The sequence below is a fragment of the Chelmon rostratus genome, chromosome 3 (assembly GCF_017976325.1).
Source record: "Chelmon rostratus isolate fCheRos1 chromosome 3, fCheRos1.pri, whole genome shotgun sequence".
NCBI lineage: Eukaryota > Metazoa > Chordata > Actinopteri > Chaetodontiformes > Chaetodontidae > Chelmon > Chelmon rostratus.
In genome coordinates, this window is record NC_055660.1 from 4,050,846 (window position 1) to 4,609,900 (window position 559,055).

Below are 559,055 nucleotides of genomic sequence, written 5' to 3' on the forward strand. Positions count from 1 at the left end.
GGCTCGATGTGTTATTTGGGGCTGAAAAGTGAGTGGGAATTTTGAGAAAAGTGAATTTCAAACATAAAGGAGAGAGTGTGGAGGGGGGGAAAAAAAAAAGCCCTCAGCTCAGAGAGTGGGCCACAGAAGCCGCCATGTGCGCGGGCGCAGCCGTGAAATCAGCCTGATCCAATAGATTCTGTTTATCTGGCACGACTACAAGTGAAAGCAATTGGAAATCTGGGGGAGATTTGGAGAGGGCTGTGGATTCGGAGAGAGAGAGGGAAAAAAAATGAGCAAAAAAAAGTAATACTGTCTGCTCGACAGTCTGGCAAAGCAGGCGTGTTTTCAGATCAGCTTTTAACAAGGTTAATGGTGATTTTTCTCCACAGGCGCCGTTTTTACTGTAAAAGTCTCATCCTTGCACGCTCCATCTCCGTCGCTTTTCCTCTCCCCTCTTTCCGTTTGTCTTTGTTCTCTTCGTCTCCTCTCCCTGTCAGGGCTGTACCTGCTGCTGCTCCACATCACTCCTGCTCTTCCATGCTAACGCTGTGTGTTTTTTTGGCTCATTATCCTCCCCAGCCACCAAATGCAGCTGTTTCGAATTCATCCAGATCAAACAGCACTTTTTCTTTCTTTTTTTTTTTTTAAGGGCACGTTTCCTGGCTTCTGTCTCATGGTACAGTTTTCAGCACACATACAGGGCACACACACACTCACACATGCGCAAACAGATCACTTAAATCAAATGATCAGTTTAACAGTTTTATTAGAATCTTGCAATAGTTTGCAAACACAAGTATGGCAATATCTGCATCAAGATATACAGTAGTAACTGGTTTCAAAGATGTTTTATTGGTTTATGTTGAAGGATGTCTACTGTGTTTTTGCTGGATAGTTGCTGAGAAATATTGTACAAAGCATTTTGAGTAAAAAGTCATTTTTGGAATTGGAAAAAAAAGCATTTGTATATATTTATATATTAATAAGAAATGCACTGCCATGGCTGTGGAGATATGGCTTAGTCTCTCTACACCCGATTCATCACCGTGAACAGAAAATGGCAACGATGTGACTCCACATACAGTGACGCGATAGTGTACTGTGAAGCAGCAGTTGAACACATTCTGAGTCATTCATGCCTAAAAGGAGTTTGTTTAGGAGGAGGCAGCTTTTCGGATCTCCTCCTCCTGACGGGGGAAAGGTTGATTTTCTTGTTTGCAGTGAGTTTGGTGAGCAGTGACCAAAAAAAATCATCTCGTTTCTGTAAGGGAATACTTTGATATATATTGGGAACGCTTCCTCGCCGAGGGTTGGATTAGGAGATTGGTATCACTTTAATGTCTATATGGGAAATCTGATGCTCCAGCCAGCGGGTGGTTAGCTTTTAGCTTGGCATAAGGAGTGGAAACAGGGCAATAGCTAGCCTGGTTGTGTCCAAAGGGAGCAAAAGCTGCTCACTAGCACCTCTAATGCTCACCAGCTGCTAACTGGCACATTTTATCTCATTTCATTTCTGCAAAAACAGAAGCAAAATTGACAAGTCGGGGTTTGATGGGAGGTTATGTGCTCGACGACTTCCTGTCCAAGCTCAGCGACCTCCTAACAGTCTGGCGCATAACCCCACATACAACTACAGCTTGTCATTTTTACACTTTTCTTACAGATTAAATAAACGAGATGCGTGTCGGATTTTATTTTACCATCGGATCTTCCGGTCTTTATGCTAAAGCTAACAGTCTCCTGGCAGTAGCTTCATATTTACTGTACAAACATGAGCGTCGTATCAATCATCTAACTCTCTGCAAGGAAGCAAAATTAATTAATTACATCCAATAAAACCTGTAATTCTGCAGGGCAGGAGGGTCGTGCAGAGGCTTGATTGCATCACTGATAACACTTGTCAATAGCAGGAATCTACTGTGTATATATTTGAATGTTTTTACATTCTTTGGGACAAATTTATTTCTTTTACGATATTTTGTCAGTTAGTGCAACAAGTCCATTTAATATCTAGTCAAAAACAGTGAAATTTGCCTAAACGTCAGTCTCTACATCCATCATCTAATCCAAGGTTGTGTGTGCACAAAGTTTCTATTTTAAAAGTTAAAAACTTTCTTTCACGAATCTCACTTTCAATAGTTTGTGATTTCTTGATTTTATTGTGGTGCTCATCAACAATACCGCCATGGGTTAGGAAATCATTTCAACAGCAACAACTCAAGGGTCCATCACTTGATACATCTTGTTACAAAATAAGAAATACTTTTTGATTATTATTATTTTTTTGTTTGAGCCACTTGAACAATGATGCAAAAAGTAAAAAAAAAAAAAAGATGAAAAATCAAATAACTTTACTTAATAAGAAGATAATAAATGTACTCTCTCTAACATTCAGGTAGTAAGTTCCATAAGTCTCTCACAATGTATGATACATTCATTTCTCTAAGTGGCCCTTTCTGGCGCCAACCTTTACTGTAAATTCTTCTCTGTGATCCAACACACAGAACATGGCGAGTGGGAAACACATTTTTCCAATATTCCAACAAGATGGTTAAAGTAGAAATGTTTTATACTATACTCAACATAAGGACTTGCTGTATTATTTACAATATATACTGTAAAATTGTAAATCAGGTGAGATAAAAAGGCACAAGTTTCCCTTTTTTAAATACAATGTAAACATCTCATCAAAAAGCATGCATTAACATTTCATTTTACAAAAAGGATATCATTTTTAGACAAAGTACTTAAATATCGTTTTCCAGCAAAATATAATTCTCTCAAAAATACTTTCCCATTCATCCTATGAACCTTTAGACAGTTTTTTTTTTAATTCCTTAAAAAGGAGGGAAAAAAAGGGGGGCAAAATAAAGAAACAGTGAGAGATTAGCTTCAGGCCCTTCACGACTTCAACACAACGATGAGCAACAAAGGCGGGAAATAAAACGAGGCCTTTCTGACGAGGGACTGTGTGAAAATTAGTAGAGCAAGAGCAACACCCTACACAGCATTAATAATATTCTCTTTGGACCCTCCCCCCAATATCTCAAAATCATATTTTTATGGTAAACATGACAAAATAGTGAAAATACAGCCAGTCTCTATTTTTGAATAAAGAGCTGCTCAACGGTTTGGTCTGTAAAAGCCACTGACTGACTGTGGTCCAGGCGCCATCTCTGTTGGTGCTGATAGACTTGAGCGCCGCAATATTTTCACCCGAGTTTTAAAAAATATATAATTCTGGGATGAGAAAAAGCTGAAACACGCTCCCCTGCTCTGCCGACAAATTTAGACTGCGCTCCCTCAAGCCAAAATTAAAAATACATAACCCCCTTTTCTAAAACCCTCCAATAATTTTCCTACAGTCCCTAATGACAGTTGTGATCGTGCCACCTCCATCTCTTTGTACGCCGATCTTTACACAGTTACCGCCACAGAAGAGACCTCATAATGCAGCACAGCGCCGTGGTTGCAAGAGCTGCGGCCGCAACTACAGAGCACCGCCGCCCTGCTGAGCCAGTGATGTCACGTCGTCTAACTTTAGGCTGGGTGACCATGCAGAAAGTCTTTTCCCGCATCATCGCAGTTGCTTATCAAAACAGACAATTCCTGCTAGCTGCACTAATGCCTCATTTCACATTGTATCTCCTCTGTGCAAATCTAAATGTGGAAATAGGATACGGCTAATCCTATAACATAAATGCATAATACCCACGCTGAAAGAGCAGATCAACTATGCACATGCTTGCCAGGAAAAAAAAAAAAAGAAACCAAAAAAACAAAAAACCCACACACAAACTTAAGCCACGCTCGCTCCATTCACACATGTAAATACACACTCACAGGGCACAAAAAAAAAAATAATAATCACACGCCCCCACTGTTTTTCTTCCCCAGCGGCTCTATCGCTTTTCAGTAGCATCATAGTAGTGTTCCACAACCACCCAGAAACCAGTGGGGTGTGAGACAAGTTAATGGTCCAGATGACTGGGCCTGCCATACCTAAAATAGTAGTACTTGGCCCAAAGATAAGAGAAAGGAAATAAACTGGATTCAGAAAGATGACCATACCAACAGTTCTTCATCAAGCATTCATCTACGTGTACCTCAAAACATCATCTGTACAACAGCTGAATAGAATGTGTTTAAGAAGTTGTTAATACCTGTACACATCTGCCCGGTTTGATACATTAGCCGTTTGCTGTAAGCACTGCAGAGTAATGCTCCATTTTGGATTATATCAACTTTACAGAGTATGCGTGTTTAAACTGTGTGCCCATACCGTGTACGGTGTACGGACTGCCTACGAGTTACTGTACATGTTATGTTTTGCCTGGCTTTGTAGAAATGAAGCACCTTAATGTAAAATGACTGGCTTGTCAAAAACTAAACCTTTGCAACACACTTTTATAAAATGCTTTTTATTATTTCTGGGAAGAGTAGATAAGTGTTGGTTCACAAAGGGCTGGTTTTGCTTCATTGTGAGTAAAAACAGACATTTGGACAGCTGCTCTGGAGATAACACAAAACACAATTACTATGGATGCACCTCAGTCAAATCCATTACCAGCGGACTCTGCTGAAATTGTTTCCGTAAATGCATGTTTTCCATCCCGCAGCACTCCTGTCCACTTCTGCACAAAGGTAAAATCGCTCATCAATATTGTCTTAATTCTACACCACAATGCCTAAAATAGTGACTTTATGACATGGGAGCTTCACGTGCAAGCTTTCTTTACAGAGAGAGAGAGACATTTTTATTTCAAAACAGCTTTAGCTTTGGACTTTTGCATATTAGTTTTGATTGTTTTACTACACATTTTAATTAAAAAACTCAGTATGTGAATGTTAATGATGGCTGTTATGACACCGATTCAAATTCACACTTGGACTTGTTAGATTTAATGTAATTATCCAGCTTATGATGATGCTTGTATAGCCCTTGAATATATTCAAATAGACCTTTCGCCTTACAGTCTAGAATTTCTGTGCCTCCTCATAAAGTCCTTTGCCCTGTAGTCTTGCAGTATGTTGCTACACTGCAAAGCAAAATCTAAGTATTGGCATATTTTTTGTTTTTTTTATTTTTAGTAGTGCTATTATTTTGAAAGACTGCATAAGCCACAGTTAATATTTGCAAAACTTTCTCTAGATTTGTAATCTGATTTTAGTGCATGTGGAGTGCATCTGTGCGTTTCTGTGAAGGCATGTGGACAGCATGTGTATCAATTTCCTTCTATGTGTGTGTGTGTGTGTGCGCAGTGAGTGTATCTAGCGCATCCTAAGAAATGTATGGCTTTATCTCCATAGAAAATACTGTTATCGTCTTTGGGGGCAGGGAGGGGGGCACGGGGGGAACTTCAGGATGCTTTGTCACATTTGTCACACGTCCTTCTCGGCAAATCGCGCTCGGCTCGGCCAACTATTCACAGCTCTGACCCGCTCGTGGCGACGCCGGGGTCAAATCGTTCTCCCCTTACTTTTACTTCCGTCACCACGCCGCTCAACTTTCCCATCCCAGAGGAGGACGCTGGCATACTGGGCGACAGGGTGCAGGCCAACCGCTCAGGCCTTCCTCGCACGCTTCCTCTCGTGTTCTTGAACGTCTTCCTCCTCTCGTCCAGTTCTTAACGCAGCTTCTGTCCCAACTTGCTGAGCGAGTCACTTCTTGTGGAAGTAGATTGTGTGAGTGAGGCCGGACTCCACCTTTGGTATCTGGTCACTGATGATCTCCACCAACATTTCGGGGAACTCCACCTTCAGGGCCTGGGACTCACGAAAGGTGTAGAAGCAGAAGTCCAACAGGTTCCCCACCAGCTGGACAACACAGACACATAGTTTAATGAGAAACTTGTTGCGGTTGAAGGACATTATTTCTACAGACTTATTACACTTTTCTGCTCACCACTTGGGGGCGCAACTGATTTTTTTCTGGACACCCTCCTTTAAAAGAGGGGTCATCCATTCAGCACTAACCCCAGTCACTCAGTTCAGTTAAAGACATTGAATTTATCTGTGTGACCCCCCGCTCACTCACTCACTCTTTGTCGTTATGCCACACGCCAGTTGACCCATGCGTTAAAAAGAAGAAGAAGAAGAGTGATTTAGCACTTTTGCTACAGTGACCATTGTGTGCTCAGAGCCAGCTGCCATTGATCCCCTTCTGTTCCATTCACCAATACAGCCTGGTCAATGCCTCTTCCAAAATAACCTCCCCCCTCAGGGAGAGATTGGGATGCAATAATCCTTATTCCGAGCCACAGCACCATCGAACCGCTAAGTAAATGCATTATCCAAATCCACTATGCTGCCATTTTACGCAAAACACGTCCAGTGATATTAGAGGCGCAAAGTGCCACTGGACACCTCGCACCGAGTGTGCAGGCATGGCCCACCGAGAGGCTGCCAAGGGAAGCCTGTGCTGTACTGTAGGCAACTGGCATGGCGGGCAGAGGGTACTTACATCATGCATGGCATCCAGTAGCTTGGTGAGCTGGAAGAAGCGCTGCCAGGTCTGGCCGGAGTTGTTGGTTGCTTTTCCCACAGAACGCCGGAGCTCTTTAATGTAATTAACCCTCATCTCCTCGAACGCCGCCTGGTTTTTCAGACCCTCTTTGGGAACTGGGAAAGAGACAAATCCTTCTGTCACCAAGTGGATTTAATGAGTGGACAGCAGTGCAGGTTTAAATGTGACTGACCCAAAAATGGACTTCAGCTGATACAGAGAGAGGCACACGTGTTAGAAACGGCTCAGACTTGTTGGTTGTTTGACATGATCGGTGGGAAAAATCAGCACCGCTGTCAGTTCTGAGCATCGTGTCTGTCTGTGCCGCATTAAAAGATGATACCTGTAGCTGCTTTGCATGTTTTGCACATCTCACATTACTGTTAAACATTTTCCAAACTTTGTAGATTCGCTAAACATTTGCAGACTGTAATCCACCACAGTGAGCATTTAGTTGGCTCTATATTGATTTATATTAAATTGTCATGTGTTTTATTCACTGTATCAGCCTAAAAAGACTTTCCCATCTAGTTACAGTTTCCATAAACAGCTTTTAATTGATTTTGCTTATATATCTTAATATGCAGCAATACCACAGTTTATCTCTGCTGTTTTGTTTTGTTTTGATGATGAAGTGTTAATATTGCTGTGTGTTAATGCAGATAAAAGCAGGGTCTTATCTGAAATCTCTGGCTTGGTGTTGAATTCAGCAAATTTTATTTATCAGCTTTGTTGTCAAGCTCTCAAACCTGGTGGACGAATAATAAGAGATGCACTCAAAGGGGGGCAATCATTGTATTCAGATGACCTGATTTGGATCAAATTTTTAACACAATAGTTACTGTTCTGCAGCCAACATGTGAAAAAAGTCATTGAAACATTGCTGAGAAATGCATTTAGACGTCGACAACATAGACTTATAGAACAGAATAAAACGAGCTGCTGGATGCTCACTGTGATGGTTTATCTATCTGCAGCACGTTCCAATCTCTGAGTGCATTTTCCTACCATACTAATATTCGTGAAAACTCCTGGAATGCATTAATATATTTATGCTGCACCTCAGAAAATGGTTGTCAAATGCACATTAAACACCATTTGCAATTAATGGGCTAAGCCATGCACAACCACCGCAATGTTCCTTTAATGTGGAAATGTGTAAGTGTGTAAAGGCTAATTAGAGGTGCTCAGTGAATTACACTCCGACTCCCACGCAGGAGCCTTTTTTTGGACATTTTTCCTGTGTTGACGACCTAAGCCTATTTAGCAACTCATTACAACCACTTTCACCATTTCAAGAGGTAATTAGTTTTCATGTGTAGCTACTGATTCATGAAAGACGACTGATATGCTGGAAGGCATTGATTAAAAGTTATCTCAGCAACAGTGGCAGCAAAAAAAAAGGGGGAACAACAGTGCTTATGTGTATTCAAGAGCTTAATTATTGTGTCAACCAAACCCCATTCATCTAGCAGCTTGTTCAATGGCCAGAGCTGTTAAACGCTCACATAATAATGACTTGGATGGTAGCGTCAAAGCACTTAAAATAAAAAGGAAGTGTAATGGGAGATTCAGACAGATGTGAGGAATGAGATACAGTAACTGCGCCGTGAGGATGCATCAAAATGTCTACGGTTCCTTTTCCTCCCTCCCTGTGCAGGAGAACAAAGTCACAGATATGGAAGTGTGCCAAAGCTCTTCAGTGACATTCAGCTGCTGGCTACCAGATTAAGAAACACCTCGCCTCTCAAAGCGCCCACCCCAGATCAGTCTGAGGGAACGCCTTCAGTCGTCCTTCAGCCAGGATCTGACCACGCACGCCATGTTCGTCAGCCGTCAGAGGTCTCACACTCGCTATGCCTTTAACACCTGTGGGTGTGTCGGGCCATTTTAGGTAATGCTGCAAATCAATGAGCGAAGCTGCTTTATGGCAACAGGATAATAAAGTACAACACCTCCGTTTGTCAGCTATTTAATTTACTGGATTAGCCTAAAACGGCTATCATTTAAACAGTTTCTCAATTAATTTTCCAGAAAATTTACTGTATGATAATATAACAAAACATAATAGAAGATTGTACCCACATCGCCCACTCCCCCTCCAGGGGATAAATGCACAGAGATTCAATAATTACTGAAAGTTTTTACTGCAACTTATTATTTTCACTATTAATTGATCTGTTGATTATTTTCCAGATTCAACATTTAGTCTCTAAAAAGTCTGAAAATAGTGAAACCCAATAAATTTCATACGTATGAAGAAACTGAGAAAAGTTCACAGTGGAGAAGCTGGAGGAGGCTGACTTAAACGACTGAAGTAATTAATTATCAAAATGGTTGCCATCAGCTGACATATTGATTAATCACTGAGTCTCTACCGTGGAACAAAGACTGATCTCCACAGATGTGTGTCCAGAACACGATGCTGCATCCCGCTCAGCAGCGAGAGCTCACAGTCACGTGAGCTAACGTTCGTCACCGAAGCCGTTCGCAGCATGGCTAAACATGTCGAGAAGAGATGACGGCGGTAATGTCTCGTAAATGTTTATAGTCTTTTTGGAACCTCGCAGAAATATCTTTCGCAGCAGAGTCGGAAATTCTGAGCCCTAATGGTTCAAATGACCCCCCTTTTAAAACTAAAACCGTACTCTGTTCAGCACTGTTGAGGAGCCAGAAACGCCTCATGCTGCTACACTGAACCACAAAAACAGCAACTGACGGGAGCTGTTTGAGTTCTGTATAATAAATAGCCACAAGCGAGGGCCTACTTTTTGTCATTTAGCATTGCATCTTTTTGAGAAGAGTTCACTGTAGGTCAATAAGTCTGGGAATGTGTGTCATCCTCTCTTTCTCTGTACTTAGAGCATGTCATGCATGAGGCGGGAGGAAAGCACATATGAAAACAGCCTGGACCCTGGTGCAGAGGCTGCACTTTCTGTGCTTCACTCTGTGGCTGACATGATGAGAATGTGCTAAAACCCAGGGCTGCATTTGGACCTTTTGTTTTTCTCCCACTGACCCACATACGCCCCGATTAGAAACCGACCTGGCATTTAGGGGCGTTACCATGACCGGCCCTAAAATAGGGCATTTATACCACCGTAATTGGTGTCAAACGGATTTTCGCTGCAGGTATAGAGCCTTTTCAACTAGGCCAAACTTCTTACTGGGAGTCCAGCTGCATTGTTACGTGTACCAAAAGCCAGAGAAAGCACTTTTTTCCAACGCGTGAACAAACCTGATTCAAGATAACACTTTTTTATCATCGAGACAACTGAAAACAGCACATAGACAATATGTTTAATATTTGACCTCATGAGCTTCATTGATTTTTGTAAAATATCTGCTTATTCTGAATTTGATGCAGAAACACGTTTCAAGCAAGTAGGGACAGGAGCAGCTAAAGACTGGGAAAGATGTGGAACGCTCCAAAAACACCTGTTTGGAACATTCCACAGGTAAACAGGTTGATTGGTAACAGGTGATAGCATCATGATTGGGTATGAAAGTTGCATCCTGGAAAGGCTCAGTGGTTCACAGCGAGGGTGGAGCGAGGTTCACCACTTTGTGAACACATGATGGATAAAGGAGATTAAAACACGGACTCTGGAACACTTTGTTAGCACAGTTAGTTTAGAAATGATTGTGTCCTGTTTTATTTACATTTGAGAGCGCCACAACTTTTTTTTTGGAGTCGAGGTTGCAAAATAAAAAAATAAAATAAAGAGACAAACACAGCTCATGCAGCCAGGAGATGCCATCAGCCTGTGTGCTGTTGAAGAACATGCTGCTTCCTGCTCTGGGTTGCTGGTGCATACCTGACTGACAGGGAGGCTCTCGGTTTTGATTTAATACCCGATACAGTTTATAAGTGATAGAAATTCCACAACTAGCTCTGAGCGTGACTACGCTTACAACGCAGTGGAGCTTTAGGGCGTTGCATAACAGTTTAACACCACCCAAAAACACTGAAGAATGGTTCGAGTGAAGATGACGACAGCGTTTTCAGGGATGCATGCGTGGGTGCTGCAGCGGTAAAACGTGTCACAGGAAAGGCAGCCATCACCCCGGTAAACGTACTGTACGCCTGCCCCGTCTGGAATGAGGGAGAGAACAAACGCGATAATGGCACGATCCGGCGCGGAGGTGACGAGTGTAACTGGTTTGAGCAGGCCGCCGCTCCTGTGCAAAATCCAAACAGGGTCATGAGACACCGCAGGCTCAATGAAACCTTAGCCAAGGTCAGAGAGGAATAACAGCCCTCCTCTCCTCTCTCTCTGCATCCCTCCTTCCCTCTCTCCCTTTTACCCTCCCTCTGCAACACACACATTTCTCAAACCAGCCCAGAGGCGCGCACACACTCAGTGACTCCGTAGTACTTGCTCAGCTGACAAGTTCTGACAACTCCTCTGTAAACATTTCTGCCGCTGCTCCTTCCACGAGGCCAGAGCATTACCTCTGAATAAGTGTAAGTGAGAGCTTCCTCCAGCGCCTCTGAAAGTCCAGAGACGGTCTGCTTCCTTTTTTTAATCATTCACAAGTGCTTCTGCTGAAGTATTTGCCGAACGTGGAGTGGACAGGTGGGGGAATTTCTCTGCTGCACGGTGGAGACGAAGCGCCGGGTGATTATTTTCTTCCCCTTCCCTCATATTTTAACACTACATTTTGGCTAAATCCAATAACCTGAGCAGATGGAAGCACCCTGAATTCCCTGTCTCGACTCTGCATCCCGGCTACTTTTAATCTGCACCCGCTCCTTCAAAAATTCCAGCCCGGGTTTGAAGGAAGTGAAGAAAAATAGCAGGTCTTGGAGTATTGCCTGGTGCTTGACTGGCCTTTATTAAGTACAGCAGGGCTCTCTGGAAAACCTCCAGAGGAGCAGCGAGGAGAGGAGAGGGAGGCCACAGTAACAGAAGGACCAGCTCTGCCAACCCCCCCACCCCCTTTGTCTTCTCTTTCTTTCTCCCTATAGCTATGCACCTGTCTCTTTCTCACCAACACAAGCTCTCACTGTCAACATTTGTCTGATTTCGCTCTTTAAATCCCCCTTTTCCCTCTTGGTTTCTCATCCTCGCTTTATTCTCCGTCTTCCTCATCTCTCCCAGCATCCACTAGCTGAGGTGCAGCCGGAGCTCCCCTGCTTCCAGATGACACAACAACACCGAGTTTATATCAGGGGAAAGCGTTCGCACCGCCTCTTCCATATGTCACTGTGCTATGAGCCAAGCCAGCCTCCTACCATTGGTCAGATATATATTGTATGTTTACTGACAGAAGTCTTATGTATGTGTGTTTGTGCTACTTTACATGCTGCACAACAAGCAAATAGTTTAGAGTTTTAGCAGTTTTTGAAGATCACAACTCACAAATCATTTAAAGACTTTTTTTATTTGTGATTAGAGTTTAGACACCACATTCCAGCACAGTCGGACTGCGGTTTTTGGCCCTTTTTTATATTTTGGCTCAGAAACAGCAAGTTTTATACTATACTGCAAAAAAATGGAGCAAAAATTTAAAGGGCTTCAAAGGTGATTTGATAACGACGTTAGGTAACAAAATGTAGGTTTTCTGTCAAAAATGTCGAAGATTTTCTCTAAAACTGTATCATCCATGATGAGTTCAAAGCCACAGAAATATCTGTTCAGTTGTCCGAGCAGTTTTGACCTTTTAATTAATTTTAATGACACAGAACTGTAAGCGTCCTCTCTTGTTGCACTCGCTGTGACTCATTTTGGATAACGGTGACAGTTAATTAGACAAAAAGTCAAATGTAAAATGGAAGAACTCGGGATGCTAAAGTTTACCAAGGCTGTGTTTCCCCCATCTGAGACCAGCATTCACGCGCCGCTTTCAGAGGCCTCTGTAACTGAAAAATAAATACTCTGCCAATGAATATTTCCACTGATTGGCACCGGTGCTGAAGTTCAAAGAGTTTGAAGTCCGGCCAGCATGCAGGCTCTTCAAATAGCTCGCCACAACTCTCCCCCATCCCCCTCGCTCTCTCTCTAACTATTGAACATCTATTGACACAAAAAAACCACACAGATGAGGCCCCCGCGAGGACGGACGCATAAATACAAGACTGCAGCAGGTCTCGGTGTGTCCCAGTGTGAGTGGGCGTGGACGCTGAAGTTAGGACACAGCTGCCATCGTGGAAGCTTTAACTGTTACTACTGAACTGACAGCAGCAGCTCGCAGGGCGTTGAGGTGGTGGAAAGACTGCTTTCAGTTTCCAAGTGACCAACTTGGTCCAACACATCCTTCCCTGTGAGGCTGCAGTGCCTGTGGGTGCAGCTTGGCACCGAGCGGCAACGCGGCGAGACCTGCTTCAGCGAGTGATAGACGTAATAAAAAAATAAAATAAAATAACATAAAACAGAGCAGCTTGCACTCAGAACGGCAAACACTGCATTTGCATATACTGCATGTGGCCCCACAAACAGGTGCAAGCAACATCGAGTCTATTTCCACACTCGTTATGCTCATCAGCGGATTACCAGGAAAGATAATCTAACAGACCTTAAAAAGGCTTGATCGTGGGTGCCAGGAAGGCAGGTAGGAGCGGCGCCAAGGCTGTCTCAAAGGTGTGTGTGGTGGATTTAACAGAACGCAAGACACCTTATCAATACATTTCCTGTGTGAGAGACAGCCTTTTGGTTGAGGAATGTGGGAGATGTTAGGTGGCTCAGGCCATGACACTCCACAGTGCAGCGGATAACGCAGAACAATTGCGAGGAGCGAGCCCTAATTTGGGAACATGCATAAGGCGAGAGCAGACAAGCACACAGAAAGTGTCAGGGTGCAGCACAATGCACAGGTTTGTCCCCTTAAAATGGTAGAAACAGTGACCATGAAAAGATGGCTGGATCCCAGAGCAAGACTCGTCCAGAAATGAAGATTTCCCTTAAATGACCGTGAAACGCTGAATCATCCCACCGTTGGGATGCCTTTGAATGCAGCATCTGAAGAAAGGAAGCGACCGCCTCTCAGCGTTGGGAGGAGAGATATGTCTGCACGGTCACTTCAATCATCGCCATGAAATGTGGTGGCTGTTATCAGGCACAGAGGGGGTCTAAACTGCTGTGACCTCTATTAGCAGCGTCTGGTCTATATCCCTTCTAGCCAGGAAGTTCAACTTCGTTACATTTCCAGCATTAACGTCACTGTTTGTGATCGAGTCAGCGGGAAAATTAATTAATTCTCGGCTGGAGTTGACGTTGACTACATTATTGTTTTTTTTAATAAATCATTTCCAGGTGACATTTCATTGTACAGGTCGCGACTTGTGCTCGAGGGGGAGGTTCGGGACGACGCTCGGGTGATGCTACCAGCACCGCGTGCAGGTGGGTATATAATGAATGAACGAGTGCTCTTACAGGCCTGCAGCTCACCGCCTACCTGTGCTGAGAAGCAGAAGGACCTTCATGGAGAGGAACTCGTCGTAGGTCAGCTGCAGTCGCACAAACTCCTGGCTCACCTGCCTCATGCCCAGGCACAGGTCGTACATGGCCGACTGCTGCATGCGGTCCCTGAAGAAAGAACAGAGGGAGGGGGGAGGGAGGGGAACACGACAACAAAAGCTTTTGAGAGTCTCTTTCAGAACTCCTGTATCAGCTCCTATTAGCTACAATCCGTCCTCAGCACTCACTCATCTACTCATTTGTTTACCCACTCATTCTGGTTTTATGTCACGGTTGACTCACTCATTCACTACTCGACTCCGCTCTGACTAGTTCAGCCCAGCGAAACAATATTTCCACACAGTGCAGAGGAGGATCCTGCTAGTCTGGGCTAAGAGCAGAATACCAAATCCCCCCAGATTGCAGAGCGCTGCGTACTGTATCACAGCACAGATGCACCACTTTCCTGAGGCTGTGGCAGACTACGACAGACCCAGAGCTAACCCCAGTCACCATAGAAACATTCTTAAGAGGGATGTGTCATTTCAGACATGATGCACACATGAACACACGCTGGCGACACAGAGATGTTCACTACAACGGGTTTATGAGCGTTGCCGTGACGAAAACACGCCATCAAGCGCCCGCACCACTTTGCCAACGCTCTCGTCGTGCACTGCACTTTCTCGCTCTGCAAAATAATCTCGGTTGCGTCACGGGGTTCGCAAAAACAGGAAAGAAACATTAGAGGGGATAAAGCGTGAGCCAATCAGAAATGTGCTCCGCAGATGCCACAGATTCAGGGGAATCTCTGGCTTCAGATGCCACTTCTCCTTCGCTATAAATCAGCATCACATCGAGACTCCAGTAATTAAATGCAAGTGATGTGGCTCGACTTGAAAGAGGCCGGAGTTTTACCCACAGCACAGCGAAACCGCATCATTGCATAGCCGGCGAGGGTGGAGACTTCGCTCTGATTACGACGACACGGGACCAGGAGCGACTGGAAACAAGTGCATAACGTTCCCATTAAAAGAACATAACGTAACAATATTTACTGTACGGCTCGTCCGTCGGCCCAAATAACTGCAAAGCTGTGACAGCGTCTGGGAGAGGAGCAGACCTGTTTCCCCCGCTGAGCAGCACTGTGGATGTGAGCAGCTTCACAAAGTGCAGCATAACATCATTTGATACAACTTTGGGCTGGAGTTTCTAAAGTCTCCACACGTTTCTCTCTCTCTCTCTCTCCACTCTCGCACTCTCTTCCTGAAATCAATTTTGCTGAATCACTGCCCAAAATGAGCTGCTGGTTTTGGGGAGGAAAGAAGAAAAAGAAAAAAAAAATTGGCAGCAACGTCTCCCCTTCCCTCCTTCTTTCTCTCGCTCACTCGTCTCTCTCTTCATCGCTCTGTCGTGGTCTCACTCGGTTTCTCTTTCTGTCTTGAGCTCGCTCTCCTTTTACGTTCGTGTGGGAGAGGATTCAGGATGGAGCACGGGGGTGAGGAGGAAGCTGAGTTCAGGTCCACCTTCGGCTGACAAAACCTGCTCGTCCAAACAAATCGAATCAGTCGTTGTCTGTCACAATCGAATGCTGTGTCAAAATCTGAATATTTATAGTTTATGTTCTTTTAATAGTGAAAGGTCACTCAGTGGGTGGGCCAGGGTGTGTGACAGCTGAGCTGGCAGAGGAGCACTGACACTATGTAAACCATCCTGCACTGGGGGGGGCGGTTTACTCAGATTGCTTTGTTAGCTGTGATACTGACAAATAAGGACCAGTCCATACAGCATCCATCATGCAGGTAAAATTTAAGCTGTGTGTGCGCCACAGCTGACTCGCTCATCAGCTATCTAAACTGCAAACTGACATTAGAAGTGCACCTTTCACCTGAACCATGATAGAGTGGTCGCCTGCTGCCACCTGTGACTGCAGCTGAAGTCTATAATATAGGTTAAAATGAGATGATTTGACTCGATTTGGCTGCACGTAAGAAGAAGCAACAGCGTCCTGAGTGGCGCAGGCACAGACGGGCTGCCTCGAAACCGCACGTCTGTCATTGAGGAAAGCTTATATGCACGATATCGCATTTCATTTCTGCCATTACACATGAGCGAACGTCCAGAGCGTTTAGGGTAATAGCTTTGTTTATCTGGTGCAAGCGTTCACCACACATCAAAGACCAAACGGCGCACGTTACGCGGGCTTACGTTGTCTCGAATGCAAAATGCATGTCCAACTTTGCAGTATTTACTCTCACTCAGTGACAGATTCCACTATAAGAGCTGAGTGAGCGGACAGTCTATTCAATAAATGCCTTAATGCTCTGGGTCAATAAGCACTAAGTAGCTATGGAAACAAGTGTACACGGTCCAACCCCCTAAAGACTGAGTGGACTCTGCAAAGTTATGGAACAAGTTTGTCCTCATTTTTGACAGAATTATCAATGAAGCAAACAAGAGATAGATTACTGCATGTGAACATCAAGCAAGCGACGCGCCGCGACCTGATAACAGGCCTGAAAAGACGCAGAGGCAGCGACATCCAGGCTGCCCTGACAGAGCAGCGAGCATGTGACCAAAATCCAGGCCACCGCCATCTCCAGCCGGTCTACATCTCATCTGCTCTGTCAAGCTGAATCCCAGGCCCATCAGTCAGTGGGACAGGCCGGCTGTAAATGCATCACATGCATAAACAGCAGCATACTGTACAGCAAAAAAACACCCTAATTTCTCTGCACAGACTACATATTCACTTATTACATAAATACACGTGTCATCCCAACATTTTGCTCTGATAGAGCTCATTCTGAACCGAACTTGCCAAATGACACAAACCATTAAGTCTCTACCGCAGAATTAGATTTCCTCCAAAAGCTGTTGTCATGTCGCAGAAGGAAACACATAATTCTTAATAAACTGTGATCCACTTGGCACAAAATTGATTAAAGGATCAGAGGATCTCTGGTGTGGCGAACTAATGCTTTACCGACTGTACTAAGCTCGCAGTGATACAACACAGGCTCACAGAGGCCGAGGCTCTGTTGCACAATGGCATTTGCGCCGCTGTTTGTTTATTTATTTATTTCCGTATTTATTTGGGACAAACTGACCCACTGACGCTGACTTACACAAGCTATTAGTCGGAGCTTTTAAACGTGCCCCAGACTGAACCTGCTTCTCCACATTAGGCTGCCTACAGAGGCTGCTACTCTCATTTTTCATTAGGTCTGTAACATTGAAGCCTCGCATGAAAGGACAAGGAAAGGCCCCACATATACTGTACACTTCCTCTCCACTTGCTCAAACATCAGCACAGATCACCGGCCTTGGTCTTGGCTTTGATCGTATGGGCTTGACGCAATTAAAGGACCATTAAAAAGCATAAACGCGTTTCCTCATGAAGTGCCTCAAATCAGGTGCAAGATTATGACCTTGTTGTCAGCACGCCGTGACATCCAGAAAGCGACGGCAGTACCACAAAAACCCATTTTGTCCCTCTGAACAGTCTTCAGGTATGTTAATGGGACACTCAGAATAGTACAGCAGGAAAACACACTCCTTACTCTCCAAATTCCACGAGCAAATTTAAATGTTAATGCATAAATTTGCATCTGATGAGCCGCTGAAAATAGCTGAAGCTGATAGTCAAAGCCTGGCTGGTCGACCAATTACTGTATCTACTAATGATATACTCTGAAAAACAAATGATTCTTTCTCACATCCGACACGTTTGTGTGTTGGGGATCCCACAGGACATCAGACAACATCAAATGTATTTTGTATGTGCTGACGAAACTTCGCCTCCACTGAGATGCTGAAACGTTGGTGCTTTGAACTCCTCTCTTTGTTATTTTGAAAGTAAGATCATATAAAATATTGAAAAAAAAACATATATTTAACATCCGGGCCGGCGCTAAATGTCGGCAGCGGCCTACACTTCCCTAACATCAGCACGGTGTGTGCGGCGCGCTGCAGATAAGAAAGACCTACTCGTTAAAGATGAGGTCAGGGGCAAAGTAGAGCATCTGTCCGTTGGTGTGTTTGTAGGAGCGCCAGCTGAGGCAAAAGGAGGACAGACACATCCACGAGTACTGGATCAGGGTGATTTGGTCCTCGATGGGCAGGCCCCGGAAGCCTAACACAGGAAAAACACACACATGGCAAACACAGACGAGGCTGATGAGAAGAAAGCAACACTCAGGCAGCGACTGAACACATCTGGACTTCAGCTCCACCTTAAGAGGCGTTCATTTAGCTGCGCGCATGCACGTCTGTGCACGCGTGTTCGCTCGCGTGAACGACGTACCGTGCATCTTCTTTTGTTTGTTTTTTTTGTGCCAATATTTGTTTAGACACGATACCCACTGAGCTGTATTCACCCATTCTTGTTTTATACAAATCCCACAAGGCCTCCAGTTATTGGCGTGTTGTCTATGCAGCTCTAAAAATAGAACCGAATAGGAAACTTGCCAAACTCTCAATCAAACTCTGGCAAGAAACTCCTCCTCATGCAGAACATGGGCTAACTGAGGACACGCAAGTGACTTATCAAGGCACGGGATACTATTTTAATCAATATGCATGTCAATTTGAAAATACAATAACTGTAAAAACATATATTTTCTAAAAAGGTGTGTCAGGCGCCTGGCTTGCACCTGTGTGTTCAGGTCATGGAATAAAGAGCACAGGACTGGCGGATAATTAAAATATGAACTGAGTAGAGTTTCATGTCTGTAATTCAGAAAAGTGAGTGCTAACATTGTAGCTGCGAACACATTGCTCCATGTTGCCCGGTGTGTCAGCCCTGCCACATCCCAATGGGAGCTGAATGCAGGCGGTGGCATATCTGAAAGTCGAAGGTACTCATTCTGACCCTTCTGTCTGGCTCCCCTTCTATTTATACGTCCGGATATGGCAAGGAGACACCGTGGAGGTATCAAATATTTGCAATACAGCAAATTAAACAGCCTCAAAGAGCTACCTGTGAGGCATCTTTCAATATGTCTCCCACTGACTGGCATTTTAGGGGAATTTGTTTATCCCTTTTCAAACATTTTCTTCTTCCTGTGCGGCGGTTTATAGGCAAGAATTAACGAGACAGACATTAGATCTACTGTTCAACATCACATCTGACAGCGGTGGTGGAAATGAGTCCCGTTTGGAAATCTTAATCTTGATTCTATTAAATGGTGAAATAGGATTCTCTTCCTAATTTTCTTTAAGCTTTACAGGATCATTTCCTGACCTAAAATTTCAAATTCGAAACCGCGTGCCCCGATGACAAGAGCGGCGGCGGATCCTCCAAATGTGGAGATCAAAAGTGAGGGAGAAGACACGTTATCTTCATCAAAACTCCTGCCCATACGGTGTAGACGCCGCCCGATTCATCCAAATATAAACCTGACTCAATTTCAGCTTTGTTCATGGTAAATTCAGGATAAATATAACATTATATGTGTAAAAATGGCTGAAATTTACATGGTCAAACACATTCGATTGCACAGAAAAAATACACAATTTATTGGATTTACAAGCTACTTTAATCAAATAAACTTACTGCAGCTTTTTATTGACTTTTCAAAGGGGGGGGGCTACAACCTAAATACTCCAACCAGCTCTATTAAATATACCCTTTAAAAATATGATTTACACATCTCATTTTCATCTGTGAGGTGACTGTTAAAGGTCCAGTGTGTATGATTTCGAGGGCTATATGGGCATGGAGTATATGGACAGTATGGTAGAAATGTAATATAACATCCAGAATGATCTTTTTATAAGTGTATAATCTGCCATGTTTCTACGGTAGCAGAACAGACAAACCAAACACTGGCTTTTGCGTTTTTTGCAGCCGCCTTAGAGGAGAGTAAGGCGAGCAGGTGCTCATTTGGGTACAATCTGCAACCTCACCACTAGGTGCCACTAAATCCTACACACTGGACCTCTAAGCAGCATTCAGACCTCAGCCCACCGCTCTATTGGTCACTAACCTGGAAGTACTTTGGCCCACTTCACCATGCGTACCATCTGCTTTCCGGCCAGGCGGTTGAGACTGGACAGCAGGTGGTCAGTGGTGTCAGGCTGCGTGTTGTCATAACCAGAGTACACCTCTTCAGGCTCAATCAGCTCCAACACGCTGCAGATGGAGGGCGGCAGAAAAGGCGTGACCACCCCCGGCCCGTGGGGCACCAGGGCATTGGCAGCGCTGGCGTTCAGCTCCTTCTCTGAGGACAGGTAACCGCCTGCAACACCGCCTGTGGCAGTTTGGCCGTCCTTCGAGCCCTGCAGGTCCTCGCTGACTCCCTTCAGCTTCCCTAACTTCTTGGACTTTCGTGCTGTGGGGAACACAACAGCCCTCATTAACACGTTGTTGAGGGTGGCGTTTCTTACATTCATAATCTGAGGTTATAATTGCATGTGACAGATAGAGTACAGGTTTAATAAAAGGAAGTAAATACAGATAAAGCACAGATATCCGGCTGCAAAACTCTACTCTGTCTACTGTTATTAAACGTTAAAACTTTAAACCGTGCATGTTTTGATTTTTCACTTCAAGGTTAAAGACGTGCTTTTCAAATTTCCACACTGCAATTTCCGAGTAAATGTCTGGATATGAAGGAAGTTAGAGCTTCTGCTCTCTAAATGTCAGAGAGTGAATCAGAAATTGGAAAGTGTCCATCTGGAATGAAGTCCGGTAAAACCAGGAGCACATAATAGTAGAATAACCATGTTTCATTCCCAGCGTATTGTTTAGTCATTCACAGCTGGCCGTCTTTGAGGGATGATGAACAAGCAAACAGCAAAAATAGAAACACATACTGCGCAAGCTCACATACATTCATGCAACACAGCTCAGGCTGTCGATCCAGATGTGCTGATGACGCCCACTGTGGCGTCTTGTTAACCTCAATGATCCGTCCAGCGTGGCTGCAAGGCTTCATTGATAACTCTGCTGCAGTCTTGGTCGCATTTCATTGACAAGGACTGCGCCGACATGTGCGCTCGTGTCACTTTGCAGCACCAGAACTCTCCTCAGAGGTGGAAGCCAGACTGTCCCTGTCCTGCTCTGGGTTTTGGGACTCGTCTGCAGGAAGCTACGCGGCTGACGTCACTGTCGGCGGCTGTTGTCTCAGCTTCGCTGCGGCCCTCATTCGCGGTCGAGGCTTCATACAGTTAAGTAAACTTTGGTTCATCCAGCTGCTGACTGAACGAGCTCGTTTCTCTCACGGTTTGCCTCGATGCTAATCCGGTTTCCACGGCGGGCTCCACTGGTTTGACTCACTTCACTCAGGTCTGTAGTGGACGATACAGCTGTGCGTCGGCAGCTGGAATATAAACATGACTGTTGTTCTTCCCGCAGCTAATTCATTTTCCCTCAACGCTGGCAAACATCCAGGTAGTTGTCACTCACTTTTCTCCACAAACTTGACATTCAGCTAACGCGAGAGATGTTCTTAATATTTAGCTTCGACAGCTTCCTTTAATCGCCTTCATATCAAAATTAGATCTAAACAGCTGAGCTCCCATTCAGCGAGCTACAGCGCTGCTACTCAAACGCAGCCACACTCTTTGGCAACCTTGAGCTTTAATTCATGACTCATGGTCATCGGCTGCTTTTCAACATGACGTAACATTTCACTAGAAAGAGATGTGTTTACTCCAAGTCACGCTTTTGTGCTTCTAAAATGCTTCAGTTAATCATTATCTGCTGCTAAGCTGCTGTGTCTGACTGAGCCTTTCCAGGATGCTCCTTTCAGACCCACTCATGACACTGTCAACCTGTTTACCTGTGGAATGATCCAAACAGGTGTTTCTGGAGCGTTCCACGACGTTCCCAGTCTTTTGTTTCAAATTCAGAATAAGCAGATATTTACAAAAATCAGTTAAGCTGATGAGGTCAAACATTAAATATATCGTCTTTGTGCTGTTTTCAGGTGAGTTTATGTCAAAAAGGATTATTTATCAGTGTTTTACTAAGCGTCCCAACTTTTTTGGAACATCTCTGCGTGAACGCTGCATGCTCGTGGAGAGCAATGTCGAAGCACAGAAACGCGGACTCTGTAAATATTCTGTATTCGGTCAGTTTGCATCATTTCCACATTAGTTTTGTACATACAAGCAAGTCGAACTGGCCGTAAAAAAACAAGTGTTCACACATTCACAGTGCAGGAAATGTATTTCCCATGCAGAGCTCATTAATTCACCGAAAGCATAAAAATCCTCACCACAGGAATTCCGGTAGTTCGTCATTTTTTGCCCTTGTTGTGAGCACTTCATTTGAAGTGGCTGCATCCTCTGCCTAATTTATATTGTTTATACTGATAGCTGACGTAGCCGAGCAGTCCGGCTGCTGTTTTGGAAATCCCTCCAAACAGAACACATTCGGTACAGCGCAGATCATGTGAGTCCTTGTTTGTTTGGGACTGTGATGCATCGCGTCGTTTACTGAATGTGTTACAGAAACATCTGGATTTTTCCTACACATTTAACTCTGCACAACAACAAGCGTTTAAATTGTTCTCCTGTCTCATAAAGCTCATCAGACGTCATCACTTCATCACAAAAAAAGTCTTCTGAGGGAAAATAAACAAATAGAAGCGTACTCCGGAAGCCATTTACTAAACCATGGCTAAGTTCCTGAAGGACTGCAGCCGCTGTGATGGGCCTGTAAAGCCCATTTAGAGCTTTTATGTAATATTGAGCCACAAATAAGCTTGATTTGACATGACAGCAGACGGTTGTTGTGCGACAGAGTTTTCATAAACTATAGACTTCACAATACTTATACCAAGGATTAAAATATTCAACATTCGCTGCATTATCACTTCATCTCACGGCTTATCTGAGTAGATGAAAGGAGAGAACTGGTGGCAGAAGTCTCATCTGCCACGGGGTAAGATAAAAATAACAGGTATGAAAATTAGGTGATGATCATCAAGAAAAACAACTTTGCAGTCACTTCAGCGAACGCTTCATTTCGACAGCGAGTCCAGGAGTCTTGCTAGAAACGCGGCTAGTCTGATAATCTATGACGCCGCCCATTAACTCATACGCATCATTCCAGTTTGAAAAGATTTCACTCTGGATTCGTTAAGAAGACAAATAATTCTCTCCATCAAGCCTCCATCAAATCTTTCGATACATTTACACTCATGTTTAAATTTAGCTTCCTTGAGAGCATATGATTGACAATCGTTTGGAATTTCAATAACTCTAATGGCAGGCTTTTAGCCTTGTTCATGCCACTGCGACCCTGAGTTGGAATAAGCCAGTGGCATTACATGAATACATCAACTGCATCCCTCACAACTACAGTGTCTTTCCTCAGAATACAATACTGTAAGATGCCTGCAGGCTTTGTCGGCTGGTGTTGTATAGAGTGTTACAGATCTACACCTTCTGGAGATGCATTATGCATATTTGCTTAGATATACTATACGCACGCACATGCACGCAAACATCCTATGACTCAGCGTCCTCGGGCCTCCTGTGACTACAGCCAGACCCACTTTTCAATATCTATAATTTCTCCTAAGCAGAGCGAGGCTGACTCAAATGCCACGTCTGAGACACGTGACAGGGCACATCTGTAACGAGGGCGTGACTCCTCACCTCCCAGGTTCATCCCGGCCTGGAGACACTTCCGTACGCGACACGCAGGACAGTTTTTCCTCCGGATCTTGTCGATGATGCAGTCGTTTCTCCCGGCGCACAGGTAGTTGTGCTGACCTACAGGAAGACAAGACGCAGGGTCAGTCCGCATGTGCAGCTTGACGCAGGACAACAATGGTACTTTCAAAGCGGCGCGCATCAAAGAGCTGGAAAAGAGAGGAAGATAAAGGAGGTTAAATTATGCAGCACTGAATATGTGTATACATTTGATTACATGAAGGGAAGTAAATGTTTGATTCAGCTGTAGAGTCTCTGCCTGCGACTGTTTGTAATGTAGGTCAACACAGAAACCCGTGAAATGTCTGGCAGTATCGGAGATCTACGTTTCGTGATTATCACTTTGGATATGATTGAAATTGTGATTATTCCGCTCTCACATTCTACAACGCATGACTAATGGTGCATTTTACAGTATATGGCATGAGGGTATTAATATTTGCTGGAACCAGGACACTGGCTGCAGCTAGACTATTCCTGACAGTGATGCTAACATGGCGAGAATCCCTCCTGCCTCCTGCCTAGCCCTTAGCTAAACCCAATGATCTCCCATTTCAGAGGCGCTTCCTTCCGCTCCACTAGTTCTTCACTGTACAGCTCCTCTCCTCCTCCTCCACTCTTCTCCTTCTCTACGCCTGCGTCTCCATCCCTCGTTTTTCCCTTTTTCCACACGTCCGCCAGCCTCAGAGCGCCATACGCCCACACACAGGCAGGCTCATGCTCGTGCACACATACAGTCATTCACTCTCTCACTCCCGAATGTGCACACACACACACACACAGACAAAGCTGCTCCACTTGGCAATTAAAAAAAAAAAACAAAAAAAACTGCAAATGTTGTATCTGCTTTCACAAACAAATACACACACATGGAAATCACGACACAACCCAGATGGAGTGGTATAGTGTGGTGTAGTGACCCCAGTGACCCCAGTGCATGGCTTAGCTCTGTCAGGGTGGATGTTAAAATTATCTGTGCATCTCAGACCGTGTGTATGGTCGTGTGCATGCACAGCTTTGCACGTCGGCGCGCGTCTTCCTGCGTGTTTGTCTCGTATCGCTCACTTCTTCAGAAGTATCTGAGGTTTCTGGCATGGGCTTCAGTGTTTTAGCATGAAAGCTTGTGCGCTGTTTACATGCAGTTCGCTCAAACATGCACATTCTTTGCATTGCCCTTGTTGCATCTACAGTACAGTATTTGTATCCATGTGTAGGACTGAGCAGAAGTTGTTTTCTGCGCTAGCAGGAGTAGTGCGCAGTGTGTCTGTCTGGCTGCTGCCAAAAGCCAAGGAACCGAGCTGCAGGAGGAGAGGCAGCAGCTGTAGCCCCACCACTATTTCTGGCTAAATCACATGACCGTTACATAAGCCCATTTTTCTTGCTCTAAAAAACAGTAAACTGCGACACAGGAAACACAACACAGCCATCCCCTTCCCCACCCCCCTCGTACACGCACACACACATGCACACGCGAACACACACACACACACACACACACAGGCGCTCTCTCGCTTGGATAGGCCGGACCAAATGGCAATTCTGAAAACTCTGGAGCCTGCCTGTCAACTGTTTTGCTCATTCCCGTGAATCTTGTTAATAATTGTTGGAGTGAAATACACTTCATGAGACAGGCGAAGCGGTCGTTCGATGGTGTGTGTGTGTGTGTGTGTGTGTGTGTGTGCGCGCGTCACTGAGTGTGTATCTGAAAGGGAGAGGAGTTGTTTATTCATGCACGGTGTGTGCATGCACTCACATGCCCTCGCACAGCATGTTTACCTCTGAATATGTGCATTCGCTTATCAACCTGGCACGTGGCGGGCTTACTGCTGAATGATACTTTTTCAGTCTTACCTTGGAAAAAAAAAAAATCTCCTTTCATCTCTTTCGATTTATTAACTCGTTTTGACTCATATTTCCGTGTGCATCTTACCCAAAAATCCATAACTTCTGTTTTTACAGTAAGAGCATTCAGTCACGCCAAATCCTATCCAGATATTTTCATAAAAGATTAAGATTCCTCAGATACTGTATTACATTTGACATCATTGTAAAAACTCCTGTCTGCTGCTACAATGCACACTCTGTCAGCATTCTCCATTTAATGGAGTCCACTCACGTCTACTTTTAGCTAATGATCTCACAATCTGGCAACTACCCGCTGAGTAGTCTCTGCTGTCTGTCAGCTCCAGCATACATCACTTACGAGGACATTCTTCTGAAAGGGAAACACTCTCTCCTGTGGGGACCCCACTTTAACCACCAGCGCAACTACAGCACATCTGATTTCCAAACAAAAGATGGACAGACTTCGGGCCGTTTGCTAAAACACGTCCTCTAAACTGACATTTTTAAATAGCAGCTGGACGTAAGCGGTCAGACCCCTGATTGTTAAAACAGCCTCTCAGACGCAGAAGCTGGCTCACATCAACAGAACTGCTGGGACTCTCTCGGTGCCATTTAGCAGCGGCTGCAGGTTTCTTACTTGCAAGCTGGTCCCACAGATGCAAGGTGGCATAAAACTACAACTCCGGTTCCAAGAAAGTTGGGACACAGTGTGAAACCAACATAAAACAGAATGTGATAACTTGCTAATCCTTTCTGACACATACTTAAATGAAAATAGTACAAAGACAATATATTTGATATTTCACTTCATCAGCTTCATTGATTTTTGTAAATATCTGAATTTGATACAGCAACATGTTTCAAACAAGTTGGGACAGGAGGAACAAAAGAGCCAAAAACACCTGTATGGAACGTTACACAGGTAAACAGGTTGATTGGTAACAGGTGATAGTATCATGATTGGGTATGAAAGGGGGCGCCCTGGAAAGGCTCAGTCACTCACAAGCGAGGATGTAGCGGGGGTGTTACTGCATGAGCTCAGGGACGCTTTGTAAAGCCGTCGTCAATAAACGCCATTGCTTTGTAATAGATTACATTCTGTTTTTCATTTACGTTTTGCACAACGTCCCAACATTTTTGGAATCGGGGATTTAAAGGACATGCTGAAATCTGTGTCAGCCTCATAGATTAACGCCGTTCAATTGTCCGCTCGCAAAGCATTTGGTCAATTCTGTGAGCGTCATTCATCAGTATTTATGCAACCTAAATTACATAGCCAAAAACATACCAAAAAACAGGCCTCTCAGAGATGTAATTGTTGTTACCGCCGGGCCAGCGGTATGCAAATCACTGCCTTGCAATAGCTCTGCTACTCCACTTCTTTGGACAACACACAAACAGCTGTGTTGGACGGGGCTCTACACAATTAAGCTTCCCTGTCTGGATCATTATAAAAAGAGGGTAGAAGTTAAAATAGGATGTAAATAGAAGCTGTTATTTTGTTTACTAATGTCTCCACTTCTATACTAATGTGCTATATCTCAGTTGTCCTGTGCATTTCCTCCTCACAAAGATTTCCCCATCTGCTGCCTTTGTGCATAATGCGTTTAGTCATTATAGGCCTCAATATGGTATCTGGAAGTGTCAAATGTACAAAGGCAGCCAGTTATGGCAGCGCTTGTGGAAAAAAAGAATGCAAAATCTATTTTACAGCATTCTCATCTGCAACGTTTACTCCCAGCAGCAGCACTACACCAACTGTTTGTCAAGACATTCAGATGTTAATTGGTAAAATAAAAAAACATTTGCACGGTCGCACAACTAGAGGTTAAAAACATGTTTGACTTGCTTCCAAATTAAATAAATCAAAGAGGACTCGCTGCTCACTCTTTCACAGCATAGGGTTACAACAGAAATATGGCCGCTCCTCCAAACCTCATCAGAGCTCTTCTCAAAACACTGTTTTCTGTCTATTGAAACATGACTTATCTTTGAAGGATTAAAGTCATATTTTGAAGGAAAACAACGTGAAGTAATTCCGTTTAATTCTGCTGGTACAGCATGGACTGTGTAATAAAAAATAAAAAGTAAAATCTCCTACTACTTTATTTATATGTGATTTTTCTGTATGCATTTGACAGATGCATTCACAGCACAGTTTGGTACACTCAGACTATGAAAAAAGCCAATACTGGCATCTAAAATAATGGCAGTACTGTGTCTTTAACAAACCAATCATCGGTGAAGACGCGGATAAAGCCCATCAGATTGGCACTGCTTATTTGGTTGAGCACAAAAGGTGTAACCCACTGACTGCACGGTGTCCTTTTTGCATTGATGTCAAAGAACAAAGGTATCACCAGGGAGCAGGAAGAGATGGAGGTCAGATTATATCCACTGGAGAGCCATCGGGCCTGCAGGTCAGCCCGGGCCAGGGGAACTGAGGGCACGGAGGAAGTAGTCTGTGCATGTGTGTTACATCATCACACGTGCAACCAAACACCGGCATACCTGTTACTGTAAGAAGAGGCTCCATAGGTTGGAAAAAAGCTGTGAATACTGTATGTTGCAGTGCTGAAAAGATTAGTCAGCTGATTGAAATAATCAGCAGCTAAATAATTAAGATTGTAAGTAATTTTTCAAGCAAAAATGTCAAACATTTGCTGGCTGCAGCCTCTCACACATGAGGTTTCTCTGTTTTACATCGCAGTAAATTGAATACATTAATGTTATTGGTCAGATAAAACAAGCAAAAAACCAAAACAACTGGTAGATGCATTATAAAAATGATGATGATCAGCTGCAGCACAGGTCTATTTTTAAAGCTGTAAAGTCTTAAAATGCACGCCCATGCTGTATCAGTATGCACTGGGTTGCTTTAGAGAGACCCTTCCTCAGGCTGCATTCTCCAACTCAAATACCTATTAGCAATGTGGGTCACACACATACTTACAGTAAGCTTTACAGATTAAATTTCTACCTAACGCTGCACACCTGAATTCCTCCACTGCTTGAGAAGAAGTGTGTGGCCGTGTGTGTGTGTGTGTGTGTGTGCATGTCTGCGCTCACATGCATGTCGCACGCCATTTCTGACCAAAGCGGCTCTGACGTGAGATGTGTGCTGGTGGAGCACAACTCCGCTGAATGGCTTCGCTCCAGCTGCTGTTACATGAGCCTCTCACACACAACCTGAAGCGTTCACCCCGGCACCGGAGCTAAAAGAGACGCGATTGGACGGCAGAGCTGCCAGTCAAGGCGTAAGCAGCGCAAGACGTGTCCTCAGATGACCTCTCCCACAGAGGCGGGACCGAATAATAGGTTTTTGGATTGACACCAGCGCCATGGAAACCACGGCCCAGTCACATTGCAGGACGCAGGGAGAGCATAACAGGGTTGACTAATGGCTCTGTGAACCTCTCAGTTCAATAAGAGAACAGTAAAAACAGCTAGTGAGCTAAAAGCAGGGCCTAGTATTTTTACAAAGAGCAGACATGCCAAGCCACTGATGACATGTGAATAATAAGCTAGCGTTCGACTCCTCAAATGCGCTCCACATGGAGTCGTTTATTGGGCGCAGCTGTCTTGTATCAACAAACTAGTCTTTAGTGGAGTGGGTGCAGGAGAGAAGCACATACGAACGCATTCAGCTATTTCCACATTTCATTACTGACGATTACACATATTTACAAACTATTGTTTTGTGTCAGAAGGCTTATTTTTTTCCCACAGCGCAGGGTAAACGCCGCCAAATTGGCTGCGAGTTCGCTCATGACAGTCGAGTCGACGGCAGGAGTACAGCTGCGAAACTTGTACGCCTCATAAAAGTTACTGCCCCCCTTGTGTTTGTCGACGGCGCAACATCTGAAATGCGACCGTGAGCACGACGTGTGAGTGTGAGAGCTGCCACGCTGCACGCTCAGATAAACTGTGGTGCACGGGAGAGCAGGTGGATGAATGCTTCTTTGATGAAATAAGTGTGTGTGTGTGTGTGTGTGTGCAGGCGAATGCTTAAAGAAGGAAGTGGGGGCATATGGAAAAAAATCACCGCTGACTATAATTTAGTATTTCTATATGTTTCCCCGGACCGCGGTTGTAAACTTTATCGTGTACAGTTGGCTGTGCCTTCTGGTAGATATGACAAAAATTAAGCTGAATGAATAGTGGTGCTCTTGAGGGGGGCTATAAGTGCACAGATTTGGACAGTAAAAGGCCCATGTGGCCTATAGATTCTTCAAACAGATGGTCCAAATGTAACCCTAAAATGTGGACTTCACAGAATAACTGTGCCAGGCTCCGGTGATGTAAAATAAAGCTACCAATCAACGGCTCGCCTGACTCGGATGAAGGGGAAACCAGACCCTCCACAGTCAGACGGTTTCGTCTGATTTGTTGACGACTCCAGAATGCTAACTAGCTCTGTAGTAAAGGGCTGTGAGCCAGTTAGTCGTCTAATGAGCTACAGCCGACCGAAAAAGTTGTGTCCCCGGAGGCAGGCGGTGCCAAAAGAAATTAAGCATGGGCTGGATTACTCCCCTCGCACAGATGCCCACTCTCTGCAGTCTTCTTTCATATCTCACGCGCCGAGTCGAAGTTTTTAACTTTGAGAGAAAAGAGGAGGAGAAGGGGGAGGAAATGCTGCGAGAGGGGAGGAGTGAAACGTCTCCTCACGTCCTGACTTACACCTCTCTGGCGCTCAGTGCTGACACATCGCTTTCCATCCCTCTCCCCGTTTCTTACTCCCTCTCTCGGCTCCTCCTCTCTTTATCTCTCTGTCTGCGCCTGACTTTTTCTTTGTCCTTCCTCCCCCCCTCCTCCCTCGCTGTATCTGTTTCACTGTCCTCTATCTCTCTTCACTTTGCAAAATCCTTCTCTCAGTATTTCCATCCTTCGCCTCCGTCCACCACACCTTCCTCTTTCCACCTCAGCAGCAGCTGTGGAGGGGGGGTCAAGTGAGGTAGCGGCTTGCTTTGCACATCAGAAGGGCGTCCTCGTCCACCTTGATGACATCACACCACCACACGGGCCGCCCTTATTGCGCAAGCTGAGAAATGAGACGCTCGTGAAGAGATCAACGAATCAATTTCAGCGTAATTACAGATCGTATGAGAGACAAACAGGGTCTTAGAGGTGGAACCACAGAGCCTGTAGAGATCTGAGCTCTTCAGAGCTTCACCTGTCAAAGTCAGATCTTTAGCACCCGCCACTGGCTCTCCGCCGGCCACGCTCGGAGCAAGAGCGCCTCTGATTCGATAACCCCAGACGCATAATGTGGTTTCAGCTCTCCGTAATGACGGTGTGTTAATATCATCAAATTAAGGTATGATTCGATTGGGAATGGGGGCAATTCCTCCAATGGTCAGGAAAACACCTAGAGGGCCCGATTGGCTGGCTGGCAGGCTTGCTTGCTCTCACCCCCCCTGCCTGCACTCGGTGTGTTTTGCATTCAAACACTCATCTTAACGAGTAAGGCCAACGCCTCAGGCAACAGGCACAAAATGAAAAGCACATTATGGCTGCTGTTGATTTTCCCCGAGCTAAATATAACATAAAAGGCTGCTGCGGGAGAATCACCTCCTGGATGTTTATTTTTTCATGACGTGCCACTCAACTTGGTCACAGTCTATAAACGAGATGTTTCAAATGTTCTCTGTCATTTTAATGATCTTTGAGAAAAAAATAAATATGGAGAAGGTCTACTGGGATTAAACAGTAGCTTGTTGCATGAAACAGCGCAGTGCAAATAAAGCTATTGGTTAATAATTCTTGCAAAACGCATTCGGCCCACAGGAAAGAACAAGCTGCTTCGTTGCTTTCCACTGAGTGAGCCTTTCAGACTCAGAAAAGGAAAAAGTGATTGTCTGAGAGACGTGAAAATCACTGACAGCAGTTATTGTATTTGCACACAGCTTCTCATGAACGTCTCCCAGCTGGAAAAGCTGTGAGCATGTACCGCAAATTTCAACTTGCTTGGCATCAGGTAGCCATACAGCTGTCAATAAATGAGCAGAACGCCTGCCAATAATTCTGAGGGCCAAAGTTGTCAGTAAAGGGGAAATCATTTCATAGTGAGTAAAACAATTGTGATAACCACTTTTGGCGGAATGCAATATGAATGAAACTTGCTGAACAACAGCATTATGTTAGCACAGTGCTACACTAGCACTGCACGGACCTGTACCAAAGGCTCAAACAACAGATGAGGTTTCTCTTTTTTAAATGCTGTGTAAGAAAAGAAGCACGGCCAAGCAGAGCTCAACTCACTGCAATAACAGAAAACATGTGGATACATGACAATAAACATCTTCACCTCTTTGACAAAACACAGTTCTGTATCTTTAAAAACGCTGCAAACGCAGCCGACGGAGGAAACACGTCGAACGCAGCATAAAGAAACAAGGAAATACAGAGAGCCTGCAGGTTCAACACGACACATGACACAAAAACTCGTGAATGGCCAATCAGTTTATTTTAAACACTCAGACTGCATGAATGTGATATTCGAGGAGATATCGGTTATGTTGATATTTGCAGTGTTTCTTTGTTGCTGAACTGGAAAACGTGTTTCTTAAGTTCCTCTCCTGGCATTGATTAAACGCCTAGAAACTCATCTCTGTTCATTAAAATTGCATATTTAGAAGTATTTTTTTTTACCATAACATAAATCACTTCATGCCTTAAAATGGCTTACATGTAACTCTACACATTTGCCTTTCTTTAGTATGCACAGATCTGAGTATTCCCGCCTCCGTCTCCGCCCACACTCGCCTGCAGCTCAGCGTACCTGCTCACCTTCGACTCTGCTCATCACACACACGAAACTCCGCTTGTTTTCCGCTTGGCTAGCTACAGCACGCTACACAACGGCGAGCGGTAATACAGGAGTAATTCAGCCGTACACGTTCGAAACGGAAAACGGAAGAAGAAGAGCGAATTGTCCACGATCACCTGCAAGCTGATGCAACAGAATCCGTGCTGTCAAAACTGGCCAAAAATGACATTCGTGTTTTAGTGTCTAATCATTTTTGAAGTTTTTCCAGTATTGAAGGAGAGCGCAACAGCCGGGCTGCAGTGTAATTAATGTACGCCAATTAAAAATGTCTGTTTTCCTGCCACATTATGGAAAAGATACATAAATTAACCACAAACAGCTGTTGCATCGCTCTCAAGAAAGCCGCCAGACTCCATTCACAGAATCACTCATTTTATCATCGTAAAACAAAGCAAAACTCAGCAAAACCTTCCCGGTTCTTCTTTTCACTGTTTCACCACCAGCTCTGGTTTGGTTTGGTTGAAATAAAACTCTAAATTCAGCAACTTGGGAGGAGAGCGAGAGAGAGGGCGGGCATCAGAGTAGTGGCGAAAATGGCGTGCAGAGCCGGAATAATTCACAATCAAATGTATGGATATTTTTTTCCAATTTGAATATAAATTCAAATGTGGAATATTTGTTGACATTCCTTATCAGAGTGTGTCATTGTGTACGAAGCTAGAAGGGTAACAGATAACATGAGCTGTGGCATCATGACACAGAAGCCCCAGCCTTGTCATTGGTCCACAGCAGTTCCAAAGCGGAAACGCTCAGCCGTGGCGCTGACTGCTCATTTCGCTCCTGACACATCTTGTAGCCTATAAAAAACATCCCAGTGACATGTTAACAAGGTTAAAAACTTCCAAACTTGAAGCTGCGTCGTGTTAAACTCTCTCAGCCAGCCTTGAAAAGACCTCGCCGCTGATATCTTCGAGTGTGAGCTCGCGCCATACCTTCCACAGCTCTTTTGAAGAAGACTTTGCAGCTCCCGCACGTCACGACACCGTAGTGGCATCCCGACGCCTCGTCTCCGCAAACCAGGCACACTTTGGCCGTTGAGGACGGTTGTCTCAGCGGTGAGCTGAAAGGACACACAAACAGACACACACTTGAGTTTTCAGGCCAGACATAAATCAACGACGGATTTTCAAAAGTCAACAACAAAAGCCAGGGCAGCCTGTCTCGTTCCTACCAGCGCTGCAGCCTGAATCACATCGTGAAACATTCTTGGGTTTTACGACCCGCAGTACAGTGGCAGCGCAATGTGGCTGGCCATAAAGATGTCTGCCAACCAAGAGAGGAGGGCTTTGGACCGGACTGATTTATAGCTGCTCCAGGCGTACAAAGATGACAGTGACAGAATTATAGAGGGAGATTATTTAAATTCAATAAGCAGAGAGACACAGAGCAGGATGTCAAATTTAAGTAGGATCCAAAACACTTGTCCCCTTCTCTGGCATGAAAACGTGTGAAGCACTACAGGAAGTATGAATGTGGGCAGAAATGATCCAAACTCTGGCGTGCAAACATTGAACTGTGCGAAAGTGTGTAACCAGCTGAGGGTCAAAGATCACAGGTGAGCGTGCTGCACGTTGTCATTATTTACTCTGAGCCACAACCAGCACGCAGCAGCACTGATGACAGGCTGCTGCAGCTCCGCCTGATGCATGGCATTGTTTACTTTGGCATCATTTGCTGCTTTCGCTTCTGACGGATTTCTACAATTACATGACCATTAAAGCTCAGAAAGTACAGTGCGTTCTTACTGTTGCAGTGCTGAATGGGATAATTAGTGAAGAGATGCAGGAGGCGTCAAAGTTAATGGATGATGTCTGTGTGTAGTCAACCCAGGTGGAAACGAGGCAAAGCAGTTTGCTACCATGTTTAAAGGCATGAAGAGGACTCGAAGTCACACCAAGTGGGGCTGGACAACATATATCAAGCTCAATGATCAGATTTACCTAATAATGACTTTTTGAAATACTGCATGTATTTCCTGCATCTTACAGGCTTGCTTCCTGTTATGTTTGCTCTGTTTGATTACAGAATGACCAGTGAAAGATGCTGCTGAGCTGATGAGCTGGTTAGATTTCTGCTTGGATGTCACTGGTTGCAGCGGCTTTGTTTATTTAGAGGCATTTATTCAAAACTGCAATATGAGCACATTTAGACATTTCTAAAGTCACTGATTTAATAAATTCTGTTTACTGTCACTAAAGATTGACAGAGCAACAGTCAGTGTTACAGCCCGACTGATGAATCGACAGACCGATATTATCGGATATCACGTCCCACAGATGCTGCACATCAGTATTGACATATATGTAAAGCAGCATAAAGATGTAGTACAGAAATGATGAGAGATGTGTTTGACATCCCTCAGAATCACATATTTTGCTTCTGAGCTATAAGACGTCCCACCCAGGTTTCTTCTTGGTCACAATGTTTTGACAAATTTAAGGGTTCTTTATCAAAAACCCTCAAATATCAACAAGTGCATAGGCTTCAAAATTCAAGCAGCGACTGAGCTTCAGTCAGTGCACTCTATGCAGACTAGATGCTAAGCTATATATTGCTATATGTATATTCACATAGGGCTAAATCCATGTCTCAAACCGAGCTCTGCTGAATGGAGTCGTAAGGCAAAAGACTGGAACAGGCCACCCCAAACAGAGTGGCATGAAGCATGACGTGGTCATCAGTTTGCAGAACGAGCATTCCCTATGGATGAGGCGCCGTGCATGCACATGACATACAGCTGAACGGTGTGAGTAAAATCTGAATGCGCCCATTATATTAGGGTATGCTACTTATTTATGCTACTTATTACTGGAATGACACTGAGTCAGTTGGCGCTCACATATAATAAAGAAAATGAACAGACATCTGCCTTCTGAGTGGATTAAAAGCTTCATATAGTTCAGGTTAGGTTCACACTTGTGGAAAAATTAGTATAATTTTTGATTTTTTTCCCCCTCATGTACACACACACACACACACACACACACACACACACATACACACACACACACAGAACACAGCACGTAGATGGGTACAAAGAGAGAACACCTTGTATCAAAACATTAAAAGTGGCCTCAGCTTCCCCTTCTTTTCTGTGCTAATTACCTCTCTCCCATCTCAATCAATAACATGCAAGGTGATTGTCTGGTTAACATTCTCCTTACATCCTTCATCAAACCAGCTGCCAAGCCCTCTCTCTCTCCTCCGCGGCCTGTCTCTCTACCTCGCTCTCCCTCTCTCACGCACACACATTTCCTCCAGGGGACTAGCTGGAAAGGGGTACAGCAACAGCACACTCAGATACAATCAGGACCACTGATCTAATTCCCTCTTGTCCATCTACACACACATTCAATTTGTTAGGACGCTTAGAGGAGTCTCTGGTGAGGTGTTTGTCTGACTAGATCTTTCTGGCACTGAGCCCCTTGGTTTCAGCTAATGTGTGTGTGCGTGTGTGTGTGTGTGAGTGCATGCACAAATCCAATCCATGTCAAGATGTGTTTTTCAACATGTTAATCTACTGAACCCCCATACGTTGGCCTTTTTCACACCATTACACTGCAGCAAGACGGAGAGGACACAGCCCCAGAACGCGAGCGGCGTGTGAGAGTTTGCTTCTAACATCCAGTCGGTGGTCAAACCTTTAATAGTGCCGCACATTAAAACCTTGTCGCTGCGTGCCAGCCTGCCTGCCTGCTGGTCCACCAACAAGGTGACTTCCCCTCCCTCAGAGAAGTATATAGGTCATTCGCTCTCTCTGCTTATGAAACCAGAGCAGACGGGCCAGGCTGCAGTGACTGTGCACCAACGGCTGCCAGTAGCCCAAAACTAAACACGAGCTACCAGACATACCCAAAGCAGGCTGTTTCAGCAGAGATGTTATCCTGCAGTTTGTCAGCAAACGGGGTGTGGAGAAGAATAGTCGAAATATGTTTTAATGAGCCGGAGAGGATAAGAAAATGACACACAACAAAGGTCCCCAGTCAGAATCAAAATTGGGACGTTGTGGCTAGATGGTGTGCGAGACCACGAGGAGACTGGAGTGAATTTCCTTTTTGTTCGGCTTGTCACTTCCATGGCTTAAAATATTCTGAGGTTGCGGTGTCTGTCTGTTCCGATGGCGGCTTAAATGAAGATGTAACACTGGAAGTAACATCGAGATAAGGCCGGCAGTTCAAACTGGACCTTGTGTCGTCCCTCATCTCGTACTGGAAAGACGAAGCCGGAGCGCAGAAGAAGCAAATTTGTAGAGATAATGTTGACGCAATACAGATGTTCATTTCAGGAAGCTGCAACACGCACAAAAAAAAAAGCACACCAACCCTGAATATCAAAACAAAGAAAAAGTTCTGCAGTCTTGTGCAGGCTACTTCTGTGAACTGGGACTGGGACTTTCTTCTTGACCCCTGTCTTCTCTATTTCTGGGTACAGTCTCAGACTAACTCAATGGGACTGACTGCACAGATCAAAGGTCTCATTCTTCGCTCCAGTTGTTGCTTTTTTCCCTTCCTACAGAAACCCCAGGGCAGCGGTTTCATTGTTTTCAGTGTCCTTTCATCTTTAAAGATAACACACAAAGCTAACAACTGATTTAGTTGCTGTTTATTTCCCATGAGGATACAGATGAGTGCGAGTACACACTGCCTGTTTCTTCCCACCAAAATGTACAAGCAGAAATTTGTATCTCTTTCTGAGGCTCGCTGCTCTCTTTGCTGCTTCCCAGACTGACGCGAAGCTTGGAGAAGACATTAATGAAACGCCGAAGGAAGAGAAATGTGAGCGCTCGAAGCCAGACGAAGCCCACTGTGCCCGCTAAAATGTGTGAGGACCAGACCGCGAGGCAGATGTTTGGGCTCGAATTGGCCTCGCGCTTTTCTACAAGTAATTCGGATGTCACACTGGGAGCATTCTCCGAATGGTTCAAATATCTCCACCCTCTCTCAGCTGTGGAAGGAATGCTAAATCAGCTAAGACCAGAAAGGATGGCCAAAGATTTATCAGAATCCGGAAATGTTGACTTGATAATCACGGCTGGGACTTGAGGGCCCGAGTTCATAACCTACATTAACCGTAAACGGATCAATAATGCAGAAAAGGTCAGAAATCATCAGAGCTTGGCATAAAATGGAACTATTAGCTGCCATAATTCTAACAGGGGGGATGACTCGAACCCGAACCCTAACCCTTCAGTAAGACCTCAGTCTGTAGTCATGCCTCTCCTCTTGGTCTGGTCTGAGGTGTATCTTCAGCAGCACAGTCGCTCCTCAATGATCACAGGAATATTATAGGATTATTAAAGGAATACTACAGGCAGCTGTGTGCCTCTATGATCCTCTCCCTCCTTCACAACCACATGTTGATACCTGTCACGTTGATCCTGAAGGTGACGCCACTCGATTGAGATCCGAGACGAAACTGACAGAAGGGTGGGACTGAGAGAAAGAGGTGCAATTACAATGGATTTCTCAACACAGCACAGTTCAGCTGCTGGTATCGCAGAGCCATGAAGGACTATAGATCCTAACTTCCACAAACTTCAGTCAGATAAAGGATCAATGAGTCAGACTAGACTAAAACTAAACAACCCCTCAGCCCCTGCACTCTCTCCAGTGGGTGGAGAGAGGGGATAACAGGTTAACAAGGGGGATGCATTTTGGTTATTTTGCTAACAACCTCCTCTCCCCTTCAAATCACCTACTGGCCATAGAAATGGGGCATGAAATCAAAGAAAACTGCCAAATTAGAGATACAAAGGAAGTCAACAGGGGCTGTAGTTATTCTGAGGTTATGAAGATAACATCATTATGGGTGAATAATGGGCCGCGAGACAGCTGTATGATTGACGACAGCAGGGCCCACGTGGCAAGAATGAACCCTGTGACCCACATACTATAAGTACATTAGCATGAGGGAGCCAGTAAACAAGCAGCTGAACCACAGGGAGAGTTGTGTTGTATAGGAAAACAATGTCCTCATGATGCATGTAGCACTGTCTGCCTCAAACACATGCACACTTGTGTACTTTACTGTATTTACACTGCTGTGAAGCCTTCCGCCCACTGTACAGATAAATGTGTGTGTGTGTGTGTGTGTGTGTGTGTTTGAGCAGACACACCGACTGGTTCATTCTAGAGGCTGTTATCACAGGGATAGTTCAGACAAGTACCACAGCCTCCCTGAACCTGCCCCTCATGAAAGAGAAGCATCCTTGACTCTGCAAAAGAAAAAAAAAAAAAAACACAGCTTCCACAGTACAGTACCTCTCTACAGTCTGGCCTACAATATTTATGTAATACATACCTTGGCATGCTGAAAAACCTTAAGCTAGACCAGTTCAAAGAATATTTATGTAACACACAACTTGGCATGTTGGAAAAGGTAAAGGTAGATTCGTTTAAACAAGCCGAGGGAGATGTAGAGGAAGAGAAAGAGGACAAAATGGCTTACATAACCATGAGCAGACAGTATAAACATTAGGTTGACACCCACTCACCGCCTCTCAAAGGGAGAGAGGTCTTATGGGTAGTGTTAGAGAGCCACCAGGGATTTATTCTTCCTGGGGAAGGTGACCCTGGCATTGGGCAGAGTACCTGAGCATACAGAAATATGAGATTTCCTCTTTGTCAGGCTTGTGTTACACTTGTGTTAAGGTTACAGTATAATCTACTCTGACCGGCTGCCACTTAGGGTTAAGGAGAAGAAGAAGAAAAAAAAAAATCCTAACCGTAAAATGTCCTGCATGAGAGTTTCACACATTCCAGCCGGGAGAAATAGTCACTTTCCCTCGCGAAGTATAGAATTTTGCTTGTATTTTCTGGTAAAATACACTGGACAAAGACTTAAAATGCAGGCAAATGAGGCGATTTAGCCATCAAATAGAACGCAGTTCACTGCAGAAATGGCAAATTTGCTGTCTGATGGAATCTGGTATCCCGGCTGTGATTGCATTCCTTGTTTTAAATTCCAAGCTGTTGTGTTGTCTCCCATCCAAGGCTTATGCCTACAAACTTTAAGTGACCTTCCCCATAGCAGCAAATCACGATCATCTTTCTCATATAAATCCACTGTTTTGAGTGTAAACAAAGAAATGAGACAAGTCACAGAAAATGCACACACACACACACACACACACACACACAGGAAGCCCTGTTCAGGGAGCTGATAGAGGTCTACGGGTGGAAACAGACTACAGTATCATTCTGATCTACACACAGTATTCAGCTTGTGCTCGACATGTCTGAGGCCGTACCTGTGTTTGCCTTTAAATGACACAAACCGACTTTGCGGCCACTCCGCTGAACTTTCACCTTTCCTTCAGCGTGCAGCTGCAGCTTGAATGAGGCGGGGGTTGTACCCAGACACCGGATCCCTTTGAGGCAGCGGGAGTTTCACTCGGGCAAACAAACCAGACGTGTTTGACGATTTAACTTGTAAATCACTCAATGTCACACTTGGTGACTGAAATTAATCACCTGAGATATTTTGGCTAAGTGGTAGAGCATGCGTCTTGGGGAGATGGGGTAGGGTGTTATTATCTTGTGTGTAGGATTACTGTGGCTGGAAACTCCCATAATTCATGATTGTCAAGCACAGTGAGGAACTGATCACATGCATGAAGTATAAAATTAGCTGTGAGATGCCACTGGGTTCGATCGTAGTTTCTGTGTAGGACGACATACACAAACTCTGCACCAACGCCACTGACGTGCTGCTAATCTTTGCACGTTTTCTTACTTTTTCCAAACTGTGCACAAAAACTTAAGTGCAGCCGTTTTGAAATTCTGCTTTTTGCATAACGCCAAAAGAAAAATAAAGGGTTCCTATGTAGTTTATGGGGTCAACACACCCACTCGTTCATTTCTGACCATATGCCATCCACACAGTTCATTTACACACAAAGCATGAACGAGGCCAAAGATCTCCAACGCTGCAAGGAACTCAATTCAGACGAATCTTGCATCTGAGCTCTGGAAATGATCCGTACTAGGCTGAGAAGAAGGTTTATGGGTGTAAATCCCACATATTAGCTTGGTCACCTCTCCATTTAGAGACAATTGTCAGTGTTGGAAGTGGACAAAGCATCAAACACCTATAAAAAGTAATTTCATTCAAAACAACAACCTGCAAAAACAAAAGATGCGCATGTAGCACAAACACATTACAATATAAAACAGCACAACTACAGCCTTTACTATTCTTAATTTGCCCCTGCTATTCATTTCTGCAGCTCTATAGCAGCCTCAACAAATCTCCTCTGCACCATTGTTCTGATCGACTGCGACAAAAGAGTCTTTACTGCCTTCAAGAAGCTACGTTCTCATGTGGTCCTCACACTGATGTGCTGCTGATGCCCAAAGTTTCTGTTTTTAGCACCAAGTTTCCAAAATCCTTTGCTGAAAACAGAAAGAGAGCCACGGAGCAGCTGGGAACACAATTCAGCTGACATGTTGAGAAATACAGTATATTGTTGGGCATCAGGTTGATTTCCAGGCATGGGAAATCGAGAAACAATGCAAACAAGAGGCCGGTGATGAACACAGTGTTCAACACATGAAGGAACATGAAATACCAGCTCAGCGACTTAAATCACATTTCCCTGCTGAACATAAACCTACATGATAACAACAAAAACAAGCACGCTAGATGGCTTAAATCTAACTAAATACACATAAAGGAGGCTGTTTTCACCACCTTTGTGAAACATGGCTCCAAATGTACCCTAATCTAGCTAACTGCCACGAACATAAACACAAGTGGACCACTTCAAAGCCTTGCTGCTAAAACTGGTTTTGTTATAGACCCAAATCCTTTGATTTCAGTGGCATGGGTGAACTCTGGACCTGGCCTCCCCTGGTGTTCATATTTCAGCTCTATTCGCTGCTTACTTTGCTTTCTCCCACCAACTCCCCGCAGTACCTGGCTCCTTGCAAATGTGTCTATAGCCAGGTTTGGGCCCTGTTGCTTGTACAGCAGGTGACCTCCAAACTCAGCTTAGAGGCCCTGGGACAAATGAGAAAAACAAATCCCTAGAGAGGGAGATTATCTTTAAGGGATCAGCCCTGACCTGAGCCACCTCCACGCCACATACTCCTTACCTCTGTTCTCCACTGTTTAGCAACGGTTAGCGCGCAGCCGACTCCTGTTTACCTCACCTGGATGAGCACGAGTAGGGTCTAATCAATAAGCTTATACAATAAGCTAAACGCTGGCATTTAAATTCTAAAACCTTTAAAACCAAATTAAATGAACTCGTCGCTCCGGAGAAATTAATCGTGCCAAAAAATATCTTATTCAAACGGCGACCTTTTCCTCTCCCGTGTGATTCAAAAAGGCCTCACTCTGAATGTAGGTTAATGTACACTGGCGCTGACACATGTTGCCAGCAACGCAACGCATTAGCTGTCACATGCGATCATCCTCAACACCCACCAGTCATTTACAATTCTGCCGGGACAAACATGGAGGACGAGCAGGCAGGGACTCCGGCGTGTGCAAAGAGGAAACGCCGCACACACAAACCATCACACATTCGCATACATGCCGAGGGGGGTAAAGTTGGCTGTGGGCCTACCAAACGGATCTGCGTCGGGTGTTTATTGTATGTATAGTTTTATAGTGTAGTGGCCCACTCAAGTCACAGGGTAAGAAACCACAACCTCAAGAAGTGGGCTGTGCACGGTAGCCAAAGCCAAGTCTCTGGTTGGCTCGAATCCAGGTGGTTAGCACCACGGCAGCACATTCTGCATGTTAGCTCAAGGACTGCTGAGAACTGCTCTCCAGTCAGCCTCTCTATAGTATTTGACAGGTTCGACAGTAGAGAAGTAGACGTATACCCAGCTAGCGCTCAGCCACTTAGTCCAAACTTCTGCTGACAGCTATCAGGAGCCAATCAGGTGATCAACAAAAACGTGCAGATGAAACATCAACTCTGCGACAACAAAAATATGGATTTTTAGATGTTTGCTGCACAGTGTTTTTGCATATTTTAGCCCTTGTAGCAGGCGCAAAAGGTTAGAGGTCTATTTCCATATTTGATTGTTTTACAGCTAAATTTTCAGAGATCGTTTCAATTAAACACCACAAATTATTCTGCTCTCGCTGTGATCCAGTGCTGCTGAAGACAGCAGGAGGTCAGCGCCCAGAGCTAATACAATGAATGGTCCAGCAGGATTATGAGTATAGCTTGACCAGCAGCATCAGACCTGCTCATTGTAAAGCTCGACATTATTTTCCTGAAAGGTCAACTTTAAGATTCTGACCTCGAAAGTACAAAAGGTCCCACGCATGTGGAACAAAATGCAAAAGAAAAAGAGGGTTAGAGGGCAAAGACACACACACACACACTAATGTCGGTACAAACTAAATGTGTCTGTGCAATGACCTTTTTCAAATTCAGTGTGTTCACCTCCAAAGGATTACAGGCCCAGATGGCCACTGGATGAACAATGCAACACCTGCTGAGGGACACGGCGCAATTAGGTTCTCGCAAAAAACTACTGCAAAAATAAAAACCTCAGTGTTCACGATGAAGCATCCGAGGAGCACACCTTTTAATCTACCCTACATCTCCAGTCAAACCTTGAAGTGAGGGTTCAACAGTTCATCGAGCAACGGTTTGCTGAAATCGCTTCCTGTGAGCTGGAAATTATTGTATGCTCCCATTTGCAAGAGACGCTAGCAGTAAAGTCCAAACAGGGTGATTGAGTTGTATTTAAAAAAGAAAGCTAAATCCATAACGGGCTGCACATTCAACCTAATGTCAAGCTTGTGAAGCTGCCTCTCTTTGTAAAATGTTAAATCTAACACTGTAGATCATTTACTGAAGGATGGAGTCAGCCTGCACCTGATGGACATTTCTTCATTTTCTCATTTCGGACGAAGCCACGCGCCGCTTTGCAATCTGACTTGACCGGTCTTAACAGAGAGGAAGCACTAAACCTCTTTCCTGAAAGACGAGATGGAGGGCTGAATGCTCTCAGGTGCTACATCCTGAATGGCGTGTCCGCATCGTGTCCACCTCCTGCATCTCGATCATAAGGCCTTGGTCGTCGCCACACAAGCCCAGACTTGCCTCAACACCAAAGTCTGTGTTTTTGTGTGTGTGTGTGTGTGTCGCACAGAGAGAGACACATGTTGGCTACGTGCAGAGGGAACGTAGGAGAAGGGCGAGTCGGGCAGAGAAGACAGGAACACAAAAATCAAGAGAGAGAGGCTTGTTTCTACGCACCGCTGTCACCTCCCGTCCATCCCTCTCATCATCTTCCTACTTACATGTAACACACGTTTGTCGCCCGAAACACAATTTCCTGCTCCAAACAAGAGGTTAAAAATAACATCAGTCATCGCAACCTTGGCTCAGGTGAGCGCTGCCTCACAGGTATGGCTGACTATTGATGCATATTTAATAAGGTGAAAGATTTGCAGTGGTGCATGTGGCTGCCCTTTCAGAGCGGGCGCCCATGTCACCTTTTTCTTTTTTTTTTTTTTGGGCCGGCCAATTCCTGGGATGTCAGCAGTGGCGAGGCAGGCCGGGCGGGTGCAGAGGATGCTGGGATAGAGGACGGGGGGGGAGACAGGAGCAGGAATGAAGCGGCAGGTAATATTTAAATTGCATTCTTGCGTCCACAGACACTGACTTGTTTCCTGGCTGATTCTGACAGGCTTCAAAAGAAACAGTGATCTCGCCCATACACGACGAGCAAACTATTCTGAGAGTGAGTCAGATAGACGCACTGTGATTGACACTCATCTCTCGCGTGTGGGGCCGAGCAATATGGTTGAAATGCAACAACTTTTGTCTGATATGAGTAAGAACAACAATGTGAGAAATGCATTTGAAATAAAATGATCAAAGTGATGTTCAGCTGAATGCGATGCCAAATACTTGAAAGCTTCAGCTCCTCCAGTGCAACGATTTGCAGCTTCTCTCTGTATTATGTCACTCTGATCTGAACTCCTTTTTTAATTGCTGTTCAGACAAAATAAGCAGTTGGACGATGACACCTTGGGGTCTGTCCTTTTTGGTAATTTATAGATTAAACCATCAACTAATCTTTAGAAAAATTGAATAATCTCATTTACAGCCGTGATAATATTGTCAGAATATTAAGACTATTCATCTCGAGGAAGCTTTGAAATCAGCAAGAACCTTCTTTGTGTTTTTTTTATCAGGGAATCTTAGCCAGTGTCCTCTTTTACGCTGTGCTCTGATGGTGGGGTGATAAAACCAGGAGCCAGAAAGGCTGGCTCAGTGATTGGCTTCACCCCAGACTCACTTCAGGTCACTGCAGAATAAGAGAACAAAGGCCAAACTAAAAACGCTTCTTTATTTTGAAGGCCATCCATTACAAAGTGCTTTTAACTGGCTCAGGAGCTCATTCGGTGAGCGACTAGTGATGCCTCAGTGTTCTACTGAGCTACTCAGAGGGTCTTCTGCTGCAGCAGTAGTCAGATTTTGTAGCTCGCTCTGATGGTCGGTCGGTCTACGGGAGGTCTCTGGGGTCTATAGGAGGCGTGAAGAAGTGTTTGCATGTGTGAACACACGAATGTGGTTGCGGCTACGTTGAATTTGCGCATGTTTAAACACTTGTGGTCTAAATCCACAGCACCTTTCAGCTGTTATGTGTCACGTGGCTTTTTTTATTGATTTGTTGTGTACTGTGATTGTCTAGGCTGTGATTGGCTGATTGTTCCTCGTCTTTATGATCTGATTTGGTGGCAAATGAGTTTAAAAAAAAGCTCTCTAATATAATTTTACTCTACTGAGAGTCGATAAATGCTAATATTGAATAGAGCTGAAACTAATTATCTGATTTATGGATTAGCTAATAGATTGCCAAATAGTTTGATGATCAATTAATCATTTAAAGGCGCAGTGCGTGATTTCTGCCACAAGGGTCAGTCAAAACAATGAATACAAAAGAGGTAGTCGCTTGATGTTTGATGCCACGAGGAAGCGTGGGATCATGAGACTATCTGACGTAACTCGAGCAGAAATGTTCACGTACGAGGTAGCGTATTAAAGTTTTACCTCACTGGCACACCTCCTCACTGAGGAGGATTTACAGTATGTCAAAGGGGAGCAGGAGTATGCGGAATGGAAATGGAATGGCATGCACTACCATCATCTGACTGTATTGTCCTCGCCCTTTTCCTTCAGGCTAGCAGTCACATGCGCACAAATATATTCATCAACACGCAGCTGCAGGCACATATACACACACATATGTACCATCTCTCACCACGTTATGGCCTAATTCCCTTCACGTTGCACTTTTAATAAATCATAACATCAGGCTTTGCCACTGAGACGGCCTTTTCAAATAAAACATTCACCCACCGAATTCTCCCGGGGGCTCAAAATATCTCCCACATTTTCCATCTGAGGGAAATACTGTCGATTCAGAGGTTTCTCTCCTTCCTCTCTCCCCGCCGCCCTTCCCCTCGCTGTCTTGTGTATATTCCACATCTCATTGTTTGAGGTGTATGAAACTCTGAAGATTAGGGTAAATACATGGCATCTTGAGCTTATCGCATAAATATTTAAGAATGGGAGACAGGTCTCGGGTGGAGAGGGGGAGGAGAGATATCGCGTGGATGTAGACTTGAGGGTGATGGGTTTTGCTGTGAAGGGGAAAGATAAAGAAAAAGTGCTTTAGTTTTATGGAGATGTATCTCTGTCTTAAAGGAGACTACTCGTGGTCTAACCTGAGAGTATTTTAAAAAATATTTTAATTACTTCTCCTGTGAGCAGGAGTTTGGTCTCAAGTGACATACCGAGCAAGGGGATTTACACAGCGAACAAAGGATTCCCTATTGAAACACAGGCTTTGTGCAGCAGAAAAGCAGCTTGTAGCTCCACATCTTCCATCTATTCACTGTTCTGCTTCATGTTGCGAACCCCGTCAGCGCTAATGAGTGGCTTTATACGAGGAAATAGAGCGTAATTGGTTTTTCCGAGCGATACAAAAGCATGGGTGGAGCTGGGAGAGATGTCTGTCAGTCTCGCATCGAGCGTATACCGCACCTTCTGCCGTGACCTGACTGGCACACTACATCCAGATTTTTGACACCGTGTACTGTGTAGCACGTTGACGGGCCTCTTGATGTGCGCCACTGACTCCTCTTTATGTACTCTGCCCCCAGGGTCTGTCTGTCCACAGAGGCTTTATATGAGAGAGCCTGTCATAACAGCCATGTTAGAGTGTGAGGCATGCCCATTTCACTGGGATCCCTCGCCAAAGCACACAACCTCTGGTTACTGTAAATTTAGGAGAGGTGCCAGGCTGCTCTGAACAGATCTGTCACCGCCAAATCCCGTTGGGGAACAGAGGTCATAATTTCCATTTAACACCTACTGCTCCTACACACACATGTTATGGTTTATAGCCTTGCCGGTGTAAAGCATATCTAAAAGAGACATATTTTTCTGTGTTTTACAGCCTAAAATAATGAAGCCTTATAAATAAAAAGGCCCAAACCTAAAGCCCGGTGCTGCTGCTGTGCTAAATAAATCAGCACCTGGTTAGCCTTGTCCGACGTACAAAGAAACAGGCATCTGAATGCTGTGTTTAGATTATTTTTTCACGCATGAATTTTATTTGTGCTTCCACAGTATCTAACTCTGGATCCTCCTCGGCAAAAGCCAAATGCATCCCTGTTCAGAAAATCCACAAAATCGCGTCCTTTACAAGAATATTTCAGCATTTCCTGGCGGGTTTTAAGTTGTTTAAGCTCTGCAGTGCCTATGTTGCGTAGCTCCTTCTTCTACCTTCTCCCTTGATTTGATTCAGCCTTCCTCTCGTGCCGCCTTTTATTTACGTGGCGGGCTGCCGAAAGGTCCTTACTCCAGCTGCTGCTCTTTAACTGTGCCTCTGTAAACAGGCGTCTCGTCGGAGCTTCTCCACTCCTTCGCGTCTCCTCTCTTTTCCGAAACACACACACACACACACACTCACACTGCATTGCATTATCCCTGTAATCTTTGCCTCCTGCTGAGCAACTTCGTCTAATTTATGTGGATTAAAGCCATTTGTTGCATGAGGCAAAGAGTGCCGTCGTGGAGCCAAACATCAACATTAGCCTCATGCTGCAGGCATACATCTCCTCCTGTATAACGGAGGCCTTTAAAAAAATCCATACATGTTTAGCTGAACTGTCTCTTTAAACTCATTGCACCCCACAGCCCTTTTGTGCCTGGGCTGAACGCACAAAGGACTATTAGAAAACTTGTTTTTGTTGTGATAGCATCAGTTGTTATTAACGAGGAGCAAATGCTGCGCAAATGAATCTGTCTGAGCTGCTCGCCCTCAGCCATCAATCAGAAGTAATACACTCACTGCTGATTTAATTGGCTGGGAACGGCCGCCACAGTGCAACACAATGCTATGATGCTACAAAACTGTTTTGCTCACAGCCTTTTGTCCTCATTCCTTACCTGCATTTGAAACCTGACGCACGGAGACGAGGATGCAAGGAGGCGGCGACGGGGTTCAGCCAGCCCTCGCAGCCACAGCTTATGAAGCCGTTCCAACAGTCTGGCACCCACGGGAGCCATGCTAGTTCAGGTCTGTCTGTGCAGCATTAGCATGTATTCCCTTGGTCTTTGGCCAGGGTAACAAGAGATTCAATTTCCCCGTTTCTGGTCCACTGAAATCAATTGGCGCAGTTAGGAACAGCAGAGTGTGAACGATACAGGCTAATTCTCTTGGAGAGGGAGGTTAATGTGAAGTGCACAAGGTCAGTGCATTTATAAAGGTAACTTTGGCTTCGTCTGTGACTTTCTCTTCTGCCCCCCCCCCTGTCTTTTTCTTTCTCTCACATGAACACACACACAGCCGCAGAGTCCCTCAGCGGCTTCTTTCTCCTTCACTCGCTCCCTCTCTCCTCCTCCCTCGCCGCCTCCCTCGCTCTCCCACACAGGTTATCTCGCACAGTCTCAGCTTTCTCTCCGTCCCTCTTTCCTTCCCGTTCCCCTCCTCTCTCACTCCTCTCTTTCTGCACGCTAAAGGAAGCGTCTCTTCGCACGTCGCGGGGGCTCAGAGAAAGCCGTGCTGCAATAATTGGATTATTGAGCAATCGGCAAACAAGCGTACGACACAAAGCGCGGGATCAATATGGAACGCTTGCATCATTTGAGGTGGTCAGAAGCAATCAAAGTACTAGCGGCGAATAAAGCCGTCAAACAACTTGCTCTTCAGGATTAGTGAGTTTAAGAAGAAAAATTGCTGGTGAGACGTCAATAATTGCTTATTAGACATCAAAGGAATCTTTCCTCCACGCAGACACTCCCCGTCCCGCTCAGTCTGCTGAATTTGGATGAATGTATGTCGCAAAGCTGAGCCCAGCAGCGAACAACACAGTCTGTCTGTGGCCAGTGAAATAGCTTTGGGTTTCTATGGTGTATTAATGACCAGATGGACAGTTGTGTAGTAATCTGCTGCACTTCCTGTTTACAGCCAGGTAGCACTATAAACTGGCTAAATATAACTACAGCTCCATCAATGAAGTCAGTCGTGATGATACTTGGAAATAAGCGGCTTCTTCAAAAGTCTTGTTTTGTCCAACTGACAGTCCAATTGGGTTTATTGGATTAATGCAACTAGCCATAGCATCACCAAGCTTCTTGGACAACATATTTTGCAAAGACGCACAGATGAATTTCACTCTGTGGTGTGACTGAGCCTTAACAAAAGCAGCGAATATTCACATCTGAAAGGCTGGAAACGGATCATTTTTGGCATTTTTGCTGGAGGAATGGCTCGTTTTGTCCGGCCAACAGGCCCAGATCCTAAGATATTCCACTTATAATGATATATAACAGAGAAAAGCTGCAAATCCTCACAACAGAGAAGCTGGAAGCAGAAAATGCTTCTGCTTGAAAATTAATTCAAACCATTAATCTATTATTAGAATTGTTGCTGGTTAATTTTCTATCAATCGACTATCCACTCAACTGCTCGCATTCTTGCATGCACCAGGTAGAAGACGGTAATAATGGGGGGTTAAAGCGAGCATGTTTGTTTATTCACAGAATAAAACCATCACCATTGCCTGCAAGCCCAAAAAACAAACCATTTTCCCTCTGAGATCCTCTAAAACAACAGCAAACCATGCAGTAAATAGCTTATACAGTACATTGTGCATCCACACACTGTATACAATTCCACTATAAAATCAAAAACGACTTGTGAATTCAGAATATGTGCGCCGTTATACCAAGAGATTTTTCTAGGTCAAGTGAATAAACATTGCCAGTCTTGCATACTTCCTTAAGGAGCAGACGACGGCAGGGGGGGAGTAAAAAAGAGAGACTTCCTCCAAAGTTTGCCGAGGGAACCTGTTTCGCTAACCCTGAACTTCTGGTGTGGAACGTAAAAGTTGAGCTCCTGCCCGCCTGTCAGGTTGCGGCGAGGAGGGTGTCGATAAAAACGTTACATCGGAATTGACATGCTGGCAGCCTTTCGAACAAAAGCCCTGCACTGTCATTCTGCTTTACTGTCTCTCTGAGCACACAGTCACTGAGACCCCCTCGCTGGCTTCTTTCTTCTGCTTCCTCACCCTCTTTCCCTCTCTGCACACCACCCCCCCTTCTCACTGTCTCCCTCCCCCTCACTCCCTTTCTCCTCTCCCTCTAAAACCCTTATAACATCCTCAGGATTTAAGAGCTTAAATGTCAGTCCCATGATATCACTGCCATTCAGATTAAGCGCCTTAAATACGATGTAAATGTATAAATGTAGGCCAATGAGTGGGCACCATTCAATCCAATTAGCCGTAATGAAGGCAGTCTCAAGGAATCTCAAAAGCAATAATTTCTAATCATTTTCTGTGGCTTATTGACTATTACACTCCACAGACAGACAACTGAATATATTCTTCCTTCATATGCAATTTTGGAGGTTTTTTTTATAGTATGTGACTAGAATAAGTTCAAGAAGAAGCCTGAGAGAGCTTAAACCAGCCAACACTGACAAGCAACGTAGTTTTAGTTTTCTATGTGTGGCATTCAGACTGGAAGGTGCTGCCTTGATAGAACTCTGGCACTTTGTTGGTGGGTGTGTTTTCTTTCAGGTACTGAAAGAAAAGTCGCCATAGAAACATTAATCTTACCCTTCGTCTTGACAATAGCAAGGTTGACAGTGGAATTACCCCGTACACACGTACAATCTTCACCAGGGACGTGCACTTGCATGGATTTGATCGGCCAGTTCAGTGCATTCCTGGATGATGTTGCATTACACTGCAGCAGAAGTTGAGCCAGGTGATGAAAAATATAACAGCAAAGTGAATTACAGTGCTCTTACAAAGAGGATGTGTGTGTCTTGAGGTTTTTTTTCCCACCAGGATACTAATATTTCTGGCTTGGTACTGTCACTTACGCTGACGACTCCACTGTATGTGTGCATGGTTGCTGGCTGTCAGGTATCAGCTTCAGATCTTTCCTGCTTCCATCCCAAACATTGGGAATGGGGAAGAAAGAGGTTCCTGCTCTAAACAGATTCAGTTCAGCTGGACGGCCACAGGACTTCAAGCCAGCGGGAGACATCTGAGGCCGTGTCTCTTTTCCCAAATGTCCTCCCCAAGAAGACAACGGCATCGGCCATTCCAGAAAAGGGCCCTTTAATGACATTTGTTAGGAGCAAAGGAGGAAGTCAGGTGACGTTGCTATGCAGCGCCAACATCTGCAGAGCAAGGACGCCCGTGTGGATGAATGGGTCAAAACCCATGATGTACATCATCAAATTTTAGGGTAAGGACTTACTTTAAGGTGAACGTCTTAGGTTAACGTAAGGGTGAGGCTTACCCAGAGATTCCATCAGGCGTGGCAGTGTTGTGTCCCAGCAGCAATGCGGTTTTGTTCCATCCGCCACACGACTTCCTGATTTTGTTTTGCCTGCCTGATTTTGCTAAATCGTTCACATTTAGCTGATCTGGTCATTTTTCCTCCATGATTGTGCTTCTATCATGGGTAAGTAGGCTGCGTAGTGAAACGGTTTCTGTTTTTCTGGTTGTTTCTGTTGTGTTCATTGTTTGCTCGGGAGTCTGCGCGGGGTGTTTTATTTTGAAAATTCTCTACGCTGCTCCTGCGTCTGACTTCCTGCCTGGCTCAATCTGCTCTGTGCACAGTAGACGAGGTGTGTTCTGCTTCTGGGACGTGCTGCAGTGCGTGGCAGTATGGGCGCAATCAGCTCCGAAGGGCCGCATCGTGTTGCCCAGTGGAATTTCGGGGTTAGGGTTAGGCAAGCATTGGATTTGGTGAGTCTCCAGGGACTGAATGTCAGTCTACATATTGCCCCCCAAAGTGATTGAAACACCACTGTCTGTGTGTGTGTGTGTGTGTGTGTGCCCTGTCTGCCAATGGAAGCCTTGATTTTTGAGAGAATCAAATATTAGTAGGCTGCATTGATTTTGGAACGAACCTCTACGTTTCTGTGTGAGCTCAGTCCTCCTGCCAAGTTTGTCTGGTCTGTCTACTCACTCTTCCTTTCCAGGCAGAAGAGCGGCTTCTCTGAGCTGTGAGCTGTGTGCGCAGCAGCAATCGCTCTGCGTATCCGCTTCCTTCGCTGTCTCTCCCTGATGATATTAGGGGAGCTCAGACTTGGTGATAAAACAAACATCAAACTATCTAGCATTTTAACAATTGCTAACACTCTCCATGCAATCCTGGGCTTGTACTTGGTTGTTTTGTCATGCTCTTGACACAGAATGTCAAAGTAAAACTAAATCCTGGCCTGCAATGCTTCAGCTAAAGTGGCAGAAAGACAGGGGTTTGGCTAAAACATGTTTAAGATCCCAGCCTGATGCATACAGTTAGTGGCAATGTCTCCCAAGTCACTGGCTACCAGCCAATAGGAAAACATGACAGGAAGGACAAGAGACACTGCATTCACTCCCTTCAGGCATGCACAGTAAAGGGTATTTCCCCTCGCTGTTTACAATAAACAGCACGCTGTAAATGGCTTAATGCTTTTTGATTGGTGCTACAGTACACATGCACTCCGGAAACAAAGCAACAATTCATTCATCTCATTAAAGCGACTGCAGTCGTTTGTGCCCACAGACGGCGCACAGAAACATCCATGTTCCGCCATTTCAAACATAATGCTTTGATTATTATAGAGCGCGATTCATTCGCTTGATAAACCCATTTTTTTTCATAATTAAAAAGAAGAGGATAAGTTCAATGAGGTGTGGGCTGATGTGTGGGGATTAATCATGGCCATGTGGTGCTTTATTGAGACTCTCTACTCTGAAATATGAACAATATAGCATAAATTGAAAGAGGACTTAGACGTGCCCTTTTCCTCTGCCCTTTTCTTCCTCTCTGCTTATCTCAGATCATCGTCTTTCCCTCTCCGTCCATCTCTCTGTGCAGCTCTGCTTCTGCCTCTCGCCTCTCCATTTTCTTTTTACTGTAAATCTCAGATTCTCAGAGGGATACCGACATAAACCCAACGAGACACTTGCCTCGCAGTTATTTCTGTGCTTCGGTTTTATGTGGCTTCAGTAATAAATGACAAAAGAGGGCTTGTTTAACATTTTAGCGAGTTTAATTTTAAGCCGCGTCAGTACAGGGTGTATATATAACCTACTGTACACACAATGAGTAATATAACGAGGAACATATTTTTCACAAGGTTTCATTATTGCTCTGTCAACACAGAAGACCATCGCTAATGAAAGAGGTGGCCTGAATCTGTTCATTACGCTAAATTCAACTTTAATATTGATTATCTCTCTAAGTATATCAGCTATATGGAATAAGCTCACTTAAAATATGTCTTTGGATCATTTAGGCTTCTTTATAGCTCTGATATGTGTTGAAAGTCAAGTCACATGGTGTCCTCTGACGGAATTAACACTTGCCTGAAAAATGTGAATTGATCATGTAAATGACAGATATTGGAAAATGAGTACCGGACAACAACAATTCCCAAAAAATTCTTCCATCACGCCCGCCTGTTTGGCACACAGGACAGGAGTTGCAGCTGCTGGAGGCAGAGTGAGCTCAACTCTATGAGGACAGATCAGATCAATTACCCGATCCATCGATAGGCAGCGAGCAGAAACTACCCCGCGCTGCCTGTCGATTAGCTGAATATATTCTCTTCTAATCAGAGTCACCGCGACCTTTCATCAATGCCATCTTCCCCCTGACCAATGAGGTGTGAAGAAAGAGGAGTTGACAGGTTTGAATGTCCTTCAGTGTCTGTCCTGTATCATTACCCATCTCTCAAAATAGATCGAAGCTTTCTAAAAAAAGAAATCCGTTGTCATGCATTCACTGTTGAGCTCTGAGCCTTCCGTCCGGCAGCCGTGTAACTTTGGAACTTGTGGGTTTAGCTCTCGCTAAATGAGGGTCCAGCTGCAAATGAATGTCCATGTTTTGTCCCGATGTAATCATGAGACATTTGCAGTTGTTTTACGTGCAAATACTCATGAGATTAGATTTGATTGCTAATCAGCAATATTCACTCTTTACCCATGCATCAAACACGGCAAATATAACACTTAACGAAGCTTACACCAATCCTTCACTTCTAAGATTCATGTGTCCATCACATTATGGTGGATTAAAGCATAAACATTCTCTCACAATCCTCCAAAACAGAGCCAAAAATAAGAAGCCACACTGAAATATCAACATGTCCACTAAACAGCTGTGGTTGTTTACAAGCGTGCACGTATGTGTGTCTGTTTATGTATGTGTGTGTGTGTGTACACCCCAAAGGGAGCCACAAGGGGACCAAAACCAAAGGGAGCCCACTGAGGGGGAATAACTAAATCATGCAGCCCACAGATGTTTGTTAAATACCACAATGAGATGGAAAAGATGGGCCCAAAACTGTCAGATTGTTGTGTGGATGTGGTTTCCTGCCTGACCCAGTGGTGAGCATGCATCAGACAAATGTGGATCCAAATCTCCGAATCCATGTCAGGCTGCCTGTAGCGCTGTCACATGTGAACTAGACAACAGGAGGGCTTTAAGCCTTGCACAAACACCACCATGAAACACTTGGCATGTGCCGCGCTCACGAAAGTCCTGGAGAAAAGTTTATTGAGATGCAGCTTAATCAGAGATAAGGGGTTACAAGCTGAAACTAATTAATTCAAATTAGTTTTTTGTAAAGTTTTATTCAGTTCAAGAAGCTTTTGTGTGAAGAACTGAGCCCTAAAGTGACGAGCTCTACAGAGGTAACGCCAATTGTTCAGTTGCACAAATGCTTGTGCAGTTGATAAAGTCAACTAATGGCTGTCAGTCCGCGTAAAAGCCCTTTCTACCAGAAATTAATAATTATTCAGGGCTTTTGTCTGCAGGAAAGTGCATCACGAGGCGCATGTCCACGCAGCAGCTTGTACAGTAGCGGAGGCTTCGGGCTACTTCTGCTGAGGCCTCTCCCGTCGCATCAACACATGTGACATGCCCTCATTTTCAACACCATTAATCTCGGGGGAGGGGTTGGAGAAAGGGGGTGAAATGTGATGCAGCAGACTGAGCATTTGACTCAGCATTTTGTCTTGCCGTTCATCTGGGGACCGCGTAAATGGTACGTGTCATTGTCTCACTGGGTGCCCAGGTGAAGAAAAGTGGACATCGTCGCTCGCCCCCTCCCTTAAACCGCAGATGCAGCCGGCGAACACAGACAGTTTTATTTCTCTGAGACAAAGGAGATTGAGGAGGTAACAGAAAATAATTAGAACATAATAAATGTGCCTCTATTAGCCTAAAGCCACCAGTGAAATACAGGATAATGGAACTGAGTGGAAACTCCCCACAGCCGTCCTAATGAATCATCGTTAGGTGACCCTATTGAGATCAAACTGACCAGAACAACAATAATTAAGAGACTAAGACCACGATCCTGTAGCAAAAAATGAAGGGCACATTTCCAAGGATCACTGGAACACCCACTTCCAAATGTTATATATGATAAAATATGCTGTTCTCTGAAAAATTTACACATTTTAGTCCCACTGTCTCTATCAAAAATGTGTTGGTCTTCTACAACTTCAAGTCCAAAAAAGTTGGGATCCTGTTTAAAATGTAAATAAAGCAGAATGCAGTCATTTACAATCTGTTTTTACCACAGTTTCCTGAATTAGTCCATATATTAATCTCCTCTATCCAATCATGTGTTCACCTCGCTCCATCCTCGCTTGTGAACCACTGAGCCTTTCCAGGATGCTCCTTTCATACCCAATCATGATACTATCACCTGTTACCAATCAGCCTGTTTACCTGTGGAATGATCCAAACAGGTGTTTTTGGAGCGTTCCACAACTTTCCCAGTCTTTAATTGCTCCTGTCCAAACTTGTTTGAAACATGTTGCTGCATCCAATTCAGAATAAGCAGATGTTTACAAAAATCAATGAAGCTGATGAGCTCAAACATTAAATATATTGTCTTTGTGCTGTTTTCAACTGAGTCTCAACTTATCACATTATGTATTATTGATGTTTGACACAACATCCCAGTTCTTTTGGACTCGGGGATGTATAGACTTATCTCACTCTAGTTTATTTCTAGTAAACAGCAAAAATCCAGACATTTATATTTATCAATCCTGCCAGAAGCAAAACATTCTGTTAACTGATTCACAGCGTGCCTCATTTTTATAGATCACCGATAGAAGTGCTGCTCAGTACTGCTGCCATTTAAGCACTGGTATAGATACCAGTATCTGTAAAATCCCATCAACACCCATTCCGACTCACAAGTGTTTTGAAGGGTGTGACATTTCTTCTCTCTATTGTTGCAGACTGCGTTAGTTTAATATGCAACTATCTACTGTACATTTGCTTTCTGTCTGTCTGTCTGTCTGTCTGTCTGTCTCTCTCTCTGTCTGCAGCAAACACACATGCATACTTCACATGTGAACACACACACACACACACAGGCAGAGCCATACTTTTTAACAGGTTTTCGCTCTCTCTCTACAGGATGGTAATTTTCTCCTGTTCAGTTTCTGGCACCTCTCCAGTGTAATCACTAAGGGGAAATCAACCCTTGAAACACTTGTGAGTGTTTGGCCCTTAATTCATATTGCATGAAATGAGCATGCAGCTTTGTTCACATAGAAAAGAAAAAATGCCATGCCTTCAGTAGAGCTCGTCTAATACAACCCACAGATGGGAGCTCTAATGACTAATGCTGCGACCGCCAAGGGAATAAAACAACAATAAAACAGGACCTGTACCTTATCTGAGAGTTCGGTACTTTCAGAAACCCAGTGATGTACTGACATGTAATATTTCATACGTGGGGCAGTGACAGCACCGCCGTCCTGCTGCACCTGCCGATAGACCTCAAATTACACATTTTATTCTCAACGCCGTAGCATGAATTTGCACTTGTGTTTTTTGGCCGCGTGACGAACCCGACATTTTCGCTCCTGTTTTAGTTTTGTTTTCACTTCCTGTGGCTCTCAGGAGAAAAATGGGCAGGACTAAACCGGAACAAAACGATAGCTGAAAGGCACTAAAAATGCTCTGCAGAGCTGAGGGGAACTTCAGAGTCTGGTGAAAGTTCATCCCTGCAAGTGACCCCTTTCACATTACACGGTGCAGCTTCAGAGTTGTATTGCTTAAGTAGCATTGCTTCAAAGTAAAAGCTGCCAGCTACCTATGACACACCAGATGAAAATGACTGGATGTTACAGTAAAATCTGACAGATAGGCCAACTGGCTGACTGTCAGTCACCTGACGAGCTCCGTAACAAGAAGCAAATGTGAACACTGTTATCACAACGCCAAATTAAAATGACTTGACGATAAATTCACAACATTTATAGAAACCAAGCAACATTTTTATGCTAATTGTGATTTCAAGGCTGTGAAAGCTGTTTTCCATACTGTATTGAATCTATGGCGGCAAACTCAGTGTGCAAACACTGGAAATCTGCAGTAATGTTAAATGTTTAAAGGTGTCCTCATTTGTCTCATGTTATAGAAACATACTGGGCACGAACCAGTGCATCCGGGTGGATAAAACATTTCCTACCTCTCCCCATTGACCGAGGTAGACTGATATACTGTAGGTAATATGCATAAGTTCACTTTCCTCAACTTCATTGTCTTTTTTCTTCTGTTGTTTTATATCTGTGGCGCTATCAGACTTTTTTCACACTGTGACAATCAACCCATGAACTCAACCTGTCAAACAGGCAATGCCAAAAGCCACTGGAACACTGTCCACATCGCACCTGAATCAGAAGCTTGATCCTGGTGAGCCTGAAATACCACAAGGTGCACACGTCACTGGCACTCGAGCGAGTAGGTGTAATCATTCGGGAATGAAGGAAGAACGTGAAGCAGGTCAACTACATTCAAAACAAGCGGGACGACGTCCTCCTCCTCCTCCACCAGCAAACCGAAAGAAAGGAGGTGCAGGAGGTCGCTTCTGCTCTCAGGCTGCAAAGAACTTTCACAGCCACACGTTTTACAACAGGAACAAAAGGAAACAAAAGATGTGGCGTGAAATTGTACAAAGATGAGGTGTTATGCTCATGCATGGATCCACATGCAGAACATCTACAGGCACAACAAAAAGTGTCCAAGGTCCCAAAATCAATAGCCCACTGATGAGAAAATGGGACTGTGGAATGCCGCTGTTTTCTCCAACTGCTGGCATCAGCAACCGAGAGGCGCGACAACACCAACCAGATGTTTGCCCTAGAAAGTCTATGTACAGTATATACAGTACCTTTCCACCAGTGCTGGCATTCATCCATAAAGGTGGAAAGCTTGTGTGTAGCAGGAATCCAGTTCATCGAGAGCAGCTGCTCCCACGGTCGAAATACACCGGCCTTGAGAAGGCAGGTTTAATGTTTAATGTGCTGCTTGAATGCAACAATGCAGTGTGGTGATTCCAAATGTGTGTGGATTGCGAGCGTGTGGATAAAAAGCTCATTTGCATTAGTCAGATTTATTCAAACGCAGCTATCACTTGCAACATGAGGAGGAAAAAAAAAAGGACTGGTATGTGATGTGGGTGTCTAGAAAAGATGCCTCCTCTCCGCACTGGTTGTGAAAAGATGGAGGACAAAATCCACATTTCATTCAGTTCATTCAAAAGAGAAGCTTTAGCAGTCTGAGTTAGCCAAAGCGAGAGGGGATCTTAGATATCGTTCTGTTGCTGAGACAAATCAATAATAAACCTATAAATGACTGACAGGCTGAAGCTTAGAACTTAAGAATTGTTTTACACAGCTGACAAAGATGCTGGATTTTGTCCCTCATTTTTTACAGTGTAGTAGCATTGAGAGAGCTGCTTTAGGGCCAGAGTGAACAGGAGCAATGATTACACCTACATGTAACTCTTTCAATGCACATCTGACATGAGAGCATTGTATGAACACACACATTAAAAAAACCTAACCTATACTTTAGGTAACTTGTCTATTTTAAAAACATTTACCAAGTTAAAAATTAAAAACTTATGCTATTGAATGGGTTAAGTTTTGAAACATGTACTGTACAACATGACTGTTTCACCCAATAACCTGTAATGTTGGTTAGAAACAAAAAAGAACTATGATAATTGAAGCCTTGACAGCAACAGAAGCACCAGACTTGCAGAATGCACCGGATAAACCTGAATCACGACAAACACTATGTGCCCCTCCTTCATTATTTAATGCCACAAAAATTACACTTCAAAGCAGACATGCGTCTGTGGCTGTGTGTGGTTTGACAACTAACAAATTACTCAAGGTGTGAATGTGCACCGGCTCTTCTGCTGCTTTGCGGAAAGTCCAACATTACAACAGCACAATGGTGCGTCAGCGCCTTTCATTTTCTTCAAGGTCCAGCAGCTGAGGAAGATTGTGAATAAAAGAGAAAGCTGCTGCTTAACAGTCAAAACCCAAAAAAGCTCCAGACTGTCTCCCTTTCAGAGCAGAGTGAAACAGGCAGCTGTAGCCAAGTCAGGGGAAGGCAGGCGAAACAAAAAGCAGACACTGAACAGGGGAATGTTTGCTTGTGCCAGGTACAGTGCAGTAAACTCTGCAGGGATAATGGCCAGAGCTGGGTATTTCCCAGAGCTGTGGACAGCACTGAGACGATGCCTTCATAGCGTCCTATCAACAGTCCCACTCTGTCTTCCTGCTCAAACTGGCCATTTTCTTTACAGACAGGCCAAGACCCCTAGGACTCTGCTGCATGCAAAGTCATTTCTAGTCACTATGATCGTAAACAGACGCCGCCCACCATTCACCAGAATTAATCAACGGCTGCAGAGTCACCGTTTCTATAGATCTGCTGCGACCCTGAAATCATGATTCTGTGACATTTTTCTATAAAAGATGGTCAATTCAAATTCAGCAAAGAGAAAAAAAAACCCTTTTCTGACTTACCTCCAGTAACACAGATGCAGATAACTACAGGTTAAATTGCCCCAGTTTTGAGCTCCCTCCTGCTGGCTGCCGTTTGAAATGTATTCACACTGGTGCTGCTACAATACTTCACTCTTAGCATGTTTTACATTTAACAAAATAAGCCAAACTTCTGAAATGGTTATGCTGTTTAAACACAAGCAGCCATTCGAGAACTCTGCCTGAATGAAATACTCTAAAATTGGTCAAATTTTGATGTAAAAAACTGAGTTTAAACAGTCTGACATTCAGCACTAGAACTCTGTGCTACAGAGACATTTAGGTTGGCGCTAAAATGTATTGAGGTTTGATGCAATGCAATGCAATTTTCAATGATTAATCAGAGTAATGGGGACATTTGTTCTATTTTTAAAGTTGTAATCTTGAAGATTTTCATTTAAATAAATGTCTGTTAATCACTATCTGTTGCGGAATGAGTTTAAATAGTGGTGACTGAGCCTATGGCCCACTGATGAAAGTGTATTTATATATCAGCTATGTTACGAGCTGGGTGTCGATTTGCACATTCGCAGGAAAAATGCTGCATCAAATTACTGCTAATGCAAACCAAACATATCCCACTGCTGCAGCTTCACATTAAAAGCATCTAACTGGCGAACCGCGAGCTGACTTTTATTATGAAGCAGTCACAGGAAATGCAATGTGTGTGTCAGGGAGCTACCATTCATCATCAAACGTGTGTGTTTGCACAATAAGCATCTTTTTGACGGCGGATGAGTTTGAAATATTACAGGAAGTGACGGAGCAGGAGGGAGCGACCTCAATGAGCTGCAGGCTGCACACCTCCAACTTCTCAGTGATGTAACATCTCCTTTCAGTTTGACTGACCTGCTGTCTGCAGACCCAAGTCACCTGCAGCTTAAAATCAGATGACGGTTGCTCACAGAATGGTGGAAACTATTGCCTCATTTCTTCTTTCTCACACTGACGACAGTTTCAGTCTCAAACCTCCAGAATTATGCCACTTGTTGTGTTAAACACATTTGCTGTTACTACAAGTAAATACAGGTGTCGCCAAATCAAGCAGGACCTCCATTGTGTTGGCGGAAGACTACACACAACCTGAGGTAAGACAGAAAGTGTGTAATTTGGGAAAGCTGACCCTTTAATAGCTCTTCAATTATGACTTCTCTTCTCTCGTCAACTGAAAACAGAAATCATATTACACTTCCTGCCAAACGAGCTTACCCTTGTGCAGCGTCAGGCAAGGAAGTGATCCCGTTAAATAGGTTCAGTAGGATAAAGCATCTTTTTCTTTGAGCTGTCACTTGATCCTCCTTTCACCTGCTGGGTCAGTGTGTCACGGGCCGCCGGCGCCGCTACATACATGATTTGCGACACGTGGACGAGCTGGATGCAGAATAATAGCGATTATGCGGAACGGTCTTCTATGGATTCAAATAAATTCTTGACGCAGGACACAAAATCATTACGTTTTTTTTTTTTAACCCCACAGCAGAGCAGGAGGAGACAGCCCGTAAATTCTACTTTTTTAAAGGCTAACGTGTGTGAAGATTATTGGCTGTTTCTGCGATTTGTACATATGTGGGAAGACATACAGTTTATCTTTATACATCTTAATGATATGCAGCACAGTACACGTGCTAGCTCTGTTATATCCAGTGTGCTAGCTGTAGTATCTGTGTGACATATTTAAAAGAAAAAACAGTTTAAGTGCAATATATTCCCCTAAATGAAGCTTTAAAAGCACATCCAATTCAGAATAAGATATCAAATCATTTATTTCAGTTAATAGTTAAAAATGTTATCTCAGAAATAAAATCTCGGCAGCAGAGCAAATCAACACATTTACTAAAAAAAAATGAAAATGGTACAAAAATATCTCTGAAGGTCACTGCATTAAAAGCCTCCAAACGATTTAAATCCTAAAGAGAGGTTCTCCATTCACTTAACGGATCATTTCTCACTGCTTATTCTGGTTTTTGGCCGTTCGTGTTATGAATGAAATTATCAATAAAGTTAGCGATGTTTAAAGTCACAGTCGGCGGCGGCAGTTTTCTGACTCATCGGCTCTGCTGATGCGAGAGAGTGTGTGGATTTGTATTTGTTTGTGTGTGTGTGCGTGTGTGTTTGCAAGTTGTGTTAAGTAACAGGGCCCGGAGTGCCCCCCTCGCTGCCCACCCCCACCAACACACAAACACACCCTTCACTTGATTTGAGCCAACTATGCATGACCTACTTTGGGAACCTTTCAAGCTGAACAATTAACTTTTTTTTTTTTTTTTTTTGAAGCTTCTTCCTTTATGGCATCCTTTCCATGGAGGAACTGACAAGACAAACACCGGGTTTCGACGTAAGCACTTTGGCTTGAATACTCGGGCAAACTCTAATTAAACATGAATGATAAAGGCATGCCTTGTTTGCTCAGTCAACTTCATCCGCATGCACGAGGAAGACAATAATACGCTGAGAGAGTGGAGATGGGCTCTCTCTGCATCCTCTCCACCAAAAATGAAAAATAGATCTCATTGCTTTTTATAGCTCTGAATGAATAACGTCCAACCGATGAATTAAACTTCTGCCTGCATTTAGATCAACAAACACTTCTTTTGAATTTACGGCAGCAGTGATCGGCTCTCATGAGCAGTTAATCTTTGCAATTTGTGATTTAATATGTACATATTTCCTCGCAGTCGCTCTCTTTTACTGATACCAGCGTGTTGCTGTTTCGCTCCAGATGACGATGCTTTTCATTCAGCTTCTCCTCCTCACACGGCCGACCTACGGAGCTCATGACTCAGGCGATCTGCAAGACGACTTGCGAGAGATCTTCAAAACTACTCGCACGCTAGGTAAACAAAGCGCCGCCATTCAGCTGCAGTATTTCACACAGCACAACGCCGTAAAAATCGGGGCATTCATCGCCAAACAGAAGCACACACTATGCTTTGTTGCAGCTCTGGTATTTAGTTTCCGCCTCCTTTATGCAGTTTGTTAATGACCTCAACAACAGAAGGGAATGTCAGCGGTAGGTAATAGAGGAGATCTCCAACTACAGGACCGGCCTAGCGGAAATCTGGCCCTCTGTCACCAGACTGTGCTTCAGGAAGAAGTTCAAATGAGGACAAGACAAGCATTCAAATCCCAGGAGCCCTGGCCAGCAGCAACCACACTTTTATTGGGGTGTCAAGTCCGGCCTAGAATGTGTGCTGTTGTTGTTGTTGTTGGCGGCCGTGTTATGTGTGTGTGTGTGTGTGTGTGTGTGTGTGTGAGTGCGCGACTCTGCGTGGGAGAGGAAGAGTGGAGACTTTTAACATGGCTTCTTCTTCCCGTGCAACAAAAGCATCCGATCATTGTGCCGCACAGTATCGTCTTCTTTGAAAGAGATCGCATCCACCGAAGGCGTTCGGCACGACATGCCGCAGCAACACGAGGTAAGAAACGTTCATCCACGCCACCAGGAAACGGCGCCGCGCCCTCATGGCCGTTGTTGGATATTTAGATCAGACCTGCAGCTTTTTTTCTTTTCTTTTGTTTTTTCTGTTGTTGGTAAAAAGTAAAATCTGACAACCTTGACATCAACATCAGTCAAAGCTTTCAGCCACAGAAGGAGGAGAAGCATGAATTCAGTGGGACTGTATTTGCTGAGCAGTTCTGTGGAATTTAACAGAGCTGCTCAGCAAAACCAAATCTGCTCTAAAAAGGCAAAATGGTGATAGTGGTGAGAGAAGCATTTCAGCGCTAACCTTTACTTTCCTCTTTAAAACTGCACACATAGATTTTTTTTAGTCAAGCGGAACAAGCTGCAAACACAACACTGACGTATTATCACCTCATAAAGTTGTTGTGGCGGACTTGGTGGCATAAATTGCCTATTTGCACCCTTTCTTTTATCTCTGCTTTGGTCTCCACCAACACCTGAGGGAAATACCTGGCTCTTTAGTTGCTAAATGCTTCACTGTGTTAACCGTCTAATCATGTGTGTCTGCCATTTGTTGGTACTGTACAGAGGTTTCAGGGCTGCTGTTTGTTGCTGGAACAGCTGCTGCGGGGATGATGGGAGTTTGTGCACAATATACATATATATAATTTTATGATTTCATATTTATAGGTCTATTCTCAGGTTATTTGGCTGATAAAGAAATAAAATCTCCAAAATCACCCAATGTTTCCATCCCAACACGCCTGTTTTTCCCAGTTTTTCCCACATATTTCAAGGTCATCTCCCTGTTTTGTTGTTTCTTCCAGGAAACTCCCGTAATGTGTAATGTCTCTCAGAATTTATTACTAATAATCGTCGTACACAGAGCTGCAGACGGGCCAGCTAACGTTACATTAATGTCAGGGCAGGACGGCGCCTCACCAAAAAAATCTGAATGTAATAGATAACTTACTCACTAAGGAGTAAGATGTGTTGTTTTCTGTAAAATACTAAACAACTACATGGAGAATCTCTGTTTGAGCTCTAGTTTAATAACACTAGTGTTGTAAAAGACCTTTGTGGTCTATTGTTAAAGCTTAATAGTTCATTTGGCTGTGTGGTTTGTATAAACCAAAATAAAGCGCTCAAAAAAGAAATGTCTTTGAAAAATGTTAAATTAAAACAAACACTTTAAACTGTCCAGTGTTGTAACACACAGCATGTGCAGTCTAAGACAGGACATGACACCTGTGTGATAGTTCTATCATGACTTATCGAATTCAGTTTCACCTCAGCATGAGAGCAATTCGAGGCTAATCTGCATGATTCTCTGACAAAATTGGCAAGTCTTCATTAGCAGAGTTGTTGATCGAGTCCGCCAGTCTCATCAATGATTCTGACCAATCTGAAGAAGTCCACAGCCAATCAATTAAAGTTCATTTGCTGGGCAGCAAAGCCCAGAAAATTAAATAAGCTGCATCCCAATATGAGTGGCATGATAGCATTAAGCTATTTCTCTGCAGGAGCAGTGAAAACATCCCCAATGTGAAATCCAAATCAACTACAAATATCTCTGCACAATCTATATAACATAATAAATCCCTGCTCCATGCAGCCCTTTAACTAATAAAACCTCCTCAAAGTCCTTTTCTCTGATAGTAACAAGCTTTCACCTTACAGTCAAGGTCCAAACGCCTCACCGAGAAGCTTTTATCTCGACCAGGCGTTCATTTTTAAGGATAAATTCTTAAATATTAAGCACAGCAGACAGCAGAATTTCACCAACTTACTACTAATACTGCCTCACACTCTCTTCTGCACAGCCTCCAGTCCACCCACACCAGTGAGAGCTTGGCTACACAGCAGAAGGAAAAAAAAGCTGCATCCTTGTGAGCTCTATGAATTCTTTCTTTTTCATTCAGGTGTTTTATTAAGCTAGATTTATTCAAGTTGAACTTAATCCTCTTCTTTTTTTTTCTTTTTTTTGCCATGCATACAGTAGATATTTATGCCAGTTCACAAAAGACAGGAAATGTTGAAAATAAATTCTAATAATTTTGTTTTGTCTATTTTTAAGGGAGATGGTTTAAGGCGGTACGTGCTCTGAGGCTGTCCTTGGGCATGGCAAATCCTATTATGCTAGAAATGCATTTTCAATGCTAAGTTAGTGCACAAGTAGTTGTCTCGCCTCCGTGAGCCGCACAGTGTCACACTCAAAGACGGAATTCACAAGCAGAAATTCTACATCTACCGCACCGACTGTCTGACACGGCTAATTTCTGCTGGGGGGGGAACAGGCTAATTTTTAGCGCTCACTGCTGGACTGGACGGCTGCGCTGAAAGGCAAGTCTGAACAGCCAAAGAGCCCCGTGCTCGGACAGTGATTTATTCATGTGCTTGTCCCAGAGTGCTATGACAACAGCTCAGAGGACATTTTCAGCATATTTCAGTCCATGTGAGACACATATAACATGAAAAATGTTGCACTTTGACGATTTTAACCTTGTTGGAGCATGTACAGCCTTTGCTTGTCTCTTTATTGACTCACAAAGCAGTTTCTGCTCTATGTTGTGTCAAATTCTGTAACGAATTAAGTGTTGGACATGGATTTTGATCAGTCATCCCAGTTAGATCTGCTTAATGTCACACAGTTGTACTGCAGGGTCCTTGCACACTGTTAACATTATGTGCTGTACTGTACATGTATATTTTAAATGACTGTTGGCTGAGATGAGTTATTCCCAGAATCCTTCAGTGGACAATCAATTATTTTACAGGGTTTTTCAATCACACCGAACCACCACACAGTCTGGATTAATCATAAAATACCTTTTGAGGCACATACTGATAAACGAACATTTTAAATAAACGTCTTTTCTTTTGAAGTGAAGTTACTCTTCTGCAGTAAGAATCAGAGGAATGTTTTGTATACTCTACTGAGCACATGACGACTTTAACCCTCAACCCGTTGAACCCAATTTATTCATTACATATGGATAATTCTTGCCCTCCACACTGCATTATTTTTATCAATGTACGTGCTGGTAGTCACATACAGTACATTCAGTAACTCCACATATTGAATTATTATGTTTGTCACACACACGCTTTTGCAGAACCACCACACTAACTCTTATATATCTTGTTTTAAGAGCGCATTTCAACCCGCTCAAAAGAGGAAACCAAACAAGGTCCTTGTATTATTCTAAAGCTACCTGACATTCATTGAATTGCATTGAGACAAATTACAGAAAGAAAAAAGAGTGACATGACTGCATAAAAAACATGAGCCAGTTACTTTAAATTTGTCAGCATATGTGCTTCTGATACAATTCAGCACAATTACATGGTCGTATTCTTCATTTAATTGCAACTGCAGAATTAATTTTTGACGAATGACATGTGAGAATGCACGTAATTGATAGACTTGCACGCAATGTCAGCCAGCATCTTTCCCAGATTGTTATGTCTGCCGTGTCGACAGACAAGACCTGCAGCCATTCCCCGACACCTTCACCTGCAACATCCTTTCCATAACCCAAACAAGCAGCTGCCCACATTATAGTCAGGAACCCATAATGCACTGGGAGGCCCTGTGCATGCCTGGTGTTGGGATTTAATTGGATATTAGTATCCAGCAGTGTCTGAATTAATCAAATCATTTCCATCCATTAATTTAGTGGAGGAACATACAATTAAAGCCTTATTACTGTGCTCTCAGGAGTATGCCTTTTCATCCCTCTGCAGAACATTGAGAGTTGGCCAGAGTCCAGTGCAAAGCATTCTCCCCGCTCGAATCTGGTACTTCCTCGTGATGGGCTCTCTGTTGATCTACAGCAATTGGTAATAAGGGTGTCAGCCTATAGAGGTGCTACTTCTCCCATGGCTGCAGGAAAGGCTAAAATGTTTAATGAGAGCTTATCTACATGAAAAAAAATACATAGTTGGCTTCTATTTTGAGTCTTTTACCATTTGTCAGATTATGAAATTACGAGGTCATAGGGCTGACAAGTTTTGGAGTAATTCTATTTGGTGAAACATTACTATGAAAGCAGCAGAAAAATGCTCTAAATAGGGTGAAAAGAGATTTGGAGATTTAGGCAGGGAGCGAACATAATCCAGCACGCTAATGTAGGTCATTTTATGATAATTTCCATATTTATATATTTCATTCAAAGCACATTTCTCTCATAGTGGACTTCAAACTATAGTGCAGAGCTTTTTAAATGTTCTGCAAGAGAATTTAACTTTTTTTGTCATGAGGACATTCAGGAAAAAAATCTCAGCATCTAAACCTCCAATCAGGTACAACGCTCCACTCTGGTCACCTCGTTTGTCGAAGGATTAAGTTGAAATCAAACATCACATGAATACAACAGTTCTGGTGAGGGCGGCTCTTTTTTTTTTTTTCCTCCCTCCTTCTCTCTTGTGAATCTGAGTTAAAATGTTTTTGCACAAAGTAATCCAGACTGCTCAGATGAGCAGCCATTTTTAATTAAAACCATTTACAGAGGAAACCAAAGTGAGAAAAAAAAAGAGCCAAGGGATTTTACACTCTGTCATCCAAGGCTTCAGCGGATCAAAGAGTTTTAGTTGTGCTTTTTAATGATTACGTAACATTTTTGCCTATGAAATATTGGGCCCGGGTGCCATGTAGTCAGTCCAAAGCCCGGCAGTGCTGCAGATTTCCTGCAGAGCGCTTCCAGATTTCAGGCAGGATACAATCAGCCTATGTTTATGTCTATGTATAGCTGTCAATCAATACAACACTACTGGTGTAAAAGGAAACTGAAAGTAGACAGCAACTCCTGAAAAACATTCTCGCAATATTGCATTCTACCGAAGACATTTCTGTACGTGCATGTGTGGGTGTGTTTGTTAATCGTTTGTATATATGTATATGTGTGTTTGTGTCTGTCTGCTCCCCTGCCCGCCTGGCTGGCTGCCATGTGGCCCACCTCTTACTGTCAGCCTGTCTGACATTAGGGCTAAGCTGGATCTCATTAGGACCAAGGTGGCAGTGATCCCGTCAACATCGCTTTGCCTCCTGCCATATGGGTCGCCTCCAAGGTAACAGGGCTGTATCAGTCTCCTCAGAGCTGCAAGCCTTGTTATGGCACAGGTGCGCGCACACAGACGGAGTATCTACTCTCCAGACGATCGTGGACTGTACATATAAAGCTGAATAAACACGTCAAACAGAGAAGACGTAAAAATACTGATATGATAATCATACACAGACACAGTGTGCTTACTATACATGTTTGCCAAAGGAAATATAAAAATGTAATAAAAATTTTGAGGTATGAATTAGGAAAATAATATATTTAAGACCTGGTCATCACCAAAGCTTGTTATTAGAAAACATACTCCAGTGTGACGAAATCACATTTACAGTAAAGGATGACAGTAAAGGGCTTTTTATTACATCTTGTTGTATGCTAAAGGTATGATAGATGCATGAAGGCCACCATCAGCGGCGATGTTTCACATTGCTTTTGCAAGCTACAGTAAATCAGCTCGCAGTTGATGACCCATGTGAATATACACTGACTTCTCCCCAGTCCCTTCCTCCAAACTTGTCCCCGCAATCTAAATGAAAACAGCAAATGAAGACAGACAACCGAAAATGGAAGAGCAATCAGCGAGATCTGCAAAGTTGGTTTCCACAAATTCAATCAGGAAAACTTTTGATCTAATAAATCTCCATTTTGAGATTCTGCGCAACATCACTGCCCAAAGTCTGTCTGGAACTGTCACGGTCGAGTCACAGTCAAACGCAGCGCAGCAGCGCTCGTCAACAAATACTGTACTTCTCCCGCAGCAAGCGTCCGACCCTCTAACCGTGCCAAGTAAACAGGAAGTCATTTACGACTTTATTCTGTGCTTCCTTGCACCAGCTCATAAAAACCTAATTTCTAACAAGCATAAATAGATGATAGCAATATATTTCATAAGAACACCAAAAGACAGTAAATGCTATTAAAACACATAAAAAGAAAAAATCATATCACACCAAAACTCCCCAGAGGACCACAAACCTTTTGTCTGGTTTAGTGTAAATAAACAGCAGCACCTCTCACTGTTAGGCGCAGTCCATACTTCTCTATTTTCACCGTGTGTTTCATGGTCTAGATTGTGCCTTTGATAATCGCTGTTATTAATCTTGTTGATGATCATTCACTTCCTGCAGCTCCACATGCAATTAGGACACTGGAATACATTGGAAGCAAAACAACTGTGTCAAAGTTGCACTTTGCCAGATTGGCGGCTACTATAGATTTTTTTTCTCCCCCCCTTTTGGCCTGTTTGATTTGTCTCAGCCCCCACCGTCACAAAGGCAACTGTTTATTTCATCAGTTGGGCAACAAAAGCATGTGATCAATCATTCATAATTTGTGATGCTGCCAATGGACTTGGGCCCATAAAAACAGATATTTGCATTACACAAGGTCTTAGCTGGACCTCCTGATAACAGACCAATAAATTTTGTTGTTGTGCATACACGCGGGCCCCTGATAAGAGGTAAACTTTGGCTCTGTGTTACAGTAGACCACAGAGGAGTGCTAGCAGAGATGATGTTGTGATCACATGCTACTATAACAATGACCTGGACCCCGTCCTCTAATTCCTGTTCCCTCAGCCAGCATCCCGCTGCCTTTCCCAAGCCCTGCTGTTGTTATTATTTTTGCGCTATTCAAAGCAAACGCCCTAAATCCCATGTGCAATATGGCTCTGGCTGTAACTGGCTCACCATCTATCTGATCCTCTAAAGAGACGTGCCACAGGTAAACTTAAAAAATATACCCAACAGCATTATTTAGAAAAAAACAAAAACTTTTTTAGCTTTTCTCTGTTAAGCTAAACCGGAATATTTATCACAACTCGGGAAATGATTTTAAACGGGAGATCTGACGGAGCTACGAACACGCTCGGACGACACAGAGGCGTCTTCATTCTCCTTACCTGTCCGTGATGCAGTTCTGACCCGGGTATCCCTCACCTCTGGCCGACAGCGGCGCCTGTGCCATGCCTGGTCGAGATTTCCACGACTCCATTAACGGGGAAATAAGATTCAACAAAGGGTTGGACTGGTCCCTCACATCGTGCCGCGTGAAAGACATTGTTCCTTGTGCTCCAATCTGGTAATGGAATGAATGTCCACCAGAATTAACTCCAACAATGGCCGATGTGGGCATGCTGTTATTCTCTTGGTAATAGCTGCCATCAGTGGACTCCTGCTTAACCCCTTTAGACAAGACATTGTTGGAGAACACATCGGACTCATAGTTCCCATTCATGGAGGAGACAGGGGGTCCTAAGATACCAGAAAGACTGTATTCATCAATGTTATTCCTCAGTGACAAATAGGTGGTCTCAGATGCATGAAAGAGACCAAGAGATGGTGACTGCTCGCCATAGGACTGTTGGTTCATACATCCCTCATTTTTGTTTGGCTCACTCTTAATCTGTGTGATAAACGGCGTGCTACTCGCACTACATTTAGAGCTGCCTAAACACATGCTCCTGAAGTCAGTCCCAGGCTCGTTCTTAATGTACTTAACCATGCCCATCTGGTCTAAGCCGACATTGAACACCTCCCCGTCTACTATCTCTACTTTGGGGAATTCAAAGTTCTTGAAGTCTGTGTCTCTGGTCAGACCCGCTGCTTCTGGGCTGTTGGTGTCATTCTGGACCAAACCCAGTCCGCCTGCAGGACTGGACACAGGAAACCCACCTGAGGAGGGGTTCTGTGGGCTGCTGACCGCCATGGGTCCCCCTGTGGCTGGACTGGAGATGGAGGGCCTTATTGTGTTGCAGTTGTTGGCAGTGCTGATGCAGCTGCCACCTGTAGGGCTCGAGACCGATGACCTCATGTTACAGGTAGTGCTGCAGGACGGAGGCGATCTCACACTACTCATACTCTGGGGGCTGGACATGGGGGACCTCATGACATTGAGCGGGCTGGTGAGAGGTGGCGAGCCCACTGTGCTGGACTCTACAGGGCTACATGTGGCTGAATTCCTGCGCTTGATGTTGGCCAGAGTTGCGGCACAAGACGTCTGGCTGACAGGACTGCTGACGGACGAGCACATTGGTCCAAAGCACGTAGGAGGGCTGGTGGTTGACGACACCATATTGTTGCTGCCCCCGGGGCTCGAGATGGAGCTGGAGGTCTGAGGACTGCAGGACAGGGATGACGCCAGCATTGAAGCTGAGCTAACTGGAGTCCCGGCGGTGCATTCTCGGGGAGTGGTGCTGGGCTGCTGGAAACCAAATGGCTTTAATTTGGGGCTCTTTGTGGAACCACACTGGGTCTCCTCTAGAGACCGCCCACACACTGGATACAGCTTCCCAGGGCTAGTACTGCCCCCATGCTGGATAGGGGCAAAGTCTGCCTCCCTGGCAGCATTCATATACAGGCCCATAGACTCGGCCACAGTCTTGGAAAGCTCCTTGGAGTCCATTTCCTGCTTATGACCATGCAGAGAGTTGTTGAAGTGTGGGAGAACAAATGGCTGGTTCTGGCTGAGCCGAATCATTGGCTGCTCCTGCTTCTTGGTATTGTCGTCTTTGCAGTCGGTGGCCGGGCTTCCAGCAGGGCAGCTCACATTGACTATGTCCATCAGGATATCACTGTTGCTCAGACCTGAATCCTCTGTGCTGCAGGAGTGCTCCATGGTGCTGGGGACCTGCGACCATCTGTTCTCTGTGTCACTTCCTTCAAAGAAACTTTGGTATCTTTTGGTCTCCATTGCTGGCTCATTGATTCACCTTGTAAAAGAGGAAAGGGAAAAAATGAAAAGAATGAGTCAAGTTCACATTGTTTGTTATAGTCCAGCTGCACACAAGGCTTTGGTTTAATGATAAGGGCTGAGTGGCACGTGTATTTAGGGTATTTACCTTGAGGCAGAGATTAAAGGTTTCCTGTGAGATTAGATTACATATTTAGGAATATCAAATCTATAGTATAAATACAGTCTGTTTAATTTTAAATAGATGGCAAAGCAGTAATTTCTGCTTCAGTGGATAAAAAACTAATGAGGCAAAGAAAAGGCAGAGCGAGGGGGAAAGGGCTGCGTGGAGATGCAGAAATATTTTATCTGCAGATAACAAACACGTTTCACTTATCCTGATGTCAGAGTGACTCACTTTTAAAGAACACCAAGACAAAAACATTAACCACGTCCTGTTAACAACATGTTAAATCTGAGAAAGTCCAAAGCGAGGCGGTACAGTATCACTCCTCTCCCACAGCTAAAGCTTCTTATCGCTGCACTACAGGAGATGTACAGTGTGATAACTTGAAGAAAACTGCATCACAAGGGTTAATGCATCTGCGTGACGTCGCCTGGGCTTTTCGTTTAAATCCCCACCTCTGCCGCGCTCCCATTGGCCAGCCCGGCCAGAAATCCACCAGCCTTATGAGGCCATTCGCGGATTGGCCGGAAAGCTGTCACTCAATAGTTATAGCTCTTGCAGCCACAACATAGCTGCGACATAACTTGAAATGTTGCTTCTGCGGCCAGAGCAGCTCCGTCATGTGCAAAAGCGACAACCGTGCTGGCAATAATTAGACACTTGACGAAACAGACTGCAATGAGAAGGCATCGCTTTAGGTGATGTGTGAATATTCCTTTTGCGATGCTGCGGTGCACTCTTTGATCGGCTCGCAGCTCTGGAGTGGCCAGGATCCGAGTTAAAGTTATTTATGTCGCCTGCAGAATAAAACGTGCACATTATGTGCACATCCTGACATCAAACCAAGAAAAAGCCAAGAGATGTCAGCCTGATAATTCCTCCCTCTCGCTCCTGTCGTGATTGCGCTGCCTCTGTGGGGCAACTCTCTGCACATCTCTCCATTTTGCGTTTGCGCAGAATAAATACTTTAAAAAAAGAGGCGATTTTGGCTACATTGTTGCTGCTGAAGTTCTTTTTCTGCTGTGTGAAAGTCGTCTCGTTGGCGGCTTTTTGGGTGACAAGGCGGACTGAGTGCAGAAGCAAGACAATCTGAATTATTTAAGTCATATTTTTAGACAGAATTTAAGATTTCTGAGCGCCTCTTCAGCAGCCCTGCGCAGAAATACTCTAAAAACTACAATTAATTAAAATCTAATTACTGCGGCTGTTTTTGTTTGCACATGAAGTCCGTAAACTTCTTGAAGACTTTTAATAAGGAGCAGACACACGGCCGGTTCAAACTTCTTGATTTCTCTCCCTCAGCGAAAGGACCGAGGATGCAGCTGAGCTCGCTCCCATTCTCATCTCCGACCAGCGCCAAATTAAAACGCACAGTCAGACGCGGAGCTCCGTCCTTCCTTACCTTAATTACGACATTCAGAGTTGTCAGGTGGCCGTGTTGCTGGGCAGCGGTAATCCACAGGACGAAAAAAAAAAAAGACACGCCGAGCAAAGTCAATAAATATCAACAAATGTGTTCAGCCTACTCTCCCCAATACATAGTTTGCAGTTTGACAGCTAGACGCGCTGGAGAAGTCTACTGCGTATTATCAGTGGTAATCCCGAGCAGCGGGCGGCTGCTCCTGACAGGACGAACGGCGGCGACGGCTCGGACCACGGCGGCGGATCGGCTCACATTATGGCCGCAGTTTCGCAGGTCGGCGATTCGGGGCCCCGGATAAAAAGAGTGTTAAAAAACAAACGAAGGAGTCGGTCGGACTTGGAGTCAGAGCGACGTCATTCTGTGCACATGGACCCTCCTACTGCAACGAGTGCAACACAAACTCCGACGAGGGGGAGGAGGAGGAGGAGGAGGAGGGAGGCAGAGGGGGAGAGAGAGGGGAGGGGCTCAGCGCAGGTAGACAGAGCCGCCTGGAAATAGGGCACCGTGCTCGGTGCGGTGTTGTTTCAAATAAACTCTCAGGATTATTTATTTAATTGCAAATTCCCCTGCAAGTTTCTCCCATGTTTTTTTCCTGCTGCTGCTTCTGTCCTCTCTGCTCATCTATTTATTTATTATTTATTTATTTATTCATCTTTTTTCTCGTGCCGCCTCTGAAAAAAGGTTTGCCATTGTGGCGCTCGTGCGCGCAGCTGGTGCACGCGCAGCTCTGGATATGTGGAGACAGGAGGCAGGAGGCGTCCCAGCGAGCCGTGCACATGAGTGAGGAGTCATTGTGCTGCGAGAGCGGGATGAAGTCAGGCTGTTGCCCCGCAGCGCTATAACCGCCGCCTCCACTAGGTGGCGCGATATTTCTACTGCTGCTCCGAAAGCGAGTCTGTTGAGCGGTCAAGATGTCACTTAATTCACCCTATGTCAAACTGTGATTAGAAAAAAAATAAAATTCACCTCAAAACTGATTTAAATTTAATTGTACTGGACTTTTGGTCAGCGTCACCATCTCAAACTGCCATGTAGAGAAATATGGTTTAAAAGAATACATGTATACCCACACTCCATTTAAATCATATGTAAAGTGCATGTCTTAACTTACATTACAAGACATCGGTATCACCCTTTGGTCCGCTCATGAGGAAGCACAGGGTGTTTATCTGTGACACCACCAACACAAACGGTTATGACTCCATCGTTCGGATTCAGCTGTTGTTTACATTTTCCTGGCGACGTGTCATGGCATCGATGTGTGTGTAGACTTTGGTTTTACCCGAGCAACAGCCAATAATCACTTTGATCTCTGGCGTTGTCAATCAGCCGAGTCGCATCCTGCAGCGTTTCACGTGGCTGCAGAAAAGTGTGCGTGGAGGATTTAGGCTTTGAGCTCTGTACAGTAGTTTGAATGTTTCTCCTCATTGCTTGTCTGGGTTTTCCAAGCCAGCCTGTAGCCATTACCCGAGCGAGGCAGCAGCAGCAGTTAGATTAGTCAAAGCCATCCAAGCAACACTGCCCACCTCCCTGATCTGCCTGTTAATCACCCATGAATGGGGACCTGCTTCAGAAAAAAAGCAGGAGAATTGAGATATAAACCAGTGTTTCCCACCCCCATTCATGCAGCTCCCACTTGTCCATTGCACATAATGGGTGCCAGTCAAACACATCATGAGCAAATCTAATTTAGCTTTGCATCACAGATTTTTCCACAGTGACAGAGTCATAAGAATTTACAGGCTGACAGCAGAGCACGGCTGATATGAAATCAGTAATAATTGCTAGAAACTCAAGGCAGCTCCATTGAATCCCACTGAGCTTTCGAGGCAAATCAGTGATAATCATACTGCTTTAGATGTATGTATATACATATACACAGACACACACACACACGAGTGCTAAAAATAAGCATCTTTGAGAGGGGATATCCTGTCAGATGAGTGACTGCTGTGATTAGGAGCAGGCCTTCGCTCCAGTTTAGACACAAAGCAGTCAACTCCAGTAGCTGAGAGGGCCAAAGGCATAACAGAGAGGTGTGTGGTGCGCCTCATGGGGACAGGTGAATTGGAGCATGTTAACTCTGAAACAAAACACTCGTCAACTCAGCAGAAGCCCCTGTCCCCATCGTGTGTGGTAATTACAGAGGTAGCTTTAATCAGGGAAGACGTCCAGCGGTTATTCTCGAGGACCATTCGTGTCCAAGATGATAATGTAGCCGTCTCAGCCGCTTGACTCCCTCCTCTTTCCCACAACTTTCGTTAAAATGTTTAGTCGTTTTTATTGTTCGATGTTGTTCAGTCTTGAATTTCCCTTCTTTTGGAAAAAAAAAAGCTGCTAAAGCATCAAACCTGCAATATCAGATATTTTTTTTGCCACTAGAGGGCAGTAAAAACAAGCCATAAACACCACATTTATCACATTTTAAGTTGACATTGTGAACTTGTAAGCAAGCTTTATTCATCCGGCTGATGCAGCACAACATTAGCATTCGTGGTGCGTCATGATTAACCTGATGAATGCAAGTCCAATATTTGCTTTGCTTTTACTCTCCACCAGCTCCTGAGGGAAATATCTTTGTGCTTCGCTGCTAACATGTTCACCAGCTAGTCGTTGGTGCTCTTCAGGCAGTGTACGGTGGGGGTTTGACAGACCTTCGTCATTTGTGTTGAAACAACACTGATGAGAGCAGTGAGAGCGAACCGAAACAGTAATGCTGAAGGCTGTAAAACCAAAACGACGGTGCTAAAATGCTAACAGAAGATGCTAAAACATTCTCCCGAGATGAGGGGAAGTGCAGAGTTCGTGATAATTCTCCGTGGGCTCATCCCTGCGAAGCAAACTCTTCACATACACATATTTATCTCAGCAATCATTAATATAAAAATATTGATTGTAGCGGCATTGACAGAAATCCTAAATCACTGCTTGTTTCATGAATGTTTTACTGGACGTGCTTTTGCCCTGAAACTGTGCTGGCCAACTGTCCAGTAACAAGGAAGACTGCTGGAGAGGGATCAAAACGCACACATCATCACCAGCCCCCCCACCACTGTGGCTGATACTTTTTGTTGTCCAACGCTCGTGCTGCATGTGGTACATTTCATGCCTATTTGTGGCAACTTTGAGCCCATCTGTGCAAGCATCACTGGCCTGTTTTCATTAAATCTGTCCATTTGCCATAGCTTACCATTTCCTAGTTAACAAGCATGATTTGATGAGGAACCTGGTCTCGTTCTGTTTGTCTGAGGCAGTTTTTAGTGTCGCTCGTATATGCTGATGTATCTGGCACGCACACTGAATAACCCCACAGTTGAATGACAAGACTCTTGCCTATGAAGGTCAGAGATGGGAATGTATGCTATTGAATTTTACCAAGGGTTGCTATGGGAACTAGCATGTTTTTACTACCTGAACTCTGGTCAGTGTAGGCAGATTGCGAGAGAGAGAGAGAGAGCCTTGGGCTATAGTGTCCATAAAAACGTATATGTGATTATTTTGAATGAACTTCCTCACAATTATTACTCATTGACAGCGATTGTGTGGAGGAAATGTAAAAGAAACAAAACCTCCTTTGCTGCAGTAATTTATTTTTCGAATATGAGCATTATTCCATCCTCTGATTTCCGTGCTTCATTAGATATTTACCCAGAGTGCAGATTCGGTCACGCTTACACCTGTTCGTCCAAGTAAGACAGTTGATGAATTATCTAATACGGTAGCAATAGCATTTCTGGTACAAAAGCTGTCAAATCAATGCAAAGTTGAAGAGTTACACAACCAACTTGCAAGATTTTAATTAATTCACCCAGAGGTATAATTGCAGACAGAATCGTTCAAGTGTGAATGTTTCGGTGTGAAAATTTACACTTTACAACATTTCAAATAAAGGCCTGTTTTACTGACTCCTGCTCAGGAAAGACACATATTATCATCACAGGCACATAGATGGATAGATTACTTACTTATGTTTATTCATGCTTTATTGAAATGTATGCGTTGTTGTCATGTGTCTCTCGTGAGACTCTGACCACATAAATAAGGCCACCTCCCAGTCCCACTTTTGACACAGATTGCCGTTCACCTTAAGCTGCCCTACTACACAGATGGCACGTATCATTTAAATGCTGAATGATATGCATTCAGCCTGCCTCCCTGCAGAAAGTCTCTCGTACTATGTGTACACCACCTGGGGTTTGTTCATCCTACTTAAGCGATGACGATTGAAAACATGTTGATGATTAAATAACATGTTTATCCTCCGTGCGGTCAGAAATGCATATTCAGTGGGAACACTGCGTATAGGCTACAGCCTGGCTTCAGATCAGATTATTAACATGCAGAGAATTATCACTAAATGATGTGTTGTTCAACAAAACTGTGTCAAGTACATTATGAATTGATATTCCTGGTGTCTGCTTGCAAACATCCTCCTCGTCCCGCAGCATCGAGATGCAAAGGTAGCGCGAGCCTAACGGCACACGATCAAGGTTGCATTTTGTATGTCTGAATGTGTTTTGATTGATGTTGAAATGTGACTGCATGTGATATTGTTGCAGAAGAAATATGGAACGGCTCAGTAGAATGAATGTGTTGCAGGCTATTCACCGAAACTTCAGTGTATCCACCCTGCTCTCAGACAGTGTCACCACTTGCAGCCTGTTTTAAATCAAAGGCAGTATGAAAAGTAGCTACAAAGGTGTGTTAGACTTCCGACAGCCCACCTGCGTCATAGGATCAGTTCTTTGCTGCATTCACGCCGTTTATACTCATATTATCCACCGTTAGAAAGCTACGATTCTTGTGAATCGATTGATGCAAATCACTTCTGTGCTTTCCGCTGCAACCTCCTCAAATGTGTACATGAGGGCGCCATCTTGGCTCCAGGTGCTTTGCGGCATCTCAGCTTTCAAATGACACCTCGCTCGACCAATCACGATCTGCCATATGAAGCCTAGCAACCAGAGAAGCCGATAACAGTCTGAGTTGAACAGAAGACCGTCTTCTCTTCTTCCATGTGAAGTTTCAGCCAATCGTAACTGATTTTGCAGACGACTGACACTTCGAATAGCCAATGAAATTCTAAAAATGCAGATATGCCACTTCAGTGGGTTATTTACTGCTCAGTCACATCAAATCAAGGATTTCAGTGCTATTACACAAAGATTGCAATGATAAACATAGTAAATGGCCTCAATATAAAGATATATTGCCAAAATATAGGTATAGATACCTTAAATATGAATAAAGATGGCCAAAATTTAAATTTCATGAATGTAAATATAGATATTTATGTAGATAAATATATAGTAAATTGCCTTGGATGTCTAGATATCCCATTAGAGAAAACATGAAAATATTGTTAAGAGTTTTAATTGAACTTGGACGAGGGTGAGGTCTCATTATGTTTTCAAGCTATCCAAACCAAACCAAAACCATGAACACCGAATGGTTCCAGAACAGCTATCAGTTTACTTTGGGCACACCTTGGATTTTTACTGGACTGGTATGAAATAAATATGAAAGTTTTCTCTGCTTTTTTGTAGGACACGGTGTGTTTGAAAAAGGCTCAGTTTGCAAAATATTTTCAATAATATGTTTCTTCGCTCAGAGTTGTACAACCACGGGCAAACATGGAATGACTGGTGAAATGTCACCTTACTGAGTACGGAAATCTGCATGGATGTTGAACATGTGCTCAGCCCTTCTGGAAAATGTGGCCCCTTTATGGCCCGTGATTTAGAAAAATCCTGGATCATCCCCTGCTCCACATTAATGCAGTAGACTATAAAACATGGACACATTCTCCGTGATGTCACCCATAGGTTCCTGAAGAGCCGTTGTGCAGCTCAGTCACAGTGATTCCAGCTGCCGCCATGTTGGCAGTGCCTGACTCCGCCAAAGGAGCATGGCCGCTGCAACCTAGCAGCTAGCTCACATTCAAAGTGGCTATACCCATAATTATGCATAACTTTAAGCCAACAAGACTGTTCTTTGTTCCATGTATACTCCTGCTCTAGAGTTGGCCATTTTAATATGGTGGTCTATGGGGATTCTCTCACTTTTAGAGCCAGCCTCAAGTTGCCATTTGAGGAACTGCAGTTTTTGCCTCTTCTTCATTGGCTTCATTTTCCAGCCCGAGGTTGCTGCTTGGTTAATGCATCAGAAAAAAAAAAAATCAGTGTGATAATATACAGGCTCTGAAAGGGGCCATACTGAAGCCTTGGTAGAGAAAGTTTAGGTCTTTTACTAAATACTAGGACCAATATTAGCAGCAAAACGGCTCCTTTCAGTGTTACATTATATCACTGGATCGTTATTATTATTATTGCTGACACGTTACTGTGTAGCCCATGCAGCATTCTTTGTTGAAGCAAAGACAAAGTGAAGCTAATTTTAACTACTGCTGCATGTAGCTTAACGTATAACAGTGCAACATACTTTAAAAGCTGATCATATGTTTCCTATTTAAAACCAAATGCAGTAAATATAAATGTAGTGGAGTAAAAGTATTAATTACCATAAATCAGAAATATTTAAGTAAAATACCTCAAAAGTGTACTGAAATACAGTATTTGGGTGAATGCACTTTCCACCACCATACTTAAGTCCATTTTACTGATATTTATGCACCTAAGCTTCAGTAAAATTTTGAATTCATCGTCTTTACTTGCAGTTAAATAAGTTAAGTGTTCTTTGTTTATGTCCAATAACCACTCCTTTTAGCTCCGCTTTGGTCTCCACCAGCTCTAAAATGACAGTAATAGCGCACAACATGTGGCTTTTTAGCTGCTAAATGCTCCACTGTGTTCACGAGCTAGTTGCTAACATTGCGTGCGTGCAGTTTGGTGCTGCAGCAGGTCGTCGCTGCTCAGCTGTTTTGCTCTCATAAACAACGTTTATGAGAGCGGAAGACATGAACGCCAGTAAAACACTTTGTAGAACTGAGGGGAGGAGCAGCACTGAGTGATTATTCTCTGTGGGTTTGTCACTACAAGGGACCACTGTGACATTACACAGTCATTTGATCCATTGTTTATACAAAAATATTCATTAAAGCAGCTTTAAGGAAGGGATCAAAACAACTCTGCCACGACCGATACACAGACAATTCCTTCTTCTCGAAGTATTGCCGCGATTCTGCCGACTCGAGCTGAAGGAGGGAGGCAGGTGAAGCCCGGAGACGAACAGAACGTCAGAACAGCAGCCAAAGAAACAGCCAAGCAATGTGTCACTCCGCCTGGGATGAAATGTAGTGATACAGTAGAAAAGGGAGACCAGACGACAGGAGGGGAGAGGATTAGAAAAGCCACCTTTAGCCACTGTCTAGCTGTTTGTGTGTCATTTATAAAGGTTACCTTCTGCTCCTCTGTCTGTCACATACGGCGTGCAATTTCACCAGGAGATACTTTTTCTTTTTTTTTTAAACAACTATACTGTAGACAGTGAAGCAATATGAATCCCATCTGAAGCTTTGAGCTCGTTTTTAGCGTCTGGGTTCTGCATATGGAAACAACTGTGGTGTATAAAAGTGGGTCTCTGGTGACTTTCAGGGCTGTGTGTGTGTGTGTGTGTGTGTTTACAGGGTTTGCTCATATCTGTCTGTGCTGATAATATGGGAAAACATATTCAGGCCTATTTTCCAACGACTTTTGCTTTTTCCACGTGACCTTTGGTCAGACTGATAACCGTGTTTACATGATTATCTGGACCTTTCAAAAGTTTTGTCTTATGTCACTGCTTCCTGTACTTTTATGGGGATGCAGGTACAGTCTATTTGGTGTAGTTACAGTACATAACTCAGAGCCAGTACAAAGGTCTGCAGAAACAGTACAATGATATGATATAAAGAGAGGAAATAGACAGAAATCTATCAAAAAGAGGAAAGGCGGCATCCTGGTGGGCTCGTGGTTTAAGACACTGACCATGAGTCTTCCCCGGATGGAGTCTGACTGGGAAACTTCACTCTATGTCCTCTCTACCTTCATTTCCTGTTATCTTGCTACTGTTTGCTATCAAAATAAAGGCAAAACGCCTGAAAAAATACATTGGCTAAGTAAAGGAGGAAATGTTTAAATAGAAAAAGAAAATAGCCTCTCTTCATTATTCTCTTTCTCAGTGGTCTTTGTCTGTTCTGCAGTTTCCCTCTCCAGGTGCACTCAGTGACCCACCTCAGCTGTATAGCTGAGGCCAACGTGTAAATGTTGAAGTGGCCTGAAAGGATATGCAGAGATCATGCGGTCCTAAAATAGCGTAATAGTACACTTTGCAAGGAAAGCATAAGACTCTTCTGTAGCAATTAAAAAACACAGAAACCCTGACACTATTCATGGCTCTGTTCTTTCTGAAGAAACACATGTCTCAAAAGGGGAAACAAGTTTTCTTTGTGTTTTCCAAATGAACAAGTGTGATACATTACACTTTGAAGCCTTTGGAAGATCAAAGCTAATCACAGCTGCGTGATGGAAGAAAAATACGGCTTTATGAGAGGTAAACAATATCTGAATCTGATTCCGACAAAAAGCGAGGTGTCGAATCAATTTGCCCGCATCTCGTCCCAAACTGTTTGGCTTGTGATCGGTTTGCCGCTGAGGCATTCAAAAAAAAAAAAAACTTCTAGAAATGAGCAACCAGCTCTCGAAGAGGTTTGTGCGCTGATGAGCTGCATGTCACATTAATTATGCCAGATACGGGTGGGCTGTGTTTCTGGAGTCTCAGTTCATCCATTTGTAATAATAAAGTAACAGGGAGGTTTTCTGCAAGCTGAAAAGCAACTGTTTATGTTATGCATGACTGGATATACTGTAAGCGCTTTCCAGTACAATGCTATGATTTATAAATAGCACTGCAGCCGACTGCGAGCTACTGTGGACCCACAGCTGTTGGGAATTTGTATATACAGTAGAAACATTTATGCACTCTTGTTTCACATAAACTCTTTTATTATTTTCCATCCATGCAAACCCACAGCTCCTCGAAGCCAAAACCTGAAACAACCTCATGCTGATATTTAGAATTAGTTCCAATTCCTCTGTTTTTCTGCTGCTCGCACTTTCCGCCTCTTATCTCTTCTGCGAGGCACCTGGCATTTGTTTTAAGGTGGCTGGTTATTATTAAGACGTTAGTGTCAGCGTCTAATCAGCATTTGTGTGCATTTGGTTTATTAATTACATCGGCTGGTACGAACTCAAGAGCACTTGGCGAAAAATATCAAAAGCTGACGCCTGTGTCATGATTAATTTCACAGTGAACAGTCTCCGCGATGTCAGTGGTAATTAGGCATCACCCATTGCATAACACACCATGTGTCAGGGTGGGTGGCGTGTGTGCGTGCATGCGTGTGTGTGTGTGTGTGAGTGAGAGAGGAGGAGAGAGGGAGAGGAAGGGAGGGTGGGGGGTAAAGGGACAAAGAAAAAGATATGGCTTCGACTAGTTTGGAAGTAATTTAGCTCTATAACAGAGCTGAACTCTGTTGTTATATATTACAATATAAGCAAACGTAGTATCTATCTATGCAAGGACTGTAAGCAGCTATCTGACTGGATATTTACATTTCTTATAGCTATTAAGAGCTTCATTTCTAAGCTGAGTGTCTCCAGAGTGCCTTCTAAAAACCTGTGGAAGAGTAGCTGTGAAGGAGGCAGGTAATGGGGATTTAAATAAAAAACCAAGAACACCGACGGAAGCCTTTGGCGGTCCAAATGTTTTCACCAGGTGGTAGAAACAAACGTAGCACAATTGCTTTTATCTGCACAGCATGACTACTGGCCCATATAGTATTCTATTTTATTTATAAAAATGTTCCATTTATGCATCTACTTCAATTTTTATTTTTTTATTTTTCTGCAGAATCCATGAAGCGCCATTGTCTCGTAGCCATATTAAATCTTTATTTTGCCAGGTTAGACACATGTAATTTTCAGCAGTGACCTGCAGTGCGCCTGGCATGCAGCACGTCTGCAAAAACTTTGCTACAAACTTTGCTCAGAATTAACTACAAAGGGGTTTATTAATCCTGTGAGTGAGGCTCTTTCCCCCCCTCTTCCTCTTTTTTTTTCTTTTTTTTTTTCAAAAATAAACAATGGCCCTTAACACTCAAATTAACACAGATTGGGATTTGATGTGCTGTGCAGCCAGATGGCTTGCTCACTCACTCTCTGGCGGGCTGGCAGTGCAGCTGAGGACGAAGGCACTTCCAGAGCGGATTTGAAAGAATCTAGGCCAGAGAGAGTGGGGCTGCTCTCGGAGACTAGCCGCCAGAGCTGTCATGTTTTAGTGCACATTTTCTATTTGAGGAAGAAGCCGCTACATAGAGAGATGTGCAGTGTGTGTGTGTGTGTGTGTGTGTGTGTGTGTGTGTGTGAGCAGTGACTGGAAGAAGAGGAATGCCTTGATAAAAATGAAGGGAAGGAGGACTCATCTTAGAGCCGTGTAAACAAGCTTGTGGAGAAAATAAATTCCATCATGCATTTTTATCCTGTCCACCTACGGTCCGTATCTACGGACATCATTGTAGATTTGACACAGCGATGCTTTGAGAAGTCAAAAATATTCAATTAGCTGAGGGTGACAGATGATAGAAATAGTCCCAGTAATTGTCACACCGTAATGATGTGAGAAAAGCTGACAGGATCCTGACATATAGACTAAAATCCACACACGGTGACATGTAAATGTGCTCGAGATTGATGTGTGAGGCGGTGCTGTATGTACAGTATGCATCAACACACAGTGACTCCAGTGCCGGTGTAGAGATCAGCGCTTTTGTAAACACTGTAGCGCAGACATTCAAATGCAACTTTTAGAGCTAGTCATTATTCAAAAGCCTAGCCTCCATCTGGAAAGTGGCAAACTTGGCTGTTTTCCTGGTGTTGCTGTGGAGGAAAACTGGGTCTGTGTGAAATTGCAGGACTCATGATACTTTGCTAAGGTGTAAATTTGTCTGGCTTTGATGATCATTTTCCTCACAGCCTCGCTTTTGCCAATGGGGAAGGGTTAAAGTTGTTACAAGACTTTGAAACTTTTCAGGTTGTGAACACGAGTCTCCGGCAAGTGATTGTGAAAGAGTGAACACGGAGAAAAGGGTAAGAAGTAATACCGGCCCTCCAAACTGCAGACTGCACTGAACACATGTAATAATTTAGACTGACTGTCACACATTTCCTGCTATCAGATAAAATGATTTCACTTAAAGCGGCCATGAGTGGATTGAAATTGACAGCGGAGAGTAAAACTAGAGGAGAAAAATGGCCACCTCGGTGTGTTACGAACTAGGCTGCGACTACTGTTCTTATTGTGAATAATACCGATGATTATTTTACTCATTAATCAGTCATTTTCAATGTAAAATGTAAAAAGAGGAAAATCCAGATCCGGGTTTCCCAAAGGCCGTTATGTCTTCAGGTTGCTCGCTTTGTCCGACCAGCAGTCCCAAACACAAAGGTCTCTAGTTTACCTGATAAAAAAGCAAAGAAAAGCTGCAAATCCTCACATCTGAGGGGATGGAGCCAGCAGATATTCGGTATTTTCTTTGAAAAGTGACTCAAGCGATTTGTCAATAATCTGTTAATTTGTTTTTGGCGACTGACCGATCAAATAATGGATTAATCGCTTCATTATCACCCTCCGCTATGGAGAGACTCTTCTTCCTAACGCAGACACTGGTAAACACGCAGGTGGCTTAAGGATTAAATTAGAAAATCCTGCCATAAAGTAAACATACGAAGAAGACACACAAAGCAAGTGATGAGCACAAAGCATTACAGTTACAGCGTCTGGAAACCGACTGCTCTGCGCAACATCTAGGACAAGACTTCATTTAAGGCCGTTTAAAAGGTGCATTCGTGAGATTCATGTCCTTTTGTCTGCCGCAGAGAATATTTCTACAACATGTCAACATGGCTCCGTAATCAAAAAACAGGGCACATTAAGCTCAACAGCAGATTCACATTAATTACAAACTGGCAAAGTTGTTAATATAACTCTGCACCCAAAGCCAGGAGTCTGTGTGAATGGCCCGAAGTGCCAGACAACACCTTCTGTTTCGATCGATGGCCATCAGCATGCACACCCCCTTACACAATCGAGGCTGCTCTGCTATATATACACACCAGCCTCGACTGCCTGAGAGGAATCTCCTCTAACAAACTAACTTTTCTCTCTTTTTTATTTTTCTCTTCTTTAGCAACCTCATTATCTGTGTGTGCGTGTGTGTGTGTGTGTGCGTGTGTGTGTGTGTGTGTGTGGAGGGCTGCAGATGCGCTCGCAGCATCTCGGAGGAATTTCGTTTATTTTTAAGATTAGAATTAAGACAAAGTAAAAGGAAAATCCTCCAGTACAAAGTAACAAAAGCCGCCTCGTGTGCGTCTGTTTGCTTTTGAAGCAAACGAAATAAAACTGTGATGTGGAGGATAAATTAGGAACATATGTGTGTTCTGACAGTATTAATATCAAACACGATTGAATTGGGTTATCTGTAATGAGTAAACACATTTCCCCCTAACACAGAACAATGCTATGCTTGGCGAGGCTGTAGCTGCTTGTTTTGGTGTTTCATGTGAAATAAAGAGCAGCGGTTCGGCTATAAGACTGTTCATTAGCTGACCACATGACACGAGTGTCTCTGTTTCCACTCTGTCTTTAAAAACAACTTTGTGTTGTTTCCTGCACACTGAAAGTCTCTAAATGTTATAAATACTGTCAGAGGTTGACCAGATAATCCCAACTCAAGGTCCACTCACTGTTTTTGCCAGTGTTTTAATCACATGGCCACAAGGTCTTCATCAGTGGAGCTGGTTCAGTTACCATAGCAATGGATCTGTTGACATGCAAGGAGCATGTCTGCTGGTGAAGACTGTGTGATATGACAGAAAACACTGAACAAAGCTAGTAAGTGGACCTTGAGTTAAAATTGTTTTGTCAAACTCTAGTTTATAGTATGTTCAGTTTAAAATCGTATTAATCAGATCAATACCACTCCCATTGTTATAACCATATCAATGAAAATGAAGCAATAGCCAGCAGCTGGTTAGCTTAGCTTAGCATAAAGACTGTAAGCAGGGGGAAACAGCTAGCCTGGTAACAACTTCCACCTACCTCTAAAAGTCACAGATAAACATCTAATAGGCTAGCTGTTTTTCCCTGTTTTCAGTGTTTATGCTAAGCTAAGCTAATCAGTTAACCTTCATTTTTACCCTAAACATGTGGTATCGATCTTCTCTAAGTCTCAACAAGAAAGCAAATGAGCACATTTCCCACTAATTAATTTCCCATCATCATCATCATCATCATCATCATCATATTATTATTATTATTATTATTATTATTATTAAGTATTGTTTAAAGGCCTGGAACTGTCTGCTGGGCTTGTTTGATCAGACGCTGGTTAAAATGTGTTCAGTAAAGAGCAAAGCAAGAAGGTCCCTTTGAAAAACATTTAGCCTTTCATTCTCTTAACTGTACTAACTGTGAAGTGGCAGACTTGGCAGACGGGAGAGGATGAAAGTCTTACTTTGGCGATTGCCGGGTAGGTGAAATCCACAGAGGGCTCGGTATGGGTGTCGACGCTGATATCAAACGTCTATTGTGAGGGAGCCTTTCGTGCATTAAGGACTACTTATGTGAAAAAGTTTTGCAAGTAGACTGGACTTCCTCCTTTGGTAGAAGCTGTCCATCTACTCCAGGTATCCTGCAGGCAGGCAGGCATTGTGGATTAGAGGCGGAGGAAACTCTGAGGGGGGTTAGGGTCCCAGCAGGGAACACTTGTGATTTGTGGACTCGTATTGTATTGTAATGGGCCTGTCAGAGGGTCAGTTTACCCAAAATTACAGGAAAATAACATTTGCATGCCATGAAAATAATAACATTTTGAATTCTACAATTATAGCAATCTTGTATCTTATATGTTTATTGATTTTGTTGGAATTTTGTAGTTTTTCATTTTGACAAATAAAGACTTTTATTCAAAAATCATATAAATAAGGACTTTTATTTGGCATGAATTAGACTTTAAAGACCTACAGTACATGAGGTTTCTGGATATGTGCAGAAGAGGAGAACCATGAACCATACATGTGTGAATGAACCTGTAGTGATAGTTTGCAGTGACAGTGTTATATCCTTGCAGCTGCAGATCCATGCAGCTCCATGATCTACATCAGCTATCACACTGTCAGTCACATTTTCTGCCTTTCCTCGGATTTCAACATTTTTAACATGCAAATACAGCACAGATATATCGAAACTGATTAGATTTGATTAATTTACTAGTCCAGAAATTGGATTTTTGAAATCTTGAGTGGATCTAAGGGATTTGAGACCCCTAAGACCTCATATATTTTGCACACTGCCTCTAGTTGCAGGTAGTTTTTTTGATATATCTTCTCTGAGGTTTCTGTTTGTATTCAATGGAGATGAAAGTTTGAAATAAAATCACATTTAGAAAAGTTTTCAGCAAACTGTGTCTCAGTTATTCTGGATAATCCACAGACCTGAACATCAAGTGTTTTCTTTGAAACATTTTTCCACCAAAGAAATAGTTTGTATCCTTGAAACGGATGTTTCTGGCGACTTTTTAAATTTTAGTTTTTCAATGCTGCAAGTGCCACAATCAAATATCCATTCAGCTGCTCTGCATTGTGGGGCAGGCAGGAACCTCAGAGACGGATACTTCAAAGATCGAACAAATAAAACCAAAACTATGTTACCTTTACCTACTTACCTTTTAGCATCATATACCGTCTTCATTAAATCCTCCTCTTCTTCCATGTTTCCTGCGTCCTCAGTCCCATTCTGACCTACAGGAGCATATTGCTACATGAATTATCCCTTTGATAGTCTGTGTAGGAGGAACATTTACAGTAACGAGGAACCTGGGAACAGGATTTACCGTTCCATATGCCCTCCAATGACATTACTTGAAGTGATGATGATGACAGTCATAAATTGGTCCTGATGGCCCACAACAGATAAAACCTGCATGGGATTTGTTTTGCACACTGCTGGCCCACCAAGGCTTGCTTAATACACTGTTTCATCACTTTCAATTAGACCATTGCTATGTGACGTCTGTGACAGAAACATTACAGCAAATTGCATCAAATGCTTTCAGCGCTGATTTAGCCTGCACCCGCTGTCAGCGGGTCCATGTTGAATGTTCTCTAAATATCTGGGAGGAATGTTCAAGATTTCAATACCTCATTGCCTTTTTAACATAGCTGATAACAATTTGGTTTGGTGAGCTCACACAAAACAGGAACAGCAAGAACGCCACTCACGTGCGTCCCCCGTTCACATTTCAACAACAGTAATAATGATTAGAAACGCTCCAGTGGGGAAGCGATCAGTACCACAACCAGGGATGGAGTAAACTGTTGTGTACATACCCTGTGACAGACAAGAATAATAGCAGCACATTAATGATTTAAAGAGTTTAGGGCACGAACAGCCTCTGGGAAGGTGCTGCTGCAGATAAAGAAGGGAGGAAGTCAAAGAGATGGTTAGCAGGGTGGGAGACATCTTGAAAAATGCTGTGACCCCTGTTCTGTAGTGTGATGGTGTCGATCTCAGCAGGGGATGGGCGCTCCTGGCCTATGATCACTGATGCCGTGCATGCTCTTTTGTTTCCTGTCTTGTCCTGAGGTGTTTCCACGCAGTTATTCCAAAGGTGAGGATGCTCTCGATCGCAGCACAGTATAATTGCGAAGACTTTTGCAGCTGTCTTTAACTGAACGGTCTTTGCTGAGCCACCACATTGTACTGACTTCCCACCTTAAAGAATAGCAGGTTGTTATGGCCCTAGAATTTATAACGCTCTACCTGTTGAATTTCAGTTGCAATTACAACCAGAAGTATATAGCCACTATGACTCTCGGATGTCCACCACTACTTCTTTGCTTCCTCCAGGGATGGAGCCTTGTTTCTGCAAGAGATTAGCCCTGCCAGTGTGGTATCATCGCAAACTTAAACATCTTAATAGACGGGGAGTGGGGAATATGGTCATATGTGTAACAGAGGAGGCAAAACACATCCCTGTGGGACACCTGTGTCAATAATCTAAGAGACGTCCAGGGGCATTTGGACTCCCAGTTGAAGTTCACATACGGCCTGGATGGTAGAATTGTATTAAATATGGTGCTTTTATCAATAAACCAAATCCTTGTATAAGTAGCAGGCAAACATAATGGCACTGCATCATTGACAGGCCTGTATGCAAACTGCTAAGGCTAAAGGGCAACACTGGACAGGGGGCTGCAGACCAGGTGCTCCAACAGCATAACAGTTAAGGCAACAGGTCTGTAATCATTCAGGCAGTTTGTGTTAGACTTTTTGGGCTCAGGAGCAGCGACAGCAGACTTTAAACGTGCTGGGACCCTTTGCTCTGAAAGAGATTGGTTTTCCCCCACTCTATGTTGTGTTCGGCCTGTCACTCCCCATCTCCTGTGGAGGCATCATTCCACATTTACCCTGTCATCCCGGCACATGTTCCATTTACCACGCATTAATCTCACTCAGCGTCACGTTAGTCTCCCTTGTCTCGTCCCTTGGGACACGACGACAGAAAAACATGCTCTGCTTGCCAGAATGCGCTGTAGCTGCGGCGCTAAATGGGAACTTATAGCAGCAATCAAAATTCTGTATCTCCAACAAATGTCTCAGTGTTCCAGAATCCAGCGTTACACTACACCGCCAAGTCCAGTGCAGCAGTGTCCCAGCAAGGCCTTTATAAACTTGTCTCAATGCTCCTCAGCTAACCTTTTGATAAGCCCTCGAGACAGTGTAAATTAAAGGCATTAAATCATGATTTGGTGGTGTGTGAGGGTGCTCATGGAGACATCCCCTTCACAGTCTAGTGGTCAGGGCGGAGGTGTGTGGTGGTCAGTGGAGACAGGTCATCCCACAGCAGTGACGGATGGCTTTCATCAAGGGGCCCATGGGCTCGCTGGGGAAATGTTCATAGAGGCCGCTGCCAAAGGAGCTGATATTTATCTACCAGCAGCCTCGGCGAGCCGGGATGCAGGAAAAAGTGAAGCAAAGATGGAGAGTTTAGAGAGGAAAGGCTCAGAAGAGCGGTCACTTCTGTTTTAAAAGCCATTATGGAACACCTCCTGCATGAATTGTGCAAATTTGTGGTTACGGGCAAATGCGGTGAGGGAAGGAGATCTAATCTAAGTGTGGTTTCAGCTCAGAAACATGTATTCCTACAACATGCCTCACAGCAGCCCCTCACTGCTCTAATTCAATAGCAAATGGAGACGTCCTCAGATTGAAATGAAGCCAATTAGCAGAGGCACAGCTAATATAAAAGCACCGATTAAGGGAGATGTGCCGTGCTGGTTCTAGGATCTATTCCCTCACTGCAGACCTGCCTCAGCTAGGGCTGCCATTAATATCCCATGAGGCACTGGGGCACGCTCCTGGCCAGCAGCCAGATTTCCAGTTATCTGTTTAAACAATTTTTGCAGGCTATTTCAGGAAGAGGGAACTCACTGGCCATGGCTCTCAGCGCTGTTATGGCAACACCCCGGTTCATCTTAAACATAGCACAGGGAGGTGACCCAGTATCCAAAGCCCTGCTCAGTCAACATTTTGTAAGAGAAGTTAGATATTTTCTGTTTAATGCCACTGCATGATATTTATGATATTGTATTTGCATCATGGCCTTGACAAGGAACCCCAAAATATACATTACCTATAGCTACTATATGACAGACAGTAAACAGATACAGTATTTTATATTTCATCCAGTAGCAGCCATCAACATGATCAAGCTGTCTCCCCCAAAGTACGCTAATGCAAGTATTTTGCAGCCAGTCTGATAAAATAGAATTATATGGTCATTAGGAGAGAAGCTTGCATGAGTGACTCTAATTTGAATTTGTTCAATCCTGAAAATAATTGCTTATCTCTGTTACCGCTCCTAAATATAGAACCCCTTAATCCGTGATAACAGCATAATTGTTGCAGGATTGGAAATGCAGGGAGTCCAATATAGAAATGCATATGAATAATGTGATGTTAATGAATGGCACCTAGGTTAATAAGAGTTTTCAGGCTGCACAGCCCACAGTAGTGTGAAACTTAAAGGAGACAGAGACTTGCTGTTATCATTTATTTTATTCATCAAACTGACTTTTGTAATTATGGGAAGTTTGTTTTGTTGTGTCATAAAATAGTGATTCATGGATGTTATTTTTTATGGATTGAGAATAATACCGGCTTTGATGTAAGTCCAAATGCTCACATCTCAATTGTCGTTCATTTCATTCATTCACAGTAGTGTCGTAGCTTTAGGGATCACAGTGATGCCTTTAAAATATGCACATTCATGGTCCTCAGAGGATGAATCCTACTGACTTTAGTGTCTGCTGACCTTTCCTCTAGCAGCACCGTGAGGTTGACATTTCTGGTTTTTAGCGATATGTCTCCATAACAACAGATGTCCAAGGTGCCTACAGGATGAATCCTACAGGCTTTTCATCCAGAGTTACCACCAAGTTTCCACTTATCCAGTAAAATAACTCCACTTACTGCATTGATTAGTACAGACATTTCTGGCTGCAAGAGGATGACTCCGTTAATGAACTTTTGACTTTTCTTCCATTACGTTTCTGGTTTTGAGTGAAATACTGTAATACAACTGTTGGATGGATTGCCATGACATTTTTGTACAGATATTCTCCCCACAGGGTGAACTATAATCTCTGTTTCAACTTTCATCATGCACCATCATCGGATCAAAATCTAAACTTCCAGTGTCCAATACTTTGGTTCATGACCAAATACTTGCACTAGTTACATTCCCATCAACCTCAACCGTCTACTATACTTTGTGTTTAACATGCTAATTGGCATGCTAGCATGCTAAAACAACAAACTAAAAAGATCACATGGCAAACACCCGCTAAACATTAGCATGTTAGTATTCGGAAAAATAACCCAACGACAAATGTGGCTCTGCACAGATGAAATGATGATTGAACTCAATAATGCTGTCATGCTGTGGCGGCCATCTCTCCCAGGATGTGAACCTTCATATGTAATGACAGTTATTCTATGCCACTGCAGGTCATCATTTCATAACTGAGACCCAAGCTGCTTGAAAAACTTTTGCAGTTCTTGTAATTGATGTGCCCGCAATTTAGGCACCAACTCTGCGAGCACTTTAGAACTCCATTAGTTGCTTCATGTTGCTTCAAAAAGTCACATAAAAGTGCCAATTGTCAGACCTCTTTAAAAGCTGACCCGTAATGCTCATTGACTTTTCATCTTAAAATGACATACCTGCGTAGCTGACTTTGTGACTGGGATTTAATTACTTCAAAGTCCATTTACATTTGCTGTTTTCAACATTTTTGTCCGCTCACTTCATCTCATATGATCTATCACGAGTGTTTCATGATCAGCTCAGACATTAAGATGCACAGGAAATAAATAAGTTGATGCCAAACAGCTTTTTCGTATTCACTTAAGGAGGACTGGCAGCCTGATCGTGTCATGATGTTATTTAGACTGACTGAAGAGGGAGTCAGGTCTCAGATCGTTTCAGTCTGATATCCTGCACAGATTCCTGAGGCACCGCTTACAGCTGCATATGTTCTGCGCTTTTTCTGCAACCAGTGTGAAAAGTTACACCTTGCAAAAGCTATCAAAAAGAAAATGTCACTAATTAGCTCCCAGCAATTCACAACCTGTGAGCAAACAAAGTTGGGAACTCATGAATAATCAGCAGATGAACATTTCATCTTTTAATACAAAAAAGAATGTTTTGAGCATTAATATAAAATGCCTCATGATGAGCATATTTATTAAGACATGCTTTATATTCAAAATCATGCTAGCCATCTTATTACTTGTAGTATTTTCAACACCTGCGCTTTAGTTCACAGTGGCAAATAAAACTTGTTTCATTCATGGTTAAACAAATATTGATATAAGAATATAATAACATAAGAATATAAATCATAATTATTAATAGTATGTGCCATTGTAATGGGAGGAGCAGTCACACAGCTGTTGTTCTACTAACATTTTCTCTTCAATGTACACACATTGTGATGCTGCTATGCCCTTAAGAGAATTAGCATTAATGCAAATGTAATGTGATGACAAATATTGTGTCGATGTCTTTTTGAACCGAATGAAAATGCAAAGATGTTTGCAGTGCCAGAAATCTGAGCGCAGCTACCCAGACAGTGCATGCAACGGAGTTTGATTTCACTCTCTATCACTAAAACCAGGTTCCAGCAGCCCACACATGCACAGAAATACAGTAGTAGACACACACACACACACCCACGCACGTACACACACACACACAGACAGAGAGAGAGAGAGAGAGAACAAGTAGCTAGATAGATAGAGGGACACGCAGAAAGACAGATATGAGCATTTTGTGAAAGAAAGCAGACATGCTGCATATCTCATTTTGAAACAGATTTAGAGGAAGTTTTTTTTTTTCTTTTCAAGACATTTTTTTTCCACTGTGCCGCCAAGAATCTCATCCCCTTAGGTTTAAACATTAGTTATGGTTAAGACTTAGTTTAAAGGGTAAGGTTAGAGTTCTCGACTAGGGCCAAATAAGATCATCCTCCAGCGGATGGATGGAGGGTTAGTCAATAAAATATCCTGCACAAGTATAATAGTACAGGTTTGTGTGTGCATGTGTGTGTGCATGTGCATACTGTGCTTTAAGCGCTGGCTACTGTGTGTACTGTATGCTGGTGGGCGGCAAATTCCGCATTTGAAGCCAGAGAGTCTGCGTGCCCACTAACATGATCACTTGACAGGACATGCAAATTTCATCTTCAAAGGGACGCTAAGATCCTCTGAATCGCTATCAAGTCGTGTTTTTCTCCACTAATTATGTCATCAGTGCCAAACTGCTGAGGTGTTTTTATACACTAGCAACTTTTCAACTAAACAGTAGACTATGTGGATTTATAATTATATTCCAAATATGGTAATATATTTAATTACGCTTTAGGCCTACTTTATGTTGACTTCACTGCATGTTAACTCATAGGACAATATAAGAAACAGCCCGATTCAGTGTGTATGAAAAGAGAAATGAGTTATAAAGGTCTCAGCTGCTCTTCTTTCAACATGCAGTTGCTTTAATGTCCCCACAATCTGCCATTCCCTTCAGCAAAGTTTGATTTTTCCTACTAAAAAGCAATTATTCTCTTCTTTCCGTCTCAGCTTCCTGTTCCCTCCTCCCTATATTTCAAGGAATAAAGTGTAAGTGGAATGTCTTATGTTTTTCATTTTGTGTGTGTTAATTCATCAGTAACTGGCCCAAAATTATACCTTTTCCATTTAACCGACCACTCCCTAAACCCCTCCCCTGGACTGCAATCGTCCAATCATAGCTTAGTAACAACAACAGCAGGGTTGATGATGTGGATGTGTCAGAGGCGTTACCCACCAAGCAGTGAAGTATATGAAGGCCGCCATATTAAAAAGGCAGTGCATTTGGGTAACACAGAAGGATGTTCAACACAAACGGTGTCCGTTTCTGTAAACGTTTTGCGAGGTTTTGCCTGGTCTGTCACGTTTTGGATTCCTCAAACAGGCCTAAGCGGTGAGCATCGCTCTGGTAAGATTTATATTAACATCTGATTTTACATTTTCGGTCGTGCCTGCAGCCGTCAAGTTGCAGGTGAAGTTTTCAAGGACATGGTGCTAATGTTAGCTTAATTAGCTCGCCACTTATACCTGATAAAATTTAGTAGCGTCAGTCATCGCTTTAGGCGGCTTTGAGAAAGAAACCTGCTTTATCTAAATCTGTCTGAAATCAAAGACACATTATTTCACAAATTAGTGCTAAAACGCTAATTGCACCGTTAAATCACTGTACGCTGCACAGGTAACAGTTGCCAGAGCGCTTCAGCTTGACAGCCAACAGTAACTAAGGGGGGGTGGGGCTTAGTGAACGGACAGTTCTACAGGTTTAATTCTGTTGACACAAGGCATACAAGTGCAAACATTTTTCTAAGTGCATGCAAAACTCTAACAGGCATTATTAGCATCGTCCTCCATTGATTAACTTCACTGGTTGTTTACTGTAAAATTATCTGTGTTGACTTATTGTATTGTATGAATAGTGTCTATAAAGCATGTTGCATCTATATGAATACTGTGGTTCACGTCACCTGCCAGCAGTCAGAGGTAAGCTCCTCCTTTCAGGCTGTGTGCCAACCTTAATTCAAGGAAAGTACACACAGAGACACAAGTAAGTGGAAAAACATTTGAAATCACGGAGAAACCCAACTGTCTATTAAAAAGAACAGGGATCTAATCTAACAATGAGAAATCGTATTAAAAGAAATCCTCTCACTTATGTCAAATGCTTACAACCTACCACGGTAAAGAGCAGTGTGTAGATCCAAAGTGTGTGATGTACGTAACACACACATCTCTGATCATCCCTCGTTTCATTATTGACTCTTGCGTGTTACCTCTCGCTGTCTGAGTGAGACCTTGAACCGACTCGCCCAATAACAGGAGGCCATCTCCATAATTACAGTACAGAGAGAGGAGACCTGCTATGCATCAAACTCGCAGCCCTTAGATTGTTAAAGCACATATGTCAGCTGTTGAATTTGACTCACATCCAAGGCTTGCCGGTAATGAAACAGGGAGATGAGGGGTGAGTCAGCCACTGGCCTTTGTTAATTGCATGTCTCACATCGTCCTGGCTGGGACAGTTAATTGGAAAAGATCAAGGGGATTTGCAGCGTTAATGAGCTTCCCGTGAACCCAAGTCATACTTTGGATACCAGAGGAGCCTTTACTATCTCCCACATTCACCGACCCTTCTGTTAGAGCAAAACTTTCCATTTCTGGAGCGACGTGGCCGTGGCTGACTACTTCCTCCTCTGCTCTGTTTGGTGGCGCTGGCTCAGAAGGGAATAGATGGTCTATTATAAGCTCAGCACCGTTTAAGCAGAAGTAATCAGACGTGCGTCTCTATCTTGATGTCTCTGTGTGTTCAACATGCATTATGTAGTACTCTCAAGGTGCTATATGCCCTCTAATACAGGATATTCTTGTATACTTTGAGGGTGAAAAAGAAATATAAATGTGCTTCAGCAAGCTTGGAATAACAATATTTGTCCTGTTTATTCTTATTCTTCATGTTTGAAATACCATTAAACCCACGCTATTACCATTTGTGTGTTTTGGTCATGCTGCTGTATGCATCTGCCTACTCTGATATAGAGACCACATCATCGATAATGAACCACATTGTGTCAGAGACCGATGAAGCGGAAGAGACAAAACGCTTACCTTCACCTTCCCACCAAATAATTGTTCTCATTTCTTGAATTGTTGTTTTGCAGGACGCCGTGTCGCAGCCATTTTTCCTTGACATTACATGACACTTCTCGAAATGAGCCTTGTACGAAAAGAAATCACAATTATTGTTCACATTTAGACACCTTAAAAATTCAAAGTCTTAATTATCATGTTCCACAAAATTACCAGAGGAGAAAATTGGCACATGCAGCCTAAAAATGCATCCTATACTCGAGTGCATCCACAGTGAAACAGCTTGATGATTGCAGCTATATTAATTGTTCTTAATATCAGAGCAAATAACTCAAATGTGACACTCACAAATAGTGCAGCTACGGTTTCTTGGAGTCTAATATCCAGTTTGTGTGGCTCTGAATCGACAGTATATTCAGGTATAAGAGCACCATGGCTCTATGCTCCCCCCAGGGAGTTGCAGTAGCAATATGCAGTTGGCCCTATAAATCATACAGCACTCTGACTGCACAATCAGTCCACAGTTCAGTGTTGACTCAAGCTATCACCTCCATGCTGAGGTCCACCTCATGTCAAGACATTCCAACAACGCGAGAGTGAAAGCTCTGCATCAATTAAAATATTTACATCGATATTCAAATTAGAGATCAAACCAATTCTGAATATTCCTCAGAAGATTAATATAGCAATTTGAGTTTGAGCATCTTTACAATGAGCTACCTGTACGTCTGAGGAAAACAACTAACACAGTACCAGGATGGATATTTTCTGCATTTGTAGACTGTTGTTAGTGCAATTAGCACTAGATTCAGGTTAAATCAGTGAACTCCTCTCCATCCAGCTGTAACATGACAGATAACCACATGTCTGTCATGCAAAGACTGACAAACGTGCCGAACGATGAACAGGAATCTTTGAGGTGAAGATCCACAAATCTAGCCTCACTGAAGCCAGCCTAAATCTTGTGAGCTCAGCTTTCGTGATGAGATGTAGGCTGGCTTTGCAAGGCCGCTGCAAATTAGTCCTTGGTGTAAATAGCAATGCTCCAAGCAAAGATGTGGAAATCTTTCCCTCGCACTCCAAAATAAGAGCCATAAAACTCTGGCAGCACCTTTACAAAGCTGACCATAAGTCTGTCAGACATAAAGCTTTATTCAGCAACACCACATGTCCTAATAAAAACTCTCTAACTCAATTTGCTTTGCATGTAAAAAACAATGCTGACATCAGACAGCAAGACGATAACTCACAGGCACCACTACAACAAGAACCTTATTGTTGAATTGTGGACTTTAACACTGAATTTACAAGACAAGCAGAAATGTATAAAGAGCGACATCAAAATATCTATACAGCCAATTCTTTGAACACTTAAAATCGAAAGAATCTTAAACAGGTCTTGACAAGAAGTGGTAGTTTTAACTGGCAAGCTGTAACTTCTGTTGTACCTGCACACACATAAAGATGCGTATACTTGCTAGAGTACGGGTATTTTGGGCAGTGGGCAGTGATTTAAATCACTTGTGAGAGGTGCTAATATGCTGTAAAAAGTGACACTACCAATCAAGTACAAAAAGATGAAGACAGTTTGATGAAAACAGTTCAGGTTTAAAACATTTGCTTGCTTTGCAAATGTTTAATGCTGTCAGAAATGCAGTCAGTATCCATGTCAGGCATAATAAATGTACGGATTATGAGAAAATCCATGTTTGCTAAGATGTAAAGTCCAGAACATCACTAAATAGAATCTGAATCCAGACACGTCCTCATACTGTACAACAACATGGGTTGTTTGTCATTTAATTCCATAATTAGCCTAATGGACATTTTGCTGAGGTGGTATGTAGGAGGAAGGCACACCTTACTAACCTTAAAGCTGCACTAATCAATGCCGTAGGAGAACAATTATCACAAAGTTCAAATGACTACTAGTAATGTGAAAGGGGTCACTCCCAATGATGAATCCACAGAGAATGATCATCCAGCTGTGCAGCTCTCCTCAGCTCTGCAGAGCCTTTAGCTGTCTTTCAGCTCATTGTTGTAGCTTCATGGAACCAACTTCACTGTTTCTGGCTGTCATTTTCACCCACAGCAGGCAGCTGTTTTCAGAGGAAGAGCTCTGCTGAACCCTTTGTATTTTAACTTCCCAGAAACAAAATGCAGACCAGCAAAGTTGGTGATCAGCAAGCAAAGGGGCGCAGCTAAAGACCAAGTCAAGCATAAGGAGAGGACGAAAACCATAACAGGGCCGACATGAGAATTAATGCTGACGGGTGTGCAAATGCACGATTGCTAAAATTTTGCCGCGCCAACTCCATAACCCCATAATATTTCAAACATACTGTATGTGTGATGATCAGCTAGCTGTGGAGCTGCAACCATAAATCGGATTAATGCAGCTTTAAGAAATGTAGAAATGCAGAATGAAACTTTTGTCTCCCCCTTCTGGCAGTGACAGTAATTACACAAACATTGTGGAAAAGCTTATAGGCTCCGCCGTACTCTGAGTTGCTGTAGCCTGTCTATGGTTACGCCCTACTTCAGCTCTGTTATGATACAAATATGTTTTTAATATTTTTTAAGGAGAGGAGAGGATTTGTTTTTATGTTTTCATTGTGAGTGAGATAAGAGGGAGACTTTAGCAGGAGAGCTAATGTGAGCTGTTGTTCAAAGTGTTTGGCTCTTGTGCAGCCGCTGTCTGGCTGAGTGTGATCGTCTGCTCTGCCTATGATAGAACTGACGTTTCTGCTTTATGCTACATTTGATCGGCTGCATCTAAAGGCGAGGCGAGGCGAGGCAAGGCTTTATTTATGTGGCGCATTTCAAACACAGAGGCAATTCAAAGTTTTTCACACACACAAGGTCTCCATCTACGCAGAGCGATAGCTAACGGTCTGCGCTCAAATAAAAGCAAAACTACAGGGCACCATTATAAAACAAAAAATATCAGATATGAATTTCCACTTTGAGGTTATTTATTTTTCTCAAAGTAGGCAAGGATTGGTAAAAAGCTGTTACAGGTAAAATCCGTCACCTGAATCTCATCTGTGACCCCATTTTACATGGATGTAGCACTGCTTTAACTAAATGACTCTTTTCTGCTAATGCTGTCTTCAGTATCAGCCCCAGAGGAATGTTTCACACTTTCCAAAACTACAGTGACTCTGATCTCAAAGCCAACTTTTCCTGGAGAACTCACACCAGCCTATTTCCATTGGTCCAACAACCACCTTTCCCAACATTCCTTAGCAGACAACGTGTGTCTGTTTGCCTGCCTACGACAGAGTGGAGAGGTGAACATCAGACAGAGAATGACATAGAAACTATTGATACAAAGCCTCTCAAAATGTGGTTCAACTCTACCCACAGTAACATAACCCTTGGAAAGTCAGCTGCCTGTGAGGAAACGCTGTCGGCTGAGATTGCCAAGACTGTACTGTACTCTGCTTGGTGCCGCTGCCCAGGGGATGGTTGTAGTGGAGAACACAGCACTAATGGATCGCGGCACACAGGCTTGGACAGTCATACTGTACAGCCTCCCTGATTTGAAATATTCAAGCCAGGGTTCTTGCCTGTCTATTAATATTTACTTCAACAAGCGCTACACACAGTCTGCTCACGGTGCTCTGGGGATGCATGTGACTTTTACTGCTGTCGGCTCATTTAGATTCAAAATGGCGACAAAAACAAAAGGCACAGCATACAGTGTGTAATTCATATGGCATGGTGAGATACAGTAGGCACAAAATAGTTTTCGCCACAGTCTTTATCTAGCTTCATTGTGTTATGTTCTGTCACATGATGGAGATTAAAGGGGTATTCCACCTTACAATGGACTTGATGAACAATATGTTATTGCATCAAAATTCCCATATTATGCAAATTTCTCTTTGGAGATGAATAAAGCATCTATCTATCTGTCTATCTATCTATATTGCGCTCATTTTCGGGTTCAGACTTTTATTTTGGGTACCTACTAGAAAATGTCTCCATGCTTTAATGTTGAAAAAATGCATCATTTTTCTCATACTGTCTGTTGCTGCAGCACCTGTATTCACCCTCTGTCCAAAGCACTTTTAGTTTAGTTACCATCTCTTTAAAAAAAACAACCCAAAATGCCCATTCTGCTCTGATTGGTCAGCTCTGCCTGTGTTTTTGTAACCATCAGCAGCCGTGCTGGGGGCGTGGCTGAGGGCGGTGACATCACAACCTTTCAGAAGTCCTGATGGCTCGTTTAAAGGCACAGTTTACGACAACAGGCTGTGAGTATTTCTCAGTGTATAGCAGCTGGACCTGCTTCATAATCAGAAAAGACAGGAAAATCTCACTTTCTGCAGTACGGGACCTTTAAGCTGAGACATTTTGGAAGATGGTGACTTGCTTAGAGATCATAAGAATTCAGTTTTGAGCTGTTGCAACTCAACTGCTGTGAAAAATGGAGGCTGTGGGTTACTTGGCAGCATTTTTGTACTGCCTTTCTCACTCCCATTATGCTGACATGGGTGACAGGTGCCAGCTCTCCTGCCAAAGGCCACATCACTCCTTGCAACCCCCCCCCCCCCCCAACACACACACACACACACACACACACACACCTGCCAACCAACCATTACTGCCGCTGAAAACGCAGCATACATGAATCACGCCGCAGCTGTCACTGCTCCCTGGCCCCAACCTAATTAAACAATTAGGGCATTTGGTTAACAATCAGTCATCGTGGAAGGACAAATGTGGGCTAAACAGAGTCAGTCATATGGCAACTCAGAGAGCAAGAGGAAGTGGGTTCATACAGTATGAGTGCAGGAAAAAAGAAGTCAAATGTACTCAAAAAAAGAAACCTGGTAATGTGAAACTGATGTTTCTACAGAAAACAAAGCTGATGGCTGAGATATCGAACAGGATGCAAGCATTGTCACGCTCAACCACTGGCAAACAGGCAAAGTGAATTAGGTAATGTGGGACAGCTCATATTTGTACATCTGTCTGTCGGGCTGCTATACTGCCACTCTTCAAACCACATTTTCAGGATGTTTGAAATAAACACCTTATAACAAGAAAGGCGTCAGAATGCAGGTCTCTACTAATACCTGTCTAACGAGTTAGCCAACACTAGTCTATGTTGTACTGTATAAATGAAATAAATAGACCAAAATCAACAAAATATGGCCTGATGGCGGTGATAGAGGAAAGGTCATGAGGCCACCAAAATAATCAGGTATCCTCCTGTTGGGAACACTTTAAGATTCAAGATTCAAGATTCTTTATTGTCATTGAGCATGACATGTCAATGAAATTTGCATTGCAACCCCCATGTTAGAAACAGGATAATAAGAAAGATAAGAAAGATTAGAAAGAATAAAATTAAAATAACTACAATAAAATAAACCAACGTGCAATAAGAATATTCGTAAATGCAATTAAAAATATACCAGAATGAAAATATACTACGCCAATAAAATATACTAAACAATAAACAATAAAATATGCCAGTGAAGTGTGCCAACACTGTATGTGTACAGCAAAAAGTGTGTGTTTATGACTGAGGTGTCAGGAGATACACTACACTGTTTGCCTGGGGGGAAGGTCACCAAAATCAGTCAGTCTCTTGTTGAGATCTTGAATGTGCATGGCAAATTTTGGGCCAGTCGTGTCGTTGTAGTCGTAGAAATATCTTTGTCACAGTCAAATAAACCAGACAGACGGAGGCGATCGCACACAGCCTCCACTCTCTGGCAGAAGTGATGAATAAATCCAATAATGCAGACATGCCATTCGACATGAAAAAAAAAACTGTTTACAATTATTTGGTGTGACTTCAGTTTAAGACAGTTACGAGGGTTTTAACCAGACCGTTGTCCTGACTACACAGACTCGAACTCAGTGACCCATGCTTCCCTGTGTGTAGGTCATTAGAGGTAGAGAGTGGGAGAGAACGAGAATGACGATGGAGGCAGAGAGGCGAACAGTGATGGTGTGGGAGGGGGAGAGAGAGAGAGAGACAGACAGAAAGACACAGAGAGAGAGAGAGAGAGAGAGAGATTTTTTACTGCAAACAGGCCTGGGGGATTTAATCACAGTAAAACACTGAACTCTTATTGGGGGTATCAAAACATTTTATGAGAGCAGCTGTGCCAAACTGTAGCTCCACAACAGTGTCCCAGTCCAAGATAAATCAGCAGTAGTCCTCCAGATCACCTTATGTGCCTCATTTAAACTCCAACTACTGTGCAACGGGCGAGAAATATTTACAAGACATCACATGTTAAGAATCAGTTACAGCATCGGACCTCATGGGTAAATACTTAAAGGGTCACTTCACCCAAATTACAAAATAACATATTTCCTCACTTACTCAAGTCAGTTTTATTTATACAGCCCAAATCTCAACTTTGCTTCAAAGGCCTTTAGAATCTGTACAACATACAGCACCCTCTGTCCTTAGACTTTGGGATTGGGATGGGAACAAACTCCCAAAAAAAGAGGATAAGGAGGGAGGGATCAGGACAGACAGGCGTGCGGAGTACAGACGGGTGACGAATTAAAGGAAAAACCTGAATGAGTGGAGAAACATTACGAACGCAGATGTTTCCTCACATCTGTCACCCATGTCAGCATAATGGTGGTGAGGAAGGCAGTCCAGAAATGCTGTCAGGTGACCTGCATTTTTCACAGCAGTTGAGTTGCAACAGCTCTAAACTGTATTGTTATGATTTTTAAGCAAGTTCCAGTGTGTCATAAAGCAACAGACGTAGAGCAAACAGGGTTTGTCAGACACAGACAAGCACATGATAATATTAGGCAAACACTGCATGTGGCTGACTATATGACTAATATTAACACGACGCTAATCAGTCTACATGCAGAGAAGGCGTTTTATTCAGTAGGGTGGCTTATCTTTACCAAGAACCAGAGCAATTTGGTTTCAATGAGACAGATCAGTACAATACATTGGATCAATACACTCATTCCAAACAGCTAGAACCTATCCCGACTCATCAAGCTAAAGAGAGGGTGTCACCAAGGTTGTCCACTTAGTCCTGCCCTGTTTGCATTCTTTATAAAACCCTCGCTCAGGCAATAAAAGACAGTCCAGAGATTAATGGGATCTTAATTGGGGATAATGAATATAAAATAAGATTATTTGCAGATGACGCTTTGCTTACTCTGAGAAACCCAGAGAGAAGTGCAGCCAAATAAACGTCCCGCCTAAGTTCTAAATTCTAAATAAACTTCACCTCAGATGCTGATTTGTGGAGCAGATTTGACTTCAAATGGAGCTCCGCTACCATACTCTACTAATCCTCTACTATTACATAAATATCTGAAAGTTTGGGTCCCAAAAATATCTCCGGAGTACATGAAAGGAACTGTAATCCTGTTACTAAGACAAGTAAAGCAGACCTTCACAGCACTGAAATCTTAAAAATTAATGTACATCTCTGGTTTCTGGAGCTATTCCAGTCACTTTCTGCTGTGGTTCCCGCTAAAAGATTTCAGTCAGTGGAAGAGGATGATCTCAAGATTTGTGTGGAACAGTAAGAGCCCCGGATTAAATGCAGGACCCTACAATCCTCTAAAGATAAGGGTGGACTCTGCCTTCCATGCACTGATGGCTAAGATCACTGGTATGATGGTGCAATCTGCACTATTCCACCAACTGAAAGATTGGGAATGAATCCTATTCTAATTAGCAGCACTGTCTATGTACATATGTTAGGTAACTACCAACACCCGGATCCTTGTCTGGATAAAATTGGTAAATGGACCAAGGTAGCCCTTTGGGTATAGAGACCTGCAAAAGGTTTCATCTTTAGGAGCTTGGACAATCTGGTCTGGATATGTAATTTAGGCAGTGGGCACATAATGTTGGAACACATACCACATACAGCTGGTGTCTTGGAGTCTTTTAACCGCCTGTCCAATGCATACAACCTATTTTGATAAAGAAATCAAACCAACGGATCATTGTGAACCTAATTTGATCAATGCTTTCACAGGTGCCTAAAGACTGAAGACAACAAACATCTATTATAAAATAGATTACAAAAGTGCAAAAATGATGCTACTGTCCAGGTGAATGGGAGAGGCAATCAGCCTGGAGATATCTGAGGATGATTGGAATGATATTTGGGAAGGTCAGAGTAGGACTACGAACTCAAGATCCTGGCGAGAATTCTGCTGAAGGAACATAATACGATATTTTGTGACTCCGAAATTGAAATTCATACTGCGGGGTTCTCAGGAACAGGACAAATGCTGAAGGCAGTGTGGTAAATCAATGGCAGACCATCTTCATATATTTTGGGGCCGCCCTCTGATCCATTCATATTGGCAAGAGACTGTTAAAGGAACAAGGAACATTTTTGGAATAGAAGTTGATCGCTATATTGTCACATTATACTGCAGCTGGGCCAAATCCCAGGATGGCCCAGGATGAGCATCGTTACGTATAAAGTACTCATGGCTGCGAGTATGAAGGCCATCACACAAAAGTGGCTGCAGGCAACCCCCTCATCAAGGCCAAGCGGATCGCAACTATCAAGGAAATGCAGTGTGTGGAGAAATTTACCTTTTCCAAAAGACTACAATCTGAACAGTATCTAAAATGCTGGAAAAAATGGACCACATACTCTGTGGGATGTAACGTCCTGCCTGCGTAATTGAAAAACCCTGTTCTGTACTAATGCCTGGCCCATACCAACCCCTGTTCTTTTCTTTTTTTAACCTGAATACACCAATAAAAAAAACAGAAAGTTCCAAAAAAGATGGAAATTGCGGTCGACAGCACACATCTGATGACCGTGATGCTCATGCATTAGTGCGATATGTGAGGAAAAAGCTTGTCCTCAATGTCAATGCAGGACGTGATCAGTCTGTGTCAGCAACAACGGTCCGTTGACATTTACATAGGGAGGGGTGCAGTGCATGAACCGCTCATTGTAAAGCTGAACGCACATTTGAGAGTTGAGTGGTGCAAAAAAATCATCAGCACTGGTCTACAGAGATGTGGAAAAAAGTGATATGGTCGGATGAGGCCTGAATGCTTCACCCCTGCACTGAGGGGATCCAGTGGCTCTGCTATGCTGTGGGGGGCATTTTGATGGCATGCTTTGGTTGGTGGTCCAACACCTTACCAAGACACTTTATGTTGGTTTCTCCTTTAATTTGTCTGTGCAGAATAGACTGAACTAACAATAGAAAAATTACAATATAGAAATTCAGGATGACAATATTACAGACAGACATATGAAAAATATGGCTGCAGGAGGATTTCGACCAATTTCCAGGTGCTGCCAAAGAAGAGGAGAAAATGAACCCATGCATGCAAAGAAAGAGAGGGAGATGAGGGGTGTGGAAGATCCACATTCAAAACGTCTGGAATGAGGCACCGACAGCCACGAGAGAGTGAGGTCCTAGCGGCATCTTACTTTGAAAATTTGCAATCTAAAGCTTCAACAGCAGTATGTCTCTTCAGAAACATGTTGTGGTTACTGTGAATAATCCGCAGATCTCACTGTGAACAATTTTCACTGGACTTTCTACCAAAGAAATAGCCCTTATGAAAACTGTTCACAATGCGTTCTGGAGATCATCCATCGTGACACTTAGTGGAGGGTGATGTTGCAGTCGAATTCATTGCTGCATGTAATTTTTTTTATGCTGTGAGCACCGCAAATGTGATTCTATTCTCCACGGTATCGAGGTGGCAGCAGAAGCTTCAAAGACAGATATCTCCAAAACATGTGCGAGTAAAACCAAAAATATGCCTGCATAGAGAGTGAAAAAATATGTTTTCCTGTAGTTTGGGTGAAGTAACCCTTTAAATTTGCAGTGTTACAAATGCTTTTGCCATTTGTGCAATATTAAATTCTGTGGCATCGCTTTCTAAAGTGGCAGCATTGCTGAAATATGATCACAGCAAAGTACATTTGAAATGGATAAATGAATATTTCTAACACTAATCCGAAGCTTCCAAATATGCAAGGTTCCAGGGCCAAACTCAGATGGACAGATATGAAATGAGCAACAGATGGCTAGAATTGATGAGGAGAGAAAAACGACACTATTGAGGAGAGCTGGAGAGGCCATCATAATAAACCATTCATTTCACTAGTCAGAGGAGAGCACTCCTCAAAAACAAGAGCCAATATCCGCTCATTACGGCGAGATTTACCACAGGTTATACATCCTTTCACAAACACACTCACATACATTTCCTGGTCTTCATTGTATCTAACTACATTTTAAAGCTGCACCAATCAATAATTTGAAATGAACAGTGGGTCAGATGTGAAGGATCACCCATCTCTGCAGCTCCCCTCAGCTCTGTGAAGCAGCTCAGCATCTTTCAGTACATTGTTTTGGTTTTTTAGCCTGTAAATGTAATGTTCAGCTTCAGTCTCGCCGCTCTGTTTAAGCAAAAAATGACCCACAGACAAGACAAACAGGCAAATTTAGTCAACAAAGCTGACTTTTTATCTGGAGGAGTTGTTGGAGATCAAAATAGTGATAACAGGACTCGGCTTTCGGACTTGAATTCATCAGGTCACCAGAGATGCAATTGATTGAAATGATGTTGCTCCGTTGCGCCTGCTGGATGTTTAAAGAGGCAGCTGTACACCAACACATTTCCCATATCAAGTTTAGAAGGTTATAGAAGTGAGAACTGGTAAAATGTCCATTTCCTGCAGTGGGTCTTTTTCACAGCATATAATTTGACTTGTCTAGACTCGACTTGTAATAGTGCGTCAACAGCGACTCTGTTTGATGAAAGTGTCCCAGTGAGCCAGCATGCACAGTACCAGGAACCTGAAATGAAAGCGGCTGAAATAAACTTTTCCTACTGTGACATATCTGTCCTGAAAAAAGAGCTGCATCCTGTGAGTACTGAAACACAACATTGCACGTAGTAAAACACAAGATCACACACTGTGTTTCTACTGTATACGATCCACTCATTGTCATACTCGCCCTTGTATAAAGTGTAGGGAGTGATTCACTGAACAAAGCTTGGTTATCTGGATGCTTGCAGCAGAGACCACGAGGACACCCGTTGCCTAGCAACCACTACGATTGTCTCACGCTCCAGGTGTAGCTTCCACGAAGAAGGTAGCCCCATGTGAACCAAGTGGGTGCTACGCTATTTGAAACCCTGTTATTCTTGTATTTCAAGAAAACAGCGATGAACAAAAGGGACGCTGAACACACATTGTGTTTGTGCACTTCAGGCAAAAAAAAAAAAAAGGAAAAGGAAAAGTAAAAAGAAAGAAACAGCTGGTGAAGCTTCAAGGTTTAAGAGCGAATATCATGAGCCCAAGTGGTTTTCCCTGGTATCACACTGACTCATCAATCAAGCTTCTCTTTGTCTCCATCTACACACTTTCACATTCTGGGATCACCGTTCTAATTAATCAAACAGCACCGCGCTGCACTTTAATTAATCTTATTCTAACAGTGAGTTTCCAGGCAGGTGGATCAACTTTGTAGAAAGGTCAGGAGCAACAGCCCTGCCAGCTGAGGTGGTTAATGTTCGATCTCAGGACACAGCTTAAGTTGAGCTGCAGGCAGCCACACACAAAAAACACAAACACCACGAGGATGTAAATTTAGACGGGAAAAAATAGTCCCCAATTTAATCTGCTTTCCTTCCCTGCCTCTGTGCTCTTGTTACATTCAAAACTGTGTTTTTTAGTAAAAATATCTCTGTTAGTTTATGAATGGTCAGCCGCTAAACCTGTTTGCTCTGGGGATCGGTGGCAAGTGCCACATATTGCAATCTCTGGGCCTCTGAAGTAGTTGAACCTTTAATATTGTTTCATCCTGTGCCCCAGTTCTAACTTTTTAAAACCTACTTTTGAATCTAATTGCGAAGAAGAAAATACATCCCAAAGTGGCAGCGACAGCCGACCTGCAATGTTTGGGGTTGACTGCCTTGAATGTGGTGGTGTTGGCGCTGAAAGTGACAGCTCTCTCCTCAAGTGAAAAAGTCATTTTAGTGAGGATTGTGGCGATATACTCAATGCACCTGGGCATACACGGTATGCTGTTAATGCTGCAGATCACTGACTGCATATAAAGTGCCTGTGAGTATATACAGACTATGCAGGAGATAGAATATGCTGTGTATGTTTTACGTGTTTAGAAACGTGTCTACTCTGGTATAGAACGTCTGTTTTATCCCCATAATGCAAAATCAAACATTTTACTGCCTGTCGCCTTGTATACATTTCTTATATTGTGACTCCCACCATCTGTCTCATCCCAGCAGTTATCCCATCCTCTGTCATATATTGGTACAATAAGTGCAATGATTCTTGATTCCCTGGAGGATTCTGCTTGAAGAGGCTCCAGGTCTTCGTCAGCCAAGAGTCTGCTCAACATTTTAGTGAGGTGGGTTCCAGACAGAACAACTATAGGAGAAAGAGGGGCGATGGAGGGGAGGGAGGGGGGGGGGGGGGGGGGGGGGGTTGAAGTGGGTATAACTGAGGTTGAGGGCCAAGGCCTGGGAAACAGTGCCATCTATTGTCAACTCCTCCAGCCAGCCATAATGCTGCAGCGACGCTGTGTTTGCGGGGTCACATATAACAATCGCCAGCAAAGGTTTAACATGTCTTTCCCCAGTCATGTATGTAAATCCCCCTGCGTGTTATTCCTCTCTGACAAAAGACTCAACACTCAGGAACTTCCTTTAAATACTGAATAAAAGTTTGTTTAACATAGATTTGTGAATATTGAGAAGTACCTCATGGAATATGCATTAAATGTGGGTCTATATGTATTCTGCAACACTGTGTTTAAACAATATTTAAGTCTTCCAGAGGAGAGAGAACCTATATTTTGTATTACAGCTGTCAAATAAGTGTAGTGTTTGTTGATGTCTTGACAAAGTACAGTCAGTTTTGAAGTTGTATTCTCTTCTATGCCGGCAATGTGGCTGTACCGCATGTATTCCATAATAATATGTGACAGCACTGAAACCACATCTGAATCTCTTCACTGTCGGGGTGTGGAACTGTTTTGCAGGTATTTTTTTCTGTTATCATGTTCATGTCATAGTGTGGTTTATCACAGGGTTTCGAACACACTATAATGTAATTGTGTGCAGGTATAAGGACATAACATTTTTGTGATGTTACGGCTGAATTTTTCTATATTGTCATCCATCATCTGTTTATGCATCAGCCTCCACTTATGGGTGCCCAACGCATGAGTTACAGTTTTTACATTAATCAACACAATTAACACAAATATATTAATAAACACTTATACCTGCTTACAACTGCATTAAAATGTGTTGTAAATCATCTATGATGTGTTTTATACTGCTTCTAAATGTATATGTAGATGCTAAATAGGATTAAAGTTAAGTAATAACAATAATGATAGTAAAGTTTTTTTGTATAGCACATTTCATACAGGAATTGCAGCTCAAAGTGCTAGGAAAAAAAAATTATAAGCTGCATTTGAGCGTTTTACATGGAAGAGACTGAAACCAGATAAAATAAGATGAAGAATAAAACCCACGTTATTATTATCAATTATAGATAAAATAGATGACATAGAATCAAGAAAAATCAAGTAAAATAGTAAATAAATAGTATTTATTTGATTGTTACTGTTGTGTGTTTTAAATGTGTTGTGTCAGTTGTATAGTGAGCCTGGTGAGGTAAAGGTGGACAATAAAGTTTTTTTCTTTTTCTTTTCAATCAGGCAGTTGAGATAGAGGTACCCTGTCAAGTCCTCAACAGAACTGGGTTTTAAGCCTCTAATCTGTTATGACCTTAAAAACACAAGACCTCAAACTCACCAATTCAGTCACACAGTTTTGTATTAGTATTTGCTCACATGTTCATGTTGTAATTGAAGAATTTTTAAGAAATGAGAGTTGAAAAGGGTTAAATGATGCAGAGAGGACTGTTTTAGCAGGTCAGCTACTCCCTTTAAAAACTGAGAGCCACAGAAAATGTGTCATCAAAGCTCACTCCACCAAACGCTGACTGTACGACGTAGATTATTACTGCGACTGTTCAGTCATCGACAGCTACTACTACACCTCATCACAAGGTTCCAGCAGCTGCACCGTACACTCGGCTGCAGACACGCTCATATGGGAGCATGAACTTCCACGCTGGCTCTGACATCACGGTGGTCCGTAGGAGTTTGTGACAAGATTGGATGAGAAAGGACTTATTCACCAGCGCTGTGGTTGATATTCACAGTGAAAGACATCCGTCAATGCCCAACTGCTCACAATGCTAATTTCTGACACATCTCTGTGAATTATGTGCCAGAGCTCTGGTGACATGCGGTGACCAGTGCATCATAGTTCACATCAGATAATTGTTATATAGAAGGTGAGAGTCATCAGCACAGTCCTGTCCATGCACAACACACGTGAGTATACAATTTATATCTCATATTACAGGTTTGTGACTTCACTTAACTTTTCGTAAAGCAATCTTTTAATGAGCCACGATGCAGCCCTGTTTTCTGCTTTACGACAGAATAAATGTCTATTTAGCTCAAGAAGCAGCACCCAGCGGCTCAGCACTTATCTCTAAGTCCATGCAAGGCTGATATGTCAAACTGGTAATTTCTTCCTGAATGACAGGTTGTGTTCATTGTGTCAAAATCATGAACTCTTAACAGATTATTTAGTACTTTTAAATGTAGAAGTGTCAAAGTTTTTCAGTGTAGAATCAAGTCAGGTTTATTTTCTATTAGGATAAGGGGCATATTATGTTTGCAGTCACATGTTAACAAGGACATAGTCAGACATTTATAATCAAAACAATATCAACATTTCACGTTTACGCTGTTTGACCCACCGTGTGTTTCTTTCATCCAGACTGACGGGGCTGAAAGCAGCGATGCTCAACATCTGTTCAAAGTCAGATTGAACCAAAGTCTTTCCACTTTGCTGCAGAACGGCTCTTTGTAATGACAGAACACGCTTTAGTTGTTGATCACAGAGAAAACGAGCGTCTGTCTGTTATCTTTTATCAGAAAACTGCTACTCTTGTCCCTTTTTTGTCAGGCTGTTACAGAACAATTAATCCTTCGATTTATCTGGAAAAATCCCAAATGACCAAAAAGGTTTCCGCTGGACGGCGATGATGTAAATATTTTGATACCATTTTCTAATAATGCATTCTTTATGAAGGGTTATTTATGGGTTAATAAAGCATTCACTGATGCTTCATGAGCCACATGCTATGAAAATGACTGACTTTGGGGCTGCAAAGTTGTGAAAAATCCTTTTGGATGGTGTTTAACCTCCACCGTGACACCTGCTTTGTCTTTTTAGCTATTCAATTCATGATGGAGATGGATTGTAGAAACCTTTTATTTATGACCTATTACAATTTATAATTGCAGTCCTGTTGGCTTATTATAAAATGTGAGAAGTGTTTCTTAATGGATAACCAACATTTATAACCACATTTTTCCAAAATTTTATTAATTATTTGATTTTTACCATCCTAGCAACTTAAACCTTGATCTTATCAGTGGCTCATAACTGATGTGTAAAGCAATAGCAATTAATTACTGAATAAAGGACAAAATATCACGTGTTTAGCCTCAAATATTGTACACAATGACGCGACGCAATAAGTGAATATCTTCTAATAACACCAGATCAGTGCCAGTGTGTACAGCACTTATGCCTTTGACATGTCGGTACATGCTGGTTCTCACCAGGATAAGGCCACAGGGCCAGTGATTTCTCTGAGGAGGGGCAGGATGTCTTGGATGAGATCAGGCCCAAGCACTGCCTCGCTCTGACATGTGTCAGCCTCCATTAGCTTTGACTGTTCAATGCGATGACCTCTCCAACTGTAATCTACCAGTGCCGGCTCTGACAGATTAACAGCGCTATTAATGTCTGGATGTTTTCTGCGTCTGCAGGGGACTCGCGCAGTGTGTTATTGATCAGATATGTGTCTCTTTCTGTCGTCGGAACTCCTCAGTGAGAGTGTTTCATGTCAGGTCGAGGCCATAAGGTGCAGTGTCACACAGGAGCGGTGTGATCATTGATTTTGATGAATTTTGTATGGGTGAATACACACAGAAACGTGTGTGAGACATGCCTTATTCCTTATCGAAAGACTTAAAATTTAATATTTCTTCTCCTTTTTTGAGCAGTCTCTTCTCTGCAGCCTGTTCATTGCTGCATGCACACTCTCCATCCTGGTCTTTTCCCTGATGGTAGAGAGATTTTTTTCCTCTCCAGTTATTCCCCGCTTTCTTTTGGAGTCTGAAAACTCATCTCTTCAAGAAATACCTCATGTCATCCTCGCCTCACTGAATCATATCCCCTTTCTCCACACTCTACCTTCTTCCTCCTGTACACTCTAATTTGCTCTTCAAAAAGAGAAAAAAAAATCCCTTCCTCTTCTCCTTTGCTGTTATTTCTGTTTCTATTCACATTGCTTCCCTCCCTCTTGTATATTATTGTGAAGCCGCCATAAGGAAAGTATGGCTCCTTGTTGATGGTAATGAAGGTGATGTAGGATTTGGTGCTCATTATACTGATGGATCCCAGTTAAGTCAGTCTTAGTAAATCAGCCAAAGAGCCGTAAGGTGAGTACATGTTTCTTTACCTGAAATATGACAACAAACATTTCAGTGGTTTGGATATTTATGCTGAAAAATAAGCCATCCAATTTGAAGTGAGCAGTGCAGCTGCAGTAACAGTAGGTTTCAGAGCCCCATCTAGTGGTCAGATGTGCAAAGTGGTGATTAAAAGCAACACTATGAAAATACTAATACTGGAATATTACATATTATATACGTCTTAACTTTTAAGAACTATTTTATTTTGACATTTCTAATCAATTGAATTAATTTTTAATTGAATTGTATCTGTTGCTTATACCTCTTTTTTTCTATACAGCATTTATTCATTCACTCCTTCTACAAGTACAACAAGCATGTTGAACATTAAAGTAAAAACTTTTTGCCAATGTTTTCTTGACAACTAATATTTCTGAAAATCTTTACTTTTTAAGAGTGATTTTTGCCTGGAGTGCTGACACCTGACGCCTCCAAACAGAAACCCACCACCACACCCATCCCTCAATGTCTGGGTGCATTGGCTTACAAAGAAACTTACCTTGTAAAATCTTAAGATCTTTGTTCTTTTTTTCTTTTTTCATCATTTTTCTAAGCATTTTAACATACAAATATGTAGAACAACAATAAGTTACAACTGCAATCACAAAAAGAAAAAAATTACCTGGTAAAATGCAATAATTTTTTTTTGCAAAGTTTAAATATGAAAATATCACAAAAACAAACTGAACTGAACTCAGATATTTCAATTCTGACCAAAAGCAGGGAGACTACATGGTTCTGCTCAGTGTTCAGGTCCTCTGGGGTCAGTCAGGCCGTAAGCAGGTGCTCGGTTATCTTCTGCTCTGGACTCAGAGCATGTGTGTCAGCTGGGCCACCCGAGGACTTTCTCACTCATATCCTGAAGCCATTTCACTGCAGATCTGACTCCATGGCTGTTGTAGCAGCCTGAATCTGCTGCTACTGTACTCGTCACGGTTATCAAAACAATAAATCAGTCTGATCCCAAAGGTACGTGGGATCAATACTCCCTAATCAACCTCGCTCTTCTTCACGTCACATGGTAATGCAGCCTCTGCTCACTGACGGCGTCATGCTAGCTGACCTGGCAGCAAAACCGGCGACTCTACCTTTAACAGACTGTGAGAGAATTGGGTCACTGTGCGAAAACATGGCCCCTCAGAGTCACTGCTGCCAAATGGTGTAAAACCTGAAGTGACCTGCTATAATTCAATTTGTCTTGGTAGTGGAGGGAGTTCTAGGTACGTTTCAGGAGGTTTTTAACCAAGCTGCGGCTGGCCCACATCGTCTGCCACCTCTAACACCTTTGTATTTGATCATGCCCCGGCTTCTGAATCCCTGCTGTGTGCGTATATTCTTGCTGTGGGCAAGCTACCTGGTAAATGACAAAGGAAGGAAATGTTTCCTTGCTGGTCATTTCTTTTCCAGAGAACACTTTACTTTCGCATGGCGAGAGGTTTGCATGGTGAAATGACAATGGCAGCGTGCGACTCTCATTTTTATTACCCTCATAAAAGTTGCCGTGGGTCACGCCTGAGAATGATTGTTTTTTGTCTGCTTTATGGTTGTTGCACATTTTGTGCCTCTTTCCAAAGAGCAATGCACAAAATTGCGCTTCATGCGTCATTAGGAGTGACTTCGGAATATACATATATATAATATATTTCATGCACACATTCACTCATGACAATTTCACATATCTGATACACAGCAGGTTTTTTTTATGCCATGTGGATATTGTGCATACAACCCTGACTCCAAAAAAGTTGGGGCACTGTGTAAAACATAAATTAAACAGACTCCCTAAAATGTATTCTGGTACTTGTAAATGCTGCTAATTGACGTTTGTCCTGTGGGTTTCTCTGCACCCCTCTGAGACCTTATTATATTGAAGAGGTTTCATGCCCCTGGTATGATCCTGGGAGCTGTGTTGTCAGAGGCAACAGCTTGTCACAGAGTCTCGCAAGGCAAACTGGTCCCAGGTGAGGGGCCAGACTAACAGGACAGTGTCTTCAGAAAATAGCAACGTTGCCAGGATTGGGCATACGGGGGGCCGCTTCCAGAGCCAGGCCCAGGCACGCAAAGATGGGAACGTACTGCTTGGGGACTCCACAGTCTTGCTGAGGGACTTCAGCACTCATGTGGGCAACAAGTTGACAAAGAAACTTAGGAGGAGGACGACTGGGAGGAATGAGGAAGGAGTGTTTTATTCTAGGACCTCTGTGCTAGTCGTGAACTTGTGTTGGAAGTTAAGGCCCTTGATGACACTTCCTAACACCAGAACACCAAAAATCAATGATCAGCTTTGCAGTTGTATGATCAGATCTGCAGCCACACGTCTTGGACAAGCCACTGCAGGGGTGGCTGCTCTGAGTCGTGGTATGAGCCATTCAGTCTTGTAAGACTGAACTCAGGGTTGCGTGTCTGCTTTTAGCCAATGCTGCAGTTTTGTTGTCAGTTTACAGCCAATTGTGAAGCAGCTAAGAATCGAGCCAACACCCCACCCAACTAAGGCCATACATACTTGCATACTCTGCCGTGGTCTTTGGGTTTGGCACGAGTTCCTGTCCCACGTGATGGAGTATTTCAGGGTCTCAATCACAAGTGAGTGTAAGATGGCGGGAGCTCAACAAGCAGTACTCAAGGATTACTTAAGTACACGTAAGTATACTTGAAGGCTAAAACAGCAAAAAGTATCATTAAAGTACAATATTTTTTCTTCTCTGTGCTGTGTGACGAACACCAGCAGGTAAACGTTTTGTCACCTTTGAACACTAGAGGGCGTTGGAGTATTTTTTTTTTTCTGTTTCATCTCCACTGGACCAGACAGAAATTTATTTTACTTTGACCTCATGAAACAAAACAGCCATCTCTGGATTTCAATGCTAATTAATGTACTTATACTTATTAATTAGCTAAATCACTACAGCAAATGTATGCTGGGGGTCTTGTATTGACTATAACTATCTTCTGTCAGATTTTATCTTTAAACATTGAGGGACACACTGGGGTTTAAAATGTCCGCTGCAGCTGTGGCTGTGATGCCTGTGATATGGTTTAGGACTGTGAAACACTGACCCTTCTTCAACCACTGCGTTTCCTCTCTCTTGACCTTTGACCCCAAATCCACATCCTCAGTTTTACTGACACATTAATCTGAAATTGAGCAAGGGTTGTAGCACCTGGTGCCTGCCATGAAAATAACACACTCACCCACACACGCTGGAGCTAAGGCCTGTAATGTATAGCACATTTGGAATTTTGTTTGCATATATGACTCATTAAATGCAGTAATATGTTAACACGTGAGGTAAAATTAATGTCTCATTCACAAGCAGTGCCTGAGTGAAAACATTGTACCTTCAGTCCTGAATATGAGTAGCTTATAGGATATTCATATTCAAATTCATGTGATTTCCTGAAACTAGCAGAGCTTTGCAACTGATCACATGCTTTGCATTGTTTCCTTAAGAGTGGATTGTTTTGCTAAGTGATTTTCATACAAATGCCTGAGGAGAATTATTCCCCAAATCCTTCATAAACTGCATTATATTAGTAGCTTAGCAATAGTCCCAGAAGAAACAGTCAGAGGAGGCTTAAGCCTTATCGGCCACCTGATTGTTATTTTTATTTTAGAGAGAGGGATTCTTGTTACTGAGGGATTTTCTGCTTTGTCATTCTGTACAGGATTTCCCTCTGCCGGGGGAAGAGTACTCCTATTTGCTTCCTGCTAAGTGACTTCCTTCCTCAAAGGCTGCTCAAACACTACATCCTGCACGGCTGCCTTTTAATTTGAAGAATTCCTGCGACGCTGGTGGAAACTCAGCGGCCGTATTTATATAGATTTGAATTCAAAAGAAAAAGAATGAATAGATTTATAAAGCCTTGGCCAGTGGACAGATGAGGTCACTTACATTATTTAGTTTCTATTCACTCAGAATCTAATTTCCTTCCTCAAACACACAATGTGTGATAACACACCTCACCACCAAAATACCACAACGCAACCTGGTATCTCTCTTACACTGACACACCTTTTAATGTTCAGAAACAAATTTCTTTTATTTTCTGACACAAGTGATATTCTTCTTTATGCTGACTTTTTGTTCTTTTAGGGTGATTGTACACTGAAATTAATTCTATTATTATTAGTTTGTGTGGACCTCAGAAACACCAGCAAACACTTATTGGAAGCAAATTTGGATCCAAGTGAAGAAGAAAAAATGAACTAACACAAGACATCTCCGAAAGAGTTAGCATTGTTTGTTTCTGAGGTTGTTAAAGGATAATTTGCATTAGTCATGATGTGAAAAAAAAGTGGCTTGTGTGTCATCTAATATACTTTTTTTAATTTTATGGTGGAACAGTTACTGATTGGCCTATAAAAAGTATCTTGTCCCTTAGTGCTTATAAAGTGTGACAAGACTTATTAGTTTCTGTTGCACTGGCTTCAGGAATTAGGCTACTGTAGTTGAAAAGTGGGTTAACTCATCCCCAGTCTGCCCATACTACTGTTTGCCCTGCTTTTTGATGAGCTGCAGTGACAGTGTGGCCCAGGTCCGTGCTGTGCTGTGCCAGGTGGTGACGCAGGAAGGTAAGAGCCTGGCAGGGAATGGTGGTGAGGAACCCACCAGGTGGTGAGTAAAACTGGCATTGCTCTGTATAATCCAGGCTCACTATTTGGCAGACATCAAGTCCATCTCTGTATTTGCTGCACCCTGCACCACAGACTTACTGCATTCACGTCCTAAGAGACAAACATAACAGTCTATCGATGTATGCATCTGTATATAAGATAAGACGTTGTTGATCCAACGCTGGAGACCAATAAAGTCTATATGCTATATAAAGGGAATATAGCAAATAGATTATACACAGTAATCTATAGGCTATATTCATATAAATTACTGTGTGTGTGTCTATTGCCTGTCGTCTATGTATAGATCTGTAGCCTATGTATGGATCAATAAATCCCTCACTGTAGCAACCCATCAGTCCCTCATCTGTCTTATCAGCTGACAGTTCAAAAGCCAGTTTAAGTGTAGGGTGCAAAATCTTCTTTAGCTGGTGAGGATATCAAACAGGCTCATAGCATACAAAAGAATAAATCAATGATTTATAAAAATTAATCATTAAAGAATTTATCCATTTTGGCCATTTCTAAATTATATATAAAAAAAGAACTTTGTGGTTATGTAGGCTTACTGTGACAAATGTTTCTTTAAATATGGACATTTTCTGTAGTTTACTTGGTTCATTGTAGTTGAAATATTCCATCACTGGCAGCTGGTTTCAGTTGAACCTTCTGTTGCTAATAGTAACCACCACTGAAACGCTTGTGTAGCACTTGCAGTTAAGCTAACTGACAGTCTTACTGCCACCATTGTGTCCGCTTTGTCTCCAATCAAATGTACAAACATCTTTTATCTACAGCTTTATCTGTGAGTAGTTTCTTTCTTTACATCTGTTTCTGATTATTGATTTGTTCATGTCGTTTTCTGTGATCAGTTAACTGCTGACCAAGCTAGGCATGTCAACTTTCAACTAGCAACTAGAGTTGCTAATGCATTATGTAGCGGTTAGCTTAACAGTTAAGCTAAATAGCTGTTAAGCTAACTGTTAGCATTTATCTATTTAACGTTTCTTGTTCGTTTGTTTGTTTTTTACGGTACTCATGCTCGTGTGTATGTTTACTATACTAAATACTGTGTTGCACTTCATTTCAGGGACCAGTGTTAATCTTTCACTGATAATAACTTAGTTCTTTCTTGGCATGAGGGACAATGAAACTAGCTAAACAATCTAGCTTCCTTCTGGCTGTACTTCTCGTTTTTACAACACCTTTGGTCAAACTATATTTTTTCCCTAAGTAATCAATCAATTTGTTGACTAGTTACCTACTCTTTTAAAAGGCCAACTTCGTGACTTCAACCTTTATTGGATGTGTATTTAGCTAGCTGCACAGAGGTGCACCTACACACAGGACAAATAAACATGACTATTAGCAACAGGCCGATTTGGTATTGTTATTATATAGCGATCATATAGGCTATAATGGATATAAATAAAATCTATAAATATCTATAAAGAAAATATTGCCATATTTCATTTGTCACTTGTAGTATGACTATAGCTAATTTCTCTTGTTATTTCTGGCCTTTGCTTTGTCGACCCAGAATTTACAAACTACAAGTGTGCATCGTATCCTTTCAAAAGGTTTCTGAGGTATTTTTACAGTTGAGCATGTTTTAGTTTATTGAAGATGAGCGTAAACTTCATAGTGTACAGGTGCGGAATATATTATCAGAACAATAGAGCATTAGGACCCTGAGGTGGGGAGGTCTTCCCCCTCTCTCATTATCCACTGATTTGACAGCTTGAGCGACCGACCAGTCCCGGAGAGTGAAGGAGGGGGCGGCTTGCGGTGTTTGGTGCCTTGCGCCGAAGTTTGGTGAAATTTCTTCGCTGTTTGAAAGCCAGCGGCAGGTCCTCTGCGATGTCTGTCAAACACAGCTGCTCATTATCCGACACGTTTTCAACCGGATAAACCCGAGTCGGCGTTTGAATCACTCCCCCCGCTGTGTTTGTGGAGGTAGACAAATCAGTTGATCGGATCAGTCGGGACGGGGTTCGGTTTCTGTGGACTTCAAGATTATTTCTCGACTTGCTCCTTGTTTTGGGAGCTGTGTGAGCGTTTAGACGTGTAGCGAGCAGCCGGTGCAGCAAGCCGCCACACTGGACCGGGAGCAGAGGCTGGAGACGCACACGTGTTGTCCTCCGTCCTCCGGCTGCGGACGCATCGATCCTGCAGCGCTCTCTGGATAAAAGTTGCTCTTTTCTGTTTGGGATTTCTTTTAAAACGGGAAGAGAAGGAGGCAGACAGCATGTCGCTGAGCAGAAGTATTGAATTTGAACACTTTGAGGAGCGGGAGAAGCCGCACAGGACACCGAGGACCAACTCGGTCTCCGGATCCCAGTCAGGCTCCAGAGGCAACGGTCTGGTCCCCAGCCCGGCGCACAGTGCGCACTGTAGTTTTTACCGCACACGCACTCTCCAGTCTCTCACGTCCGAGAAAAAAGCCCGGAAAGTGCGTTTTTACCGCAATGGAGACAAATACTTTAAAGGCTTGGTGTATGCTGTGTCGAACGACCGCTTCAGGTCTCTGGATGCTCTGCTCATGGAGCTCACGCGGTCCCTGTCCGACAACGTCAACCTTCCGCAAGGAGTCCGGACGTTATACGCGTTGGATGGAGGCAGGAAGATCACCAGCCTGGATGACTTAGTGGAGGGTAAGGGTGATAATGGATGTAACAAGCACCTCATGTGACCACAGTCCATGAAAGAGGCTCAATACTTGATGATATTGCTGTTGGATAATGTACATTGATTCAGACATGTAATAGATTTTTATGAAAGCGAGGTTTTGCCTTGAGCATTGGCTAAATGGTCCATGTAAATATACAATACTACAGCCTCAGGCAAATTATACCAGAAGTTTAAAAGGTCACTCAGAACATATTCGCATTTTAAAGGCTTGCCCCTAAAGGCCCTTGATGCTCTTTGTGTATTTAACATCTATGCTGTTGATCAGGAAAGTTCTGTCAGCCAGACTTCAGGTTGATGTGGGACCAGTGCACCTTTTATGCAGAGATCTACTTCAATCTATCCGTTTATCTCTAGAGAGTAATGCAGAGCTTCCCTTGCATCACTCACATCATTTGCATCATTGACATAACCGTTCTGACATGTTTGACCCAGTGCCGTGCAGGCAGCCAAGCAGACCCCCCCTCAGTGCAGCTTTACTTCCACACAGGCTTCTGCTAATGTGCATCAGTATCCCATGATGGACTCAGTTTTTCACTCTCTCCCCTCTTTAGTGTTTGTGAGCTGAGTTTGTGTGGGCCTGAAGGTGCTTTGTGTACCTCTGAGTGCAAACCTGCGTGAGGATGAACGTGTGATGAATGTGGTCCATTGGCTGTGAAAGTCTTTTAAAATGATCTCACCCTTGGGGCTTGACAGTTTCCCTCCCCCATCCAGTATCTGTTCATTGCTTGCACTATAGGGGTGGATTTCAATAAATGATGGGTTTAAATAAATGTAGTAAAAGTTTGGAAACAAATATGAGGAGCTACAAGGAGAAAAAATAGCTACTATTGAATATCTCCTGCAGTCCCAGCTATAGGGTGAGTTCAGTCATTTCACAGTCCCTGAACAAATTTAGCTGGGTTTACTCTGCTGTTTTTGAAAAAAAGTTTGAGAACACTGTGTCAAAGGCAGTCGTACCCTGCAGACACAAATGGGGCACAGTCTTCTCCTACCCTTTCACTTCCCTGCAGCGTTATTCACCCTGCAGGGACAGTGACCTCTCAGTAATAAGTTAATCTTCATGTTCAGCCCTGGTGTGTGTCGGTCTGCACTGTGACCTGTCTGCAATCCTCTTTCAACATGAGAGGTTACGGCTCTGCCACACACTCAGGATCCACTGACCTCACACTGCAGTCATTATTCTCATATAGCTACTGGTCTATTTTCATCTCACATCCTCCTAAAACTTTAGACTCTGTGCTATGCTCATTTTCCATGCCCCATCCCCTGAGTGACCGGGGAAGATTTAGGCCAGCGCCTGATCTGAATTCTGTAGCATCACTAGTTTGGCAGTTTGAGCAAAAGCTGTTTTGGTGCATTGGATATCGTACTATCGCACTCTGCCGCTGCACATCTGCACTTACACGTTCAGGACATTGTTGCTGAATGAGGATCCTTGGCATATATTTAAAAATCATTAGTTGTGTCCAGAGTGTGAGTGATGCTTCAATGACTCATTTAGTTAGCCATTTTTTCATTTTTTAAAAGGCCAATTCATTCAAATGACAAAAAAAATCACAAAATCAGTCCTTTTTGTTATCTAAATTTGAGATCTCTGCAGCTGATGCTGCGTTAATATCATATTCAAGTTATTGGAATTACCATTTTTTTATTGATTGAGTTTTGATTGTTTAATGCTGACAATTAGATTTTTTATGATAGTGTGAGCACCTCTATCGCAATTGCATTCATCCCAATTGTATCATGGTAAAGGCAGATATCTCAGGCTGATTTCTAAAAACCTCAGATGTGAGATGTACTGCGGGTGGGCCGAGAACCAGTGTCTCCTCCTCGTTTACTCACCCATCTAATGGACAGAGAGAGGGAACATTACTGCACAGCTCAGCAGTCTGCTTCCATTGATTGAAGCCTGCTGGGGCTCTTTTGTCTGGAAACCCAATGAGCACCATTCACATATGTGCCCCTTACGGCAGGATGGGATTACTGATCCAACCATTCAACTTGTAAGGTTTTTCCATAGTGGGGGAGGTAGTTGTGCCAAGCCATGCCATTCACGGGCCCCAGTTGCGACTGTTATTGCAATGCACAGCAAGGTAAAGATGTTAACCTTGATGAGCGTGTCGCCTGCAGCCCTTCTCTGTGTGGACTATTCCTCCTTGCAATATTTCATACTGTTCAGTTAACCAAAAAGTGCAGACTGTGTCCCTTTCTGGTTGATTGGACTTGTTTTAATTGAAGAATAGCAGCACTAATGAAGCTCTGCTAACTCTGTGACAAACACATTTACTTTCCCATAGTTTCTTCACAATAAAAGCATCCCGCCGGTTCATCAGTGGAAAGCTTTTAATGTGAGGCTTGCAACTGCAGCAACTTAACACAGATTCAAAATGGCTGAAAGCATCAGTAAACAGTGAATTAGCCTGATAACTGAAAGTGCAAACAGGAACAGAGCAGTGAAACTAAACTCCACACCAGACAGATTCAGGTAGAGGTGATAAAAGTGCAGAGACTTTTAAAAACTAAAGTGGTTCGACTCGTGTTTGGGGAAAAAACTGCACAGAGAGGAAGCAGATCCTGAACGGCTCAGAAAGAGCTTTGTAGTTTACTATGTGGATGTGTTGGGGTACATAACATGGTGACACAGGAATTCTAGTGTTCGTCAATAGCAAGTGTGCCAGCCAAGGGGTTTATTAGCAGCAACTGGTGAAATTAAGCCTGAGAGTGGACAAATATATGAAGGCATAACAACATCAGATATGTTGTGTTTTTTTAAAGCTTTGTTGTTCATGATGTACTCAGCATCAATGTGAATGACAACTGGTTGGCTGAAGGGCCCTGACCCAGCAAAGTCAAATCCTCTGTTTCTGGATTTCATTGCTTATGAAGTTTTTTCAGGGAAGAATGCCATTAGAGATGAGCTCCAGTGCTTTACAGTAGTGTTGCACTTTCATTAATTGGGGGACTCACAGGAGACAGTATGAGTGGAGGTTCAAAAACACTGGATCCGGAATTTCCCATAATGCACCCATTTGCGTATCATTTCATTTGACCCACTCTGCCCAGTAAATGGCCACACCTTTCAAACTCCACGCCCCCAGTTTATTACCCAGGCTGTTCAAACATTGTTCTCAGTGCTGCCACTAATGGCCAGAATCAATATTGCTGATGTCCTTGCTTTTATATGAGTATCGCAGTAATATAGCCTCCAGGGCTAGCTGACGATTGAACTCTTGAGGCTGAATTAATACCAAATTTTACAAAGAAAATACTCACCCAAAATAAAAGTCAGGTTTTCATTGTTTTTATAACCGCACTGTTTTTATGTATTTGTTCCAATCTAGTGAATTACCCAAATGTATTATTCCCTTCAGAATTTCAGCATTAAACCATTTTGATTTCAGTTATCTGATCAATGATTCAGTTTTACAAGCCTTTCATTCATGAATATTTTTAAATGTCTAATTTGTTGTGGCTAATTTGGATATGGCTCCAGGCTAACACTCAGCTGCATCGTGAGTGTATGCTTGATGGATAGATGAACTTGTATCTTGATGATAGAAGGCCTCTATATTCTGTAGCATTAGAAGAGGCTTCTTGGATGGAGAACAAACAGGATATTGACAAATTTGACAATTTTTGTAAAAATTTTACTTACAGGCAGTTTAAGACCATTAAACATTTCACATTCCTATAGGATAACTTATGTCTAAAACTAATAGTGTGCTGGTCATACTGGTCCAATTCATTTTACTACAGTGTTCAACGTTATGTCAGCAAAAAACTAGACTGTACATGCACAAAAAGTCATTGGACCATGGGCTCACTTCATTGTTTTGGTGATGATAGGTTTTATATTGCCTCAAAATTAACACTGTTTTATGATTCACATTTACTGCCGTCGCTCAGGTTTTGGATTGGTGACAGCTGTGTGACCACTGCAGTAAAAGCTGCCGGACTGGTTAGACAGCTCTGTTAAGGTTGACCTCATCTGTCGTCCACATGAGGACAGCAGCCAGTGACGGGTGGCTGGGACTCCCCTCACGTCACCGAGGGATGTTGCACCTGAGATCCCTGCACCTCAGGGAATAGACTTGTCGCCAGTCACCATCTGAGTGCATTTCAGGGTTCTGCCATTGTCTTCCAGATAAATGACAGCTCCGGTTATGTTTTGTTTTAGTTTTCCAGCCATAGCTCTGTCCCCCCAGCTGTGCCCTAGCCTTTTAATTAGCCTTTGGTTAATTGCAAGCTTAATAAAACCGGGCATCGTGGGACACACCGTCTCATATGGCCTTCTTACACTGCAGCTCGATTCTTTTATCCTGACACACATCAGATGACAAAATTTCATGGATTGGATTTGATTCTCAGTCAGTAAAATTAACTGTTTACCAACAGATTCGTGAAGATGTTTTTCCTCTAGCCCCGTAGATATCATCACCGACAGACAGTGGGTGTTTGCTAGAACAGAACTGACAGCCCGTAAACTTTATAACATGATTCTCAACGTGTTTCTGGACGCATGCTTCTGTGATGAATGAGCATGAAAAGAATGTATGTCGCTTTCTCTCTTGAGTTTCTCATCCAACGCTCAGCCTTCACAACATTCACCAGACATTCTTGCTGTGGTTTTCATTTACCGGCCAAGCCCCTGTACTTATCACATGACTTTGGGGGAAACATTTGCGTGTTAACTGTTGGAATGGAATGCTGTCAGATAAAACAAAATGCTTTGCTTTGGAGGAAGGCCAATGCAGCAGCTCAACAGCTGAAAAGGAGAGAGGGCAGTGTTATGGCCTGGCCTCTCAACGCGCCTTTTTGTTTCAACTGAGGAATGTTAACTCTTTGTTTGCCTTATGTGGAAGTAATATTCTATGGTGCAGGGTGTGCTTCATTCTAAATATCTGTTAGAATTTCTCACATGTGGATACAGTTTGCAAGAGATTTTTGTTTTGACTGTCACCTCTACCAACTTATTTCTCTCCAGGCGAGAGTTATGTTTGTGCTTCAAATGAGCCCTTCCGGCGGGTGGACTACACCAAAAACGTCAACCCCAACTGGTCAGTGGGCAGCAAGACCAGCACATCGCGCTCTCTGTCCTCTCTCATCCCGCTGAGGAGTGAGCTGCACCGTGAGTCCAAGGACTTCATCAAGCCCAAGCTAGTCACAGTCATCCGCAGCGGAGTCAAACCCCGCAAGGCAGTACGGATACTGCTCAATAAGAAGACGGCGCACTCCTTCGAGCAGGTGCTCACTGACATCACGGATGCGATCAAGCTGGACTCTGGAGCTGTGAGGAGACTGTACACTTTGGAGGGCAAGCAGGTGAGTCTGTCACGATACATGCAGGTTTTAGTTCTAAGGACCAAGCAGACTCCTACAAAACCAGTGAAAGACGGTTTTCATGTTCCTGCCAATATGCACAGGCTCGTTGACCAAAATGACATACATGCAACATATCTGACAGTTGGAAGGAGTTAACTGTATTGTTCTCAGCAAGATGAGATTGGATGATGTGCACATGAAAACCAGATGGAACTGCTAGGCTGAGCTTTTTAGCCAAAGGCTTTATCTCCAAAAACTGCTGTGATTTATAGGCTTCAGCTGTGTCAGCAGTCTAGGTAATTACACCCCATTTAATCATCCATACATAATTACACGCCACAATTATTTCAACAAGGCACTAATGAATACACTTTAGAGTACAGGCCTTTTGCCATATCCATCAGAATAGTCTCCTCCGTAACTCATACACCCTTATTAAGCCACGTGAGACTGTTTTTGCTATAATCCTATCCATCTGGGACACATATATAGTAATGTTTCCATCTGAAAATCTCATTGAAGGTCCCTGGTGTTATGAGACGAAGTGAGCTTGAGCACATGGTGCTCCTAATCAAAAAGATTTATATGACAGCGTCTCATCTGGGAGAAGTCTTAGAAGATTATTATTATTAATTATATTGTTTTAACTCTCGCCTCACAGAATTATTTAACTTCAATGGTTAAAGTGGTTTAGAGAAATGGGATTTTGAAGAATGTGAGGAAAAAAATATCACAAAAAAGCAAGTCTACAAAAATAAGCTTGGTCACGTTACAGCATGTGTGAGGCTGAAATGCAGTTAAGATGTCTGCATAATGCCTTTGGGTCAAACACAATCATATTTAAAAAACTTGCAGAGTGCAGCGATAAAGTGCAGAGATAGATTAATATGATTTCAGCAGTTTAATTCAAGACATAAAACAGACCCCAGGGTGATGACAGACTAAATGTTTGGGGTTGTGTAAATATGTTGCAAGAACGAGGAATACCAACATGAATGAGTTTGTCTAGATTACTAAATAATAAAGTTGAAGTTTGGGTCAATTGTTCAAAGGAAAGAAGAAAGACTGTACTACTCAAAGGTTCAGTCAAAATTAAAGATGCTCTCATATCTCAGACAGCTGGCCTCCAATGGCCTGATTGAGTTGTGATTTGTTTTACTTCAGTTGCAGCTACAGTAACTGTGACACACTGTGAGACATTTCAGGGAACTGTTCACGCTGTTTTAGTCAGTGGATTTCAGGGCTAGTTTGTCTGTTTACTGTCAGTGTAACAGTGAAAGCACTTGGTTTGGATGTCAACAACATGTGAAAAAGGCAGAAATGGCAACTTTTGTGGAACTCTATATAGATGCATTTTATTTACAGTTCTACAGATAGATGATGATAATTGATGAAATACACTAATTTCATCATTAGTAGAATTTCCTGATTATTGGGCACTGTTGACATGAGGCTATAACCTTGGCATCTCGTCGAATGTTTGGGTTGAGAATTTCAGGTCTGACAGCAAAGCCAGCTGATGTTTACTTCCTGTGAGCAGACAGGAGTCGTTCTAGGCCTGACAGTCTAGACAAATGACTCATGAGAATAGTGATCACCTCTGACAGGGTCAGCCCAGCATCCTTTCTGTCAAGCCAGCACTGTCCAGGAGCACAGTTTCTAATGACTTGTTAGAATTATACAACAGCACACAGTGCATCATGTTGTTTACTTGCATGATCTCAGTCTGTAATTTCATGTCTGATCAGGAATGTGATTGTGAAGTGGAGATCATATGAATAAGCCTTTTGCTAAATGCCAGTAGCCCTCAACAGTTAGCTGTCCTGCTGATCTGTTTCCTCTATTCAGTGTGTTCCTATCAAGAACAAGAAGTTTTCTTCTTTGTTTACAGTAAATATGGTCGGATGAGGAGACATGGCTTTGCACAGATGGTAAATAATGTCAATCTCCTCATAAATATATCGTCCACAGCTGCACGCATGAATACTTCTTGTAAGAATCTTGATGGATTCTCTGCTGTGATTAACTCAGTCCCATATCTGTGACATAAAGCCTTGATGTGTCTCTATTTCCATCTCTTAGTAGATTCCAAGTAGATCAGCCATGCAGACCAGCTGTTCTTTCCAGGCATTTCACCCTCTGGATTGCCATGAGGAATGTTGCATTAGACTTAATGGGGTGCATTTAAATACAGTAACTCTGGTGCTTGTGGTACATTTACGATGCCCACCCTGTCTTCCTAGCTATCCAGTTTTTGTTTGAAGTGAGAACAGGGTGGCATATTATAGCCAGATTAAGAGGGAGTTCCCTTCCTTTGACCTCCTTCTGGGTTTTTCAGCCATGCAGCTAAAGTCTGCCAGACCGGTAATTTTGTTATAGGTTGTAAAGTCTCTTGGAAGTTAGCGTTTTGATAGTGATGAAACCAAAACCTGAGTGATATGAAAGATCTGCTCTGATGGAATGCCTTTCAGTGGAGTTTACTTTGAACCTGTCCATCCGCAACCTAATTTAACCACTGCAAAGAAATACAATTATACTGATACCTGAGTAATGAATGACCTGCAGGAAAATGTTGAGAAACAACATTTGCGCTCTTATATTTTGATGTATTTTTGGCTCAACTGCAGCAGAGATGGGCCATCCCTATGAATTTAAGTCTGTCCCTGACTTGTTGAGTGATAAAGTTACACCATTGATTGACTGTTGGATTTTCCCCATCGATACTTGCTCTTTCATAATGATTAGGCGTGAATAGTCCGCCTTAATGTCATTTACCAATATTAAAAGTGCAGTGAATTCAGTGAGTTATTTCTTTGTAGCTATTTCGGTTTTTAATAATTTATAGTTGTGATTTAGGACATGTACTACACAGTCTTTTGGGATCATGCATTACAGATGTCATGCTGACAAGTGTGTCATGTAGCTTCCTTAGATACTCAGTTTTTATTGATGAACACATGAGCCATTAGTTACAGCAGTCTTTTTTTTTTTTTTAGCTTCCTTTGATAGATGATTTGTTCTCTCTGCTAGAGCAGAAATCCATCCATCCATCTATCCATCCATGTAAAGTTCTCCACCATTAAATGAACAGTGCACTCCAGTTGTTTCTGTATATTTAGGAAGTCATAGTCAGACAAAGGAAGCATTGTTTTAAAGTCATCAAACTGGAAGCATTGAGCTTCACTCGTATTTCTTCCAACATCCTGTATTTAAATGGTGTCTTTATGGACAATACCAGTGTAGTTTGGTTAGGCTGTCTTTGAGAAATCAAATTACGTTTGTAGATTTTCAGCTTTGTCATGTAACCTGAAACTCTAAATCTAAACCTGCAATGATTTTATTGAGTTCTCTGTTGTACAACCTCCAATTGGTAGTTAGTCACTCTTAAAAATGCTATGGTAGTTTGGAGCAAATGACTTCATCACAGGTGAGAATATTCTTTTCAGCAGCTGTTAGTAATCACCTAACAGCATTTGGTGTTTTAGTCCCATCTGCCAGTGCAGCAACCCCAAAGAAGCAGCAGCAGCAACCAGACATTGGAAAGACAGAAAGTGTGTTTTTGCCATAATGACTGATTCACTGTTTAAAAAAGGGCTGCTCGCTTTAGATTAGATTCGTCTTACTTTCTTGGCTTCAACAGGACTGTCTCCGAATTAAATTAAGAGTCTAATTCAGAAGTTTAACCCATTAAGCCTGTAACCTGATCCTGAGACCAGAGCTGGACACCTGACAATATCCTCTCCATGATGATAAAAGTCAGTTCAGTTTAAATGTCAAAGTCAGTAAGTGCTTTCTTTAAAGTGCAAATAAATTCTTTAGTCTAACAACATAATCTTTTTCTGAATACTGATGACTCGGAGAATTGAATGGAAAAGCATTAACTTTAATCTTTTCACTTTCTGTTGTCCTCTGCCCCCCTCTGCTTGAAGAGGAGCTAACACTCTCCCAGACCAAACATGTCTCAGTAATCTGACAAGCTTGATGTGTTTGGAGCCCTCTGTCATGGAGCCTCTCTACTCTGATAAGCCTCTTTTCACATCCAGAGTGGTGCCACACTGGTAACCACACAAATTAAAGGCTGTTTCACATATTGTATCTATTCTGTGAAAATCTCCAAAACTTCAAATTTAAACAAGCTACTGACATGGTGCCTTTCTGCTTATCCAAATGGTTTATGTAGCTTCACAATTAGGATGATGCATGGGTTCACTCGACAGCAACAACATGCACCCTAACCCATGAATGTGTGTCCTTGTGTAAAGGACTGGGGCAGTGTTTGTGTGAAAAAACGACATGCATATCTTGGCTGTTGTGAAGGAAGGCATTTCACAGCTCCTATTAAAAGAACACTGCCTTTTGGGTAGCTTGTTTGCCGTCAAACCACCAATTTGATATCAATTTCATGTTCCAGAGTATAATTAGCATACAGCACCCGGACTGGCGGCGAGGGGGTCTCCATCTAAAGTATAAAAAATTGCTGCCTCCTGGTTGTCATTGCATTATAAAATTACCTTACATCAGTATAGAACAAGGAATGGCAGCAGATGCTCCACATTTTCCTGTGCTGATTGGCTAAACTGTGAAGAGGTCATACTGTGGACAGTGTGCGCTGTGAACTGAAATCGTTGCCCTCTTAGTTCCGCAATTTTGAGAGATGTCACGTGTCTGTTATTGGTTGGGACTGGCTTTGATGTCTGATCCCTCTGCAGCTGTCATCATTTAAAATGTTTGTACATTTAGTTGCCAGTTTATTGGGTGCACCTAGCTAAAACTAATGCAATTCAATACACTAGCTCTGCAATAAATCTGACCTTCATGAAGTTTATAATGTGCAGTTTTTGTTGAAAGTATTCTAGAGCTGTTGATTTAATTGCATCATAAGGCTATAGTAGGAGGCTATGTCAGTGCATTATATTGAAAGCCAGATTTATGAATCTCTGTTTTCCCCGAATACAGAAATACACAATGTAGCTAGCCTATAATCTCCACCCCGCCTGTAAATGAGTATTGACCCCCGACGCCAAGGAATGGTATAGGAATACAAAATGTAAAGTAATGTAATTTCATATGTATTCACAAATGTTCACAACTCTACTCTTTGACATTCTGTAATGTTTTTATTGTCAAAAGTAGTGTTTATCTTTGGTTTAGGTATCAGTGCTTTGTTTGTCTATTGTCAAATATTTTAGCAGTTATGAGCATCAAATGTTGACACCATTTTAAACAAAGCCCCATAGATTCTATAAAAAGCTTTACTTTTCACTCCTCAAAAGTGGGGCTCTTCACTCACCATACACCCATAAACACACACACACACACACACACACGCTCCAAATGCCTTCCAGCAGCATCCTGCCATCTGCTCCTCCAAAATCAAATCACAGGTCTCAGCCACCCAGTCTGCAGGCGCTGCAGCCCCCTCCCACTGATACAAACACACACACACACGCACTCAGAGGCCCCCCACTAGGGCCCTGGCCACCACCGGATAATTAGACCTACAAGCTGGAAGGGAGGGTTAAAGTGCAGCTGTCAGGTGTGTGTGTTTGTGTGTGTGTGTGTGTGTTCAGGGATATACACTCGTGAGCGAACGTGCTTACAAACTACATCTCTGTCCACTCTCTCCCTCCTCGATTCAAAGCTGCTCTTCAGACTGAATGCTAATTGTAGATCTTGGTTATCAGGGCCAGCAGAATCAGCTGCTGCTATTGAAAGAAAACCCTGTTTTACATCTCAAAGCTGACTGGGCAGGCAGAAAATAAGATTTCTCCATTTTTTATTGTTTAATCGGTGCATTCATTAGTTTCAGGGAACAGTTAGCGGCCCAGTACTTGCTCAGTCGTCTTTTTTATGTAGAAATCATTTAGAAAAGACTCAAGGGAACCATAGAAATGGTCGCAAAGACGAGAGGGTCTGTGTGATGAAACAGAAGGAGAGTGAAGAGAGAGAAGTTCAAACCTTTTTACCTTTGCACAGGCCAGTCATGGCGTGAGGTGGCTGAGAATGTCAGATTGTTGGTTTGGCACAGTTACAATAATGGTCAGACACAGACCCGCGTTCAGAATATGTTTCTGAAGATATAGATATAGATATAGATATAGATATAGATCGACCATCTAACAAGCAGTCCTTGACTCCTCTGCTACAGTAGATTACCCTATGTCAGTACTGTACACCACCAATAGGCTGCAACTGAGTGGTCAACTCAGAAATGTGTTGATAAAAGACAGAAGGTGTGAAGGGCAGGAGAAAAGGGCGGCTACAGAGAGATACTGTAGGCTGAATCATCAGCTCCCTCTCCCCCCATCTCACCGCCCCGACTATTTATCCCACTGTGCAGAGCAGCTGACAACCACTTCTGTTTGCCATAATTACACACAAAATCAATTTTACATTCACCCTTCAGTTACATAATCCTTGCAAGTTTAGGAAATGTGTTTTTAGCCACATTCATAGTTTTATATAGACAGAGTTGCAACGTCAACTGCTGTATTAGACCTGGTCTGTTTGTGAGTGGCAGCACTACGTTCACATAGACATGCCTCAGTCATATCTAAATCCAGTGTTTGCTCCATCAAGAGAGTCAGTAAACAGATAATTGAGGACAAATCATTGACCATTTAGTGACCTTTCTTATTACACCAGTACAAAAACTGGATGCACTCCAGGGTTTCTGTCTGCTTTTTACCCATTGAGGCTGTCAGCCCCCTGTGACCCTGACACATAAGTGAGAAAAGATTCAGTGGGTGGTACTGCTATTAAAACATTAGTGATCGATGTGGTACATAGCGATAAGCGGAAATCCTGTTTTTCCGTGGATAAATACTCAGTGGGTGGTGTGAATGAATGATCGATTTTTATATTTAATCTGACATTCACAAAGGTCGAGGGCAAAAAATGACTTGAATGCAAAAGCGACACATGCATTGATCCGAGAATGTGTTAATCCTTACTACGCTGTTTTTATTGTCTTGTAGGCGACTATCCTACATGTAGCCTCCTGAACAGACATTTTGTGGATTCAGTTCACGTGTCTCAGCTGTCAGGTCTAAAAGTCTGCATAAATATAAAGGATAAGATTGTGTTTATCTCTGCTTGTCCTGTCTGTAGCAAACAATATACAAGCAAATCAGCAAACATGCAAATCAGTGCCATTAGGAATGTCTATCTTTCATTAAGAGTTTTGAAGAAGAGCTTCTTTCTTACTGAATTTATTTGCATTCTTGCATTTGTTACAGAGATAGTCAGGGTGTACTGTATGTGCATTGGTTCAATTGATTTTTTTCATAAACAGCTTAGGTCTCTCCTCTGCGCTGGCTTTAAGTTTAGAGAAGTTGAACATTGTTTTTCTCCCTTCGCCAGAAAATCCTGTAGTACGTTTGCCTTTCACAATCCTTTTCACTCAGTGATGTTATCAGGATGACAGTCAGTCTGCCCATTAACCAGGGGCTGGAAACAGACCTGGACCATTTAGACTGCTGAGCTGCAAAGGCTGAAATGCTCGTCTCTGAAAACTGTTACAGTAAGGAAATGGAACAGCGCACTGATAATTGGACAGTCTGCTCAGATGTTATTTTTGTTTACATTTTTGCAGTAGTTAAGTGGATGTATTGTTTCCTTCATAATGAATTCAAGATGCAGCCACTGCATGTCTTAAAAAAAACCTACATAAGGAATGTTGCTTTATGAAAGAAATTCATGCTGTTTCAATTAGATAAAACAAACCGATGGTTTGATTTGATGTTTCAGCCACTTTTCTTTCTTTACCTCTCAGTCTTGACAGTGTTTTTTTTTTTTTTTTGGTGAAGGAAAGTGCTTCAGTGCTTCTGCATTCATACAGGGTGCATAACAAAAGTTGAAGGTCACTCGCAGGTCTCAGCACTGCAGCAGTTTATCAGGGCAGAAAGAATTTGACGCCATGTTGTAGGGAGAGGCAGCAGACAGGCAGACTGGGACTACACCCACCAAACTCCACAGAAAAATGCACAATGCACAATTTTTCTTTCTCACTGTACAGTATGTTGCTTTTTGCAGATGACAGTGTAGTAAATGGCAAAGTGCAGACCAACATCCACGTGTGATGTTTGTAATGACATGCCACTGTCTGTGAGCATGCACTATAGTAGTTGAGGAAATGTTTCTGTAACTTTCACTTTTTTCAGGTAACTGGAAAATACAATTAAATGTACTTTTGTGTCGAGAAAACACTGAGGTAAATAAATAGGTAAATAAAGCCCAAGTTTATATCTGTGCTTTCCAAGTAATCAATTAAAGGGCAGTTACTGATTACTTATCAGACGTTTGCTACCCAGGAGAACACAAATACAACCCCGATTCCAAAAAAGTTGGGACGCTGAGTAAGATATAAATAAGAAACTAATGCAATCATTTCCAAACAAACTGTGTTTACAGAGAATGATTTTACTAAGTGTTCCTGAGTCCATGTAGTAATCTCCTTTATACAATCGTGTTCACAAAGTGGTGAACCTCGCTCCATCCTCGCTTGTGAATCACCTGTTACCAATCAACCTGTTTACCTGTGGAATGGTCCAAACAGGTGTTTTTGGATCATTCCACATTTTTCATGGTCTTTTGTGGTTCCTGTCCAAGCTTGTGAAGCCATAAGAAGGCTTATATCTGAAAGCTATCAGGAACTGAGCAGATGGATAACAGAATTTTTTTGACATCCTGAACATGAAACTAAAAAATTTGCTCAGTAATATCTGCTCAGTTTGGGTCATTGTGCTTGTCCATATCCTTATTTTTTGTTGGTTTCCAAAGAGTTGTTACTTCCAGTTTTCTTTCCCTCTTTAAACAACATAAATGTTAGTCACAGAAACATGTTAAATTATTGGTGAATATGGCAACAGTATTTGCTCTTCCCAGAATTGTGGGGACCAGGACTGTGTGTACTTCCTATTAACCAACCTGTAGGCATGATAGGAAAGCTTGTTCATTTAATATAATGTACTTTATAATGACAAGCTCAGTCCTGCCCCTTCTCTTAGGTTAACAGTTCTCTTCATGCCTAAGTGAAAGTTGCGCTCAGCAGCTTTGTGAATGGGTCTTAGCTTGGAACATGATGCACCATGTACAGTATAGGTACTGAGGCTAGAGATGAGACAAAATGCTCACTGTTGTGAAAGAGTAGCATCAACACTTTGACCACCAACATGCCATTAAGATAACAGCAAGCTGCTCTAGGTCATAGTGCATGTTTGCTGGGTTTTTGAGGGCATAGATATGCGTATGAGAGGTGGATGTTGTTTAGTGTGATGCCTGATGCACTGTGGCATTGTTTCACATGACACGCTCCAATACTCTAAACCAGCTCAGTCCCACAGTACTTGTATTATCAGGGACATGCTGCTCTGCTATCTTGTGCCAACAGTGTTTACATTCATTAAGGTGTCTGATTTCTGCCCGCCCTGTGATCATATTGATGGGGATGATGTCTTGTCATTTGCACGCCCTCTTGGCTGGACAGTGAAACCTGCTGACAGTTACAGACAGATTAATGAAACTGTCTCTCTCTTTGACTAGCTCAGGTCAAGGCTGCACAAGGGCTCCCTCTGATTGTCAGACATGAGCTGTTTTCAGGGCCAAGTCTGGATTAAACACCGCCATTTAGGTCAACAGCCATGAAATTTGCATGCCCACCTATTGTTCTGCACTGTCATTAGCATACAGCAGCATCTGACACCAGCGCAATGACATCACCCAACCAGGAATATTGTCGGCTCGGTTTAGTGAAATGCTTTTGTTTATTCTGGGCTCATTGACAAATCAAGCTTCAATGTCTGAATTCCTAGTAGTATTTGGTGATGTTCTAAATATATAGTACTTGTAGTAGTATTACTCCACTTATGCCATAGCCACCTGCCAACAATGCCATATGTTATCAATATGAAAGTAAAACTTGCTCATTTAAATCATTTTGATTTTGGTATATTATCAACTTACTAAAAATTGATTCATCCAGTTCCTATTAACTTAATACACTTGATTTACAGTATATTCCGTATATTATACTTCTATTTAATCAAACACTACTGCTACTTCTGTCTGTTTTGTACATACAGCACCTATCGCACGTCCGTCCATCCTTCCCTTACTGATGTTTTTTCCCTTTATTAGGAGGCTTTTTTCCTATGTTTGTCCTGTTTCTTCTAAGGAAGAACATTATTGTACTGTAAAGCCCTTTAAGGTGATATTGTGATATACAATTGTATAAATAAACTTCACAAATTAAAACTTAACAGTGGCTAAATCATTGCAAATCAAAAAGAAGAAGGTGGTCGCTGTCCAGCCTTTGGCAAAACCTACAAATCCAGAACCCCTCTTTCTTGTCCTAGCAGATGGCTTACACACACGCACACACACACACACACGCACGCACACGCACACACACACACACACACACCATCAGTGCATTTTCCCCAGTCTTGATGGGCACTTCATTGCATTTCTAAAGCAAAAGTGCCTCTTCCACATTTCGAGTGCTGCCATGATACCCTACGTTGACAAGCGGGAAAACAAAAAGCCGGCAGACGACCGAGAGCGGGGGTGTCATGAGGGACACTGGGCTGTCGGCTGTGCAGAGCGTGTGGAGGCCACAGACGGGGAAGGCATCCATTGTGTGCTGTGTGATCTCAACTACTTGTTTTGTTTTCTTTGTCCAAGCCTGGCCCTCATCCATTCTTTACAGCAGGCCTTTCACTCTCCCAACAGGAGAGTTGACATCATGCTATGGTTAGCCAGCGTTCAAACCGCAGCCCACACACTATTGTTTGTCTGCTTGAGTCTAATCATGCTAGAAAAGCCCTGATTACCTCAGCAAGTTTTGGCAGATTGGTGTGATGAATATTTTGCGCAGGGCAGATCATGAGCTGCACGTCGAAGTGTTCCTGACAACTGTAGCACATATCTGATACTGATGGTGGAGTTTCATTTGCATGTCAAACAGCGTCTATTCTTTTAGTTGTCTGGAGGTGTATCCTGGCTAAACATTGTTGATGTTTATCTTAGTGGACAGTTTTATTCTTTTTTTTTTAAATTATTATTTATTTATTTGAGTAGTGCAACTATGAAATGCTAGTTACATTCTAAGAGATGTTAATGTGGGACTTTGGGGAGTTCTGGTGGAAATGCAATATTACATTTTGAGCATTTATTGCCTAGCAGCTACATTAAAGTGCAGTGATATTGTTGTTTTTTAATTGGATACTGAGTATTATTTTAATTGAAAACAAAACACCATTTTATGCATCTCTTGTGGATCTCTTCGCACCTCAGCAATTCTGCAAATCCCCCTCTCTAAATGAGTGGGGTAATCTACTGAGGCTCATTTGGGCTAAAAGTTGTGTGTGCATGTTTAGGCTGTTACTCCCACTCTCTTCATTCCTTCTTGCACAGCTCCATTTGAGTATAAAGGGCTCAGCGCTCACATTCAGACAGCCTGAGGTTATGTACTGTAATGTCTCTCTTTCACTGTGTGAATATGACTTGGAGGAGCAAGACCGAGACAGTCAGACAGCTGTGTAATGTGTTAGCGGCCAACCTGCCACTGGCTGGTGTAAGACAGAGTTCACCGCACTGCCTTGGAGTTTCCCTGAATTGGTCTACAAATGTGGGGAAACTGTCAATTTGAAGTCATGCTTTTTTTGTTCTGAAGTTCCTTTTGCCTTAAGAGTTTCCAATTAAAATGTGCCTCATAAATTAACGGAATCCTGTTTATGAAAACCCCATGGACATTTGCAGTGGTTTGGTGGTTCTTTTACATCTGTGTGGTTGCTGTTGAAGGTTTTAGAGATTGAAAGCAACTGGAATTTGTTAAGAAGAAAAGTATTTGATAGCTAATGGTTAATGCAGCTCAGGTAGTGAATCCTCAGTAGTGAGTTAATGATGGGCTCAGATTTCTCATTGCTCGTTTGCGTGCCAGAGCCGCCGCCTTGTCTTGGCTGTCACACGTGCCTGAGATTTACCGCGCTAATCCAGAGGAAAGCAGCCTCTGTCTGTGAGTAAGAGTTCAAATAGAGTTAATAACCTGGCTGGCTTCAGCTTATGCATGACTCTGACAAACTTAATTGGCATCTAGCTGTCCCCATGTTTTCAAGTAAGTAAGAGTTTAAGTGAGAGCTTAAGCTTATGTAAAGAATGCACATGTAGTTTCCTGTGAAAGATTGTCATCCTTTGTAACAGCAGGAGTTTTGTGCTGGCTGACCTTCCCCAAGACAAGAGGCAGAGATCTAAATCTTTATATCTCTTTTTTTTTTTTTTTTTTTTTTTTTTGGTGATGAGCAGCAGTGAGGGATTGGGAGGTAAATAGGGCTGATTGTACCCAATGATTACTGTGATCATTGTCCTGTCAGCCGTCATGAGGAGAGTGTTTCCTTTCTTGTGTGTCCCGTGGCCAGCCATTTGTGGGCTTTTCCTCTGTCCTGAATTCTGAGCACCTGCTGTTGTGTGACATTGTTTTTTTGGAACAAAGCCCTTATTTAAGACCAAGAAAAGGCCATTTCCTCCTCTAAAAACCTAGTGCAGTGTATTGATACTGTGCAGTGTATTGATACTGTGCAGCTCACTTATTCTATTTGATATAAGCTTAGGTTATTAAAAAATCTGCAACCATGACTGTATTACCCACGGTTTGTTTTTATTTATTTACTTATTTCTTGAAAAAATAAGTAACTGAGTTCAACTGAGATCTTTGTTTGTGGACTATGTTCATTTTGACTTCAAATTTTAAAAAGGTAAGGGCATTGTAATGAGTCTAATAAACAGATTCCCCTTGATACTTTCATATATACAGACTTGATGTCCTTGGCATGTATTTCCCCTGTTGCCAGGCTTTGCAGGGCAGAAAGTACAGCAGGCAAGACAGAGGACACAGACGGATGGTGAGAGCAAGAGAAGGTCAGACATACGAGAGGAGGGGGTTGTCGCATCTTGGAGGGCAAACTTCAGTTTACCCTCAAGACACGTCACCCAGCCAATACAGAACCCTGCGAAGAGTTCACTTCACTGATTGGCTGAGACAAGCCCTAGCAGGACAGTGCTGGCGATGGAGTGCCATTGGCTGTTTATCCTGGCAGTGGTTGACAAGAGCACAGAGAAACATAGACAATGCGGTCTGACATTCATACACTCCTTTTACATCATTGCTCCAAAGACTTCTTGTGCAGAGATTTTGTTGTTTTTAAGGGATACACCGTTTTATGGTCACGTTTTTATGGCTCATAAACATACTTATATAAAGATAGATTTTAAAGACATGCATTGAAGACAAGATGCTGTAGTTGGATATGGCAAAAAAAAAAAAAATAGAACAGCAGGAGGCTTGAGTGATGTAGGGAGAAATCCATCTTCACAGCAAGTATTGCAGCGAGTAGCTGGAGGCATCAAATCATAACCGACAGTGGTGACATTATGAGTGAGTGAGAGCTTGGGAGATTATCAGGATCAGCTTATCATCATGGTGAATGTGACTGATAACAATCAGTTGCCAGCAATTAAGTGCTCTTAAAGCCACTATGTGCCAAGTTTTCATGTAATTATAACAATGAGGTGTGGTCAGAAGTGCCTTGTTGCACCTGTAACCACACCTGACAGTGATGTTACGGTGTACTGACACACTGGAGAAGGGCAGCAAGGTGAGAAGTTAAACCTTTGGAGGTGAGCTGCTGTTTGCTCACAGCATTTGTTCTTTATTCAGATGTCCACCTTATTAAATAGATCATTTATTTGTGTAATTTCAACCAGGGAATTGCAAATAGTGCAGTTTTAAATGGTGCATCTATGTTAAAAAAAACGTCATTTAACATAATTTCTCAACCATCTGACCTCCTTTTATTCTTGCCTTTTAAAACCTGTCTTCATACTTGCGCCATTTGTCTCCATTTCCCTGCATTCCCCTGGGCGTCACAGGCCAGCTGAAAAGTACTTTATCACGAGCCACAGCAGTGCGAGCTTTGCAGAGAAAGAGGTGTGCGTAGGGGTGAAAGTAAATGAGAATACATCCAGGGGCTTTCTGGACAACGATATATAATATTCCAGCCCTGAGTTCCCCTTTCTTCACAATGAGCCTGTTGCCTCAGGCGGTGTGGGGACAAGCACACCCTGCGGCAACAGCAACATAAGCTGGATGAAGGAACATGGATACAAACTGGGAATTTACATTAATTTGATTGACCCTTCGCTAAGCCCCGCCTTCCTTAGTTACTGTTGCTCCGCAACCCAAGCTTTCCTTTCTCGTGCTGCACATAGCTATTCAAGAGTCTACCACAGGCCTGATGGCGCCTAGTTACAGTTACTGTGCTATGACTGGACAGTTGCTGTCCGGATGAGGGTTTTAGCAAAGGGTCACTGTGTGTGCAATGGTTTGTTAACAGTGTCACATGACTTAAAGCCAAGGTTGAACATTTTGGGGAAGACTGATAGCACTCTCATATCTGTCCATTAAATTTGAAGCTACGGCCCGCAGATGGTTAGCTTAGCTTAGCACACAGACCAGAAAGGGAGAAACAGATACTCTGGCTCTGTCAGTTATCCTCCTGTAGCACTTCCAAAGCTCACGAAGTAACACATTACAACTTGTTTGTTTGATCCATGAAAAAACAACAATTCAGTGTATTACAGAAGTTATGAGCTGGACTGTTTTTGACCCTGAGCATTTGACGGGCAACCACAGGAAACTCTAGGAAGTTGCTGTGCCTGGACAAGAAAGACTCTGGGACATAAACCCCCATTTGTAACAGTTGAACAGAGCAAGGCTAGCTGTTTGCCACAGTTTCCACAGTCCCTGTGTTGCTGTCTGAGAGCACAGTTCAGTTATAATGTCTACAATCCAGAGGAAGCATTGCGTGGATTAAGGTCAGAGGTCGATGAGAAATATTATCTAATATCTACAGTCTTTCACTTTCATAGCTTGCACTACACCAGAGTCCATTTTTGACACATACATTGGACTATCCGTGTGGGTTGTTACTATGGTGATTCTAACACCTGTACCCTGACAGTATGGTGTGGCGATTAGCTGCCAAGTTCCATAGTGAGAGCTCATCTAAAGAACAGCATCCACTCCAGCTATGTCAAACCTTTGATGATTACCCACAGCTCAGTATGGATACATATCACATAGACGTGTCTCTCTGACTCAGTTTATTTGCTGCCATGTAAAGAGGACATAAGTGTGTTTTAAAGACTGGACAAAGGGGGTCATGAAATACTGTTTTTGATTATTTATGAGAATGCTATGGATACTGCATCCTGTTTCATGTTTAATTCATGCTGTCTGAATGTAGGACATGCAGAAGTGTCATGTGAAGAGTCTTATTTATTATTAATGAATGTACAACTCTGGCCCACTGTATATTTATTTGTGTTAAATACTCCACTTTTGCTATTTTGGTTGTCAGATGTCTCACTCCCACTCTACTTCTGTTTCCTTTCCTCTCAGCCTCCAACTCTTCTTTTTACTGTGCAGATTGTTTGTGCTCTTCAGGAGCCATTTAGCTTTTCTGGACCACCAGTTCCTCAGATACCCATCTTACACACACACACACACACACACACACACACACACACACACACACACTTTCCCCCGCTGTGTCAGCCCCCCCATCTCCCCCAGCGGATCCATCTGCCCACAATCCTCAGCCATCCAGTACTCCTCCTCCTCTTCTTGTTTCAAGTGTGTGTGTGCGTGCATGTACATTGCATACGTCTGGCAGTGTGTGGATACACTTGTGTGGTGGGGGGTGGTATAATGAACAGATCTCTTCCTCCTTTGTCTTCCTACTTGTCCACCTACAGCAACAGCAGGATAATCTCTGTGTGTGTGTGTGTGTGTGTGTGTGTGTGTGTGTGTGTGTGTGTGTGTGTGGGCACAGCTCAGTATAGTTTAAAAGTAACTCCTGTTTCCGTCTCCAGGGGTGGGTCGTGGGTGTGAAAGGAAAAGCGGTCGGATCTGCAGAGAAAATGACGATCACAGTGTGAGACAGAATAGAAAAAGCAAGACAAATGACCCTGCGGCACAAATGCTAACAGTACTGCTTTCCTCCCATGACTCTGCATTGACTCTGCAGTATTCTGGATGTCACAGTGTTTTGACCTTCGTCCGGTTGTTATGCTCTGTACCCTCAAACACATGCAGAGTCACATAGTACAACCTCACTGTACAACGAGCATCACACAGACTGATTTTAATTGGCCTATTTCAATGAGCACAGAGTGAAGCAATTATTTCATATCCAAAAATACCACAGTCACATGTGCAGCTAAAAACCTGTGCAGTCAAACGGCTGAAAGCCAGTAGAAACATGTAAGCAAATGCAGAATCATGTGAAATCCCTGGAAACTAACTAACTTGAGGTATTTTTACTGTACTTGAATATGTTCAGTTTATAAGTTTATAAGATGATAATATTGTAATTTCTTCTGCACTGCATTCTTCACATGACTGAAGTTCCAAGTTGCTTTGCCGATTCAAGGCTTTACAATCAAAAAGTATGTTCATGAAGGATGATGCTGTAGGTTGAACTACCAGACAGTCTATATTAACCAGTTAGAATTACTTCCAGCTGGACCAGGTATAACAAAGTTAACTTTACTTTTGTTGTTTACTTTTGGCGCCTGTCAGACGCATTGAATCCATTTTGTTACTCATACAACATAAACAAAGCAGATTGTTATAAATATTTTCAGTTCTGCATTGTTTATATTCATGTGTGCTAGCTTACAGTCTCCGTCCTCCTTACTTTTGCTAGTTCGTTGCTACGTGTCTCGCTGGTCACCAACACGCTGTCAATCAGTAGTGTAGTGCAAAACCTTCGGCAAGAGTGTGTATTGCGTTGCAGTGCGTTTGTGCACGTGTATGTTAGTCTCCTTCTTCTGAATATCAAAACAATTAAATCAGTTTTATGTTCTCTCTCTTTCTCCTTACCTTTCCTCCTCCAGATCACCTGCCTGCAGGACTTCTTCGGGGACGATGACGTGTTCATAGCGTGTGGACCAGAGAAATACCGCTATGCCCAGGACGACTTTGTGTTGGATCACAGCGGTAAGGCTTCCACAGCCTTTATGACTGGTAGGCCTGACTAAGACTAACTAAACATCCGTCTGTCTGTGTGTGTGTGTGTGTGAGTGTGTGTGTTTGTTTTCCTCAGTGTCCTTCCTTACCATTCTTCCCTCACTAGTGCTTGCAGTGCTCTTTTCCTGTAGGAAGTTGACAGCAGGATATGAAGTGTTTGTAAAATACTCTTTTCTCGTAGAATTCTCTTTCCAATCTAATTCATTGTTATTGTCATAATTTGGATAGTGGAAAATTAGCTTTTATATTTACATGCAGTATATTTAGTAGTGTACTGAAACAAGTTGGTGCCACACATTTTCACACACTCACATCCTTGCTGTCAGGTAAAGAAAAGAGGCTGTGCTCTCGTTGTCTGAGTGAAATTGTCTGTGTGCTTCTGTGAATGCCTTTGTGTTCATGTTCTGTGCTGTAGGGGTTGTAAGCACAGTGTATAATGCACAGCCACTAAGTATCTTGTAGAAAAAGGTTGGAGAGAGCGCACAGGCAGGATATGGCAGGATAAACCAGCAGATCCACTCACTGTCAAAGCTATGTGGAACTTCACTCAACATATGACAACCATATGGGAAGGAAAAAGAGTTGGGGTTTTTTTTGTTGTTTTTTTTTTTATAGAGACAATCCAGTATTGACATCCTACTGATTTTTTTAGGTTACCTAACAACAGGGAGGCGCATCCTAACAAACACTGTGTTAGCTGTTACTGAGGATGAGTGATGGTGGATTGGTCGTGTTCAGAGGTAGTTTGGAGCTTTCGTCCCACTTACACTCCTGTGCTCCACTTTTAAGAATTAGGTCTTTGAAAGAACAAAAAAGACACACTGTACTCTCTGCTGAAGGTACAGAGGCTGCTCTTCCTTTTGTAAAATAGGTCCAGTACACACTCCACTGTTGAAACATGGAAGAATAAAGATGGCCTGCAAAACGGATCATACAAAAAGGCATAAAAATTAGTGTTGTAATGGCGTAATCAGAGGAATTGCATAGAGAAACAGCCCATTGCTACCTGCACTCCTCAATAATATGCTACAGTTAAAATATGTAAATATATCTGAAGAGTTTCAGATGTGAGTACATAGCCCTGCATCTCTCCAGAAGTTCTTAGTATAAAAGAATTAGCAATTGTGGAAATGCAGGTTAACAAAAAATAAAAATAAAGCAAAAGAAAACTGAAATAAAACTTAAACTAAAACAGATATTTTCACTTCAGGTGTTGTCAGACAAAAAGCTTTTGTTAGCTGGGATTTCATGTGCACACCAGTGAGGGAATTGTGCTTTATTGAGAGCCCCTTCTAATCAGTCGATGAAATATGTACTGCATCAGGTCATAAATAGCATGGCAACACACTAGAATTGCACTGTGGGTGTGCTACTGTGGGCGAGTTTTGTCATTACGTTATACCTCTTACTGCCCACACCCTCATGCTGCTGCACAGCAACACCACTAAATCAGCTGTGGCATAAAAACCAAAGCTTGTGATTTTTTCCCATGTTTTCGTAGCACTAGGCAGCAGTCATTTTAGCCTTGATGCTACATTCCAGGGAAAACCCAAATTGTTGTAATTGCTTTGCTCTGACAGTAAAAGACGTCACTAATGTGTACCAAAACTTGATGTGAGTCTCTATCCAGTATTTTTACCAAATCAATAATGATGGCTGTAAGTGATTTCTGAAAACGAACCATGAGGTTATTTATTTGCTCTGTGCTCTTTAATCTGTTTTGACTGATCACTATTTGCTTCGGTTCTTTGCTGCCTCTCTGTCCCCATAATCAAATGTGATCAGCATTCATGAAATCATGCCACATAAATAACATTCCTATGACCATATTCCTGCTACAGCAGCTTGTTCAGCATAATTGTGCCACATTAACTGTGACTGAGAAGAAAGAACAGGTTTGTTGATAGAGGAAGGTTAATGCATACGATGGTGACCCTGAACGTGTTGTCTCCCCAGAATGCAGAGTGCTGAAGTCGTCCCACAGCCGCTCTGCTACTCCAAACCGGACAGCTAAGAGTCCCGGACCTTCACGGCGCAGCAAGTCTCCGGGTGCAGGTAACACACACGACACATGACACACACTGTACATAATCTAGGAACAGCGTGCATTTGTTAAATTAAGAGATATTTATGCATAGATAACATACTAACTCATAAGTAGATGATCTGAAGGTCAAATCATCTAAATTATTACATTATATGTGTGAAAATATCTAAGTACACTTTAAGTACTTTTCAGGTTGACAGGCTGAGTAATAGCCTTTTTTATTTGGCAGCCTCATCCTGAATCCTCAACAGCTGTGACAGGTGACTAAGCACCTTGCGTGCTGCATTGAGTGATGGTGAAATTATGCTGAGTAATTGACAAGCTGCTCTGTCTAGTTTAAAGAAGAGCTCTTTGAGAGGTCGCCAGCTTCCTGCAGTCTTAGTTTAGCATTGGAAATTTAACCAAGGCGTCAAAGTGTGATGTGATTACATCTAATCATACAGCCTGACTATTCTTTTTTTTTTCCGGCTCTTCACACTGCAGCAAGGCAAACTGTCCACTACTCGACCAGTCAGTCTCCAATCAAATCCCCAGGTGAGGCTGGTGATGGGGTCGCATAGGTTACCCTATCAAACACCCATCCTGTCAGTGTACCCTGCTAATCAGGGTGAAGTCATTTCTTCTTCTCACAGCTTTAGGGCTCAGCTCCTCTCTTGAATAAAGGCACTGTGGTGGTTTAAGAGTTGTTACTAAAACACTGTCAGTCAGTCCAACCAGAGTGAAACATTAACGCTAAATGGCACATTTATATGCTAGATGTTAGCATGTCACCTTGCTAACACTGTAAAGTTGCATGCTAACATGAAACATTCCATATTAAACAATAGCACTTTAACATGCTAAAGGTTACATGCTAACATGAAAAATGCTAACTCCAACGTCAGATGACCTGTACAAAGTTGATCATGTGGTATTATTCAGACTGTAATAATGGAAAACCTTTCACCTGGGCCTCGTTTAAGGCTGAGATATTAGAAGTTTTTGACAGCTACAATGTAAGATGTCCAACAGATTTCGGTACTGTAACAGCATGGCCTTTGCTCAGGGGCCACACTCAGGCTAGATTCATTGATTATGTTTCTGGTATTAAATGAGCACTATATCTAAAGAGTGTCAATTTTATTGTCTTGCGTGTCCTTCTAGTAAGAAATGAAATTGAACATAATGTAGTTCAGGCAGGCCTCAAAGTTGAGCTCAGCTCACAGTTCCTGCTGGTAACAGCTGATCTCAAAGCCAGCCCACATCAGTTGATGGCTCAGCTGATTCCTTTCTGTGCATCCCATTGGCAAAGCTCGTACAGGACGCCCTATTTAGGCTGCTCTAGCCTTTCATACCCTTGCTGCTTCCTCTTCAAGCCGCTTTGCAACCTGCCTCCACCCCAGCTTCTCCTTTTCATGCTGTGTCTGATTTATGCCTAGTCCACACTTACCTTTATAGCAGGATTTTTCCTCCTTATTCCTCAAAATCAAATTGACAAATGGAAGAGTACAGTAACTGTGCGTTTATGTGTGTACATGTAAAAAGTCCTGTTAGCAAGGTTTGAACCAGCGCCGTTTTGGCCGCTTCTGCCATTGTACAAAATCACCTCATGTAAACAAAGAAGGTAACGGCCCGCACTCTGTCATCACCAGCCAAAAACTCAGTTTCTCTGTCAACACTGCAAACAGAGTTTCTGAATATCTCCGTTCAATATTTCAAGATACGTTTTCAGTGACTAAAAACTATGTTTGTGTGTGGACGACAGGCTAAAATGCACAGAAAATGCTACATTCTGATAAATATGCATGTATGTGTGGACTCAGAAATCATCCATGTCATTGCTTTTGTCATTGATTCCTGCTCTGTTCTGTACCCTATGTGTGTGGGGGGGCTCTTTGTGCCACTCTCCCTGCCTTAGACTTTCCAGGCAGGGAGGTACCAAAACAGAACCATTCAGCCAAATATAGGAAAAAAAGTTTTCTTTGACTGAAGTGGTCCTGACTTCGTCGGTGACATGATGCTGAATCATAGAAGATTTTACCTTTCCTTTTGGCTTCAGTTCCTTCTTTCTTCCTCTCCCTGCCTCTGACCAAGACTAGACTATGGGATGTCATGTATTATACACATCTATCTAATTTGAAAGCCAGCTGCTGCAGAATCCACTCATTCAAAGCTGCAAACTAATTAGACTCACTCTTTAGCTGTGTTAATTAAATCCTTCTCTCACTGAGCAGTTTAACCACGTGCCTCTTCATCTGTAGCAGCTGAGCTGCTCCAACGTTAAACTATACTTTTAAAACATTAAAAGCTAATGGCATGTATTGAAGTACTGTATGTCGGGGTTCTCTCAGATATTCCTTCAAATGTTCCTTTACAAAAACAAGATAAATACCCAGAGGGAGGTTAAGTGAGAAAAAAAAAACTTCTAAGTGTAACAAAACTCTGAAACAGGAGAGCAAAGACGCAGCCTGTAGGCAGTGTGAAATGATTTTCCTCAGCTCAGCTGGGTTTATGCAGATGAAGAGACTTTGAGTTTAAGTTTGACGCATTATGTCTCTGTATTTGTGCCAGAAACCAAGAGAGCGGGAGGCAGAAATAGTCTGTTCTTGAGAGAATGAATCACTTAAACAATAGCTGCTCTCATCCCTGCTGCGTGCCTGACTGCGCACCTTGTGCTACACTAAAAAGTATATTATGGATAAGTCGCGGTGCGGCGGAAGGTCCCTAATATTGGGATAGTTGAACCAGCAACAAAACCTTTTCATGATGTAAACTGAACCAAATCTTTTGAGGCATGCATCCTATTATCATGTATCATTTAAAATCAAATTCATGCAGTTCAACAGTTGTCAAGAAGAGTAACTGAAGCGGGAGTGTAGACCTGTAGCTATAGCCTTCCTGCTGTATGTGTGCCATCTACAGGCAATGAAAGTAATACATCTTGCAGTCTTGAAAGTCTAATGATAGAGCTGTAGGTTTTGCTTGTTTGTAGCTGTTGTATGTTTTTGTGTGGAGGTTAGAGTTTGATGTTGCAGGTTATTATTGTAGTTTTGCAAACAGATGGTAAAAATGTTAAAAGTTAAACCTGAAGAACACACAAAGGAAACTAGCAGCTTTGAAAAAAATGCAGTTGTTATAACAATTGCCTGCAGGTGGCGAAGTTGCAGCAACTATTAACGTTCCTTGCCTGTAAGTGGCAACATGAACATCTCTACATCAGCCACCTAAGCTGCTGCTGCTGATGTGTAGAATATGTGTAGAATGACCACACAGCTCCCCCTTGTGGAGAATCTGCAGCCTGCTAAACCTGGCTGTGTAAGCTGCCATGAGGTGTTCGCATCTAATAAAAGCAGCTACCCAATGAAGGACATGTTCTTACTATTGTTTGTAGCCTGTCCTGCATACAGTGTTAAAGATTGCATAGAAATACCATAGATCACCTGGTAGTGGAAAGAAAGGCAACTTCGAGCAAGCTGAATCCCTGGCAAGTGTTTTTCCACCCACACATTTGTGTATTTACAAACACAAGCTATAAAAATAACTTTTCCTCTGTTCTTACGTATCTGCTTCCTGGTTTTTCAATATATAGTGAATGGTGTCTCAGGCAGCCAGATCTCAACTCCAAGGTCCACCAAGTCCTCCACTCCATCTCCCACCAGCCCCAGACCCGTCCCCAGTTTTAAGGTGAGATCTCATACAGTAAGTGCAGCTGCACTCCAACACATGATGTCTTCAGTACAGTATATGGTTTGTAAAACATGTGCTGTATGCATTCACACTGACAAGCCATCTCATACACATGAGGGACACATGATGGAGCCAAAGTTTTAAAAATATATTAAATTAAAAATATTTAACAGACAAGGACAGACACTGAAACTGAACTACTGATGTGGAGCAGTTTCCATTTAGCATCCTCAGGCCTAAAAAGCATAATGTCATTTCTCCACAGCAATGTCGTGTCATGTTGTGTCACCTGTGTGCGAGATACAAGCAGAATGGTGACCCACTTATAAAAACACTAGTTTATGGTGCTACCAGTGGTCAGAAACTCCAGAGGTTGCCTTTAAGGTTTTTATGGTTGGGCTTCAGTCAGCATCTGTCCTCTTAAATATGTCAAACTGTTACAAGACTCAGCTGTTATGACTTGCTTGGTGAAATGCAGGTCTATCACCTCAGAGACCCCAGAGACATAAATCAAGGCGGTACTTTAAGGTGGGGGATAAGGTCAATCGGATTGACCTATTTACCACAAAATGATAAAATAAGTCTATGTCACATCATGAAGTCACAGACTGACAGCCATGTATGACCTACAAGTCTGTGTACAGCCCGTGTTGCAGCTCTATGATCCATTTCTGGTAGACTTTGAGGTACTAATCTGATTTATTGATGGGTTCTTCTGTAAGCTGCATGTTAGTCCCCAACTACAGAGTTTCTAACTGCTCCAGCCAGCTGGCAAACCTCCTCCAGAGTGCCACCGTCCCTCTCTAAGCCCAGTCAAACACTTATCCAGCCACATTCATTTGGCAGGATATTAGATTTTTATGATTTACTGACAGCTTTAAAATTCACTGGCAAAAGAGGCTGGGTAGAGCAAGTAAATGAGGAAGCACAAGGATGTTAATAGCCTAGTTGCTCTATCTCTCTCTCACTGACCCTCACTAAAGCAGGCACATGGAAGTAGTCAGGTAACCTAAAGCCACATAAAGTGTTTTTTTTTTACAGGGAAAAGCTTTTTTATGTATCCAGTTCTGTATGAGACCTTGAAGGTGTCTCATGTCTACTTTGGTCCAGAGGGCTACCCTTTTAGACTAAATAATAGATCCTTACTGTACGGTACATTATGGTGCAGTAACGTACAGAACATTACTGTTCACTGTACGTAATGCAAAAGATCACTTCTCTGATTTTAATGCTGGTGTCATATATTTATGGCTGACATTTTATAAATATAGCCAAAATATAGCAGTGCTCTGCAGAAATGGCACTCTTAGCAAATTAATCTTTAATTTGGAGCTATAACGGTTTTATGTGCAGTGATAGGTGTAAGATCTGTTCCAGTAGCTCTGACACCTTGTACATTTTGAAGGGGAAGCTCAATTTCAACCTAGCTCGCTATTTCAAGAAAAAATAAAATGATCTTGGGTTAATGTGCACAAGTTCTGTTCACGAACTGTGCTACGTTTGCAAAAAAATCACTTTACTGTGTTTATATTTAAAGAGAGACAGTAATTGGACATAAAAATCACGTAACATCATGTACTTTCGTTTTCATGCTGCCCGAAAAATTTTTATGCAACAAAATCCACCAACAATAAACTATCTATGTTTCATGTACAGTGTGGTTTGTGGCTGCTTTTAAAGCCTAAGGTTGCCATGGTGATTCGTCTGTGGGTTTTGTTTGAGCCCCGGCGCTCATCTCTATTTTTGTTTGTATTTGCGTCCTGCAGGTCCCTCCATCGCAATACATCTCTTCGCAAAATGTAAATGGCTCGTTGAACAACCACCAGGAGCAAACCAATCGACTGAGTCCCGAGGGTGCGTCTCCTCCGTCCGAGTTATTCGTCTGATCTGCCAACTAAGACAACACCATTGCATGGACTCCCTCACCCTCTAGCATGTGGAAATGACTTTGACTATCACATTCAAATCATCTCCATCTTTTCCCATCAGGCCACATTTGAGAATTTGCTTACCCAACAAAGAGTAGGCATCATGTGGAGGATAAGAGTGAAATGTCCCAGTGCTGTGTGAGCAGATACTTAACTCAATGGTTTTAAAACTGTGTGTGTGTTCGCAGACATAATATTGCTGCTCACTTCGCTAATTGCCACAGGAGGACCAGTAGTGCATCTTGGTGCCTGTGTGTTATTTTGTTGCACAGCATGTGGTCCGAGAGCCGGTTCAGTTTCTGCCAGAGGTCCCTTCGTTTTATTAAACAGCAAGGCTTGTCTGTTGCCTGTTATAACCCCTGTCTCTCCTCAGCAGTAAATGGTAACCGCTACCCGCCTGCCTCCACCATCTTGGAAAAATACAAGGTTGGCAAGGTCATCGGAGACGGCAACTTCGCCGTGGTCAAAGAGTGTGTGGAGAGGTAGGTGAAACACATTCAGTCAGACTGGGTACGTCTAAAGCGCGTCTGGCAGCTGTCTGCAGTGATCGCACAGCACGGCGTCACGTCGTGCAGCGTAATGAGACGTGCATCACGTGCGGTAACTGGCCCGTCAGGGTTTTTAAGTCCTGATGACAGGCATTGTGGAGACAGAAATATCCCATGGATTAAACCCAGCGGTGAATTCACTTCATTAGCCTTTTAATCTCTGAGTCAACACGCTGCCCAGGCAGACGGGGGAGATAATGATGAGAGGAGGCCCATCAAATGTGTGTGTTCTCATAATCTGATGCATCTTCCTGGAAAGTACTTAAAGGTTCCCTGTGGAGTATCTTGTAAACAAATGGTTACGTTTACAGTGTTTCTTACTAAAAGGCATTGTGTGTATCTTTGAGGCCTCAGAGACATGTTGTCCATTTCCTTCCTCAGACGAGACAGCTACAGAGGGTTAGTCAAGAGTCAAGAGTGAAACCGGATGCTCAGATTTGGTGTTTTTAAACTGTTTACATGCAATGCGTCCGGCGAGGAGGCGTCTTCTTCCTCTGTCCTCTGCTGGTGCATTGCTGCATTTCTCTTTCAGTGGAATAGTGATCAGCTGTTGGCAGGAATGTGTATTTCATTGCTTGCATGCTGGTGTGTGTACAGGTGCAACCTCGTGTGTGTGTGATACTAAACAGGAGATACAAACAAAACAGGGACTCACTCATCCAACAACAATCGTGGCCAAACACTCCACAGGGTTCCTTTGAGCCGTAGCCCTTTCCATTATGTTTGTTTTGCAAGCAGAAACAATTTTAAACAACGCAGGAAACCTCTAGATTAGTTGGAGTAACTTAACCCACCTCTGAAAATCTTGTTTCCTGACCTTCAGTGGTTTAACGTCCAGAAGTGTGCTCCAGAGCGTGACAGCATGACATCACTGCTGGATGTTGTTACAGGTGCAGCAGAACTCACTTGAAACAAACTTTCAGGTGTTCTTCATCCTGGTGTTCAGTTACTCTGTATTGAGCCCACCTGTACCTGAACTGTATCTCTGCTGTATAAACTTGGCGTACGTTTCCAGTAACTGTGGCACTGCTGCTGTTCACTGTAACTGCAGCTCTCTTGTGAGCACTTGACTTGTGATACAGACACAGCTGCAGCGTTGGTGCCGTTTTTATTGTTGCCTCTAATTGCACTGTTTCTGTTCAGGTCCACAGGAAAAGAGTTTGCACTAAAGATCATCGACAAGGCCAAGTGCAGCGGAAAGGTCTGTTTTTTGTTTCCTCCCATTTCTCCTTCTCTTCTTCTTCTTGTGTATCTCCTTCAGACCCATGCACGCACTCACAAGGACGGGTCATATGTTAGTGTTCCATTATTAACACCCACGCACACCACAGGATCGTCAGCGTGTGTCTGATCCTCTTATCCCACACTGCTAGATTAGGCTGGTAATGTTTAATTCATCGCCTAACACAAATTATCTTCACACTCTCACACACAGACACTGACACACACTGACTCACACACTCTTGACACCAATTCAGATTCAATCAACAATGCAGCATCTTTCTATTAGCGGAATGGCTCGGTGTATAAATCCTGTGTGCTGGAGGATACAGTGACTAACGGGGATTATTTGTCTTGGCGTGTTTCCAGGAGCACCTCATCGAGAATGAGGTCGCAGTGCTGCGGAAGGTGAAACACCCCAACATCATCATGCTGATAGAGGAGGTGGACACTTCCTCTGAACTCTACCTGGTTATGGAGCTTGTCAAGGTACAGTCGAGGCTCATATCAGTGCACGGTCCTCATTTCTCTGCAGGGTTTGACGTCTAAGCTCTTTGCTGATGTTTGCACAGGGAGGGGATTTATTCGATGCCATCACCTCCTCGGCCAAATACACAGAGCGAGACGCCACTGTCATGGTGTACAACCTCGCCGGAGCCCTGAAGTACCTGCACAGCATCAACATCGTCCACAGAGACATTAAACCAGAGAACCTGCTGGCATGTATTTACACTCACACCACTTTCTTGTCTACAAATCCAGCTGCTCAGTGGGCTTTAACTTAGCATGTGTTTGATTTCAGGTGTTTGAGTATCCAGACGGCACCAAATCATTGAAACTCGGGGACTTTGGCCTGGCCACTGTGGTGGAAGGACCCTTGTACACCGTATGTGGAACTCCGACATATGTTGCTCCAGAAATCATCTCAGAGTCTGGGTACGCTGGATTTTTTATTTTTATTTTTTGGGCAGAATGCTGTATGGGGGCTTTCGGTACCTAGGTCTTTCACCAGGGAAGGTCCTCCTAGAGAAACATGTCTGTTTTTACTAATCTGTGAGTTGGTTTAAATGGAAACATCTGCTCTACATACAATAGCAGAGAAGAAATGTGGGTCTGCAATACAGCTGTGCTGTAATCAGCTCGATGGAGATTAAAAGGGAGACTTTGTGTATCAGCATACTGAATAAAGCAACACAAACCGTGTATATGTGGCAGCATAAATAATTGCAGTTGTATATTTACTTCTGTATCATTATACCAGATTGAGAAGCATGTCTTTCCAAATCGTCTGTACATGAAACTTCATTTTGTTTCATGTCCAGTCGTCTATTGTGTTTGTAACACTGGGATGATGGATGATGGAAATGGTTTGGCTGTAAACTATTTAGTTGCAGTTCATCCTTAACTGACCTTTTCTGCCTCCATGTCTCTCCTCTCTTTCCACAGGTATGGGCTGAAGGTGGATATCTGGGCTGCAGGTGTCATCACCTACATCCTCCTGTGTGGCTTCCCTCCCTTTAGAAGGTACTCCTCCTCAGTTCACATCTTCCAGTAAAGCTCATGTTCAGACTCGGACAACGTCATCATCATTTGCTTGTCGCGCCAAACCAGCATGATTATTTTCAGTTTTAAATAGTAAACACGATGCTCAGGAAAGGTTTCAGACATGGATGATGTCAAAAAGTTCAGTCACATTAAGTGGTCATTTGTTTTTCATACCTGTCAATTATCTTATGCTACACAGACAAAGAGTTGCTGTGATTAGACGTGTTAATGATCGTCATACTGTAATGGGGGGGATTTGATCCATGTTTGATGTATAGCACTTCACAGTTATTATAATAACCACATAATTAAAGGGTAGGTTACAGGTTACTTTTCCCACTGTAGAGGTCTGCGTGTGTGCTGAGTAATGCATAATTACTGTGTGTGTGTTTCTGTGTAGTGAGAGTAACATGCAAGAGGATCTGTTTGACCAGATCCTTCTGGGGCGGCTGGACTTTCCCAGTCCCTACTGGGACAACATCACTGATTCAGCCAAGGTTGGTACCACTGATACTGACACACACACACACACACACACACACACACAGAAACAATGACACATGTGCATTTATGTCACTGCCAATCACATTGATCCCACTCATTTTCCAGGATGTTTACACTAACAATGGTCAGAAACAATTTTACCTTTAACTAAATGCAGAGATGATATTATAGTTTAAACACACACACACACACACACACACACACACACGTACACTCCATGTGAACCCACATGGCTCACACTCCTTTAATGAACACTGTCTGCTGAAGGGCAGAGAAACCCCTCCAACCCTCTAAATGAATGTCCTGTATTAAGGTGACAGCCTGCGCTCAGCATGCAAGACCAAACTGCTAATTAAACCCACTGCTATTAGAGCAGCCCTGTCACTGTGGTCGAGTGCACAGTTATAGACACCACAGCCTGAAACTATGTGCCGTCATGTAGCTGCGCAGGTGTACATTTAAGAAAGGTTTTCGATTATATGGACATGAGCACATCATTATCTGCACAGTCTATGGCTTACAGCACCCCCAATTAAACGTGGAAGCTGTCAGTGAGTGTTAAGACAAGACACGAGACATATATGTGACTATACGTGGCACATTAAGCAGCTAAAGTTCTGGATATTTACCTCAGAGGTTGGTGGAGAGTGAATATTAGACTTAACCAGCTATAGTTCATGCTATATATTTTGTTTCATGTGCTCTTAATGCTTTTTGAATGTGAGTGTGTTGAAACATTGCAATGCTGCTGCAATCTTGGCCAGGCCTCTCTTCAGATTTTGAGATCAGGACTTATCTGGTTAAGTAAAGGTTTATTAATAATAATTAATATTTTGTATAAAATGTCCATATATATATATATATATATAGACAGACAACTTTTTATTTTGTATTTTTTGTATTTCTATTACTTGCTGCCTGTAGCACCCTAATTTCCCCAGCAGGGGATTAATAAAGTTTAACTTATCTTAATGTCTGGCATTATCAGCCTGTTGTGAATTGCTGTTTCCAGTTGTACAAAAAACCCTGATTATTGCAGCTTTAAACTTCACATGTTTTTTGCCATTAACTATTTTACATCAGACAAAACTCTTAACGTGTACAACAATACCTGTGATCATTTATTCAGAATATAATACCCCTACAAGTCAATGATATTAAATTAGGGCCCAAATGCGTGTGTGTATGTCTTGTCACAGTGACACGATGGTGGGACGCTGCTGTTGTAGAGCTAAAAGAGCTTTGATGTCGTATTAAACTGCGATGTACTTTGTGACAGGAGCTGATCGGAAAGATGCTGCAGGTCAACGTCGAGGCTCGATACACGGCACAGGACATCCTCTCCCACCCCTGGGTCACGGTATCTCAAAGCACCGTTTCTGTCTGTATTTGCATGCGTATGTGCACACGCGACCTCTCAGCGCGGCGTGACCTTTGTGCATCTGTGATTCGTACGTTCAGATCATTTCTTGTTTGGAAAAACGTTGTTCCGCTTCACCTCATTGCATGTTTGGCTGTATGTAGGACGACGCAGTCATTGAGAACAACATGAAGACGGAGGTCACAGGTAAACTGAAGACGCACTTTAACACTGCGCCTAAGCACAGCAACACCACGGCGGGGGTGTCAGTCATCATGGTAAGCACCCGAAAACCTTCACAAACCAGCACATGAACAGTCCACCACTCAGTAAAGGTCACGTTATATTTTAGCCACTTTTTCTGTTTTTCTGCAGCCCGTTTTAGAGAGTAATCTGAAGACCTTCATGAGATTGTTAACTTGCAGTGACCTCTTAAAGCTGTAATACGGAGGTGTTGACACGGGTTTAACAGTGATTGACAAAGTGTCTGAAGCAGCTTGAATGTGTCAGGCCCTTTTCCAAACCGAACGCTGCTGAATGTTTGACCCAAATACGGACGATTGAGCTCCTCCTAATTCACTTTATGTGAATCTTCCACCCACTTAATCACCAGGCTGAGAATATCTGACCTCAGTCACCATCCGAGAGGACGTTTAAGACAGCTTCTAAACAACTTATGTAGCATCAGTATGTAAACGTGTCCGACGGGATTTCAGAGATCAGACAGGGCAGACATTCCTGAAGCAGTCACATCCTTCCTCCCCGTCCGTTTCAAGCCTCACTCGCATCATTTCCTGTTGTACAGTTTGACTTCCTCCACCCCTCATCTCATCAGGTCACACTACCCATCAGCCCTCTCTCTTCAGTCTGTCTGTCTCCACTGAAAGCAGGAAAAAGGGGGAGGGGAGGGAAGGGAAGGGAGGGGAGGTGTCTCATGAGAAATTTGATTTGATCTTTGCTGCAAAGAGCCTCATTTTTTTTTTTTTTGTTGTAAATCTCATTTGACAGTTTGAGGTGTAAGCCTGGGCCCTGGCCTCGGCCCCTCCTCCTCCTCTCCATCCTCTTCCTCCTCCCTCCTCTTCACCCCTCCCTCACACCCGACCCAGGACCACAGGGGACGCCTGGAGCTGAGAGCCGGGTACACACTTCATACCCCGCCTCCCTCCCCCCCTGCTGCCTCCCTTCTTCCTTTCCAGCCATCGCCCTTCCCTTCGCCCTCTCCCCTCCATCTATAACAACTCTCACCCCCCTCGCTCTCCCTCCCTTTCCCTTCCTTCCTGTTTCTTTCTCAGGCCCTCTTCCCCTCGTCTCCGGCTGCCAGCTGCAGTAACTGCTCTCAACCAACTGATGTGGACCTTGCTAACACTCTCCCAACATGCTGTCCGTCCTGGATTCCCCCCTGTTTCATTTCATTGCATTTGTATCGACCACAAACGTCGAGGGGATGTGAAAATAATCGTCTGTGTTTTGAAGGGTGTTTGTTTAATCACATTGAGGTTATTTAGCATGTTTACAGTGCTAACGCAAGAGCAGTTTCATTTGCCTCCCTCTCTGCTATTACTTACTGCCACTCATTAAAATCAACTCTCTGAAATCTGGAATTGGCCGCGCGGCACTGTTCCTCTTTTACGGCGCTCTGGTGCCACCTTGTGGAGAAAATTAAGAATTGCGCTGGCACCGTTCTGAATTCTGAAGTCTCACTTTGCAGAGATGGATGCAAACCAATGTGGCTTTGTTGCCTTGGATACAAGACTCCCCTGCACATTTTAAAGGATAAGCCTGACATTATTCTAGATTTTTCTTACTGTCAACAAATCCCACAAAGACCAAAACCTACAATGTTAGTCCGTCTGTCAATACTTTGACTCCCCTCCCCTGTCTGTGACTCTCAGCCACAGTAACAAAAATGAGTCTAAATCAACAAAGAGCAAACAGTGTATTTGTCACTGGGGATTAATACATGCTTGGTGCACTAGTGAGTATTTACAGCAGCAGGATGGTGTAGTGAGATTGACTCAAAACAAGCTACAGGGCTCATGTTTATGGTAATAAATGAATATGTCATCCAGTGCAACAGTGCGGCTCATCGATGAGCTTTTAATAGTTTTTGGGAACCAGCGGCGTCCGGCGATCAGACAGAGGAATAAGCTGCATCAGCCGCAGTTCATTGCTGGTTTTGGTCGTTTCATGGATTTTGTTGACAATAAGAACAATATGGACTGATGCCAGCCTTGCCTTTTAAAACCAGTACATCTGAATCATACCTTAGCACTGCATTCTGTTGAGTGGTAGGTAAATATAGCTTAGCACTCACTGTGTTTCTGCCTGAATTAATCACTTACAGGAAGCTTGTTCCAACTCAGTCGACTCAATGCAAAGACTCATTTGGTTTGGAGCGTTTCAATGATCTGAAGGAGCAGATCTGAGCACTGAGCTGGAACAACAACTGTCCACTGGCCGTCATGCTTGTTGTGTTGACTTTATTTTGTGAAGCTGTGAGTAAGACTAGTCTCTGTCCCTTTTTGCTTCTCCCCTCTCCCTGCATTACGCCCCTCTGATTTAGCTCCAAGGCAATGGTATGTACTAACACTGAACGCTACGCCTCGTCTGTTCTGCTGCTGACACTCGGCACGAAGGGCAAATGAGGAACAGATGACATTAGCTAGTTTTCTGTCCCATGTAACAACACGTCATTGACGAGAGCACCGTGCATGTACACATCTGTTGAATGAAAAAGTAAAAGTTTACTTTCTCATTTGCCCTTTCTCTGCACGTAGACTAGTGGGGATGGTCTGATTTGCCTTCTCGTGGGGTCAGAGTGAAGCATACTGTCATCTTTCAGTTATTTGTGTCCATTTTCATCAGCTTGTTTCATCACGTGTGTTGTTCATTCATAGAGATCATTAAAAAACAAACTGGGTCAGCTTGATGAAGGTATAAAAAGAGAATATGGATATTTCTAGAATTATTAATTTAATGCTAAATTACTGAAGTTTCCTGAATTCAGTGTAGATCGACCCACAGAATCTGTCTTTCTCTTCTGATTGCTGTTATTAGACCTCACAGGTGTGTAAATATCTGACGGTCGGTCTGTCTGTTTTGCCAGAACACAGCTCTAGATAAGGAGACCCTCCAGCTCCCCGCCCGTCGTTGTCCTGAGCCCCGCACAGCGCCGTGTCCGCCATCGTCGGCTGCCAAGAAAGTCCCGTCTGCCCCTCCAGGCAAACCAGCTTCTCCAACCAAACCGGCGTCACGCAGCGAAGAACCAAAACCTGCCGCGCTGGCGTCACCCACCGAGGCCGCAAGGGCTGCTATGCCTGGCGCCACACCCACCTCTAATGCCCCCTGCTGTCAGTCCGCCACTGATGGCGTTGGTTTGCCCGCCTCCGCCCCCGCCAGTTCGCTCCAGGTCTCCTCTGCTGAAACGCTCCCCATCAGCCCTTCTGCCCCTCCCGAAGGAGGAGCATCACACTCCTTATCGCTAGAAACTCCCTCACCCCCCAGCCCTCCTGCTCGTTTCACCTGCACAACTCCCTCTACACCTGTCTCCTGTCCTCCCCCATCATCTCCCACCAAACCAGCTTCTCCTCCCTCATCTCCCATCAAGCCAGCTTCTCCTCCCTCATCTCCCACCAAACCAGCTTCTCCCTCTTCCTCCTCTCCTACGAAAGAGCAAACATCCCCATCGTCCTCTTCCACAAAAGAAGCTCCCCCCTCCCCGGTCTCCCCCATCCAGCCCGTTGTGTTCTTCCCCCTCTCTTCCCCATCCAAACAAGAACCTTCCTCCCCTCCTCCCATCCATCCAACCCTGTTTCCCTCTCCTCCTTCTACACCTCCTAGATCCACAACCCCGCCCTCTCCCAGCCCTCTCCCTGCCGAGGAGCTCATGCAGAGGATTTAAAAGGCAGGTCTCTTGTGTAGCTTCATCCTCTCCCTCCTCCTCCTCACACATACTGTACGTTTGAGCCAACACGGGACGAGGAGGCTAAAACTCCACCTCGAGCATGTCCAGTAGCTGTAAGCTGAGCCAGTGGCCACGTGTCCAGATCGTTCTCTCGCTCGTTCTCAGTGGACGCGAGGCATTTTCTAAGAGTTTGTCGATTGTATATATGTTGGTATTTATTGATGGAGGACGTGGAGCGAGAGAATGAACCGAATATATCACCGCTCTGAGTGGCTTGTCTTTGGAAGTCATGCGTTCGTACATCACGTCAATGTGAATTCTTTCTTTTATTTATTATCCCATTTTGACTGCCTGTGGCTCTTTTGTAAATACTTATTCATCACACACACTCACACCATCGTGAACTCCTATTGCTTTAGCAGAGAGACAGTATGTCCATATTACAAGTATTCCAGTATATCTCAACGTCTGAACTTGCTAGCCTAGCTGCCTGTAGTTTAAACCAACTACTGTGTAACCACTACCAGTATTCTGTCTGACCACAGCAACTGTACTGTTAAACTTAGGATCCCTATTAAGTGTGACTATACACCAGTACAGTGGGTTGACAAAATAAAGGCCGCGCCTACCGGGTGGCCAATAAGGGGCCAGGAAATGGAAACACAGTGAAAAGAGGAAACAGTCAGACGTGTTAAAGTTGACACAAATGGCTCTTCATGTTCAGTTTAAAGGGTAAGTTCATCTAAATGAGGAAAAAGTCTCCTTACACCTCAGATTCATCTTCCTGTCCAGACCTACAGGTTGCGAGCCGCTGCTGCAGTGTTACTGCGCTCATGCAGAAAGCCTTTGTGTTAGTTTGTCGAGGTTTTCAGATAGAATTAACATTTCTGTTGCCGTGGCGATAGAATGGAGGTGAATGGAATTCTGATTGTTGTGCTCGTATATTTTAATAATCGCGCAGTCACAGGGGCACTTTTTCTGGAAAGAAATGCAGCTGTTGAATGTTATTTTTTTTTAAAGCTATTACCACAAGCAAAATTCCATCCACCTTCATTGTGTCGGGCGAGATGCAACTAAAAGTGAGACCAAAGTTTTAAAAATTTGGCTGAACTGACCCTTTAACGCCTTGAAATTCCCAAACCAGATTATTTTGTGGGCCCACTGTTACTGACACACATGTCGATGCATTCACTCTCATGCTGTTCGTATTATTTGATGTGAACGTTGTAGTTGTTCATAGCGTGAAGAACCTTAGCTGTCCACCTGAAACTTGAAGGCTTGTTTTTGCCTCCGTGTGACTGTTTGTACATAAACGCAGAGAAAATAGATCCAACAGACGTGAAACCAGATGGCAGGTTTGTTTCTAAAGCGCCATTTTCAGATCTGAGCTGCTTTCTGCTCCCGCCGCACACACATCCACCAGTTGATATAATTCTCAGCGACAACGCTGCGCCGCGGTTCGCACGACACCAGTCGACTCCGTTCCTTCGAGATATTCACACAATGGGTTTTTTTGGTCTGTTGGATTTATATGAATGAATGTGTTGTCAAGGAGACGGGTTTGTGCCTGACCACTAGCGAACAGCTCATAGCTTAATGATGCCTTTATCAAAACCAGCTTGGCTGAAAAAAAGGGAGTTGTGCGTTCTTAAAATAAGTTAGAAGTGATTTGTTTTTGTTTTGAACTCCGCAGCATTTATTCCCAGCTGGTGTTAGCAGGGCTAAACCCCCGTCAGTGGTTCAACATGCCTCTTTACCTCTTCAGGACTCTCAGCTGCATGCATGCATCCCCACTTCCCGCCTCCCTGTAAGACAAAACCCTCACACACACACACTGAGTCGAGTTGGTACATGATGCCGTTTAGCTTCCCCTTATGTATATGTAGTAACGGTAGATTTTCATAAGCAGTTTGTAAAAGGGAAATTTGTATGAAAAGACAGTTTTAAAACAGGAATCTCATCTGTGTCAAACTGGAGTAACGGTTTTTATTAGGCATAGAGTGGCTGCTTTTAATGTCCAACTGTTTGAAACAGCAGAACAGAAAAAAATACAAATGCAATAAAGACTTCAAACGACTGACTGTGGTAAATGTTTGTGTGTGTGTGTGTGTTACCACATGTTGGCCACTAGAGGGTGCTGTGCCGTCCGGTGACTCCTGGTGAAAAACACACTTCAGGACATCTCAAGTTATAAAATTCAATTTTATTGTCAGAACTCGGCACACAAAACACTCCAAAATGATTGAAAGTATTGGTTGATAACAGCAGCTCTCATAACGCTCGAGATTCAAACCACATCAAAGCGCAAACGTTAAAGGAATGTTTCCTCGAAATCAAACATACAGGTGGACGTTTAGTTCATTGAGAAAGAAAACAGGAATACGTCTCATTGCCATTTTAGTGCTGAGTCTCGTCTGAACAGGATCACTCCGCCTGTGATTTAGAGAAACTGAAACAGGAAGTCCTTCCTTTCATTGCACATCTCACTTTGCTGTTAGCTGCTTCGGAGACGGGACTCAAAGAAGACTTTGAAGATGCTAAGCTGGCTCTAGGTATGATGACATGATTTTCATTCAGGGATGTGGAAGAAAAAAACTGACGTCATACCGTCCGTTTGTCCATCACACATTAATCAGGAGTCCAGTTTGCTTATTCAGTCATTTAGGAGAGAAGTGTGGATGTCCTGACGCTCTCCTCCACATGAAGCTCGTCTCTAACATCACCGGCTGGGAGGTGTGTCTGATGTTTGAAGTGTTTAATGGTAACGCGCTGATATGTTTTACATGAGTGATGAGCCATGCACAGAAACGCAACCTCAGCAAGCACAGAGGGACAGAGGGAGTGGACATTTTAAATATGGAGGACTACATTTAAACAGAATATATAGATATTTATATATGTATATATGCATATTCCCTCTTCATTTATCCTTCTGTCCAGTATTATTTCTTCAAACGTTTCGCATCTACCGGCTGTGGTGCCAAAATGGCAAAAAAGCTGTGAATGATATCTTAATAATTATTCCCCACATACACACCTACAGAAAAAAAAAAATCACTCACCCTAAAGTACACAAATATTTGGATTTGTAAGAGAAAAGGTTTCCGCTAACGCCCCATAAATCCCGCTTTTCTTTTTCTCCGGAGATGAAAATAGACTCTTACAGCTAAAAATAGATTTGTTTTGAACCATACAGTAACATAACCCCCACCCCGTGATTGATACGAAAATTTCCTATCGGATCTACAAAATATAGCAATGCCCTTTTTAAAAATAGTTTTTACTATAGCAGGACAGGTGTTTTTTTTCTTTCATTGAGATACATTCAGGATATCAGGATATCGACAGAACAGTGCTTCAGAGTAGAGTTCACACTTCAGACGGTCGGGCTCTTCGTCGGCGTCCGGCTCAGTACCTGGTCTGGTACTCGTGGTGCCACCTGTTGAAGTCGTTGTAGAAGAGCACGATGCTTCCGGACGCCATGCCAGTTATGATGCACCTGTGGAGGGAACAGTATGCATTCAGTTTTGAATGTTTTATGTTTAACTGATTCATTGTTCAGTCTGAAAAATGCAAGAAAGTAGGAAAAAATGTCCTAAACAATTAATCAATATTTGATGATTAATCTTCTGTTAATTGATCAATCAAGTAATCGCCTTCTCACGTCAGTCCTAAATCAATAGCACTGCAGTATTTCTAAACTTCAAGAATGCTGGGAACATGTATTTCTATCGATTTGACTGTAATGGAGAGTTTCAGCATTTAGGTTTTACTTCAGAACGCTGCCCTTCTGTCAGTGATTGAAGAGATCAATACTTTTTATTAGAGATCAATAATTCTTTTGTTGCTCCTGTCCCAACCTGTTTGAGACGTGTTGCTGCATCAAACTCAGAAGAAGCAGATATTTACAAAAATAAATGAACATTAAATCTATTGTCTTTGTGCTGTTTTCAGGTGAGTTCATGTCAGAGAGGATTAATGATTGGATGATCGATCACATTCTGGTTTTTTTTGAGTGTGTGTTTGTGTGTGTGTGTGTGTGTGTGTGTGTTACCTTTGGTCATGTGACATGGCCATGGAGCGGATTCCTGCGTCACAGCCCGGGTAGGTGAACAGCTGTTTGAGGTTGTGGACCTGCCAGACGGACACGACACCTCCATCGCCGCCCGTCAGCAGATACTGGCCGTCGCGGCTGAGAAGCATGGCCTGGCAGAGAGAGCGAGTCCAGCGTTATTACCCCTACCCCTGAGACAATGTTTGGTTTTGGGATGTTTGAATTGTTTGATCCATCAGGCCTCAAATGGGGGGAAAAAACCCAATACTCCGAATAGGACCGGTGACCTGGGGCCAGTTTATCTCATACCGCGAGGTCATGTGATCCAACAAAGGCTCCCACGTCATCGCCATCCTCAGGGGGCTTCCTGTACACAGACTCGCTACAAAGACGCTCCCCACAGCGGGACCCGCAGATTTACTCGTCTCATCTGCTTTTCCTGCAGACTGTAACAGTCGAACGCCCCCCGCCCCCCGGGAGGCCGACACACAAATCAGCCCGCGTGTTGGAGTCCGTTACGGGCGCGACGCACAGTGGAAGCTGAGACTGAAAGAGTCGGGGGCATCAATCAGCGGGTAACCGTAGCTGATGACACGACCAGGCACAATGTGAGCTCTGAAAGCAGCAAATGACGCTAATTTAGAGCTTTTCTCGTTTGCGGTTTTATGACACCGGGGCCGCGCGTCCTGCAGCCGCAGCCGCTGTGCAGCGATGCGGCAAGAGACGCTTCAATCATCGGCAGCATGTGTGTTGAATCAGGCTCACATTAAACGGAAAAACGAAACTTAAACTTCAGTTCGTTTGCAGGAAGTCGACTTGGTAAGGAAAACATAAATACGCCTTCAGGAGCGGAACGCAGCGGCCGGGCGGAGACGGCGCGCGGCCTAAATGAAGCAAATGTTTTGTATAAAGATCTTCAGTGGAATTTCCTACCACACTGTGGATTAAATGAGCTCTGTTTCTCATTCTCATCACACGCGCACTTAAGACGGGCACAAAAGTTGCACACACACACGCACAGACATGCGAACGCAGAGCGATGCGCATGCGCGCCGCCGCCTCGCCGCGTTAGATCGTCATCCAGGAGGGCCGAGGTTTGGTTTGTGCGGTGGGGGTCTGTGTTGTGTGCACAGTCATCGTCCTGTGCATCAACAGATAAAGAGCAGCACATCGGACTGTCGGCCACTTGGGGGCAGCAGAAGAAGCTGTTAGCACCTTTAAAGTTGTCATGGTGAACAAAGATGGAGACGTCAAAACAGCATTCGGTTGGAGTCTTATGTGTGTCTGATGAGTCCAGTATAGCTGCTAAATGCGTCACTGTGCTAGCTCGCGGCTAACTGTGCCTGTCTGCTGTTGGATGGTGGAGAAGCGGCGTGGTGCGGCTGGAGAAAAGGCCAAGACTGAACCGAAACAGCGGCGCCTTGGGCCGTAAAAAAAACGAAACAACGAGCTGAAAGACGCTAAAACGCTGAAAGCTGCACATCTGCGTGATAATTCTTTGTGGGTTCGTGTTGAAGGAAGTCCTTTAATCTGCTGTTGGTGTAAAAGTATTTGCTGCTGCAGCTTTAAATGTGATAAAGTGATTTAATAAGCAGTCAAAGCTGAGAGAGAACAGATAACCTACTGCACAATCACAGTAATAAAGAATATAAGAACTATTTACCAGATTTTGTATTAATGTACCTGTGTCTGCTAATGGAGTCCATGACCTCAGTGAAGCCCAGCAGGAGGCCGCAGAGCCGGCAGACATGTCAGCCAGGCCAGGTAGGAGGCCGCAGACCGACATTATAAATCAGGCCTTTGCCACTGGGCGGTCGAACAAGATGGCCGACGGCTCTGCGGGAGCGAAGATGGCTACCCGGGCTCGGGTGACTAAAAAATGAGTCCAGCAGAAACACGTGCACTTTTAATGCCCATATTTCCTACTTCTTTTGGGGGGAACGGCGGGCGGATTTCGAGGCTGGGGAAGGTAAAACGTTTAATTTATGGCGCCGTTAATCCCCCTGTTACACGGACGAAGGCGGTGAAAAAACTGCTGGAATGGTTACAGCGCCTGAGTTATACCAGCGCTTAAAAGACTGTAATCCATTCAGCATGGCTTCTGTCACTCGATTCTGCTATTAGACGAGGATGCCGACTGTTAGCCTGTCATCTGACCTCTGACTGCGGGCCCTTATAAATTCACAGTGCAAACATTCCCCCTCCTTCTCAGGCCCCCTCCCTCTTTCTAAGTGGATGCTGCAGGCCAGGACAAACACTTATTTATCCTGGAGTCATACCGTGCTGAGGCTCCAAGGGCTGGGAAGATTGATTCTGGTATGTACATGAGTGCACTAAATACAGTCGGAGTCTCAGGCCGGAGGGGGGGGTGGGTCGAGACTCTCGCAGCCCTGCTCCAAGATGTTAGGATTTTCCTAATGCCGTCTGACATGGCTGGAATTTACAGCGGCGGAGGAGAGCTGACGGGGCCGACCGGCGGCCCACGCTGCTCCCAAGTTCGAGCTTGAGAAGGAGCTAAAACTCCAAGAGCTTCTCTTAAAGACACGATTCAATAATCTGCAACCTGCAAACTGAACGCCAGCGACTTCCCCAGTGATGCTACTAGAATCAATCAACACGTCTTCCACACGTTCTGCCGGCGTGTTCGCGTAGGAGCGGGCCGGCTGGCAGGTTAGGAGCTCGGGCACGGGAGGGTTTTAATAGGAAACAGGCGTGCGGCTGTCTGTCAGGGCTAGCTTACATTTCCCAGGCCGAGCCGGAAACAGAGGGTCAGGAAACCAAAGGCAGTAGCTGCTATCTCGTGTCGCTCTAACCACGAGGGAGGAAATGTGGGAAATGGGGAATGTGTCGTCCTGCGCCGGAGGGTGGTTAATGGTGCCGGCGTCCAGAGCTGACCGCTCCTCTGGAATGTTCTCCGCCGCCGCCGCCATTGCAATCTGACCTGACAACAGGCCTGTGGATCAAAAGGAACGTTTCCTCTGCTGTGTGCGTGTGAAAGGGAATAAAAGAGATGTGAAGCCACAGTCGCACCCCCCCCCACTGCCCCCGAGGCACGCAGACCCCTTACCTTACTCACATCTCAACCACGAGGGCGCCTTTAATCAGCGAGGGGGCTTTGTGCGCTGATGTGGTGCAGGCACACATGTGGAAGTGCACCGCTCGTTGCCTCACCTTGATGCCGTCCTCCACCTCCATGTGTCCCAGCAGTTTGCCGTTGACGCTGAAGAGACAGAACCGTCCCTTGTCGTAGTAGATCATGCAGTTCCCCTCGGTGGAGGACTGGATGAGGCGGGGCCGCAGGCAGCCGTCTGGGCCCTCCAGGGTCCGCAGCAGGTCCCCATTCATGGAATGGATCAGACAAGGACCCTCTGGACAAACATGAGACGTGTGGTCAGAACTCGTGGCGGCTGCTATCGGGTGTGTCTTTTTGCCGGCAGATATAAACGTGTGTTTTGGACGCGTCGGTCGATCTCACCTTTGCAGCCGCTGATGACGAGACCCAGCTCGGCACACACGCTCGCACACGTCACTTCGCAGTCGTGGCCCGTTAAGATGGCCCGTGGCGTGGTGAACTCTGCTAGGAAGACACAAACAGAACTGTTGTGTGTACTCCAGAAAACGTGTTACCGCTTTTGGCCACTAGAGGGAGTGAAATGCATAAATATTCAAAGCACCAGTCAAAGCTGCCTGATAGAATAACTTTGGCAATTCAATCCAGTAAAAACAGAACAGCGAACCATATAAAAACAAACAATAATATATGGAATTAAAAACATGTCGAAAGGTTGTTAATTGTTTTATATTGTTTTTATGTGGATGCACATGTCCTGTAGTTTGTTGCACGAGCTTTGAGACCCTCATTCACTCTCCCTCTCTAGCACTTGTCACCCTCCGCCTCTCCCCATCTTTAAAACCTTCACCCCCCGACTGCCTTCACTGGATCCAGATGTTTCTGCACTGCGGACAGACAGAGAGAGAGCCAGAGGGAGTAAGTTATGGTCCTACTCATGAAGTTTGTGTGATTTTGTTTTGGTTTGAGCTGTCAGGCCGAGCGACCAAACAAAATCGCCTTTTACTTCTCTGTCTGCAAGCGCACAAGCCGGAGTTTGAACGTTATTACATATCATTTTGAACAAATGTTGACGCATTAATGGAGGACGGACGTGCCCAAACATTTGCTCATTGGGTGAAAGTGTTGAGCTGGATGGCGGCTTGTAAATAAGATTGTAAAACGGGGACGGTGCAGGTCTGCAGAGCCGGGTGTTTATGCATGCACATCCCTGAGCTGAAGGGTGGAGTTCATCGGGGTCACGGAGGGGGTCTCGTCTTCTTTGCTGTTACAGGTCAAGTTCAGCCCACTCACAATGGCTGCAGAGCAAAGTTAGCAAAACAGTTCTTACACTAAAAGCCAGTGAGATAAAGCACTTATTGTGACTCACTGCAGCAGTTTTAAGCACTTTTAAGTGTATTTTCCTGCTGACTTGGTCAAACCATTCGGAGTTCGTTAATGCAGTTTCTCTCTTTAATTCAATTATGTGGCATAAAACTCGACACAGGTTCACTAATAAGACAGATACTTTCCCCCAAAAGCTACAGCTACTGTTAAACTTTAATTAGATTTAGCAGAAAGACTCGACCGTATCGACCATACTGCTCACTGAGCCCTCCTGTAAAAAAGCCAAGCAGAGGACAAGCTGAACTCCGGTCACGTATGAAGTAAAGAAAAATCACTAAAACAATCAAATCCATATTTAAACTTATTAAAATATTGCAGATTACAAGGACATACTTAAAATCAGTGAATGGAAAAATATTCTGCATGCATTTATCATAATTATAAACTGCAAAAAAATTTCTAACAAACACAAAACAGCGTTTTTTTAACGCTCCTCTGTCCACTCTGAAAACACGTACCGGCTGCCTAAAACTCTGCTCACACACCAGGTCGGCAGCCTAAACATCGACGATTCATTTAGTCAACCGGTTAACATCCTCAACGCCGCTAAAAGCAAACATACGAGCTACAAGCCCGTGGATTAAAGCACGATGTTGGCTTTTGCTCGGAGAAGATCAATAAAGCTGATATATTGGTGTATCAGTTAACCTTTGGAGCCTCGACCTGCCATTTGGTTTGAATTAGCGCCACATCTGATTACAATCTTATACCTGTATTTGACTAAAGCTGGGACACTGTGGAGGGTATCAACTATCTAGGCAAGTGTGGACAAGGTCTGTGTGTGTGTGTGTGTGTGTGTGTGTGTGTGTGTGTAGACTGGATCTAAAAGCTTGTTCAAAGTTGGTAAAATAGCCACATTTCTTTCCTTCTTCCTCTTTTCTAAAGCCAAAGAGTAGCCTGCACAGCATTCAGGATCCATTCAGCTAAACAGCAAATGTTTATTATAACTGCAAATGTTTTTATTTTAAAGCTTTGGTCATTAAAAGCTCAAAAGCTGTTGCAAGTTGAGGCTCAGTAAATTCACTGAGATGATAATGAGGATTTAGGATGTGTAAAAGCAGATTTGATTACGAATTCTGAGTCAATTAAACATTGTTGAACCACAAATCTTTATGTGGCTGTGCATGCATGTCTGTGTTTATAATAAATATATAAATGTACACATGTTGGTGTGTGTATATTAAAATTTGGTGCAGCTGAGAACTATTTACAGCAATCGCAAGATAACTAATTTAAAGTTACTCTCAAAAATTGGTGCTAAAAATATGTTTGCTTCATTTAAGAGTAGACATCTCACTGAACTGGTTTCCCCTCTGTGACCAGCAGATGGCAGTGGTGTCTGTGGGATCTCTCTGCAGCTGTGCACAACAGCAGCATGTGCCTGCAGCAGGAACCAAGTGCGCATAGGTCAATGTGTACATGTGCATATCAGCCATTCAGAGGCATTTGTGTCAGGCTTATGAAGTGTGTGGGACGTTCACAGGGCATTATGCATGAAAGGGAATGCGTGTGTATGTGTGTGTGTGTGTGTGTGTGTGTCTGTGTGTGTGTGTGTGTGTGTATGCATGTGCTCTCATTCCAGTGTGTGTGGAGACTTTAGCTTGAAAGTGTTCCGTTTTTGGAAGAGGAATAAAGAAAAGTCTGCTGTCTATGTATTGTGTGTGTGTGTGTGTGTGTGTGTGTGTGTGTGTGTGTGTGCAGCAGAGCTTCATGTCTGGGAGAGCCTCCTGCGGTCTGGGGCAATGGAGCATCACATTGTGGTGGTGAGGGGTTGGGATGACGACTGCTTTGTCTGCTCCTCCAGCTACAGCGCGGTGACTGCACTGAGCCGACTGACGTTAGACTGACACACACACGCTGACAAAAGTATGTACAACACATGCATTGGCATGTACACACAGAACCCTCTCAGGCATATAATAATTCCACCAATCAATCAAAATACAGCCTATTTTTCTTAGAAAATATGCAGTGAAGTTGTCGAGGTACACTACAGCTGTCGCAGTATTTGTTTCAGTTAATCTGAACCCTCATGTAACCAAGCAACATGCATCCCATAAGGAAATGCATGTTTTAAGTTCTATGTTTCGAGGATGATTAAAATAAGGCTCCAAAGAAGTCACAGTGTTGCTGAAGCATCAGCTAACAAAAGAAAATCTGCGTGAATTATCTATCAGTGTGAAGTGCTTCTACTTTTTCTCATGTTGTTGTACTCGTTTTACTCTGCTGAGGAAAATAAAGCGATCAAAAAGAGGAAAACAGGATATAAAATGCGATTATTAAATACTACTTATTATTTTTCTTTATAAAAAGTTTGAAAATGCCTGTGAATTAACTTGCGGGAAGATGCTGTAAGGGACAAACAAACATCTACGTTCTGTCCTCAAGTGAAAAACCAACGTGGCTTATTAACCGAATCACAATTTGTCATAAATTTCAGCCCATTTGTAATGGATCACTTAACAACATGTACGCCAATCTAAGCTGACCAAATTAGCACCGAGCAGGCTAAGGGCTGAGCAATGTGTGTGTGATGCTTTGATCATGGCTAATGCCATATGTTATGGTAACGCGGGAGAGGCCCGTGACATTTTTCACTTTTATCGACCGGCGTGACCCCGCGGCCCTCGGATGGTGGTGAACTTTCATGTGCTGGCCGACGACCCCCAACGTCACATTTAACGTCTCTAAGTGGCGCTCACTTTCACTCACATTAAAGACAGATTCCCTCTCTCTCTCTCTCTCTCTCTCACTCACACTCACACACACACACACACACACACACACACACACACACACACACACACGATATCTGGTCTCACAGAAACTCACACTCAATCTCAAACACATTATCGAAAGCTGTTCCTGGTGCGACGGTGCCGCGAAATCCAATCTGTATGCAGGAGGCCTGGGCCTGGTCAGACGAAACTAGTTGTTACTTTTCAGAGGGAGGCCGTAAATCACACGGTCACAACTGTCTGGGAGAGCGAGCACTCGGAGAATACCCGCGTGTGTGTGTGTGTGTGTGTGTACTGTGTACTTACTGCCTGGGCTCTCTCCGATGCTGTTGTGCTTCCCGTTCCAGTACCACAGCAGCAGGGTGGCATCCCTGGAGCCCGACAGGACGTAGCAGTCTCCCCCGATGTACGACTCGGAGCGAGCCAGACACGTCACCACGTCGCGATGCCCGAAGACGATCTGAGTCAGCTTGCCTGCGAAAGCGACACAAACAAGAGCAGCTATGAAGAGATTCCACGGTTCGAATAGGAGACGTGGTCGTAACGCACAACCTCGTACTGCACTTTGACGTAAAAACTGAGTGAGAATTTATTGCCAGGTAGAGTTCTTTGGAAGTCCCCGCCAAGTGTTTGTTGATCATCTGTCAGCTTGACTAGTAATTCTACAACATCCACAGGATCAGACGTCTGTTAATTCCCAGACAAGAATAAATATTTGTTCCAACTCTGTGTGCAGTGTGTGTGTGTGTGTGTGTGTGCGCCCATGCACGTGCACATGCAGTCCGCTCCATGTGTATATATAAAGAGGCTAATTGCTGTCAGATTTCCAGACCACAGCTCCACTGTCTAGCTGTCTAATACTCATTACGCCCCTCATGGTGTGACCTCTGCAGTCAAACAGTGGATAGTTTGCAACACATGGCATTTCTGCCTGGGTGTCAAAATCACTGTCCGTCGGATAATTAAGTTGTATCTGGGTGAAAAGACGAGGGCCGCTCTGAAACCGGGGGGGGGGCTCGCTGACTAAACTCCCAAAGACGAACACAGACATCAAAGATGGAAAATGTTTGACATCTTTATAAACACAGAAAATAACTAATGATAGCTGCGGCAATAATGGCTACCATGCAGCTCACATTCAGCACACACTTGTGTGCTCGCGCGCACGCGCACAAATTAAATTGGGTGTGTGTGCACGCAGGCGTATGAGGATATGCGTTTTGTGCACGTGTACCAATCAGGTCTTGTAATTGATAAGATCCCTCAGTTCCTTTAACCTGGGGGCTTTAGGGACCTCGGCGGCAGCTGTTGAGCGCGCGCGATTAAACTGTGTTCACGTTCCAGTCGCGCACCCCGGTGGCAGTCGCACAATAGAGCTATCTCTGTCCTCCAATCCCTCCGTCCCTCCCTCCACTATTAAAGACAGGGGGGCCCTGGCCTGCAGAAATTGAATCGGACTCCGTTGTATAGATGTGTGTAGGATTCTGAATGGGGCTGGGGAGAAGAGATGAGGAGTGGGGTGCAGAGATGAAGCTTCAGACAGTTTCATTTAGGACCCCTGACCTGATGCTGCATGTGTGTGTGCTGTGTGTGTGTGCGTGTGTGTGTGCGTGTGTGTGTGTGCGCAAACGCCTGCATTGCATGTCGCTGGCATTCAAACCTGCAGAGATTTCTGCATCTTAAAGAAATAATTCAGTGTTACCACTTTAGGCTACAATGAACTGCTGACATGCCTTGAACTGGCAAAAAATAAGAGAGCAATAATCTGGTGCAGCTACAATACAGCAGAGAACACCATCTGTGGCATAGCAAACAGTAGAGACTGTGCACTGTGTTGTTTATAGCATTGAGAATATAAACGCTAAAGGCTACTAGCAGCTGCTAGAGGCCACGATGTTCACTGCAGTGTTGGACAAAATAAAAAACATACCAGTGATTTTTTTTTGTCTTTCTCAGAGCCTCACTAGTCGTGGGGCTGAAAATAAAATGAAAAGTCTGTCCTGAGGATGGTGCTAGAGGAAAGGCCATGAGGCTAATTGTCATTAAGAGGTTTATCTCTTTAATAGCGCGGTGTGAGACGTCTCATGTTGGTTTGAGTGTAAAAAGAGGAACGCTCACGTTAGAGCGTCCAAATGAGAAAGAGTTCATCATCTGCGTGGTGAGTGTGCTCAGTAAGTGTGCCCATTAGGTTCTGATATCAGGGCATGAATCCATGTGGATGTGGCTCACGGGGTTCGTGCCAGAGACGAAGCAGCGATTTTATAAAATGTAGAAAAACTGATTCCGTTCTAACCAGAAAGCGCGGAGCGTTTGGCCTTTACAGGCTGACCATATGAGCCAAAAGTAGAGGCTGTGCTTAAATCACAAGTCTTCAGCACTAACATTCAGGTTTTTGTCTGTTGAGAGTGAGACATAAAAACATCAAAGGGAAGATCTGACGCCAAGAGTTCAGTGGCAGAGAAAATGTGCATGCAACGACTCCAGATATGGTTTCTCAAAACACACGGTGGTGCACGCTTCACTCCATGGCGGCCTTGTTTTGACAAAGTTAAATATGAAGTAACAAATTTACAGCGTGTAAATCTAAGCTGACGCGTGTGAGACGATTCTGCCTGGATCCTGCTGATTTGAGGGCTGAGGGGGGGTAAGTGCTGTGATTATACAGTACCTGAGTCAGTGGAGTACACCCGGAAGCTCTTGTCCCAGAAGCCGCACAGAAGGATGAAGCGGTTGTCGGCCGTGATGATGAAGCACTGCGAGCTGATCTGAATGCTCTGATCCAGCAGGTCTGAGATCTGACGCCGATGGCTGCCCATGTTGCTGGCTGCAGAGGAGAGGGACCAAAATACGATGAGCAAATCAAAAGTCACAGGTTGGAAACGAACAGGTGTGCGCTGGAGCGATTAAAGCTATGATCCGACACACAGTTTACACATTTTCAAAGAGCTGACGCTGCAGTGCACCTCCACCGAAGCTTCAGCGCAAAGAAGATTTGTGAGAGAATACATAAAACATCCTGGAGGTTAAGTTTACGGGACTTCACATTTTCCGTGAGAGTCTGAGAGTCCAGTCTGAGTAATGACAGCGGGAGCTCAGATTCACCCCGGCTGTGAAGTTTAGCCGACGGTTGTTCAGGAAGCAAATTTATTGACACTCTCTCTTCCGTAAGTGGGATCTTTTTTCTTTCCTGAAGAGATTGTGAAGTTTTTCTTTTTTGGTGGGTGCTGAGAACAGGTGTGGGAGACGCACGGGCGCTGAGAAAGTCCAGTAAGCCTGCAGCGACTAATATTTCAACCCATTTTCAACATTTCCCAAAGCCACAGTTGGCTCAGCACTCATCCTCAATTTACTGTGTTTAGCTCAGACTCCTCCTGGAATGCAAACAATGTAAATATATTACTGACAAGCACAAAAATCCCCTCTACCTCCCCCGAAATACACACGCACACACATAATTTAGTACATTATTTATGCTTTAGTGTTCGGAATGAAGACGCAATGTGTGATGGGAAAAAAAAAACTCATGTGATGAAATAAAACAAAAATATTAAAGATTTAAAGGGGAAAATTAGCCTGAAAAGGGAGCTTTCAGTAACACAGACCCCCTATAAAGCTCTCACAAAAACACGCACTGAATGTATAAATACTGGGCTGGACTCTGCACAGGCAAGAAGAGCGTACGTGCAGATAAAGATAAATACGTGAGGCCAAACCCTGGTTATTTTCAGTAGTCAAGTGAAAAAATAAAACACGTGTGGAAACAGTCTGGTGAGACTAAGAGTGACCACGACGCGCAGGGAGACAGAGCAGATGTGCGTGAGACCGGGAGAGGCTGCAGGGAGGCAGCGGCGGAGGCGGAGGCGCAGATCGAAGTGGCTCCTCTCTCCCCGCTCCACCGGCGCATCCCCATACATCACCGCGGCTCGGCACTCTTCTCCTGCTCATCAACAAGTCGTGAAGGATGAGAGGCGCCCATATTGTCCTGACAGCCGTCCACGGTGCATTCTCAATCACACATTATTACCACATTCATATTCATTTCCACTGACACGCGTCCTTTCCCTCCGCTCAAATTAAACCAAAGAGGATGCAGAAAGGGAGGGAGGGAGGGGGACGGCGGAGAGGGAGGGAGAGGGGGAGTTGATGATGAAATGCCGGCCCAGGCCACAGCTCATTGCATTCCAATTTGCATGCAAATGGTTTAGTGTGAGAGCAGGGCCTATATCATGAGGAGTGAACTGGGGCAGAGGCTGAGAAACAACTCTAATCTACTGTCCAGGGACACGGCGCTGCAGACTGCCATGAGTCACCGCGATGCCGGCGGGATTCATACACAAATCCACACACACGCGCGCAAAAAAAAAAATCATTTCATGCACATGTGAGCTCACATTATGTCAAGAATGCGCATGTGTGTGTACTCTTCTACAGCCCCAAATGACAGCATACCTATCAGAGGGTCAATTTCCACAGGAAGTTGGTACTGCTGGTCCTGCACCGTCGAGCTCTGATGACCTGACAGAAAAGAAGACGGATTGGATTAATATTGTAATCATGTGGCCTTGTGAAGAAGATGCAGGCTCGCCATTCGTTGTGACACACAGCTTTGGGAAACTGATTCAAAATAGGGCAGCAAAAGACTGCATACATGTAAAATATTATTTCCGACGAAGCTGCCGATGGACGCACCTCACAGTCTGATGTAGGGCTGCAGCTCGTGATTATTTTGTTGATTAACAAATTCATTGTTCATACTATAAAATGTCTGTAAATGGGAAAAAATGTGGAGAAAAATGTGGAAAGCTGGAGTTTATAATAATGAAACACACAGAAAAGCTGCATTCATTTTAATCTATGTGAGATGGACGGCAACTATAAGCTTTAACTTCATTATGGATCCATCTGACGATTATTTTTGTGAGATGTCTGAAAACACAGAATGCTGCTCAGAGCTCCAGGCGACTTTTCTTCGCACTGCTCCTGCTGTCAGCTGACTCAAACCCTTCATTTCACAATGTGTTGATTATGTGCACTGTTTCACTGCAACGCGCTGCTCCTTCCAACACGCTCATTCCTAGCGTCAGCATGCATCCTGCCCCGATCTTTCCATGTTTATCTTACATCAGCTGTAACAGCCACATGAACCCTCCAGTAAACCTATGCAATTAATGAACTACTTGTTTATTATACCAGCTCACTAAACCAATTAGGTTAATCAGTGTGGTCTGTGGTGCGCATGGTTGAGGTTCCACCGAAAGCCAATCAGTCTTCATCCGCATAAATCCAGAGATATCAAATTTAATGTTTCTTCCAGGGGCTGGATGGCTGCTGAGTAAATAAGGTTTTGTGAAGTGAGAGGCTGATGTATGGAGGTGGACGTGAGACCTAACGCTGGCTGCTGCATGTGTCACATTTGATCCTGCTATCCAGCAGACGCAGTCAACTGTCTCCCAAATCAACGTCCATCCTATAGAGACGAGACGGGTCAATTCCCGGCTCGAATGAATTAGACACTGAACGTGGAGGAAAGAGATGAAGGAGCAGATATGAAAATGATTCTGTGCTCGCTCGTGGCTGAAAATACCCTCGAGGTTAATCTGACACAGAATCTCATAAAACCACACCACTCTTTCAGTTAAAAGCACCTTTTCGACATGAATTCGCACCAAAATCTGAGCACACGGACACAAATCTCCCACCTGTCAAGCCGTGCCACTTGTTGACAGCGAAGAGGCGGTTGGCGGTGACGGTGATGATGGCGGCCGACGTCAGACCTGGCTGAGTGTTGGCCGCCACGTGAGTCACAGGAGAGTTGGATGGGAACTTCAGCACCATGATGACATCCTGCTGCATCTGCTCGGTGAACATCAGCGGGGTCTGCAGGAGAAGATACTGTTCAGGCCCCCCGGGACGGACAATGCCACGCAGGGAAGAGAGGGAAAAGGGCGGCGGGCGAAGGGAGAAACGAAAAGACGAGCGAAGGAGCCGCAGGCGGTGTTAGCGAGGACAAAAACAGAGGGAGGGGGAGGAAAAAGGACAGAGAGAAAGTTAGGAAGCTGGAGCAGGATAGCAGAAATAAAGCAGCACAGGTAAGATAAAGAGTCCCGTAACATGGTACGTTTGTCTCGAAAAGCAAGAGAGCAAAGCAGGAAAGTTAGGAATGGAAGGAATCTCCAAGAGGAAGAACATTATCAACATCCTACAACTGGAAAATGAATAAATGAAGAGTGTTAGAAAAGACAAGGCGGTGTGAAAGTGTGTTGAAGCTTTGCTACAGAGGAAAGCTCCTCTGTGCTCATCTTAAAGTTTTAAGTCCGGATGAAACGGCGTCTCCAGCTTTCCTATCGCGGCTTTTTATTGCAAGAATATTTCTACACAAATCATTATTTTAATTTTAATCATGTCCAGAGTGTTTCTATAGGAAACATGTCTGAAAGGGATCTTTAAGAGTATAATATGTCACTATACATCCTGTGAAATGTCATTATTCTGCATAGGACTGCAACTAAACATGATGTTTATTATCTCACGATTGTTTTCACTATTAACAGATTATTCTATAATACGTCACCACAGAATTGTTTTTTCTAACTAACAGAAATATTTTATTTCTGATTACATAAAACAAAGAAAAGGCAACCGACTGATATAAAAAACAAAAAATCCCTTCAGCTCTGCTTTTTTTTTCTTACTGATGCTCACAACTACAAAGCACATGTGAATTTAAAGCGCTCCGTTTGTAGGATATAGTGGCATCTAGTGGTGAGGTTGCAGATTGCGACCAACTAAATACCCCTCGCCTCACACACCGAATGTGCTGGAGAAGCTATGGTGAACACGAAACTCTTCAAAAACGCTCTCTAGAGCCACTGTTTGGTTTGTCCGTTCTGAGCTACTGTAGAAACATGGCGGACTCGGTGGAGGAGGACCTGCCCTCTCTGTGGAGATAAAGATTCATTCTAAGGTAACGAAAACACAACAAGCCTTATTTTCAGGTGATTTTACTCTGATGACATCATCATCAAATATGACATCATCATATTTAATTTCCACCAATAGAAACCCCTAAATTCTACATACTGGCCCTTTAAGCTGCATTAGATTACATCTGTAACTTATAAATACAGTTACAGAAAGCAACTACAATGCAGTCATAACAGCAAAGTGATTCATTGACCGATCACACTGTTTCCTGGTTAGACAGGAGCTTACATAGAGTGTTTGTACTAAGCAGCTCGAACACAGAGCCATTTTCCTCCTTGCGTGTAAAGAAGAGGAGCGTCAGTGTTAACATCAGGAATAGACCTGAGTAAATCCGTTGTGTCTGACAGCTAACCAGAAGCACTGACAGTATCATTACCACCGGCATGGGCAGATGCCGACACTCTGACAATACACTCGCATGAGGGCGGATGGAGAGAAAAGAGGGAGCAAGAACACGCAAAAAGCAAAGCGAACGGGGCGTCGTGAAGGAGCACAGACGGGAGGGGAGGCTTAGAAACGCGTTTGAATAATGGCGTCTGAATATTATGTTTGAAAACTATATAAAATAAAAACATGTCATAGGAATTTGCCCATAAGCGAGGTGGATTCAAAGCCCTCGCCTGAGTTTGTGTCTGTGTGTGCATGTGTGCGCTGGGTGGTGGTCTACAGCCAGCTGTCAGCGCCACAGGGACACCACGCTAATAGGGACTCATGGGGCCTTGGTCCATCACAAGCAGTCACACCGACTGCACTCCTTGGCCCTTAGAAAGCCGTCATTTCAGGACCGCCTCTCGCCGCGCTCCTTCGCAGATCTCCCGTGCTTCCAGCTCAGGTAGAAAATCTGGCTCGGGTCCAGGTTTCCAGCACAGGCCGTGCCTTTCCCCGACATACCTCTCACCAAACGCACATGCACACGAACGCTTGTGATCTTTCCCTTTCACACACACCTCGCTAATGATGAGAGAGGAGATGCTTTCAAACCCGAGACTTTATTTTCCCACAGCCGTAGCTGGATAAAGGGAAGACAGCAGGTAAACGGGGGGCGAAAGGAGCGAGTCAGGAATTAAAAAGAAGAGTTACATGAAGCAAAGCAGAGCGCCAGGAGTCAGAGACGGCATTAAACAGGCGGAGGAATGGCTGATACTGCAGCTCAGTTGGCTACTGACCCATTTTATATCACAGCATTTCAGACTGATGGATTACAGGTATTGTGGTGTGTGAGTGTGTGTTTGCATGTATGTGCGTGCATCACTCACCACTTGCATGGCTGAGCTTCGGGGTGGGTGTGGCTCGATGAGCAACTGGCAGGGGGTCTGTCCAAAACTCCTTATTTGAGACTCCACAGCCTGCGGGGGGGAAGAGAGAGAGGAGTGAAGGGCCGAGATGAAGAGAGGAGGTGTTTTTCTTGCATTGTTGTGCCTCTAAATACAAGCTGGAGCAATAAGACACTGATCACCTTCATCACACCGATGCAAAGCTCCTGAAAACAGATGTTAAAGGGATGGATACTTTAGAGCAGGCACAATAAAAATCTGGCTGACTGATTTCTGATGTTTGAACAGTCACACGGCCTCACATCACGTCACATGTCACATGATATCATAATGTTCAGCAGGCTAACGTTACTGTGTCTCCATGCAAAGAAAACAAAGAGATGAACACAAAAGCTGATGCAGCGTGGGGGAAAAATGCATCCATCTGTGTTCATGCACACGTCATACATACTGTCCGACACACTCTCACTTACACACACACGCACGCACACACCAATTGATCCTCCTCAACTGCTCACAGAATCAGAGGAGGGCCGGGCCGGGCGGGCTCGTAGGCTGGTTTGGTGGTGTTAATGAAGAGGTATAGGACCATAAATGTCAGAGCAGACGCCGGCCGAGCAGCCTCTGGACATCATCACACCGCTCACTGTCACGAGGTGGAGCGAGGCCACAGCAGTGCACAGATGCACGGGCTTTCATCAACATATCTCAAAACGCTACACTATCTTTGTACTGCATTTTCACGCAACACAATGATCACAAATGCTCACATTTGGGAAGCTTGAACCCAAATGTTCACACGTAAAAACTGTTGCAGGCGCTTGCAATAACATCAACACAAACGTGTGGAAATGCCCCTGAAAACAAAAGAACGCCAAAGAAGCGTCAGCGGGCGTTTGTATCAGGACATTTAGCAGAATCGCAACGAGCAAGAAAATCTCTCACACGGTATGATCGATGGTTTGCAAAAGGGACAGACAGAGAGAAAATGGCCAACGAGAAAATGATGACAGCGCCGTCAGTATGTTGGTGTGCACTGTGACTGGCTGTGTGGGAGTGACAGCTTGTGTGTGCAGGCTGAGACGTTTGAGCCTGACTTGGCGAGGCCTGTGAGAATGAGCTCATGGCTGAGGCCTGCATAAGCTATTTCCATGAGAAAAAGGTTGGGAAGTTAGTCAGCTCACAGCCATTGCATGAAACTAACCAGAGGGGCGTAGAGTAGGAGCGATCTCAACTGTCTATTACGGGGCTTCATCAGCTTTTTGCTGCCAAGAATCGAGCGGCGATAAATCCGGCATGAGGCGTTTTTTTTTTTGCGCGAATGTAGAAGTAAGACGGCGAAAAGATCACATCCATCCCACTCGCTCGCTTTACAGCCGCTACTCTCATTCTTCTGCACGCTTTCTTCACTCTGCTAGCACTTTCCTGTCGCTTCCGCCCCTTCACCTTTAATAATAAAAGAGGCTTTTTAATAAGAGGCTCAAATCATCCTCTGTACAAACTGGCTTTCATGATACACGATGAGGACGCTCTATGAGAGGCTGGATAAAACCGGAAAGGTTAAGGTGTGCATCTCATGCATTTACTGTATATTGATATCATATGGGTTATAAATAAAAAAAATCCAAATTAACAAACTGGATTCAAAGTCCTTGTTTCACTGTGTGATAGGCTGCAAACACACAAGAGGAGCACCAGCTGTCAGCTGTGTGGTTTGCTGCTGGCTCAACAGATTGGAAACTTTAAGAAGAAAGTTTAAAACTGTCTACTTGTTAGCAGGAGCGTCTGTGGTTCTGTGTTCAGGCCAAACCTGCCTTCGCCGGACCTAAACGCATGCATGTGTGCGAGCATGCAAGTCCTGACAGGGACGCTTCCACGATCCAGTATTCTGCGTGTACTGAGGATTGTGTGTTGGACACATGTAAGTGTTTTTAAATAAAGGTCCTCTGTTCATTGGACGATATCAAAGGCCAAAACACTTCTGTACGTGACCTCGTTACTGATCACGACCGAGAATCTTAACATTTTCCATCTCATCCACGGCTACTCCTGTCAGTGAGAGGACATCAGTGCATCATTCAAGGTCAAAGTGCCTCCCCTCGCCTCTGCCTATAGAGCGGAGCATTTTGCTTAGGCTAATGTGAGGAAGACGCTCCTCAGAGCCACTCAACCTATCTTCATTAAGCTGAGCTCTGACATTTACGAGGCTGTGGAACGTTGGAAAGTGGCTGAGTCTAGGTCAGCATGTCCTGTGCCTATATGCCAATGCAATGCTCAGGTGATTATATGAGGGGCCATCCGAAAGGCCAATCTCTTTTGGGGGTACTGGCCCGTGTCTGATGAGGGTTTTCTATATTCTATACATTTAAATGGCTGAGACGTCCTCGGCTCAGATGTCCCGGCCCGCCCTTTGATTTACTCTGCCGCCTGACAAGATGGATCTCCATGTAAAACACGCTGCGTTTATGCAAATCAAGCCAACAACACTTTCTATGAATAGAATAAAAAGAATAACTACAACGGCCTTGTACTGTTGACAAGCAACATGACGGGATTCTCTGAGTCTACGGCTACAGACGTCCACGCTAATATTAAATACGGCGAAGGGCATATCGTCCAAACAAAATAAACCGGCCGGCTTTGTGTTCGGAGAGTGACTTTGGCTGAGTGTCAGCTCGGGTTCACCCGTGTGGGTACATTTCCCCGTCTTCTGCCGAATTACGCAAACGCTGTACAATTCAGACGGGCTCTGTGTTTTGTCGCTGGTGTGAGAGGCTGTGGGATTTTCCATAATCACATGTGAAAGAGGGGAAGCCCTGTACAATGATGAGAAGGCAACACGGAGCATGGTTCTCCTCATTCGCCGAGAGGCAACACAGATGTGCAGGCGTGCCACGCACACGGGCGCACACACATACATATTGGGGCATGTGCGCGCACACACACACACACCCGCAGCTCTCGTAGAGAGAGGAGGTGAGTTCTGACTCGCGGCGGGGGCAGGACAGGAAGTAATCATGGTTTAGAGAAACACGGCAGTGGCCTCCACAGCGTTCCCTAATCCTTGCTGAGGTATTCCAAACTCCCGCCCAGTACAGAAATGCACACGTAAACACACAACCGTGTGCATGTGTGCTGATGAGTACACATAAATATACAAAGCTATACACATGCCAATGCATGCATGCATACATACAAACATATGAAGGTATGATCCATCCAAACCTCTCGAGTGTGTGTGAGAGGTTGGGTTGGGGCAGCGTGGCGGGGATACAGGACTCTCTAAACCGACCTACGACCATTTCCGACCCAAATATAAACACGCAAACACACACGTCTGCGGCCCACCCCCCTGACGATGAACAGCCCCAGGGCCTGTCCTAATGCAGCCTAGCCTGACCCAGACCGCAGCTCAGGCTGAAACAGTTGTCACTCAGTAACGGCAGACTCCGGGGACATTTTCAGACCCAAAGCCCTCAGTCTCAAAGCTCCCGTAGCCCTCCGCCACCCCCAGCGCCCGGCCCTGACGAGGCCCAGGCCTGGAACTCTGTTTCCACCTTCTGCAAAGACAGGGCCCGCTTCCTTCCGCACAAACACAGTTGAAGGAGAGCCTTGGCTTAGCTCACAGGTACAACACTGCTTTGGTTTATTTAACTAATTAAAGCGCTCAGACTGAGGGTGTTTTCGCAAGGTGAGAGCCAGCAGATTGGCCTCGCTACATCGGAGGGGAAGTGGGAGGAGAAAACAACAAACCCTCTTTTTCTGCACTCTGGGGAGCGGAACAAACTTTACTGCTTTATTCAGACTTTACACACACACACACACACACACACGCTGAATACGCTATAAAATTAGCCTTTAATCATATTAGGGTCAGTATGACACCGCCAGCATGTGTAATCTTTGAAAAACATCATACATGATATTCAATTAAACTGTGATATGCTGGGAAAATTAATGTAAACAAACAAGCCTCTAGACCCTCTGTTTAGGGTAAGAAGCTGCAGTTTATTTTGAAAGGATAAAACAGTATTTTCTTTGATTTGTAGCAGATTTTCCATAAGATCTAACCTAGTGCACCCAGTATAAATGCTTTAAATGCCACTGCAGGTCACCAATCTTCTTTGCACTGGTCTAGTTTCATGTCCAAAACACATGTTTAATGATATATTGACAGTAAAATACTATACCTAGCACCACACAGTGAAATAAAGGCCATGTAAAGCAACGCACACACACCCCTTGTACCTGCCTACGATGGCGTCCTGTATGTGCGTGGATTCATCAGCCCCACTCTCACTGCAGCAGCCGGGCAGAAATAGCGGCCGACCGGTGATCTCATTTTGTGGTTGTGTGTTAACCAGAAGTGATGGGCTGAGAGTGGAAGTGGCCGATGCACCCCGGTAATGAATCTGCACGAGTGTGTGCGCTTGTGTTGTGTAGCTAAAGGCCAAAAGCACATCTGGATGGGAATTAGGGTGAATGGGGCGATAAATCAATGATCTGCCCCTCGTGCCTGCGATGCTTCAGTCACTGAGCATGAAGGGCAGCAGAACAGTGGAGGTAAAGGGCCGCTCGGCTGCTTGATGTACTCTGAACTCATCTCCATTTAGACCTCAATGCTACAAGGGCGTCTGCCTGAAGGATAAGTCTGATTTATGACAATTTGGGTCTTATTTGTTCCGTTTTGTCCACAATTCTTAGGCTTAATAACAACATTGTACCCCCACCATCATGTCGACTGCTGAGATCTGGCAGCGTTGCTATGACAAAGTCAGAACGGATTTAAAACAAACCACTTTCTGGCACACCTTTTAAGATAAAGTGGTTAAAATCAGATCATCTGACCATGTGCGTTTCTTGGCCTCTTGTCAGACGTTGTCGTAGCGATGGCACAGCGTTTCCTGATCTCAGCAGTTGCTTCAGTAAGTGAACTGCTTTCATAGCATTCATTGAAATGACGCCCAAAACTGGGAAAATAAGGAACGAGTCGTAATAAAGTGGAATTACTCTTGAGGAGAAACCCTGCACAAAGCCCTGTGACTACACCCAGACAAGAATAAAAACAGGATCGAGTACGCGTCACGTTTGGCAGCACAGCTCGGACGTGAAAAGGGCCGATGGGGGGGTCAGCCGGCCTGCTGCTGGCTGGCTACCTCTCGCAGCAGATTGGTGAAGTTGTCAGGCCGCTGTTTGGCTGTGGGCAAGCTCGCCCTGTTGTTCTTTTCAGCGCTGTGTTTTGTGTGGTTGCTTTCGGGCAGACCCGGCGTTGCTTGTGTGCGCAGCGGTTCAAAGTGAGGGGGGATGAATAATGAATGAAGGCCAAGGAGGAGGCTTTAAGGCGTTAAAGCGGAACACTTGGCCAAGTGCTTTCAGAGGTATCGCGCGGGAGGAAAGGCTTAGCTCAGCAATACCTGCCAGTCGATGGTTAGCTTAGCTGTCCCACGCCATTCTACAACCAATTTAACATGGCTAATGGCATCAAAAATATCCCTGAAATACAGATGCAGCGAACGGACAGATGCTTTTATAATATAGTCAGATTAAGCATCCATTTGAGAGTGCTAACGCTCAAGTGTACTTACTGTAAAGTGGTATTTTCCCCCTTACTCAGCATTATCAGCCAAGGGAGTTAAATCAGCCATGCAGTACATACAGTAAACACGTATTAAAGCGTGCATGCTTATGTGCATGTGTCAGCCTCACCTCTCTGAGCATGGGGTCGTTGATGGAGCTGAGGTTGACTGCGCCTTCGTAGGTCAGATAATAGAAAACATTGAGTGCTCTGGTGGCTTCGGGTCCCTGCTGCTTGTAGCCAAAGATCAGATCGATCCACTGGTGGAGCTGGCAGGACACAAACTCGCTCTCCAGAGCCTGAAAACACAGAGAGGGCAGAGGATTGTAAACGTCAACAGATGCGGGCCATTTACACAGCATACACTAACCAAATGCTGCTCCCCAAACATGTTCTCCATGCCATTACTGAGCAGCAGTTATCACTAATGCCCCTCACAGATGAATTCCTCAGAGAAAGCAGAATATATCCGGCTAATTGTTCCAGACAGAATCTGCCAATGATTTCTATAATGAGCAGAAAGCACAGTAAATCCATATCTGATCATATGGGAACAACAAAACATCAGAGAACTCTTGCAGATCATTAGGGAGCCATTTCAACCTGTGTCTTTGTTCTTTTCTCTGCCGGCTGTGGGCGGATAAGAGCAGCGTGTTGCTCCTCTGCATCGCCGTAACGCTGAGATACAAGCCGTTTTCTCTGCTCATTAGCCGGCAAAGGAGGGAAAAAACATTTATGGTTTCCTCATAAAAACGGGCGATTGTGTTAATTTGTGTAAAGCTGTCGGCTCACAAAAGCCCTCTAAACAGGACCAAATTAGAATGAGGCAGCCCTTGATTGTCATTGCTGCCTTGTGTCACATTAATTTGTGACAAAACATTAGCCTGCGCTGCACTTAAATGGCAATTTATATCATTTAAATTTCCACGGCGGAGACCAACGCATCCCTCACTTAAATGTGACTTTCTGACAGCTCATTCTGCATCTAATTCTTCCCCACTCTCTTAATTACAACTTTCAGGGCGGGAGGGAGGCACAGGCATCAAGAGGAGACTGGGTGCGGCTGAGGCGCGACGGCGATCTGAATCTGGACTGAATCTTTGATGCCGTCACAAATCCCATAATGTGAACTGATTAGAAGGTTTACAGTATAAAACACTGTGTGGATATTATGAGAAAAGGAATCACTGACATCAGTCCCTCGGTTAAAGAAACGCTCAGCAGACAAAGACGTCAAAGCTTTTCAGGTTCGGTGTGTTCACATCAAAATACATTATAGTTATCGGCTGAAATGTGTCTTTAGCTACATGTGGAAGAAGCATAATTATACACTCATCACATGTAAAGCTACTGAAAAACATTATTGATCCATGTAGATAGTCATCCATAGTCTAAACAACAATATAAACACATGTTCGTCTGGGTCAATAGAAAAATATGATGCAAATTTTTTGCTAAAACAAGTTTTTAACGTGTTTGTCATTCACAGTATTTTAAAGTTTCCTTTAATGTAACTACTTTTACTCATATGCAAGACATTTTTTATATATTGGATGTATCATTATCCTTGTATTGATGTAGTCATTATCTATTAATCCACCAGTTATTTTCACAATTAATGGATACATTAATTAGTCTGTAAAACTTCAAACTTTTCCAGTGACGTCCCGTTTTCGTCCAAAACGTCCAAAGATTTGTCATTCGTGTATGACAAGAAACAGCAAATCCTGACATTTAGGAAGCTGGAATCTGCAAATGTTTGATCATCAGAGGCAGAAAAATGATTATCGATTATCAAAAGGGACGCTTCTATCAGGTAATCAGTTAATCTTTGCAGCTCCAATGTGGTTTTGATGGAGTCTTGATGGTTTACTTCTTGGACTGATCATTAAAGGACTCTCAAATTGAGGTGTTGCAGAAGGTATACCGGACAGAGTCTGTGTTTTATTGGCACTTGTAGGGGAGTCTGGTTCATGGAGTTTTTTAATCACAGCTGTAGCACTAATCTGTGTGTACTGTGCGGTTGCGGTTATTAAGCACTTTGGCATTTTTGGACATCGCTCCGCTTAGATGCAATCACTGTTCTGAGAGCTGTAGACTTGACAAAATTAGCAGATGGAGAGAGATTTGTCGATCCTTTCCCTCCTTTGTGTGACTCACTTGACAACATTTTCTGCTAACGGCTGAACAATGGGGCAACGTTCAAACAAAGCTCAGCTAACATTTTAGTATTAAGATAAAACAGAACACCCCCAGAGTCCAAGAGCGTCTAGACTCGGTGTCTATCTGTCCCTCTGGCATCCGTAAATTCACAGAGTGTTAAGTGTGTTTAAAGGCTCGTGTCAGGAGGCAATCCTTTTTATTAATGCTACATTATAAGCCAGGGAAAAGCTCTTTATTCAAACTGTGGGGAGTGGGGTTCAGTCGTGCGTTTGTGTGTGCGAGACAGCGAGATCAGTTCATTAAGCGTGAGGACTGACCTTTGACGGGCCCTGCTCCCCTCTTTCTAAAACTAAAGCTGGGCCTGATGGGCATTTAATGTGCACTGCAATCTACTGTCAATCAGCATGGGGAAACAAAGAGCAGCCATGTTATTGCAGCTCCCTCTCCAGAGGCCCGCCTTTATGGAAATCACTTGCAAGCACCATTTGGAGAGCCAGAAGAGACAGAATGAGTGAGAGTGTGTGGATGCGTGTGTGTGTGTGCTGTGCGTTATTGTATTTGTTTGGTCTGTCACCGTCTGTCTGGCAAAAGGCTCGGCAGCGCTGCGTGACTGAAGTGCAGGTGTAGAAATTTAACCTCGGCGGAGCAGATCTCAGAGATTCAAAGAATGTGCGTCTCCGCCTGCGGGGGTACAGTAAACTGCCTTCATCGCGGTTCTTTGAAAAAGATCACAGCGCTACTCCGCCGCTCAGACAACAATCAGGCTACGATGTAAAGAAGAACAATAAAAAGCCATCAGTGAGCCACGCTGCCGGGTGACATGTTTGTTCATTACCCTGAACATGGGCACTGCAGCTTATTTTGAGTCCCCGTCCTCACTGGCTCGCCACACACAGCTGAAAATAGTCCCCAACAAATACACCAACACATCACTTACACAGTCTGTTTCAGCTGTTCCGGTAAACGAGACAGCTGTTAGCAGAGGCTGATTATGAACCGGATGGGAGAGACGGTATAAATGCAGTCATTGGTGGAACATGTGGCATATTTTACAAAAAGCAGGACTGTGACGGACGCTAGGGGAAGCTGAACTTTTAGACTTTTTTGGCAGGTACCCCATTCCCCTCACATTCACCCTCCTCTTCCACCTCCTTCTTCTTCTTCTTTTCGTTTTTTTGGCGGGCGTCATTTGAGTGAATGACTCCTCCTCAATAGATGTTACAGAAAATGTTCTACATACTGCCACCCGCTGCACCGGAGGGGAATGAAGGAAACACATCAAATAGGCAGTTTTGACTCCTGTCTTTTTTTTTTCTTTTTTTTTTTTTTAAATGTGGAAGGTTTATGGGAAAATATTTAATCAGGAGGAAATTGGGAAAGAAGGAAAAAGTACCAGAGAATCCGTGGACCGTCTGTTTTCAAAGATTTACATGTTGAGAAGGAGCGAATGAGCTTGGAGCTGAGTGCCACAGACATGAAGGATGGGGAAGTTCGGAAGTGTTTCAAGTCGGAGTGTATTGTTGGTTTTCATCTTTTCACAGTAGCAAAAATATAGAATATCAACAGCCTTATGGTTTTTATCAGCTCACAGAACCAAACCACACAACGTCTGCAAACACAGACAACAGTAGACAAACGCCATTACATTTATACACCTGTGACTGTTATGACATCAAGTATTCAACTTACGACTACACGCGAGGGATTTATGGGACCTGATGGACAAGCGATAAAAGTAAAGTGCAGAAATCAGGCATGTACCGATGAGCCATTAATAATGCAGCAGGCGAGCAGGTGTGGAAACGTCTCCTTCTGTCGTGCCACACTGTGGAAACAGCGAGGCAGAAGGTTGGGGCAGATAGCAGATTCCTGAGGTGGGATCTGGTGCCACTTCAGGAGAACCAGGCAGGATTATTGATGGGCCAATTAGCAGCCAGTGTGTGTGTCATCCCCATCCACAGGGGACTCTCTGATAATTAATGAATAATTTAGCATGCCTTTATGTAAATGCTGATAGGGGGTAGAAGTCACTGGAATCCCACATTTCTATTGTTACGGATTTGACGAAGTACACCTTTGAAGCATAAGGGGGTCCCCTTTGTTGTGTGCTGTGACCTGTTTCCAATGACAGCAATAATTTGGAATATTCTCACATGTAGGAAAACATAATTATTTACCTCAGTCACTTTTTGCCTTTCAAAGCATCCACGTATTGAAACATCTGTGAGTGAATGAGTGAGTGTGAACTTCAAGCCTAAAAAACAGATAAACTCTGAACTCTCTGACTACGTGTGTCAATATGTCACTCTTTAGAGGGAGATATACTCAAGACTCCAGACTTAAAGGCATGCAATCCTTACTGGAGACATCAGACCGGAGACACCAAGTGATTGCAATTAACCAGCTGGTGGACATTAAACCAGGATTACTCAGGAGTCCTGACACCGTCTGATCTGGACTCGGTGGCTAGCTGAGTGCTTTGTCTGATTGCAAGCAAGCGTGATTTATTTATTTCATTTTTTTTATCTCTTTTTACATCACTTTGGACTTCTCTTAGCGATTATCTTTCTTTGCTCACAAGTAAAAGCGTGTGTCCATGCCACAGGTCTGCAGGAGCTGCACTGGGCCTGGATCTGTGAAGTTTCTGGTCCTCGCTGCGGTTTGCGGCTCGCTTTAAGGTCTGGACTGAGCTGGATTTCGCTGCAGCTTTAACGAGGTGACGCTGAATGCTCTCCTCCTTCCCTCATTGGCCCTAAAAAACCCTTTTAAGGACTTATGGAGAGCTGTCTGTGAGGATGTTAAAATGTCACTTAACAAATCAATGCGCTCATTTGCATGCCGAGCGTGATGCGAGAGCGCGTGTGCGCGCGTCTCACTGCGTGTAATCGAATGCACATGTGGCATGCGGAGTGTTGTCAGCGGCCGACTGTTTTCTTTTGTATCGATTACGGATGAATAAAGCAAACACTTGTCAGGCCTGTATACACGAAAATGACTGTTTAAGAACAAGCTGATCAAAACATCCTGGAAACCACATCCAGGATGTGTGACAGCGAAACATCACGCCTTTTCACGTCACGCTGTTACACCACAGAATCAGTAGTTTTGTTTAGTCGTGAATTCTTACTGTGCATTTTATTAAATCAAACTTTTGAATCTGTGCATCTCCAAGCAAACTGAACATCGTCATCCTGAGCGGAGCCACTTTATTCTTCTTACCTGCACACAGATTTATCATCTCTCTTGCTTCTTTTCTCCCTCCAAGTTCAACAGCCCCCTTTCATTTTCCCTTTTACTCATTCTCTCGCTCTTAGCGCGACTCCCTTTTTCCCCTCCTGCTCTTTCTTCCAGTCATCTGATCCTTTGGATCAACTCCGCTGGAGTTGCCTTGCCCTGAGGTTGACAAGCACTCTGATTAAAGGGCTTATTAGCTCGCTGTAAATGAGAAGCCGATTGTCATTTTGAGGCAGGCAGAGGAAGCCTGTTGCCAGCCAGGGGAGAAGGGGCCCCCCAACATGGAAGAGGGAAGGAAAAAAAGCAATGGGTGACGTAAGGAATGAGAGCCTCGGAGCAGCCGCACAGCTAACAAACCATTTCCTTTATTCTCGTATTCACACACACCGAGAGAAGCCCAGATGGGTTGTGTGTGTTGCTTCGCTCCCCCCCTCCTTCCTGCTCTACTAATTAGACAGGTCACAACTGTGAGAGTTCTGGCTATGGGTCAACGGAGGCACTCGCTGGCAAGTGGAACCTGAAACTCTAACCCCGACTCTCCCTGGCTCAATCCTCCCATCGCTCTTATTACCCCCTCACCCGCTTGAAAAGCAAGAATATCATGTTATGGGCAGAAAGGGGGCCGAATGAGCAGTGATTGGCAAAGTATCTGCCCAAAACAAACATGTCATGGTGGATTTGGTGTCAGTCAGACAAACGGCCAAGGGTGGGTTGCAGGAGTGCACTAAGTGGTCCAATTTACAGCACAGACGATGGAGTAAACAACACTGATTGAGACGTAACTGGATGAAGCAAATGATGCTGGCTCACACTCAGAAGGCGATGATGCTGCTTGCTTAATGCGTGACAATGACAAACAATATGACGCAGAACAATGAACAATGATACTGTATCAAAGCCTGGTTACAGGGAGTCTACATATAAACAACAGAGAATAAAGAGAGAGCGTCTATTTCACAACTGTCTACTACTGAGCTCAACAACAGCTAACAAGCACCTGCAGAGAATCAAACCATCCGTCCGCCTCCATACGGAAAGGCTAACAAGCTAGCACATACGTCTCCAGTGCCATAAGACACGTCCACAATAGGATCAAGTGAGCAGAAGCTAAGTCAACAGTCAGAGCTGATTAAAGGCAGGGCCGAGGAGGAGGAGGGCTGAGGGAGCTGAAAGGGAGAATATTTGGATAGCTGCTGAGAGGAGCATTGTCCTCTCAGATGATTATAGAGTAGGCTGGAGGACTGGACGCTCTCTCCGCCTGTCTGAAGGTGTGGAGGCCTCCCCGCGCAGAGTGGAGATGATTAGGATGAACGACTCGACTGATCAGCTCGAGAGCAGTTAGCGTTCAAGGAGAGGCTGTTACGGAGTTGGGTTATGTGGAGCTGTAGCTTGTTAGTGTGTGTGTGCATGTATAGAACAAATGGAAAAAGGAAGCATGCTTGACCCTTAAAAAGTTAAATGCGTCCTAAATAAACAAGCTAATTTTATGGTTGCAGGTTCTTAAATGTGTGGATTTGTTTGTAAATATTTGGCGGTCTTGGATACTTCAATGGGCATTTTTCACTGACATTTTACATAACACAAACAATTCATTAATTAATCAATAGAGACAAAATGTAGATTAATAAATAGTGAAAATAATTGGCCTAGAAATATCACAAATGATAAGGTAAGATAAAGTAACAAAGACAAAATAAGTAGAACAAGTAGAACAAATAAAACGATAAAAAAAACAAAATAAAAGTCAACTATAGAAGGCTGTGTACATCATAAATACAAATACTGGCAAAAAATACAGTGTCCTTGGGTTAATACACAGTAAAATATATATAGGATAAGCTGCACAGCATCAGCATCAACACAGTGCTACATTAAATGATGCTGGAGCTGAATGCATTACAAATACAGACTCAAGTTAATGCAGGACAGATTTCTGTTTTAGTTCACATGATCTCTCGTACAGCTGAACGACTGTCTCAGTCATGTTGTGATGATAATAATCATCTTATTCTACTAATTTAGGTTGTCCAAATTAATATTTTAAACAAGGTGTGTTTCTTGAAAGCATATAATATGAAGAGTAACTCATTTTACTGCTTTCCCATCAGTTAATTTCTTAGATTTTGTCATGTTCTATATATATCAGAAAATGTCCTTATAATAAATACTGTGATAATGATAATTCTGCCACGTCGCCAAGCTCTGATCTTCTTGCAGTTAGACACCTTTTTTGATAGAGCACTCATCCACCATGTTTCGTTGTCTGCTTTCAAAAATATATATAAAAAATTCAAAAATTGTTGCTGTCAGTGTTTGATTGAACACATTAGCTTTGGGAGGTCAGAGGACAAAGACAAGTGTTTCTTTAAATAGAGCGAATATGGCAGCAGACGTGCAGGAGTTTGAGAGGCAAAGAGAGACAAAGTGCCGGAGAGAAGTCCGAAAACAGACTAACGCTGCAAAAGAGCATCTCCCAAGACTTTGGCAGAAGCGAATCGAGAGCGTGGAGGAGCACAGGAAAAGGGAGAAGGACAACATTAGTGAGTGAGTATGTCAGCAGCAGTAGATCATCCCATTTCTCAGGCTCTCATCGGCCTCCTCCATTACGTCATTGAAGAGGAGGACGAAGGAGAGGAGGGGGAGGACAGGGAAGAGCGGGAGGCAGAGGAGAAGGGGGGGACAGCTCGTAAAACACAGCGCACACAGTAAACATGTCTGCCCCTATGCATGACAATACCCCTACAGTGAGCGCTGCCTGACATTAGCCAGATAACCCCCCTCTGCCCCACGTGCTAGTTCCCATCCAACAACAAGGCTCTCAGTGGAGACACCAGGGGAATAGATTAGCACTGGGCTAACATGGTAAACCGTGCTCTGTTACACGAGGCCGTACCGGGCCAGACGACGTTAACATTTTCACTCACTCAGTCATTCACAAGTGCATAAGTATATCTTAGCGGTGAGCGGCCGGTCCTGGCGGTGGTTTACCTCAGCTCACACATGAAATCCCGCAGGGTCCCTGCGAGGATAAGACGTGGAGGCTGGTGGGAACTGCACGATGTGCATCCCAGCGGCTGTCTGATCAGAGAGCGCGGTGCGGATGAGAGGTGAGCGTAAACAGCCGTGAGCTTTGACTCTGTGTAGCTGGTGGTCTGGGCCGGGGAGCGATCATGTCTTGTGGGAAAAAAAAAAGGGGGGGGGGCCCAGCCCCCTCCCTCAGATTCCATATACACAGCCACTGGACTGTTCCGCATAACGACACGCATTATTTTTAAATGTTTTGAGCAACGGCAACAATATTCCAGTCGTGTAAATGTGCACACCCCCTTCCCTTTACTTGATCATAAAGTGGGAGGATAATGGACTTGTCTGCCGTGATGACATAGTTCCTGTAAGTGTGAGGAGCTGTCAGCATATGAAACTGACAAACTTCAGAAAAGGCCTTTCAAAGACGCTGACAGCGTGAGTGTACGGGGTTTGGGGGGTAAAGGTGATTTGGATCATATTAATATGACATTCGTCTGTTAGCGCCGAGCAGCCATGCAGATGTTTACCTCTGCGGGCAAGACGACTGTGGGGTGACCACATTAACAGCTGGAAGGTCGAGTGAGAGGCTCCGTGAAACAGGTCGCCGTCATAGTTAAAATTAGCCTCAACTCAGGGAGAACATACATTTTAAATGTGAGGTTGTATGAGGCTAATTCTGACATCCCTGATGAACTGAAGGCTAATGGCTAATAAACAACTCACATGTTCAAAAAACAGAGAACAACAAGTCAAACATTCACCTGCTATTTATCTCAGTTTGGCTTTTTACATGTTCAACCACCACTAACTTGTCTACTTCAGATTGCTGCCCACTATGGAGGTTTGACCACTGCAGGGACTCAAAAATATACTTACTGTAGCAAAACAATGAGCAGAAACTGCACTGAAAGCTGCTTTGACTGATGGACTGTGAACGCAAAGCCTGCACTGTTTGTTGTCTTTATGCATGAGTTGATTGGGTGCGAAATCGGTTCCCCACTAGGGATTAATAAACACGTCTAATCTAATCTAACTGTCTCCATTTTTAAAATGATGAAATGATAAACATGCAGCGACAATTAAAATGGTTAGATGAAGAAGCCCTGGTGATGCAAAGCTCAAACTGCATCATCATCATCGAGGTAAACATGTGTAACACCTCTGAGCCATATGGAAAATCCCACAGACGATGCCTGCATCACAGCTCTGACTGTTGTTCCTTAAAGCACAGCACTGATATCCAGTCCTGTAATGATGACACAGCTTTTTTTTTGATGCAGCATCCAAGGCTTTTTACACACTGGCTGGCTTCATTTCGCTTCACTACAGGTGGAAACATCAGCAATGTGAAACATCTTTCTGCACCATGTGGGCTTAAACTCCAGGAGTGGCATGGATTTGACACTACGTGCTTCCCAACCAAGCAGCATGTCCACTACTGCAGGTAAACATCCGGTGTTATAGTAACATTAGCCCCACACTGATTAGAAGAACTGACGATGACATTGCTATGAATAAAATCTTATAAATCCCCATCCTTAGATTCACCACATGTGGTGGTCAAACCTCTCAGTATCAGCTCCTGACCCATCACTCAGTCGGCTCTGCCCATTTAACAAGAAGGAAAGTCTCTCTGTGGTCGCGAGGGCAGTTTCTCTGACGTCTCTGTCACTGCTTTGACTGAACAGATGCTTTATAAGGGGGAAGAGGCCAAAAGTAATGTGCTGCCCGACTCTCCCATGTGTGTGGTTTGCAGGTCTGTCAGCGGCACTACAAGCACACAGATGACTGAAAGGAACCAAGCATGTGAACTACAGAGCAGCAAATGGGCCCTGCAGAGTTCAAATGGGTTAGAGGGCGAGAGCGCAGCACCTTTTATAGAAAAGAAACTGGCAGCGTGATTGGAAAGATCGGTGTTAGGAATAAAAAGATGTCTGTCATAAAAACGAACACAAAAAGATCCAGAACATGTTTGTTTGACAACGAATACTTAATTAATTCTCGGTGTTGGATTTCAAATAAAAGAAAATGTTTTATATGTTGAACATTCATGGTCTTGCATTTTTGTGCTGTCAGTCTACCATCGCTACGGTTACAGACGTTGGGTTTGGCTGTTTCCTATCAGTAGTTCCAGTGAAGCCTGGACACATGACAGCGCAGGTAAACACTGATGTGCACACAAATACACAAACTTCCACAGGCCATACGCACATGATCACCTGCTATCGCGCTAATGGCTAGCAGACCCGAGAAGTGAGATGTGGTCATATATAGTGGAATGTCAGAGAGGCTGACAGTGCCCAGAGACATGTAGTTATCTGGTGGAGGAGGGATCAAGTTCTTAACCTCTCCTTCGACCTTCTGGTAAAAACAACAAGCAGCCCCTGATCTCTGCCGCATGCCGCCTCAAAATCCCGCTGTCTTGCGCGTATGCGTGTGTGTGTGTGTGTGGGTGGGTGCGTGATGGACAAGGAAAAAGGGAGTGCGCCTTTACAAGCATGCATTTAAGTGTACTGTAGGCACTTCGGTTTAGCAAAGGTGCATGCTTGACTTAAGGCGCTGAGGCGCTTTGTCTCCAGTAAGTCTGTAAAATCCAACCATTCCTCAACACATCAAATCCAAGGTTTTCAGACGGAGCCTCGGAGACTTCAGTGTAGTGTAAACCAGAGGTTAAACAACAATCTGTGCAGGCGAACACTTGCAGTTTATCTGTTGCCATACAACACACTTTTTACTAAACATACGTGATGAACTATGACACTTCCAACATCACAGTAATATAAACCAGGCTGCAGTTTGATGTAATGTTTATATCTTCTGCTGGATTTTTTCTTCTTCTTCTTCTTCCTTTTTTTTTTATAACCAACCATGCGACTCTCACTCACAACAACAAAAACAAGCTGCCGTTTTGCACAGCAGCACAATCCTTTACTGTGAGAGGGTTTTAATGGCCTTTCCAGATTGGGCCCTAATTAGCTGTTAATCATCTAGGGCTCATAACCAGAGCGGAGACAGCAGGCGTGTGTGTACTCGCGAGCGTGTGCGCATTTGCGTGTGTTTGCGTGTTCTCTCCTGCTGTCTATCCTTGTGTTGCGAGGCCATTAGCAGCAGACAAGCTAAAGAGAGCCAAACAGCCCATTAACTCTTTCACTCTTCCTCTCTCCTCTCCACCGTGCTCATCTCTCTCCCCACAGTACCACAGTTGCCAGCTGACACCCTCTAATGCCAGCTATCTGTCATGACCAGAGACCTGTCCACCCACACATCCCTCCCTCTACCTCGTCCTCGGCCAAATCTTTCCTTTATTCTTCCTGTCCACCCTCCTGTACTCTGTCTGTATATGTTTTGCAGCTCTGTACGACTGGGTCTAACTCTAAGCCTTGAAACGGTAAAATTGCTCAAGGCAAACTGGAATCCTGTACTGACAAAGCAGAGCTAACTGAACATTTTTGCATGACAAATGAACAGTTTATATTAAGGTACACATATTCGCTATTAAATAGCTACTTATTAGCATGCATTTTAGCAGCATATTGGCTCTTTATTAGTCATTATAAAGCACTTATTAATTCCTTATTCTGCATGATTATATTCTACAACTACTATTTTATTGATAGTAAATAAGGAAGATTCATGTTGTGCTTGAAATATGATCTTAATAACTTCACCCTTAATAATACCCAGTATAAGACATTAATAAGAGATTTATAATGACTAATAAAGGGCCAGTGTGCTTCTAGTATACATGCTAATGAGCAACTATTTAATGGTGAATATGTGCACCTTAATATAACGTGTGACACATTTAGCAGCACATATAAAAAACATGTGAATATCTGATGAGCGTTCACATGTGAAATCAACATCTTGCAGGAATGGATCATTCTGACTGAACTATTTTACTGTAATACTGTGTCAGACTTACAGTATGAGTCTATGTGGTTGTGCACCTACGCCTGCCTGCTGGGCTCGGCTGCACGCTGGATCAATACCTCAATTTGCACACAGTAGAGAGAGAAACCGCAGACTGAAATTTTATCAGCCTGGAAGCTGTAACTAGGCAGGTAGCTGAGCGTGAGTGTAGGTTTGGATAAGCCCAAATTGCCTCTGCTGGACTAAATTGGGCACAAAGGAAAGGACCAGAGGAAATTGAGGCAGCAGAGGTGGATGAGACTGGTGCACTTAAACAGGCAATGAAAAGCCGCTTTGTGCTTACAGCAGCACAAAGCACATTAACACACAGATGCTAACAAGTCTTCACTGTTAGCGTGTTGACAGATTTTTAGTGTATACAATAATATTATCCAAATTATGAATATTTTAAAAGGTGAGTATGTTCTACTTCTGTGTGTAAAACAGGATTTACTCAGGGGAGCCGTATTAAAGAGGCAAAATTAGACCTACAGCAAAGTAAAAAGTGGTACAATAAAAACATGAAAAAGCTTCAACTAATGATTATTATCGATTAATGTTTTAACTATTTTTTATTAAATGTGTGAAAATTGTCCACCATAAATTCTGAGATCCAAGTGCAATATTGGATACTTTTTTTCCACACAATATGCAGAAAAAAAAAGTCCTATTGTGATTATTTTGACAGATTTTAGTGGGAATAGTAATTTAGTATTTCGCTTTTACTGAAACAAACATGAAAACATGATGATCATGTGATTTTTGCTGCGGTCTCTTCAGTATTTGCAATCATATAAAGCCCAGAACGACAGCAAATCCTCACATGTCAGAGTGTGAATACACAATATATGCTTAAATTAATTAGTCTCACTTTCTTTGCCAGATAACGATCATAAATTCATTGAGTATAGTTCTTCTTTTGAACCAATTAACACCAATTCCCTGACTGAGTGCACAACAGCACGCTGCCCCCGCCACCACAGCAAGCTTCCCCCCGATGCATCCACCTTGGCCTCGACCATGCTGACAGCCAAAGAGAGAGGAGTGTGTGATTAATGATAGGGGCCTGGTCATATCAGCAGGCTGGTTAACAGACCCCACCACAAGACTGCACAGGTCACAGAGCACACCCAACCTCATCAGCACCCATTACTACTGTGGGCACACATCACACAGGGAGCTACATCTGTTTTTAGCCCAAACACTTCACAGAAAGAGGATCGAACAGACTGAGGACTTTTAAAACAACACAAATCCAGACATAATTATTCACATTCTAACCTATGATTTGGTTCTGCGTGTTTCTTTTTTCTTCTTCTTTTTATTTCAACCTATTTATGCAGAAAATATTTTTTATTTACAAGCCTGGCCTTTGAGTATCAGTAAAACTCTGTCAACAAGTTTTTAAAGTTGAAGGACTAAATGACAAACTACCCCAGCAACAAACAGAAACAGTAAATCTATCTGGTGCTTTTTGACCTTCTACAGCCGAGCAAAGTAATCTGATCCAAAGAGTTACCTTAGTTTTCCAGCATAGTGTGTGCGAGTGTGTGTGGGTGTGTGTGTGTGTGTGTGTGTGCAGGACAGAGAATATGACAGCAAATCTGACAACATCCGACATGCATATACACAGAATATTTCTGCTTTGGGGCTGAGCGGGCAGGAAGGGGAGATCAGAAACAGGATACCGCATCATTTTCTGTGCACGCAAACACAGATGCGATCGCACACGCGAGCAACACGAGCATGCACCAGATGTGTGTGTGTGTGTGTGTGTGTCCGTGCGTGCACAGAGCGGGAGCAGAAAGAGAGATGGCGAGGTGGATACGGATGGGAGGTGATGTTGGATCACTTCGCCAACACAGCAATCTGAGAGCCGGGGCATGTCTGAGGAGCGGGAGGCTCAGGTAACAGGAAGAGCTGCGAGACGATCAGGAAATAACACTGTCTCTTTGAATTAGCATTTCCAGCTGAAATAGGGGGGGCGCAAACCTCTGGCAAGACTTCAGTTGGTCTGAGTTATGCAACATACGTATAAGGCAGAGACAGAAATGTGGATGTATGTCTACAATGTGTGTCAGCGACTTGTAGATATACAACAAATAATTTTAAAAAAGGGTCAATCTTTAGTCTTTATGTTGACGTCTTCAGTTTTATTCCAGAAATCGGTAAGAATGTGGTGACTCTCTTGCTAATTAACACTTTTCTGTGTGTATGGATGTGCATTTGCGAGTGCCTGTCCACGTTTCTTACCTGGCGATTGATGCGCACAAACTCCTCCGGGCTCTTGGCCCAAGGCGGCAGCTCCACGTCCGAGACCACAGTGCCGTCCTCCATCACTCCCAGGTTGTAACTGTTGGCGTTGACAAACATCTCGGGGAGGTAGTAGAACTCTGGGATCAGCTCCTGCAGGGGTACAGCACCGAGACGCGTTAAGATGTACACACGCCGGTCAATTATAACGCTACAAGTAAAGTAGGCAGTCAGGAGTCCACATAAATAGCTGACACAGGTTTAGTTTTGGGTAAATAATAGTGCTGATTGAAGGAGGTTAAGAATTGGAATGGTAGATCTGTAGAGTATTAAGGGGAGCAGAGGAAGTACAAGACCAATAAAGTGAGAGAGGGGCCATCCCTGCACAAATCCAGCTCAAAACGACTTAGAGATTGCTTTATGTGTGTCTGCTACAACAGTTAGACTGCGGTGTTCTCTAAATTGTACAATTATTCATGGAAATTACATTTCCGACTGCTTGTCTGCTGCCCGCATTTGTGCTTTGGCCTCTATGGAAGATGTCAAAAAGCTCTGCGCGTTCACCCGGCTGTGGTTTTTCACCCTGCAGATGTACTCGTTTGCTTTGTTTGTATCCAAGCAGCAGAAAAAGAGCTTTCTACCCCCCCCACCCCCCACCCCCTCCCGACTTCCACAACAAGAGAGAAAGACCCAGTCCGCCAAATTCTTTCCTAACTATGATGATTTCATTTGGCTGTCCCAAACAACACAAAGTATTCTCAAATTGGCGGATAGTGAAGAGGAATGAAGTTATGACAGGAGCTGTAACCCCATATGTTTAGCCGTTCGTCATTCTTAACAAAGCAGAACTCGCCACAAAGAGCGTAAACATTAAGATTGAGTTTGAGCTTTAAAAACATGTAGATAAATCCATACTGCCCTGCAGGCCCGAGCTGCTGTTGTTGTGTCTCACTGATTGTGAAACACGGTGACGGACCAGGATGTCTCTCTGTTCTTGGCTGCTTCGTGTAAACAATGAAAAGTGTAGAGTGTGAAATGTATATTGTGTTCTGACTTTTGACATTAAAACTGATAAAATACTGTGTTTTCCTACTGTCTTAATATGTACTTTATAACACAAAGCATGGCTTCATTCCTCGCTGCACTGGGGAACATTTGTGCGTTGACAAAGAACATAAACACACGCAAGGATTGTCTGTTAGAATAATAATTTTCAGTCTAATAAAACCCTAACACGTAGCTGTATCTCATGGTCCAATTAGTCAAACACTGTGTTCTAAAATATAAATAAATATAAATATCAAGTTTTGGTAGCCCTGCTGGCTGCAGACAAAGCCTGTGTGACTGCAAGTGCTGACTGGTCCTCTCGAGAAGGACAGAGAGATACAAGCCTGTTGACAGTCTGACATCAGAGATGAAGAGACCGTCGCCAACCCCAAGCTGACACGTCCCAGTCTGTCAGGTGATGATGGCAGCATGGCAGCATGCAAACACTCTTTTTTTTAATTGAATTTTAAGAGCCTGGTGATAAGCAACATGATCTCTAAAACATACAAACAAATACACTCAAATAATAACATGACCCTTTTTTTTTTTTAGATTAGCTCCACAATGCATCCACCTCTCGTCAACGGGGTGCAAACATCCAATCAAATGAGCAAGCAAACACACAGGTTTAAAACAACACAGCACTTCCTCACTTCTGAAATCTCTTCACTCCACAAAACCTGACCTAAAACTAAAAGGTCAGCCTCTTAACGAGTCCTCCAGCTCACCCGGGTTCACTGGCTGCGGCCCGCTGTAAATTTGAGCTGGAGGTGGCAGGATGCATGCACACACACACACACACACACACACACACACACACACACACACACACACACACACACACACACACACACACACACACACACACACACACACCTGGAGGGCTTTGCTCCCCAACACTCAAGCCTGCCTTGCATGGACCATTATGTGCAGTGGCCCCTTTGCTCCGGCCTGGTCAGAGGCCAGCCCCTCTGATCCCCAATCCTGTCCTGTTATGGGTCACTGGAAGGGGCTCTGGCCTCTGGGCTCCTCGGCTACCCTTCCACTGTTGCTACTTCTAACCCCCCTACTCTTCGCTCTCCCCCTCTGATGCCTCTAGGCTTAAGCCAGGGGTCAGGGGATTGGGGACTGGAGGTCATGCTAGCGTCACCCAGGCTACAGACACATTGAATCTGGGTGTTGTAACCTATTATCACCCCTTCTTTACCAGTGGGCTATGAAAACACAGGGGCTTTTTGCCCTCTGGCAGGGACAGAGGGTTGCTATCAATGGCTCCAATGCAAAAGCTAAATGGTGTACTTAGCATACTAAATTGATACATCTCGTCCCTAATTCCTCTTTTGCAAGAAGAATATGTGCGTCCAAGTGGATGAAGTCGACGGACTTTCATTCAAAATATGCTAAAAATTCAAACTGAACAAGGAAGCAAAGTGATGCGGTCCAGATTTCCCTTTATTTTGATCTGAGGTTGAGCTCTCACAGTTTGATCCGCATTGACAGGTCTAGACTGAGAGAGCAAACGAGGGCTCTTGTTGGGTTTTCGCAATCAAGCATTGGCCAGCTACGTAGTAACACAATCCATATGTTTTATCGGTGGGATGTGAGGGGGGTGGTTAAACGCAATCAAGCGTCAAAACCCCCAACACCACCGCTGTTCCCCCATCCAGTGACCCAGTGCCAGGAGACCAAGCAAAACCCAGCTTTGACACAGAATGTCTGACTGTAGTCGTAAATGTTTTAGGAGCGCAGTTAAAGTGTGCACTGGGGGTTCGAGGCCCTCAGTATGAGAATGACCTGTGCTGTTGCAGGGCAAATCCAACAGCTCAGCAGAGTTTGGGGGCCCAATGGGCAGGGATTCAAGTCCAGGTTATAGCTGGCTGAATCTGAGACAGACGGCTGGGACAGATGAGGATTAGTCCAACGCTTTGATCAGAAGCCCAGGAAGCTTTCATTGCATAGGCACAATGATTGGTAGTGACTGGACATTACTCTTTTGAAACCTTTTATTCTTTGTCTGTGAGGATGCTGGATGGGGATTTATTCTCCTGTAGTGTTCAGTCCTTTATCTCTTTTAACTTCTAACCTTCTTGCAAGTCAACCATCTTAAAAGGAAAGTATTTCCACATCATGTGTGAGCGTGCATCAGCGTGTGGAGGACCTTAACGTCAGACGTGTCTCTCTGGCAGTTCCTCCAGGCCCGGGACACTGAGGAGAAGGTGCGGTCAGCGTGGTCAAACTTCCCTCCTTGGAAGTTGAGAAAAAACGTGGTGAAGGGTTCCTGTTGGTTAGGAAAAAAACAAAAGGTTTAAAGCTAAATCTGCAGCTGTAATTAGCCCCAGCTATTGTAATGGCTAAAAAAGAATCACTTATGAAATAAAAACATGCAATAAAAGCCTGCCTGCAGGTCAATACAGCACTATGTCAACAGATCTGAATGAAAATCAACTCTTTTTACACACCCTCTAACAAACTGGCATCCAAAAATGAACCAGTGAAAGAACAATAATCCCAGTGAGCTACTAAAGCCAATACACTTGTGCTACTGATGCATTTCTAATCATGTATAATCTTGTTAGGACAGATCAATAGCCGTCTCCCCGGTGCAATAGCCCCCAAGTGACATGGACACAATATGCTGAGCCGCAGCGACAAACTACTACTGTAGACAGCTAATTAAATTCAGCCTGAAATTACGTAAATCACATTTATTTAAAAAAAAAATGAGTGGAACAGCACTGGAACAGCTGTAGCTCTTCATACAGTTAAAACACGAGAACCGGAGAGCACTGCAAGACCTCACAGGTTAACACAAAACACACAAAAAATCTTCACATTCATCACACATGTAACACTTTTCAGTCAGTCTCTGATGTTAAGTTTGATCTTTAAGTGAGGGTTTCTGGTAAAGTGGCTTTAGAGTAAGGCCGCTAATGATGTGCAGGGATCAATGAGGCAACTCCACTGGGAGTCACTGAGACAGTGAGCTACTGGGACAATAACAGGAGAAAACTGCACAACGGAGAAACTTAGTAACCTCCCTCTCCCTGGAGTGCAGTATGGAAAGATTGATAGCATCCATTCGACAAAAGGTGCCGAACGACTCCAGTGCACGATGCACACCGCATGTGCTCTTCAAAAGCAACATACCTGATATTCCTCAAAAATGGATTTGAGGATTTTGCACACATTTAATTGCACTGTCTCTGTTGGTCTTTTATTATTAAATAGAGTAAAATAAATCACATGCAACAATGCATGAGGAGAAATATGCATATGAATATTTAGCATACATTTACTCTCAATCTGATATAAATAATTTTGTTTCTAGGAAACAGAGGACTAATTAGCACTTAGAATGAATTAATGACAATATGCAACTCCAAAAAGAAACAATGAATATAAATTTTAAATATATAATAAAAAGAAGTTGGATATGCATATTGCTGTGCACAGCCACAGTTTTAAAACTCAGTCAATACATTTTGTATAAGCTGAATATCCTGCAGTGGATTAATATTATATCTGGATGCGTATAATTAGTTTTTATGATTTTAGTAACACTGTAATAAAAGCAACAATCAGACTGTTGTAAAAGATTTAAAATTACCAGCAATTTTCAGCTCATGCATCTTTTTATGCACACTGCACTTACGATACGCAGAAGCCACATCAGGGTGAAGCTGGAGGTGGAGTAGTGGGTGCCATAGTGGAACTTCGGCACCTGATCGTCCTCCCAGGACTCGTATCGGTCTGAAAAGAATGCCGCCCTCTTGGGGTTCAGAGCACCGATGGGCTACGGAGAAATGAACATTAAACATATTTTCAGACATGTTGAAAAGTGAAACTGCAACTTCCTGCAACCTCTGCTTGACATGAAAACAGCGACAAACACGCGAAATGACAAACACACGGGTGTGATTGTAATGCTGTGAATACATTCAGGGACCTGCATAACAGTCGCAAGGCAAATGAAGCTGGTAACCTTTGTGCAATCTCAAATGAATATTAGATGACGTTTCCCTTCAGACGGAGATCAATCCTTTCCCACAGAGTGCTTTTTAGAGGAACAGAGCCCCTGCAGCTGTAGTCTGTCAGAGAAAACTAATGTGCTCCAATGAAGGAGTGCCTACTAGGAATATCAATGGCGAGGCTGCGGGTTGCTTTAATTTCTACTTTTATTAATCTGTAACTAATACACTGGTCACCGGCCCTATTTGTAGTCTAGAAAAATGGCTAACTTGCATTAATTTTCCATCGCTCTACAAAACCAATAACCCTGTGCTGCTCGGCTATTATTTAAATACTCATTTATAGAAATCACTTTCAGGCTGGTTCAATTTTTATTAGTCTTCTGCTGGCTGTGCCTCATTCTCAAACCCCCCTCCATCTCTCTCTCTTTCACACACACACACACACACAGCAGATCAATGGTAATGGAATGATGGCCTTTTGAGGATGAGGGGCGAGTAGGGCGTGGATCAATTGGATCTCTTTCATATCATAGTGTGCTTGTCACAGCAAGCAAGACTCATCCAGGGCCAGGCACTGATATTGATCTGTGCTATGGCTACTGTTCTGTGTGGGTGTAATGGAGCATGGCTTGTGCACATGTATTTGTGTGTCCTGGGAGCGATGCACGCAGGATTTGTGCAGAATCGGTTGCTTTTTCGGTTTAGCGTGTGCATATATTTTGCCTTTTTTGTGTGCGTGTGTGCGCATTTACACGGCAAAACGCCTCGTGCCACCACGCTGTGCAGCTCCGCATTGACAGTGATACACTGTGGGCTTCCTCAGGGCCACTGGGGGGTGGGTGAGTACACAGAGTGAATTATACATCAAGCCCATTGGTCTGATTTATAGCCCTAATAACAGTCGGCTCATTAAAAAAAGAAAAGGGAGAGAAGGCATATAAAATAAAAAAAAAGACTGAAAGTGCCACAGTGACAGAGAGAGAGGGAGAATTGTGTGTGAGTGCATGTGGGGGCTGTTGGTTTGCGCGGGCCCGACATTGTTTACTGCTGTAAATTACTGTGGGGCTAGCGCTCTGCACTCACAGTAGCTACAACAGGGTGGTGGTGACGGTGCCGTACATCAGAGCCGAGCGCCCGACGGTGTGCTGATGGAGCGCCGGCTGCTGATTGGCCTAATATGTCGTGGCAAAGAATAGCGCTCTGATGAGGACTCAGACAAATGAACCAATCTCGTGGTTTTAATTAGAGAAGAGAGAAAGCTGCAGATCAAATACGTTCTGGCGCTTTAAGAGGTAAACATCAGAGAATCCATCGAGGATCCGAACTAATCAGGTCTGCTTCAGAGCCGTTTAAAGCTACTGTGAGAAAAACGTAGTGAGGGATAATTACAGTAACTAAAACTAAAGGGCAAGTGTCTCAAAACAAATCAACATGTTTTGTGCATCACTCATGATCAGATTCGTGTTTGACACTGTCAGCCTCCTCCATGCAGAGCTCAGCATCAGGACCCGAGTTAGAGTCAGATTATACGAAACGCTGCCTGGATGCAAACCTGCCTGAAACTCGGTAGAGTTATCCTCAGGTTGAGAACACAAATAGGATTTTCATGAGCTCTATTAGAAGAACATTATCCGGCGCTGCTTTACTTTTAAAACAATAACAGGTCACCGGTGATGAAGTATAATGGCTTACCGACAATTTGAGCATCACCTGGGCTTTGAGTCATAAATCAAAAAAGCCTTTTGAAAGGAGTGTTTATGTATAATGTCCTATTTAAACAGTGAAAATGGTGTGGAGGGCCTGGGGGATAAACATATGGGGCGCGTATGGTGAAATCAATACACCATTAGCTGATGTGGCTGTGAGTAGTCGGTTATAGCACAAAGGTACAGGGAACGCTCAATAAATCCTCACCATTTCTGTTGCTATGTAAATGTAGGCGACCTAATCTCTGGTTAGGGGGTTAACAATTCTTTTAATTGTTTGTTGTGCTTCATTAAAAGCTGCACGACAATGAGAGCGACCACGCTTTTGCCTTCAGGGGAACTGTATGACCCCCCCGCTGACCAATCCCAGTCATCACACAGCTATGTATATGTAGGACGAGTGAAATCTTGTGGCGAAATGTGGGATAGTGTGCAGAAGTGGGGTGTACGAAAGGCTAAGAGAACAGGAGAGTTACAACACTTGCAGTCAGTTCATGCGTGTGCTTATCGTGACTACAATGTTATCTCGGGGGTCGGCGTTTGATGTCAGGTTGAGGTTAGAGTTTATGATAAGAAAGTCCCTGGGGTCAAAATGGCTCTGGCGGGAGGGAACATAAATTCTGTGTGGCCTCTGTTGTGCTGGGGATGATGACAGTGTGTGACACACACACACACATACACGTTCATGGCAATTGGGCTTCTCAATGTCACTGGAGGCTTCTCAGATGACCTGTTTCTATAAGAGACAGCCACCAACGTGACATAAGGGGGGGGTAAGAGAGATGTGGATGGCGAGAAAGGGAGACAGAGTGAGAGAGAATAAAGCGGAAAACAAAGCAGGAGGTGGCGCGGAGCAAAAAAAAAAAAAAACTAACTGTGAAGGTCAGGAAGCATTAGGATGCAAAGACAAGAAACTCCGAGCACAAATGATTGCGCGTGCAGAACCGGAGGGTGGGGGTTGATTTGGGGGGCCGTGCGGTGCTGCTTGCCCTTTTCCCAGACACTGCAGTCTGCCACGGTCCAGCGGTCATACACTGATATCACACATGTGTCAACAACATGAATAAAACAGATGTAATAAAGATTGGCCCCACTCCCTCCCCTCCTTCCCCTCGCTGGAGAGAGAGAGAGAGAAAAAAAAAGCACAAGGACAGCAAATGATGTTGTTGTTCTCCTCTTCCACTCTCTCCTCCTCTTTCTTTGGCTCTCGGATTGTCTCTCTGTTTCTCCTCCTTTCACCCATCTCCCCTTCATTCGCTCAGTCCCTGGGGCTGCGAGGCTTGACTGAGCACAGAGGCTGAGCTGTCCAAACTCCGAGGCAGCGCAGGGGAGAGGAGCAGGAGGCAGAAACGAGCGAAGAAACTGAAGGAGGGCTGCATGTTTGTGTGGGTCTGTGTGTGTGTGTGTGTGTGCATGGGCGGGGGGGGGGGCAAGTACAACTGTCACATTTCAGCCTACTGGGCAACATGAAGCCAGATAAACAGAGAAATTATGCAGCTTCATACAGCAGGGAAAGCTACACTGGGAGGGATAAAAGCAGAGGATAGAGACACAGAGGAGCAGATCGGAAGTGAAAGCAGGACTGGGGAGAACCTCAGGGACAAGGTGTTGACTGTTGGGGTGTTTGAATCTGTATGACAGGGTGGTGTGAAAGAAAGGAAGTGTGAGCGGATGGCTCATGTGTTTGCAGGAAATGTGCAGGGTTACTGTACTGCATTGGATTATATCGAGCGGGCCCCTTATTTTAAGGGTTTAATGCAATTTAATGAATGAAAATCTTCCCGCTTTTGAGGGTACGAACAGAACCAGAGAGTCCAAAATCACAATAGGTATCTTGTTAGCCAGTGTTAGCCATCCAGTTTTATGTAAAGGTTTACAGAAATGAGAACAACACCATTTTAACTATTCTCTTTGTTTCCGTAAGTAGTTACTACCTAACAAAGCTTCCAGCATCACATATTCTGCAAGTCTGCACAAATGACAGGAGAAGAAAATGTCCTTCTCATTCATGCCAATGAAAGTACAACAGGGCTGCAGAAAAAAACGCTGGGTTTTGCCAAACAGCAGTGCAACAACATGATGCAATGGACTATGTTTGATTGTCTTACATTCGCCTTGACAAAGGATAAAATCATTTCTGCAGCGATAAATCTCCAGTTGTAAAAATCCTGTCTCACAGCATAAGGAATGACACAAACTAGACTTCCGAGATCAGATCTTATCGTCTCACCCAAAGCTACAGACACTCACCCACGCCATCACAGCCTCTTGCAGTTTTTTTTAACGCAGTGCTATCTTTAACTGCGAAATGTTCCATTCTGTCTCACTAGGTGAGGACTCCCACCTCTCCCTCACCCTGCATGAACATCGGATGCTCCCAGGACCTGAACAAATGCCCTCACGTGTAACTCTGAAATGCATTTCCTCCGACGTATCCCCTGTCCATTAACACATGCCTTTTTGTTTCCAAGGCTGATTTATTCGGTCATTTTGGTTCCAGCGGCTCGACAGTCGCTCAATCATTTCACTCCAAAACTAATCCTCTGTCCTCCCACCGCTGGACAACATTACACACAAGCCATGTTCAGTCCAACGAGGGGAGCTGGCAAGCTGAGGATTACGTCTTTTAGCTTTTTGTTCTGTGTGTGTACGTGTGGAAAAGACAGGGAGTTCATGCGAGTAAATAATTGCACGTCTACTTACAACATGAGGGAGAATCCTTTAAGCAGTTTCAGCTGTGTGAGTGTGTGTATTTATGTGCCAGGGAGCATCTTAGGGCAGGTTTCATTGTTTTAAGCCCAATCACTTGATGCCTGGAGCTACCAGGGAGTATTACTTCACTTCCTGGGGTGTTGCGGAAGGTCAAACTTGAAAGAATTCAATTATGAAGTTTGAATTGTGGACAGAAAACGACAGCTAAAGCAGAGAAAGGGGGTCACAAAGAGAGAACATGAGCAGTTTAAATCAGCACTGAGTGCCACGAAGTGGGGCTGCCTCAACTAACGGAAGTCAACGACAACGTCATGCAGATTATCTCTGATGTTTATCACCAGCAACTTTTACATCACAGCAAAAAGGTGGAGGAGGTGGTCTGAGTGTCTCACCTTGGACAGATCTCTGAAGTTGCTGGGAAGGGTGAGGTCAAGTTCCTCGGAGTCGTAGTTGGTGATAACCCAGGGGAAGACCGGGTACTGGTTTAGATCATTGAAGGTCCGACCTGGAGGAAGCAAACAGGGTCAGAGAAGATAAACATTTAAAGGATTCACGGTGTCGAGGACAAACACCACAAGCTCAAAATGATTTCTGAAGCTTCAGGGTGACGTCACACAGGTGTTGGGCGGCGTCCTCACCGGAGATGGTGTTGAGGAAGATGAGGTACTCAAAGTTGGATATCTCGCGGCGTTGCCAGCGCTGGGTCATGTTGGCTGCCTTGAACAGCTGCTTTGGTGTGGCCAGAGAGATTCGTCTACAGAGAGAAAGACATAAAAACAGACATTAAACATCTGCAGCCGTTCGAGTGTTTCCTGCTCTGATGCCAATGGACAAATACCATGAAGCGGCGCCGGGACAAAGTCGGTCAATACATCACAAGAACAGCACTTGCAGATTAAAAAAGAAGCCTCGAGCTTTATTAGACTTTTACAATACAAATGTCATTATATGAAAAATCTATTGAACGTCCAGTCTTGCTAATTAAGAAGACAGATATGCAATAAAGTGGGTTGAATACGTATATTTGCGTGCATGCGCGCACACACACGCAGGGCCCAGAGCATGATGTATGCAGTGGGACAAAAACAAATGACCCCCAATCCAATTAAAACAAAGGAAAATGATGGAATTAATCACTGTCAGGGTGTGAGATTATAGTCATTAGGCCTCTCAAAGGTGAAAATACGACTTTCCAAATATGAGTGTACTACAAGACACACTGTTCTTATATGTATATCTTATATCCTGTGTTGTGATGTATTAATTATGTATTAACATAATTTCTATGTAGGTTTATGCATTTTCTTTTAATCCCGCCATAGATCATGTTACAATCAATGTAAACAGCTAGAGAGGAAAAAAGACAGAATGTGCTCGAAACTGGCAAAGTGTTTTAAAAGCAGCAGGATTATATCCAATTATGAGCAACAGTATTAAATGAATAATGAAGAGCGGTTGTGCAATTATTGTTGTGGCATTGGACATTAAATAATTTGTGCTGTGCTGGCTGTATTCGCTGGTGCGGGTGTGCACTGAGTTGCCCTGTACAGCTGTCCTCAGGTCAAAGAGTCAAGGTGTCCCTGGCCTGCAAACTAGCTTGATTAATGGGTCTAACACAAACATACACACACACACACACACCTCTCACCCTGACTCTGTATGTGTGTGTGCCACATACACACACACACACTCTCTCCTTCATCCACAGTGACTCATTACTGGATGCACTTCCTTACTCGCACTGATTACATAGTCTTCAGTGTTCACGGTTGCTACGTGAAGCATTTCTTGTTTCCTAATAGTGAGGAAACATTTCCCACAGATCCTAAATCTTCCTGACTCACATGTTCACTCCCCAGAATATTCGCCCGACAACAGCCGTCACAGCGCAGATTGATGAAGACAAATATTTCCCAATAAGCAGTATGAAACACAAATCCCTGCTGTATATGGAAAGAGCTATATACTGCACCGTGCCTTTGGATTTGGCTTCTTGCTAATGTCGTTGTACTCTCAGAGAAGGCCTGTTTGTGTACTATGTGGTGCATAAAGTACTTTACTCTGCATGAGGTTTCTTCCTTTTTTTCTGTTAAAATAAATAAAATTGACTTAAAAATTTGATTTTACCACCTTATAATAATGGATTAAACTGTAGCTGGCTGCATCAAATAGTAAGCATGAAAAGGCGCCGTAGATTAACACTTCCTGGCTATTCCTTTCATTTCTCCACAGGATCTTACAGTGGGAGCACACATGTCAGCAGCTGGGTCGGGCTTGGCTTCAGCACTGCCCGGACGCACGGCAGACATGATGTGAGGGAGGGGCGGGGGTGTGCCCTGCAGGCTTACAAGCAACTATTTGCTTCACACTGATGGAAATATATAAATGAACTGGACTCTGTTTGTGTGAAGCCAATTATGTTCGGGAGGTGAGGAGAGAGTGGGAGGGGCGGACAAATCAGTGACCCACCCCCTGTGTGCATGTGACAGCAAGAAAGGGAGGGAGCACGCTCAGTTTGGAGGTTTGTGGCGTATAAGTAGCACCAGTGTTAATGTTCTCTCATCCCATTTCGTTCCCTCTAACCGACGCCGTCTTTCCATATGTTTGATATTACGATCGGTTCAGATGTGGTGCTGTATGTATGTGATGCACACGAGCCCGCGGGGGATGTTTACAACCGTCACGAATGCGAATGCCACAAAAAAGAAAAAAAAACGAGCTGTGGTGCATTTCTGTGTTTGGCCGGGTGTCTCACCTGGTCTGCGGAAGACCAAAGTTCGTGCCCACCCCAACACGAGGAAGACTGTGGACCACCTTCTTGACTGTAGCTGCATCTGGGAAGTTCAACATGACTGCCGCTGCAAAGAGGCACAGAGAAATAAGATCAAGGATTATCCTCGTATTCCTCATAGAGCATAAAATCACCACTTATCTCGATAAAAACACCAAAACCTGTGTTTTTATAGCCATAAGGTAAATAAATAAAAAGGTGAAAATGGTTGCACATTTAGGTAATTATCAGGTGCTGCCTTACTTCTGTTGGCCATGAAGATTTCCAGAGCCGTATTCTGCAGTAGGTAGCGTCTGGAAAAGACGGCCCGGATCTCTGTGAACAGCCATTTTCCATGAAGGCCTTCTGTATAAGCTAGAATCTGGAGGACGGGACGGGAAAAGAGACCCAGGAGGGAAGGTGGTTGAATAATGAAACGGAATAAGGAGGGAATTTTCAAAAAGAAAGAGAAAGGACAGAAGAAATGAGAGGAAAGGAAGGGAGGAAGAGCAGAGACAGACGGCTAGGTTAGTTCATTTTTCACACAGTGACGGCACGGCGGCCTGAACAGCACGATTAATGTCTTATATTGATCAGCCGCGATGAAAAAGTGATTCCTTCAGCGAGAGAATGGGTGCTATTCAGCTGGAAGGAGTGAAGCAAACGTTTAGTTCACTAAAAGATAATCTATATTACGGCATACAGGTGACTATCAGAAAATATATCATCATTATAACACATATAAAATACAAAAAAATGTAGTTTTGATGTGATAATAACTGATTAGACTCCATTCTGTATTTGCATTGAGGTACATGAGGTTTGCTAGCTCCAGATTTAAAAATGCTTCGATGAGCTGAGCTTAATCTGTCCCCGTGGAGATTGTGGTGGCTGTCGGGGTAACTTGTTCTGATGGCTGCCACTGTGCCTGACAGACCCATATGCTCGGCCCTGACCCTAAGATTCGCACTCCTACTAATCCAGCATTTAGATTTGCTACTAACCTACTTAGCACTGCTTTGTTAACGAGGCTTTTGTTTCAACCTCTGCGTTTAGCTTCAAAAGCGTCTGCTGACAGGGGGCGTGCAGGGATACTGCAGAAAGGTAAAAGGGACGCTTTAGGTTGTCACAGCGTGGTTCAGAGGCTGTGTTATTAATCAGAAATATTCAAATGCGAGCTAGCGAGCTAGGCCTAGCGGTAAGTTAAAGGAGCTCATTAAAGGCAGGGGACAGCAGAGGGGACCAGCTGAGGCCTCTGCCAACCAGCTGAGGACAACCTCTCCCTCGCCGTCTCGATGAGGAATAAGACCTGCCTGCATCGCGGACTCACTTCAAAGTCTCTGGAGTTCAATTAAATGTGGATTAGCGGTTTGTAGAAGCTCGCTGGGGCTGCATCCGCCAGCCTCCTATCTTCCTTAACAGGAGCTCAAGATGACTATACCAGTCAGCGCCAGCCTCTAGCAAACCCCTTCACAAAGATATCGCAGCTCTCATAAGTAAACAGTACAATATTTCATCTTCAAGCAAAAGTGGTTGCATGCAGAAAACTAACAGATCTGTGGGAAGTGAAAAATCTTACAGCTAGGGTGTTCATTTGAGATTCAATGGCACAATGCAGGGAAGTCGGGCTGTGCAGCAAATATCAAAATGCATTGTTTTGCACTTCTGTTTTAGTGCTATAGCCTGTTAATTAGTGAGATCCAGGTCTTAAGGTATATAAACAGACTGTCTCCTCTAACAGTGAGACACTGAGTTTTGAAGACAAACAGGTTAAAGTAAGGCTAAATAGGTTTTCTCTATTAACACACACGTTGGCTATCAGATTACCAGGTCAGGAACCCTGCAGAAATCCCAGTATATAAAATATATAAAACCAGCTTCTCTGCCTCTATCTGATCAACAATGAAATTCCAGTGTTTCAGGTGTACAATGAGTGAGCGCTTGGGGAGTAACCTTTCACCTCCAAAAGGGAGTGGTTGACTCATTTCATCCCCAAGAGCACGCTCAAAGACCTCCCAGCAGACGTCAAGGAGATGCTCAGGCCTGACGTGACAAAGTTGCAGCCTCTGATTCCACAGATAGATATGACAGCAGCGGAGGCAGCCAGATATCATTTTCCCCTGGACCGATGAATCTCCAGGAAGGCTGTAAATAGCACTCTATGTTCCCAAGATCATCGTCCATATCGGCAGCGCCCTTTTCCTTGCAGATGAAAAGGCTGAGCGAGTGACAAGGCGCGTGACAAACTATCCACGCTGTAGCGCTCTCGCCGCTCTGACCGCGTCGGGACAAATTGCGACGGTGTGGAGGTTATTGTCCGAGCTGGAATTATGGCTGCGCCGGCTTGCTCTGTGATAAATAGCAACGGTGGAGCTGAATCAGTCAAACTCAAAGAGATGATAATGCTACGGGGTCAGGGGAGGAATCTGTGTGCTCGCTCATCACATTAATGTTTTACTATCCGAACAGAAAAAGGTTTAAAAATGATACAAATAGAAAGAAAAAATGAGAAGATCCCATAAAGGGGAGCTTAAACATCAACGTGATTGGTTGAGTATGAGGCACAGTTTTATTGATGTGTCATTTCACGTGGAACATTATCCATGGATTCAGGCCTGGTGCATCCCGAGATCAATTTCAAAGAGTCACGCGGGAGGACGCAGCCAAACAGAAAACAAAGGAACCCGTCTCGGTCGCGACGCTCTCTCCCCGTCTCTCCCTCCTCCTCTTTCAACCTGTTTGTGCGCCGGGCTGCTGCTCATTTCTGAAGCGCTGTCGTTTGTCTCTGTCAGATGCCCAAAAGACTGCGGAATGAAGAGGGACACATGAAGAGTGGCCGGGCGACTGTGGCTACGGTGTGTAACCACACACACACACTCACACAGGAACTGTCACCGCTGAGTCTGCCAGACGCTCCTCGCCAGCCGACCCTCTCCATCAGCCTTTCCTCCGCGAACCCAGCTTCCTCTACCCGCGGCAGCCTCTTTAGAAACACGGGTGGAGCCGAGCAGAGGAACATGGTGCCGCGGATGAAATTTAATTGAAACTGCGCTGAATTGGGGGAGAGTTAGGGGAGCAACAGAGCAACTATCAGCAGCAGCGTGGCTGAAGATAGATGAGGCTCTCAACCGCCTTCGCTGCCGCCAGGCTGAGCGAGTGTGTGTGTTTTTGGGCTGATAAGACCCTCGAGTTGAAGAGGACAGAAGCCACTGCCAGTTCCTAATAAAGTAAATCCCTATTTGTCATAAAATAAGAAACAAAAGTCTAGTTTTAACACCAAGAGTGTTGTTTCTGCAGAAGAAACGCTTAAAACAGCACATAAACAGGGTTTGATAAGCGGCAGATGCATATTTGCTCGTTTAATGTGCATCCTTGAAGGAAAACGCGGTGATTGAAGTTCAATTTGTTGCCTGTTATTAAGCATTTCCGCATGGCTGCCTCAGTTAAAGGATAATGGATGAGGGATTTATTATTACCTTTTGGTCAAATGAAGTGGTGTGGGAGATAAGGTGATGAAATTAATGAGCGGGAGGAAGAGAGGTGATCCATCAACATCAAAACAGAGACGAGGGACAAGCAGTATTGGGAGAACTTGATAGGATTCATAAAAAAAAATAAAAACCTGTGGACTTATCAGCATGCAGAGTTGCTTATTGCTTTTCATTTCCCAAAAGCTGTCCACTACCCACACATCGCAGAATTACTTTTAAACGCAAACAATCGACTGAGATTAGAGATTCCAAAGACTTGTACTAATTAAAGGAGCCTTTGCAGATGCAAAGGAAAGCGCTGTGTATAGGTACACCAGAGACTGTGAGGTTTGTGCCTCTTCCTCACTCGACTGATCACAGAATCAAGCCATCTACAAAACCCCGAGTTTCAGTGTGCTGAGACGCTGACAGCGCTTTTACTGCAGCAGCAAATGAGAAAGAAAGCCCAGACAAACACGAGCTGACATTTAAGAGCTTTCTGACACTCTCATCTGGTGCATCCACATGAACGCTGCAACTCTCGTAATCCTGCTCCCACTATTCCTTCCTCATATGTTCCTCACCTCCTCCCTCATCGCCTCAACCCCCACCATCCTCTGTTCCAAACAAGGACTTGTCACCCCCCATCAGTAAATGAGTTCATCGGACTAACGAGCAGGCAAAGGGCCCCGACACACTAACAAGGGTCTGTTGGCTGCCTGCGCCTCTGGACCAATCAGGACCCTCATCGCCGTTGACACAAAGCCTCCCCAAGCCCTCTGGAGCCAATTAAGACAGATTTTGCTTTTGAGATTGAGTGATAGCCAGAAAAAAGATCGCAGGGAGTGGGAAGGACTGAGAGTACTGCGCTGGGAAGACAGACACAGAGACGTGTTGGCATATTTTCATTGTTTCAAGCAAAAGCCGGTACAGGTAGGAGGTGAACAGTTGGAGGGTAGTTGGTTGGATGTTGGTGGAAAACAGTGCTCCTTCACCATAAGACCCTGGAATCATGTGACCTTAAGACAGTGCAGCCACATGACTCGACTTTCACACTCCAACAGTTATCCTGTAGCCTTTGTACCTCAGCGAGAGCATGATTTAACCAACAGGCCATGACACCACCTCTGTCTCACCACGTGCTCCATGATTATTGGAGGAACTTCTTTGAGAAATAAGTTCAACATTTTGGGAAGTAATCTTATTCATGTTCTTGCCCAGAGTTAGATGAGGGTGATACCACTCATAGAGAAAACAAAACAGTAAAGCCACAACATGTCATTTTTACACCTCAGTTTTAGTGTGGATTAAACAAGATGTAACGTGTTAATTGGTGAGTAAAATAGAGTCGAGTAAACTTTATTGTCCCCGAGGGCAAATTTGTCTTGAGCGCAGCGCTACAGTGTGTTGATTCACGTAAAAACATGAGAAACGTTTGACACGACAGCCGCTTCACATACAAACATCTTAAAGCATATAAGACCAACAACAAAGAAATTAATTAAAGAGCTGAAGTGCTTTTGTATGTACTGCATATTGTTCTATAGCACTAGAATTTACTACTGGCATTCAGGAGGAGGCCAGAACAAACGACAGCTTCAAGCAGTTTGATTCGTCCTGATGGCAGAGGTTCGTATTCAGAGAAGCTGCTGAGAGTCCGGCATGATTTCTGTCGCTTGTTTCACGACCGCCTTCTCATAAAACCTCCATATGGCCAATAGTTCCCCCTTGTTTCCAATCATGCTAAGCTAAGCTACCCAGCTGCTAGCTGTATCTTCACATTGAATAGAAGAGGACTTCCCAAAATGTCAAACTATCTCTTAAAAACAGTGTTATAGACAAAATTAACAGGCACAAACCTATATATCGATCTACCTATCTATCAGCATCGTACCTTGAGTTCATGTGTTTGAGAGAACAGACAATGCCGACTGTCAACAAGCTTCAATATAAGTCGTGAGGACCACTTGTCTTCTCCAGTGATTGATGGGCACAATTGTTCTACCATCATGTAACTAATTCAAGATGTAATCACTGGTCACACATAAAGGTCTATTTGCCTCGAGGGAAGTAAAACAAACTACAAGGTTCAAAAAAATAAACACCGCTAAGGAGCTGCGCTGGAGTGTGAGAGAATTAAAGCAAAATAAACAAGCCCAGCTTGCAGCAAGTGTGAGGTTATGAAGCCTAAAGGCTCAAAGCATTCAGTCCTAAACGTCACCCAGTAAGAGCTCGGACTCCCCGAATAAAGTCCCCTTTGAAAGGATCTTTGGGGCCACTTAGTCTGAATTTAGCCTAATAAGGATTAAACCCCTTTTTGGCCCTTTTCACTGTTTGCCAACAGGTTAGCCTTTTCTCCTTCCCTTTCCTTGGCTGCTTAGCCTTTTTGAAGTGGGAACAAAAAGAAGGTCTTGTGTGGATTTAAGGAAATGCTGCAGTGGTCTCGGGGTTAATTGGTAGAGAAGTGAAAATTTCAGTGCGGTAACTCATTAAACATTCAGCCTTTGGGCATAAGCCATGAGGATGAAAGCCTCAGAAGGGCCCTGACACATAATAAGATGCTATAGTGGCAATGCTAATGGGGGCAGGTATACATAAACATATAATTCATAATTTAACATATGACAAGTTGTAACCATACCAAATAATGCAATATTTTTTAACCTTATTTTTGAAACTTCCACAGAGATAGCATGAAGGGATGTATATAAAATGGCCCCAAATAGTTTTTTTTTTTTAAATATTCAAGATCAACTCTTCCTTTTTTACCCCATCACAGCTTAGACCGGGGCAACAAAGGGCAGCGTTAGTCTCTCAAAGGTGATGGGGAACAAAGGCTGGATAAGAAGTGAAGGGACGAGGGCTGTGAAATGCAGCAGACACCCGCAGATCGCAGAAAGCGAGGCGCCGCCCTGCTGGCTGCATCGTGGTTCTCCTGTCCCTGTTGGGACGGTGTAACTGAACAGAATTTCGTTGCACTTGGAAACTTGTGTGATGACAATAAATGATTCCTGATTCCTGATTCCTGATTCCTGATTGAGAAGATCCTCTCTGCTGTCTTTGCATTATCATGATGCACCTGTAAAAACCTCTATCGTTGAAATTCTACATCGGACATGGACATTGCCATAAAGAAATGTCACGGTATAGATTTACACAGTGCACAGAGAACTACAGTAATCATAATACATGCTCTTAAATTAGACGATACCACAGCAACAGAAATCAGGAATTAAAAGCAGATCTACATGCCGGTACATATAAAAAGCACGGCTAAGACACCAGCAGCTACATATAAGACCTTAATAGTATTGCAGGGACCTGTTGAGATCACACTGAAAGGGTTTAAAAACATCCCTTGATTTGTCAAGCTCATCAGTAAACACTTGCACATCGGGAAAGGGAGAAAAAGAATGTATGTGCTTTTCACCAATACTCAGAAAATCAAGGAGACAACCCAGAACCAACACTGAGGCTCAGGAGCTGTCTTAAACTCAATGCTATTGCCCCCCCCTCCAGGTCCCCCTGTAAGCTGCCATAGCAAACATCAGACAGGTTAAGATCGCTGACCGGCTCCTATCGCATTCTCCCCGCTTTCCTTCAATCTCTCATTTTGCCATTTAGAGATGGATAGGCTTTTTTTTGGGGGTTGGTGCGAGGTTTCGCTGAAGTAAATTCTTTTCTAATCCGGCTATTGTCACCAGCTTAAGCGGGTGTGGGGTGAAAAGTACACCCCTCTTGGGGAATTTCGGGGCTGGTTGTCCGAGGGGAAAGAAGATGGAGAGAATGGGACTTGTATGAAGGGAAACGGCTCGGGATACTTTAAGAATGTGAAGGTGACTCAATTGGAGCTTCAGGTTTATCAGTGACAAGCATTTTGAGTTACAGATGTAATAGATTGAGCTGAATTAGCAAACATCTTCAACGCTCCGGAGGCAGATAAACTATGAAGCAACCAAACGCAAATGAAGTATAACAAGACTCACTGAGATGTGCTCGTAGTAGATGTCTGTCTATTATCTCTGTCTGGTTGAGTTGATATTCTTTATTCTTAATTCACTTTACGTGACTTAAGATTGAATCCGCCGATTGCTTTGAGAGGAACAAGCTGTAAAAAATATGTAAAAACATCATCAGCATAAAAAGTTTAAAATTTACACATCTGGTATCCTCTCCTTGTGGCTCATTTTTGGTCTACTGAAATCCTAAAGGGAACATCTAGCTCTCAAGCTGCTAAATGTTAGTCTATGTTCACCAATTTGTCCCGAACTCTACCAGCACGTTTGCTGAAAAGTACCTGCTGCGTTCGGAGAGGATGCAGATGAGAGTAAAGCTGTGAGCTGTAAAACCAAAACAATGAGCAGAAAGAAGCTAAAGCGCTCTGTAGCTCTGAGGGGCACTGCAATTATCTGTGGGTTGGTCAATATAAGCGACCCCTTTCACATTACATGTGCAATTTGATCCTTTGTTAAAATAAAAACTTTAATTACTGCAGCTTTATAGAGAGTCGAGCACTTATTGATTGGGGTTCAAACATTTTACAGTTTCATTTAACTTGGACTCAGCATTTCATTTTACGATGCAGATTGAATGTGGTTGGGATTACTGGTGCAAAACAAATTTGATGTGCTTCATCTTTTGCCACTGGGATGTTAAATTAACAAGATGGTGTGTTCCCTCTCTCGTGGTTTCTACAAGAAAAACTTAGTGTTATAGATCATCTGAGTATTAGAATTGCTTTTCCATTTATACCTTAATGCATCTTATTCTGGAGTCTTGCTCCTACAGAGGAAAAGTAAAGCTCTGTTGTGCTGATGTCTGCTAGAAAGGAGTCTTGGATGAGTAAGTAATCTGCAGAATGTCCCTGCGGATGTGCCGTTTCAACCAGACTGGATGGGTCATTAACCATAACGGCAATGGAGGCACCATTGAATTCAGCAATGTAACATTCTGCTCTGGGGCACATGAGATGTCTTTACACAGCGTACACATCAATGCTATCAGCATACCTTCTAAAAACAAACACATCTGGTTGGAATTACTCGTAATTTCTTTTAGAAATTAACAGCTGGATGAATATTGACATGCAGCTATATAAAATCAATATTATGTCCTAGTCCAGTCTTTTTACTTTTGTGTTTATGAGGCATTCTATGATTAGAAATAGAGCAAAAAGGACGCTCAACAACACATATTTACTCATATTCTGCGACATATGGATCCAGTGTTATCATCTGAAATGCAGCACAGACCTTCCTGACAAAACAAGAGCACATTTACAATTCCAATTTCCAATACGCCGGGCTGGACATCGATCTTTCAATTGGAGCCGGGTGTCTCTCTGACCTCAGCTGAATAACAGAGGCTTGTGTGAACAGCAGGTACACAGGTGCTGATTGTAATATCAGTAGCCTACCAGGCAGACTGGCATCCATAAACAGGCCTATCCATCAGGCTGGTGTGTTGCCTTTGACACGTGTGTCAGGGGCAGACGAAGGGAATAAATGATGGAGAGAGGGGATCAATCAAAGGAAGGGAGGGGAGGCACCTGCCCCCTGACTGGTCCAGTCAAGCCCAGAGATGGAACATGATGGAGGGGCTAGGCTCAGGTGCAAAGAGGGGGTGGCAGCTCTTTGTCTGGAGGTGCTTGGTTAAGAGTGAGCCAGGTCTCAGCCACAGTGGTCTGTGGTTGTGTTAAGGTCCAAAGTCAGGTCGCAAACAGAGGGCTAGAGACAGGCCGAGCATGTTTATTAGTGAAAAGAGATGGGGTAGCTGTTTGTGTGCTTGTGTGTGCGTGAGGGAACCGCAACTGAAAGCGAGACATTAGTCATCATTAGGTGGCGAGATGACACTGTGTCTAATGGTTCTTTATGTGATTGCCAATGTGGCAATTGTCTCTCCCCGACCTGTCCTTCCTGGTTACCAACTCGCTGCAGAGGCTCATCAGCCAGTTTTGCACAAGAGTCACAGTTTGAATTGAGTCAAGGGTGAGAAAGAAATTCAGACATCTCCTAACTGAACTGAAACTCTCTGATCAGAACTGCAAATTAAGGAAAAAAAACTGCAGGGCAAACAAACTTCAGACAAAACAAAAAAACGGGCCACAATGGCCACAAATGCCTGTGCAACATCACATGGTGATCAATGCAATAGTTGAGAAATTGCAGTCTGAACTAAAGCGCAGGATCTCCAAAAGACAGCACAGCAGCCATTCTATTGACTTCTGCACAGCTTTGAAGCCCATCATTAACAAGTCTTTCTCCATCACTCTTTGACACGCCACATCTGGCCAGAGGAGCGTTGACCTCATCCCGACAGAATGAGCTCACCGTCGCTGATTCGAACAACTGCAGTGAAACACGAGACACCGTATCACAACCATCGACGTGGTTTGAGACTCAAACGTCAGAAGACGCCGAGGTGGAGAGCATCTGCAGACAGACAGAGACAGCAAAGAAGGTAACGAGACTTCACTGCTCTACTGTGGAGCAGAAATTCACTTCAGGAAGCCTTAAACCTTTATTTAGCCTTATCTCCCCTGATTGGCCGATATTACTCATAATTGTTCGCACATGCCTTCATGTTGGACTGTGACTTGGCATAAGCGGTGAGGCAAAACGAGAGGAACAGTACGATGATAATTGGGTTTCTGGTGACTGGATGAGCCAAAGTGGGCCGCGAGGTGATGATGCTTCAGATTAAACTGACCCTGGATGTTGAGAATTCAAGGACGGGGGGAAATCGAGGAGAAACGAATGGCGGCTGTGATGCTAACAAGTCTGTCTGGGGTGAGGAAGCGCTTCATCTCTTCCAGGTGCTGTTATTACTGTACCTGGAAAGCAGGGAGGGGCAGACAGTGAAAGAGTGAAGGAAACAGGGGGAATAAAGAGAAAGAAGGTCATCCCAACCCATCACTCCACCAGTTGTCGTCGTGGTGTGGCTGAGCGATTTATTGACCATCTCAGGATGCGCTCTGTCAGAGAGGACGAGGAGGTGGAACGGCATGAAGGAGAGAAGGAGGGAGGGAACGAAGGAGGCCAATATGAATGAGTGGGACTGAGGGGATCCGTTTCCTTGGCCTCATTGATAATGACATACCTGCTTGGGCTGTCCGTTAGTCCTATAGCACACACTACTTAGGCTCTAACTGGAAAATCAATAGGCTCCTCTCTCAGAGACCTCTTGCTGCCATGGCTCTTCGTGATTGGCAGCTGCAGCCGAAGGTCGTCCCAGGCGACCATGAGAGTTTGGCGGAGCGAGCAGGAGGCGGGGGGAGGGGTTCAGTCCCAGCAGTTTGACACTTTAGGGAGAGCTTAACGACATGGGACTGGTCGCTACATAACACCAGGGTGGTTTTCCTTGACTGAGTGACCATCCATTCAGTCACTCCAGCTAAACCCGAGGAGCCGTCACCACCCCGCTAATTAGAGTTACCAATGTCTTCTCAATGGGGGTTTTATCATTGCATAGACCAAGGCTGGACACTGACCTTTAGGAAAAATTTACTGGCACTCTTTCCAAAACACTTTCCCACCTGGCTTTTGGCGAAAACTTGTTTGGAAACATGGGTGTTTCCACGGTGCTTCAGAAAAAGCAGCACAATTTAACTCTTCATGAAAACTAAACACAGCCAATACATGTTTTTGTACAGTGAGTGTTTGCATAGAAACAAGCTGAGGAGGTCAAAAATAACATCATTAGAGCTGCTCTGATTTCTGCTATGGCGTGTATTTTTTGGGGTTTGAGCAGGATGTGCATTTTTTGTAATTTATACCATGCATTACTGGGACATACCATTAGCTGCATGGCATGATTATATATCACTGACATTTAACTGACTTTGCTAGTCCAATAAAAATAACCTGTTGATGTCATTTCAGCAAATAAATAACTCTCATTCTGTGATTTGAGGCAGTTATATTTGATTCTAACATTGTTGTGTGGCCCTGTGGGTTATAATTTACTTCACTTTCCCATCACCCATTAGTTTCCAAATGCTCACTAAATGTATCCTGTGTTCCAGTAGTACAAAATACACTAAGAGAATAAATACTAATAAAGCTTAAAGTAGATGCAATGTATTAATGCTGACGGTGCAATACTTTTTCAGTTAGTCAAATTACAAGCAATAGCAATTACACATACAATCATAATGCATGTACAATGTTTATGTTGTGAAAAGGAGTATACGAGTCAGTCTGTGGCTTTAAAATTCAAATGAGAAGAATTTTAAAAATTCATTAGTAACAAGTAAAAAATGTTTTCAAAAATATTTCTAACTAACTTTCTGTTGCTGGAGCTTCTCCTCAATACATTGATTTTTTTCTCAACCTTCATCTGCTTCTTTTGTGTGTGATGGATTGTGGGACAACAGAGTCGATCAAAGCGACTCTAAAAAAATAATAATTTTAATTGTAGCATTTTTAAGTGTACATTTGCTATGAACCTACTAAATACTTAAACTACAGCTAGAATGAGTAAATATTTTGCAAACAGGACACAGGAGTAGTCTGTAATACACTCAGACTGCACTAAGGATCTAAGGCAAGGTTCCTCCAATCAGGTTTTTGCTGGTATTTCCTTTGACCAATCAGCTGGAAGTAGAGCGAATTTCACTTCCTCATTCATGCAATATTAGTAGTCTCCAGGAGTGGCTCTGCAACAATAACTCCACATGCAATATTGATGGCTTGTGTCTTAACATGGAGAGGGCGCTGCTAAACACACACAGACACACACACGCGCACACACACACACACACACACACAGACAGGCAAACACACATCTGCTCCGTGACTTCATCAGTCCTGCTCTCTGCCGAGCAGATGCAGGGCCCTGCCAGGCAATTAGTTGCCTGCGATGATTTTCTTTGAGCCCTCTGTGGAGGGAGCAGCTGGGTCCATCCGGGTTTCAGAGACAGCGACAAAATGTGTGAACAAGAGCATCGAAAATGTACTCGCTCGGCTCACGTGTGCACATGTGCATGTGTGCTGTTAGGCAGCGAGCCGCTTTCCCTGCACCTATCATGTTTCCAGACGAAAGGGGGGAGGAAAAAAAGAGGTCTAGCTTAAAATGCCAAGCCTTGACATCCCCTTCCCTTATCACTTGGAATCATAAAGCACACTAACTCAAGCAGACAGAGGGGGGAAACTGTTGCACATTTTGCTGCAAAACAATTTTTTTATATATATTGCCTTCATCAAATACCAGTGCTATGCGTTTGGAGATGTATTGCAAGGACCAAGGTCATTGTTAATATGACTGTGCCACTCTGCTGTGAATTACTTGTATGTACAGCATATAGTGACAATTCACACTGAAGATTCAACCAGTAGATGAAGCAGACAGACCAAATTATCACTGATATTAAATTTTATGACAAACATTTTACGACCTTTATGAAACAAGACCCTCACAGAAGGGACCAAATATGTTTCAGATATCTTCATGAGTCAAATTATGCCTTTGAGGAGGTTTTCCTAATTGTAAACTATGCTACGAAAACAGTGCACACACAGTAGTGAGCCACCTGCGGGTGCCCAGCGTAATCTGGTAGGAGGGGAGAGGGAAAGTAAGAATAAAGCCGAGACAGTAGGGAAGGAGAGCGAGCACAGAGGAGAGAAGAAAGGGGAAGCAGTGAGGTTAGTCATCAGCTGGCAGAGATTTGCACAGGCATGGACACCGTTTTGTGCTCGTGAGGGGATCACTGCCGAGTCGTCACACAGACTCAGATCAAAGAGCTCCCTGACAGGCCCCTGATCTTTTCTCCAGTCAATATAAAGCAGGGGGGAAAACTCTTCGGGAACCACAGATAATGCTGAATGTTTGCAGGAGATAAAGGGCACAAAGAAGTAGCGAGAATGGATGAATGAGTGAGCATCAGGTTGCCATGTATATTATTTATGTATAAGGAGAAGAAGGGGAAAAGTAAACGGAAAAACTATCCCAAAAGCTGCTACAGTTGCTCCCAGCTGTCCCAACACACACACACACACACACACGGTACATGTTCACACAGCTTTCAGAGATGTGTCTGACCTTAACACTTCATCTGGCAAAATAGACAGATTTAATAAAATCCAACCCACTGTGTCCACCCCGTTCTGCACTGCAATAAAGAATGAGCACAGTCGCTCGGACGCATGTTTAATAAGCTGCCCAAACGGACTCAGAACGGCTTTATAAAATCTTTGTTATCATTAAGCTACAGTTAGCACGTCCTTCATAATGTTTGGACACTTGCTCTCCAAGTAGTGTCCATTAATCTCTCTACGGTCGTCCTGAAATCAAACAGACAGATGTTTTTTTTCTCATTTATTTCTCTCCGTTTCTTTTTCTAAATTCCACTCCAACGTGGGGATAACTATCGCTTTACTCCAGCGCGATGCCGAGCGAAGGAATGTCAACGTTTCTTTCAAATTTCACAATAAATCAAGGCTGCCAAGTCAACTGTTGCTCGTCCTGCCACAGTTTCTCTGGATACTTCAGTGGCTGCTGAAAGAAAATCCAAACGGCTTTTGTGTTCATTTAGCCGCCTGTGCATCAAATTCAAATGTCGTGACACACCAGCGAAAGCTCCCCAGTAATGTTTCCTCATCAATGTTTTTACTTGGTGGGGATGTGTTAATTTGACACTAAACCTTTGCACTGAGACCCAAATATTAATTTAACTATTCGAGGTGAGAGGACATGCCCTGCCAAGTCAAAACTAATGAGAATTGTGCAGAATATTCATCCATGAAGTGCATAATTAAAATACAGTATACAGTTTGTGTGACAAGCTCCAAACAAATCTGATCCCACGTAAATCTAAATTAACACATGTTTAATTATGTAAACACACATATGTGCTCAAATATTCAGTAGGATGTGCACAAAGAACTAAATACTAAATTCTACAGATTTAATGGTAAGTTAGTTTATACTCCTTTAAGCCTCATCAGTACTTGCAAAAAGGCTCCATGATGGAGTCCAGAAGATGTGGCAACTATGAACGGGCTCATTAATCTTCGCCTTTTCTGAAATGTTTGTGGCTCATTTCAGAATCCCTTGCATAGTTGGCTCCTTCATATCAGTAAACGAGTTTCTGGAAATCATTGCTCCGTCATTATTCTGGACCATGTAAAATTATTTTTGTAACAAGTGACATGAAGTTCACGCATATTTTTAACATTTTGTCTGGACAAAAATAGACGCCGGTTTGCTTTTATATTGCCTGTGAAATAAAGTCGGGCAACAGGCGCATGAAGTTCAAGGCAGGATGCAGAGAAAATATCAAACCAACAGTTTCTATAATGTTGCTATGCAGGCAGCTCCAGTCGGCCTTACTGTCTCTGATCAGCATTTCAAGGAGATATCACAGCATATTATGGCCTCTGATTATTACTGAGAGGCCTTTTTATTTTCAGAAATTACTGGAATGATTGAGCTATATTGAAGAGTGGCTGTGACAGTGAAGTAAAGGTAATTAAAACATTTATTTAATTGAATTTCAAAAGCCTTGGAAGACAGGAGGCTGGAGAAAGTGTCCAATTAGCTCCGTGTAATTTCACCAGAGACTAAAACCGTGTTACAGGTCTGCAAAGGTGACAATAATTGACAATATTTCCTGTGGCTTTTACTGCGGGTTTTCTTTTTTTTTCCAGCATGCTTCCACGTGTAAATATGTCTCACAGCGGAGCTCCTCGACTGTGGGAGAAGCTCAGGCTTCTTCAGTCCTCCAGCATCAAGTCTGGGTGACATGGGGACCTCAAGTACAACCTCGGAGACCTCCGGTTAAATTATTCAGTTTGGACAAGGCGATAAACCCACTGGCAAATTAACGCGTGTGTGTGCGTGAGTGTGTGTGTGTAGCCGCGGACACACGTCTTGTTTTAGTTCTTTGACTCCGAAATATGTGGAAATAACATTACTTGTTCAATAAAATTTTAAATCAATTGATGAGTTAAAAAGCTCATCAGACGGTTCAGTTTCTGCTTCAGGTCACTCTGACTCAATGTTTTCTGCGCCTACTCTGCAGGTGCACTCGCACATTGAACGCAGCTTACATTAACAAAATGATACCGGCTGGAGAATATTCAACAGCATGAAATATTTACCGTTTATAAAAACATACAATTTCACATCGATGCGCAAAAAACACAGCCGCTAAAGGATTCATCCCGGAATAACAGGGAAATTACAAGTAAACCGAATGAGATAAATATGATTTATTTTTCTGTTTTAATTTAATTCACGAATAATGTGACCGACTAAACATGCCTCCTGCGGAGAAATCACACTTAAATCCATAAAACAGATGTAGAAGTTTCTGGATTAAGCCACCACAGCCCACTGGAGTTTGTCTGATAGAAGCAGGACATGCTGCGCGTACAGCGGTAAAGAACACTCGCTGCCAACGAGAGAAACAACAATGACTGAGCCTTTCAAATATAAGAAAAGCAGGCAAAAAAACACATTCAATTAAAAACGGAGAGAAACAGAGAGAGACTTATCTGCAGAATACAAGCAGCTCTAAAGTTAAAGGCTGTCACTCACACTGTGCCTACACACTCCGAATCCTCAGAGCGCACCGGGCGAAATTACGCGCAAAGAGCAGCGCGTTTCTTGGGGGAAAAAAGGAGAGTTTTACTGCAGGCTTAGAGAGTACACACTGCAATTGGCCCGTATAAAGCTGCAGGTTTGTGTTTTCCTGTGTCGAACTGGGAGCAGCGGACAGCTCCGTGCGTCCAAGAGCCGCCGAGGCGGACTGGAGCTCCTCTGCGCTGATTGGCCGCCCGCACTGACAGCTCCGCACATGATTGCAGGAGGAGAAGCCCGACCCCTTTCACTCTTCCTAAAGGAACCATTCATAAACTACACAAGTCCAGCTCACAGCTGAGTGTGGACGAAAAGTGAGCGGGGGCGCGGAGGAGAGAATAGCAGCGGGAGGAGATGAGTGGTCGCAGGCGGTGTTTTAGCCTTTAGCGTCTGCAGCCCAGGACACGGATGGTGACCCGCACCCTGAATATGACTCTGCCTAGCCGTGCTGGAAGTGCTCATGACTTGGACTGATATTTAGCAGGCTATTACGTTGCATCCCTATCCGTTTCCTCCTCCTCACACTGACGTCCATCCGCTGCAAAAGCAAAAGCAAAAAAAAAAAACTTTGAATACACACTTTTCCTGCACGGGGAAGCATTTGCCTCTGGCTTTACCGGTAAGCATTGGATCCGTCAACCTACTGCGACTCTCCGGTGTACAGCCCGGACCTCTGCCCCAACATGATTGCGACGCAGGCAAAGCTGGTTTACCAGCTAAACAAGTACTACAACGAGAGATGCCAAGCTCGCAAAGCGGCCATTGCGAAGACTATAAGGGAGGTTTGTAAAGTGGTGTCGGATGTCCTGAAGGAGGTGGAGGTGCAGGAACCCCGGTTTATCAGCTCCCTCAGTGAGATAGATGCGCGCTATGAGGGGATGGAGGTCATCTCCCCCAATGAGTTCGAGGTGGTGCTTTACCTCAACCAAATGGGGGTGTTCAACTTTGTGGATGACGGCTCCTTGCCCGGCTGCGCGGTGCTGAAGCTGAGTGATGGCCGCAAAAGGAGCATGTCGCTGTGGGTCGAGTTCATCACCGCCTCGGGCTACCTGTCAGCCAGAAAGATCCGCTCCAGGTTTCAGACTCTGGTGGCGCAGGCCGTGGATAAATGCAGCTACCGCGACGTGGTTAAGATGGTGGCGGACACCAGCGAGGTCAAACTGCGGATCAGGGAGAGGTATGTGGTGCAGATCACCCCCGCGTTCAAGTGCACTGGGATTTGGCCTAGAAGTGCAGCTCAGTGGCCCATGCCCCACATCCCCTGGCCCGGTCCTAACCGGGTAGCAGAAGTCAAAGCCGAGGGGTTTAACCTCCTCTCCAAAGAGTGCTACTCGTTAACGGGGAAGCAGAGCTCTGCAGAGAGCGACGCCTGGGTCCTGCAGTTCAGCGAGGCCGAGAACCGGCTGCTCATGGCCGGCTGCAGGAAGAAGTGTCTGTCCGTGCTGAAGACTCTGAGGGACCGACACCTGGAGCTGCCGGGACAGCCGCTCAACAACTACCACATGAAGACCCTGCTGCTGTACGAGTGCGAGAAACACCCGAGAGAGACCGACTGGGACGAGTCTTGCCTCGGGGACCGACTGAACGGCATCCTGCTGCAGCTCATATCCTGTCTGCAGTGCCGCAGATGTCCCCACTACTTCTTGCCAAACTTGGACTTGTTTCAGGGAAAGCCTCACTCGGCCCTGGAGGCTGCTGCTAAGCAGACGTGGAGACTAGCGAGGGAAATCCTCACCAATGCTAAAAGTTTGGACAAACTATAAGGTGATGGCCGAGACACGAGCCGAGAGACATTTTGGGATAAAACTTCAGAGGACAAAGATGATTCTGCAACTGATTCTCCAAGCAATGTGAAAAATTATTAGCAGTAACAAAAATATTGCAGCGAGCAAACCACAAAAAAACCTTTTTAAATGGAGCAATTGGGCCACTGCCAGAGAGAGAGTGAAGGTACATTTTCAGATAAATGTCAGAACTTTTAGTTGTCTTCTTTAAATGTTTTCACAAAGTGAAGAACCTTTTATTTAAATATATGCACAAAATCGTTAAGTGGAAGAATAAAAATGTAGCGTGCCAAGTTCGATTTTTTTCAGTTTGTGACTTAAAATAAAAAGAAATGTTAATAAAATGTTGCAAATTAAATTACGGCTTGGCCTCGTGTCTTGACGTGTTGTGACAGCTGATGTGACAGGCAAATCTGGTGCATTTCATTTTTGCTATTGTCTGATGAGGAGAATCGTGAAATTATTCATTTCCACCGGAGAGAGCCAAGCTGCGGTCAGCACTGGAAAAGCTGAGAGGAAAGCCCGCTTGTGCGAAATTTAAAGGTGGAATGTGCACAGCTGACTTCAGGCCATCACTTACTTTTACAGTGCGTCACAGGCTCAGAAGGATTTCCAAATGAATGTAAATCAGCGGACTCAGAGAGGCCTGAGAGCACCTCTGCAGCCGAGGGCCTGCAGCTAAACTCCGGCTTTAATCTGACTAACGCGGCGTTGCAGCTTCTACCAGACCTTTACCGTCATCTTCATTTTATAGAAAATCCACACTCAAATAAATGTGGATATTATTCAGATGAACACCTTTTTAATACACGGCTACACAAATTGAAAAACAAATCCGGCATTTTTCATGGGGTGTTAAAGTGAACAAACCCAACAACCACCTGTGGGTCAGCAGCCTTCTGGAGCTAATGTGAAGTTAGCACTGAAATAACTAGTAGAATTAACCCAAATTTCACTGTTTATTTATTTAGTTTTTTAAATCAGGGCAATTTTTTATTTGTATTTTTTTGCTATTTTAATTTTTGGGATGTGCTGTAAAATGCTCATGTGAAGGCCTGCTCCTTACGTTTCACCCATAAAGACAATGTGATTAGTATTTTTTTAAATTAACACTAAATCTCTTCCCACCACTAAACAATATTAAACGCTGTCGTGGTGTTAAATTTTAGATACTTTGCAAAATGTTCATTAAGGAAAAAAAAAGACGTTAAAAATTCATTCCGAAAAATTATTCTAAAGAGAAAAAAATTCTCCTTTTCAGTTCAGCCACATTTTAACTTCAGCGACAGACTGACAGACACATTATCAGATGAAAACGTGCAAATACAAACGTTCATTTAAAACATTGCTCATTTAAAATAGTAGAGTTGTGCATACTGAGATATGACAGATATTCGTCAGTGATCCACTAGAAGCCTGCACTGAGCAGCACTGCGGGAGAGGCTTCAATCAGGGACAGTTTGAGACCTGATCAATGGAGCTGCAGTCTCTTACCTTCGGATCGATGGCCTTGAAGGCCGGATCGTCTTCGTCCACCTCGAAGTAGAGCTCGGAGGCGGTGATGGACAGGGTGCCTTTCGCCACCACGGCCGGAGCCACCAGCTGAGCGCTGGTGCTGAAGTTCACCGGGGCTGGAGGAAGAGGCACACGCCGGTGAGAAACACGAGCAGGGGGTATCTCCTCTCTAACAAGTGGGGCAAAAACGATGGCTTTTTTTTTTTTTTTTTTTTTTTAATTTTTAAAAAGAAAAGCCACCAACGTGTAAAGATAAACGTATAAAACTGAACACGGGCTTCACTGAGCTACTAAGGAGGGTTAGAAACACGCTGCAGGCCTTCAGTCCTGGACGTGGTGGTGAACATAAACACGCCAAACATAACGATAATTTGTGCTTCTTTTTTAAAGCCGAGGCAAATAATTTTACTAATTTCCAACTATTTTGCATTAGAGTTGCAGAATATTAAGATTGTGAGGCTAAACGCTTTGCGGCTACTTCTAACACTTTGCGCAATTTTCCTCCTTTAATTGAAATTCAGCAATTAATCGATGACTTGAGATGAACTAAGAGCCATGCAGCACTATATGCTGCCCACTGTGTGATGCACAGCTATCAAAAATAAAACACTACAGGCCAAACTGTCCTGAAGCTCGCAGTAAAATAACACAAAGTGCAAAACTTTGAGACATAATTGACAAAAATCGACTGTCAGTCAGGATCCATTGATTGCGGCAGGTTGGCTGAAGCTCTGTTTAATCTCTCATCAATCTTAATTTATGCCAGTATGACAATGAGAGCCCGGCTCAGGGGAGCTGTGGGTGGAGGCTCTGCCCGGCGCGCCACATATGAGCCATTGTATTTGCAGATGTGCGCTGCGGAGAGAGGAGGCTCGCAGCCCGGCCTGATTTCCCACAGCGCCCTCACACTCGCGCAAACGGATGGAATAAACAGATATATCCATTCCTCTGCCTCTCCTGAACCCCGCGAGTACTGACATGTTATCCGTGGCTTGAAATAACATTTTTTTTTTGTTCCATTCAGTCAAAGACATTCAATTACACCTGAAGCAGACAGCTGCTTAAGAGGGGAGGGGAGGCCGAGGCTCTCTGCTCGGTCCTCGCACTGCACACATCACTTTATTAGACAGGATTCAACCTTTAATCCTATTGTCATCCAGTTGCGTTATTTTAATAGCACTCTGAGCCCCATTAATGCAGCTTTAGTCTGCAGAGCTTTCTGTCGCTGCACGGAAAAACGCGGATTACAGTGCAATCCGATTAGCGGACTATATGATATTTAATTAAGAGTATTTAAATAACAGATGTATCAAAAGCAACAAAGGGCTGACAGCATCGTGGGCTGAATTGAATATAAGGCTGTGCATGGGCTCATGCAGGGGAGGTTTTATTTAGGCAAGGCTGCTTTCTTCAATCAGATGATGCTCCATTTCTGGGTGAGCATCCTGGGATAAACTGGGCTACTGCTGGATTTAAAAAAAAAAAAAAAAAAGGTGTTTAGAGAGCTGCTGCTCAGGCCTGTGTGTATGTTTGTGCAGCGAGACCTCCAGTGGCAGACAGAAAGCTGCAGATAACTGTTTTCATGCAGTGCTCACCTATGATAGTGGTGCCATAATGAAAGAGCTGTGCAGGGGTTTGATTCTGGGAAAGGCTTTGTTTAAAAGCCGGCTTTCCTTGCACATAAGCAACCTGCATTTTCAAACAATTAACGCTTCAAGATGTGCATTTATAAAAAATGCCTGATATCGAAGAAAAACAGCATCATCAAGTAGGAAAATCCTGTGATGGGAGATATGAGTGCCAGTGCACGAGACAAAGTGCTATATAAAAACAGTAGAAGTGCACAGGATAGATATTAAATTCCAATGACCTTATTTCTTTATTTTGTCTGGGCTGCAGGACAAACAGCAGGACTGGGAGGGGGGAGAGTGACAGGGAGGTATGAGAGGTGAGGAGGATGAGCCATTTCTTTACCTGTTAAGTTCTCCAGGTCCTTCTCCTCTAAGGATGACAGAGTGTCATCGTCTCCGTCAAGCAATGTCTCGCTCTCCGAGTTCTGATTTCCCACGGCCTGACTCCTGAGAGACTGCTTGCCTTTGAGAATATCCTCCTCGGACGCTGGAGGGAGGAAAACGGGCTTTTTATTCTACCTTTAACACATTACAGTTAGAAAGGTCATACAGAGTGTTGTGCATGGGGCTACATTTCATTATCGCATTGCCGGTTAACACAATAAACCTGTTTAACTTTATTTCAGAGGAGAGTTTGACAGCTTTCGTGTTTGAGCAGATTTTATTTTTAACGGAAACCCGACGTCTTTTCTCGGTAGGCAAAAAACAGCAATGATAAACAATCATTCCAAAGAAAAAAAAAGTGACAGTGGAAAAGTTATTTTTGCTCCTCATCACAGATTGACGAGTAAACGTCGTCGTGCTCTAATGTGAGCGATGAGTTTTTTCCCACCGCCTTAGTTTCAGCTGCTAGTGATGAAACTGCAAATAAATAAAACTGCTGATTCAAATCAGTGATTGTCACAACAACCTCACTTTAAATCTTCATTTGAGTATATTCCACAATTTTATTTTCAAAGCTGCATTCATTTACCACTGTTCAGAAAACGCACATCGATTTGAGACTATTTAGTGAAGTAACACAGTTTTAATTTAAAGAAAAATTACCTTTATGATGTCTTATTTCCGTCAGCTTCCAGAGGTGGGTGTGAACTTTTGCCAACAGAAAAGAAGGCTAGCTTTTGTAAAGCACAGTGGGTGTACCCTCCAATTAAACTATTGTCTAAGGTGATCAGCACTGGTGCTCAGCCTCGATTCATCAGCGAGGAGCAACGCTGACTCGTGTTGCATTCACAGACTTGCAGAGTTACATGAGGGCAGACAAACCGAAAAACGAGCGGAATGAAAGACAAAAGACTGACATAATCCTAACCCCTAAATGCATTTCGCCATTAAACATACATCAAAACAAAACACCATTTCACACAAATATTATTCAAACACATTTAAACAAAATGAGGGTCGTACACTGCCCATTTTGAGTTCAACTGAACATGACATGAGGTTCCAAATGGATTATTTAAGAAAAATGGTAATCTGCAAACATTTACAGAGCCGTGCATTCCCCAGTGGTGCATGGTAAGGATCCACAGACACAAGTCTGCATTACAAAGGCTGGCTGGTGAGTCTTCCTGCTTTGTAAACATAGCTGGCAATATAGTGAGAGCTTTCGCTGCGTCTGTGCATGTTTTCTAGTGCGGCATTCTGGTAAAAGCAACACAGTTTTAATCCAATGAGACAATGAACACATGCCTAATGGATTTTTTTTCACCATCACCTGAGGGGAGATCAGTTGGACTTCCTAAAAATGCAGTGGCGTCATGTGGCTGTATACTTTGAAACTGCTAAAAGAGCTGGGATAAAAAATCTCTTGTCATGGAAAATATGCAGCTCACTGATATTTAGAATGGTCTTCCTGTAATTAAGCCTCCCTGGAGGATTCTTTAGTTAGCAGCACTGAAATTACTACCAGCTCCTCTAATACGTACCACATGCCATTGTGTTCACACCAAAGCAAGTGGACAGGGGACTGATCATGAGCTTGAAAAACAGAGGTGTATTTGAACTTCTCTGCGTTTCACTGCGATCCTCACCCCAACACACGAGAGCTGCTAACACACAGCACGAAGCCTTTCAAACACACAGTCTGATGCAACTAAACCTCGTGACTCGTGCTCCTTCCATTACCCTCACACACGTTATTAATAGTTCCTCAGCATAACATACGCCGAAGTCAACAGAAATAATGGGCCGCGAGTCTCGCCGAACGTCAAGAAAAGCTAGTTTGACCAGAGTTCTGTCACTTATCAGCCGGCACACATAAAAGACACACAAGTGACAGGCTATGTGCTAATTTCTCACTCCTGAAGTAGATACTGTTTAGTTTTTCCTTCTTTCAGTTTGACATCTGAGGTTTTGGTGGTGTGTGTGTGTGTGTGTGTGTGTGTGTGTGTGTGTGTGTGTGTGTAATCATATGGACGACTTCAGAGCACAAACTCGCATCAGTTGGGCTTAAAACATAAAAGTGAGTGAGTGTAAAATATGGAATTAACTCAAATTAACTAAAATTGTTAGAAATAAAATTCATAGCAATGACAATAAGAAAAAAAATTTAAGTATAATTCAAAAAGGTTATAATGATAAAGAACCCATGCAAAGAGCGAGCGTGCCACATTAACATATAAATCTGCACTTCAACCTCATCACTCATCACACAGGGAGCAGAAACGTGCGTAAATCCCAACAGGTTCTGCTTTTTCCAAGAGCCCATTTCCCGACTGCGAGGTTCAACTACCTGCTTACACAAGTCAAGGCATGCATGGTCCACAGCAATTAAATTGTCAAAATTAACAAATTTGTTTTTAACGGGAGCGTAGCCAGGAGTGTGGTCATGAGGCGAGTATTGATTACCAGAACAGAGACATTAGTCTTCAGGTATTTACTCTGCCACCTCTGGTACACGGGCCCGGGACCAGACCGAATCAATCCCCAGAAAAGATGGTTCTTTCCAGCCGTAAATACATAACAGCCTACTGAAGGCTACTGGCAGCCACAGGCTCTCCTGTGGAAATCATCTTGGCACAGTATGAATGATAACAGTTGTCCATATCCTTAACACACAAATGCACATTTTCCTCCATGTTTAAAAAAGGAAACAACATGCATTTCCCTCTTCTTAAAAAGGGGGGGTGCGAAAGCTGTTACTATAGATCACTCAGTGAAAAATGCTAAATATTTTCCATTGCTTCTAATTTTACGATCATGCGTGAGATTTGAAAAGCGCAGCCACAAGTAGCTCGAAAATTAGGGTAAATTCAGGCTTTATCTTATACTAAATATTTTCTTAGGGAGTGAGGCTGCATTTTCTCCCCTGCATCTGATGAATATAATTACAGCCAGATATGACCTTTGTGCTCCGTTTGAAAACTCAGCCCTGCATTCTCATCTTGAGCTGCACTTCCGTAACAAATGTCGGGTCGACTAAAACAAGACGAAAGGTTACATCAGAAAATGGATGCCGTCAGGCTTCAATGTCAGAGAGTTATTTTAATGATATATTCCCATACTTCAGCCAGGCGGTATACTCTCTTGAGGTAGCATACCCGTGCCACAACTGGCTGCTGGCTATTTTTACACAGACTTGACTTTGAAACCAAATGTTGTTTGCAGGAATTTGCCTCTTTTTTTTCTCCTCCCCCCACAGTGATGAATATATGCAGCACACGCAGCTGTAACGGTTTTGAATAAAATTGAACACCAGACAAAATACCCCAATAAGCAGCACACCGAGCGGCTTCGGCACGTTTTCGCTAGCTTTAAGAAGTCGGCGACAGAACACAAGTGATGTGTCTGCTCTCCATCATGATCTAGCTGAAGGGAAAACAAGGAGGAATTAAGATGGAAACAAAGTAAAGTTCAGACGCTCGCTGCAGAGACCAGCTGGACTCAGGCCTCGGTCTCCAGCTGCCCCCACGCTGCAGCCATTACTGCAGACCGGAGGTCTCCCAGGATCCTGGGATCCCCAACACTTATTGCTTTTAGATCACATTCTTATTGACTCCTGTCACACCTGCCATTTGTCTTTGGGAATGATGTCACATTTAAGGGGACTTTCGCAGGTGAGGCATTGAGGACATTTTCCGTCCATTTATTGGTGAGAGTAATTGATCGGGCTGGTAAACGCAGGCGATGATTGCAAACCCTGGTGTGTGCTGGATCTTTGCAGAAATGAGGGATTACATGCACTCGAGGAGAGAAATGCGACTCCTGGTGTTAATGCCGGGACATGTGTCATTTAGATACTGTGGTTTTAACTGCTGGGAATGTTATGCTGTTCTCAGATGAGGTTTATTGAAAACCGGTACCTGTCTCTATAGAGGAGTGCACAGAAACAATGAGAAATTGATCCGACCGGTTCCAATACTTAAGAAAAAGCAATCAATGCTGTTAGTTTTAGCGACAACTCTGTACTCTGGGAGTATTGATGACTTTTTTTTAAAACCACATGAAATTTTCCCACATCTTAAGTATAATGTGGACTCTTTCTTCAATGGAAATGTTTGGTAGACTGCAATTTGTGTTTCACCCATAAAACTTGTTTGGATTTAACAACAGAGGACATTCAATCAATGAATTACGCACCGCAATTACACACCCCAAAATGCATTTCATTTTGACTACAAAAGGTACATATTTCATTATGTTTTCCTCTGATCTTGCAAATTGTCCCATGAAGGAATGCATCAAAGGCATAAATCTCAAAATGACCCCTCATTCAAACACAAAAATCACAACATGGGAAAAAAAATAGACGCGGGAGCATGAGGGTTACTTACCACTGATATCAGCCACTGTTACGCAGCCAAGAGAAAAGAATGAACAAAATTTCACATTTAATCTCATTCATAGATACTGACTTCAGAGCATGCTAACACTCAGTTTGATTATTAGCAGCTTTGCATAATGGGTGGCAGGGTATGAAATTACCTTTGTGAAATTCAAATGAGGGTGCTATTTTACTGTGTCTTGTGGTACAATAAATTTTTTATTGCAGCGGGAAGACTAATTTTTATTACCTTGTACCCGGTGCTACCACCAAGAAGTAAAAAAAGGGAGTGCAAACAACAGGCAGGGACTCGGTGGATGGGACTGACCGTGTTCGGCCGCCGCTTTGAGCGTAGCCTCTGAGTGAGTGGATCCGGTGGGGTTCCTGATGAAGCGACGTCGCCGCCTTAAATCGTCCTCCCAGTAGTCCAGGCGCCAGAACTCCCTCGGCCGGCTGCAACGAGACAGAGGTAGCACATGTGTTAGCAATTACCAGCCAGCATGGTATAGCCGCCCAGCATTAGCACTCGGTCCGAGCGAGCATGCATAAAGCCGGCATTGTGTTTGGTGCTTTTTTTAACCCTCAGAATCACTCTTTAAATACATTCAGTCAGACACAAGCTCAGACCCCAAATCATTGTAACCTGTCCTTGACAATGGCAGTATCATGTGAGAGGATAAGGTGCTCCCCCCTTTCTTTGCTTTATTTTCCTGCTTCTCTCCCTTTGAGAAGGTGAACCGAGCGCTATACATCGCAGTGGAATGGGCAAATGACAGCTTGATCATTTTCCACACACTTTCGTGGCACGTGCTTCCATTCTAGACTCATTTTAAGCCCAGCAGGATACCTCTTGTCAGGACTCGGGCTGGCGGGATAAGGAGAAGGCCATTACAAACACAGAGGAGGGGGGTGGATAGCATTACCAATATTAATCAATGTCTGCAGCACCCATTTTTCTTTGCACTTTACATCTCCCTTTACCGGGCCCGGCCAGTAAATCATCCCGCTCTCAAGGAAAAGAAAGTGTTAACTTTTAATGAGGAGTCACTGCCACAAAGCATTGTGCATGTGCACTGTGTACCTGCCTATAATGAAATACCACTTCTATTTTTGGAAGTGACTTAATTAGAATATCATCTAAAATATTCATTACCTACAACTTGGAGGCTCAACAAAGTGGAAGAAAATATTTTTTCTCATTACAAGTCATTTTCTTCTTTTCCAGTTTAAAGTGTTTTTTCCTAACTTTTTTGTGCATAACAAAGCTGTTTGTGTGTCAATTGAGCACCACAGAAATCCACTTCTTTAAATGTAAAAACAGCTCATGTGTTAATGATTAACAACTCAGGTGGGGAGGGACCAGCAACACACACAGTGAGACTAAATCCTGACTGTCTGACTCGAGTCAAATAGTCATTTCACTTGAACTAAATGTTCTCATGACAAAAACACTTTTAGGAAATAAGAAAATCCTGGTCTGGGCTTGTCCTGGAGTTAGTTTGTGCTCCTAAAACCCACTGCAACAATTTAGCAGTGGCTATTAGGCTCATGAAATGCTGTAATATATACTTTAATTCTGCTGTGCTGCGTGAAAAGTGAAAATGACCAGCAGGAACGATGCTCTCACGCAATTCAGTTACAGTATGCCTTATCTACAAAGCATGTGGGTTCACACAACAGCTTTCCATTCCACAGACAGACCTATTTCAGATGATTAAAACCATGAAAAAGCACAAAAAGCATCATAAGAAAGACATACCAAGCTTTAAACAATGCAAAATATTTCTAGAATAATAAAAACAAAACCACGAGCAGGTTATATATTAGTGGCCGCGGTGTATTCTGTGAAGGTGTAGGAAGACACAGTTTATGGTTTCAGTGGCATAAGCTGTGACGGGAGAACCCCAGCGTACTTTATGGGATCTACTCTTGAACGCTGCTCTGGCCGGGGGCTCCTCACAAATCTTCAGTCCAACACCAATGATCACACAGGGGCCTCTAAAAGGGAAAGGAGCTTTACGCAAGAAAATAAATACAATTTCCAAGCGGGTCCTTTAAAACACTGTATGCCCTGGGTAATGAAAACCATTGATTATTTGATTTATCTGCACAAGGAAAAAAAAAGAATCAGTCTCAAAAGGCTGGATGATGAGTGGAGAGTGGCTGCTGCTCATATCTAAAGTCTGGATGTAAAACGCTCTGCAGAGTGCATTTAGTTCAGAGAGCACAGCTGCGATATGAGAAGATGTTTGTGAAATTCAGGAAATGGCATGAATGGGAATATAGGGTTGGTATATTTAGAGTGAACAGAGTGAGTGTGTGTGTGTGTGTGTGTGTGTGTGTGTGTGTGTGTGCAGAATGCAAGTTGGAAAGACACAAGGGACGCAGGTCTGTGCAGGGCCAGATTTCTCACCGGTGACAAAGACCCTGCTCCATGTTTGCATGTGATAGTCTCTGAACGCAAATGGCCACTTCATCATCCTGCCTGCAACGGTATTCATCTATGAAAATAATTATCGAGGTTGTGCACAGCGCAGAGCTCCGAATCAGGACGCACTCGTCTCTCATCTCACGGCGGAGGGGGGTCTGTCCGACTCACACAATGCACATTAATCCATCAGGAGGGGAGCCATTGGCTGGAGTAATTAGTCACTGCATGTGGGGGGGGGGGGCACCTCTGCCAGTCATATTCATCCAGTGCGCCATGAACAGGCGACAATGGAAGTGCTAATGATGGGGTGCTAGAAGAGGTGGACGCACGATGAAAGATACCTCGTCATCAATCCACAATGAGAGTGCCGCCGTAACAAGAATGGAGATGTACAGCGCTATGCGACCCCCATACCACACACCGAGTGTGTTTCCACAAAGATGATAAATTATTCAGAGCTCATCCATCCTCCTCGGGCATCCTTGGCAGAATTTACCGAAGCGCCATTCTTCAAAATAACAACAATTAAAATAACAAAGGGCCAGCGTTGTGCTGTGGCGCACGCCAACCACTTGTGTAATTAGTAATTAGTTCGGTCGTAAAAGGTGTCTGGAAGGCCGCCTCGTTAAGGCTGCAGCGACTGTTGTCTGATGATGATAGTGGGGGAGAGAGACGGTCTGACAGAGGGAGTGTGTGTTCTTTTAAAATCTGAGCGTAACTTAAACATATATCACTGCAGGCCAACATGCTCGAGCTCTGAGTTTGTGCGTATTAATAGAGACCACATTGGCTACTGATGAAACAGAGTCCGGAGGAGTTTTATGTGAGGTAGTAAATAGTCATTAGCTTTTTCTTCCTTTTCAAACATCTTTTGGATGCACTTCAGGACTCTGGAGCTGTAAATTTAAGGAAGTTTACCAACACGGAGGAGGAATGGGGGAGCTCGGGTTTCTCCTTTTATGTGGCCCTGATGCTCCGTCTCCCTAATCAGTTAACAAAACTGTTATGCCTTCGATTTAATCAACTCAACACAAACCATCAACACGCTGCACGGACATATTTTACTGGTGGGCTCCCTAAAATTTCAATTGCGCTATTAAATTGTCCATTTACATCAAAACAGAGCAGGCACCCAAGCAGATCTGGCATCATGAGGCGACACGCAAAATAAATGGTTGAATTGTGAGGCGAGCTCAGTCTGAGAGCTGGTTCAGGATTAATGAAATGCTTATTTGGAAAGAACAGCATTTAGAAAAGTGGAGGGCCAAGTGAGCTACATTAACTATGTCCTCCGCAGTAAACTACTCCCTGACACATAGCTGCTTGTTTTACCCAAACAAAAAGCAAGGAGGACATTTATTTACATCCGTGTGGAAATGCTGGGACGAATCCACAGCCGAGGACCCATAATTTGAACGTGTTTTTAATGTACTAGTCAAAATAAAGTCTATTATAGCGCTAGTTAGCGAAAATGCTATTGTCACAATTTTAGCCAAATAAAATTAAAAAAAGAAATATTTTTTTCTTTTTGCTTCTTGAATTTTATACCAGTCTTGATATTATTTTCTTTCCTTTGTTGTAGGAAAACCAATTTCCCAGGGGGGTATTAAAGGTAATGTTACCCTGAATATAACACTAATCTAACATTAAGAAACCTGAAAATTAACAATCCCAATCCACTTCCAAGGCACCTCCATTAATCATCATATATTATTTGGATTCGTTGTGCACAAGGGCCACGACTGCTCATCATTATCAAACGGCCTGTTCAAAACATGTTAATAGATTTTCTCTGCAGGTCCTGAAAGTTTGATAGAGCTGCGATTTCTCAGCAAAATCGTGTGTTTGCCGACAAGGACAAATGATCCATCTATCCATCAAGATTCAATCACACAGGATCATCCAGAGACTGTTTTTCCACCACTTTCAGTCTCAAAAAGTTACTTTTGTTTTTAAACTAACATTAAAAACTGCTAAGACCAAGAAAAAAATCCTGCTTCCTTCCTTATTATTTTATTTCAATTGAATTGAGCTGTTTGGGAAAGGCAGAATTCACCCTGGGTGAACACGCAGAGAAAATATGACTGTTTGCACGGGTTTATCTTCAAAGCATTTTATACTATGCAAATAATAACATCACCTTTATCATAGCAAGCAGGACATGCAGAGTGAATATGCTTTCATATATCACTACAAGTGACTGCACTTCGGCACAAACAGCCGTTCATAACCTTTCAGCTAAATTAATTTGGGGACAGTCAATGAGAGCTGCATATGCAGAAGAGATTTCTCTCCTTGCTTATTTTATATTAATGCCAGTCCCTATTGGCAGCCCTCAAATTGCTCAAACATTGCTGCTATCCCCCAGATCATTTTGCTTTGATTTGCATAAACCATGTGTTTAGAAGAAACGGCAGAGCAGGGGTAGATTGAGGATTTGTCATGTTAAGGACTGGTTGCTCGAGCAGTGGCTCTTTGTCAAACGGTGGCAGCCATGGCTTCGATGGTATCTCCAGACTCAAATTAAAATGAAACAGGACCAAATACCTTCCCACTGAAATTGTTTGGCATGATTAAGTCTTGCCGGAGTGATTTTCTACATGTGCATTAATGCTTATCCTTCCCACTCCGATGAGGTTTGCAGGAGGCCGTCTACATGTGTGTATGTTAATTCACCTTGGCTAATGTTGTTTACAAGATTTACCAGAGGTAATGTTCGGGTCACAGACCCGCCGACACTTCCATCTCATCCCCTTAAATGACAGTCCACATGTAATTTTGCCCGTCCTTATTATCAATCACAGGATCAAGTCATTTAATTTTTCTATTTTCAGTATCAATTTAAATATGGTGCAGTAAGTGATCCTACACTGCAACAGATCTGTGATGGAGAATTTGTACAACATATGTAATAAAAGAGGATAAACTATAATTAAAAAATTCACTCAGACTGAAACAAAGTCCATCCTCTTGTTAACTCCCTTTTCGGTGAATTTGCTGCAAACACACCAGAGTGCACACATACTCCTTACCAAGACAGCATAAGCACCTACCACTCCTCCCAATTAACTCCAATTTATCCAAGAGCTCTCAAAAAGAGATCTGGGGAGAGAGAGAGGAAAAAAAAAGAGGGCGTGATACTCATCACCGGCTTGTGCTGATCAAAGTACTCCCATGGGTGGGAGGCAAAAGGCTTCACACTCCCCACAATGCAGTGCAGCCAAATGAAATAATGCAAATCGAGCCCTAATTACCACCAGCTTAGTGTGCAGCTCCCAATTAGCAGCAATTACACTCAGTGTAAATTCACCAACAAAAAGCCAGACAATTACACACTAATTATATCAGATTTCATGGGAGGTAAAAGGAAAAGTGTCGTGTTTAGTAAGACAGTAAATATTGACCAAAGACAGGAACGCTTTCCAATCAAAAAAAAAAAACGCTGCTTTTATTTAATGTAAAAACAGCTTCATGGTTTTCTTTATTTAAATGATCTAAGCATCTCCCATGTAATAAATAGTACACACAGACATCCCCTGCTACGCCGCTGAAGTGGTACCATCTGTATTTTTGATGAAGAGTCACATTTTTCCTCTGATTTTGACAACATGCATTTAAGGCCATTTATCACCACTACTGCGAGGTAATGAGGACATCCACTGGACCGGAGTTGCATAATTCTGCCATTACTGGCCCATTGTAATAATCTTCTGACCTCTACCTTTCAGAGCTGATCTTGAATGCTGTGACAAATCTGAAGGCATACCCACGTTTCCAACACACCCCAAAAGAAAAACACCGTGCAGAACGAGCTCAAGGTCAGCTCGGACTGGGGAGTGTGTGGAGGGTTTTGTTTCCCCTCTCTCTCTTTTAAAGTTCACATTTTTAACGCAAACATGACACCTGAGATGTTTAACCTTACACCTCAAACGCCAAAACCAGTAAAGGGTTTCTTCTCACAAAGAAAAAATTGAAAAGTAGGATTTTAAAGTTTTAAAAAAGCAAAAACCAGAAATTTCAGCGTAGTTTCTGATTTTGAAACCACACAGAATCAGCAAAAAATACACAAATGCTGCCCTTGAGTTTGCTCATATTTTACTAAACAATAAATGAATGAGCGTTATCTCGTCTCTTGAACTCTGTGTACTCGTCTGTTGTTGGTTCGGCTTCAGTGTGATGCAGGACCAAGAGGCTCGGCAATCTCATCTAGCGAGGCTGTCTGCTATTCATGAGCGCCTCCTCCCCTCTCTCCATCATACGGCCGTGCCATTATACAACACTTACAGCGTGTGTGTGTGTGTGTGTGTGTGTGTGTGTGTCCACTGTGATGTGATTGAGACGATCATATAAACAGAAGTCTGACTAACTATAATGGCCGTGTAGCCATCATTGGAGAAAATAACCTGGGCGAGAAAACAGCATCACCTCTGATAAAAGTCTGTCTTGGATTTTAAATACTATATTTTTTAAATGATTTATTATAATATTCATACTGGAAGTTTTGTGTAGTTTAATAATGCATCACATCTCATGAACATCTGATGTTATGTTGGACCTCAGAAGCAGAAAAAGCAGTTTTATACTGTTTATAGTATAATTAGGCTTTCTGTAGCCCATATACTATCTCACACACTGTGAAGTCTGTTTTATTTTTAACCTAATTCTGTTTTCTGTCACTAAAATTGTTCCTCTACCGAGTGTTTATCTATAAATGAGTATGTGTTGCAACTGCTGCAACACAAAATCACAGCAAATGAACAAACTGCTCCGTCTGTCCCTCCATCTACCATCAATATCAGTTCTTAACGTCACAGAGCCTCCTATTGAACTCTGCCGGTCTTCTTCTCTCAGGGCGGTGCTGAACTTGAACTCAGACACAAGGATGGGGGCGTTAAGTAAATCTACAGAAAGAATACGAGCAGAGTAACGGATGATCTTCAGTCTTTCTCTCTCTGTACCGGGGGGGCTTTGGTGCTTTATGTGGCCTTTTTCCAGCTTTGGTTGCACAAGAAAGCGCTGGATTCTAAAGATAAAGGCGATTTTTTGGCAAATGGTGAAAGTAGCAAAATAAATGACCTGCTGGTCCCATGGTGTAATTACAGTGGCTGGGAGCATACCAATCTATCACGAGGAAGAGGGGGGGCTGACACGCTGCAAAGGGGTTAGTCAAAGGAGATAGCCTTTGACTAACTACTGGCCCCGGACAATCGATACTGTGCAGATATTGCATCCAGGCAGAAAGGAGAAAAAAGAGGCCCTAAAAACTTCCCAAATGGTTTTTCATTCAGATATTGATCAGCACCCTTTTATCATGACCTTGCTCCACCAAGGCCATATACTTTCTTAAGGGTATATGAAACTCATAAATCTGAGAGTTGCTACAGAGTCACACTGGGCTGTGAGCAGCGAGGCAGCGAGGCAGGGAGGTAGGATGGTGTAATTGGTCTTTCTGGGATGGCGGGCTTCTTTCATTCTTCATAACAAGGATTCCATTACATCCCCCAGCTGCCAGGAAGAGGACGGACAAAACCGATGGTGTAAAAACGAAGAAGAGGATCCAGAGGATGTAAATGTGTGACGGTAAATTGGTTAAATTCAGAACATCTTGTCAATTTTCACCTCCGGTTTCACTGACGCACTACAGTGACCTGTCACTGTGCATAATACTGCGCATATAGAGCGTTTCAGGTACTTCTGCAGCTGCTGCGACTACGTGGAAAGTCTTTAGAGCAGCTCAGCTAATTTAAAAGAACTGGAAATAGAAGGCCACAGTCCACTGCTACAATAGGCAAATCTGCAAGCACAACAACTATATATGTCCAGATATATTTCCAAATGTATGAGAATTATGTCAAAATATGGTTGAGTCTGCCTGAAGCCTCATCATCTCAGCCGTGCATTTATTTATAAGTTGGAGATATTTCACATACGTAAATCTCTTTATCATTTACATATGCATAAATATTAAAGGCTTAGACTGAACTAACATCTTCAACATGGCAGCTTGTCAGAAAGAAATGTTCACAAGGAAAAAAATACTTCTAAGTCAAGACTATTGTTTGTTCTCTTGAAGCTTAAATTTCGAACTTGTTTCCTTAATATCTCTACAGATTGAGTTTGAACTGCACCGTTTCTGCCTTGAAACTGTGCCCGAGTGCTCCATAACATCAGCTTTCTGCATGAAGTTTGAGCAGCTACGTGTGTCGGCTAACCCAGAGGATTGCTGGTACCTGTGAATGTGAATTGTGATGAGGAGTCATCACATTGGCTTTGCCACTACTGAACTTTGTGACCGTCTGCTAGATTTTAAGATGTATGACATTTATTCCAATAAGGCCGAATGCTCTGTCTCACAATGTTAACAAAAGCGAAGAATAATTTGTGTATCCGCCCTGTGACGTGAACAAGGGGCTCTTCCTTGGCCCATGCTGCACCCTTTCACCAAACTTCATGAAAATCAGACCAGTAGTTTTTCCGTAATCCTGCTGACAAACAAACCAACAAACCAGAGCGAAAACATTACCTCTGAGTGAGGCCGATGTTCAGAAAAACGTTCCAAATGTCCACCTGCTGCTTCTGCAAACTTGACCATGTTTAAATTATGACTCATTTCCTCAACAGTGATTGAAAGTCCAGCTTTAACTGAACCACTTGGCTTTTTTTTTTGGTCATCTTAAATGATCCATCGAGTAGAATTTCTTCCAGTCTCCGTCTACGCTGCAACACTTAACCATGCAAACATATGGACATCATCAGCTGTTAATATGTTCCACCATGACACTTTGTTACTATTCCTTACAGCCCCCGCCACTGTACTGTATATACAGTGGAGGCAAATGTTATCATTAAGGCTATATTCTAATTCATATCCATGAGCCAGACTGCACGGTAGGGCCTTCGTGGCACGTTATTTTAACTGATGGAACGCAAGTCTGTCAAACTTGAACAGCCTCCCCAGAGATTTAGGGAACATCCCTTTTGTCCCCATCACAGCTCCTCTGTCCCAGACACATGTCACCGTGCATGATTAATGAGGTGGAGGGTTTCACGTTAAACCCGTTTAAGGACTTTGGCGTTGGAGATCCCCGCGTGATGCAGAGAGTTTACAAAGATGAGCTCAAGTGGAGGCAGGCTCGCATTGCTCCGTGCGCTATGTATACGCTGTATGTTTATGACTGCATCAAGGCAGATGGATGATCATAACTCGAGCCTCCGCTAATTGGTTTTAAAGTAGTCTGGATCTGGACTAAAGGAAACAACCGTCTCTGCTTCGGATGAGACGGGAGCTGTGGACTGCTACAGCTGCCACCGCGCAGCACATCGGGTCACGGTTGTGTTTTGACTGCAACGATTTCTAAGCAAACCAAAAGCCATTATCGCTTAAAAATGACCAGCTAAGTCCTGCGCAAAGCAACAGACTCACTTCAGAGATTATTTAATGTAGATGCAATTTAGCCGCCCTGATTTAATTTTGGTGAAACAAACGGATTGGCTACAACGATTAGAACACGAGCAATAATCAATAGACAGAGAAGAAATGATTGCAACTGCAAAACCTGGCGTTTCAATCAGAGTCAGGAGAAACTGGGGATCCAGCTGCAGTGTTTATTCTTTTCACAAATGCAGCAAAGGCAATCTGATGGTCAGATAAGTCAGCAGCTGCAGAGCTTTCCATCCAGCAAACAAGTCACGCTCTCAACCTTTTACATACAGATTTGTGCGATCACTCATGGCGGTGGTTTCGTTTATACTGTAGCAAGAGGAAAGGATGTGGGGAAAAAATGTCCCTGTCTTGTCTTTGTCTCCATCTCAACTTTTGATGCTTCGGTAACAAATATCTCTCTCTCATCCCCCGTTCCACCCGTCTCTCTCTCTCTCTCTCTCTCTCTCTGTCTTCCTGCCCTTCGAGCTGTGCATTTCCGAGAGTCAGTGTACTCTAAACAGTTATGTTCTTGTTTCCTATGGTTATAATCTCCACTGACATGCTGGAGTCCCATTTCCTTTTTCAGCCCTGCGTGCACCAGCACCAGCGCAGCCGTGATGTAAAGAATGTCCCTAAAACGTGCACGCAAGGCAGCGCAGACACTGTGCAGAGCTCCGCTTTAACACATGCATTACATTCAGTATTACGTATCATAATAGTGATTTAAGTCTGGAGTGAAAGCACACAAGTAGAGATGAATCTGGCTGCCGCTGCTTCTCATGCGATCATTTGTTTAAAAAAATACACGAGTGTCCTCGCTGTAGTAAGCATCACCCCGCGGTACAGACCGTTCACAGCATAATCAAGAGGATGATACAGCTGCAATCCAGAAGAGGAGGCTCAACTAACAAGGCCTGTTATGAGTAAAGGACAATGAGCAGGAGTGCTGCTATTATACAGCTGACTGACTGACAAAAAAGAAAATTAATTTAAGCATAAAAAACTATTTACTCATCATCAGCTTCTTAATATGAGCAAATAATAAATCTGTGTCACAGTTTTGGTTATTTCAGCTGTGAGATCCTGTATTTGTGTTTTTCTCTGTCGTCCAGTGTGTGCAGCTAAGTGACAAGAGGTGATGTCACATGTTTCAGCGCACCAATCAGAATTCAGGAATGTCTGTATCTGATTACGGCTGTGGGGTTGTCTGCTTATGTTTCACACCGCTGCCAATCAAATCTGATCAAACCACATCAGCACAGTCTTAATCAAGGCGATCGGCTGAGGTTTGAGTTTCCGCTAGCAATAAATAAAACGACACTTTAAATATAAATTTACGCTTTGAACATTTAATCTTATAGAGAAAAATACTTTAATTTGAAGGGCTTATTTTAGGACTTGCGGCTGTTTTGTTTTATATCACCAAAAACTGAACAACCTTGGACGCTGAAGTGTCAGAGATAACGAGGAATCTGTAGAAAATATTTTCACTATTTTGTGGCATTTTACAGACTAAACCATGAACCAATAAAGAATGTAAAAATAATGCGAAGATTAACATATGAAAAGAAGCGAAAAGGAGCAGGTGCTGGAGAGTGGATATACTGTAGTATACGTTCTGTACTTGTTTTTTTTATGCATCAGATGCTGTAGATCGAATGGGGATATTATGTAAAGGAAATAACTGTTTTATGAAATGTGAACCAAAAAAAAAACCCCAAAAAACTCAGGTTGTACAACAAAGCCCCCCCTTTAGTATATTGTGTAGAGACCATTTCACACCATCTCCTGTATCATTAGTGGATAAGATAGAAAAACCTTTTCCAGCTGCGGATGTTCTGCTCCGGCTTCTTCTCCTCAATAGCGTGCTGGTGAAATGACATAGCACAAGATAAAATAGTAATGCTAATATCAATAGTTTGTCCATTACAGGTCAGCTAACTGTCCAGCGGAACAGTTACAAAGCTGTTCGTTTTCGATCTCACAAGGCCGATCAATACGGGGGCATACTGTTTCAATTTTGCCGGCATTGATTTTCTCTATAACACTCCAACCCTAAAGCATTCGTCTTTCTGAAGGAAGGATGATTTGATTTACTGAAGAAAAATTGGAGTGCACATCACAAAGATTTTTTGCCGGGCGGGAGTGTGACATGCCAAAAGATGGATGTCCCTTGGCTGGGAAGCCTCTAGCCTAAGGGCGTCCATTAGAGCAGTGGTGCTGCAGAAAATGAGCTGCTTACATGAGGGAGGAGGAGCAGAGCGAGAGGAGCCGGTGCTCGAGGTGTGTGTGTGTGTGTTTTGGGGGGTACAGGCTCTAGGTGAGGTTTGTTGGAATAAAGCGGGAGAAAAAAGGTGCTTTAAATGGAAAGAGCAAGACAAAGCAGGAGAGGAGCAAATGCTCGGGAGTGCAGCTAAACCTCATCTTGAATAATGTTTGCATTTGCCTCAAACAGACCGGCTTCATCAGCAGATTGTCAACAAACAGCTCCGGTTAAAAACATGTGCACGCTGCTTCCGCATCACGCTTTGCCCTTTTCTCAGCTGCCGCCGCCACCTTCCTTTTGCTTCCCCCGCTTCCTGCGTCCAGAGTGAATTTCCATGGTACATTAGTCAGCCTATTAGAATGCAATAAAGAGGAGGTATGAGAGGGGAAAAAGAGGAGAGTAGTGTGCGTCCCCTGAGACTGTGAGTTGGCGTTCTCCATCATCTGCCCTCATCTCCCCTCTCTGTCCGTCGACTTTGTCTAGGTGTCATATACATGAAAGATGATTCCTGACCCAAATAAACACTGCGGCAGTCTGGATGCTCAGTGGACCCAAGCTCAAAGAAAGAGAGGGGGGGGACTGGAGCGACGTGGAGAGAAAAAAATGAAATCTGCCAGTTGTTTCATTTGTGGCTATCTCGCTAGCTGTTCATTTACTTTTTTCCTCTCTTAAAGAGACAGCAGGCTGGCATGTTGTACACCTGAGTCTCAAGGCACCGGGACAGAAACGTATGGATGAACAGGTAGTCGACCTATCTGTCCGGCCGTCTTTGTCTTGACACCGGATGACAGACAAGGGCACAAAAACGATAGACACCGCCTGCGTCTGGTGGAGGGAATCCTCCCCGGACGCCCGGTGATACAACTGAGGTGCAGAGTGAAGCAAGAAAGAGTAAAAGGACAAGGAGCGAGAGAAAAGGAGAAAAGAAATTGCATGTTGTGACGACGAGAAAGGTAGAGAAGGAGAGCGGCAGACAGAGGAAAGACGAAGCAGGGGAATGGAAAAGGGAAAATCACCTAACACCTCTTCCCTCCAGAGGCCAGGGCCGCTGTAAGCTGGATATTAAGACACAAATTGCATTCAGGCGGGTCACACCGTGTCAGAAGATATTAGATGCCTGCCGTGAGGAAACAACAATTCCCATCAGCTTGTGAGAAAATAATATTTTCAGTTTCAGACTCTTTATTGAATGGAAACTTTGGGGAATACGTTTTTATGGCGTGTGAGCAGGCAGGCTTGGATTTTACACCCGAGCAACAAAAGGTCGTAATCATAGCTGCGTATTGTCTTTGTGTTCCTGGATTTCATTTTCACAGCTGGAAAAAGGTTGCGGGTCTCATTGTGTGTATCCGTCCTTCCCCTCCCGTCCGTATTTACAGGCAGCACACGTTGCGGCCTGTAAATAATTAGGGAAAGAACATCTTTTGTGTTAGGCCGCCTGCAGGTATGCAGGTGTGCTTGTGACTTTTTTTTTTTTCTGTGTCCATCGTTTCTTTTTGCTTGTTCTCTTTCTGGGGTTTGCAGCACCAGATGTTTCTCCTATGCCCGGTACACTGCGGCCTCTGGTGCGAAGCTGCACCACCTGACCTTCACAGTAATTGACCAAAAATATTGATGTAATGGCACAGGACTGATTGTGATTTATTAAAAGAGCGCTGCACTCCAAGGCCCAGTGCCAATGCCTCTGTGCGCCCATCGGCAGCCATTAGGAAAACCATCAATAGTGCAACGGCATAAAGGGCCAGTAATGGGGGACTTTTCTGGCCAGGGCTCATAGAACACAATCTCCATAGTAAACAGCATAGCCTTGTGTGAGCACATATAGAGACTAATAGAAAGAAAGGGAGGGAGATGGGATCAAGGGAAGAAAAATATGACAAATAACACACCACATCTTGATATAAGAGAAAAAAAAACAGAAAAGGAAAACAAAGGCAGCCAGAGATAGACTCCTGTTCCAACAGCAAACTAACCCTCGCCAGACGAGTCTCTGGAGAGTTGGTTCAGCCTAACAAGCGTGAGCCAGCGGCCGTCTCTCCAGCTCACCATTACACACTACCTGCACAAACAGCCATCATTAGGGAATAGCTGCATTGGATTCTGCTGCCTATTTGGCGAAACAAACACAGAGGATAGGGTTCCCTCTGTTCTTAATGGGAGCGGAGCTGTTTAAATGGCTTTCATCTCTCTCCCGAGTCAATGCATCATTCAACCCACGGCTGACATTTTCACCTTTGCAAATCTAATTTAATCAAAGTCATGAGTATTGGGGGATGAGAAAAGATTATGATGAGATTAAAACCATTACAGTGGTTTGAATAATTTGAGGCGGAGAAAATTGCATGCAGTGAACACGGTTCATTAAAAAACACAAAAACAGGTGCATCCTCTTGATTAAAGGCTTTTCTATACAATGCTTCACTTAAGTAACACTGTCACTTACTGTAGAAATATCCTGGCATGTGGAGAACAAAACACAACTGTGATAAAATATAGAATCAAAGGCTTTTTGTCTCTTTTATATTTACAAAACAATATATGCACAAAAAAAACCTGCCACGTGCCTCGAATAGATTAAACATGTACATAATGTGAAATGTATTATGTTTATGTATGTGTGAAACCATGTGACTGAGCAAAGAAAACCAAGCAAGACAGGATTTTTTTCCACCATTACCATAAATTCTACACTATTTTAAAAGGAAAAGTCGATAGACCATCGTACTTGAAGTTAAAATGGTAAAAAAGGCTGTGGTTTTGGTGTTTTTCTTAGAAACAGGCTTCGTTTTACCTTATGGCAGAGCTTCCCCAGGCTCCGTGTTTGTCGGTCAGGATGTTGACGATCTTCTGGATGAGCTGCGTGGCCGTCACATGGTCGCGGTACTTGGCTGCTCGGATCAGGTGGTCACACATTTTCTCCTCATCACGCTTCTCCGCTGCGTACTGAGCGCAGTTAGACTGGGACGGGAAAAGGAAAAACAACAAAAAAAACACATTACACATTCTGCAAGTGAAGGCATCGCAAGTCTGTACACTGCAAACACAAACGTGGCAAAAGAATGGATTTTACAGTATATAAATCACACAGTGTGTCAGCATCTTAAAATATACAAAAACAGATCTGTAGGGAGGAAGAATACAAACAGCAGCACAACAGTGTTTTCATGCACAGAAACTCGACTCTGAGTGGAACCAAATGAAAAGCATGGGGTCATTTCTGTCCTCATGTCATGTTGATTAATAACAGTGGACACGTATTTGCTAATGTCCCCCCGGCACACCAAATCACACGATACCCACCGTGCACGGGGAGGACATTTTTCTCTGTCTGAATCTGTTATCAGAATGGGCCTTTGAACTCTGCTGCGATGGTAAAACACCTTCTGAACAGAGCGGCTATAATTTGAAACTGTGTTTTGATTTCCAATCTCGGTTTCAGAATCAATTTCAATTGCAAACTGGTGGCTTACTTTGAAAGAATTGTTTCAAAGTTAAATTCGTGCTGAAGGTGAGCCAGTGGAAAGGGAGGGGGTAAAATAAAACATGTGCTATGTATAGTACGGGGAGGCGTACAGATCATCGGGCTTGCAATGGTGTGTTTGTATTTTCTTCTGCGTGAACGGCAGCTAAAGCAAACGGCTGCCGAATAAAGAGGCAAAGCTCACTCAGTTATTAATGCTGCTTCGGTTGCATATTACTCTCCTTATCAAATTACCCTTTAACTAACCCATTGGTACGACAGTCATACAGTAACGGCCGAACAAATGCAACCTGCTTTTCCAAAGTTAGCAGTAAAGTGCTTTATAATGGGTCCTCCTCTCCAATTTGAACGACAACATTTCATATCTGACAGAAAATCTATAGGTATAAATCACATTAGAGGGGCTTTTCTGCAGGCGGCTGGGCCTTAATTATCAATCTATGTCTCTTTGTGTGGCATTAAAGTGGGCCTTGACCTTCGAGCACGATGACCTTAGAAACAGCAACACAGAGGGAGAACGGAAAAGGAATTTCTGAGTGTTTCAAATTCTCAACCAGAGAATTCTTTGCTTTGCTGCGTGTGTGTGTGAGTGTGTGTGTTGCATGTCCATTAATCTTGATCAGCGGCGCTGGAGGCTAGCAGAGACTGGAACGAGCGAAAAGCTGGACCAAAGGAAGGGGTCTGAGAGGATGGAGTTCAAAAAGCCGGCATCGAATTATTGCATAAGAGGCCACATGTCACACTTTCAACAGAAAACAATAATTGTGTGTTCCAGTGTTAATCTGGGACAACACAGAAACACTTCCCGAAACTATGTATGATTATAGAACTGATCCATTTTAGCAAAATAAACGCTTATGTGGATTTCCGTCCTTTAAACCGATGTAAGTAGCACAACTATAAAGAGTCCATTTCCATCTTCTCCTGTCTGAGACACGCAAAGTCTGCAGCACTAATCAACAGCGCTGGGTTCAAACTCATAACCATAAACAAACACTTCATCACCTGTGTGCGGAGCCTGCCCAAACACCCAAACCCTCCATGCCGTAATGGGCTTTCCTCATATCCGAAGCCAAAGTCGACTGCAGCAGAAAAGGCCAAATTCACAGACTCACCCCTAAAATAACAACGAGAAAAGCTGAACACATAAGTAGTGCCATTAAAACCCGAAGCTGGGTTTGCTTGTAAGTGGAAAAGACAAGTCACTGTTAATTCCGGGGGCCATTCCGTTGATGTGAAGTCAGAGAATGTGCCAGAGTATTATGAAGGACTTATTATGTTATGTTATTATGAAGGTTAAAGCGAATAACCAAATCTCCCAGCTGGCACCATCCTGCATTCACTTCCATGCAGGCCCACTGACAGGATAAAGGGCAGAAACTAAAAAAGGAGCATTTGGGGTATTTTCAAACAAACTGGTCTTTCTTTCCTCTCAAGGAATGCTGAGGAAACATAAGAAGTAAATTAAAAGTATCTGTTCCCGTTTGCAATTAGAAACATGCCTCTTTTGGAGTGACTGAAGCAGTCCATGTGCATATTTTGACAAGAAGACAAGCCTAAAGTAAAAAGACATGCCCAGAGACAAACTTACATTCACCGAGTTAAAAGAGAGCAGCTGAGGAAAGGGAACGGCAGACTATGGCTGTGGCCTCCTACCCGCACAGCCACCAGGGCACAACTTGCTGGCTGTGAGACCGTTATGACTTGCGACACTGTAATCATGGGCAGCACCTTCCATTACACGGCCTGGCTGACAGGGTCGGCCGGCGCGAGCGCCTGCCCCGCCGGAGGAGACAGCTCGGTGAAGACGAAACGATAATGGCTGGCATTAATCGAGTCAATTACACTGAGTCGTGTCTCCCGCAATTCATCAGCAGCTCAAATAAATAAGTATGGATGTGTGCTGGAGTTTGGGGAGGAAATGGGCTGCTAAGGAGGCGACTGGGGAGTGGAAAGAACAGTAATCATCTCTAAAATCTCATAATGGCAGAAAATGGCAACGCCCATGTACAGAGACAAAGGTTGGAAACGTTTTAATAACACCACTGAACCTCATTTTCGAAACACGCAAAACGCTGTTGTGCTGCTTATCGCCGCCACTCGCTCGTGCTTTTTTGCCAAGCTGATCCTACAAATAATCAGCCGGCGGGATGAGGAGATGAGCTTCACAGTGGTGGCGGTGTAGTAACGGTGTCAGCCTTATCTAAATGCTGTAGTTGTTGTCAGATGATGCCTCGGCTCCCCTCCTCCTCTCCCTCGCTGGGTTGAGAGGGTTAACCAGTATAATAGGCTGGAGAATGGAGGCTCATTACACGATATCAGCCCTATGTTTATCAATTAGAGTGACAGAGAGAGGTCTGGTGGTGCCGTGCCACAGCGAGCCTTCAACACGCCGCCTGACAAAACCAGGATCTCAAGGTTCTGTCGGAGAGCAGGGGGACGAAGCAAAACCAGCGGAGGTGTTATTAAAGCACTTGATTTGCAGCGTCTTGACATTGGTGGCACATCAGGGCTACACACTCTGCATGGCCGGGCTATCGCTCTGCGAGAATCTCCAATTTCTCACATCCGTCGACAAGCACTCCCGGAGGGTTTCATTTACAAACGGGCAGAGAAACTGTCCAGAAGAAGGCGAGACATCAGGCTTGTCCTTGTCTGGTAGCAGAGAATGCAAATATACCACAAATAAATTCCTCCTGGAACACAATGGAGGTCTAGGGAGACAAGAGGATGAAATGAGAAAGGAGGATGGGGGGGTCGCGAAACAAAAGTAGATGCTGAACCAGTCCACCAATTGGTTTCAAAGAGATTCTCGTGCACTTGATCTCTTGCCCTCGAGTTTTCAAATTGCAACATAAAATGTCACCGGGGGAATTCAGACAATGGGCTGGGGAAGAAACGAGTGAAGGGAAGAGGAGGGGGAGAAAAATGAGGGCTTAAAAGTACAATGGCGAACAAAAGTCACCAAATGACAATGCCTGACAGCCACTTCAATTCTGAAATGATGCCCCTGTCATGCCGTGCTCCCAAGTATTGATTTTTTTCCCTTCTCCTGGAGCACAGAAGGAAAAAAAAAATCTAATCCAGTTGAAACAGATCCCCGCTGCTGGCAGTGGCCCATTGCTAGCGGCCATCAAGGTTAACACAGGCGCAACACTTATCAAAGTATCTCTCTTCCTCCTCCTCCTCCTCCTCCTCCTCCCTGCTCCTCCCCTCACACTGTCTGTGGCTGATCTTTAATGGACTGGTCACCATGCTCAGCTGGCAGCCTCTTCATCTCTCCTACCCAGAAACCACTATTCTCCGCAAAACCGCGTCCTCCCCTCGCCACATCAGTCTGCGCTCGCTGCCGTCTTTTTACGATGACTCCCGGCTCAGTTCCAAGGTCATGCCGCGTGAAAAATCATACGTGTTAAACTGTCGTCTGGAGGTGAAAAATAGTCAAATGACGGAGGGACGCCACAGATGAAAAACACACGTCCTCTGGATTGGCCTGAAATCATGAACGCATGGTAGCGGCGCAAAGCTCAGGTTTAACTCAACAACAAATTTCTAACAGTATGAAATTTAAGAAGCAAACATTTAATTTTCTCTTAAATAAAATGTGGAAAAAGCCACCTAAGAACACAACACACTGCCGCGGGACGTCTATTCTGAATCGCGAGTTTAACTTCAGCAGCTCAAAGGAAAAACAAAGCAGGAATATTCTTGCGCCAACTACAGAGGCCGTCGCAGGAAACTGTGGAGTAAAGTCATATTTCGGGGCTAGCTGGTCACACATAATGATGGCAGCTGCGGAGGAGGTACCTGGGGACTTCATTACGCAGACCAGTCAGTGGGACTGAGACTACTGTTCCCCAGCCTTCTCCCGTTCCACCTCCTGGTGTCTTCCGTGAAACACTCCATGTCGTACGGTGAAAAAAAAACAAGCGTCCACCAAGAGGGGACAGGAAGCAAAGACGCCAACCTGCTCTGCATTTTGACAACAGCAACATTTTGTATTAAGAGATCTACTGTTGTTCAGCTTGAGGAGTTTTTTTCCTTACCGCTGTATGAAATTATTCCCGTTTGTCTTTTTGAAAGAGCACCGACGTCCTGATGGCTGTGCAACAATGCTGTCACAAATACAGACATGTACCTCGTGTTTTTTTCCTCTCATTCTCTTGACAGCAGTTTTGCCCATAATGAGGTGTCCGGGCATCCAGCCCGGCTGACATACTACATTACAGTTGCGACAACTACATGACAGCAAGCTACAGTTGGTGGCAGCTATCAGTCTGAGCGCGGCGAATGATGTGGCGTAAATAGCCTTTGGGAGTTGCGGTTCTTCCTGTGTGTGTTTGAGTAACCTTTGTTCAGCAGATTGCTTCTGTTTTAACAATACAAAAACAGGTTTTTGTGGAATCAGGGAATTTATCTGCCCGCTGCTTATATTTCAAATTTGTTAGGTCAGCTCTGGAGCCATTACGGTGCATCCTCGCCAAGCCTTGCTCTCTGATACTCAGCTCCGTGATGCGCAAGTTTCCAAAGACCTGTGCTATGATAATGGAACATAATGAGCATCAGCTCAATGTTAATGTCATTAACGTGAGGAAGGAGAAGGACCAGATCGTTTTACAAGCTCAGCAGAGGGAAGACAATGACGCCGAGCACTAATTAGCTTCTATCGTCTGGCTTTCACAGGATCTCTCAGACAGTCAATTCAATTACTCCATATAACAGCAGAGGATGAATCAAGAGGGCATATAAAAAAAAAGAGGAAGAAGACTGAGCAGAGGGGAAGCGTAAGAAAGAATAGAAATGACTTGGGTCTTGCTCACTCTTCCCTATCTGGACCTTCTCATCTGCCCTTGTGCCCCTGAGCCCACCACATTTCATCCCTAATGAACAACCCCATAAAAAGAGGGAGTTCGATTTCTCTCTCCTCCTTTCTATCTCTTGGGCTGCCTCTCCTTCCTGCTCCTCTGGAAGATATCAGAGTCTATCATTTGTTGTGCTGGCCGGCAGCATCCGATCTGCAGATCTCCTTCACATTAAGGATCCTTTTAGATAGAGAACCCTAAAAGGTAATTGGATTTCCCCCTAGTTATCTTCATCTGTTTCACCCTAAGCCCAGTGTAATAACTTACTCTCAGGGCCAAAGATAACTCAATTCTGTCCCACAGAGAGCCGGCGAGAGTGTGAGGGAGAGCGAAAGAGAGACAGCATGAGAGAGAAAGCATATGTTATGTCTCTGGGGCAAACGGGTATCTAAATCCTCTATCGCTGCCTTCACGAGGATATGAACTCTGACAAGGAGCAAACATAAATTTGTTTTTATGTATTGAATTATTCTCTTTTCTGGTGCCTCGGTTGGCATTCGCTGCTGCCGTTTAACTCCAAGAGCTCTTAAATGCAGAACAGCACAGCGAGGGAGGATGCAGATTATGTTCTGGCAGTTGATGCTGCACGACTTAGCAAAGCTCCTGACTTCCAGTGTAACACGACGACATCCTAAATGAGTCATTTCTATTCAAGTTCATTTCTCACAAGGCGAAAAACCCAACCTAAAGTGTCACTGCAACACAATACAGAGGAACAACGCTTTAAAAAACTGGGACATAGCTGGAAATTATTTCAAAACCCTCCACCCCCGCCCTCAGGGGGGATGTTACATTGGCCTGTTATTTTTATTGTGGCGGTGCAAAATGAAACCGTCGGCTCGGGCAGGCTCAAGCAGAGCCTGCATGGAGGCAAAAATCAATACAGCAATATCAGAGAAGACTTATCAGGGGTTCACTTCTTCTCAGAGGTCACGGAGGAGCAACTGCATTTAAGTGGGGAATTCAATTGTGAAACATAGTTTGGGACGAGCTACGGTGGGTATCTGATTAAGGGCGGCTGGAAGACTGCAAAGGCGGAGCAAGTTTGAAATGACAACACGGAAACACAACAAATGGAAAGTTACAGGTTTCTAGTATTTGTATTTTTGCAGTCGACTGAGCGACACTCCACGTAACTATTGCAATGTACACCGTAAGGTACTGACGGTAACACTTTATATTAAGGTACACACATTTACCATTTTCTAGTCGCTTATGAGCATGCATATTAGTAGCATACTGGCTACTACGTAACACTTATTAATGCCTTATTTTGCATGACCATATTCTACAACCGCTATGTCGTTAACTGCGAGTTTTCCCTCAATAACCTCCTAATTACTGTTTGATGGTATAGTATATATGCTATAAGTTGATAGTAAGTAAGGAAGTTGTTGTACATGAATTACAATCTTAATAACTTAACCATTAATAACCCTAAACCCCAGAAAAAGGCATTAATAAGTGCTTTACAGAGACCAATAAACAGCCAATATGACACTAAGACTCATGCTAATAACCATCTAGCTAATTGTGAATGTGTGTCCCTCAGTGTGTGTGATCGTACTAACATCGATGCACAATGTCTTACATATATTATATATGACTGTAGAAAGCAGGGTAGATAAGGAGAGCCTGCAGAGCAGAACAACCAACTACTACATAGCACAATGTCCTGGGTTGTCTGTCATTTGCACTCTCTGACCCAACATGCATCAAAGACTATTCATGTCATGTTTCCGTGCATGCTGCTAATCAGACAAATAACCGTACTCTTACTACTTGAATTCTGTCCGTTAAATTGTTTATTCTTGAGTCCAACTCTTGTTCTGTAGACGTAATGTACACTTATTAAGGGCAGAGAAGACTCAGCTAGAAAAATAAGGTAATAAAGAAAGAGAATTCATAAAAAACACACACACAACTTACAGCAACAAAAAAAAAAAAGCAAAACAATAAATTAAATATGGAGTGCTCGGGACAGTCAGTCTGTTACGTGCAATGCCAAATGACTGTATGCTAGGTTAGGAATGAGAGACAAATGTCTGGGAGTTTGTGTAACCATGTCCCAATCCCTTCTCGATTTCTCAGAGAGCGTGTGGCCTGCGGCCACGGCGAGAGGCCGGAGCAGAGCAGGATCATTTGGGGCTGTCGTGTGCAGACCGTCTGCCAAGTCCGTCAGTCTGCCAGTCAGGCAACATACTCTGAGCCATTTTTACTTGCGCTGCTCTGATGGAGACAGCTGTCCAATCTGACATACTGTACATGCGCTTTTCCAAGAGCGCAAATACTGCACACCTTTTCATGAAGTGGGTATGCAGTAGATTAAAAAAATCTGCCCCGCAGAGCTAAATCACGCCGCACCGGGCTGTGCTGCTAATGATAAGGTCAGATCAAGTCAGATAATACCGTGCGAATGACTGACACTCGGAGCAGAGTGAGTAATACGGGTTCACGAGAACAGAATGTCAATTACGCAGAAAAGCAGCCCGTCCAGGAAAGAGAGCAAAACATAGCAATCACAGACCAAACTTTGATGTGCAAGAGCTGTGCCCCCACCCCTCTGATTGACTTTCAACACTCCTCAGGGATTTTACTTTACCCGTATGTAAGGGAGACCCTTCCTTGAACCTTAAAAAAAGCATCACATTTTACTGCAAAGTGGGGGCTGAGGCTTGGGGGCGGAGGTGGTGGGTTTACACACAGTCGGCCCTTCAGGCCAGCACCTCTCAGGTCTGTCTGCAGCTTTTAGTGCTGGCAGGTTCCTGAGAAATGAGGGAGGGATGGAAGAGAGGGGAGAATGCCATATTCCTGTCACTGGCAAAATACACCCCCAGCGGGAGTATAATGGACAGGATCTCAGCAGGACAGGAAATGATTTTGGTGAGATCTAGAAAGCAGAGGGGGGGGGGTGGGAGGCGGTGAGAAGGGTTGGACTGGGAAAGGGGCAACGAAGGGTGCCCATGGGTCAGGATCGAGTTGGCCCGGCAGCTACACGTGAATGGCAACATTTGTGCTGAGGACTGGTAGGAAGAGAGGGGGGGGAAGTTATGTTTCAGGGGCAAAGCTGCAGCTAGACGGAGAGGCACGGGGATAAATTAACACTACACAATGTTTGGTTAGTGATATGTGCCAAGCGTGATCTCCAGCCCTCAAACTGCTTCAGTGTGTGTGCACGTCTGTGTATTTTCGTGTGTGTGTTCACGATTAGCACAGGGCTGTGTTTGAAAAGTAAACATTTACCCTCCAGGTTTGCTGTGACAGATCTTAAAACTTGACGGACAAGTTTTAAGTAGTCATTGGATCCGCTCTTCCACGCTCCGACTGGAATATCAAACTATTAAACATTTCTATCAAAGGAGTCTTAGTGCGATGGGCCCAAAGCTACAAATGGACTTTACTGTCTGAGCTTAACAAGCCTGAAGTTCGTGTGGATCTCACAGGAAGAAACATGACAAATCGATCACGCTTGGTGAACATTGCTTCTTGTTACAGAACAAAGCCTGTATTGGAATCCTCCACTAGCTTAATCTTGCAGTCTTCTGAGGCTTTAATTAAAGATGAAATCTGCAATCTTCACATCTTCATAGAGTGCAAGACACTCTTCTATTGAGAAACGCTGATGAGATCCGTCATGTCGCACATGTCTGGCTGTCCAATCTACTAACTTCAGAAAACATGTCAATGCAATCTCATTATCTGGTCTGCAGATCACACTTTGACTGCACACCACCAGCATTGAGAGACAGAACAACAGCTTCACGAATGCAGCACTTAATGCTCAGCTCATCTTTGAAAAGTGACAGATTTCAGCTTTAAGTTGCAGAATCTTGTTTCTGTTTGCAGGCTGCAGCCGAACACCTGTAAACTCAACATATTTTGGGCAGTTTTTAATGTTTTCCTACATCTACAGACGAATTTAGTTTACTTACATAATAAGAAATTATGTCAATGGTCATTTTGTTCTTGTGTGTGTGCATGGGTTGCCAGAGCTGTGCAGCATCTTACCTCAAACTCTGCATGTTTATGGATGTCTTCAGCCCTCTGTCGGCTAAGGATAAATTCAGCTTCATTAGCCACACGAACCAGGTGGTCCTTCATGGTGTGACTCAGCAGCCTGAAGGGGGGGAGGGGAGATGGACATCAGCCCACATGCACACGCATATACAATTATTACTTCAACTTCATATAAAAAGGTATTTGCATGTCAATTTACTTCAGTCATAGAGGGGAAAATGTCAGACAGATGTTTAGCAATATCATAAAATCTTGAGCTTCAGAGTATTTAAAACATCTGTTCAACCCTGTGATAGGCATGTAATATCCATAAAATGCTGAAAAAGAACCGTGCAAAATTAGCAGAAAATCAAATCTGGTCACAAAACAAAACCAGATAGATCCTTTAACTAGGGTGCAGGTGCTAATTGATTTGTTAATGATATGCATCTGACAGGAGGGAGGATCTCTGCCCATGTTGCTACATATGTAGTCTACCTCCCTCTTCTTATCAGCGTTGATGAAACATGCGTGTTATGTGTGTGCTGGTCGAAGAAACCTCTCTACAGCCCTAAAGGTCAGGACTGTGCAAAGTGGAACAATAACAGACTAGGGGCCGGAGAGGAGGGACCGGGCGGGCTGGGACTGACAGTGGGGTGGGGGGTTTAGGGGCCAGGGGACGGCTGTAACCTAAGCCTGCTGTTTCAGCATAGGGCAGCAGGGGAGCGGAGGTGCTGGGGCCTCTGCAGCCTCTATGGCCCTGTCAAGGCCCCGCTATCAATAACCGAGCCCCTGCTCTTTATGGTGCTCTGCTGTGCTCAAGACTGTGTATATGGACAAAACAGACTCATGGTGTTTTAAAAGGGGAAAAAGGAAAATACTTAGTAATAAGCAATAGAATAACGGGTTTCTGCAGGAAGTTAAATTCAAGACTTTTTAAGTAATCTCTTTGTTACCACAGACACTGCTTTTTAAAACCTATTGATGGTCATACTGGCAGGAAACAGATGGATTAACTAATAATACAAGTGTTTTGCTAAAATCTTCAAGTTGGCCATGTGAGACAGTGAGATTTCAGCTGCTGTAGCTAGCAGTCGTGACTGAACAGCCTCCTGCATGCACAATCCACTGTCAAACCACTTTTGATTTACATGTGTTTAATGTCTCCCAACAGCCTGAAATCACATACAGAAACATTTTAGAAGTAGCGTTACTGCCTATGGCAAGAAAAAAATACATTTAGGAGTACCATTAATCAAATTTAAGACTTTTTAATACCTTCTAAGGGAGGAACTGCATTACACGGCTTTTACAAAACCCAATCAGGGTGGACTGCTTGTGTATAGTAAAAAATCTGGATTCAATCAAATAAATAAAAGAATGACTGAATTTGATTGTTATCGTGTTTAAATGACTGATTCCCACAAAGAGACAAACCAGACGTGCATTTACAGACACAAGTATGACACTGGCTCGAGTTACGCTTCTGGAAGATCAGCCTCCTTAAAGTGAATTACAAATCCTGGTCTGCTCTCAGGACCACATCGCTCGCCTCATTAGCATTACTGTGGATTAGCCTCCGCCGGTTCTTAAAGCCGAGGATCAATAATGGATAAATCTGAAATTGATGAGGGTTCGGAGACTGAGAGGAACTGCTGTGGGAATGAGAGTCTTATTAGGAAGAGATGGGGAGGCTCATATGTCGGGATAATTGAAAAACAGACAAAAAACAAAAGACAGCGGCAGACAGAAGAGATGATTACAGGCAGATAAAGGCTCAACCAGGAAGGCATGAAACGATTGAGGGACGGTGGGAAATCAAGAGCGATTTCCCAAGTGTGACAGCGGAACCAGCGATCAGAGGCGCTGTCACCTGCTGCCTAACCTCCCTCCCTTTCCCAAATCCCTCAGGGATAAGCAGGTACTGAATGGAGCCTTGAACTCAAGGATCTTCCATGCACTCTCTCCCAAGCTCCTCCGATCATTGATTGTTGTCCAGAATCTTAAACAGACACCCCATCACAAGAGCCTTGGGGATCCTGGGGGGCCTGGGGGAGTGCGATGCGATCCAGGAATGGTGAAATTGGAAAGTGGCTGATGGGTAAGAGGTGGGAAAGATAATGAGGAAGCGCTGCTGCGAGGAGAGCAGACAGCACGCGAGGTCAGAGTTACACCTACCGGCCTTCGTTGACCAGCTCGATGAACGCGAGACCTGCATTCTTCTGGATGGAGTTCTGCCATTCCTGCAAGTGAACACAGACAATATCAGCAACTATCCTGAAATAACCTTCAATACATTAAGAAGAGCGAATACATTCCTCTACACATTTAAAAGTAAAAATCCAAAGAAAACAACTCGAGCAAAGGTTAAAGCAGCCTCTCCTCTAGAAGCTACTTAAAACTAAAGATGTAGGAGTCTGACAATCTTCCCAGATTGTGAGTAAAATGATCATAAACAATTTTTTTTTCAAATAATCAACTAATCAGTGGATCTAAAAATGTTAGAAAATCTTCAAATCACAGAGACCACAGTAAAGAGTATTGTATTGTATAGAGTAAACAATATAAAACAAAGAAAAGCAGCAAATTTCGAGGGCATGTTTGCCATTTTTGCTTTAATAATTTAACGTTTGATCTATTAAATTCTAATCTATCCATTAATGGACCCTGAAGAAAACTATTCTTGTGCACCCTCTGATGACTCAGGCTGCCACTACTGGTCCCTGATGTCAGATGAAACACCATCTAAAAAGGTGAACTGAGTGCTCTGGTCAGCGTGGGCTCCATAATGGGAGTGAGAGAGCTGTGTTGAGAGTGCATTTATCACAAGTAAATACACAAATTTCCTCCTCTTTGACTAACGTTATGGTTCAAGGTGTCAGTCTAAACAATCCGGCCACAGCCGCGTGCGACTTTAAATCCTCCGCTTCGAGGGGACAACGAGAGGGAAGGGAAACTCGGCGGTCATCATCTCTCATGTTCTGTTCAATATTTCAACACCTTCAACACAACCGTCAAAAGAATAATAAAGCAACAAGGTCATGAGGCCTGTCTGAACCTCACAGCGCTTTCCCCCCTTCTTCCTCTCAGGGGAGACGGAGACATACGCGCAAAAAAACTCTCCGGTTAGAGACCTAAACTACCAAACTACTCTTTAGAAAAAACATTAATCACAGCTTGAAGTCTCCGTGCACTCCACTTTATTCAGCTTTTATTAAAATGTTGTTGATGAATGCGCGAAGGCGATTTCAGCAGCGGTGAAAATAACCATGAGACACGTTTTGCTCAAGCTCACAGAAATTCTTTTAACAAATTGCCCAAAACAACTGATTTTAAGTGGTTTAATTTAATTGAGTTGCGAAACAACTTCGCAGTGAAAGACAGGCAAAGAGTGTGTGTGTGTGTGTGTGTGTGTGTGTGTGTGTGTGTATCCAAGCATAAACTTCTTAAACTCTGCTGTCATCGTCTCTTGCTCTGATAGAGGAAACCGTGTGTTTATGTAGAGACTGGCCTTTCAGTAAACCCAGAGCCCACGGGGGCGAGATATCAGCGCCGCGAGGAGGAAGGAAAAGATCAATTTACAAGAATCTCTAATACGCATCCAAACGTATTCGCGCCCACGTGATGACTTTCAAAACCATACAGTTGTTCCCTTTCAGCACAACAAACGCAGAACCATCAGAGCCAATCGCGCACCGAGCCACGAGAAACCATTCCCCTGAAGTGCCTGCGGACCATCACTCTGTAACAAACTGCATGTCACACAGACAACAACCCAACGCTCAACCTCAATTCATAACTGCTTTTTGTCCTGAAGGGCCGTATTGGCATTGACCGTGTTTACAATACATTCCAAATAAAGAGGGCACAGAGGGAATAAAAGTCTGGGCTCGGGAGTGGAAACAGTGTTTAGGAGTTGAGTACTGGCAGAGGGTTTTGCGGCTGAGGCTTGCTTCAGAGGAAGTGTGTGAAAGTAGCCTTGGGGCCCTCTAGTTTCAGCATAGACTGCAGTTGAAGGACATTAAACATGAGTGTTAGCCTGCGGCTGTGGGGATATTCCAGGACGGGCCGGTCTGTGCTAGCTGGATTTCAAATAAACACCACAGGAAGTGAGGCCGTAAATAGAGCCGCTCTCCCCGGAGAACCAGAAAACCAGTGACGTTAAATTTCCTTTATGTGATTTCTTTAAAGTACTTGGGACTCTGATGCAGGAGTCGGAGAATTTAAGGGGAAAACTAAAAGCTTCTTCAGCAGAAATAAAAAAGATTATCGCGAAACCGCAGCTCGGAAAGGCTTCGGCCCTAAATTAGGTTTGATGAACGGCGGGGAGGCCATTGGCATTTCGTGGAGCCAGACAAAGGTGATAGCAAGACTAATGGTGTCATTATGGGCTAAGAAATGGCTCTCCTAGTTGAATTAAAAAAGCAATGACCCTGATCTGAGGGACATCTCCCGGTGACAAAAAGGAAACAGGGACAGGTCAGTGATAGAATATTGGATTTTGGCTGCCCTGGTCAGCAGTGTCGCAGCTTTTATGGTCGTGACCACAGCGCTCCTGATGAGTAGATACAAGCAGCCATTTGTGACCCCTCACCTTTAACCTGACCTGCTAACGGATGATAGGACGGAGCGAGAGAGGGGCTGCCCCTTGATCCCGATCGGAAATTTTGGCCAATGTTTGACGCCGCTCGCCTCGGCTATTTTTGTGTGCGCTGGTGTGCATGAATGAATCTGCTCGTGGAAATGCCTGTCTCAATCTGAAGTCAATAAGACAGCTCTGTTTGGTCTGTGTTCCATGATGATGGCATTGAGTCTAAACACACATGCCATGCACTTCCGTCATTACAGCTGATTATCCATAATCAACATCTAAATATACCACGACCACTGGTGAGAAAACACAGACCTCCTGAGCAAAATCGCCTTTCAAACGTCAGGCAGGCCACAACACAAGGAAAACTTTTTTCCAGTGCTGAGGAAAGAAATGTCTCCATTCGACCGGAATAACAAATAAGTCAGCAGCGCTTTTCAGTGGCATCACTCATAATCACAAGTATTTGTTGATCTGAAAGGCTGTGGGAATACAACTTCAGACGGGACGACAAAAGCATAAATCCTCATGTCAAATGCGGCAGTGCAGCAGAAGCAAAACGAAAGCGGCCGAGAGCTACCGATTTCTTTTTTTTTTTTTTTTTTTAAACCCTTACATGTATGAGAGTTTGATCACGAGTCGACACATAACGAGGCTGCAAAAAGACAAGGATTTAAATGAATTTGAGTATTTCTGTCGCTGACTGCCGTGACGCTCCTGCGACACATCTATAACAGGTGGCGGCATATCTTGACAGTTTGAATTAGACCTTTGTGTGCTGACGGCCACAAAAAAGAGCAGACAAGGAAACAATTTTTTGTAGCTGCGTGACCCGAGTGTTTATGAACAGCCGACTCGTGTCAACAGCGGCCGAAAAAAGAAAAGCAGCCGGGTGAGCAAGACGGGGACAGAACTGAAAATTCACTTTAACCGTAAACAATCAAATATGTCGTTCACGTTGTCCCTCTGAGTGATTAATGCAGGAGTTGAGCAGTTTGCTTATTCATGCGTCTGAGAAATGCGTGCGTCTCCGCGAATAACAGCCCGCGTCTCCTCCAAGCCCTCGACGTCCCACGTGTGCGTGCTCAGATGGTATCTGCTTAAAGGAAAACAGACACTCGTATTGGTGTTTGCGTGATCAAATTCACAACTGAGGGAATATTTACCGATGTCAAAATATTTACACTGCAGGGTCTCCAGCAGCTTCATGGACTCACACTTTCATGGCTACACTAACACAGAGTGAAAAATCAGGACGTAAACCCCCCCCCCGTACGCCAAACAGACAAACCAAAAACATGTCAGAGCGCTTGAGCTGTGTATGAAAAGTATGACTCAGTGGAATACAGCACATTTAAGCCAGCCGTATATCACAAAAAGCTGACTCCTTTGTAAAGACTTCATTTTTCAAACTTGTAACAGATCTGGTATTCGGTTAATTCAGCCTATTATCAGTGGATTTTAATGATGGAGCAGCACTGTGCAGCTGTTTCAAACAGAACAGATGTTCAGATCAAAATGAGAAATGAAATCATCACCTCATCCTTCGACGTAATGTTCATGACTAAATTTTTCTTCTCATTTATTTACTTTTATCAGAACTGCAGGTTTAGACTTTTCAGTGCAACTTACTACAGGAGAGAATTTTGCACAGTTTTGCAATCGCTGATAAAAATGTTGATTGAGAATTAATCTTTTTACCCTTCTAATTGCACAAAACCTCACCACAGGGTCCAGTTTTCGCTCTTGGACCCCATTTATGCCGGCTATTAAGATGCAATCTTTATCAGGACACATTAGAGCAGATCAGGATGTGATCAGATCTTCCCCAATACACCTGAAGGTAGTCTGGCTCACATTGCATTCGGATCTTGGGTAGATTTAAACGCAATCCGTACAAGTGCTAACATACGTACACAGCATTGATTCAGATATTTGTTTTAAAATAAAGCTTTTTCAAATTCAGAGGTGAGAAAGCACTCATCTGTTCATCAGATCTGCTGTCAACAAGGCATACAATTCATCCAGTCACAGAGTAGCCTACAGGCCAGTACTGCAGCACACTGACACAGTACTTTTAAACAAAGGAAGGAAAAACTTCATGTCTTACATTTGCCGAATTCACACGAGGGAACAAATACTTAAGAATTTGTCGTGGATGTAGGGTTTCACAAAGTTCACAAAGTTTCTCCAAACTCAACAACTCATAAAAGTGATATTATTTAATGGAGTCTGGGGCTGATCTGCTGCCACCTCAAATTACTCACACAAAGGGTTTGCTCTGGAGGACAGAGAGTCAGTATCACTCACTTTCAACAAATCTGCAATAATACCTATATTTCAAGAATAATACCTCCATACCTGTATGTACCTTTAGTCCACTCAAGGATGCCAACTAATGTCATCAATGGACAGAGTTATTGTACACAGTATAAAAGTATATCTTTGTGCAGCCATGACTTCTTGATTGGGCCTCTGAAGTATGATCAGTGATGACAAGAGTAGATCAAAAATGCATGGAGATGAAATTTCACTCCGGCTCTGAGCTGAGAAGCCTGGACATGGTTCTACCAGCGGGACAGCGGAGAGAGGATAGCAGGAGGAGAGACATAAGAACACATTCCAAGGTCTTCTAACGTGGGGCCTGTCAGGTAGAAAAAACATTACATTAACAGTGGCTGTCAGGAGGAGAGGGCTCTGTCAGGGAAATTCATTTATTTGAAACACGATTATACGTTGTGTATAAATAACCAACTATTCATGCCACTTGAGGCCCTCCAGCGCCGAGCCACTTGAGGCCAGCTCACAGTAAAAGCTGCTGGGAGCCAAATTAAAAGCCACTTTTTTTTTTTTTTTTTTTTTTTTGAGGAGTCTCCCGTCTGATTCTCCCCTCTCAGCTAGACTTCACTTCCTGTCAGGAAGCCCCCTTGACCCCCACCTCCTCCAACACAACACACCCCGCTGCCCCCTCTCTGGCTGCATAGCTGGCAACGATAGGGAGCCTGCAGAATTAAGTGCCAGTTGGTGTTACTGTGTTTTCCCTATGTCTCACAGGAGAGCACCTTTTCAAAGAATCAGCAGCATGATATTATCCTCTGAACTACAGAGCGATGGCAGGGACACGGAGCCGCGTGGCCTGGCCGTAAAGGGGCACTGGGGCAGAACACGGGGCTCGGGCGAGCAGGGAGGGAGGGGGAAAAATAACACTTTGATTTGCACTGATCTTGAACCTTGTGTGCCTGTTTAACTGCGCAGTGGGGTGCGGGTCTGACTGTGAGGAAAATGATGGGGAAAGTATTTTTGTCCCCTGGTTTCATCACATTCCTCGCCAGTTCTCTCACCTCTCTCAGCTCCCCAAGTGGTTCATACAACATGGTCTGCTCTTGATCCATCAAAGCCTCACTCGCAGGGGGGGAGAGAGGAAGAAATATGTCCGCTGACAGATATAAATGACGATTTAGCGATTCAAGCATCGGGCTTTGCTTTCGCCACCATAACGTTCCAAGAAAGCAACTCAATAAAACACACTGAAGTAACTTATTGGTTGTTTTTTCTTATTTTCAGAGCCACTAAGCTTCCAACTGATGCCCTCATTTCTCAGATTATGCTATTGATTGTGTGGAGCATGTTTCCTAACTGCAGGGGTTTGAACCCCCATGCCTCCACCACTCTTCCTTCTAACCTGGAGGTCACAGGGTCAAGGGTCACGAGGAGCCAAGTGTTTGGGGAAGTCAATGTCTTTCTCCCTGCTGACTGGGAGAGAGGTGCCCATCTGTTAAACAGGTTAACTTTGGTGTGGCTGGCTGGGAACATGTGATAATGTGTGGTCACTGGATTAGCGGCTTAACATTGATGTTATTGAATTACTATGAAAGGATTAGCGGTCCTGACAAAACAGTGTTTGCTTAGAAGGACATGTATGTGCCAGCTAATGAAGTTCAATAAACCAGGTAGTCACATGCAAACATTTGGCTGTAAATGTGGAATTACTGAGTAAAAAAAAAAAAAAAACTGAAATTTTCTTACATGCTCCTAGTTTTAGACATCAGTGTCTGAGTTTCCTTGCTGAGAGTCTGAGTTTGCTGCTGCCACAGTACAAGTGGCATGCAAGTGGCTCAGTGAGGATGCACTTAGTAAGTGTGGCGCTTTCAGCTAAATGCTATCGTCAGCATGCTAACAAGCTCACAATAGCAATGCTGATGGTTAACACATAATGCTTACCAGTTTAGCATGCTAACCACATGCTCAACACGAGACACTCAGTCCAGCTGAAGCTGACGGGAATGTCAGCGCTTTTGCAGGATGAAAATGATGACCTGCAGGTGACGCTAACTGGAGGCGTGAATGTCTGAGTTTTGGAGGGAAAAGGTGAGATATATGACTGGATGACTGAAAACTAAAACTCTGACCTGCTGGTGACGCTAGGAGAAAAGTCAGGGCGTCACCACAGCAGGATTCATCCTGAGGGGTACATGAATGTCTGTACATAATTTCATGACAATCCATCCGATATAAGTGGTGGACTGACCCATAGCATGCCATTGCCAGGCTAGTATAGGCTAAAAATGCAGCTGATTCATCTCTACCTGAGCACAAAAAAAGCAGAAGTATCTGCAGCGCCGTACATCAACGGAGGTAAGTGGAAAAAAACAGGAAACAGGAGCATTACAAACACACGCAGCACTAGGTTTTTGGATTTTAGCATTAAGTATATGTTGCAGTTTTTCCAATCTGGACTTGACCATCATGAAACCAGCACCCCTCCACCCCACAACTCTCTCCCTTCCTTCCCTCCACTCCATGTACAGGATGCATTTCTGATAAATGGCAGAAGGATGGATGGGCTGACAGAGGGGCCGGACAATAATGGCTGATCTACAGGACACAAATGCAGCTACTGAGGAGATTTATGGGCCTCTGCTCATCGTAGACTGTCCAGTAACCGATGAGATGATTTCTCAAAGGCCGGGACGGACGGCAGCGAGCGCAAGGGAAAGCTCTCTCTCCTGTCCCAGCGCATTATTTATTAATCAGATGTTTTGGGTGGAAGCCACATCAAGAAGCGCACCCAGGAAACAACACGCCGGCCGTAAACATGACAAAGACGGGGGAAAACAAGTGCGAGAGGGAGAGTGAAACTGTCAAGGCGAATCAGGGGCAGGGAAGAGTGGTTCTTTGCATGCAAGACCCTCAGCGAACGTGGCTGACTGGAGGAAACTTAGATGATATTCATGTAATATGCAAGAGCCACTTTGAGGTAGCCATCACATTCAATAACCTTGAAGGGCTATGACGGTTTGGTAACAACTTCACAGATTGATCTGAGTTGGTCAAAGGACAGAGAAACAGACCAGCGATGAACTTGTCATGGAGGCCTTTTAAAACAGGAGAAATGTCAACATTCCCCTTTGTGTTGGTGGTTTGAGTAATTTTTGCATTCTAGTTATGGTCACACTACATATTAAGGTAGAAAAACTCACCATTAACTGGTTGCTTATTAGCATGCATATTAGTAGCATAGTAGCTCTTCATTAGTTATTGTAAAGCTCTTACTAATGCTTCCTTGCTATCAATAAACAGCAACTGGGAGGTTATTGAGGGAAAACTCTCAGTTAATGGCCTAGCAGTTGTAGAATGTGGTTGGGCAGAATAAGGCATTAATAAGTGCTTTATAATGATTCATAAAGAGCCAGTAGCTACTAATATGCATGCTAACAAAAAAGATAATGGCGAATGCGTGTACCTTAACGTAAAATATGATTGTACTAACAGACGATAAGACTGTAGAGAGCAGGATGGATAAGGACAAAGTGAAGATAAAGTAATAAAATGTCTGGTTGTTATTTACACTCTCTGAACAAACATCAAGGATTATTCATCTCATGTTTGTGATTAATCTTTACTATATTTTTATACTCTTTTGTATATAATGTCCATATACATAGTTGATTTTATTTTGCCGCCCTATTTATTGTCTATTTTGTTCTTTTTCTACATCTCCTTTGTACTCTTGCTATTATTGGGATCAACAAAGTTATATCTTATCTTATCTTATCTAAAGGCTGGTCTTATCTAAAAGCTTTTTAAAAACAGGACAGAAGATTCAGCTGCAAAAATATGTTAATAAAGAAAAAGAATATACAAAACAAATACTGCTATCCACTACCATGTATGCATTATAAAAACAGAATTTTGAAAGTGCTGAATAGTTGTGATTCTTCCGATTTATAAACTGAGTAGAAACAATTAGTCAGTTAGACAACTGACAAAATTAAACTGCATTAACTTTGATAATGTAGAAGTCCTTTGTAATGTTTTATGCAAAAATTACAAAAATTCACTGGTTCCAACTCAAATATTTGATGGCTTTGTGTGGATATATATACAATTTTCTGACATTTTATAGACCAAGCAATTAATGAAGCAACTAAAATGCTGATTCATTGATGGAGTCAGTAATAAAAAGTTAGTTTTAGCACTTAGACACAGCACATCTTGAACTGACGTCAATGCCAGGTGCAGGTATGAGCGACAGTGATTTCTACCTTTTTGAGCGGTACAGTAAACGATCATTAATCCTCATTTTGTATATTCAGCAGTCCTGGAGGATCAATATTACAGCGGAGAACAAGGCAGCATGCCACCCCAACAGTTAATGTCTGGTCAAAATGGTCCTTTAATTGGGAGCGCTGTTGTAGTTGTTTAGAAATGGGGCACTATCAAACAGCGGTTTACAATCCCCTCCTCAATGCCAAGCTGATGTGGCCGCCAATGCAACTTTCATAGGATCCCTGATTAAAAACTGCTCTGCAGTCCCTCGCCTCCTGACCCTTCACCCTGGCTCCACTCCATCTCAAAGCTTGGGAAATTAATTAAAATTTCACAGAGATGGTATCGCATCACATCTCCGATGAAGGTGCAGGGGGGAGGCGGAGGGAAAAATCAATCAAAATCATCTCCGTCTGCTCCCTCCACTGGTTGACTTGAAGGCAGGAAGGAGTCACAAGATGGCCACGGAGGCACTTCCTGTGAGAGAATTGAGTGCTTCCTGTGCCAGAGGGCCCAACAAACTTGCCTAAATAACGTCATCAATCACAGCACCGGCTCACTCTCGCAGCCCCACAAGGAGGGCAAACACACAAATAATTACACATTGTAATTTAGCCCAGAGGAAAGTCTGTCCCTGTTTTCCCCTTTTCCCCAGTGGAAAGCAGCATATCGCCCCTGCACCCCCCCCTCCCCTTCGCCCTTTACACAACAATAAAATTACATTTGCATTAGCTGTGAGAGAATTTGGTTGGATGATTTATTGAAGCAATCAACACTACGCCGGCCAATCCCTGGCCCTCTCACTGAGAGAGAGAGAGAGAGTGTGTGTGTGTTGCAGAGATTGGGTGGGGTAGCTTGGAGAAAGGAAGAAATAGCTTGGGCTGGGGACCAAAGGGGGAAGCGAGGTACGAGCTGTGCAGAGGAGCAATCACCAAGATTCTGCCTTTGATTAGATTAGCATTAAACAACACCCTGACAGATATGACAAATAGGTGCATTAGAGCCTGTCATTCTTCTCTCGTTGGCTTTCTATCTGGCTTTCACTCCTGCTATTCCTTCCTCTCTGGACATTATAGGGCTCACATTCCCTCCATGTGTCCCACTAGCACAAATCTATGCACGGCCACTGACATCCAAACAGATGTGCAATCTGACTGCATTACCTTTTTAGAGATGAAGCGAAGTGAATAATGGGAACCAAACAGGGTGCGGGTTAAAAGGGGGAGAAGGTGGAGGAAAGGAAGCCGCATGACAGGCGCCATTTCTTTAGAAAATAAAGCTGATAAAAAAAGGCGAGCGTGGCGGGGAGAAGGGTGTCATTAATCAGGCGTGTTTTTGTATTATTGGAGATCTTTGTTTTTTTCACAAGGTGTTTTAAATTGTTAAGACGCGAACAAACAGGGCCAGAGGGGAGTTATTATCTGTCGTCCTTGTCACTGGATGTGTGTAACTGTTCGTGTGTGTTAGGCTGTGAAAACCAGAGCTTCTGCAGGGAATAAATACACTGTTCATATGAGATGCATTTACACATATACGCCGTGCTGTATTCTGGTTCACACGCAGTAACTAAGCAGCCTTCTGTAGCTTTGTGTCTGTTAATGCTAATCAGCCATCCTGGTGTGATCTATTGACATCCCTGATTATTGATCTACCCACGCCTGCTTATGATCCCTGAATTAGTATTCATGAATCTGGCAGAAGCAAAATAAACTTGGCAACAAAACACCCACAAGACAACAGAGACGAGAGGGATAATCAATGCAAAGCACCATCAAATCTACATTATCCCTCCTCATCAGTTTGGCCAGGCCACAGGGGCCGGCGCTCGGGTCAGAGGTGACGCGGACAGGTCGGCCACCCTTGACCCTCAAACCAATATTTGCGGCCGGAGGTGCCTTCTCTCCGGTTTCTCTGCCCTCGCTCGGGGACGGGGCGAATGTGGAAAGGTAGACGAGGCAGTGTGGAGGAGAGATAAGGCGCTGGGCGGCTCACTGTCCACTCTGGACTGTGGATTTACTGCACTCAAGGTGAGCCTGATAAATCAGACCGGTGTAAAAGCGGAGGACGGGGGTAAGTACAGATATAGATGCCAGACTTGCCTGTGAACACAGAAGCATGACGAGCTCCACCACTGAGCTGCTGGACTTCATGCACACCAGGCCTGGAGAGATGAGGAAGAAAGGGAGTCAGAAAGAAACGTACATTTGAAATTTGGTTTTATTTCATAAACCTTCCTCTGCGCCTGCGGAAACAAACTCGTGCACAAACAGAGATTACCTAACCGTGTGCCATCTGCAAGGGAGCAGGATAGTATTGATGGGACTAATGAGCCGACATGATGTTACTGTAAACTAATACATATTTGGGACTTGTATTACAGGCCTGACTTGGCCAGCATATGTCCCATTGATCCCTAATGGTGAGCTCTGGGCTTTGAGGGGGCAGGGGGCCACTAGAGTGTCCAGAGGCTGCTGCACAGGCACAGACGGGAAGAAGGCAGAGTGGCCTTTGGTCTTTCAGTTGCTCTTCATATGACACAAATACATGCAGACAAACACACATGCATGCATGCACGCACACACACACACACACCTCCCCCTGCCTTCTCTTCAGGCCCCCCTGCAGCTATCAATCAACTTTCCATTTTGTTTGGTGGCAGCAGACATCCCAAACACTGCTATTAGTGGCCTGGCCTCTGACCTGGCCCCCTAGAAACCTTCAGCACAACTACCAGCTCTTGGCTCAATGCACACTCATCGCACTATTAGATTAACAGCCTGCAGATGTTATTGCATCTAAAATGAGGACAGTTAACAGTTAAAAGATGCACCATCTTTGAGGTTTTGCAAGAACAAATGATAAAAGTGTTGTGAACCCTTTTCAAGAAACTGTATCCGGAACGAGCCGCGATGACGTTGTACTTACTCGTGCCCTCAATAAGGAGCTCTTGTCCGTGGCTGCCCAGCAGGGTGCGAGAGAGGAAGGGGGCAAAGTCCACAAAGATCTCTCTCAGCAGTGGAGCTGCCTTCTCCAGAGCATGCTCCAGACGCTCTGAGATACTGGAGATGCAAGCCAAACAACACACGAGACAAGTAAAATGAAATCAGTATTCAACTCCAAAACAAATCCAGGAAATGGCAAATTTAAAAATATAACATCAGTAAAATATTATTTTTTATTGTGCAGGAAAATTGCAATAAGGACAAAGCAACAATCCGCGGATGTGCATTAATAAAGGATTGTGTTTATGTGCATAAAAAACAGGCTGATAGTGTATGTATGTGCGTGTGTGCATGTGTGTACGTGAGAGAGAGAGAAAGGAAGATGAATCACCTCATATTGGGGGCTGTGTTCTGGGTCACAGGGGAGAGTGGGGGGACAGATGGCAGGCTAGCGCTGGCTGGAACCTGGCCGCCTGCTGCAGGGAGAAACCAAAGAACTCTGTTATTAGTCTGGATGTTGGACAAGAATAAGACGCCACACACACACACACACACAATCACACACACACACAGCAATACATTATACGACCAGGGCAGCACCATAAACCTGTGTGGAAACATGCCTCTTATGAAATAATACAATGGTCTTCATTCAAATGTATAGAATAGGGGGATTTATGGTCAAACAGGGCAAGTGGGGCTACAAGTATAATTTTATGGTTTGATAGTGGATGATGTACTCCGAGCACAATATGTCTTCCTTATCAATTTACAATTCAGAGGTTTCCATGATGGAAACCTCTAAATCGTGCACTGAAAGGCTGCTAACATTTCACTGTCAGCTGCAGTCATACTTTAAACAGTGCAATCATTTTTGGATGGTGCTTTTTTAATATTTCAGCCGTATATCAAACACACGCACGATATCAAGCACTTGTAATAAATGAGTCAGTATTTTCTGTGTTGCACCTGTGTGAATATGAGATGTTAAAAAAAAAAAATCTCACTGTTTTTTCAAATCGTTTTACTCGTTAAGTCATTACATACCAATTTGCCCCTCTGGGCTGTTTTTGTGACTGTTTCATTATACAACTAAAAGGTGCTTTACGACTTCATTCTGGAGACAGAGGCGCACAAGGTACAAAGTCCATGTTTGATTGATCTGGCAGTAAATTCACTTCCCTGTGGCTCATAAATAAGCTAATGCCCAGCTGAATATGGAGGAGGGGGATTCCTCTGGTGTTTCAGCGGGCTTGTTTTTCCAGCCAGGACAGTCTCCAAGCAGGGATAACTCTTAAGGAATGACAGACAGTGTAATGTGGGCTGGAATGTGTGTGCATGTGTGTGTGCATGTAAGGTGTTAAGCAGCGCCATGTGGGCCTGGTGAGAGTATCCCTCTCGAGCTGAAGTAGCTCCTTCAAACAAAGAGGAGTAAATGAACGTCTCCATTAGTCCTCCCTCTGCCCCACTAAAAACACACACACGCTCACAAAGCATATTTACTCAACACTGCTCCGCGACACAAAGCACCCGGCTTTAACGCTTATCACATTATTCACACACACACACACACACACACACACACACACACACACAGCCCAGCCTGATTTTATAGTAAACGCACAATCTCCTAAAACACACAAACACTATTCTCATGTCACTCCCTCCCCTCTTAAACACACACACACACACACAAACACACACACACACACTTACTTCTCAGTGAAAAAAACAACTTTTATACACACTCACACATGCACAAAAGTGAAAAAAAAAACATAAAACAGCCTCCTGATCACTATTTACTGTCACTGCTGGCGTGTTCGTAAAGTTGCAATAAAAATAAATAAACAAATAAATAAAGGGAACATGTGATTTTATTCATTCACCTTAATTCATCCTTGTATGAGAAATCACTGTAATATAAAAGCACTTTTACTTTAATGTTATTTTTTGCATTTATATTGAACCAGCAGGGATCTCTGGGGCTGAAAGTGAACGTGGAAGTGCCAACACTGCAGTTCCTCAGATGGCCACTTGAGGCTGGCTCCAAAAGCGAGTCAATCCCTCTGGACCTCCACATTCAAATGCCAAATTTTAAAGCAGAAATAAACATGTTTACCTCGTACAGAAAACAGCTTTGGCCTGTGTTGCTGATTTACCCGGGACAAATATACGGTGACTGAATCTTCATGAAATCACTCATTCGAATAATATCAACGCTTAACGTTATGCATAATTATGGGCATGACCACTTTGATTGACAGCTAGATAGTAAGTTTCAGCAATCAGGCTTCATTCGCCCCACCTCAGCTTCACCCACATTCCACCTCTTTGACTATTTTAGGTTTAGCTCGGTGGAGTCAGGCACTGCCAAGATTCACATATATATAGTTTTATTTTGAAAATGTTACTATTACTGTGTGTGTGTGTGTGTGTGTGTGTGTGTGTGTGTGTGTGTGTGTGTGTGTGTGCACTCACCAGCTGCAGGGTCTGCAGAGGTGCTCTGGGAGGGGTCGCCAGAAGATACAACGGCGACGCTGTCGATGGGTGTCCCACCAGACACAGATGCAGCAGTGGCTGCTGGGACGGGAGTGGAAGTGCCTGGAGACGGTGTCATGCCCGCTTTCTTCGGCGCGACGATGACACTTCTGTAGCGAGACGAGATAAATTATTCATTTAATTGTCACCTTGACGGAACTATTGTAAGAAAACGCTGACGGTCCCGGTTCACAGCAAGCCTCAGAAGACTTTTGTGTACACAGTGCAGAACACCAGCTCCGTCATCAGTCCATTAGACTGGAAGAGTAATTACAAGGCCACTTTACTGACTCAAAATATTTCAAAAGAGTCACATTCATCTTGCCACAAACCGAGCAGCAACCTGCAGCAGCTGTTCTCTGAATAAATCTCAAATTTTTTTCTTGTTGCTTGTTGATACACAGTCTTAGGCATGACAGCATGTTCTGTATGGGCAAAGTACATATTACATTTCTATACAAACAGAAGCAGAAGTCCACTTTGGTGTGCTTTCCACTTCACAACACACAATAAAGCGCTTTGTAGTTGAAATTACAACAACAACTTTAAAGTTAAACGATAACTTTTAACAAAATATACACATGCAAGCAGTCGTACAGCAAATTTGAAATAAATAAAATAAGTGTCTGAACAAGTTTCAAATCAGAAAAAACCTGATTGCTCTGAGAACTTAATTCTACACACATTTCCACTGGTATTCTAAAAGTACTACAGTTTGATGTAGAGTCCTTGCACACAGGCTTGGCTTTAGCTTAGGTTGAGTTTTACATTCACTATTGCTAAATTTACAACTTTTTTTTATCTGAGCACATATCCCTGATCATTGACAGACAGCTTGAATTTCTAAACGCAGCTATCTATGCAATGATAATGCTGCTTCTTTAAAGGAACAGGAAGCGTTTCTCGTACTGATGTGGTACGACTGAGCGGGGTTCAATTCCCATCCGGCGAACAGCAGATGGGAAGAAAGCAGCATGCAGATAAGCTGTCAGTTTGGACCAGGGCTCTGACAGACCACTGGCCATATCAAAGAGACCCCGGCCCTGCTTATCAGTGCTGACACAGGGGAGGCAGGGTCTAATCACTGACTACTGCTCCCTCTCAGAAACACAAACCAATGCAGGTTTACCAAGATGTGCGAGCACACATCAAACGCACAACATCTGAATATGGAAAAGAAAAGAAGAGGAGCATACAGACAAAAGAGCTAAAATGCATTCCTGCCTGTTCCCAGAGTCGGTGTGTATTCATGCTTCCATGGACACGCACAAGAGGATAGTCGGGCCTGGCTCCCCGCGGTGCAGACAGATACCTGGCTGCAGTATCAAAGACTGTTCTCGGCTGATTTAAGGCAGCTGATCAGCTCTATTAAAAGTTACTGTGAATGTTAAACCCTGACAGTTGACCTTTGCTTCGACTGATCTATGATTTGAGAATAATAAAGTTGCACATGGATCCCAGTGGGTTGACGGACACAAACACATACTGAGAAGGTCCAGAGTGTTGCATAAAAACTGAAGTAGTGATAAAAGAGAACGAAATCGGCATTGTCGGCCAGGAAGGGCGGAGATAAAAGTTGCTGGTGACTTCTTCTCCGTTCTGATAGTGAGCGGGCGGGATGGCGCTATCAGAGAACAAGGGCGGCACTGACGTGAAGCACCCGAGGTGTCAACAGCGGGGGTGAGAGGCAGGGAGACGGAGGACCCCCGGTGTGCGGAAGCTAGGAGCGTGTGTGCGTCCGCAAATATTTGAATACATGCATACTGAGTGTACAAATAAATGCATGAGCGCACAAGTGTGTACGAGTCTGCCAGCGAACATGTCCGTGTATGTGTTTGGCCCTCCATCTGTTCCCCGGCAAAGGCCCAGTGAATTATTCAGCAGGTCATTAGCCACACTTATCATGAGTGGGCCGCCCCAGTCGATTAATCAGCCGTCAGCGGCCCCACTCAACCCACAAACAGGAGCCCAGGGCAGTGTGTGTGTGTGTGTGTGTGTGTGTGTGTGTGTATTACTCATGTTGTGGGGACAAAAATCTGTTTACACAGTCACATTGTGGGGGTTCGTCTTCCTTATGGGGATAAAATTTAAGTCCCTGTAACGTAAATCATGAAATTTTCAGGTGGAGACTTGGATGTTAGGCAAACAGTGGTTATGGTTAGTTCAAGTGTCCAAGAAATGAATGTAAGTCGATGTAGTGCCCCCAGAAGTGATGGAAAGTTTGCGTGTGTGTGTGTGTGTGTGTGTGTGTGTGTGTGTGTGTGTGTGTGTGTGTGTGTGTGTGTGTGTGTGCTGGGCTGAGGTTGAATTATTTAAAGGCATTAACCTACAATGGATAAGTGCAGTAAATACTGTGGTTCCAGTAATCTCTGCTATTTTAGGTAAAACAAGTGCGAGAATGAGTAAGGAAGTGTCAGCAGTGTGTGTGTGTGTGTGTGTGTGCGTGTGTGTAAAAATACTACTCTCCAGAGTGTTAACCTCAGAGCAGACTCATGTGAGGGAGGGGAGTGCACACCCCAGGAGAACTTTGATCTCCCCTTTCGCTCTCTTCCCATACAACCCCGTGCATGTGAATGTTACTCTTCACGATACTCATTCACCGTGCACGCTGACACATTTGCGGGTACACGCTGCTGCGTGGCATCAGACGGTTTCTCGAGCTGTGATTGGATGGTGATGGCTGGTGTGGGAGGGGCATTACCTTGACGACATCAGTGATTAATGAGTGGAGCAACTGGGACTTGAGGGACTAGAAAGTATGAGAATAGCAGAACGTCAATGTTTTTCATGTGTGTTTGAGAGTGTGTGCACACTTGGTAGGATGCTTCTTATTGAGACCAACGGGCAGCTAGAAAACACAGGATAAAAGCAAAAAAAGGTGACATTGTGGTGAAAAAGTTGGATTTTCTTAATTATATGAATTGTGGATATATTTGTATAAATATGCTTTTATAAATGTGCAGGTGTATGTATTTGTATATGCATATACTGCAGGCACTGTAGTGCAGCCATGTAAATTTAGGAGGCATCTTCTTGTCTGTCTTTATGTGAATTCTGTGTTTATGACTTAGGTTGTTTATTAATAAACATTTTCTGAAAAAAAAAAGGAAATGCTTCAGACATGCAGTACAGAGTACTACTACCAGAGTACCAGAATAATATATATGTGAAATAGAGCACAACCAATCAATGAGCAGGGCCAATCCTGGCTTGGTTTTTATAGTGAGATATAGTTTAGTACAATGAATGGCTTACAGGCTGCTTTAAGCCTTATTTTTCTTCATACAGATTTAAAATCCAGTATCTTTACTTCAATAACAATTTGTTTCACAGTTGTCATTTAGAAATTTACCATTATACTAAGGTTTATTGTTCTACTTTGAAATTTCTGCTCTGGTACATATTTGTTATAACCTTTTAATAATTGTTTTTGAGGGATTAAAGTCAAAAATGTTTATTTCTTCTCAAATATTGATATGTCAATTAGTATCTGCCACAAAGACAACATATTGATGAGGCTCTAATACTTTAAGTCATGGAGACTCATATTAAAGGGACTTCAAGCTACCTTTAAAGTCTGGTGTCGGCTTGAAACATGAATCTGAATGACAACTATGCCTGATTCTTATGGTGAACATCAGCGGCTTATAAAAGAGCTGATTCGTCTGCGAGTTTGATGCAGGATCCCTAATAAACTTGTTTCAGTTGCATCACAGAAGTTGAACTTGTGTGTTTGTGCTCACTTTTTTTTTTTAAGTGTGATGTAGAAATTGAAAAGGGAAGGAAATGGCCTTCGCTCTCTCAGTTGTGGTCGTGTCTGACATGCTTATCCTCCTCCCAAGAAGTACATTAACAACACTTCAACATCAACAAAACTCATCTGTACATCAACTCTCACATGCATGCCGAGTCTGCTGCCAGGAATGCAAACAACTGCACCATGTATATCCCAACGTCTAACACGCACACATTCTGCTGAACCATGCAGACTAAATCACCGGCTTGTACAATGACACTGTTTAGTTCTGGTTAGTGTCAGCAAATATTTGCAGACTGGCTGTCATAACAGGGGCATGGCTGAGAAATGGATGGGAGAAATCCAGCAGGGCTGCACTAGTAAATAAATCAGTAGGGATACTTCACCCCCTGACCAACCTGCAGTTTTTATCTGGGAGATCCCAGCTTCTTTCATGCGTTGGTCTCGTAAATCCAGCCCCCTGGGTAAGTGGAAAGTGGCCATGTTTTGGCAGGAGATGTCAGTGCAGAATGTCAGCTCTGGCCTGTACTGGTGTCACTGGGAGGCTTACTGGTTAGTGGGAGATGCTGAGCAGTGATTACGACAAGATAATAAACACAGAACATGTCTGCATGTGTGGTAGGTAGAATTAGACCGGGTAAGGACTAGAGGCAGCGGGCTGATAAAGAGCAGAAGAGATAAGAGAATAAAACAACTATGATTCCCGAAAAGTTAGGACGCTGTGTCAAACATTAATAAAGCAGAATGTGATCATTAGCTAATCCTTTTTGATAGATGCTCAATTAAACAAAGATAATGTATTTAATGTTTGACCTCATCAGTTTCATTGATTTTTGTTAATATCTGCTTATTCTGAATCTGATGCAGCAACACGTTTCAAACAAGTTGGGACAGGAGCAACTAAAGACTGGGAAAGATGTGGAACGCTCCAAAAACACCTGTTTGGATCATTCCACAGGTAAACAGGCTGATTGGTAACAGGTGATAGTATCATGATTGGGTATGAAAGGAGCATCCTGGAAAGGCTCAGTCGTTCACAAGCGAGGATGAGATGAGTGATTGAGTGAGTGTTTGAGAATGGGGGAATATTGGGAATCTGATCACAAAGGCCTGTATGTGTGCATATATGTACAATAAATGGCAGCTGATGTGTCGAAGCCATCAGGTCAACATCAAATGTGAAGATTTGCTGATTTTCTCTGTTTTACATCAATCTAATTCCATCACCTTCAGGTTTTGGGTTGAAAGAAGTTTCTCTGAGAAAGAATAATGGAATAAAAGCAGGTAATATTCTATATTTTGTGGTCAACAAATCCCACAAAAAGACCAAAATCAACAATGAGTTAACCTACTAACAAGTACTGCCTGTGTATTCAAAGTCTGACATAGCTTATAGACTTGAGCCACACCTTTAACACTATACAATAACACAAAAAATTCACTTTTTCCTACTGACTCACTACATTATTTGAGTGACGGGAACCAATGAGCTGAGAGCCACAGACAGTGTTGGAAAGTCAGAAACAATGAAAAAAATGAGCTAATGCACTGTTGGTTTTGTTAATAATAACAAAAATACAGATGACTGCCAGCCTCACGCTTTAAATGATAATAAAACAATTATTAGCTAGAGGCCTACAAAGTGCTAAGGCGTGAACGCCCTCAGAGGGGCTTTTATTTCCTCTTAAAAAGGGAGCTGGGGTGAAGTTTGCCGTCCGTGCCTGGGCTGTATACCTCGCATGAAGAGGCTCCCGCAGGCAGCGAGCAAGCTGTTAGTCTATGTTCTCCAGCTCTCCTGACGTCCTCTCTTCCTACTGAGTGTGCTCAGCGGACAGGAGCCAGTCTAATCCCCCTGATATGAGGAGCGCCCTGAGACCTGACAAAGCATTCCTCAGATAAAGACACGCGATCACAGAGATGCCGTGGAATTCCCACAGTTGGGGGTAGGCAGACTGACTGAGTGTGTTTGAGAGGGAGCGAAGCGGGGAAATGTTTTCTTCAGTACATGAGAACCTTGACTTGACATCACCCCCATGGAGACTTCTTTCTCCCATCCCTCTCTCTCAGTTTCTACCACCCTCTCCCCCCTCCGCCGTTTGTGAATGTCTGTCTGAGAATCAGCGCTCCAAATGCAAACCAGACCGGTGACCATCCTCTCTCACCTGGGCCCGTCTGTGGCTGCAGCAACGGGCTCTGCTTTTGAAGCTTTACTCCTGACTGTTCACCCCTGCACCTCCAGGGGTAATGCAAATTATACAGCTTTTATGCCAGAAAAAAAAGGGGGGGGGGGGGGGGGGGGGGGCACCTCTTCGAGTGTTAGACAGGGAGAGACGAGCAGCAGGAGAGATGAAAAAGAAAGTCGTTAAATATCAGTGACATCGTGAAAAGAAACAGCTTCCTGCCAGCTTTGTCTCTTCATCCCAGACATGACTCCTGTTTTCCTGAAGACAGGTTTCTTTGAACGGCGGTCTGCTCGGGATGAGGACCTACATCGACAGCTAAAAGACAGAACAATGGGAGTAAGGAGGAAAAAGTCGGAGACTAAGATTCCCCGGTTCAAAACGGTTTCTGCTACAGAATGTTTTCGAGATCGAGCCTCCTCTGAGGATACCAAGGGGAGATGGCTTCAAGGTCTGACATTGAAAAGTCCACTGCAGCTACTTTGGGATAAACGGTGCGAAACTGTCAACTATGAAACTTGAGAATCACAAGCCTGTATGCACCATATGGGCTCTGGAGAAGCTGATGAAGCTGTCAGGTCTGCACCCATTTCAACAACGTTATCTGAAATTTCCCCCCCCTGCAATCACTAATGTGCAAAGCAGATAAATACATCAGTACATGTGCACATCAACCGGAGCCCTCACCTGTCAAACGAGCGGAACTGCAGCGATGACTCCCTGGCCACATCGCCCACACTCCCGAGAAACGTTGGCGGCAGCAGACTGGGATCCACCATGATATCATCAGCTGGAGCGCTCACCAGGCTGCGCAGGATATCCTTCACATTCTTGCCCTTTGAATCAGCAGGCACAGAGGGTCTGACCTCAGATGACAGTGTAGACAAGGCCTCTGAGATGGCGTCTGGGCCGTGAGTCATGCCAGAGGATGACAGGTCCGCCTCGCTCGCGGCGGTTGAGGTGTGGTCATCGCCGATGCCAGAATCATACCGCCGGAGAGACACACCATTCTCCACTTCAAGTCCACCAGAAATGGCGCCGCTATCTAAGGAGACACAAATAATAATGAAGACATGCGAGCCGTAAAGCCACACCATATGAGATTAATTACAGTGGTTCCCAACCTTGAAGCTGGGGTACCCACAAAAGGGAAGAAAAACAAAACAAAACCGAATTCTGCTGCAGAAAATCATGTTTCTTTTGAGACTTCTCTCAAATCTCTGCCTTTCTTTCTTGTTTTACAGTTTCATATTGTCTAGAGTGACGATTAAATGAAGAATCTAAAGAGAGTGACATGATGAGAAGAGGTCGTGCTCCAGACAGAGTTTTGCTTTAAGGGGTCAAGCGCTGCATTATAGACTGCAGTACTATCTTCCAATGCAGATACATATTTCAGAAGTTTTTTTCCTTGGAGCTGCTGTGTACCTGTGCTCCTGGCAGACTGCGATCGTTGAGGGTGTTTCTTGTCGTTGTGGGGCTCCAGGATGTCGCGGTACTTGGACACCATGAGGACGGAGATGAAGTAGACAACAGCAAGAGCCAGAAATTGAGCCTGCTTACTGTCCTCCTGAAACAAACAACATACACTAAACGATCTGTGTGTGTGTGTGTGTGTGTGTGTGTGTTCAGAAAGCAGTGACAGTTGATTTAATTAATGGGTGTGATGTACATTATGTCACGTTACATCGATGCACATTCATTACGACTCACGATATCTCTGAAGACGACGGCCCTGAGGCGGTTAATGTCCATGTCCTGAAGAAGCCGGTCCAGGTCTCTCACTGGAGACATTCCACCTGTCACTGCATCAACAGGACTCTGCATGCATTAAATCAAACCACATGAAATATATTATTGTCTCCAAGTGAAGAACAAGCAGCACGTGTACTTTTACACCAGTTTATTAATCTGTGTGCACTTCATGGAGGAGGGTAAGGTTTCACAGCTTAGGGTAGCCATCCCTCTTGGGATCATGTCCTTAACATAATGGCTTTTCTATGGAGCCACTGCATTATAAATGAGCTTTAACACCCGGTTCAGGGAAGAACAACATGACTTTACTGGAAGCCACTGTATCAAATCAAAGGGGCAAAGACAAAAGGCCTTGTCGTGTGTCACAAATAGCAACCAGTGTGGTAATGTAATAAGATATGAGCTAATGCAATAAACCTTGGTTGTTGTTGGTGAGCAGGACAAAGGCCAAAGCTCCTTGTGGTTTACTATCGAGTGTGGGAAAAGGAAAAAGAAAAAACCTCAAAGGACAACCAGTGCAAGAGTGAGAGTGGATTACTGAGATTTACACTGTTAATTTGTATTTTGGGGGAAATAATTGTAAACAAATTTGAGACAGTGGAGGAAGTGCAGAAAATAATGAAGTGAGGAGATGATTTGGGTTACTTGCCTGCGCGGCTGCAGACTTGGATGTCCCGAGCATAGTGCTGGGCATGGCTGTATAGCCGCGGGCTGAGCTCTCTGTGCCGTGCTTAAATTGGGCTTGCTGACACTCCAGACAGTTTCTCACTGCCATAGCACACACTGGGGAGGGATGGAGAAAGAGATATTATGTGACATCATACAAATGAAGTCATTTTCAGAGAAATATGTAAAAGCATTACGCCGAAGTCCCTAGAAAGAGACGGCACCCGAAGCAAATGGACAAAAAAAAAGAGAGAGAAATCTGTGAAAATCCAGCTCATTAAAGTAAGAAAGCAGAACAGAAGCAGCTGAGAGAGACAAAAACAAAGGAGAAAAAGTGGGGCCATGAAAGGGTCAGTGCTCTGGCCAACTCTGGCAGCATCGCTCACTCTTCCCTGCTCCACCTCTCCTCCCAAGGTCACAGTGCAAGGGTGTGCTCTTGAATCACACCCACTGTGTGCAGCTCCCATAACAAATGACACCGCGAGGGTGTGCACATGCTGAGTAGGCAGGAAGACGCGTCCTTTGTCACAAAAAAATCCTGTGGTCGAATAACTTTAGGCAGGTTCAAAACTGGCACGCTTACAATTTGTAGTCTAATGTTCAGCTCCTCTGTTGGAGACCCTCCCAACCCCCACTGCTCCGTACTTGACAACTGACAAATGTTAACTCTGAGCCTTTTAGATTACGAAGGAGGGAATTATTCCGTCTGGAAATGGGCTCGCTTTTTCCATTAGGACTACTCTTTCATACGACCATTTATAAAAAGACAGGACGAGGGAGGGGTGGAGATGCTAAAACCTTGTTACAGTCTTACAAAATCAGATTAGGTGCCAGCAATGGGGAGCGCATACCTCATCAAATATTCATTTCATAACGGCTGCTTTCTAAAACTGGACTTGTAGTACGGTGGCATCGCTTTCCTACAAAACCCAAACAGCAGCGGCAGCAACGGTAGTCGGATAATATGTAAGCGGAGAACTGCTCTTTGTGTCTCTGCATTTTGAAAGCCTTTTTGTTTGCAACCTTCACTGCGATGAGCATCGAAAAGCAAGAGCTGAAACCCGAACACGCACTGTTACATGCACGGAAGAAAGCATGAAGAAATGATTTAAATGAGTGTCGAAAATATTGCACCACTTCCACGCTGAGCACGTGTGTGGATCTGTGTTTGCTGAAAAGGTGCACCACATAAAATGAATAATGGAAGAATTTCAATATCTTTTATTCAGCTCGAGCGTGGCTTGGCTTTTGATGCTGTCAGAGGAAACTGTAATAGCCTGGAACAGAAGGCAGAAAAAGGCCTCGGGCTACGCTGCAGTACAGTACAGCCAAGGCCATTACGTAGAGCTCACTATATCATGATAGCAGCCATTTTAGAGTGTTGCCATGCAGTGGGGTTATAATAACAAGATAAGAGGGAGCCGATATGAGCAGAGTGAAAGAGGCGAGGGAATCAGATGGAGAGGGAGACGGCAGAAAAGAAAGAGAATACAGAAGGGAGGGTCAAAAAGGCTACAGGGAGCCATGACTGAGGCTAATACAAGAGGCTACTGCCGGCTGATATGAGGTGGATCGATGAAGTGGGGAGGACAGAGGGCTTGGTAAAAAGGAGGAGATAAAAGATGTAAATTCAGAGAGAGGACGCAGATGAGCAGAAAGAGAGCGAAACAAAACATTTGCAGGGTTCAACAAATAATAGGAAAGACTGCATGAGATGAAGAGCAAATGAGCAATTCTAGGATTAATGAGTTGGGGGGGAAATGTGTGCGTACCAAGGCGAAGGCACTGTCGGAGGATGCCTCCCGACGACATGTTCTTCTCCGCTTCTATCTCAGTGAAGTTGAGGGAGCTGGCAAAGATGAGAACATCCGCGAGGTTGACGAGGCGCTGCAAGAACGTGACGGAAGCCTCCACTGCTAAGCCTTGGGACGGTTCAATGTTCTCCAGTTCATGCTGGTGGAGAGGGAAAAGTACGCAGCAATTAATGCAATATTTTTAACTGTATGGTAGCTAAAAGAAGAATTCTTCTTTGAATAAATAATAAAAATACATCACAGTACAAACAGTAGCTTGATTTTGATGTGAAGGATGTCATGGTAACATACGTAAAACAGATGCTTGCATTTTTGCTCGCACACTGTAAGAAAACTCAGACAGATGAGTCAACGAAACCAAAGAAACACTGAGAGTAAAGTTCCAGACGGGAAAAGTCGCTGAAAAACGACACCAGAACGCTCAAAACGTCTGCATGAATGATGGAAAAAATGTGAACGTCCTTAACAACTGTTTTTGTTGCTGTTACTAATGCAGAAAATAATCTGCCAGTGAAAATTTCAGCAGAAGAAACACGTCTAAAGACTGTACACTGTATATATACTAAAGAGTAAACATCCTGCAGAGCATTTTGTTACATCCAGTTTTAAATTTGGTTACAGACCACATGCAACTGAATGTAGCTGAATTCTGATAAAATTGAACATCAACCTGTTTCTTGGACAGACCAGTGAAGTGACAGAAGCAAAGAATCACGTAAAAGCGCCGCAGCTGCCGAGATCAGACAACACAAAAACAAACTAACCATGTTAGGAAGCAGCTAACTGTAGTCTAATGTGATTGGGAAAGGTCAACGTGGATGGATAACTTCCTGCGAATGCAGCCATCAACTGCAGACACAGCCACAGTTAAGTACACACACATAAAATCCCTCACACACACACACACACACACACATCAGGAGACTCACAGAGGAGGAGGTGGCAGCAGAGAGCAGAGGTAAAATGCCTCCACAAGCCATGATGAGGTTGTCCACCACCTGGGAGACGAGGTGGATGCTGTTGTGGACAAACACAACGTTCTCACTGCTGTTCACAAAGTCCAAAATCGTCTTTGTGGAGTGACTGAGAGGCAGGAGACAAAGAGACTCTTTAGTTGTCTTTAAATGAGTAAATATGCAAAGAGAAATTCCTCATTTTGAAACATGGCAAATACGTTAAGTACTTCCTGTATACACAGAAACACACACTACATTTACAAACAGGAAGTACTGAAAAATCTCGACAGTTCGGGTAAATGCACCAGTTGATTGGGAGAAAGCTTGTGAGACGAATTCTTCTGTCTGCTCCTCAGAGGAATGAAAAGCCAATAAATCTCTATCCCATTAATCAATTAACAAAATGATTGTTAGCTAAAGCATCAGTGAAGTCGGAGTCAGCGGATTGTCATCCTACCTCCTCCACATCTGGACGTCTGTCTCAATAGAGAAGAGCAGGTCAGTGAGGAGGCGCTGGTGCATGTGGGACCAGCGGAACTCTGGGATACGAAACATGGTGGAACGAGGGGCCGAAGAGCTGCTCTCTCTCTGCTGGCCTGCAGACCCTCCTGCTGCTGCCGATTGGCTTGTTTCCTACAGAGACACACCAGTATTAGCTTTAACATAAGGGTTCACAACTGATACTTGAAATGATCAAGCCTATAGAACAAAATTTTATGAAAGACCAAAAGAAAACATAAAAAGGCAAAAAGGTGCGTACTGTTGCAGAGGTCTCCTTCAATTCAAGCCTCTCTGTGTCTAAGGCCACATTGGACACGTCCAGTCTGGCAATCTTGATCTCTTTGGTCTTGCTGGCAGAGTCTGCTGTCTTCTGGGTGTCAGAGTTGGAGGCGGCGGTGCTGCTGTCTGCAGGACTGGGCAGGGTTTCATCTTTAGCGGTGGCAGTGGTCTCTGAAGGCTGACTGGGTGAGGTGGAGTCTGATGCTGCTGCAACCTCCTGACCTGTAGAGGGCGGTGTGGTATCTGAGGGTTGCTGGTCTGCAGCAGCAGTGTCAGTTATGGAGGAAGACTCTTCCTCTTTTTCTTTGGGCGGTTCTGTCGCACTTTGTTCAGGTGTTTCAGCTGGAGGACTTTGACTCTCTGATACAGACACCAGCTTCCCTTCACTTTCACTCTCTTCAGTTTTTTCTTGTATTTCAACCCCTTGCCCCTTATCTTTTTCTTCTCTCTTCACCTCGTGTCCTTCGTCATCATTTTTCTTGCCTTCTTCCTCTTCATCTTTAGCTTCCTGCTTTTTCCCCAGCTCCTCTTCCTCTCCGGCGGCAGCAGAGGCATAAGAGGACTCCTCTTGGCTATCATCAGCATCGCTACGGTGAACCTGGTCGCTAAGAGACGACACGTCAACCAGGTCTTCGTTGACAACGGAGGCTCCACCCAGCACACTGTTGGACAGACAGGCCGCAGCCTCGGGGGTCGTCTGGTCAGTCTTACCTTCTTCTTCTGAAGCCACTGGCAGCTCTGTATCTGCTTCATTCAAAGAGTCTTCGGTCATGGAGTTTGATGATTCGTCTTTGTTCTGTTCACTCTCAGATTTTTCATCATCTGTTACAGGTGTTTTTGTATCATCACTCGCAGATGTTGCAGCAGAGTCTCCAACCACCTCCACTGCTTTCCCGTCATCTGTTTCAGCCTGGCTGCTAACTGACGTTGGTTCCTGCTTGTTGGTCTCTTCGCTCTGTTCCTCTTTATCATCTTTAAGTGCCACAGCAGCTTCAGTCTCTTTTACATCCCCTGAGTCATCCTCCTGAGCCGACTTCGGCTCTTCTTCTTCAGCCCTGGCCAGGATGTTGGACACGGTAATGGATGCGGGTGCACCGTCATCAGCAGCCTCCAGTGGGCTGGAGGTGATGGTGGAACTGGACGCTGAGTCAGGAGACGTCTGGGACAGCTCGTCCACTGTGAGTTCAATGACAGTGGAAGGGGCCGTCTCTTCTGCAGGCGGCCCGTTCACACTTTGCATGGTCTCCGAGCTTTGGCTGACGCCAGAGATGGTTCGGATTGAGCCCGCAGAGTCCTGATGCTGGTACTGACGGAACATATGGGACAGATTCTCTTTGTGCTGCTCAAAGGTTACCTGCAAACACAAAACAGTACATGTTCAAATGTATGAAACACTATTAGTCTTTGCAGCACAAATCAACCTAATTAGTTTACCCATTGCTCTAAGGATACTGTAGTTCTGATTATTTAAACTTGGGTCTTACTTTTGTAGTTTTGCATACTATCTCAATCGGTTATGACCATATTTCTAACCAAAATGATTGCAAAGTCCAACAGGCCAAGAAACAAGTAGTAAGACTAAGTTGCAAACAAGACAGCTTCAAAAACATTTATGCTGCTTTATTTGGAGTCAAACAAAGCAAGTGCACCCAAAAACTACTACTCATTAAAACCAGTGTGCACACAATGACAGTTAGTACAGTAGGCTCAAGTGGAACCAGGAAGTCATTCTGTGAACTGGGATGGATGTTAGTGAGGGACTTCGACGTAAGTTTGGTTAACCTGGGGGCTTATTTAAAGCCTGTATGATCTTCTGACCACTCGTTTTTCAATTCATTTTAATGTTGTGTTCCCAGAACACAGCAAATGACGTGGCAATTATTATCTTGCTGTTACCGAAATGAAGAATAGACAAAACAACACCCATGTTGTTTTAAACCACCATGTTATTTTAAGATACAGTACGTCATTAATCTAACAATACACTTTTAGTAGTTCTGTCATGATGTACCAGCAGTTATACATAAAAATTCCAACCATTGCCATCACATATTTTCCCATCTCATCACATAAATCCTCCCTTTCTCAAACTGATATCTACTAGTTCACACTTTCAGCCTTTTAATCATCTCTCCATGTGTCACAGCAGGCCTTAACATCCCGTTTAATCCGGAAACTAGCAAATTGTGGAAGCCAGATATCTTCAAAAAATGCTTTTTATTTGTGAGCTTATTACCACGTCTACCCGCCGGGACCATTTGTGGCCAACTGTGCCATATTAAAAACTTTTCCTTTCTCTCATGTGCAGCTGCCCACAGCCTATTAACCTCTATCAGTCTTCTTACATCTGATACGGGTAGACTAGACTGCTAGTCTATAACGACAATGGTCTGCAGTGGCATTTGAGGAAGAGCCCGTCCATGTAAGCAGTCATAGATTAGCAGTAGATACTATTAGTGTGTGTCTGCTAGCTGTGCTGAGTGCGTGTCCAGCATCGGCAAATCCTCCCACGCCTAATTTAAGACCCTGCATTAATCACTGGGCTTGGAGGACAGAAAGTCAAAGATGGGTTTGGTGGTGGAGGGGGGGATGAAACCAGACCCACTTTGCTGCTTTTTCACCTGAGGCTATTTGGACAGAAGGAGTCGGAGAAAGAAACAAAGAAAATGAGAAAGCCAGAGATCAAAAGGGAGGAAAAAAAATAAGAAATTGCAAAGGAGGAAGAGGAAGAAAGTGAGTCATTGAGAGTGGAAGAAAGGAAGGGGAGAGAAAGAAGCTGATTATTTGTAATTAATTAGGCGTTATTGTTCTAAATTAGCCTGCTACACGGGTGCTCATTAATCTTCTGTAGTGGGGAGCTGTGATTGGTAATCCATAGCTGTTTTCTGAGTGCACAGCCTGATCTAAATGCACCAGTAGTCCCTCTCTTTCTCTCTTCCTCCCTCCTTCCCAGTGATCACACAGCAAGACCTTCTACCCCATTAGTTTGAGCTTAATTTGACATTTAGCATTTTTAGCAATTAAAAGGCTGCATTCAGAGTGCACTGCTATGGAAATTATGCGGGAGAGCGGTGCAGAACATAACGTCATAGATTCAGGATGCAGTCTGTACATTAAGATGATGTATGCTGGCCTTAAATGGGGCTCTGTAACAGATCCAGTTACCATTAGATGGAGGTAGTATATGTCTCTGTGGTTTCTAAAAGAGCGTTTAGCCTTGCTACAACATATAGAAACTGCCTTGGGTGGCTAAGACATCAGCACTGATCTAATCTAATTTCATTCTACTCCATGACTCGGCCTGGCCTCAGTGGGGTATGGAAAAATGTTATGGTAATGTACAAAAACATGGTGGGCTTTTCTAATGTGACAGGTAACATGGTATTAACTGAATGCAGCAAGGCCAGATCATAGACTTGAAATGCTTTGGAAGGGGACACACTACCATAAACAAAAAGACATTGGGATACTTCTGTACTTTCACTTCCCACGATAGTTTTGATTAATGAAATACGTAACATAAACAAAAACTAGCTTCTTTCATGCAGTCAAAAAAATACCTGTGATCACATTTCCAAAACAACAAAAATCCATAAAGAACCTACACCCTCCATTGTCTCCATGTCTGTGGTGTATAACTGATCTGGGATAAGCAGAGGCCCCACACCACAAACTGCACGGTGAGGGTCAGCGTGGCAAAGAGCTGATCTTGGGAGACCCCCGCAGTAGGAGCCTGGGAGTCCCCATTTAGATAAATAGATAGAGACCAACCACAAAACAAAGGGGAAACAGGGAGGGCGGCATGGCTCTAATCCGATTAGCTAAATGCAATTCCTCCTCCAAAATCAATGTCGTCTGCGACTGCCGGGCCGGCTGTGTGGTTTCGCTCTCGTTCACAACATCTTCCTTTCTCGCTCCTTGTAAAAACATTAGCCCTCGTAGTTTTTCTCCTGGCCGTCTGATCCAGTAATATGTATACAGTCTTTATCTGTAATTGCTATCACAACCATAGGAAGGGAGGCTTGCACAGGGGATCCTTCAGGCTACTGTACACTAAAATTAGTTTTAAGCCAACCAGTGAAATTCATCCATCAGCTGATTGTTAGACGTTTCATAATATTCATATATTTGGTAATTACAAATGAGACATCAAACACATGGACACAGTTAACTTTCAGCTGGACAGTATGGACAACACTTGATGCATGGCTATTATCTAGCATTGGCTTTTCAGTGTTCTCACTTTCTCCTTGCTTTGTCCACATGTCAATGCATCTATCTGAAAGTCTTTGTGTGTCTTTGTGTGCATGTGTGTGTGTGTGTGTGTGTGTGTGTGTGTGTGTAATGTCTCAATAACCCAAGAGGGCAGAATCTGCATGGCTAAACTAAACTTTGACAAATGTGTGATTGGGTACTATTAAAGTAAATTCTTCCAAATATGCTCAACTTCTAAGCATCATTGTAAAACAAGCAGCTCACAAAATATATTATATTTCATCACAGATCCGTTGGCTCATTACTGCTTGTATTTATCTTTAATGTCTGACAGGTATAATGAAGTTAGCTGACAGTGGGAGCCTGAAGGACGGAGGGACCTTCACGCCCCAATCCTTCTCTTTTGGAGATCTCCTTGTTCTCAAACTGATTTGTGTGGGGAGATGGACGAGGGGCACCTTGGGTGGGTGTGTGGGCTGAGGGTGGGAGGGCTGTTGTGTCAGCGTGCCCACCTGCAGGAACATCTGTCTATTCACAGAGACGTACGGGCAGATACACTTACTTCCTAATGACTGACAAAGAAGGATACACACATAGAAACACACACACACACACTGCACACACTGCACACAGACTTCTTTTACTCTCAGAAATTTGAACTTCTAAATAAATCACATCCAGGTTGTTGGTGCTTTGTCAGTAGACAATAAAATAAATAAAAAGCAAACCAACTCCTTTCAATGGAACAAGAGCTGCTTGAAGTCTCTTTGAAGCTGGTGTGACACAGCCAATCACAATGCACGGATCAAGCCTCTCTAGCTTTTCTCCCAGCAAGGCTAAAAGACACATTTCTATGCCTGCAGATTGGTAATGTTGTACAAAAAGCACACAAAAGCACAGTTGTTCATCCTGCTCTCTCACAAGTTTCTGGCAGGTATTCAGAGCTTTGTAAAGCCAATAACATGAGTAAAGGACAGAAAACAAATCAAAAACTAAACTCTTATACTAAAAAATGCACGAAAAAACCTAAAATGATGACAAACATGATAATGCATTAGGGAGATTCTCCATCATGGACAAAGTCCTGACAAGAAAAACTGTTTCTACTAGCAAAGAAGTCAAAAGATGCATTCAGCATGAGGCATACTATCTCCATACATGCCAAACTGACAACTTCAACACGGTCGACACAAGGCAAACTAAATCATGAAGCCGATGCTGAGGAGAAGTGTGCAAATATGTATTTGTGAATGCATATATGCACTTATCAAGAGGCTCCCAGTGGGCTGGTTGTATTTATGAGGCCTTGTTTCTCTGATTGTTCTCACACGGTTCCGATGAATATTCAATGGGCTCGGAGAGAAGGGCTTCCGAGAGCCCAAGAGAAAAGGAGGGCAAAGAGAAAATGTGCCTTGTAACTCACATTCACACACACACACACACACACACACACACACACACACAGCCCTGCAGCAGTGGGAGGAGAGAGCAACAGTGACAAACAGCTTCGGTGCTACAAAGGTGGCAGGAAATCTATCAAACGGGACAATAAAATTGCAATTGAGTTTCTTTAGCTTTTTTATAGCGGATGCATGTATCTTGGTGGCTTGCACCCGCTGCAACTATCCCAAGTCACTGTGCGTGAATTGGTGTGTGTGTGTGTGTGTGCCTCACGTCTTAAAAGTGCATTTATTCACACACACACTGTGTCTGTGAAATTCTGTTGTTAGACCAGTGCTGGGCATCGTCACTGGAGCCAAGAAGAAACGGCATTAATCTTGTGCAATTACAGGAAAAAAAAAAGGCAATTACCGCCTGCCGTGTACAAAGAACAATAAACAATTTCTGCACAACACCAAACCAGACACTTTGCAGCGTTGCAAAGTGAGACCTCGACACACAGCAGTTGCAGTGTGTGAACAGGTGAAGGGAGAACAAAAGCTGAAACTAAATCCTACGTGATAAAGTGCACATCATGATCTCTGAACAATATATTTACACTAATATCGTTCACATTACATTTTTTCTGCCCAACAGAAATTTTGCAGTACAATGAAAGCGTCAGATTTAAGATCAGATGTATAGCAAAGAAGGGAAGATAAGAACGTTTTCTGAATATTTTAACAGTGTTGCAATGGCAGGACAATACGCCAGAGTGTGCAGACCTCTGCTGCTGTACATACATGTGTTATATATTCCCTGTCATGATTTCACTGAACCACAATGTGCCTTCATCTTTGTGACCGTCTGACATCAAATACTGTCCTTCACTGCCGATGTGTTAAATCTCCTTAGACCTGCATTTGTACACGTTTTATTTCAGATCTACAGTGTTGCTAGGTGTGGAGAGACACTGGGGGCTCAGAGCATCAAGAAAACAACACACACACCATCCTGCTAAGCGCTGCCTCTCACTGACTCTCTTCCAGGCAGTCTGTCTGTGCCCCCTACTGGACGCCAACACTCACAGCACCACGCTGCACGCTACAGTGGAGCGTCTCATATCACAAGCACTTCTTTAACTCAACCTTCAATCTGCCAGGCTTAAAAACCCCCCAGACCACAATCTGACACCAGCCTCAATTACTTCATTGCATTGGAACAGAGTAGCGTAATGTGATATCAACAGTGAATTTCTAAAGCAGTATTTTGAATTCAGCCTATGGAAATAAGAAGTGCCAGAAGTTTATTTTTATCTGTGAAACGTAAAAGAAAGAGAGCCTGTAGATAAAGCGTGGAAGGGCTGGTGGACTCATTCCCATTGGTTTACACTGCAACTAGCTTTTAAATTATTATCACTGTACAGCTTCCATAGCTTAATCTGATGGGCACTGAAAGGCAAGGTTCAATTACTCTGCTAGCCTGCGCTGCGAGTAAGAGGGTCAGACGATAATGCTCTCTAATTTCTCATTTGATGAACTGCATTATGTCAGATTCAACCTAAACATATGGGTGACGGAGCTGATGGCTTTGACTGAATACTGCCGTCCGTTTGACTGGAATGGGGCTGAGGAGGAGGGTTACGGTTACAGTCATGTGGTGAATGTTTAAGGCTGACAATACCGAAGCAAGATGTGAGTGTGTGTGTGTGTGTGTGTGTGTGTGTGCGTGCTCTTATGTTTACTACAGAGAGATAAAGAGCGTGTGAGGCAAAACGAAGAGAAACAGAAACATAACAAAAAAAAAAAAAACTAAAAATGAAACAGATGAGGAGATAGAAGAAGATCCACAGAGAAAGATAAACAAAGCTGTGTCTAACCTGTGTGTGTGTGTGTGTGTGTGTGTGTGTGTGAGCCGTGCACGGACATAATGAGCGCTCTGACCTTGGAGTGGGTGATGGACAGGGTGTCCACCCAGACGCGCCAGCCGCCCCACTCGTATTTGATGGCGTGATAGAGCAGGATGCGGAAGATGGCGTACACCATTTCCGTGATTTTCTGCTCCTCGCTGTTTCGCGGGTTGATGAAGCACAGACAGAGCATCCACTCCTGCCACACCGAGCACTGCAGCAGGCTCCTGAAACAACAAAAGAGAAAAGTGTGTGCACAAGCGTGTGATGTAGATCTCCATCCTGCGAAGTGAGTCCAATTCTTACCTGCGGTTCTCTCGGCTGTTATTGAACAGTTTGATCATGTCTGACAGGAAGACCCTGCGCACCTCCATGCTCTCGGGGGATGGGGGAGAGTTCTTCAGCAGAGCAGCTATTACCTTCAGAATTTCTAGAAACATCAACAGATACAAAACAAAAAAGGGTTGCGGTAAAATATGTGAAACTAATGTGGCAGAAAATATGAAGACAGTGTTCGGAGTGTGTGTCTGTGTTTTTGCAATGTAATATTTTTATTCTACTGTCGCACGTTGTCTAATTAAAAAAAAAAAAGTTTGGATTTGCAAACAGCCAGCGTTCTGCTCGGGAATGAAACTGGCTTTGTGGCACGGAAGGAGAAACTGCACAAATCAACAACTAAATCAGACATTGGTCTCAACATGTGCAAATCATCGTGTCACAAACTATCTGAACTCCCGGCTGTACACACCTGAAAAGCTGCGCCTGTGGTAAGAAAAACTGCACAGACAGAAAAAGTCCAGACCATTGATCTTTATCATACTGTAATGGTTTTGGTATTGTTTCAAACGTGAGAGCCAGAGTCTCAGGCCCTTCTGGAAGGCTTGGCTTGGGTTAAACCAAAGAGACTGACTGTTTAGATGAATTATCTAGACAATGTCAGTGTCCATTTGCTTTGAGTGGAGAGACGGCGGGGCTTGGATTTCACTTGTCTCTTCAGACCTTGGCGCTAACCGATGCCCCCTTGCCCCGGCAGACGGTTGTGTTGTTTCTACGCCTTAGTCACTCAAATTATGAGTCGCTGAACCTTTACCGCCAGAAAATTACCCCAGCATGTACCGGGAATGAGGATGGAGGGATGGCGTATTCCCTTCTTTTTTCCATTTGCTCTTGGTTCCCTTCCCTTGAGTTAATTTGAGGGAAACGGTACTTCCTCGGTTTGTTTGATTGGCTCTGACGTTACTAAAGACTGCAATCAGGGGGCCATTTTGGGAGTTTGTCGCAGATTAAATCAAGAGAATGCACGGTAAAGGAGAAACAGACCACCGCTCTATGTTCCATAGAATGTGCTCACATGTACAAACCCATACAAGGTTTCTATGATATATACCGCCTGTCTTCGATGGCTGGGTAGAGAGTTTTTAACACAATAAAGGCTTAAGATAATCAATGTGTGACTGCAGCAGGACCTTGTCAGATTAAGGATGGTTGGAAGTAAACCTTGGTTGTGATTATACCAAGTGCTTGGATTTCAAACTGATTAAAGCTGTTTGCAAAGCGTGTGTATGAAGGTGCACGTATGTGTGGGAGCACCGGTATAAAACAGACACAGGGATGTTTTCTTTCCTTTGCTGAAATGAATACTTAAGATTTCAACATATGAAAAGATTTTGTGAGCCGACGTGAAATTGGAGGTAAGTAACGGCCTGAAAATATACGATGATCAAAGGCTGGAGTCGCAGATTCAGCTTGTTATGTTACCGAGTATAAAAAATGAGCCTGAACTTTCTATTAGTTGTGACGCACTGGCAGGGGAGGAAAATATATATCTGTGCATGTGTGTGTGTGTGTGAATACAGTATATAGATATGTGTGTATGTATATGTGGGTATATATATACATATATCTGTATATACCTATAGATATAGATACATTTACATAAATAATATTTACACATACATGTCAACTGTTTGTGCGCGAGTATATAGTAATACAGAACAAACACATACATAAGGTCAGTATGTGTGAATATACTTTTCTTTTACGTCAAGTCATCATGTTATTTAAATCTGTTTATTATGATCAATCCAAATATTTTAATATTTTACTTTAAAGTGCATAATATTAAATATTAACATGACACGCTAATTTTGATGGTAAACTTAAAAAAAAATTACATTTTAACAAAATATTGAAACATTAAATATTTACTCATAGGAACATAAAAATACTGTAAACACATTATAGGATTTAAGCAAATGCATTCAAACAACAAACAATTGCTTAAATGTACACTTTTCTGATACTGAATTAAGTGCAATTTCCTTACATTTATCATTCCTCCATATGTAAATTAATCCTGAAAAAACACGATGCAGACTTCCAATAAAGCTCGCAGATGTGTGTCCATTTGTCACACAAAGCTAGTGCACCGTCCTCGTGCGAGGTTTACATCTGACGCTCAGTTGTATGAAAATACCCTCTGGCTGCAAAATTTATGTTGTTCATTTGTTTGACTGTATATAGCGATGGCACATTTCCACGGGGAATTATCCTCCGGTGCAGTATGGAGCAATAGGTATGCAGAGGGTATGCTTCAGGGGGTGATTTAGGAGAGCAGTGTGGCGCAGAGGAGGCACTTACGCGGGTTGAGAATCTTCACAGTGGAGTCGGGGTCCGGATGCTGTTTATGGATCACTTGAGTGCAGATCTGCTCTGTAAGAATCTACCAGGGGACCCAGAGGGGATTCAAGTCATAAATATCCACATCGGTCTCAACAATAACAGAGAAACAAACCACACGACAGATACACAAAGCTGTGTATATGTTTCACCAATGCGTTGTATATGGCTGAATATTTGTCAAATCAAGTTTCTGCAGGTGGTAAGGCGTACGATTTATTATGTCAATAAACTCAATAAATTGTCATGTTGTAAAATAAAGGGGAAAAAACAAAATAAGACAAAGATTGGTCGGTTTAATTGCAGCAAAATAAATACTAGCATGCAGTTGAGCACAGGGGTTATTATTGTACAACCCTGATTCCAGAAAAGTTAGGACGCTGTGTCAAACATAAATAAAACAGAATGTGACCATTTGTTAATCCTTGTTGACATAAACTCAACTAAAAACAGATTACAGACAATATATTTAAAGTTTTACTGCATCAGTGTCACTGATTTTTGTAAATTTCTGCTTATTCTGAATTTGAAGCAGCAAGATTTTTCAAACAAATTGGGATAGGAGCAACAAAAGACTGGGAAAGTTGTGGAACGCTCCAAAAACACCTGTTTGGAACATTCCACAGGTAAACAGGCTGATTGGTAACAGGTGATAGTATCATGATTGGGTATGAAAGGAGCATCCTGGAAAGGCTCAGCCGCTCACAAGCGAGGATGGAACACATGATTGGATAAAGGAGATTAATGCACGGACTCAAGAACACTTCGTAAAACTTTTGTCAGTTTGTTTGCAAATGACTGTGTTCCGTTTTTATTGACATTTTAAACGGCATCCCAACTATTTTGGAACCGGGCTTGTATGTAACTTGTGTATGAGGCTCATTTCAGGCCTGTCAGCTCAGGGCTGGAGTGCGTGTGCATATGCAGAGGACTGACCTCGAAGAGCACGTTGTAGGTTGTCATGGTGAAGTGGCTGGAATGAAGCATCAGGCGTTCGGTGAGCAGGGAGAAGAGGCCGTGACTCAGCATGACCTCAGATTTCCTCCTGATCGGGATAATAGGAGGTCAAAGGTCGGTCAGCAAACATCAGTATTTGCCAAACCATTGCTGTATCAGAAAGCAATGCAGCCCTTCTGAACTGGAACATGATATACTTTTATTTGAAAAGTAATATGGAATCGTATTGAAAATGTCCAGCAATATCATCAATCCCGAGCAGTGACAAGGGCAAAATCTGGAGTTTCTGATGAGTCACATAACTGCAGCGGTTGAAATCTGTAACAGTATAAATCAGCTGAGCTCCAGCTGACTTTTGACATGGAGGAAATGAAAAAGAGGATCCCTGCTGAAGAGCAGTTCTTCACAGATAAGTCTTTGTCGCTTTCATCTCTGATCATGGATCAACTCCAATTCTAGCATCGTAGCTCAGCTAAAGAGCTGCGGACTGTTTGCAGTCAGCCTCGCATCTGGATCACAAGGCTTAAAAACTGTTGCCAAGACAGAGCTGGAGTCGTTTCTGGTTCTCCTACTTCAGGACAGGGTGCGCACATTATAATTAGTGGTTATTACTGAAAAGTGATGACCAGCTTCAATGTGTCCTGAATCTCTTCATGCATTACCAACCAAAATAACACTGATGAACACAGATCATAAGAGGCGCATATACATCAAAAGAATGACAATAAAGTTGAGTTTACTTTAGTTTATTTTGACAGTGAGGCCTGCAGCTGGGTGGAGAATTAACACTAATAGAAACCATTGTGATTGTGTTATTTAAATGAAGCTTTTTAATGAGGTTTTTCTGCAAACTTTAATATCGTACAGTTGTTCTGTCACTATATGGAATAACAGAAGGAACTACAAAAGGATTTTAGAGAATTAAAGCTACGGAATCAATAATAAACATGATTCCCTTTTAAGCTATTAATCATTTTCATACTATTAGAAGTGAGTGCTTTTATATATAATTCTATATTTCTAACAGAGTCCAGTGCCAAGGATCATAGCTTTGTGACTGTACTTACTTTGCTGGCATGTGTTTCAGAAAGTAGCCCATTACTTTGAGTGTCTGCACTCGTATTCCTTCACTTTTTGAGGCCAAGAGCTTGTAAATAACACTGAAAACAGAAAAAAAATCAATTACATGAACAAAAAATGTATAAGAAAAGATGTTTTAAGTATGCAATTAACACTTACTTAATACTTTTAGTATAATTAGAGATTTAGCAGTATAGCATGTGTCCACAAAATAAAGTGTTACATAAAACTACAGTGACACAAGTCAGAAGCTCCGAAATTTAAAATGTTCCGCTCCAACTTTTACCATTTTTACATTGAGCAAAAACATACAAAAAACAAAACTACAAGCACATCTGCAGATGATAAAAACAGTCACGATTACCGAATCCCATTGCGCTGGTCGAAGGCCTGGACCATGGATCCAGGGTGTTCAGACATCAGAGCCACCAACAACTGTAGTACATCCATGAGGTTGTCATCCTGCGGGATAGAGTAGAAAGGACTTGAGGCTATTATGGCGTTCAAGGGGAGCAATTGAAAAAATACTGCATCTAGTGAAGATGACGTGACTCGGCTTTCGAGGGGATATTTTAACTTCTGAGGAATTCTTAGTCGGCTGCACATGTCAATACAAGATAAAGGCATCATTCGCTGAGTGATTCCTGTGATGTTTAGTCGTGACAGTAGCAGCAGTAATAGGAGAAGGAAAGCAGAAAAAATCCAGTAGAAATAATGGAATACATCACAAGCATCTGAAATGAAGAATAACAATATGTGCTTTTTGAAATGAAGGGCTACTACATGTCAGTGACTTTTCCAGGCAGTGCTGTAATCACCCTTTATTCTTACAAGGTTCACTGCGTTGCTGACTGATGTGACTGATTCAGTTATTATGCATCACTCCACTGTAAACAAAACCACTTCAGTCAAGTCCTCTAACTGGCAGTCTTGGAAACATAACAAGGAACAGGGAGGCTGCCTTTAGCAACAGGAATTGCCCCTGCTCTGCATATCAGATGGTGGGAAGACGCAGTACAGTACAGCTGTGTTATGTTGCCACCTGGTGGAGAGGTCTCTGCTGGTCAGTGCTGCATAAACAAGAATACACATGCCTACCTCATGCATGGTGAGGAGGTAGTTGAGGATACTCTGTAGCTCGTCTTCCTTCACTCCATGATCCTAGAATAGAATTGCATTGCAGGTCATTTCACAGCTGTTTCAGAAGGGTGCACCATGTTTTACAGCATCAGCACAAAGCTCTTTGACAAATAGTATATAAACTAATCACAGCATTTCCACATATGACCAGATATCTATACATATATATCAATAATGCGAATGTATTTTGGGATGGGCTCAATGTTTTGCAAAGAAAGAAAACAGTAAAAAAAAGTAAAGTAAAAAAAATATCTATTCTCACATCACAACATCCACATCCCAGCAATATGTGATACTCTATATAGAAAAAAACATCATTAAAGCAAGCAGAAATGGTCAGATATATCAGTATTTTCATCACTTCGATAAAATCTGGTCTGGCTTTGGCAACATGAACTTACCTTCATTATGAGCTGCTTGACAAACAACAACAGAAAGGCTCGCAACGAAAGGATCTCCTTCTGGTTTGGCCTTGGACCATCTGAAAATACAAACAGCAGACGGATAAAGCAAGAAATCAGTTAATCTATTTTTTCTTGAAAAGTAAAAATTCTGCACCTGATTCATCACTTTACAAACCTGTAACAAAAAAACTGAGTCTTGGTGCAGCAGGTGTTAATATCTGTGTGTCCATATATCGGTGTGTATGTGAAATCTACCTTTATATGCATTATCTGTATTTGAAAGGAGGGCCAGAGGAGGAATGGGAACAGCAGGCATCAGTAGTGTGCCACAGCAGCATTACATCACGTAAAATGTGTTTTGTGTGCACCCTCACCGAGGCCTTTGGGCACGACTCCACTGCGGTCCTGGGGGTTAATAACCCAGTAGTAGTATTTCAGTGTATGCATGACCTGAAGTACAGTGCCCACCCTTCGGATGGTGTTGTAGATGGTCACTGTGCTGATAAACTCTGTCGCCAGGTAGGTGTAGAGCGTCAGCTGCACCTGCAAAAGATAAAGCACACATAAAAACACACGCACTTGATGATGCATTTTAGTATATTCAGCTGCACCTTAGTATATTTTTATTGCATTTATGCATATTTTTATTGCATGTTAGTTTATTCTATTATCTTTATTCTATTTTATTATCTTTCTTTCTAACAGGGGGGTTGCAATGCAAATTTCGTTGACATGTCCATGCTCAATGACAATAAAGGCAATCGTAAAATCTTAAATCTTGATAGTTTGGAGTGGAATAAGCCAGTTTTAGTGTGTCCTAGCTTTTTGTTCCTGGAAGAGAGTAGAGGCCTCTAAGCCCCCACGGGTTGTAGGCAAGCCATTCTCATTTAAATAGCAGTCACTGAGTCACAGGTGGAGGGATAACCTTGAACTCGGAGCTGAACTCCGGAGCACTGAAAATAAAAACTAGGGCAAGACGATACAGAGAAAGAGAGAGTGACTATGACTGTGCACTGTGAGTGTGTGTCTGTATGTGCTAACCAATGCATGTGTGTCCTATCTACATGCGTACACTCTTTTGTCTATCCTGGTAACCAAATGCAAACGAATGTGCTGCTGTGTAATGTGTGTTTTCATGTTACCTTGGCGGGGGCATGGATCCAGATGGCAGGGTTGAACAGAATGTGGTCACACAGCTGCTTGAGCAGCAAGATGCCATTCTGCAAGTTGCTCAGGTATCTGGAAAAGGCCAGCGTGATGTCCAGGACGGGCCGTGTCACGTGCACCTTGGAAGACTGAAGCACAGACGGGGAGACAGAAAGTGCCACAACAGGAGGTGGGGGGTTAAAAAAAAAAAAAAAGAGAGGGTGTCAGTGAAAGGAGTCAAAGATGTGGGGAGCAGAAAGGGTGGACGGGGTACAAGGCAGAAAGGGGAGGGAAAGGACACATGCAGGGAAAGACGAGGAGGAGGTCCTCTTCTGCCTAACAAGCACACAAGCCAGCTGTGACCTCCAAAACGCAGCTGAGGGAAAACAAAGTCTGTCTCATATTAAGTGTTGGTGTGTGCCTGTCTTAGTGTGTTTGTGGCGTTGAGGGAATCAAGACTGGCCTTATTACTGCACTGGGTTCATTATGTGGCAGCTACTGGTACGGGGGAATGGCTCTCTCGTGTATTTCTTTGCCAGCTGAGCCAATTTGTGTTTGTCTCACCTTCTCCAAAGTGTAGCCAATGACGAGAAAGCCTTTGCAGGCCAGGACCTGCTCTTGCATAGCCACCGAGTTCTTCAAGAGCTCCATCACAAAGGACAGCAAAGTGCAGCTAAGAGGCCCGCAGACAGACAGACAGACAGACAGCGACAGAGAGAGACAAAGAGAGAGAGCTGTGAGTTAGACAGTGACAATAATCTATGTAAGCTGCTGACAAAGCCCCGACTGTGAAGGGCATATCCTACATGAAATGTGATTGAATGAGGGTGTCGTGTCCCCATTGTGTTAGGAGGACAGACTCTAGTTAGCATCACCTTGAGGGCAGCAAGGATTGCAATTTATAAGGAAGATGGCCTCTCAGCTTTCAAGCTCAACGTTACCTCAAAAGACGAAAATATATAACCAAAAACTCTTATTGTTGGTCTCTTTTTGACAGTCGTTTGGCTCAATGTTATAGACACACAGCGTTACCTGTAAAGCCAGCGGTGATGACAGAAAATAATAAGAGTGCATGAGCTGTCTGTCCACCTTCCATAAGGTAAATATATTATATACTGATTGTGTACTGATATTTTAGCTTCACAAATTTTTCAATTTGATTTTTGATCACAAGCAATCAATCTGAAAATACAGCTCCAAGATGTTCATTTGAGGGGAAACCCTAGGGCCAATATGACCTTAAAAACAACCTTAATAATTATCTAATTTTCTCATATACAGTATATACAATATAGAGGCAGAATAAAAAAAATAAGTCAAAGGTCAAAACAAAAGCAGCAGATGCAGAGACATCACAAGTTCTAGACACTACATTTCCCATAATGCATCTGCTCTTAGAGCCTCCCTGCCTGGTAAATGCCCACATCCTTCAAACTCCACAGCCCCAGTCTGTATGCAGTCTTTCCTTTAAACATCTGTTGTCTCAAACCTAATCTTCAATAACCCTGATGACATCACTATGACATCACTTGGGTTATATTCTCACGATGATCTGAGAAGATCCTCTAGAACCACAGAAGACAGCAGACAACTGTTTTCTGTTACTTTCAAACTGGTCTTGTACCACTTTAATAAATATAATTTAATATTTTGCATTAAATTAGCATCACTTAGCTGTTACAGGATGTAATGCAATAGTCAAAATTAAACAGTGTCGGCAGAATATTCATAACACCCGTGACAGGATTACATACACTTAGGTTTAGTTTTTGCTCAAGAGTAACAGCTGTGGAGTAACTCTCACTCTTGAGCCAAAACATAACATAATTGACAAGATTGTGCCAATTGACAGCATCAAACTACCTAAATATTTACACAAAATCCTGATTTAATGAAGCATAAACAGAAACTGCGCTCAAGTTATTCAGTGTGTGTGTCTATGTGTGTGTTTACCAGACGGAGGTGTCCAGCTCATTGCTGGCGGGCTGGCAATAATCCAGCTGTGCAAACAGAGGGAAGAGAACCTGCACGCCTCCGATAGAGTGTATGCCACTCTGGACTGAGTGAGTCACCACGGCCTTCACGTCCTGCCGAAACAAACACACGTGGTCATATTTAACATGCAACACGGCCAACATTTGCACACGGGCTGCACAGACATTTGCTCTGATCATCACAGTGATGTGCGCTAAACTGGCTCCACGTGTTGACATATTTTAAAGTAGCTGCGTGGTCACAACCGAACAAAATGGTGATTCTTTATCACACCACTACAGTCTGCTTTTTGTCCCATCAGGCACACTGCCAGTGGCAACACATTTCTGTGGCTTCCATGAAAAATCCAGGTTGCACACATGCTTCATCTGTAAGAGAGTAAATACAATTCAAGATTTCAATACTGATCGTTTCTCATGTTGATTTTTAATTTTAAACATGTAGAAAACAGAGGATGAGGCGAAACTGATCGGATTTTGCCTGGCGGTCTGGTGCCTGAGCTGGTGTCTGTGTTGTTGTATGTTGCGACACAAACAGTGGCTTGGCAAAACTTTTTCCTCTCTATAGGATTGGAATTTTTGAGCACGGCACAGCAAAGCAGAAAATATAGGTCACATATTCATTCATATTTCACACTCTGCGTGTGTGTGTGTGTGTGTGGTAGAGGCAGCATGTGTTTGTGTGGCAGCGAAAGCTGCCCTCACAAAGGAAACAAAGCATTTTCTTTGATGAGAGGGCATGAGAGAAAACTCAATTAGTGCTTGAGAAAAGAAAACTCAACATGAGTGAAGAAGCAGCATTGTGTGTGGCGCGTCTGTTTGTGTGTATGCTGAGGGTGTGTGTATTTGTAAGCAGCATATGGAGAACTTCCACAAAGTTCACCACCTACTTCTAACAAGGAAAATGCACAAATAATAGAATGTAGTCCCAAACTAAATCTGAGTCCCAGAGAAGGCTAATTCCATAATTAGAGCAGCAGGATGGCATTTTTCAGCAGCTGCAGCAGTCTCGCTAGCCCAACACATTTGCACCTCTGACCTAATGAGGCTATTAAAATGAAAAGATGTCAACTGGGCCACTTTCATTAAAGCAGAGGTGGAAAGAAAGAGTAAAGAGTGGCACGCAGTGGGAGGGAAGGAGCAGGCGTACAGGTGGAGAATGAATTTGTACCGACATGGCTTTAATGTCGGTGCAGCGCAGTGACTACAAGTTCAATTTAAATAATGGAAATTCTTGCAATAACTCCAACTCCAAGGGGAACAGCTATCACCTGCTATACAAGCAAAATGTTACATTAAAGTCTGCACAATTACCTGCAGCATGAGTGCATGGGGGGAGTGGACGAAAATGGAGGCGTTGTCCTTGGGGGAGGACTCAAGGCAGAGCTGTGCATCTGTGGCGCGAGGGTTGTAAGTGAAGGCAATACTAGAGGACAGCTTGCCATCATACAATAAGGTCTTATGATGCTCCGCAAACAGCAAGTCACTTTCAGCCTTGTACTTGAATGTGCCCTGAGGAGAAGGAAGAACAACAACTAAGACATTTAGAGGGAGAGAGAATAAAACATGGAACAATAAAGAGTAACTAGTATCACACAAGTGTCTAAATTACAAAACAAAGCAAACAGGCTTGACGTGATCTCAGTGGCTAACAAGAGTAAAGTGCCAAATACTGGACTCGGCTGCAAATATGTCGCAGCAAACAAAGTTACCTGTTCAATAAAACATTCTTTGCATACTGATTTATGGGCCCCCACATGAGTGTGGCCTATTTGAGCCGCCTGTTAAATGAAACTCCTCAGACTGTGAAGAATGTATAGACAATTCCACCTTGTACAGTGTGGACATTTCCACCACTATAGACACTGCAGATGCAGAATATCTGGGCATGCATGGACAATTATTTGCTATTCTTGTAACGTTCCTTGTTCTTATGTGGTTTTGTTTTTTTATTGTATGTTGGGGCTGTGTTCAGCTGTCTCTGGTTGTGTTTGCGTATATACTGTTCAAATTAAAATACTAAACTTTCCTTTAAAAACATTTTGCCATATGTTGTGTCCTTAAACTGCAGCAAACATAGAAGAGCATCTATTGTCAAGTTTGCCAAGTCATCTCACTTTGTTGTTGATGGTGACCAACTAGAGAAAAATATCATGGACTGACCAGATACATCGAAAGCACATCATTTACTGCAGCTGATCTCATTCAAAAATGGAAAGCTTAACCAACAATGTGAAACTTTCCTTTTTTATGTTTTAGAGTACTGCACCAATGATTTGAAAATCATTAAAATGTTCAACGATTTCAAGTCATTTTAATCATTATTATGCATCATGTGTTGCTATATGTCTTTTACAGACGTATCATCACAGACATTTTATGCCTTCCAACCTGGTAACCCGGACCCAGCTGATAGATGGCCAGGATCTGAGCAGCGCTGAGCGCCTCTCCAAACAGGTAAACTGCCCCCATCTGTCCGCAGAACACACGGTTGGCATCTGCTGTCTCGGACGATCCCAGGAAACACTTGTCAAACGTCTGCAGCAGGGAGGATGCAGGCAGGAGACGGTGGGAGAAGAATTTGAGGAAGCGAAAGAGGAATTAAAAAACACAAAAACAGATGATTAAAGATGAAAAGAAGGAAGGAAGGAGGAGAGGGTGGGTGGGACGGAGGAAGGAAATAAGGAAGGAAGGATAAATAAGACCAAAAATAGCCAGAAAGAGCAGAGGGGAAAAGGCATGTTAACACTAGCTATACATGGCAACACACAGCCTCAAACTACAAGCATACTGAAGCTAACATGATAATGTTCCATCAGTCGTGGTCAGTGAGGCATACGAAGAAGTGCTGAGAAAGATGAGGCCACATCTCAATCAACTTGCTAATTCGCTTCCTGACATGCTGACACATCCAGAGGATTATACTACACTGCGGTGGCATTTTCACTCCTAACAAAATTTGATTTAAGAATCTCATATCTCAGCACAACAGAAAGCAATCCTGGGGACTGTGACAGAGTTCACGCCGTGATGTGTGAGAGGCGCAGGGTGTGTGTGGGTGTATCTGTAGTCATTTTCCACTGTACTCTCCATGCTAACAGATGGGGAGAATGGTTTCACCCCAGAGCCCTCTGAAAGCGAAGACTGAGATTAGATGTATCTCTGAACAAGGAGGCCATGAGAGGGAGCTTTTGGTACATGCTCCTGCAGAAATATCTGCTTCTGATATTGATATTTCACAGAAAAATTGTAGTTTGTATGTGCACCCACATGCCCAGCCCCGCATTTGGAATTGCAAATCTTGCCAGAGGTGTGGTTTGTGCATACACACAGAATAAAACTAAAAAGATGCTACAGGCAGCAGCCAGTTAGTTTAGCTTGGCACAACCTCGCTTTGTTCAAAGGTCACAAAACCTGCATCTTAGCACCTTTAAAGGCCACTAATTAACAAGTTATATCTCATTTGTTTCATGAGAACAAAAACCAAGTGTGAAAATGACAAATGATGGCATAGTGACTTCCCCTGTTTCTAATATTTCTCCTGTCTTTAATTTAATATTTACTGTACGGATATGACTGTGGTATCAATTTTCTCAACTAACTCTTGGCAAGAATTATTTCCATCATGTCAAACTATTCCTTTAACCAGCTATCCATGAGAATTCGTTCAGGCATAAATCAGGCTACTTACGTCGCTAGTGTTGACAAACCAGGCAATGTCTCCAAAAGAAGCCAGTTCCCCGTTCACAAAGCAGCTAATTTCACTGTTTTTCCAGCGGTTGTAGATGTGAACGAGAGTCACCATGTACCACTGCAACAACAAAGAGGAGCAGACTCTCACAACAGAAATCAGTTAATGTACAACTGGAGTATCAGTCAAGTGAGCATGTGGTGAGGATCTTCTTAGCCCGATTCCATCACGTTTCAGGAACGAGTCCCCTCAAGCTACAATCCCATTAACTTATTTTGTAATGTTCTCCTCAGCCTTACAACCAGTGAAATGGGTTACCAGCGTTACCACGGTGAAACAGGTTTTTATGGTTTCCCGCGGACGTGAAAGAGCAGGCATTAAAAATAGAGTGAAACATCAACTAAAATGAGTCCTGAGTCCTCATGAGGTTTATTGAGGTAAGGTGATGCCTTCATGCCCAGGGGAAGGCGGAGGAAGTTTCGAATTGTCCACAGGCGACGCATCTTTCTGTCTTCTGCGTGTGCTGTGCCTGGAAGGGACTGAGAGTATTGGATAATCCCTCTGTCCCATCGCCCTCATTCCTCCTCCTCCTAGTTTTGCTTCTCCCCAGAGTCAGGTAAGACGTGACAGCTCCTTCTTACAGCCAGGTCTACATTCATTGTGTGAGCATGTGTGTGTTTGTGCGTGCGCATGATTGATTATCCGTGTGCTGACATGTGATTTCTGTGATCTATTTGCAGAGACGTTTCCAGGATTTGTCTTTTTATGTGCATGAATATTTAGTTTGCCTGGGCTACCAAACTAGCTTTTGTCGCTGTCGTACCTTCTGTGGCTTGAAGTCGTACTTTACACAGTGCTGGAATCCTTTCCCCTTGGATTTTAATGAGGTCACTATCAAACAGCCGCCCACAAAGTGTGCAGAGTAACCCAGACCTTTACTCGTGCGGAAGCTGAAACAAAATGAAAGGAAAATACGAAGACACAGCTTTAGTTTCTGAGTGCAGCTACATACTTCCAGGCTGACTACATTCAAGGGCAACACGAGTTTTAGTGTCCAATATATCAAATAAAGATTTTAAAAGAGTCTGAAAGGATAAAGATTGCAAACAATCATTTCTCAACTTCACAGAGTCTTCCCATCGCTCTCCATGTCCCGGCGAGACGGGGCCCCTGCATGTGATTTACTGAATTAATCTCTTCTTAAAAGAGCGCAGAGCTGAGGAGGAGCTTTTATTACAGATTCTCTCAAGCAGCTCGTCGGCCATCCGGCTTGGTTATCATTTTCACTGAAGCCCAAACAGATCCCTGTTGTATAAATTAGATTTCTGACAGAAATTAATTATTGGCTGAAAAGAAGATGATCAGAAGGCTTGATTTATTCGCTCCTCGGGGAGGAAGCAAAGCATGAGGGGACAGGAAAGATGGAGGGCGAAGCACAACTGTTTTTCATCTGTGAGGCTGGAGGCTGCACTTCTGCAGCACATTTTGGGGTTTCAAATGCATTTAAGATGCACCTTGGTTAATACTGGGGACACGTACACATGCGCGTGTTCACATTTACATACACAAGTTTAACTGAATGCAGCAGTCCTCCTTTCATGTAATTCCCCTCTCTTTGTACTACTTACACCACAAATGTACACTTGTCCTTTCGATTTCTGCATTCTGCACACAGTATGTTAAAACACAAACATTTAAATGCCAAACAAAGGGGAAAGGTTTACTGATCAAACAGCAGTGTTACCTACCAGTACAGGTAAGGCTTGTCTTTATCTACATTGATGTTGTTGAGAGGGTCCATGCGGAGCCACGTGTGGAACGTAAACCCGTTCTGGTATGGCCATTTTGCTATAGGAGGCAGAGCTATGGCCTGTTAGGAAAACATAAAAGAAGAAAACAGACCATGACATGAGTGTGGGTCCTGGCCAGCTGTGGAATTAAAGGACCCAATGAGCATGAACAAAACACTGCAGGCTAGTACAATAGGTCAGTCTGAAAGCAGAGAGACTCCTGTCGGAGGGCTACAAAACGTGTTTGGGTAAAGAAAAATCAAGCAAACATGCTCCCAAATGAAAAGTTAGAAATCCATTTCTCTAAATAACATTTCTGTGCGTGCATGTGCCCTCCCTGACCTTCCTCACTCATTAGCAGGGCGACACAGGGAGGAGAAGGTGTACTTTTCACACACACTGCTGATGAACACTGAGGAGTACTAATAGAGTTCAAATCAACCAAATCGGACCCCGACGTACAAGGCAGGCTCACAAAAGCACCATCACCATGGCGATGGAGGGATGCATACAGAAGCTGGCAACCACGCACCTGTAAGATTCCTGCTTCATGTAGTGAAAAGTTTATTCATCTTCATGCTACCACTGACCATTTCTGTTCTACCCCTACGCACAGATAAATCTTACACAACCAGATTACGAACTGTTCACTGTACTGTTTACAGTTGATGAATGGTCAGTCATTGTGATGTATTAAGGTATAAGAAAACCATCCTGAAATGAACATACTGGCATGTCAGATCATATCCTGCAGGAGGAGGAGGGGGAAAACAAAGGGCACCTTTCAGTGAAGGTGGTAAATGATGCAGGTGAATTACAAGATAATGTGCGATGTTTATAACTCACTGCGCAGGTGCCACACATTTCAGCGCCATTTAAAATTTGGTTATTGAAGAATGTGAGTTAAGGCTTTTAAATGGCTCCTATACAGATTAAATTGTGCTCAATTCTGATAATTTTCTGAGTCTTTTCTGCCTGACAGACTAGTCGACTAGTCTTAGTTTAAACTTCCATTTAAACATCAGGGAAATTAGTTGCTAATGAATAAACGAATATGCATGGAGGGCACAACTAAAATACTCAAAGCATGATTTGAATAGTCCAAAGTTGAAGAGCAACAGCCACGGCATTAATAATTTAGTGACCCTCGCTTTACATATGTAGACTTACAGCGCTCACACAGTTTTAATTTAAAAAAAAAAAACAGTTTTAGACACAGCTCCATTTGTAGATACAAGAGTACAATAGCCTCTGAGGCTTGAGGAAGGCTCCGGGTTGTAATAGACTAGAAAATAATGCGTGAAGCATTTCAATTAGAGAAAAAAACTGCATGAGTCAGTGAATGGCTCACAGGAAATCAGCTTAGAGAGCATGAAGGGATCCAGGAAAGATCATCGTGGAGCATCTGAAGGAAAACGGGACTTATTGTAAATGTTGCGAAGCCAACATGGTGCGGCTTCACATTCCGGTGGCTCATTAATATCTGGTGTGAAGTCTTGCTGCTCATGTATGAATGCCAGCCAGCTCATCATCTATGTGCAAACACACTTCAGGGGATATCTTTTCATTCCGCGGTAGAGTGTTAGACATTGCGTAGCATACTCACAGCTGCATTTTTCCCCGGGAAGCTGAAGAAGGAGTCAGGGCCGTTCCTGTGGGCCATGTACTTCAGAACGGACAAAAGCTTCACGGCATGACGAGGCTTAGACAACAACACAAAGAGACCTCTTTAGACAGCTGACAGGCAAACATGTGCACACAAAAGCATCAGAACCCCAGTTACACACTTACAGGTGCAGCCACAAATAACTAAAAACAAATACAGCTTTGCTTCTGCTTGTTTCTAAATTTACCTCAGACTTATCAGATTCAGCTTTACTCAGCAGCGACTCAGTGTCTTCATTTACTTCTGATGCATGTATGTAAAGTAATACAGTATTCACATATTGGAGCGGAATAACTGCGTACGATGAAAATTCCTTCACATTTTTCCAACTTTGGTTACCGTTTAGCTACAAAGGCTGCAGTTTATGATGTTCAGTGCTAAAGCACTTGATCGCTAAAAGTCCTGCAGTCATCCCATCCACCCCGTCTCCCCGGACATTTCACAAAAACGTAATGAAGAGAGGAGCGGTGGCAAGGGTTGCTTGAGAAAGGGAGAGTGAGGTAAAATTTAGAAGCATAAAAGCAACTTGACCTACTTCCTTGACAACTTGATTAGTGTCAGTGATCAATGGGTTATGCTGCTTCTCTTCCTCGCTTCATCTGTCTCCTCTTGTGTGCCACTGGTCCTGCCTGGATGTCGCAACCCCTCGTCTATCATATGTCTTAAGTTCACTGTGGCTATCCCCTTTCTTCCACATTCAGTCTATTTTAGAAAACCATTGTTCCCCAATTAAGTGTTTTGGCTCACGCTGTTTTAATGTTAATATAGACTAGAAAAAGTAACAAATTCAGGACGTGTAATCTCATGAACCACCTAATTTCAATAATATAGACCAGCTCTGGATCCAAGACCAGTGTGGAGCAGCAGTCTGGCTCCACCTCTGGTTTTAGCATTGGCCTGTGGGACTGCAGCAGTTGCAGCGCTGCTTGCACATTCCTCATGCTGGTACCAGACAATCGAGACAGATCACCGTGGCATGACTCTGACTCACCCACTGGCCTTTCTCCCCTTGCAGCTTGCTGAAGAAAAGCTTCAGCTCTTTCACTGTGATGCTGTAGCTGGCGAGCACGCCCAACATGTCCACCAGCAGGTCTGCAAGACACACATACACAGCCGAGGGTAAACACGGAAACATGCAGACAAAATGCAATAATCCACTCTGAAAGTGAGAGGAAGCTCCAACTGATGGGTGTTTGCTAGAAAAACTTTGGGGATATATAATTGTACATGAGCCACTCCCTGAATTTAGCTAAGATGCAACCTCGATTATTACAATCTTCATTGACCTTTTGATAATTTGAATACTACAGTGATGCTACAGCGACCAGAAGCAAAGCAGCTGAGACGAATTTAAAAGAAAAGTACGGTGAGCGAGACACAAGTTAAAAAAACAGACTTAAAATAGAGAGGGCACTCTGGGAGTCTTCTGTGCAGACTCTTTCATCAGCTATTACTGACTAATGATGAGGCACAGTATGACGGATTTATGACTAGAGTGCAAGTACACTACCCTTGGTTTAGTGGCAGCAAGTGGCAGCTACATGTGGTGAGTTTTTTTCCACGTAAGCATTAAAGCTCAGCTGCTTGGTTCTGACCTACGCAATCTCTTATTTCAGAACATTGGGTGAAGAGAGGAAGAAAGTAAAATATATTAAGCACTTAATCAGTGAATGTCGATTGAGACTATCAATGAAAGACCTCATGAGAATTTGTAGTGTAGTGAATATTACTATGATACCCACTACTTTCAGCTGCCTAGTTACTGCTGGGTGATATCACCCTTGCTTGACTGCACAAACCCTCCAGGCCAGCACTGTTCTAGCTGGCAAAAGTTCACTGAGCCGAACAGTGCCGGATTAATTCATACTAATTTGCAGATGGGCAACAGACTAGCCTGAGACGCAGGGGAGAGCGTACAGGGTGATTGTGTCTGGTTTCACTGCAACACATCAGAGAGAGGGCAACAAAAGGGGGATCAAACCATGAGGTTATTGTACACCGGAAGAGTGGTTAGGAAAGTTTAGGACTGCTCGCCCTTCACACAGATGTCAAAGCTCAGAGACATCTCCTCTGGAGGTGGTGAGGATTCGGTGTCTTGGTCAAGCACAGTTCAGCAGTATTTGATATCATCATATCTTAAAGCTAGAAGCATTTTTCACTGCTACACAAACCAGCTGCCTTTAACTTCTTAAAAACTAAATCTGCTGGGACATAATAGAAAATGCTTTGTCCTACGCCTCCAATGGAAAGAAAAGAAAGAGCAGAGGTGCTGTCAGTACCTGCGATCATGCTGTCAGTGGTGGATATACGCTGGAGCACCTGCTGGATTAGACGCACATCAGTGCACGCCTGCAGGTTGCGGACGCTCTTCTTGAGGATGGCAGTGAAGATGCTCCAGACCTCGGCCTGACAGGTGGGCTCACACTTATCCAGCAGCTCCACCATGCACACAATGCTCTCGGGTTCCTGGATGATGAAGTTCATCTCCAGGTCAAACTGGCCGCCGACCAGCTGGGGGAGGGATACAAACGGAGAGGTGAGGAAGAGGGTGAGGGAGACAATGGATAAGAGAGGCGGTGTTTTTTTATTGAGTAAACAGAATAAAGCAGTAAAACACAGCGCTGCAATGAAGTCCGCTTTCTTCACCATCAAAACATGACCAAGAGCTTCAAGGCGTGCATATATGTTCAAAGTACAGTGTGTGCACTCTCCTGAACAGATGATTAATCATGCATCAGAGCTGCTGCAAGACAAGTGTATTAAAGGTCAGGGGAGAAACACAGGTCTCTGTCAGTCTGACTGTATGTCTGTTTTCTGACAGTAGATTCAACGGTTAACAGCCAGCCTTGAGACACTGTGATGAACCCAGAGCAAAAAAAACCAAACAAACGAGAAGCCGTGTCAGTGAAACTAGCCGAGACATCGAGTCAGACACAAACAGTGGGAAGGGAATTTAGAGGTCTTTTGTTCCTGTAGGACGCCCTGGAATACTAATAGCATCTGACACAGCCTGGCAGACACAGACCTGGGTTGAAATTAATTTTCACTTGACATACAAGAGAGTACACAGTGATAGAGCACAGCGATGTGAAGTTCATCCTAGCATCTATATCAAAACAGCAGTGGCTACCAGTATTCACTGCTCTGCAGGACATTTTTGCATCTTTTACTGTCAGAAATGTGTTTCAGTCCATGTCGAGGCAACCGAATTAACACATTTCCTTTCACAGACAATTACACAAGCCTGCATCATGAATGGAAAACACAGACTATCATTAATGGCAGCGAGACAGAAAGTAACTGCACCCCACCATGTTAGTCAGCCTTAGAAATGATCTCCAGCTCAAGCTTGTTCAGGAGCTCTTGAGGTAAAATGCTCGTCTTATTGCACAGGAGTAATGCTCTTTGTGTGCGGAAATAAATCGTGCGAGCCATAAATGTCATAATTTGTCACTTCTTAATAGTTGTGGTGACATTTTTATTATTGAGCCCTGCCTAATAGAAAAAGATAAGGAAAATAACAATGTTGATGTCAAATTAATATCGTGAGTATGGCTGTCATGTTTGGAATCGAGGAGGTGTGACTGGACAAAAAAATGAACGCGTGATAGTCGTACTCGGACAGGCTGGATGTGAAAACAATATGATGCAGGGAATGGAAACTGTCCCATTAAAATGAGTGAGGTCTGATTAACTCTATGTGTGTGTGTGTGTGCTGAGTAAAAGATAGGGAAGCAGGGTAACGCTGCCGCCACAACATCCTTAAGGACGGGGATTCAGCGATAAGACTGACACAACCCTCACCTATTGTCCCTTTAACCTCCTCTCATAATACATCTATTTATTTTTTCATGCCAAGTATGAACATTATAACAGCTCAAAATCACCTAATGCACAAGCCCTATTTGTCACCTTCATACAGGCCTGTTTTACATGTCAACTATCTTCTACTATAATAGCATTATTATGCAAAAACAAATTAAAATACCATAATGTATTTAGCCATATGTAGCCATTGTCCCTGTGACAACAACCCTGCTCACTGCGTCAACTTTAAATTCTTTCAAATATTCAAATATTACCAATTAATCTGAGGTGGCTTTTTAATTAACTGGTTGTTTAGTTTATAAACGTAGCAACAATTCTGAAAAACGGCCACCACAAGATCCCAGAGTCCAGCGTAATGTTTGCTTTCTGTGACATCCAAGAACAATGGAGGTGAGGTTTGACTGCAGTTCTGTTGTTTGCAGCATGTTTCCAAAAATCTGCTTCCAGGTTACTCTGGATAATCCACAGAACAGACTTCTTTAGTAAAAAATAGTTCCAATTAAAATTTGAATGCTGAATTTTTTTGCATTTTTTTAATGCTGCAAATAACCCAAACAAAATTTCATTCATCTCGGTTGTATTGGGGGGGGGGGGGGGGGGGGGGGGGGGGGGGGGGGGGGGGGGGCACAACAGATGCAGACCCAGGATGAAGTAAACCAAAGCTACATGCATGGAGAGGTCCCAGGAGAAGTAAGGGAGAAAACGCTTTTTTCATCAGTTGGACTGTCATAACTGACTAATCCTTTCTGAAATCTACTCAACTGAAAACAGTAAAAAGACGATATATTGAATACTTTACTTCATCAGCTTCATTGATTTTTGTAAATTTCTGCTTATTCTGAATTGGATGCAGCAAAATGTTTCAAACAAGTTGGGACAGGAGCAACAGAAGACTGGGAAAGATGTGGAACGCTCCAAAAACACCTGTTTGGATCATTCCACAGGTAAACAAGCTGATTGGTAACAGGTGATAGTGTCATGATTGGGTATGAAAGGAGCATCCTGGAAAGGCTCAGTCGCTCACAGCGAGGATGGAGCGAGGTTCACCACATTGTGAACACATGACTGGATAAAAGAGATTAACACGATTGGAGGGTTTTGGCTTTGGAGGGTGCAATACTCCAAGGTTGGAGTATTGCAAAGACTGTAACCAACTACTGTATGAAGTACAAACACAGTACACAGCAGAAAGAAAAAGATCAATAAAGATGTCAAACAAATACCATGTCATTTTTAGGGGATGCAAGCGAAATAATTTCAATCAAAATGTCCACTAGGCATCTGTCGGGGCAAGCCAGTGTTGACACAAAACACTTGCTGTATAATAACGCATGAACCAATTAATGCCCCGCTGGCAACGTGCCTTGGTCTCTTTTTTGTCTCTTCACAAGTCACTGATAAATAACACAGCTCACTAAAGAGTAACACGCCATTACTGGGGGGGTGATGCCTCCTATTGCAACTAGGTCTGCCATTAATGGATGGTGGGTGCCAGAGCAACAGTTGATTTATGAGGCTGACACTGTGTGTGAGTCATCCATCCATCACAGTCAGCTGACCAAGGGGACAGAGAACAAATCTGAGGACGCAATGCCACACCACAGTAACGTTAACGTGGCACACATGTGAGGACAATTTGGATTTTGGACCTGATTTGTTCCAATTAGAAAGATTTAAGAAAAATGTAACAATTATCTGGATCCAGGTCTACTTACAAGCACTTGTGGGCATCCTAATTTTAATTAAAGGCACAGTACATAATTTCTGCCACTAGGGGTCTCTCAATCAAAACAATAACAAAAGATGTAGTTTGATGAACTTGTGAAATAGTGCAGGATCATTGGAGCTGTAATGTTCATTGTGAAACAAACACTGTCGCTGATGAACATCTATTTGATGTGACTCAGGCAGGAAATGAGGAAATGTTATGAAGTTTTATTCAGGTTACGTTAAGTCATGTTCACTGACTTACTTCTTCCCTCACAAATCATCTGGTGTTTCCCCCTAAGTTTTATCAGCAGGCGACCGCATGAAATGCAGCATTACTTTAAATTAAGGTTTCCTCTGGGTTTAAACATTGTTGGAAACATCTGAGTGAAATTCTACATATCATACCTTTCATGCTAAAACGATGATATTCTGGGGATGACCACTATTTATCTGCTTTGTCTATTTTTAAAATAAAGTAAAAAAACAAGGAAAATCATTGGTTATAGATTCAGTTTGAGGGTCTGTCACTTATTTTTAATTCATTCTAAAGTGAATTACTTGGTGATTTTTTTCACTGTTGGTCTGACAAAATAAGCTCTTGGTCAAATACATTGATAATGAAACTAGCTACTTAAAACTCAAAGATGACTCAGTGTTTAGAAATTCTGCAGCTTGAAGTGAAAAACCAACTCTCTCATACGTAATTTTGACATTATATGCAAAAGACTGAGCCCAGCTGCAACAATAATAGAACGAAGGCTGCAACCTGCAAGCGGGTTACTCAATGACTAAAAGACAAATAAAGACCTGTGTAGTCTGGCGTCATCTGTCGCTACAGAATGTGTTGGCTCATTCAACATCGGCTGGGATGTCAAAAGCCTGCATATAGTCTATAATTCACAAGATGGTCCAAAATCCGTTTGGAGAGGCTGTTAATGACAAGCCCAGCCAACTACGGTAAAATCCAGAGAGCAAAGACCCCAATCTGTGAGTGCACCTGCTGGAGTTCTTGTATGTATGTGTATGTGGAAATAAGAAATGAACCTTCATATTTAAATGTATTTTATCTCAGGCAGCTCTCTGCTCTAAACCAGGAAACTATGTACCATTTGCCGCCTTTACCACCTCTGCCAGCTGAATCAGAAACAAGCGTGCTTCTGGTATGAAACCTCACAGCAGCTGGTTATCTCCATGTTGTTACAGACTACAAAATATAGCAATAAACATTCAGCATCCCTTACGTTATAAACAGTTTGAATTATGCCGCCATTAATCAACTACTTTGAACGTTGATGTAAATTAAAAACTAAATCAGCTGAGTGAGGACATTTAATGTGTCTATCAGTGCATGGCAAAGAGGTTTACAATATTTTAATTTCGTAGACTGTTTCAATCATTTTCATTGGTCTATTTCAGGAACAGGTGTGAAAGGTTGCCAGCTCCAGCCTCAGCTACAGCCAAGGAGAGCTCTGCAGATGAAGCTGCCATAAAGACACTGGCTTTATGGCAGCTAGACACCAGATCCCTGGCTGGGTAACCTAGCCTGGCTGTTCTCCCCCGAGGCCTGCCTGAATTAATCATGGCTGAGCAGCCGAGCAGCCACTGGGCCGTAACACAAAGCACAAACAGGCTTCTATGGTCTCCATGGAGAACAACATTGGAGGATGGGCTAAACGGTGCGCCACAACCAGAATTTATATCTATTGCCTGAGCTAAACTTGTACTTCAGGTCTGCCAGACCAGTGCTAGCACTACGATTCATGGAGCGCTGACAATGTCAGGTCAATGTCATGAGGTTAATACCTCTATCACATGTAAACAACCTAATTAGGACTAAAAATGTCAGATTCATAGGCTGCATGATGCAGTATTGAAATGAAATTGTTGCCCTGATCAGAACCTTCTATCCACCTTTTATGCACATTTCTCAATTTGAACTGACAACAACTGAGGCAAAAAATAAAAACAGACACAATAATGTGAAAATGCTTTTAGCTTGGCTCACGCAGGAAGGTTGGCATGCAGAAAAAGAGAAGATAGGGTAAAGCCTGACGCAAACGCTTTTCGGATGGACCTTGATGTCTTTGCACATTTTCTCCTTAATCTCCTGTAGACAAAGCACTCATGTCTCGCTGCTACTCTTTGCTTAATGCCTCCATTCAACTAGAAATTCCCCAAAAATAAAAAGAGATGGTGTATGAAGGGTGGATGTAACCGAGAGGTCTCCGTTTTGATGTGTTTTGAGATGTTGGAATAGCACTAATTTACCATTTCTCATATCCACTTTAATTCCTAACATTACAGTATCTTAGTTTCTTACATTCCTGTGTTTAAAACTTTTATGTAAAAGATAAATAGTCCTTCACACATATAATACAAAGCTTCCATATCTTATTATTCAAGTCCTGAAAAGGAAATTTTAGCTCCAAAAGTAGGCTACAGGCTATCAGACTTTAAGGCACTTTGGGCGACCAATCAGATTTGAGTGGTGACCACAGCCACGCCCTCAAACCCGCCCACACACCCCTGAATTTACTGCTGATAAAAGTGCCACAGGTCGGGAAGAAGATGCATTCGAGGTATTGGTGGTCAATTATGTCACATTCTCATGAATATATTTGAATATAGATAACACGGACTGATTCACACGTAATTTCGCCAAAAATCTCTAAAACTTCTTAAAAACAACACTTACTTATTGCAAGGAGAAGGAGTATTAAAAAAGCATATGTATTGATGTAGAGATTATGAGTGCAGCATAAATCATTTCCACTCTTATTACTACAAACCACAGAGACAACACATTTTGGAAGTGAGCAGGAAACTGAGACCGAGAATAGAACAAGCAAAGATTTACTAAAAGAGCAGAGCTATTTGAGGTCTGAGCTAAAATAAACTTCTAAATCATTACAGACAGCTACGTGATGCTGAAGATGAGAGAAAGCAACAAATGATGGCCATTTTCTAGCAAAGGGGAGGAAATTACCCAGCTAAAAGTAACAGGCAGAAACAGCAATGCTGCCAAGCCACGGCTGCAGGGTGATGAGACCCTCTGTCCATTGTGCACAGTGTGTGTGTTTGTGTGTGTGTGTGTGTGTGTGTGTGTGAGTGTGTGCGTCCATGTCGAGGTTCGTCCTTCAGTTCTCTCCCTAATGAAACTGCAATTAATTCTATGGGTGAAATCGTTTGAATATAAAGCAATTTGCCTGCAGGAGACAGCAGCAGGCACGAACAAAAGAGGATGCCTGTGACAAATCCGTGCTCATGTCTAGCATGTCTCTAGTTTGTCAGACGGCTTACATCAGGCTTTGAATTGCTCTGAACGATCACAATACAGTGCATCTATCACTTGATATTAACTATCAGGCTGGACAGCGTTAGGACAAGTCGAGGGGAACTCTGCATGACAAGATAAGATAAAACTTTATTGATCCCACGCTGGGGAAATTAAGTCTTGCAATAATAGCAAGAATAAAGAGGAGACGTAGAAAAAGCGCAAACAGACATTAAAAAGGGCTTTTTGTGATATCGCAGTGTGGAAAAAAAAAAGATGTAAATGTCATTTTAAAGTTAAATTAGACACTTACAAATGTCAGTTTATGTGTTATATGTGCTTGAGCGTGGTTTGAAATAAAACAATGCAACAAAACACTCGACAAATGGGCTGTCAGAGTGACCATGCTTTCGCCACACATCGGTGGCCTACTTTTTCAACAACTCTTCAAACTGGATCCCTTTTAACGAGCCATCTTGTCAAACCAAAGGCAGTTTGGCTTATTCTTCCACGAGAGCCCCCCTCCACAAAGCCCAAACTGAAACATCCATCACGGTGACCCAAAACATGATTCGTGATATGACAACATCTTATAATCCTGCGCTCTTCACTGCTGATGTGAGACGCTGAAATGGCTCCAGCACATAGGGAGGTCAACCAAATAATCTGTCCTACTCAAATCCCTCTAGTGCTGGGGCTGATGTGAGGGAATGAGCTTCTGATGGAGTAGATGAGAGGAAATAGTGAGGCGAAAAGCATGCATTATATCATGCTCTGGTTATACATACACTCCTAATTTTCTTAAAATAAGCAACGCTTCAGTGGACGTGGTACCATCATTTAAGAATATATGGAGCAAAGATAACACAGGTTTGGGAAAATCCCATCGTAATGGCGGCTAAGAACATGCTGCATCTTCTATCTTCTTGTTATCTAAAATTGACGTTCATTTAAGGTTCTGTCTTGGATAAAAAATATGAGGACAGGTTTCTACAAACAGAGGGCCTTGAAACGAAATTAACATTTCTTTCTTGGGATACAATCAAATCAAGTCAAATCCTTGAAATAAAAATATCTAGCACACAATTGGCTTGTGGTATCTCCTTCCTCCAGCCAATTATGTGTCAGCAGGAAGTGGATGTCCACCAACTTCCAAAGTCAACAAATAAACATGCAGAGGGCAACGAGTGCAAGCAAAATGCAGACTGAGGGCGGACTTCTAGAGTGGAACAAAGAAGTTAAGCTGATGACAATGTTACTGCGTGTTGGTGGTTTGGCAATATCTCAGTTTATTACTAAGACCTAGTAATAGACATGATGACATCTTTCTGCCATATTGCTCTGCACTGCTGCCTACAGTCTGCAGCTGCCCCAACTCACACAAACTCCCTCGATTGCTACCTGCAACACCCAACCAAGCCAGGGAACTGAAGAAGAACCATGGTTTACTGTGGGTTTTGTTCTCTTGCAATATGGCTTGTTGCTCCAGCTCCTGCTGTTGAAAATATTCAGAGCACATCGAACCAACATCCCGCCTGGTGGATGAGCCTGCCACTCTTTGACAAAAGCAGGAGTAGAAGGTAAAGTGGTGACAATTATGCATGCAGGGACCGTGGAATACAATGGTTCAATGGGTTTTTACCTGACTCACTCACTTCATATATAACGAGCTGTTATTCCAAATACACTTCATGAATGTTTTACAGAAGTGGCACCAAATACGCCGACATGGAGTTTAATGAACAGATGTTAAATATTCAGCTCTAATTGCTAAATTATTCTTGGATTTTTACTCAATATTGATGAATTGATAAATTTTAACTTAGAAAACACATTGAGTACATTTAGCTCTGATCAGTGCCTTCCTTACACTAAGAGACAGAGAGGTAAAGAAGGTGGAGAGATATTTTAATAGCTGGATTTCTAAGAATATCTTCAGAAGGGCAGCCTGCCAAACCTTTGTTTTAAACAATGGCTGGCAGTCATTTTTACACTATATTAAATGTGATAATGCCCGAGCAGTAGTCTGATCAACACATTCCCTTGGTTGCTTGCCTGAGAACATAAGTTTGGTACAACATGCAGAGAACAGCACATGACACACATGACACATGGATATAATTGGCGTGCATAAGCTCATGCTGTTTTGAATTACATTAAACTGAATGCTTTTATGCAATTGGACATCATTTATCCTGCATTAAACCATCTGCACGGTGTGGTGGGAGAAACAAAGACCCAAAACATGAAAAAAGGAAAGCGGCTACATAATCATGACCTGCAGTACATTTCAAATGGAAGCGAGAGGATTTAGATTACATTAAAAATGACACCATCCATCCTTCTGTTTCACTTGGTGACAGTGCTACATGTCATGATATTACAAGTGTGTCAGCATTCCTGCCTATTTATAATGCTACCATCCTCCATAAATATAACTGACATTTTCTAATAAACTGCACCAAAGTCTTTTCCACATTGCAATGCAGGAATTAACCCCAGAGGACGAATGTTTGTCACTGAGTGGTGTCAGCAAACATTAAGTACATGCACTTGGGTGACTTTTGAAGCAAAGGGAGAAGCTGCATTTTTATCATTTTCAACATTAACAGCATAACAGACCTCTTTCAATTTGCACTGTCTATCTGGCAACGCAGTCTAGGGTGCACGGTGGCTGCCATTGTCAACAAAAGGAAAAGGCTTGTCAGGAAATGGTCCTCATTAGACATCAGAGTCCAGGCTTTAGGGCAATCTTCTGGACCAAAGTTGTCTACTTCTGGAATGAGATCTTCAAAATAAAATTCTGCTCGAACGTGATCTATTGACTACATGGCTTTCTCCTTGAGAAAATCTTTACGTGGCCTCTGTCTGGAATAAGATGTCAAGTATTAACAAAATTCATGCTGAGGAATATGTTTTCTCCGTTACTGTGAGGCGACTGCCAGAGAGCAGACAGGGAAAGGGCTGTTTGGATCCTGCGGTAAACAAAGAATTTAATTTCACAGCGCTTATGATTTTAGTTTACATAGTGGCTCTGGTGCAACATGTTAAAAATAGCCGCTGGATCAGGGAGGTGAAAAAGGAAGGAGATAAATATTAGTGAGGACTTCCAGCCGGCCTTACTTTACTATAATCATTCCTCCTGTTCATACTGACCATTAAAAGACCCCACAATGATGTGCTTTCAATCTATAGTCCTTGTTTTGTGCAACAAAGTACTCTAAAGTTTATCTGATGCTAATATGATGTTTTAGCACTCAAAGTTAGACAAATCTTCCAAAGTTTTAACAAGTCTTTTTAGTTTAAATTCCCTCCCTCAGACAGTGTTTTCCTTTTGAGCTGCAGTGCAAATAACAAAAAACAAGGAAAAAAAAATTGGAATTTCATTCTGAAATTACCAAGGCAAAGATAGCCTAAAATACACAATCTGATTTGCTAAAAAATAGACATGGCAGGGTTTCTCACAGTGTTTTATAGCTGAGGTGGGCTTCTGGCTTCTGCACTTGAACCGCTAACATCATAAAAAATTAATGCACTTTCATCGTATGAACATTAACCTTCAGAGAAAAGGAGCAGAGATGCTATGTCTAACTATAGTTTACGCCTTTATCTGTTAAATAAATTTATCGTGGCACGGTATGTGTCAGGATCCGGGCAGCTTAGCACCACAGCGAAACAGTTTCCTGAGGGAAACCCTGAAACCAGGAAACTGTGTGCAGCATATCCGAACACAGTTGTTCTACTCCAGCCGGCTTCCTGTGGTTCATACGTAACTGTCACTGCAGCTTCCTCTGTCTATCCATAAACTCTGGTCAACAGAGGATATTAAGAGCTACTGAATAAAGCACTGGGTGCTAATGCACAAGTGTGGTTTGGTACTTCATGCAATCACTGACACTGAAATACATTGGTTGTCTAGCAGTGACAAGTATGTGATTTGTAGAGCTGAAACATTCAAAAACTCCAGTTCAGCCTTTTAAATGCAGTAAGACAGCCATGTTTTTGGATGTCTCAGATGTGGAGACAGGTGCTTCTGGGACACCAAAACTTTCTGCTGAGCCCTGACGACTTGGGCATAATTCAGTGAAACATCCGTGATGTAAGATGCCAAATTGATAACCTCAGTGATGTTCTGGTATGAACAAACACGACCTTTTAACATTTACTTTCAGTGGCTTGTGACCAGGTGCTGCCTGTCTGATGGCCCCGTCGATGCATGATGGCACCGCCTGATGCTGCGACAGGCACCGTTTACGGGTTACTGCATCATTCTTTTGACATCAAAAAAGGACTCCTGGATGTATGTTTGACGTGGATTACAGGAGGACATATTCCATATACTAGATATTGGTTTATCCATTATGTCACATAGTGGTGACACAACACTCAAATAACAAAGTAAAAACGGTCCTGAGAAGTTTGTGATTTTAATCAGAGACCGCCTCTGTAAACAGCTTCTCCCTTCACTACGTGTTACTCACAGTTAATAAGCTAAATCTCTGCTTCCCGCCTACAACGCGAGGAGGCATTACTTAGTTACTCTGCCAGAATGAAAGGCACAGATGTCACAATAGATGTACACCTGCCAAAAAGGTGTTAAATAATGCTTTTGCGTGCCTCCTACTTCTGAAGGTAACAGCATGTACTCGATTTGAAGCCTCACAGACATTTGGGTTACTGGGCCCGGGCGTGAAGAATGGTGGAAATGGTTACCAAAAGATCACGGCCAATCACAGGCAACAGCCAAGAGACAGCAAACCTGATTTTCTTCAGCTGTGTCATTTACTGTAAGCAGCTCAACTTCCTTAAAATACCAGAACGACTCAGTGCCCGATGAAAGAGTTATGCCAACAGCGAGGAAACTAATCTGGTTAAGATTTCTAGAGAAAACAGCTGTTTGATAGCGGCACTCAAATATTAGAAGAAACTACACGTTCACTTTTCCTCCTCTTCATTACTGGCAGAGAGAGAAATGCCGACTCTGCGATTCTGGCAGATGATCAAATATCTGGGTGTGGATTGCATAGCCTTCAGCTCACCCTCATACCCAAAACAAGTTCATTAATTAAGGCTGTGCACACTCCTCCACCTTTCACAACCTTTCCTCATCCTCATCCTCCTCCTTCTCCCTCCTCTCTTGAAGCAGAGCCTGGCACTTCAAGAAAATGCAAACAAACGATGAGATAATCTGTCAAAAGGAGGTATACTACAGCTATCCAAACTTATATTTTTATGTAATTAAATATGCTTAAAGAAGAGATTGCTTAAATACTGTATTAGTATTATTCCAGATTTACCAACCTAATGATTACAAGGAATAAGCTTTCCAATTTCGTCAAACTTAACACTGCAATCTTTGAAATTTTTTCATTTCTGTTTGAAATAGCCCAGTTCTCTTGATACTAATAGAAAAATCAATGTGACTGGGACAGATTACAAATGGGAGCTAAAGCATTTCAGTAAACTTCAGGTGAGAATAGTTTCAGAACTTAACTGATAGCGTCAGGTTGACATTGAATTAAATCTGAACAACGTGAGCAAAGTTTAGTAAAGGATAGCACGGAGTTACTTTAAAATCAGCTACTCTTTAAGTGACATTACAGCAACATACAGAACCGGATCATTTTCAACAGAAAACGATGTGTCACATTTGACTGCAGTATTTATTTATGGGCTGCATTGCTTATGTGTTGCCTGTATTCCCCACAGGTTGCATGCCAGACCTTGGCAACAGATGAGTTGCTGATGCAGAGAGTGTGAAAGCAGGTCAAGGGTAGAGGAACCATCTACATGTCGGCAGTCAGGTTCGTCCAAGGGCCAGTTTTTTTAGTTCTAATGTAGCACACTGAGGAAAATACTGAGATTACATGGGGGCAAAATAAACTTGGTTGGGGGCCAGATTTGGCTCCTAAACCTCTTTCTGTCAATGCCTAATATAAGCCATCAATCAATAGGCCCTGTTCTATCTGTGCCATTCAGACTCACACAATCCTACATGGTCACACTCCCAATTTTCCAGCCATAGCCGAGGTTTGGATGGTTGTTCCATCTGGTCTTAGATACACACATAACCTGCAAACAGTACATGGATGGAATCAAAAGGGTGTATTTTCTGTGCCTATAGCAGCCTCACCTCAACAGAACCCAATTTCAACACACAAGTACAGCAGAGTATTATGCATGGACAAACTAAATTACAGAGGAAGTAAAGGCTGGGGGAAAGAGGATGATCCCTTAAGAAGAGCGGAATCATGCAGTCTATCCCATAAGTAATACAGAGGAATACGCCACAGGCTAGGCTGCAACTGGAGTATTTGCATACAAACAGGGAGGGGGGGGAAAGTCCTAAATGGTCACTATTGTGTCAGTATCCAGCAACAGTCCTGTTAGACAAAGGTTGATTTGTTTGCGGTAAAACATAGTTTTCATCTATCCATGAAACCACAAAGCTAAGAGTGCAGCAGAGTGTCTATAGCACTGTGGGCCATGACTGTGCTGTGGCTCTATGAAACACACTGCACATTATGGACTAAACAAACTATTTACTGCAAACAACAGCACTGAATCATCGCGAAAGGAATTAAAGAACCATCTTAAAACCTCTTCCCACCCATCCTTCCCAGGCCATAGGGAGGTGCCAACAACGCTGGCTGCATGCGAGCCAGTTGTATAAACTCACAATGTTGAGGTGTCCTTAAGAATAGGAGCACTTTGCAATAAGCTCACTGCAAGCTGTGTTCTTGAGTGCAAATGGATCTCAGAGCACACACAGCAATTACCCAGCAGCCCCTCGTAGCTCCTGTTAAATGCTTGTTGTAAAGACTTGCTAAAAACATGACAGAATTGAATCAATTTAAGTAAATGGTACAGGGCTCTGGCATCAAGCCCTACACTGAAAGAAAGTGGAGTATAAATCTCTTCTGACATTCAAATTGAAAAACAAAGTGATGATGGCAACAGAGTGGAATTTCATTGGAAATAGAAAGCACTGGTCTTTGAGAAAGTGTTGCATCATGCAATACAATGCTCCATTTTCCAGATTCCCAATTCTATCAGCCTGTGCCTTAAAAACACGCCATAGAGTGTATATACTACTGCCTAAAACAAGGAAAAGGGTAGAAGACAGTGCTAAAAACACTAGAGAAGAAAAACATGTGTTAGGATTTCAACACCCTGCATTAATCCCGTTAGAAGCTTCTGTGATCTCGTTTAATAATCATATTGTGTTTTCCCTTGAGAAATCTCCCCCACAGGGACCAAGGTGAGCCAACACCTTAAGGCTCCTTTTACAAAAGGATCAGCATTTCATATTATGTTTTAATATTCACACCTCTTCCAGCAGCCTACACTGAAACTTGGCTATCAGGAAAGCACTATTAGCATATCATTACACCCCCTACTGTGAAGAGAAGATAGCGGGCCAGGAGGTTAATATTGCCTCCTGTTTAGCCAAAAGCTCTGCTCTAATGTTCCAACGTGCCAATTTAGCCACTGTGCTGGCACATTAAGCTGACAGCGGTTATGGTGCTTGCATGGAGTGTGCTTGTGTGAAACCAGTCTGTCATGGTCATAGGAATTTAAAACACTTGTGCTTTTCAGTTTCACATCATTTTTTTTTAACAAAATGACTTTGAGCTTCATGAGCAAGGTCAAATATGAAGTTATATACCCCAGTTATAGATATAGATAGGTGTTTGTAATGAAATGTTCAATGCAACTTGCAGGTTTGCACACCCCATGAAAAAAGTGTCTGCAGTTAATGTCTTAAATTCTGAACTGTGAGTTTAAGCTAGAATGCTTTAATAATGGGTCAATTAGCTAAAAACTGCTAGTCAGCCAAGCCTGTATAAAATAGGACAGCCTACACAGATAGCTCACTACAGTGATAGGAAGTATAGATAATCTGGACAAAGAGGTTTGCTATTGGCGCTGCACAACCTGGGTCAGGTTTTGTATGAAAGACACATCAAAAAAAGCCCACTCATTGGGGACAGCATCATCCAAGTGCATCACCAGAACTACATAACAGATCATTACACCACAAAATATACAAGATATTTTGTAGGTGACTGGCTTACGCAGCCAGAAAGGAAAGCTCCAGGCAGTCGGTTCAGGCAGTTTTAGCATCAGGTAAGGATGTGCCTCGAGACATCTCCCTCAGGAGCTGGGCTGAGCATTGTTGGGTGGAGACTCTGGGGCATACAGCACATTGGATAAGCTGAGAGAACAACAACTCTTCACAGGGTCACTATAGATTCAAATCATATTCTTTGAAAAGTCGTAGGGCAAAATTAATTCAGACAGGTAAGTCCCTGTTGCCAGTGCTAACTTGACTTGAATAAGCAACTAGAAAAGTGATGGGTGGGTGAGTGCTGGTGTGTGTAATGCATCTACATACTTTAAGTTAATGCTGCACTACGCAAGATTATTTCAAGACAAAGAGTCAAAATGGGGCTGCAGCAGAGAAGGACATTATGCTCTGACACACCACAGGTTTTTTTGCAGGACGCTGTCACTACTGGCAATTTTTCTTCTACACAGAAGGCAAACGAATGAAATGGAAAAGCAAAGCCAGTTGATCAACATCTATAAGAAAGCATTCGCTCAAAAGAAAGCTTTACTCAAGAACAACAAAGCATGGCTAAAACACCTCGAAAAAAGCATTTTTCACTCCGTCCACTGATAGCCAGTAAGCACAAAAAGAAGAAATTTACTCTTACTGTCATGCTGCTGCCAACATGAATTTTTGGAAATTTTGGCGAAGCTTATCACCTCTAAGGACCCAAAAAAAAAGTTTATTTAGACTGTATAAACTGAAAGACGACAGTAAGTGGGAATCCATCTTTAAACTATTATTCTAACTCAACTCTGACCTTGACTTGTAAATGCATGAAGCACAACTAACACTGTAAAAAACATGTTTTCTCACATACCTTTGGTGGGATGTAATTAGATTGTTTTGTTTGTAGATCTGTCCCTGAAATATCTTCCTCACCATAAACAACCTCTTTCAGAATCAGCCACTCTGGATAATGACCTCACTGTCAGCAGTTTTACCCTCACTACATGTATAACTAGCATTTAACTGAACTGATGTAAGCCATTCTCTGAAGGGTTAGAGGTCGAAATACTTTAAAGACTTTTGCTCTTTGACAGTATACACCAACAGTGTTCTCTTTAAATGTCTTTGTGTGCGGGCACTGTTTATAGCAGAAACAATAAAAGGAGACATGTAGGCCAAGAAGTGGACTACATTATGGCCCCGTTTCCTAAAAAGTGGCCAAGTCGCTGCAGCAATCTGCAGAGCAATGATTTGTGACTGGTTAATCCTTCACTTAACACTCAGCAATTTAACCTTGCATGACAGCAAGCTGAAGCTGAATGCTTTGAATGGGGAGTCTGGTCTACTGTTGGATGAGAGACACTATTCATCAAGGCGATGGTGCTTCATCGATTTATTGAAAGCCAATGAATGAGGAATACCAAGCCACATATTTAAAAACATCACAATAAGTTTCTCTCCATAAACATTTTCTGCAAGATTTTGGAAAGCCTAATATCTGGTACAAAATGCTTCTTTGTTTACCAACTGTACACACAAACCAATTAGTCTACAAGTAAGAGCACAAAATCATTAGTCAAGAAATAAGTGCACCAAATTCAAGCAAATAATTAGCAACGTGCTCGCTGGGCTGAAACGTGTATAAACAGTGAAGCTAATTGATTATTCTGTGCTGCATCAAAATTCTGTGACAGGCAGCACATGATGACGCTGACTCTAAAACCGTCGAGCTGCCCACATGTACTAAGGCAATTAGGAGGATAAGACAAAACAGTTTCAGATAGTTAAAGCTGGGGTTGGTTAAGTCGGAGAAACCAGCAACAGTAAGCTCGATTTTGAAAGCGTGCAACTTGCAAATGAATCCCATCCCTTCCCTTAAGGCCTCCCTCCAAAACATATGAACGCAGACTGAATTAAAAGATTGGATCAGCTTAATACAGGCCTGCAACAGCCACAGACACCAGAGTTCTTCTTTAGAGCATCTGATTTACTAATTGCTGTCAGGTTGTAAAGACAATTTCAACAAATACGACAAAAAAAGCTGCAAAAACACATGACCTATTCTGGCTTTAAGCGCCAAATCGCCATAAGGAACAGGTTTTCATGACACTATGTCAAAAAAAAGATGTGAAAACAGACGTGTGGCATGCGCTGTTCATGACAATAGTCGAACAAAATATCTGCAGTATTAGAAAATAACAAAATACCATCTAAGGGATATTTCCGACAAAGCCCCCCAATGTTGTATCTCAAGCTTTCTCAAACAAACATCTCAATCTGTGCTGCCTAAGACCTTACAGTCTCTTAGTTGACTCTCTTTTTGAGTCTCATCTCTTTCAAACAACGTTGAATCCCGAGGCCGTATGTCTGTTTGTCATCACGCAGCAGGTGATGAGGCATGATGGGTACATTATCTGATCGGCTTGGGAGCTAAATAATGGCGTACAATTACTGGAGTGTCTCTGGAGCTGTATAGTAAGCAGAAAACCCCAGCATCAGTCACTCAGAACCATGCTGGCCAGTCGAACCTGTGTGCTCTCCCTCGCTCGCTGTGTTGACACTGAGATAACCGTCAAAGAGATGTCACCAAAAATGGTGCAGAGGCCACAAAAATGCCCGCTTTTGTTTAGCGAAATAACAAACTTATGGACACGAGCATTGATGGCAGTTGAAAATACAACAACGCTCGTGCTTATTTAGACAACAGCCCTCAAGGGCTTCAAACTGCTGCCGACCACAGTGGAGAAACAGGAAAAAGGTGTGACCGTGGAATTGGGCTGATGCGACAGATAACTGAGAGACGCAGATAGGGTTTCATTCATGTGTCAGATTAGAGGGCTCTTTGTTACTGCCAGAGAGGGCAAAGCATGCCTGGAGAGAGGACAAGGATTGCCCTCCCTCCCCTACCGCTGGTGTTATGGTGTGCAGCTGAAGGGCTAGTTTGTTTGTTTGTTGCATTCCTGTCTGCATCATATGAACGTTAGCAGGGAAATAAAAGACGCTGACATCTTGATTGCCGGGGTCAGAACTCCAGTGCTGCTGCAGTGGTTTGAAAGGCAAAATTTTAAACTATTACACCTAAATCACTTTGAACTGCTGCTTTCCTACTGTATTCTTTTCATGGGAGGAGTATGCAGGAAAGAAATTGTATTGTTAAAGCTTTAAATGGTATACCCGAATCACAAAAACCCTTGGCACATGTAACCAAATCCACCTCCAGGGCTGGCTAACAATAGACATAAGTGGGAAAGTAGGATTTTATGGTCTTTATAGACATCAAAAATGGCAAAAAAAAAGGACTAAATTGGTTGTATTAACTTGTCTGACACCTTAGGGTTTATAACTTATCTCACCATCTAACTGCAGCCATTCCTAGTCCCTAGGAATACACCTAACACCTACTTCTTCTGACACCAAAAGTAAAACTGGTAAAATCAATTTCACGATTTTAAAACCTGAGACGTTATAAATCCCAGTGCACAGCTGCTTTGCATGATTCTTCCCTGCAGTGGTGTGCAGGAAAGGTACTAAGTGGACTATTTAAAGAAGCACAGGGAAGATGCAGCTTAGAACAATGAATTTCACTTAAGACAGCGTATCTCAAAGGAGGATCTCTGTGTCAACATCAATACAAGAGATGATGAAGTGGGCACCGACTCGCCATCGAACAGATACCACGCATATTCAGCCAAAAGAACACAGACTTAAAATAATGCTCGACGAATATAACAAAATAGATTTTTCTCTTTAACACAAGTCAATGAAAGCAAGCCTGAAATTTAGAACAAGTAAGGTGTCCACTTTTTCTGCAGTTTCCCCTTACAAAGGAAACTAAACACCAGCACATAACATGAAATATTTACACACCTGAGAAATGAGAGGACTTTTAAGCTATAGCTACTGGTGTTGTCACTTTTTATTTGTTTGAATGTGGAAAAGGGTTAATATTCGAACCTTAACGACCTGTTTTAATTCAAAATGTGCAGTCTATGAGCGCGACAAGCCGTAGTAGTTGAGGTAGTTGAGGCTGAATGAAGCCCGACCGCTGAAACTCAGTCATGCCCATAATTATGAAGAACTTTAAGGTTTAATCCAGGGGTCGGGAACGTTTTTGGCTGAGAGAGCCATGAACACCACATATTTTTGAATGAAATTCCAGGAGAGCCATACAATATGTTTAAAACTAAAAATACAAGTAAATGTGTGCATTTTATGTAATTTTATCACTTTTAAAGTACAATAAGTCTCAGAATTCTTTTTAATAACATTGTTATGCTGTTGCTAATTAATGATGAGTTAGCTGACAGCGGGATTAACGACAAGCCGTAGTGCGCCCCTTTGCGCATGCGCACATCGACCGCTATTTTCGACAGCAAAATACGGCAGCCTCACTTAAACAGTGCCTGTCACTACCCGATCTGCATTGCCTCATCTGCGTTGCCTTTGTGATTGATGGATAGATAGATAAATAGATAGACACAACGACATGTATGTTTGCCCCTTTCCCACTGAAATGACTGCGAACCGGCTTTCTAGTCGCTGGCTCGCGCGTGCGCAAAGGATTTGTCTGCGAGCCAGATGCGGCCGTCAAAAGAGCCACATCTGGCTCACGAGCCATTGGTTCCCGACCCCTGGTTTAATCTAACACCAAAATAGCTTTTTGTACCAGGCTGTAAACGTTAAGTTGGGCATTTTAACATGGGAGCCTATGGGGATTGACTCGTTTTTGGAGCCAGGCTCAAGCGGCCATTCCAGGAACTGCAGTTTTTGGCACCTCCACGTTGGCTTCATTTTTCAGCAGAGGAGCTGCCGCTTGATTCTACACCGTAGCTGGAAAAAAACGATGATGAGACTGTTTGTCAACTTTGCACAAAGCAGCTCTCTTCCTCCACGACGACAACGATTCTGCAGACTCGCCTGCTGTTTGCCACTCAAGCGAGCCAGCCGACGAGCGGAGCAACGTCAACATCATCTGACTGCCTGCTATTCAGCACACTCATCTTCAGCACGGCCCTCGTCAGAAGCTCAGAAAAATGCAATCACAGATAAGACAGCAATATTGATATGCAAGGATATGCAGCCCACTGGTATTATTTGGTGTGTCAGGTTCTCATGATGGAGCTGGAGCCACGATATAAAATTCACAGGTACAAAGTAAATGTATGTTTATTATTACGCATTAATAAAGCTGTTAAAAAAGTTAACATTTGATTGCTGGAAGAATGAAATGTGTAATGTGAAGTTAACAAATTTAACTTGACTTTTGGAAAAAGATACAGCCCTATATAGATTTACAAAATTGCATTTAGACTGGCATTATCATTTATATATATTAAGTGGCTCAAGAGAAATGAAAACATATGAGGAGACATTTTCACAAATTAGACATTAACATTTGAAAAGATGGGACCATCACTTTGGTTTAAGAGCTCTGGGACAGGGATGAATGGACATATCCAATATTAAATAAATCTTTACAAAATACACAAATTGCAATAAGTCGAAGCTGTGGTTGCACATTCTTATGGACTTGGCACTTTAAAAGGACACAGATATTATCTTTATACAATGTTTTATGTTTGTAAGGTCATGAACAATGACAACCAGGAGGATAGCTTTGATTTCCAATGCAGTCCACAAACCTAGCAGCCAACTCTATGACCTTCCCTTCAGGTAAAGCTAAAGCTACATTCCTCACCACAAACTTACCCATCTCCTGTGTCACCAAACAGAGGAGCCATGAGCCCGGCAGTCAGCAGATTTGCATTAATCAGCGGTTTACAGAGTCCTGGGAGACTGTGAAGGTTAAGACTGATAACTGACGTGATATTTTTGCTGAACACGTGTGGGTGCATCGTGATTTTTGGTACATGGTGGGTCTGGGTCTTTTCAGTGGGTCTTTTTGCTTGCAATCTTTAAAAAAGGTGCCAAATAATACAATGGAGGCCCAACAGAGTCAACCCATACTGTAGCTGACAGAATTGTTAATATCAGCATATGCAGTACACACAGTTTACATTACAGACTCCATTGTCCTATAACACTATTTAGCACATGAGTTGACAGAGAAGCAGATCTCAGTGGAGTAGATGAGCATTTTTTTTGTCCAATAAGTGATGGTTTTAAGTTCAGCCAATGTTAATTCTCTTTTTATTATAATTCCATATCTACAGGAATAGCATAAGGACATTAGCGCCTTAACCTTTGCACCACTTTTGTCCCTTCCCCTATTATCCTGCATATGTCATTATGTGCTATCATGTATTAATCAGAGAATTGTGTTTGCATACCATGCACTTATAACTGCCTGCTAACTAGCTAACCCTGCTTTAGCGTCAACTGAAATTGACGTCAGAGTAGGCGGATATATCAGTCAGTACCGTTTGTTGCAGACAACCCAACTGATTTAACTCCCCACTCTGCAGCCCCTTGCAGCTTTCAGCATATTGTCTTGGTTAGGCAGACCAAAAAAAAAAAACCAAAACAAAACAAAACAATGCAGCTTCCTGTAAAACTGTGGGCTGCCACTTACAGCACGAGAGACTGTGTGCTGCATGCCTTAAAAACAAGTGAACGGGTGACTGGTGAAGAAAGTCAAACATTTACCAAGCCAAAGTTTCCCAGATATTTTTCTCAAGAGTTGGCAGACCAGACTGGGTCTAGACCACCAGTGACCATTGGACTTGAAGTTTGACAGGTTGCCAGAAATAGGTCTCCGGTGGTTTCTCTGGCTTGCTACATGCTCGGCTTCGTTCGCCATGCTTCCTGCGGTGCAAGAAGCACACTATATAATCAGTTTGTGTGATTTTGTGGGCTTGGAAGCTGCTGCCCAGTATTTTTTCTGAACCAGGATGGTTTTGGCTTTTTTGATGCCACAAACCCAACAATGAGATCACAGTGACAGAAAGCTGCAAAGGACTGTGAAGTAGGCCATTAATTCTCAGTAGAATTGGGAGTAGCCCTTTTAAATTATAATTAGTCTTTTGATTGCTTATTGCAGCTTTAAATAGGTAAAAATGTGTGCTCAAAGAAGCTTTTAACAACCAAATATGTGCAGCACACTGTTTCCGAGGATAACCAAAACTGTGAAAAATACTGTAAACAATAAAACCTTAAAGGCCAAGTAAAGCCACACAGGTGTTTTCAATTACTGTGGCTGAACAGACCGCAACTCAGGTTGAAAGGTGATGCAGCTCCGCTTTTTTGCTTTACACTCCCACACAGACCTGAGAAGAGGTCTAGTCAGACAACATAAATGACAACACCTGTGTGGGTGGTCTAATAGAGGTGTGTGGGGGCTTTAATAACACACAACTGAGACCTCGGCCACACATATACGGTTTTAAAAAAAACAAAAAAAAAAACAGATATTTTCTCCCCTCTGTTTCTGTCCATATGACCTTCGTTTTACCTATCCTCAAACACAGACACAAAAATTACTTGTAGCGGTCAAACAAGTATGCCAGGCCAGTAGGTGGCGATAAAATCTATATTGACAAAATGTCAAATACAGAGGCAGAGTACTCTGAGCATGCATAGTGAGATTATTTCACAGCAGTAACATAAAAACCCAAGCAAAAGTAGCTAATTATTTAGTTATTTGTAGTTATTTAACACCTTTTCATCACCTGACCTAGCAGTGCTAACCAAACATCACTGCTTCCCAAATGCTTTACATGCACACACAGATACAAGAGAAGCATCTGGGGTTTTGAAAAATCTGCATGTGTGGTCAAGGCCAAAAAGCCAGGATAAAGAGAGTCAGGTTAAAGCTGAACTCTAACTTTCTGCACATTGTCCTGCTGTGCAGCAAAGATGGCAAGTTTGCTGAGGGAGGTTCTGTGCAAACCTGCCATTTAATGTAATCAGCCAGTGGGGGAAAAAAAAAAACAGAAAACATGCCATATCTTGAAGTGTGATGCTACTGCACTCACGCTTGGTTTAAATGCATGGAAAGCTAAATTTAAAAAGCATGTTGTGAAGCTCACGGCCTCCTGTGCATGAGCTCTGCTTCAAGGAAAGACTTTGGGACAGTCAGGTACAATCTAATGAGCTGTGAGAAAGCAACCAACATTTCTCAGCAGCAGAATGCACAGAGAGTGTTTAACTATAGTTAATGTGTGTTTAGGACGCTCCACCACACAGGTTTCACTTTTTAATTAAAAACATTATGAATACCAGTTTAAGTATTAACGATTAGTTATTCTAAAAGTCACCCTCTCGTTTACTTAACTTTACTTTCACTTTTAATTAAAACACATAGGCTCTGTCACTTTAAATAGATATACAGCTGGTGTGAACCAGAGAGAAATGTACAAAACCCAGTGTAGTGTGAGATACAGCTCCTTTGACTAAATGAGACTACGCGATACACTCTACTTCCCTCTATAGTGACTTCAGGCAAAACAATGCCAGCATAACAAGCTCCTTTTTTAAAAGGAAAAAAAAAAAAAAACAAGACGATCCCAGTGTTAATATCCCCCCAGCCCATGTGTCACGAGTCAACCACTGTTCTGGGTCACATTATTCATTTTTTTCAGATCATTCTCTTTAGAAAACGATGAAGCATTTAACCAAATACAGTGTTGGACTCAAGCACTGAGAAGGCTGCAAATGACACGCTACTAAAGAGAAAAATCTGGCCTATATATGGTAAATCATATTATCACCCAACTGGAGGGTGAGCAGAGCCTGTGGAGGGCATGACAGTTAGAGCATGGAGGGTGGCGAGCATAATGAAATGCATGGTGCCATTTTTCAATGCCCTAAAATGACACTGAGTGTGCTAAACATGGAGTCCCAGGGACACAGACAGAGCTGATGCACACTGATATTTCTGTCAAAACATGTGCCTGGCTGGCTCTCCAGCTCATTTTTGTGCCATATTAAAGGACTTTTCCAGATAGAAAATGCAAAAAAAAACAGGTTAATTAGTAGGACCAATAACTTCTGGTTATCTTTCCATCTAAATCTAAAGTCACGACTACCATCTTTTTTTAGGACTCTCGTTCGTAACAAAAGCTTTTTGTATCCAAGGGCACATGACTTGAGTGACAGCCATCTCATATAATGTATACATTTAGTATTTGGGAAAAAAACATCAAATATCACTTTAGCAAACAAGAGCTGGCAATTAAGCTGCAAGTGACTGAGGAAGAAAGTCACTGTCAAACAACCGGAGCTGAAAATGAAACCAATGTGGCAGGCCGCAAAACTGCAGTTCCTCAAATGGCCACTTGAAGCTTGCCCCAAAAGCGAGTGAATCCCCATAGACCCCCATATTACACTGCCTAACTTTACCACCCATATATGGTAAATCACTCATTCAAATTATATCAAGGCCTAAAGTAATGAATACGTATGTAAAACTGCCGCTTTGAGTGACAGCTAGCCGCTCTGTTTCAGCAAGCAGGCTTCATTCAGTCCTCCTCAGCGCCGCCCACGCTCCACCTCTCTGCCCGTTTTTGGATTAGCCGGGAGTTTGCCGGGGTCAGGCGCTGCCAAGATGGCGGCAGTCACTGAGCTTCACAGTGGCTCTTCAGAAACCTCTGGGTGACGTCATGGAGACTACATCCACGTTTATACAGTAAAACAGCTCAAATCTTGAGCTGACATGATAAGCTCATTAATAAATCAGTCGTTTTGGTAATCAATTGAATTTTTGCTGGTTACCATACCAGAGCTCTGTGTTTAGCGGGGCTACAGCCTCATGAGGAGTTGTATGTCTACTGCAGTTTCATCTGATACCACAGTCGGGGGTTGGTTTTGGAGCAAATTTTGTGATTACAGACATGGGGGATGAGCCTCCCTTCTCTAAGAAACAAAGAAAAAGGACTCCATTGTGTTGCCACAGTGACAAAGCAGTTTTGCAGGTTCCGCCGTCACCTTGCCTCCCTCTCTCTTTCTCCCACCTGGTCAGCCAAGCTCTACTTGAGCATGCTCTCACCTTCACGCTTAACTTCCTCGTTACCGGTAGTTTCATTCATTCTCGTACAGGTACTGTAAAGTCATTTCACAACTTGGCCAGCCAAAGGGCAATCAGAGCTGCAGGCGGAAAGAGGCTTGATAGTGGCTTAAAGGTGGCCAACAGGTAGTAGACAGATAAGGCACACACACACACACACACACACACACACACACACACACACACACACACACTCTGCCTGACCTGGACATGTCACAAAAAGCATCAGCTGATTTGCTTCAGCAGCTTTTCTGTCAGTCATCACGAGACCCCAAAAGACCATCATTTGAAAATGGCATAAAATTGTAAAAATGCATATGAAATAATAAGAAATATGCCAAATGAGTACTGTAACACAATGTGTGACCTGATTAAGAGCTACAGAGTGTTTTTTTTCACACACTGCAGACAAAGCTATTAGTTATACAATGAATAAAGAATATACTGTTTCAAACAATTCGGGCTGCGCACCATAAAGTCACATTAAAGGGGCATTTCTCTTAATTTTGTAAAGAGCTGCAGGATCATCAACGCCTTTTTATGCAGATGAGGGTGATGTCAGACTTTTTTCAAACGTTTAGATGTCACTGTCAGTACTACAGCGTGACAGTGCTATCTAAGGCCTATCCTGAGCTCTCATAATCAGCTTACCAGGTTGAACACCGTCTCCACAATGTCTCGGTTGGAAACTTCCCCAACTTCCACCAGGCCGCCGAGCACGGCAAATTTCATCCTTATCCCCCTGATAGGCACTCCGGGGTTGAGCGCCATGGCGCCCGATCTCCCGTCCTTTCCATCACCTGGCTGCGCAGCGCCCGCCGCCTCCTCGCTAGCCATTGCTAAGGAAGGACGGGACAGGTGGCGTTCACAGGTAAGGCACCTGTTCACCTCCAATGGTGACAGTGCAGCCGATGTCGGAGGAGAAAGAGGTCTAGCTCCCCTCCAGCTGAGTTGTTGACAGTCTACAGGCACGCAAAGCGAACGTGTTCCTCCCCATCCAAAACTGTTCGGCGAATGAGCCTCGAAAGTGGGCAGAAAAAAAGGCGCAAGGGGAATTTGTTAGCCGTTGACACCGCGACTGGAAATGTCACCGCTTCACTCCTCTGTGAACTACTCCTCCTCTCCCCCCGGTCCGTAACTTGATAGCAGACGGATGGATTAATGCTGCTAAAAGCCGCGAGGAAGTGTGCCGCAGGTAACGAGGGGGAGACGCAGGTGAAGCGGAGCTCGCTTTTAACCTGCTTTCTCCTCCGCTCGGACAAACGGTAAACGAGGTTACGGTGACTTTAACAGCTCCGTGCGGCAGTGGAAGTTGCTATTGTCGCCGAGTCCAGACACTTGACAGGTAGCGCGCTTGGCGGAGGCAAAAACTCACAAACTGGAGGGGGCGAGTCCGTCGGCAGCTCCGGCGGAAGGCGACGAAGGACGGAGGTCCGCTCGGTCCTCCCCGGCGAACTCCACAGACTTGCTTAAATGTCAGCGTTCGCCCAGCTGCGCTGCAGTCTCTTCCTGGTTTGCCCCGGTAGCTTCAGCTCGTCACCGCCATGACAGTGTAGCACTTGAGTGAGCGGCGCATGCGCAGTGGGGAGCGGAGTCTGTTCCGCTCAGTGGCAGGTGTGCCGCTCAGGTGGCTTTCTAGCACGACTCACTGGGACTCAGTGAAAATCAACAGCGCTTCAATGTGTATTCAGTGCCAGCGAATTTTGTTTCGATTCATGAGCTACATAAGGGGAGTGGTTTAAAGTAACTCAGTGCGTTTACTCTAAAATTAACACAATTTAGAGGTATTTTTAGGCTACTTCAACATTTAATGCTCCTTTATGCTAATACTGCACTACAGTTCAGAGCTTAATATTGTGCTTTTTACTCCACTCCAGAATGTTGTGCTTTAATTTAATCTGGGGCACTGTATGTAATTTAAAATAAACTGTATTGATCCACTGCAGCTGAAGTACAAGTACTCAGTACAATATACACCAATTATTTTCATTGGAAAAATTGAACACTCCGCTTGAGCATCTGCAACATTAAAATGCTGTACATCAATGCAACAGTAATAATCCAATGATGCAATGATAAACACTCTAAAAAGGGGCCATTCTGCATTATGAGTGCTTTAAATTTTCTTATACTCTAAATACGTTTTGGTGATCACACTTTTCTACTTTATTTTGAATGTAGACCATCAGCTTTTAATGGAGAATAGCTACATTCTATACATATCTAAATTAACTAAAGAATCTGAATACTTCTTTCACTAAAGTTAACTTAAATTTTTCATCTCTTTTAGGCTGACAAACTTACGATAAACACTGCTTTCTGCCACTAATCTGACAAGTTCACTGAAGACCTTTTGATTTGACTGTATTGTACTGTATTGCTGTAAAATAAAGGAACCTCGTGTTTATCAGTGTCTCCCAAAACCCAAGATGAGTCCACAAATGTCTTGTTTTGTCCAAAACCCAAAGATATTCAATATACTGTCTTAGGGGAGTTAAAAATGAAAAAAATATTCACAGTTCTTAAAAAAATTACTCAAACTGAATAATTGATTATCACAATAGTTGCAGATTAATCTAATAGTTGACAATTATTTGATTAATCATTGTAGCTCTGGAATATAAGAGAATTAAAAGATCAATCAGGAGCTGTAGATAAAAATCACACCTCAGAATATTACAGGTGAAAAAATACCATAAATTAAGACATTAGTGTGTACTCATACAATGAGCCCCAGAGGGAAAGTTGTAACTTTTGTTTAAGGTAGTCTAAATTTGTTGGACAAGCACCAAACACAGCTTTAGGCTGTGAGAAAAACAAACAGAAAGGGGGGTTGAATTGTATTTAGAACTTTGTTTTTCTGCAGCACGACAGCACATTGACAGACGTCTGCATCCAGAGGCAGTGGAAACCGAACATTAAAGCAGAGTGACAGCTCTGCTTTGCTTGCCTTTTCAGATTACCACCAACAACCTATGCCATGTGAGATGTTTACATAGCCGAACACATGAGAGATCCCAATTTCATCCACGCATGTTATTTCATGATATCCAAATCAAACCCAAGCTGGAAAGTTAGAATACGTCCTCTCTGTTTATATGAACAACAGCTGTATTTCAGTAGTGGTTCTCTTCTGCCTCTACTCATTGGTGACTTCATGTTCGGTCTGCTGAGCAGCTATGAGTGTTGTTGCCACAGAGGCAGCTGGCGTCACTGTTACCACTGACCTTCCAGTAAAGTGTAGCTGCACCCTCAGGGACCCTGGGAGTCATGGAAGCCAGCAGCACCACCCATGAGACGCAGGCCTCGTCTCTGATGTAATGATCTCAAATCAGCAGACTTGTTCATTGCAGCCCAAAGGTAGAAGTTCTTAAATACGGCTCTGAAAAGCTTTCACTGACCTTTGAATTGTACATGAACCATGTTTTATATTTTGTTCTAACCGGGCTCTAGAGAAAATTAGACGTTCTGTGGCATATCAGCGTTTTACCACAATCATCTTTCGCTCTCCTCCTGCCATCTTGTTGGAAAATCTTGCTGTCTGAGCAGAAGACGATCATTTCTGCAAATGGTTTAGTGTCAAAGACAACAGCTAAATCAATTAACACTTGCCAGGAGATTTACACCCAGTATGTGTTGAACAAAAGCTCACAAGATTCACCTTAAACACATCAATTTAATCTTGATGCTTGTTTCAAACAGCAGACATTTGAGATGAAATCAAAGGAAAAAACACAAATCTAAATGTACAAGAGGACATTGAAAAGCCAAACAAGCAGCTGCAATGCTAAATGTAGCCCCTTGCCTTCAGGTGTTATGTTATTTCTAAGGTCTCAAAATGTTTTAAGGGGAAAAGATTTTAAATGTTATTGGCAGCACCACTAGCTGCACTGAAGCATAAGAATAATGTTGATGGACACATGAGGGTGTCTCTGCTGCTTCTGTCTAATGGCTACACAGCTTTCACCTCTCAGATTTACATTTTCAATGTATTCTTGTATGCACAGAGACACTGCATCTGTCAGAATTTAATTACTTGTTTAGATATGAACATATGAGTGTGGTCTGATTAACAGTCAGTTCACAGTCTGGGGAGTAACACTGGAAATGAACACCGAACTCAGTAAACGTACATGAGTTGTTTTTTTAAACTTTGATTATATTTTACCAACAGACAAAATTCCTTTCTTTGTTTTGATATCAGTGTAGGTGGACAACAAGCTACACACCCACATGACGTGTGAACACACCCAAAGACTGGTTCTGCCTGCTCACAGATGATGGGTTTTCTTTTATTGTATAATCCAAGTCATCATTGCACCGTTACTGGGTACTTAAAATAATTATTAAAAAAAACAAATTAAACACAATGTGGTGCACATGATGTGTAACCTGTGTAAGCAAACAACTGCTGTAACAATTTGAATGTTACAAAGATATAAATATCTTAGTAATTAACATTTACAAATTTAATTGATCTATAAGAAATTCAGAACGTGAAAGACAAAAGTGATTTTCTGTCCTATATTAATTGATTTGCTAGTATCAAGTATTGATCCAAAATCAATAATTTTAAAAAATTTCAAATAAAGTCTAATCCATACAAGCACAACATTTTAATTCTATCATTCTGACTATAACATTATGTTTGGTCAGTTTGGCACACAAACAGTAAATGCACTGTATATATAATTATGCATTGTATATATAATAGATATTATATTAATGATCATGTTCACTACCTTAAATTCATCTGTTGTAATCTGTGGTTGATTAATTAATCAAAAAAGCTATTAATTTTTCAATAAAAAAATGCTCATCAAATATTTTATTTGCTTATCAAACTTGAATGAATAAAAAAGGTGTGGAATTTTGGAGGAATTCCATTTAGGCTTGATTACTTATCCTTGATAGGCTAAATTATATCCAAGCTGTGCAGCTTTCTACTACACATAAATTCAGAAAGACGTAATAAACTCACTGGTATTTAAATTAAAATTATTTAGTAATGATTACATTTCACAGTTAAGTTGCTAATAAAGTAAAAATCATCATGGCATTTATCTGCTTCCTGGCACCTTTACCTGGTAACCGTTATTTCACGAGGTATACCAACAGAGGGCGCCAAAAGAAGCTACAAGGACTCGCGAGATAAGACAAGTCTCACAACCTCGGTCTTTCTCTTTATTTCTCGCGGGATTTCCTGTTTCCTCCTCTTTCACTCCCTGTAGCCAACATGGCAGTCGGCAAGAATAAGAGGCTGACCAAAGGCGGCAAAAAAGGTGCCAAAAAGAAGATGTAAGTAGCAAATTCACAGCTTGTGATGCGAAGCAGGCTTTGCAGTTTTCACTAATGTCGCTGTGGTGCAAAAATTGTAAGGGATGAAACCGATTATTAGTGGATGTTACTGGGCCAGTGCTAGTCTCGTCGTCGCCGGCCTCGGAGGCGCTGGATGGAGTTGTAGCATGCTGTGTCCCATTATTCTGCGCTATAGCACTCTCTCATAACTCAACTGATTTGATCATACTTTTATGTTTAATCTAAAGGGGATTCTGCCTAAGGACGCATAAAAATCGCTAATATAACCAGATTAGCTGCATTGACAAGAGCAGTAACGTTACATGCGAAAGGCTAACTTACCAAACGTTAGCATTGGTTTAGCCGAGCTTACTTATCGACTTGACAGTCAAACGAGGAATTACTTGAGTACAGATCGGCATAATGGTATTGTCCACAAACTAACAGCACGGTTGAGTGAACTGTATGGCCATGCTGTTAAGGAAATCTGACATTTGTGAATTGATTTGATGAAGTATATCCTCCATGCTAGCGGGATCAGTGTCCCTATCAGTGCGTGCTTAGCCGGCTTGCTAGCAGCGAGTCTGCCCTGAACCTCGTAAGCCTTGTGTATTTTAGTTTGTGCAGACGAGTGAACTGTCATTTCTGCTTGTTGCTCCAATGCAGTGTGGACCCCTTTTCCAAGAAGGACTGGTATGATGTCAAGGCACCAGCCATGTTCAACATCCGCAATCTTGGCAAGACCTTGGTTACTAGGACTCAGGGAACCAGTAAGTCTAAATAGTGTTAATTCTCTGTATGCATATGTGTACATTCACATTCAGCTCTGTCCCGTTCATTTCATTGGCAAAAGACCAGCTCCATGCTTTAACAGTGTCTGACAGGATGAATGAGATTAAAGTAAAACTAATGAAACTGCTGTGAATTTTAAAAAATGGCAGCATATTTAATTCTATGGATACCCGTGTGTTATGCCTGGACATACTTGGAAACACATTGGCAAGGGATTAAACTGTTCAATCTGCTGATTTTACCATTAATAAAGTTCCAGAGAGTTACTGATTCCAGAGATTGCCATTATTTGTTTTCCATGTGCCTTTTTTCTAACTTTTACATTTTCTTCACAACCGTTTAGGAATCGCCTCAGATGGTCTTAAAGGACGTGTGTTCGAGGTGAGCCTCGCTGACCTGCAGAACGATGAGGTGGCCTTCCGCAAGTTCAAGCTCATCACCGAGGATGTTCAGGGCAAGAACTGCCTTACCAACTTCCACGGCATGGACCTGACTCGCGATAAGATGTGCTCCATGGTCAAGAAGTGGCAGGTAATTATCATTTATTTTTATAAATGGTATTGGATGTCCTTCTGAAAATGTCTCTGTAGCCAATGTGAGTTTTGGCAACATTACCAAACCGATACAATTCAGTCCTTAACCCGGTTTACAAGTTGGTCATTTCCACAATAAAGTGTTGATTGTTAGGGCAAGCACACATAAAATGTGAGCTGGTTTTAGGAGCAGTGGTTAGTGTACAAGTGAAGTTGGATTGTGACTCGAGGTTCAGTTGTTTGAATCTGTGGACTTCCTGGGAAATGGCAGTTGTCTACTTGTAGGTGCTTGATCAACTCCAGTGTTAACAGTTGTAAACTGGTACTGAAGAACCTCTGAATGCAGCTAAGGAGACATTGCTAGAAAACAGCATGGATGTTTGTCTGTTATGTAGGGTGAGGGGTGGAATTGAAGATAACATAAGAATAAATGGGTGAAACCACGACTTTCGACTAAAAGGAGCTACTTGTGAATCTCCTACTTTTTGTGCTGGGGTTTGACAGGAATTGACTGTTGAGGTGATCTGCTGAAGGGCCATAATTCCCAAACATATACTATTTGTGTACTGTGCAGCTGCAGTGGAGCTCAGTAACAGACCCAAAGCAAAGAGCAGTTTTGGTGACGTTTTCATATTAGTTAATTAGAAGCCAAGTAGAAATGCTTCAGTTAGACTCCAGGTTGTGAAGCTTTGATCAGTGTTTGTATCGGATGAAAATACATACAATTCACAGAAACTTTCCTTCCTGCCTCAGGAGTAAAGGCAAAAGACTGAGTTTAGGATGCAACTTTTTCAAATCCTGAAACCCTACTGCTGTCTCTTTATTGAGCTCCATGAACACGAAAGAACAGTAAAGTTAGGTTTTGTTTTTTTCATAAAGCAATTGGGTAAGGGTACATGTGATTACTGGGAGAAAAGTTTAGTTACTGGACGCAATACATGACTTTGGTTGCAAAAGGTTAAAATATGGAGGGATTGTCTTACAATATTTGAGGTGACTGAAGTGTCTTGTGTGAAGAAGGAAATTAAGCAACAACCAGGTATAGCAGAAGTTGGCTTACCACACAGTTTAGGTCTAGGAATACAGGTGCTGTCACAAACGGAAAGTTGAGAGGTTGAGACTGTTTGGGGTGAAATGTTGCCTATGAAGTCTAATCGAGGACGATCTGTTCTTTCCATTCAGACCATGATTGAAGCCCATGTGGATGTGAAGACCACCGACGGCTACCTTCTGCGTCTGTTCTGCGTGGGTTTCACAAAGAAGCGCACCAACCAGATCAGAAAGACCTCCTACGCCCAGCACCAGCAGGTTCGCCAGATCCGCAAGAAGATGATGGAGATCATGACCCGTGAGGTTCAGACCAACGACCTGAAGGAAGTCGTCAACAAGCTGTAAGTCGTGCAGTTTATCATGCATCGCAATGATCATTTCCTCACAGTAGTCTTTGAAATCACAGGGCAGCTTCACCAAAATATCAATTTTTGATTGCACATTCAAGATGATTAATGTCTTGGTGTTCAATTAAACACGCCAGTTTGTGCAGAGCGCTTTAGCGCTGTCTCTGAAAATGGTTGGTGAATTGTGATTACCCTTTGCTTAAATGTGTTGTGTATTGTTGTGTTGCAGGATCCCTGACAGTGTTGGCAAGGACATAGAGAAGGCCTGCCAGTCCATCTACCCTCTACACGACGTCTACGTCCGCAAGGTCAAGATGCTCAAGAAGCCCAAGTTTGAGTGTAAGTGATGCACGGCTGTAACACCAGTCTCTCTTCTACCTGTGGGAACACGTGATGACAAAATGTTTCGGTCCCAGATGATCACCTGATTACTGTCTCTTGAGATCAACTGATGTTCCCTCACAAAAAATAAAAGTTTTTCAGATCTGGAGAAATGAAGCTGTTTGGCAGTGTAATGAAATGTGTTTGACTTTGTAGCTGCTTACATTTGCTGGTGTCCTCTTGAGCTTTCAGTTAGAAACCCGAGTTAAAAGCTATGTGTTCTGTTGCAGTGGGCAAACTGATGGAGCTCCACGGTGAGGGCGGTGCCGGCAGTGCTACAAAGGCGTCCGGTGATGACACTGGAGCCAAGGTGGAGAGGGCTGATGGCTATGAGCCCCCCATCCAGGAGACAGTCTAAAACACCCTGACAGATTTAATAAAAAATGTAAATGTCCAACAAACTTTACTGTTTTCTTTTCATCTTGTGTTTGTGTGCAAACAGTAATGGGATGTAGACATGTGGTAGAAATTTACACAAGCAATGAGAGATTTGGGACTATCCAGTGTGGATATATAGAACCTGAACTGCATAAAACTCCTTTTGCATTATAATAAATACAAATTTTATTTATGTAGCATATTCCAAAATGTTACAAGTTCATAAGATAAAAGAATAAAGCAAAAGTAAAAATACAAAGCAGTGTTAAGAGGTTTCAGATATTTAGTCAATCCAGGGGAACCAAGACACAAATTGTATCAAAATCAAATGGGTTATTAATGAAACAGTGCAAAACCCAACAGGGCCTCTGAGTTAGTGACTAATCTGGTAGCGATATGTTTGTTAGCCTGAAGTGGTCTGACCCTTATTTCAACTTAATTCCATGTAATCAAACCAGATCATAAAGGCAAATGACATGTTCAGGTATTAACCTCATACAAAATGTACTGTAACAAATGTAAGAGTGTAGTGAGACAAACCACTAGGTGGTGCAAATGTGCAGTTGAAGTCTCAAACAGCTTATACAGCAACACGCAGAGTATTTTAATTGGCAGCCAGCTTGAATATTTATAACCATGATAAATTATTCAGTGAACGCTTAATTTTAAGTTAACGCTGCAAGTGGGAAAAAAAGATGTTGCACTACTCAGAGATAAAATACTGCATTCAGAGATCACTTCAGACTTCTGCTGAAAAAATCTGTCCTCAGGTCTCATTTCAGTTCGATCATCTGGCAGCGTCCCCTTCCTGGTGTACTGAAAGCCACATGGCACTATCCCAGTACTTGCACGTAGTTTTTAGGAACCAGGGCCCGTTTGCCTCTCAGATCACCCAGGAACCATTCGTCATCAACGGACTCAAGACCAGTAATAATATCCCCAACCTGAGAGAGAAGGAGTGAGAGGTTGTTTGAATGCCAGTGCTTTCACTTGATATTTGTATCCGAACTAATGCAACAGCGAAAAAAATCAATCAATCACTATACCTGCAGAGAGAGCTCCTCATCACAGTCTGATTTGAAGTCATACATAGCCCTGGCTCTGCTGCCAGCAGCAGCTACATTCTGCTGGTTGTTAGATGACTGCTGGCCTGCTGAAGAGGACATGTACTGAATTAATGAATAATAATGATGTTTGTTTCGTTAAACTGTCCATTTGTGCTAATTAGAGCTGAAACAATCGATAAGTTGATTCTTCTAGCTTCTTAACACTATTTGGTCATTTTCTGTGACTTCTGAAATAGTGAACTGAATATTTTGGTCCGAACAAACAAACAATCTGAAGGAACCAATCATTGGTTACAGCTGTGCCTCCAAAAATATTGATTGTCACTGCATTGAACAGCACAACTGGAGGGTTGGAAAGATAAAAAGAGGTGGCCTATTTTAAAAGATCCGTTCCACAGATCAATTACCTAAAAAATGTGTAGCAAAGTAATTTACCATCACATTTTTGAGTAGTTTAACACATTATTTTTGTTACCAACCACATGGTAGCACTATAAGACACTGATGCGCCCTCTAGATATGAGTTTATGATGAGGTCCATGATGGCAACAGATTGGACGTATTTACAATGCAGTAATCTCATACTGGTATATCAATGCTGTGAAAACATCACACCTGTGCAGCTCTCAACAAAAGCCCTGGGGAATATGCCCTCCTTGCCGTTGAGCCGTCCGCGGCTCCACTCTGTGTCAATATGCTGGCTGATCAGGATGCAGTCGCCCTGTTGAAAGGACAAGTCTCCGTCTGAGCTCCCTGCAAAGTCATACAGAGCCACCACCCACTCCACACTGGGCTGAGACGCCTGCAGAGAGAGAGCAGGACGAGAGAGGAGACGGTACAGTTACTGATATACAATATTCACCTGGAACAAACCTCTGATTTTTCTTGTTCTACAGGACACACTGGATCTGTTGCAAAGCCAACATCGCCCTTTCTGATGCCTGTGTTTATATAAATATTGGTTACCTGAGCAGGTTTGGCCACTTCAGGGTGTGCACTTGGAGAAGCAACCATGCCTGTGAGAAAAAATGGCTGACAGGTTAGTAAAAATGAAATGCATGTATCATCTAATCAGGGAACAAATAAAGAAATGTTTGAGGTCGTATGGACAGTTTGTTTACATGCTGAAGTTTAATATTTAGGGGGGCCAACAAAATGAATATACAAATTCAGTATTTATAAGATATTTATATTTCTCAACTAAAACATAATTGAAAAGGCCTTTGAAACAGCAGATTTTTATGATGGGAAATATAACTAATATACTTGCTAATAATTTTCTAGGAAGGGTCCTGGAAGAACTGTGTAATCTGGTATTAATTATGGGGAAAATATGTTCTGTGACAGTTATTTCTTTGTTGATTCTGTCAAGAAACCTGCAGAAAGTAAAGTTCAACAGCAAACTGAAGCAATAAATAAAATATGAAACATCCAAATAAATCAAACTTTTTTTGGAGAAATTTCAGGAGAGGGATCAACTCATGACCTCAGTATTATAAACTCCTGCGGCTCCTTGTTGTACGAGTGTGTTGGAGCTTCAGGTTCACTGTTAAGAGACCTTTTGTAAACAGCTATTTAATGAAACAGAAACAGAAGCACACATTCCTGACATGCCACAGAGGGAGATGCCAGCCAACATAAAGGGAAAGGATGGATAAAGGCCTTTCACCGATGGACAAAGCCGCTCGACAAACCCGTCATACGGTTTCGACTCACTATGGTGGCCACATCAGCACATAGAGATAAGAACGGATCTGTCTTGATGCTTTCAGGTGCTCGTACCAGGCAGAGCTATCCTGGTGGACTGTGTCTGCTGCTGGCTCGCGGGCGGAGGCAGATCTTCAATGACCTCCACAAAGTTGAGAGGGAAGATACCGGTAACGGCGCCGATCTGCCCCCGAGCCCATTCCTGACCCACGAACGCCTTCAGTTGTATGACATCCCCCTCAGAGAACGACAGCTCGTCACTGTGCTCGCCCTCGAAGTCGAACCTCGCCACATATCTCGGACCGCTTTGGGAGAGGCAACGACATTTCAAACATCAGGTTAGTTCATCTGCGTATGTTTTTAAAGGCTAATGCAAATGATTTATGGTGTAAGAACAGTACCTGACTGGTGTGGGTGTCTTCGCTTTCCGTTCAGGGACAGGTTTTGGTGAATTTGACTAATTGGAGAAATGATTGACAACTCCAAATTACAAGACTTGTCGTCACAAAAGCGGCGATGAATGCTTTGCAAGAATGGATTTCACTGGTTGAAACTTACCAGGACTTTGACATAATTGGTGGGAAAGAAACCAGTGGATCCCCTGCAGGTGCCCCTGGACCACTCGCTGTCCACCTGTTCCACCATGGTCACCACATCTCCTGCTCTGAGACGCAGCTCTCCTGGACCCTCTGTGTGTGCACAGCAAACACATCAGCTGTTTGTGGCTTCAGAAACATCACCTAAACATGCTCAAAACCTCCAAATCCAAAACAAAAAAGCATCTAAGGGATGAGGTTTTATGAATTTGGACAGACAAAAAAAAAATTAACATGCAATAAAAAAAACATTTAAACATTTTGGAAATTTTGGAAACTTTTTTTTTTGCCAGAAGTGAGAAAATTAATACCAATCACACGTCTGTGAGTTATGGATCTGGAGTCGTGAGGTGGCTAGCCTAGCCTAGCATAAGCATGGAAAGCAGCCTCGGTCTCTTTAAAGTGCAAAAATATCAGGATTTTTTGGTTTTAAGTTTGTGTTCGAATGAACAACTGAGATGCATGTTTATTAGTGAGCTTTAGAGGTGCTGGTAGGCATATTTTTGAATTTCAGACAGTTGTTTCCTCCTGGTTGCCGTCTTTCTGCTAAGATAAGCTAATGACCCCCTGGTTCTAGCATAAAGGCTACAAAATTAGCCTGGCTCCCTCAAAGTAAAAAACAAAAAAATCACTTATTAGCAAGCTTTATGTAGTTTGCTTAATCTTTTGTAACTTCGAACAGAGTCAGGCTAGCTGTTTTCCCCCTGCTTCCAGTCGTGATGCTAAGGTAAGCTAACTACCTCCAGTCTCTAGCTTTAGCATGAGAGTGTCAATCTTTCAACATATTGTCTCATGTTTGTGTTAATGTCTAATCCCAGTCAGTATTAGCAGCTGTTTGGTCTAAGAAAACTGATGCGTCACCTGGACTGAAGTCATGGACGGCCTGCACTTTAAGCCCACAACCAGCTCCACCTGAACCAGCTGGGCCCACACCCTATAGGGACAGAACAAAGACACTTAAAGGTTAATGGCTCAGAGCAGGTTAGCCTCAGGTATCACATACATGCATTCACTCATGAGTGAAGAACAAGCTACCTGTGGTGGCGACACGGCGTCAAGAGGAGTTATGACCTTGATGCGAGACTTGTTGACTCGGCCTCTGGTGTCTCCAACTTGGCACTCAAACGTGTCATGATCAGTCTCCTCCAGCAGCAGAAGCACTTCATTTCTCTGTTGAAAAAGCCAACAAAGGCATTCACTGTCGCTGAGCCCAGATCCATCAACAGATCCAGCCGTCTTAGACGGATTGTGGAGTTGAGATTAATAATGCACTTTTATTTAAAGGCAACGTAAGCCGGTAAAAGTAGTTTAGACACCTGAAAAGACAGCTCTCCTGTATTACTCCCGTTGTAGTCAACGGCGGCGATCCCATGAGAAAGCTGAAGCTGCCGAGAGAAAGCAAAAATTAAAAACAGGTGCTTATCAAGCTGAATTTGAAGCTTGATGACAGGCTCAGTCGTGCAGCGGGATCTCTCTCACAGTGTATTTGTTGTAGAGACGGTGGCCTGGGTTGGGCCTTGGAGGTAAGGCAGGTCCTTTCCTGTGGGATTTCTGTGCCTGGGGTCTTGGTGAAGTTTCCCATGGTGCCGAAGAGGATCGGCCTGTGGCCTGAAGGCTGGGTGGGGGAGGCCTTCCTGGGCCTGTTTTGGCTGGAGGTGGCCGAGGTGGAAGGGGTTTGTTTGTGCTCAGCCTCCTGAAGTGCAGCACCATCATGAAGTTGCATCTTTACAAACTGTACAGTTTAACTTTACTGCAAGATTTTTTTTTTCTTTTCACTCACCGAGGTGGTAGCGACGACTCTGGCCCAGACTGGGAAGACTCCTGCAGAAGAATCCGATTGTGCAGTTTTTATTAGCACTAAAACGAAACGCACAGCCTACAGCACTGGAAACCCTAGAAACCAGGCTACAGGCAATGCATTCACGGGGCTACAACAGTGTCTTTGTTTGTGAAAAGGAAGGAAATGGAGCAGGTAAGCCACACAGCTGACAGACAAGATAAACCTGATATAGAACCCAAAATGCAGCACATCTTAGTTTATAAGCAGATATTCACCACTAGCACACACTTTTTAATTAGACTCAGAAATTAAAGTCGAAGTTGAAACATGCAGGTTAATCAGTGAGATTCTTTAACTCTTCTGAGACAATCAAAGGTAGCGTTTGTGAAGTTTACAGGTTTGTGACGACTGTGTGATGCAAATCTCACCTGGAGGGAGGGGATGGGTGGCAGGCTTTGTTTGTGGTTCACTGAGGTGTTCAGGTTGCCTACGGGCTTCTGAGCAGGGAGAGGAGGGGGACCGTCCTGAAAATGATCTGACACTGAGAAGAGATCGGTCTTTACCACAACGTACTGAAATTTAAAATCAGATACATTACAGGGAGACGGACTCACCTGAAGCGGTTCTGCTGGGGACCCTGATGGTGGTTGGTCTCCTGGTTACACTTTGTTTGATGAAGGAGCCTCCGTTGCTGTCCACGTTATGTTGAGGCTTGACTGGGGTGTGATCTGAATAAAGAGACACTGGAGTTGGACAGTAGCTGTGTATTCAACAATAGTATAACAATAGTCCTTTGATTTGCTCATTTATATGTCAAGCAATTAAAATTTCCTAATTGATCTCTCTTATCTCTGCATGGTAAGTATGGAGCTGGAGCCATGAGGCGGTTAGCCTAGCCTAGCAGTGCATTACATATAAGTGCATTTCCCAAAATGCTGGAATTTCCCCAAACTGTTTCTTTAAATGCCAAATGTTTGCAAGTTGCTGCTAGCTTAACTTGCTATATTCATATACTATCACTTTAATTGAATACCTGTTGGTTATTTGACTGCTGGTCAGGTGGGGTAATCTTAAGCCTTTAAGCTCTGGTAATGGGCATCTTGTTTTTGATGATTTTATTTATTTTCCTACAGAGCGGTAGCCTAATTTTTCTTTATACAGCATACAACTTAAAATAAAAAGCTACTCACTCGACGGACTTTCCACATACTCATTCTCTCTGGACATGGAGGCTGAGTTGTGGTTGTTTATATTAAGGTTTGGCTTCAGGGGCTCCTTTAAAGGCTTTACTGGAGGTGTGGGGGGAACCAGTGAAGCTTCCTCTTCATAGATGTTGACGGCTCTGGTCAACGGAGGCCGTGATCTGTTTGGGATGGCCACCTTGTTGTGTAAAGCATCTAGTTCCTCTTTAATGGATAGTCCTGCAGGTTTCTTGGGGGGCAGAGGTCTGGGGGTCAGTGCAGGGTTTTGGGGGATGTCTGTGGATGAGTCATTATCTATACTGTGGTTAAACTGAGGTTTAAGGGCTACAGAGGGTTTAGCAGCAACCGGAGGTTTGGTGGTCGCCTTCCTGGGTCGAGGTTCTGGTTTGGCTTGTTCGATGACATTTCTCTCCTCACTGCTAGTCTGGCTCTCAAAGGCTTGGATCCTGGCCTGGATATTGCGATGATTGTGGCTGGAGTTCATCTCGCCACCAGCATCTTCACCTTGTAAGGCCTCGTCTGATTGGTTAACGATGTCACCCTCTTCAAACTCGTTATCGGCACTAAAGACCTCTAATAATTCCTTTAAATACTTATTGGATGAGACCTCCTCTGGATCAGAGTGAATTTTCTCACAGTTTTCGCTGAGCTTGACCAAAGTCTGAACTTTGACCTCTTCTGCGGTTGGCTGCTTTCGGGATTTTGTGCGAGGAAGTGGAACGGGGCGTTGACTGTGTTGTGAGTCTGGGGAGGAGGGAGTGGTTTCAGCAGCAGTGGTAGACAGAGGTTTTGTGGGAATGTCCCAGTGTACAGTCACAGATCTGGTGCATGAGTGAGAGGAATCTGCTCGATTGGGTGGATTTAGATCCGACTTGGAGTCGCTATGGTCCTCAGTGTTTGTGGGTACTGTGGGATTTGCTCCAGCCTTCTCGTCAGAGGGTGCAGCAGCTTCAGAGACCGGCTCTCTGTCCACTGGTTTAGGCAGTGATGGCCTTGGTGGTTTTTGTGGCTTTTTACCTGCAAGGAAATGTGATCATCATCAAAGAATCATCAAGTCCAGAATGGAAATAGACTGAAACCTAAAACTGACAGATGGGGAAACTTTTACACCACCACCAGTGATGCTCACACGCCTCACCAGCAGGTCTTTTCTTTGCTGACTGTGGGACAGGGGTGGAGGTGTCTTCCCTCACAGGGTCAGTCTGCGTGGCGCTTGTGGTGCAGGTGGTGCGGCGGGGGGCTGCAGTGGGCTTGACGATGTGCTCCTCCTGGGTCTTCTCTTGAATCACCTGATCATAGGATGGTGGGGGCTAAGTCATGAAAAAGAGAGGTGTTCACACACCTGCACGTTATTTTCCTGTATAATGTGGCATTTCTGCTTATGGTACCTGTCAGAGTGTGTCAGAATATATTATTTAGTCATGTGCTGTATATACAATTATGATTTACTTACAGGGCTGTAGCTACTGCTGAGGTTACTGAGGTCCTCAACTTTTTTAACAAATGAAAGTTTACATTTTACAATGAAAAACATTTACATGGTGTGCACTTTGTAGGCCGACTCAAGTAAATTTAGCCTGATATATTTAAATTCTACTACTTTTCACCAACAAAATCTCCTGCAAAACCTCCATCCTGGAAAAACAAGTGGAATCGAACACCATCAGTGAGATGAGGTGTACCTGGGAAACGGCCTGGATGCCTGCAGACCAGCCTGCCTGAGGAGGAGGAGGGAAAACCACAGAGGATCCTGAGAACCAGTGGTTACTGGCCAGAGGTTCTGCTGAGACGATGGTGATCTCTGGTCGCCTGAAACATAAACCACACATTTGTATGGCTCCTATTCAGACCACCTGAATACTCATGCCTTCATATGATTTATTTCTCATAGCTGACGTGATTTAACAATGTTGTTGGTGTTACCTTCTGTCTCTGGTTTGGTCACTCTGGGAGTTTGTTTTTGCTGAAGGAAGAAAGATCTTATTAATAATATTTCATAATTAAAGATAAAGATATTCTTACATTTATGACAAGATTTCACTTCCTTTTCACTTCCAAGTGTTTTGTCAAATTTCGGAGGGAAAGTTTACGATTTTTAATTTTCTTCAAACAGCTTATTCAAGAGTTGACGCTTTATGTGCTGCCTTTACATGATCTCAAAATGTCCCTGAAGCTCAGTTTTGTGCCAACTTACTCCGTTTGATAGCAGCTCGTATTGAAGACAGAGGTCCTTGGCTGAAAAGGGAGCAGAGCAGGAATTTATTATGAAGATGTGAAGCCCATACAGACGAATGGGTTCATGCCTTTGTGGTGACTCAGTTGTTAAACGGATCTCTGCTCTCACCTCTGGGCAACATCATACAATACGCTGTGACCACAATGCTACTTTATACTGTTGATGCCAAGTTATGCAAAGATAAAAGGAGCATCCAAACTAAAAAAATCTACAAAAAGAAAAGAGGAAAATCATTTTTACCTTACAGAGGTGACTAAAAGAATAAAATGAAACAAGAAAAGGAAAAAATAGAATGATAGAAACAGCTTGAATGAAGTTTATGGCTTGAATGACGGAGCTCAAAGCTGCTAAATCAAAGTCAGTTATGGTTTAATTAAAGGAACAACAAGAAGGCTCAAGTCAAATACTGTAAATATTCATTCACTTTTATATTATTAGTCAAGTAATAGTTATTCAAGTCAAAAACATTTTATATAGGAGACAGAAAACTGAAGTGTTGCCACAGGTTTATATCACCAAACATAGTTCCAGTGTTGGTAATGGTGCTGACTTTCAGAGTTACATAAGAGAAGAATAACAGTCCTGCTAATGTTGTTGATGTGCTCAGCTGAAAACCACCTACCTCACATAAACATGGCGGCCAGTAAACTGTACCACTTCCAGGTAAACACAGGACAAAAGACTAGTCTTCTACGCCACACTCTCCTCTCTCCACTCAGGAGCCAAACATGTTGGACATGGTTTGATGTCCTCAGGCTGTTTACCTCTCAGTGGTAAAGATTATTTTCTAATCCTTAAATCTCATCGCGTTGTGATATTCAGGTCCGCTGTCTTTGAGATTCTCTCGTTTAAATGTGTAGAGATTAAAAACAGTTGTGATGCTCTGTGCTTACAGTCTCTTTACCAAAGCTACGGTGAATTCTCCTGATGGTGGGAGCCGGCTCATCATTAACCTGCTCATTAAAGGCTGACTGCAGGAGGATGATGTCAACTCTCAGGGGGGGGAAAAACAAGCAAGCCCGGCCCTCGTCTTGATACCACGTGGTTTATTTAATTGATTAGCTGAGTTGTAAACACAGAGATCACATCCCGTGTGATCCATCATAAACTGGAATTTTCCAGATCTCTACGAGCTCTACAAGTGTCAGCGCTGAGGCTTAACTTTCCTTAATGTCTGCAACAACAACCAAAAAACATGCAGCGTGATGTATTCGTCCCCGCGTTGACCTTCTGTCAGTCGGCGAGAACAGATCAGTGCATTGTTCGGTCCATTCACAACCTCGCCATCAGCAGATCTGAACGTTAAAGGGATAGTGCCCCGTTCCCAGCAACAGACAGACACAGTTTGGTGACACTTTACAGCTGCCAGGGATCCACAGCTTCTGGTATTAATGGGAAAAATATCTTACCTGGAATTTATCTGATGGTCTGGTTTGGCTCTTTCAGGATGATCTGCGGAGGGGGAAAAAAAAGAGATGTAACATCCTGGCACATTAATGTCAGTTCGAAGCATGTTATGGGAGTGATTTATCGGGTTTAAATCCTTTATATAGAAATAAATCATGACATAGTAGAAGATGTAATTGAGAAACTGTTAAAGGGACAGTTCACCCTAAAATCCCAAACACTTTTTTCCTGTTACCTGTGGTGCTATTTATGCATCTGGATTGTTTTGCTGTAAGCTGCTGAGTTCTGGAGATATCAGCTGTAGAGATGTGTGCCTTCTCTTGAACATAATGGAAGTAAATGGCGCTCACACTCAGCAGCGTCTCTTTCCAGAAATCATGACCCGATTACTCAAGATAATCCGCAGACCCTGTTATGAGCAGTTTCATGTAGGAACTACTTTCTTTCTACCAAAACTACACCCGCCAGATGCATCACTGCACAGAAGCAAGTGTGTATATTTTTCAAATGTTTTGTTAATTGTGTGCATTTTTGGTGCTTTGAGTCGATGCCATCCGCTTCCATTATAATCAAGAGAGGACAGTCATCTCTGCAGCTGATATCTCCAGAACTCAGCGACTCACAGCAAAACAGCCTCGATGGATGGTGAGACATTTCATTGTTTTGACTCCACTCAGGCACACTGGCTTTGAAATTTTAAGGTTAAAGTACTGACGTTTACCTTTAAGGGTGTTTGAAGTTATTCACATCCACACTGAGCGAACAGTGAAGGCTTCCAGTAAAGTATATTGTCCCCTAATTTTAGTCAACTGCAGCAGGATGAGCAGCCCAAATATACAGACAAGGCCGACAAGGACTTTTAGGTCAACCTGACCTCATGTGTTTGATTTGCTGAGGACCATCACCTGAAGGCAAGAAGCCCCTGAAAAAAGCAGGAGGTGAAGATGGTGCAGTGCAGCAGCAGGGGTGAAAGCAAATACCTGCTGTTATCTAAGGTTCAAAAATCACTGATTATAAAAGGAGCAAATATTAAATATGAAGAATGAGTTTATTTGTTTAAGTCCCGTAAAGCTGAGCGTCAGAACTTTAAAGCAAGTCTGAGCGTTTACTGACCAGCGCTCAATGCGGCTGTCGCGGTGTGTAGTGTCACAGTGCAAGGGAGACAGGAAGTCAACAAATTTAATCAGTAATGTCTGTTAAACAAAACTATCAATCAATAGTTTGCAAACATCAGAAGCTTCCGGTTCCACCAGACTCAGTAAGGCTGTAGCGAGGAATAAAACTAGAAATACAAGAACCTAACAAGTATCCAGCAGGATCAACCATTAAACCTCGAAGAGCCAGTTCATCTGAAATGCTTTCAGAATTTAAAATGTGATTCTGTGACAATAAAGCCAGGTGTGTCTAAAGATTAGAAAGGGTTGTTGTGAAAAGGTTAAAAGGAGAGTTAACGTTAAAATGATAGATTTTACAGTGAAGTTCAGCATAAACTCAGGCAAAACTGAAATGACCTGGTACTCTGCAGATGCTACGTCACTTACATACTTAACTCTTTCATTTCCTGAACTGTCTGGCCGTGACCTAAATTTCCTGTATTACTCAAACAACATGTAGCAAAAAGTAGATTTCACATCAAAGTCCACTGGTTAACAGCTAATCTAAGGAGCATTATATATAGAGAACAACAGCAACAATGTCTTCTAATAAGAGCTCATTTGTTTCCTCCAGAGGAATGCTGAAGAAAAACCACAGGCAGCGGCTGAAGTCATTGTTGCTGTTAATGCCTGAAATTACCTCGTTGGCGGTCAAATCCACCTGCCACACCTGTTAATTGTTATCCGTCAGTGACTTCCTCAAGTTATACTTTAACAACATAAACAAAAGGAGAGCTTCTGTACTTTGGCTTTTTTAGCAACTGCCAGACGAAGTATTAAGCTGTTGCTTCTCACACCAACACCATCTCTGTGTTATCTGATATACATAAGCACAGTTGTCTGGCTAACTTTACTTTCACTTATGCACATGCTGTACAATCGTCTTGTGGTACAATGCAGTGATGTCCCTACCTGTGACGAATTATAGCAATAATTGTCAAATCTTCAGCGCCAGAAGGATATTTTCACCAAGAACCCGGTCCACCGAGTAAGTGTGACAGTGAATCCAGCAGTCACACACCTACAGACGGCAGAGCAGAGAGGGAGGGCCCTGTAATGTCCCCGCTCTCCTCTGTTTACCTGGCCAATCTGATCGGCTGGAATGTGGTCATTCAGGAAGTGCCACATGACACTGCACCATCACTTTTTCCCACAAAGCAAAAGGTCACAGGGATATTCACACAGCTCTGTGCCATATATATATATATATATATATATATATATATATATATATATATATATATATATATATATATATATATATATATATATAGCTTCTTTCAGCCTGGTCTGTGGAGGCTATTTCTCTCACAGTTACTGCACAAGCAAGATGCTGAAGTAAACAGATAAATGACTGATAACAAAAGCTACAAAGTATTGAGAGATAATTTATGATCACTGAAACACTCTGGGTCAAATCAGGGTTAAAAAGGCAAGTTTTTGAGCGTGCATTTAAAAATATGAAAACTCTAAGTTACCCTCTGATGCTCTGGGAGGCTGCACCAAACGCTTGGAGCACCTGAGCCAAATGCTGCTTCACCAAAGGTTTTCATCCTGCACTTTAACGCAGAGTTCCCAGAGTACCTGAGGAAACCCCCCCTTTCCTCAAACAGAGGGCCGTTCATTGCTTCAAATCAGTATGAAAACTAGCAGGTCTTCTATCACACAGCAGGCAATACAATTAGCATTAGCATTAGCATTGGTCTCTATGCATTGCTTTGAGACATTCATGCACTTTAATGATACATTTGAGATTTTGCGATAGTCAGGATATGGAAATAAAAGCTCACTGGTTGGCCTGGTTCAAGTCAGTTTCTCTCTGGGCCTTTGTATCAATAGCCAGCAATTCAGTGTTTATTCTGGCCCGGCTGTGGGAATGAATGCAGACATGATTGATTAATATAATATCAACAGCTCAAACACACTTTTTAAGACTCAGAACAGGACAGACCAGCAACATAAAGCTGTGTACTATGAGCTCAGCTAAAGGAGGTACATTTGTCGGGGATACGGGGAAAGGAAACTGGTATGTGCAGTAGCTTCAAAAGCAATAGCTGTAAATCTGATCCCAGTGCAGCCTGTGGGAGTACCACAAGTTACCAGTTCTAACCGTGTTGATCTAAAATATGAATCAAACATTACAGGACATTTAATACTGTTCATGCAAAGTGGAAAGTCTTAATTTGGTGTGACATCTATTATAAAATGATAAAATGCTGCAGCGTCTCATGAGCTGTTCATGCTAATTAGCCTCCACATGTGCACACTGGTGCTTGAGCTAATTTCCAACAACAGCCTGCTAGCATGCTCACAATGAAAATGCTAACATGCTAATCACGTAAAAGGTTTACCTTTTCTTAGTTTAGCATGTTAGCATGCTAACATGTGCTCAGTAACCAGCTGAGGTTGATGGAAATGTCACTAGTTTTGCAGATACTGCAGAAACCCAAACTTTTAACCTAGTGGCGGCGCTAGACAAGTGGTAACCCGATGAGCCCCATGAACACCTCGTAAAGTTTCGGATTCTGTTGCTAATCAGCGTATATTTCTCTGGACATAAACAGCAAACAGAGAGAAAGCTGCTGAGGTCGGCAGGAAAGGTTTCCCTGCACAGCTGCACCCTCACTCGAACACATGCTGGCATCACTCAGCACAGCAGCAGCAGTCACAGAGCAGCTGGTGAGGCGGACGGCAACAAAGGGAAGGACTGGAAAACACTCTGCCTCTGAGTGCCGCGTCACGCCGGCCGCAGCTTCCTATGAATGAAGCCTGGGAAAGAGTTTAGCCTTTCTCCAGCGCCGGCCTGAGTGCCATTTTCCAACAGGCACGGGCAAGTTTGCTGATTCAGGTCATGGTGTCACAGCGGTGGAATGTAACTGAGTACATTTGCTCACGAGCACATTCAAAGTACTTGTGCTTTACTTGAATTTTTCCATTTTTTTTTGCTACTTTATACTTTTTTACTCCGCTACATTTGACAGCTTTAGTTACTGTTACTTTTTAGATTACACATCAACATTCATGTCTGGGGAAAATCTCAAATTTGGGGGATTTTGAATTTGATTTTTTCTGTGTTCCTTTATGGGTTTGGAAATGTTCCTTCTTAAGATACAGAAACTTTTTCAAATTAACAATATCATATATAACAGTAAAACACTGACTGGGCACATTTTACTGCACAATGAGTACTTTTACTTCTGATACTTTAAGCAAGATTTGCTGATAACACTTAACATTTGCTTAAGAAAGAGATTGACTGCAGGACTTTTACTTGCAGTGGAGTATTTTCACATTGTGCTGTTGCTACTTTAAGGATCTGAACACTTCATCCACCACTTCTGTGTCATATTTAACATGCAGGGCTAAACACAGCATGTATGTTGCTGTGGCGACAGTACAAAACAGCTTTGCCCTCACTGATGTGGACCTTCAGTCAGAGACGCTTAGATGGTGATTCACAGTGGAAACTACCTGAAATTGTTTGATGGTGTGGATCCATGAAGCTGAGGGCCAGTGCAAACGTGGTGGAACGCATCTCATTAAAACAGTGTTCTGAAAGGATGAAAGCTGCGTCAAGTACGGACAAGCACTGCTTGTTCATGACACAGCAGCCTGTCTGCACGGAGCCACTGACAGAAATTCCCATCCAGACAGCTGGTGGGGTCAGGGTGTGGTTCGGGGTGGGGGTGGTCTGAGCTGGCACGCTGGCTGCTGTTAGCTGAGCAGGGCAGGGCTCTGAGGAGTTTGAGGAATATGTGTTTGCACACCAGGTGTTGCTAAGAAAAACAGGGAACAAAGACAACTGTTTCACTGACAAGGAAGCTTCTTCTGAACCGGCGCAGAGGGGAAACTCAGCTAAAGACTGAAGCGGTTTCAATATGCACACACGAGGCGGCTGACTGAGAATGAAAGTTTCTGTTCAATAAATCACAGGCTTTATTTCCACTCTTCAGATCTGTAAAAACTAAACAGAGCGAGAGTTGTTTCCTTTTCTGCGCCAGGTGACACGCTTTGAGGTGCGCTGGAAAGTTTCTGAGTGGCTGACTGGAAAGGTGAGTGATGGTTCTGTCATAAGGCGACACGCAAGTTTCCAGCTCTGCTGCCTGAGGCCTCTATTACTCTCAACTGCTGCAGGCACACAAGTGTCATTTACTGAGGAATCCATCAGTGGCTGGTACTGATGATGCTTCATGGCAGGGGCCGAACCGTGCATCATTTTATCAGTTTAACCGAGTGAAAGCAAACTGTCCTCTCTATCTTCCTGCTTGAGTTTATCTCAAATGGTAAAAATGCTTTTGAGCTCCTGTGTCTTGGTTTACTTCCACTCAGGAGAGCAAACATGACGAGCAACCTTCGTAAGAGCTTTGTTTGTGAAAGCAGCTGACAGGGAACCAGATTCATCAAATCACAGCTCCTGACGCACATGTGAAGATGTTCACATGTCAGGATCTTTAAAAGCAAGTTGATCAACATCAGTCCATATTTGTATCTGTATAGGCCCGTCTGTCAGTATGTCAGCTCTCAACAGCTTCTGATTTCACATGTTAGAGTCTCATGAAGAAATCAGGCAGACTTTAGATTTGTCCTGTGAAGATATTAATGCTTGATGTGTTTTTCCTGCTGTTCCACACCTCCATTAGTTTCCATTAACCTCTACACAGCGAACAGAAAAGCAGACTTGACGTTCAGTGTGATGGATCACACAACTAAACCAAGTTTTAAGAGTTTGCTGATGGATTTTTATCTAGTTAGTGGATGAAAATCCATCAGCCATTGTTTTCCATTCATTTCTGTACTGGAAAACAATGGCTGCCTGAAGTGGGAGGAAAAATACACCCACATTACTAAAACATTTGCTAAAGGATGTAAAGTAAAAGTGATTTTGAGTAAATTGGTGAAAACGTGCAAAATCACGGGTTTACTCTTTTTAAATGATAATTAAACTCACTTCAGCCGCAGGTACAAAGCGCATGAGGTCTGGTCCATTTATGGGATCCAGTTTCACACCAAAAGATCATAATTTTAAAAGCAAATGTCCGTTATTTGAGCCAGGAAAGTGTTCAGCTCATCAGAGGATTATCAGCCGGGTACTCTCCCAAACGTACCTGTAGTTTGGCTTCTGTTCCGGACGTCCTGCAGGTCTCTGCGCCCCCCCTCCTCCTCCGCTTCACGCCGGGCTTCGGCCATCGAGGTTTAAACAATGTGGAAATAAAGAAAATACGACCCGAATATCCCGGCGAAGCTTTAGCAGGAATCTGGTCCCGTCATGAGTCGCTTGCGGTCGCGTCCTGCGGCAGTTTGCGCTCGTCCTGCGCGCAGCGGCTCTGACTCTGCGCCGCAGTGGATGGAGGTGGTGCCGCTCACCGTCAGCCCCCCAAACAGGCAACTCCGTCCAACTCCTGCGTGGGAATGCAGCGGGATTATCCCACCAGGCCCCGCTCCAAACTTCAAACAGCACAAAATGTGCATTTGTTGAGGTGTCAAAATGTGCAGAGGCAGCGAGTTTGGTGCGTTTGTCTCCTCAGGACAACTTTTCAACAGCAAAGAAGCTGTCATGAAAGGGATGTGGACAAATAAAAGTCACATGACTGAAAACCTCAGTCTTTCTAACGAGACAGAGGTCATGAGTCCAAGATAAATATTCACCATATTCATATTTTAGTTGTTTAGTTTTGTGTTCATTTCAGTAGAAACTTTTCCCACCAGGTTGTTGTGAGTTTGGTGTCATGTGGTCAGTCAGATATTCATTCAGTATTAATATCTCTCTCAGGTACATTTACTCTAGTGCTGTACATAAGTATAGTTCTGAGGTACTTGCATTACCTTTAGACTTTATTTAAGTATTTCCAGTTCACTTCATACTCTTATCATTATTGTAGTTCCTGTACATTAATCTGATATCTTTAGTTACTGGTTGCTTTGTTGAATCTGATTATTAATATGCATCATTATCAACTAAATATGATGTATTATTATAGATTACTGTAAACCACACAGTGAGCGATTGAAATCAGTCCCACCTTTGCCAACATTAAAGCAAAGTTTACGCAAAATGCATCACTATTAATAATCCAGTGATATAATATGCATTATTTTGCATAATTAATACTTTTACTTTTGGCACTTTAAGTACATTTTGAAATAACATTTTGAATGCAGGACTTTTACTTGTGTCAGAGTATTTTTACTCTGTGGTGTTGTTAGTTTTACTCAAGTGAAAAGTCTGTGAGAAACTGCGTGGAAAATTGCAATTCAGCAGCTGCTCCGCTAGATGTCGCTACAGACCTGCTCATCTTTACAGCCCGATGAAACAAACTTTAAGACAAAAATAAATCTGTTATTTTAATTTAAAAAAGCTGTTGAAAAGGTGATAAAGGTGGTTTAACTACTTTATATAGTTTATCTGCTGGGGAGGTTGTGAATTCCTCTCGGGGATCAATAAAATTTTATTTTTTTATCTATAGTACATCATAATTTAGTCTTTTGTATTATTAACATAAGTCTGCAAAATAGTTAGGACTAATGTCAAATAAATGCAGTGCAGTAAAAAGTGTTATATTTGCCCCTGTAAAAGTATAAAGCAGCAGAAAATGGAAATACTAAAGGAAAGTGGCTCAAAACTGCACTCAAGTAGAGTATTTGAGTAAATGTACTTAATTACTTTCCACCACAGTTTAAATCTGGTCCGAGATTTTCAGTTTCATAATCGCCACCACATAATTTTAGATACGTTTGATTCTAACTTAAATGTAAAAGCTAATGTTTAAATTGTGACTCGGGCTAAATGCATCCTTCAATCAAGCATAAATGCAGGTTCTGCCTTTTTCTAAACTCTACGGTATAATTTCATGCTGGAAATCACAATCATCATCATCATCTTCCCACTGGAAGTGCGGACGGAGAAGCTGAATTTAGAGATAGTGAAGCCTACAGTGTGCAGGGCTTCACACAGAGGCAATAAAATGTAGGAAGGGATGTAGTGTGGGGAAATATGGGCCTACAACATGAGCAGAGTTTCAGAGGAAAGAGCACATTTATGAATGAACTGGACTGGGAATAAAAGATGCAAATGCTTTCTCATTTGTACATAAATTATGTCTTTGATATCTATTTTTAAAAGACAAATGAGACTCAATCTTTAATGTAGCTCTCACTCATCTTGTCCTGCATCTCACTGTATTGCCCAACAGGTGGCGACATACTGTGACAAAATGTGATTTATCTAATTTGATCTCTTATTGATAAAAGTAACTTATTTAATGTTTCGATTAGCTGCCCAAAATCAGCAGGATCAGGCTGATTACGTGCTTTAGAAACTAGATTCTGCGATCCTCATCAACAGTGAGGTTTTGGGAGACTGGGGGGGACATGTTTCCACTGAGAGGAGTGGCGCTTTTGGCATCCGCGTATCTCACCTGACCTGTTTCACTATCAGTAAAAACACTCAGGCGCTTCTTCTGCCTTTACACTTGCAGCTGCCACGGGTTTATTTCCCACGAGGGAAAGTACGAGCCGTGGAAAATCACAAACAGTCCAGCAGTGGACGGAGGCCTGCTGGGGCTCAGTGGGAGGAGCGTTCAGAGGAGGATTAGTGCGCTTTCACCTATGCGCGCGCGCCGGACCAGGTTAAAGAAGTCGCCTGCTGACGCGCAGGCTGTGATACCTCCACGGATTGCTGTGAAAGGGGGGGTTTATGGAGCTGTGACTCTGTTTGCTGCCCCTGAGAGGACGCTGTGAGTGTATGTTTGTGGTTTAAAGCTGCTGAAACGACGACGCTCAAACTGTTGTGCGCGCTCTCCGTCCAAGAGGAGGATCCGTCCGACGGTAAGACAGACCGACAGAAAGAAAGCTAAAAAACACTCTGTCCTGTTCCCAGCTGCAGCTCTCATCTACCTGTTCAATTAGAAGTTGGCAGTGGCGTTTGTGGTGCTGTTGGACCATGTGTGTGCGTTTGTTTTGCTTCCTGTGACAGCTGCGGAGTCTGTGATTGACATGTGCGGGTGGGTGGAAAACCAGAGGTCTGTGCAGGGTTTACTGGGGGACTCCGACCAAAATCAGTCCTGGCTTTGCCTTCTGGTGAACTTAAAAGACATGGAGAAACTGAACTAATTACTCCCCAGCTTTGTTTGCGCTGTGTGTCCTCACCATAGAGACGAAGTAGATCCACCCTGTCTCTAATCATAGTTCACAATTCTGCAACATCGGCCAATAAAGCAGTCACTGCTTCATAACACGCTGCCAAATGTATCTGGATTTCTGTTCCTGCAGTAACTCGCGTGATCACATTCCCTCAAACTTGTCAAATCCACGTGCTGTTCCTCCTGGCAGAGTTCAGTTTACAGCCTCATGCAGGAGAAGTCTGAAGTGCAGCTACACCCTCGGCCCCCGCTCCATCCTAATGAGCTTTGAACTCAGGTATCCACCGTGAGGGAGGCAGAATGCAGGTGGTGTTAAGTTCGCAGCAAACAGCATCAATGATTCATGGCTGGCCACCGTGTGTGAGTGTCCATTCCTTTACAGGTGTCCTCTTGCAAAAATCAGAGTTGTTCAGGATCAGCTGATGTCAGCTGAGCGTTGGAGGCTGGTTTTAGAGGAGCTGCTGAAGTTTCTGTCTGATTTATTACTGGGCTGCAGAGAGACTGTTTTTCCACCCTGTTTGTCTGTGAGGTGGATTTGAAAGCTTCTGAACAGATGTCTCAACTAACATCTATTTTCATTATTGACTAATCAGGTGACTTTCTCAAGTGAGTAGTTAATTGATTTGCCAAAAAATGGCAGAAAAAAATGCAAAGCCTGACTCGCATAGTTTATTTTGTCTGATGAAGAACCCAAAAGTGAAACATCTTTAACCTACTAATCAAAGGAGACACAGAAAAGCAGAAAATCCTCACGACTGAGAAGTTTGAAGCGGAAACTTTCTGCAATGTTGCCTGAAATATGACTCAAAGTGATCAACTGGTACTCAAAATTGTGTGTTTTCATTACAATTCACTAATGAATTGATGAGCTGTGTCAGCTCCGTACGTTACGTTGATTCAACTTTTGGACAATTAAGCATTTTACCTTTTAGAAATTAAAGATTGATGAAAGACTCTTAGCTGGAGGAAAGTTTGGAAAGGAGTGTGTCCAGTTGTCATGGAGATGGTTCTGTTGTTGTCATGTGACCTGTGTGCGGTTTTGGTCGTGGTCACTTTCACATCCCGCCACCCCCCCTCCCCCAGTAACCAGCCATTTGTTATGACGTGACTGAAATCCCATATTTAGGTCATGTGATAACAGCTGAACTGTGTTTTCTTTTTTTTTTGGTCTAGCTGCTCTTTATTATGAGAACGAGCGTCGTCAACAAACGTCTGCATGTCATCATCAGATGTGGCCGCTGTGGTCTCGGCGCTGGGCTGAAAAATGCTGCTCAGGAGGCTCTCTTTTTCTTTTCCTGCACTGTGACTGCGAGCTGGGCTGGTCTCAGGGGAAGGCGTGTAAATATATCAGGGTTTCTCAGCAGAATGACCACTTCAAAGGTATTTGCTGCTATAAAAGATCTGAAATTACGGGGTTTTCATGATTGAAGGGAAGCAGTTTAGTGTGATTTCATTGTTTTTAACGAAGCTAAACTTACTCATTGCTGTTTCTTTTTCCTAAAGGGAATCTGATGCTGTCTAAATTGATTCAGTCTGGTCTCATTCATAATTAGCGACAGCCTGCTCCCACTTCTCATAACGCCGTCCTAAACAGGAGCAGGTTGAACAGAAAAGCTCACTTGCAGCAAGAATTCATGTGAAGTTTAGAATTTATGATACGCTAAGTGTGTGGAACAGTGGCATGGGAGGAATGTGAGGCTAATCAGTCGTCTCATGATGACTGGTGATCTGCAGAGGGACTCGGATCTCATACAGCTGGAAGTCTGGCAGCGTTCAGACCTGCAGCCGAGACACACAGGATCTCTGTGAGTCTCCATCGCAGCAGGCTGGACTGTGAATAACGGTCATACTAATGCGGTTAGACGTATGGTCAGGTCACAAGTTTGTGATTGGGATCGGATTTGCTTCACCTTCCTTGTTGCTGTCTGTGCTGAATGCCACTGATGGTCTGAGAGTAGTGTTTTTACATTTAAATGGCCTCTTTTTAACTTTAAATTCATCAGCAGCACAACATTAACTAGTGTTTTATACCTATTATTGCAAAAATGATGCCATATGAGCAGTTTTTTTTGTAAGTGTATGTGGAACAGGTGCATTAGTTAACATAGCAGCAGGTGTGTGTGTGACCTGTTTCCCCTTTCCCACATTGACACAGCCGGTTCAGCTGTGTCCCGTGTTTGGGATTAGCCCCACCTTCCCCGCCCTGACCCCGAGAAGTTAGCAACATGAAAGCTACGTGGCGGTGATTAGCTGTGGTTCAACATTCAAGGAAATTCACTCAACACTTTCTGTCTGAGAGCGAGACGAGAACAACGATACCACTCTGGTGGCTGTGTGATAAGTGTGAAGCGAGAGCCGGGAGGTGATTAGCCTAGCGTAGCATAAACACCGGAGACAATGGGAAACGGCTAGCCTGGCTGTCTTCACGGCTTGAAATATGCCTACAAGCACATCCAAAGCTCACTAATTAACACATATTTTATTTATTTAATCCATGCATAAACAGAAATGCTTAAAAAGAGAGACAATTACTGGTTTTAGCGGGAGATACATGCTATAGGCTAACTGGTTGTTAGCAGATTTCTTGGAGGTTGCCAGTTTTTACGTTCCTGTTTGTGTACAGATTAAATTAATGAGATGTGTGTTAATGAGGAAGCGTTGCAGGTGTTGGTTTGCAGGTTTTTGACTTTTGGAGGGAGTCAGGCTAGCTCTTCTCCCCATGCTGCTTAGCCTGTGCTAGGTTAGGCTAAAGACATTCGGACATCAGAATGGTCTGTTCTGTTAATGATATTTTCAGCTGAATTACAGAAGTATGAGTATTGTGAAAGATTCAGATTGGGGATTCCTTATAGCACCTGTGACACTGGCCCTATTTTTGGCTGCCTGTGGTCCAGTTTAGTGCAAAGAATGACCCTCTTTCCCCTCTGCAAACTCCCAGCAGGGTCGCTAAAGAAAAAAGCTTCTCTTTAGCGGGTTGTGCAAAGAATAGAGATTGTAACTGAATCAGGTTGAACCACTTCTGTTGTCCAAGAGTGAACTGGAAATTAACTGGAAGGAAGGTACAAGTTGTGCTTCTGGAGCAGGAAAGCCAGTCACGGAAGGAAAACATAATCGTGCACGAGGTTTAGAGCTGCAACCAGTAATCGATTACTTGCCATCTATTAAATTAATCGCCAACTATTTTGCTAGTCGATTATTTGGTTTGAATTCTCTGATTCCAGCTTCTTAAATGTGAATATTTTCTGTTTTTTTACTTCTCTGTGACAGTAAACTGAATATCTTTGAGTTTTTTATCATCATCTTAAGCTTTGGGAAACACTGCTTGACATTTTTCACTATTTTCTGACATTTTATAGATCATCAACTAGTCAGTTAATCAAGAAGATAATTAATAAAGCGAAAATAATTGTTGGTTGCAGCTCTAATGAGGTTTAAGAGTCAGCAGCATGTACATTATTTTTCATCTGATTTGCCTTGAAAATTGATGAGGTAAATCCTATAGGAGAAGTGTGCGACCGCTTCAAGGCTAAATGAAGAATTAGCTTTAAAAGGGTGAAAACAAAACTGAGATAAAACAGGTTCAAAGTTTTCCACACCCAAGCAAATATTTGACACAGATGAGCCCGGCAGGCATTTTGGTATGCGCTGTATTTCCTTTAAAAACCAGCTGCAGTGTTTGAGTCATCTGTGTATCATAGCTTTTTAAATGGTCTCCATTTGGTATCAAAAACCCTCTTTTTATCCTGTTGGTTAATTTGGTGAGTGCAGTGCTGCAGCTTGCTATCGTCTGAACTTCACAGACATGCTGTATCTCCCGTCCTCCTCCTCCCACTCCACATGCAAACATGGCTTTTTTTTTTTTTTTTAGTGGCGAGTGAGACGTGATGCAAACGAGCTATAAAGGAAGTAGCAGGAGCAGAGATAGCGTATACCCACGCTGAACACAGTCTTATCGCTGACAGAAGCCCATTGTAGTGCGGGGATGGGCTGAAGCCTCATAGCAACATGGAAGTGGGAGTGATGTCACCCGCCCGCATTGTGCACATACAATGTGGTAATTAAGCCTGTGAGGGTCAGAAAAAAACATGTTGAAAAATGTGCAGCGACCTGCGTTTAAAGTGTTGCTGAAGTTGTGTCCTCCGTAACATTTCCAGAATGTTAGACATGCTGGTTTAAGGCAGATTCTGATGGTATGAAAACATTCTGGATTCAGCCATGTTTCATATCCTGGACATGCTGAAATCATTTATTGTGCGGCTTTGGTAGGCAGTGATCTGATCTTTGTAAAACCAAATTTGAGGGGCGAGTTTCAGTACAGCTTTCAGCACAAGGCCAGTCTGCAGAGCTACCAGTAGACGACGTGTTAACTGGAACAAGATACCTTGTGTTATTAGTAGAGGATTTTATTGGCCTGTGAATGCAACACAATACATACAACTGTGACTGTGTTACATATTTTGTTTTGTAAGACTTAATCAGGTACTTTGTGGGATAGTAATTAGATTTTTGTGATTCACATTAGTGGGGAAAAATAGCTTCTCAGTAATACTGGAGGGAAACAGTATCAATGTTGTAAACCAGGCAAACTGTTTGATAGTTGAGGTTGGAAAGTTTAACTAAGCTCCTGCACTAACTGTAAAACCTGAGCCTTTCCAGGATGTACCTTTCATACCCAATCATGATGCTATCACCTGTTACCAATCAACCTGTTTACCTGTGGAATGATCCAAACAGTCTTTTGTTGCTCCTGTTGCAATTTTTTTGAAATTTGTTGCTGCATCAGATTCAGAATAAGCAGATATTTTAAAAAATCAATGAAGCTGATGAGGTCAAACATCAAATATATTGACTGGGTTCTGTTCTTAATTTAGCACTGTTTTTTATGTTTTACACAGCGTCCCAACTTTTTTAGGATCGTGGTTGTACCTGGCAGCAGACCATGACGTGGGGATTTAAACTTGACGGAAAATATGATTATCATGCTGTTGGATGAACAGATAAAATGTGAAAGCCACCGTCAGAACAGAGCACCTTTTAAATCCCCAAAACATGCTCTGAAACATGCTTTCCATCACAGTGTTATCCAAGGCTACATCTTAGCCCCAGGGTGGTGAAGTCAACACACACACACACACACACTGTATATGCATTGACTCATGCACACACATAGGTGAAGGATGACATCACACTCTGCCAGTATCAGTGGCAGGAAGTAGGACACTGTCTCACCTGTCCTCGTCTAGAATGAAAAGCCTTTCTAAGCGTTATCTCCACTGTTGGCTGAACTCTCAGGTCTTTGATCTGAACAATGGCGCATAAGGGCTGTTGTATCCCCCTGTTGGCCTCTTCCAGTCTTTATCTACTTCACTGACAGAGCTCAGGTTTTGGAGGGTGTGTTTTTCCCTTCCGGGTGTCTGGTACTGCTGTGCTTATCGAGCCGCCCTTTTGCTCCTCTTCTTCCCTCCCAGCTAAACTGTGTTTGAACATGTTGATGAAACTAATGAGCAATATGGAAGGATCAGCCTGTTTCTGAAACCAGTTTAGAGATGAATTCAGCAGCCAACACCCTGTCAGGCTTCGTGTGCATGTGGACACGCAGCATGGATCTGCTTACATAATCACGCCCTTATCTCATAAGCTAGTCACAGTCATTACTCAGCACCTGTCGTGAGGTTTAGAAACAGCCTATGACGGGCTCTGTAGGGATACTTCTTATGGAAAATTCAAATTTATGTTTGATACAGTGAAGTTCACCGGAGACTGCAGGAGTAAAAACAGTCCTTAAAGGATTTTCTTCCATCCGGTCCTTAAACAAAGTATTTTATCACCACTGTCCAAAGACAACCAAGTCGTTCCTTTATTGGTTTAGAAAATACTCCTTTGCTTCTAATAAATACACCATTTAAAATGGTTTATCTTATATAACTACCATTATACTGGTCACATTGGTATCCATGGTTACATCAACTATTTAAAGTAGTAAATATAATTGTTCAAGTATTTATTCTCCTGTTTTATTCTATTTCAACTTATTTTTCTCTTTTGTTTTGCTCTCTTTTGGTCTCCACCAACTCCTGATGGAAATATCTGTCTCTTTTGCTGCTGAATGCTTCACTGTGTTCATAACTTTGTCTGTCTGGCATTTGGCGTTGGGTCGGTACAGTCAGCTGAAAACAGATGCTGATGGGAGCAGCGAGGATGAAGAGAGTAAATCGTAAAGAAACTGGCGATAAAAACCAAAACAATTCACTGAAAGATGCTAAAACGCTGCGTCGAGCTGAGAGTGGGAATACTCTGTGGGGTTTTCACCATAATCTGCCTTTTTGCAAAAACATAGACATAAACATAGTGACTACAGCTGCTTCATCTAAATAGTTGCAAATGTTGGAATATATAAAAGAGTGCTGCGAAACTAAAATGCTGCTAAATGATGACGGCCTCCAACCTTTTGTGCTCGTTCAGCAGCATCATCACTGATTCTGAGTATTTGACAGAATTTTGACATTTATTTGCCGTTGAGTCATTCATTAGAAATGTGTGACTATTGTTCTTCCTTTAGTCATTCTTTTTAATAGTGTAACTGACAATTGGTGTCCAATCGTGTGAGGTCACCCTTGTGTCCATTTGACATTTGGACATGAGTTCAGTCTAAATCTCTCTCCTAAAGATAAATGGCTGGCTGCAGGGAATAATAGAAACGGTGATAAGAGAATGAATGGCTTTTTCCCTGCCTGCTGTGATGTTGATTGGATGAGGATGGTGAAGACTATAAATAGTCCAGGCACTCTCTGCCCCTTCGGTGGCTTCACCTGTAGCCCTAAATATTTCAACAGCTGCTGTCACTTGAATGGGCCTGTCCGTCACTGCGTTGCCATGGCTGCCACCTGGTCACTGTAAATTTCTCCTCTGTGAGCGCCACCTTGAGCAGAGAGGGAGGGACTGTAGTGCTGGTTCAGGTTGGTCTCGTTTTGTTTTTGCAAAGTTCAAAGTGGATCATATCTGCAACCCTTGAGGTTTAAAACTCCTGTGTTGCAAGAAAGATGATCTTCACTCTGAGTGAGAGGGTGTGTCTCGCCTCTAAGCTATTTGTCCAAACCACGCCTGTGTGCATGAAAACCTCTGGGACAGCAGGAAGCTGACAATGCCAGAAAACCAGATCATAAAAAAAGAGCCAACCCCCCCCCAGAGGCGAGCATTGCTCTTTAATGTTTACGCTGTGTTTGCTCCTTTCAGCTTGGGTTGTTTTTTTTGTTTTTTTTTCCCCTCCGAAGCTGCTTTGGCAAAGCGGTGACATGCAACACGATAGTCAAGCTCATGTTCTCACTTTGTCATCATGTTTACCTTTGGAGAGGGACGAAGAAGAAGAGCCTGTTGCCCTTAATGCGACACCACCTTTAAAACTGTTCCCACTGTTATCAAAATCAAAAGTGCAATGATCATTTATTTATTTTATTTTATTTTACTGTGTTTTTTGCATTAAGCATCACTGAGCCTTGATTCTGTATCTGTGTAGTAATAATAAATAATTACTTAAAGGGACAGTGTGTAAGATTTAGGGGCTCTATTGGCAGAATATGGAAATTATATTTATAATATTGTTTTTGTTACTGTGCAATCACCTGAAACTATGAATTGTTGTGTTTTTCTTAGCTTAGAATGAGCTCATATATCTACAGAGGGGGCGGGTCGTCCGACAAACCAAACACTGGCACGTTTTGTGATTTTAGTGGCCACCGTAGGGGAGTCTGAGGCGAGGGGTGTTCAGCTGTTTGCAGTCTGAGAAAGGCAAAACATAACTGTAACGACTTCTGGCTATTATCTCATTCCTTGTTCATTAGGATGAGCCGAGCGCTCATTTTGTGGTGATGTGGAGGAGATGATTTCAGCTGCAGGAGCCCCTAAAGGCTGCCAGAGCCATTATTAGACGCCGCACGCTGCAAGTGTACAGAAGCCATGCAGAGCTTTGAGCAATGGTTCATTGTGTCTAGTAATTTAGTTTTAAACGATGTGAGGATTGAACTTGGCTTTGTTACAGCTTTTGTTTATACATTATTTCATTTTCCTGAGTTGGGAGTTTCTTTTACTTTTCTGTCCGTGCATTCCTGGTCACCGAACACCCACAGGAAAACATTTGTCACATTTTGTTCATCCAATTATCAACAATCAATGAGTGCAGGCTAAATATGAACTGCACCTGTCAGTATAACACAGTGAAGTTCAACAGCACCACAAACTGCAGCCTCCACAGTGACTATAAAGCTGAATCAACACAGTTCCAACAAAACCTGAACATAATGATGGCAGGATTTATTGCAGGGCTGTTGTATGAGACTGTTATATCATGCATTATAGCTAGATGTACCTAATAATAAAAATAACAAGCGGCTTAGTTTATTGCTGCCTTCCGTCATGGCCCGACATCAACGAATAAATCAAAGCGTGAAAAACAAGTCAAAAGAAGAAGGGAAGAGAAGAAAGGGTTATAATCAATGCATCAAAGCTTATAATTCAGTTAGATACCATGGCAACAACAACTGTGCACGTGTGTTATCTGATGCATCAACTTCTCATCCTGTCACATCAGCACAAATGTTCATTTTAAACTTTATCGGCTGATACCGATGATGTGTCGATGTTAACGCGCATCTCTGGCTGAAGTTTCATGGGATATATTATCGCCTCAACATTCTTTTTATATATTGTTTAGTGTTTTTTTGTTTTTTTTTTGCGCTAATTAACTTAGTGTTCAGTCTTTTGTTGTTGTTTTTTTTAGTCTTCTATCCTTTTTTCCTACACAGTACATTGACTGCAGTGTTTAAACTGGAGTCAGATTCGTTGTATGTGCACACAATAAAGCCGATTCCGATTCTGATTCTGAAACAGTGTGAACGATTTCCCAGACCTCCCTCAAAGGTTTTGAATCGTTAACAGATGGTAGCTAGAAATTAATCCACAGTCCTCAATGACAGCTTATGTTTGGGAAAGAATTAATTATTAATTACTTAATAAGTTATTAAACAACTACACTGTGAGAATGGTGTTTATTAGCATTAGCATTGGCGTGTTTATTAGCATTAGCATTGGTGTGTTTCTCACAGAGGTGACCCTGTGACGTCTGGTGAAGGAAAGGAATGAAGTGTAGCTGGCGGCGGCGGCACTGAGAGAAATCCCCGTCTGCTCTGTTGATCGTGTCTCTGACTGACTGACTGTGGAGAAGTGGAGGCAACAAATATGTGTAATTATCAAATTGCCATAATTGGATAATTGGAAATTACCAAATCAGGAGAGGCTTGTGTTGCAATGAGACTGCAACGTCGACAGTTTGAGAGTGTACACAGACAAATACACACACACACTGCATTGTCGTGTAAACACTCAGATCTCAAGAAACTACTTCAGAACCAGCTCACAGATTCACACACACACACACACACACACACACTCACTCACACAGGAGGCGTATTTTTAACAACCTATATTTTGACATGTGCTCTGCTTGTCCTCTTTCTGCCTCTCCAGTATTTCAGGTTATTTTGAGCATGTAGAGCAGTGTCTTCTGGGTAACTGTGACTGTGGGACAACATGATAGCAGGTACTGTAAGTGAGAGCAGGATGTAGGTCATGACTTTCACTAACAGGCCTTCGCCAGATTAGTTGAAAAAGCACATTTTATTCTGCAAGCTCTTTTTTGTGCTGGATGGAAAATAGTGAATTTCAGCCCCTCACTGAATTTTCTTTAAGGGTCTTATAAGGTCCTGGTGCTAAGTCCACTCTCACTCTGGGTCTCAGTTGTGGTGTATTGCGTTAGTAAGGCTTAACCTATTTGGCTCCTAGTTCAAGACATTCATCTGTTGCCAGCGTATTGTTGTCTGAGAGGAGCTAATCACTGCTTTAATCAGGCTAACTGCTGAAAAAGAAAAGTATGAAGAAAAAGAAGAACAGTCAGAGGCACCAGACAGAAATTAAAGTTTCTGTTAAGCAGGTGACCAGAGTGCACGACAGCAGGCCGGCTGAGGGGCGGGGCGATTTGAAATACGCCTGCAGAAAATCAGGCTCTCGTGTTAAAATGTTCTTTAAAATAAAGAGTCGCTCCTGGTTTCTGCATCTCCAGGTCAGGAAAGGCTCAGCAGCAGATAATAATAAGAATAATTCTACGGTTTTCCCTGCTAGCGTGACCAAATTATGACTTATGTGAATTCAGTATGCTAACTCTATCCGTCACTGACTTTAGCTCAACCAATAATTGATCTTTGAGGCCGATATTTGGATATTTTACAGTTTTTAAAATCTGTTATGTTACGGTTAAATGGTAGCAAACATTTCTCTATGAATCCTTGACAAACAAAGCCGTCAGCTCTCTCAAACTATTTAATACTGATTATCTCCAAACATATTTTTGGGATTTCTGTCTTGCAGTCTCTTGCATACCTGCAATAAGCTGACGTCAAGCTGAGCCGCTTGCTTGTGGTTAAATCCATTTTCTGTGAGAGGGAGAAACAGAGGCACCCGTAACATTTGTGTTATGTATAATGTTTAACCATTCTTGATATCGGTTTGCTGACATAGGCGGTCTGATTACACAGGACCATAATCACTCCAGTTATAAAGGATTAAAATATGGCAACCGTTCTGTCGGCTTTGGCGATCTGCAGAGGATGGCCGGCTTCCAGCATGGCAACCATCTTTAAAGCGTGCTGTCAGGTGTTTAACAGGAAACAGTGCGGGCCAGCCTTGAAGCTCAAGGTTCAGTTTCTGAGCTCCTCCAACCTGCAGGTCCAGAAGAAGCCTGAAATTGCGTGCAAATAAATGTGAGTCTTGCATTGAAAGTAACGTGCAAATGTCCTTTACCGGTGAGTTCATGTGCAGAGGAAAACTGCATGTGTGAGTCGAGACCAGGCACAAAACGAGCGTTTGATGACTCGTCTTCAGCACGCTCACCCACACACACCTCCATCTGTCTCCCTCTCACCCTCCCTGTTTACACGACATCACGCTTTTGTGAAAGATTGCACGTTTTCCAGGAAACCCACGTTTTTCAGCTCTCGCAGGCCCAAACATCATCAGCGGAGTTGCAGAGTTTATGCGGCCAGTGTGTTGTGAGGTTAAAAACTGGATTTTGAGAGTTTTCGTGCTCATGTGACGTGATACCCACGCTGGTGTTGGTGAGGAATGGGCCTCTCGCAGCTGAGAAGGATGTCACTTACATCTCAATGCTAATTGAAGGAGACGATACCGTTATTCTCTCGTGATGGAGGCATCATCGGGATGTAATATTGCTGTAGAATTCCTGCAGGGATTTTTATTCTCGGCTTGCTTTTTTAGCATGTGAGCACTGTTGTACCTCCTCCCTTTCTGTAGACTTTCTCTCACCCCATTTTTCCTTTTTTAACTCCCTCCCCCTCCTGCTCTCCCCTCCCTCGCTCCCTCCCTGTAACCTCCTCCTCTCCATCTCCATCCAAGTGGAGGAGCTTACTCATGTCCAGTCACTTCCCACCACGCCTCGCCTCTCACACGGACACTCACACAGACTCATATCCTCCTTTTTTTTTCGTGTGTGACAACAGGACAAGAATGAGGTCCTTGTCTGCGACCCGTCCCTGTTAAAGATGGTTCAGCGAAGGTAAGACGCCACACACACACATGCAATCTGACACACTCTCCACGCTGCTTTCACATTCCTTCTCAAGAATCCGACCATCCGGCACTCTCTCCTCCTAACTGAAAGCAGATGGTGAAAGTTTGACTGCGTGCCTTGTTATGCCTAAACTCTGTGGTAGGTGGGGATGTGTCTGTGGCACTGGGGCAAAGTGGATTCAAAAGAAGGGGGTGGGCTGTGATTGGCTGAGAGGCGCATGTAGGGGCAGGAGCTGCAGGCTCTGATTTGGTGCTGTGGCATGCAGCTGCTGCGTGATTTACAGTTGATCCCCTGTGGTGACAGAGTCCATATGATCCTGTAGCGCGTAGTGTGAGATTGTTAGACTGTTTATCTCTGTCCTGGCATTGTGTCGGTGCTCTGAGACAGACAGAATTGAACTGTCATGTCCATGCTAGCGGCAGGGCTCCAGGGTTGTCAGTCGTTTAATTAAATGTCTATTGGATGGAAGATATTCACGGTCCCCTGAGGATGAAGTCCGGACTTGTTCTCTAGCGCTGCCGTGAGGCTTACATGTTTGGTTCCTAGTGAAAGATCTCAACAACTATTGGCTGGATTGCTATGGAATTAGATCCAAATCCATGTTTCATCCACTAGCAGATAAATGCTCTCATTTATTTATTATCTCAGCATTTACTTGATGGATTGGCACAAAATTGTGTTCAGACATTTCTATCCTATCGATCCTCATATCTACAAACCTGATGACACTCCCATCAGCCTCAGCTGTGCCCTCTGTTTAATGCTAATTAGCAACTGCTAGCAATACAATGCAATTACAATGGTAACATTATCATGTTAACGCTGTCATTGAGAGCGTGTTAGCATGCCCACATTAGCATTAAGCTCAAAGCGCTGCTGTACTACAGCCAAACAGAGCTGCTAGCGTCGCTGCACACTCGTAGCTTTGTTATAAAGTTGTTTATTCACCAGTAAACACAGAATTTATTCTATTTATCCAGTAAAACAGACATTTAGCTCAAAGTGCAGCACTGCCTAATTACAGTCCAACTTAGCCGCTAGCATGGCTGCAGGCAGCCAGAAGGTTCAATTTAGCTCACCAGATGTTTCCAATGAAAACAATTATAAATCTTTAATCCCTAATTATTAAGTATTTTTCAGAATCTGCAAACGGGCACAGTGACAGGTTGCACAGCTAGGAGGTCAGTCTGTTTAGGGATCTTGGGATCCACGTGCCATTTTGTATCTTAACAAAACAAAAGCTGTTTGCTTTGGCCCATCATTAAGCTTCAGTTTGGGCCCTCTCAGAGAAACCGTATGGGTTGAATGTTCTTGGAGATAGAAGAAGATCCTCTGAATATGACTGTGATTCTCATCTACTGCACATGTGACCTTGCAATGACAGTCGTCAGAAATGTTCACCGTCTGCATGCAGAGGAAACATGAGCAGACGAGGCCCATCCTAACATCCTTCCTCTTTGAGAGCAGGCGTCTACCTGGAAACATACAGCAGAGAACTGGATTTATCTTTGGATGTGTTATCCCGCGCCCGCGCTCGCTCCTTTCCCGGCGTTGTCAAAGAAAACTTCAGTCTTGTTTAGCAGAATCAGTCTTTCCAGTAATGTCCTCTCCAAGGGAAACAACAAATTAGTTCCTTTCTGGGGGAAAACGTGGGCATCGTCCAGATTTCCACAGTGCCAATGTGAGTGTTGGAACTGCTCTGCGAAGCTACCCTCAGGCTATTTTCAGCTAAAAATAAATAAATGAATGCATATGTGAGCAGCGCAGACCTCACTTGCTTAAATATGTTTAAAGTGTGTCATCCAGAAACGAAAACACACACGTAACGCACTCATAAAATGATTTACAAAACGAGCAATCTGCAACTCCCCGCATTCAGAGTCGCTCACACCCAGATGTCGTTCGCTGTGTGATGTCAAGAAATGTTTCTGTGATGAGAGCGATGTCAGGGGGGCTGCAGGAATCCGCTCCGGGCGTCTGAGATATTCCAAAAGCAATTTGACAGCTCGGTCCGAAGTCCAGAGCGCGACGGGCGGCTCTCCGAGCCAAAGTCGAGCGCTCGCTCCGCTCCTGAGTCATCTGACTTTGCCTGTTATTGTTCTCTTTCCTGCATGCCTGTCATAGCTGCTGTCTGGCCATGCAGAGGGAGAGCAGTGCGCTGCGTTCACCGCTCATATCGCTGCAATCTCTGCTGCTGTTTTATGAAGCGACTTTTCGCGGCTCTGTGTGTGACGATGTCTGCTTGTGTTTTTTTTTTTTTTCTTCTGCATCCTCAGGTCCTCTGTGATTATGCGTCCTCCTGTGGTTATGGTTGCACCCAGTAAGCAGTCAGGAATGTCCTCCTTCTCCTGCCTATGACATGGTTTAACCCACGTCTCATCTGGTCACCATGATGGCCTCCATGGTTGCCAACGGAAACCGAGATGGGCAGTCTCTGGTCTTGAAAGGGGTGGATCCAGAGACCTGCATGATTGTGTTCAAGAACCACTGGGCTCAGGTAAAACTAGCTCACCTGTCCTGCAGTTTAGAGGAGTAGTTTCCAGAAATACACTTATTTACCTTTTTTGCACACTGTTGAATGAGAAAGTCACTTACACTCTCATGGAGCACTCTGGGAGTTTAATGGTTACCCTGTACACCATATCACCACAGTGTCCCAGGTCTGATTCTGACAGGGGACCTTTGTGGCACGTCAAACCCCTCTTACTACCCTGTCCGGCTCTTCACTGTCCAATAAAGGCAAAAATGGTGAAAAAAATCTAAGAAAAAAGAAGGAATCTGATTCTGGAGTCTGTGCTTTAAGTATACAGCAATAGCCAGGAGGCAATTAGCTTAGCTTAGCATAAAGACTGGAAGCTAGGGCACAACTTGTGGTTTTAGAGGGAGTTAAGTGTCAATTTTTCTGCCCACCCATCACTTCTGTGCTGCATTTTCTGCAACTTCGGCAATAGTCGCAACTTATAAACTCCATGTAAACCCACAAATTGTTGCTTTTACATTTCTGATTGTGTGCAGACTAAACTAACAAGATAGACCACGTCAGTGAGTTTCAGAGGCGTTTTTACGTGTATTTGGACAGAGCAAGGCTAGCTGCTTCTGGCCTTTAGGCTAAGATAAGATAATCGTTTGAGAGCATATTTTCTAAAACTAAGCTGAATCATTTGTTTTAAATATTTCCAAATGCCAGTTATGCCATCATCAAGCTGCAGCTAAGCTTGTCTTTAAAATAGTTTCAGCTTGTTTTCCCTTAAAACAAAGCAATGTCGTCACAGATTCTGAGTAACGAGTGATTTTCTAGAAGAGCTTGGACTGTTTAGCATTTTACTAGAAAATAGAAACGACCGTAAAAAAGTCTAGAACATCTTGTAATCATCTTGTTGCCCCTAAGATTTATCTTGTGACCCGTTGGAGAGATCCTGACCCCATGTCGGAAACCACCACTTTAACAAAGAGTGCCAAAGTCACTCTGTTCAGGCACAAAACTGCAGCGCCGACCCCAAACTCTGAACTGCGGTGCAGTCATGGCCGGTGGAGTCTTGGCAGTGTGACGCCGGCTCTCGCAGACTCTTGGCTCTTTGCAGCAGCGTGTGTCCCCGTTCACCCCCGTGGTTCCTGGCAGCCTGCGAGACCTCGTCCTCCCACACCGAGATGAACGAACGTTATCCACGCTGACTGAAGGCTGACACTGTCCAGACACTGAGGGGATGGAGTGGTTGTCAGCGTGGGGTCCGACCCTGCTCACAGCTAAATGAACTGAATTCCTCTGGCTTCATTAAATTTTTCCACAGATAAGCTCGTAGGGATTAGCTGTGTTATTTGGGCAGAAGCTGTGCTGTTTAATGCAGATGTGTAGACCCGAAAGCTCTTGTTGGACTGGTTCCCCTCCGCTCAGAAATGTCTTTTGCTTATTGTTATTCATTTGGAAGTTTGACCTCCAGCGTGCAGACTGATGACTGTGCAGAGCTCAGCGCGAGAAGGATGTTTTCACATTCAGGAGGGAAGTTTCTCTGTGCTCAGCTGAGTTTGCACATTCGAGCGTGATTTGTGATCCTGCAGCGAGCGTTCATGGTCCAGTATTCAACTTAAAAAACTGTGTTGTGGAAACTTCAAAACCTCCAGTGTTTAACTGCCTCCTGTAGACAAACTTTAAAATTGGAAAACAGTTGTATATCCATAGATTCAGGACTTTTCATGAGGCAGATTTGATTTTAAGAATTTCACTTTTTTTGTCTTTAAACATGTGGAGGAGAATTTTCTTTGTGGCTAATTTTCTGACGTATTTTGTTCCTTAGTTTCTTGATAATTATGTGAGTTTATTATATTGCATTAGTTTGACAAACTCAGCTAGAAGTTTCATCGTTGATCTTGGAAATAATAGCTGGATAAAACATTGTACTCACCGGACTCAAGTAATTTCTACCAAGTACATTCTGAGTGAATACTAAGTCAAGTCCAGTGTTGTACATGAGCTTATTGTTTTGAATACAAACCAGGAGGTTGCCAAGTTTATCAGGCTCGACGGTTCAGTCCAGAGCAGGGACAGACCTGCACTGAGCACGACGGTACAACCTTTGTTTGATTTAACATACAGGGAATTTGCTTTAATTGTGATGATAAAATTAAAGCTCCCATAACTTAACCTTCATATCAAGATCCATGTGGCAGATTAGTTCCTTGCTGTCTGCCTGAGCTACTTTTTCCTTCTTAAGAAGTTGTTAAAACACAAGAGACTCGCAGCGTCTGGCTGAGCAGAAAAAACTCCCTGTTCCAGATTAAAGCTTCTGCTGCTTTAGGCAAACTGGCAGCACAGTTTCGCTCCTGCAGCGTCGCATTTCCACGCTTGGTTAATCTGTAGCCCGATAAGAGCGCTCTTGACTTTGGTTTCAGTTCGGAAAACCTTGAAATCCGAGCAACATGTTGTAAGTAATATTGGCCTCGTCCCTGTGCAAGAAGCTCTGCCCGGTTCACTGGCAGATGAGGTCTTCGTTCACTTATCTGCTGCTCTCCAGGCCTCACAGAGCTCTTTGTGTTTGTGACACGCGAAGTGATCTGTCAGCTGCTGTGGCTGCCAACAATCATTAACTATAGACGGTGAAGTATGGAGAGTTTGTTCTTCGTCAGAGTCTTCAGAGTTACTGACTCATTCCATTCATGGCAAATGCCAAACGTTTTATGAATGCGTTTCTGTGTGGAGATGCACAGTTTATGTGGAAACACTCCCATCCAGTGTACATTTAAGAGCATCATCAGACCAGTTAGGCAGATGGGATACTTTTTGTAATATGAACACCTTAAAATTGGCTCTTCAGAGCACTGCCTGAGTCTGACGCTGCAAATGTCATCTTTTATTGATAAGGCATAAAATATGCGTCAAAACACCCATCGAGGCCTGCACTTAACAAGCTGACTAATCATAAAACTCCAGAAGTTTTAACAAAAGACACCAACATCAGCAAATTTGGCACTGATGTGCTGTTACAAAAAAAGGACAAGGACAAAAGAAAAAAAGTTTTAGCACCATTTTTTCCCTTAAATATCCTCTTTTTGAGTAAAATTACAGTTTGTAATTTTTTTTTGTGTTTTTCTTTTAAATACCAAGTTCTATATATCAGTGTACTTCAAACTGCAGGCTAGGGTTGAAAACATGATGCATATTTATGGTATTTTAATGTTTTTTTTTTTTTTCTGATAGAATTGAGTTTTAAATCTTAACTTATCCAGGATTGTTTCCGTTTGAGCAGACTTTTCTTTTTCAGCATGGCCCTGCTCACACTCACACACCTGCAAACTGCCCAGTACAACCAGTCAGATGCGTTGGTACGGCCTGTGCAGCCGATAATTTACTGAGTCTGTGATGCTGCCTTCAGTTTGACATCTGCCACGTTTCCTGTCCGACCAACATCCAACAACCCGCCCCCCCGATGCTCCTGATCAGTCACATTCAGTCTGTGCTTTACTGAACTACAATATAAATTCAAGCTTACTTGCAGCTGCTTTACAAACAATGCTCATACTCCAGGCATCACAGTTTAACAAACTTTAACCTTGTCTGTAAGCCTTGACAGTGTCAGTAACTTGCCAGCAGGCAGCCCCCAACCCCAGTCTGACTCCTCCATATGTCCGGTAAGTAAAATCCTGGAGCGATTCTCAAACCTGGCCACTTCCTGTCTCCCCCTGTGATGGCCGGGGAGCCTGAACTGGACTGATCCCTGAGCCTCAGGCCCCTTCGGGCTCAGACAGGGATTACGAACTCTGTCCTCTTGTTTCCATCAGCCATGCCCAGTTCTCTTGTGCACAGCCAGTTATTGTCATGGCAGCAGTGGCAGGCTGGGGACACTGGCTCCATTATTGTGACTCTGGTTTCTACGCAGCGGACTCACAAGGGAGGGACTGGATACACAAAGGACTGTTTCACTGTGTCCTACCAAACTGAGTTTATCTGCACTGTGCTGCGGGTCTCTTTGCACCACATTATTGTTGGAAGTTAAAGAAAGGAGTGAATGATTTTTCCTTCAATGCATCAGTTTTCATTTAACATGGTTTACAAGCACCGTCTACACAGATATGATTAAACCTGCTATCAAAAGGAAATACTGAGAATACTATAGACTATATTGTACATTATGTGAGAGATAAAGTTAGGATCCTCTTTGTCAACATAAATGGAAGCATATTCAACATTTTTACAATTTGTATATCCCTGAAATCAATTTGTTTCCTCTTTAGAGTTCATTGATTGAGTTTCTGTCACTCTTTGTTTCGTGTTCTCCAGAGCGGTCACAGTAACGATGAGGAGCAGTCAGCAGTGTGTAGCCGTGTTTCCCACGTATGGGATTAATCTGGTGGCCCACCGATAAAGATTTGTCTCCTTCCAAACTGACTTTTGTGAAATAATTTTGTGTTTTTTATTTTCTCTTTTCAAAAGGAGATGCAGTTGATTGGGTGGTGCATTCATGTGCCACCATGTTAAAGTGACCACTTGATTCCAGTAGCATTTAGCAAGTCTCCGATCCAAGAGTTGACCCCCCCCAAAAAAAAAAAAATGTGCTGTAACCTGGGCAAATGTGGCAGGTTGTGATCATCATCAGCCACATCACTGAGTGAATTCATTGCTTTGTTTGTGAAATCTAGCGTTTGATTAATATGAAAACCTATATACTCTGCTGGCAAAGTGACAATAGCTTTACTCTGTGATTTTAAATATTTTCTCCTCTATTTAAAACTTTCCACCAAAATTGTTCTTATCTCTTTACGTTTGTTTTTGACGTCTAATTCTACAACCTGTGGCTTTGTCTTGTTCTGTTTGAATATAGTAATAATAGCCGAAGCATAATAGCTTATTACTTTGCAAAGTTTGCAGATGTTTTTGCATGAAAATCCAATAACACATGGTTATAATGTGTTCAGTTTAAATAATATCCTTCTTGTTTCTTACCGTAGGTGGTGAAGATCCTAGAAAAGCATGACCCCCTGCGCAGCAGCTCCACCCCGCCCTCCCTGAGTGTCATCAACCTCAGCTCCGGCGGCGGCCCTCGTTTCGGCCCCATCCCCGGAGACGAGGCGAACGCGGTGCAGAACTATGTGGAGCACATGCTGTTCCTGCTGATGGAGGAGGAGAGCGGTCAGGCCGGCGCCATGGGCCCCATCCTGGAGTTTGTGGTGATGGAGAATGTGATGGAGCGTCTCTTCGTGTGGAGCCTGCGCAGGGAGTTCACAGACGACATGAAGCTCGAGCAGCTGAAGATGTACGAGATGCTGGTGGGGCAGGCGCACCAGCCGCTGCTGCATCACAAGCCCATCCTGCGGCCGCTCATGATGCTGCTGTCGTCGTGCTCGGGCACGGCTGCGCCGCAGGTCGAAGCCGAGCTGGTGCTGCTGCTCAACCAGCTGTGCTGCGTGCTGGCAAAGGACCCTTCGATTCTGGAGCTGTTTTTCCACACCAGCGAGGATCAGGGAGCCACCAACTTCCTCATCTTCTCACTGCTCATCCCCTTCATCCACAGGGAGGGCACAGTGGGCCAGCAGGCCAGAGATGCACTGCTGCTCATTATGTCATTGTCCGCTGAGAACGAGCGAGTGGCCAAACACGTCGCAGAGAACACCTACTTCTGTCCGGTCAGTCCCAGATGATGAATTTGCTTTCCTTCCCTCTTCCTCTTGCTCTGACTCACCTGGTGGGTTTTGGTTTCTGTGAATCTCACCACACTCAATGCTTCTTTTTTCTTCCCAGATAGCTCAATTCATCCTTATTCTCCCACAGCCACTGTAAAATCCCACACCTCTCTCACCCTGGGCATCATAATCAGGCCAAAATATGCAGATGAATTCACGAAGCCACTTGAAGCGAGGTTGAAACATCTCTGGCATTGAATGTCTGGCATTCAGAAGATTATGGCACGGCTACAAGCTAATCCCATGTAAATAATGCCATTTACCCGCAGCTGCAGACATCACAGTGAAAAAAAAGCTTTTGATGCGATGCCAGTTTAGCAACTAGAGTCTGAATTTAATGGATTCCACTGGCAAGCTACAAGGATAATCCTATAGAGGATGTATGCATCAGTGCAACACTAATGATGCACCCATCTTGCAGTTGAATTAGACTGCAGTGCTATAGATCTGTTGTTTGAAATCTTACCCTGTAAATACTTAATCGTTCGTTATGTGGAAAGCCTGCTGACATTAACGCATTAATTAGTGACCTAATTACCATATCATGATGATTATGACAGGAAAGGTATAGGCAATGAAACAGTTTGCTGTTGAAATATTGATAGAGCCGACCTGTAGGAGGCATAAATCCATATGGATGCTGTCTGACTGTGCCAGGAGAAACAGGCCGGCTGATGTGTAGGCTGCTGCAGTGCTCTGCTTACTTCTGCATTACATTATGAAAAAGTGGAAAAGAAATGATTTACAAAAGTATTTTGCGTCGCATTCTGCAGAAAACACCATTATAAATCTGTTGTGTGGAGCTGGAAGTAAAACTGACTGCCGAGAAGCCGTGCTTGGATAATTTTTGCAGTGCATGGCCTCATTAATGTTGAACGAAGCCCATAATATTCACTGTGTAATTACTTATGTCAGATTATTTTTCATTGGACTGTATATATCACATGCAGTGTGTTTTTTTTTTTTTTTTTACACTGCAGGTAAAACATCCTCTGGGCCTTTTTTACTGTAGTTTTGCTGTGGAGGCTAACATCTGAATAGCATTATAGATTAATTAGCATTAAGCGCTTAAAAAAAAAAGTTTATGACCAAACGTCTTTGACAAACTGTGGCGTCTATTTGCCTGGATGGACAGAAGCTCTGCAGTCTGTTCTGCATGATTTTATAACAAAACAAGAGTCTACATTCAAGCTGCTGCTGCTAGCTCTGTGCAGCTGTGCACTGCAGTGCCTTCAGCATGCTAACATGCTCACAGTGACAATGCTAACATGCTGATGTTTAGCAGGTGTCATTTTTACCACTACGTACCACGTAGTTTAGTGTGCTAGCATGCATTTTGACTTGATGACGCTAAAAGAAAAGCTAGTTATTGCAAATTACCCTGTGAGGATCTTGGACCAAATTTCCCAGCAGTCCATCTAATAGCTGTCAAGACGTTTCACCCAAAGCAGATGGCGCTAGAGGAAAAGTGACCAAAGTCACTGAATACACACATGCACAACATGTAAAATCACTCTGAGCTGATTTGTTTTGTAGATTTTGACCTATGTGAAAGGATTTGTGAAAACCTTGAGCTACGCAGCCTCTGATTGGTTGCTGGCACCTCTCTCCCGTCAGGTGCTGGCCACGGGGCTGAGCGGCCTGTACTCGTCTCTGCCCACCAAGCTGGAGGTTCCTAACGAGGAGTGGCACTGCCTGCATAAAGAGGACTGGCTCCAGATGCCGTCCCTTGTCCAGTTTCTCAACTCGCTGGAGTTCTGCAACGCTGTCATTCAGGTGAAAACGTGCAGCGAGGCAGCACGCTCGAGGCTCTGCCACATGAGAAGTGTATTCACACGTGGTCAATGGCTGCAACCGTCTGATTGGCTGCGCTCTTGACTGACATGTGTCTTAACATTGGCTGTTCCCAGGTGGCCCACCCTGATATCAGAGACCAGCTGGTTGGCTACATCTACAACGGCTTCCTCGTGCCTGTCCTGGCCCCGGCCCTGCACAAGGTTGGGACTCTTCTTCTCCCTCCCCTTCATCTCCATGTAATGCCTCATTTGGACAAGCATACAGTATATTCCAGGAAGTTGGTGCTCCTCAGTAACTAAACTTATTGTTGTAGATGACATTTTACCATTCACCATATTACAGAAGGGAAATATGCTTATTCACTTTCATGCCTAAAGTTAGATGAGAAGATATATTTGTCTCTATTGCTGTCCATTCAATATAAAGCAGCAGCCAGGCTACGGTTAGCTTAGCATAGCATAAATGCTAGGAACAGAAATAAACGACTAACCAGGACCTGTCCAAAGGTGAAAAATCTGTTGGGTTAATAAAACCTGGTGTAACATGTTTATTGGTGAACTTCAGAGGTGCTGGTAGTTGTGGATTTCTTTTACATTTCTTTTTACCTTTTTAGAGAGCTAGTTTAGCTGTCTTTGTGCTAAGCTAAGCTATCCAGCGTCTGGCTGTGTATGTACAACGCAGATATGGGAGTGGTATCGATCTTCTCATCTAACTTTCGGGCAACAAAGGAAATATTTCACAATAGTTTCATTCATAAGAAATACTTTATTGTTCTGTTTGCTTTCATCTGTGCAGAGCTGAAGCTAATTCATACAGTAATAATAAATCTACAGTGTAGCGTGCAGTCAGAATAGTATACGCGTGTCCACGTAACAGCCCATCATCTTTCCGCTCCTGTCTTCCAACCTCTGTGAAGCTGACCCTCGAGGAGGTGATGACCACCACGGCCTACCTCGACCTCTTCCTGAGGAGCGTCACCGAGCCGGCCCTGCTGCAGACCTTCCTCGCCTTCATCCTCCTCCACCGACACGAGAGCGTCCACATTTTAGATACTCTTGTCAGCCGCATCAACACGCCCTTCCAGGTACCAGGGCGGACCTTGATTTGCATGTCCTCTCTTGTCAGCATGACTCAGCGGTTAATAAGTCCAGAAAAACTACCCAAGAGGGCTTGGACCCACGGTGAAACTTTAAATGTCAGCACCAAAGCTGGCAGATTGTTGCCATGGTGACGCTCAGATGCAGAGATATATAGCCGGTTAGTGAAGCAGCTGATATCAGCGTTTTAACACAGTCCTATATGTATGTGGGAACATCTTGTTCAAATATTTTGGCAGACCTAAAATATGCTCGTTTAATATGCTGTTTGTGTAAATGCCTCACGGAGTTCCCTCCAGTGTTTGCTAACAGTCAGCTTTCACACACCTGCAGCTGAGTGAAAAATTAGCGACATGTTTGCTTTTTGAATACTTGACCTGGAGCCAAATTAAACATTGACTGACATGCAAATATTCCACATTTCAGCTATTTTATTTTCCTAGTGCTGCAAAAACAATCAGCTCTCAAAAACAAGAAAAAAAGCAGTAAAATTTGGGGAAATATCACTTCAATTCAGCAAAATTATCTGAAAACAGAACAGGAAAAAATACGAGGAAAAATATGTAGTCTCAAAGAACCCACAGTTATCTTTATCTTAAAAACTTTCGTACTTGTGAGTTTTGATCATGATTGATGATTCTGGGAATTTTTGTGTCAGATTACTCAGAACAAGATATAAAACATTACGTAAAGTAAGATGTTATAATAACATATGATTATGAAGATGTATTATGATAATTAAGGACAAAAAAAAAGGTTGAACAACAATTTATTGCCTTGATTTAAGATATTTCACATGTTTAAAGCCCTTACAAAGACCTACAATGGTCAAAACATGTTGGTTTTTTAAATTATTTAAAGGCTTTTTAATATTTCCCTCCTCGTTTGTTGTACATGTCCTTACATTTGCAGCACCTGGATTGCCTTCTTGTTTGAAGTACGCTTTTTTATTTTCCTTTCTGCTTTTACCTTTAAAATTTGGCACATCTTAGGAAGCCATGCTCCTCTTGCTGCTGCAGAATTTAGTAACTTTGAAGGAAAAACGTATGCACAGAATATAATTTTAAACTTCATACTTTACAGAAATCTTTAAAAACATTGAATCTCCTTGACCTTCTGTAGTCCAATCAAAGCAAACAAGACTAATCTCCTGATTAGCTCTATCTTACTCAGATTTTTAGCCATGCTAGCGGCACGGCTCTGTGGGTGGATGTCCATCTGTCTGTCAGTCGCTGTAATGCCTTCAGTTGTGTCTTTCTATTCATGTCTCCAGCTAGGCACTGTGTCTCTGGCACTTTTCCGCACTCTCATTGGCTTGTACTGTGAAGATGTGATGCTGCAGCTCATATTGAGGTGAGTGGCTCACACGTTGACTTATCCCAGTGATGAAGCGTGGTGCATCTAATTGGTTTACGACATGATGAGCTTTTACTCTGTACCTCCCACCATGCGGGCCTGTGTTACCATCTGTCAGCCCACCCCTCCCTCCTGCACTCCCCCTCCTACGACCACCCGTTGGTTTTCCTAACAGGATCCGTTCCCACTCTGCCTCCCCAGGTACCTGATCCCCTGTAATCACATGATGTTGAGTCAGAGACGCGTGGTGAGGGAGAGGGACTGCTACTCGGTGTCGGCAGCCAAGATCCTGGCATTAACGCCGTCCTGCTGCTCACCTGATCGCAGCCCCCCGCCTCTCCGACAGCTGGACTCCATCCTCTTTTCCAAGGGTGCAGAGACTCCCAGCAACACCAGCAGCACGGGTGAGAGGGACGGGGCATTAAAGGCACATTCTGTCTGGTTTATTACAGCTTGGAACTTAGTTTTACAGTATTGGACATCATTTCAGTGGGTAATGACAACATGGTGCTCGCCAAAGTAATTTCTTAGATCTGGGAACTGGGAGATAACGCTATAATGAAGTCCGATGAGACAAGAAACACGAGGACGAGCATGCAGGTTGTAAACAAGCCAACCGTTTTGCCAGATTATCTAAACCACTTTATTTGGAGGTAAAACAGAACATTTGCACACCAGAAATGTTGGTAATAATCGGTCATTGCAGAGGGAAACTGTGCAAATAACTAGTTGGACTAGGAAGTTGAGCTATAAACTGTGATGGATGATTACAACTGACAAAAATGACCATTGACATTGTTTCTCTTCTAAATAAGCCTGGCTGAGCCCCCCACCAGCTACATGATGCCTTGGTTTTAATAATGCTCTGTGAGACTGCTGAATGCTTTTACTTTTCTCCCAAATGTGCTACAGATGAACAAATGACTGCTTTCATCCATATTTGTAATCAGCTTTCATAGATGCTTTTATTTTTTGCTGCTTTCAAATCAGCTGCAAAGGGGAATTCATCCAGAGGATTTTACTATTCATAACCTCATTTGAGTGTGTGCATGTTGTAACCTCGGTAATGGTGGTGTGCAGTCAAAACAAACAGGACAAACAGAGCATGACGGAGGGAAATGGAAAATTATTCATTGCAGCAGTTAGAGAGCTTAAACTCAAAATATACAAAAAGGGGTGTAATTTATTAACATTGCTTTTTCCAAATCTGTTTAAGCATCTTTTTGTGTGCGGCGCACAGTGTTGATCTGCATTTACCTGGGACGTGAACATATAGCAGGATGATTATGAGTGTTTTGTCAGATGCGTGAGATCTCCCGCTGTGTCGCTGTATAACATCACTTCATCCCCTGTAGTTGCGTGTCAGACTCATTAGTTCTGCTCTGTGCGAGTGCTGCTCCGAGGTGCTGCACTCCAGCTTTAATCAGCATTTCTCACCTGTTTTTTCCCAGAGGAGCACGAGAGCTTCTCAGAAGAGGATGACGGCTCAGGGAACTCCTGCACCATCGGCTCAGAAATCTACCTGGATGTCAGTTATCTTCATTACCTCTATGACGCCCGTCTGAGCATCAGCAGCTGCATACGGGCCTGCCAGGTTTGGTCAGCCCCGTACGATGGCGAGGACCCCCCTCCTGAGAAATATCAGCCCGGTGTCCTCGAGGAGCCGGGGCTGAAGAGTCGGCAAAACCAGCTGGCTCCCAAGAGAGTTCCACAGCTGCTGGCGCCACGCCCTCGACCCTGCCCGCCACCGAACACAGAACTGCCCTCCATCAACCAGCTGGAGCTGGAGTGGGACGATAGTTACGACGCGTGCCCGGTGCAGACTGATGAGGCCCCTGCGCAGAGTAAACCTCCACAGCAGCCCCCTGCTGAGCCCCCACAGCACATCCAGGAGATGAGGAAAACCGCCATCATGCTGGTAAAAGGCTCATACATCGAAGAAAACGAGTTCCAGGACGACGCCATGGTATACGATCTTGTCGCCAAGAAAGACACCAGAGATGTCGAGCGCGGAAAGCTCAAATCCAGCAGGTCTGAATCAGGAGAAACCCAGCCGGGCTCAGCAGAAGTTCCCCTAAAAAACGGACTAAGTCTAACACTTCCAACCTCTCTGATGGCTGATAACAGCAAGAATAGCTCGGACTCAAAGGTTAAAGGTCAGACAGATTGTAATTCCAACCTCCAAAACAACACTACCGCTGCTGAGTTGGGTGATGACCTTCTGGCTCAATACGAGGAGCTCATTCGTACGCTGGATACTGAAGCAGGTGGAAAGCAGGTCAAAACTGATGGGGAGTTGAAGAAGCCTGTCACTCCTGCAGAGGAGGAGGAGAAGGAGGAGGAGGAGGAGGAGATGGACTTCACCTCCTTCTCTGCTGAGACGCCAGAAGCGGAGAAACTGCAGTCGCCGTTTGGGGCCGTTAAGTTTTGCAGCGGGAGTGCAAGTAGAAGCCATTCAGTGCCTTTTACAGGTAAGTTAAGAGAAAGCTTCTTTATTTACCAAAAATTACACTCGGAGAGCACGATTAAAAGACTGTTTACGATTATTCTGTCTGCAGGTCCATTTGTCAGCGTGCTGTTGTCCCGTATGGAGAACATGCTGTCTAATTCGCTTCATGTCAACTTGCTGTTGACGGGCATCCTGGCCCAGCTGGCCACCTACCCTCAGCCTCTCCTGCGCTCGTTCCTCCTCAACACCAACCTGGTCTTTCAGCCGACCGTTCGCTCCCTTTACCAGGTAACGCAAACATGTCGTCTGCTGCATGCATGCATGCATGCGCAGGCAGGAGCGAGCCTTTTACTTCCTTTCCTTCCGCTGAGGCTTGTGTTTCATCAAGTAGACAAAAGGAAGAAAAAAGAAATCTCAGAAGATCAGGATTTTCTGTGGGATCACTGAACGATGCTGAAACATGCAGTTTCTTCTGTAAACAGGAAAACAATGGGTTGTTTGAAATCTGAGCACAGTTCTGTAGCTGCTCTTGAGTGATACGAAGTAAAAACGGCCTTTTTTATGCACAGCTTGACAAGAGATCCTTGATCAGTGCAATCAGGCTGCAGATTTCAAGGTTGCGCTCATTCATTTAGCTCTAATTACGTCAGTGTAAATAGTGCAGGTGTGATCCTGAGTTCCTTCGCTGCTTTTCCCTTCAGGTACTCGCCACCGTGAAGAACCAGATAGAAGAGGTGGCTGCCACCAGAAAAGACTTTCCCGAGCTGATCACTGCTGCCCAACACTGGCTGCTGGCGAGGGAGACTTCGTTCAAGGCAGCAGGTGATAATACACCCACGTCTGGGCTTTCTGTTTCTATGCCAGCGATGGTTGAATCTGGATTTTGATATAGATCTGTAACTATTTGAGATACACGTGAAAAATTAAGTATTTAAGATGTTCTTATTCAATTCTAACTTTTTTTTAAATTTTACTCCAGTACATACAGTGCTGACATTTAAAAGAATATGTAGTTGAACATTTTGGGAAATTTGCTTATTAGAGAGCTTATTAGTAAGCTTTTGAGGTGCTAGTAGGCAGGTATGCTAAGCTAATTGGCTCCTGGTGGTAGTTACATATTCCTCAAAATGTCCAGCTGTTCCTTTCAGATGTTGTGTTTTTACAAATGAGTGAGTGAGTTTGAGGCGTGAGTTGACATGGGTTTGAGAAATCATCTTCAGAAAGCCTCATGGTGTCCAGATTTTAAATATATTTGACACAATAATTCTTTATTAATCCCACAGCGGGGAAATTTGCTGCAGCAGTGAAGGGGATAGTTTAACAGTAAGAAGCATCAGCAAAAGAAGCAAGATGTGAAAAGTAAACAGTGTAATAAGTAAAACTGAGAGTAGTTGAATTCACATTATGGCAGGTAGGAAAAACTGATGTTGCAGCAGGAAGGAAGAAGCTGCAGTATCTCTCCTTCACACACTGTGGGTGAAGGAGCTGCCCCGTGCTGTCAGAGTGTCCTGCATGAGGTGGGACGTGTTCTCCATCATGGACGATAGCTCCGCCTAGGGGGCATCTCAGGACAGAGCTGGCCTTCTTAACCAGTCTGAGGCTCTCTCTTCTCAGCAGTCGAGGTGATGCTGAGTCAAAAAAGGTGTTCAGGAGTGCCCCCCCCCCCCGCAGACCTGAGTCTCCTCAGCACACACAGTCTGTTCTGGCTTTTCGTATAGAGTGTAGTTGTGTTGTCGGTGATTTCACAATCTCATTGTGTGTCCTCTGGATGCTGACGGGTGTAGGAGGAGTGTTGTGCTCTTTGGTTTTCCCTGCATTGATCTGGAGGCAGTTCATCTGGCACCAATCCAAAACCCCCTGCATCAGTTCTCTGTCCTCCCTGTCGTCCCCATCTGTGATGAGGCAGAGTCATCAGAGAACTTTCAGTCTGCAGTGTAGAGGGTGAAGAGGGAGGGAGCCAGGACTTGGAGTAGTCCATGATCCGTGCCGTGAGGTGGTGGTCCACCCCTGTGTGCCCCAGCTGGTCCCTCAGAAGCATGGACTGTCTGGTATTGAAATCACCGGAGAAATCAAAAAGCATGACTCTCAGAGTGCTTCCAGCCTCTTTCAGGAGGTAGCTGACAGCATCGTCCAGCCCAAAGGCAGGTTGATAGGCGGACTGTAGCGGGTCCATCGATGGGCTCACCAGGGGTGGAGATGGACAAGGACCAGCCTCTCTAATGCGATTAGACTCTAGATATCAGTTTTATAATGTACTTCCAGTACAACAGCTGGTTCAGGGTGAGACTTACTGTCTTAATATTACACTGATTTATTTTGGGAATATATTGGTGGCGACCTGATGACTAGAATATAAACTGCACTGTTGTGGAGTTCCTCAGTCTCACTAACTTGCTGTCAAAAGTGGGTCAAGTTCAAAACAACGTCTGCATTCATTATCGGTTGTGTTTTGGCTCGTGTTGGGAATCAGAATAAATTCTACTTGATTTTGTTAAGTCATGTGTCTTTGCTGTGCAGCTGCAGCTAAACGCTGGAGTTTCAAGCCGGCGTTTTGAACTAGATTCCCTGTGGTTTCAGAGTTGTACAAGCTACAGAAAACGTTGTCGGGAGTGTGTTTGTGGGAAGATAAGAGCCAGAATTTTCTGAGATGGGAAATTTAAAGGGAATTTTTTAGTTGGTTAACCAGAATTCTCCCCTTTCTTGTCCATGTTCACTGTTTTTCCAGAAGAGCAGCACTTAGGATCCCACTTTCTGGCTGAAATTATTTACAAATGGAGAAATCGTTAACATGAATATATTATGTTTACAAAATGTCCTAAATTCCGGCTGCATGTCATGGACTATATCCATGTGTATACATTTTGTGTTTTCATTTTGTCTTCGTAACTTGTTAAATCCTGATGTTCGCAGACAAAAGCAGCAGCAGACGCTCCACCCACGGCGAGGCGGGGAGGATCTTGAAGAGTTCACCGCCACCTAAACCCAAAGCCATCTCTCTGGATCGGACAGAAGTCTTCGCTACCGTCCTCTTCACGGAGTTCCTCAAAGAACTGGCTGCAGTCGCACAAGAGCACTCCATCTTATCATACATTCCTATGGAAGAGTGACCGCGTCCCGAAAGGCCTCTGCGATGAGTCCGACGTGACTCCGAAAGAGTTGGAAAGACTCCCTTTTATGATGGTTTTCTATTTTTTCAGCTTTTTCAGACACTACTCAATGAAGAAACCTCTGAGATTGTGTGATTTACACAACTGTTTTTTTAAAAAACGATAGCGTATTTATTTTCCGAGCAAAGATAATCAATTTCACACGCTTTTCAGTTTCATCTTTGGAGTTCCTTAAAGGGTTTTGGCATCCAACAAGGGGGCCTAAACTTTACGCCTGACCTGTTTGCTGAAGCCTGCACCAGCCGATAACGCTCATAAGAGCGAGCTCCAGGTCCACCAACCAAAGACAATCAGCCCCGATCTGAACTTCAGGGTTCTGCCGTCTTTCTGAATGTCTTCTACAACCAGCTCCAACCACGGCGAGATGTCCGCTGCACAGTGTGGTTCTGTGAAATACTCAGGTGGCCTTTCTTTGCAATGATTACACACCATGAGCGAGCACTGCGTGGAGCCTCTACTGCTTGGAGAGGGCGTTTGAATTCGCAGCATGAAAACATCATCCAGGGCTGGCGTCATCACTCCAAACTGCGTTCTCTGTTCATGCAACTGTTACGTGACTACATCTTTTTTTTTTTTGGTCAAGACAGGTCAGTCACTTTTGTCTATAAACTTTCCTGAGTGGCGTTTTTCTCACGACGTCTCTGCGTGTTGGATGTACATTTGTTCTGGTGTTTTCTGTTGATTCACGATGGTACCTCAGGAGATTTTTTAATGCACGTTTTGTTCTCTCGGTTCTTTAACGGCCTTTGGGTGAAGCAAAAGTTCCTCCAGTGCACTAGTTAGTTAATTAATGGGCTCCACATGTTCCTCAAATCAGAGCACAAACCCAGAATTATTCCTGCTATATTTAATTTGCCTTACGTTAGCGATGCTTTATAATGTACATATTGTAAGAAAAATGTTCTAATGACAGAGAACACTATGCAAATCAAGAATATTTTGGGTATAATTAAGTTTTGGATATTTTCAGACTGGGAAGGGGTATTTAAGCTTTTATGAGAGTTTCTATTGCCATATATTTTTTTTTTTTCAGTGAGGTTATACTTGAGGCTTGTTGTTATGGTTTGTCATCATCCTTTATTTAGGGATTATGTAGGGTGTTGTTTTAGTTGTGATAAGCCTGAAATCTCACTGCTGGGGAAGCCGTAGCTTTGCATCCATTGAAAACCATCTCAGATTGTAACGCTTACCGAGGGCAAACTTCTGGAAATTGCCTTTATTTTAGTCCAGGTGTTGCACACGGTTGTTCGTATGTTGATAAAATGAGATAATGCAAGAGAAGTATTTTGTTACAAAGCATGCCTCTACTGTCGAAATGAATTTACCAGGACACAAATACTTTTAAATTGGTGCCTAAATTATGATTTTAGTTCACATCATTGCCTGATCGTAAATGGATTTACTCAGGAGTAACACAGAATTTTACAGTTTAAGCTCATTATTTTTGGTGAATGAAAAAAAAAACTCTGATGCGTTCTCTTTCACAGTAATTTAACGCCACGAACACTGCTTTCACAAATCAATTCAAATTATCAATCACCACGTTTACAAATCGATAGAAAAACGCTGTTTAAAGTGCAGTTAAAATGTGGAAGTTTACCCAAGAATTAGAACATTTTTGAAGCTAATTTGTTTTATTAGATCTTTAATTTTCTGTAGAAAAATGTGTCAGGAATGATTAGAACTGATTAAGCAGAACAGATTTTTTTTCAGTAATGAAAAGATAATAATAGATCTAACAAAAAGTAAATGCATTTTCTGTAGAAACACATTTTTAGGGGAAAGAAAAGGGGATGAAAAGGCAACTGTACATCTAAGAGGCTATATGAGGTGGATCAATGTGGTCACTTCATAAATCCAACTAATAAGATGAAAAATTGTGTTTTTTGGTTTCAGATGTGTATTTTTCTTCCTGTTTAAATCCATTCAGTCAATAAACTATGCAGTAGGATCTGTTTGTACTTTTACAAAAATTTCTTGGACATGTATATTTGTATCAATCTAAGCCATTTTTACGATTATGGAATAAGTCTCTCTCCGGTGAAAGAATGTTTCAGAGCACTTTATCAGCCTTTTCTAATCGCAGTGCTACTCTGCACTGCTGACATGGACCCTCAACCAGCACAGATTCAGTCTGTTGTAACATACCCAGCACAGTATAACAAACACTGTTTCAGCAACATGAAAGCGTGGCATGAAAACGGGTATTATAACCAAAATTATAGACCTGTCTCAGTAGACTCCAAAGATTCATCCTTTCTGACACCATTTGGCCTCAGTTTTCTATCCAAGATGTGATCAGGTTTCTGTTTGTTGCTGATGTCTGAGACACAAAGGCATGCCTCTTTTAATAAAGACAACTGAAACTGGATGTGTTGACTTTTTCCCTCCACTCTCTAAACAAACAAAAGGAAAAAAAGAGAGAAGGTTTCAATACAGAAGCACAGCTGCTTTACCTAACAGGTTTCGACTGACACAATCAATATACTGTACTCGTTCCTTTGTGCCAGAAGTGGTTTGTGCATGTTTGTTCTGTTGACATTGACGTCCTCATTTAATACACATTTCCTTTCCGAGCAGCCCTTCCCCCCCAGAGAGATTTTGTTCAAAACTAGGTCTTGGTCTTGGGTAAACACAAGAGCATTCTCTATTCACATGCAATGACTATGAAACACTGCAGAGATGTGATGGAGAAGCTTTTGACAAGAGCTTTCTGTGATATAAACGGGCCGTGCTACGTCTGTGCATGCAAACAAGTTATTACACGGGTCAAAAAACAGCACGAAAGTAAATCAGTGTGGGATAAACTGGAGAAAATATGTACATGATGCAAAATGTGGGACACTGCATGCTGTCAGCCGCTGTCACAAAGCCCAACCAGGAACTACAACCTAGTGAAGCAAGAACAGCTAAAACAAAAAGTGAATTATTTTGTAATAAAAAAAAAGCTTCAACAGCTCTCGGGGCTGTGCAAAAGCCACACAAACTCTTTTATGTCATGTTTTTTATTTTTATTTTTTATTTAACCTTTATTTAACCAGGTAAAAGACCCATTGAGATCATGATCTCTTTTACAAGGGGGACCTGGTCAAGAGGTCAGCAGCACACGTTACAATGAATAACAGACAGTAATTAAAATGAAAGAGCAGCAATAACTATGTTAAAAGTAAACATATAACATATGTTTAAGAAAAACTGCAATGTGAAAGGTAGAATTTTTGTTATCTTCTAATGGTCTTATTAGTTGTATTAGGTGCACAGATGTTGGGAGTTAAAAAAAGGCTCAATAGACTTAAATAACTGCACTGAATGTACAATTAGAGTCCAGAGGCGAACTGATCAGGTAACAGCCATTATTGTGCATGAATTTTCTTTTTACATATGTCCCCATCACAAAAGGTGTAGATAAGGACCTGTGAGCATTGAAGCAATTAAGATGAAGATTGTGCAAAGGATCTGCACCTCAACATTAGAATGAATCCACATTTAATGCACCATAATATAGAAAGTATTACAAGGCAAGTGATGGGCTTCAACCACAAGAGGGAGCTCATTGATCGCTCTCCTGCCAGGATGTGTCCATCATTTTTCCAGCCCACTTTATGTCTGAGGGGGCCAAGGCTTCTGTTATATCTCTTGATTAGAGAGCGTCCGTCATGTCGGCAATTTCATCTTCTGCCTGTGTGATTTTTAGGCCTCACAAGTGAGCATAATCGCCAATAAGGCAGTGGACAACGGTACATAAAGTTATACTGAAAGGGTTATACTGAATTATATGCAGGACTGGAATCACTCTTGAAATCCCAATCTGCTTTACTTCCTAACAGGAGCATTTATATTGATCTTAAACATTAAATTAGTTTTCCAGTCAAAAGCAGATTTGACTTTTTCTGCTTTGCAAATCAAATCTTATCACCTGATAGAATAAAATACCACATGACTGCTGAAAGTATTCAACTGAACAGCTTTATTGTTTTTTAAACACATAAATACAGAAAATAACGGTTGCTCTCCGATGAAAATGTTGTTCAGTATTTACAAATGTCAACTAAGGATGGAAGCTTTCAGCTTGACCATCGACAGTTATTTCAACCCACAGAAGACCTGGTACCACATACTGCCAAGTGACACGGACGTGATCGCTCTGCAAATCTGCATGTTCATACAGATCTGCAATATCATTTGTCTTTCATGAAGTCATGACACATATGCCATGACTTGACTCTTGGTCTGCAATGAAAAGTCCGACCCTCACGAAGTCTTCTCTTGTAAAATTGCCTTTACTAAAGCCGGGTCAGCTCGGCCTTTGGTCTCTCTTTGAACCAGCCCCATCAGCTTGTTCAGAACTTTCTTATTTCCACTTCTGATGGCGTGAACCTACAGAGAGAGACAGAGCAAACACTAAACGTCTCAAACATGCAAGCAAACAAAACAAAAACTACTAAAACTAATTATGTAATTGCAAGTGAGAATTAGCGCGTGAGCCCTCACCTCATTGGGGTGCGAGTCCACCACCTTCTGGCAGATGCTGTGCAGCTGTGCAGCGTCACTAACGAGGCCCAAGTCCTTCTCCTGGATGATCTGCGGGGCGCTCTTGCCTGATGACCTCCACATCTCCTGGAACACCTGAGGACAGGGAGAAACCAGGAGGACACAGGTGAGAACCAGAATGCAAACAAGCACTAACTGGGGGGATAACTGCAGGGTCTGTACAGCTGACTGACCTGCTTGGCAACTGAAGAGGAGATACGTCCTCTTTCCTGGAGCTCCAGCAGCTCAGCCAGGGCAGAAGGAGAGATTGGGCTGAAACGAAGAGGTAATTTAATTACAGTTTAATAGGTGTACTGAAGAATTAATGATATATGTAAATAAAGGGGGAGAATGAGAGAGAAAGAGTGTGAGTATCAGACTGAAGGGACAGGAGAGTCTATCAACATTTGTGACTTGACTAAATGTGTTTGTCTTTCTTCTTGTTAATTCCCCCGGCGACCAGACAACGGAATCAAAAATCCTGTTAGAATATATTAAGCAGAGACAGTTTCATTCAGTGCACCGCAGGCCAGACAGTCCATCTCTTCCAAAGACACTGGGAAAAACTGATGAAAAGCATCCATCTTTACAAAAGCAACTCGGTTTGTCCGACTGTTTAATAGAGCGGCGATTCCCGATCAGAGGTACTCAGGGGGTTGTTCTACAGTTTCCTTGGGCCACATGGAAAACTCAAAAAATTAACTTAACTACAAGCTGTAATTTGATTTAAAAGAAAAATCCATATATTTTTGTGAATATAGTTCGCTAAAAGTATTGAATAAGCAGTTGAAATGGCTAAAAGTTACAAACAATTGAAATAGTTTAACTAAATGTAGTGGGTGAATGGTTGAAGTAATATTTGTAGGTTAAAACTAGTAACTAATGTAATGGATGAGCAGTTGAAATAGTTACCCACATAAAGAAAAGTTAAAGTTAAAGAAATACAATCACATTTGAAACAGTTCATCACTTTAGATAAACTTCTGACAAAGTTAGCTATAAGTAAAGAATAAACGGTTGAGATTGCTAATACTGACTGAAAGTAGTGAACAAACAGTTGAAACAGTTAGCTAAATGAATTAATGAATAATAATATAGTATAATATTCATTACATGAATTAGATCAAATAGCTAAAAGTAATGACTAAACTTTCTAAATAGTTATACTAAGTAATAGATAAATGTTTCCAGGCTGCGTGACTACAAACTGACCAAAGCAACCTAAACTCTGACAGTGCAATTACATGATTTTTTTTGTAAATGTATTCACATTTTTATATAATTAAATGTTTTAAATATCACCCAGTGAAGGGGTACTTCAGCTCTTCTGGCTGCAGAGATATGTCGGACAAAAAAGACTGAGAACCAGTGAAACAGAGAACCCTCATTTATAGTTGTTTTCCCATTTTTAATGTGCTCTTGGCATCACGTCACCAGCCTGCCACAAATCAGCCACTGGACCCGCAGGGACTTTAGGCAGCTGTCAGCACACCCAGCCACGTTTCTGAGGGGACACCCCGGAAGAGGGACTTGTCTCAGCTGGCGGAAGCACCCGAAAGAGCTCTTAATGAAATGTCGGCGTTTCACCTCTCTGGCTGCCTGACCAATATGCTTCCCAATTTCTAATTTAATTCATCCTTCTCAAGGGCTTGAAGCCAGGAAGTTTGGGAGCATTATACGTCCTGTATAAGATAAAAAGATTTGATACTGACAGTCATCACATAGATGCACAAAGAGACTTTCAAAACCTTTTATTTTACGCCCTTTTATTGGATCCACACGCTCAGAAAGTATGTAGCTGTGCTCTGTTTATTCTCTGCCTGCAGCTTCTGACGGTCTGGTTGGCCAGTCTTTGTTTTCCTTTAACTCTCCTCCTTTTAACCAAAGCAATGGAACATTGTGCATAAATAAACACCAGCTACTTTGTGGTTTACTCACACACAAACGCGTCACAACAGTCTGGGAATGGTAGATAAAGTAAAGCTCGCAGCATCTGCGACGTCAACCCATTGCTTCAATTTCACTTGCTCTGTAATGACTCAGAGATTTTTTATTCAAAGAAATTATCATATTCCTCAGAGTTGAACAATAGTGAAAATTACCCTTTACAATTTACAACTCAGAACAATCTGAGTCGGATTCGACGAGCTGAGGTGCAGCCTCTAAAGTCCTGATCTGGTGACTGACCTTCAGAGCTTCACAAATACAACTCAGATGCATCCAACCGTCCTCATTTTTATTCCAGCTGCAGTCACTATCAAACTGCCACTTAAAGAAAATTGCTGCAAAGAAATGAGTTGAAATGAGTGTCGGATATTTAGCGTGACAGTAAGCCGTAAACAGAAACAGTGGGAGACGACTGGTGTTATTCGTTCATAGCCGGTGGCTAGATAGGCATCTTCATGAATTTTGAAGCACAAGTGTGAAAGGTACTATGGCAACTTCTCTTTGTCATCGAAATATCAAAAAGACTTCAATTACAAGTATTTTTGGAACATTTACCAAATCCAACATGTTCCAGCTGACAGGCCTTCAGCAGGGAGAGATCAAAACAACACCTTCTTCCAAAAAGTAATGATTTCACTGATGTAATTGGATTTGTTAAAACAGGCTTTTCCCTGATGGGCTGCCAGCCTGTCACATAGGTTTTCTCATCCTGACACAAAGAACCAGGGAACATGGGATGACTTATGAACTCACATGTGTTATTGTTCTGTAGTGTGCGACGATCTAATCAGTATTTGTGAAAACTAAGAATCTAATAATCCTTCATGTCAATCAGACCAAACCAGTTCAGTGTAGAGTGATCCACAGATGAGACAGAATTATTTTACCCAGCTAAGGCGATGTCATTTTTAGCCAGATGTGGTAGCCCGATTATGAAAGCATTATTCTGAGCACTACACGGCACAGAAAACAATCTGCTTTTTTTGTGGCTAAATGCTCGTTAATCCAGTGCAAACCTTCTTGGGGAATAGAGAGGAAGCAGTTCAATAGCTGTAGTAGCTTCTCTTATTGAGCCAAGAACAGCTGCAGGTTTGTGTACGTTAATGTGTGTCAAGGGTCGGAATTAGTAGCAACCCCAAAATTAGATTGATTTTTTTTACAACTGAAGCAATTGTGTCATTGTGATTCTTGTTGCCCTGCTCTGTTTGCTTTCGCTTCAGTTGAGTAGAAAGCCATTTTTTACCTTTTCTTGCATAGTAAATTGAATATCATTAGGCCTGTGGCTATTGTTTGATTCAATATGATGCAGCTATGATTGCTGTGCATAAAAAGCAGACAATACTTAAAGTCATGGAACAGAGCTCATTCACTGACACAGATATGAATCCTATTATTAGTTCAGGTAGAGCATCTGACATCAGCTGCTGCAGTCACGCTTCACAAGCATCGGCTCAATCACGGTTGTGTGGCCGTCAGCTGACTAATTATGTCCAATCATATTCACGCAGGAGTAAATCACTGCCGTCATAACCTGACACTTCTCACTATTGTGGCGCAGTCTGACCTAATTCCGCTTCTCGTTCACGTCCATGTGGAAGGGTGCGAATTTATCCGCCTCCCTCGCTTTGCACGGAGTTGAATCAGATTGAACTTTGACAGGCGAAACTGCGAGGTGAAAGAACACGAGCAACAGAGAAGAAAGGACGCCGCTTTTGGCCGCTCCACGTGACCAAATCTCATCAGGCGAAGTTCAGTCCGACTAAAACTTCACTCTGCTGATGCGCATGTGCCGATGCTGCTTACTGCCAGAACCCCCTCCACCACAACAAACTCCTCCTAATGTGCTAAATTATTGATTAAACTAAGACCTAATGTGTTTATCAAGAAGGGATTAGCTCTCGAGACAGAACCCTCCTTGCTGCTGGGGTTGTTTGAGAGCTCCCTCAAAGAGCAGAGCTTTGTACGCCAAATCTACCTGCATAACCATCAGCTATAAACGGTCCAATTACAGCAGAAAGTGAGCAGAAGCACGAGTGTGTCTCAGATTTAGGTTTAGTCTAGATTTACAGGATATGGAGCTGAACTTCTGACACCAGATATAAGAAATCACTTTCAGGTGGCAGTTCATTTTGACCTGAAATCACTTTTTCACATGAATCCTTGAAGCAGTGATTTGTGACGATTTAAAAAACAGAGAAGGGTGATATTATATACACAGTCTGCATCCAGAGAGTGAATAGATTTTCTTTAAAGGTGTCTTTTGGGGCATTTTTCTGTGATCATTACAGACAGTGGAAAGATGATTTGAGGGAGAGAGAGAGGGAGAAAAGGTCTCGGACCTGAACTGGGGGTGTTGTGGTTTGTGAACAGTGTCTTAACCCATAAGCTATGGGGGCACCAAAGGTGAATAGCTTAACCTTTTCTTCAGACCTTTTTCTATTCAGGTTGCGTCATTTATCAAAGGAGGCATTCGGTTGAAAACTGATCAGTATTTTGCAGGAAAAAAAGCAAAAGTTTGAGTGAATCCAGAAAAAGTCTCTCAGACTCTCAGTCTGAAAGCAGCTACAAGACAGCGTCTTCCCATGTGTGCCTTTATCTGTACATGTTCCACTCCTCCTCCTGCCACATTTTCAGACACAGCAGTCAAAAGGTACAAAGTGAGCCAGCCAATCACAAGAGGCTCAGAGGAGTCACGCTCTGGCGCCCTGACATCTCAGACCTGATGACTAGCAGCAGAATAGCACTGCATTCATGAGCTACGACGGCATGAAGTGACAGGAAGGGATGCATGCGTATGTCTCACCTGTCGCTCACACTCATGTCTTGCTGTTTGAGTAGACCCAATAGCTCATTTATCACCCAGCCAATCACCTTCCTCGGCTCCTTCTTGGTCGCCCTCAACACCGCCTCGAAGTACTCCACCAGCCCCTCCTCGTTCTGCAACAAAATGCCATGAAAATGCTTTTATCACTTCACGTGCTCGTTATCTAATGAGGGTCAAATCAGCCCAGCGGAGTCCTGCACTGCACGGCTGCCTCCTGGATTCGAGCAGGACTGCATCCAAGCTGACTCTGCTTGGACTTGATCAGATGGCAATTAAAAGAAAGATGCAGGAAACAGATTTAGTGAGGGAATCAAACTGAACTCTCTCACTGGCTGCTTTCATCCAAGTATACACTCACCACCAGAGTGAAGCTGTGCTCGGGCAGGATGCCGTACGTTTGCACCAGCCTGTCTCTTTTGACACCGGGTAGCTCTGGCAGCCCTCTCCTTATCTTCTGCACCACCACCACCTGGCACGCATCAATGCCAGTAGGCAGCGATGCGTTATCCTCATACACAATCAGAGGGGGCAGGTTGGGCTCTGGCATGAATCTGAAGGGAGGGGAGGGAAGGGGAAAATGCTTTATCAGCGGTACAGATAAGCTCAGAGAGGAGAAGGTTGGCTTTTGTTGAGATACTAATAGTCCTCTTGACGCAACACTTGTCACATTTCACTGACTCCCCTAATCATTTGACTTCATCAGCCTTAAACCATCTATCATTCATCTCCTCCTAAACTCGAACACACGGCTGAGGTCCAGACCCTGAGTGAAGTCTGTTTATTTCTCTCATCTAGCTGCCACTCATAGACTCTCATCCCCTGTCAGTCCCCGCTGAGGACAAGATCATATCCTGATATCATAACTGCACGGCAATAAAAACAAGCTCCTGGGACAAAAATGCACACACTCACCTGTAGTCCTGAAGACCCTCTTTGTCCCTCATAGGAACGGTCTCCCTGGAGGAAAAGATGCATGAACCATAAATGATCATGATTTTAGAAGAAATTTAACTGAGATACCTGCAACAGCTCTGCGGTACTGATTCAAGCTAAAATCATTAGTTGATTTTTCAATTTGTTCAGCAACAGAAAATGAACAATCAATCAGGAGTTTTAATAAATATTCAAGCAAAAATATCAAAAAGTAGGTGGTTCAAGCATCTCAAACAGGAATATTTGCAGCTTTTCCTTGTTTTCGGTAATAGTAAACTAAATGTCTTTGGATTTTGGGCTGTTGGTGAGACAAACATGCATAATTGCACTATGAGAAATTGTGTAATGGCCATTTTTCACTGTCTTATCTCATTAATTGAGAAAATAATCAGCAGATCAACTGATAAAGAAGAGGCTTGCTAGTTGCAAGCCATACTAGAAAAAAAAAAAAGACTGGGAACATGCGAGTGCTGATGCCTCCCAGTCAGCCCGGCTGTCTGCAAACCAGTGTTGTTAAATCTGTTGCTACCTTCACCGGAACGAGGGGAAAGAGCCAATCACAAGCCATCACACTCTATTAAACACGCTTCGCCATGTACCTTGGACATTCAAGGCCTCATGGGAAAGAGGCAGAGCACCAGAAGATGATCAAGACCTCAGCTGTGCGCGAGTGGGCTCATTCTGCGAGCTCATAAGCCTGTGAGTAGCACATAGCTCACAGATAACACGGGATGACGGCGCCATCCAAATGGCTCAATTCATCATGATTACCATGATGGTTCTTCCTCAGCGAAGCTCAGGACTAATGAACCAGGCACAGATCCCAGTCAGAGGCTGTTTTAGTGGCTGAAGCTTGGCATCGGGGCCCTGCTCTTTCATCCTCTTACCCTGATTTGGAATCATACGCCCGGGTCTCGTTCTGCACCGTCCCCCCTCTCTGCAGGACATCGATCTGTCTCTGGATCTCGTAGTCTGGTGATGTAAGGGAGAACATGCACGCAAATACAGGCGGTTTATTCCACAACACCAGTACATGCGAATATATTTCCGTGGTAAATACCAACCATCTGCTGTGATGTACTGACAATCCTCAGGTCTCTGACTGCTGCCACATTGTAACTGTGATAAATGATGTTTTTCTCTGTGACTTTTAAATACCAATTCAGCAGCAGAGTAAATGTGATACAACTTTATTGATAAATAATTCAAGTGCAGCACTGTGGTATGTCAAACCAAGCTGAACAAAAACTGCATGTAAAGAGCTGAAATTGTCTGGTCTTTGTCAGCTTTTTAAGAGAAGCTCAATCAACAGTCAGTGTAGGTAAAGCTGACATAAAATCTATTTTTTTTTAGGTGCGAGAAGCCAGTTCAGCTTCCACCACACAGCTAATTGTTTGTGACTGGCTGTCAGTCCTAAACTTCTGCTGCTTCACAACTTGATGTCAATATTAACTATGCTTCCTGTCTTAATGCCTCTTCATAAATCCAGCTATCTTGTTTTCATGTATCTTTAAAATGAATAAAAGGTTTTGTTAGACCTGACAGATATAAAACTGCAGGAGTGTGTGTATGCATGAGTTTCTCTCTGGCATCTTTGAAAATGTTTGTTTCTAAACATTTTACTACTTTACTAAAAGCAGCAACTCCATTACAAGTAAAAGTCCACACATCTCAGATGCTCTCTGCCCCTCCTCCAACTCGAGGCCTCTTAGACCCTCAGAACGAGTGTTTTTGACTGTTTCACGACGGAGGCTTGTGAGTAAAAGAGATTCTACCTGCAGAAGCAGCAAAGCTTTGGATTGGCCTCTCACTTTCTCTCCCCCTCCACTGACACTTTCAAGACAAAACTCAAGATGTGCATGTTTCCAATGAGGTTTGTTTGCTCTTAGTGGATTTAGTATTTCATTGTTTTAGTATTAGTATTTAATTTAGTATTATGATATTTCAACCTTTATCATTAAAAATTTTGTTTTTGTGCACATATTTTTATATTGCCTTGTATTTTACCATTACCATTTATTGTTGTTATTGTGCCGTGTGGCCAACTTTGGCTGTTTTTAGGCGTGCTGAACAAATAAACATGACTTTAGTATATGTAAATAAAAGTATAACTTATTTGTAAAATTTGCTGAAAGCATCAAAAGTTAAAGTACTCATATTGCAGAAATATGGCCCCTGTGGGTGTTATATCTAGTCTTGACCCTAACATATCTAGGCTATAGCTATGTAGTTGAATCTATTACAAGTCATCATATTTCTTTAGCCCATCAAATGTTTTAAATGCAGGAGTTCAGTAATCTGCAAAATAACAAGTAACTAAAGCTATGGAGTACAAAGTACACTCCCTCTGAACTGAAGTGGAGCAGAAGCATAAAGTAACATGAAATACAAAAACTCTAGGTACAAGTAAGCTGCTGTTTTATGGGAGAATATCTGCCAAACTATTTCGTGGCCAGGAGCAGTTGCTGGGCAACCAGTGGAGACTCGGTTGTCCCCTTGGTATATAATTCCCTGTAAAACAACAAACTAATACAACATGTTATTCAGTGAGCTTTAGTGGTTCTGGTAGGCAGATTTTGTTAACTCTGAAAAGAGCCAAGCTAGCGGTTTCCCCCTGTTTCCAGTCTTTGTGCTAAGCTAAGCTGACCATCTGCTGGCTGTAGTAAGTACTGGCTGTAGTAAGTACAGTTGAGTAAATGTAACTAGTGACATTTAATGTTTCTTCAATAGAGAAGTAACACACTAAGGGTTGTTTTAATCACTGGATGTGAATTTGAGAGTAGAAAGGAGGTGTAGCATACTCTGGCTCCATATGCATTTCTTTTATTCAGACAATGTTTCGGCCCTCGAGCCTTCTTCAAGATCCACAATCACATTACATAATACAATCATGATCGTGAACCTTGAAGATGGCCCGAGGGGCCGAAACGTCATTTGAATAAAAGAAACGCATATGGAGCCAGAGTGAGCGGCACTGCTTCTCTACTCACATTTAGTGTTTCTTACCTTTTACTACCAGTTAGACCTGTAGCCCACACATAATTACACACACACACACCCAAAGCAATTCTTTCAGGGTGACACATTGTGCAAATGTCAACTCACAAAATGGTCTTGGTTTGCGTGAGCAATCATGCAGCCGGTGGAGACGCATTCAGACGGAACAGCTTTTAAAGAACCTCCCTAAATACCCCTCACACTCGAAAGCATTCCTGCTATCCCTGCTTTAAGCCTTGATCTTTTCACGACGCTTACCTATAGCCTTGGCCAGGTATCGGATGCTATTGATGTTCTTCACCTCCGCCCTGACGCCCAGGGGCTCGCCTGGTTTGTGGACGGACACATTGGCATCTATTCTCAGCTGGCCCTCTGTGGAGAAAGACGAACAAGGTGTACACTTAGAGGGAAATAAGTTTGGGTTTAGAGGTATGGCAGCTCAGAAAAACCAAAAAAAAAAAAAAAAAAAAAGAGGAAGGCAGAGAGACAGTGAATGATTTCCATACCAGACATGTTGCCTTGACAGGTGCCCAGGGCTTGCAGGATAAGCTGAAGCTCTCTGACAGCTGCAGCAGCCTCCTCTCCACAGCTCATATTTGGCTCCATCACCAGCTCCATTAGACCTACACCTGACACACGTGAAGACAACTGTGTTTTACATCTCTAAGGTATCTATCCCATGGAGCTCTGCAGCAAACCTCAACAGTTCTCGCTTTGTTGAGCAATGTAAATGCATAGGATAATGTCTGTCTGAACGTTTTTCTTCCAGAATTAAAGAAGGAACTTATGAAATGTTGTTCTTACTGTCAACAAATTTTCATGAGTACATCATTGTCCTGAGCCCATTCATTCCTACTGAAGATGGTAGTATTTTCCTAAAATAGCTGTTCGTATTAAACTCAAACAGTAGTAAATAGTGCATTTGCTGGGGACTATTTTCAGCAGCAGAGACTCATTCAATATAAACTACCGTGTTCACAGTAATGAAGGAACATGTCACACAATGAGGGCCTATGGCATCAGGGCATCAGGCTTTTCATGGCTTTTCATGGGAGTTGTTGACATGAGGGGCACAGACATTACCTGCTCTGTTGAGGTCTATGAGAGTCTGGCTGCGGAGGTCATCGTGGAGACTCTTGCCGCTGTCCTGCTCCAGCTGAATCTGTTTGATGTTGACGGTTTTTCTCATCACCTGGCTCTTCTTTTTTCCTCCGAGGAAACTGTAATCCAGCGTGCCGTCTACTGCGATGGGCCGCCTTTGCTGTGTGATCTGGTATCCAGCCTGAAATTTGAAAATGCATCAGCATGACAGCAGAAGTAGCAGAGATAAAGGACGCCAAACCAAAAGGTTTGCCAACTGTTTTACTGCAGTGTATGCTGGGTCAAAGAGGAGGGCAGCACTATTTGTACATACTTAATACCACATGAAAGTAGGAAGCAAACAGTCCCATCACTTTCACATCCTAGACGCCAACATTAAAGTTGACATCATGCTGCACTAGTATGCATAATCACAAAAAAACAACTAATACACAGTGCAATGCCATCCTTTAACCTCTTTCATAAAATACAAGTCTTTTAGTTACCGATATCTGTCTAACAGTGATGAGTATGCCACAGTCAGAGTCACTGGTCTATGTACAGGTGAGGCAGGCAGCATCAATTAACACAGTGCTGGCTGATTGGCTGGGCTGTCATTAAAAAAAATTATCTCCACCTCTCTACTCACAAAAGTATAAAAATAAATATTTCACCTGCTCCTATAGCCCTAAAAGAATCTGCTGCCACAAGTATTAATTCCCCACGTTACTATGGCAACCACATCACAGGACCTACACATTAATCATACTTATGCTAAAGAGAGCGAGGCCGTGGGAGAAGAGATCGGGGGGCTGTTAGTCACTGGCTCTCTGTACAATGTGCCTGATCGACACAATCAATCACCTCCACACCTCCTCCTCTTGAAATAAATGAGAGAAAAAAAACCCAGACCACTGGGGATTTTCTTTTTCAATTTCTGTTCTTCTCAGTGGATTCAATCTTTAAATCTGCTGGCTTTTGTGAATACTGTTGCAGCTTATCAGAAATCCCCTGTTTCTTACTTAATCTTTTCGTGAGTTTTGTCTCAGCCTGAAAACGTTTTCTCTGCTGGCTGAAGCAAACGCGCATGTACTGAAGCACGTACTGTACATTAGGGAGCATCGTATATGTGAAGGCGATTTGCATTCCTTGCATAATAAATCAACTACTGCGGATATATAATGAAGAATGAGGCATGTCTGTAACTAATAACATCCTGGTTGCCACATTAAGTTTCCCCCAATTACACTCTGACAGCAGACTGAGCCCTAATGAGCAGTGATGCTTCCTGTGACTCCTCACCCTTTTCATATCCAAAGTTACAGATGCAGGCCTCCTCACACACTGTACACACAGAACTGGACACACACACACACACTCTTCACTAATTTTCACGCCGTGAGCCGTTGAGTCATTTTCTGACTGATTAAAAGTCACTAAACAAACCAGTCGGTCATCTAATTACTCGTGCCTGCACACTGATGTTCTTCTGGCTACCCACAGAGGTCACAAAAACACTCACAGCTCTCATTAAACACATGTCAATGCTTCAATAGCTGGGCCATGTCTGTTTATTTGGAGACTTAATATCTCAAGGAAATTGCAATTATTTGCTTTTGCTGGTAGGTTATAGCGTGGAGCCGCTGACACATGTTATTAAAGCGCTGTTAAAATCTTTATGAATGTGTCTTGTCTTCCATTTCAAGTGAAAGAAGGAATGCTGGTTGGGCAGTAGCATTAATCATTAAATGAGCAACCGTGGTGTTTTACAAAATGCAATCAGGGATTTCTAGTGGAACATATCAATAATGTACAACACAATTTACAAATGTATTTTTCAAGGGCAGGATAATTTCTCCCATGGTTCTGGTTTGGTTTTATGAGCATACATTAAGCTCAAAGTTTAGGTTGAATGTGAAAAATGTCCCATCGTCTGCATAATTAAAACCACTCCGACTTTGGATTATCAAGCTGTTTCACACAACACTGGGACAGATCGCTCTTTCTGAGCAGCTGATGACACTAATGATACAACAGTGTTTTATAATAATATAATAATCATCATTATTATTATTATCGTTCCCTTTTATTGTAGTACCTCCCTATCTTATATGTCCTTTTATGTTTTTGTCATGTATGATCTTTGCCTATGTCTTCTTTCATTTTGAAGCACATTGAGTCTGTCATATGTAATGTGCTATATAAATAAACTTGACTAATACAACCTAAATAACTGCAAACAAAGCAGCAGCAGGTATTGTGCACAGGGCTAACCCTCAAGTTAAAAACACAAATAAATGTTCAGGCTCAACCTGCTGGCAGGGGCTGTTTGGGAAATCTCACAAAAAAATAAAAACTGTTAGCAGGTATTATCGTCCCTGCTGTGTGTCAACTGTTGAGACTTATTCCAAAGGAGGTGATGCAATCTGTGGTAAACACACAATGGAGCAAGAGGAACCCAACAGTAATCCCAGCGCTTCTGGAGGGGATTTTGCTGGAATTTCAAGATGCATGGACTTTCTGGGGAGATAATGTATCCCAACCATGGTGATTAAAACATGTACTGCTGCAACTTTGTGATAACCAGAAAGTCTGTGAAATACTAAAAGTGGGCGGAAACTCTATCTTTGAAGATCTACAGAAAACTGCTCCATCAAGGCTTATCAGTCACATTTTGACAATAGAGTCAAGTCAGCTAAGAAATTAGAGCAGAAACAAATCTGAAATAGCAAAGAAAGAGATAATTTGTTTCAGTGCAAAATGCGTAATGTCTAATCAAACCAGTGCGATAAAAATTGCAGATAGCGTTCTCTTTCAGTGTGTTGCTTGCTACTTCATGGGGGTTCTGTCATTTTAAGTCACTTCTTTGGGCAGTTTCTATGAAATACCACTAAAGGAAAAGAAAATATGTCTCTTTACGTTCTTCACTCCGTAATTATCCTCCTCATTACTTTGCCCAAAGCTGTATAAGCTTAATATCGTATCACAGAAAGACTGAAAATTCAGAATGCAAAATTCTCTACCACCTTTCTTCTGAGAATTTCTAGATTTATGAGAAGAGGTCTCTGCAGGGCAAGTCACTGCAGAGTTCCCATGACATTTTGTCGTTTCCATCTGAGCCTTAAAATGTCACTCATAATGGCAGTAAAATTACCCTGGAGCTCTGAGGGGTAGTGAAACCTTGCCATGCGAGCACTCCATTACAGAGAGCAAAGTGAATATCGCTCGGCCAAGACTGTTAAATGGAAATATCAGTGTTAAAAAGTTGTTGTTTTTTTTTTTTTACCTTTACCACCATCCTACCAGACTGCTGCTACGTAAATTCCTCAAATACCAAATAGGAAACATCCCTGTCCAACTTATCTGATCATTTAATGGCAGAAAACTGCAATAAGACGGATTTAAAGCTGCAATGAATAATTTTTGGCCACTTGGGGGCATCAGAAAAAGACAGTTGCTTATTTATGCATCCCACAGTTACAGAGCAACATCATCATTCATTTGGAGTCGTGCTTCTGGCCACCTGGTGAAAGTAAGTCCAACATCCACTTTCATTTAGCTCTCTTTTTAGTCTCTAACAACCCCTGAGGGAAATATCTGTCTCCTTAGCTGCTAAATACTCCACTATGTCCACCAGCTAGTCGCTAACTGTCTCAGTCTGCTGTTTGTAGCTGAGCAGGTAGTGTACAGTGGAGCTTTTCTGCTAAAAACAGCTGCCTACTGCATCCAAAAATGATGCAATGAGAGCAGGGATAATGAACCAAAACAGTAAAGTTGTGGGCCAGACAGCTCAACAATGAGCTGAAACTCACTATAAAGCTCTGCAAAGCCGAGGAAAGCTGCAGACCTGGGTGATAACTCTCTGTAGGTTTGTCACACTTACTACATTTACATGCAACCTAATTATCACACTATTATTCTAACTTTCTGGAATAATAATTCTATTATTCTAAAGGAGAAACACATCCACTTTTGAACACCACGAAAGACGTGGACATCAACAGGCATTTGGATATGCACAAATATTAGAACACCGACCTTCTCGAGAAGTTGATGGAATGAATGAAAGAGGGAGGCTGTGCTTCTTAATCAGCTGCATGTTGACGGGAGTAGCAGTGGGATATTCATTTTCATTAGCCGTGTAAACAGCTTAGCAGGAATATTGCCTTCAGAAGAAGGGCAAAAAACAGGAATATTTTGTGCATATAAATTGTCACTCTCACATTGTTCTGATATTGTTATGGGTGCTTTAAAGCTGCACTAATCAATAATCTTATGTTATTAATTGGAGAAAAAAAATGTAATGTGAAAGGTGTCGCTCATAGTAATAAAAGCATGATGAATTATTGCTGACTCTGCAGTTTCCTTCAGCTCAATGGAGCACTTCATACCTCTCATCACCATCATTTACAGTCCCTGCAGGCAGCTATATTCAGTGAAAGAGCTCTAAAAACCCACTACATGCCAATTACCCAGCACCAAACAGTAGATAGACACAGTTAGTGACTAGCTGGTGAACATAGTAGAGCATGTAGCAGCTAAAGAGCCACATTTTTCCCTCAGGAGCTGGTGGACACAGTGTCCGACTTACAGTCGTCACACAGACAGAGACAAGACCCCAAATGAATGCTGCTGCTTCATGTCTGCTGGATTTGTAAATATTTGTAGAACTTTACATGCTAACATGATAAATTAATAATTTATCAGTGTTGTGTTTACAGTTTGTTCTGCTTCCCTGCAAGTGGCCAAAATAAATAAATTAGTTAATTAATACTGCTTTGAAGGATTATACTCAATAGTAACGACTATATAAGGAGTTTCAATTAAGAATGAGATTAGAACACAATTAGAAAATACAAGCAACTATTCTAAGAAAATGGCTGGTAAGTGAAGTCCATTATGGGTAACTACTGAAGATCAGAGTCATCTTAATCTCAGAAGTTGTCCATTTTAATTAGTGATTTAAATTTCATATCTTGTTATTAGTTCAGGCAGGTCATAATCAAATGTACAGCACCTGCACTACCTGGGATTTTTAGGACTCCAATAATGATTCAAATTATGTGAATAAAAAGAAAGATATCCCCAAATTTTCAGCAGGCACACAGAAGGAAATGACCTGTGGATAATGTAAAAAATAGAAGTGCACTGAAGGAAATGAGCTGGTAAGAGAAAAAACACTGGTCATTTCCTTTAACAGCTTTTGGTGTCATTTGTCTGTACGTGGGGCAAATAGCATTTTCGCTGCTTCAGCAAGACTTGCTCACTATTTCAATTAGAGCTCATGGCCGGGAGAGTTCACTGTGAGCGCTGTGATGTGGAAGCTGGAGGCAGATGAGGACAGTTTGTATCAAAACAAAAGCAATGATGCAGCATGATGTTCAGGACAATAGTGTGTCTGCAATGCTGTTTGTTAGATGAAGTGCCCCCACTAATGCCTGTGCTGTCACTCTCCCACCTGTTAAACTGTAGATGTTGTACAGAGGGTGAAGCCAGGGAGTGGAAAACTCACAGGGAGGTCAGCGTAGAAGTAGTGTTTCCTGTCAAAAAGTGACTTCCTGTTTATGGTGCAGTTGAGAGCCAATCCAGTCATAACTGCTGCTTCGACACATCGTTTGTTCAGGACCTGGGGAGACACAACGATATTACCTGATAAGAAAGTGAAGAAAACAGCAGGTTATCTTTGTTTGAACTGCGTTAAACAACACTTACAGGTAACGTGCCAGGTAAGGACGCATCAAAGAATGACACCAGGGAGTTTGGAGGTGCAGAGAAGCGAACCGATGAGCCGGAGAATAGCTTGGTGTTGGAGTTAATCTGGGCATGGATTTCCAAGCCCACCACTCCAACCAGCTGCGGAGGAGCACTGAGGCAGAGAAGAGCAAGACATGGTACAAACAAAATCAAATAAAAGACACTTCTACTACACAGGTGGACTGGGGATAACAGAGTCAACCAGTCTTCATTCCCTACAGCACACTAATTCTAAGCATGTTATGGTTATGTAGTGTGTTCACACAGGAATATAAGTATGACAAGAAAAAGTCAGCAATCATACTAAGAAACACTTGATTTTTGAGGGTGTACTTGATGTACATTTTAATCCAACTATTCATTGCACAAAGGGAAATAGAAGCACTACTCACAGCTGCAAAAAACAAACTGCAAATGGTGGAGAGGCATCTCCAGAAGAGCTGTATTAAATCTCTGAAAATACATTTTGCTTTCTCTTTGTGACGCTTATGTGACTGTGAGACTCTAAAATCACAGTTTACTTGACATCCAATGGCCACTTATATCATTTTACATTAGTATAAAACAGTCAAGTATGGTGGTTTATTGTATATTAACTACAAAAAAACTTGAAAAAGCACATAATGTATACCACTACTATGTAGTGTGGAACTGTGCTGTAGCAACAGTTTGGTAATGTGTCAAAGTCTGTTTCCCTTTAATAATGTTTCTCATTGTACTGATTAGTTTGGGCTAATGCGATTAGACCTAAAGTTTCATTTGAAATTAAGCATTGCAGAAGACAACAGAGTTTGGTTAAAGTTTGGGATGGCTTCAAGTGAAAGGGGAACTCCACCGATTCTGCACATTAAGATCAGTGTACTTTTCATGAAAAGCAATTTGTGAAAACAGCTGTATATCTTCTGTGGCTGTGGAGGGAGCTGTCTAAAAAAAAATAATCCCAGCAAGGCCATCAGACTCATCTCAAACATGGCCCGATTAACCTACAAGGGGCCCCTGGGACAAATGATCCATTCACCCCCCTCTCTGTGCATGTGTACAATATTCCTGCACTGGAATAACGTGGCCATGACCCTTTTCAGACAGCACCTACATTTGAGGCCCTCCTCATGTTATCCTATACTGTGCTTTACACAAACTTATGTTCAATCATACTACAAAAACCCAACTGCTTCATTGTGAAACCTCGGATTTTGGGGATTCTGGGAGGACGCTTTGCTCAATTGGTAATCCAGCCCAGAGGCTGGGATTGGGCACAACAAATTTATAACAGAAATCTTTAAAAAGGGGAGGCGTGGAGTTTGACAGACATGAGCAGGAAGGCAGGCAGGGTCTAACAAACAACAAGTTGCATTGTGGGGAATGTAGTATTCAGTGTTTTTGGAACTTGCTCTGTATTGGTTACTGCAATTCAGTATATCGCGGCGTCTCCAGCTCTAATTTGTTTTTTATTTTCTGAAAGTACAGAACTAAGTCAACGGAGTACGCCTTTAAATTCAGTTTGAAGGGGATTACAGACTTCAACCGACGTTCTAAATCACTGCGCAGCAGCCGTATGTCACCATAGAAACAGCACTTTTACCTCCATCTACGTTACAAGTTAGCTAACTTATCGGTTTAATCAAAGTATGCTTTAGCTAACCTGATAAAGATAGTGCTAACTTCAGTACGTTAGCGAGTGGCCACAGTTTAACAGTTTAAGTCCGAGGAATCCTGATACATAAATTGCAAAAATATTCGGCGGAAGAAACGTCTTCGCCTCCTCGTCCGTTGTTTTGGACGCCGTGTCGGCTACTAAAATACTGTTTACAGACCGGTAGTGGGGTAGGTCAGGGGCAGCAGAACACAAAGTTTTCAAGTTTAGCAGCCTCACTTACCTTTTTGCTCTCAGCTGCGCTTGACTGTCGCATCGTAAGCTCGATGTGCTTATTCGTCTGATTACACATATAGCTTTTGGATATAATGCTGATATTCGTTTATTCATGTTATGTAGCAGCTCACTTGCTGCAACTGAGGAGGCAGCCATGTTGTACAATTCGAATAAACACGGGAACTGTAGTTTTTTAAAGTGACATTTAGTGTGTGCGTCTACGCCGCTTGTTTTCATCTAAAAACTACAAAGCCCGATCTTGGTAAATTTCCGGTTTCCGCTATAATTGCATCATTTCCGTTTTAACTACTGGCGGGACTTCTCCTCATGGTAGTTGCAGAGTTGGTTGTTTATAGACCTTGGAAATTTGGTTTTACGTGGCATTGCCGATAAAACTAAGACAAGATGATGGCTACTAACGGAAAGAAAGTCTGTGGAATGAACGGTGACGTGCCATCGATGTCTCCAAATGGCACCAGCGAGGCTTTTGCTAACAAGTCTCAGTCACCGGTAAACGGAGCAGCAACCGCGGCATCGCCTCACTCGAGCCTGCAAAACGGAGGAGCCGGTCGGGCCGAGAGGTTCACCTTCAGCTCCGAGCCCACCATGGAGGACGTCCGGCGAATGCAGGCGGAGTTCACGGACGAGCGGGACTGGAACCAGTTCCACCAGCCCCGTAACCTGCTGCTGGCTATGGTCGGAGAGGTGGGCGAGGTGGCGGAGCTCTTCCAGTGGCGTGGGGAGGTGGCCGAGGGCCTGCCGGACTGGACCGAGACGGAACGAGAGCAGCTTGCACACGAACTCAGCGATGTGTTGATCTACCTGGTGGAGCTCGCCGAGAAGTGTCGCGTCGACCTACCCCAAGCGGTGCTCCGTAAAATGGCCCTAAACCGACTGAAATACCCCGCCAGCAAGGTGCACGGATCGGCCAAGAAGTACACTGAATATAAGGACTGAGTTTGGTTGTTGAGAAGAAGATTTCAGCCACGGGGGCTTGTTGCAGAGACTGCTGGAGCTGCTGGTCGCTGACAACATGCTGCAGTTTAACTATGGCCTGCTGCTGAACATTTAATCCCAATGGTTCCGAGTGCTTTTTTTCTGGGTCAACTTGTTACACAACTGTATGAATGCTCTTAACTTCTGTGTATTTTCTGTGATACACGTTAGCCTATTTGCCTACATGTGCACAGTCACATTTAGTAGGCTTTAGGAATTTGGGTGCTTGAGGGGTTCTGTGCATTTGCTTTTATCGAGGGTTTTACTTTTACTGTTTTTAGTCTGATCACTGATGTGCCTGACTGAAATGGAGGCAGTGCGTACTCTTTCCAGAAAATATTACTGTTGTGCAATGCCTTTGGGGATATTTAGAAGAATCTATTTGTCACGGAACATTTCAGAGGTTATGGCCTGACACCAGTTTGGGAGTGTGACAGACTGCATTAGAAAATTGGTGTTTAAACAGATGATCGCTGTCCTGACCGTTCCTGACTAAAGAGTAATTGTGAATTGTTTTTGTGTTGTTAGGCTTTTGATTTATCCTCATTTCCCATCAGGGTTGTATCCGCTCCTCTTCAGTTTTGTTCAAGTCACATCTTCCTAAAGTAAAAGTTGCTTTAAATTCTGTCCCGTGTGTTATTTGTTTTTTACTCATGTATTTGAAGCCTGTTTGCTGGCTGCATGCATGTTCAGAGTACAGCTCACTTTTTGTTGAAGCTGTTTTCAAGAGCTGTTGATTCAAATGGATGGTAATTTTGGAGGCTGCAGTCTGTGAGAAATTTGTTGTATTTTACTGAGAGGTTTTTTCTTAAACTTAGTCTGTTGACTTTGATAGAAGTGGGCCGGCCACAATATTAGAAATACCTCTCAGCATAACACAATACAATTCAAATGCACCTCTGAAACAAATTTACCTAAAGCATTACCTGCTTGCCTGAAAATAGTTAAGTGTAATGGTACATCTTTATTAACTCACTTTCCATGTAACTCGCAGAGTGATGGACTGCATAGCACTTTTACTCGAAGAGCTTTCAGTTTTGTCTGAGTGACCCTTTCACACATGCTGCAGTGAGCTACCATGCAAGTATGCCTAACCATTGAGGTTCAGTCTTTTGCATATAGACACTTGGAAGAGCTGGGGATTTAACTACCCACCTTGCAATGCTGAACAACCTGCTGTTCCTCCTGAGCACACACAGTAGTGATGTTATGATTTACTTGGAGCTTGAAACAATCTTATTTAGATCAGCAGGTGTTTGTGAGGAGAGGTGAATGTTTAACAGGCTCGACCAGTATGTTTCATCTGGAATGAAGCTTTGCTAAACCTTTCAGCAAAGATTTGAAATGCAGAGCACACTGGTAGAACATGTTTGGCCGTATGTGTGCAAGAAGGGGGGCATTTAGCATAACGCAGTGATGAAAACGTCTGTCTGAGTTTTCATTTGATGTGCTTGGAGACACAAACATTGCCCTCAGCTGTATATCCTGGTATTCACTCAGAAGCATGAGTCATCCACAGGCTCCAAAGGAGAAGAGTCATACATCACCAAAATGTTGCTCTGTGTGCAAGTGCAGCCTCACTTCAAAGTAAACAGCTTTTTACTTAAGCAGATATGACACGGCATGCCACATTAAGAATGAGCAATTGTCCACTTTCTTGGTGTGTATCCAAAAACTGGGATGTGCAAACTCTCCTCCTCTTCTGGCACTGCAATGTGTAAATACATCATTTTAATTTTAAGCTCTTTGGAGTGAGGGTTATAGGAAAGACAAGGGCTTAGTTTTTTCCTTTCTTGATCAAATGGAGTAGAATAACCACAGCAGCCCCACCAAATTTGTTTTTCATGATCATAAATCCTTAGCTCATACATTATTCTTCCACAAATTCTGCAAAGCTTGCTCTACAGCAGAAAGTGAAATCCTTGTTCATCCAAAAACATGAGCCATACAGTCACGTACAGTTTGAGTTTTGTCATGCACAGTGAACATCATCGCAAAACAGTGTCTTAAATGGGAGATCGTGACACTTTGTAGCAGCCATCTCAATATTCACTGTCTGGATGTGTGCCAGTCAGGTAGCAAGCTGCAATTACAGCTGTCTCAGGAGAGCAAAATGTAAGCGTTTTCAGCTCGCATCGCTGTTCCGCCTGCAGTTTTCTATCCCGCTGCTCTGAGTGCACATAGGCACTGCCAAAAGTTATCCTGAAAAGGCTTGGTAAGAACTCTTTACTTTGAGACATGAGTATATTCATGTTTCCACATTACGTCCTAGCACCAAACTTCTGAGTACAGTACTGAATGTAAGAAGCAGATATAAAACCTGAATGAGAGTGTAAACATACAGTAAAATCAATATTTATCAGTTAGATGGCTGCATGCACCAAATACAGATATATAGCAGTTCATTTCACTGATTGCTATATTCTTTAGATAGATAGATAGATAGATAGATAGATAGATATACTTTATTTATCCCAAGCTGGGAAATTGCAGTGCAGCAGCAGCATTACACACAGTGAAATAAGTGAAAAATTCTGAAATAAGACTATAAAGAGCAAACTATACATAATAAAATATCAAAATAGCAAGCAGTAAAAAGATTATATACATAATAATAAAATAGCAAAATAGTAAACAGTAGTAATGAAAAAGTATTGCACAAGTTGTATAGTAGTGTAGTTGTTTATGAACTCTCTTTGAAACACATGCTTTGTCATTACGTTATCACAAATGACTGATCTCTATCTGCCCATTGCAACTGCAAAAGTTTTCCATTCACACCATCGAGTTTCCTCAGGCTGCAGTAATGGGGATACTCTCAGAAGTCCTTATAAGTCTTCAACACATTATTAAAGAACAAATACGTAACTGTGGATTCCATTTACTGTTGATACGTGTACTTCATGTACTCTCTACCTGCTATTTGATGGAAGTCATTTTTCTATAGCCAGAGTGTGAGAGTGTAAATACTACAAATAAATAAATCTGAGAGTAGCACCTACTTAACAAGTGCAATGGTAAATTGTGTGTTTCCAGGCAGAGTTTTTTATTCTTGGACTGCTCCAAACCAAACAACAAAGCGGACACAGAACTGCAAAGGGTGCATTTATTAATATGTAGCATTTTGTTTACTTAAAAGTGGGAAATAAATGTGCCCCCGTTATCTTGAAGTGCAGGCTTAAGTCTCACTGTGTGTTCATTTGACTTATCAACACCTGAAGACTTTATAGTTAAGCTGAGGAGATGCTTGGTGCCCTTATATCTTCTTGTTTTGAGAAAGAAGATGTTTGCCACGGTGCCATTCCTTGTCTGTAGACGGCGCTGAGGGCGTAATTACACTCAAGACTTTTGATGAGTTAAAAAATGCTCTTCTTCTTTCTTATGGTCCGCTCAGCAGATTCCATCATGCCTGTTGTTGCTTGTTGTGGTTTTGAAAAGGATCTGTCCAGTTCTTCATGCTCACGCAGATAAGCGTTCAAAGAGACATTTATTCGGGTGAATGTATTTATTTTGCGGGTGAATAAGCTATGGTTTCTCCCTTTCTTTCAGGCTACTTCCTCCTCCTTTTTCACTATCTGAGTCACACACACATAGACGCTCTTTTATCCTGTCATAGAGACAGCAGTGGGAGCTGTCAGATCTCAACACAGTGGGGTTACACAGCAGCAGGGGTTCACATCACATCACATCCCACACATACACGCGTAAACGCACACACACGCAGAAACACACACAGACTCTTTTATTTTGGACCATTGCTAATGGCAAGGCATACTTTCTTTCCTTTTGTGTGGTGCTGCCAGAGACAGTCACATCTTGAATACCCCAAACTGATCCATTCTGAGCATCAACTATTGGCAATTTTCTCCCTTTTCAGTAACCTGACAGCTGAGCCACTATAGCAATGTTACAAGTCAAATTTCCTGCCAACAATGAAAAATTTATGAGTGTTTCAGTGGTTTACAATCTATTCAATCTTTATTGTTCACAAGCCTGGATTCGGTCACAGGCTATTGCTTGTCTGTAAAATATATTGTTGAAAATCTTGTTGCTCCTGTCTCTACATTTTATTTGTCATAATAAATAGCAGACTGTGTAAATTGTGATATAGAAAATGTTTCAGACAGGGTGACCATTTCCTGCCAAACAAAGCAATGAGAAAATGCAAAGTTTTATCATCTTGTTTTGGTCTGTCTTACCTTGTTTTTCACTTTTAACACCTTTGTGACCTGTGGTTTTTGATCGCCTGTAAGAGGTAACTTTAATTGGAGGCTTTAAATGTCCTTAATCCCATCCAGCTATTCAGCTATTCATCTTTTTGGGATCTGTAATAGGGCTTTTTCATGGAGGACATTTTAACGTGTCATAGCAGGAATAGCACAGGTGTAGTATAACATTGATTAAAGCTGTATTCCACTTAGATTTGCAAGATCCAGCGCTCTGCTGTTGTGCATGCTGGGTGCCTGGCAAAGGTTAATGGAAGGGAGTCATCAAACAAATAATGAAAAATAAATAAATAAAATAAACAGATGGGGAAGAGAAAAACAAGTCTTTGTGCGTAAAGTGTACACAGTTTATTCTGAGAAATGTTTACATTTCACTCCTCAATGCTGCCTGCACTCTTCACCATTTCCCTTTCTGAATGAAGACTCTGGCCAAAATTACTAAATAGGCCTCTTTCTCAGAAAGCACCTTGACATGGTAGAGTAAGAAAAGTACAGGTGTAAACAATCAAATTAATAATGGCTTAATTCTATTTAGCTGCTTCATTTTCAGGGTCCTGGCATTGTGCATGCTGGCTGACTGAGGCGCTTGAATATAACAGAGCCACATTAGTAACACCTCTGCTTTTCCTACTATGACAAGTCAAAATGTCTGCTGTGAAAAGAGGTACCGTTCAAGAGAAATTCAACATGAGCAAAAGCCACATTTGACATTTTCTAAAGTAAAAGGTGACAAGGTGTCGATTTTAGAACTAATCCAGACACCAAAATCCGCCACAAAATCTGTGTAAACCTGCAATAAAAGAACAAAGACGTTGTGCTTTGGAAGAGGCGTTTTTGTTTACATCTCAAACCCTCTTGAAACCTTGCTCAAATGGCCAGCTCCAGTTGGCTGCGACACCCCCACGTGACATGTTTTACACCCTGTAACATAAATCGAACGCACCCTTGGTTAAATGGCGCTTTATTCAAGCTAGCTGCACTCTCCGTTCACTGCTGCCACCTGCTGCTTTATAAATCGCACTTTCGAGAAACTTTAACACAGCTGCTGTTTCTTAGCGTTTTAGAAACTAGCACACTCGCCATAAAACGCCAGTCACGCAGCTTTTTCTCGGCTAAGAGGAGTGTTTGGTTACCCGACTCCATTAACTGGTCATTTTAGCTTTGTTTGTTAGCCACGGTTGCGGTTCAAGGCTGGTTCCTTCCTGCCACACCTGTTAGCATCTTGGCATTACAACTCATAACAAAAGACCACTGTTTCCAGAGGAATTCTTTAGGACGCTAAGATGTCTTGACCATTGCCTCATTTCACCAGTCGAAGGTAAGACTTTGCTGCTTGTACTACCAACCTGCCTCATGTGTTAGCTCTGTTCAGCTGTGTGCTTGGTAATTTCACCTGTAAACCCGGTGGTACTGACTGTCTCATTGCTATTTCATATTCATCTGGTCGTTGTTGGCAACGCACTGGCTCATGCTGGCTGCTGGTGTCTTTTCTCATGCTGCTGCCATCTAGGCATTATGTGCAGTGTTTGTATTGTACTCTCATTTCTTGTAATGGCTGGGCTTTTCTTTCTTTTTGTTTTGCACATGGATTATGATGCTTTAATGCTGTTAATTTGCATAGTGGTGAAATACAGTGTTTCAATATTGGAGCGTTTTGAGATGAATTGGTTGTGCAGCATATTTCCCCCCAGGTTGTTGGTGGTGTTCTTGTGGACTTGCCAATTGGCTCACTGCAATTGGGTCTCAAGTAGAGGATGTTACAGTATTGTATAATAGCTTTACAAAGTATAATTTATTGTATAATGGCTTTAGAAATGTCAACATGAGCGCTGTCTTGCACACAGCCCATTCACATTACCATGTTTCTGTAATAATGGCTGTAAGGGAAACTCAACATGGCTATTGTCGCACAAACAATATGCAGTCACATTCACATTTGCTCTACATCATATTTAGCTAAGCATTAAAGTAAGATTTGAACCTAAAGGCATTAGGTATGTAACAGCTTTCTTTATTGTTCTTCATGTCATTGTTTGATATAAACTAGCACATGAGCACAGCTGCTCCTCATTCACGACTCATAGTGATCTGCTGCTTAACCCTTCATAACAGTGTGTATACATTGGTACTGCTGTATAAGTGACAAATCTAAACCTGCTGCCACATCTGAGGTGGGTTGGTGGATTTTGATGCATCAAATCTAAACTCACAAAATAATTTAGTATCCTCATGGTCTGAGGTGTGAAGTGGGATGTAGTGGTCAAACAGCAGTTGGCGCTTAGCCTACCCATACTGCTGCAAACATCGCTGCTGCTGCTGCTCATCCAGCATTTTTATAAACCCCACCTCCACCCCAGCATCCACCTGAAGGCTCTGATTCCCCTGTGGAGGAGTTTATCATTGTCACTCCCCAGTCTTCACTGTGCTGAGCTTGGTGTTTGCTTGCTGGGAGTGATTGAGGTCAGTCTCTCGACACCGAATACACTCTGTACAACTCTGTGTCAATTTAGTAATACAGCCATTCAATTGATGAGGTGGCTGTCTGAATGAACCTACATTTGCTGGTCTGCAGTGCACGAGCGTGTGATATTCATCTAATACGTGTATTTAACTAGCTTAAGCTTTTGAGTTGAATCACAGCCTCTCTGCTACTGTTGCTCTTGTGATCCATGTGGGTTCCTTTTACAGCCTGCTTTTATACGCATATTATTTTGCATTGAATGCCCTCACCTAGGCTATTGTTTTGTATGGTGTAATGTTCTGTATGCTTCATGTGCTAGAAACAAATTGCCTTTCTGGGAGAAATGATAGCAATAATTACAGTAAATTGAACTGAACTTGGTTAGCGTGAATGAATTAAACAGTGATTGTCAAGCAAATCTCTCAATGTCATTTAGGGATTCTCAACCATAACAGTCGAGCATCTCTCTTTGCTCCTCTGCAGTATATTGCAGTATTGAACTTTCTTCAAATAAGAAACCTGGAACTTCCTGCAACGTGTTGCTGTCTCTGTGTTCGAAGCATATCAAAGATGGTGGAGTTGTTGAGGAAGGTTTTTTTGAAAGCCTGCTGTAAAACTAGGAAAATGGGACAGCTAGTTGAAGTGTCAAACTGATGGGCTAATGCTGTTGATTTCAATGTGTGACTGACTGTACAAACTTGGTGTGAAAAGCAGAGCTGCCAATGTGCTGTTTTAGCAGACTTTATTATCATTGTCAACCAGGACAAGTACGACCCGACAAGCTGTTCAACATTTCTCAGTAGTCTACAGCCGCAAGATATATGAGTTTCTCTGCTTTACAATTCTCCTTATTCACTATAATCCTCTATCCATATTAATCAGAAAAAAATCTCTGCATAACAGCTTTAGATATTGACTGCATACCAAGGCTCTCCTTATGGGATAGTGCTTAATCCTGCAGCCCTGTTGTGGTTGTATCTGGTGCTTGCAGGAGGTAATGGTGAAATTATTTTGCGAATATTCCCACAATTGGTTTTTTGAGATTCGCTTGTTGAATGGAACATAACCCATGAGGTACAGTTGAGAACAGCCTTTGAATGCCCTTGACTTTACATTAAGATGAGTGTACCAATACTGGAAGTATGAGGCTGAGGTTTCCCAATTAGTAGAATACAAAAAACAATGTTTCAACCTGTTTACCTGTGGAATGTTCCAAACAGGTGTTTCTGGAGCGTTCCACATCTTTCCCAGTCTTTTGTTGCTCCTGTCCAAACTTGTTTGAAATGTGTTGCTGCATCAAACTCAGAATAAGTATATATTTACAAAAATCAAATGAGTTGATGAGGTCAAGCATTGAATTCATTGTCTTTGCACTGTTTTTAGTTGAAAAACAAACCAAGAACAGCACAAAGATTCTGTTTTATGTTTAACACAGTGTCCCAACTTTTTTGGAATTGGCCATGTAAAATAAGACACTTGTGAAAGGATGCCACAGTGAAATCCAAGACACCGGGCAGGTGCAGACAAAATTGCACATCCGTTGATCAAGAACAGCTCTAAATTAGTTTCAACCTAAATGATACACAAACTTTTAGATTAGGTTAAACTTTATTGTCAGCGCACACAGTAAAAATGGCAATACAAATGCATCCTAGCATCTAACAAGTGCAAACAGTCGCAAAATGCATAATAGATATATCAAGATGTACAGAATTAATAATGGAAAGAAGGGATGCAAGTTTCATAGCAATATAAAAAAAATGTAAAGCAACTATATGTCAGTATGTACAGTAACTGAAATGTAAATTATGTACATATCTTCTAGTATGTGTTGTAGAAAGGTATGTTATATGCAGTAAGCAGTAATGTAATATGTGTAGTTTGATATTGTCGGAGGTAAATACAATCAATAAAAAATAGATAAAGGGGAGTGGAAATATAGCAGGCAATGACCAAGCAACTCCAAGTCCATGAGAGACTACTATGTGAGACTATTACAAGAGCCCATATTCACTGGTAAAATCTCACACAGTTGTAAACAATGTTTCACACTATTCTTTGACTGTTTTGTTAAAAAGTTGGTAATTTTCCTCTGCTTACCACCAGCATGAAATGTAAATGATTGTTACTTCAGGGGAATTTGCAAATAATCACTTCTTTAGCTAATGGTTGCCTGACTTTACATTTGAAAGTGGATGAAAGACAAACATGAAACAGAAGAAAACATCTATACAGAGAAGACACAGTCTTGAGTTCCTCAAAACAAAGGGACCAAATAGTCTATGATAGAAAATGTCTGTTTTTGTCTACACCTGGGCCAAGAATTCCCAAAGTGCTCACCAAGGTAGTGAAGCTATATTTCTACTGACAGAAGCATTCAGATCTCTGTTGCCTTTGACATCCTCCCATCTCTCTTTGTGTCAGCGAGACCTGGAGCAAAAATGGAAGACAAAGCATCAGAGTATGGGAACAAAGTGAGATGAAGAATAGCAGACTTGAAGAAATAGTCATTATATGTTTTTAAAAATTGCATTTTGGTAGTTGTTTATGTACATAATGTAAAGGCAAATAAGATAGTGGCTTAGAGTAAGGTTGCATTAAACTACACCTTCAGAAACGATCACACACTTCTGACCCATAAGTGGAGCATTATCTTCAAAATGATTTGAAGCATTTGTTGCAGTGCTACAGCACTAGATTGCATTAGATTGCACATGTGTTGCTAGTGTTGTGTCCAACCCCTGTAGGTACTTGACATTGTGATTTGCAGCAGGTACTAACTTGTGTGAAAGCATAGCTGTGAAATGCATCTGACAGATATATCTGGTGAACGGGTAATAACACAAATGATCAAAGTGTGGCAGAACAGGCACAGGTCCCATTCCCATAATGGCCACAGGGAGCCCAGAGCGACAAAGCTAATATGTGACAGTGAGAGGCAGGAGGATTGTCTTTTGATTGAACTGTGCAGCATTAAAAAGACTCATGACTGACTGACACACACAGTGCTGGTCACAGTATACACTCTTCATGTGACATAAAGGACATGAAAAAGTTTTTGATTTCCTCACATTTTTTCACATTCTGTCACCTTTTGCAGACAAAATAAACTTTTTTTAACATACTTTTGCTTTTTTGGTAGCATGCAGGCATTTTTTTTATAAAATGGGAATGTTGTATGTCTACAAATCTCATGAAAAGATCAAAACCAAACAATGCTTTAATCAGTCTTTCAGTACTTTCTTTTAAAACTTTTTTTTTTGTCTCTGGATGTATTTTTGAAAAGGTTAGTTAATTTCATAATTGGCACTGTAGTTTTCACCAAATGTTACTCAAGCAAAAGTAAATTGTGTATTTGTTGGACTATTTTCAGCAGTGGATTTAGTGCTCTTGTGAGTATTTATAGTACCAGAACAGTGCACGTGGGACTCAAAGTAAACTACAGTGTTCATCATAATAAAGGAAAATGCCACCCAGTGCAATGGTGGGCTCATTTATTTTTAATTATTTCAATGGAGCTATATGGCACAGAGGAATAAACTACAATACAGTTTATTAATTTATCAATTTTTCTTCTTTTTTCAGGGCATTTGCTGTCAGTAGCTAAAAGATAGAATGTCACCTGACTTATCCATTGATGCTTTGCAAGATACACATGAGTATGACTATAATATGGTTTACTGTACATGACTGATGATGGTGCCTGGGCATTTTCATCATTGATAGGGAAGTCAGCCACCGTCTAGTATCACCCTACTCCCGATTTCCTGGCTGCTCCTGGAGGGGCTGCGTAGGAGTGATAGACAGTTAGTAGTGACATCCTAAATCAGCCGTATAGACTGATCAAAGTAGTGCATTGTAGGACTGAAATTGGACTTGGGCTCACTGCGGCAAGCTCAATACGAGGCAAGTTTCCGTTCTGTCTGGTCTCATTTTGAGCTCAGCGTTTTGAGCGATTCATCATACACAGTGTGGAAATGATGGAGGAAAAGTTCAAATAAAGAGTGACAAATTCTTGCTTGAGATGTATCTACTGGAGGGGGTAAGAGGTGTTGTGATTCAAATGCAGCCCTTAAGTCTTTGAACGCCTTTTGCTAGCCATTTCTGTTCTGAGTAGATTTCCCACTTTTTGTGCTTTAGTTTTCTATTCTCTGCCTCGCATAAATTGGAAATCAGCATCTGACTTTTTTATTTCACAGCCTATACTTAGAGAAAATCTCATGCTTCGACAATGTAACGGCATGCAGCCACTTGCACAAACCAGATGTGAGGCAAAAGAGACCACTGAAGCAGCCTGCATATGATACAACACTCCCTTACAATGTCCTCTGTTTCCCAGGACTGAAGCTACAAGATACTCTCTGAATGCCTTCCAAGGCTATCTTTATTCAAAGGGGCTGTTGCTATGTAGGACTGTTGCTATGGAGGAGTCTCTTGCCCTCTCATTTAGATGGACAGCTGTAGCCTCACCACAGGGAGGAGCCCTTTCTCTCTCTTCGTCCTCTGTGGTGTTTCCTGAGGAGTCCAGCCGGAGGGAGTCAGCAGGGGTTCCTTCTTCACAATGATAAAAATAAAACGGTGACTCACTCACACTGAGAAAAGAGGGAAACTGATCAAGTTCAGGAAGTGACCAAAGTGTATAAGTCTGCAGCAATGCAGCGGACATTCATAGTGGCTCTCAACAGGTGACTGCTCTTAATACACTATTCTCCTCTTTCTGTTAAAATTCTGAATAGTAGTTTTGTGAATATTCAAACATTAAATAGTTTATACATTTGAAGGCCTCAAGGGATCCATGATGTTCATAAACGCTGAAATATGATCTAGACACAGATGCTTGGTTGCTGTTGATTATTATGTAGTTCCTGATATATTGTGAGCTTGTGCAAGAGGGAGGTAAGAAATGCTAAAATATGGCAGAAAAATTGTTTACTTGTAAAATAACAAATTGTTCAATGGCTGGTTAACAGCCTGTCCTATCGAACTGTTTTAACATCCTAGACACTTGGAGCATTACATAATATTAAATTTTACTGAGCGTAAGGATTAATAAGATTGACAGTGTTGGATGTTGCAAGAGAGTCACGGTAATATTATGTTTCTACCTGAACAGCCAGATTTTAAAGAGAATTCTTGCTTTATCCTCTTTTTCATTATGACAAGAGATGTGGGATTTATTAGTTATAGGGACTGGAAGTGTGTGTCTGAGGGACACCCTTGCCAGGAGAAGGAAGGTATGTCCCAGTTTCCTCATTGTTGCTGTTTTATTCTACTAACTATATCAATTTTATGGGATCTTATGTCATAAAAATGCATTTAAATATATCTAGAATTTAGAGGATGACTGGTATGATACAAGGATTTCAATCATCTAAGTACCTTGAACATTTTAGCTATGGTTAGATTTTATAAGAGTGTGTTTGATGTGCTATGACTTGGGTAGCACAACTGGGTGACCACTGGAACTCAGTATGGGGACAGCACAGTGGCATTAGCTGAGTGTATGTACTTAACATAGACCATCATCTTAAACAACAACCCTGGCTCCTAAAAGTTGTGTGTGTTTGTGTGTACTTCTAATGTAGTTTGCCATATCCATGTTGGGAGATTATGTTCAGTGGCAATGTTTTTGTTCCCCCAAATTAAGGAAGAGCTACAGTTCTATAAGACATAGAAGTCATAGGAGGGTGCTCAGGTGGGACGGTGGGCTGTGAGTACAGCAGATATTGGAGAAAAAAATTCTTAAAATTGCTGTAGATCTCACTGAACATTTGGCACATATGTAAACATGGAGACTTTGCAGACACAGTCATTCAAAATATTTCCTTAGTATGTTATAAAAACATAACCTAGGTGGCATTATGTTTCTCTTAAACACATTGGCTCTTGCATATTAGTAGCATGTAAAAGTAATTTTGAGGAGACAGGATTGACAGAGGGGAGTATTTTGGTTTCGACTGGATATGATTGAGTCTCTGAGAACATGTGCACTGGGTTCATAAAGTGTGACAATTAGCCAGTGGTTCAGAATTGAATGACTAAAAGGCTCATTAAAATATTGGCCCTAAAAAGGAATGGGATGCTAATCTTGTATAGCACACCTGCTTCACTGCTGTAGGACTTCCAAATTTCCCCGACTTCCCAAATTTCCTTGACTGGGGATAAGTTTTATCTTATCTTATCTTCTACACCACGTACATGTTCAATCGAATATCGTAACCTCTTTCGCTACATGCACAAGTTGAAGGACTTCCTAAAGGAGGAGATGGTGTCCATCAGTGTTTTGAGCATTGCAGCACTGCCCCTCCACAGAGATGGGATGTCAGAGGACATCCTGGTCTGTAAACCCACTGAGAACAACCTGCTGTTGCACTTTTGCTCTGCTGCTGCTCTCGAAGATTAGGCCTCCAAGGACACACTCAGCATCCCAGAGTGCCTACCTGTGGCAGCTGTCTTTATGGAGACCAGAGAGAAGCTGTGCCAGCTGTTGGGGCTACTTCTGTACCCTTCTGGCATCATCAAGGCAATCCTCCACTCTCCATGTGGGATAACCAGAAATTGTCCACACCTGATTCACTGTTAGTTTGCTGCCAATTCACACGACGAGCCAGCTATTGAGAATATTCATGGCCAGTGTCTCAAACAATCCTCCATCATCAGCTGCTATTGTTTTGTTACAAATTAATTCTGACTGAAAAAGAATATTTAAGATCAAAACTTGCTCGTTTGGTGAATTTAATTTTAGTGTGCATGTGCGCCTGTTTTAACATTGATTTTACACTGCAAGTCCTCATATAACGCAGTTGTAGAGTTTGCTGTTAACCCCTGCTGTGTGCGCGTTTGAATGTTTGATCACTCTTGCAGCAGCTTTGTGCTGATACTCTTTGTATGAATGCCACCCCCGTGTGTTTCACTAACAGGGCCAGAATACAGATAAGCCACGGTGACGGTGCAAACACCTCCCCATTAGTTCCCTCGGGATAATGTGTGCTTCCTTGTAGCAAAAGCCACACCTGCTGTGGGTGTTTAGTCCCAGGCTTCGTTTGTCTTTCAGAGTTAGACCGCTTTCCCTTGTTTTTCTTCTTTGGTCATTACACAGTTGCCTCTTTTGCTCTTTACCTTCCTCCAGTTCCTCCCCCCTTCTCTCCATTGTTCGAGGGCTCCCTCTTTCTTACCTGCCACTTGTCTAACCTTTGAGGAGCTTCCTCAGTTTGCCGTTAACAGAGGTCATCAACTCTCTGCACATGTTTCCACTGGCAGACTATCACTCAGTGCCACCACAGGGGAAAAAACACAGCTACTAACACCTCACACAAGGCACAATAGCCCCCAGCAGCCACACAAAACAGTACACAAAGTTGTATTAGAGCAGTGAACTTTAAGTAGAGCACACTCATTTGAAATGAACAGGGTTATGCTACCAAACAATTTTGTGCTTGAAGAGGGACTTTATGATTGGCTCAGTTGTACTACACTCCGGAGACAAGTAGCTAGCGTATCCCACACGTGTACATTAGCCCTGCTAGTGTGAAGCTAACATTAGGGATGTCCCAAACAACACCGAGTCTGATGCAATACCTCTATTTACCTAAATGTGGATTAAATATGTATTTGACACACTGAAATGACAGCTGGAGCTACTAAATCTAACACACCTTATTTTTCAGGAGCTACTCGATTAAAAATGCTGTAGGTTCAAAACGATAAAGTTGATAAGGTTGATGGTTGATGAAAATGCGGATGAAAGTTCAACGTGAAGTGATCTGTTCTATTGGAGTTGTCTACAAAAACACAGTGGTGTTACAAAGTGATGCTTATTTTACTTGATGACAATCCCGGGCAGAGTACACTTTTACCCAACAACAGACTAGTTTAATTTTGGTGTGCCATACTTACTCAGGGATATAGCGTTAATTCGTGAAGGCTAGTATGACCTACGTTCACAACGTTTGTCATTTTAACCAGTGTCAATGCTTCAGGTTTTAGAAATGTTGGAATAACCACTTAAATCTAAAGTGTTGTTACATGTGTCCCACTTGTCCATTATAGTGTGTTACAAAACATTTACTGACTTTACACTACTTTTAAACTCTTTAGTGAAGGGTTAAAATAAGTGGCTCTGACCTTTCTTGGTTTGATTTTGCTTTTTCTTTTTTAATTTTTTTAACAATTTTATTTAAAGAAATCAAGCAGACAGCAAAGTGTCGGCCACAGAGTCTTGAAGAGCATCTGAGCAGCTCATCCTCCCTTATCTCCGTTCAAACATGGCAGCTCATAGATTATGCATGGTTCATGCAGTATGGGGCCATGTCCTCCCACAGATCATGGGGAGACAGAGTACTCCAAACACACCAAGTGAGAACCTGCAATATATATGGACCATAGTCATTATTAATGCCCCCGGATATCTATGATAGGTACCTGCAGCACATTGCACCTCCTGGTGTGCAGAGTGGATATGATTACAGGGGCTGAAAAAGGCTGCATTTGGTTTGATTACTGGAGCTAAATAATGTTATTACCATTATTAGAAAAATTATAGGGGAAATCCTGACAGGTATACATTATAGGTAAGAAGGCTTTGATGATATTGTAATTACCTGCACAACAGTCTTCCCGTGCTGTACTATTACGTCCAGTGACTTTTCAGTTTACTTTAAAGGATTATTGTGAATTTAAACCAAAAAATGCGACTGCACATTTGACATATTTTGAATGTGTTTCCCTGCCCTCCTTTTTTCATTATATTCCTTCTTTTTCAATATAATATGAGATCTGACGGATTAATTCATCTAAGAGCCCTCTGGCTCATTAGTGATTTCCTGTTGAAAAGGAAGCTTTTGAAAAATAAAAATTATGTTTCAGCTCCGACCAAGAGGCTTGAAGGCAATATTTCTTTCACTCTTCAGTCTGGCTTCATTACATCTCCAAATTGGTTTTCATATTCGACAACAAGAAGTTATGATCAGTGATTTGGTTATTGGGCAAAGAGATTAAGGGAGCTGATTTCACACAAAGACTTGCAGGCATGCTTGCACACAAACATGATGTCTCTATTTTTCTGTCTCACACACACAGAGAAATAAATTTTGCTTCCTTCCTTTTACTAGTCCATCTGCATGGCAGGCTCTATTGTCCATCAATGGGTGCTGCGTAGAGCCCGCCTCCTTCCATTATCCCTCTTCACTCCACTCAAGACCCCTATGGGAAGGGGTGGTATGTTGGCCAAAGTAAAGGGCCCCACATCTCTGTAGGGTGGGGGTAAATCAGCCCTCATCAGCACCTTAAATCACTATGGGTAATAGACTTGGTCTGTGTCAGTATGTTTTGGACCTCTGGGGCCAGTAGTAAGCCCCCCCAGGAAGAGGGAGAGAGGAATCTGGGCCAGGCCAGCTCCAAGTGACCAAGTCCAACCCTCCACAATAGAGATCCCAGCCTCCAGGGGAGTCTCTCTGGAAAGCTGCCTAAGAGATGACTAATTATTACACACAGGCATCTACACATCGGGGTTCCCCTCATCCGCTACCTCTTGTTCTTGATAATTCCTTTTCTGCTGCTGTGTGTAAGGGAAAAATGGCCGAGAGCACAACAGAAGGAGAACGGCTGAAACTAAGACGAATAAAGAAGAGTAAGCAAACGATGAAGGTAGTCACAGGAAGGCTGTGATAAGTGTGTATGTGAGAGAATAAAATAAGATGAGAATGAAGAGAAAAAAGAGATGGTCCAAAGCCTGTTTGCTGGCAGGCCCACTTAGGGTGTGCTAAGGGCCGAAGGCCCCCTATTCAGTACGTGCCACCAAGTGGTCTGTTCCCACAGCTAAACACAGGCACAGCCAGGGCCACTACTGAGGCAGAAGAGAGGAGTCCTTTCTCTCACTGAAAAGAAAATGTCCTCCAGAGCAGGAGCGCTTTTTTTTTTTTTTTCATTTTCCTCTCTGCCACCATTTTTGCCTCTTACAAAACTCCTGTTTGAATTACCACCGTGGGTGCTTGTTCAACACCTATGGAAAACAGTGTTTTCAAGAGACCGCTCTCACAGACTCTTTCATCTTGAAATGAAAGAAATAAGAACTACTGTATATGGTTATGTTGCTGCAGTGGTTTAGTACTGAACTTCTTGAGGAGCACTGCTGTTGGCTTTTCTGCTGGTGGCTTTTGGATTTTTTGGTACAGGTTATTGGTGTATCCTGACCGGTTCTGGATTTTTAAGGCCAATATCAATATTGATATTTGAGAGTTTAAAAATCGGATAATCATATATGTGTCTAGGGTTAGGGTTAAATACATAACTTTGACCAAGATACACACTAGAGCAGTCAACAAATATTCTAAATTCAAATATATAATCAAATTGTAAAAAAAAAAAAAAAAGAATATTCCATTGTGGAAAAAAGCAACACTGCTGGCGGCTATTCTTGGGTGGCCCTGGTAGCTGAACTGAATGCACTGCATGACTGATTTTTTTTTTTTTTTGATTTTTTTCTGTTGAAATCTGACATTTAAAGTTCTCCTGTCATAATGCAAAAAAAAAAAGTGAAAATAATTCTATAAATAATAATACTACACACCTATTTTGGCTGCTTGTCTCATTTCCGCCCTCTCTCTCGCTCCTCTACTGTGTAAACTACTGAATGAAGAGTTTATTTCAACCAAACTATATTTGTAGTGGTTGTTAGAACAGTGGAAAGACAAACCAAGAATGTTTTGGTAAGTTTTATTTTGTTTCTGTAATGTGTTTTATGATAATAAAATTACTGTTTATGTAAATGGAGTCTGGTGGCTTTGGCAAGAGTTATATACTGGCAGTTTTCTGGTTAAGCAAAAACTATCTTACTTTTTAACAAAAAGGCCTCTCTGTCCTTTCCATAATGTTGTCAGATACTTAGAATAATAATCTGAGCCTGTCAGTGGTAAAAATGAGCACTTCTAGAGGACGCACATTGATGATGTGCCAACGCCTGGAGGGATTACATTACAGCCCGCTTCATGGTTGATGGGTGCAGCGCTGTCACTCAACACTGGACCAATTTCAAAAATTGTTGTCCCCATTAGTTACTTAGACACAAAAACATGGGAAATAGGGTCCATAAAAACTGATAATAAAAACTGGGAATTTCTCCAGTTTGTATGGGACATGGAAATCTTGCAGGACATGTGGACCGGCACCAACTGGAAACTGCACACAAGGTCACTTTCATTAATTAAAAAGCTGAAATGTAGGTCAAGCTGATGAGAGTGAATAATTCAACAACACAGCATGGGATATTATTTTGTTTATTTTGCAATGTGTAGATATTTAGATCTTCATATGGATATTGGATATGGATATCTAGATATTCGTATGGTTTGGGTTTTCTTTCAAGGAATAATTGAATGTCACTTTTAGACACTGGATCTTTCAGTTTCTCATACATTATACATGAAAATATATAGTTAAGTGGAGTTGAAATTAATAGTTGAAACTGTGTGATATGGCAACTGAGGGAAACTGATGTGCGTATCATTGTGAATGACAAACCAGGAATGGAGAAGAAAAACAGTGTAAGGAGCTTTGTGATGAAGGAATGTAAGGGAACATTCACAGTCTTGTGAAGTTTATGTTGTCATCAAATGTCCCATCTGGCAAGGTAGTGAGCTGGAGTGGAAGCGCAATTTCACTGGTGCCAAATATCCATTCTCAGACTGATACATACTGTTCAATAACTTCACAGGACTTCTAAAAACCCAATCTGGATGCTCCCCAAATCCCACATAATCTGTGCTGATGTACAGTTGGTACACCATATCATACTTTGGGCTAGAATGCAAACAGCAGGTGTCTGTCCCTTACTCATGCTCCATACAACTTTGTCGGATTCAGTGAAATTTGATAATAAACCACATTTATGTCCTTCAGGGACGATCTCATGTCAAAACTCACACAGTCAGTTTCTGGTGTCAGCAATCTGTGGCGAACCAAACTTTCCAAGAACAGTTGGGGATTTTATAGCGTTTCACTTTCTGTGTTAAGGGTGTAGTTAAAACGGAGGTGAAGGTGGTGCTGTAAGCTCAAATACACGAAACCTGAAGCCTCCAGTGCACATACACTGAGAATGACTTTACAGTCAAGTCGGAGACATCTTGTGTCCAGCAGCTGACTTGTGAAAGGAAAAGTATTTACTTATTCATATATTCTGGAATTTGTAATGAGGGTGAAGGAGTAGGTGCCATTTTAAAGATTTTAGTGTAGTGATTATTCTTTTTTTTTTCTGTAAAAGCGATGGCCGACACACATTAGACAATTTTTATTTATGCCTGAATACATGTGCAGGGGGGATCTTTAATGGTTATCTAGACTTTTGCAATGACTGTGACTGTTGTGCCACTTTTATTGTCTTCATGTCTGTTCTAGTTGGTGCGAGTTGGTTTTGACAGTTGGGAGATAAATCCATATTCTTTTGCCCTCACTATGTGAGGTGCACAGCTATCTTTTGAAGTTTTTACTGCAAACAATTGTGAAGCTGAAAATAGTATCAGAAAACAAATTAAACGATAGTGAGGTATATGATCAGATCAATCAAATATCAAATATAGGTCAGATTAAGCATGATCAGGGGTTAACTGATGCTTGGAATGTAGACCACTGTTAGTTGTGATATGTGAGGGCAGGGCCACGTAGGGTCAGAACAGAAGATAACCTAGAGGTGGTAGTGTTTGTGGGACAATGCCCATACATATAGAACAAAGGAGAACATTAATCAGTGGGACAATGCCCAGAGTATGATTTCGTCTTTGAAGATAAGAAAGATATTAGTGGAGTTAGACAAAACTCCATGCTATATATTGTGTTGTCTGTATGTTAAGGGCAGAGTTTTCTGATTGGACCCTGAAGCTGTCTCCGGTGGCCAGCAACTGATCTGGTACTGCTTGTTATTAAAGTTTTCTTTAACTCAAGCTATCAGCAGAGTCCTTTCTACATCTTCATCATACCACTGCTCAGCAGGACCTGGCTGATAAACAGCAACAGTGATAACAAATCAGATAAGGATGAGATTCTGTGGTATCAACAAGTTAGACCAAAACCGTTAGGCTTAAAAAATGATTAGTGCAATAACAAGAAAAATAGTTCACATAAGTACTGCCTAGCTGGTTGTGTTGTATGTCTGGGTGTTTCCTCTCCATGGTAGCTTCATTTTTCACTGCACCCCCTACTACTACTACCCCTAGCTGACCGTCATAGTGACGCCACGTGAAACCGCCATGACATCATCTTAACGTGACACCAACACCCAAATAAATAACAATGGAGGATATCAGAGGGATGGCTGTCTGTCACAGCAAAGAGAAAAACTTGGTATCAGAAAAGGCTGAATGCAGCAAGAGAAAAGACTGCTGAGATAAAAGAGGAGAGTTTGGGAAATCCCACGTCTGAGCATGCACGACGATCGATTCTAGTAATGATTCTCCGACCAATCACAGGTTAGCAGTGTTTTTACCCACCTTTTTCGTATTTGCTCAGCTCAATTGGAACCCCAATCGAGGTGATACCATAAAAACTACCAGATACCAGTTACTATCCACAACTTTTGACAAGGAAAAACCCCAAAAAGAGAGAGTTGAGCTCAGATGTACTATGTCATGGATATGGATTTACTTATTTTTTGTTGATACTTTCTTTCTGACAAAGTATCACGTGTGAAAATGAGTTTATAATCCAGTTTGTACAGGTCTTCATTCAGAGCCAGAGCTCACCTGAAGTTCACCTCACTCTTAAAATTCACTTTCCTCCGGTTTTCTGAATTTACAGACCTTGTTACCTTCATCTCTCTCTATCCAGCCCATCCAATTTTAGCTTCCTGGTTCCTGGTTCCGTTCCTTCCCTGTGCAGATTGTAGCATAAATTATGTAGAAAGGCAAACTGGTTTCGATCGTTTCTGTTTTGCTACAGCAAGAAATGAGTATTTGTGATCTCGTGGGATTTCGGGGTTGATTGGCCGTGCATTTCAAATCATAGTTCTCCACTTTGATGCTTTCAGTAATCATTCAGTTGTTCAGCCTCTTTCTGTCTTGACAAAAAAAAAATCTGTTATGTGGTGAAAATATTTCTGATATGCAAGGTGTCCTCTGTGTGTGTGTGTGTAAATGTGTGGGTGGTGATTTTTGTGATGTCCTACATTATATGCGCCCCAAAGAATGTGCGTCATTGTGAGTGTAGTATGTCAGTGTTTTTCTTCTCTGTCCGTCTGAGATATTGTTGCTAAGAAGGCCATAACATTTCTATTTACCAGAGATAGGAGGAGCTTGACCTTAGTATTTTCTGTGAGGCACTCTTGGGTGGTTTCTGATGAGAAGCAGGCGCGATATTGTGACCCACAGGTCAACTGCTATGAGAGATTGGACTGTTCTGTTACTGACTATCAGTGTTTGTTAAGATGTCATGCTGGGATTCATGTTTTCCAAAGGGACTCAGTTGAATGGAAAGAAGTGATGGAAGCAGCAGGGAGTGGTCTACAGTAGTTACTCCTAGAACTATTGGACAGATGGATTTTGTGGGTCCTCCGATGTGTGCCATAAAATATTTCTTAGACAGTCTTTGAAGTATATAAATATTAAGCAGATACAGTTCCTCTGCAGCATTCAGACATGGACCCTGTGCACAGTCCCTTCCACGATTGGACCATCCACTAGCACTTTGAATGCCACCAATACACTCATTAATACACATGCCAAAATCTTTTAACGAGTCAGTGTTCCAGATATAATTCTGTGCTTTTGAAAAGTACTGTCTACTGTGAAGTCATTGCCATTTTCATGATGAGTGCTTGTGATTCACCTTAGCTAATACGATTCTTACTACTTATTAACTTTTGAGGACATTTTGTTGGCTCTTCATAAACATCCATTTATACTAATGCACCTTCCCTTGACATGTAACCGAAGTCAGTGACGTTGTCTAAATGTGTGTAGTCCTTCCATCGGAAATGTAATGGCTCAGTGAAGGAGGTAGATGACTCAAATGTACAAGTCAGAGGCAAAACAGGTCAGCTAAAAGCAAATGTGTGTACTGTGCTAAAGTACAGAGTTAGGGTTTGGTAACAGGGAGGCAGTCAGAACGGATAACCAAAACCAAGAGGACAAGGCAGGCAGGCAAAAGTCCGAGGGCCAAAGGTGTGCTCAAGCAGAAGGTGAAGCAAAATTTAGCCGTGTGTTATTTGGAGATATTTGTTTGGCTGTTTGGGGCAAAAAACATACTGCACAAACAAACTACCAAGTTGCACTCGTTAGCTGTAAGCTGTGTGCATGTGTGTGCGTGTAGCTCAGCCTCTGACTGAACTCAGATCTCACCGGGAACACCAGTTCTTTCTTTTTTTTCCGCTCCAGTCTATCTATTGTCTTCTTGTCTCTGTATGAAATACATGTATAAAATCCTGCAATAATCTAAATTAATTAAATCAACCAATTTACGCTCAACATGAAACATTTACCACATTTTTTTATATCGTGGGATTGAAACTCTTAACTATTAATTGAGTTTTCTCCCATTTCAAGGTTGTTCTGTGCATCTGATGTGAGAAAGCTATATGATAGGAAGTATATTAATTAATAGGAAATGATCTTGCTCACACAAGATTAAAAAAAAACTCATTCTCATTTAGCATTATTTTTTCAAAGTTGGAGCTTTTGCTCTTTTTCTGTTTTGTTCTTTCTCCTTTGCTGTATTTCTCTCCCTCCACCTCTGTTTCTATCCCCTTTTTTCCTCATGTTCCAAAATAGTAATTAGTACAGAATCACACTGGCGCCAGAACACAAAACCACAAAAACACTGAATCTGAGGCTTTGGGGGCAGCTGCCTCTTCAACAGCAAGCATATGGCAGACACCCTTTTTGGAATGCAACACACTGGTTCAGGGGTTGTTCCTGCCCTATTAGTTATTATTTATAGGTTCCCATTAGAACCAGTTCATCAAAAACTGTGTGTGTGTGTACGTACATGCATGTGTGGAGAACAGGAAGGTATCAGTGGTTTCAGGTTGATATCTGCTGCTATGTAAGAGTGCTGATACGACACAATCACAATTTTGGAGGGCAGACACACACACACACACACACACAGACACACACACACACAGAGACTTTGTGCATTCCCCTTGGCCTCTATGATAGGGGAATGTTAATGAGTGGAGCCAGCCTTCGAGCTGAGCTCTGTGCCATATGGACCTGCCACAGGAGTGGCACGAATCCTACTGACTAATTTAACTCGGAAGCACACACGCTTACTCACACACATACATGCATCTGACAAATATGAGAGAACCTGGGTTCTCATTGTGACTTCAGTGTAAATCTAAGTTGGGTTATTTTAAAAAATGTACATTGACCTTTGGCAAATCATTATTTTAGCATGAGTTTGCAACAATAACTTGTATAAATTTGTATGTGAATTATATTTTGTGCCATAAATTGGATGCAATTTTGCAAACATGCACATAGCCCACATCCTGGCTCAATAAATGTTATGAATGATTAATTTTTGTGTATTTTGATTTTTGAGAATTTTAGATCAAAGGCAAATGTGGCATATCCCTGGAATGTAGAGACTATGTCCTGGATAAATAATGGGAATTCTTGCAGAGCATTTTAATTTTTATGTCTACTGTTGGGTTTTTAGTTCATCTCCACCTCCTCCTAGGCTTTCTTCTCCTTCCCAGTTTCTCTGTCAAAGACTTTAAGGCCTGGTGGGAGGCAGGCTTTCCCTTAGCGTGAGCCAAACTCACACATTCCAAACACTTGTTCACACTGAGTCGTTGTGTGACTTCACTCGGTGTGACATCCATAATGTGGTGGTGCCATTGTGATCTAACTCAGTGTAAACATATATGGTCAAGAGGTGCTTTAGTATAGATCCCAGAATTGTTAATGTTTTAAAGTGGATGCGCCCAGAAGAAATTTATCAGTGTCAGTTGCACAGCCAATGTCTATTTTTAGTCTGCTTTGCTGTCTTGTGCTTGCTTGACTTGAATTTGTTTCCTATATAAAGTTAATGTTGATACTCCTGACAGATTTGTTACACCATATCGTATATGTTAGATAAACGTGATGGACTGTATTTTTATGCCTTGCCTGAAGGCATCATGTTTACAGGTTGTCAGTTCGTCTGTCTGTCCATCCCATCTCGTGAACTCGATATTGCAGGAATTCCTTGAGAGGATTTCTTCAAATTTGGCACAGACATTTACTTGTACTCAAGGATGAACTGATTAGAAATTTAAAAAACAAAACAAATGCGCTGATGACGAGCTAAACCTCGTGGAACGCATCACGTGACTGCAGTATTGTGTTCATGCTGTTGTCATGGCCCTGGGTATATGTACATACTGCACAAAATAAATTATTTATCCAATGCAAGGAATTCCAATGAACAGTTACCTATGATGAATGACACAAATACTACAGTTGCCATGAGACCACTGAAGATTCATGATTACTGTAGGCTCGGTCAGTTCTTCCATTTGAGAAACATTTCTTTTTGCTCCATTAACACCTAATTCAGTCTATCCCACAAATCTATAACTGACAACCTGACAAATTTGACTAATCCCTTTTGGCAGGGACTTAGCCATTTTAATGCTAGGGCTCACCTTCCTACATGCAAATCTTTCATCAAAACAAGTACCCCTCAACACTATTTTGCAAGGGCACCATTGCTGTATCCTGGGTTTTGCAACACCCAGACGATTATCATTGGCTAAATACAAACAAGCCAGAGTGTTTGTTTCTTCTATATCAGAATCATAATAGGTACAGGCAGACATTTCTCCAGCCCTGACACAGTGCTGTGGAGATGCAAGATTAAACAGGTGTTGATTCAGATTTATGGACATTTTGTGGTGCTATTGAACCATATTGTCTTATACTGGCAGGTGTTTCTATTATTTTGTCAACCCCATTTACATCAGTGAGGGTAGGCTGAATAACAGAAACACATTTCTGTATAATGCAGTACAGCTCAGCGACACCACAAACTACAAATAACCTCTAAATGATCATACAGCTGAATCAACACCTCTCAAAACAGTTTCAACAAAACCTGAACGTTATGAGCTTCATGAAGATTTATTGCAGAACTAGTAGACTGCATTAGTTCTAACTAGACAACCTAATAAACTGACAACAGAATCTGTGTATAATATAATATAGATAACATATGCTAAAACCTACCACTTAAAGTTACATAAAATACAATTTACATAAATGTTACTCACTATTCAGCCATCATCACCTAATCTATATATCTATATCTATATAGATATAGATTTAGACAAAGCATTACTATCACCAACCCATGATTGTATACCCACAATTTTTGGACAGAGGATTCATCAGTCGAACCACGGGAGAAAAGAAATTGCTTACCCTGTTAGACCTGGCCTTTAGTAGTCTAAATCTCTGTCCAGAGGGGAGAGACTCAAACTCTTGATACAGACAATGGAGAGGGCACTTCAAAAATGATTTGAGCCTTTGAAATTGCTGACTTGGAAAAATGTGAGACAGATAAGGCAGTTTTAACACCATTGATTTTACAGGCCATTCTTACTGCACCATTGGCAATAAAAAAACAGATCTGTTTTTTTCAGTGTAATCATGAATTGGTTCTCTTAAGCTTTTGAAAAACATGCAACCAGTGATTTTGATGTTGACAAGTGTGCACCTCATTTTGTTGTGAAAGTAATACCTACACCAAGTGGAGTGTTTTCTCTCAAACCACTTTAACGGATCCAAGTGCATTCGTAAGTCGCACAGGAGAAAATGAAGAATTCACAGTAAAGTCAAATAAAATCTGATTGACACACATAATGCTAATGCAATCAGCATAAAAAGAGTTTAAAAATTATCATTAGAGACTGCTGCTGCTGCTGCTGCTGGTCTAAAACTGCTGAGCTCTAATCGTGCATTCATCCTGACGTAACAGGTTACATAGAGCAAGGGAATAGACTGCAACATTTCTGCAAGTCAAATTTCTGGAAACTGCAAATATATGCAAAACTGTGAGAGAGGATTTGGCCCGTCGAGATTCTATGATTAATTCTAATTTTCTCATTTCTGTTTCATGTTGTCAAGATATTTTGTCACTTAATTTATCCTCCTCCCAGACTTTAAGATATAAAAGGGTCACTTCCTGCTCCACAGGATCTCAATTACATTTTGGTTAGAGAACCTGTTTATGCTGTTGGACAATTGGTGTCATAATTTGGATAATACTTGGCTTTCACGTTGACTTTCATATAATAATCATATTTGTTTTATTTAATTTTGATGACTTGTCTTTTAATCTGTTTGTTGCTTTGTTTATACACCTTTTTTTAGTACCCCACTGTGCCCCCAGAACGGCCTGAATGCTTCAGGACATGGCTTCAACAAGGTACTGGAAGCATTCCTAAGAGATCTGGTCCATGTTGACACGATAGTGTCATGTCTGGTGACTCTGGAGGCCATCAGAGTACCCTGAACTCATTGACCTGTTGGTGGAACCAGTTTGAGATGATATGTGCTTTGTGACATGGTGTGTTTTCCTGCTGGTAGTGGCTATTAAAAGTTGGGTGGACTGTGGCCATGAAGGGATGCACATGGTCAGCAATAATACTCAGTAGGCGATGGCATTTGAATGGTATTTAACTGGTACTAAGGGGCCTAATGTGTGCCAAGAAAATATTCCCAACACCATTACACCTCCAGCAGCCTGAGCAGTTGGTACAAGGCAGGATGGATCCATGTATTCCTGCTAAATTCGGCCCTGCTTGTGGCAGAAATCAGAATTGGGGACATTTTTCCAATGTTCTGTTGTCCAGTCTTGATGCCTGTAGCCTTTGTGGCTTAAAATTCCTGTTCTTAGCTGACAAAAGTGGAACCTGATCTGGTCTTCTGCATAGCACTGTTCTGTCGCCTGGTTATTCGAGTAAGTCGCCTTCCTGGAAGCTCAAATCAGTTTTGCCATTCTCCTCTGACCTCTCTCTTTAACAAGGGGTTTTCTTCCATGGAATGGCTGCTTAATGGATTCCCCCCCCCCCCCCCCCCCCCCCCCCCCCCCCCCCCCCCCCCCCCACTGTTCTTCGTAAACTCTAGAGATTGTTGTGTGTGTATGAAAATCCCATGAACAGTTGGGAGTGGTTTGTGAAATACTCAAACCAATCTGTCTGGCACCAACAATCATTCCACGGTCAAAGTCACATTTCCTCTTGATTCTGGTGTTTGGTCTGAGCAACAGCTGTGCTGTTTGGTCATTTTTGCATGCTTGAGTTACAGTCACATGATGATTACATATTTGCATTAATGAGCAGGTGTACATGTGTACCTAATAATAAAGTGTATCGCAAATGGAAAATCACAAAGGAAATAGCCTGCTCATTATGGTTTGTTACGATACCAGGAAGGCGGTTTAATTATTTTGTAACTGCAGTAAAAGAACAGATTGATGAATAAATACATTTATTCAGCTGTGTTCCTGATCTTTTGGTGGCTCAGAAATATGGTGTCAAGCTGGATTTTATTCACTACAGTCATGCATACTTCGTACCCCCAACCATCACAGTACACGTATTATTCCAATGATTTCACTCTGACAGAAGATGTAAAAACCTCATCCTCACACTGACTCTAAACCACAACACGTGCCTTGCTTCTGTTACATCTGCTGCTATAGCAGCAAGAGCCCCCTTCACTGCAGCCTCTACCTGTTTTGATTCTCCTCTGTGTCTATAAACCCTGGAGGGTCTTTATTTCTGAGTTAATTCCCACTGGTGGGTTGTTTGCAGTTCTCCCTGCATATTAGCTATTGTGTGCTGTGTATTCTGTGTTGTTATGCAGATCTGCCGCATCAGGGAGTGTCCCCAGGAGTACAAACAGACTGCCAAGTCAGACTGTGTTGCCATCTCTTTTCTTTATGATATGTTTCTGATGGAGCTGCAATAGGTGACTCTAAAATAATAAGTTTTTTGGCTGCCATCCCGATCACAGATCCCATACTGGCCATCTTTTGATATGGAGTCCAATCCAAAACGCATATGTACTTAAAGCCTGGGGGGAATAGTTTTTGAAAACTCACCTTACCGTATACCTGCTCAGAACCAAACAGCAGACACACAGTTGGTGACTAGCTGGTGGACATAGTGGAGCATTTAGCAGCTAAAGATACAGACGCTTTCTTCAGGAGTTGGTGGGAACCAAAAACGGAGCTAAAAGAAAGATATTTAGCTTTAAAATTACAACAATTTTGTTTCAGCTCCCCACTCAATAAATTCTACAGTCTGTAAAAACTGCTGTTTATGAATGCATGCCAGGCAGTTGTATATTATATTATTAGATAATTGTTTTTAGAAAACTTTGCAGTTACTTGACAGCTATTGTATAAGTGAAAGACAGGGGAGAGAAAGTCCATGGGTGCAGTATTTTTAGTCAAAATTAGATAAGGAAAAATGAGAAGTCAGAGAAGTAGAAAATTGAAATTAGAAAGGGAGGAGAGAGTTTGAGTGAAGTCAAATTGACTGGGAGAGATCCACTGGCACACAACGTAAGAAACAAAGAGGATGAAAGGGGGACAGACAGAGAGAGAGGATGGAAGGAGTAAGATGATGTTCTCTCTGGCTGTCACACAACCTGGCAGTGTTGCTCGGTCACAGGCAGAGGCTGTGCACCCATAATTCAGTGTGATTTAGGGCCGCGATAGAGCGCTCAGGGATAATAAGCAGTATAATTTGCAGGATGGTGTGACCAGACTGGATAAGAAGGATACTTGTGTTTGCAGCACATCTCGTGCTCTCCTCATTCTCTCTCTCCATTCAAAGTCAATTCAGTTCTTTTTGCTTTCAGCTCTGTCCAGTTCATTTCACATTTTAATAAAGGTTTAACATCAGTTCAGTTGAGTTTAAATCAGTTAATTTTAGTTCAGTTCGTTTCAGTCCATTTAAGCCCAGCTCAGTTCACCTCAGTTCAGTTTAGTTCAGTTCAACTCAGGACATCTTAGGTGTTTAGGATTCTTGCTATGCAATGAACTCTAGTCTACAATATTCAGATATTAAAAACATAGAACAAGTTGTGCAGGTAATGAAATAGAAAAAAGGAGTATTTTTATACTCTTTTGTGTGTGTGTGTGTGTGTGTGTGTGTGTATATATAACCTTGTTGTTATCATTTTTTTAGTCTATTTTATTGTTGCTGTAACAAGTAAATTTTCCTGGCGTGGGATCAATAAAGTCTTATCTTATCTTAATCCCTGATGTAGGCTTTTATTACTGGAGAGACCAAAACATTTTTCTTGTCTTATTTATATCGATTGATCTGGAGAAGTGAGATAATAATGGCTTGTGTTGTCTTGTTTGCATTGGTTTTAACTGAAAGTTTACTAAATTGCGATTGTCCAACCATGGCTTAGCAAGCCTAACTAGGCACACAGGCCCACAAGGTTTGGATTTTGTAACATGCCTATATGGGACTCTCACAGCGACACTTGTAAGGAGTTTGGAGGGTGGTGTCTGCTTTTGCCTTTCCACAGTCAAAAGAGGAACAACGTAGGGATAAACAGTCTGACAAGGGTCAGCATTGATGAAGTGAAAGGTAGTTGTGATCTAGCTTTCGTTTGTGAGAGCTGTGCAGCAGTTGCTGGTCAGTGCTAGCTTGTCTGCCCTGGCTAGCTCATGCTTCACCTCAAAGTGTTTTTCAATGCGTTTAGTCATAGTAGCTCTTAGTGGCATAACCTACCTACCTACCACACAGTGGGGAAATAGGGGTTGAGGTACCAAACTAACCGTTTGAGTCCCTCACCCTCTACCACACTGATTGGCAGCACATGGATCTCAGTCACGTGGCACCAGAGTGCATCACACTGTGTGTATGTGTGTCTGTGTATGCAAATTAACATACAGACCGACATGCGTAACTGGTCAAAAATATTCTTGGTGGTAAACCAGTTGACAACACATGGTATTCCTGGAATTTAAGCCCATTTGTGTAGAAACTTGTTTCAGCATATTGTTGGTGTTGCTCATGTTTCCACATTTGGAATTATCATTTTACAGACATTACAACTAGAACAGTTGTCATCTTTCTGCATGAAATTAAGCCATGCAATCAAATTTTACCTGAAGACTGCACAGATGAAACAACACAATACAAGGACAAGCTAGTTCTTTATTTCTACATTTATTTTCCATGTTTCTTCTGCATACATTATCGACTTGTGGGGATGAGGATTTTTGTCTAGGACATGAAGCTTTAGCTTCAGGCCGTTGCCACAATCTCATGTAGCCATCAAGTTCATCGCTTAAGGCCATTTTTACAAGGTTCTTATTTTAAAACAGTTCAGCTGAAAACATTCAAGTCAACCAGAGACAGTTTTCAACCAACTCATTGAGCTGATGTTAGCTTTTTTAGCTAGCCAGCTACAGCTAACAAAATCTGCTAATGACAGCTGTCAGTTGAGCTGGTAAAGCTGATAACTGCTGGCTAGAAATGAGAAGTCTGCTTTTTTTAATACATGTGTATGAAATCTAAGACCCAGTGTTTCAAGAATACCAATAACTTTGAGTAGTAAATCTGCCAGCGGCATTATAAACTGCATGTCTATCATGCATACCAACAGTAACTAATGGGGGTGGCTGTAGCAAATGGTTAATTGGTCTGATCGGTGACTCACACAATTTCATGTCAAGTGTCAGTTTGAGGTTGAGGACAATGCATGATTTCTTACTGAAAATTGTTTCAGAATTTCCGTTCCAGCCATAATCAAGTCTTAAAGTCAATGATTGACATTACATTTTCTCGACAGTCCTCCAGGTTTGTGTGGGATGCTGCATTTGCAGTACATACCGAATGAAAATCCTCAGCGTGCATTGAGTTACATGACATTTTTAGATACCAGCCAAGGTGAATTTTCACTATATGCACTCATTTGATTATTTTGGGTTGAGAGCAAAAGAAGAATCTCAAATCGTGCTGTGCTTACTGAGACATATTTTTGAGTACATTCCCTCCACATTTTGTACTTCCATTTGAACACTTTCTACCCTCTGAATCATTCACACATCCTGAATTAATTTGTTGACACGTTCTTAAAATCTCCCCCCTCGTGTGATAAACTTCCTTTGGCATGGTCGTACTATCAGCACTTGCCACAGTAATTGCCGCTCGTTCAAGGATGGGACAAAGCAATAAACTTGTCAGCACATATTACAATGTTGGACAGATGAGCAGGAAAGAGCCTTCCTGCCCTCTCATCTTAATGACAGCCATCTCCTGCATGGCATGTCCCCAGACAGACAACTCATTTCATCTTACCATTAATTCTGAACAGCAAGGGTGACATTGTGTCCATCATGGCAGCTTTATGTAAAACAGGATCCTTTGTGTCGTGCCTCAAAATACAGACGTCCATCCAGCTTGGCCATGATGAAGTCATTTGGTAATGATCATTTGATGTTGCAATGTTGTTAAAGGTGAGGCTAAGGTATGCAGTAGTTGCTGGGTTATTTCCATAAAATGATAACAGCAGTGAAAGTGGTGACAGTGTGCCATGAGACAGCCAGATTGTGTGACAAAACAGCTCCTGGATATTATATTTACCTCTGTATTTCATCTAGGCCTGTCCCCTCAGGAGCACTGCTTAACTGTCCAATGAGGCTCATCCCCTCCTGTTTTATAGATGGCTTCCTCTGCCTTCAGTTAACACAGTATCAGTGCCTGGCCTCTGAGAATTCATTAGGGAGCACCTCAATCATACAGCCAAGCTGTACCAAAGGGACAGGCAGAGAGGGATGAATCAATTTAGAGGCATGCAGGTGCAGGTGGAATTATCAGCCTGCATGTGAACGGAAGGCTAGCTGGCTATCAGTATATTCTGTCACGGGCTGAACGAGGTGGTGGGAGGTCATTGAGCATTTTGCAGGTTGGCAGATTGGAAGGCAAGCAGACAATGTCTATTGCGGAGGTGAGGAACAACTGGATATCAGCATTAGGTGATGCAGTCACCTATCTCTGTCCTGCAATAAAAAGCTAAAATTAGCTCACGGTGTAGGTGGTGTAGGGTTATGGTGCTGTTCACATGCTCAGTCTTAGAAAGTGGAATAAAAAGTTGAGATGTATAAACTGCAAGTACTTAACGAGGCATTAATAATGAAATTAAATTAGATTGAAATACTGCATGTGTCAAAGTTTAGTGTCGACTGTTGACTGATCTATCGGCCTCATTTACTACAGCCAGATAAATGTAGTTTCTGTAGGAGTTTGGCTTCAAGACTGAAAATGTCAGTTGGTCAGTTGGTTGTTTCACAACTTTAGTCCAGAGTGACAAATATTGACCACGACTGCCATTTATTAAGTGAAATATCTCTACATTGATGCTGATGAGGAGATATTTCTGTCCCATCACCTTCCTTTTCACATGACATCAACATGGCACAATCTCATATTGCCTTTCAGTCAGAATGAGCTTTTTTCAGGGAGTTCAGCAGCATGGCTGTAGAAAGGGCAATGTTGGTGGGTTATTAGTTGGAGCAATCTCTTTGCTTCAGAATAGGGTTTACGTTTCTTGAGGGTCTTAGGCTATACTGTTGAATGAAACTGACGGTTGTATGATGTTCTTCTACTTATCAACGGTATTAGATTCTAGCATATCAGTGTTATTAAAAAATCATGGGACAAAATTTCACACCCTTGCAATTCTAGTCCAGACTGAAATATTACAACAACTGAATCAATTTCCTTAAAATTTTGTGCAGACATTCATGGTCACCAGAGGATGTATCCTGCTGACCTTGGTGATCCTCTGTGTTTTTGTCTAGCGCCCCCATGAGGTTCACATTTGTGGAACACACATTTGAGTGAAATGTCTCAACAACTATTGAATGGGTTACCATGACATTTGGCACTCATGTGGACGCTCGGGTGGCCAAATGGGTAACAGCACATACCAGCAACTTCCTCAGGAACTTTTGTTGCCTCTCTCCTCTCGTTTCCTGTTTGCCTCTTTAATCTTTTTTTATCAACCAAGCGATGAAGGCAAACTTTCCCCCCACAAAATCATTAACAACAAAGACAATTGGTACACATGTCCCCCACAGTATAACTTGTAATAACTGTGATGACGCCTTAACTTTTCCTCTAGTGCTATCAACAGGGCAAAATAGTAATTTTTCCAGTTTATCACGAAATACCTGCAAAATTAATGACATTCCCATCAACCTCAGCTGTACTTTGTATTAATTGCTAATAAGCAAATGTTATCATACTAAAATGCTAAAGATGGTGATTCTGGTAAATTAGACCTGCTAAAGATCAGCTTGAAGGCATTGTCTGCTTTTAACAGCAGCCTCATGAAGCCTCACAGTCGCTGGTGTGGCTGCAGACTCGCAGTCTTGTTTTTTAATAATTTACAACATCAACAAAATGCCTAAAAGTTGTTATTGCCCAGGATGAATCTCCAGTAACATTTCCACACTACCAAAACATAGCTATATACAAGAGGTATCTGCCTGGCTTCAAGCTGATGTGAGGTTGCCTCAAGCAAACTGTAGAACCCCTGATATATCACACCCTATATGTGAGCGAACATTTCACAGCAGGCCACGCTGACAGATGTGTGATTTAGAATTTTTTTTTTGTGCAACAAAAGTAGAACTTCCTAGCTTTTTCCTTTTGTAGTCAAAGTGAGCAAGTATCTGCTATACTGAACATCACTGCCTGTTTGATGAACCCGACCAGACACATGTAGCTTGTTTAAAATATGCAAATAACAAAATCATGAAAAACAAAATCTGTTTGGTTTCTGTTTATCAAGTGAATATTCAAAAACATGGAGATTTAATCAGATATGATGAGATGATACAGCACGTCTGTCATTGATTGTGATGCCATTTGTAACTAAGGGCTGGACAATATTGGAACAAAACTGACATTGCAATATTTTTTTTTTCTTTCCACAGCTGCAGAGTTAAATCCACTTGGTAAAGAATCCATTTTGTTTTCCCAGGGTTGACATCGCACAAAACCTATCCCCCAGTTTTCGTGCAATGTCGCCCCTACTTGATAACGCACATCCTGCATTGTGACTATTTAACATGAACACATTGCAAATTTGATGTTGAAATGGTATATCATGCAGCGGCATGTCATCATGGGCAGTTGACAAAGAGTATTTGTTTTGCAAGAAAAATTGTGTCTTTTCTTTTCTTTAAACAGATATATTGATTTTAGTATTCTTAATTCTTTGCTTCTTTGTGTTGGGTAACAGGTGCTCTTTAAAAATCCATACTGAAGACAGTGACCATCAATAACTATTGAAATCTGTTTATGAATAATATAAAATCTATCACTGCCCACTGACATAAAAGCGTTGACATGCATGACAGAACATAAATAGATGCACACAGACAAAAATACACATTGTGAATCCAGGCCCTGTCACAATCTGGTGCTTGAAATCCAAACATACGACTTCGCACATGTTATGTATGCATTGGTTCATACGTTATGGCTGCACCAAGACCTTGCTCAGTGTCATCTCTCATTACTCTCAGCCTCCTCAGCGAGGGGAGGCGGTGGTGTTGACTTCCCCATCCCGCCAGCCCATCAGGAGAGAGAGCGAGCGAGCATGGAAATGTCACTCCCAACGAGATCTTAATTAACACACTCAATCATGATGAGATTGGGCCAGCCTACACAGATCCATGAAGAACCATTTTACTATTAAATGAAGCACACACTAAGGCATTTAAAAGGTATCTTATCATTCAAATTATACGTCATGTCTTGCTATAACAATTTGTAGAGAGAAATCACAGGGCAGTTTAAAAGTGTGTGTGTGATGTGTTACCAAAGTATCTGCCCACAGAAATAAGCATTTCCCCATTTCCATATTTCTTCACACCTACTGTATCTCCTCTTACACTCATTTTTTAAAATGGTTCGCCTCCGAGGTTGAAGGCAGGGAAGATGCATCATTTGAAGGCCATCGGGTCTCACTCACTCCCCACTTACCGAGGAAAAGTCATGGGCCGACTGGGGTCGTTGGAGTATAGATGTATTTTATATACCTGCATTATTAAAAAATGTTCTCCCACTCAGGCATCAATGCTGCCTCTTTTTTTATCCTCCCTCTAAGGATTCCAACAACACAGGAAAGATGGATGTTCAGGATGGTTGCAGGAGTGATTCGTATCCCTTTTTCCAGAGCAAATGGATGGATGCAGTGTCGCCCATTTTCATTTAGCGCCAGGCAGGCCTTTATGCTGCTTATTGCATGTAATCAATAACACATGTCCAGTTTCTGAATTATAATGTAAAACAGTCTCATTAAGCACAGACAGTTGTAGAAACAGAAAATCTGTTTCTTTTGCTGCTAATCACACTGTAGTGACTAGTGAGACAGAGACACAGAAAGCCCTCAGAACTCCATGCAAACAGGACCACTGACAGTCTATACATATATTATTTGTCACTTCGGTTCTGCAGGGCACACTCATTAAATGTTTTATTCAGCCACACCAATTACAGCAGACTACCCAGTTAAGGGACCTACTGCTAATGAAGCTGGGTCTTAATCTGCACTGTCTGCATCAGATATCAGAAAAGTTTTCATTTCCCCTCAGCTTGCTTCTCCCCAAACTTCCTGCCTCAGTTTAATGATACGATGCGAGAATAAAAACTAACTTTTGTTTTCAATTTGTGAAAACAAGAAAATTGCTCCTGCGGTTTGTTTTGAGACACATTAAAACACGGACAAAATGACAAAACGGCTCCTACAGTGTAATTTATGATAAGGGTAGGAAGGAAACATAGTTATTGTTTATGATTTGATTTTCAATAATTCCAAGGTACAGCATATTTCATGGCCTATGGCTTTAGAGCACACTTCACAGCCTGAGAGAAAAAACTAATACAGGCTAGCTTTATGTCCTGTGAAATTAAATTCAACTTATAGCCATATATTTTTTTGTCCATTTGTTCTGCCGCCATCCTCACTATCCCGCCTCCTAAAATACACATATATCACAATACACCTTTTAGATTTCTTTATCTGCTGTGCATATTTTGTTTTATGATGTATTCAGTGGCCTGAGAAACTGAGAAACCGAGAGCAGTTAATGTTATGGTCTGGTAGTAGTTTGTTGATTTATGGGTGCACAATAGGCCCTTGTAGAAATCCAGAGGCTGTAAGATATTTGTTGTACCCCTGCTGTTGTGAGAGTCATCGTTAGCTTAGGAAGAAAGTAATCAGATGGCTGTCTCTGTGGTCTAACAAACTGCCCCCAGCAGCTCTCTCGATCCCTTTCTCTTTCTGCCTCTCAACGAGTGTTGGGCCCCCATGGCTGCAGGATGAGCTGCTGCGAGTGTGGTCCTGATCTCTCCCCATCTCTCCCTCACTTCAGGCCATTTTCTTTCCCGAGCTGTAGCAGGAAAAACTCTCATTGATATACCCCCAATAACAAGCTGACATCCTCAGTGTGTAGATTAGGAATCTGTGTTGTCTCTTTTTGAGTGTGTAAAAATTAATGTAAGGCCTTGAAGTACTGTTTCTCCCTCTTTGAGAAGTTGTGGCTCTATGAATCAGGCCATGTACCCTGCACATAACTGCTGCTTGTGCTAGGTTGACCTGTGAAAAAGCAGTGCCCATCCAGATGGCTAGCATTAAAGGAAACATTGGAGAGATTCAGCCATATATGTTTGAGCCTCAGTCAGTGACGTGTCTGTTGGGAACCAAAATCAACAACTAGCAGGCGTTATCATAATAAGGGTTTCATTTGTTTCTGTTGTTTGTTAGCTTGGCTGACACAGTGTTAGTGATTGTGAAACATACAGTAATATCTGCGACGATGTTACAGTGTGTTCACGTTAGCCGTTTTTGTTTTGAAATATTGCATTCAAAAAGCTTGATGGGAACTACCAAATTGGAGAAAAGCTCCTCAAATTCGCAAAGCCGTTTTTACACTAGCTTGAGGTGATTTTTAGCTTTTTTGTGGGAGATGGAAATGGGAGATGAAAACACCTTTTATTGAATAAGCTCTGACGTAGTGGACAAAACTCACATGACTGATCGGCCAAAGAAGACGAAGCTGTTTCTGCTGTCGTCCTCTTCCCGGGTATTCCCATAACGGTCTTCGTCTTCATAACCTTCGTCTCTACACAGCATAAAACATGACCAATACTCGCTGACATGAAAAAACAATTATAACTTGGCCTCCAGACCTCTCCATTTTTCTTTCAGGTGGCAGTGGCGACTTGTGTTGTTTCCAGTTTTTAACATTATTATTTATTATAGCCATGCATACTGTAGCTTATACCGTCAACATCTGACAAAACTATGCTTTATGTAGCCCAGTTTATTGTGGATCTTTCAGTCCAGTTGTTTGAAGCTAAAAATCTGATAATGATATACAGTATTATTTGTACAAATCCCTTATTTTTAGTTAAGGAATTGTGACCAAGAACACTCTAGTTCTAGTTTCTATCCATGTATTTCACATTTCTGTACTGCTTGTTACTCGTCAATTGCTAAATGTGCCAAATCGGTAGCACACTTATGATGAGTCGAAGGTTTATTGCTCACTAAGGAGACTTTTTTAACGGCACAGCTTTTTCAAGATGAAATGAACACACATCTGTCCATTATGGTGATATTTTGTGAAAGATTTTACTGTGTGTGTTTGTGTGTGTGTGTGTGTGTGTTACAGAAACACAAATGTTTCAGCTTTCTGGTTTCCCAGTCATCATTTGATATGTTTTGACAGCACGGATTCACTCTAGTCTTGGTGAAAGTTCAAACCAAGGTGCCTTTCACCACTAGGTGGTACAGCTAAGCGCAGCACATCTCACTGCATGGTGTAGGTGCTATGATGAGGGCAGCTTTGCAGTCTTTGTGAGTGATTATTTGCTGTCAAATATGAAAATGAAAAACACAAATCAGGAAATCCTTGGGAGAGTGCTCTCTTTCTCAGCTCCGAGCTCTGATCTGATGTGTAGTTTCGAAGACAACATCTTGTTAAGCTTCTCCCAGAGAACAAAAACCTATGGAGAGTCTCTGTGGTGATAACACTCAAGTGGTGCTACCTTACTTTTTGTTCACATCTAGCCTTTGAAGTTGACCAGATGTGATGAATAATGCATAGTCTGCATCACTGCCTCTTCCAAAGACAATATTACCTTTGGCAAACTTCTGCCTCTGACTTCCTCCCAGAGGACAGGTGGGAGAAGTTTTACACTTTCTTTCCTAAGTAAAGCAGCGTTAGGCAAACACAATTATTCTTGGAAACTCTTTCGTGTAACCCTCCTTACTGAGGATCAAAGTTTTTTCTTTTTTAATTTGAGCAGTTTTAACCCCCGCTCTCTTTGGGCCTGAGCTAATCCTCAGATGCAACTCATGAAACTTCTCTGATTACGCTGCTCTCACAAGATACTTGACAACAACAATCTTGGGAGCAAAGAGAACATGGTGATCAAACACATTGTCATACTCTGGAGCCTGAGCTGAACTGGGGTATATGAGTGCTGAGAGCAGAGTACTTTATATTATGCCCCTTTGTAGTATTTTACCACAGACTTGAACTTTAATGTGCTGCTCTTTTCCTCCACAGTCAGAAATAAAAACCTGCATGAACATAGCTCTGGAAAAAAAGCATGATTCATCCTATCTCTGCAGTGCAACTAATTACGGCTTTGCTTGGCACAGTGATGTGGAAATGTCACACCATCAATCAGTTTTAAAGACACAGACATGATTGAAAATCTGCTTACTTCTCTACCGATTCTTGTTGTTTCTTGCATAGAAATTGGACAGCTACTCTGCATCATTCCTGTTGCATCATTACTACAATTCCCTTTATGCCTCTCCGACATTATTAATAGCTGTGAGTTTGTTTACTCAGCTCATCTAAACATCGCAGTTAACAAGCTTGTGCCTGTGATGTTAAAATTTGTTGTCCTTCATGGCTAATTCTCCTGCCTTTGATAGCAGATACCATTAGCACTGTCATTATGGCCCCTCTCAGTGTGGAGTGGGCAAGAATGTGTGTATGTGTGTGTGTGTGTGTTGTGGTGTGTACTGCCAGTCTGGCCATGCATGTCTGCAATTACTCCCCTCAGTGGAAACATTAAAAATCTACTGCCATGGAAAGATGCCACAGCTGAGACATTCATGGCCGTACCCACGTACTACAAAGACCCTGGAGTGGGCTGGATCCACCACATATGCATGTTCCATTCATCGACTGAGAGGCACAGCAGATGCCAAGATGGGAATTACTACTCCACTCTGAACAAGTGGTGCAAGAATTCTGGGTGCGGTAATGCCATGACTGCGGCTTTGGCTTATTGCAGCCTTGTGGGCTTGTGTATTCAGGGATGTGCCAGTTTAAAAGCCCTTCAGATAAGAAGCACATGGGAGGCGCATTGAGATCAGCTTTGAGATGAATAGGCTGCAGATATTCAAATTTTGTTGTCTCTGAGCCACGGAGGGTCGGTTTATGAGGCTTGATTCTGCAGAAAGAAGACAACTTTCCGTGTCAGCAAACACAGTGGCATTTGTTTGCATTAGCATGTGTCGAATTTGATTTTTATCTGCATCTGAGTCATCAGATTTAATCAATCATATTTATTTTGTTTCGGCATTCACTTCAGTGAGTTAAGAGGCAAAAGGAAGAGTTTGCTATCATTTTTTTATTCACTAGATTTGCAGCTCAGTTAAAAGTATCTCAAAGTGTGGATACATTTGACTTTTGAAAATTTTCTGTACATTTGTCAAGGCTACACCTGTATGAAACACACCTGAGTGATATTTGCTGCAGTTCTGTTTCTAAAAAAATGTCTGATATAAACATATTGGAAAGCACTTTTGGTATGTGACAAATACCCTGTTCTGTAATAATCTGTTTAGGGATGACATTAGTTGATAAATTAATGGATTAATGGAAAAATTGAAATGTCTCTAAGTTTTCCTTGTATATTATATTCCTGTTAATGTTTCCTCACTGACACTACATGTGCATCCTTGACTTTTTTTCAATCTTTAAAATCCTGTATCATTTACATACATGTTTGCCAGTCTCCAGTCTCGTTCTTCACTGCCTTTATGGGCTCATTGCTACGCTTCTTTGCACTTTGCAGAGGGAGCTGTAGATTTGACCCATTTTATATTGCCATATTGTTTTCATATTGTGTCAATTGATATTAGCCACTTTAAGGATTTGTAGCTTTTCCGATAGTAAAATGAATGCCTTTGCCTTTCCTTTATTGACCAAACTAATCAAGGAAATAATCGGCACATCAATCAGTCATGTAAATATCAATTAGTTGCCTTTCTTATTACTTTATTCTTAAAAGTTGCTCATGTCATTCTGAATTCCCCTTTTCATCTATCTGTCATTGGGTTTAAACGACGTTGGCGGATGAATAGATTAAAAGTAGATTCAAACTTTTTTCCTCAGGCTAACATTATTATTATTTTTGAGTCTGTTTTGAGCCTCTGTCTGACTTTGACATTTCCAGTGTTGTCTTAATAAGCTTCAGCATCTTCGTGAGAAAACACAGCCCATTAAAATTATTGACTTTGAATGTGTTGAAGTCAGTATGCCTTTCCCAGTTTCCTGGCAGTGGTCTCTGCGGGACTGAGCATCATCTATTATACACATTACAAAAAGATCCTACCTACATAAAGACAAGCAGACAGATTTACAGCTTTTTTATATGGACTGTTGGTTTTCCCCACAATCTAAAAGCGGAACGAAAGGATTCTTTTTCTTATTTCGTTTATGGCCTGACAGTATAACACAGGCAGCAGGAGCATTTAAAATGACAGTGATTGCCTGCGTGGTCTTTTGTTTGCTTGTTTTCTGTGGCCATTTTGGCTGCCCATGCTCTCAAACTCTGTCCTGAACAATTTCCGCCTCCCATATCATGATTATATAGTCTTATCAGCAAAGTGATGAAACACTCTCAGTTTCAATTCATGTTTTCCCACAAACCAATAGTCCTCTCTCACAGAGAAGGATGTGGCTGACAGAGAGACAATTTATCCACATCGAGGTGTAATTTCCTTTTGACTTTTGAAGCGTCACTCACTAGTAAGAACTACTTAATTACTCCTCTGTTAGTAATGATGGAACTGTAATCCAGATGCATTTAGATAATGGTCAATTTTCACTTTGCTTACCTTTTCTCATCTGTGTTCATCAGAATGCGATATTCGATGAGGCAGTTACATCAAGGCAAGAAATTGCTCAAATTTGTTTTACTTTTATCTTTCTATGCGTTTAATAAAAACATGCAAATACAATTCCAGGTCCTTACAGCTATTCACAAACATATGACAACATCGGTCTTCCACAATTTGCCACTCTGTTCCCTGCAACAACAGCTGCACAGTGCAGTTAAGGACACTGCAGTAAATTATTTACCGTGGTTGGGCTGTGCTTAAGGGGACGAAGAAACCCCAAATGAGTAAATAAATGTGTGACTCCTGCATGTCAAAGCCAGTAATTCAGTCATATATCATTTCTAACACTCTGGCAATAAACCAACTCTATGACGAGGGATGTTCCTAACAACTAATTTCCCTCATGCTTTAATGGAAGTTTAAATTTAGGATAGTTGACAAGTCTAAAAGTAAGAAAGCAAAAATGCCAAACATTCGCTGGTTCCAGCTGTTTAACTGACTGTCTTTGTAACATAACACTGAAAACTGAATATCTTTGGGTTTTGGACTGTTGGTCCAGGAGCAGGACCATTAATCGACTGGTTGTCAGAAAATAGTGAGAAATAACATCACAATTACCCAGAGCCCAAAGTGACACCTCCACAAGGCTTGTGTTGTCCAAGCAATGGTCTAAAGCTCAAAATTATTTAAACAAAATTAAAATAATTTGAATAATTAAAAGGAAAAGCAGCAATCGAGTCATTGTTTTACCTATACTTGTACATTTCCATAAGTTTTGTGTGTCAAATCTTAATTTGTAAAATAACCACCAACTAAGCTAACAATTAGCTGCTGCACTAGTGAAGTTATTTCACACCTGATAGTTACAGGTAGCCAACAGATATGTAAAACAACGATATTCTTCAGCTGTACATAATGTAATTTGGCAGATACTAGGTGTGTTATCAATTCCCTGAGTCTTTCATTCATGCATAAGACAAATCAGATCGACAAGCATCACATGCTTCAAAGCCTTTTATTCACTGGGAAGTCACACCTGAACTAAAGGCATTTTACAGTTTTTGTGAGTGCTTTAAACATTTTTCTCAGAGATGATATTAAGCTTCATTAACATCACTGCCCATGTAGCCATATCCTCCAATTATTACTCCAGGTCACTGACACTCAACATGTCTAACTTGTCAACTCTCTATTCTCAGTATTATGTGTTGATACAGGTTACATTAACATAGAAACAATTCTGGAAAGGCAATTAAATAAATACATTTAAATATATAAATATATCGTTTTTTTTTCTGACAGATGTATTACAGTGTTCAATATAATTTTAATGAGAACTACATTTATAGGATTAAAGGAGTCGAGACAATAGCAGTAGCATCAGACTGCAGTGCATTTAACTGTGGGGTGATTGGAAGCGGTGATTGAAAATGCCCCCAACAGAGACGGTATGAAAATTGCAGTACCCATGTATGCAGCCTACACATCTATATCAATCAGGGAGCACAGCTGCACTCATTGCTCATTGAGAAATTCACATCCATTTTGCACAATCACCACTCACCATAGGTAATTCTTTTCATCTGAAGTGTACAGTAAGGAGAAGGAATAAAGATGGTAATTTTGTATGAAAAATACATTTTGCTGTACGAAGGTGTGGTGATTGCAACTGGGAATTAACAGTGAAATGCATCTTTGCCTTGGGTGGTCCACAGTATAATGAAGCACTTGTTTGTTTTTTGATGGAGATGGCTGAAGCCATTACACACTTGTTTTGTTTGTTTGTTAGTAAGAACTTACCATGTTATTGTTTGTCAGGTAGAGGGCAAAATGGGAAGAGCAGCAGGAGCAAAACCATAAAGCTCTGTGTTAGAAATAACTTTGACGGTGGTGTCTTGAAACATATTACACACATCTAGATGCTAAATGTGTAACTTTAGAAAGATCAAAATAAGACAAGTGGACTGCCAATACACTATTTGCTAAGCCTATCCCCCCTTAGTTACTGTTGCTATGCTGTGTCTAGCTTTCTGCTCATTTTCACTTTCACTTTAATTCTTCTGTTCTTGTCATTTTTGACAATTTCAGTCAAAAACAAAAGTAGACTTCTCATTTTTAGCTGGCGATCGGCATCTATTTGCCAGCTAAAATGACAACTCTTGATAGCAGCTTTAGCCGGCAAGCTGATTAAGCTAACATTGACTCCAAGTGGATGTGGACTCCAGCTGGCTAGTTTTTTAATATGAGAATTCAATAAAAATGCACCTTATGGCTACATCGATGGTATAATCCTGAAAGACTGAGGCTAAACTACATGTCCCAGGCAGAAAGTCAGCATTCTCACCAGTCATGGAAATAAAAGCGCATTGTATTTGTTTTGCAGTGTAGAGCTAGTTAGCCCTTGTGCTATTGCTACTGTGATAGGGAAAAATGTTAAGATCACACTCTTATATTCTTGTAACATACTACTGTTTGACTGGTTAGCTTTCATAGTCGTTTACAGTATGCTTTCAATTTTAACATTACCAGAGAAACTAACGAGTGTGTTTGGCAAACATAACGGACTTGGACGTAATGTGCCATAATTATTGTAGTCTATATGCTAGTAAGCATGCTAGCGTTTGGAGGTTAGGTCAGAGCAGATAAACACATACTGTAGTGCAATCCATCTCATACACCTTTACTCTTGTGTTTCTGCAAACACTTAAAGAAATACCAACCCTCCAAACTCTTTGCATGCTGAGTACATGCAGCGACCTCTGGGGTGAAAAATGAAGCCAACGCGTTAAGTCCCAAATACTGCAGTTCCTCAAATGGCCACTTGAAGCTGGCTCCAAAAGCAAGTAAGTCCCCACAGACTCTATGGCTGCTTTGAGTGTGAGCTAGCCACTAGCTTTCAGCAACCAGGTTTCATTCGACCCACCTGTACTCCACCCACACCCCACCTCTTTGCCCATTTTTGGATTAGCCGTGAGTTTGGCGGAGTCAGGAGGTGCCAAGATGGCCACCACACTGAGCTATACAAAGGCTCTTCAGAAGCCTATGGGTGATGTCACAGACACGATGTCAATGTTGTATACAGTCTATGGCCAAGTACCTCCCTTACAGCCCCAGGAATGCTGCTTCAAAATGTAGAGATATCCAAGGCTCGGCAGGCCTGCCATACCTAGTTACAGTTGCTAAGCTATGATTGGGCCATTGCTGTTTTGGGGAGAGGCTAACTGAATGGTCAGATCCTTGAAAGGGATTAGCCAATGTCTTTCAGTGGCCCTCTCATTGAGTCAGAATGTGGATTTTACGGATCATTTACAATATTAGAACAAAGCAAGATAATGAGGCCCTTATTAATGCGAAGGCGTTAGCGAGTACGAGTGTGCAGCATATGGGTATAGAGGAGCAGTGATGGGTCCATAATCATCTTTCCTGCAGACAGGAAATGTAATATTCGATGTTTTGATTCACTGTCTCAGGCCTGTACACAATACATTTGGCTTGGAAACGCCTGCTGCTCTGTCTCTCCACCATCCAGCAATGAACAGAAGATGAAATGATTCATCACAGCAGAGACAGCTTCCGGAGAATGAGATGAGATGAGAGTGGGAACGGTGTCATTTTATATCTCCCTGAGAAATACACAAAGTGAAGATGAATTGTAGCTGCTGGAAGCTGATAGTACACCAACCCCAGGCTGGCACTGAACCTGGCAGCACAGCCCACAGGTGTGATTGTGCTATGATATTTGTCCAGCATCTGTATTTAAAGATGCAATACTCTGTTGATGTTGCCCTCTCCTCTCTGCTGCACGAAGCCTGTGTACTGCTTGGACAAACTGAAGGTCAGTGAGGCTCAGATGGGAAATGATCTAGATTTGAGCAGGTCATCCGGTCCCATGAGTGCTGCCCCATATCTCAGTATAGGCTAACTGTGCCCCTGCTGGGTCTGGCATGTTGCTGTTTAGAAGTCTGTGAAAGCCAAGTGTGTTTTTTTTTTTTTTTTAAGTTTGGGATCTTTTTCTTGATGATACACTGAAGCAGTAAATCACACATGAAGGCTCCAGGCATCACCGGCAAAACAAATGACAACAACAAGCGGCATTTATTGCTTTTGTGTTTGTTCTCCATCCATTTGTGTCTAATGAAACAATATCACAAAATGAACCGGCCTCTCATAACGAATTGGTGCTCACAGTGTTTTGTTCTTGTACCGCAGAAACAAAAAGATGAATTTCACATGAATCAGACTGGATTGTGGAAGGTGCCCTCTGGTCTGTTCCATTCGCTAAGGCATCCCTAAAATATTTAATTTCCGTGCATGCGTGTCTTTGAGAGGATTGTGGTTAGCTGCATTTATAAAGCTAAGGCCATAATAATTACTTTACTAATTTGCAGCATTTGTGCTAAACCGATAAGACGCCCTCTTTCATGGGATTCAGAGGCTGCCATCAATAATGTGACTGCTTGGGGTAAAAGTGATTTAAAGCCCATTTCACACTTGGCTTCAAAAAGAGAGTGATGGCTGGGCATTCTCAGATCCTCACAGCTGCCATCATGACGACATCCTATCCACAAGCTCTGCACTTAATGCCAACAAACAAACTTGAAGTTGAAGGAAATGTCACTCTCAAGAGTTCTCTCTTCTCTCTGTCTGTGAGTCTCTTTATTAAAGTCAGATTGTAATCAAATATCTGCACTGCATGTGATTTCTCAGTAGTATAATGGATTTGACAAATCCACACTTCACTATATTCAATGCCAAATGTTCAGTGCCAATGCAGGTAGTTGTGTGGGTGTGGATATCAGGGTGGTGAACGGGAATTTAACACGGCGGCTTGTGTCCTGTCACATACCTGCGATTAATGCTTGCCTCTTTATAAACTGCAACCACGACCTTTCCCTACTGTTAACTACACTGTCTGAGTTGCCATGCACAGATATTGTAGAAAGAATTTTATAATTGTTTTTTATTTACAAATTTCATGGCAGTCCATCGAGTAGTTGAGACATTTCACTCAAAACCACACATTACCCTCATGGTAGCACTAGAGGAGAAGTCAGAGGGTTACTCAGTCATTAGTGTACATCACCAGGGCAGCATGAATATGTGTACAACACTCAAATCCATCTATGCGATGTTTAGATATACCACAGGATTTAGAAACCTAGACCTAGTGGTGCTAAATAAAAAGTCAGGGGAATCACCAAAGTCAATTAGATTCATCCTCTGGGTGCCATGAATGTCTGGTCCATGTTGGATGCGTCACGTTGGACGGTTTTGCACAGAGTGATTGACTGACCAAGCAGTTAGATCCATGCTGCTAGCATGGCCAAAAATGTTGCCATTTACATTATCTCAAATTTTGCAGAATCGTTTAGTATTGACAGTCCCACTTGGAAATTGCATTTAACATACATAGACTTTTAGTAGATCGCCAACTGATTGGGGCTGCAAATGAATGAATGTTGGAAAATATGAGAGTGTAGAACAGAGTTTTTCAATGAATGTATGTGCTCTTGTTGCCTTTAGCCAACAAGCTGGTGGGTCAGTGACTTCATTAACAGACTGATGGTACTCTGTGGAAGGCTGAACACTGATGATGAACACAGAGCTCTGCTGATTAAAGTCCCATTCCCTCAGTGTAAGCACTAATTATCTAGATTGACATGCCACTAAAGCTTCTCTCTGAGCTGAGAGGTCTGGCCACTCTCGCTGTCCTCTATCCTCTCTGGTCATGCACATAGGCAGTGCATTGATTTTCACCATGCAGCCAAACAGTGAGCATGAAGACTATATTCATGCTGTTTGTAAGACTGATAACAGGCCTGTTATGGTTGCTTGCACACGTCCATTTCAAAAACAATGCAGCAGTCAGTACCTGTCCTTTTTATAAAATAATTAAAATAGCTCTTCCATCGGGTGACCACATCCATGATCGATATATGTACGGGCAGGTTTAACAGTCTCTGATTGGTGGTCAGGTCAGCTGTGGTAGTTGAACTTACTGTGAAAAAAACACTGCTACACGCCTCACTTGACGCTGACGCAGCCTATGTTCAAACCTGCTTGTGATGCAAGGTTTAAAGTGTGCAAAACATGACAGCAATAACTTAATGATTGCTGTTAGTCTTCATGTTGAGCTCTCGCTCCAAAACAGCAGATTTCAAAACATCAGCTAAGTTGAGTCCAGTTTGTGATTGGACAACAGGCCATGTTTGTAAGACGAAACTTTTCATTTCCCATTCACTGGTCATAACATGAGCTGTGACTGTAATATCGCTCTGAGTAGCTTGTGACGTCCACCCAGCTGTTGTTACTGAGATGCACTCTGTTTCTTTGCGGCTCTGTGCCACTTAAGCTTTTGTCTCTTGGTACAGAGCTGCTATCACTGACTAAAGCGACTGAAGTGTGGCCTTCATGTAAGTGTATGCGTTGGCTCGAATATGTTTACAAACCTTTGAAATCCATCGTTGTTGACCACAGAGAACAACCTTCAGTCTTTGGCTATATGTTCACCAATACATCCTGTTATTTCTTCAGCTCTCTGACTGCTACATGGCAACAGTGCTAAAAATGCTTCTTACAGGCTCCTTTGGCCTGGCTGCAGCATTGTGGCGATGTGCCAAATGGCTTCTCATTTTTGATGTGTTTCCTGTAGTGTAGTTGACCATCGGCCGACATTTGCTAGTTGTTTTGCATTTGTCTGTTTCCTTTTTTTGCCATTGTCAGTTCTTGAAAACCAAACTGTTGCTACATATCAGCTCTAAAAGTTGATGGAGCATCTTGAATCTCTTTTTCCTTATCAGCATGTTTATCCATAATTTTCTTGTTGTCTCTAGACTCCTGTGATTGTGCCCTCTGCTGTTCAAACAAAAACAGCACAATTTTTGACAAGGAGACATAGTAATCAACCATGTAATGTCACGGTAGATAGTGTCACAGTCCCACGATGGCATCAGTCCATATTATTATTGAGATATTGCGACATTTGATATATCGTTACATACCGAGTAGATGTTTAAGGTTGCAGTAATTTGGAGTACTTACTGTTGGTTGGATATATATATACTGTATATACTGTTGGCTAATTTAATCTACAGCAATACATCATATTTTATATCATAGTAATCATATATTTGTAGCGTTGCTGCCCTGTCAACTTTTCAAGTCAACTTTTCTTGAGCTCAGAAAAATAGCCCATGTACCTGTGAACATTGGGATTTGAAAATACAGGAAATTTTCCGGCGTCCCGACCAGGGCTGTCCCACCACCCTTATCACTGTCCGCATACCCCTTGCATTTAAACAAGGCTACACACATTGAATCTTAAAGTCACCTCTAGGGAACCACTTGCTTTTCAATGCCAGAGCAACAAGGATTGGGTTAACTCGTTCCTACATTAAGTGACTACAGTGAGGTTGTCAGAATCAGATACCTGGTTGAAATGCTGTGAACATCCCTGTATTATATAAATGAAACACAAAACAGGATATAAATTCAACACTTAGTTTAGATATGTATTACTTGGAGGATATGTATACATCGCTTACACATTATGCTTCGGTTGTGATTTTTGAGAGGCTACTGGCAAGTGAGACAATTGATAAGAGAGGGTGATTACAAAAAGGGATGGGAGAGATATTTGGCAGAGTTTGTTTCTTGCCTCTTGGGTGCGTTTATGCTTGGCAGATTTGTCATGTTGGCTCACATCACTTTTCCCTCCGTGTGATACACTTAAATCCGTGTGGCATATTTTACAAAAAACATGACACCTCCAGAGGCCTGAGTAGGGGTTACATCAGGGTCATCCCCAGGGTGCCAGGAGTCAAACCCAGCAAGAAAACCACATTGCTGTTGTTGTACTGATGGCAGACTGCATGCTACATTGACTCACTGTGTCCCCACTAGGACCAAAGTGGTATTACGAAACAGGACCAGTTGGGGCTAGCTGGTTAGCTGGCTAACTTCAGTTGAAAAAAATGTTTATTCCTTCAAATTCTGTTGATAATTTTTGTTGTGTGTTTTAAGTTAAAATTTATACATATTGCTTTTTTTTATTGCTACCTTTCATTTACAGTACTTGATTGAATGTATTGAGCAACATTCCACCACTGCGGATGGTACAGTTCTTGCACATCATCATTACTACATTACTACATTTTACTAAAATATTCAATATTTTTGCAATAGATCATGACAGACCTGTATTGCAAATTTGAGTCAAATTGAGGCAAATTTCCATCCTTGCTGGTTGAAAAATCTACCTTGTTAGCCTTCCAGACAGTGGTGCATACTGAAAGTTGACAGTTGTCACCCATAGTGACTCATAGTGATCCACACAGAGTTTTTATTTGGCTCTGTAGTTCCCCTCAGCTCTATTACGCAAGGTGACATCTTTAAATGTCATGTTTTATATGACCAGCTGTCCAAAAATCCAAATCTATGCAATTTACATATCATGTATGACAAAGAAAAGCATCAAATTCTCACATTTAAAAAGCTGGAACCAACAGATGTTTGTCATTTTTTTCTTATTTGCTTTAAAAAAAAGACAAACAACTCTGGTATTTACAGCTTGTTCTTTTGCCTTCAAGTGACTCAAATAAAAACCCCACTCATACACAAATACTGATTTTTTTGCGAGTGTTTGTGTATGAATATGAAAAAACTCCACATAAGCAAATTAGTTGGCAAAAAGAACACTGTCCAAGATATATAACACAAATAAAATGGTTTTGGAGATGAGACAACATTTTTTTTTCTCCTCACGGTGTAGTGTAGGAGCTGGAATCAACAGCAGACATCAACCTGGGATGTTAATTAAATGACCCCACTAATGCATTACTCCTGCCCATTAGTGTCTGTACTGCCTTAAGCTCTATCAAGAAGACACGATATGGCATCTATAGGCTGCAATGTGTTGAAACCCACAGGAAACTCTCTCAAACACTGTAGATATATAAATGAAATGGCTATGTGTGTGTACATGTATCGTTTAAAGGAGCACACAGACCTGTAAGGAAGAGATAAATAGGAAGATACAGCACAAACACTTCTTTGTGTAATTAGATTATGTTCACTCGGTCTGATTTAAATTTGGTTCCTTTAGGCATCAGATATATTGAACATTTTGTAGCTGAGATGTGTTTCTTTTGTGCTTTCATCGCAGAACATGCAGTACTGTGTACAGCACAATGTGGCCAACATTTATGGAGACACAGTTTCCTAATAATAGAAAGTTTCTTTTCATTTCCTTGAAGCACAGTTTCCCCCTGATGGAAAATATGTTAGCCTTTGATGGCGTATATTTCATCAGACAATAAGATGAAAGGGCTTCAGGCCCAATGGCAGAAATGGAGAACTGATTTTCCTGGACATGTCCAAGTCTGTTGTAGGTTGAAAGGACACAGAGACGGTTCATAATCTGATTAGACATCCATTACTCCCTTGCAGGGACATGGCACTGACACAGGCACTCATTGTTAAAGTACAACAAATACAGAAGCACATGGACGATACTAAAGGAAGGTATACTCCAAGTCTGTACATAATCTTTAAGATTACAGTCATTTTAATTGTTGTCTAGCAGATGTCCCAAATATATAAATTTATAGATAGGGAGTCACACAGGGCTCTATTAAAACGGCACTGGGGTTTATAGTTGCAGCCTCATCCTCGTAAGACAATATAATCTTCAGTATTAAAACACATTCTTCCATATGTTAAATGTGCCTAATGGATTCTGTGAGAAATAACTGTTTTAATGGACCATGGAAAATATGTAAAACAAATATGAACTGCATAATGGCAGTCTGTCCTTAAATGTAGACCTGGACGTGGTGTTATAAGCTGTTGTGGTCGCATTTTCTTGTTTTAAAAGTAATTCCCACATAAAACAGTAGAATATACAGTAATGATCCCTTTCCCATTGCATTATCATTTATATTAAACCAGTGCTTTCTAATAAAGAGGAAAAATGCATGTAATGAGGTATTGTATTAGCCTGGCAGTAAGTTCTATGAATGTATAAACAGAGGAAAAATAATCACTATGCATACTAAAAAAGAGAGAAACTTTTAATATTGGACACCATGGTCCCTGACACCTCTTCCCACTCACTGGCACTGAAATTACAATCCAGTACGACACAATGTGAACCACTGGCATATGATTCACATCATTAAAAACAGGCGTAATTGCTGTCATTTTATCAATTGTTCATTTTTTGGACGATTCAGTTAATTTTCCAGTCTGTGAAGTTCCAAAAAGTAGTGAAACATTGCCCATCCAAACTTTTCATTACCCATGGTCCCTTTTTTTTTGGCTGTCCAACCAAGTCCAGAACACAAAGATATTAAATTTAGTGTGGTCTATGAAAAAGAAAAGCAGCAAATTCTCACAATTGATCAATTGACAAGATTTTCCAGCTCATTCTTATGTCCAAAGAGTAAAAATTCTGGTTATAACTGAGACCTTCATAGCTTGAAGGTTGAAGCTGTCTGTGTCTAACAGATAAATTTTGCTTTTGCTAATATTACCTGTAAAACTTTACCAAAGCATGAACGCAACAAGCTATAGAGACAACATTGACATATTACTAGATTTGTAGTTTGCCTACAGCAAACGTGTTAGCAAACACTGGCTTATTCACCCACTGAGGGGACACAGAGCAACATTAGTATTCAATTGTGAATCCAAGATTCACTCTCCTTTTAGCTTTGTTTTGGTCATCACCAACTCAGAGGCAAATAGTGTCTCTTTATCTGCTAAATTTTCGGCTCTGTTCACCAGCTAGTTGCTAACTTTGTTGTTTGCTGCTGTGCAAGTAGTGATCAATGGACTCCTTCCTGCTGTTGTGGGCCGTGAAAACTATGCAGTGTGCAAAAACATCATATAAAGCTCCAGGGAACTGCAAAAATGGGTAATTATCTATGGGTTTGTCCTGATGAGTGGCACCTACAAAGACAATCATTCGATTCACTGTTGATATAAAAATATTGATTCGAGCATTTTTAAGCAAACGTGGTATGAATAGACTGTGGTATAAAAGAGTAAAAAAAAACCCACATCCTCAATCTCCGGCAGTAATCGAGTAATCTTGTCTCTGCTTTTGTCTGATGATTATATGATTCTGGCGCTCTATCAGAAAATCTGAATGAATGAAGCATGCGTTCATCTAAACAAAACATTAAAAACACTGTTGTTCACTCTCAAGGAGACTTCATAAAGATGCCATAATCCAGTTGGTCTCATCATAAGTGCTCTTCTGCTCAAGTGTGTTTCCAAGGTATATTCTGTATAAACAATCTAAAATACTTCAGAGAATTATTTTTTTTCTCACAATATGGTCTTTGAACTTTTGTTCAACTGGAACAATTTTTATATATATATATATATATATATATATATAATATGGTCCATTCATCCACATGAAGAGACAGAGATCAATTTTTCTATTACCCATGAATATGAATGCTATTTATCGGTAGGCCATGACCCTATCTCCCTTTTCATTACTTCCTGCTTTTTATTAAAACCCTCTTGTGATCCATCCCGGCCAGCACCCTCATCCAGGAGGAAAGGCTTCGGAGGAGCATGTCTGCATTCTCGACACCAGCGATCATAACACAGTGAAATACCCCCAAGCCCCAAGAGCCAGGAGAAATTTGTTGCTCGTGATTATATCATTTATTCACCTGACACAGTGTTCCTGGTTTTGTTTTTCTCTCTCTCTCTCTCTCTTTTCCGTGTTCATTTGTGAGGAAATGCCTCTTAATTTGTTTTGCGAGATTGAGGAGGGAGACGCAGGCGAGTCGCTACAGCCTTGGGTAAGAGAGAGAATCCAGTCACAGCTGGTGTGTCGCTCTCCCATAATGAGCAAACGTGACAAGATGAAAGTGTGTAGCGTCTGCTGTGTGCCACAGCCAGGGGAGGCACTCTGAGGACAGGGCAATTTATAGATATTCATGTGGTTCTGTAATTGTTGGTTTATAACTTTTCTGTCATCTATAAGCTGAAACCATAAACAATTACACAGCTGACACCATCTCCCACAACTCATACCCCCTGCCTCCTCTGTGTGAGTCATATTCACAGGTTATTATCCAAGATGGCTGGCAAATGTTGTCAGTGAACCAGAAGTAGTCTGACGTGTTGCCAAACTTAGGATCTAGGAACTCAACCAACTTCCATCCACTATAAAGAGATGTAATGGAGCATAAAGCCTCCTACAGCCAAGGGCAGAATAACTTTTTTTGAGTAAGCAAAGAATTTGTATCTTATATAGGCTAAAAGAAGTGGTGCTCAACTGAAGTAGAAAGTTCTGAAGTCGTGTTGTTTCAAGGACAGTAAGACTTAAGTAAGAAGAATTTGGATCCCATGCACTTTCAATCCAACAGGAAAATGAGTTTATGGTTGCTTTCTCTTCTGTGGTATAGCCACTAACACAACTGTTATTGCTCTCAGGGTTTCATTTGACATGCACTTATTAAAGGAAGAGTTCCAAATTTTGGGAAATGTCCTCATTTGCTCTTTTCCAAGAGTTAGATGAGAACATTGACAATATTGTCATGTCTATGCACTGTGTCTGGGGCTCCGGTGGGGAGGCCATTAGACTAGCTTTGTATGAAGACTGGGAGCAGGTGGAAACTGCTAGCCTGGGGCTCTCCAAAGTTAAAAAAGTAAATTAGAAGCCAGGAGAAAAACATGAGATGAGAAGTTAACTACAAGCCCCAAAGTGCATTTCTGTATGAAACATCCAATCGCAGAGCTTAACATTCTGTTACATGTGCCGCTAACAGCACTCAGAAGTTGGAGAAAACACTGTTGGGAAAACTGGTGATACAACCTGCAGATCAAATGAATTGACTTTCAGATTCTTGGTCAGGTTTTGATAAATTTGGCAACTACGGTGACAGTGACATTTTGAACGTGCTGCAGCTCTTATTTCCACCTTTTTTTGTAGTATTGAAAGCCATCAGACATGCCAAGCTGATGGAAAGATATGATTTCTCAGAAACAAAGTGGAAATGATTAAAACAGATGGTCACAAACTACACGCTCATAACATTATATGCTAGCCTCACTTGTTTCTGTGTTGAACAACATTGAGGATGTTGTGTAAGTGACGAGGGACGAGCAGTTGTTATCTTGATCTGGAGCAGGCCAGGACTACAACAGTCTGACTCACAGGAAGGCTGTTAGTATGAGCTTCCCATTGGCTGACTATTTCACCCGACATTCTCCTCCCCTTACACTTTCTTAGTGTGACCGTTCAAAGTCCTTGTCATAGCCTCTGAGTTAGCAACCCACACACTGAAAATGGCAAATTTAAAAGATTCTGATCATGCAATAGGGCAACCGTGCTTGGTTCTTTTGTGGGACTTAGCCATCTTAATACCAGGGCTCGGCTTCCCTGATGCAAATGCTCACAATTCCCCCCGACACTATTTGCAAGGGCGCTGTGGCTGCATCCTAGGCTGACTATTGTGATCGATTTAAAGAAATGCAAACAAGCAGGAGCGTTTTCATGCTGACATGCTTTAACATTATGCATAATAATAATATTTTTTTGCATGTCCATGTTTCATATTTGATTATATCTGTGTCTCTTTGTTTGTTTGTCTATTTGTCTTGTATTTTGGTGAGTGTTTGAACAAGTACGTTATGTCTCAATTGTTTTATGACAAAGTAAATCCAAACCAAACCATTATTACAAGAAAAATCTGAAATGGGAATTCAGAGTGGGCAACTGGAGCCAGCAGCTCTTTCCACTTAGCAACTCTATAGCACTGGTTGCCTGGCAACCTCCCCGTGATGACAAGACTGTGGGAAGTCACTATGCCCGACTGTTGTTCTCCAAGAAATGGTAATGGCGTGTAACTCCTCCTCAAACCACAACTTGCCATTTTTGCATTTCTGTTTGTGTACAGATTAAACAAGATACAATTAATGAGCTTTAAAAGTTTTGAAAGGCAGATTTGAGTACTTTGGGTGGTTTGTGTCTAACGTGCACACATGAGAGTGGTGTTGCTCTTCTAATCTAACTCTGGGAAGGAAGTGTATTTCCAACACATAGAAACCCAGCATCCATTTCAACAAAATGTTATTTGAAAATCTTAACCCATTATGTCCACAGTGGAATTTTATAATTAAGCAACGTATGAGGCTACAGCTATTTCTTAACATGCTTTTTTTAGTCATTGGTCATAAGGGATTGTGTAAAAAAATTACAAAATGACTAACCTTATGTGACTTATGTGAAATATAGTATGATACAGTTTGATACTTGGCTGTCACTCAAAAAGTGCAAAAAGCTATATCAAATGCTTGGTATTTCAATTTCAGTTCAATTTCAATATGTGCTTTTATTCACTCCTGCAGTTCTTCAACTATCTGCTCTCTTCAGGCATCCAGTATGTCAGTGGATGCTGGAAGTAAATTGCTACAGGTGCTACAGGTGGACACAGTGATGCTGACAACAGTGGCAAGAGCTGTGGACATTATAGATATGCAACCTGTATGACTTACATGGGGAAATAAGGTTGGAAATCCACAAACTGCTCCTTTAAGCCCACCATTTTAGCTCAGAATTAATCTCACCAATTTCTCTGTCTGACAGTTCTGGAAATATTCTCTGATACTTATAGTAAGTATCCTTTTAGTAATTTGCATTTTAATCTTTTGCGAGGAATCTACAGTGTAAGATCAAAGTCCCTCTTTAACTCATTAGTAGATAAGATGGAAAATAAAATTCCAAACACTCCTGTATGTAGCTTTCTGTCATAGCTGCTACAGTTTTAGCATGCGGTGAAAAAACCAACACAGAAATAATTGCTCAGTTTAATTTCTGAATGTGCTAGTTAGGATGATATAACAGCAGTTTCCAAAATCTCTCTCTTCCCCACTAACCATATATTCCTCCTCCCGTGAAATATCTGATTCAGAAGCCCATGGAAAGTGTATTTTTATTGAATTAATGCTGCATGTCTTGAGCTCCATTTCTACACAGTTGCCACAGAGCTGTCAACTGACTGTGGCTCAAAATAGCAATTGGGCGATTTCCCCAACTGTCAACTATCAGCTCAACAGTTCTTACAATGAAATTATTGAACACTCTGAAATTAAAAGCGAATGGGATGAACCGACATGTCACATACTCCTCTTAAATGACAATTTTTAGTGCCACAGCTGAAGCTTATTTATTTCATCATCTCTGCATCTAAAAACATCTTTACTCCTCATGGACTGTCCTAGAAACAGTACAGCATGCCAGTGTTCGAATTGTGCCAGTCATCACACTCGCTCTCATACAGTTTAAAGTTAACAATATCTCACCTGGATTTTTGCCATGATGATTCTGTCAGTTTCCAAAAATCCCCCATATTAAAATGGAAAAATGATTGATGTTTTTTCCTTCAAATACTAATCTGAAACTAGCTTATAGTGCACATATAGCACACCATGAATAAACAATAAGAAACATACAACTTCGAGCAAAGCCACGTAAAAGCTGTCCAGAACACAAACACCCCGTGTCTTTCACATATACATCCCATAATTTACGTCCATTCACCATTTGCCATCTCACCTTTTGTCCCAGCCTTGGTCTAAGTGAGTGTGTCCAATGTCAGTATTTTGTCTAGAGGGTTTCCAGATCAATACAAAAAAGTCCCTCTCACAATAAATGAACACTCTCTACTGAGTCCATGGGTGGCCTCCAAATGTTCAGAAATGACTAGTCATTAGGGATGCACGATAATTATTGGGCCGATAGTTATCGGGCCGATAACAAGAAATTATGAAGTCATTCCGATAAGTCCGATATCATCACGAACAGCCCCGATAACATGTGTTTTTGTCAGCACGGCAGTGCCTCGCTCCCACTATGAGACCCGAATGGCCTGCAGTGAATGCTGCGTTCAAGTGACGTTAACATAATCAGAAAAACTCTTTCTCACTGGGAAAAATCAAGAATACCCCCTCATGCCAGAAAACAACTCGTTAACTCGGTCATAATTTTGCTATTTGCTGACTTGAATTAACATTCGCAGTATTTTTCCACATGTTACACACAAAAAATAGAAACATGAACGTAAATAGGCCGAAAGAACGACTGGCAAACGAGGGAACCGGGGAATGTACGTTACACCTTGAATGCAGCATGCGGCACAGCGTGCTTATGAAAACAGAGTTCAGACTTCTTCAAAGTTTCAGAAGAATGTTCGCTGGTTATTCATAACAAATGATCCAAGCGAGTTCCACTAGGAGCGAGAAATTGCACGAGCTTTAATACCCGATCAGTCACCTGAAACATAACCACCGCTTTGGCGGAGTTTGGAAAGCGTAGAGGACGGCCGGCCTACTAAAGACGCTAACGTTAGCAAGGCAGCCGCAAAGAAGCCACCGGGACTTAAGCGTCGGCGAGGCTTTGGAAAAGTCCAAGAAATTTGCCAAAGATGACCCATGGGCTAAGGTCATTGAAGATTTAATCATGGACGTGATGGTGCTTGACTTACTATGGACTGCCCTTCTTCAGTTTGTTTACATAGTTAAGTCTAAGTAAGGGATCATGTATCTTCCTTCAGGATGACATAGAAGCCCGACGCGACGCTTCTCCATAGGAAACTGCTCACTATACATTATCCCGCTTAGAACACGGCTTATTACTAAAGCATTCAATAGTGTGAAACAAAATAGTGATTAAAACATATTTTATTGATTTAAAATGAGTCTACTCTTGCCTGTCACCGCTCTCACTGCGCAGTGGCTCTGAAAGTAAACACGTAACTCTGCGGCAGTCGGCTAGTTTAGCTGTAGTTTGCGACTGTTATTTTTCACAAAATGGATGAATATTTCTCCGACTCTGAGGTGGTGTACGATGACTTTGTTTACGATGGACGTCCTTACCGTTTTGAGCCGGAGTACACGGACGAGGAGCTTGTTGAAAGGAGGACGCGGAGGCAGAGAGAGGAACAGCTGGCCAAACAACAACAAACGCGTATCTCCTGGCCGCAAGTCCCACTCTGAGCAACAGAGGCATTCCTCCTCTGTTGTCATCGATGAACATTGTCCACAAGAACACCACCAGTTGCCGTTTACTCGTGGACGCGCAGCCGTTTGTTGTTGTTTTGGCCAGCTGTCACAGTGTGATGTCAGTGTGTGATGTCAGTGTGTGATGTCACAGTGGGTGATGTCAGTGTGTGATGTCAGTTTGTGATGTCACTGTGTGATGTCACCGTGTGATGTGATGTCACAGTGTGTCATGTCACAGCGTGTCATGTCACAGCGTGACGTCACTGACATCACCATGTGATGTCAGTGTGTGATGTCAGTGTGATGTCACTGTGTGATGTCACTGTGTTATCTCTGTCACTGTGATGTCACACTGTGATGTCAGTGTGTGATGTCACACTGTGATGTCACAGTGTGATGTCAGTGTGTGATGTCACAGTGTGATGTCACAGTGTGTGATGTCACAGTGTGATGTCACTGTGTGATGTCACTGTGATGGTCATTTCTAATTATATCATTCTGAGATATTAAAATCATCGTTTGTGGGGATGCATAATAATTATCGGGCCGATAACAAGAAATTATGACATCATTCCGATAAGTCCGATATCATCACGAACAGCCCCGATAACATATATGTTTTTGTCAGCACGGCAGTGCCTCGCTCCCACTATGAGACCCGAATGGCCTGCAGTGAATGCTGCGTTCAAGTGACGATAGCATAATCAGAAAAACTCTTTCTCACTGGGAAAAATCAAGAATACCCCCTCATGCCAGAAAACAACTCGTTAACTCGGTCATAATTTTGCTAGTTGCTGACTTGAATTAATATTCGCAGTATTTTTTCACATGTTAACCACAAAAAATAGAAACATGAACTTAAATAGGCCGAAAGAACGACTGGCAAACGAGGGAACGGGGGAATGTACTTTACACCTTGAATGCAGCATGCGGCACAGCGTGCTTATGAAAACAGAGTTCAGACTTCTTCAAAGTTTCCAAAGAAGATTGTTCGCTGGTTATTCATAACAAATGATCCAAGCGAGTTGCACTAGGAGCGAGAAATTGCACGAGCTTTAATACCCGATCAGTCACCTGAAACATAACCACCGCTTTGACGGAGTTTGGAAAGCGTATGAGGACGGCCGGCCTACTAAAGACGCTAACGTTAGCAAGGCAGCCGCAAAGAAGCCACCGGGACTTACGCGACGGCGAGGCTTTTAGTGTGATGTCAGGCTAAGGTTATGGAAGATTTAATCATGGACATGATGGTGCTTGACTTACTATGGACTGCCCTTCTTCAGTTTGTTTACATAGATAAGTCTAAGTAAGGGATCATGTATCTTCCTTCAGGATGACAGAAGCCCGATGCGATGCTTCTCCGTAGGAAACTGCTCACTATACATTATCCCGCTTAGAACACGGCTTATTACTAAAGCATTCAATAGTGTGACACAAAATAGTGATTAAAACATATTTTATTGATTTAAAATGAGTCTACTCTTGCCTGTCACCACTCTCACTGCGCAGCAGCTCTGAAAGTAAACATGTACGTTGCGTAGCAACCGCCTTTCACTGTGCGCAGGCCGGCAAGTAGGAAAACTTATTTCTTTACAGATATTCAGATAAATTATGTCAAATGTGGAGAAGTGATGGGATATCCCAGACCTGAGAGAGACGTAGCTGGAGACAGAGTTTGGTTTACCGCTATTTTTTCGGACTGATGGATAAAAGTCCTGCATCAGCTGATTTCTGCTTTCAGTGTCAGACATTAAAAAATCTGTCTCCAGTTTTGTCTCCACTCAGCAGTCTTTTAGCAGACCGATCGTCCATGCTGTGTTTCTATTGGTGTTTTTTTCGTGTCTGTCGGCTTCAATCTGGTCAATCTCTGCGTCCTCAAGTCTTTTGTGTCTTAATATCGCTCCTGCTGTCGGTCCAGTGTTGTTCTTTACTTTTCTCATCTTTTTTGCTGGGGACATCATTCTCCAGCCAAGTGTTTGGTCCTCTCCAAACAAATTAAAAATAATGTACGGAAAATGCTCCATATTATGCCACTCAAATCAGCTGGCGATTTGTTATTGATCTTGGTACATTAAGGAATCGCCCCTTTAGTCTGACTGTTAGGAACACGCGATTGACCAATCAGAATTGAGTATATAAGAGTGCCGTCTTCTAACTTCTGTCAGTACAATATGCACTGTGCATTATTTTTGTTGTCAATGAGGAATGCACTTTTTCAATTTGTAATCCTGATGCATGTATTTGCATCATTTTAAGGGGCCTTTATTTTTTATATCAGTAAGTTATGCACCTTATTTAAATTGATGTGAGATATCAAATAGGTTTGTTTGATAGCTTTAAAAACATGTTTGAGAGGCTTACCAATAGTTTTTCATTGGAAAAATAAATATCTCTTCATTTAAAGAGTCAAAACTGTTTTTGGTTTTGTTCGTGGTATTGATGTCATGTTAGGTTTATGTGTGTGTTATCGGTATCGGCCTTTAGGAGCTGAAAGTTATCGGTTATCGGTATCGGTTTTAAAAAACAGTTATCGTGCATCCCTACTAGTCATTATCTTTAAGCACAGAGCTGATCCTCTCATGTAGTACTACATTAAGGATCACTGTGTACCAAAAGGAACAGTTGATCCATTTCAGCAAAATACATGTTCTTGCCAAAAGAAACAATTAATCCAGGAATTACAATTTCACAGAGGGAAGTAAGAGATAAGTTTTATTATTCCCAGAGGAAATTCTTCTGCCAAAGACTGCTTAACAATTACAGTACCACAAGAATAAAAGCAGAGTAATAAATATAAAGTGTAAAGGAGTAAAAGATAATCAATGTCAAATAGAATGACAATGAAGGGAGATACAAATGGAATGTCCAGTCTGAGTTTGGGAATATTAGGCAAAGAGCGAGAGAGTATGCACATTAAGGAAGTATTCCTTAGAGTAGATCAGACTGTTGCTGAAATTGCAGAAAAAAAACCTTCCTGAAATTGATCTCCAATAACCTGAATGCCCTTAGCTGTCCACATGTTAAATACTGAGATTCCCTGGGCTGAAGTCGCCATTCCCAGAGAAAGCATCAGCACAGAGACCAAATCCTTTTCCTCCAGAAAACTGAATGGTACCCCTCCAGACCTTACCAGAATTGTAAACAATAAGGTTGGCTTTAACGTCTTTAGTGGTGTTACGGTTTTTACTTAAGCAGGCCCCATAGAGACAGGTGAGCAAGCCCATGAAGAATCTATACAGAAAGCTTCGTAAAGATACGGATGAAGCCAACAAGTATTAAACAGTTAAACATCGGGCAGGCCGAGACTGCTCATGTCAGTTGGCATTTGAAACTTTTGATGTTTGTGTCCCTCTGTTCATGTGGCAGAGACTTTGTTCAGCTCAGGCTCCGTCTCTATAAATCACCAGAGAGAAAATCTCTATGCTCAGCAGTCATTGTCATGTAGTTTGTGTTCAGTTATCACATGTGGTACATGACAGAAACCTCTCAAGGGCAAAAATACTCTGACTGTCTTGTTCATTATAGACCTTTTATACTGTCTTTTTCTCTGTACATAGTAACATGGATTAATCAATAATACTCTGCTTCAATTTGTAATCAGTAACCTTAGTAACTATTCTGAAACCAGCAGTTGGTTTAGTTGAACATTATGTTACATGCAGAGATCCATGGTTACAGTTTCAAGGTCCAGTGTGTACATGGAGTGGTGAAGTTGAGAACCTAAAATGGGAAAAACATGAAAGGCTCTTACGAGAGCCAGTGCTGGTTTGTTGGCCCTGGGCTACTGTAGAAACACGGCAGTGTAACATATCGGACAGCACAGAGGAGGACCCAGCCTCTCGGTAGAGATAACGGCTTATTCTAAGGTAACAAACACAACATGTCTCATTTTCAGGTGATTATACACTAATGAAAACATAATTATGAATATTATATTCAATTTCTGCCAGTCAGTCCCTTTAAATCCTACACACTGGACTGACATTGTTAGAACGACCATTTTGCCAGATCTGTGATCTGATATGTGCAAATCTTACTTACTTATTGAAGTATTGTTTGTATTTACAATTGCATTTGAGCTCTTTTTTGATAATTTTTTTGTGATTTAATGCTAGTAGAAATTTAGCTTTTCTGCCACCAGCTTAAGCTAGCCATGTTACTAGCTGTCAGAGGCTACTGTGTTGCTGTTAGAACAGTTAATTTGCTGTTAGCTAACAGTTACTGCTGTTGTGGCCGACTTGTTTGAACTCGCCTCTTTTGTCAATCTGTGATGTTTTACTGTCTGTCTATACTTTTGTCAGTACAGTTTCCGTGGGACTGTACAAACTACTTTTTACTTGTATTTAGTGCTCTGGTGTAACGGTTGCAACAGTATGTAATGTTATTTTGATCTGAAGTATCTATCACTGAATTTGTAGACGACATTAGCTTGCTGCAATGCTGTGCAGAGTGAGTGAATAATTTGTTTCAGCTAGTGAGAAATTACTACATAGATGATTGTATTTAATGAGCAATTTAATCCATTTTTGTCATGCTTTAATACAAACTGATTTGTCATTATTTCCAACCATAATTTCAACATATGTGGTAATATATTATAATCCAAGTTTTTTTCAAAATGCTCTAAATTTCTAATCATATCTTTAAAATTAGAGATTGTGTGTTTTTTTTTCATAAAATGACAGTAATCCTATACTTGTATGCTTGTTACTTCTTAACTTTGCCCACATGAGGTAAAAAAAGGAATGTTATAGTATATTTGAGTAACAGATAATAGGCCATTCAGTAAGGATGTAAGAGTGTGAGATTTGCTTTTGTTACCTTGGAGACCACATGCGTAGTCGTGATAACGTCGGTGGTAGTGTATCACTTCCTCTGATGTCAGTGTGACTCACTTTACCTCGCACTACATTTTCACAGGTGACAGAAAGAATAACCAACACTGGTTTTAATTGAAATGCCCAGTCTGTGCAGCTTTTTTTCAGGTTGGTATGAATGGATATATACTTACAGAAACAGACATCTACCTGTGTTATGGAGGTGTGTTAGTACAGCAAGTTTGAGTTAAATTAGAGCTCAGCTGACACATTTACAAACTGGCATAGACCAGTTCTTCCTTGGGTTGAAATTGACCAATAATAAAAATTGTATTAGATTTATATTATAATAGATTTTTCTATCCACACCTTTTGATTGAAAGTTTTTTACTCAAGTAAAGCGCGCTTCCCACATGTGGACTAAGCACGAATGTCAGGGCTCTATAGTTGAACTGTGGAGGAGTGGGGTAGGTGCCTATACAGTACAATACTTCATTTGTAGAAATCTTTCTGGCTAAGAGGTGAGAGCTTTGACTGCTGTACACCGAGGCAAATCGTGGCCTGTGGGCCAAATCTGGCTGTATTTGTAGCCCTTGACAAATGTTGTATACCTGACAAGGACCTTTAACAGCCATGTGAAATATTACTCTTGTCAAGGCACAAGTAGGCTAATGTTATTAGTGCCACAAAACCTTATAGTAAGTACTTTTGGGTGGATGGATGGGTCAGTACAATGTGTAACTTGGACAGAGGAGACCACTGATTTCTTTCTTTTATAGTCAACAGTGGTTTCCTTTATCCATTACTTGCGACAATAGAAATGTGTTTTTGCAATGTTTTGGCAAACCGTTTCTACTGTGGGAGCAATCCCTTAAGTTGTGTTTACACATTGTCATTCACAGTGTATGCACTGCCCCCCCGCTACACAGCGAGCGAGTGGCTGTATCGATGACACTGCACAGAGTGTAGCTGCCTCCTACTCTTCCTCTTCTTCTGCTTGCCTGTATATTGCTCTCCACTCTTTTGTTGACATTGCTAATAACGTCCAAATACATATATTGATATCAACACACAGACACAGTCATTATTACGGATGAGTCCTCCTCCTTCTGCACCATCTACCCAGGCACCACCCCAAACCTAAACCAAGTAGTGTATTTCCAGTAAGTGAGAATGTGTCTGACATGCACAAATGTGCTACATGCAATGCATGCAACTTGGGCAATGTCTGGACCTGATTCAGCAGATATGATGCAGATTTCATATGAGAAAGCGACTTTTTTTTTTTTTTTAAACATTCTGTTTATTGAATTTTTCAAACAAGTTCAAGACAATTGTACAAGTAAATTATTGTGAACATAGTATTTTTCCCCCGACCCAAACCCCCCTCCCATTCCCTCTCCCCGTTTCCCATTACTGGTATACTGTAAATCAAGAAATGTATTTACAGTAAATACAAGTCATAATACAATTGGATCAAGACAGAATAGGTACAAAAAAAAAACAAACAAAAAAAAACAACCAAAAATTAAATTTAAATTAAATTAAATAAGATTAAATAAAATAAATAATAAAAATAAAAATAGTAGTAATAACAAGTAGTAATAGCAAGTAATAATGACCTTTCAATCAGCTAAGTCTGCTGTGTTTAAATGATCTAGTAGACCACCCCATACTCCTTTAAATTTATCTGGTCTTTGTTTTAAATTGTACATTATTTTTTCATTGGGGATGCAAGAGGTCAGTTCGCTAAGCCAGAGTGAGGGTGGGGGCGGAAGCTCATTCTTCCAATTAAGAGCTATGCATTTATTAGCTGTTGTTAAAGCTATTCTTATGAATCTAGTTTTGTTGCCCGTTACAGGCAACATCGATGTGTCCCCTAATAAAATTAACCTTGGTTCAGATGGAATAATTATTTTGGTTATCTTAGATATGGTTCTAAGTATTGTTTCCCAATAGTTGAATAATTGTGAACAGGACCAGAACATATGAAGAAGAGAGCCAACTTCAGATTTGCATCTTGGACAGTATTGAGAGATTGTCTGTTTTATCTTGTGTAGTCTTTCGGGGGTGTAATAAGCTCTATGTAGTAGATTATATTGGGTTAGAATATGTTTACTATTATAGGAAAAGCACTGGGTTTTTTCACACAACTCAGTCCAATCAACATCATTAAAGTTGTAAGACAAGTCAGCCTCCCATTTTTCCCTAACCTTAAGCCCCTCTTTTATGAGCAGATTGTTAATACCAGCATACATGTGGGATATAAACCCCTTGAGCTCCTTTTTGCTGTTCAATGTATCATCCAAGGGTTGTTTTTTAACTGGTAGAAGTCTGCCCCCCTGTTCCGTTTGGATATAATGCTTGATTTGCAAAAATTTAAAAAAGTGCTTTTTATTAAGACTGTATTTGGCTGTGAGATTTTCAAATGACTCTAGGATACCATTTTTGTATAGGTCCCCAAATGTCTTAATTCCCTTTGTGAACCACACTTGGGTGATGCCATCTCTTAGGACATTTGGTAGAAACAGATTTACATGAAAGGGAGTAAGGTTATATAAGGGTTGATTACTTTGAGTCTTTTTACGTAAATCAGACCATATTTTGTAGGTGTGTTTTATAAATGGGTTTGTTGTTAGTGTACAAAGTTGTTTGAGTGAAGGAACATATGGAATCGATGAAAGATTTAGAGAATTGATATCCTGCTGTTCCATCTGTAACCAAGAAGGGGGATGTTGCAAATTTGCATTCCATACCCAGACCGCTCGACACTGTGCTGCCCAGTAATAGGTTTCAAAGTTAGGGAGCTTCATTCCCCCTTCCTGAGATGCTCCCTGAAGGATTTTCAACTTTATTCTGGGAATTTTGCCCTTCCATATAAATCTAGATACAGCTAAGTGTAGCTGTTTAAAAAAGTATTTAGGTATTGCGATAGGTAGCATCTGAAAGAGAAAGAGAAATTTAGGCAGGACAGTCATTTTGATACAACTGATTCGACCCATCAAAGACAGAGGAAGGTTCATCCATCTGTTATGCTCCGCTTCAGTTTTCTTTAATAAAGGTAGATAGTTTAGAGAAAAAGCCCTTGAACATACATTGGGGATTTGAAGACCCAGATATGTTAATTTCTCAGAGCACCGTTGAAAGGGTATGTTATGTCTCGATATTTGAGACCCTGCTGTGTTAAGTGGCATAACAACACTCTTATTGTGGTTTATTTTATATCCAGAGAAAGCCCCGAATTCGGTTAATGTTTCTAATAATATGGGTATTGACGATTCCGGATCAGTTAAATAAATTAGGATATCGTCTGCATATAATGAAATTTTGTGGGTTGCGCCCCCCACCTGTTTTCCTTTAATTAGTGGGTGGGATCTTATTGCTGTCGCTAATGGTTCTATTGCCAGTGCGAATAGCAAGGGCGAGAGACCACAGCCTTGTCTAGTGGAGCGTGAGAGGGTAATTTTAGAAGAAATATCATTATTTGTTTGGATTTGAGCCATTGGGCATCTGTATAGCATCTTAACCAATTTGATAAAGGTAGGGCCAAAATTCATTCTATTCATTACATCAAAGCGATAGAGCCACTCCATGCGGTCGAAAGCTTTTTCGGCATCTAACGACACGGCGATCATAGGAGAATTATCTGTTTCAGAGGCATAGATAATATTGAAAAGTCTTCTGACATTATCAAAAGGGGAGCGATTCTGGATAAATCCAGTTTGGTCTAAGTGTATTAAATCTGGCATATGTTTTTCTAATCGCACTGATAGTATTTTAGAGAATATTTTATAGTCTGTGGAAAGAAGTGAAATTGGTCGGTAAGAGCTGCAGTATTTCGGGTCCTTCCCAGGTTTAGGTAGAACCATAATTAATGCCAATTCTAAAGATTCTGGCAGTCTTCCGATTTCAATAGCGTAATTGTACATCGATAGCAAAGGTTTAAGCAGTTTAGGGAGAAAAGTCTTGAAGAATTCGATGGGAAAGCCATCCAAACCGGGGGATTTCCCTGATTTAATTTTGGAGATGGCTTCTGTTATTTCTTTTCCCGTAATATCTCCTTCCATACTCTCCCTGGCTTCTTCACTAAGCTTTTTAAGGTCGTATTTATCAAGAAAGTTTTTTGTTTTTTCAGGAAAGTTACCTTGAGTAGAGTAAAGAGCTTCATAGTAATTTTTAAACATATTGTTTATTTCTTTGGGATTAGTAATTGCATTAGAACCAGATTTCAAAATATGTATTTCTTTTTGGGCTTCTTCCCTACGAATCTGCCAGGCAAGTAGCTTCCCAGCTTTATCCCCCTGCTCATAAAATCTTTGCTTTGTCCTTTTCATTGCATTCTCTATTTTCCGAGTGGTTATAGTATTGTATTCTAATTGTTTTGACCTGAGTTTTTGTTTAGTTTCTGCGTTACTTAATGCTAGGTATTGCTCTTCAAGTTCTTTTATTTCTTTTTCTAGAGTATCCACTCTTGAACTATATTTTTTACGTTTGCCGGAGGTGTATGATATGATTAGACCTCTTATGTAGGCTTTCATTGATTCCGAAACAGAAATAGGTGAGGCAGAATTCAGATTTATTTCGAAAAAAAGATCTAGGTGTTTGTTAACAAATTCTATAAATTCAGGATCATTAAGTAGATACGAGTTGAAACGCCATCTTTTGGGGGAGCCAAATGACTCAATGGAAGGAATCGTAATCAGAAGCCCAGAGTGGTCAGAGATAGTTCTCGCTAAATATTTACAAGGGGGGATTATATGAGCTTTAGCCAAAGGGACCAGAAATAGATCGATTCTTGAGTAGCTGTTGTGGACTGGAGAATAAAAGGAGTATTCTCTTGTCCGTTGATTCTGCATACGCCATATATCACAAAGGCCGGAGTTTCGGAGCTCTACTTTTAATGTTTTTGCAGCTTGCGATAGGGTAGATTGCTTTGCTGAGGATCTGTCTAGTAAAGGAAGAGAAGAACACCTGGTTGAAGCCTCCTTGTTTTAACTTTAAGTGCTCTGTGTCGTTTAAATGAGTTTCTTGCAGTAAGGCTATGTCTATCTGATGTTGCTTTAAGTAACTGATGATACGTTTTCTTTTTATACAGTGGTTGATACCTTTAACATTGAGGGTTAAGCATCTGTATTGCAAGGGTTTAATTGCCATTGATTAAGTAATAATAATATAGTAGCTGGGTTGACTGGAAATACATAACAGAGTCTACACATCTGAATGTTGCATGAGAAATGTGAAAGAAAAGAACAAAAATTAAATAAATTAAAAATAAAATAAAACAAAATAAAATAAAAATAAAAAACACACAACAACATCTGAATAGACCAGTAAGAACTAACCCCATTATAATGACCTCATTTCCTATCGAGGTCTTCTTACCTACACTGAACTTATGCGGTGATGAAAGCATTGCGAACATAGTTAGGCTGTCGTCAGCCCTCCAGTATTGATACATATAGTAAGTCTCTGAGTAGACCCTACATTAAAGACAGTGACTGAATTACATGAAACTAGAACTTTTGAATGACCTTCAAACTGAACCAAAGCAAACTACTCCGCCCAATATACTCTGAACACAAAATGTATGATAATAATTAAATCCAAAATTAGCACAATATATAGAATGTAACAAAGAGGATACCGCAATATCTCAGCTGCTAATAGTTTGTAAATAATGAAAGAAAAAGAAAAAGAAAAGAGAGGGACAATTTTAAAATAAATTAGCTCTTAAAACCAGTGCTCAGACCAGCAATATGGTTCCTCCCATATGCTACTTAATAAATAGTCCCCTTTCAAAATCAGTAGTAGTCTTAAGTATTATTGGGCTCCGAGTGTCATCTCCATAAATACCGTGTGTGTCTCGTTTAGGATGATGAGATTACCTCCGGGTATTCTCTCTGCAGGAACGAGGAGGCTGCCTCCGCTGAGTCAAACGACTTGGTCCCTCCTGATCGCGTGTCTACTCTGAGTATGGCCGGGTACAGCATCCCGTATTTCACTCCAGCTTGTCGAAGCTGCTTTTTCAGGGGAGTGAAAGCCATTCTCTTTTGATGTAGCCTGGGAGAGAGATCAGGAAATATCATAATCTTGGAGTTGCCATAGAATAGCTCCCCTTTTTTGCGGGCGGTGTTTAGTATCTGGGTCACATCTCTGTAGCGAAGGAGTTTGAGAACGAAGGCTCTGGGTGCTCCTTGCTCGTTCGGGCGTCTCTGTTGCGCACGGTGAGCTCTCTCTATTTCTATCGGGCCGGAGAGTCCCAGAATTTCCGGTAGCCATTTCTCCAAAAAGTCCACAGCATTAGTCCCTTCTACTCCCAGTGGGAATCCCACAATTCTCAGTTTTTTCCGGCGTTGTCTGTTCTCATAGTCGTCGAGTTTATCTCTGAGCTCCATCACCTCTTTTTGCTGCTGCCGTTCCAGCTCTGTCAGCCCCTGGCGTAGGTCCACAACGGCGGACTCGTATTCGGAGCTCTTGGCTTCCAATGCGGTAACTCTCGTGTTTGCCGTGTGTATGACTTCGCTCATCTTTTCCAGCGCGGCGTCCACTTGGTGTAGTCGGGTCGTGACGGAGGTTTGAATTGTTTCTGCGAAATTTTTGCATTTCGGCGGAGAACCAAGCGGGTGGCTCCGAAGTGTGTAATGTGTTGCTAGCCCCCGCTGCTAGCGTTAGCTTGCCGCTATCTGGGGTCGGTGTTTTAGGATCCCTCAGGTTGTAGGTCAGTTTCTTTTCTTGGTATCCTGGTCCAAAGGCTTTCGGTGCCGACATTATGCTCCCCTGATGAACGTTTGCTTGCCAAAAGCAACCAAGAGGGTCTTACTCGTAGTTAAAATTCAAAATATACCGGAGGGCTGAATTGACCCGACCGTTCACCGAGCCGCCATAACCGGAAGTTTCAGAAAGCGACTTTAGTGTCTCTGCTTTATATTCTGGTTGGGCAGCGCAATGTAGTTTAGTAGTTAGCTGTAGTTAGTTTTAATGTCTTGAGTCGTTTGTTTTCAACTCAAGTGTTGTTTTCTGTGAGGCAGTTGTTTTTGTTTGTGTGAAAGTTCCAAATTAAAGAAGAAAATAATCAAATATGATGAAGTATATTATGGTTATTTCAAACCATTTCTTAGTTGAAATTAAATAACAGTTATACACAGTGATATATACTGTTGCCGTGATATAAAATGACATATACCGTCATAGAAGGTTTTGGCCATGTCTCAGACCCCTAACAATGACCATGATCTTTCCTTAACCTTTCCCTAACCTTAGTTTCTTTATGAACCAAGATCATGATCTGATAAAGCCTAAGTAGTTTTTGTGCCTACATCTAGGAGTGGGCGATCTAGTGTCAATGTATGTAGAGTTTTATACTGTGATATTGTGATTAAAGTAAATTTTCTAGAAAATCAATTGAGTGAATGTAAATGGGTAAAAGTAACAGACAACATTGTTTGTTTTTCCCTAAGCAGTCCTAATTGACAGGTACAATTGTTAACTATGGCCTAATATAACCAGAGATGTTAAAATGTTATAAAAAGTATGGAACGGAGAGTCATACATCACACCATTTCCTTCCAAACTAAACACAAGCATTCATGACAATGACGGCAATCACTGTACCTTATGTAAATGACATGACACAAAAATTGAGTTGGTAAAAACACTACAAATCAGTTAGTCAGTTAGAGTTAGTCAGAGCAGGAAACTGCTACTTCATGCTCTGTGTTGACACAAAACTTGTTTCACATCTGGTCACACCCCAGTCAATGATAAACTTTTCCAGCTGATTGACAAGTGGCCCTCACATCACCAAAAAGGGACACTTTGAAGTCTGTAGTTTGGGGTCACCGCCATCTGGGGAGTTGTTTGGAGCCAGGAAAGCACATTCAAGTGGCAGGTGGCCTGAGTTATCAGCCATCACCATGATCAATGTGATAGGCAAGGCAGTCAAGGGGACACTGCCCCCCAATCAAACTCCACTTTGGATCCCTTTAAAGCGTCTTAATTAAACAATGATTTTCAACACCAAGACACACATTAGAGGAGGCAACATTATCTTCTAAGACCCTGAACTCAAGTGAAAAAAACTTAATTGAATTTGTATTTCCAAAGAGTTGTTGGGGGTTTTCCTCTTGACTTCAGTCCAGTCAGTTTTTTGGAATCACTGTGTTGCCATTAGATAAATTGCATCTTACAGCTATTAGGCACTGAATTGAGTTATGATGGTTGCTTCTTGGGGAAGACCTGCTGTGACAATATCCTCCCATGGATCTAATTTTAAAAAACGGGCTTAAAAATATGTTACATGTTCAAAGGAGTAGTTAGAACAACATGGTTTTCTACCACCCGCAAGGTCAAATGTAGGTGTACCCAGTAAGGTCACAGGTGAAGACAGGGGCTCATGTTGAGAATCTGGATATGAAAACTGGCTCTGGGTACGTGAGTGTCACCTCTCTGGTAGACTGAAGGAGGAGAGGCAGTGGCATATAGATGAAGTTAACCTCAACGCTACACACCACCACCGTGTCTTGTCTCTTTTGTACAAGTTGATCCGCTTCAGGGTTAGAAGGACTAAGGCAGGCGTGAGCCCCCTTTAAGTGCCACTGTGTTTTAGGGTTGGGCGACTGGATGCATATTTTGGTCATTGGTTGAGTCTATTGCCACTTATTTATTTATTATTTTTTTATGGTCTGCCTCTGATAAACTAACCCAGTTGCTCAAAGAGGACAGCAACGTCAGAGAGAGGGGATAAACAGCATGTAGAGCCAGAATCAACTTTAATTTTAACCAATGACATTAATAGAACATGGCATCAAACACAGAAAAGACAGTATTTTAGTATTGGTATGTGTACCTTTCTGTTGGTGTGTCTCTATCTACTAATGTATGTATTATTTCAGTGTAGTTAGCAATCCCCTTTACTGCCTCAAACTCTCTGATCTTACATTGAGGCTGGGTAAGCACAGCATTCTTCTCAGAACTGCATTAGGATTCACTGTAAAGACTCACATCAACAATATCTTTCCTCCTGTTTGAAATGAAAGTCACACTCCTATGCACCGACAGTCCACTTTTGACTGATATGAGAGCCAAGTCGATGAAGTTTTTTCCAGAGATACTGACCCGTTCTGCTTGCTCTGAAACCAATTTGTCCTCAAAACTGTGGAGTTTCTGTTTTAGCAGACTTTAATCCACAGTTAGCATTTCACAGTGCAGATATTTAATGAAAATACCTTAACATAAATCACCAGACATTTCCAGCAAAAGGAAAGTGGGATTTAGAAAATGAATAATTGAATAGCTGTACATTACATTATGATGGAATGGGCTGTAAAGTAAAGTGTATGTAAAGTGATGAGCTTGGTCCTTAAATTTATTCAGGTTCAAGTGAGTTCACTCAAGTGTTATTTTACTCAAACCCTCTGAGTCATGAATGAAAGTAAAGGATTGTGATCATCCGTGTAGCAAGTCGTCCTCACAGGAGCTGATGGGATCTTATCTATCGTAGCTTCCTGACTGCAGCTCAGATAGCAGCTCTCCTGGCAGTGCCCTCAGATAACTGCTGCTACAGAGCATACATAAAGCTGCATAAAATCTGCTGCAACATTAGCATGACTACACAACTGTGAAGATTAGTGGTGGTTGAGGGTGGTAGATGTGATGAGATGAAGGGTGAGTAAATGAGGAAGGAAGAAGGAGGTGACGATGAAGTGCGGAAACAATAAGGGCTCTATTTTTGGTGCACGGTGGAGTAACTGGGTCAGTGAAGTTGGATTTTTTTGTCAATTATTTCCCTTGCTTGTGCGTCTTTGGTATATTGCTGACTTGCTGAATTTGGGAAAGAGCTTTGCCAGAGTTGGTTGGTAGAATTTTAGAAATTCTGTGAAATAGCAAAACCCACTAGATACTTTTGACTAACCAAAACCTATAAAATCTAATTAGTATTTAATGAAAATCACAACTTTTCCCATTAATGTATCCGTTAAAATATTAATATTTTCTGTACATTTTTATCTCCCTTAATTTTGGTCTAATTGTTTATAATGCCTCTTTTTCATGAATGAAGACTGTTCATCTTTAGTTATCTCTTCACAGCCAGTATGGGCAGGAGGAATATTTACAATGACTGTCAACTCTTTAAATATTCATATTGGCACTGTATTAAGATACTGTAGACTTAGAAAAATCTGTCCAGAAATGCCTGTCCTAAAGTTACAGTATCATATAAACACAGACATACTAATTAGAAATAGCAAAAACACCACACAACCCAGCCCGTGCACTACTCTGCTTACAACTGCTAACTAGATGTAATGCAAGGTTACACTGAATTACCATAAACGAGAGTGAGGGTCATTGAAGAGTATTCTAATTATTTAATTGTTGTGTGCACTGATGTTCCAAATTAATTTGGACCTCAAGTTACTATCCAGCCAAACGTAATGATTAATTCCCTCATGAAAAAGCCTGGGCCATTAACTCTAATGAGCCCATTGTGCAGCTATCATGAAACGTGCTAAATCAGCAGAGTCAGCACCTGTTCTGTTTGTTTGACACTGACCGACATTCCCGTTTCACCATCTTGGCGCATCAACAGTGCACAGGCAGGACTCCAAAGCTGCGTCGTCATTTCATTGTTAACAAACTCGACAGTGATTGGCAGCCGGGCCCAATTACAGCCGCAACCAGCTGACACAAGCGCAGGCCATCAAATTCCCATTCGGACTTCCAGTTGTCAAATAGTCCAAGTGATCCACGAGCTGAGGTATCTATTGAAAGCTGATGAGGAGCTGCTACTGTCCGGATCGGGGGAGATGAGTCTGGATAGGTGCAATTAATGATGCATCTTGGGAGATTGACATGATTAGTTGTGGTAGTGAGGAAAACCCTGTGGTTTTGTTATTCTTTGCAGATTTGTATATGTGTTGGATAGAGAAGGAGAGGGCTTATTCTCAGACTTCATATTGTTTTTAACGTATTTAAACGAGTTATTTGCTACATAATTATGCGTTAACAGTTCTGTAATCTAAACTGTCAAATAACACGCGTATTTTAAATTCTGAAATGGGAGATATGACATCATATGAGAATATGAGTATTAATTAAAAATTACTATTAATGGTAATCAGCCTTTTATTGGAATAATAGTTATTCCTCCAGGTGTGTGACTCACTGGGCAACCCATCACCTAAAATATATGTTGATATACTGGGAAAGGGTTTTCAAATACTTCTTTGTAATTGCTGTCTGGATTGTGTTTACTGGCAATGTTTGTTCTAGTCCAAGTCATACATTTTTGTGCCCCACAGTCAGCCTGTGATTTAGGTTAGGGTTGGGGTTAACCCTCCTGGTGCGAGCATGTATTTTCAGCACAGACACTACTGAATTATCATAGAAATACTACAGGATTGTTATAGGAATACTACAGGCAGTGTGCCTTAATGATCCTCTCGCTCTTCCACAAGAAGCTACATGTTGCTTTGATCACTAAGGTGACACCACTCTATAGAGCATATAGGCTCCAATTGAGTCGATATATAGATCTAAGACAATACTGACATAAGATTCAAACCTGTCTGCTACGTCAGCACCACGGACAGCTCCATGGGTTTATCAATACACAGCACGGTTAGGCTACTGATAGCCGTGGTCGGGGCCATAGATTGTAAGTTGCACAAACCTCAGTCAAATAAAGGATCAATGAGTCAGGCAGAATAGACTAACATTTACGTGGTGGATGGCATCCTCCCTTAAATGGATTACTGCCTGTAGTACAGTACAATGAAGGTTTGCATTCTGCCTCCTATGTGGGGTTACAATGAGACTACAAGAGCATTTTATTTAAGATTATGGAAAGATGGTGGTTTTGTAGAATTGTCCTGTCTCATGTCACTGTTGACTTTTTCTTTTTTCAAAAGGTTGTTAGTGAATAGTCATAAAAGACAATCTTAAGTTGCTATGAGCAATTATTGCATTGTGAGAGCAGTGTTTTGTGACTTGAATTCTTTCTTCATTACAGGTATAGTGCTAATCCAGGTGACGTTACTTTTCTTTTCAGACATATTTTCTAAAACAAACGAGTATATTCGGCAGGCGCCTTTTTCAATCACAAGTTTACCAAGAAATCAGAGGAAAGTGGCAGTCATCAAGCCTTGAGTAAGCGCTTTGGCTGTAAGTTTGCCATGAAACTGAGATCCTCAAAAGCTGTTTCATTTCAGAAGTCATAACTGAAATCTCTACATTTGTCTTGAAAATGACACTGTTGCTGTGGATTTCCAGTCTTCCAATGGGTTAAACGGGGGGGGGGTGGTGGTATTAATATTCTAATATTAATAATAAAATGTTTCCATTTCATTGAATTTTGACAAGTACAGCGCCACAGTAAATTAGTTTGATGAGGATCAATTCTTTGTTTCATGTTAATGACTGATATGAGGAAAATCATTTAAGCTAATTATATTTATTCCCCATTAGCTGCAGCCTTGTCATCCAAACAATTAGTCAGATGCTCTGAAATCATTGGTGCGATTCTGTCTGTGTGAGAGAGTGTTTGTCAGCTCATGCACATGTGCATAAGAGGTATTTTTTAATGAACTTTGTATTTTGTCCTTTCCAGGTCAACAAAACTATGAGGAAAACAGAAAAATTTACCACCTCAACTTCCAGCTTGATTAAATTGAAACGAGTAAACCAGTTTGACACATTCCACAAAAATAAGATTTGGAAACTCTTCAATACTGAGAAGTCAAAATATCTCTAAAACACAGAAACCACATATTAACAACTCACTAATTTGGCACCAGTATGAATTTCTAACTGCACAATTTCACTGTAATTGATATCCGCAAATATGGCTTCTATGCCAGTGCATTCTGCAACAGCAGTTCATTAGTGAGTTTGAAAGCCATTTGCAACAAGTAATTAGCTTTACTTATTCTGAGTGAATATCTGTAATTATAATTTCAAATCTGTTGAGTATATGCAAAATATTTTATTGTAGAAAAGAGTGTTGAGCTATTTGTCTGGGAATTTCTGTAACCGCAGAAATTCCAAGACAACAGTAAGCATCACTGCATTACAGTGAGCATCTAATTTCTAATCTGTGTTTTACCATAACCAGCCAAGCAAGTCAAACAAGGTAATTATAGTGCTTGAGTAAGCGGTAATGAAAGCAACGAGAAAGTATAAATAAACACTCAATGTTAAAATTTAAGATGTGAGTCTGTGTGTGTATATATGTGTGTATGTATGTACATATATGTACACTGATTCTTAAACCACATTGATTCTTAAAAGTTAGAGCCTAATCTTAATTCCAGGAATGGCCAGAAGAAAAGCTAAAGTTGAATTTTTAGTTTGTTAAAAGCCCTGCAGCAGCTGCAATTTTCTGCACAGGAGAACAAACTCTCACTGAGGTCAGAGTTGGGTTTATTGTAGTCCACAAGATGAGATGAAGGCATCGATAACCCTCTCAAAGTCTGTAAAGGACAGACAAGATTTTATTCAGAGATGTTCCCCAGCTGCAGGAGAGAGGACTGAACCCTCTTGACCCGATCAGTGAAACAGTGATTATAGTTACGTGTGCTGTTCAGTAGACAGTGCCACATGTACCGACAGGCTGCCAAGATTATGGTTCTTGTGTCGCTACAATTTGGTGGATCGCACAGAACAAACTCAGCTCCTGTGTCTGTTGTTTATTTATTATTATTCGGGAGAATTAGTCGTATTGTACGCCATCCAGTGCTTATTTATTTTGGCCATTTGGGAGCTGCTGTCAGTGAGGAATGATATCAAAGTATTGGCAGCACTTACAAAACAGCACTCTAATGTTCACTTATCAGAGAGAAAATACCACTTTACTTTTTAGCCAACCCACAAACACATTTGTTTGTCACTTTGTTCAAACACACATTATCTCTCCCTGAACATTTCACTGTTTTAACTTGTGACCGATTAATCAGTCAGCCGATTAATTGGGCATTTTAAGATAATCGGCATCAGCCGATGCCTGTGGTCACAAGGCCAATGAAACAAATACCGTCTCCAGTCACGTCCAAGACATTGCACATTGTTTATTTTCAAATATTTTTCTGTGTGAATAAGAGATTAATGTTAAATGTTTGGGATCAGAAACAAAGAGACGCTGCTGGATGCTACTGTGCACACTGACATTATTCATTCATTTTTTTCTATTAACTGCTGATGAATGCTGTTGTTGAGAGCACTAAAACTTTGTTTTTCATTCATTAGTGTTTTGTTTTTTGAGTTTAGATTTTTGTTTACCTGTGGACATTTATTTGGTTGATATATTTTTCTTCATTTTAAATAAGTGCACGGCAGACAGAGTGCAGATCTACTTAAGCAAGTGTCTCATTTGTTATTATTGCATTTTATCAGATAAAAAGTAAAACAGCAACATGATACCGGCATTAGATTTTACCCACTGGCCCACTGCTGTCTAAATATTGGCAACTGCCACTGAAAAACCCATATCAGTTTTAACAGCCACTTAAAAAAAAAAGTCATTGCCTCTAGTGTGGTGACTGTTTCCTGAAGTGTTGCTGTGAACCACAGCTCTAAATTAGTTTGATTGCAGATAATTTACTGCATAAAATTCATCAAGAGGTAGTGTGTATAATAATTTTCTGATGATGCCTTTTATATTCCTTAGATTATGTGGCATATCATTGTGATGGGAAAAACATGTGATTTCTTTTTTCACTATATCTGAATGGCCCTATTCCTCAGGGCTTCTTTTGGAGAATCTGACCATTTTGCAATAGCAGGGAAGAAATATTATTTTGGCACGTTGTGTTTGTGGTTTAAGGAACCAAGACATTGTTCGTAGACTTTTAGGTGTAATCTTGAATGAGCTTCTGCGTTGACAGCCCTAAACACAATCATGCATTTTTCATATGGATTAAGTATTGGCTGAAATGACCTTGTAGCGCCAATTCTCAGGTCTAAGGAAATGCATGCCATGCATTGGCACTGTCCGTCAAGGTAGCTTTAAGAACATGACAAATCTGGCAAAAAGCAACATTTCTTTCATGTGTGTGTTAGAGAGGGGCCACTAGTATTAAAAAAAAAAAAAAAAAAAAATAGAGCTTGGCTCAGCCAGCACTTTACTTTGAGCCAGCACCCTTTGTCATCTAAATACGATTAGATGGAAATTTGGTGTTTCAATAATATTTGCTTTTTGAAACTGTGGGCCAACAAGAAAAGGGAAACTTTAAACACAGCTTATGAATAAATACAATAAATGAGGTCAATTGAATTAACGCGCTTCCACATGTCACCTCAAACACCTATTGGACAGATAAATTGTTTATTTGTCCTATTCACCATAGCTCCTTATTCTCTTCTCTCTCTCTCTTCTCTATTATAATTATTTCTTTTATTTAACTTATATTTAACTTCAGGGTGCTGGCTGAGAACACTGAGAGCATTTACACAACTTTATTAGTTAAGGTTTAAGAATTAAAAAGCCGTGCCTGCAGAGTTGCGTGGACTACCTTCGTTCAGACAGCAACATTTTGCAAGGTCCCCCAGTGGTTAAAAGATCAAGACATGAAAGATTTGGAGATCTGTTTGAAACTACCTCATTCAAGGACTGCATGGGTTCGAATTTAGATTTGCACTTTGGCAAATCCTCCTCATTTCATGGTTCTCCACAGACCTGTAAAAATGATGAAAATGTTGGAGGTATTTGTGACATTCATAGTGTAGCTGGGAAATGAAGCTTCCAGTTACAGCTCTCTTTGTTGAGCAAGCAACTGTATTTACATATTGATTATTATTTTGCCCTGAAGGACTTTTTTCCCCTCCTTTTTGAAATAGCCCAGCCAGGGGGATGGAGGCGTTGGGGTTAGAGAGAGAGATGCAACAATAGTTTTTTATTATGTATGCCTCGTATCTCATATCTATGTCAGTTTACAACCAGAGCAGTCAGAACAAGACACATTGTCCTATTTTTGTGTTGATGCAAACTGTGACATTGTGCCTTGAGGTTATTTTCTTGGAACCAGATTTCCAAATCCATGAAGGCAATGAACAGGTGTATGTTTTCCTTTAATTTAAAAGATTGGTCTACATTTTATGTGCAATATAATCAGGCAGGTTTAATGCAATTCACAAAACTTGTTTTGCTAAAACAGCACAAAAATAGTTGCAAAATGATGGTTGTGGTTTGCAAACTGGTTGGCAATAACTCTCCCTCACACAGTGTGCACTGCCTCTCTCAGGGTGGAGGAATCTGATCCTTTGAAATTTTACATGGCTCCACGAAATGTTATAGAATACCTTAAAGTTCACTTTGCACACTCTTCGAGTACGTCAGTGAAGGCCTGGTCCTGACAATCCTCACTGTGTCATACCCAACTGCTGGTTTAGGTCTCATTCCTCCAACCAAATACATTTCCCAAACCCAGTGTCAGAATCAGTGCACATTTTATTTGAATTACAAACACAATTACCACAATAATTGCAAACAAAATGCTGGCAGTGCATGATCCAGTTTACTTTCCAAAGCTTTCAGACAGTCAGTGGCTTAGTTTCATTTTAAAGACAGAATACAATTTTAATAATTTGGTTTTTATTTATATTTATTTATTTCCTGCAAAACATGTTTTTGTGCTCCTGCTATGAAATGTCACCAAAATAATTTGCTGGAAACGAAGTTGGACCATGTGTTGTGCTCATTTTTTTTTAAATGCAGAGCGGCTGTTTCCAATGTGAAGAAGGAACCTTGAATGAAGAATAAAGCACAATTTTTGCCGAATGTCATTTACTGGCAAAATTTGCAGTGGGATAAAACAAGCAAAATCAACTATTCTGCAAAATAAAACTACATGCATCTCTGCTTAATTGTCTTAATAGTGGTCACCATTAACTTGCTAAAAATAATTTATGACTTTTGTAATAAAACGCAGTTAACTTACAAAATATAGAAAATCCATTTATTAGACCACTGTGGATCACTGTGTGCACTGACTTCCAACATAACACCGTTGATTTACATTAGTATGCATGAAGGATATAGTGACACAGTCAAATCGAAGGCATCAGTACCTTACCTCTTTTTACATCTTGCTGATTTTTCTTTCTTCTAAATCAACCCATTCAGCTACTCCACCTTTTGCATCATCAACAGAGTCAGCATCCAGTCTGTTTGCCTCTGCAGGCCCTCCTCTCTCAGGGCATCAATGAAAAGCTTCAATGTATGCGTGCAGTAAAACGTAACACTTTCTCAAACAAAACTTGGAATCCAATCTTAAAGTGGGAGTTGAACTTTTTGTCAATTTAATGGCATAGCGGCGAAGGATCACAAAAGCTTATGAAACTTCCATCTTGATTCTTCATGACAGAGCTCCATTCACTGTTGAAGACTGTTTTCTATCTGTGCATCGACCTACGACGCCATTCTGTTTGGTTGAAGGCCGCATTGCCTCTTGATGCGCGCACCTTTTAAAGCAGGTGATAACAGTAATTGATATTGAGCACTGTTGCCCGGCACTCCTTCTATAATTCACTCGCTACACTTCACAGCAAGTACGGCTCACATAATTCACAGCAGACGTCTTGGATCGCAATTTCAAATCCATCTCATTTCAGTGAGTCAGACAGTTGCAGATCAAACCAGTTTGAGCGTGTTATGTTTGTACAGCATACGAAATCCTCTCCAAAGCTCTCTTTAGAGTTAAAAGAGAGATGCCCTACATGAAAGGTGTTTCTCAGTATGCATTAAGAGGAACATGAAGTACTGTGCGGTTGGTCAAACAAAGTTAACAGAAACAAATGTAAAATTAAAGAAAATATCATTTAAAAGTATGTTTGAAAAGTTTTCCAAAACCTGGTAAAATGAGGCTTTCATGCTGCAGTCGAAACCTTGGTCTGTACCTAAAACCTATTAAAAGTTAGCATTTAAAGAAGTGTTTGAAGAGACAAAGGTCATTTAATTCTCTGAATTTATAAGCAGCTCCTCTGAAGATGAGACTATTCATACAGAGTGAGATTATGTTGACAAAAATGATGAAAAATCATCCTTTAGATTCTTAAATAAAAATGTAATACACTTCTCTAAACTGGCTGCACTTGAATGGATGTTATATTTCATCAATTATTAATAGTTGTCCTAAAAAATGCATAGATTCCATCATGCGGTATTGTAGAGTTATAGCTTGTACAATAATGCCATGAGCGGAGAAACTCATTGTAACTGACTGTTTTCACAGTCATTGCATAGACATTCAGTCACTAAACGATATACGTCTGACTCGTGGAGAGTTCAGTATAGTAACAGCTGAGTATATTTCTCAGCATCTCAGTAAAAGAGGGCCTTAAACTATTTAAAGGGCTTCACAGTGATATTAAAATGGACAGAGCTAATGGTTGGTGTGAAGGCCACATTAGGACAGTTTATAGATAAGTTAACTCAGTAAATCAGTGCAATTAAAGTCAGCATTAAAACTCAAAGCAGGCTGTCCAAGCACAAGTGCTATTTGTTATTTCTTGTTTTATTACAGGTTCTCCCTGTAAAGCCAGGAGAATTTGACTTATCTTGATGAATGCTGAAGGCACTTCTTGTTGATTTTGTTAAATTGCACATTGTTAGTTTAACCTGCTGTGGCTGTGAGTTGCTTTTCTTATTCACACATTGATGTGTTTGCTCTCCCCTTGTTGTATTTTGTTTGTTTGTACTCGTTTACCTTTTGTAAATGTTGTGTATATATAATCGTGTATTGACATACATGCATGATGGATTAACTGAAATTTAATGATGTATGATTTGCTTGTCAATCTGCTTCGAATCGGTGGTGGATTGTTCTCATACATTGTCATTTTGACTTGCGTGGCCTTTTCTAAACCAATCACCGGTTTTTACTACTTATTTAAAGTTTGGCAAATCCTCACAAGGTATAAACATAAATATTTGTAATTTTTGTGTTTGTATTAATAGCAAGATTTTATTGGATTGATTTGTGGCTGGGAAGAGTTGGACTCCTGAATCTGGTTTCACAGTTTCTTGTGTCCACCAGTGCAAATGCATAATGCATAATAAGTGTGTGTGTGTCTCTTAATGATATTCCTTCTGCGTGGGGGGTTATCCTAACACACACAAACAAGAGCAGTGTGTCCTTCAGGGAAGTTAGTTAGTGGAGGTGGTAAGCCAGGGGCGGGGAAACTTTTTCCTTCGAGGGCCATACTAAATTATTGAGCACATATATCACTCTAACCTCTGCAATGGCCGAGCTGCTTCTCGTTGCTGAGGCATATAGCTGGTTTTCCAGGATTGTCACTCAGTCTTGAGCGGAACTCAGTCTTTGCAATTTTGCTGCTCATAGCAGTAGACCATTGTTTTGCAGCTCAGTGATTTTGTGTAGTAGGTTGTCGGACGCATCAGCTGGCCTCACATTAAAACAGCATAGCAGTTTTGTTCAGTCCCTTTAGTTTCCTCTTCATGCCCTGAAACCTCTCGCCAAATGCCTGAAGCAGCATATTCATATGTCATCGCAGGCTTGTGTTCTTCCACCATTAAGGCCAAATCACAGACACTTGCTGTCACTGATTTCCCACATCACCTTTTCCTTCATCTCTATGAATTATTCCAGGCAAACTGACACTTTGGAGCAGTTTGACTTTTTCTGCAGCAACTAGGCTGTCCTTCACAAATTCTCCTTCTAAATGACGTTTTAGCTTCTTAGCTATTAGCTTGCTCACCATAAAATTTACCTGTATAACACTGTTTCTATCATCATGAGGTCTGGTGAAAGCTGCTTGTTGGGCAACCAAACTCTAAAAGAACATTAACCTTATCTGAGTGTATTTGTCCTTGCAGCTCATCCAGTTTAGAACGTTTCAAGCTTTAATGATGCGCAAACCTTTTTCATCTCTATGATCCCACAAACTATCTTAGGCACACTGGCTTGCCTTTTACTTCAACAAAAACAATTTTTTGTCGATTTCTCTTGGAAAGCATGACATTTCTTTTCTTGACCGTCGCCATGATGCATTGACATGATATCAACGCTACGTGTATTTTGCGTTCAGGGGCACTGCCTTCATGTTAGGATACAATTTCATGTTGTTTATATATATATATAATTTCCTGCTGAGCTGAACTAGACAGATGCTGATGCACCTCGCCTTCAAAGTTACTAGGTGACGGTTTAAGTGATCATCTCACTTGTTAAATATGTGGCCTTTGCTCTGGGATGTAGAGCCACTGCTTGTTTTCCCTGAAACTTAATTAGTAAGTCCTTAATATTTCATAAAGATGTAAAAAATGTTGTGTGACTTTAGCAGACTTTTTTCAGCCCAGGTGGTACACCATAAAATTCTGTGGGGAACCCTTTATTGCAACACTGATGAATTAATTGATACCTGCATCTTTAGTATAAAGTATTAATTCTCAAGGAATGGTAGCAATACTAGACAAATATAAGCAGTCCAGCTTCCACCTCTTTTTTGCACAAATATACAGATTATTCTTCATGTGTTCTGCTAAATGTCAACCTTTCAACACTGTTATCACCACCTACTGTCAAAAGAAGAGATTTAGCTCTCACCTCGCCACAGTCGTCAGACCCCGCAATGACAGTCTGAATGAAAAAGTAGCATAATTAGCTTGTTTTCCTGGCCTGTCGGTGACCTGTATTTGCAGGAAGGCTCACTACAATACTGGTAATGAAGTGTGCTTGCATCCAGGCAAAAATCTTCAGGTCCAAGACAAAAAATATACATCTGCATGGCACAAAGGAGAGAGGTCTGCACACTCTTAGGCTTCAAATAAACAGTTTAATTACCTTTAGATGCAACGTTTCGATCTACAAGATCTTCCTCCAGTCCCGCCAGAGGAAGATCTTGTAGATTCTGAAGAGAAGTAACCTATTTTTTGGAGAAGAGTGTGTGTCTTTCTCCTTCGTACCCTACTATGTTGATCAAGTCATAAATTTTATATTTACCTAAAATAAACAGTAGAACTGGAGAGTTGCATTTTTCCATAGCAATTATGACATCTTAACTGTAGACCGTTGCCATCCCAGACAACAACACTCAGGATTCCGGCTTTAATTTAACAATCAGCTAATTTGCTACATCTGATTGTAGTGCCTATTCATCCCTCTTCTTTGTGAAGTTGTTCCACTGTCTGAGGTAATGAGCACAATTAGTCCATAAATCAGTTATTCATAGACTATTATTTTCCTTCTCTCTTTCCAATTCATGTTTTAGATGTCACTGATTTCCCAGAAAAAGTTAGTTATTTCATCAAGAAATTCTAATTGAAAACACTATAAAGTGATCTGTCCTCTGGCAGGACATCCTAGCCTGTAGCTGAAGGCATCACCGTGTTATAAAAGTAAAATTTTGCTGACGTGATAAAACCCAGCATGTGAAAAGATCTGAGTATCGTACAGAGTTATATTTGTGTGGAAAAAGTGCATTTTGTCTTGTTTGTTGTGTGTATTGACCTTCAGTGTCCTTTCCTGTTCTCTGTTAGAAGCCTTAGAGAACACACACACACACACACTCTCAGTGTGTCGCTGGAGAGAAACGCTGATCTTCTGCATGAGCAGAGACGGTTATGCAATGGTCTCACCACAGCAGGTGCTACACAGTGACAGTGGCGTGTTGTGAGAAGTGAGGAAGGAGAGGAGGACAGCCAGGGCTATTTTTAAAGCCACTATCGGAGCCATCAGTAAGGTCGGCTCGGATGCAACATTATTCTGCATGCCTGCTGACTTCTAGGAGGACTCTAAGTTTTCTTTTCTTTTCTTTTTTTTTTTGCACTGCTGTAGTTTTAGTGGTGAGCTGGAATGATGAAAATAATGCATTTAGATGAATATTTGAAAAGAAATGTACTGCTATGAAAAGGGACGTGCAGATCTCTCAGGGATGAAACACTTAAGTTTTAAGTGGTGCTGTGAAGAGGTGGACAGAAGATAATACTGACTGTAATACTGTGCTGCAGACATTATTTTTTTAGGATGCCACATAGCGAATGCTCTAGGACAATTTGTTCTAGACATACTGTCTCCCAAGCAGGATCATTTGTTGTAGTAAGATTATCAAGCATCTTTACTTGCTGCATTTATTCGTCTTCTGTTATTATAGCCAAAAGCAAATCAAGACTTAAACTTTCCTGTTGTGCAACAGAGCAGCTGATTTACTCCTGTATCCATGTTGAGAGCCAGTAGCAACTCCAGCATCCAGCATCGAATAACATGATCAGTTACTCGGTGGGTGCATCTATGCACCATTGGCTGCTCTATCTGAGCCCAGCTTTAGTTAATCTAACCTCGGTTAACTCATGCACTGCGAGCAGGCAACTGTGGCTAAGGACCCACTACTTTACACCCAGCACTGAATTCAATTAACTGCCCAACTGGAAAATGAGTGTTTGGGGAAATAAAGCATGGAACAAGGAGGCAAAGAAACAGGGGCATTACTGTAGATGATGTGTTTGTGCACATTTGTTATGATTTGGCAGAGCAAAGCAACTGGCAGAGTAAATGTTTTGCAACAGGAGGTATTCAGGGCATTCGGTTATAATGTGAAAAGCCATAGAACGACATAATAGAGTTCAATATGAGAATGGAAATACCTGCGTTATATGTTGCTGAACTCCTAACTTAACTCTTAAAATAACAGTCTAAAAGATTAAAAGAAAGGGATGAAAAAGTATGTCGAGTTGGTGCTTCGAGGCATAATATGTTCGGTTTAATAAGATTGTTGTATCTCATTAGGATGTTATGTATCCAGGAACGTTGCCAAACAAAAAGGGAACATTTTGAGTAACACAAATGAATCACCAGATGGGCTACAAAAAGCTACTTCCTAGATATGATGTCCTCTGGTGTCTACAATGTAGGCGTGTAATACTATTATCTGTATCAGTCTATTGAAGAAAAATATCTGTATTTGTATCTGTAGTCAGATTTATATCAGACATGAGCAAGGCCTAGACTGGAAGTTGTTCAAATTATCTGTATTGCTAATCTCTGTTAAATTGCTTCATGCTACAAATTATGCTCCTAATATGTATCTGTGTAAGTACAATTGTCAACAGAATATCAACATAATATTTTAACCATATGCCAAACATTAATCCAGTAATAAAACATTTTTATTTGTCTAAATCAAAGGAGTGACTTCAGTGGTCCAGGTTAAAGAAGTTTTAACAGTGGCAAAATACATCCAGTGTACTTTACTTCCAGGCTTAAATAAATGTGTGTGTTGATATTTCAGAATTAATTGACGCCTTTCTTATTGTATTGTATAACACTATCAAATGATAATGCCAGCTAGGAAGTGGATGAAAGCTAATGTGAACTGTGGGTCTTGTATTAAACACTGATCTTTGTGGAGCTCTGAGAGCATTTCCTAGACAAATATCTTGGTATCATTATGGATTTTTTCATGTTTTTTAAGAGTCTGTTCACCCTGATATTGGCTCATGAACAGAAATAAGAGATTTGTAAGAAGTGAACATTTTAAACAGTAATAGAGTGAATAGGTATAATCATTTCATATCATTTCTTTTTTATTTAAATGTCCAGCCTCGACAGTGTCTGTCTTAGAAGAAGGGACCTCTGACCCAACATCCCATGCTGTGCAGGTTGTGGAGAAACCACTAGTTGGCAGGGCGAGCCACATGATCATACTGGAAGATGTTGGACTTAAAACACTAGAGGTTGTGATGGGATGAGGCCCACTGGAATGAGAAGTTTGTGTGAAGTGTAATTTAAAAATGGCCATAATCACTCAGTGGGACATATTCCATATTGTAAAGTTCTGAAAGCTCTCTTGGAAAATTTGCATATACGTTTGACACAGTCCCTTAAGTCAGCTTGTCACTTCCTCTCTACTGCTTGTCACGCGAGGTGCCAAGCTTCAATATCGGATCATGAGATAAAGAGAACACCTGTGAAACATCAGTCAAGCTTTATCTTGCACTGCACAACAAATCTCTTGAAAGCTGATTAAAACTTATCGAGAATGAACCAATAACAGAGTAATGGGAAGGCATGCTGCTTTGGCTGGCAGAGGAGAGGAATATTATACTGGAAAAGATCCAGAAGCATTTTCTGTTCATATGTATATATTTGAATGATATATTGGTACTGTGTGTGTGTATCAGAGCTGGAACTAAAATGTCTGGAATTAATGAAAATGCCAATTACACTTTCATAAAGCTCAAAGGTGATGTCCTCAAATTGTGTTTTTTGTCCCACCAACAATCTAAAACCTAAAAATGTTCTGTTTACTGTCACATAAGACAAAGACGAGCAGCAAATGTTCACAATTAAGACACTGAGATGGAGTGTTTGCAATTTTTGCTTAAAAAAATTACTTTAACGATTAATCGATTGTCACAACAGTTGGCAGTTATTTTTCTGACCACCAGCTAATCAACTAATTGTTTCAGCTCTAACCCACATCTCTACTGCAGGGGTGGAGAGTGAACTCTGCTGATCCACTTTAAAACCTCATTCCCACTTCAGACAGCTTAACACAGAACAGCCCTCGAGCTATTAATTAAAGGACACACCTTAGAGACAGTAAACAAGCTCTGTCCTGACGGTTCCAGTAATGTACATTACCACTGCAGGAGACAGTCGCCCACATCAGTGGCTGCAGGTGCTTCACTCCCTCTTCCTGTATCGTTCAGCAGGTTTTATCTTGTAGAGAAGCGGTAATGAAACAGGAGTGAAGTCGTTCAGAGAAAAGCTGTTGATAGTAACATTAAACCGAAACTGCAACACGATTCCTCTGAGGGTTTTTTGACAGTTGCCACAAGCTGGGGACAAACGGTTGTAAAGGATGCTCATGAGCAGAAACGCACTCAGAAATCGAAACCCCCTCTCACTTTTTCCTTCCCAGTCTTATGTGTTTTCCTCTCCTAAACCTCAGAGTTTGGAAGGGCAACCAACTGTGGGTTTTTCATTGTAGCCTCATGGGACGATAATGCCTCTATTTCATCTGAACACTTCAGAAAATCAGAAAATCTCCCTCGTCTCTCCTTTCTCAGTCTGTCTCTCTCCCCTTCTGTCTTATCTGTCTTATTGCCCTCATGGTTGACCAAAAGAAAATCTCCCACTGCCAGAGGAGCCATCCTAGCTTGCCCCAAAGCAATTACAAGCCTGGCTATTTCTTACCCTCAGCTAAACATATTGCCGACTGATATTGCATGACTTCCTTCTCCTACCTCTTCCACCCGGAGATAACACTGAAAAGTACACTCATACTGCAGTGAAATTGTCGGGGGAACTTCTCAAAGACTTCGCCTCTGATGTTAAGCCTTTGGAAAACCTCCCTTTGATTGCAGTTTCAAATTAAGCATCCTAACTGGCAGCCTGCGTGGACAATAAGAAGACAATCAGACTGCTACTAATGCGCAAGTTAATTGGTTTGCAGCACTGACTATAACACCTGTCAAACATAGAGTACACTGTATTACATAAAGTGTCCTGTTAATTTTCCATGTTGTTCTCATGGTTGTATAAGCACCTGAGTAACTGCATGGAAAACAAGTCTGAACTGACTGCTGTTACATTAACATGAAGCCAAAAGCAGCATACACAGAGTCTAAAAGCACAGGAATGAATTTGTGATTGAATCATCTCTACATTTGTTTTCATGGGGTGCCCTCCTCATCATAACATGCATAACATGACATGTCAGCAACGCTAGCGGCTGTACTTCTGCACACCAGTGTTTTGAATGCTAATGCTAGCTAATATGCTCATAATGACATTGCTAACATGATGATGCTAAGCAGGTTTGGTGTTCACCATATTCCCTTTTTTAGCATGGTCCCATTGGCACTAAACACAAGTACAGCTGAGGCTGATGGGATTAGTTATGCTGTTTTGTGGTCCTGAAGTATTGGACAAATGGAACGTTTTACCTGATGATGGTGCTACATGAAAATGATCGCAATAGTGATTACAGTTCATCCTTAGGGGGGCTTTAATGTGCATGGCAATGTGTCCAATAGTTGTTGAGAGATCTGACTAAAACAAAAACAACAAAATGTTAACTTCATGGTGGTGCTAGAGGGAATATCAGGGGATCATTCATAGTCAGTAGGCTTCATTCTCTGGGCAGCATAAACGTCTGGACAAAATTTCATGTTAATAGTTAGGACTAAAGTGGTGGGTTTACCAACAGACCGACATTGCCATCTCCACAGCCATACCACTAGCATGGCTAAAATGTTGTGTTTTTGTTATTTTTTCCTCTGACAGAACCAAACCAAACACAACCAAAAAGATTTTGAAAACCAGAAAAATCATCAGACCATCAGTCTGTCTAGATTTCAACATCCATCCATGCTAACCACTTACAGTGTACAGTATATTACATAAAGCATAGGAGCAAATACAGAAGGAATTAAAAAAGAGTCACATGCTTACGTTTTGTCATTTCTAGCTATGCTTGGGTGCTGTTAGACTGAATACAATAGACGCCAGAAGTCTACATTCTATCAAATAAATGATGACACTGATAAGAAAATTGAACAGACTAGTGAGAGGAGGGGTGAGAGTCTCTCAAGGTCATGTTGGTCGGTTAAAGCAGGGACTCAAAATAAGTTCACCAGCACAGGTGATGCTGTCTGTGTCCGTGAACTCTCCTGCATACCAGATACCTATCAAGGTAACATCGCAGCAATATTCTTGTCACTTTTGATGGTAGTCATTACAGAACAATTATGTAATGGAGACCTTTATATAGAAGCTAAAAGAAATAACACAGACGTACAGACATGCCATGTCTAAAAACGAGATGGTGAATGTGAGTCCTTAGCACAAACGAACAATGGCAGACATTCAGCCTTCCCCTGCTGTTCCTTGCAAACTGCGTATCAAATTCACATGAAGGTCAGCCGACGCCACCTTTTTTCATTTTCTCTGTGACTAAACAACACACTGTTTTTCTTGCTACCAGGTGCTGACTTATTGTTCAGGAAGACAGTTTCCCCGGCGGGGACCAGGTCAGCCGCTGTGCCAAGCCTGAGAGTATGAGAATGGAGGTGACAGGATGTTGATGAGGAGGCCCGAAGTGTTACCTCCAACTGCTGTGCCCTGGAGTGCTCCACTCTGCCAGCCGGTAATGAACCTGTGAGGCACCTCTCCGCTCACCTGTCACCCAGTCACCGAGTCATTCTTTACCAAATGCATTTTCACCCCAGGGAGAAACAGAAACACGCAAACGCACAGGGAGATTTCAGTATTAACCATCAGATGTGTTGTTTGCAGACAAACAACAACACATTTCATATGCTACCTGAGTCAGCCTAACTGATTGTCTGAAGCACATGAATTTTAAGTAACAGTAGGCAAGTATGGAGCCAGTAAAGATCGCAGAGCAGTTGAGTGAGTGAGAGGTGAAGCGTTGAAGTGAGAAAGCGGTGGAGGGATACGGCGGAAAAATAAGTACAGGTTTGAGTTGATAGAGGTAGATGAGGTGTGTGTGTGCGTGGGTGTCACCCCTCAGTTCCTGTACCCAGCAGACTGGATCTCTCTCTCTCTCTCTCTCTCCCTCCCCTTCCTCAATCCCTCAAACCCACTGATGGAGAACATAGCCTCGATATGTAAGCTGACAGAGGATTTTCACTCTCACTCCATCCCTCTTCCTGAATATTCTCCCCCTTTCTCATTCCACTATTTGGTGAGCCATAAAACCTTAAATAATTCCTGTGGAGTAGCAAAGAAGGAGCAGTTATTTTGGGTGCCGAGGGTTCTGGAAGTTAAAGTCATGTTCATTTCCTTGCATAGATAATTTTCAGTGGCTGCCGGTTGGATGTACATGAAACTCAACTGGTTGCATCATCAGCAATGAAAGTGAGCAAAAAAGACGTCTGACATGCTTTGATAAAAAGTCAATATGAGCCTGCAACTCCTGTCATCAAAACGTATTTGCAAATGCAAAGAAGGCCTGCGAACTTCACTCATGTGACTTTCGACGACAATCTTGGCCCAAGGTCCACTTTATTTACAATCTCCAGAACTTCAGAACGGTCATGTGATAACAGGTGGTTGTACGTCAGGGGGAAGTTGTCTCAGTTCAAGGATGATCTTTGGTGCAGGTTCAGAATGGCTTGTGAAAAGTCTGTTTGCTGAGCTGAAACACCACATGGTATGTTTGATATGTTGTGAAGTGTGTTTTACGTGTAAAACTGCTTTCATATTTGCTTTCGAGAAACAACAGTGACTATTTGCATGGTCACAAGAAGTCCTTGTCAGGGAAAGATGCGTAAACGTACTGTAGATTGTTTTAGGCATTTTACCGAAATGACAGAAGTAGGGAAATGACATGAAAGCAGAAAGGTGGTGAAAGACATGCAGCAATGGGTCGCAGCTGGATGCTAGCCCAGACCATTATGGTTCAAATCCCCAAACCCACCTGGCCAAAAAGTGCAATTTCTGTTGTTTCATCAAAATTCGGCTTCATGAAGATTCGGCTTTGTGGAAACCTGACAAAACTTTCAGCAGCTTAAGTGAACTTCACTTTTAGATTTAGGGTCAGGTGTGTTTGACTGCAGCACCTCTGACTTGCTTTTTCTCAATAGCAACAGCTGCTCATGGATGTTGATATTGTGGATGCTGTCTAATTTATTAATTTGTCTTTCTTCCACCCTCTGGTGGAGTAACAGGAAAGAGGAAGGTGTTAATAGACGCTAGCCATCCCCTAAAGCGCAGTCATGCTGTATTTGCTTAGCGGTGGCCACTTTTGAGCAGTCCCGTCAAATCTGAAGGATTAGTTCAAATCCCTCTCATAATTACTCCCAGCCCACATATTCGGTTGCACTGGGAAATACGTCACATCACAGATCATTTCAGTATGGCTTTAAAGCTATCTGCCATATTGGACAAACGACATGATTTCTCCAAAAACAAATTGAAGTAATTCAAACTAATGGCCCAATGACATTTATCAGTAATATTGTTGAATCATCCAGGAGACTCATGTGTTTCTCTATTGAGTAATATTCAGAAAATCATTTAAAGAAACTTTCAAATATAAATTTGTCCTTGTTAATAATACTTCTCCTCCCATTTAGCAGCTCTATTCTTCTTTTTTTCTGTGTCCCTTCAACCTCATCCTGAAGATGAGGTCTCATCAATTTGAATAGTGATTAGGTAATAGAGGAGAAATTGCACTGACTGGGCCAGATAATCTCTGTTTTTCCACATTTCCTGCTTCATTCTTTTGTTTTTTTAACGCCAGACTCTCATATTTGCTGTATGAGCATCAAGGTCTGCTTGAAGCCACGTTATTATATCAGCATGGTTGCTCCTGGCAGCACTTTCACCCACCACGAAACGATTGATGAAGGTGTGTGCACAGGAAGCAACTTCTGGCTCTGCTGGAAATATTTGCTATTCCATAAAGCATTTTGTCCAGACAAAGTGAAATGGAATATAAATGAACAAACACTCTGAGATGCAAAATATGACTGGGAGGTGATTTAGTTTCGTCTCAAGAACAGTCCAGTTCACTGTCTGTATGATTTACCACAGCACTATATCTGTGTTCAATCAACTGGGATAATTGAAACGTATTTTAATTAAAACATTAGGAATCAATCAAAGAAAATCCACCCAACACTAAAACAGATGAAATACCAGTGTGGAATATTAGTGTCTTTCACTGAGTTTGTGTGCCATAAGTAACAATACACTGTTATTATTGTTGAATTCAAAGTACACCCTCTTTACTTCGTCAACATTCATACGGGCCCGACTGGGCAATGCAAAGGTATCGAAAAATTTATTGCAACCACTTTATTAACAGCAAATGCAGACACAGCTGTAGCGATGACAGGGAGTCCAGCTCAGGGTCGCAGTCTCTCCCCATGGCAATACGTGGCACTAAAATGGAAAACAATACATGCATTGGGAGCCGGGCCAGGCAGCGGGCTCAGTGGAACCAAAGGTCGTTGTCTTTCAATAAATCAGTGGAGGCAATAGCAGGGATGATTGTACTATAGGCTGACGGCCATAGTGGAGCTATTACTTATCCCCCTGTCAGTGTACAGGGTCCAGTCATTGTGCTCAGGCCAGCACTGGGTCACGCAGTCGTGCCAGGAAGAGCTCAGAAACATACAATAAAACATCCTCATGCAGATGTGCAAAATACATGCTTGTGTACAAGTACAAATAGGATGAAGCTGCCTATTACCACTGTGGATATTTGCTGTAGTCAATGTGTGTGTGTGTGTGTGTGTGTGTGAGAGAGAGAGATTCACGTCAGTTTGCTGCAGTTCCTCCTGACCTTATAAGGCCGCAGCTAATCTGCAGTCAGCCTGAAGTGTCATTAGTCCTGTCATTTGTCACTCTCCCAGTAGCTCATACGTTCACATATTCATCAATGACTGTCTAACAATAGCGTCTGTGATTTGCAATCATAATGCAATTATGAGGCTGTATTGACGTGATTAAAATTAAATATTCCACTGCAGGACGAGGCTGCAAGTGGTTGTTTTAACAATGTTGACAGCAGAGAAGCCCAGAGAGGGTGTTGTTACACCTCCGACTGGATAGCAGAAACAAAGTCACAAGAGAGAGGAAATTAATGAAGGGGCAGATGTACAGATGAGGGGGGTATTAACCTACAAGTAGGGAAGTTGTCGTCCAATATCTTGGCTCCCCGTGCTCCCGCCCACTCCGTGTAAACTGTCCTTCATGAGGATCTGCACCATGAGCCTGCGAAGTCAAGGTCATTCCTGCTACATCAGAGTGATTCAGGACCAATAAAACGAAACAGCCGAGTGCCCCAGTACTGAACTGAGAGGCAGAACATGATTTGTTTTCCACTTGCCGATTTTCAGGACCATTCAAAGCCCACTGGATGCTACCAACAATACATAAACCGTAGCACTCAAACAGCACTCTGCTGGTATGCAGCACCTGTATGGCATTTGCACTCAACAACAGTTTGGATGATTGATTATTTAAGTAATTTGCCAAACAAAATGTCAGTATTTTTCCGTTCCAGCTTTTCAAATGTGGTTGAGCTGACTTCTACATATAGCATTTGGTGGAGAAGGGTTCTCCTTTTCCCAAAGTCATCCAAATTGAGAAGCGTTGGGCAGGTATGAGGATACTCAAAAGCCCTCAAGACTATGGCTTATGTGACTGAGTTGCTGAGAGGAAGGCTCTGACTGTTGTTTGTGCCAATGCACCAAACAGCTGTTCAGAGTATCCGGCCCTCTTAGTTTCTCAAGGTGGCGTCCTGGAAAGGATACAGCCAGGACTCTATAGTTCTGCTGGGGTCTTTGGTGCTAACCCAATTAAACTCTCATTGTGCCGCCTACCACCACACCGGTGCCCACTCTACATAAAACACACCGGGGCTACGTGACATGACTTTCAGCAAACTTCACAGAGAACAATCACGTTAGCATGCGCTCGCATGTCTAACCGCTAACGACAACTGTGGAGGGGCTGAGGTGAAACACAAGAGCAGAGGATATTAATGATTGTGTGAAATTTTTTGCTGCAGCACATAATTCTGCTGCACCGTCGCACAAACACACACGACTGTGTGTTCTCCCGCAGGTCTCTGTAGATTGAAAACTAGGGTCCTAGGTGCTGTAGAGTTGTAAATATGCTGAACTAGAAGCTCACAAACTCATTTGGAAACTTTTAGTGACTATCCATCATCCAGTAAAATGACAGTCTGTCAGTTCAAACTATGTAAAATTAAAAAAAAAATAAAAAAATATTGCTCAGTGGCATCGTAGCACCATAATAAACGTGTTTCTTTTTTTTCAAACAATATTAGAAACTTAAAATAGACCCTGCTATCGAATGTTATCACATCCATCAAAACAAAAACAATGCTTCCCTGGAACAAGACCATAATACAATACATAATAAAAATACAGATTCAAATAAAAAAAACATCCTGAGGATACAGAGTGCGATAGTGAACCTCTCATTACTTCTGGAGCACAGTCTATCTTTGTCTCTGCTTTAAAATACTGTCCCGGAATCTATAAAAAGAGATTTCACTGATATTCATTTATATTAAATGAATTCATTCAATCTAATGAATGAATTTCATTATGGGAAATTGTTACAGTGATCTGATGAAGGCTTGTTCATCAGCCTGATAATAAGAATTGGCAGACGGAGGTCTCTTTGTTTCAGCATTTATATTATACCATTTCTGAATTGACCACCTGTTAATCTGTCCTGCTTCTGTCTCCATTCTTTGTAGTTCATTAACAATTATATAGCCTAGAGTGGATAATGTTGGATATTTCCCTCAATAATGTAGAAAAACACTATGGTGATACTTGGTGTAAGTCAGATGTAGTGTGACTACAAACAACATTTTGTGTTTTGTTTGTTAAATTGGTGTTGTTACATTTCATTCCCCGTCTCTCTTTCCCCTCATTTGTTACCCCTTAACTGTCTAAGAGATTAATAAAAGACTCCCAAAATAATGACAAATGTGCAGTTTACAGCAAAATCCCATCAATCTCTGAATATTTCTCCCAGTGGGACGATCATGAAAGATGATTTCTGCTTGAGAAAAGGCAGATGTTACGGTATGTGACACGGTTTATCCGTTAATCCTGTTAAATCACTGATGCAGTTTGCATGAGTTTCTGTGGGAATATAATCAATCTGTATGTGGGCTGGCCACCTACATTACAGTGCATGACACCAAAATGGATAAATCAAGTCGTGCAGTCTTGGCATGTGTAATGACTTTAAATTTGCTAATGAGAGCAAATATATGTTCTGGATACAAACAGGATTCCCATTACTGATGAGGATAGCGGGGTATTATTTTAAGTCACGGCATTTCTGACACTAACTCACTGTCCCTGGTCATTCATATAAGAGATGATACATTATGATATTGTGGAAAGTTTTACTGAAATCCTGTGTACATCTCAGTCTACAGGTCGATTAAGTGTCACTTTTTAAATTAAGATGCAGTCAGTGGTAAGAAGCATTAAAAAATACTGGGACAGGGTGACTTCTACTGTGCTCAATGACAAACTTGGTTCGCCTCTTTTCTTCAACTGTTGCGTGAGTCTTCCTCCTTAAACTCTCTCAGGGGAGACAGGATTGAAGTGAATGCCGTGCGTGCTTTACTTCTGCTGTCGGAAGGCGGTTTCAAGATGCAGGCTTCGTGATCTGCGCCGGGCTCTCCTCCCACACAGGACACCGACGCCTCACCTTGACTTTTAAAGGGGACACGTCAGTGGCAGCAGACAGTCCTCAGGCCTTGGCTGCACTGAGGGAAATCAATGATGAAACTAATGATGCCGTGCATGAACTGACTCAGAATTGATGGAAGAGGGAGACGGTCAGAATTAGACAGTTAAAAACAAAGTGTAGCTCAAATGGTGAATGTAAATAGAAAAGTGACACACACACACACACACGTAATTGTGTACAATATTGCCAAAATACATGGACGAGCCTATCATGCACTTTGCTGTTCGTCCGAGGCTGTTTTTCATGGTTTGGTTTAGGTGCCCAAGTTCCAATTTATGGTCGACCAGTTCAGGTTTTTTAATGGCTGATGCCAATAACTAGAGAGCAGGGAGGCCGTGGCCGATATGTAATGCTTATATCATGATGGTGATATCATAGTGGTGATGTCGTGTTTTTTTGGATCTGATAAAATGCAACAATTTGATAATAATAGCAAACAAGACACAATTGCTGAACTTAAATGACCATTTATTAAATACTAATGTTAATGTCTGCATCGTCTCTGTTTAAGTAGATCTGCACTCTGTCTGCTTATTTTAAGTAAAAGAAAAACGTATCAACTAAATAAATGTCCAAAAACTGAAGTTTATTTTTTATTAACTTAACATCAGCATTTATCAGCAGATAACAGCAGCAACAATCTCCTTGTTACCAAGAATGAAAATTTGGAAACTTGCATAAATCTAAAAAAATATATTGTTGTTAGTGCGCACAGCGCCCAGCAGCATCTCTTTGTTTTTGATCCGAATAAACATTTTTTTAACACTAATCTATTATTCACTTGAACACATAAAATGTTGACAGTGTCTCTGACGTGTCTGGAGGCATTTTTTGTTTAATTAGCCTTGTGAGCACAGGCATTGGCCGACGCCGATTATCTCAAAATGCCACATATTGGCCTGATTAATCGGCCAACTGCTTAATTGGTCTGCCCCTACTTCAAATTACAGAAATTGTAATGCTTCAGTATACAGTCATAATTTCGACAACACTGTGCCTTGAACTTTGTGGCAACAGTTTGGGGAAGGCGCTTTCAACACAACACAAAGCAACTTTGCACAAAGCGAGGTCCATAAAGAAATAGTTTTCTGATTTTAGTGTGGAAGAACTTGATTGGCCTGCACAGAGCTCTGATCTCAACCCCGTCAAACACCTTTGGGATAAAATGGAACACTGACTGTGAGCCTGGCATCATCGCCCCACATCTGAGTCCAACCTTACCAATGCTCTCATGGTTGAATGGGAGCGAATCCCTGCAGCCAGGTTTTCTGACGAGTGGAGGCCCGTAGCTTCAGAAAGAGATGTCAAACAGTTATGTTTGGGTAAATTGTTCATGTGTCTGCGTACCTTTGTCCATGTCCTGTATGTCAAGACAGAATGATTGTGAAACTGCTGTGTCTCGCTTCTGTTAAGTTCCTTTAAAGCTGAGAAAACATTGCAGACATTCCAGTTTCCTAGAAGTAACCTGTAGCTTGAATCGTTTGACGTCAGTCCATTCAAGCAGCCCTGAAATGAGGAGGCGAGGACTGACAGGCTTATGTACATACGTACACACTTATACACACAGACACTTATTCATAGACAGACAGACAGGTGAGATCAAAGCGTGAGCAGCTGGTGGTCTGCCTCCTCTGGAGACAGACAGATGGCACGCCATTAATTAAGCAGAAACCACAGTGGACTCGGCCCACCTGAGATTAACCGTCTCCCTGCCGCCCTTAAATAGAGACTTCTGTGAGGAAACACACACACACACACACACACACACACACACACACACACACACACTATAAAAGAACTCAGGGCATCACCACCAGTGCCTTCAGCACCAAAAGACATTAAGGGTTTTATCCAATTGTAAAGCGTGTTAGCCACTTGCAATTCAGACGGCATAACTGAAAATAAAGCTAGAAAATTTAAACAGCCTTGCCAAGAATGAATTAACTGATAACCGAATAAATGAATTAAATCATTTTGTTAATGCCATGCCTCAGTTTAAGCGTGAAATATTAAATATGCTTGAATGCAATCCAAGCCCCAAAGTAATGATTATTTTGGATTCCAAAGGAACATTTTAATATCCATCGTTGAAATTATATGCGCTTAAAATTTCATAGTCAACCCTCTCACTGTTTGATCACCTGTTCCAGCCAATGAGGTGTGAGTGGTTGCGTGTGCCTTTTTGTTTGGTAGATTTATTTCCAGTTACAAGTGGTGACAAGTTATGGGAGTAATATTACTGGCACAATACAAAATTCAAAAAACTAAAAAACTTAAGTAACAGAATGCATAAATGTTCAAAAACCACGGTGGTGCCTGAGTTCTCCTCGTCATTTTGTATTGTTACAAAGGAGAAATTTAAATTGGCACATTCAGATGACTGGAAAGGGTAAATGTTTGAACTGACTTCAGTATGCATACACTGTAAAACTTTAGTTAACTGTACACTATTCCAGCAATTGCTGGCAAAACCTCCAGTGTTACGGGGACTATTTGTATTTCACTTAAGAATGTGTGACAGTGTAATTTCGGCAAAAATAAAGGAAATTGCTGGTTTTCGCTCCTGCAACAGTTCAGTGTTTAAAATGATGACATAGGCATGTTTTGAATAATGACTATTAGTTTGTTACCCTGTCAAGATAAGTGTCATGTAAATGGACTAAAGCCTTCCAGCTAGTTCAGTACACTGCTGTACCCACACATGATAAACTCTGACTTCAAAACACTGCATATCCAACACACCCTTTAACAGGTGACAATTCCCTGTCCACTCTTTGCTCAGTATGCTGCTGCTTTACAGCTTCAGGAAGTAAAATCCTCCTCCATTACAGCATATTATTTAAGTCTATATTACCTGTGCTATAGATTACTTGATGTTAATATTATCACGTTAAAGCTGAGCGAAACTTAAACCTTAAATGATGACATCTTTCATAGATCCTGACAAATGCTGGAGTCCATGTTAGCATAGCACTTGCATGTGCATGACATATTAAATGGATTTTTGAAGCCACTGTCAATTCTACTATTTGAGAGTTAAAAAAAATCTGATGATTATATGTTAGTTTGTTAGTCAGGAACTTTATTCTACACATTGTGGGAAATTAAAATCAATACAGGAAAACTGAAAACAACTATCAGCATTACATACAATACATTTGCATAAATAGAGTAGAAACAAAACCACACCCAGTGAACTCAAACCAACCTGCCAAAAGAAGTCATTATAACCTCATTATTTTTTTACGTCAACAAAAGTTCACAAACGAGGCCTTGGACAGGTCTTGCAGGTGTCTGTTTAAACTGCTTTTGTGCCCTTTTGGTCTGATCACCACAGAGTTCCTCTAATACGACTGAGGCCTTGGCGAGAGGCAAATCTTATGCGGAGAGCGTTAATGTAGAGAAGAATTGAATTCACTGTCTTACATACTCTACTCTCTGATCCTACCAGGACTTAATTAAAAAAAATCTCAAGCGTGGCAGAAAATATCAGAGAGGGTCGGGATAGCAGGTTAGAGAATTAATATTATGCTGGTTTGTATTCTGATGTTGTCCATAGCGTCCTTGTTAGCTGTTTGTGCTGCTCTTTATTCTGCGCACTAACTTGCTTAAACTATTCCCTCCTCATGTTTGGTCTGAAACCACCATTAGACACTCAAATGTTTTTTTTTTTTTTTTAATAAGCTCCATTGAAAACTGTGCTACTGATGCTCACATAGCCTTTCACAGGCCACAGCTCCACCCATCATCCTCCTGCCTGATTCTCCCATAGGTTATTATGGTCTCTGTCCATTCTCATATTGTTCCATAGGAGTTGGCTGACTGAAATAAAGAATACATTTTTTATAACCAGGAGTTCTTTAAAGTAATAGATGTACTAAACATAGAAACGTCTGTTGTAAGGTAAATTTTTGTAGCAACGGCTTTTAAACCTGGGTCATTTTGGTCGAGTCACCGCTATTCTTAGCATCCCGTGACTACCACTTACCGCTGGTTAATGTCTTCTCCGTGCATGCTGCAATCTATCAGATGCTCTGCTGGAGGAGAGAGCTGCAGCGAGCCCCCCCACCTGCTCAGGAGCTCCTGCCGTGGATTCCCCACAGACCGAGCCGGTCGACTCCCCCTCAGTTACCAACGAGAGCCTGTCTTCTCGCGTCAGCTCAGAGCTGTGCAGCCCAGCTTGAAGGCTTCGCCCCTTGATTCCCAATAAGAGGAAGCCTGCGTGTGTGTGCACATCTATCAGGTTGGTGAACAGGGCTCCTGTCAGGCAGTAAACAATATGTCAGGTGGTGCCGAGTCTGGACGCTGTCAATCTGGAGTTGATGTGAAAGCAAAGGCCATGACATGACTGAGCTTTCTTTTTTTTGGTTATTCCTCAAAACAACATGTTAGATTTAGTCAAATTTGAATACTGAAGAAGATTCATTCTTTACGTTGTCACTCAGACAGACTGAGGAATCATTTCAACTAGCAAAAACATGTCAGTTTCAGTATTTGAATAATGAATTCACACACCGATCCAGTGAAAATAATTTTATCTAACTGGCCATATAACTGCCGATTACTGTCTGTCATTTGGAATTGCTCTTAGAAACAGGTCAGTGATTTGAGCTGCCTGGTGCTCTCTGATTGCTAGCACTTAATGAAACACTTCAAAGTGATGGCGACTCCTTCCAACGTGGAAACTAAAAAATGGAAAGTGTGAACCAGCAACAAATGAACTTTTAAAACAAGCAGTAATTAGTTCTGCTTAACTAGAGTCCCTGTAGCCTCGGCTGGGCCAGCAGTACGCATCGATTCTGTCAGGAGATGCAGCGAGAGCTCCCACAAGCTGTGGGGCTCTGAGCGCTGCTGTTCTTGTCATTGCCATCATATCACAAGTGTCCCCTCAGTCCCTGTCCAATTAGAAGTCACTGTGGGCCCGGACCTCAAACAGCGATGTTGCAGAACCTGCCGCTGGAGTAGGTGGAGGAAGAAATATTGTAGAGGAGAGCACATTTACTCACCCGTATAATTTTTTTTTTAAATTTCCTGCTTTTTAAATTGCAGTTCAGGCTGACAGACTTAAATCAAAGAACTCCATCCCGGAGTCCTGGTCCTGTTCGTCGCCACCCTGTTGCTAGCACAGACAAGCTTGACAAAAAGAAACACGGTGACACCATTTACGTTTTGCTGGATGTCACACTGTCTATTAGGTAGTTTGTGGCCATCGGGCAATTTTGCTCCCAGAAGCTGTGAACAAGAACTACAGCATGTAATGAAAGGAGTAAGATTAATCTCATCTCCTTTTGCTAAGGTAACGCTTCCCATTGGAATGCTAGACGTTATGTATATCAAAGTGAAGACCACCCAAAGTGACTCTGAGATGGCGATCTGACATCAGGCTAACTTGATAGAGCTACACGTTAGCTAGATAGTTACCTGGAGTTTTACTATCATTTCTTAGCTTAACCCCTTGACGCCTGAATTTATTTAGAATTATATAAAAAAATTAATTCTTAGTGTTTTTGCTTTCAAATTGATCCTAAATTAAGAGGAGTTTGTTTATTTTTCTGTAGCACATACAATAGATATAAGATATAAATTTAGGTATGATGCAAATTAGCGACAACAGGCGTTAATGCTTAAATGCAATAAAAATACTTTTTTTCAAAATTCATAATTTCTCTTTGGAGATTAATAAAGTATCCATCTATCCATCCATAAGCCACAAAATTGTTTACAACTTTTTACATTATAGCACCAGCTAGAAAAGGGTTCAAACAAACAGTATATGTCCACTTTTTCAATGCTTAAATGCAGTAAAAATATATTTTTTTATGTATTCAAAATTCTTTTATTTCATCAAAACAGCCACAAAATTGGCTTACAACCATTGCATTGTAACAACAACACAACAGATGTAGTTTTCACTTTGATCGGTCCGACGAGAAACCAGTGCTTGCAAAAGGTTCCTAGGTGTGTGTTGAATATGCACAAACCGGCATTAGAGGAATGCATGTGCGATTCGACTGCAACGTGGATTAAAGTGGTATGATGCGAATTCGTGACAATCTGCGTTAAGGGGTTAAGATTAACTAACTGACTATATACAATGTAATGTGTCCATGAAGATTGTGACACCAATGTAAAGCGAATTTATGCAGGAATGTTACCTCTGAACATTACTATGTCTTTGGTGATGGTGCTGATGTTCAGCTGATGGTGAGGTCTAACATGAACGTTGCCATAGAGCCTAATGAACTCTTTATATCAGTCGAAGTTTGTTTTCAGTTTTGGGAATGGAATAAACACAAAACACACACTTTCCACACGGTCAGGGGATCCAATCCAATCCAATCCAACTTTATTTATAAAGCACTTTAAAAAGCAACCAAGGTGGACCAAAGTGCTGTACAGAAAAAATAAATAAAAACAGAATAAAAGAAATAAAATACAGTAAAACAATAAAATAAATAACAATAAAACAATGAATAAAAAAAAATGGAATGAAATAATAGATACATTCAACATCTACACTCAGGGGATGACTTTCGCTTTTACACATCTTTTAACCATCTTCACAATTTGGTTTACTTTTCAGAAGAGATGAAACTATCACAGTATATCTAAGTAACAGGAAAGGGGAAAGTTGACTGACGTACTGTCGTGTACCAAGCTTGCTCAGCTGTTATTGGAGGACAGAGCAAAAGGGGCGGGACTTAAGAAGGGCTCATTGAGCATTTAAACCAAATGCCTAAACAGATTGATGTGATGAAGAAGGGTTTACTCTGTGAGGGAGCGCTCAGAGAATCCAAGCAGCAAACAGGATTTTGCTGGAAGAACTAATCAGTAAACACATACACAAACATTAAGTAGCAACAGTACCAAAAACCTGCAAGGAGGAGGTTTGGTGGTCACAGGAGCTGTGGCAGCAAATAGCACTGGCAAAAAGGTGTCAGCAGAGTAGCCAGGCTATAAGGCCGCCATGTACACCTGCATGAATATGACCGGATGTTGTTAAGCAGTAATCAAAGCCGCCGAACAACACTCCAAAACTTAAAATATTCAGTTTATTATCATGTAAGTTAATACAAGTTTGAAAGCTAAAACCTGACGGTGTTTGCTTGAAAAAACTCTAAATGGTTGGTAATTATTTTCACTCGACTAATTGTTTAATCAATTTATTGTTTCAAACTCTGTCTTTGAGATTTGGCTGATGTTTTCATAAATAGTTTTGCTTGAAGTTTCTTGGAAAGAACTATGTAATTTGGCATTAATTATAGGAAAAAGAGGTTACAGTAATTGCAAAAGATACTCCTTAAGATAATTCCTAAACTCAAGAGATCCATTTAAACCCAAGTAAATATTTATTTATTCATTGAAAACTTCTCTCTCCGTGTGAGTTGAATTATATGCTTACCTGTAATTTATACCAACACAAAGAGATCAACTGAGTTGCTGCCTTTCCAGGAAATTATTTGGAAACTATGGGTCAGCTTTTAAAAACAACACAACTACACACCGACTCAAAGGGCAAAAATCAATCAGACATAGCAGTAGGGATCCAAAATAACCAAATGCTGCGTACAAATACAGAAGTGTAGACATGAGTCACATCTAGTGGGCAAACTCTCTCGCATGGCATGACCTTTCATGTTAAGACTCAGTCATTCACATTCCAGTGCTAAATGTCACCAAATGTCACATCAAGGCCTCGGTATTCCAGCTCGTCAAGTCACAGGCAGAGATGTGAAATATGATTATAAACAAAAAAGGTCTGATATGATATCATTGCGTGCTTTTTCTGCAATCCGCCTCTCTGCTGTACACAACATTAAGAGCAAAACTGTCACGTCGCTTGAAACCAAAACTGCGGTTTAGCCAATTAGGGCCCTGCGATGCTGAGAGCTGGGAGATGTTTAAGGAATCAATAGCAAGCTAATTTCATGCAGGGCACAGAGCATGGACCCAAGCCTGGTGATTATGTTTGAGAACACTGAGGTAAATAAGAGTGTTTACCCGTGTATTTATACATCTCAAAAACCAAATTCCTGGCTAGGAACACAGTGGCATTATACACTCTTAATTGAAAGACTTGACAAATAAGCTGTCCGTATTCACAAGCTTAGCATTGATTCGGAGGGAAGGAGAATGGGACTGAAGCTTAACAGCGTTTTATACAGACCATTGTCAAGAAAAAAAGTCTTAAGTTCAGAGTGAGAATCTCGCCGCCTATTCACAGTCGAGTCAGGTTTGCTGTTCAGTCTCTCGATGAGACCTTGGTTTCAGAGCCTCAGATGTTTTCACACTCCAAGACCGGCCAAGAATCTCAAGTGGTCATGAAACACATTTTGATTGACAGTGTTTTGTCACTCCATCACTTTGCATTTAAACCTCAAAACAAGGAGGAGAAACACGTCAGGGTGGCTGAAAGGAATCTGGGTGCCGAAATGTTGGACGAGAGCATTTAAAGACTGCAAATCGTAACCGAAAGAGGGTGGAAGGATGTTTCTTCTTTGTCTACAAATACTTGACTGAGCTTTGCTTTTCAATGTCATGAAACTTACTGTAATGGTATTTCCCATAGTGTATCATATCCATGCTCACTGTAAAAGTACAGCTCGCCTCTGCTTAGTCGAAGCACTTGATTAATCAAAGGCAGTGGCTGTATTACATGTTGAAGGAGCAAAAATGGATCCCGAAATAACAGAAAAGCAAAAATAACTTGATGCTTATTCTAAACTCATCTACCCAAGGAAGTCGTCAGGCGAGCTTTCCCCACAGCGTTAAAAGATGTTTGAAAATCAAGTTTGCTATGAGACTTTGTCAAAGAAACTAACACAGCTCCACTGAGACTAAATATGTGGTGTCTGAACTGCCAGAACATAGATTTCCACGTTCATCCACCAAGGAAAAAGAAGTTTCATACTTGAAAAATGTTTCCCTGCTGAAAATAGCTCAGGAGTTGTACAGCATTACAGGGAGCTATTGATGGTCCCACTCCTTGTTATATACTTGAAGAACATATTTTTTGCCATGTGTCAAGGGTTGTAGTTGTTTTATCTATGCTGTGAACCTTACAGCTGTGGTACCACAGCAGTATCCACTCTGCAACGTATTGATAGCACGACAATGTGTCTAAAAGTTTGTATCGTAGAACAGACCACATTCACACGACGGCTATTTTCCTCTGACATCATGCTCAGGTTGAGAAGCTCAAGTGCTGTTATCAGCAGGATAATGTTGAACTGCTGGGTTCTAGAGTGCAAGTTATCGGTGACAATAGAATGATCATGTTAGTGTTGCACAATGCAATAGGAAAGGCATAAATTAATTCTTAAGTGCACATAACGTTTATATTCAGCCTGGAAGTAAAATGCACCGGATGTGATCAAACAGTAAACTTAGCTAGGAAGTGGTTGAATGCTAATCTTAGCTGCTGGCTAGCAGTAGCTGATGGGTTATCAGATATGCTGTTTTACCTTGAAATATGGCCCGATGTCCATCTGGATTAGAGCTGCAACAATTAATCGATTAACCAATTAGCTGTATCAGCAACTATTTTGATCTTATTTTATCTTCTTAAACATTATTTTCCACTTTCTTCACTCCTCGATGACATGAAACTGATAATATTTGGGTTGTGGACCAAACAAGACATTTGAGGATGACATCTTGGACTCTGGGAAACGCTGATCATCATTTTTCTCCAATTTCTGAGATTTCATACACCAAACAACTAATCGATTAATCAAGAAAGTAATCTACAGATTAATTGACAATGAAAATAATCGTCAGTTGCAGCCCTAATTGGGATTTTCACTCAGTTGCTGATCAGGGAAATTGGCAGCCATGTGAATATAGTCTGTTGTACCTAATTGTTTGGATGGAATTCAAAGGTTAAAATCTCAAACTATTAATATGATCGCCAATACATTTACACACAGGACGCATGATGGCACATGAGCAGCTCCATTCATTGGGGAAGATTGTGAGATGCAAAACTCAGAAAAGCTAGTAAGTGGACCTTAGAGCTTAGATTTGTTATGCAGAAAAGATCAAACTTCCATTAGTGAAAAGTGTTATTATGGGATGCCCAGATAGAGTTTCCTGGGTTTAAAGTGCCTAAACAGAAGAAAGCACCGATTTGTACTGTAAAAATACACACACAGTTATCAAGTGTATGAGAACACCTGGACATTACACCCATATGTTACTGCCGGAAGTCACATTTCAGATCCATTCATATTGATTTGCTTCCACTACAGCCTGCACTCTTCTGTGAAGACTTTCCATTTCAGAGCAGGGATTTGCTGCCTTTCAGCCATAACAGTATTAGTGAGATCAGGCACTGATGTTGGGCGATGAGGCCTGACTCTCAGTCAGCGTTCCAGTTCATCCCAAAGGTTTTTGATGAGGCTGAGGTCAAGGCTCTGTGCAAGTCAAGTTACAACAAACAAACTTAAACTCAGAAACAGGAAGTAGTCCTCCCCAAACAGTAGGAAGAACGCTATTGGAACTGAAACAGATAATGTAAATAACTTTCTTAAGATTTGTAGTTTTGTTTGTGTTATTCTCTCATTGTTTTATTTCTCTTTGTGATAAAAAAACAGAATATATTTGAATTTTGGATCATTGATCAAACAAAACAAGCAATTTAAAGATGTCACATTGGGCTCGTGGAACTTGTGATGGCCATTCTTCATTATTTCCAGATATTTTACATACCTAACGATTAAATGCTTTACCCCAATATAATCAGCAGATTAATTGATTATGTAACTAACCACTAGCTGCAGCCTAACTTATTATAGCTTAAAATATGACTGTATGGTGTAGCATTAAGGTTAGACCAAACCATGAAAAACAGCCCCAGACTTCAACACATGACAGTATGTGAAAATCTGTGTCCACATACTTTTGGTCATGTAATGTACTATCTGGATAACAGCTTAGCCACCCGTGTACATTTTTCACAAATGCACTTTAATATGTAAATCTTTAATATGTATATCTTAATTCACAGCTTTAAATAATTTTCCTCGCTATGTTTTGCAGTCGGAAGTCTGAGAAAGGCGAATTCATTAATGGTATTCTTTCTCTCTCGGGTTCTGTCCTCATGCAGCCTCTAATGGGTGTGTGGGTGTGTGTGCATGTGTGTGTGTGCGTCTGTGTTCGGAAATGTCAACCAGGAGGCTGAATGAAAATCACATCCGGCTGTAATTATGAAAAATGGCAGCGTGTTCATCCTGAAGTGAGGCGTCATTATAGGCTTGAGTCTGTGTGACAGAGCGAGAGATGAGAGAATGAGCAGGAGAGGGACAGGGAGGAGAGAGATGGAGGTAAATGTGCATCCATTACATGAAGAGCATGGTGTATTAGCTGCTTTGGCTTAGGTGCAGGCCATTATGTGTCCAGCCACTCGGAAAATATGGAACTAAATACTGGACGAGTGAAACATTAGATGCGGCCGTGCTCGGCAGCAGAAAACATACAGAGAAACAGAGAGAAGATGTTATATTCCCTGAGCTGGTGATGTCAGGTCACCTAAAAGTGATGAGAGACTTGTAGGTTTGGTGATGAAAAGAGCAGCTACTGTTTCAACACTGTCATCTGTCTTGAGGGGGAAAGTCAGGCTGACGCTCCTTGAATTCAGAGAAAAAGCCCCTGACTCTTCAGTTTATTCAAGTTTGACTTTGATCTTGTCTTCTGAGTCGGCCCTCAGCCGGGATCCAGAGGCTTGAACTGTAAATATAATTGCGCCCACGCTCTTATTTACTGTTGCTACGCCTGCCACGCAAAATTTGGAGAAAATTTTTAAACAATTAGTCAAGACACAAAATCAGGTTCTCATTTTTGATCTTGATAAAATGCTAACTGCCCCTAGCAGATTCAGTTAGCCATGGGTGGATAACTAAAAAAGCTAATGTTAGGACCACAAGTTTGCAGGTGACTTCTTGATATTTCCAACTGACTCTTTTTTTTTTAAAGAAGTTGTTAGATAATAACAATAATTGATGGCTACATACGTACATGACGCTAAAAGACAAAAGCTGCATGTAGAAGATGTGTAAATACGTGAAAATGTAAGATTAGACTGTTACTTAATTCTAGCATAAGCTCGTTGGATGCTTAGTTTACATGCTTGGATACAGACTTTAATTTTTAAATAGCATGCTTCACTTTTAATGTTGCAAGAGAAAAGGCTTTTAGGATGAGGAGTAAAAACAGGGTTTTGTGAATGCAACATTCTCTCAGATAAGAGATTGGCTGAGACCACTGGAGTGTAAGCAGGACATAGCTGCTAATATTAGCTCGAACTCTGATATAGTAGCATCCACAGGCAGCTTCCACGTGGTGGGAAAATACTACATAATGGATGTGTTATCGTGAAAAGTGCTTTTTTTGTTAACCTGTAACCCCACAAAGTATGAAATACTCCGCAGCCTTGGAGGTAACATGTTCAGGAACATTTCCTGCATGGACTCATGTGTGAATGGGAGCAGGGTGGGAAATCTTCCCCACAGACCACAGCAAACGGTGTTGCTGTGTTGTAAAATAAAGCAGTGAAAAAACACATAAAGACGCTTTCATGTGGAGCGAGCGAACCAATCACAAGACTCCACTGAAGATGTAGCACTTTTACGGGTGATTTGATAACTAAGAAGCAATTCGTAAGTACGTGTGAATATTAAATACATAACAAGAAGATTGGCACGGGGCAAAACCAGCTCCTCAGCCACCATATTCCGTCTTTCAGCACGTGAACTTACATCCAGCGTGGCTCCATCTTGTTCTTCAGTTGATTTTTATGGCAGTTGGCATCAATTTCTGCCACCTGCCGGACTGTCTCTTGCCTTAAAGGTTGACTTAGTAATTTACGAACTGTGTGTGAAAGCACTCTAAATACAGCCATAGATAGATGGATAGATGGATAGATATAAGCAGAAATACCTCCGTATCCATCACAGATATCATTACCTCAAGGTCATTTGCAACCTGTCAAAGGAAATTGCCTTCATATTATTAGCACACCATCACTTTCTCTATTTGGAAAATTCTTCATAACGTATTAATGATCATTTTTCAAATTGCTCATTATTTTCATAATACCAAATTAGATTTTATAACTCACCATTAAGCTAATGCGTGCATGAGTGAATGAATTATGCTACAGAGAACTGCCACTTCAAAGAAATTTGTCAGGTAAGGAAAATGCTCCAGAAAAAAAACCCTCCTAAAGTTGGAGATCAAATATGCACAAAAAGCTTGCATGTACTCAATGCCCTGGTGGATCTATTTGAATCACAAATAACATCATAAATTTGCAGAGCACCAGGAAGCCAGGGATGCACAATGAACCACTGACTGGGAGCTAAAATCCCTGAGACAACATTTGCATCTCAATAAAAAGTCCTTACATAGCAGGTTAGGGCCTCTGTCTATCTCAGCATGCATCACATCAGCATCAATGATAACAAATTGTTGACAAATAATTTGTTGACACGTGCTCATAAGCACTTCACAGAATGGTGCATATGTACATCATTACAGCTTGTATTTGATTTGTATAGATTTTCCTGCAGTCTCACTTTAGACAGACAAGATATACTTGCCTAGTTTCCATGAGAACAAATCTAAGAGTTGTGCAATAGAAAGAATAAAAGTAATAATAGTAGTTCATGGATCTTATGATTGCTCGAGCACATTGATAAAACTGGAGAGAAAATTGGGAGAGGCATAAACATTAGCAGGAGGTGTTCTTCCTATTTGCCTTCTGATGTTTGAAAAATAAATGTTACAAGAAGATTACTAATGCAAAGTGAAAAATATTTTAATATCACTTTGTAATTAAGTTTTTGGCTCTGTCTCATCCTTCTTCCTGGATTATATAATATTTTTTTCTTGAGTTACACCAATTGTTTCTTTTTCTCATGTACGAAGACTAGAAACTGTTCCACCAGAAACTAATCTGGATCCAACAAACAATAAAAATTATTAACATGTGCTACGAAACGAACATTACCTTTCAAGACAGGATTGATCGTGAAGAACCTGTGCTGGATTTGATCATATTTTTGCCCGTGGCAACATTTTTTTCTCATAGGAACGAGCAAATGAGTGTGCCAATGATAAAATATTAATATGTGAGGAGAGGTATACCTTCAATCTCTCTCAAAGGAAACTGTGAGCACATGCTGCAGGGGCTTCATTTCAACGCCTGCCACCGCCATTGATTTAAGGCCCAGTGTCAGCAGAAGCCTCATTTAGGAAAGTCATCTGTCTCGCCTGCCTGGGCCTGCTAAAAGGTTATTTAGCTGCCCGGTGCTTAGTAGCAATAGATAGTGGCTACACAAGAACACCACTGTTATGTGTTTGTGTTGGCAGCTGATTACTGTGGCTTGTTTGTGCAGAGCTATTTTGCCGGTGCGTCCACCTCTGGTGTCAGGAGGGGAGCGGGACACACGCTGTGACGGCAGGGCCTGATTGGATGATCAGCATTAAACGGTGAACGCGGTGATGATGGCGCTCATTTGCAGGGGTCGAGTTCTGATGAGGGCTAGAGTGACAACAACGCAGCGCACGGGTGCGAGCTCGTTGCTACTGTAATCTACAGCTGAGCTTTATAGTTACCTAAAATACAAGAAAGGCATCGTGGGCTGCTGACAGGATCATGTTAAATTACGCTCGAATTAATACAGAAAATCCAGAGCCACAACAGGAAGACATTAGTGTCATATAGAACAAGGAATGAACCCATTCTCCTCTTCATTAATAAAAGAAATGTATGCTGGCTGTCATAATACACTGAGTGCTAATGGATTAAGTTTTGAAGTCTTCAGAAAGTATCATTTCTCAAAAAGCAGAGGAGGATGTTCACACAGCTCCATTCAGAAATTACTGCTTCATGTGTTAATATGTCTTGTATTATAAAAAGGGAAAACTGACAAACATTAAGTAGGAAATAGTAAGACAAGTAAGAGCAAATTATGTGTGTCAGTCAGAATCTGCACTGTGCAAGAACCCGTGCATCTAATCAAGATTATTATTATTATTATTATTATTATTATTATTATTCAACTAAACTAAAAGCTAAAACTAGGTGTGAGAAAACATGGTAGTGAACTGAAATAAAAATTAAAAACTTGACTTTAGAGACTTGAGAAACAGAGTAAATTGAATTGAAAAGAAATTAAAAATAAAATCAGGAATATAAACAAATGAAAAATCCAATAACTCTGCTTCTAATTACAGATATCTTTATTCTGTCCTTTAAAACAATGACAGCAAGATCAAGTAATTGCTTGTCTTTGTTGAATGAAGCCTGTGGTGGCTGTATACAATCTTCCAAAATTAGTTCGGTATTCTGGGGAACACTGTTTGCGTATTTGCTTTCTTTCAAAGTTAGATGAGTTACACGATACCGCTCTCATGTCTGTGTGTTACACATGGAGCTAGAATCAAAGAGTCAAGTGTTTAGCCTAAATTAGCATAAAGATTTGAAGCAGGGGAAAATGGTTGGATTAGCGCTCCTCAAAACGCAAAAACAGGTTTACCAACACCTCTGAAGCTCGCTAATTAGCTGCTGTATCTCATTTGTTTAACCTGTGCATGCAAAGCTAAAGATGTCAGTTTGGGGCTTTCGGGGAAGTTACATGCTGGAGCTATTTCTCCAGTATTTGTGTGCAGTGTCCTCAGACGTGTCAGGCAGCACACACGTTGAAAGTTATTGGAGTTTTGCAACACAGTTGGAGGAAGGAACCACTTGTGTCGTCAAAGAATAACTTCTGGAACCTCTTTTAAAATAATAACTACAGTATTTTCAAGAGTTAGTGGTGTGGAAATACTTATTTTAATGCCATCAGTTACTATTTTTTTCCATCTCCAACAGGTGATCAGCAAACTGAATTAGAGTGTATCATGAATACTGAATGTCACTGTTTTTTCTGCTGTTTGTTGTATTGTGGTGCTCTAGTGTCCAGTGACGATGATTCAACTCAACCGTTACCTTTGCAAGTGTTGAATCTGTTCCTTTTATCATTAACAGATTTTTATTTTGTCTAAAAAATGTTCGAAGTTTGTTGGAAAGCATCACCTTGAAATGAGTTTGGGGCTTTTTCAACAGTCCAAAGCCCAAGAAATGTAAATTTACACTGATTTAGAATACAACAACAGTGGAACCAAAAAAACTATCAATCAATAATAATGTAAAAATGGTCTTTTTCAGCCATCATAATATCAGTTATTTGATTAATCGTATCAGCACGTGTCGGCTTGCTGGTCATGCTGGTGTGGTGTTTTTCCAGTGGCAGCTGAGACACAGCTGCTGTTCCAGGATCGGTCACTTGCCCCCTCTCTGCAGAGCGATTGAACTCCAAGATTATTTGCATCAGTAGGGATAGAATGCATGTGTGAAAGGGGCTTTATACTCCACGTGTAAAAAGTTTGGAGTCTTTTTTTAAGTCTTTCCAAACCCAAACATGCAAGATCAAAAGTGTAAGGACTGGATTAAACAGTATGCTTGTCTGCTCTTGCACAAGCTGTGAACATTAGCATGGCACAGCTGTTTTCAAATTGACTGGACTTCAACCGGACAGACGGAGATATTTGTGGCAGACGAGCTGCACCTGAAATCTTTTTGAAAGCTCAACCTTTTTTAGCTCCTGCAAATTACTAAGAAGTAAATGGCGAGCCCCTGCGGAGCTGGTGAGGTTTGTAGTTCAAGCAGATTGTTGTAATGGCCCTCTTTGCTTTGCCCCATCAGCTATAGAATCCAATCAGACTAATCCATTCCCCAGCATCTTCAACGAGCAGGTGTACATTCATCTGTTAGTGAAATTAAGCCTCTTGTTAAACCCCTGCTGTTTTTATCTTTTAATTAAATCCTGATAGATAGTTCTCTACATTAATATCACACATACAGTGCATGTGTGCTTCAGTTGCTTAACCTCCGTGTGCTTGTTTATCAGGGATAAGAGGTGTCGTATTATGGTTCAGTTCCGGCAAAGCATGGATTTAACAGGCTTTTCTGATTTGAGAGGCTCTCTGCCTGCGTGGACACTGAATGTGTTTGCATTTATGCTCGTTGTTTTGATGGAGACGCTTTCTTGTCTCATTTTGGCAAACAAGTCTGTCAGTGTTGCATATGCACAATGCCAATATCCAGATGAATACTGTACTTCTGAGGAGACGGGAAACCAGGCAGCATCTTTTGACCAGCTAATCACTTACTTTGGCAAATATAACGAGACCAATATGATGAGGAACCAAAAATGCACAACACAGCAATAAAGCTATTAGTTGATTTTAGGCGTGGCAATATGGATGAAGTCCTCTATCATGGTAAGGTTTTTTAGATTTTTTATCCAATACCATTTAAAAATAAAATGACTGGATGTCTATTAATTTAAATGCTTTGAAAAATCAAGCTACCACATCAGATTAATCCTTCTTATCGATTTGCAACATTGGCAGAAATGTCTTCAACAAGTAAAGATTTTACCGGAGATTAGAACTTTCTGATGCTTGAGCAGTTTATATTGTCTCACTCTTTAGTTTATCATCATACAGTGTTGCCCAATTCGCTGCTGGAATTTAGCCATTGTTGACTGGTCCAGACTGCAGGTCTTTCGTTGCATTGTTTGCCCTTCACACTCTACACTGAGAGCTGCCTGCAGAGGTTGGGGTTAGAGCTTAATTTAGGTTCATGATGGTCGGGCATCACAGAGATGAGTAGCTGGAGTTCAAGCTAGTTGGGTTTTTTAAAAGAACTAATTCATATGACATGTTGGGGGATGGAGTGAAAAGCATGCTGTTGTGGGGGTCAGGGGTTGAGGTGATGTGATAACATATAAATACAGGGATATTGGTCCTGACAGTCTACATCCTATATCAGTCCTTTCTTGGTCCCTTATTAGTTAACATCAAACCAAATGTCTGGAACCTCGGAGTGCTCTTTGACTCCACCACTGACAAGCTCATCCAGTCATGTCACTGCTAACTGAGGGATATAGCAGAATATGGTCAATGCTGAGCTTTAATGACACTTGCTTTAATGTCCTCACGGTTGGACTTTGGTAATGCTCTTTCAACAGGTATAAATCACAAATCAATTAATGGACTCCAAATTGTGCAAAATGCAGAAGCGAGACTCCTAACAAACCGAGAACACATGATTTCAGTTTAATGACATTACACTGGCTGCCCATTTGTTGCAGAATGGACTTTAAGATTGCACTTATTACTTTTAAAGCCTTTCATGGCTTGGTCCCAACCAGTGCGCAGCCTGAGATCCTCAGGCAGGAACCTGCTGACTGTTCCCAGCTCATGGTTAGACTAAAGGGGGCCTGAGCGTTGGCTGTTGGGGCTCCTCGGTTGTGGAACAACCTGCCTGAGGAACTCCAGCTGGCTGTGTCGGTATCTATTTTTAAATCACTTTTGAAGACGTATTTTCATTGAAAGGCTGTCTTATAACTTTTGCTTCTAATTTTTAGCTATTTTTTAATTAATGTTTGAGTTAGACTTTATTCTGACGTTACACTGAAGTCTTAGTCTCTCTAGTTTAATTCACCCATTGTTTTTAAGTTTTATTCCTCCTTTATCCCTAATGCCAGCATGTTTATCCACACTTTTCTGTCAATTTTTTTGCTGTATTTGTGTTTTTGTTGTAAGGCACTTTGTAACAGCTCAAATCACCACTGTGCCTACGTATAGCCTCACTGAGCTGCTAGCATGGCTGAAGACTCTTTGTTTGATCAATTGTATGCATTGATTACTAGACTTACTAGTTTGTATTCCGAATTAGTAATATCTATCCTTAAATGAATAATTCTACAATTTGTGCCCCAAATGTTGCATATGCATAATATGCATGCTACATACGAAAGAGTAGTAGTGCCTCTTTTATTCCAACTCAACAAACTACTCTTTTCACAGAGGACATTTGGACCTGCAGGTGCAAATAATGAAATGAATGATGTTTGAATTTAGCAGTTTCAGGGTCCTGGCATTGCACATGCTGGCTCGCTCAGAGCTTACCGGGAATCTTGAATAGAACAGAGCCATTGTTAATGTTATTGGTAACACCTGTGCTTTTCCTACTATGTCAAGTCAAAATGTCTTCTGGTAAAAAGGCTGATGGCCTGAAGTTGATTTAAAAATCTCAGAGAAAAAGGACTTAATGTGGTTCTGTCTTATTTTCCAACTCTGTCTTGTACAAAACAACTAAATCATACGTCAAACCCAATAAAAACAAAAGTTGTGTTATATTTATATTCAGCTCTGTTCCATGTGGAAGCCAGCGCTGCAGATAGAGGCTGACTTTGTTTTATTGCGGCTCTGTTCTGGAGGCGGATGTGGTTTGTGGTAGCCTGCGACTTCCACTGATGGATAATAAGTTTAGTGTGGACTAAATTAGCAGTTATGGGGTTAGGATGAGAGAAAGGGGATGTGACAAATCTGGGTTTTGATTGGTAGATGGAAGAGACATCTCATGCTTGTTGTTGTTTGTTTTCATATATGAAAGCCTTGCATCTGTAGTATCTTAACGGAGCAACTAACAGTGATAAAACACTTCACACATGTAGAGTTTGTGAAATCCACTTCAACAAAGAGTGAGAAACTGACGAAGATGTAAGTCTAGCTGTGGCTCATTAGTTCATGTGGGACCAATGTTTTCCAAATCTATGAATATTTTACACTTTCAGCTCTTGCTCAGTAAGAAAAAGTGCAAATGGAGCGACTGTAATTAAGGATGTGCAATAAAATACTTAAAGAGCATGAAGTTTCTAACTGCAGACCCTACACTTTGAAGAGAATTGGTACCACCGCTCTAACAATATTAGATGGTAGGAAATTTACAGCGGATCTGGAAATAGTTCACAATTAAAGTACCGAGGGAATAAATGAATTGGGCATGAAATTGTTCTGCAAAATATCAAAAGAATTGCTTTCAACTTGGAAAGGAGCCTTGGGAGCCCTGCTTTTTTTTATTTTTTTAGACATACTCAAAGATATGAAGCAGTGGCATTTTTCATTTTTTGCTGCTACAGACAGGAAGTGGGGAAACATGCGAGGGTGGAGAAATGAGAAACAAAGAAGAGAATCAGGGACAGTGAGGGAGAAAATGCATCTACTGTGTGTGAGGAACGAGAGGCGAAGGGAGCTTTTGCTTTGCTCATTAAAACACAGATGCATCTCTGTATCAGACATGGCTGCTTTATATGATTTGTATTTGTGACAGATTTTTCTGTTGCTCACTCTCTCTGATGATGAATGTGCAGCTTTGACTAGCCCCAGCTTTTGGCTCTCGTGTATTCCATTACATTTAAGTTGCAGAGCTAAGCATCTGTTTTGCTTATTTCAGAAAATAAATAACCCGAGATCTTAGAAAAACCCAGAATGTTGTTTAACAACACTTTCTGCTGTTCTTAAAGTATTTCCAGAATCCTCAAGCACTTCTCTATTATAGATATCTAAAAAAATCTTAAGTCTGCTACACAATAAAAAAGAAATTTGTCCTTGCTCGTCTGTACAACACAAGAAAAATATAAACATGCTAGTGCAATGTAACGTCAGTACCGACAAACTGATAATAATTTCTTTTTGTTTCTCAGCGAGTAAACTGAGCACGGGCATACAGTTGGTGATTTCTGGATGCCATCGTAGTTTGGATTAGGTAACAGTGGCACAATTTGGGAAAAGACTTAACCTAAGAGCCCACAGCCATGCTTGTGGTTCTGTCAAGCTGTACTTTGGCATAGCAGTGCTTTGAGCTAAGTATGCTAACATGCTCACAATGACAGTGCTAGCATGCTGATGTTTAGAAGATCTTACGGTTGCCATGCTCATCATCTTATTTTAGCATGTTGGCAGTGACAACATTTGTCTTTTTAGCAAAAAGTAATAAGTACAGGTCAAAAACTAAAATACTGGACAAACAGATTTTGACCTGATGATGGCACTAGATGAAGGGTCAATTGTTCAAAGTTATTACAGATCATCCTGAGGGCTGCGTGCATGTGTGTACCAAACATCACTGCAATCGTTGTTGAGATATTTCAAGAGAATCAAAAATTGTCAACCTAATGGTGGCGCTAAAGGAAATGTCAGGGGACAACCAAAATCATGACAATATATAATATATAGGTCTGGTTTGTAGGATTTAGGGGGATTTATTAGCAGAAATGTAATAAAATATTTATAGTTGTGTTCTCACTAGTCTATAATCACCTGAAACTAATGCCTAGTCTACACGTACATGGGTGTTCATCAAAACTCAGCTTTTTCCATGCCTTCTGGCCTTTCGTCCAAACACAAATACAGTAATAGGTCACTGAAATTGAGGTTTTGGAAAACTCTTTCCAGTGCTGACAGAGAAATCTGAGCTTTTGGCTTGTGACTTCAGAGTGTGAGCTATCATCTCCTTTGTCTACCTGAGGAGACTCCGTACAATGGCGGCACTAACAGGACTTTTTACATGTTGACACATAAATGTACAGTTACTACACACAGAATTTGCAATACTGGGCACTGCTACATAAGACCCGGTTGCAAAAATTACAAATCCCACCACAGGGAAGGCGGGTCATGCCTTCGCCAGAGTAGGATTCGTAGTATAGAGGTCGGATCTCTAGTAGCCTCCTGGAAATAGATTATATTCAGGCTTCTGATTGGCCAGCTTGCCTCTAGGGTTAGGGTTAGATCGCCAACTGCTGGTTTGGCTCTTAGCAGCGCTTAAAATGTTTTTGCCTTTTTATACGGGCAAAGATTTTTTCTGAAATAATGCTTGGGTGGACAGGTTTTTTTTTTTTAATGGTGGAGGAAAAATTTAAGAAATACCTGTGTACGTGTGAATTATGACGAGCAACCAACCCAGAACAGACAAACCAAACTGGCAAACACTTTAGCATTTTCTGCAGCCACCGTAGGGAAGGGTGAAGCAAGGTGTGTCCAGTTGGTTGCATTCTGCAACTCACCGCTTGATGCCACTATATCCTACACACTGGACCTTTAATATCTGTAGCAAATTTCATGGTAACCCATCTTATCACAGTCAAGATATTTCACTCTGCACCACTGATGTCAACCTCATGGTGGCACTGGAGGTGAAATCAACAGAATCAGTAGGGTTAATGTTCTGGGGACTCATACGTGTTAAAAATCTGTTATTGTGCAACAGCTGAGATCTTTTTTCATCCAGATGGTTGAGGGTTTTGGAAATACCTTCACAACACTAAGTATTTTGTCAAATGACCTTTGGGTTCTTCAGAGTTTGCCAGACATTTATTTTTTTGGAAAAACGGATGTTTAGCTGTGACTGGAATGTAATGGCAACACATGAGAGGCACAAATTGGGTCAAGCTTTGACCATCTGCTGCTACAACTCAAACACTTCCTCCTGCAACAACAACAACAACATGCAGATGTGGGAGTGTGTGTGCAGAAACTTGTGGCCCCTAACACACTTAATGAAATTAGCGTTGCTGGATACCAAGGCTCCATGTCTTTTGCAGCGGCAGTCGTTGCGTCAGTGGAAGTGGGCCGCCATCAACAGATGGCTCAAGCAGCGGTTCAGACAGATTCATTTGTTCCCCTAAACAAAGTTGTCGCCATCAACCGCCGGACCGCTGACACCAGAACCCCATTAGTGTAGTTTAGTGGTCTGGGCGGGAGACTAAACGTGAACTGACGCAGCAAAACGAGCAAAAGGAACATCCATCTGTTCTTTCCCTCTTGCGCTACAGTGAGCGCATCCATCTATCCTTTCATCCATCTACCCCGCTTTCCATTATTTATGAGACATTAGCTCTGTAAGTAATTAATTGGTGCTGTTAATAGCGAATGCATCAAGTTAATGATTTTTAATTAAGGAGATGTTTTGGTGTTGTTGATTATGCCTACAGGGTACATATCTGCTGTGCTTTATGTAAACTGTCAAGCCCTCTTTTGTCTCCATTTAATGAGCTAAGTCATGGTTTGGGCTGCCACACTGTAGGTGATGCAGCACGAGGGTCTGTTAAATCTGGCTGCAACTGTTTGTGTCTTTTGAAAACCATTAATTCTGTAAACATCTGAGAGGCCCTGTGATGTCTGGTCGCTGTGGCGTATGTCTCGACCCGTCCCCGTCCCCCCCCCCCCCCCCCCCCCCCCGGCTCAGCAGGAGGCCTCTGACCTTTTAGCATTAGACAACCAAATAAAGTCCTGCACACTAACACCATGATGACTGTATTTCTCTTTCTTGCATCAACAGGGATAAATTCAAATTCTTCACACATTCTATCACAGATTAAAGACTCCTGTCAAATGCAATCTGATGTGGCGACAATCTTTTTAACCTTCCAGATCTCTTAGCACGAGGAGGTACAAAACAAGAACAGACCTGTATCCTGGGCAGCAGCGCAGAATCAATTAGGCTGGTTTACGTGAGATTAACAATTTCATATCTGCAGGACTGTTCAGCTCAGTGTACAGTTCTGTCCTCTTTCCTAGGGCTCAACAGAGAGGCTGGATCATAGAGTAAGATGTGGGCTTTTCATCTATGTCTCTGTGCACTCGCTCTGTGCCTGCCTGCCTTTTTTCCCTTCCAGTGCAGCAGTAGTAGTAGCAGCCTATGTGAGGACAGTTGGTGCATATCAATCAAGAAGCAGGGTGCTTTCTGATGAAGACCACGTCCCTCTATCTCTCACTGTCGTCGATACTTTCAAATGTATCACAGGGCGAAAGGGAGAGATTTTGTGGGTGTTGCCAGTTGCTTTTAAAAACGGAGTGAAGAGCAGGAAGAATACTGTAATTTTGAGATGATAATAGCACTGTCAGCATGTGTGGGAGTAAGTATTAGGGTTAGCTGGTGCAAAAGGCACCGTCTTGTTGGTAAATGATGGTTGTGCATGGCGGCGTGGTTGCGGCTGGGAACAGTCAGTCAGCAGTTTCCAGAATGTTCTGTGGTGTTGGTCTGTGGAAGTGGATGTCTCAACTCCCACCACACCCTCAAGTGTGTCTGTAGGACTGTTTGTCTTTTTAGCATTTGAGGAGCATTAATGTTTAACTCAGAGAGAGATTTTTTTTTCTTTACCAAGCCAGTGCACATTTCTCTAAGCTTTGCTTTAATGCTTCAGTGTCTGATTCTTGAATTACGCAGCCGAGCGGCTAAAATGAGAGCTTGCTTCGAGCCTGGGAGGAGACTCGAGCCACAGACTTTAAGTAGAGGTGCAGACGTCATGCATGCTGTCCAGTATGTGACTCAGCCAGCATGGTGGCGACTGTTTATGCCCAAAGTGGCGTCCGCAGTGGGAAACCTTTCCATCGCTTTTGTGTCTACGTGCGTCATTCAGAGCCCTGCATCATTTATGCTGCACCTCAAATGAGAGCCTTCTCTGGCTAAATAAAGGCTACCGAGTCTTATGTAACTGAGGTCCAAGTGTGCAATAACAGTATACTGAGTAGAAACAAGAGACACAACTTGTTGTTCTGAAAATATCACAAGAGCATCACTCGCATCAGGCGCCATGGCTTCACTCAGATGGGGGTGATTTAATTTTACCTCTCACAGGAACAGCTGAGTCTCTTTTCTCAGTAGTTTATCTGCTTGTACCTCTTAACCAGGACTATAGATAATGTTCAAAGTGTAAAAACTACACATTGAGGTAAGCTGGTTGTTTTGACTGTCGCTTAACTAATCCTGAGCAGCTGAACCCATCATTGACTACAGAGCACATTATGACGCTAAATGCCGCTCTATTCTGTTTCCTTTTTGTTAGTTAGCATTTGTGTCAGAGAAGCTAATGCTAAGTGATTAGCTAATAGGCCTTTGAACAACAAAGGTAGCTGCAGGATGCTGTTTTAATGTGCTAATTCTGTGATTGAGATAAATGAGGGGTAGCGGCCAGCAGAAACCTGACCAGATCACACAGACAACAATTACACCACTTTGCAAGACAAAAGGCCAGGAAGCAGAAGCTGGAGAGAAACAGGCCGGCTGGCATCATGGATATGAGGGAACATTTGGGCATTAGACTTCAGGGCAGAAAAAATGGTTTATGTGAAAGTAAAAACTAAATTCTTTTTCACATGGGAACCTATTTTTCCCTCATATTTTTATATCAAACCCTCTTCAGGGTACCCCTAACCCTGGATTAAATGACTGTGTGTAATGTGATAGGGGTTGCTTGTAGTGACTCTGCTATTTCCCTCAGCTTTCAGCTCGTTGTCTCATCCCCAGAAAAGTAACCGCACATCGCAGCAGTGCAGACCGCAATAACTGATTCGTCTGCTTAGTAGCATCGCATTTCCTCCGACACATTTCCGGCTGCTCCTTCTTCTCCCTTTTCAGTAAATGTAACTGCTGTGCTCAACATTTATTACCTCTTTCTTTACAAAACCAACAACTTCACCAATTTTTAAGTGGAATTTGGTGCACGCCAGCTCCAATCAGAAATAGTGGAGGCTGCACAAGCCATCCACAACAAAATAAAAACTTACAGGCCCTTCTTCCAAGTCATTTTCAATGTTTGTTACGGTCCAACCCGTTTACCTTTTGAGCTGTCCCTCCCTATGCTATGAAGAAACCATCGAAATACGCTTTCCGTGCAACTTTAAACTGTCACTTTAATCCACTATCTCATTGCTGACACACTTTGTCTTCAGGCTTTGTTTCATCTTTTCCTCTCGCGCTGCTCTTCCTTTTTTCTTCTCCCACTTAGTTTACAGTATTTTTCTACATAACCTCACATGCACTTGAATCAGAGCAATTACTCGCCTGTCCCGCTGTAATAACAGTGGTTAAGACAGGAAAAACAAGCCCTTTTCCCCCCCGCCTGCCTTTCAGTCACAGGATCAAAGATGGCTCGGGAGGATGTGGCAGGGAGCGGCACTGACAACACCACGCACATAACGACAGAGCTAACAGCGCTGCACTGTCACTGCCTGGCACTGCCTCACAAGGAGATCCCAGCTCTGAGAACTTCAGGGGGTCCTGGAAAAGTCTGTGCAAAAAAAAAAAAAAAAACACCTTGATGACCTCTCAACTCTTAGAATAGGCTGCTGTCACCTGGCTGGTAATTACCTGCCAATCAGGGCGGTGGATGGACCTGCAAAGATAAAGGGGTGGCAGTCAAAGATCAGGCCCAGTCTCAGAGATAGAGAGGGAAATATATGAGGAAGAGATCGAGGGTGAGGTACAGGGAAAAAAGCTGAGACAGAGAGGCTCATAATGAGGCCTGTGAAACAGACACAGCCGTCAGAGCAGCAGAGGGAGACGGAGACGGCCGGGCTGGAAACACACACCCTTGTTCCTCATCTATGGATGCCAAATTGGTGGCTTTTATCTGGGGATGCCATTGTGCTCCATTTTAGGGCTCTGATACAGTACGCCTGCTATTGTACAAGACAAACTGCAAGGGGTACAGCACTGCTCGCTGCTGTCGAGCAGATGATTAGAAAGGAAAAGGAAATACAGAAACGAGGGCTGAAATCTGGGCTACGTCTTGAAATAATGTTTTTATACTAGGTGGCTATTTTTGGAGATATTAGAGGATATTTTGAATGGTCACTGATGGTTAATTGACTGCATTGTGTTTTGTTTTTGCTGCGTTGTCAGAAAAGACAACTCTTCTTGTGACAGCCCGTTGATGTGAGGCAGCAACACATGCTCTTCTTCTGTCGGATTAATTATTTAGGTCCGACCATCAATACTGTATTGCTGATAGTTCCTGGAGCGCTGATCCAGACTGCACATCGTATCTGACTTTCTAGCACTGTCACTGAGTTTGTGTTGGCTCGTGTAGAAAACGGAGACTCTCCGCACTGTGTTTTAAATCGAGGCTTTTATGGCTGCATGCTGTGAATCTCAATGTCAATACTTTGTCGAACACAAGAATGTGAACTTTTGCAAAGTAGGAAGAAGTAGAAAAAAATAAATAAAGAGCTTTCATGCTTGAACTACTGATCATAGGACTGTGGACTGTCCCCCACATCACAACAGTATTCTAAAATAAGCATATGTTGTCCCTGTCCTGTCCTCAGCCACACAGGACATTTTCCAAATAGCGCTGCACTAAAATAAACATATGGGGATGTGCTGGTGTGAGTGTGTTGCCTCAGGTACCAGTGAGATGATCTCTTACTTACTCTCTTACTCTCACTTTGAGCTGATTATCACATCTCGCCTCTTTCTATGATGGCGTGCTTTTCAACCCACTTTAGAGTGTAACCAAAAAGCTATAAACTGTAAAACAAATAAAAACCGAATGCAATCATTTGCAAAGAAATACTTAACCGACATCAGTTTTACAAAGTGTTCCTGAGCCCATGCAGTAACATCCTTTATCCAATGATGTGTTCACAATGTGGTGAACCTCGCTCCATCCTCGCTTGTGAACGACTGAGCCTTTCCAGGATGCCCCTTTCATACCCAATCATGTTACTATCACCTGTTACCAATGAACCTGTTTACCTGTGGAATGATCCAAACAGGTGTTTTTGGAGCGTTCCACATCTTTTCCAGTCTTTTGTTGCTCCTGTCACAACTTGTTTGTTGCTGCATCAGATTCAGAATAAGCAGATATTTACAAAAATCAATGAAGCTGATGAGGTCAAACATTAAATATATTGTCTTTGCGCTGTTTTCAATTTAGTAGATGTCACAAAGGATTAGCAAATGATCGCATTCTGTTTTGTTTGCTTTACACAGCGTCCTAACTTTTTTTGGAATCGTTGTTGTACTTTGCTGAACGGCCCTGTGTTTTGTTTCTTTCTTTCTTTCTGCATCAGCACCCCAGCTATGCCAACGCAGTGGTCTCATTGAAATGAATGAGGGGGGGCTTTGTTGTTTCATGTAGTCCGCAAGGGCTCAGGGCCGATTTAACTAAATGCTGAGCCCTTCCTCGTACAACATTTGGAGCACTCGTACCCTCCTTCACTCAGGCACTTCTGCTGTTCCTGCATGTGATGTCATTTGAAGTCTGCAGGGTTCAAGTGGTCAGAGCTTAGTGTGAACACTGGAACTGGGCCACACTCTCATAAGAAGGAGAGGGAGCAGCTTTTTGCCCTCCGACCTCTTATTTTGGCTGAGAGAGCAGCTTCCTGTTTGCAGTCTTGAAGGTGGACAGACAGGCAGCAGGTGGACAGGCTGAGGATCAATGACCTGTGACGGACTGTGGATACACCTGCCGAAGCTGCAGGCAAAACAGACCGAAAGGTTTAGTGGTACCACATGGATGAATCTGAGCCCAAAAGAGCAGACATGCAATGAGAGAAAAAGGGCAGCTGGAACAGGAAGGCTGGAAGCACAAGAATTGATTCATTTTATTTCAGTGCTGCAAATGAATAATTTCATACCAGTGCTACAATTGCCAAAGGCAATAGCACTCTGCAGAGAATTAGCAACAGTGAGGTTCATTTCACCTCCCAGTTAATCATGCATCACTTCAAAATCCTCCACTCTTGTGGACGCTATTTTAATCAAATAACACGTAACAACAAGTGTCGGTAATGTTTTTGAATTTCATCACATCTCCACCAGTGGCTTCAAGTGGCCATGTTTAATTCATAGGTTTCTCTAAATGATGTAGAGAGCAGTGCTCGATATTGCTCCGGACAACGGCAGGCTACTTGAAATGATGAAAAACCCGCTAATCATCAGTTCCTTCGTTTTAAATTCACAGTTTCCTCGTCGAAGCTCATGAGAAATGACAACGCTTCATTTCAGGCCACGCGGACTGTTTAGCGCCATCTCGCTCCGTCACTGCCGTCTCTCCATCCTCTGCTTTGTTATCGTCTATCTCATTACGACCACTGTTCCTCCTTCCGTGTTCTGCTTGGCTTGCTGGCTGACAAGCTGAGCTTAATGGAGATGGGTAGGAAAGGCTGAGAGCGTTGCCCCTGAGCACAGAGATATGAAAAAGCTGAATAGCTGTGAGAATTATGGTAATAGATTCATTTGGACTTATGATAGTTGGAATTTGCTGCTTCTGTGTGCTCTTTTTCTTTTTCTTTTCCTTTCTTTTCATCCTCCCCGACAGGATGCCAACAGGATATTGGAGATGCGTTGTTCTGGAAATTGGCAGCAGACAAGCAGTAACTTTTTGATTTGGAAGATGTATGAGGAAACATTATTAATCTATTTTGCCCGCATTCAGGATGTGTCTCCTGTTTTTATTTTTAAAGAAGTCCAGTAAGCTAACGGGCACTGAAGCGTGAAATAATGTTTTAACTGTATATGGGAGCTGAGTGCACAGTAATAGGCTTTGTGTTAGGATCATACACTCTGCAGAGGATCCTGTGAGTATTGATCAGTGGGACAGATTCACTTGCAGCCTTTTCTCAAGATTGACTGGTGCCTCTCTTTACACCTTTAACATTTTGCCAGACTTCTTATATCAAGCCTGTGCCTCCTTTGTCCAAGAAAAATTGTTCTCAGCCTCACCACACACACACACACACACACACACACACACACACACACACACACACACACACACACACACGCGCGCACACACAGCCAAACTTCATCTCCTCTCTCTTCCTGTTTCTTCCTCATCTTCTCTTGCTTTGCCTCCCTCAGCGCCCAGGGGTGCTCATTTTTCAACAAGCTACAGTTGGCTGCAGCCAGCTTGTGCATCACACACACAAAAAAAATAAAACCACATATACACACACGTGCAGCCGCTGCAGAGTGTTTGCATTATAGATCTGCGGAGGAAAAACAGCAGCAGCGGATACCTGGAGGTAATCATTGGGAAATTAATTTGAGGCGATACGGGCGAGTGGCGATTGATTGTCTGCCTCCTGTGTCGCTGTGATGCCCACAGGAAGGCAGCCAGTCTTCATCTGAAGCCCCTCTACAATACAAAAACATACATCCACACACACACACACACACACATATATATATATATATATACACACACACAGCACCTCAAAGCTAAAGCAGCAAGATGAGACGTCTGAGGAATACTAACAGAGCCTTGCTGGGGCTCGAGGTGAAAATAAAAACATGCAAGCTGACATACTACTCATTACATCAGGGATTGTAGAACTCATGCTTCATGTGTCTCGATGGAAAAATAAGCAGAGAACGTGGAACTGTGGTGGTCCTACCAACGGATGATTTAGCACACATTCTTTGCATCTTTCTGCATTTTGTAGAAATCCTTTGCAGAAAACGCTCCTTACAAGCGTCCACAGGTTTGAAAATAAATGCTGGATTAACATTATGAGCTGTATTTATGGATCTTTGATTAATGATGCTCCTCCCCAGCCATCTGCTCCCTAATGCAATATGTATGCATTGTTTTTCTTCCATTTCCGCTGTGACTCTGAATGGACTGCAACTAATTACACGCGCAGCAAAATGAAAAACACAAACTGCTTTTATGCGTTCAATTTGCATGAAATCAGGCTTTAATGTCACTTCATTTTAAGCTTGATAAAAAATCAGAATAAAAACCTCTCACAAAGATCTTTTTTCCACCGAGGTTGTTTGTGTGAAAATTCAAACGACTGTATCTTCGCTTTGTTCCGGGAGACGAGGCCAACGTCGAATCGGAGTCAAGCTGGAGTGCTTTAGCTGAGCTCGGCTGAACCTCATTATAACTTTTCAATTAGAGGGTGATTGAAGTCTGGGGCGACTGCAGAATCAGAATCTCTCCAACCAATCGGGGCTTTTTTAATCATTCCCTTTGGTTCAAGGGGAAACTATGAATGAGAGAGGGTAATGAATGGCCCCTGTGAACTGCGGTGCCAACTGAAAATGGGGCGCTGAATTGTGTTTTTGTTGGAGAAGTTGATGTTTTTGATGCATAGAAATCGAAAACAACAAAAGACGGAACTTTGTCGTTTACATCCGCACACAAAACATGGTACATATTTAAAAATGTGATAAAATATCCTGCTTTTTATTCAGAGGAAAGCAGGAGACACAAGCACAAGTAGCATCTTTCTGTTCTCTTGATAGCATCCGCTCTGCGCCTCATCTGTCAGAATAATTTGACCAAGTTCTAGAGGCAGAGCCAGACGATAGGCCCCCGAAATCTGATTGGCCAGCCCTGGTGCCTCCTTACCAGAATTAGAAAGTGATAAGTAGTTGACTTTTTACTATCAGAACAACCACAAAAAGTGCAAAATGACCACAAAGGCACAAATTGACCACAAAGGGACACTAAATGACCACAAAGAGTTGCAAATTGACCACAAAGAAACGCAAAATGACCAAAAAGACATGGAAAATGACCGAAGAGGAACAAAATAATCAGAAAATGACACAGAACAACCACAGAATCAGCCTATGTAAGAGAAATGGGGGCATTTTAAGCATCTGTTCAGGGGCCCATTGCCTCACAATCTTGAAACCTATCAGCTATCACCTGATGACGATTCAGCTTCATGAGTCAAAGGCCAATGTCTGGGGGCTTCTGGTGTAGCCAGCTGATATCTGGGTCAAAGCTTCCTCTTCCATGTGCCAGGTGTCATCAGCAGCTTGACTTTCAAACTCCACAACAACTGGCATCTAAGATAATCCCTATAAACATATCTGCTATTAATGCAGGTAAATTAGAAATATTATAAATAATGCTAAATTCTCATCAGATGATAGCTGATGCGTTCCAACCCAGCACAGACTGTTTTTACAACCAAAGCCTGCTCAAACACGATTGGTCAACACTACAAACGGAAACCAGAACGCTTCTAATACCATAATCTTGTCATAAGCTGATAGCTGTAGACTGTTTGGAGTTACAAATAGCAACTATTTATTGATATTATTTCATATTGTAATATTTAAAGTTTTTTGTTTGGTGTTAATTTATTGTACTGAATAATTATTGTACCTATTAATAACGTACAGTTTATTATTAGCTGATGTGCCCGATGCACTGAGGCTTTGTCCTACTGCAGCAGCCCGGGTTCGTTTCCAACACGAGGCCCTTTGCTGCATGTCAATCCCTCTCTCTCCCCCTCGTCTCCTGTCTCTCTTCAGCTGCACTATCGAATAGAGGCAAAAGGCCAAAAAAACAAATCTTAAAAAAAAAAAAAGTTTCCACACCGCCCCTGCCGAGTTCAGTCTAACGAACGATTTAAGTTGTGTGCACTTTGAGAAACAGCAAAACAGCCGAAAACCAGGACACGAAGCGTTCTGTTTCCTCTGTGATACGCACACGGTACAGTATGTTTGGTAATGTCAACTCATCTCATCTGCTGGCGGATCATCTCATCCCACTCACTGTCTGACTGACTGACATCCCTCTATTCTGCTTCCTGTCTCTTTGGTAGCAGCAGGCCACATGGGGAAATCTAGCACGTTTTAAGGCAGAATGTTTTGCTGTTGCACGTGGGTGTTTTTCTTTTCTTTCTTTCACACAAACTGCCTCCTCCGCTCTTCTCCCACCCCCCCTTCGTCTCAAAGAGTCGTCCTCCGGTGCAGTTGGTGTACAAGCCCGGCTCAGACAACACAAGCCTGCCAACATTCTGCCGCAGATTCCTCCAATCCCTCTTCACAGTCGTCTTATCCCGGGCCTCATTATCCCAAGGCTCTGGCAGTCATCAGCTGCACTGCAAACGTCCGGCGAATCCGCCCTGAACGGGCCCAGAGCATCTTCATTATGTTTCGAGCAAACTGATCGCATGCATCACAGCCCGCTGGGGAGGCCCTTATGCATGCCTTATTTCACCAGGGTTTGAAGGAGTCCTCCCTGAGAGAAAAGTGAGAAAAGAGTCTATTTCTGTAAAACATCTGATATGCATTCATTTGCTCATTTGCGGTTTCTATGGCGAAACCAGCCTTTTCTTCCAGGATTTCTTCCTTTCTTTTTCCTCTTTCTTCCTCGCTCCCTCTCTCTCGTTTCAAACCTTAATCTTCACGTTTCATATTTTGGGGCTTTGATCAGTTTTGTGTGGCGCACATCATCATGCAAGTTGTTTCACACAGCCGGGGGCTACCATCATTATTGTCAGTCAAAATACAATCCGGGGCGTTGCAGCGCGCCAACGTCCAGCCACGGTTTTCTTAATTATACATCACAAACAAAGTCCTGCAGGCTTCAAAAGGCGAGAGTGTGCGTTTGGACGGTGCACTGTACAGTCTTTGTAGGTGGACTTGAGCGCTCAGGTGTCTCTTTGACCGTGTTTGAGGGCATTCGGCTTCGGTTTAAATCCCAAACCTTTATATTCTGCTCCCTCAGACACCCTCAGCCCACTCTCTGTTCTGACATGTTATGCCTGCCTGTGTTTGCCATCTTTCTCTCTTTTCATTCGTCCCTTTGAAGTCGGGCTCTCTCGACAGTCTGAGCTCTCCTACACTTGTCATTAGGAACAACTCCCCCCTCTCTCCCCTGCATGTCTCTTCTCACCCAAGAGGTTTAAAGCCCCTCACCCAGCGCGACTGCCTGATCAACTCCCTGTGGGGGTAAGAAGTGCGATATTGATGTGACGCAAGCCTTTAGTGTCACTGTGGAGGAATGAAAGCAGCAAAGTCTTCTTCTTCTTCATTAGTGCCTAATTACATTTCCTGCTTATAGAGTGAGACTGCTTCTTTGATGTAACGCTAATTAATTGAGATTTCAAAAAATAAAAAATAAAAAAAACTGAGAGAAAATGCAGCATTTCTTCAGCGGCTTTGGAGGAGGATTAGCAGAAGCACCAGAGTTATTATGGTTGTGATTAGCTGCTCTCTAAAATAGTATTTTAGCAATTAAGGTGATTAGACAAAACGAGAACAATGAGAATCAATAACGATTACACAACGTTTCAGGGTAAATCACTTGTCTTGGAAGCGTTATAATACTGAAATACATCATATCCTGCAGACTGATAGAAAGCCGTTAGGGAGCAGGAATAATGTCGCAGAGCCCAATGACTTCAGGTCACAGCGGGGTCACGAGAGGGTCGAGATAATTTATTGTCCCACTGATGCTCTGCTTTCATCTCTAGTCTTCGGGCAAAGCTGACCTCTGCTCTGAGATCGCAATGTGGTCATAACGAGCTCTTAAATTGAGCACGAAGGTTCATTTTTGACCTTGATAAAACTATCTAAGCTCAAGGTAGCGTTAGTGGCTTTTTCCAGGGCTTTTTCACCGTGTCTTTATTAACCGAAGTTTGCTCACTTGTCATCAAGTGGCAGTACGACATTTCAGTCATCACAAGTGTTCCCATATAGGGGCGACTGTAACCCCCTTGTGCATTCGAGTAATTGTTTGCCATGACCTCCTTCGCTTCCCTCATATTACACCATAAGTCTTGCCAGCGAGGGGGCTGTTACTGCGTCAATTAATGTCAGTGAGGAGACGCCGCTTTGAACACTTTGGGATCATCCGGTGAATTCTTGTGTCTCAGTTTAAAAGAATAAGTTTGTTGATCTGCACAGTGCACAGAGTAGTGTGTGCAGCTTCTTCGATGGTCAAACTAGCAGATATCCGCTTGAGGTCTTTGAATATTAGAACATTGCATCACATGGCCGTGGTAGTGTCACAGCAGAGGTCTTAAGTTGTGAAATGGTTTGTGGTCAGTGCTGAACCTTGTAACCTGAAGTCCGGCTAGATGTTTCGATGGTGCAGTCATATAAAAGAGTCCCGCTGGGATGGTGGTCTGTGGTAGTTTTGCAGCTACCCTCCTGGTCTTGTGTCTGGGTGGGATTCTTAATCCATGCGTGTACTTAAAATTGACAGTTCGTAGTTTTAGCGGGAGATACATGGTGTAACCTTTTTTTATGCTAAGCTAAGCTAATGGACTGCGGCACACAACACGCTGTTCTCGTGGAAGCGTATTTCTCGAAATGTCAAACTTTTAAGGAGCGTTTTGTCAAATAAGTTGCTGCACGTTTAAGAAACGTGATGCTTTCTGCGCCGTTTGGATTCAGAAGCACCAGTTGACGCCTTGCTGGCTATATTTTCGCTTGTCATCCTGTAGTAGCTTTTCAAGGGCTTCAGCTCATTCAAAACGCCACCACCCGCTTCTTAATGATGGCCAAAAAAAAATCAATCATAACACTCAAACACCACCAGTTGCTACCTTTTCATCTCAGAATTGACTTTAAGATCCTGCTCCCGGTCTGTGAGGCTCTTAATGGTCTGGTTCAGATTATTTATCTGACATGCTTCCAATTTGTCCACCCAACAGATTTCTCAGGTCACCTGACAGATGTCTCCTTCAAATTCCCAGAGCTCATTCTGAGTCTGGCGATCGAACATTGAGCGTTTATGCACCTAAAGCCCAGAGCAGCTCGCCTGCTCATGTGAGGTTTGCACAAACACTGCTTTCACTGCCTTTGTCTGAATATGTGTGTCTCTCTGTATCTCTAACCTTCTTATTGCTTCATCACCCTGTAAAGCACTTTGAATCGCCTTTGCATGGGATTATGCTCTTCCAATTAATTTGAACATGAGTACAAAACTAATTTGATGTTGCTGTGACCTCTAACAGGATAATAATCATACTGTCACATTGCAACACTTGACAGGAGCTTTTTGCTGATTTGTATTGGTCCCAGGTTGGATGGAAGCGTTTCCTCCTGGGGAAAATTGTGATCATGATGAAAGCGTAACAACACGACAGTCTTGGGAATCACTGCGGCACAATATTTTGCAGATGGTGAGTATAATTAGTGTCCTGGTATTAAAGGCACTTGCAGTACTTGCTCCACTGCATCCTTCCTCTCTGTCTGTCTCTGGGTAATATTTAACCTAGATAAAGTAAAGCATTTTTTCTCTGATTTCACTGACACACTTGAATGATTTTTGAATCTTGCTCCATCTAAGTTGGAAGTGTGAACCTTTGGTACAGTCTATTTAAAGGTTTATTGCAACTTATGTCTTACTTTCATAGTTTTGGCCATTATTTCAGTAACAATAACATTGTTCTCACCAAGTAAGTTGCGAGAATGTGCTAAAAAGAAAGAAAGTAGGGGAAAGAAACACAAGCAGTTAGACTCTATTGCTTAATTAGAATAAAAAAGATGCTCGATATAGGTATTTAAGCTTTGCTTTTAGTGTAAAGTCAACTGCGACAGCTTGTTTGTAGAAGGTCAATTACTGTCCTGCTTCTGTGCTGGAAGATTTAAATAACCACACTGTGCCAGCTGTGCGTAAAATACGCAGGTGTGTGCACCTCTGCCAACAAGCTGGTCTGACTCCCACATGTGGACTAACACCAGAGGCGCGACAGGCTGCCTGTGAATGGAACCTTTAAATAACATCCCGACTCTGCTGCCGCCATTCAAGACTCACGAGTCATCAGGAGGCGCGGCGGAGCAGATTTTCTCTGAGGTGCAGGGGCGATAACCAATCACGTTTGTTTTGTTTCTCTCGGGAAGCTGAAGCCCAGCTGTTTTCTACTCCAGCTGTATTTAAAACTGTTCAAATGTGGGGAAAGCTGAAGGTCACAGGCAATGATGTCCCTATTCAGTATGATTTGAGTAACTTGAAGCAAGCGGAGACAGTTGTCAGCATAATCTGTTCAAAGCTATTGTTTTCATTTCTACTCAGATGTGTTCGTGCCGGCTGCGCCGCAGAAGGTGACAGTACACAGTACAGGTAGAAGTACTCATGTGGGCTGAGGTGCAGGTACTGCGTTCTGGTGAGTACGGCCCAATTCAGAGCCAAAAGATCATTCAGATTTTCAAGAAATTACCATGTTAGTCAGACTTGTTCAGAAGGGAGGACAAAGATGAACAATAAAATTAATAAAAGGAGAAGGTCCTGTGTTAAAGCCATGCACAGAGCACTGGTGCGTTTGTGGGGGCATGTTGTTTAAGGTACTGTTGAGACAAGGTCCAGATGTGCTTAAAGCCTCATCAGATACCAAAACTCTGCACAAGAGTTTGTTACAGACGTGATTTTACTCACAGCTGCAGATATTTTATCTTCCAACACAACGATCACAAGGCAAACATTACAAACAGACATCACGGCCTCATCCACCAGGAAGGTACGCTGGCATGGATTTGAGTGACACAGGGCCCTGCTGGAGTTGTGTTGCAGAAAAAGTTGAGCCTGGCTCTTTTTTTTTTTTTTTTTTTTTTTTTTTGCCAGACGGCCCCAAAGCACCACCAGACCCGCTCTTCTGAAGCAGCATCACCAGTCGCCTCCCTCTGCTCGACCTTTATTCATAACGCAGTGGGTCTCACACCTACACCTGAATCAGCCCACCCACCAAATTCAACAGCCAATGGCTACAGTGATAAAATTAAAAGGGTGTCGTCACACTTTTGTGCGTACAGTGTTATCTTAATCGATAGAAATGATGGCCTAAACTATGAAAGTAAGACCCGAGTTCGCTGGGAACATCCTCTCCAGAGCTGAAAGATTCCTGTGCGGGGCACATAGTTATGCAGGAGGTCAGGGTTTCAGGGCTTTGAGTAGTTTTTGTGTCTCTGTTGAGTCATAATTGTGCTCCAGAAGGGTTTGTCATGCCCGGGCTCTGCCTGCAGCACTCCCCTGCTCAGGAGCTGTCAGCGTCAGTGTCTCCCTGCCAAGCCACAGCGGGCGGAGGCAGGCGCAGCAGCAGCAGCAGCAACCTACACACATACACACACACACACACACACACACAGGAGCGCACAGCTGCTTAAACATGAACAAAGAGCAGATGCAGCTGCATTTTCTTGACATGGAACCAGTTAAATCCAAGAGCTTTCTCTTCCATATTCATGCAAACATAATAAATCTGTCTCACACTCTGTCCCCTGTTGCAGAAAATTGACCGCATAATTAGCACTCGAGGACGACACCACGGGTGAATCTGCTTACTCATCTTCTCTGCAGATAAATGGGAGCACACACCGTCGCACACCTTGTGCTCATCGGTTACCCGAGTGAGACAGGTGGTGCCGGATAGCCGGCGCGTATGCCCCCTCCATAGCAGTATGTGCTGGCATCCTCCCCTGCCATACTTTTGCCGCCTACGCACACAAGTGTTGCAGATGGGCTTTGGTGTGAAGCTGAATGCTCCTTTACAGTCCTCCACGGTAGGAAAACACACTTCTACCATCCCACCTTTAAATCCAACAAACTCAAGGTCACTCGCACGGCAAAATGTCCTTCCGTTGAAACGGTTAGTCAGTCTACAGGTCTGTCAACAGAAAAATAACTCATCTCGTCATTTTCCAACAAAAAATGTCAAACTTTCACTTGTTCTGGCCTCTCAGATGTGAAGATTTGCTGATTTTTCCCTGTTTTCTATCGTAGCTAATCGACTTTTCACTTTTTCTCAAAGTTTTCCGGGTAAAACAGTTAATCAATGAGCAGTAGGTTCAGCAGTAATGAGCTCCACAAAACAAACAATCTGAAGACTTCGCCCTCAGCCAGCAGAATGATCAGTTATGAAAATGGCAATTAGTTGCTGTGATACTTTGAAAGGTTTGGTTCACCAAACAAGACAAGAAACAAGAAACAAGAAACACTTTCGTCACTGCTCGTTTAATTTGAGCTACAAAGTGAGCGAGAACCGTCTGCATAGCTAGTAACCACATGACAAAGTGTTTCTGTTCCCTCATCCTTTAAACTTAAAGGATAACTTATTTGTAGCATTAAATACGACCATTTACTCACCCAGACAACTTTGGTGGCATTTCGAGTCGTTTTGAAGAAATTAGCCCCACCCATGCGCAGCCTCTATAAAACGCATAAACTGCGGCGAAAGTCATTCATATAATTTATATTCATTCGGTCGGCTACGAATACGCAATAACGAACCATAGCTGTGCCAAACTACAGCTAAACTGGCCGACCGCCAGCTCAGAGGGGAACAGCACCAGCATATCACAACAAAATATTGGAATATGAACGAGTTTCTCCGCAGATTATGCGTTTATAGAGGCTGCGCATGGATACCCCGAGTACTCGCATTATACGGATATACGCGCCGCTCCTCTGGGGCTAATTTCTTCAAAATGACTCCAAATACCACCAAAGTTGTCTGGGTGAGTAAATGGTCGTATTTAATGCTACAAATAAGGTCCAGGTTGTAAAAAAAAAAGGCCCTTCACACCATGTGACGACAACAGTCTTGCAAGTTCATTGCATCTCGCACAGACAGTGTGACACACGTCCAAGATGGGTAATTACAGTGGCTGAAGTCTTGGTGGCAATCTGTGTCTACCTGCATGATATAATGAATGTCAGAATTACAATCTAAACAGAGAAACAGAGGCGCTAACATCATTCACTCATCCATCTGTGACGCTGACATGTTCTGGAAACAGGCTTTAGCCATAGCCAGGGAGCTTTTTGACTTTTCTGAGGGGTCAAAATGATGCAGTCACTTCATGCCGTATTGCAATAGTTCATATATGTGAGTTATAGCAGCAGTCGTGAGAATTTGGTCCTGATAAAAAAAAAAAAAAAAAAAAAAACAAGACTTTTGTAAAGCAGCTCTGTAATTTTGCCGAGTGTGAAGAGGCGTTAAGTCATCCAGGTCACAGGATAGTAGTGCCAGAAGCACTCACTCACAGATAATGAAATCCTGACATTCACACTCATTCAAGCCATAACTCAAGTGACTCGCGAGACGATCACGTGACCTCAGGTGACATCGGTGTGTACCTGGGACAGACGGGAGCGGGTGACTAACAAAACATCTTTAAGGATTAACCAGTCGCCTTTGATTTAGAGCTTCCAGACGTCGAAAACTCTCGTAAATCATAAACTGATTTAAACTAAAGATGCCGCATTTGTGTTGCTGCATCATCGGATCAAAAGGAAATTTTTAGACGTCTCGTGCATTATTTTATACGTTTCTCAATAATTCAGCCCCAGGTGGTGGGTAATTTATTGAGACACTGAAATCTTGACTGTAATTTCAAATCAACTTCTGTGTTTGGAGGTCCGTGGGATTATCAGACGCATTAAAGAGCCCTGCAGTTTTACCTCCTGCTGTCACCTTCTTGATGCTGAAGAAGCGGCAGTCAGGCATGAATCCCATCAGGGCCATCAAAGAGATTCAGCTGATCTGATCGGCCTCGTACTCACCTGGCTGTGATTAACCTGCATCCTTTCAGGAGAGGAAGAAAAGATGAATGAATATTTCTGCTTCTAGCTCTCTCATGCAGGATTATTGTACTCAAGAACGGCTCTGACACATCTCATTATGAAACACTAGATGTCATTTGGTGCGCTGCTGAGCTGTGATCAAACAGGATCTCATTCCAATTGGCAGTTTTGGCAACGACGAACTTGGCATTTCAATGGGGTTTTCGAGAACCGCAGCTTTTTGGATGCAAGACGAGCGCGAAGGAGAAAAAGGTCAGACTCGTCAAATTCGCACAAACGCACACTTCAAGCCACGAGGGAGGAGTCGAGTGAGCCCGCTGACCTCACAGCCTCAACTGTTTGTGCTTCCTCAGAGGGAAACAGTCAAGATTAATGGCCGACATCAACACCAGCTCCCCGAAGGAAACAAAGGCATTTTCGAGCCACCGGTACGTGCGTGCATGGATCAGGGGTGAGCAACAATACTGTAACTCCATTCAACATCATGCATTGACAGCAGGTTATGGCGATTAAGTGCTCCTTTATCAGTTCTGGGGCAACAACAAAGGTCCAAAATAGGATTAAGCAGAGACGTGGAACACTACCACTGCTAATGCTACGGCCCTTTGAGAATCTGCTGGCAATGAGAGGAGCCACGATGCTGCAGGGCAGGATTACTGAACAAAGAGATGGAGGGATATGGAATGAGGTGTGGGAGCCCCCCTCCTCTTCCTTTTATCTTGACATCCAAACCACTTAAATGCTTCCCATACCATCAAATTGTGCTCGACGTGGCAGCATCCCTCGCTCGTTTTTCCGTATCTCGCGTCTGTGGCGCGTTGTTTGTCGCCAGATGAGTTAGTGCCGAGGGGCAGCGGCAGACGTGGTTGGCTTGAGCCGCGAGCGCAGGGAGAGGGACGTTCATTCATCACGAGGAGGTGAAGTGCAATCGAGGCAGTGAGTGTAAGGTAGATGAATGGCCAGTAACCTCAAGGAAGGAGATGATTCATCACTTCCTAAAATTAAGTTCATTAAAGGGCTATCTGTGGAGATACGTCACTGTCTCCTGCTCCAGATGTTTGTTACAGTAGATGTGCTGTTCAGCTTTTTCTCCATTATTTCCTCATGTGAGCTGAAACAAAGTAAGTGGTCATTCTGGTGCTTTTGTGCTCAACAGGAGAAAGAAGAAGAAGCAGCTCATTTGGCCAAAATGAAACCCGCAACCGGCAACAATTGAGTTTCAGGCTTCACGAAGGTGAGCAGAGTCAGCTGGTTTAATTCTGTTTAAGAGTGAGCTCAGTCACACTTGTTTCATCATCACAAAGCCTGCATT

The 559,055-nt window shown here is 42.6% G+C and overlaps 9 protein-coding genes and 1 non-coding gene across 17 annotated transcripts; 6 read left to right on the forward strand and 4 right to left on the reverse strand.

Moving 5' to 3' along the window:
• Positions 1-788: 788 nt before the first annotated feature.
• nr3c2 (nuclear receptor subfamily 3, group C, member 2) lies at positions 789-73,410 on the reverse strand. Its single transcript, XM_041933494.1, has 9 exons — positions 73,333-73,410; positions 69,975-71,783; positions 33,163-33,290; positions 23,500-23,616; positions 19,878-20,222; positions 17,878-18,022; positions 13,886-14,016; positions 6,446-6,603; positions 789-5,799 (listed from the first exon to the last, which is right to left on the reverse strand). The coding sequence occupies exons 2-9, from the start codon at positions 71,762-71,764 to the stop codon at positions 5,644-5,646; spliced, it is 2,970 nt and encodes a 989-aa protein (XP_041789428.1). The 5' UTR covers positions 71,765-71,783; positions 73,333-73,410; the 3' UTR covers positions 789-5,643.
• A 46,228-nt stretch (positions 73,411-119,638) lies between these two features.
• On the forward strand, positions 119,639-161,758 carry dclk2a (doublecortin-like kinase 2a). Of its 5 annotated transcripts, XR_006006713.1 has the most exons (18): positions 119,639-120,510; positions 125,532-125,869; positions 142,826-142,955; positions 144,915-145,013; positions 145,489-145,539; positions 148,574-148,668; positions 150,438-150,525; positions 150,973-151,081; positions 152,291-152,348; positions 152,738-152,857; positions 152,941-153,087; positions 153,171-153,304; positions 153,815-153,892; positions 154,314-154,410; positions 155,697-155,777; positions 155,942-156,055; positions 156,786-156,915; positions 158,884-159,015. XR_006006713.1 is itself a non-coding variant. In XM_041933034.1 (17 exons), the coding sequence occupies exons 1-17, from the start codon at positions 120,105-120,107 to the stop codon at positions 159,676-159,678; spliced, it is 2,940 nt and encodes a 979-aa protein (XP_041788968.1). In that variant the 5' UTR covers positions 119,639-120,104; the 3' UTR covers positions 159,679-161,758. The 5 variants fall into 5 exon arrangements, 4 of the variants coding, with proteins under 4 accessions (XP_041788968.1, XP_041788969.1, XP_041788970.1 ...); XM_041933034.1 differs by lacking the exon at positions 156,786-156,915 and having other exon boundaries at positions 158,884-161,758; XM_041933035.1 differs by lacking the exon at positions 156,786-156,915 and having other exon boundaries at positions 150,976-151,081; positions 158,884-161,758.
• A 106-nt stretch (positions 161,759-161,864) lies between these two features.
• Positions 161,865-342,722, reverse strand: lrba (LPS responsive beige-like anchor protein). 4 transcript variants are annotated; one of them, XM_041933032.1, is made up of 56 exons: positions 341,829-342,722; positions 316,619-316,850; positions 315,331-315,431; positions 314,280-314,375; positions 312,632-312,753; positions 311,707-311,833; positions 310,884-311,003; positions 309,584-309,730; positions 308,507-308,704; positions 307,152-307,285; positions 305,763-305,871; positions 305,195-305,347; positions 304,427-304,595; positions 304,050-304,129; positions 303,607-303,669; positions 302,873-302,970; positions 302,496-302,588; positions 301,408-301,516; positions 300,433-300,514; positions 298,099-298,222; positions 297,827-298,019; positions 290,269-291,642; positions 289,966-290,141; positions 289,482-289,635; positions 288,511-288,691; positions 286,722-286,855; positions 286,031-286,138; positions 285,746-285,884; positions 285,008-285,365; positions 278,324-278,493; positions 276,234-276,318; positions 275,826-275,959; positions 275,000-275,061; positions 263,939-264,003; positions 261,773-261,881; positions 252,213-252,379; positions 237,630-237,754; positions 232,880-233,023; positions 230,885-231,021; positions 211,822-211,939; positions 211,543-211,645; positions 209,426-209,541; positions 209,180-209,292; positions 204,051-204,191; positions 202,557-202,676; positions 199,352-199,504; positions 184,894-185,061; positions 179,170-179,259; positions 176,629-176,806; positions 175,379-175,444; positions 173,598-173,753; positions 171,236-171,403; positions 167,211-167,312; positions 166,907-167,103; positions 163,736-163,887; positions 161,865-163,180 (listed from the first exon to the last, which is right to left on the reverse strand). In XM_041933032.1, the coding sequence occupies exons 1-56, from the start codon at positions 342,012-342,014 to the stop codon at positions 163,090-163,092; spliced, it is 8,790 nt and encodes a 2,929-aa protein (XP_041788966.1). In that variant the 5' UTR covers positions 342,015-342,722; the 3' UTR covers positions 161,865-163,089. The 4 variants fall into 4 exon arrangements, with proteins under 4 accessions (XP_041788966.1, XP_041788967.1, XP_041788965.1 ...); XM_041933033.1 differs by having other exon boundaries at positions 276,234-276,315; positions 285,746-285,887; XM_041933031.1 differs by having other exon boundaries at positions 167,211-167,309; positions 285,746-285,887.
• Positions 227,891-229,742, forward strand: mab21l2 (mab-21-like 2). The gene has a single exon (XM_041933038.1). It carries the CDS (start codon positions 228,290-228,292, stop codon positions 229,367-229,369), a length of 1,080 nt encoding a protein of 359 aa, XP_041788972.1. The 5' UTR covers positions 227,891-228,289; the 3' UTR covers positions 229,370-229,742.
• A 3,655-nt stretch (positions 342,723-346,377) lies between the features above and the next one.
• rps3a (ribosomal protein S3A) lies at positions 346,378-349,979 on the forward strand. Its single transcript, XM_041933060.1, has 6 exons — positions 346,378-346,475; positions 347,142-347,245; positions 347,611-347,798; positions 348,983-349,191; positions 349,427-349,536; positions 349,809-349,979. Exons 1-6 carry the CDS (start codon positions 346,414-346,416, stop codon positions 349,934-349,936), a joined length of 801 nt encoding a protein of 266 aa, XP_041788994.1. The 5' UTR covers positions 346,378-346,413; the 3' UTR covers positions 349,937-349,979.
• LOC121604892 lies at positions 349,583-349,653 on the forward strand. The gene has a single exon (XR_006006780.1). It is a non-coding gene; the product is annotated as a small nucleolar RNA SNORD73 (small nucleolar RNA).
• Positions 349,980-350,098: 119 nt separating the features above from the next.
• On the reverse strand, positions 350,099-366,292 carry sh3d19 (SH3 domain containing 19). Its single transcript, XM_041933632.1, has 22 exons — positions 366,211-366,292; positions 362,018-362,029; positions 359,954-359,996; positions 358,503-358,543; positions 358,232-358,271; positions 357,991-358,117; positions 357,447-357,618; positions 356,297-357,325; positions 355,721-355,834; positions 355,535-355,647; positions 355,107-355,147; positions 354,806-355,019; positions 354,643-354,711; positions 354,362-354,496; positions 354,188-354,260; positions 353,289-353,419; positions 353,132-353,187; positions 352,806-353,035; positions 351,990-352,039; positions 351,639-351,825; positions 351,003-351,106; positions 350,099-350,900 (listed from the first exon to the last, which is right to left on the reverse strand). Exons 1-22 carry the CDS (start codon positions 366,290-366,292, stop codon positions 350,790-350,792), a joined length of 3,174 nt encoding a protein of 1,057 aa, XP_041789566.1. The 3' UTR covers positions 350,099-350,789.
• Positions 366,293-368,595: 2,303 nt separating this feature from the next.
• fhip1aa (FHF complex subunit HOOK interacting protein 1Aa) lies at positions 368,596-401,287 on the forward strand. Its single transcript, XM_041933765.1, has 13 exons — positions 368,596-368,929; positions 380,808-380,863; positions 383,155-383,375; positions 388,319-388,993; positions 390,668-390,826; positions 390,961-391,047; positions 391,764-391,931; positions 393,218-393,297; positions 393,502-393,704; positions 394,752-395,771; positions 395,859-396,037; positions 396,451-396,571; positions 398,660-401,287. The coding sequence occupies exons 3-13, from the start codon at positions 383,268-383,270 to the stop codon at positions 398,854-398,856; spliced, it is 2,997 nt and encodes a 998-aa protein (XP_041789699.1). The 5' UTR covers positions 368,596-368,929; positions 380,808-380,863; positions 383,155-383,267; the 3' UTR covers positions 398,857-401,287.
• A 1,595-nt stretch (positions 401,288-402,882) lies between these two features.
• gatb (glutamyl-tRNA(Gln) amidotransferase, subunit B) lies at positions 402,883-421,007 on the reverse strand. Its single transcript, XM_041933404.1, has 13 exons — positions 420,859-421,007; positions 418,940-419,093; positions 418,740-418,853; positions 413,231-413,429; positions 412,654-412,776; positions 412,406-412,519; positions 410,038-410,122; positions 409,130-409,174; positions 408,576-408,768; positions 408,197-408,330; positions 403,641-403,719; positions 403,408-403,542; positions 402,883-403,293 (listed from the first exon to the last, which is right to left on the reverse strand). Exons 1-13 carry the CDS (start codon positions 421,005-421,007, stop codon positions 403,168-403,170), a joined length of 1,650 nt encoding a protein of 549 aa, XP_041789338.1. The 3' UTR covers positions 402,883-403,167.
• Positions 421,008-421,157: 150 nt separating this feature from the next.
• dctpp1 (dCTP pyrophosphatase 1) lies at positions 421,158-422,472 on the forward strand. The gene has a single exon (XM_041934027.1). The coding sequence runs from the start codon at positions 421,257-421,259 to the stop codon at positions 421,806-421,808; it is 552 nt and encodes a 183-aa protein (XP_041789961.1). The 5' UTR covers positions 421,158-421,256; the 3' UTR covers positions 421,809-422,472.
• Positions 422,473-559,055: the final 136,583 nt, after the last annotated feature.

Bases quoted from the DNA above. Each gene is read 5' to 3' on its own strand.
- dclk2a (XM_041933034.1), top strand. From the start codon at position 120,105: ATGTCGCTGAGCAGAAGTATTGAATTTGAACACTTTGAGGAGCGGGAG. The intron at 152,349-152,737 runs GTCTGTTTTTTG...GCGTGTTTCCAG, and splicing joins AGGCCAAGTGCAGCGGAAAG to GAGCACCTCATCGAGAATGA. The intron at 155,778-155,941 runs GTATCTCAAAGC...GGCTGTATGTAG, and splicing joins TCTCCCACCCCTGGGTCACG to GACGACGCAGTCATTGAGAA.
- mab21l2 (XM_041933038.1), top strand. From the start codon at position 228,290: ATGATTGCGACGCAGGCAAAGCTGGTTTACCAGCTAAACAAGTACTAC.
- nr3c2 (XM_041933494.1), bottom strand. From the start codon at position 71,764: ATGGAGACCAAAAGATACCAAAGTTTCTTTGAAGGAAGTGACACAGAG. The intron at 20,223-23,499 runs GTGAGGAGTCAC...TGTTCCCCACAG, and splicing joins GGCCGGGATGAACCTGGGAG to CACGAAAGTCCAAGAAGTTA. The intron at 6,604-13,885 runs GTAGGCGGTGAG...TCTCTTTCCCAG, and splicing joins CCTTCTGCTTCTCAGCACAG to TTCCCAAAGAGGGTCTGAAA.
- lrba (XM_041933030.1), bottom strand. From the start codon at position 342,014: ATGGCTAGCGAGGAGGCGGCGGGCGCTGCGCAGCCAGGTGATGGAAAG. The intron at 302,589-302,872 runs GTAATCGTGACT...TTCTGTTTTCAG, and splicing joins GACCAGCGCAATGGGATTCG to TGTTATTTACAAGCTCTTGG. The intron at 173,754-175,378 runs GTATGCTGTCAT...TCTCCTCTGCAG, and splicing joins GGAAATTGACCCTCTGATAG to CCAGCAACATGGGCAGCCAT.
- sh3d19 (XM_041933632.1), bottom strand. From the start codon at position 366,292: ATGGCCGAAGCCCGGCGTGAAGCGGAGGAGGAGGGGGGGCGCAGAGAC. The intron at 358,272-358,502 runs GTAAGTTGGCAC...TTCTTCCTTCAG, and splicing joins ACGAGCTGCTATCAAACGGA to CAAAAACAAACTCCCAGAGT. The intron at 355,648-355,720 runs GTGAGTCCGTCT...ATCTCTTCTCAG, and splicing joins CCCCAGCAGAACCGCTTCAG to TGTCAGATCATTTTCAGGAC.
- rps3a (XM_041933060.1), top strand. From the start codon at position 346,414: ATGGCAGTCGGCAAGAATAAGAGGCTGACCAAAGGCGGCAAAAAAGGT. The intron at 347,246-347,610 runs GTAAGTCTAAAT...ACAACCGTTTAG, and splicing joins TACTAGGACTCAGGGAACCA to GAATCGCCTCAGATGGTCTT. The intron at 349,192-349,426 runs GTAAGTCGTGCA...GTTGTGTTGCAG, and splicing joins AAGGAAGTCGTCAACAAGCT to GATCCCTGACAGTGTTGGCA.
- dctpp1 (XM_041934027.1), top strand. From the start codon at position 421,257: ATGATGGCTACTAACGGAAAGAAAGTCTGTGGAATGAACGGTGACGTG.
- fhip1aa (XM_041933765.1), top strand. From the start codon at position 383,268: ATGATGGCCTCCATGGTTGCCAACGGAAACCGAGATGGGCAGTCTCTG. The intron at 383,376-388,318 runs GTAAAACTAGCT...TTCTTACCGTAG, and splicing joins TCAAGAACCACTGGGCTCAG to GTGGTGAAGATCCTAGAAAA. The intron at 395,772-395,858 runs GTAAGTTAAGAG...TTCTGTCTGCAG, and splicing joins CCATTCAGTGCCTTTTACAG to GTCCATTTGTCAGCGTGCTG.
- gatb (XM_041933404.1), bottom strand. From the start codon at position 421,007: ATGGCTGCCTCCTCAGTTGCAGCAAGTGAGCTGCTACATAACATGAAT. The intron at 412,520-412,653 runs GTATGGAAATCA...CTTTCTCCACAG, and splicing joins CTGTCAAGGCAACATGTCTG to AGGGCCAGCTGAGAATAGAT. The intron at 408,769-409,129 runs GTGAGTGTGTGC...CCCTCCCTTCAG, and splicing joins GAGGGTCTTCAGGACTACAG to ATTCATGCCAGAGCCCAACC.